This window comes from Lissotriton helveticus, chromosome 5_1 (genome assembly GCF_964261635.1).
Source record: "Lissotriton helveticus chromosome 5_1, aLisHel1.1, whole genome shotgun sequence".
Classification (NCBI taxonomy): Eukaryota; Metazoa; Chordata; class Amphibia; order Caudata; family Salamandridae; genus Lissotriton; species Lissotriton helveticus.
In genome coordinates, this window is record NC_136065.1 from 37,356,843 (window position 1) to 37,933,558 (window position 576,716).

The 576,716-nt window shown below is 47.0% G+C and overlaps 2 protein-coding genes and 2 long non-coding RNA genes across 4 annotated transcripts; 1 reads left to right on the forward strand and 3 right to left on the reverse strand.

The window, feature by feature from the left end:
- Positions 1-993: 993 nt before the first annotated feature.
- Positions 994-257,577, reverse strand: LOC144752925 (E3 ubiquitin-protein ligase TRIM39-like). The gene is made up of 4 exons (XM_078640744.1): positions 257,164-257,577; positions 209,963-209,985; positions 122,761-122,810; positions 994-1,918 (listed from the first exon to the last, which is right to left on the reverse strand). Exons 1-4 carry the CDS (start codon positions 257,356-257,358, stop codon positions 1,410-1,412), a joined length of 777 nt encoding a protein of 258 aa, XP_078496870.1. The 5' UTR covers positions 257,359-257,577; the 3' UTR covers positions 994-1,409.
- A 65,628-nt stretch (positions 257,578-323,205) lies between these two features.
- Positions 323,206-324,127, reverse strand: LOC144752926 (uncharacterized). Its single transcript, XR_013594145.1, has 4 exons — positions 323,894-324,127; positions 323,719-323,802; positions 323,585-323,631; positions 323,206-323,354 (listed from the first exon to the last, which is right to left on the reverse strand). It is a non-coding gene; the product is annotated as an uncharacterized LOC144752926 (long non-coding RNA).
- Positions 324,128-327,510: 3,383 nt separating this feature from the next.
- Positions 327,511-328,409, reverse strand: LOC144752928 (uncharacterized). Its single transcript, XR_013594146.1, has 4 exons — positions 328,371-328,409; positions 328,196-328,279; positions 328,062-328,108; positions 327,511-327,831 (listed from the first exon to the last, which is right to left on the reverse strand). It is a non-coding gene; the product is annotated as an uncharacterized LOC144752928 (long non-coding RNA).
- A 98,960-nt stretch (positions 328,410-427,369) lies between these two features.
- Positions 427,370-440,183, forward strand: LOC144752929 (uncharacterized). The gene is made up of 4 exons (XM_078640745.1): positions 427,370-427,399; positions 433,602-434,039; positions 439,136-439,351; positions 439,837-440,183. The coding sequence occupies exons 2-4, from the start codon at positions 433,602-433,604 to the stop codon at positions 440,119-440,121; spliced, it is 939 nt and encodes a 312-aa protein (XP_078496871.1). The 5' UTR covers positions 427,370-427,399; the 3' UTR covers positions 440,122-440,183.
- The last annotated feature ends 136,533 nt before the right edge of the window (positions 440,184-576,716 follow it).

The following is a 576,716-nucleotide window of genomic DNA, read 5'->3' on the forward strand; positions in this document are numbered from 1 at the left end:
GTGGTGGTATGTCTGGTGGCAGTGGGCTTTCCTGAGGAGAGGCGTCGTGGTGTTCCGCCCACAGCGGTGCACCACCGCTTGTGTCCCATACAAATCACCCCATCAGAACACTCACCCCAGAAAGAGAATTGATTAGTCCCAACTGTGACAGGCCAGGATACTCACTAATTTAGCGAGTGAGAAAAAACCTGAAATGTAAATTGGAGAGCTGATGAGGTAGCCCGGATTAGAGTTTTATCTAATGGCTAGTTCCATTCATGCTAAAGTAGCATATAGGATGAAGATGCCTCCTGCAAACAACATGTCCTTGTGTGTTCAGACGTTTTCAGGCGACAATAAAAATGTAAAGGTAACTTTGGAGATTAATGCTCCTGCTGGAGAGAGACAGAGTTTTAGCTAGTGGCTGTTTCCACTCATTCTATAGTAGCGCATTGGATTAAGCTGACTGCTGCAAAGAACATGTCCTTGTGTGTTTAAAGGTTTTCAGGTAACAATAAAAATGTAAAGGTGACTGGTGTTTGATGCTCCTGCTGGAGAGAGATCGGAAGTTTTATCTAGTGGCTGTTTCCACTGATGCTAAAGGAGCGCCTAGGATTGAGATTCCTGCTTCAAAGAACATGTCCTTGTGGGTTCAGAGGTTTTCTGGCAACAATAAAAATGTAAAGATAACTTCTTCGATTAATGTTACTGCTGGAGAGAAATGGAATTTGTATCTAGTGGCTGTCTGCAGACAAGCATTATTAATCTAATTACAATTGGTGATTTTTGACTTTTGTTGTAAAGATTCATATAGCTCCCACATGCACCCCAGCACACTACATACATGCATCCACACCTAACACACACCTTATAACAACACGCCACTACATTCCACACCATGCCACTACCCATCGTCACTGCACTAGACACCAAATTTGTGGTACGGACCACAGCGTTCACACAGCTCTACAAAGGCGAGACCTATTGGCTATGCCAATGCTTGTTTAATTCTGCTGAGACTTTATCATATGTTACATGATGTTTGGTGCATGATTCACATGGTAAACATTGTCTGCCCTTGTTTGAAAATTGTACAATGAAAAGAGATACATAGTGGGCAGATTCACATGAGGCTTCTGGTTGTCATGGTAACATGTGGGAGGGTTGTTGTGAAGAAGATTCTTTGGATTGCTGGTGTTTGAAGATTCTTTGGAATGTTGGTGTTTAAACTGGGGATCACAGTTGAGGGGGAGGGGTGGCTGTGCACATCTGGTCAGCTGACATTTATACATTAATACATCTACGTAGGGGGGTGGGAGGGAAGGATGAGGGGCTGAAGCTCCCTGCAGCTCTCACACCAGCCTCAGCTCCGTTCCTGCCCTGTAGGGGGGTGGGAGGGAAGGATGAGGGTTTGAAGCTCCCTGCAGCTCTCACACCAGCCTCAGCTCCGCTCCACAGAGACCGAAGAAAGGAAAGAGCCTCTCTGTGAAGGGGACCTGCGGAAAGGAGTAGAGAAGCTCCATGGAGTCAGCATTGTACAGGGACAGCCGCCCCCCCTCGTAGTCCAGATACACCCCCAGCTTCAGGGGCTTCTCACGCGGGGACAAAGGGGCCTGAGGGGAGGTGAGAGCCCAGGACAGACCCCCCGACCCCTCCACAGCCCAGACTCCCCCCGCAGGTGACCATTTGAACCATTCCTTCCTGTCCACAGACTCTGCTGCGACCCCCACCTCCCACAATTGCCCCTCCTGCAGAAGCTGCACCTCCCAGTAATGTCGCCCGGAGGTGAACCCCTCGCCCCCCAGCACACAGTAGTTGTGGGTGAATCTCTTGGGGGTGTCCGGCAGGGTCTGTGAAGTGTCCGTCCATCTCACACGTCTCCCCCCCTCAGACAGGAGGAGCCGAGGATGAGCCGTGTCAGGATCCAGAGTCACCGTCACTGCAGGGAAGAGATTCACAATTAGAGATTTAATGACACAAAGAAAGGCCGTAATTACTGCTTCTGTTTTACATGTGATTAATTTACACCACATCTGGAATGAGCACGCTGCGCTAGAGAGCGCAGCACTAGACCGCTCACTACACTAAAGCGCGCATTGATCTAGAGCACGCATTATACCAAATAGAATTATATAGAGAGAACAGCAGGTAGGGCACTGTACTAGCTACTCCACAGTATGCTGTACTAGTCAGTACACAGTACTAGTTAGTACACTTCATTAGATGGCATAGAGTAACAGAGGTACTAGAAGTTTACTGTACAAGTCAGTTCACTGCATTAGATGGCACAAAGGGTTAGAGTTACTCAAAGGTATAAAGTACCAGTCAGTACACTGTATTACATCCTACAAAGTGACAGAACTACTAGAAGGCCTGAATTGACCGTTACCAAACAAATTGCTACGAAAGTCTTGTGAACTAATTGTGTTCCACATCTTGTCCCACAGGATTGCACTGACATGCCCCTTGCCAATTCGCCAGTTGCCAACAGTAGGCCTCTGGCTAATCAAGGCAGGAACCCTAGGGGTATACCTTAGGCCACAGCTGGGCAGAGATCATTAAGCGTGCAAGCATTATAGGAACTAGGTGGTAGCTTCAGTAAGGGGACTCACATTCCCCATACCCAACAACAATCCTCTCCTAAACTCACCACCCCGATGTCTATTCCCATCTATTTGACTAATGCACATAATCTAGTGGCTATGGAAGCCAGATCCTATCTCCCTCTCTGCACATATATCCGGATTAAGCTAAACATTCCACCATCAGATCGAGCAGCAAACGCTCCTGCGTCCCTTGGGGCACCACCCATCTCTGTGTTATCCCAGAACGATTGACTCACCCCTTTATTTTCCACAGAGAATTTTTTACACAATTTCAACATAGGTTTGGAACCTTCTCTCCCGCTAGTACATACCAACATGGTGGTCTCCTTGCAAATGACTGAGAACATGTCCCTAAATCCAATGTGATCTATGGGCACTCTTTCAGAGACAAAGATATGTCAATCTGCTCAAGTCAGTGAGGTAGTCACACCGAATGTTGTAATATCTACATCCACACTTCAAAGCATTCCATCTCCTCCCCAGGCCCATCAGTCGATGGCGAAGGGAAGGAATTTGAAATAAGTTTCATGGAATGTGGCAGGTATAAGGGGGAAGTTAGACAGTTCTCACTGCCTTAATCTGATTTTTATCATGCGATCTGTCTTTTACAAAAAACGTGGAGTCAAACCCCGATATTTATCCCTGGGTTTATGTCCTTTCACAGGCCATATACTCCCTCTAAACACGGACGACCAGCAGGCGGGCTCCTTACTTTACTCAGCATTTCACTTAATTACAGTGTGGACATTTTGGATATTAATAGCCCAGACATTTTAGGGATTAGAATTAATAGTGATAAGGGCAGGCCCATTGAAATTTACAATGTGTATGCGGAAGTACAAGAGGGGGTCGATCTCCAAATTTGTATGATCTGGCTAGCATCTTGGAAGTTAGGCTAAATAATTTCCCCCTATTAGTGGGTGGTGATTTTAATGTCACCTTTGAGCCGCTGGATTGGGTGGAGTCGCATGATGTGAGTATAGAGGACAATGTGTGGTCGGTACCACCCTTGGAGCTTAGCCCTTAAAGAAGGAATGTTGGCAATTAGGGACTGGATGGCCTCCAATTGTCTAAAAATCAACTCCGAAAAGACAGAAGTAGTGATTTTTGGACAACTTACTCCAAGCTAGTACCCGCATGGTGGCCCATGGCTTTCGGAACCCCACCTAAACCTGCCCTTAAGGTAAGGAACATGGGAGTGATCTTTGACGACCACCTCAACTTCGTCTCCCATGCCAACCAAATCGCCTCCTCAGCCTTCCACAAATTACGCTTAATAAAGAAAATCATTCCCTTCCTTCCTGAAACTGCCGGCAAAACCTTGGTGACCTCTCTAGTATTGTCCACTTTGGACTACTGTAATGGTCTTTTTGCAAACGCTCAGGTCAGGGTTATTAAGAAAATGCAGACCATTCAAAACTCAGCAGCAAGACTACTTGCCAGAATCCCTAAATACAAGTCTGCGACCGACACCATCAGAAACTTTCACTGGCTCCCCATCAGAAGCAGGATCAAGTTTAAAACTCTCTGCATTGTATATAAAGAAGAAACAGTTGCCTATGCCTCCGGGCTAATTTAAAGTACACAATGATTTAAGTACAGGTAAACCACAGTTTATTAGTTTACCCAAAAACAGTTTATGTTTTCAATTTTTGCTTATTTACAAAAAAGGATATTCGAAAAGACAGAAATAAGGCCACTATCAACCTCATGTCTTAGCCATATACAATTTCAGACAAACAGTTTATGCATATATACAGTGAGAAAACATGTATTGAACATTATACCAACAAGCAGACTTATTACCAACATGTATTGGACATTAAAACAACAAAAAATCTTTTACCATAAGGAAAAAAATCACCATAAATACATTTACAAAGCATGGACAACTAGACCTTACACATTTGAAAATGATTTAACCAACCATTTTTAATGGGAAGAAAAAGGGTATTTACAAGGAAAAACGTGTTTTCAAAACTAATTCAACTATCATGACCTGAACAAGAAACAATCAATTAAATGTCAGGAGCAGTGCCCATTTCAGCATTAATAATAACGTGAAAAAAAGGGGGGGGGTGTTTGCCGACGCGTTTCGAATCCTGATTTAAGACTTGCAGGATTCTCGTCAGGGCAGTGTGAATCTAGTCCATGGGAACTGTTTGAAAAGAAGAAAACAGGATGTTTACTAATAAATGGGTCCTCAAGCCACTACTCTCTGACCAGTGCGAGTTACGGAATAATGTGTACCTTGTATAAATCCTGCCCACAGTTACTCCTGTATTGCATGGGAATGTCGTCTAGGCTGTGAGGTTTACGCTGCAACAGAGTAAAGAATAAGTCAAATCCAGCGCGGTGGAGGGGGGGACCCTATTCACGCATCGTGATAGGAATGGTATTGGTTACCTGCGTTCTACGTGGAATCTTTGCCAGCCTGTGCGGTGTGTTAAAACACTCGAAATTCTGTTCATTTAGTTTCTGAAATTAAGTGGACAAAGCGTGATTTAGTGAACTGCTCAAAACGGGGACACACTTGTGCCCTACTATTGGTCATTCCAACAAGTGATTAACTTACTTGGAAACCGGTCCGCGGTGACCGCAGAGGGGGGGTTTGACTCCTAACCCAAGTGTTGCCGCCTGTGCGGTATCTTTTAGACGCTTGTGATTCAGCTCATCAGATTTCCTGAAACAATTAGACAAAGCGCAATTGCATGAACTTCTAATTTGGTTACACTCTAGTGCACCGCTAGTGGTTAATCCCACAAAACAACTTCACTTACTTGGACACCGATCCGTGGTGACCACAAAAGGGGTTCTGGCTCTGAGGCCGAATTTTCGCACAGTAAGACGTTGAATTAATCTGTGGAAAAGCGGAACAGATTAGCGCGTTAGTGCGCTGTCATGTAAACTTTCAGTCTGCACTGGTGGCAGTTTCAAATTCCGGCGGATTCCAATCTTACCGTAAGTCTTTCAAATGCCTCCGCACACTCTGCTCTGCTTACTCAAGACCGACAGCCACAGGGATGTGAATGACCCTGGCAGTCGCCGGTTTGGGTCATGTGATTCTTGACCGGCCAGTCAGAATTGCAAACAGGTTAAACTGCTTTCTGGGACCTGTAGTTTCAAAAACAAGAAGTTTGTTTTTGATGCATTCTGGGGCATGGAGTTTCAGAGGAAACGGGGGAGATGTTTAAGCCCTGTTTATTTCACTCAGGCTATTTAGACCCTTGTTGACGCTATCAAACTTAAGGATTAAATATGCCTCCTTGCGCAACAGCATTGCGTCTACATCTTGACAGTGCTTGGGGTCAATCCATGCCAATGTGGTCCATTTGAAGTCATTCTCAGAATGGCCATTACTGATGAAATGTTCGACCATGGGGGTGGTCAAGACTTTTTTCTTAAGACGGGATCGGTGCTGGGTGATCCGAACATTGATAGGCTGGTTTGTTTTGCCTATATATACTCTGTTGCAGGGGCAAACCACCGCATAGACGACATTACGAGTTTTGCAATTCGTGAAGCATTCATGCTTCCATCTAATGCCATTATTCGTGAATGTGTCCCCCTCTAGCGTACTGGAACACGACACACAGTTGCCACATTTGTGGTGCCCGCATACTGGTTTCAGCTTCCACTGTGCAACAAGGTCACTCTTGGGTACTGGGATGTGACTGTCCGCTTTGATCAATTGTTGCCCTATGCTTCTGTTCTTGCGCAAAGCGAAGATGGGTTTAGAGAGGGGGTGCTCCAAAGTCTCAAGTAAATGCCAATTCTTCCTAATTATATTCTTGAATTGGTTCGTATGTTGACCAAATGTTGTGACACAAACCAATTGTTCCAAATCTTTCTTTTCCTTCTTTTTGAATAATGTCTCTCTTGGAGTGAATTTGGCCCTGTTTCTCGAGTGTTTCAACAGTTTCTTTGGGTATCCTCTCACTGCCATCTCACTACAGAATCTTGCGGCGTGGCAGTCAAAATCGCATAAATTAGTACAATTTCGCCTGATCCTCAATAATTGCCCATAGGGCAGGTTGTCTTTTAATGATTGGGGATGCGAACTAGTGTAGTGCAGAATTGTATTCCGATCAGTTTCCTTCTTATGCAAGGAGGTTGTCAACTTAGCCTCACTGGTGCCTACAGTGACGTCAAGGAAAGTCATTTCTTTTGGACTATGGTTCAGCGTGAATTGTATGTCTCGGTGCCTAGAGTTCAGCCATAAATGGAACTGCTCGAGTTCCGCCTGGCTCCCCTGCCACAGGAGCCAGACGTCATCGATATATCTCAGCCACTGAATGATATGGCCTGAGAAGGGGTTGCCATTCAGGACAAATCTCTCCTCGTATTGTGCCATATAGAGCACTGCCAGCTCCGGCGCATAGGGACAACCCATGGCTGTCCCTTTGATTTGAATAAAGAAGTTGTTCTCAAATTTAAAATAGTTGCTACGAAGAGTAATATCGGCCAATGCCACAATAAAGTGTGTTGGCACCCGATGGGGCCTCTCCCTTTGTTCCAGGTAGAGTTCAATGACCTCTAAGGCTTCATCCTGTGGTATTTGAGTATAGAGCGAGGCGACATCCAATGTCACCATCAACTCTGTCTGATCATTGAATGTGTGCCCCTCGATCTGTTTGATGAAGGCTGTCGTGTCACTGAGGTGCGAACGGACTTGTGCTATACATGGTTTTAAAAAGAAATCGATGTATTTCGATATCGGTTCAAGCACCGAATCGCAACCCGAGACAATGGGTCTACCAGGGGGTGCCGTTTCGTTCTTGTGAATCTTCGGCAAGAAGTAGAGAATAGGAGTTCTTGGCATTTTTTTATTCAAAAATTCATGCTCTTTGGGCCCTAAAAAACCTTTGTCCAACCCTTCCTTAGTAATTCTGGATATTTTGTCCTGAATTGCATGGACGGGATCTTCTTTTGACGGTCTGTACCAATCCCTGTTGTTCACATGTACTAGACCTTCAGCAAGGTACATAGGGCGCGGCCAAAGGACCACTGCCCCGCCCTTATCTGCTTGTTTTATTACTATTGAAGTGTCAGATTTCAGATCACCAATAGCTTTTTGTACACCTTTGCTAATGTTGTTTTTGACAAAACTATTTTGCTTCTCAAGTTTAGTCAGGGAAGACAGTACAGCTTGCTCAAAAGCAATGATCTGTTTAGGGATGTTTGAGGTTGGAGTAAAACGTGACTTCACTCTGAGTCCAGTAGTTTCCTGTGATGACGTCATTTCGGCACCTGCTAAGGCACTCCTCGACAAAATTGAAAAGGAAATTGCCACTTTCAAGGATTACACTTTGAACACAAAATCAGCTCAGTTTGACAAAGATTCTAAATCCTTCCAGTTAGATCGGGTTTATCCTTTTCTAAAAGAGGATTTCTACACCTCTGGTGAGTCACGAGGGGCCCTAAATACGTTCCAGGGCAGATCTAAAAATAGGTTTCTGACCTTTTCAGACACCACTTCCTCTGATTCTTCCACCGACTCCAGACAGTCTAACTTTAATAAACGAGGCGGTACTAGTGGTCCGGCTCCTTTTTTATCCAGGGGCGGACAAACCCGACCACGCTTCAAGCAACCATGGCAAATGCGAACTCGCAACAAAAATTACAACAACAATTGAACTTGTCCACCATAGTAAATCTCTCTAATAAGGAACTATCTAGGGATGAGGAAATGCTTCTTAACCTGGGCCTCAAGTTTGTCCCCGCTACGAGAACTGACTTTACGAAACTAAAACTAGAAGCACTCGACTTCTGCCGCAAGGTTAGGTTGAAAACTTATTTCGCAGGTGCCGAAATGACGTCATCACAGGAAACTACTGGACTCAGAGTGAAGTCACGTTTTACTCCAACCTCAAACATCCCTAAACAGATCATTGCTTTTGAGCAAGCTGTACTGTCTTCCCTGACTAAACTTGAGAAGCAAAATAGTTTTGTCAAAAACAACATTAGCAAAGGTGTACAAAAAGCTATTGGTGATCTGAAATCTGACACTTCAATAGTAATAAAACAAGCAGATAAGGGCGGGGCAGTGGTCCTTTGGCCGCGCCCTATGTACCTTGCTGAAGGTCTAGTACATGTGAACAACAGGGATTGGTACAGACCGTCAAAAGAAGATCCCATCCATGCAATTCAGGACAAAATATCCAGACTTACTAAGGAAGGGTTGGACAAAGGTTTTTTAGGGCCCAAAGAGCATGAATTTTTGAATAAAAAAATGCCAAGAACTCCTATTCTCTACTTCTTGCCGAAGATTCACAAGAACGAAACGGCACCCCCTGGTAGACCCATTGTCTCGGGTTGCGATTCGGTGCTTGAACCGATATCGAAATACATCGATTTCTTTTTAAAACCATGTATAGCACAAGTCCGTTCGCACCTCAGTGACACGACAGCCTTCATCAAACAGATCGAGGGGCACACATTCAATGATCAGACAGAGTTGATGGTGACATTGGATGTCGCCTCGCTCTATACTCAAATACCACAGGATGAAGCCTTAGAGGTCATTGAACTCTACCTGGAACAAAGGGAGAGGCCCCATCGGGTGCCAACACACTTTATTGTGGCATTGGCCGATATTACTCTTCGTAGCAACTATTTTAAATTTGAGAACAACTTCTTTATTCAAATCAAAGGGACAGCCATGGGTTGTCCCTATGCGCCGGAGCTGGCAGTGCTCTATATGGCACAATACGAGGAGAGATTTGTCCTGAATGGCAACCCCTTCTCAGGCCATATCATTCAGTGGCGGAGATATATCGATGACGTCTGGCTCCTGTGGCAGGGGAGCCAGGCGGAACTCGAGCAGTTCCATTTATGGCTGAACTCTAGGCACCCAGACATACAATTCACGCTGAACCATAGTCCAAAAGAAATGACTTTCCTTGACGTCACTGTAGGCACCAGTGAGGCTAAGTTGACAACCTCCTTGCATAAGAAGGAAACTGATCGGAATACAATTCTGCACTACACTAGTTCGCATCCCCAATCATTAAAAGACAACCTGCCCTATGGGCAATTATTGAGGATCAGGCGAAATTGTACTAATTTATGCGATTTTGACTGCCACGCCGCAAGATTCTGTAGTGAGATGGCAGTGAGAGGATACCCAAAGAAACTGTTGAAACACTCGAGAAACAGGGCCAAATTCACTCCAAGAGAGACATTATTCAAAAAGAAAGAAAAGAAAGATTTGGAACAATTGGTTTGTGTCACAACATTTGGTCAACATACGAACCAATTCAAGAATATAATTAGGAAGAATTGGCATTTACTTGAGACTTTGGAGCACCCCCTCTCTAAACCCATCTTCGCTATGCGCAAGAACAGAAGCATAGGGCAACAATTGATCAAAGCGGACAGTCACATCCCAGTACCCAAGAGTGACCTTGTTGCACAGTGGAAGCTGAAACCAGTATGCGGGCACCACAAATGTGGCAACTGTGTGTCGTGTTCCAGTACGCTAGAGGGGGACACATTCACGAATAATGGATTTAGATGGAAGCATGAATGCTTCACGAATTGCAAAACTCGTAATGTCGTCTATGCGGTGGTTTGCCCCTGCAACAGAGTATATATAGGCAAAACAAACCAGCCTATCAATGTTCGGATCACCCAGCACCGATCCCGTCTTAAGAAAAAAGTCTTGACCGCCCCCATGGTCGAACATTTCATCAGTAATGACCATTCTGAGAATGACTTCAAATGGACCACATTGGCATGGATTGACCCCAAGCACTGTCAAGATGTAGACGCAATGCTGTTGCGCAAGGAGGCATATTTAATCCTTACGTTTGATAGCGTCAACAAGGGTCTAAATAGCCTGAGTGAAATAAACAGGGCTTAAACATCTCCCCCGTTTCCTCTGAAACTCCATGCCCCAGAATGCATCAAAAACAAACTTCTTGTTTTTGAAACTACAGGTCCCAGAAAGCAGTGTAACCTGTTTGCAATTCTGACTGGCCGGTCAAGAATCACATGACCCAAACCGGCGACTGCCAGGGTCATTCACATCCCTGTGGCTGTCGGTCTTGAGTAAGCAGAGCAGAGTGTGCGGAGGCATTTGAAAGACTTACGGTAAGATTGGAATCCGCCGGAATTTGAAACTGCCACCAGTGCAGACTGAAAGTTTACATGACAGCGCACTAACGCGCTAATCTGTTCCGCTTTTCCACAGATTAATTCAACGTCTTACTGTGCGAAAATTCGGCCTCAGAGCCAGAACCCCTTTTGTGGTCACCACGGATCGGTGTCAAAGTAAGTGAAGTTGTTTTGTGGGATTAACCACTAGCGGTGCACTAGAGTGTAACCGAATTAGAAGTTCATGCAATTGCGCTTTGTCTAATTGTTTCAGGAAATCTGATGAGCTGAATCACAAGCGTCTAAAAGATACCGCACAGGCGGCAACACTTGGGTTAGGAGTCAAACCCCCCCTCTGCGGTCACCGCGGACCGGTTTCCAAGTAAGTTAATCACTTGTTGGAATGACCAATAGTAGGGCACAAGTGTGTCCCCGTTTTGAGCAGTTCACTAAATCACACTTTGTCCACTTAATTTCAGAAACTAAATGAACAGAATTTCGAGTGTTTTAACACACCGCACAGGCTGGCAAAGATTCCACGTAGAACGCAGGTAACCAATACCATTCCTATCACGATGCGTGAATAGGGTCCCCCCCCTCCACCGCGCTGGATTTGACTTATTCTTTACTCTGTTGCAGCGTAAACCTCACAGCCTAGACGCCATTCCCATGCAATGCAGGAGTAACTGTGGGCAGGATTTATACAAGGTACACATTATTCCGTAACTCGCACTGGTCAGAGAGTAGTGGCTTGAGGACCCATTTATTAGTAAACATCCTGTTTTCTTCTTTTCAAACAGTTCCCATGGACTAGATTCACACTGCCCTGACGAGAATCCTGCAAATCTTAAATCAGGATTCGAAACGCGTCGGCAAACACCCCCCCCCCCTTTTTTTCACGTTATTATTAATGCTGAAATGGGCACTGCTCCTGACATTTAATTGATTGTTTCTTGTTCAGGTCATGATAGTTGAATTAGTTTTGAAAACACGTTTTTCCTTGTAAATACCCTTTTTCTTCCCATTAATAATGGTTGGTTAAATCATTTTCAAATGTGTAAGGTCTAGTTGTCCATGCTTTGTAAATGTATTTATGGTGATTTTTTTCCTTATGGTAAAAGTATTTTTGTTGTTTTAATGTCCAATACATGTTGGTAATAAGTCTGCTTGTTGGTATAATGTTCAATACATGTTTTCTCACTGTATATATGCATAAACTGTTTGTCTGAAATTGTATATGGCTAAGACATGAGGTTGATAGTGGCCTTATTTCTGTCTTTTCGAATATCCTTTTTTGTAAATTAAGCAAAAATTGAAAACATAAACTGTTTTTGGGTAAACTAATAAACTGTGGTTTACCTGTACTTAAATCATTGTGTACTTTAAATTAGCCCGGAGGCATAGGCAACTGTTTCTTCTTCATATTAGTGTGGCCCTGCCTACCCTCCTTCCCATTTGGGCCCAGCCACCCTTGTTTTTTCTGCATTGTATATAAGGCACTGCATAAACAAGGACCCTCGTTTCTCAAAGAACAATTGATCCCATATTGTCCTTCCAGATTGCTTCGATCTACCACCCTCAATGATTTAGTGGTCCCCCGCACCAAAACTGTTTCTTGGGGAGGCCGCAGGTTTTTGGTCTCGGCACCTAAATTGTGGAATACCTTACCCCAGTCAATCAGGACCAGTCCCACTCTCTTTTCCTTTCGCAAATAGCTAAAGACCTGGCTGTTTAACCAGTAAAACCGGAACACACTTTCCGCAGCAGCATTTTAACCAGTAATACCGGAACACACTTTCCTCAGCAGGAGAATTATTTGCGGATGTTGTAGAGCTGAGACGCCCACAGACATTTGTTCGCGCTTAATCAAATGTCTAAATAAATAAATAAATAAATAAGCCCTATTAAGAAATGGTCGAAAGCAGCCTACAGTTGAATGTTATATCCGTACAACATAGGTGAAGGGCTGCTAATGGAAGAACTAGCTCCGACAAAAGAGGGTAAATGACCTTTCATGATCCAAAGGGGGCTAGTAGGATTGATTACCTACTAGTGGATTTGTTTTTTTGGACCCTGGTAAGGGATATGGCCATTACCTCAACTTGTGAAAGTGACCATAACCCGTTATGTTTGAAAATGGCTCACCCATGGGGGGAAAGGAAGAGGGTTCCCCTGTTTTCCTTGTGTACTATGGAGTTAATTCATACCAATGAGAAAGGTAGGCTTTAATGGCCTACCATTCAGGCAGATGCAACCATGATCAAATCCATCTCAAATGACCTAGGTAAGCATTTGGAGATTTTGGCTTCAGCCATAGGTAGTGCGACCTCACAGTTCACCTGCAGTACCTTGCATAATATTTTTTTAAACATTTGGCTAGTTATTTTTTTGCCAGAGAGGTCAAGCCCAGGGGAAAAAAGGGGAGACCATTAGCTGTCAATCTGTGGTTCAATAAGGAGTTTAGGGTGCTGAGAGAGAGGCTTACGACAGCCTTAAGAAACAAGGTTGCCCTAAGGCTTCGGGGGCCAAGAAGGATTAAAAACAGGCTCAAATTAAAGCAAAGAAAGAGTGGGAGGAGAAGAGATAGGAAGATTTAGGAATGGCTATATTGCACGCTGATGGCAGATTTTTCTGGTCCCTTCTGTCTAAGGGCAAATTCGAGAGTTCACCTCCCTTGGCCAATAATATCCCTGCTGTTGAATGGCAAAAGCATTTTAGTAACCTGTATTTTCTTGTCAACTTCCATGCTACCTCACGTCTCTCCTGTGATATAGGTCACCCCATATGCAACCTCTCCTTTACCAAAGAGGAAATCCTGCTATCCATAAATGCCATCATACCTCCAAAAGCCCCAGGCCCGGTTGGAATCCCTGGTGACCTCTTTCGTGAGGACAGGGACAACGGGGCTTTATATTTTATGACGCTGGCTAATGATATTGCTGGTGGGGGGAGGATCCCAGAATCTTGGAAAAGGGCTGACGTAATACCCATTTTTAAGAAAGGGGATAGATCAATGCCCTCCAACTACTGACCAATTACTTGATCGACTGTGCCCAAAAGGTCTTCTGCCACTTGCTTTTGACTTAAATCCAGAAATGGATGGACGAGAATGATATTCTCTCCCCATTCCAAGCAGGCTTTCAGAGAAAGACCGGCACAGTCGATCAGGTGTTTCGTCTTGTCACACTTTATTGGAAAGTCATTGTGTTGGGCAAAGGCAGTTTATATCTTGCCTTTATTGACCTAAAAACAGCCTTCGACCTCGTTCCCATGGAGACACTCTGGCGGTTATTCAGGGATATGGAAATGCCGCTGGCACTCCTAGATATTCTAATTCAGCTGCACAAAGATAATTTTGCCCGTGTTAGATGGGGGAACCAAGGATAGAGTACTAAGCCTTTTATGATTCAGCGGGGGCTTTTTCAGGGGTTTGTTTTAGCACCCACCCTCTTTTTATTGTTTATCAACCAGGTATCTGATTCTTTGTGTTCAATATCTGCTGATGCACCGTGTTTGGCGAGCAGTAAAATTCCCACATTGCTGTTCGCTGACAATACTTTATTGATATCTAAAACACCTACGGGTCTGCAGAAGATGATACATCAATTTAAAGCCTTCTGTGATGAAAGGGGCTTGGTTATACCACCAAAACCAAGCTAATGATGCCGAACCCACACAAATCTTACAAGGGCACTATGATGCTGGACAATGTCCAGCTCGAGAGGGTCAGCTCATTTGACTACTTGGGCATTAAGTTGTCCCAGGGAATGGCTCGGAAGAACCATTTTGGAAGGGCTCTTTCAAAACTTGCACGTTACGGGGGCATTGGGGCGTAAGCATTCTCAATCCTATACAAAACCAGTGGCTCCTGTTCTTAAACTTTACAGCTGTAAGGCTGTGAGTAGTGCTCTAAATGGGGCAGAGTTGTGGTGCACTGTTTCTGTTGGTGACCTTGTGGCTGTGGAAAATAAATTTCTCAGAAATTTGATATCCCTTCCCTAAAGCACCCCTTTATTCCCCCTTAAACTTGATCTGGGCATTCAATCAATTGAGGATCTTGTGAAGCTTCGTCCCCTATGGTTCTGGCATAGATTGACGAGTACACCCGATTTGGCATTTTATACCGCACCCTTTAACTTCAACCCCTCGAGGAAAATTGGTTGGATAAAATAGGTGGCTGGCTTATTCTCCAGCATTGGGTTGTCAGGGCAGGCCCTTGGCCAACCACCATATTTTACTAGGGCTCAACTGAAACATAGGTACTGGGCGTGGGTGGAAGAGAATACTGTCTTGAATAGACACCATGGGAGCCTGACAGAAGCTTTTATTAATTCGAAAAATATCTGTCTGGAGAGTTTCTTTGATGTTATTAAAGTGCCCGCAGATAGGAAACTCTACTCACAGTTTAGATATGGAACTTTACCTGTCAATTCTTTTACCAATACTTGGCAGATTAACAAAACCCAATCTATGGGATGCCCTTCCTGCCGAAACCCTCGGGAATCTGTAGGCCATGTTTTCTTTGCCTGGCCAGCTTATGCCAGACTTAGGAGTAACTGGCTAAAACCGGTGTGTGGGTTCCTAGGGACACAAAGTCCCAAAGATGCTTTAAGAATTTAAAAATCTGATGCCAGGCCCATTTTGCTTGTGAAACAGCTAAATTTCAGTGCCAGTTCTGGGCAATTAAGAGGAGGGCTCAGTTAGCAAAGTTAGCTATTGCATGATTAAGAAGTGAAGTAGGACATAATTAGTCAATGGGGCTCAAATCCCCTTGTGAAGTTAAACTGTAATTAAGTTGGTTTTATTGTACTTTTATGTATTTAAAAGGAATTTGTATTTATTGTCTATTGTGTTTAAGGGTGTTTTTAGAAATCAAAAGCTAATTATTTGCATGCCTACAAGTGTATTTAAAAGGGCATTATATGTATCAACTAGCATCCGTCTGGCATGTTTTATTTTGCTTTAAAATGTGTCTGATCGCTTTTTCACCCTTTTATATTGTATGGTCGTTCTTCTTTTATGTTTCTCGTAACCGAAATAAAGAAATTTGACAAATTGAAGGTATACAGTACAATTCAGTACACTGCATTAGATGTCACAGAGTGGCTGAGCTAATCCAAGGTATACAGTACTAGTCAGTACACTGCATTAGATGGTACTGTGTGACAGCCCTTTTGGAAGGTATACTGTACTAGTCAGTACACTGCATTAGATGGCACAGTGACAGAACTACTCCAACGTATACAGTACCAGTCTGTACACTGCATTAGAAGTAGAAAGTAACAGAGCTACTAGAAGTGTGATGTGCTTGTCAGTACACTGCATTAGATGGTACAGAGCGACAGAGCTACCAGAGGTGTACCGTACTAGTCAGTACACTGAATTGAACATTACATAGAAATAGTGCAACTCCGATGCAAACTGCAGTAGATGGAACAGAGTAAAAGAGCTACTCCATGGTATTCTGTACTACTCAATACACTGCAATAAATAGTACAGAGTAGCAGAGTTAGTCCAAAGCATACTGTACAAGTCAATACTCTGCATTAGATAGTACAGAGTACCAGAGCTCCTAGAAGGTAAACAGTGCTACTCAGTACACTGCATTAGATGGTGCAGAGTTGGAGAGCTACTGGAAGGTAAACTGTACTAGTCAGTACCCTGCATTAGATGGCACACAGTGACAAAGCTACTCCAAGGTTTTCTGTAATAGTCAGTACCGTATCTTATGAGAGCTATTAGAAGCGATACAGTACTAGTCAGTACACTGGATAAGATGGCACAGAGTCACAGAGCAACGACAAGGTATACAATAATAGCCAGTACACTCCATTAGATGATACAGAGTTAGAGAGCTACTAGGTTACTGTACTAGTCAGTACACTGCATTAGATGGTACAGAGAGGCAAATCTACCACAAGGTGTACTGTACTAGTCACTACACTGTATTCGATGTTACAGAGCAACAGGGTGACTCCAAGGCATAGTGTACTAGTCAGTACACTCTATTAGATGGCACAGAGTGACAGACCTACCCAAAGATGCACTGTATTAGTCACTACACTGCAATGAATAGCACAGAGTGACAGAGCTATTAGAAGGTATACTGTACTAATCAGCACTCTACATACGATGGTGCAGAGTAAGAGCTGTACTAGACGGTATATAGTACTAGTCAGTACACTGCATTAGATGGTATAAAGTAACAGAGAGACTCCAAGGTATAATGTAATAGTCAGTACACTGCATTAGATAGTACAGAGTAACAGAGTTTCTCCAAGGTATACAGTACTTGTCAGTACACTGTATTAGATGGCACAGAGTGACAGAGCTACCCCAAGGTATAAAGTGTTAGTCAGCACATGCATTAGATGGTACAGAGTGACAGAGTAGAAGGTATACTGTACTAGTCAGTACACTGCCATAGATGGTGGAGAGTGATAGAACTCCTAGAAGGTGTACTGTACTAGTCAGTACACTGCATTAGATAGTACAGAGTAACAGCGCTACTAAAAGGTATACTTTACTAGTCAGTACACTGCATTAGAGTGCACAGAGTGACAGAGCTGCATCAAGGTATATATCTCTACTCCTCAGTACGCTGCATTAGATAGGACAGAGTAAGATGGCTACTCCAAGGTATCCTGTATTAGGCAGGACTCTACATTAGATAGTACAGAGTAAGCGAGCTACTAGAAGGTATAATGTACTAGCCAGTACACTGCATTAAATGGCAAAGCTACTCCAAGCAATTCAGTATTAATCAGTACACTGCATTAGATGGTCCATAGTGCAGATTAAGAGAGCTACTAGAAGCTATAATGTACGGATCACTGAAATAATATCGACTGCCAAAATATCGAGTACCCAAAATATCGAGGAAAAAACATCTACAGCCAAAATATCAAGTTTGTATGTACAAACAGGTAAGTACAACAATATCGAGTACAAAATATCGTTTACAAAAATATAGATGTAAAAAATATCGACGTTATTAAAAACAGTGTTAAATTAAATTCAAATTTAAAGTTAATTACTAAAATATACTTACAAAGACTTAACTTAAAATATAATAATTAAATATTTAATTAAAGTAATACAAAAAATTAACAATCATATTTATTAAAACATATATATATATTAACATAATATAATTAAATAATATCCAATTTTATTTACATACAATAGCAAAATGTAAAAAAATACTATTCCCACTCCAGTGGGTGCAACAGTAGGGAAAGCGTTGGATAGCGTAGGGGTAAAAAATACTATTCCTACTCCAGTGTGTGCAACAGTAGGGAAAGCGTTGGATAGAGTAGGGGTAAAAATTACTATTCCCACTCCAGTGGGTGCAACAGTAGGGAAAGCGTTGGATAGCGTAGGGGTTAAAATTACTATTCCCACTCCAAAGAGTGCAACAGTAGGGAAAGCGTTGGATAGCGTAAGGGTTAAAATTACTATTCCCACTTCATCGAGTGCAATAGTAGGGAAAGTGTTGGATAGCGTAGGGGTAAAAATTACTATTCCCACTCCAAAGAGTGCAACAGTAGGGAAAGCGTTGGATAGCATACGGGTTTAAATTACTATTCCCACTCCAAAGAGTGCAGCAGTAGGGAAAGCATTGGATAGCGTAGAGGTAAAAATTGCTATTCCCACTCCAGTGGGTGCAACAGTAGGGAAAGCGTTGGATAGCGTAGGGGTAAAAATTACTATTCCCACTCCAGTGGGTGCAACAGTAGGGAAAGCGTTGGATAGCGTAGGGGTAAAAGTTACTATTCCCACTCCAGTGGGTGCAACAGTAGGGAAAGCGTTGGATAGCGTAGGGGTAAAAATTACTATTCCCACTCCAGTGGGTGCAACAGTAGGGAAAGCGTTGGATAGCGTAGGGGTAAAAATTACTATTCCCACTCCAGTGAATGCAACAGTAGGGAAAGCGTTGGATAGCGTAGGGGTAAAAATTAATATTCCCACTCCAGTGGGTGCAACAGTAGGGAAAGCGTTGGATAGCGTAGGGGTAAAAATTACTATTCCCACTCCAGAGTGTGCAACAGTAGGGAAAGCGTTGGATAGCGTAGGGGTAAAAATTACTATTCCCACTCCTGTGGGTGCAACATTAGGGAAAGCGATGGATAGCGTAGGGGTAAAAATTACTATTCCCACTCCAGTGGGTGCAACAGTAGGAAAGCGTTGGAAAGCGTAGGGGTAAAAATTACTATTCCCACTCCAGTGGGTGCAACAGTAGGGAAAGCGTTGGATAGCGTAGGGGTAAAAATTACTATTCCCACTCCAGTTGGTGCAACAGTAGGGAAAGCGTTGGATAACGTAGGGTAAAAAATTAATTAAAAGTAATTACGATTTTAATATAATATAATAATTAATCAATTAATATTACAAATTATATTTAATTAGCAATTCAAATTTAATTAATTACCCATAAAATAAATAATTAACAATTAATTCTACAACAATACCAATAAATATGTTGACATATTTAATTAATTATAAATAAATTACTTCCCATCCAATTCCCCTACAAACCCACAACCCGCTACAGAAAATAAATTAGACAAATTAACATAATTAAAAACTAATCAATTATTTTAAATTAATTGCCAATTAAATTTTATTAAATATATACCAATAAAAAATTAATTAACAAATAATTAAAATTTTAAAACAATAAATTAATTTACATATTTCATTAATTATTATTAAATTACTTCCCACCCTATTCCCCTATAAACCCACAACCCGCTACAGAATTAAATAACTCAAAAATTTAAAAATACAAATTTCATTAATTATTATTATTTATAACATAAATACACACTTTTCACACGTATAATAACATAAAACACACTATAAAAAATGCTATATTATTAAAAATTAGATAATTTTAATATCCTATGTTATATACTTTAATATTTTAACTGTCTATATTTTTAACAGTCGATATTAGTTTACTTACCTTAAAAACGATATTTTTGCTGTCTATATTCTGTCCAGTCGATATTTTGTCCAGTCGATATTTAAAACTCGATATTATGTCCAGTCGATATTTTTAAGTCGATATTTTGACTATACACCATAAAGTACCAGTCAGTACACTACATTAGTTTGTACAGTGACAGAGCTACTGGAAGGTATGCTGTACTAGCCAGTACACTGTATTAGATGTCACAGAGTGGCAAAGCTACTCCAATGTATACTGTACTAGTCATTACACTGTATTAGATGGCACAGAGTATCAGAGCTACTCCAAGATACACAGCAGTAGTCAGTACACTGCATTGGATGGTACAGAGTAAGAGAGCTACTAGAACGTATGCTACACTAATCAGTAGACTGCATTAGATGGTGCAGAGTGACAGGGCTACTCCAAGATATTCAGTACTAGTCAGTGCACAGCATTAGATTATACAAAGTAACAGAGTCACTCCAAGGCATACTGTACTGGTCAATCAATCAATCAATCAATCGATCAGGGGAATTGTAAGAGCGCAATACATCTGTAAGGGTATCAAGGCACTGGGGGGGGGAGAGGAATGAGCAGCTCCGTTCAGTCGAAGAGTCCGGTCTTGAGTGTCTTCCTGAAGAGGTTCAGGGAGGGGCCACGTCTGATGTCAATCAGGAGCTCATTCCAGGTTTTGGACGGTATGGAGGAGAAGGCTCTTCCACCTGTTCTGGCTCTGCGGATGCGCAGGTTTTTGGCGAGGGCGAGGTCGGCAGATCGGAGGTTTCTCTTGGGTACCTGGAAGGAGATTCTCTCTTTGAGGTATTAGGGTCCGATGTTGTGGAGGTATTTGTATGCGTTGATGAGAATCTTGAAAGTAACTCTCTTCTCAACGGGGAGCCAGAGGAGGTTCCGCAGGTGTTGGGTGATGTGTTTGTGTTGAGGGATGTCGAGGACGAGTTTGGCTGCGGTGTTCTGTATGGTCTGGAGCTTGCGGGAGCAGGGACTTGTTGATCCTGGCGTAGAGGGTGTTTCTGTAGTCCAGTCTTCTGGTTATGAGTGCATGGGTGACGGCCTTTCATGATTCGGGGGGATGCATTTGAAGGTTATTTGGAGGATGCAGAGGGTGTTGAAGCAGCTGGAGGCGACGGCGTTGTCCCGACGGTTCATGAAGAGGGAGGAGTCGAGTATGATGCCGAGGTTTCGACATGGCCCATGGGGTGGGCGGGCTTCCAATTGTGGTGGGTCACCAGGTGTTCATGTAGAGGGGGAGGGTCCGAGGACGATGACCTTTGTCTTCTTCGAGTTGAGCTTTAGGCAGTTGCTGCTCATCCAGGATGGGACGTCCTACATTCCTTCCTGGAAGTTGAGTCCTGTGGTGACGGAGTACTTTGTGAGGGGGAGGATGAGCTGGGAATCATCAGCATAGGATACTATGCTTAGTCTGTGCTGACTGACAATGGCGGTGAGGGGGGCCATGTAGATGCTGAAGAGCGTGGGCTTGAGCGATGATCCTTGGGGTACTCCGTAGTTGATTTCTGTGGGTTCGGAGAGGAAGGGTGGCAGTCTGATTCTTTGGGTACTGCCGATGAGGAACGAGCGTATCTAGTCGAGGGCGGCTCCTTGTATGTCGGTGTCGTGGAGTCTGGCGGTGAGTGTGCGGTGGGAGACAGTGTCAAACACTGCCAAGAGGTCGAGTAGGATCAGGACTGTGGTGTGTCCTTGGTCAAGGAGGGTACGGATGTCGTCTGTGCCAGCGAGTACAGCGGTCTCGGTGCTGTTGTTGCCACGGAATCCGGATTGGAAGCGGTCAAGGATGGAGGAGCGTGACTTGTCAATAGTTCTTGAAGTCTGTGGGGTCTGCTGAGTGCTTCTTGAGCACGAGACTGACTTCTGCACGTTTCCAGTCATCGGGGAAGATTCCGGTCTTGAAGGTGGCATTGATGGTGCGTCGCAGTTCTGGAGCAATGCTGGTGGCGGCTCTGTGGTAGATGTGTGGAGGGCAGGGGTCCATGGGGACCCCTGAGTAGATGCCTTTCATGGTCGAAGTGGTGTCTTTGGTGGTGACTGGAGTCCAGGAGGAGATGGTGGGCTGGCTGGCATTGCTGGTCAGTACTCTATATTAGGTACTACAGAGGAGGGTGCGGAAGCAGCGGTCTCAGTGCTGTTGTTGCTGCCGAAACCGGATTGGGAAGGGTCGAGGATGGAGTTTTCTCCAATGAATCTCGTTAGTTGTGCATTGACGGTCTTCTCAGTGACTTTGGCCGCGAAGGGAAGGAGCGTGACTTGTCGGTCCGTGGGGTCTGCTGAGGGCTACTTGAGCAGGGGACTGAGTTCTGCACGTTTCCAGTCATCGGGGAAGATTCCGGTCTCGAAGGTGGCATTGATGGTGTGTCGTAGTTCTTGAGTGATGGTGGTGGCAGCTCTGTGGTAAATGTGTGGAGGGCAGGGGTCCGTGGGAGCCCCTGAGTGGATGCCTTTCATAGTTGAAGTGGTGTCTTTGGTGGTGCCTGGAGTCCAGGAGGAGATGGTGGGCTAACTGGCGTTGCTGGTCAGTACTCTATATTAGATACTACAGAGGAGGGTGCGGATGTTGTCTGTAGCGGCAAGTACAGCGTTCTTGGTGCTGATGTTGCTGCGGAATCTGGATTGGGAGGGGTCAAGGATGGAGTTTTCTCCAATGAATCTCGTTAGTTGTGCGTTGACGGTCTTCTCGGTGACTTTGGCCGTGAAGGGGAGGAGGGAGATGGGTCCGTCGAACTTGAGGTCCGTGGGGTCAGCTGAGGGCTTCTTGAGCAGGGGAGTGACTTCTGCGCGTTTCCAGTCATCTGGTAAGTTTCCGGTCTTGAAGGTGGCATTGATGGTGCGTCGTAGTTCTGGAGAGATGGTGGTGGCAGCTTTGAGGTAGATGTGTGGAGGGCAGGGGTTCGTGGGGGCCCCTGAGTGGATGCATTTCATTGTCGAAGTGGTGTCTTCGTGGTGACTGGAGGAGATGGTGGATCAAGATGGGGAAAAAGTCATGGGGAATCAAGATGGGGAAAAAGTAATGGGGGATCAATACGGGGAAAATTCATGGGGATAAATATGGGGAAATTTCATTGGGGATTTTTCATGTGGGGTTACATGCAAATTCATTGATTGTATTATTGTATTGAATTGTCGTTGCTGAAATAAAAGTGACCTTTTAACCCTCATCGGTCTGTGATGTGATTCACTGCCCGATGCTCCGGTTCAATGAGTGAGTTGCCGGTAACATCCGCTCCAGAGTGTTACACACTATATGGCAACTGCCAATCTTATTATTTGACTGCTTTAGTAGTATTGTTTGCACTAGTTGGGTGCGGGAGGGTACTTTGTGAATCAACTATGCCCAGTTGGGGATGGCAAGGCGCAGGTGGGAATGGGAATCTTTCATGTTTCATATTGACTGTCCACTCACCGATATATTGCAAGACTCACTTTTCCAGATTGACACTAATGGAGAGGAATATAAAATTAAAGTTAGAATTGCTTGCACGACACAGCATAAGATGATACACAATCAATGTAGTAAGGTGCGTTTTCTGACCTGGAATGTGAGGGAGTTGAATGACTACCGGAAGCTGCGCAAAATTATTGCATAACTTAAGAGGCACAAAGTTGATGTGGCGTTGCTCAAGGAGATTCATTTATCACGTAGCAGTACCATACATGCTCACGGGAGACTCCTTGGTAAGTTTCAGGCTGCTGGGTTCACTTCTTATGAAAGAGGGGTGCTTACTTGGGTAAACCTAAAATCAGGGATCACGCTGGCGGTGCCAGAGGTTGACACCGGTGGCAGATGTGCGCTTTCTAGATGCTATGGCAAAAGACTGAATCTTTGAGTGGCTAATATTTACGGCCCAACTACGACGACCCACACTTTTAAAATTCACTATTTGCGCGGGGATGTATGTCAGTACAACGCGATCATTTTGATCGCGCTACTTGACAACGCGGTTTTCACAACGCAAGTCATTACAACGACTTGCGTTGGATGCCGCTGGATTGTGGAATAATTTTATTTTCTAATCCAACTCCAGCCCACATAACAGTAGGTAAGGTGTTGGAATAGAAAATCAAACTATTCCTTAAACAAGACCGCCATCCAGCGCAAGTCGTAGTAATGACTTGAATTGTAATGGTTGCGTCGTATAGGACACGCGGTGTAAACACCGTGTTGTAAAGGATGTTTCCCCTGCCAGGCGATACACAATACTGCAGCTATGGGGTAGTGATTTCATTTGCGTATTAGACCCGTAGCTATATTGTTCTGGAGGCCCGACTCGGCACCCCTCGGTGGCAGCTAGGCCATATGTGATATCACTACTCAGCTGGATTTATTAGATTTCTTGCTGGCCAGGTCTCTTGGTGCAGGGGGGTTTACGCATTATTCATCTTCACATGATACACACAAGAATAGATTATTGGCTGATATCAGGGTCCCTTCTCCCCAGAGTACGAGACTGCACCCTCCTGCCGCAATCATTTTCTGACCACTCCCCTATAATGCTGGATGTGGAGGCCCCCTCGGCGGCGCCTGCTCCGTTTATGTCTGTTGTATGTCAGAGAGCTGAAACACAATTTAACCCCTTATGATTAACGAGGGGCTGAGGTTCGGGTGGATTTCCGGACTAAGTATTAACTGACTAAGTCCATTGTTTTCCCATTGACTACGGCCACAGTTCCGGTTGCTTTGGATTTCCCTTTGCAGTGGTCTACGGACCCGATGCAATATCTGGGGGTCAGATCCATGCAAACTCAGAGTTAGTGATTAATGAAAATGAAGGTAGGGCTATTGTCAGACTGGAGGAAGATATGAAGCGTTGGCTTTGTCTGCCGCTGTCCTTACTGGGCTGCATATCTCTGATGAGGATGGTGGTCCTGCCAAGGTTTTTGTTCCTATTTCTACATATTCCCATGGTACTACTGAAACATACATTACAGACGTCACGCTCTCTGATGGTGAAATTAGCATGGGTGGGTGGGCAGTCGCGTGTTAAATGGGAAATTTGAACTCTTCTGTATTCCATGGGTGGACTGCGCGTGCGCCAGATTTGGAGCTGTATTATAGAGCAGCGCAGTGCGCGCACACTTATTATTGGATACATGGCCCGCGGAATCTTCCCCATATACAGATTGTACAAGTGGCAGTCGAGCCAGACCCCTTCCCCCAGCAGCTGTTTCGTAACCCTGTTTGACGAAACGGAGTACTAGACTCTGTGAATTCGACAGCGCATGCGTGGCATAGGCTGGCACGCTGCTATATTCCCCCCTGTTGCCAGTGGAATGGTGCTACTGGCTGCTTATGAGTTGTGGTGATGGTCTATTGTAGGGATCGTATTTTAATAAAATGTTCCACACGTGTATAAGGTTTAACTGCTTTAATTGCCCGGAGCGCCGGGAACACCGCTATCTCTCATCTGCGGTCGGCGCCTAATGACAATGGCTGCCTTCCGCTTCCTTCGGCTCACATCCGGTTCCGGTCCAAGTACGACTAGACCGTCACCACATATCTCCTCCTTTAATGCAACTATTATTTAACAATTTCATCTTACTGTTAGTCCATCTCAAAGTCCTTGAACTTCTCAGGCATCTTCACCCTTCTTCCCGCTCTCGTTGTCTTCACTCCTTGTCCTTGTGCTCTGCCTTGACCTTCTAACGACTTTCCCAACATCTTCGCTTCCACTCTGATATCTCCCGTACTTTTATCTCCTCCATCTTCACCTTCCTCTTCCTTAATTCCTCTGACCTCCTCGTGTTCACTTGCCGCTCCAATTTCCACTTGCTGCATGCCTTCTTCTAGTTGCTCATACGTTTGTCCTTCACGTCCTTCATCACGCGTCTCCACATCCTCTGTTCTCTCGTCTCCATCTGTTCCCCAGTTCAAGATCTTGCTACACTTCGCCATCCGGTCCTGCGACCACACTTTTCCATCACTAAGCAGTGCCGATCTGGCGTATGGTTCTATGACTTGTAAGGGTGGGGTGAATTTGCTTTCCCCCTTTCTTTTGAGCGTTGCTACCCTTACTCTCACCCAATCGCCTTTATCTAAAGTCACTTCCTGGACACCGTGTCTTTTGTTGAAATGTTCGGTGTATGTTTCCTGCGCTCTTTCCAGGTTCCTTTTGACCACCGCTGGAGACCATTTGCTCTGCACCACCATCTTCCTCCATACAGCATTGTCCTTTGTGAAGGGTTCCCTTCCTCTTAACACTTTGAATGGGCTGTAACCCGTGCTTCCAGGCGTGATCCGGTAGGCCCATATCATTTTTGGCAGCTCCTTCTCCCAATCTAAACCATCGCTTATGGCCGCCTGGATGGTGCCCATAATCACCCTGTTGAAACGTTCAACTTGTCCATTTCCTGACGGATGATATATGGGCGTGTGTTTGACCTCTATGCCATTTCTTGTCATAAAGGCTCCCCACTTCGCTGACGTGAACTGTGGTCCATTGTCACATATTATCACTTTCGGAATTCCTTCCTTGATAAACGCGTTTCTCAAAAATGTTAATACATCTTCCGTGTCCATGGTTTCCCTCACCTCAATCTCTGGCCATTTGGAGTACTTGTCGATCAACACTACCACATACTTTTGTAGTCCTTCCGTGTTTAGAATGGGTCCCATGATGTCAACGGACACCATCTCCCATGGTCCTTCTGGTATGGGGAATCGTCCCAATTGTGGTCGCATCACACTCTGAGATTTGTCTGCCTTGGAGCATGACTCACACTGTCTTACATGCCTCTCCACCTGGGCGTCAATGGCTGGCCACCAGTACATTTGCCTAGCCAAGGCCTTCGTTTTTGTGATGCCTTGATGTCCTTCATGCAATAATGTCATTAGGTGGGGTATCACTCCTTGGGGGGGCACAACTTTGTCTCCTCTCAACAGGAACATGGGATTATCTCCCAGTGACATCTCGTCCTGCACTTCCCAATACCTTCTCAACGGTTCTTTGAGGTGCCTCTTCTCAGGCCATCCATGGACGACGTATCCCTTGATTGCTTCCATATCTTCGTCCGATTTGTATGCCTCCTCCCACTCTTGGGCACTTATTACTCCTTCCATGTCCTGGATGGTGGTTACCATATAACCATCCCTGTTCGGAGTCCCTTGTGCGTCGGCCCCTTCCTTTGCTGCTGCCCGACTCAGAAAGTCTGCTACCTTATTTTGTGGCCCTGGTATGTGCTCCACATCATACACGAAGTCCAAGAGTCTCAGTGTCATTTTGGCTATTCGGGGAGTGGCGTGGGCATGTCCACAAGATGTCAACACTTTTATTAGGGGCTTGTGGTCTGTTCTTACTAGGAACTTTGCTCCCCACAGATACTGCCGGAATCTCTCCATTCCCCAGAGGTGGCGCGAGCCTTACGGTCACTTAATATTACTATTATGGTTGACCTATTTATGGAAGGCAGGGTCCGTGAATGGGCCAAAGTGGCGGCAGAGGGAAACAATTCGACCGCACTCTCACAGTTTCATTTCTTCAGGAACCCCCTAAGATGCCTTACCTGCTGCGCTCTAAATCCCCCAGTAAGTTAATATCTAATATATGATGTATCTCAGGAATTCAAGAGAGCCCAGTACAGCAAAGCGAGACTTGATTGGCAGCGACTTGGGAGTAGCTATAGGTGATGGTAAATGCAGGTATTGCTGAGAGTTAACTCAGAAGGTCTCATTAAATGGTAGGCACAGACTTGTACATTTTAAATCTCTCATCAGAGTGTATTACATGCCAGAGAGACTGTTTTGCTACGGTTTGAGAGACACAGCTTGTTGTGTCCGATGTGGGGAGGCCATAGCGGGTTTCAGCATGTGGCCTGTCTCAGCCCCATGTGGCGGTGTTCTGGGGTCAAACTCTCACTGTAGCCTGATCCCCTGCCGGCCATGCTGGGCTACACTAAGGAGCTACAGAAGGATGTTAGGAAATTAATGGCGATGAGGCTGCTCCTTGCTAATTGTCGAATCGCAAAGGCCTGTCCCTACAATAACAGAATGGTCGAGAGATATGTTATTCTGTAACACACAGCCCGAGCTCTGTAATGAATTATTACCACCCCAAAGTCAGCCGAAGAGTTTCTTGGGATTATATAATGTTAGTCTCAAACATCCCTGTTCTATGTTAGCTGTGTTATGTTACGATAGGTTAGCCTTATATAGCTAAAATAAGTAATGGTTGCTGTGTTTGAAGGCAACCCACTGAGCTATATTTGTAGAAATAGAATAGCATGGCTTTGAACGGCTGAAGCCACCATTTCGTATTATGGTTCAGTTCAGTTAGATATGTGCTTCAAACTGCGAACGAGGTAAGCCTCAATGGTTGCGCAATGGCGCTTGTTCCGATAGTATTTACATGCCTAGTTTTCGTTTCTTTATCCAGTAAGGGGCTCTGCCTCGCTAATGAATAGGCCATTCTGCCTGCGTAGTTATATCCTATTTGTAGCACCTCTCCCGCGTTAGGAGGAGCAGGAATGCGGCTGGATGACCTTGGTTAAGAGATACTGTGTGCCCGACTTGCGCTGGTGTTGCACCCCTGGTATGCCTCCCTAAACCCACCCATGGCCCAACTCTGTAACTTTCCCTTATAGGCGTGGTTTAGGGACCCTTGACATATTATAATATACTGCGAGCTGTTGGAGAGTCAGACCCTCTGCAGACATCTAGTGATGCATGTTTTTTTTTGGCTCCTCTGCAGAGTATTATTAATAAATGGCTTGTTTGTATTCTCTACTGGCTGACCGACTCTTCATTGCATAGGTAAGGCCGAGAGGAGGTTTAGTAACCTGAGTGACACGAATTGGGTCACATCCTTCAGTTGGCGCCCCAACAGGGACCCACTCGGTGACCCGTCACACCCGCAATCGGGTCGTGAGGTCGGGGTGCAGGCTGATTAGATGGGCGGTACAACCACTTAATAGAGCTCGGTTTCTCTGGCTTGCCCTGCCTGTCTGATCGAGCGCTCCTCATCCAGTGGTCACCAGCTGGGGTCCAGAGACGACGAGACCCTGGATCTGACTGGTTGGTCTGGAGAGTCGGTGGTAGAGAATAATCGCGGTTGACCTGAGTGCACCAGGAAAGTGCTTTTTGTGTATTTATTGTAAAGACGTGGTGACGCCACTCTGTAGTAGTGTTGGCCTGCTCCTTATGGGGCAGACCATTGGACTGTGTCTCATTGCAGTCTTGAATCAGACCGTGTGAGACGGGCTTCCGAGCCGCGTCTCATAGTGGTTCCTGAGCTGCACCGCATGACCCAGGGCCTTCAGGCGTGCTTCCTAGACCGGGTCGAGCTACACTTTAGGAGGCAGAACCGATCGGGCTGCGCTCCACAGTGGTTCCGAACTACATTGTATGAGAGGAGCCTGCGGGTCGTGCTTGGTAGATAGCGTTGGACCACACCATAAAAGGCAGACGCCTGAGTTGTGTCCCATAGTAGTTTAGCTACACAGTATGGGACAAGATTCCGGGCTGTGCTCTAAGCAGTTTCGGACTGCATCGTATGAAGCAGGGTTTTGGGCTGAGTCTCGTAGCGGTTCTTTGAGCTACACCGTATGAGATGGGCTATCGGATTGTGCTTCATAGCAGGGTCGATCTGCGCTGTAGAAGGTAGATCTTTCGGTTTGTGTTTGTAGACAGCTGTTTGAGCTGCCCCGTACAACACATATCAGCGAGTTCTGCCTGCATTTGTCTTCGTACCACCTTTTTACGAGGGTTTGGATCAGTGAGTTTGACTGGTATTGCGCTAGTTCGTTGGGGATGGCGTAAGTATCTTATATTAAGATGCTTTGTTTGAGTAAACTTAGGTGTTTCGGAGGCCGATGTTGTTCTTTTGATGACAGGATGGAAGAGAGGCAACCAGTGCCTCCAATGGGTACCCTAAATTTTGATATATATATCAAGCATGGTATTGGCCTTATTATGTTTAGCACCTTGTGGCGCAAATATACGAAGGACAATACTGATTTGCAGTGGCCGCTTACATTTTCTTGAGGAAGTTATTTGCTAAAAGGAGTAGCCAGTTTATGTTTGATGGTTTGAGGGTGTGGCAGAAGGAAGCTAAGCAGTGGTGTATTAGAAATGAGAAAGAGTTGAGAAAGGCACAGATGCAGACGATAATGCAGAAAGCCATGGCTCATGATAGATAGGCAGTAGCGAAGGGCATTGAGTGCACAGAAAGGAAGTTTAAGCTGCAGGCTGAGAAGTTATATGTTGTTTAAGAAGAGAACGATACTTTTGTTGAGGATTTGTTGGATAACCGACCCCCGCCTCCTTATGCTCCTGCGCGAACATAACCTACAATTCCGGCTTCTCAGGTTTTGGCCTCTGCCCCTCCAGTTTTCCTCTCCCTAGTGTGCCAGCTCTAGGTTTGGCACCGTCTGCTTTTTCTTAATCTTTGCAGATGCCTAGGCTGGAAGGTATTGACCCCTCTGTTGTGACGGCAGCCTCTGCATCTCCTGGTTCATTTATTTTTACTTCCCCTAATCAGTCTTCATTTTCGATGGTACCTGTTTCTTCGTCTACTCTACTTCTGTAGATGGTTCATCACCGATGATGAAAGATGATTGGATACCTGTGCGTGGAATATATGATGGGAATTGGGCTGCAGCGCAAACCCGCATTGAAAGGGTGTTGGTGAGCTCTGCAGTGAGTGACCGCGAAAAGGAAATGTTGGTGAATCAGGCTGTGCAATGGACTAGAAATCCGATTTATACGGTAGAAGATGTGTGGAGTGTGATGGGAGATTATGAGTCATTTTTGCAACAGCTTGTGCTTAAACATATGTCCACCAAATTGAAATAGAGTAGAGATACTTAGGTAAGAACGATTCTTTCTGATCCCGGTAATCTTGTCCCTAGGGCCACTATTACGTGACCATTGATTATTGCTTCACTTGTGTTTTTTACAGAGATATACCATTGCGTAATTTTCACAGAGTCAGACTAACTTCCGGCTACCAACCACTTTTGTTAAGGTGAGCCACGGCGATTTTCGCTGCTCCTGTTTTATCATCGCATTATACATTTATCCCTGACTTTAGCATTTTCATTTCTATGCAAGGATCATTGACCCGTCATTTCCTTGCAAGAGCGACCACTTTAATTGCTACTGCTAGCTCAGGGTGAGAAGTGGGTCACATTTTCATACCAGATGATGTCCAGCTATTCGGTCTTGGCTTTGACACTGCACTTTTATTCTTAGATTCATGCTTATATTATTTGGACACGCGGAAGTTACCTTTGGCATCTCAGAGATCTTTGACAAAGGTATGTGAGACACGTATATGTTCTGGCCCGGTCCAATTGCATTGGAGCTCGCATGGATTATGGAGTTTTTAAGTCATTTTTTGCATTTCTTTGTGTTTAAACAGCCGGCATCAGATACAACCTAGAAATCATTAAGAACGTTTGGGGAATCGTGGGTGCCCACTCGCCGTTTTATCACCTTGGTGAAGGTAGCACCACCGAATGGAGTCATTTTGGAAGACATGTTTGTCTTGAGTAACACTCTTTACGTACTTTCCACCTGCTACAAATTAAATTGTTTCCTTATGTTCTTGTTTCCACAGAAAACCCCTGACGAAGGGACGCATGTCCCGAAATGCATAGTGTTGGGTCATCAAACAAAAGGATAATTTAAATATGATGTTTTGCTAAAATGGATGTATTTTTGTGGTTTTCGTTCGAATTAATCAGATGTATGATTAGAAACTTGTTTTCAAATTGTGATTCAGTATGATTTTCATAATAGCTTTATTAAAATTTAATTTACTTTACTAAAATTGCTACTGTTGATGCATGTTAGAGTCCTAGATGCTCATTTGGAGCTAGGCCACTTCTATTAGTTCTCGTACATATATCTAGCAGACATAATTCTAACACTGCACAATTATCGGTTAAAAAGCAGAATTATCAATATACTTGAGTGCGCTTTGCACCAACTTCCTTACTACAAGGAACTGACAGAAGCTGTCTCCTCCACAGTAATGACGTTAGCTGACATTATGTTATTTTTTGGGTTATTAGTACCAGCAGACGTATGGCGACAGGTGCATGCGCAGGATCATGTGGAAGAATTAGGTGGTACAAGGGTTGAGATAAAGTTGTGGGAACAAGAACGGAAAACAGGTGAGAAGCCAAGAGCAGAACTGTTAGCTCTGCCTAACTGTACTATCACGTAAATGCATTGATTTATTCCTCGTAAACAGGTGGATTGGGATAAGTTGACTGCATGTCGTCAGAAGAAACACAAAAGTGTGTCTGATTTCTTTACAAGCTTTGAGGGAGTATTTTGAGATTTTAGTGGTCAAGATTTATCATTAGAGGGCGGAGTTGGGTTGTTCGTTAACAGGTTTGTTACCAATTTGCTTCCTGAGATTGCAGCCGAAATGCAGGCCACGGAAAGCACCTGGACCACATCCACTCCCTCGCTGATATTGAGTATGGCGCAGTAGTATGAACATCTGGAGAATGAACAGAAGCAGGTTGTAGAAAAGAAAGTGAAGGATTTGAAGATGAGGGTGTTGTTGCAGCTAGTTAGAGAGGAAGTGGAAGAGGAAGGAGTCTGGTACAGGTACAGCGGTCGCCTTCGCCCCAAGGTGGGGGAGCCAATTTTTCAACTGAGCCTGTTAGACCCCTTCAATGTATGCATTGTAAAACAGAGGGGCATTGGAGGAATGAGTGTCCTGAGTGGGAGTAGAGAGATGTAGTCCCGAGAGGTCGAAGTTTTAGGCGATGTGGTAGAGGAGGAGGCCAGGGTAAGATGCGACCGGAACGGACTTCGTATGTAGAGAATGACCAGAATTATTTTGATGACCCTAGGGGATGGCAGTACTGTTGTGAGGACACAGCTGTGGTGACAGGGATATCCCCCACAGCTAGGACAGCCAAGGACAGGGTAAGGGACCAGTTTTGGCGCCGGTAGATGAAATGAAATGAAAGTATTTTTGTAGAGCGGGAACTGCCACTCCTGACAGAGTCTCCTGGCGCCATAGGCAACAACAGATCAAATGGATGACATAAGCCTAAATTAGCTTTTGGCAGCAAGCATCTGATAGACCAAATATCCACGTCTTTAACCATTTTCTAAACTGACCCTCCTGTTCAATAGCTCTGAGCTCCTCGGGCATGCTGTTCCACGCTCTTGCTCCCAAGACAGTCGTTGATCTTCCGCTTCTGGTGGCTAATCTGAATGCTGGAACACTGAGCAAATTAGCAGTGGTAGACCTTAATGTTCTTACGGTGGTATGAGGCCTAAATCTTGCTGAAAGAATTCCTGGACCTAGGTGACGATGGGCTATAAAAGTTGTCAATAAGAGTTTGAACAAGACCCTTTTATAGACCGGGAGCCAGTGATCAACGCGGGCCTTATCCCACTGTGAATTTGCATGGCACATTTAAGTAGTCTTTGATTGACACGGGTGCTATGAATAGCTCCGTTTCTCGTTCATTGGTCCCTGGGGCAGCTCTGTCTGGCAAGAATAATGTTTTGGTTATATTTTCAGGTATGCCGGTTATTAGCCCTATTTCTAAGCCTTTGCACTGACCATTGGCCCATTCACAGTTAATTAATCATTTCTCTTGACTGCAAATTGTAGGGAAAACCTGATGGGGTTAGATTTGTTGAAGAAATTGCATGCTACTATTTTCTGTTCCCCAGACGGTGTTTACATGACGATTGGACCTGATGTGCCGTGGGCGAAGCAACACTTTGCCAAAGATGCCCCCCCTTCCCACTGAGTTTCAAGACGTGCCCAGTACAATGTGGGCCAAGGGAGACACGGACGTAGGACTGCTGCAGGTCCCACCAGTATCTATAAAGGTTAAGGATAATGCCCTGTCGCCCCATATTCCTCAGTACAAAATTTCACAAGCAGGGGAGACTGCTTTGTTGCAATCATAAATGATTTGATTGCGTCTGAGATGGATGAGGAAATGGCGTTGAATGTGTGTAACAGTCCCATTCTTCCTATTCTCAAAAAGGCTCCAACAGATTCTGTAGATGTTCATCCTGATGAGTACCATTTTACTATTGACCTTAGAGAAATAAATAAAATAGTGGTTCCCCTGTTTCCTGTTGTCCCCGATATTACCTCGATATTGACAATGATCCCTCCCGCAGCTCAGTACTTTTCTGTTATTGCTTTGAAGAACGCTTTCTTTAGCATTCCAATCCATCAAGATATTACATTTTTGGATTTAATCTCGCTGGCAGGAACTTTGTCTTCTATTGAGCTCCTCAAGGGTATACTGAGAGCCCTAGTATCTATAGTCAAGCCTTGAAAAAGCAATTGGATTTGCTAGTGCTTCCTACTGGTAATGTGCTTTCGCAGTATGCTGATGACCTTCTTGTGGCTTCTGATACTGAAGAGGTTGCAAAGAGGCCACTGTTAAATTGTTGATGCACCTTGCACGAAATGGACATAAAGTATCCCTTTCCAAATTTCAGTATTGTTGACAGGAGGTTACCTATTTAGGTCACCTACTGTCAAAGGAGGGTAGGAGACTGACACCTGAGCGCATTGCAGCGATAAATAATGAGTGTGCCAAAAACACAGCAAGAAGTGCATGCATTTATTGGCAAAACCTCATATTGTCTTCATTGGATCCCGAATTATTCATTAATCAGGAAGCCCCTCCTCTATTTGGCTACGAAGGATGTGTGTGAACCCTTGCCTTGGACACTTGATTGTCAGCATGCTTTTGGGCACTTAAAGCTTGTGCTATGTTCTGCTCCTGTGCTTGGTACACCTGACTATATGCATATGGTGGATGGCTGCGTACTTTTAGTGTTAACACAAGCCTTCGGTGGTAAGTTCAGGCCTTTTCAGCAATATAGGATAACGTAGCAAAAGCGCTCCCGAGCTGTCTGAGAGCTGCTGCGGCAGTGGCAATCTCGCTCAGACAATTGGCAGGGCTCGTTCTTGATACTGACCTTGCGGTCATGTACCCCACGCTGCGGATACCCTATTGAATAGAACGAAGACACAGCAACTTACTAGTGCACGTCTGACCGATTATGAGTAGAACGAAGATACAGCACCTTACTAGTGTATGTCCGACCGGTTATGAGCGAACATTGTTTGCTCCACATGTCACCAATGAACGTTGGGCCACTCTGAATCCACCCATGTTACTACCCCTCCCTTCAGCGAGCCATGAGACTGATATGCATGATTGTGTGTATAGAACAGAGGAAGAAACTAAGGGACGGTAGATATGACTGATGTTCCCTTATCAGATCCACAAGGGGAACTATATGTCGATGGCTCCTGCTTGAAGTTACCAGATCAAAACCAAAGGGAATGATGGACAGAGTGTTGAACATTGCAAGCACACACTCCCAGTCAACTGATCTGGGTTTAATCCATCATCATTCTTTAGCTCACTCCACCACCCCAGTTCAGACATGGCCATATGCAAATCAGTCTGACCCTGTGCCTCATGGGAACAGTCCAGCCAAACTGCCAAGCCATGTCTTCTCTGGACCGGAAACAAGCATCCTGGGACCGGTTGTGGGTTCATAACCCTCATCAGCCAGACTATCTTCAATCCAGTGGCGAGCAAAAGAATGATGGATGCTTGTTTCTGGTCCAGGGAGGACCTGGCCTCGCAATTCGGGCTGGAATGCTCCCACAAGGAACAGGGTCAAGACTGATTTGCATATGGCTGGGTCAAAACTGGGGTGGTGTGGTGAGCAAAGGAATGATGGATTAAACCCAGATCCTTGTGGCTGGTGGTGTATGTTTGCATTGTCCAGCATTCCGTCCATCAATTGTTTCTTTTGCATATGTCGCCCTAAGTGGGAATGGTATGCCCAGACGTGCATACCGTGCTCACTACACCACTGGATTCAAGCGAGGCTGGCTGATGAAGGATGATGCCCTGAAACCGGTCTCAGGATGCTTGTTTCTGGTCCAGGGAGGACCAGGCCTGGCAGTTCGGGCTGGAATGTTCCCACAAGGAACAGGGTCATGACTGATTTGCATATGGCTAGGTCCCAACTGGGGTGGTGTGGTGAGCAAAAGAATGATGAATTAAACCTAGATCTTTGTGAATGGGGGTGAATGTTTGCTTTGTCTAGCATTCCACCCATCAATTGTTTTTACCCTAGCGGTGCAGGCGGCCCACCATGCGTTCCTACCAGCAAAGCGGATTTTACTACAGGCACAGATTCCCTATTATTTGCTGTATCCAGCCAAACTCAAAGTGACCCAAAAAGGTTCTTCACATTTTTTCACTGACGCTAAGTCCGCGCTAAAATTTGCAAAACATATTGGATGTCAGAGGAAAAAGAAGCAGGTCACTCCAGTTGGAGAATCGTCTAATGACAGGCTGAGTGACAATGACTAACTGCTTGCTAGTTTAATGTTCCCCTATTACTACTGTGCTTCTTCTTTCAGAAGTATTTGGCCTTTTGTCAGTATTGGATAACTATTGTCAGCTTTATACTTACTGTAGCACTGTGTGGGAAAGTTTTGTGCTAACTTGTACGATTTATGTATTTCCCAGTCTACCCCCTCATGAAGTATTCTCCGCCACCCTATCACTGCAGGGTAGTATGCCGTGACACTGCTCACCCTCAGGGAGAGTTCCCAATTGTTTTATTGACCTAACTGTGCCTTTTTTTGGTCTGTAGATTTCCTGCAGGGTTTTGGTTTTCCAGGGTTAGTTAATGTGGGTGGGTATAACTTCACAACCTCTTTTTGGGGTTGGAGTGGGTGGTGGAAGGGAGTTATAATAATGTTTGGTATTCCAGTACATTGCTTCAGATCACAATTCTTTAAATTTGCACTTCAGATGCAGACTGGGCTGGTTTGCACAGTGGTAATGATTGTTCATCAAAAGGCAAGTATGTAATGGCCCATATCACTTTAGTAACATGGAATATTCGAGGGTTGAACAACCACAGAAAAGCAAGATTGGTTCATTCTTATCTAGTGCGCCACCAGGTAGACGTGTGCTTCTTACAAGAATTGCACCTGAACACAACCCCTTCCAATAGATTAGTACATAGAAGATGGGGTGATGTGATGTGAAAGACATTTGTAAAGCGCAGCATACACTATACAGTTTCTTGGCGCTGGGGCAGAGAAGGACGGTGGGCACCACCTGGACAGGACAAGGGAGTGCACAGCTGCAACAAGAAAAAAAGAGAAAAAGAAAAAGAGCGGAGAAGAGAAAAATATTTTAGTTGTATACAATGCGAAACAGATAAGTCTTAAGAAGGGATCTAAAACAGGTATAGGGAGAAGCAAGCCTTATGTCCAATGGGAGGGCATTCCAGAAAGATGGAGCAAGGAATGAGAATCTTAAACCTCCCCATTTCTTACGCTTGACTCTCGGGATTTTGAGTAAAGCCGAGTGAGCCGAGCGAAGATTGCGAGAGGGGACATAAGGATGAATGAGGGAAGAGATAAAGGTAGGACCTAAGCCACCCAGAGATTTAAAAACAAAGCAGCCCAGCTTGAATTTGCAGCGTTCAGAAACAGGGAGCCAGTGCAAAGATCTTAGCAGTGGGCGGACGTGATGGTGCCTCGGTTGATGAAAGATGAGGCATGCCGCCTGATTCTGAACAAGCTGCAAACTTTTTAGTTGATAATCTGGGATGCCTATGTACAAGGAATCGGCGTAGTCGATCCTGGAGACGACTAACGCCAAAAGGGCTAAGGTAAGAGCCTCGGTAGTAAGAAACCGCGCAATTTTCCGAATTTTGCGCAGTTGGAAAAAACAAGAAGAGACAGTGGCATTTATCTGGGGCTTCATCGAAAGATCTTTACTGATGATAAGCCCCAGACTTTTGGCTGAGTCAACTGGACGAGGGGGAAGACCCAAGCTAGCAGGCCAGAAATTGGAATTCCAAGGGTTGGAGGGCCCCCTGACAAGAACCAGTTCGGTCTTGTCGGGGTTAAGCTTAAGGTGATTTGCCCCCATCCAGTTGCTGATGTGACAAAGGGTGGCTTGAAAATCTGAGACCGACTGGTCCGAGGGGTCGATGTTAAAGACCAACTGGATGTCATCCGCGTAATTAAATGCGGTGACATTCCTATCTCGGGGGGACCGAATCAGGGGGGTAAGGTATAAATTAAAAAGGAGCGGGGATAAAGAAGAGCCCTGCGGCATGCCACAGGTCAACCCCACCCTGTCAGCAGAGAACTGGGAAAGCCGGACCGCTTGTTGGTGGCTGGTGAGAAACGAGCGAACCCAGTCCAGGGCAGTGCCCCTGATGCCAGCCTGCCTGACACGGTCGACCAAGATGACATGGACGACCGTGTCAAAGGCGGCCGACAAATCCAGGAGCGCTAGGGCCTGACTGATGTTAGAGTCGGCCCCCATACGCAGTTCTTCCATGACAGAGAGTATGACCATCTCTGTAGAGTGGGCGGGTCTAAACCTGTCCTGTTGAGAGTCAAGAAAATGAGACTGCTCAACAAACGAGCTCAAGATGTTAGTGACGTGAGACTCGGGGCACCTTGCTGAGGTAGGGAAGGAGGGAGATAGGGTGGAAATTGCTCATGATCGTGGGGTCGGCTGTAGGTTTCTTTAAGATAGGCACTACCTCGGCTACCTTAAAAGAGCTAGGGACTAGGCCAAGAGTGAAGGAATTATTCAGGAGTGCCAAGGGGGGGGGGGGGGCTGGGCAAGCACTGAAGGCCTCGCGTAGGATCTTGGGAGGGCAGCAATCCGTGGGAGACCCTGAGGTGACTTTGCGTAGAAGAGCGGAGAAGTCTGCCTCCAGAATGAGGGGGATCTGAGTGAGAGAGTGGGGGTTGAGGGAGTCAGCGAAGGACCCGGGAGAGTCAGATAAGGGCAACACCGAAATGCTGTTTTTGATTTTTTCAATCTTTTCAACAAAAAAGTGATTAAGAGAGTCGCAAAGCCCCTGTGAAGGGAGAGGTTTAATGGAGACCCTGTCTGGGTGAGACAGTTCCTCCACAATCGAGAAAATGTCTTTAGCTTTGTTAGCTGACTCCACAATTCTGTTGGAAAAATATAGGGTTTTGGCTAACACATGGAAGACTTGTACCCTTTAAGTAAAGTTGAGAACTCTAGCCTAGCTTCAGGGGCATAATTTCTACGCCAACGGCGCTCAGCTTGTCTAAGTCCGAGTTTTAAAACTTTAAGGTCCTCGGTAAACCATTTCTGAGCGTCATGGGGGCGCCTAACTTTGACCCGTTTGAGGGGGGCAACCACATCGCTGGCCGATTCGAGTCAGCGGGTTAAGTCAGAAGCTTGAATATCTATTGAGTTGGATTTGGGGGGAAGGGAGGTGCTGAGTAAGTTGACGAATTGGCTAATATCAGCTCTATTCCAGTTCCGGGCCGAGAAGTTCGCCTCCAGAGGCCTACTGGGGCAAATAGGGGCTTTAAGGGAAAAAGAAATAAGGGAGTGGTCAGACCATGCACACGGCAGTATAAGGGGGGCCGAAATCTCTAAATTAGAAGTCCAAACCTGGTCCAGTATGTGGCCTTTTGTGTGCGTGGCAGTGTTAATATGTTGACAAAAATTCAGGCCACATAAAAGATCAGAAAAGGCCGCAGAGCACGCGCTCTCCTTCTCGTCCAGAGGCCAGTAATTGAAGTCTCCAAGGACTAGGATTTTAGAATTATTGATAACTACCTGAGACAATAGGTCTCCGAACATAGTCGGAAAATCAGGCATGGATTGAGGAGTGCGATAAACTAAGAACCAACTAAGGGGTGACACTGAGGATTCCAACCTAAGTGCTAAGCAGTCAACCTGAGGAATACAGGGTACAGTAAGAACGGAAAATCTGGTAGGAAGCTTAATGATGGCTGCCACTCCCCCCCCGGATTTGCCAGAGGCCCTATTACCTTGAATGATATAATAGCCAGGCGGAATGGCTGCCAGAATGTTGGGAGAGGATCCATCATGTAGCCAGGTTTCTGTTATAAACAATATATCGGGACTATCGGCCTCTAGAAGGTGAACAATTTCCATCTGATGTTTTGCTAGTGAGCGGGTATTAAGGTAGCTCACTTTGAGCTCGAGGTTGAGGGGTGGTTTGACGGGAGGGGGGCAAATAGCGGACCGATGAGGGAGAGCAGCCAAGGAAGCATCAAGCTCAGGAAAAACTTCTCGGGCGTGACCCAAACCCAGTTGATCAAGCTGCGACCGGGCAGTCAGGGCGAGAGGCCAGGGGGCATGCAGATCGAGCAGATCGATAGAGGAGTATTGAATAAAATGGGCAGAGTGATATGCCCCATGCCCCGTCCGGCCGCGGACGGGCGCAGACGGGCTTACCTTAGGCGCACCTTCGGCGCGCCCAAGTCGTGCCCGCTGCGCCCGTCCGCTGCGCTTCCGGTAGCACATGCGCGTTTTGTAGGAGACAGCCTCGGTCCGCTAGACCGCTGCCTGCGGTATGTGCGCCCTTCCGGCCACTCCCAAGATGGCGCCCCACCCTTCGACCGGCCGGCACAGGAAGCCGCGGTGAAGACGCTGCCCTCCACGCGACCGGCACTGTGAGCCGCGCGGGACCGGGGCAGAAGGGGAGGACAGGTAAGTAAATGCCACAAGTTACAGTGCTGTCAAGCAAAGTAAAAAAATAACTACACTGTTTAGGGAGAATTTAGAACAACCAAGTAAAAGTAGTTAAAAAGTTATGGCAGTATTGATCACTGCGCACACACAATAAAATAAATTATCACAAGCCAGCGCAGCTGTTCTCAGGAGCACTGCGCACCCCAAAGAGCCCCAGGAGCTGCCACCACCTGATGAGCCCAACTGGGAGCCTTGCTCGATTTGCCGTTTTGTAGGAGACAGCCTCGGGCCGCTAGACCGCTGCCTGCGGTATGCGCGCCCTTCCGGCTACTCCCAAGATGGCGCCCCACCCTTCGACCGGCCGGCACAGCAAGCCGCGGTGAAGACGCTGCCCTCCACGCGATCGGCACTGTGAGGCGCGCGGGACCGGGGCAGAAGGGGCGGACAGGTAAGTAAATGCCACAAGTTACAGTGCTGTCAAGCAAAGGAAAAAAAATAACTACACTGTTTAGGCAGAATTTAGAACAACCAAGTAAAAGTAGTTAAAAAGTTATGGCAGTATCGATCACTGCGCACACACAATAAAAGAAACTATCACAAGCCAGCGCAGCTGTTCTCAGGAGCACTGCGCACCCCAAAGAGCCCCAGGAGCTGCCACCACCTGATGAGCCCAACCGGGAGCCTTGCTCGATTTGCCGTTGTTAGGAATGGGATCCCTGGGTGGCCAAGGCTTGCGCCAAGGCCGCTATATATGAAAATAGCCTTTGTATTGAAAAACACACTTAGATATGAACACGCAATTTACAAGGTGCCAGGGGCACGGGCAGAATTTACAAGGGACTATGTACAGGGCAGGGCCATGGGACCACTGCTAGGAACATGCACATGATGGAACTGGCATTAGAACACATAACAATCAGGGGCTTCATAGAACTAGCATTAGGATTCATTATAACCATAAGCCACATACATGATACCTAGGATATTCAGGAAGGAAGGAATGACAAAGCACATAACGCAACAGAAGCACCTTCAGAGGTGCAGCACAGAATAACTCTTCAGGAATCACATTAACATTAGCCAATAACTTTCAACAGGCCAACTGGCCTTTCTGGGGCTAGGACGCCCAATGTCACGATGTTAGGACAGGCTGTAGGTAGTCAGAATAAACCTACACGTAGCAGCTGCCCACGAAGTGCTGGGCAGCTGTAGATAATGAGGGCAACACGTTGGGGCCTCACAGGCTCGGGGCAGAGATGCCACTGAGGGAGCCTCTCGGGCTCGGGAATGAACAGCGGCTGGGGCCGAGCCTCGCAGGCTCGGCGGGACAAGGGACAAAGGTGGGGCCCCTCGGGGCTCGAGAAACAACTTGGGCTACGTTGGGGCCTTCTCGGGCCCGGAAATAACAGGGGGGTGGTGGAGTCCCTCTCGGGGGACTCGTGATCGCAGCTTGCCCCCTGAGCCTCTCGGGCTCTGCTTCGCATAGGTGGAGTCCCTCTCGGGGGACTCGGAAACATCTCAGGGCCGGGGGTGCCTTTTGGGCTCGTGAAAAAAGATGTGGGCAGGCGGGGTCCCCCTCGGGGGACCCGGCATCACTGGAGGACTCCCTGGCCTCTCCGCACACCGGGTCTCGCTCTGGATGGGAGGTGCGGGCACCGGCAATGTGCCCCGACGCCCCTCCTCTCCCTCGGTATACTCACCGGGTTGTGCGCGCCGGTCTCCTCTGCTGTGCCGGCCTCCTCTTGCTCTCCGGGGCTCTCCCTCACTCTCGGGAGCCCCGGGGGGGGGGTTGGCAGCTTCTCGGGGGCAATGCAGGAGCGCGGAGTAGGCTTCCGCCGCTCCTACTTCATCGGGCCCTCCGGGCCGGACTTCGCAATTTCCTCGGGCCGGCAGCCAATCTCAGTGCGGCCTGGGGCAGACGTCATGAAGGGTCCGGGCCAGCGGTGGTGAGCTCGGAGGGATAGCGAGGGGTAGGCTCCCTCGTAAATACGCCAAGTAAGGGGATAGGTGAGGTAGGCGCTCGCTGGGGGCTTCGGGAACCTCCGTGGGACAGGGCAAATGCCGGGTGGGCACCGGCTTGAACAAACAGCGCTCCCAAGCGCTAGGACAGAATTACAGCGCTCCCCAAGCGCTAGGACAGTGAAAATAGAGCGCTCCCAGCACTACAAGCAGCGTAAAGCGCTCCCAAGCGCGAGATGCACAGAAAGCAGCAAAGTCCATGAAGAGTCCAGGACCTCAGGTGGAGCACAGCAGCTCCTAGAAGGGAAAGGCCATCAGAAGTCCAGGGGCTGGGCAGGGCCCAGGGAGGCAAGCCATACCCTGAGCCCAAGCAGCAGCACGCCCCTGGTAGATTCAAGTTGGGAACAAGAACGTTTTAGAAGAGGTCACAGCCACTTTTTATACATGAAATTCCTTTGTCTAAAGGTGCTGGATGGGGGAGAAACCAGTCGCAGCTGGTTTTGGGAGTATCTTGTTTTCCCCAGCCACCCCTTCCATTCATCAGGCAGGCTAGGGTCATCAGACGCACCCCAGGGGGGTGGAGCCAGCATTGTGGGGGAAAGCCCAGCCCCATACAGGATACAGGCACAGCCCCTCCCTCACATCAGCATGTTAATCTCTCCATTCACCACCGGGGCAGACCCACACAGACTCCTGGAGCCAGGCTCCCCAGCCGGCTTCAGCCAATCACGCGCCAACACACCTACTGCACACACACACCCATGTCTAGAAGTGGCGCTTCCATTTGAGACACACACACGCCGCATACACCATCTCGCCGCATTCAATCACACGAGTCCACACATACCAGACTCGAGCCAGTACCCCCCACGCATCAGGAACTATCAAGGACACACACATTTCCCATGCATTCCTATGGGAGGGCAGGCCTCTTTCATCTACACGCACTCAGAGTGGGAATCACCATCCCCAGGTCACATATAACAAGCAAAAACTTCAGGGGTGGACCTGCCAGAAGGGCCAAGTCCAACAGCCGCTTTGTAGGAGACAGCCTCGGGCCGCTAGGCCGCTGCCTGCGGTATGCGCGCCCTTCCGGCTACTCCCAAGATGGCGCCCCACCCTTCGACCGGCCGGCACAGGAAGCCGCGGTCCTCCACGCGATCGGCACTGTGAGCCGCGCGGGACCAGGGCAGAAGGGGCGGACAGGTAAGTAAATGCCACAAGTTACAGTGCTGTCAAGCAAAGGAAAAAAAATAACTACACTGTTTAGGCAGAATTTAGAACAACCAAGTAAAAGTAGTTAAAAAGTTATGGCAGTATCGATCACTGCGCACACAGAATAAAAGAAATTATCACAAGCCAGTGCAGCTGTTCTCAGGAGCACTGCGCACCCTAAAGAGCCCCAGGAGCTGCCACCACCTGATGAGCCCAACCGGGAGCCTTGCGCGATTTGCCGTTTTGTAGGAGACAGCCTCGGGCCGCTAGACCGCTGCCTGCGGTATGCGCGCCCTTCCGGCTACTCCCAAGATGGCGCCGCACCCTTCGACCGGCCGGCACAGGAAGCCGCGGTGAAGACGCTGCCCTCTACGCGATCGGCACTGTGAGCCGCGCGGGACCGGGGCAGAAGGGGCGGACAGGTAAGTAAATGCCACAAGTTACAGTGCTGTCAAGCAAAGGAAAAAAAATAACTACACTGTTTAGTCAGAATTTAGAACAACCAAGTAAAAGTAGTTAAAAAGTTATGGCAGTATCGATCACTGCGCACACACAATAAAAGAAATTATCACAAGCCAGCGCAGCTGTTCTCAGGAGCACTGCGCACCCCAAAGAGCCCCAGGAGCTGCCACCACCTGATGAGCCCAACCGGGAGCCTTGCTCGATTTGCCGTTTTGTAGGAGACAGCCTCGGGCCGCTAGACCGCTGCCTGCGGAATGCGCACCCTTCCGGCTACTCCCAAGATGGCGCCCCACCCTTCGACCGGCCGGCACAGGAAGCCGCGGTGAAGACGCTGCCCTCCACGCGATCGGCACTGTGAGCTGCGCGGGACCGGCGCAGAAGGAGCGGACAGGTAAGTAAATGCCACAAGTTACAGTGCTGTCAAGCAAAGGCAGAATTTAGAACAACCAAGTAAAAGTAGTTAAAAAGTTATGGCAGTATCGATCACTGCGCACACACAATAAAAGAAATTATCACAAGCCAGCGCAGCTGTTCTCAGGAGCACTGCACACCCCAAAGAGCCCCCGGAGCTGCCACCACCTGATGAGCCCAACCAACCAAGGGTACAGTGTACTTCTCTTTTCATTCCAACTACTTTCGTGGGGTGGCTGTGCTGATGAGAAGAGGTCTAGAATGGAAAGAGACAGAGTCTCATATAGACCCTAGGGGCAGATTTATACTTTTATTGGGCACATTAGGTGGCATCCAAGTAGTTCTAATTGCGGTATATGGTCCCAACACTGATTCCTCGGACTTCTTTCAGGATATCTGGGCAAGAATTAAGGCAACGCAGTGCGACACTGTTATCGGTGCGGGGGGGAGACTTTAAAGCCATGTTGCACGACGAACAAGATAGAAAAGGCTTTTCCTTAGTCCTGCACGCTCTGGCTGGCGCTGCACTTAATGCCATTCTCACAGACGGCGATCTAATTGACATCTGGTGTCAACATCATCCACTAACACGTGAGGGCACTTGTATCTCCAAATATCATAAAGCTTGGTCTAGGCTTGATGATTAGTTGGTGTCGAAAGATGTGGCGACTTGGGCAAGTGAAGTCTTACATCTCCCGAGATCACTTTCAGATCATGCCCCCAACCTATTGAAATTATAACTGTCGAACTCCCTTCCCAAAATGTTTAGCTGGAGACTTCCGCCCAATGCCCTGCTGGACGAAGCTTGTAAAGAGGAGATAAGAAAGGATATTAGCGAGTATTTTTAAACGAATGCTGGTTCGGTCTCCACCCAATCCTCTCTCTGGGAGGATTTGAAAGTTGTATTCAGGGGGAAATGTTTTGCAAGGCAAGCTGGGGTATTGAAGGCTATACGCGGTAAAATGAACTCCCTTGAACGTCACATAAAGGAGCTGTAAACCCATTTTTAGGTCTCGCTGAGCCAACGCGAATGCGTTGCTCTGCGAGAGTTTAGTAAGGGGCTTTCAAAAGTGCTTGATTCCGGTCTGGGAAAGACATGGCTTGGTAGTTCGGACTGGACTGTTCCCATGAGGCACAGGGTCGGAGCTGATTTGCATATAGCCAGTGTCTAACCCAGGGTGGTGTGGAGTACAAAAAAAGATGGATTTAGGCCCTTATCCTTGTACTGGGGTGAATGTATGACATTGTTCTATATTCTGTCCATCAACTGTGTTTTTTGCAATTTTCACCCCGAGTGGGCTGGGTATGCTCAGACGTGAGTCCTAGGCTCTCCACACCACTGGAGTCAAGCTATCCAGGCTGATGAAGGCTGATAGCCAGAAACCGGTCCTTGGATGCTTGATTCCGGTCTGGGAAAGACATGACTTGGTAGTTCGGACTGGACTGTTCCCATGAGGCACAGGGTCAGAGCTGATTTGCATATAGCCAGTGTCTAACCCAGGGTGGTGTGGAGTGCAAAAAAACGATGGATTTAGGCCCAGATCCTTGTACTGGGGTGAATGTATGACATTGTTCTACATTCTGTCCATCAACTGTGTTTTTTGCAATTTTCACCCCTCCAAATGGCGGCAGCTGCGCGGCTGGCGCGCCAAAGCCGCACCTAAGGCAAGCCCGTCTGCGCCCGTCCGCGACTGGACCAAACCCAGTGCCAGAACCCCTGGACCCTGCAAATGCCACGACACCAGACTCCACTACGACACCAGCAGCCTCCACGCACTCAACGCCGGCCGTAATCACACCTGCTTCCAGGCCACCCCAAAATGGACCCACGGACCTTTCTCCTGCCGCACCTGCAGCTTCACCTGCGACAGAACCACCAAACCTCCAAGGACTGGACCCAACCACCACCGCTGCATACTCCTCAACACTCGCTCCGCACGCAAACACGCCGTCGAGCTCTGGGATCTGCTCAACACCTCCGCCCCAGATGTGGCCTTACTGACCGAGACCTCGGCACCTGACATCGCTTTAGCCATCCCGGACAGCTACAAGATCATCCGCAGGAATCGTCCCAACGGAACCCGAGGAGGCATAGCCATTGTCCACAGGTCCACCCTCAAGGTAAGCAACCCACGCAGATGACACCCTCCACAACGCCGAACACCTGCACCCACTGACCCCACCAACCATACGTCACAGCCCGCAACCTCAGACAGTGGATCGACGACTGCGCCAACACCCTCGCCCCGCTCAAGAAACCCTCCAACAGCCACACCAGCAAGAGAGCCACCAGGTTCACCAACGAGCTCCAGACCTCCAAACGTGCATGCTGGAAACTGGAGAAAATATGGCTCCACAAATGCACACCGGACAACCTCGAAGCCCACAAGGACGACGCCCGCAGCCATCACCACCTCATCAGATTAGCCAAGAGATCCTCCTTCAAAGATCGCTTGGATTACAATGCACACGACCGCAAAGAGCTCTTCAGCATCGTAAAGGAACTCTGCAACCTCAGCACCAACGACATCCTGCCCTCACAAGAACTGTGCGACTCGCTGGCCATCTTCCATCGCAAGATCGCTGACATCCACAACAGCTTCAACACCACAACTGCCCCGACTACGCCAGACTCCACCTCCCCTGCGAACACCACCAGCGCCATCCGCCTGACCTCCTGGTCCAACGTCAACGACGACGAGACACGCAAGGTCATGAACTCCATCAACTCAGGATCTCCGTCAGACCCGTGCCCACACCACGTATTCAACAAAGCAGACGCAGCCATCGCACCCCAACTACGGAAGGCCATCAACATCTCCTTCGAAACAGCGACATTCACGGAAAGCTGGAAGCACGCCGAAATCAAAGCCCTCCTCAAGAAGCCCAAGGCGGACCCCAAGGACCTCAAGAAATTCCGGACCATCTCCCTGCTCCCGTTCCCGGCAAAGGTCATCGAGAAAATCGTCAACAGGCAATTGGCCTGCCACCTGGAAGACAACAACATCTTGGACCCGTCCCAGTCCGGATTCAGACAAAACCGCAGCACCAAGACAGCCCTAATTGCCGCCACAGACGACATCAGGCGCCAACTAGACAACAGCGAAACATCAGCCCTCATCCTCCAGGTCCAGTCAGCCGCCTTCGACATGGTCTGCCATCGTACTCTAAAGACACGCCTCCTAGAAGCCGGTATCCAAGAGAAGTCCCTTGACTGGACCACGTCCTTCCTCTCCGGCAGAACCCAGAACGTCCGCCTCCCTCCCTTCCGATCCGAAGCCACCGACATCATCTGCGGCGTCCCCAGGGGTCATCCCTCAGCCCGAAGTTGTTCAACATCTACATTGCCCCCCTCACACAAGTGGCCCGCCAGCACAACTTCAACATCATCTCCTACGCCGACGACACCCAGCTCATCCTCTCCCTCACCAAGGACCCACAAACCAACCTCCACGAGGGAATGAAGGCCTTCGCCGACTGGATGAGGAGAAGCCGTCTGAAGCTGAACTCGGACAAGACGCAGGTACTCATCCTCGGACCCACCCCCTCAGTCTGGGACGACTCCTGGTGGCCAACCACACTGGGAACAGCACCAACACCCACCAACCATGCACGCAACCTAGGATTCATCCTCGACTCCTCCCTCTCCATGGCTACGCAGGTCAACGCCGTCTCCTCCTCCTGCTACAACACCCTCTGCATGCTCTGCAGGATCTACAAGTGGATCCCAACCGAAACAAGAAGAACGGTGAAACAGGCCCTCGTCAGCAGCAGACTGGACTACCGCAACGCACACTACGCAGGAATCCCAGCCAAACACCTACAACGACTACAACGCATCCAAAACGTCCCCCGCCACAGCCACATCACCCCCCCACCTGAGAGACCTACACTAGCTCCCCGTCGACAAGAGGATCACCTTCAAGCACCTCACCCACGCACACAAAGCACTCCACAACGCCGGAACAGCCTACCTTAACAGCAGCCTCAGCTTCTACACCCCCACGCGCTCTGCCAGCCTCGCCCTCGTCACTGTCCCCCGCATCCAACGAACAACCTCCGGCGGCAGATCCTTCTCCTACCTCGCCGCCAAGACCTGGAACACCCTCTCTACCCACATACAGCAGACCAAAGGCCTACTCACCTTCAGAAGACTCCTCAAGACTGGATCTTCGAGCAGTAGCAGCACCCCCTCCCCTCAGCACCTTGAGACCCTCACAGGTAAGTTGCGCGCTCTATAAGTACTCTGATTGATTGATTGATTGATCTATCTATCGCCCTCACTCTATCTATCGCCCTCACTCTATCTATCTATCTATCTATCTATCTATCTATCTATCTATCTATCTATCTATCTATCTATCGCCCTCACTCTATCTATCTATCTATCTATCTATCTATCTATCTATCTATCTATCTATCTATCTATCTATCTATCTATCTATCGCCCTCACTCTATCTATCACCATCACTCTCTCTATCTCCCTCACTCTAACTATCGCCCTCACTCTATCTATCGCATTCACTCTATCTATCACCCTCACTCTATCGCCCTCACTCTATCTATCGCACTCACTCTATCTATCGCCCTCACTCTATCTGTCTATCTATCGCACTCACTCTATCTGTCTATCTATCACACTCACTCTATCTGTCTATCTATCGCACTCACTCTATCTATCGCCATCACTCTATCTATCTATCTATCTAACTATCTATCTATCTATCTATCTATCGCATCACCTCAGCATCACTCAGCACCACCACAGCCTCGCTCAGGCGCACCACAACATCACTATGCGCTACCACAGCATCACTGAATGCTACAGCATCACTCATAGCCACCACAGCATCCATCTGTGCAACCATTCAACAACAACTGGTTCAAATATGTTCTCACAATGTTTCAAGCTTCATTACAAATGTCACAAAAAGATGTTAAAATTTCACTTCTGTTCTTGGATTTTCGTCACAATATAATACACTGAACATAATCTTCACAAAAGTTATTTACAAAAGTTTAAGCTGTTGCCATTATAAATTACAAAAACTTTTATTTAAGTATTAATTATAAAAAAAATTAAAAGCCATTTTTATTTGTAATATCAATACATTTAAGTCACGTAAATACAACACATATTGCATTACAAAAGCTATAGGTGTCAAATTTGCGAAAGTTAAAACTATTGGCATTGTAAATGACAAAGCTATTCATTTTGCTATTTCAAAAATCCAACACATAAAAAAAAAAATTGTCATTTACAATACCAATAGCTCAAACTTTCCTAATGCGAGACCTATTGTATTGCAAAGGCTTGTTACTCATCTTATGATCAGTCAGTACTAGAATCAGTGAAAGAAAAGTTGTTTGAATTTGAGGAAGATGCACAACGCGAGCTGAGGTTCTTGGGCAAATACACACAGGCCAGGCGCTACGGGGAGGGGGATCGACCAGGCAGGATCTTGGCGTCCATACTCCGAAGTTCACACTCGGCTACCTATATACCTGAAGTTAAAGACGGTCAGAGGGCTGTTATTAGAGGCCCACATGACATCATAAATACGTTTACACAATTTTATTCTACACTATACACTTCTATATATAATGGGAACAGGAGAATATTGAATCCTTTATAGACTCACTGGTACTGCTCTGGCAAGAAAGGGAACACAGGGAGTACTTGGATTTGCTGTTTGAGACGGAAGATGTGGTCTAAGTGATTAAAAGTCTCCCATTAGATAAGGCCTCGGGCTACGACGGTTTGATTACCACCTTCTATAAAACATATGCAGAGGAACTTGCTCCCCAGCTAATAGCGAAGTATGAGGAGGATCAGACCTCTGGATGTTTACCACCTACATTACGCAAGGCTGTGATTATCACTCTGCTGAAGCCGGGGAAACCCGAAAACAAACTTGACTCTTATAGGCCTCTATCCTTCATGAACGTGGATGTTAAAATACTAACTAAATGAATTGCTAACCGGTTGCAACCTCTGCTACCATTGATAGCCCACCCCGATCAATCCGGGTTTATCCCGGGCCGCTCCACGTCTCATAATTTGCGTACTTTCTTTACAGTTGCTTAAAAGATTTAGCTCAATGGATGATTAATAAGAAACTCAAGCTGAATGCCGACAAAACAGAGGTGCTGTTTCTTGGTAAAAGTCAACCCCCCACCGCAGACCTTTGGTGGCCGGAGGAAATGGGCTGTCCTCCTACCCCCGCAGGCTGCGCAAAAATCCTGGGAGTAAAAATGGCAGGCGGACTCATCATTCTCGGCCCAAATTCAGCAGGTGACAGGTGCATGTTTTGGCAGCTTGAGAAACCTGCGTAAAGTTATACACCTTTTGCCAGAAAACTGTTGTCGGGTTGTGGTCTATGCCACAGTAACCTCCTGCCTGGACTACGCGAATGGCCTGTATTTAGGCCTACCAGCGTCACAGATAAAGAAATTGCAGATGGTCCAGATGCGGCTGCGTGATTGATCAAATGTGTCCCATTTAGGCAGCATATCTCTCCGTATCTCAAGGAATTACACTGGTCATCAACAGAATAAAATTCAAGGCCTTAACCCTAGCCTTTCGGGCATTCCACTGATCTTGCCACAGCGATATGAAGCAGAGGCTAGGCGCGTACAAGCAGTCTTGATTACTCAGGTCTAGCTCTCAGAACCTGCTATGCACCCTACGAGTTAGGACATCACGGCTGGGGGGTAGATCCTTTACGTTCAGGGCTGCCATGCTCTGGAACGCCCTGCCCAACACCCAGCGCCAAATCACCTCAGAAACCCATTTTAGGAGAGCATCCAAAACGTAGCTTTTTAATCAGGATTAATCCCCTGGACTCTCTGTACAACTCGTGCTTTCTTGCACACCGCCTGTTGCTACAGCGCTGGGACACCTCTTAGGAGGTAGCTGTTCGCACTCTACAAATGACAGTATTATTATTATAGCTCATTATTTACACCCTGACACAAAAGTGACTGCCATATGTTTGGACGCCACCAAAGCGTTCGATACGTTGGAGTGGACTTATTTATGGTTCTAGAGAGACTGGGATTTAGCCCCTTATATATAAGTCTAATACGCCTACTTTACACACTACCCTCGGCCTGCATCCGTATAAACGGTCTGCTCTCCAAGACCTTTCCAATTATGTGTGGAACCCGGCAGGGATGCCCATTGTCTCTGTTGCTTCACGCAATCGCAATGGAACCTCTAACGGCAGGTATCAGGCAACACCACACAGCTCACTGGCTGGGTTTTAGTACAAGAGCTATTTATTTCACTGTATGCAGATGATGTGACACTTTACATTTAAGACCCGGAGGTGAATCTGGTACCGGTCCTTCGGGAATTCATTACATTCGGTGGACTTTCAGGGATCTCCATCAATTGTCCAAAATTCATAATATTTCCACTTTCATGGGCAGAGGATCCTGTCAAATATTTGGGTATATGGTTTAGCAGGAATGTGCAGGAGATCAGAGACCTCAACTACGGGTGTGCTGTCTAGTGGCTGCAGGATAGGGTTTCAGCCTGGGTCGAGGCTCCCACTGTCACTGGCTGGCAGAATTGCGGTTGCCAAGTTGGTAATTTTAACTAAATTTCTGTACCTATTTGTAAATATCCCTATCCCTCTCACACAGGCGTTTTTTAATTGAATACGCTCCCTGCTTATATCCATGGTTTGGGCGGGCCGTCAGGCACAAATAGCATGGGAGATCCTTACTCTCTTGCCAAGACAGGGTGGTATGGGGGCCCCAGATGTCCAGTTATATGCCCTGAGTGCACAAGCACAATCCGTCCATTTCTGGATACACTCAACTCCTTTCAGGCCCCATGCCTCAGTTAAAACGGGTGTGGCAAAGCCAATTCCACTGCTGGTCGCGCTCTATCAGGCATATAAAAGACCTGGGATGAAATTAACTCAGTAGAAACTTTGGGAAAACTTACCGATGACAGCACAACTAAAAATTCTTCACGCCCTTTCCATACCTCTGGCACACAATCCTCTCTTGCCTACTATGGGCGAAGGCGCAAGCAGGGCCTCAACAGATAAATTGGGATGAGTCACTTTTGCAGGGAAAGCGTTGGATAGCGTAGGGGTAAAAATGACTATTCCCACTCCAGTGAGTGTAACAGTAGGGAAAGCGTTGGAAAGCGTAGGGGTAAAAATGACTATTCCCACTCCAGTGAGTGCAACAGTAGGAAAAGCGTTGGATAGCGTAGGGGTAAAAATTACTATTCCCACTCCAGTGAGTGTAACAGTAGGGAAAGCGTTGGATAGTGTAGGGGTAAAAATTACTATTCCCACTCCAGTGAGTGCAACAGTAGGAAAAGCGTTGGATAGCGTAGGGGTAAAAATTACTATTCCCACTCCAGAGAGTGCAACAGAAGGGAAAGCGTTGGATAGCGTAGGGGTAAAAATTACTATTCCCACTCCAGAGAGTGCAACAGTAGGGAAAGCGTTGCATAGCATAAGGATAAAAATTACTATTCCCACTCCAGTGAGTGTAACAGTAGGGAAAGCGTTGGATAGCGTAGGGGTAAAAATTACTATTCCCACTCCAGTGAGTGCAACAGTATGAAAAGAGTTGGATAGCGTAGGGGTAAAAATGACTATTCCCACTCCAGAGAGTGCAACAGTAGGGAAAACGTTGGATAGCGTAGGGGTAAAAATTACTATCCCCTCTCCAGAGAGTGCAACAGTAGGGAAAGCGTTGCATAGCATAGGGATAAAAATTACTATTCCCACTCTGATGAGTTTAACAGTAGGGAAAGTAAAGATTTAATATATTAATACAAATACATTAAATATCAATACCAATAAAAAATTAATTAAAATAAATTACCAAGTTAATATTATGTAATAATGAATCAATTAAAAATACAAATACATATTAGTTATTAAAATTAATTTCCTATTAATACAAATGAATTACCAATTAAAAATTAATTAACAATAAATTAAAAATCAATACCAATAAATAAATAAAAATGATTTATTTAATTACAATTAAATTACTTCCCACCCTATTACCCTATAAACAAACAACCCACTAAGGAAAATAAATTAAAAATATTAACATATTATCAATTAATACATTAATAAAAATTAATTACCAATAAAAAATTCATTAATTACAAATTAATATTAATTAACAATTAATTCAAAATAAATATCAATCAATAAATTAACATATTTAATTAATTACAATTAAATTACTTCTCACCGTATTCCCCTATAAACCCACAACCCGTTACAGAAAATAAATTAATTACATTAACATAATTATCAATTAATCAATTATTACAAAATCAATTACCTATTAAAAATTCATTACAAATGAATGATTAATTAACAATTAACTCAAAATAAATACCAATAAATAAATTAACATATTTAATTAATTACAATGAAATTACTTCCCACCCTATTCCCCTATAAACCCACAACACGCTACTGAATTAAATTACGCAAAAATTGAATAACATAAAAAAACTTTAAAAAATTCGATATTATTAAAAATTCGATATATTTTAATACCTATATTAAATACTTCGATATTTTAACTTTCTATATTTTAAAAATCAATATTAAATGACTTACCTTCAATTCGATATTTTTCACCACTATATTCTGTCCATTCAATATTTTGTCCATTCTATATTTATTTTTTACTTCGATATTAGTGCTATTCAATATTTTTGATTCGATATTTTGTCTGTATACCGGTTTTATAGCGCACGACAGGAAGCCATGATACATTCCATAAATCACATCTGGGGCTGGTGGATGACCTAGCAGACTTATTTAACCTGGTACTGACCAAACCTAGGCCAAACCAGAAGACTCAGTTGTGGTTTGATCACAAGTGTAGGACGGCAAAGTCTCTTTTAATTGAGTCAATTAAAGCTCATGACAGGACCAAGTAAAACTTAGGAGGCATAAGTACAAGCAGGCTATTATAGAGGCTAAACAGCATTGGGAAAATAGCAAATGGGACAGCATAAAAAGTGTTCTGGGGAATAGGAATATGCGAGAATTCTGGGCAATTGTGAGAACTGGTAGTGGATATGGTCAGGCTGCAGAGGAGCCGAGTGTTGCGCCTGAGAAGTGGATGGAACACTTCCGGGCGATGTATTCGACCGAAATGGGTATCTCTGCGGTGCTGAATATCACCCAGAATGAAAATAATGGCCTCCCATACAGTCGGGAAAACGCTCCTATACTGCCCAGGCTTCAACCTGAGGTTGGCACACTGATAACACTGTTGGAGGTGGGGGGTGCCATTAAGACTCCCGGCAGGTAAAGCACCTGGTCTTGATAAAATCCCTGGGGATCTCTTTAGAGGCCAACCAGTAGTATGGATTCCATACTTTTGCCTGATGTTCAATGCCATACTCCAGGGCTCCCCTATACCTGAAACTTGGCTGGGGGCTGAGATTGTTCCAGTATCTAAAAAGGGCTCTCCACTTATCCTCGCAAATTACCGTCCGATCAGTTTGATTGACGTTAGCCAAAAACTTTTTGTGCTGATTATCCTCGATTGCCTCCAGACCTGGATGGAGGAATGTGAGATATTGAACCCCTATCAAGCCGGATTTAGGTAAAAAACATCTACCATAGACCAACTTCTTAGACTGCAATTTTTTTATTGGAAAATGGTTAAAGTAGAGGGTGGCATCCTGTACTTAATTTTTGTTGACCTTAGACAGCGTTCGATATGGTACCTCGGGATATCCTGTGGGTGGTATTTGCGGATATGGGGATCCCCACCTACCTCCTTGATATCATCAAGACACTCCACACAGAAATCTTTGCCCAAGTTAGAAGTGGTAAAAGGGGTGTTTTGACTCCCAGGTTTTCGGTCAATAGATGAGTGAGACAGGGGTGTGTCTTGGCCCCCACCCTTTTCTGTCTTTTCATCAATGCCTTAATTGCCCACCTGAAGGGGGTCAAAGATTTCGACGCCCCGAAAATAAGAAACGAGCAGGTAGTGGCATTAATGTTTACTGACGACACCCTTCTATTGTCGAAATCCCCGATGGGAATATAGCGTGCCCTAGACAACTTTGCCAGTTTTTGTAAGAAAACAGGGCTGGAGATTAACACTCTAAAGACAAAGTATATGATCTGTAATCCACCGAAGACCACCCGCCCAAACCCTTCTTTAAATGGTATAATTCTGGAAAGGGTAACTGTAGGAAGGTGGATATCTGACTATGGTTACCCCCAAACTTTTTGCCTGGTGTTTAGCTGGTTTTTGACTTTAGTTGGCCTGGGATCCTGCTATCCAGGGCCCCAGGCTAATTGCTCTCTCCTTAAAATGGACTCCATGTACCTTAGGTACATACACAATTGGAATTGGCACACCTTATTGGCCCCTGTAACAGTGTACCCAGGTACCCAGGGCATAGGTGCTTCCAAGGCCTACCAGGGGCTGCAGCATGTATTGTGCCACCCCTGGCCTGGCCTCCATATTTGACACAACTGGCTGTTCACTCAGCTGGGGTAAGTCGGTGTAACCACCCCTTACTTAGGTGTAGTATGCCTATACCTAACCTAAAATGGACACATATGTTCCTATCAGTCACTCCTATGGAAGGCCTCATCAATCCTGGAGGCAGAGTGCTTGGAAATATGTGAGATGGTGCTCTGGCATGAGCTGAGCCTGTCTGCAGCTTTCGGAACCATGTCCTTTAGCTGTTTCATGATATTGCCATACCATATACTCTTAAGTGCATTATGAACCTCGCGGTTAAATGCTATCTTAGGTTTGGCTTTATCAAAACATGTCGAGTAAGGTGTCATACGAAATGGAATACTACCCCCTCGCCAGTTCTGGTGACGGGGGTAGCATTCCACCCTTCTAGAGGGACACGACATGTACCTAGCCTGAACCCCGGTTAAAGTTAAACAGAGCCTTAGCATCTCAAAATGGATGCTGCCACCACAGACACAAGTCTGACCTCCTGCTGCTGGGAGTCCTTCCAGCGAGGGCAGCTTGGACAAAGGGTTTCCTGCCTGGGGAGGTGCTAGCACCACTCCAGACAGGATTTTGTGTATTGGGTAGGACAGGGCTGAAAAGAAACAGACATGCCTGGGGCACACAAGGTGTCCCTGTGCATAGGCCAGTTCAAACCGGTGCTGGGGCTTTCCAGCCCCAGTCCTGGCGCGAAACTGGACAAAGGAAAGGGGGTGTAACCACCCCCCTTCCTGGTTCCACCCAGAGGAGGGACCTAGTAGGTGATCCGGCCCCCCAGATTGGAATAAGAGTGGGAGCTGTGTCCTGAGACTTCAGATCATCCTGAATCAACTTGAAATAAAGAAGAAGACTGGACTTCGACATTCTGCTGCACAGAAGACGGAAGAGAATCTCCCTTGTGGCCAAGGAGTGACCACCCTGTGAACACAGGCACCAACCAGCAACTCGACGTCTGCTTTGCTGCCGCCTCCCGCCGGAGCCCGAGCCCAGAGCCTGACAAGACCCAGACTCCCAGACTTCTCACAGCCCGATCCACAGTCCCTGCAAAGAAGGGACCCGTGGAGGCACCGAGAGACGTGGGACCGGACATCTTGAAAGACCCCCGAGACGCTGACTGCGCAGCATCAGAGGCACCCTCGACGCTGTGCTTTGGGGTTTGAGAAGCCCTAACCTCGAGCAGCCTTTGCACCAAAGATCAGCCCCCCAGCATCTCCACGATCTGCGTGGGGCCCTTTTGCACCGTGCCACTCGACGCGCCATCCCGGCCACTTGCCACGTGGCTAGCGGCCATCTTGGCGACGAAACCTACAACTTTCACTGCAGGTCTGGTTGCACCAGACTTGCCCTTGCTCCTGTGAAAAGGAGCACCCGCTCTGACCTTGCTGGTCCGAGTGACAAGCCTTTCTTGATTCCTGCTTGGCTTGCATTAGCCAAGGCCTGTTTGCTTCTATCAAGTCGCCGGCACCGCCAACAGCGAGAAGCCTGCGTGGGACAGCTCGTGACCGACTCCTGGACGTCTTCGACCCCTCGTGTCCACGTGGCTGCAGAGAGAAGCTACACCTCGACGCCTGTTTGCACCCGACATCGCCTGGTTCCACTCTGGTTCCACGGTAGTCACTGGCTAGTGACTTTGAACATTGTCCCCTCTGCTTTCAGGTCTTCACCTCTTCAGATCCACCCTTGGATCCACCGGAACTCTTCACATCGAGCCGCCTGCAGCATCTTCAGCTCCAAGCACCATCGACCTGAGTGACGAAACCCGAGACTACTTCGACCCTGTGCACCCGCTTCCTTTGGGTGAGGTAACTCAGCTCCGCCGGTGTTCCCACACTGGTACACACCTCTAGTGTCTGTGTCTCAAGTTTCAGCTTTCTAGGTCACTCGGAAGGTTCCTTTATAACTAACTTTGTACTTTTTACGCACCATTGACATTGCATTGGTAAAGCGTGCACTTACCGCACTGCTCCCGAGTCCTGCGGGCCTTTCCCGACTTCTTCACTGCTAGTCCCGAACAGCTCCAGCGATTCCCCAGGCCCTAGGCCTCTTCACTTTCCCCATAGTGGTTCTTATACCACTATTTTAGTATATGGTTTAGGTGGCCCCTAGGGCTCATCCATATTGTGCAACTTTTGTGTATTTAAACTGTGTTTTGTTTTAACGCATTTGCTTCTGTGCTCATAAAGAGTATCAGGGATATTTGTAGTAATAAATATATATATATTTTCAATATATATCTGTGTGGTGTCCTTTCATTTGGTATTCAAGGGATTGTGTATGGTAAAACAGCTTGCTTCACATGCCTTTACAGAGTTTAGCCTAAGACTGCTTAGTCCATGCTACCCCTAGGATAGCTTGTCTATAAGGTTGACTTTACAACCTGCACCATAAGGGTTGCTTGGCATGATACAAGGTGATCACTAGAACTAGTGAGCATCATATATCAGGCCAACTTCTCACATTGGTGAGCAGCGGATTGGGATTTGAGCTTGCTGTTGTTTTACCATTACAATCTTTGAAAATATCATTTGAAAGATCATACAGGTACCTGATAGGTACACTAAAACAAGACTAGATATACTTAAGTTCTACTGAACTTAGTTGTTGTAGAGGATAGGGAGTAGCACACCCTGACTACAACTACTAGATAGGTTTTGTAGGAAAACACCAGTGTAGGTAGATTGCAACACATCCACCACACTAGAGCAATGTCTGGAACAGAGGGATCCAATGGAACCACCTCTGTTGAGAGTGACCCTCCAAGGGCACCATCCAAATTTGCTACCTTTCCATTTAAGGAACTGAGGCAACTGTGTTCCATGAGAGGAATCAAAACAGGTCCTTCGCCTACAGCAGGACACCTCAGAGAGCTTTTAGACCAGTCTGAAGCTCTAAGGGACTCCAAACTAGGCCCCTCAGGGACTGGAGATTGAGGATCCCCCACTGAAGATGATAACTCTGATGCCCCTGCCCCTGTAGTCCAGATAGATGAGGAAAACCAGACCACTGGGAATACTCAGCCTGAGGAAGAAGAAGAGGAGGAGGAGGAGGAAGAGAGTGAATCTGATGATGGGACTAGCCAGGTGTTAGTCAGCAGGCTTAACCAGGCTAACTTAAGCTTATTTGGGACTGAAGGTGGGTCCAACCCATTCAGACCCCCAAATGGACTTAACCAGGAGCATAGGAGGAGGAGGAATCACTCAGGTGAATCCAATACCTCCCATGTTTCTAGAGGTTCTCATGGCAACTCCAGAAGGGAGTTGACTAGCCCTCAGAGAAGGGAACATGAGGCCAAAATGAGAGAGGCTGAACTTAGGATCCAGAGACAAGAATTAGAAGTTGCCCTGGCCAAAGAGAAACTTGCTAGAGCAAGGCAGCCTAGAGAGAGTGGATCAGATTCCACTGGTGGCAGCACTATCCCTAAGGATAAAGACAGGTCCTATGACAATAGAAACCTGAGTAAGATTGTGCCCCCCTACAAAGCTGGGGATGATATCCACAAGTGGATGACTGCACTTGAGAGAGCTTGCAAAGTACAGCAGGTTCCTCAGGAGCAGTGGGCAGCAATCTTGTGGCTCTCCTTTGAAGGTAGAGGCCGAGACAGACTCCTCACAGTTAGTGATGGGGAGTCAAGAAACTACCTGGTCCTGAAGAGTGCTCTGATTGATGGGTTAGGCTTAACCACTGAACAGTACAGGTTAATGTTCAGAGATACCCAGAAGACACAGACTCAGGACTGGTCTGAATTTGTTGAATGTGCCACTAAGGCTCTGGAGGGCTGGTTGCTGGGAAGTAAGGTTACTGACTATACAGGATTGTATAATTTAATTATGAGAGAGCAAATCTTAAGTAATTGTCAAAATCAGCTTCTACATCAGCACCTGGTTGACTCTGATCTGACCTCCCCACAAGAATTGGGTAGGAGGGCAGACAAATGGGTCAGAACCAGGATCAGGCCTAAGAACCAGGGTGGTGACCAAAAGAAAGAGACTACCAAGCCTCAAGAGAAGGGTGGGGATAAAAGTAAGGAAAAGACTTCCCCAGGGCCCCAAAACTCCAAGGATGGGGGTGGGTCCCAAGACACTTCTTCAACCCAGAAAAAGCCTTATTGTCATGTCTGTAAACAGGTTGGGCATTACAAAACAGGCAGCTGTTGTCCCAAGAATGGCAGTAAAGAGAATATACCTCAAAAGCCAGCTCCAACACCTCCTGTTACTGTCAGCAATCTGGGTGGGTTTACTTTTGGAGGACAGGTGGATTCTGGCCTAACCAGGTCCCCTACCTCAGATACTCTTGTCTATGAGACTGGCATGGGGTTTGCCAATTTCACTACCTGCGCAAACACTTTGAGCAAGTATAGACAAGAACCCCTCATCCATGGCTTGAAAGTTGAGGCCTTTAGAGACACAGGGGCTAGCATCACCATGGTGGCTGAATGTCTAGTCCCCTCAAGGCAACTTTTACCTGATGCCAGATATCAGGTGACAAACATTGATGGAGTTCAGAAAAATCATCCCATGGCAGTGGTAAATCTCAGCTGGGGAGGAGTCACTGGCCCAAAGAGAGTGGCAGTGTCCCCAAACTTGCCTGTAGATTGTCTACTGGGGAATGATTTAGAAATCTCAGCCTGGGCTGAGGTTGAACAACAAACCCATTCTAGAATGGTAAATCTCCATGGAAAGGTTAGTGGGGCGGTGATGGCTACAGCCCCAATCCAAGATGTCCTTCCTGAAAAGGTTGGTAGGGCTGAGCAAACCTCAGCCCCATCTTTAGCTAACTTCCCTCCTGAAAAGATTAGCAGGGCTGTGATGGTAACAGCCCATACCCAAACTGAGTCTCCTCCTGAAAAGGTTGGTGGGGCTGTGATGGCCACAGCCCAAACTCAAACTGATACATGTGTTGTGAAGCCTGAAAAGATGGATCACTCCACACAAACAGAGAGCATTGAGGAGGAAGAGAAATCTCCCTCCCACCAGACTTTAGGAAAGGATCAGCCTCCTCAGGGAACTGATCTTACCCCTGATGAAGGAACTGTCCCAGAGGTTGTTAGGCCTGGCCTGACAGAGTCTCTGATGACAGTGGACCCTTCTCAGGTGGGACCCAGTCTGGAGCAGGTATCCTGCCCCTCTCTACCTTGCCTTACTCAGCCCAGGGCTGCAGAGGACAAGAAGGACAGTGAGCCCCAAAGGGCCCCCTGTCAAATAAAGCACCCCCATCAACAGATTAGGGGCACCGAAACTAGTAGCCCTAGTGAGGTGAAAACTTTAAAAAAACTCCTGAGGGAGCCCCCTTAAAAGTAGTTAGGGACCTCCCACAGATGGATTCTGTTGGGCACAGCCAAACCTGGGGCCCCAAGGCCCCAAACCTGACCTGTCCCTCCAGTAAGCCAACAAGAGGGACCCAGCCTCCAGCTTTAGGTAGCCAGAGGTTGACCCTGAGAGCACAGTGCAACTCAGTCAAAGAAAGAAAGGCACACATGGTGGAGAGTGATTGGAGGAAGCTGAGTCCTACAGAGGGATCTCACTTCAGTACTCCATCCCAACACCAGCCTTTAACTTTGCAAAGACACACCACAGGTAGAGATTCCCTATGGTGGAGACCCTCAGATACCCTTAGGGTGAGGGATTGCTTAGTGCACCATGAGACAGGGGGTAACCAAGCCAGAGCTGGTACTTCCTTATCTGGCCACTTAGGCAATATAGGCTTACCTGGTCAAGGATAGCCTTATCTCCTTTCGTTTGGGGGGGGGGGGGGTTATGTAGGGAGGTGGATATCTGACTATGGTTACCCCCAAACTTTTTGCCTGGTGTTTAGCTGGTTTTTTGACTTTAGTTGGCCTGGGATCCTGCTATCCAGGGCCCCAGGCTAATTGCTCTCTCCTTAAAATGGACTCCATGTACCTTAGGTACATACACAATTGGAATTGGCACACCTTATTGGCCCCTGTAACAGTGTACCCAGGTACCCAGGGCATAGGTGCTTCCAAGGCCTACCAGGGGCTGCAGCATGTATTGTGCCACCCCTGGCCTGGCCTCCATATTTGACACAACTGGCTGATCACTCAGCTGGGGTAAGTCGGTGTAACCACCCCTTACTTAGGTGTAGTATGCCTATACTGTTGAAATTGGCAATGTATATACACATAAGCGGCGTTCATTTGTGTTCACTGTACCCCTTGTTGTAAGCAGACCGGATATCGCTAAAACCCTGACTGTGTTATCCCGCTAGCATAGACCCATGCACACACGTACACGACAGCCATTTTAGGTATCATGGTCTCCCTGTTCACGATCGCCCGTCAGCACACTTCCCTGACCCTGCAAACTTCCCCCCATGCACCCTGACTGCCCCCGCTCTCACATGCACAAGTCATGAGCCCTCCCCTCCCGCATGACTCTGTCTCTGAGAATCGCACCCCGCGCCTGACCAAACCCCTCCTGTCCCTCCATGAATACCCCTCCTGTGATGACCTCTTCCTCTGAACCTAATTGTTTGCACGGACCGCTGGTCATCCCTTTGCCCGAGGATACAGTTTATTGCCCACTACTGTATGCACTCGTCTCTCTCGAAAGAAGCCACTATTGATCATGGCCACCCCGCCCCCTGAGATTCGATCAGGCACACACATTCCAATGGAATCAGCAGAACTCTCAGCTGCGTGACAGCCCCTCCTATTGCATGAAGGATAAGGGCCCCTACTGTAGCCACGTGTTGGAATACCTTCATACTACACAATGTATTGATTGTAATAAAAGGATGCCTGTGTGCCACGAACCTGTGTATAAAAGGCGAAGCCTCAGAGAAACTTGTTAGAGCACCTCCCGAAGACACTCTGCGAGTGTCCCAAATGACATGCTCTCCTCATGAGTAATAAACTCTGTTCTTGTTTTCCTGCCTTCAGCGCCCGTCTCTTTATTTGATAATTATTCAAGATGGAAACGAAGAGTCGCCCTGCACCAGCAGCCTGGGCATCGGGTGCGATATGGGCTAACTTTTCTACAATTGGCGTCCCAAACGCGGGGCCCATCAGCGACATAAGGTCCGGTAAGAGAGGTCCAGACGATGGGGTGAACATCTAAATGATTGGAGTATACCTGCCTTGAGAGGGCCCTCGTCCGTCTGCCGATTGAATGAACTTCACCGAGTCCGAACGGACCTCTCTCGAGTGACCTATTGTCCTGACTGGAATCCCACAGGACTGCTGCGGTAAAAACATGGAGAAAGAGAACGATCGGGCGCTGGAAAAAGGAAGTCGAAGAACTGTGACATGGTCCGGTCCGGGTAAGGTCGTGACACACGACGAATTGCGAAATTGATTGATTGATTGTTTGAAAATACTAGTATTACTTATTGATTGTTTCTGAGAGATTCTCTATTTGCAAACAAGCACAGAGTCGCCATACTCTGTTTAGTCCTTGCAGATAGTGAAGGGTAGGCAACGCAAGCCTTTAACACGTCGTGCCTACTTTTCTCCTCATTGATTGATTGATTGAATCGAGCATTGAATTGTTCGAAGTTGGTTCTCTTAAGGATCTTCTCTGCCTGCAAACGGGGAAGAATAGGAATATTCTCTCTCCCTTTGCCGATAGTGAAGGGTAGGTAACGCAAACCTTTAACACGTCGTACCTATTTCATTCCTCATTGATTGATTGATTGTCCGAACATTGACTGTTTGGAATTGGTTCTTTTTGGAGGTATTCTCTATTTTGCAAACAAGCACAGAGTCGCCATACTCTAGTCTTTGCGAGCAGTGAAGGGTAGGTAATGCGGACCTTTGTCCCCCGTTGTAATCTGTCATGCCTATCTACTCCCCATTGATTGATACGCCAGTCTCACCCGGACCATTTACTAGAGGAAGGTCATCTGGCCCGACCAGAGAGCACTCCTAGTGAAAAGGACATATACAATAATAACGAAGTGATCACTATATCCTGTTAACAGAAAACTTTAGCATGAAACCACCTGGAAAGAAAAGAATAGGAAAGCGAAAATCAGTAGGCCACTGATGAACTTTTTATTAAATAACGAACAAGGAAACGATAACAATACTTAACGATAAAACCTATGAGTATCCTAGAAACAAGAAACGTTAGAAAAAAGTCCGTAATAAGAAACCTGAAAACAGTAAGAGAAACCAAGCGTGACATTGCAACGGTCACAAGGCAACGAGGTTTCATTGCCCCTCACTGCCCCAAACATGTCTGTCCCACCGCCTGCCATGCCCAAATAACGGCAACTTGGGAAAGATACAAAGCAACAGACATCCGCCCCATTCTGGAAACTTCCAAAGTGCAACAAGTTTACGGCTACGCCCAGCCGGAAACAACACATATAGGGCGGGTCCTGCTGCCAACAGTCGGCTGGAGATCATCACGTAGGGTGTAGCCGGAGGAGAGGCCGAGGCCAAAGGGACCCGGCCAAGGGGATTGCTACGACAACCCTGGAGAGTTGCAGGGGAGGGAATGCCCGTGTCCTCGACCCTCCCCTCCCTCTCCCAGTCCGGCCACCATCAACCAGAGGCCGAGGCCGACGGGGTCCGGCCGCGGTGGCGGTAACACTGGAGAATTGCAGGTTGTCCCTCTCTCTTTCCCAGTCTGGACCAGCATCCATGGAGGGCCTGGGAGTGGAGAGGCCACTCAGGCGCCACTTCTTTCTTTTCTCCTCCGTAATGGCAGCGACAACACGCCAGGCGCCACTTCTTTCTTGTATAATGGCTGCGATAACTCTGGGGGGGATGTCTTGCACATGCCACCGACCCCCCCCCCTCGTCCTCATCGCCTGGTCCGGCCATAACAAATATCAAGCGAGAGGCCGTGGGGTGCGCTGGGAGGGAGAGGCGGTGCGAACAAGCCTCTCCCGCCTCCCCAGGTGGAGGCTTCCCAGCTGCACCCTCAGCGCTCCAGGCGCCCAGAAAAGGGTTCTTCCACTGTGGCGATGCTGCAACGCCTCGCCCGGCAGGGTGAAGCCCGTCCGCTCCTTTGACCCCGCGATCGCCGGTAGTTGCCGAACTTTCAAAATGGCGATCGACCTGGCAAGAGCGGGCCCAGCACGAAGGAATGGCCCGGTCACCAGTTGACTCCACCACCATAGTTCTCCACAACCTTGAAGATTCTAGAGGAGCCGCGGGAGTCCCCGACTCCCGCAAATACCCCCGATGGGGAATGACTGCCATGAGTGCCCTCTGAACGACGGTAATGTAGCCGCAGGACGTCGGCGCTCCCATGCTGTCGCCAGCCTCAGGTTGAATGACTAGAATCCTGCAGACTACAGTTCGGATCAGTTCCGGCGAAAGCACAGTATGACCCGGTAGAAAAAGATTGTTGCCTCCCTTCCCTTTTGACTGATGGTTCAGACCACCGATCCTTTCTTTTGCCCTTTAACGGAACTTTGGACTGCCAAAGGAAGCTCTGGGCCAACCACGAGTTAGTAGAGATTTAGACTATGCCTGGTTCTGCCTGACTGCACCCAAAATGGCGCCGATGCAAATGAAACTCTCAACTCCTTATTGTACCCCGATTGCTCAGCCTTGATGTCATAGGATATGTATGAAGTTTTTTAACATATAGATTGATATAGAATGTGTACTGGTTATGAGTTCGGACAATGGATTGATATAGGATGGATTGGTGTCACTACAACGCATGCTTTTACCACGCATGCCTTTACAACGCGTTTTTTACCACGCAGTCCATTACAACGCATAATGCTTTTAGGCGCTGGATAGTGAATTATTTAATTTACTATTCCAACTCCAGTCCCCGTGGATAGCAGGGAAGGTGTTGGATAGTATATTAAATACATTCCCTATCCTAGAGCGCCCCCCAGCGCATTGCGTTGTAATGGTTTGCGTGGTAAAAGTTGAGATGTAATGGTAGTGCGTTGTAAAAAATTCGTTGTAACCGTGCTACACCATATAGGATGTATACTGTCAGCTCGGAAATGAATTGATATGAGATGGGTACGGGTTATATGTTCGAACAAAGAATTGATATTGGATGGGTACTGGTTATGTGTTCAGACGGTAAATTGACATCAGATGGGTATTGATTGAACATTCGGACAATGAATTGTTGTTGAATTTGGCGCATCATGATTATTGAAAGTTCGAAATTTCGATGCTTATGATATTCGCTCACACTAAAGATTCAATATGATTTTTATTGCACTTGGCGCACTTTTTATGAAATAAACGACCACCGACTCCACTAAAGTTTTTTCTAATAAAGTATCCCCACATCTACAGTTCCAGCCTGCTCCGTGGCCGGCCCACGGGGTTGTAGGCCCATATTTATGCACTGACATTCTTATTAAAGATTTTCTGGAAAAAGCAAACGTAGTTGTCACGTGTGAATTAGTAAGTTTCGAATAAATGACCACTGTTTAAGGATTAAAAAGTATAGTACGCAGAGATACTGCAAAAATGAATGGTACAGGTTTTTGTTGTATGTACTTTGCACACTTTTGTACAGCTTAAAGCAACCGCTAAAATACCCTGGAATTCAGTCTATACTTTATATGCTACCTGTATCAGAAAAATTATGCTAAAATGCCCCTAAGTCGCTCCAAAGGAGTGCCATCTGGCCTCCCTACATACGATCCGTAATATCACACTTGGGTGACCTATGCTATCCACCGGCTTCCGATAATCATCTCTCGCACACTAAAAGGTTCATCTGGACTTAAATGCCGAATTGGCAAGAACTGCGTTCCGGGGAGATAGACCGCGTATGTAGTAAGTAAAAGCCTTTTCGGGTTTATGCGCGCTGTTGTATTCTTAAATGCTGCCCCCGCCCCCCTTCTTTTTTCCCTCTTTCTGCAGGACACCTTGGAACATCGATTAAGAATACAAAGAAAGAAAATGGTGATCTAGCGGACGAAGAAGCGGGAAAAAGGCGTTCGATTATGGTGCCCACGCACTCCGAATAATACCACCAAAAATAATGTGCACACATGATTAATCACTCCACGCTTAACTAAATAGGGAAAGGTTTAGGGTATATTTCGAGGTAAGGTTTACACAAGTATCCCCCGCCGAGAGGACTAGGAATATTGCCAAAATTTAGAATCTACTACCTTCTTTTCGCATCCTCGTAGACAAGTAACTAGAAGCTGCCCCATTGTTCTCCAATTGACACCAACTGTTGTCTCAGCCTGGAAACACATTTGCAAAAAATGACTCGGAAAATACCGTCGTGAGCATTAGCCCGACCAGGTCAATTCATGACCAATTGCCAACGGCGTAAGTGTGTACAATCAAAGCCACCAGTAAGGGCAGCCGACAAATAAAAGAGAAGAAAATGGTAAACAAAAGAGCTTAGGATGACAAGGATGCACAGCATACAGAAAAGGATAATTTTGGCCAATAGCTGTTTTATGTTTTGTCTTGGATTTTTGTGTATAATACATGTACTGCCTTCCCCGTCTGAGTTTGTATGTACGTGATGTATGGATCTACGTCATCCCTCCGTTTGTGTTTCCGTATTACTTAACCCCTGTTGTTCTATGTTGTGCGCGCACTGAATGGTCCATTATTGTACACGTCTCACTCTCCCTCTCTCTCTCTCCCCCTCTCTTTCTCTCTCCATGTCACACGTGTACTGAATGGACCACTTAGAGTGCGATCTCTCTCTCTCTCTCCCTCTCCCTCTCCCTCTCCCTCTCTCCCTCTCTCTCTCTCTCGCTCTCTCACTCCCGCTCTCTCTCTCTCGCTTTCTCGCTCTCTCGCTCTCTCACTCTCTCTCTCTCTCTCAAGGTCCTCCTGTTCCATCCTCCCTTATGGTAACGTTGTGCCCCTCCCGGCACAACACCTAATTGGGCCTCCTCGAACACAGAGGTGTTCAGCAAAATTGACCGAAACCAAAACGATTGTGACTTGCCATATTACTACCTCTCCTTTCTGCAAAACGATAGAACCCGAGTTTGAAGGAAAGGATAGGTAAGACGACGGATGTCCCCTAATCTGGCCTTCTATGGGGGGACTATAACGTCAATGGCCTTCTGATTCTCAGTTCGCTAAAAATGCAATTCCCAATGCACAAATTACTTCGCTCCTCTGCCTTTGAGTACGAATGTCCAGAGTACCCCACTTCTCCCGATCGACCCCAGCTCCCTGTCCAAAGCGTCCCTGTTTCCCCCGATTAGCCCCAGCCTCATGTCAGCTACCCACGAAACGTAATTGATGACCTTGATTAACGGTCATTCCCCAGGAAAGCCATGTTTTACGTCCACCCCCTCCCCCTTCTTCACGACGATAACGCCCCCCGAAGGGAGATGTAAGATTATCGATGCTTGGGTTAAAGGGAAGGACGAGTCTCTACATAAGGACTCGACTTTGAGTTTGATATGATACACTGTGTATAAAGGTCCAATTTCTCTCCACGTACGTCACGAATGAGCGTCGAACAGGGTTATGAATTCCATAGCAATGCACTCCTACAGACTCCATAAATGACGACTTCTGACTATGACCGATGAACTTATCCCCCACCTACATAGGATTGGGGACGGAATTGAGATGTATAAATGTCTTCTCCTGCCAGTCTTTCTAAAACTTGTTTTCTACTCATTTAAAGACATAATAACCGGAGGAGAGGAGCTGGACGTGACGCACAGCCTGGCCACAGATCATGGAACACGTGTGACGACCAAAGGTGGAGCCGCAGAGCAACGAGACGCGGGACGAGGCAAAACTCTCAAACTCGGCAGATGAAAGAATGAAGGGCTACCTTGAAGCCCTCGACTTGCTGACCCACTCGTGCCTGAAGTCCCCCGTCCCCTTTTTGAGTCCGACTGTTGGGCTTGCCTGCTCATTGTCCTTTGCTCCCTTGGTCTCTTGGTGTGTTCGAAGATCTGGCCCCACTCCACCCTCTCTTCCCTCGATTATTCAACAAACTCTTTCATACAAACTTTGACTATGGACTGGGATTTTGCCACGGAAAAAGAAAGACACGCAGGTGCCCAGCATGAGGCACCCCTAAGAAAATGAGTTAGGAAACAGGACTGTGATCTAACAGCAGAGGACTGATCGCACCCTGCAACGCGTAAGGATGATTTCGAGCTGGACTTATAGCTCCACCGCCGGTGCTCAAAAGCGCCAACGAAAAGAAAAACGGACTAACAGAGTCTACCAGTGGTGGCTCGTCGTTGAAAAAGACATTTTCACTAAGACCCCCCTTTCCTGAACTTTCTACCTACCCCTTGACTAGTTGTTTACATCGAACTGAATTCCTCCCTCAATTCTTATTGCTTTCAAACATGTTTTCGGTCACTTAAGTCCAAAGGTCTCATATAGCACTTTTTACTATATGTTGATGTCATTGAAAAGAAAGTCAGAACTTGAAGTCTATAATATGTCGGAACGTTTTTCCTGATTGCCCTCGACTACGTGTTATGCCGATCTATGAATAACGCAGCAAATGTAAATCCACATGTACCGTATTCCGCCAATTGTATCGACTGCATATGACTGTACGCAATTTTCTAGCATTTGACAAACGTTATTTAATTGGTCACACATGACTATATGCACACTCCTTCAGTTGGGGTAAACACAAATGTACTAACTATGTTTAAAAGCGGCGACTGTTGAAATTGGCAATGTATATACACATAAGCGGCGTTCATTTGTGTTCACTGTACCCCTTGTTGTAAGCAGACCGGATATCGCTAAAACCCTGACTGTGTTATCCCGCTAGCATAGACCCATGCACACACGTACACAACAGCCATTTTAGGTATCATGGTCTCCCTGTTCACGATCGCCCGTCAGCACACTTCCCTGACCCTGCAAACTTCCCCCCATGCACCCTGACTGCCCCCGCTCTCACATGCACAAGTCATGAGCCCTCTCCTCCCGCATGACTCTGTCTCTGAGAATCGCACCCCGCGCCTGACCAAACCCCTCCTGTCCCTCCATGAATACCCCTCCTGTGATGACCTCTTCCTCTGAACCTAATTGTTTGCACGGACCGCTGGTCATCCCTTTGCCCGAGGACACAGTTTATTGCCCACTACTGTATGCACTCGTCTCTCTCGAAAGAAGCCACTATTGATCATGGCCACCCCGCCCCCTGAGATTCGATCAGGCACACACATTCCAATGGAATCAGCAGAACTCTGAGCTGCGTGACAGCCCCTCCTATTGCATGAAGGATAAGGGCCCCTACTGTAGCCACGTGTTGGAATACCTTCATACTACACAATGTATTGATTGTAATAAAAGGATGCCTGTGTGCCACGAACCTGTGTATAAAAGGCGAAGCCTCAGAGAAACTTGTTAGAGCACCTCCCGAAGACACTCTGCGAGTGTCCCAAATGACATGCTCTCCTCATGAGTAATAAACTCTGTTCTTGTTTTCCTGCCTTCAGCGCCCGTCTCTTTATTTGATAATTATTCAAGATGGAAACGAAGAGTCGCCCTGCACCAGCAGCCTGGGTATCGGGTGCGATATGGGCTAACTTTTCTACAATACCTAACCTAAAATGGACACATATGTTCCTATCAGTCACTCCTATGGAAGGCCTCATCAATCCTGGAGGCAGAGTGCTGGGAAATATGTGAGATGGTGCTCTGGCATGAGCTGAGCCTGTCTGCAGCTTTCGGAACCATGTCCTTTAGCTGTTTCATAATATTGCCATACCATATACTCTTAAGTGCATTATGAACCTCGCGGTTAAATGCTATCTTAGGTTTGGCTTTATCAAAACATGTCGAGTAAGGTGTCATACGAATTGGAATACTACCCCCTCGCCAGTTCTGGCGACGGGGGTAGCATTCCACCCTTCTAGAGGGACACGACATGTACCTAGCCTGAACCCCGGTTAAAGTTAAACAGAGCCTTAGCATCTCAAAATGGATGCTGCCACCACAGACACAAGTCTGAACTCCTGCTGCTGGGAGTCCTTCCAGCGAGGGCAGCTTGGACAAAGGGTTTCCTGCCTGGGGAGGTGCTAGCACCACTCCAGACAGGATTTTGTGTATTGGGTAGGACAGGGCGGAAAAGAAACAGACATGCCTGGGGCAGACAAGGTGTCCCTGTGCATAGGCCAGTTCAAACCGGTGCTGGGGCTTTCCAGCCCCAGTCCTGGCGCGAAACTGGACAAAGGAAAGGGGGTGTAACCACCCCCCTTCCTGGTTCCACCCAGAGGAGGGACCTAGTAGGTGATCCGGCCCCCCAGATTGGAATAAGAGTGGGAGCTGTGTCCTGAGACTTCAGATCATCCTGAATCAACTTGAAATAAAGAAGAAGACTGGACTTCGACATTCTGCTGCACAGAAGACGGAAGAGAATCTCCCTTGTGGCCAAGGAGTGACCACCCTGTGAACACAGGCACCAACCAGCAACTCGACGTCTGCTTTGCCGCCGCCTCCCGCCGGAGCCCGAGCCCAGAGCCTGACAAGACCCAGACTCCCAGACTTCTCACAGCCTGATCCACAGTCCCTGCAAAGAAGGGACCCGTGGAGGCACCGAGAGACGTGGGACCGGACATCTTGAAAGACCCCCGAGACGCTGACTGCGCAGCATCAGAGGCACCCTCGATGCTGTGCTTTGGGGTTTGAGAAGCCCTAACCTCGAGCAGCCTTTGCACCAAAGATCAGCCCCCCAGCATCTCCACGATCTGCGTGGGGCCCTTTTGCACCGTGCCACTCGACGCGCCATCCCGGCCACTTGCCACGTGGCTAGCGGCCATCTTGGCGACGAAACCTACAACTTTCACTGCAGGTCTGGTTGCACCAGACTTGCCCTTGCTCCTGTGAAAAGGAGCACCCGCTCTGACCTTGCTGGTCCGAGTGACAAGCCTTTCTTGATTCCTGCGTGGCTTGCATTAGCCAAGGCCTGTTTGCTTCTATCAAGTCGCCGACACCGCCAACAGCGAGAAGCCTGCGTGGGACAGCTCGTGACGGACTCCTGGTCGTCTTCGACCCCTTGTGTCCACGTGGCTGCAGAGAGAAGCTACACCTCGATGCCTGTTTGCACCCGACATCGCCTGGTTCCACTCTGGTTCCACGGTAGTCACTGGCTAGTGACTTTGAACATTGTCCCCTCTGCTTTCAGGTCTTCACCTCTTCAGATCCACCCTTGGATCCACCGGAACTCTTCACATCGAGCCGCCTGCAGCATCTTCAGCTCCAAGCACCATCGACCTGCGTGACGAAACCCGACACTACTTCGACCCTATGCACCCGCTTCCTGTGGGTGAGGTAACTCAGCTCCGCCGGTGTTCCCACACTGGTACACACCTCTAGTGTCTGTGTCTCAAGTTTCAGCTTTCTAGGTCACTCGGAAGGTTCCTTTATAACTAACTTTGTACTTTTTACGCACCATTGACATTGCATTGGTAAAGCGTGCACTTTCCGCACTGCTCCCGAGTCCTGCGGGCCTTTCCCGACTTCTTCACTGCTAGTCCCGAACAGCTCCAGCGATTCCCCAGGCCCTAGGCCTCTTCACTTTCCCCATAGTGGTTCTTATACCACTATTTTAGTATATGGTTTAGGTGGCCCCTAGGGCTCATCCATATTGTGCAACTTTTGTGTATTTAAACTGTGTTTTGTTTTAACGCATTTGCTTCTGTGCTCATAAAGAGTATCAGGGATATTTGTAGTAATAAATCTATATATATTTTCAATATATATCTGTGTGCTGTCCTTTCATTTGGTATTCAAGGGATTGTGTATGGTAAAACAGCTTGCTTCACATGCCTTTACAGAGTTTAGCCTAAGACTGCTTAGTCCATGCTACCACTAGGATAGCTTGTCTATAAGGTTGACTTTACAACCTGCACCATAAGGGTTGCTTGGCATGATACAAGGTGATCACTAGAACTAGTGAGCATCATATATCAGGCCAACTTTTCACAGTAACTGTATTCGAATACCTGGGCATCACCCTTACTGATAACATGGAGTGGGGTCCTCAGATTGCCAAGGCTAAACTTAGGCTGGTACGAACCACAAGAGGTGTCTTAAAATTGCATAGGGAATCCACCTCTAAACCAGTTGCTTCCATTTTGGAAATCTATAAAGCGCAAGCTAGGGGAGCTGTAATATATGGGGCAGAACTGTGGGGGCACTCTTCAACTGAATATATCCTCAAGGCAGAAAATTGTTTCTTGAGATCTCTATTGGCTCTCCCGGTTAGTACTCCCCTTATTCCCCTGAGATTGGATCTAGGTATTAGACCAATTGATGAAGTGATTGGTCTACGCCCCTTAATATATTGGCGTAGTATATGGGTAACTCCAGAATTGAAGCATTTTAGATCTGAGGCCAAAGAACTCATGGGTCTCCCTGGGACTGAAAAACTCCAGTGGTTTGCCTACATAAGAAGTGAGAGCAACAGGCTGGGTAACCTGGATCTCTGGAGCAACCCTGAAGTTGCCTGCACAGAGATATCTCGAGCTGACTTGGTGAAACTCTATTGTAACCAACAGATGGTGGCTATCCTCAGCAACTCTACGTTGGGCTCTCTAACTACAGAGTTTCTTAGCAACAAGAGGAGTACAAACTTGAGCCATTCTTGGACGAGATGCTACCTAGTGGAGCGAGCGAGAAAACTATGTACAATTTAGACATGGTACATTACCACTTAGGGTTTTCTCTCATAAATGGTCCCACACCAAGTTGCTAGAATGCCCAGAGTGTGGTGCACAGGAGACTGAGCCCCATGTTTTCTTCTTCTGGCCATGTTATAAGACCCTAAGGCAGTGTCGGCTTATACAACTGTGTAGAAACTTGGGTTTCAACCGGTACCACCAGACATTGAGAATCCTAAAATGTGATTCCTCTCCACCTGTTGTATTCTCAATATCTCGCTTTTTGCACGCCATGTGGCGCAGGCGCTGGTCATTTATTAATAACAATTCCCATTGATAATGCTTTGCCCAGCCTAGCCAGAGGTTTGAAATGTGTCCCGAGTGTATACTATCTGTAATTTTTGTATACTTTTTAAACTTTTTTATTCTTTTAACCATGTTCTCAGCTTTTATGAAATTGGATTGAGTATTTTTATTTCAATGCTGATGTACACAGTAATAATTATGTTTCATACTGACTGTATGTTGTATCTTTTAAGGTCTTTGACCAAAAGAAAGATTATTTGAATGAATGAATGTAAAGGAAACACCTGTTGCTTCTGTTTGCCAAGCATACGGTGGCAATCCACTGGGGTAAAAGAGGCGTACCCAATATGAAGGACTGGATTCAAGACGTCACAAATGGGCATACGCAACTGACTACATTCTGGGAACTGATGCCGTTGGCATCTAGGCCAAGAGATATATGGGGCCCCTTTATCGAGTGGGCATGTACTAGGCAGAGTGAGGAGGGAGGAGACTCCAACGCCACGTAAACAATTTTGCAATGTAATGGTCTATCCAGTGTTGTTATCAAATAAAAGCTGTCTAATGCACACTCTGTAAATAGCCTTCGACATGAGGGAAATATTACACTGGCACAACCATCTTACCGCAGATGAACAATATAATTTTCTACACAAACTATGTAATTGTATTGCTTTTTTTAGTAATGTAAATGCATTATCAATGTACCAGTTTTCATCTTTGCCACTGATAGCACATTATTCAGATCTGTACTGGATACAGCCAAGTGTACCTGAACATCCTCTCAAGGAACTGTAAGCAACTGGAATGTTGTTTTCCTTCTTTAACCCCTTTAATGCTGCCGTCGGCCATTGCCAACGGCAATGCTACCTCGCTGGTGCTGCCGTCAGACAATGGCCGACGCGGCCCCGCCAGTTTTCCGGAAGTGCCGCACTTCTGCAAAATCGCGGGCGCAGTAGAGGGGTTAATTATGTTTCTTTGTTATTTCATTTAAAACTCAAAAAAGAAAAGAAAAAAAAGATTTAAAGGTCCTGGGAAAGGTATACCCAGCCTCCAATCTGATTCAACAAGTTCTTTTGATAATGAGTTTAATGTTTCTAGAGGACCACTACATACCACTTGCACATTCTGGCAAAGGTACGAGGGTTGCAGTGTGCCCCTGTATTCTGGTCAGTGTAGATGCATGCGCTAGGTTAGTGTAGCTGTAGGTGACAATATGCTAGGTCAGTGTCTGGGCTCCGCTCGAGTGTACCTGAATAAATAAACTTGGTTTGTATTCTCTACTGTCTGACTGACTCTTCATTTGTATGAAAAGGCCGAGAGGTGGTCGCGAGTGACCCGGGTGGCCCAAATCGGGTCACTTCCTTCAGTTGGCACCCAAACAGGCACCCCATTGGGCAAGTGGCCCTTCTTCTCCGGAAGACGGGTGGGGAGGTTGAGGCTTTCATCGGGTTGGACTGGCAGACCAGGGATCTCTGCACGAGAGAGTTCCTGAATTCGCAGAAGCCCAGTCTGTCTGGCCAGGTGGTGCCTCGCCCAGTGGTCATCCCGACTGGGGCCTGTATGGTAAAACCCTTGGATCTGACTGTTTGGTCTAAAGAGTCAGTAGTGGAGAATAGATTTGTTTGAACTGTGTGCACCAGGTGAGTTGGTTTTGGTTCTTTGTGGATATGGTACTATTTTGGTTTGTATTTGGTACGGTCTGAGGACCGATTTTGGTACAAAGGTTTATGAACACTTTGACAGGCAACATAACAAATTTGGCACACGTTTGAAAATGCATGGATTTAGTTGATTCTTGTTTTTCGTTGTCGCTGTTGCTCTGCTGTTGCTCGACTGGAAGAAAGTCAGCCAGGGCCTCCAGAGGGCACTCCGAATTTTGATATGTATGTGAAACATGGTCTTGGACCTATTATGTTTAGTATACTATGGCACAAATTTACAAGGGACAATGCTGAGTTGCAGTGGCCATTGATGGGCACTTTAGATGAACAAAAAATGGTGTTGCGACAGGAGAAGTTGGTTACAAAAAGAAGTAGGAAGTCTATGTTTGATTCTCTTCGAACACGGCAAAAGGAGGCTAAACAGAGACGAATGAAAGCAGAAAAAGAGGCCCGGAAGGGGAGAATTAAAACATTGACTCAGAAAGCCGAGCACATGATAGAGAGAAACAAGAGATAGGGATTGAATGTGCAAATAGGAGATTTCTATTGGATATTGATAAATCTTATGTGACCCAATAAGAAAATGATACATGTGTGGAACAATTGTTAGATACTCGACCCCCACCTCAACATGCCCCGCAGAAGATATATCCCACTCTTGCCTCACAGCCCCAGATACCCGATTCTTCTGTCTCTACTTTTTCTGCTTCTGTCACTGTTGATCGGACTGCTTTGTCCACTGCACCTCCTGTCCTTTCTTTGTCCTCGCCGTTTGTGGCAACTGTGACTGTTAGTACTCCGGCCACCACTATTGTTTCAGTGTCTCTTTCGACAGTTCTTATACCTGCGACGCAGCCAGCGGTGACATTAGTGCCTGCTACTACTGTTTATACTCCCGCTGTATTCTTCCATCCCGTGACATTACCAAGTAGTGAGACACCAGTACGTGGATTTGAGGACAGAGACTGGACAGATTTTAAAGAGTGAATGGGTCCTTATGTGCGATCGGAGATGGGAGATGCAGAGAATAAGGTAGTGTCGAATCAGGTTGTGCAGTGAGCCCGAAACACGATTTATGGTGTGGAAGATGTGTGGACGGTAATGAAAGATTATGAGCCTTTTTTGCAACTGCATGCCCTTAAGCATATGTCTGCTACTTTGCTCGGTCTTTGAGAGCAGTGTATCAATGATGCAGCACTGCAGATTTTACATGTCAAGGATGATGCTATTTTACCTCGTATCCCTCAATATAAAATACCAAAGGCAGGGGAGAGAGCCTTGTTGGAAATTATACAGGATTTTATTGAGAAAGGAGTGGTTGAGGAGACTGCTAATGTTTGTAGTAGCCCTATACTTCCCATTCTTAAATCGACACCTTTGGGTCCCTCTGAGGATCATGCAGATGTTTATCGCTTTGCGATTGACGTGCGTGAAGTTAATAAAATAATGATTCCCCAGTTCCCGGTGGTTCCTGACATTACCACTCTTTTGACAATGATTCTTTCTTTTGCTACATTCTTTTCTGTCATTGATTTGAAAAATGCATCCTTCAGTATTTCCATTCTTCGTGACAGCAGGTATTTGCTTGGGTTCACCCTAGCTGGTAGAAGCTTTAGATTCTGTCGCGCTCCGCAAGGCTATACAGAGAGTCTGAGTATCTATGGTCAGGCATTGAAAGGTCAGCTGGATGCCCTGTCGCTCCCCACAGGTAATATAGTGCTGCAGTATGTGGATGACTTACTCATCACTTCCAATACAGAACAAGGTTGCAGAGACAGTACAGTTAAATATTTGTTGCATTTAGTTCAGCATGGCCACAAAATATCCCTTTCCAAATTTCAGTATTGTCAACAGGTGGCCACCTACTTAGATCAGGTACTGTCGAAGGAGGGTAGGAGATTGACCCCTGAGTGCATCAGCACCATTAATAAAATTCCTGTTCCGCAAACTCAGAAAGATGTGCCAACTGTGTTAGTTTAGGGTGATGCGAGATTTGTGTACTGTTCTGACATTGGCTAGGATAGATCGAACGAGCTCCTAGGAAGGGGAGTAAATTATCCTGCGTGATGTGGGATTCATCTAGAGCTTAGGACTGATCAAGCTCCACCACGGTGCTCAAGAGCGCCAACATAGATGAACAATAGGAGCCTGTACCAGAGAGGCTCTGACGGACACTGGGAACACTTGCCTTTATTAACAGTTTTGTTGCATTCCTTGCCTTGCTACATATTGCATCTGTTTGGTCGGCCTATTGATGAGGAGGAACAGCCATTTGCACCACCACCTTTAGAGTGGGGTTGGTCAAAAAAGAGTAAAATAGTTCTCATATTAATTGTTGTGATCTCATTAATAGCAATACTTGGAATATCCTGGTTCTTAGAGGAAAAGCACCCTGTACATTCCTTGGTTGGTACGACCAATTGTTGGGTTTGTGGGTTGCTCCCTTCAGTTACTCATAAGAGCAACAATTTGTTGTCCATGCCACTGTCGTATAATGGTAGATGTGAAGATTTGTTTAAAATTGTTCATTATGGTGCACTATCATTTACTACTCTCTACTCTGGTTATGACACCTGCTGATTCTTGCACTGTGGTAGAGTATAAACGCTTTCATCACAGGTTTACTCCCGTAAGACAGGCAGGAAAAAGGACGTTCAGTAAATTGTCCCCAAAGTCCTGTATGAGCACATATGAAAATGTGAAGAACGAAACATGGATTCAAATGGAAATGGCTGATTTCCAATGATCCAACACCTCTGAGTATTTTCAATCTTTCCAAGCTCACAATCTTACTAAGGACAAACCAATTCTGGTGTCTGTGGTCAACACAACAGTTAGTGTCCAGGGGACTGAGAAGGTATAGGTGGGGGAGAGTAAATGAAATTTGACCGACAGACTGAGAACGATTAATAGTCCGCCTTTGATCCTACCCCCTAATGTTTATTTTGTCTGTGGATCCCATGCTTATGTCTGGCTTCCGAGGGGATGGCCAGTCAGATGTTACCTCTCTTTCCTCCTTCCCCCTTTGTATGTTGCCCCATCCAATTATCATAAAGATCATCAGCGTAGGGGTACACACTTGCTCCGAGTCAGAAGGGTGGTTGACACAAAGGATATCGATCAGATAGATACCACTGTCCAATAATTTGGGGATGCTTTGAAGGGACTACTACCTTAGTGGGGTCCCATGACTAATAATCTTCAAATTCATCAGCTAGCAAGAGTTATTGAAGGGGGTTATCAATACAACTGCTGGGATACTTGACTCCCTTATCCCGATGATACAGAGTAAATGCGGACCTCGTGACCCCAGCCCCTGGTATAATGGTGCTCTGCGTGCACTGAAAAGTGCTTGCAGACGTGCAGAGAGAGACTGGCGGAGAGCGTACGATCAGAGTAAAAAAATCTTCTATATGGCTACTGTTAAGGTTTATCATCGAGCTGTCTGCAGAGCCCGGGCCGCATTTTATGCACTGGAATTTCGCAACAGCTTAAATCCGGTTAAAACCATCTTCAAGGCTCTTAAGGACCTCGTAGCAAAAAAGCCCGCTACCGACACCATCAGCTCTAATGCTCATTGTGAAACGTTGGCGGCCTTTTTTCTGGAGAAGGTTCAAACCATCTACAGAGCCTTCCCTACTGTTGCGCAGGCTGGCGCCGGGCCGCTTACTGTGCCTGGACAGTTGGTGTTAGACTCTTTTCCCTGTCTTACTCCGGAGACTTTTAAGATTTTGGCTCTCCAAGTCAAATCTGGGTCTCCGGCAGATCCGCTCAAGCCAGTAATGTTCAGAGATGCGACACTCTCTCACCCAGTCTGCGATTTGATCAACATCTCGCTTACATCTGGCCGGGTGCCTTCGAGGTGGAAGCAGGCAGTAGTAATGCCCATTTTGAAGAAGCCATCTCTTGACCCTAGTAAATCGGAGAACTATCGACCCATCTCACTTCTCCCGTGGCCAGCCAAACTCGCGGAGGTGCATGTTAACACCGCCCTCACTGACCATCTGTCGCGTACCAATGTTCTGGATGATACGCAGAACGGTTTTCGAGCTGGTCACAGTACGGAGACAGCTCTCCTATTTATGGTCGAGCATTTGAGGGCAGTGCTTGATGCAGGTCAAACGGCGGCGCTTGTTTTGTTAGATCTGAGCGCCGCCTTTGACACTGTCTCGCATGAGATCCTCCTGCAGCGCCTCGAGGAGGCAGGTGTGACTGGTATTGCACTCCAGTGGTTCCGGTCGTTTCTAGCGGATCGGTCCTTCTGTGTGGCCGCCCCACCCTACCAGTCCAAATTTCATCCTCTGTCGCATGGGGTCCCGCAGGGTTCCTCGCTGAGTCCCACGTTGTTCAATCTCTACGTGAGGCCGCTAGCTGAGGTTATGAAGCTCTGCGGTTTGACTATGGTGTCATACGCAGATGATACTCAGCTAGCGGTCACGATCAGCGGGGATCCCGAGGTGGAGGCCCCAAGATTCAGGGACGGACTTCGGGCGGTGGCCAGTTGGATGACGTCCAACTGTCTCCAACTGAATGCCAAAAAAACAGAGGTGATGGTCTTTGGCAAGCGGACGGATCTCTGGGGAGATACTTGGTGGCCTTCGGAGCTGGGTCCCACCCCTACTCCGGTTTCGGAGACAAAAAATCTGGGGGTGTGGTTGGACCCCTTACTCAGTTTTGTTGGCCATACCAAAAGAACGGCAGCTTCCTGCTTTGGCATTCTGCGTAACCTGAGACCTGCACTCAAATATTTTGATGCCGCAACCCGCCAACTTGTGGTTCAGGCGACGATATTGGCTCGGCTAGACTATGCCAGCTCCCTTTTTATAGGGTTAAATCAGGCCGAGCTGACGCGTCTCCAGCGAGTGCAAAATGCAGCAGCCAGAGCAGTTGTAGGCCTTCCCAGGTTCTGCTCGGTCTCTTGCACCTTGCGTGCTTTACACTGGCTGCCTGTCAGGCAGCGGATTCACTTCAAGGTGCTTTGTCTGGCTTTTAAGATCTTAAAAGGCCCCTCTGCTCCAATACTGCATAACCTTTTGTGCCCCTATATCCCTGGCCGTTCCCTCCGCTCCTCAGATCACGAACTGGCAGTAGCTTCACGCTTTAACCGTAGTCGCGCTGGGGGTCGCTCCTTCAAGGTTCGGGCAGCCGCTCTGTGGAACGCTTTGCCTCGTGAAATCCGGACCCTTGTCGACCTGCTTTTCTTTCGCAGGGCCGTTAAGACTCTCTTGTTTCCACAGCCCTGTTAAAAACTCAAATTTTTTAAATAAAATAAATCTGTCCTTTCGTTATGTTGTGTGGCTACCTTGTCGGGCGCCGGGACGCTCCTTCGCTGGAGCAGCTGCGCGCATTACAAATGCCATTAACATAACATAACATAACATAAAGAAAAACATCACTGCTGAGCTCTAAGCCAGAAGATAAGTCACTTTGCAGAACAGGATGGTGTTAAACATCATCCTTGCAGATCGAAGAGGGGCTTGTCGGATCATTGGCAGCAGCTGTTGTGTTTACATACCTGATCATGTTCCCAATGTGTATGCAGCTATACAAAAATTGCATAGACTTTTGTCTGACATACGCCAAGAGACAGGTACATGGACTCTGTCAGGGTGAATTTGGAATATGCTAACATCATGGTGTTGAAAGATCCTAGCTTTCTTGGCTGTGGTAGCCAGTATTATATTTACATGCTGCCTCTGCATACAATGTCTCTCAGCATGTTGCACATATTTTGTCAGTGTTCTCACCCCCAAACAGAAAAGATCCGTCCATGATAATAATGCTGCGATTATGCTCCAACAAGACATCGACAATATGATGCAGATAGACAAAGGTATCTTTGAGCACTGACTATATGAACACTTTCTCCAAGTTTTGATTCTTGCTTTCGCAAAATATTGTACTTTTCCTTGACAACAACATAAATATGTTTTTGCTCCTGCTAAAAGGAGGGTCTGTTAGAATAAAAATGTTTTTGCTGTGTTCATTATGTATTGTGCACTATGTTATGTTAGCATTTGCTGCACCTTTTTATGTTTTGGCCCCATTTTGAGTCATGATTAAAATTAATTACTTTCTCTCTGTGCGAAAAGCAGCTTGGTAAGTTTCATGTCTCCAAGGTTTGGCCTTCAGTACTAATGAATACACTGTTCTTATTAGCACATACCTTTCCCACTAAATAGAGTCCTGCTCCCACTAGTCCAGCGGTGGGCGCGGGCAGAACGGCCTTGGCACAGATATAGTGGGTGTCTGGTCTCAGGATCGAAACTCATCCTTCTGTACCTTCTTTGAGTAGGCACCTTCATCAGGAAATTTCCAGTTTGGACGTGCCTTCATTTGTTCTGAACTGTACATAATGTATCACCATGTTTGCTCCTGTCCCTCTGCAGCATTCCACAGAGACTGGGCAGACTGGTCTCTGCTCCTGTACCTCAATAAATATACTTGGTGTGTATTCTCTACTGTCTGACCGAATCTTCATTTGTATGGAAGGCTGAGAGGTGGTCGCGGGTGACCCGCGTGGCCCAAATCGGGTCACTTCCTTCAGGTGCATATGCTGGGTCAGTGTAGATGCACGTGTTAGGTCAGTGTAGATGCATGTGTTGGGTCAGTGTAGATGCATGTTCTTGGTCAGTGTACGTGCATGCGCTAGGTCAGTGTCGCTGACAATGTGCTAGTGTAAATGCATGCGCTAGGTCAGTGTAAGTGACAATATGCTAGGTCAGTAAAGGTGCATGCGCTAGGACAGTGTAGGTGCATGTGCTAGGCCAGTGTAGGTGCTTGCGCTTGGTCAGTGTAGATGCATGCGCTAGTTTAGTGTAAATGCATGTGCTAGGTCAGTGTAGATACATGTATTAGGTCATTGTAGGCTCATGTGCTAGGTTAATGTAGATGCATGTGTTAGGTCAGTGTATATGCATACGCTACTTTAGTGTAGTTGCATGCACTATGTCAGTGTAGAGGCATACACTAGGTCAGTGTGGATGCATGTGCTAGGTCAGTGTAGGTGCATGCACGGGGTCAGTGTAGATGCATGTACTAGGTCAATGTAGATGCATGTGCTAGGCCATTGTAGATGCATGAGCTAGGCCAGTGTAGATGAATTTGCTAGGTCAGTGTACATGCATACACTAGGTCAGTGTAGATGAATGTGCTGGGTCCGTGTAGATGCATGCTCTAGGTCCCTGTTGGTGCACAGACGATGGCTCATTAGAACAACTAGTAAGTGGCTATTCAATTCAAGGTTTGTTCTTTATTCAATTGACCCGTGTTTGCCTGCCCCCCACGTCCATCAAGGTGTATCGCACTGCTACGGCGCACCCTATGAGCAGCTATGGGCAAACGCACCCTGGAGTGAAAAGCTATACTAGTCAGCAAACTGCCCCTTCTCCACAACCCGTCGCAATTGATAAAATGCTACAAAGGGCATTTGGAGCCGTTTCTACGGAAAGTGAGCGTACTGAGAGGCGGCTCTTGCTAACTTCGATCATAGTACCTAGTCCAATCATTTGTGACCCAGGCTCTCTACCTTCACCCCCAACACAAACCCCAGCCCTAGAACCAGACCCCCCCCCCCCAAGGACACATGCACGGACAGGAGTGGGCCGTACAGCTAAGAACTTCCAGGGGAGTAGTGGAAAGAAGAAAGGTGGAAAGCACACATCTACTACAAAGGCCAAAGCCAATCGGAATAAACAAACAATGGTCACACCAATAAACAGAGACCTGGGGGAAAGAGAAACTGGGGACTCACAGCCGATCTCAGAGCAACCACTGTGGGTGAAAAACTTGGTGGTGGACCTCAAAGCGCATTATAGATCGGTTGTAAAGGATGAGGAAAATGGTACTTACCAGTATGCATCTGTTCTTGGCATGTAGGGCTGCTGACATTTATATCTTAGCATAGATCGCTGCCTAGTGTTGGGTCTGGATGATTGCACCTTGTTGTCTTGGAAGAGTCTTCGAAGTATCACGAGATAGGTGACTCCTCCCTTGGACTACAGTGGGCATGGGCATCCACTCCATCCCCAGATTGTTTTTCGCCATTGTGGCAAAGATGGAGTATAGTAAAGTAAAAGATGTCCATGCAAAGAAAATCCTGCAGCTGCGACAGGCCCCGGGGAGGAGGGTGTCCGATATGAATGCCAGCAGCCCTACATGCCAAGAACAGATGCATACTGGTAAGTAGCATTTTCCGTTCGAGGCATGTGGGCTGCTGTATTCATATCTTAGCATAGACTATATAGCAGTACCTCCTCTAGCGGTGGATGCCTGCCCCAGCTGCAGCAGTTTGAAAGAGAGTTCTGAGGACAGCCTGGCCTACAGCAGCTTGCTGCTTTGATTGCACATCTACACAATAGTGTTTAGTGAAAGTGTGTATAGTAGACCATGTAGCTGCTCTACAGATGTCTTCTAGTGGAATGTTTCCCAGGAAAGCCATGGATGCCCCCATTTTGCGCGTAGAGTGTGCTTTTGGGGGAACTTTTAGAGTGTGTTTAGCTTTGTGGTAGCATATTTGAATGCATTTAACTATCCATCTGGCTATTCCTGATTTTGAGATGGGGTTACCCTTATGCTGTGGTGAAAAAGCGACAAACAGTTGCTTTGTTTTCCTGAATGGTTTAGTTCTGTTAACATAATATAACAGAGCTCTTCTTACATCTAGTGTGTGTAAGGCTCTCTCAGCTACTGACTGCGGTCCGTAGGAGGTCATAAGCTGGAGGTGGTTAAATCCTATGTCTTCCTGGGGAAAATAATATCTGATAACCTAAGCGACAAGGCCCACATTTATAATAATACCCGGAAGGCCCTGTCTCAGGGTAAAAGCTTGAGTGCATTATACTCTGCCACAGGGAGAAGACAATTCTCTTACCTGCTAGAGGTTTTTAGGGCGAAAATCCCGTCATCCCTTTTGTATGGAATTGAAATAGTCGATTTAGGGCAAAGGGGTTTTTTACACGTTGCAGAAGGTAAAATTCTACGGTTTTTAGCCTCTATTAATACTGCCTGCACAGTGGCGTCCCTGAGACTTGAGTTTGGCATCCGTAGTAGTTGGGTGCAGGGCTTGGCAGGGCTAGTGCGTTGGGTAGCCTGTCTGGCTAGAAGGGAAGTGGGGACTTTGAGACATTTAATGAAGTCGGAATTGTTGGGCACTTTAAGGGAGTTCTCCTTAATTGTAAAGAATTTCAGAAGGGCTGTTGCACTTCTACAATTGGGGGAGAGAACTCTTTTTACTCTGTCTGCCGTACAGTTAAAATCACTTTTGAAACAGGCCTCGTGGGATCTCAGTTTTAGGTTGGACAAGGAATCTATTCTTGTAAAGAAGGGAGTATCCCCCCTCACTGATACTTGCGTATTAAAACGCATGCAACCCTATGTCGCCTGGAATCTATCCCATGGCATACGGCGGTTTTGGCTTCTCTTGAGGCATGATCTACTCCCTCTTAATAAGCTTATGGCTAGGTGGTATGGTTGCTCTCCAATTTGTAACTATTGTAATTTGTCTACCCAGGACTTTATACATGTTCTCTTTGTATGTCCTGTACTTCGTTTATTTCGTCGTAAGTGGCTAAGACAAATTTGCTTGAAATTGAATATTCTTACAGCCAATTCCTTTTTACATGCTCTATATAATCCTCCTAATGAAATGTTCTGTTTTAGTATTTTTAACTTTTTAAAATGTTTTTTTAGATATCTATTAGAGGGTTTTTATTTAACTGTGTTGTGCTGATTATTTTGTACTTTGGTAAAAATGTGTAAATGTTTTTTGCATTTGAACGAGTACTTTGTATTATGTATCTTTTTATGTGGACCTCTTTGGAGTTCCAAAATATAATAAACAAATTGAATTGAATACTGACTGCGGGTGCCGCTCACTAACCCTTGTCATTTCCAAGAGGAACTGTTGCCGCACACGGAGGGTGCACGCATTGAGGAAAGGTCCATTCGGGAGGTCGCGCCGCTGGTGGGAGCTGTACCGCATTCGGCGGTCTGCCTACATGCTCCCAGCGCGCGCTTGATCTAATTACCATCAGCTGCCTTCACCGGGGGACTGCGAGGACCAGCAGCCATCACATCTCCCAGCTGGTGCCTCTTCCCCCGGCGGCCGCGCCCCCACCGGCTCCTATTTACTGTTCGCGACACCCGCTCCGCGGGTGCCGCTCACTAACCCTTGTCATTTCCAAGAGGAACCGTTGCCGCACACGGAGGGTGCACGCACTGAGGAAAGGTCCATTCGGGAGGTCGCGCCGCTGGTGGGAGCTGTACCGCATTCGGCGGTCTGCCTACATGCTCCCAGCGCGCGCTTGATCTAATTACCATCAGCTGCCTTCACCGGGGGACTGCGAGGACCAGCAGCCATCACATCTCCCAGCTGGTGCCTCCTCCCCCGGCGGCCACGCCCCCTGTAGGAACCCAATAACTTCGTCTGGCCCTCCCGCAACGCGGGACGCGCGCGGGACGAAGCGCGGGACGAAGCGCGGGGCGAAGCCCGGGCCAAGGGCGGGCCCATTTAAGCCCGTTCAAGACTGGGCAGGACTGGACTGGGCCACCTTACTAACGTTTGTTTATTTTCCCTCATTTAATTAGATACTGTATGTATTTTCAAATAATCTGCATTTAGTTTGCAATTAGTGTTTATAGTTCTTTTTCCGTATAATATACTATTGTCTACCATGTCTCCTAGAACTACTAGAAATACTGTGAAAAAGCAGGCTCAGTCTGCTGCTGAGGTTATTGGACCGATAGACCAATTTATAACCAAAGCCAACGAGGCTATCGAACAGGGTATCACCCTATTGGAACGGAGAGTCTCACAGGACCTGTATTTTGCCAGACGCTCCTCTTTGGGCATCCTGGCTACTGCGAAAACACCCCAGCGTCCTGTAGAGCTCCCCCAGCCATTGTCAGTGCACGCAGAACTGCACACAGTCCCCCGTACAGTGGATCTGTCTGCAACTTTAGACCTTTCTGATTCACATCAGTCACTCGAAAAAACTCCTGATATTTTCGGCACCCAATCCGCTGTTGCCCCTTCCCCAACTTTTGTTAGGGGAATACGCGAGGGCGCAATTCCCAAAAAAAGGTAGAGGAATACTAGTAAGCCACACCATATTACTAATCCCCTCCCCATACCAAATCTCACAACCCCGTCCATTTCCCATCCCCCTTCCCAAGTGATAAATCTTGTTCCGACTCCCCACCAATCACCCCCTTCTCTACCAGCTACCGCAATAAATCCTCCCACTGATAACCCAAATATTAGCTTCCCTTCCCCTAGCAGCAGTGACGACGAGGATTGTACGACCGAGGACGATATTTCAATCTCTAACATCCGTAGACATGACAACCTACTGCTTAGTAAAATTGGGGACCTAATTAAATTCTATCTAAAGCCTATAGAACAGACAATGCACCAGGTCCAACTCCAACTAACCCATTTGTCCTCAGCTCTCAACCCAAGTAAGGGTACTATTAAAGACCCAAAGTCAGTTCCTGAGAGACCCCTTACTGACACTACGAAAAAACCCGATCCCGGACCGACTACTTCTAATTTCTCTACTATTATCCAAAAGGCTCCACAGATACTTATACAGAAACAGCCACCCACAACTATCACCAAGCCTCAAGCATCATCTATACCACCCAACCCTTTAGTGTCCAAACAGCTAATTACCTCTAAGCCCCAGTTGCCCACCCAATCAAAACCTCCATCTGTTCCCCAGTTCCCGGCCCCTACCCTTCCCAATAGCTCTGACGGATTTAACAACATCCCGAGCAATCGAAAGAGGAGGGGCAATCCTATACATCTCCCGTCTGAGGCATCCCCCTTTGTGGTTATCATGACAGGTGTTCCGGCACTCCCTCCGAACCAGAACGAATCGGTCTGGTCATTAAAAAACAAAGTTATATATTGGTTGTCAAATAATAGACCCCTACCCAACTTTATGGACAACAGAGTCACTACAGTGCGCAGAGTGCCCTGGCTGGGTACCGTGCCTAAAACTGTTCAGGGTGACTGTGTCATAGTGAACCTCGCTGATCCTAACACAGTTGAGCACATTTGCTCCTGGAGTGGTCACACTTCCACAGAAGGGATAGCTACCCATAACCTGTCATATTTCTATCCCCCGGCACCACGACGCAATACCGGCCCGCCTTGGAGCTGGTCAAGAGCGGGGAACTGGGATAGGAATAGAGATCGTGGTCATTGGCCGGGCTACGGCTTCAGCAACCCAGCGTCTGGGAATTTTTCCAACTGGCGTGGTCCATTGTTATCCAACAGATACGATTGTCTAGATATGGTCGACTGACCATCAGTCCCATCCATTATCACTAAAGTTACTACTAACACCCAGAGACATTCTAAACTTACAACCGGTAAATCTCCCCCGTCAGGACTTGTTCCGATACTCCCACCTGGCACTCATATTAAGCCTTGTTCCCCCCCGCTAAATTCATTCTCTCAATCAATAACTCCTCGGGTTCAAGACCTCTGTCATGTACGTTCAACTAGTTCTGAGGAGACAGATACAAGGCACCATTATACTCCTCCTATTTCTTTAGTTACTAATCCCACTTCCTCTACTTCTTTTCCAACTACTCAGGCAGATGACCCACCTCCCCCTGCTCATTTACAAGGCACAAATCCTACCATACCAACAATTTGGGATTTTCCTGTAATCTACTGGAACGTTGCGGGGCTAAGATCTAAGATACTTCTCCAATCCTGGATAGACGTGATTAACAGGCATAAATTAGTTTGCCTTCAGGAAACCTGGGCTATAGACCCAATTCACATCTTGGGCTATAAAACTTATCATAATCCTGCCAGTCCGTCTACACATGGAAGATCTAAGGGAGGGTTAGCTATCTATATCTCTAACCAAATTTCATTTATGATTAATGAGGTATCATTGGTGTCCCCTACTCACCAAATCCTTAAGCTCGCCCTTGACAAAAGCTCCAACTACTATTTTGTTAACATGTATAATAATTCTTCACCCACCGACTGTGTGAAGTCTCTGACAGAAATCTCCTCATATTTGCAAGATCAGAAGGCTAAGAACTCACATATGCAATGTTATGTTGTGTGGGGTGGGGATTTCAATGTTTATTTATGTAGTGACTACAAAAAAGGTATTTGTGGGCTCCAAGACGAGCATGATCTTCCCATCACTCACTTTTCTCATTCTAGTATTGGGATTGGTTTTAACAACTGTCTTTTTTCACTAGCCCTTGAATTTGCGAATGAACTAGTGTGTCCCGCCGTTGAGTTTAAGCCGACCTTTCACGGCAGAGGTCTCACTACTACTATCGATTACATTCTTTGTTCACAAACTTTCAGCACCCGTTTAAAAAGTTTCACAACCGGTACTGATCCTTCTAGTGATCACTACTCTAACAGTATCACTATTATATTCAATTCAGCTCCTTTTTTTCACCCTAAGGACAGTCTTTTAACACAGCACTCTTTGGAGTTGAGTAAAACTAACGGTTTTGCAGTAAAATGGTCGAAAATTAACCCTACCGAGGTTACTAATGGTATCATGCAAAAAACCCTACCCTCAATATCAAACTGTTTGGAAGAGTCCTCTTCCCCCCAGCTGATCCTTTCCAGCTTCGCTAACATCTTAGAAGCTATTCGGTTGGAGCTTACTCGCAAACACAAGAAAAATGATAAGGATTTCCGGGGGTGGTTTGACTCCCATTGCCGTAAGGCCCTTAGTGCACTTAAACGAGCATTACACAGCCAAGATAGAGACCTGGCCCTAATAGCATCACTAAGAAGGAATTATAAGCTGGCCCAAAAAACTCGGAAACAGGAATTAAAAAACAATCTTTGGGCTCAATTGCACGAGAGTGCAAGGAATAAGGATTCTACATCTTTTTGGCGAACAGTCAAGTCCCCCTTCTTAGCAAACGACACAGCTGTCCGCCATCTAGAAGTGGCTGTTCCCCCTGAAAAATGGGTAACCCACTATTCAGAAATCTTTGGGAACTTCCCTTTTACACTTGACACCACCAGTTCCGAGGAGGTAGTTATCACTAAGGATAACATTTATCCTATTGACCCCCACTTCGACCTCGTGGAGGTGACTGCTGCACTGACTTCCTCAAAGACCGGGAAAGCTCCCGGCCCGGACGGAGTTCCTCTTGACATCTTTGTGAGCAACCTAGATTTATGGGCTCCAATTGTCATGCAAGTTATGTCTGTGGCTTCTCAAATTGGTCTTATCGATTCCTGGTCTTCTTCAGTGCTCCTACCCATTTTTAAAAAGAGAGAACGCGACAACCCGGCTTGTTACAGACCTATTTCCCTCTTGGACTCGCTGGGTAAGGTCGCTGGGAGACTAATCCTGGAACGTCTCCAAGATTGGGCTAAAGAGAAGAAGATCTTAACAGACCTACAGTTCGGGTTCCAAGAGGGATTGGGTACTGTCGAGCAGGCCCTTAACTTGACGCTACTCATGGGCAAATATGCTTGGGCTAAAGGCGGTAAGCTTTACCTGGTCTATGTGGACTTAAGCTCCGCCTTTGACTGCGTAATTCACTCTAAATTATGGGAGATTCTGAATAATTTGGGCATCGATCCTCCACTATTGAAATTCCTTCGTGAGCTCTATTCGGATGCCAAAGCATGTGTGAGGTATGGTTTAAATGGTGAGCTTACGGATTCCTTCAACATCACAAAAGGCGTCAGGCAGGGGTGTGTCCTTGCTCCATTTCTATTTAATATTTATACAACTGGATTGGAGCAAGCGATGTTGACGGACAATAAGGATCTTCCCTGCATAAACGCCCGGCCAATTCCCGCATTATTGTATGCCGATGATTCGGTCATTCTAGCGAGAACACCGATCCAACTTCAGCTCCAACTGGACAAATATTGTCAATATATGCTTTCTCTTGGTTTAAAAGTTAATAAATCCAAGACCTTTGTTCTGCAAATCGGTAAGAAAGCCCCAAAATGTAAACCTCTCTACATTGACAATACTAGGCTAGAAAGTGCTAGAAAATATCCATACTTAGGGATTCTTATCGACGATCGTATGTCCTGGAAACCTGCCACATCCAGTAAGTCACTGCAGTTTCAGCGCACTACAACGGCGCTGACTTCTTTCTCAAGGAAATTAGGTAAACCCGCTCCTGCCGTACTAATGAAAATATATCAAGCTAAATGCCTGAGTGTGGCCACCTATGGAGCGGGTGTATGGGGCTATGCTCCTGTTACTGAGCTCCAGGTAATTGAAAACGATTTCCTGAAGTATGTATTAGCCCTTCCTCGCAGCGCCCCTAACTATGGTAGCCATGTTGAGCTTGGTTGGGATTATCTTTCTGACACCATTAGATACCAACCGATCCTCCTCTGGCATCGTATTTGGACTAAGGAGCAATGTCTCCTTACTCGGTTGTTAATCACCGATTGCCTGACATTGGCTCACTGGAAAAAGATTCCCTGGCTTTTGTATGTTTTTAATTTCTTGAACGATTTGAATTGCTCAGCGTTTTTCACCAATCCTGCCTTACTAACGGCCATACCTAGAAAGACTCTGAAAAACCTATGTGCCACACATTTAAGAGAACTACGCTTGTGCTCTGAAATCGGCAAACAAACAAATATTCATTTAATGATGGCACAATCCTCCTACGGAATTCAACCATATCTGTCTTTTTATTTATCAAATTATGATAGATATGTTCTAACCAGATTTAGGTTTGATTGTTTTTATCGCCTTGTTTCGTTCCCTGAGCCCCTAGATTGGTCCCGTGAATTAAGCAGATGTCCCTGTGACGATTGTTCCATTCAGTCTACCTTACACGTAACACTATTCTGCAGCCTGTATGAGACCCCGCGTAAACACTGGTTGTTCCCATTACTTCGACAATTCGGGCTGAGAAGATGCAGACCTGCTCTTTTGGCATTACAGTTTTTAGATACTCCATATGTTGCCAAATCTATTGCTTGCTATTTAAAGGCCTGCCTGAAGATTTGTTCTAATTTTACTGTTTCTGCAGCTTAAATTTTCTGTTTATTGTGTGTATAACTTTTATTCTTTCGTCACATAGGATACCACTGTACAGATGACTCTTAGGAGGATTCAATTTATGTTTCTGTATATACCAGTCAATATTGTCTTTTTAACGGTTGTACATTTTTACAAATGAACTTTTATGATTGTAAATTCAATCGAAATAAAGTTTGATTTGATTTGTGTCATTTACTGACTGCGGGTTTTGGAAGAAAACGGGCAGTTCTATGGACTGATTGATGTGGAAAGTGGATATGACCTTTGGCATGAACTTAGGATTAGTACATAGAACTACCTTATTTGCATGTATTTGCATGAAAGGTTCCTGAATCGTTAGAGCCTGTAACTCACTTACTCGTCTGAGTGAAGTGATGGCAATTAAAAATGCCACCTTCCATGTTAGAAATTGCAGTTCACATGAGTGGAGTGGTTCAAAAGGAGGTCCCATGAGTCTGGTTAGTACTATATTTAAGTTCCAGACCGGTGAAGGTGGATGTTTTGGAGGGATTATCCTTTGAAGCCCTTTCATGAAAGCCTTGATTGGTGGAACTCTGAACAGAGACACGTGTTGTCTGTTTTGGAGGTATGCAGCTATAGCCGCAAGATGTAGTCTTATAGAAGAGTATGCTAAGTTGCATCTTTGTAGATGCAGCAAATAACAAATAATGTTTTGTATTGAAGCGTCTAATGGATTGATTTGGTTATTATTGCAATAGATTACAAATCTTTTCCATTTGGCTGTATAGCATGCTCTAGTGGTTGGGCGTCTTTCCTCTTTGATAATGTTCATTCAATCAGAAGGCAAGTTGAGATATCCAAATTCTAAGACTTCAGGAGCCAGATCGGTAGGTTCAGTTGATTGGGATCTGGGTGCCTGATTTCTCCATGGTTCTGAGTTAGAAGATGTGGCGACAGGCGCAGTCTTTGATGTGGAACCACGGAGAGTTCTAGGAATGTTTTGTACCATGGTTGTCTCGCCCATGTTGGAGCAACTAGGATCATTGTCAGTGACTGCTGACGTAGTTTGAGTGCCACTAGCGGAATCAGTGGGGCTGGTGGAAAAGCGTACGCAAATCTGCCTGACCAGTTCAGTCATATCGCATTGCCCTGTGACAACGGATGTTGGAACCTGGCGGCAAAGTACTGGTATTTTGAGTTTTCTTTTGTGGCAAACAGATCTATCTCTGGATGCCCCAATTCTTGGAAGAATGGATGGAGAGCTTGAGGGTGAATCTTCCATTCGTGTATCTGTTGGCAGTGTCTGCTTAACAGATCCGCTATTTGATTGTCTTTCCCTGGCAGGTGTTCTGCTAGGAGAAAAATGTTCTTTGGAATGCCCACCTCCATATGCTCTGCGCTAGGTGAGACAGTTGTAGAGAGGGAGTCCCTCCCTGTTTCTGGATGTAATACATGGCTGTTATGTTGTCCGTTCGGATCAACACAGTCTTGTTGTATATGTGTTTTTGGAAATACTGCTAGCAACTCTAGATGGTTGATATGCAGTGTCTTTTGCTTGATTGTCCAGAGACCTTGGACTGTGTATTGATGTAGGTGGTCTCCCCAGCCTGTCAGTGATGCGTCCGCTGGTAACCCTACCTGTGGAACCTGCTCTTGGAACAGTCGCCCCTTGGAAAGGTTTTGTGGATTTCACCACTGCAGAGAGTTGTAAGAGCGACTGTCTAGCAACACTAGGTCTTTTAGTTGTCCTTGAGCTTGGTTCCACTGCCGTGCTAGGCATTCTTGTAATGGACGCATTTGAAGTCTGGCATGGGGGATAATGAATATGCAGGAGGCCATCATGCCTATGAGCTGCATGAGCACTTCAGCTGGTAAGAAGTGAATTAGAGTCTGCATGTTGGCTATCCTGACTGCGTTTGGATATGCCTTTGCTACTGATGTATCTATTGTAGCTCCCAGATATTGTTGTATGTGGAAGGGTTGTAGATGAGATTTCGGGTAATTTATGGAAAAACTCAGACTGTGCAGCAGCTGGAGTGTTTGAGGCGTGTGACTTGCACATTGAGCGTACGATTTGGCTTTTATGAGCCAATCGTCGAGGTATGGAAACACGTGGATGTGTTGCCTCCTGAGGTGTGCTGCCACTACTGCTAGACACTTTGTGAACACTCTTGGTGCTGTAGGTACTCCAAAAGGGAGAACTTTGAACAGATAGTGTTGACCTTCTATTGTGAACCTGAGATATTTTCTGTGAGCTGGATGTATAGGTATGTGGAAGTATGCGTCTTTGAGGTCTAATGTGGCAAGGAAGTCACCTTGCTGAAGCAATGGGAGTACCTGTTGTAGAGTTATCATATGGAAGTGCTCTGATAGTATGTATTGGTTCAGAGGTCTGAGGTCTATTATGGGTCTGAGGGACCCGTCCTTTTTGGGAATTAGGAAGTATAGAGAATATACTCCTGTGCCCTGGTGTTGAAAAGGGATAGGGTCTATGGCGCCCTTTTGTAGCATGGATTGGACCTCTTGCTGTAACAGTGTTATGTGTTATTTGGACATAGGACGTTGTTTGGGTGGTATGTTGGGTGGAGTAGAAGTGAGTTTCAGGCAATAACCATACTGGATAATTTGTCTCACCCACCTGTCTGTGGTAATTGCGTTCCAGACAGGTAGCAATTGGTTGAGTCTGCCTCCGACTGGTGTTAGATGGTCTGGAGGGAGTGTGATGAAGTCACTGTTTGTGGCAGTGGAGGCTCTGGTGTTATTGCCTCCACCTCCTCTGCCCTTATTATTGTTTCCCCTACAACCTCCTCTATTGGAGCCTTTGTTAAAAGTGCTCTGGGTATTAGATTTGAAGGTAGAGGAGGTTTGCGATGTGTTGCCCCTTCCTGAGCCTCTATATGAGGAGCGGCAAAAGGAACGTCGATGTTGTTGGAACTGAAGCGCCCCCATTGACTTGGCAGTTTAAGTGTCCTTTTTCATTTTATCTAAAATGTTGTCAATTGCGGGGCCAAACAGGAAGTCTTTGTTTACTGGTTGGTTGAGGATGGTGGATTGCACCTCGTTTTTAAAACCAGATATGCGTAACCACGCGTGTCTGCGCAGTAAAACGCTGGTGTTGATAGACCTGGCCGCTGTATCGGCTGCGTCTAGCGCACATTTGATGGAGGCATTGGTTATGAATTTGCCTTCCTGAATGAGGTCGCTGGCCTGTGCCTTAAAAGGTTCAGGTAGGTTTTGCATTAGACTTTCGAGCTGATCGTAGTGTGCTCTATCGTATCTTGCTAGTAGAGCTTGTGTATTTGCAATTCTCCATGAATTTGCGGCCTGTGAAGCCACTCTTTTCCCTGAGGCTTCTAGTATTTTTGATTCTTTATCAGGAGGGGGAGCATCTCCTGTTGTCTGTGAGTTGGCCCTCTTACGAGCATTTGCAACTACTAAAGAATATAAAGGCAATTGTTGTTTTATAAAAGTAGGGTCTGCTGGTGCTGCCTTATATTTTTTCTCAATCCTTGGATTGAGCACCCGCGCCCTAGCAGGATCTTTAAATATGTCTGGCCTTTTGCTTCAGGACCCCTTTAAGCATAGGAAGTGTCCTGACATTCTTTTCTGAAGTGCGGAAAGTGTCAAATAAAAAGTCCTCCTCTATAGGGCCAGTGTGCATATCCACATTGTGATATTTTGCTGCCCTGTCTATAGGCTGGTTAAATACTATTGGGTCGTCTGTAGGTGGCGGTTTTGTAGGGTATGGGGAAGTGTCTGGGATGGGCTGCGTTTTGTCAGGATCATTTTGGTCATCCCATGTATCATCTTGTGGATCAGGATCCCCTGGATCATCATAAGTGTACTCATGATCTTCCTCCATGTCCTCTCCCTCATTGTAATAAGAATGTGTGGGAGAGTAAGGTACAAAAGGCACATTAGGTAGAAAAGGAGGAGGAGTAAAAGGCCTTGAGGGAGATGTCCCAAAGTCTTTTTTCTTTGGAGGAATAGGAGAAGGAGTGTCTTGTGGCAAAGGCCTCTTCTTTCGGTGGTAAACTACCACGTGTCCTGTTTCTGGGTCAATATATAATTTTGGTTGCTCTTCATTTACCAGATCTGGATGGAATAGTTCTTCCTCGACTGTCCTGGGGTTTGGCGTCGAAGGCTTCGGTTTATGGACCTTTTTTGAAGTCTGTGGCCTTTGGTGTTGGAGCTCCTTTGGGCTCGACAGCCGATTTTGGTTTGGTAACCTTTTTCGGTTCGACGCCTTTTTTGTTTTCGACGGCCTTCTTTGGATCGGCACCCTCTTTAGGGCCGTCGACGGGTTTTGGACCGATTGGTTGTCTTGGTTCGAGACGTTTTTTGTTCAAAGCAAGTTTTTTATTGGGTCGATTGTCTTTTTTGTGTGATCGGCGTCCTTTTTTGGTTTGTCTGTTTCTTTAGGATGGACAACCTTTTTGGGCTGGACGTCCTTCTTCGGCTCCGAGGTTTTTGGTTCCGAGTGTTCTTTAGGCTTTACAACGCTCTTCGGTGCCGAGGTTTTTGTTGCCGAAGGTTTTTTGGGCTCGACGACACTCTTTGGTGTCGAGGTTTTCGGTGCTGAGGTCTTCTTGGGCTCGACAACCTTATTTGCATGTACGCCCTTTGGATCGACGACATTTGTTTTTGGGTCGATGACCTTTGGTTGGACCAGCTTTTTTGGTTCTGCGCCTTTCAGGTCGACCAGCTTTTTCGGTTTGACGGCCTTTGGCTGGAGAACTGTTTTTGGCTCGATGTCTTTCTTCGGGCCTGGGCTACCTGAAGGCGTGTGTTTAGGCTTCTGAGCCGAGCAGAGAGGTGGGGTCTCTGAAGGAATATCTCGATCTTGGCTAAGACCTTTCGGCGCTGCTTCGACCGGAGCCTTCTTTTTTGGGCTGAGTGGAGTGGGGGGCAGAGTACTCACAATTTGCCCCGGCGTGATCTGGTCATCAGAGTCCGAAGTTGGAGTATAGGAAATAACATCCGAACCCAATGGCGGAAAAAAACAATCTGGGGATGGAGTGGATGCCTATGCGCACTGTAGTCCAAGGGAGGAGTCAGCTATCTCGTGATACTTCGAAGACTCTTCCAAGACAACAATGTGTAATCATCCGAACCCAACACTAGGCGGCGATCTATGCTAAGATATGAATTCAGCAGCCCACATGCCTCGAACATTCATCTTATTAATGGATTGAATTGACAAACTATCATTATTGGTGGACCACTGGGTGGGTAAGGCAGAGTCGACTCTAAAGGGGGTTGAGGCAACTAAATCCCTGGTCAAACAACTGGCTTAGCTTACTAATAAGGGAGCCTCACCACAGCTGGACATATTGACTGCCTCTGTCAGGTATTACTTAACTCACCAGGGGGTTGCAGAACCTTGTCTAAGATTTCCCCCCTCAAAGAGTTTGGACCCAGATATTCTTACCCAGAGGCTCCTCTAATGCCATTCCTCCAAACCTATTACCAGGCCACCATCGCTAACATTGTGTTCACCTACTACACAGCACCCCAGTGCAACTCAAAAGGCCCGTGCAAAGACTGTATCACATACTAGTGATATGGACACAGAGGCTGTATTACCATGTATAAACCTACCCCCAGCATCTACACCATATGTGATTGTGCTCGTGGGTGTTCCTGCGCAGGAAAGGGGGTGCAGGGAATCACACTCTGAGCTCAAAAACAAATGTATCTACTGGTTGGCCAAATATAGGCATTTCTCCTACAAAGACGTAAACAAAATCATCCTTACGCATAGGGTAAGCTGGTTGGGGTGGAGGCCAAAGGATCTAGCTGGGGACTATATAGTGCTCAATTTTAGGGATACAAGGGTCGTTCAACACATTCTTGATTGTGGTTACTAGAGGGAGGCTGGGGGCATTACTTGCCTCCCACTGGGATATTTTTTCCTCCAGAGACCATACCGTGTAACGTGGGAGGATTGGTCAATGATTGAGGAATGAGTAATCAAAGTAGGCCTTTGACCCACTGGGGCACGAGTAACCAGAGTAGGCCTTGACTATCAACCCAGGACCAGCCCAGATCCCTTTTATTCAACCTCCCTGTTGCTAACAGATTCATCCCATTAGATCTGGGAGATTGACTTAAGTGTTCTGGGCCCTCCAGTCGTAGTCTTAGTTGCAATCACAAGTCTAGAATGAGAACATTGAATTTGGCTGAGCCAGGGATAAAGGTTGGCCATGGAATTCAGACAAGAGACAATGAGTTGGTCTTAGAGGGTAGCTCGACAGACTCCACCCCCCACATTAATTAGTAAGCTAAACCTGGCTAACGAATGCAGCCCAAGAGAAAGAGTGGGGCCTAAAGATCCACAACAGGCCCACTCAAGGGTATATCGCCCTCCCAAAATTCCTACAGCTAATGAAGCAGGACCTTTAAGCATGCAGATATTATCCTGGAACATAGCAGGACTCGCTTCAAAACTGGATCTTCCAGATTGGTCGACACTTATAGAACAACATGAGTTATACATGTTCCAGGAAACATGAGTCAGGGCAGACAAGCACAGAGTGGGCTGTGCATCGTTTAGTATTCCAGCAGTACAGGGAGCCAGGGGTAGACCTTCTGGGGGCCTGTGCACCTGGATTGGCGTGCACCTTGGCTATGAGCCCAAACAGATAGAGACCTCCTCACCCGATATCTTACGTGTTTTTCTGACATTTTCTACCACGACTAGGATTGCTTTAATTAATGTATATTCACGGCTAGTCTGCTTGGGGCAAACTTCCCCCACTCTTGATATTTTGATTGATTTTCTCCAGACCATTCTGGACAACTATTGGGTCATCATAGGTGGGGACTTTTATTGTCATTTTGAACCCCTGAATGGCCAGTCCACAAGCATAGCAGGTGAGGAGGATTCTGCCTGGGCAGTTCCAGATCCCAACATTTCACCAACATAGGCCTGGACTCCCTTGGTCTTACAAATGCATGCATTTGTATTAAGCTCTTCATTGAGGGCCTGTAATGGTCGATCGCTATTTGATAGTCCTGGGAACGTTACCTTTAATAGACCTGGACAGGCATCGATTATGCCTGCCCCATGTAGACATTAGATCTTGGCACAGGGTCCTCGATTTTAAGGTCATTCCCCGCTATGAGAGTGACCATAATGCTCTGGTCTTAGAAATAATCTTCTTTAGAAATAAGTGGGGCCCCTTAAAACATGCAAGGGAGTAGGGCACTTTAACAGTGAAAAAGGAAAGGATCCCTTGAGGTAAATCCTATTTGGACTAAACCATAATTTTCACACCTTCACAATACAAATATCTTGCATACTCATGCTTCCCACCATGAAAACCATATGTAAGGGGAAAACCAACACAATAGTTAAAAAAAACATCTTCATATATATTTATTATTTGTTTGTATACAAAGTATTATAATAAAAAAAGCACATGAATTCATACATTTAAAAAAACATATACCATAATTGTTGACATTAGGAAGGGTATACATATTTAAAAAAAACATTTTACACAATCCCAGCGCATGAAAACTACTTAAGTACAATGTTTGACAGTTAGACATAAAAGCTTGATCTTAACAATATACACTTCCGTCATAACATAGAATTGTAATACTGGGATTGAGCTTTCTAAACTTAGGCCTCTTTTCACCAGTATTGATTGACAGGATAGTGCAACTGAAGTTGAAGCGTCAGCGCGTTTCGATGGTTTGAATTTATTACTCCATCTTTTTCAAGACTTGTATTATTGTGTATATATATAGGGATTACTCTAACTGAGAAGATGGAATGGGGGACACAAATAAAGAAAGCTAGTCTAAAATTGACCCAGTCTACGGGAGGCACTATAAAGCTTTACAAGAGTTGCACGTATAAAGCGGTTGGCCCTGCAGTAGAAGTCTACAAGGTCCAGGCAAGGGGAGTAGAACTATGGGGTCGTTGCCCACCCACCTCTTTATCAGTGACAGAAAATGTATTTATGAGGCAGTTGTTGGGCATTCCCACCAGTTCTCCCTTAATAGGATGGACCTAGGGATCACTTTCATAGCAGATGTAGTGGCTTCCAGACCTCTCGTATAGTGGCAACGCTTATGGACCACGCCCGAACTAGCCGTATATGAAGATGAGTTGAAGGATATTATGACCTTACAAGGCACAGGGAAACTCCCCTGGCTTGCTTACATTAGGAATACCTGTCAGGCATTGGGGAGGGCAAATATGTGGGCCTCTGCAGACGAAGGTTGTCTTAAGATTATAAAAAAGGCACTCCTAGAGACACACAGAGAACATAAACTGGCTCAACTATGGTGGGGGACCAAGCTTGGGTGCTTAACGTCTGGGTTCATGGAGGTAAAACAGCTATACAGGCTAAAACCGGTGTTAGATTACATCCAACCGCTTCTAGCGAAGAAGCTTTTTCTCCAATTTAGACATGGAGTGCTCCCGCTCCGATCATTCACTAATAAGTAGCAGGGCACCCTTAATCCAGATTGCCCTGGGTGTGAGCAAGTAGAGGTAACTAAAATGCATGTTCTCTTCTTCTGCCCCACTTATAGTAAGCCATGGTCTCGGCGGTTGCTGCAATTGTGCAGGAACATGGGAACCAGACATTGTTACGAGGTGTTTAGGCTTTTGTAGGATGATAGCGATACGCCTATTGTGTTTTCTATCTCCCGGTTTCTATATTTTATGTGGTGCTTTCGAGGAACTATTTTAAAGAAAGTTCCCCTAGGCAACTCATAGCTCTATCTCATCTACCTAGTTTGCTATGCCATGCACCCTTTGTCGTGGAATATTGTCCGGATGCAATTAATGTATTGCACGGTTATCCATTTGCAAATTATTTATTCCTAAGGTGTTTTAAATATTTGGAGCTTCATTTAGTTTTTTATACACATGAACTAATTTTTACAATTTGTACCATTGATGTGTTTTAGTTTTGTTTAAAGAAATTGCTTCTTGCTTACTGCACCTATATTTACTCCTTATTCCGCAGGTAATGGAAGATTCATACTCTATGTATACTGCACAACTCTCTGCACAGAACACCGAGTAGGCTTGGGGAGTTAATTCAAAATGCTCCCAAGAATGTTTTTTTTAGTTTCTTTTATATAATCAAAGTATATGGTTGTTTTTATATGATGTGTTTATACTTGGTATAATATAGTGGTTTATTCTATGTGCTTTATGGCTTTTTAAGCCAAAATAAAGATATTTGATTGACTGACTGTTATGTGGTAAATGCCAAATTCTGCGGTAATTTCCCATTCAATAGTCCCAGAATACTCCAGGAACTGAGTTGCTCACAGTTTTCAAGCCTAGCAGTATCATTAATGTGAGGTGTGAAATTACTGCATCTGAATTTCCGATAAACTTAGCATGAATGTCCAGGGGGAAGAATGATTTAAACAAAGGAAATGCGGCAGCACGTATACAGAATAGAGATAAGAAGAAATCTAGAAAAATCTTGAAAAGGCAAAGTTTAGAGACACAAATCAAGTAACTGTACTCTGATGTGAGTGCACGTTACCACTAAATGCCATACAATACCATACCACACAATACGATACCGCCATCCCATTCCATCCATCACCACCATACCAAACCATCCCATTCCAGTATACCATATTATACAATTGTCGTAATTTGGCAGCACCTGAGTTAGCATTTAGCTCAGCTACACAAACTTTTACCGTTAACTTGACCAAATGTGCAGGGGCCATTTTGTATTCTCTAGCTTCCATTTTGTATGAACATGCTGCCTCGTGGTCAGCATGCCCTTTTGTCCTTTCTCTGTACCAATGACCATTTGCCTTGCCCAGCAACAGGCTATTTTTAGTACTGGTCAAGCACACCCATGCGCATTTGCATACTGACTGGTCATCTCTCAGGAATGTCCTCCAAAACTGACCAGTGGTACTAAACTCCTCCCACATGTTGGCTGTGTTCCAAAAATGCCCTTATATGTACCTAAAACTGTGAAAGAGTATAACGCCTACCTTTTTATTACTGTTAACCTGTATAAAAGAGGTCGCACACCAATGTTCGGTGTGATACTTCTTGCATTGCCGAAGGGTGCTGTAGGAATGTACCACCACCCTATGCGGTCTTAATAAACTTGTCTTTTGCATTTCCAGTTTCCGTGCCAACTTCTATTCTAAGGTGTTCGAGAGTTTTAGCAGAGTATGTAGACCTGACTGAACCCGATACAACAAATTGGCGACCACGAAAGGATTCATCGGCGACTCGGATGCCCGAAGGAGAGGTCGCGACGAAGGATTGGAAACTCGCCATGGACGCGTACGCTGCCATTGAGTGACCCGAGTCTTGGCACCCACGGTGTTTCTTCCTTTCCTTCTGATCTGACCTTCCAGGTGGCGCCAGTCCTCGACTGAGATCCTGATCGGTTGGATTGTCGCGTAGTGCCCGTTTGGCTGATTCGATTAAAGAACTTGGCAGTTGGAACCTGGACGTTTTGAGGATACTTGGTAAGCTTATGATTGGTAAGGTAGTCTACTGACACTTACTGTGGCTTTTTGAATTTGTTTGAGTTAGCTAACGTTTGGACCTATGAATTTGACTTATATGTGGAGTGCACCTCAAATAGGCAGGAATGTAGGGATATTTCTCTGAATTTGTATTTGTTTGAACGGCACACCGCGTGTAAAACATATTAAGTGCCATTTTATGTAGTATCACGTTTTCGTGATATTTTGACATGCCTGTTCTCAGCACACTTCGAGGAATGTGCTGTTTTGGAAATGGTACCAATTATCGATTAAATGAATCACAGCCAGCTCCCCCAGAGGGGACACCTAATCGCGATATGTACGTAAAATTTGGCCTTCCCCCTATAATGTATATTACATTATGGCATAAATATACCAAAGCCGATCGTGAATTGCAATGGCCACTACATGGGTCATTTGACTTGCGAAAGGTTCAATATGTAGAGCAGTGTTTGTTTCAGCGCAGGTCTAGACAGGATATGTTTGATTGTGTGCGTATGTGGGAGAAAGCGGTGCGTGAACGAATGAAGCGTGAGGAAGCCTTGGCGGATAAGGAGCAGTGAAAGGCTGCTCGTGACAAAGCTTTACAGCTGCAGGAAAAAGAATTGCAGGAACAGAAAGAGAGGGAGACTCGAGAAACTAATTTACAGGTTAATGGTCAGTTCCCTATTCGACGTCCTCTTTATCCTGTCCTTACTAATGAATCTGATGATATTGTATTGCTAGATCGTTGCCCGCCTCCGTATGTTTCGCCTACGGCTTCGGATGAGGACTCGGATGAGGACGATCAGAATAAGCAGCGTACCAGGTTAACTGCTGATCGAGCTACGGAATTGCGCGGGTTTGCTCGTAAACTTAATAGAAAGGCTATAACTGTTTCAGAGATTGATGATAGTATGGGTGGATGGTCTGATAAAGAACGATTTTACTTTCTGGACCATTTTGGAGATGAAGTTGTCGAACGATTTAGAAAGTATTCCTCTGAGTTGGAACCTAAGGATATATTAGTTGGTCGTGATAACTTTCGTAAAGGTCTTTTTGTTCTTACAGATGCAGATACGTTTTTCCAGCGTTTGGTTCAGCTACGGGATGAAGCGTCACGACTACGGGCGTCGCAAAAGAAATCGGGTTCGTCTGTGTCTGGACCAACGTAAGTATCTAAAGCCTATGCAAAAAGCTGCGCCTTTGTATGTTCCTCCTAAAGGGCATGGCACAGATGACGATAAAATGTCCAAAGATGCGAAGGGTTATTTTATATATAACTGGGTTTATACACCTTGGAATAGAACTGATGTTATGGCGCTTAAGAATGCTTTGCCTGACCCCCGTAAAAACCCAGCAGCTTTCTATGAAGGTGTGGAAGGTGCTATTTCTTTGTGTGTTATGACATTAGTTGATATTGATTTGTTCTTTGGGCTGATATTACCTCCTGATATGTGGAGGGCGATTCATAAGTTTGATGATCGAACGATTTTAGGTGCAGATTGGAAGGACATAGCTCGAGCTGATTTAGACAGGGAACCCGCGTGTAAACCATGCCGGTTAATATTAGACCTCCCAGAAGCTATTTTGACTAAATTAAAAACGCTTGTTCCCCCTAAGAAAATTGATTGGACAATGTTGGCTTCTTGTAAACAGAAGCCGGACGAATCGGTCTCTGACTTCTTTTCACGGTTTGAGGAAGCGTTTCATGATTACAGTGGTCAATTATTAACAAAAGATACAGGCAGGCATTTGTTCGTTGATAAGTATGTGGCTAATCTCCTACCGGAGATTGCAAAACGATTAAAGGCTAGTGAAAGTTCATGGACCACGGCAACCCCTGCTTCTTTATTGACTATGGCTCAATATTATGAACGACAGGAATTGGAGGCTAAGGAAAGTAGCGATAAGAAAGCGAAAGATTTGAAGACGAAGGTGATGTTGGCTCAGGTTTACGCTACGCAGCCGAGAGGGAATGATAGAGGTAGACGAGGATCGTATAGTGCGTCTTCTCCCCGTTCCGATATTTCTGAGGATCAGTGTGCATACTGTAAACAGTTTGGACATTGGGTTTCGGATTGTCCAGTGCTTCGAGAACAGCGTAATCAGCGTGGTCGAGGAAGTGGAAGGTCGCGGAATAGTTATTCAGGACCGAGGGGTGGAGCGAATGATCGTGGAAGGTTTGAAGCAAGGGGTCGTGGACAGGCAGACCATAATACTTTTGATCGACGCAATCAGTATCAGATAGCTTTCACCAACGACCCCGCCACCGCCAGAGCCAACCTACACGAAGGGATGACAGACGTAGCCTAGTGGATGATGAGCAGCCGCCTGAAACTGAACTCGGACAAAGCGGAAGTCCTCATCCTGGGATCCTCACCTTCTGCCTGGGACGACTCCTGGTGGCCCCCCGCCCTGGGCAGCGCACCCAAACCAACAGACCACGCACGCAACCTGGGCTTTATCCTGGACTCCTCCCTCTCCATGACCAGACAAGTCAACGCCGTCTCCTCGTCATGCTTCAACATCCTGCGTATGCTACGTAAGATCTTCCGGTGGATCCCCACCAAGACCAGGAAGACGGTCACCCAGGCCCTTGTCACCAGCCGCCTGGACTACGGCAACTCCCTCTACGCCAGAACCACCGCCAAACTCCAGAAGAGACTCCAGCGGATCCAGAACGCCTCAGCACGACTCATCCTGGACATCCCCCATCGCAGCCACATCTCCGGACACCTGAGAGATCTGCACTGGCTACCGGTCAACAAGAGAATCACCTTCCGTCTCCTCACCCACGCACACAAGGCCCTACACAACCAAGGCCCAGGATACCTCAACAGCCACCTCAACTTCTACGCTCCCACACGCCAACTTCGATCGACCGGCCACGCCCTCGCCGCCGTCCCCCGCATCCGAAGAGCCACCACAGGAGGAAGGTCCTTCTCCTACCTGGCCGCCAAGACTTGGAACTCCCTCCCGAACCACCTCCGCCGGACCCAGGACCACCTCGCCTTCAGGAAACAGCTCAAGACCTGGCTGTTCGAGCAGTAGCGGACCCCCCCTCCCCTTGCGCCTTGAGACCCTCCGGGTGAGTAGTGCGCTATATAAATGCTGTGATTGATTGATTGATTGATTGAATCTTCCGAGTCACAGGATAATCGTTATGCATAGGATTGCGTAGGATGGGGTGTGGAATTGGTTGAAGTACCAGTTGATCAAAGGGGTCCATATATATCAGCACATGTTTTGGGTTCTACTGATCAGTTTCTGGTTGATACAGGAGCTACTCGTAGCGCTTTGTCCAAATACTTGGTTCCAAGAGCCCCCCTGTCTGGCAAAACGATTACAGCAATAGGGTTTGATGGAACACCTTCTCTTAGCCCACTGTCTCAACCCGTTACACTTTACATTGATAAATTTGCTGCCCCATGTCCGTTTTTGTTGTCTCCGAACACACTAGATAATATTGTGGGACTTGATATGCTAAAACATTTTCGAGCAACAATACGCTGTGCCCCTGAAGGGGTGCGGGTTATTTTGAATGAGAATTATCCAGAAGTTGAGAGATTTTACCTCCTTCAAAAGGCCGATGTGTTAGCTTCTCTTCCAAAAACGTTGTGGGCCACTTCCGATACTGATTTGGGACACATGATTATTCCTCCAGTACGTATTACCGTAAAGGAGGGAGTATCTCTGCCTCGTGTCCCACAATACAAAATTTCTAGAGAAGGCAAAATTGCATTGACACACATTGTGCATGATTTGATTATGGCAGGGGTGGTTGAGGAAGTCCCCTATAATGTTTGTTACAGCCCAATTCTTCCGATCCTTAAGAAAGACACAGACACCAAGATCTATCGTTTTATTATTGATTTGAGGGAAATCAATAGGATAGTAGTGCCTCAGTACCCGGTGGTGTCTGATATTACCACCTTACTTACTTTGGTTCCGCCCACAGCAACTACCTTTACGGTCATTGACCTAAAGAATGCTTTTTTTTCAATTCCCATACATCCTGATAGCCGATATCTCTTTGGCTTTACATTAAATAACAAATCGTATAGATTTTGTAGGGTTCCTCAAGGCTACACAGAAAGTCCTAGCATTTATAGTCAGGCTTTAAAAAGACAGCTTGATTCTTTCGACTTACAGGCTGGGGTGGCTCTTATTCATTATGTGGATGACATTTTGCTTGCAGCAGATACACAGGAACAATGTGAGGAGAGCACTTTTTCTCTGCTTTCTTTTCTTGCTAAGCATAATCACAAGGTTTCAAGGAAGAAGTTGCAATATTGTAGACCAAAGGTGACCTACCTCGGTCATCTTTTGTCTAAGGAGGGGCGCGCATTGACATCAGATCGAATTCAAGCAGTTTTAGATACACCAGTCCCCCGCACTCAGAAAGATGTACGTGCTTTCATAGGTTTGACGTCCTTTTGTAGGCAATGGATACTATGATTTTCACACATTGTAAAACCTTTGTTAGCATTGTTATCCAAAACTACACCGATTCCCATTGAATGGACAGATGAATGTCAGAATGCTTTTAAACAATTAAGACAAGCTCTTTGTTCTGCACCAGTGCTAGGTACACCTGATTATACAAAGATCTTTACATTGTATGTACACGAAAAAGATGGGTGCGCATTGTCAGTCTTAGTGCAGAAACACGGAGACAAACAAGAGACCGTGTGTGTATTTCTCAGCGGTACTCGACCCTGTGGCTCGAGGACTCCCTGGATGTTTTCGAGCAGTTGCAGCAACAGCAATAGCTATACGACAGAGTGAGGGAATAGTTTTGTCACACAAATTGTTGGTGTTAGTTCCCCATGCGGTAGATGCTTTATTGAATCAAACGAAAACACAGCATCTAACTAATGCCCGCCTAACAGGATGCGAGCTAACGCTGTTGGCGCCACATATTACACTGAAGAGATGTGCCACTTTGAACCCTGCTACTTTATTGCCATATCCTGTTGCTGAGACCCAGAAGGAAGAACAACATGATTGTGTTTTTCTGACTGAGGAACAAACAAAGGGTCGTATCGATTTACAGGATACGCCATTTCCAGATGTAGATGGGGAACTGTGGGTTGATGGATCGTGTTTAAAGTTGCCAGATGGTATGACCTCTGCAGCCTATGCGATCACGACACTCAAGACAGTGGTAGAAGCAGCACGAATACCGCAGAAATCGGCCCAAGCAGCTGAATTAATAGCCTTAACGAAAGCATGCGAGTTAAGTGCTGGATTATGTGTGAACATCTACACTGATAGTCGTTATGCTTTTGGAGTAGTGCATGATTTCGGCCTACTCTGGAAGGAACGAGGGTTCCTGACCTCACATGGAATGCATATTATGCATGGAGAATTGGTACGTGATCTCCTGAATGCACTATTATGTCCAAAGAAAGTTGCGATAATCAAATGTAGTGCGCATAAGAAGGTGACAGACAAAATAGGACAAGGAAACGCTTTTGCAGATCGCATAGCGAGAGAGACTGCCATGTTACAAAATGTCTCTCCCATGTATGTGGTGAAATCGCAGGCTGAGCGATGGCACGATGCTAGAGAAGAAATACTAGACATACAGAAATCAGTTTCTGAAGCAGAGCTTAATCAATCAATCAATCAATCACAGCATTTATATAGCGCACTACTCACCCTGAGGGTCTCAAGGCGCTGGGGTGGGGGGGTCTGCTACTGCTCGAACAGCCAGGTCTTGAGCTGCTTCCTAAAGGTGAGGTGGTCCTGGGTCAGGCGGAGGTGGGTCGGAAGGGAGTTCCACGTCTTGGCGGCCAGGTGGGAGAAGGACCTTCCTCCTGTGGTGGCTCTTCGGATGCGGGGGACGGCGGCGAGGGCGTGGTTGGTCGATCGAAGCTGGCGTTTGGGAACGTAGAAGTTGAGGCGGCTGTTGAGGTATCCTGGGCCTTGGTTGTGTAGGGCTTTGTGTGCGTGGGTGAAGAGCCGGAAGGTGATTCTCTTGTTGACAGGGAGCCAGTGCAGGCCTCTCAGGTGCCCGTAGATGTGGCTGTGGCGGGGGATGTCCAGGATGAGTCGTGCTGAGGTGTTCTGGATCCGCTGGAGTCTCTTCTGGAGTTTGGCGGTGGTTCCGGCGTAGAGGGAGTTGCCGTAGTCCAGACGGCTGGTGACGAGGGCCTGGGTGACCGTCTTCCTGGTCTCGGTGGGGATCCATCGGAAGATCTTATGTAGCATGCGCAGGATGTTGAAGCACGACGAGGAGACGGCGTTGACTTGTCTGGTCATGGAGAGGGAGGAGTCCAGGATGAAGCCCAGGTTGCGTGCGTGGTCTGTGGGTTTGGGTGCGTTGCCCAGGGCGGGGGGCCACCAGGAGTCGTCCCAGGCGGAGGGTGAAGATCGCAGGATGAGGACTTCCGTCTTGTCCGAGTTCAGTTTCAGGCGGCTGTTCATCATCCACTTGGCAACGTCTGTCATCCCTTCGTGTAGGTTGGCTCTGGCGGTGGTGGGGTCGTTGGTGAGGGAGAGGATCAGCTGGGTGTCGTCGGCGTAGGAGATGATGTTGAGGTTGTGCTGGCGTGCGATGGCTGCGAGGGTGCTCATGTAGACGTTGAAGAGTGTTGGGCTGAGCGAGGAGCCTTGAGGGATGCCGCAGATGACTTTGGTGGCCTCCGATCTGAACGGGGGGAGGCGGACTCTCTGTGTCCTTCCGGCGAGGAAGGAGATGATCCACTCCAGTGCCTTCTCCTGGATTCCGATGTTGCTGAGGCGCTGTACTAGGGTACGGTGGCAGACAGTGTCGAAGGCCGCGGATAGGTCCAGGAGGATGAGGGCCGCTGTTTCTTCGTTGTCGAGCAGGGCTCGGATGTCATCGGTAGCTGCGATCAAGGCGGTCTCGGTGCTGTGGTTGGCCCGGAAGCCAGACTGCGAGAGGTCGAGGGAGCCGTTCGTCTCGAGGAAGGCGGCCAGTTGCTTGTTGACGGTCTTCTCGATGACTTTTGCAGGAAACGGGAGCAGCGAGATGGGGCGGTAGTTCTTGAGGTCGGTGGGGTCGGCTGATGGCTTCTTAAGTAGGGCGCTGAGTTTGGCATGCTTCCAGCTCTCCGGGAAGGTCGCGGTGTCGAAGGAGGTGTTGATGATGTCCCGCAGGTGGGGTGCGATGACAGCGTCGGCCTTGTTGAAGACGTGGTGAGGGCAGGGGTCTGTCGGAGATCCGGAGTGGATGGAGTTCATCGTGTGGACTGTGTCTTCGGTGCTGATCGGGGTCCAGGCGCGGAGGGTGGTTGTGGGGGGCGGTGGTTCGGTCGTGGCGTGCGTCGGTTGAGTGCTGAAGCTTACAACTTGGGCAACAGAGGGAGTGTTGGACGATGAGGGTTGTTGGCGTAGCAAAGATATGGAGAGATGGAAATTGCCTGCCGCCTATTTGCAAGCAATGGTTCAAATGACACATGGCTGGCACATGTTGGAGCTCTTGCAATTACTAAATTGCTTACACGAGTCTGGGAGCATCCTGAGATTGCTAGTACGGCCAAGAGAATAGTACAGACCTGTCTGATTTGCTTACAGTACAATCCTGCTAAAGGGACTTATACTCCTAAAGGAGGGTTTGTTCCATCTACTGCACCATTCGAAGTACTGCAAATGGATTACATTCAGCTGGAGCGTTGTAATAACCTCAAGTATGTCTTAGTGGTGGTGTGTGCCTTCAGCAAATGGATTGAGGCTTACCCCACGAAAGATAATACAGCATTGACAACAGCTAAGATGTTACTCAAGGAGTACTTCCCACGCTATGGTGTTTGTACGTTTTTGTGGAATCATAATGATCCTCATTTCATTGGGAAAGTAGTGGAGTACGTCCTGAAAGGATTGGGAATCAAGCAAAGGTTCCATGCTGTATTTCATCCACAGTCAGCAGGTTTGGTAGAAAGGTATAATGCAACCTTGAAGCTGAAGCTAGCAAAGATCGTGGCATCTACGTCTTTGAAATGGCCAGACACTTTGCCTTTGGCATTACTGTCTATTAGATCAGTGCCACATTCTCGATCTGGCCTCACACCTTATGAAGTGGTGTTTGGAAGGCCTATGAATATTTGGGGAGTTCCTAAGCCTCGTTTGATACATAATGTGCCTTGTATAATGATGAACGATTATTTGGCACGATTAACAAATGATTTACTTTCTATTCATCAACAGGTTCGAGAAGCCCTCCCCGATAATTCCAGTGGAGAGGCTCACGATCTCCGTCCTGGGGATTACGTTATGGTACGTGCGTTCGAGAGAGCCAGCAGTTTGGAGCCGAGATGGCGTGGCCCTGAACAGATACTGCTGACAACTCGGACTGCTGTACGAGTCACGAACAAGAAGCGGTGGATCCATTCTACTCACTGCCGTCGTGTTTCACCGGATCTGGTGAATCCTGCAGTGTTGTCTGATTACCGAGACATCTTGGATGCAGAGAAGAGCCCAGCTATCACGCTTAACGAATCAGAGAGAGCCTTCCCGGACCACACTGTTTCTGATGGAGTGAAGTATAATCTACGTTCGAGGAAATAATTGTTTGTTCAAGACTGGTTTGTTAACATTCTGAGGTTTGTGAAAACGGAAGCCGGGAATATCATGGGGGGGGGGATCAGTTCTGTCCAGTGTAGCGACACCCGTCTTGAATCTCGGAGAAGACACCAGCGGCAGCCTCAGTTCTCAGCACTAACTTTTTATTTTTTAGTTTTGCTTTTGAAGAACTTTGTTTTGTGAACGATGGCACCTGCTACAACGAGAAATAAGAAAATTCTTGGTGCTGTGCTTTTTGTTACGACTATAGTGGTAATAGCAGTAATAGCTTGGACTATAGAACGATTGCTTCCTGCACGAGAATATTTACTGCCTACCACTCCAAGCCCATCTGAACATTTCCATTTTACTTTGCCTTATCATGAAGAGAGACATAGGCAGACTTATTTGAATAACAGTTTCATTCAGATTTTGCATCACACCCACAATATGACTAATACTACGAACTGTTGGGTATGTGGAATGTTGCCTGGACATCAGAAGAAAGGAGGAACTCCACTTATTCCGCTCCCGTTTTCTCATAATGGTTCCTGTAATGCTTGGTACACTCTTCTTTTTACTCTAAGATGGCCAACAAAAGGTGGACTACTCTTCCGATTAAATAATGAATATGCTACTTACCAGTATGCATCTGTTCTTGGCATGTAGGGCTGCTAACATTCATATCTTTTGCATTAGATCGCCGCCTAGTGTTGGGTAGCATATTCAGTTCGAGGCATAGCATCTGTTCTTGGCATGTAGGGCTGCTAAATTCATATCTTTTGCATTAGATCGCCGCCTAGTGTTGGGTCCGGATGATCGCACATTGTTGTCCTGGAAGAGTCTTCGAAGTATCCTGAGATAGGTGGCTCCTCCCCTGGACTACAGTGCGCATGGGCATCGGCTCCATCCCCAGATTGTTTTTAGCCATTGTGGCAGAGATGGAGTGTAAAGTGTAAAGGATGTCCATGCTAATGATTGAATGCAAGAGTATGTCTGCAGCTGCGACAGGCACCGGGGAGGAGGGTGGGCGATATGAATGTTAGCAGCCCTACATGCCAAGAACAGATGCATACTGGTAAGTAGAATATTCAGTTCGAGGCATGTGGGCTGCTAAATTCATATCTTTTGCATAGAATATATAGCAGTCCCTCCATTAGCGGCGGTTGCCCGTGCCAGCTGCAGAAACTTGAAAAAGTGTTTTGAGAACAGCCTGTCCTACAGCTGCTTGCTGCTTGGAATGCACATCAACACAGTAGTGTTTTGTAAAGGTATGTGGTGTAACCCACGTGGCTGCTCTGCAAATATCTTCTAAAGGAATGTTCCCAAGGAAAGCCATAGATGCCCCCAATTTGCGTGTGGAGTGCGCCCTTGGGGGTATTTTTAAGGTACGTTTAGCCTTTTGATAACAGATTTGGATGCACTTAACAATCCACCTGGCTATTCCTGCTTTGGAAATAGGGTTGCCCTTGTGCTGTGGCGAGAAGGCAACAAAAAGCTGTTTTGTTTTCCTAAAGTGTTGTGTCCTGTCAATATAGTACATCAACGCCCTCCTGACATCCAAAGTATGAAGCATTCTTTCCGCCACCGTTTGCGGGTTTTGGAAGAATGCAGGCAAGTCAATAGTTTGGTTGAGATGAAACTGTGACACCACCTTCGGAAGGAATTTGGGGTTAGTACGCAGTACCACCCTATTTGGATGAATCTGAATGAATGGCTCTTGGATTGTGAGCGCTTGCAGCTCACTAACACGCCTCAGTGACGTAATAGCTATTAGGAAAGCTACTTTCCACGTTAGGAACTGGAGTTCACACGAGTGTAGTGGCGCAAAAGGTGGTCCCATCAGCCTGGTGAGGACCACATTGAGGTTCCACACCGGAGCTGGCGGTGTTCTTGGGGGAATGACTCGTTTCAGGCCTTCAAGAAAAGCTTTAATGGCAGGCACTCTGAAGACAGAGAGATGCTGCCTGTTCTGAAGATAAGCTGCTATGGCGGATAGATGTATCCGAATGGAAGTGTACGCTAGATTGCACTTGTAAAGATGTAACAGATAGCAAATGATGTCAGGGATAGATGCATCTAGCGGGTTGATGTTATTGTCCGTACAGTAAATGACAAAACGCTTCCATTTTGCAGCATAGCATGCTCTGGTAGTTGGCTTTCTTGCCTCCTTGATGATGTCCATGCATTCTGGAGGTAGGTGAAGGTATCCAAACTCTAGGACTTCAGGAGCCAGATCGCCAGGTTGAGCTGTTGCGGATCTGGATGCTGAATGTCTCCATGGTTCTGCGTCAAAAGTCTGGGCGTGAGGCGCAGCCTTTGATGCGGCACCACTGAGAGTTCGAGAAACGTGGTGTACCATGCTTGGCGCGCCCACGTTGGAGCAACCAGGATGAGAGTCATCGAGTGCTGCCTTAGTTTTCTTGCCACCAGCGGTATCAGAGGGGCTGGCGGAAAAGCGTACGCAAATCTGCCTGACCAGTTCATCCATATCGCATTCCCCTGCGACTGTGGGTGAGGGAACCTGGCGGCAAAGTGTTGGCATTTTGCGTTTTCGTTTGTGGCAAACAGGTCTATCTCCGGATGACCCCACTGCTGGAAGTACGGGCGGAGTACAGATGGGTGTAACTCCCACTCGTGCATTTGATGGCTGTATCTGCTGAGCAGATCCGCCATCTGATTGTCCTTGCCCGGGAGGTGTTCTGCCATGAGGAAAATGTTCCTCTGAATGGCCCACTTCCACATGCTCTGAGCCAGATGAGACAGCTGTGGCGAGTGGGTGCCCCCCTGCTTTTGAATGTAGTACATCGCGGTCGTGTTGTCCGTCCGGACTAACACTACCTTGTTGCACAGATGTACCTTGAAGGACTTGAGCGCCATGAAGATTGCCATCAGTTCCAGATAGTTGATGTGCATCTTCTGTTGCTGCGTCGTCCATAGTCCCTGCACTGTGTAAGTGAGCAGATGAGCTCCCCATCCCTGGAGAGATGCGTCCGTTGTCAGGATAATCTGTGGCACTGGCTCCTGGAACAGTCGGCCCTTGCAAAGGTTGTGTGGAGTCCACCAATGCAGAGAGTCGTATGCCCGACTGGTAACCAACACTAGGTCTGTCAATTGTCCCTGAGCCTGTGTCCACTGATTTGCTAAGCACTCCTGGAGCGGACGCATATGTAAACGTGCGTGAGGGACTATGAAGATGCAGGAAGCCATCATGCCAATCAACTGCATGAACACTCTCGCTGGAAGCGAGTGTTGTGGTCTGAACTTTTGGATTAGAGACTGCATGCTGTCTATCCTGACTTGGTTTGGCTGAGCCATGGCCGTCAGGGTATTGATCGTCGCACCTAGAAACTGCCGGCTGAAGATGCGACTTTGGGTAGTTCAACGAGAAGCCCAGATCGTGAAGGAGGTGAATGGTAGTCGACATGTCCGCGGCGCACTGTTGTTCCGACTTGGCTTGAACGAGCCAGTCGTCTAGGTAGGGGTAGACATGGATGTTCTTCCTCCTGAGGTGCGCCGCTACTGTCGCCAGACACTTGGTAAACACTCTTGGGGCTGTGGTCACTCCGAAGGGTAGGACCTTGAACTGATAATGCTTGCCGTGGATAGTGAACCTGAGGTATTTTCTGTGGGACGGGTGTAGTGGAATGTGGAAATAAGCATCCTTGAGGTCTAAGGTTGCTAAGAAGTCCCCTTGGTTTAACAAGGGAAGAATCTGTTGCAGTGTAAGCATATGGAAATGTTCTGACTGTATATACAGGTTGAGGGGACGCAGATCCAGAATGGGTCTGAGAGATCCGTCCTTCTTTGGAATAAGGAAGTACAGGGAATATACCCCTGTGCCTTCCTCCTCCACTGGCACGAGCTCGATTGCGCCTTTTTGCAGCATCACCACTACTTCCTGCTGCAATAAGTGCAAATGCTCTGCGGACATAGGCCGTTGCCTTGGTGGAATGTTGGGTGGAGTGGACTTTAACTCTAGACAATAACCGTACTGGACAAGTTGTCGTACCCACCTGTCTGTGGTGATGTTTGTCCAGACTGGCAGGAACTGCTGGAGTCTCCCCCCGACAGGTGTTAAATGGTCGGGGGCAGTGACAGAGAGTCACTGTTTGTTTGGGGCAGAGGAGCGGGAATTGTTGTTTCCTCTGCCACGTCCTCTGGTGCTGTTTCCTCGATAACCCCCTTTGTTCTGCTTGGGGTACGAGGACTGTGCTCCACCTCTAGAGAATTGTGACTGTTGACCCATCTGTCCTCTGGTGACTCCACGTGCACCTGAGCGACTAAAAGTGTTGCCCCGGAACTGTTGTGATTGTAGGGCCCCCATAGACTTAGCAGTTTCGTTGTCTTTCTTAATCTTTTCGAGGGTGGTGTCAACATCAGGACCAAACAGTCTATCAGGATTGACGGGCTGATTGAGTATGGTTGTTTGAATGTCCGGTTTAAACCCCGATATGCGGAGCCATGCCTGTCGTCTCAGCATGACGCTAGTGTTAATAGCCCTAGCTGCTGTGTCTGCGGCATCAAGTGCACACTTTATGGCTGCATTGGAGATTAGTTTGCCCTCCTCTATAAGCAGTTTGGTACCCTCTTGAAACTGCGGAGGCAGGTGTTGTAAAACTTGCTCTAGGGTGTCGTAATGCGCCCTATCATAACGTGCCAATAGTGCCTGTGTATTCGCAATACGCCAGAAATTGGCAGCCTGCGCAGCTACCCTTTTGCCCCCTGCCTCCAGCACTTTTGACTCCTTGTCCAGGGGAGGAGCTTCACCCGTCGTTTGGGAGTTCGCCCTTTTGCGGGCATTTGCGACCACAAGGGAGTCAAGCGGCAACTGTCCCCGAATGTATGCAGGGTCTGCAGGTGCTGGTCTGTACTTCTTCTCGATGCGTGGATTGACCACCCTCGCCCTGGTAGGTTCTTTAAAGATGTCCGCAGCATGCTTAAGGACCCCTTTGAGCATAGGCAGTGTCTTTACTGTCCTTTCAGAGACTGAAAAAGTGTCAAATAGAAAGTCTTCTTCTACTGGGTCAGCATGCATGTCCACATCATGATTAGCAGCTGCCCGTTCAATGAGTGCATGAAAACCTGCAGAATCTTCTGTTGGGGATGCACGTGCACTGAAAGGCTGTGGGTCCTGCCCCACATTCTGGGTGCCTTGGTCACCTATGTCATCATAGGAATCTTGCTGTGCATCGGGTTCATTGATGGGGAAAGTGTATTGGTCATCTTCTCCATATCCCTCACCCTCAGAGTGTTCTGGGGAAGGTGTTGGGCTCCTTCTAGGAGGAGGCTGTATAGGTTCCATCAGGGCTGAAGCGTCCTGAGCAAGCCTTTTCTTCTTCAGTGGGATAACATAGGAGTCCACTGGTTGTGAAGTGATCTTTCTTTTGTAAAGGGTCAATTTGCCCGTGTCTGCGTCGATAAAACGCTCAGAATCGTCTCCAGAGTCGAGTAGGCGACCTGAAACTGCTCCAGACGTTGACGATTCCGATGTCTTTGGCGCCGATTTTGGCGTAAAGGCCTTCGGTGCCTCCTTTGGCGGCAGAAGGAAGAGAAGTTTACCAGCAGGCTTTGCCGGCATGTCCATCGGCTTCTGGGGCGACGGCGTCGGAGCCGACGTAGCAGAGGCCTTCTCCCGAATTCTCTGTAGTGAAGAGGCGATGGGGGACGCGTCACTGACAGCGGCACTTGGCGCCGACGAGGAGGCCTTCACCTTGCCTTCGGATCCGACGTCTTGTTGGCCCTTCTGAGTCTTAGACGTTGATGCTGCAGCCGTAGACACAGAGTCCTTGGACCGATGTGTTGAGCTTCCAGCTTTCGATCCGTGTGATTTTGCCGGCTCCGTCTCCACCACGCGTCCGACTAACGACGTCCCAGTCGGAACCGGAGTCTTGTCGCTGGCTTTGGCGGGCTTTGACGGCGTCGCACCGGTTGACCCGTGCCGAACTCCCTCCTTAGAGGAAACCTTCTCTGCCGACGATTTCGACACTGTCGAATCAACAGTTTTCTTCGACTTCTGTGGACCGGGGGCCGACGGAGTCGATGAGGCAGCGGGTTTTGGTGTTTTTGGTGGAACGGCCGCCATCTTAGGGACGCTCGAATCCGTAAGTTTCGGTTTCGTTTTCGGGTCGGCCATTTTAGGTGTAGTCGAAACCGTTGGTTTCAGTTTCGGTTTCGATACGGGCTGCGCAGCAAGTATGTCCGTGGCCGGGCCTGAAGGCGGGGCCGTGGCTTGCGGTACGGGGTCTTGGGTAAGGCCGACTGGCGATCCCGTGACCCGAGCCTGATCCGCCTAACCTTCGGGGCATAGCTCATCCCCTGAGCTATCTTCCGCGGCCCCATAAACTTCTTCGACGTCCCCTACCTCGTCGACTTATTCAAGGCCTTGACCCACGACTCCGTCGTCGTCTTCCGGATCCGCCTCGATGTCCATCGCGGGCGGTGAAATTTGAAGATGATGGCTCTGGCCCTCCTCTTCTTGGTCGCCGAAGAGGTTTTCTGGATCCGGGGCCGCTTGTCTGGCCTCAAGGCGCACCGCGCGCCGAAGCTTGAGTGTCTTCTTTGACCTGAATCTGGAGCAGGCCATGCAGTTGTCCTCGTTGTGGTCCGGCGAGAGGCACTTGTTACAGACCGGGTGCACATCGATATGTGGGTATTTCGACCCACAGACGGGACAGTATTTAAACGGGCTCCGCTCCATGCTGAAAAGTTGCGGTCGTGTTGCGATGAGAAGGCCTCAATGTATTTTCACCAATCAGAGACTTGTAAATATGTCCAGTTTGCATGTGATTACTGTTATTGATACAAAGGCTGATCTCTGCATTCGTAATAAAGGAACTATCCCTGTAGGAAGAAGCGAATGTAATACTACTCTCACTTTTGATACACCAAATGGTATCACTTTTGTAGCTTCACGTAACACGTACTTTATTTGTGGAAATAAGGGATACCATCGTCTTCCCATTGGATGGTTAGGAACTTGTTATATATCTTTTGTGCTGCCACCTGCGTTTATTGTTCCGCCTATGTATCATAATGACTTTGTATTATATCACGGTTTCATACTGAATAGAGTCAAGAGAACATTAGAAATTGAAAACATAGACCAAACTGACACCTCTTTACAGCAATATGTAGATTTTAATTTAGGCCTGTTTTCCTTTGTTGGTGCTGCATTAAACAGTAGGAAAATAAGACGGCTAACACGTGTTGTGGAAGCTGTTGCTAATGAAACTGCCTCTGCTTTGGGAAACATAACTGAAGAACTTCAGATCACTAGAATTGTGACGCTCCAGAACCGAATGGTTCTAGACGTAGTGCTAGCTGACCGTGAGGGTGCATGCCGTATCATCGGTAGCAGTTGTTGTGTATACGTGCCAGATAACTCACCTTCTGTGTACGATGCTATTTCCAAATTGCATAAAATTGCTGCTGAAATTCACCCCGAGAATGGTACATGGACATTCTCTAACTGGTTCTGGACTCTACTTAGCACATGGGGTTGGAAATTATTAACTATTCTATGTTTAATTATTGGAATACTCTTTTTCCTTTGTTTGTGTATTCAATGTGGCCCTACCTTATGTTCTGTATGTATTACAGCCTGTATTCCATCCAAACGAGTTATTGCCAAAAACGAACAAATGATCAATGCCGAAATGATGAAGATCATGATGATTAATATTGATGACGAGTATCCTGATTACTTTCATTATGAGGTAGCTTCAGCCGTCTGTCGTAATTTGGCAGCACCTGAGTTAGCATTTAGCTCAGCTACACAAACTTTTACAGTTAACTTGACCAAATGTGCAGGGGCCATTTTGTGTTCTCTAGCTTCCATTTTGTATGAACATGCTGCCTCGTGGTCAGCATGCCCTTTTGTCCTTTCTCTGTACCAATGACCATTTGCCTTGCCCAGCAACAGGCTATTTTTAGTACTGGTCAAGCACACGCATGCGCATTTGCATACTGACTGGTCATCTCTCAGGAATGTCCTCCAAAACTGACCAGTGGTACTAAACTCCTCCCACATGTTGGCTGTGTTCCAAAAATGCCCTTATATGTACCTAAAACTGTGAAAGAGTATAACGCCTACCTTTTTATTACTGTTAAACTGAATAAAAGAGGTCGCACACCAATGTTCGGTGTGATACTTCTTGCATTGCCGAAGGGTGCTGTAGGAATGTACCACCACCCCATGGGGTCTTAATAAACTTGTCTTTTGCATTTCCAGTTTCCGTGCCAACTTCTATTCTAAGGAGTTCGAGAGTTTTACCAGAGTATGTAGACCTGACTGAACCCGATACAACACAATGATCTCACCCTATAGTACACCCACCACACCATCATAACATTCCATACCATACCAGTCCACACTATCCAATCCAATCCAATCCCATCCCACCATAACATACCATACATACCATACGATTCCGTAGCACACCACACAACACCATACCATAGCCTGCCACACTATACCACAAAATCCCATACCATACCATACCACACCACACCAAATCACACCATACCATATCTTACCACACCACACCATAGCACACCCCACCATACCATACCACACCATACTATAGCACACCAAACCATACCATAACATACCATAGGACACCATATCACACCTCACCATACCAGACCACAACATACCATACCACACCACACCACACCACACCATACCATAGCACACCACACCATACCAGACCACACAATACCACACCACACCCCACCACATCACACTATACCACACCATACCAGACTACACCATACCACACCACACCATACCACACCATATCACACCACACGTACCATAGCACACCACACCATACCAGACCACACCATACCACACCATACCATAGCACAACACACCATACCAGACCACACCATACCACACCACACCACACCATAGCACACCACACCTCAACATACCATATCTTACCACACCACACCATAGCACACCCCACCATACCATACCACACCATACCATAGCACACCAAACCATACCATATCACCATATCACACCTCACCATACCAGACCACAACATACCATACCACACCACACCATAGCACACCACACCATACCATAGAACACCACACCATACCAGACCACACAATACCACACCATACCACACCCCACCACATCACACTATACCACACCATACCAGACTACACCATACCACACCATATCACACCACACGTACCTTAGCACACCACACCATACCAGACTACACCATACCACACCATACCATAGCACAACACACCATACCAGACCACACCACACCATGCTACACCACACCACACCATACCATAGCACACCAGACTATACCACACCATACCATACCACACCATACCACACCACACCAGAACACACCATACCACACCACACCATAGCACACCACACCAGACCACACCATACCAACCATACCACGCCATACCACACCATACCAGTCCACAGCAATACAATCCAATCCAATCCCATCCCACCATCACATACCATACATACCATACCATTCCGTAGCACACCACACAACACCATACCATAGCATACCACACCACACCACACCAGACCACACCATACCAGACCACACCATACCAGACCATAGCACACCACACCATACCAGACCACACCATAGCACACCACACAAGACCATACAAGACCATAGCACACCACACCATACCTGACCACACCATACCCCAGCACACCACACCATGCCAGACCACACCATAACATAGCATAGCACACCATATCACACCATACCATAGCACACCACAAAATACCATAGAACACCACACCATACCATACCACAACATATCATAGAACACCATACCATACCACACCACACCATGCCACACCACAACACACCATGCCATACAACACCACACCAGACCACACCACTCCACACCATGCCATACCACAACATACCATAGAACACCATACCATACCACACCACACCACACCATACCACACCACAACATACCATGCCATACCACACCACACCCCACCAGACCACACCACTCCACATCATACTGCACCAAACCACACCACACGTACCATAGCACTCCACACCATACCAGACCATACCATGCCACACCATACCATAGCACAACACACCATATCAGACAACATCATACCACACAACACCACACCACACGTACCATAGCACAACACATCATACCAGACATTAGCACAACACACCATACCACACCACACCATACCAAACCACACCACAAGTACCATAGCACAACACATCATACCAGACATTAGCACAACACACCATACCACACCACACCATACCACACCACACCGTACCATAACACAACATCCCATACCAGAACATACCATACAACACCATACCATAGCACACCACACCAGACCACACCACACCACACCATACATTAGCACACCACACCATACCAAACCACACCATAACATACCATAGCACACCACAAAATACCATAGGACACCACACCAGACCACACCACAACATACCATAGAACACCATACCATACCATACCACACCACACCACACCACACCACACCACACCACACCACACCACACCATACCATACCACACCGCACCAGACCACACCACACCACACCACACCACACCACCACACCATACCATACCATACCAGACCGCACCAGACCACACCACACCACACCACACCAAACCACACCACATGTACCATACCACACAACACCATACCAGACCATACCACACCATACCATAGCACAACACACCATACCATACCAGACCACACCATACCACACCATAACACAACACACCATACCACAACACACCATACCACACCACACCACACCACACCACACCACACCACACCACACCACACCACACCACACCACACCACACCACACCACACCACACCACACCACACCACACCACACCACACCACACCAAACCAAACCACACCACACCACACCACATGTACCATACCACACAACACCATACCAGACCATACCACACCATACCATAGCACAACACACCATACCAGACCACACCATACCACACCATAACACAACACACCATACCACACCACACCACACCACACCACACGTACCATAGCACAACACATCATACCAGACATTAGCACAACACACCATACCACACCCCATCATACCACACCATACCACACCGTACCACACCTTACCATAGCACACCACACCACACCAGACCAGACAACACCACACCACACCACACCACACCACATCATACCACACCATAGCACACAACACCATACCAGACCACACCATACCAACCATACCACAACATAGCACACCACACAACACATACCACACCACAAAATACCATAGGACACCACACCCGATCACACCACAACATACCATAGAGCACCACACCATACCATACCGGACCACACCACACCACGCTACACCACACCATACCAAAGCACACCACACCATACCATACCATACATACCTTACCACACCACACCATACCATACGTACCATAGCACACACCATACCAGACCACACCATACCATACCACACCATACCATAGCACAACACACCATACCAGACCACACCAAACCATACCACACCACACCACACCATACCATACCACACCATAGCACACCACACACCATAGGACACCACAAAATACCATAGGACACCACACCATATCACACCACAACATACCATAGAACACCACACCATACCATACTGGACCACACCACACTACACCACACCATACCACGCCATACCAAAGCACACAACACCATACCAGACTATACCATACCTTACCACACCACACCATATAAAACACACCACACATACCAGACCACACCATACCACACCATATCACACCATTCCGTAGCACACCACACCATACCATACCACACCGCATCATACCATAGCATACCACACCACACCACACCATAGACCGCCACACCATACCACACCGTACCACACCATCCCATACCATAGCCCACCATACCATACCATGTAAATGTAAATGTACAGGAATTTATATAGCGCAAATCACCGAGCGGTTTCTAAGCGCTTGCTTAGGGAACCCGTCCTGGTATTCCCCAGTGAGATAACCCCGGCAGGGTATCCACAAGGTGAAAGCCAGGCATCCCGCCGCGAGGGGCCGTTGTGGAGATTAAGCAAGCTATTGCCCAGAGTCGCAGAGTGTGAACCTGTGAATCGAGTAGGCACCGGAGCGAGAATTGTCGAGTCCATGGACATTTTAGGACTCAAGACCCGGCCGAGCCGGGATTGAACCCTGGTCCCGGGCTGACCTCTGCTTCCAGGTCTGCCTCCTCTAACCAGTGAGCCACACTTCTCCACACCATACCATAGCATACCACACCACACCACACCATACCATACCACACCATACCTTAACCCGCAACACCATCCCACACCATACCACACCACCCCATACCATAGCCCACCAAACCATACCATACCACATCATACCGCACCACACCATAGCACACCACACCATACCATAGCACACCACACCATATCATTACAGTAATATTCAGAGCTAATCATCACAATGATATTTACCTTTATAACTCTTCACCACCTCTGGGCTCTGAATCTTCACATTATTACACCTGAAATAACACACACAGGATCTTTGTATTAAAGAGCAATGACAACTACAGGAACAAAGGATGAACATCACATAGGACCGCTATATGAAATAAGATTCAGTATTAAGAGCAGCACCTGCGGACTAGAGCTCAGTGTGAGTTACTGTTCACACACAACAGACAAAGCTCTAACGAAATCCAAAAGTATCTTTAACATCTTATGACAGGATGTGGGTGTTCTAAGTCAGTTAGCTCAGTGAGACCAGTGTGCTTCATGTGATGCTATGGAGTGCCTTGTATGGGTCTTCTAGGAGTGTTGGTTAGCTGAGTGAGAGGCGGCTGAGTAACAGGTTACATCTGCTTCTGGTGAAGTTTTGTGTATACTTCGGACCCAGAGCTCTCTGTTCCACAGCTTGAGATGCATGCCAGCGATTTTGGGAGTCTCTCAGGATATCTAATCAATAAGAGGAAGACAGGGATTATGACATGCGTTAAAGAGAAGGTAGGGCTTCAAACTAGAAACCATATTAGGTATCTAAGGAACATGGTAACTCGAGAGTTTGGAGGAAATACCGGAGACTGAAGCAAGGAAGAGTCTGCAGCTTTATATGGGCGTCCAGGGGAGCCAGAGTCTCATGAAAGAAGCTCCGTAGGAGACTAAAGCAAGGGAGGGTCGGCAGCTTTATATGGGCATCTAGGGGAGCCAGGATCTCATGAAAGAAGGAGACTGAAGCAAGGGAGGGTTGGCAGCTTCATATGGGCATCCAGGGGAGCCAGGGTCTCATGAAAGAAGCTCCGGAGGAGACTGAAGCAAGGGAGGGTCGGCAGCTTTATATGGGCATGTAGGGGAGCCAGGATCTCATGAAAGAAGCTCCAGAGGAGACTAAAGCAAGGGAGGGTCGGCAGCTTTATATGGGCATCTAGGGGAGACAGGATCTCATGAAAGAAGCTCTGGAGGAGACTGAAGCAAGGGAGCGTCGGCAGTTTTATACAGGCATCCAGGGGAGCCAGGATCTCATAAAAGAAGGAGGAGACTGAAGCAAGGGTGGTCCGCAGCTTTATATGGGCATCTAGGGGAGCACAGATCTCATGAAAAAAGGAGGAGACTGAAGCAAGGGAGGGTCAGCAGCTTCATATGGGCGTCCAGGGGAGCCAGGATCTTATGAAAAAAGCTCCGAAGGAGACTGAAGCAGGGAGGGGTCAGCAGCTTTATATGGGCATCTAGGGGAGCACGGACCTCATGAAAGAAGAGGGAGACTGAAGCACGGGAGGGTCGGCAGCTTTATATGGGCATCGAGGGGAGCCAGGATCTCACGAAAGAAGCTCCGGAGGAGACTGAAGCAAGGCAGGGTCAACAGCTTTATATAGGCATCCTGGGAAGCACGGATCTCATGAAAGAAGGGGAGACTGAAGCAAGGGAGGGTCGGCAGCTTCATACGGGCATCCAGGGGAGCCAGGATCTCATGAAAGAAGGAGGAGACTGAAGCAAGGGAGGGTCGGCAGCTTTATATGGGCATCTAGGGGAGCCAGGATCTGATGAAAGAAGCTACGGAGGAGACTGAAGCAAGGGAGGGTCGGCAACTTCATATGGGCATCCAGGGGAGCCAGGGTCTCATGAAAGAAGCTCCAGAGGAGACTGAAGCAAGGGAGGGTCGGCAACTTTATATGGTCATCTAGGGGAGCCAGGATCTTATGAAAGAAGCTCCAGAGGAGACTGAAGCAAGGGAGGGTCGGCAACTTTATATGGTCATCTAGGGGTGCCAGGATCTTAGGAAAGAAGCTCCAGAGGAGACTAAAGCAAGGGAGGGTCGGCAGCTTCATACGGGCTTCCAGGCAACCCAGGATCACATGAAAGAAGCTACGGAGAAGACTGAAGCAAGGGAGGGTCAGCAGCTTTATATGGGCGTCCAGGGGAGCCAGGACCTCATGAAAGAAGGAGGAAACTGAAGCAAGGGAGGGTGGGCGACTTTATACAGGTATCCAGGGGAGCCAGGATCTCATCAAAGAGGGAGGAGACTGAAGCATGGGGGGTCCGCAGCTTTATATGGGGCAGCTTTATATGGGCATCTAGGAGAGCAAAGATCTCATGAAAAAAAGAGGAGACTGAAGCAAGGGAGGGTCAGCAGCTTCATATGGGCATCCAGGGGAGCCAGGATCTTATAAAAGAAGGAGAAGACTGAAGCAAGGGAGGATTGGCAGCATTGTATGGGCATCCAGGATCTCACGAAAGAAGCTCCGGAGGAGACTGAAGCAAGGGAGGGTCAACAGCTTTATATGAGCATCCTGGGGAGCACGGATCTCATGAAAGAAGCCCCAGAGGAGACTAAAGCAAGGGAGGGTCGGCAGCTTTATATGAGCATCCAGAGGAGCCAGGATCTCATGAAAGAAGCTCAGGAGGAGACTGAAGCAAGGGAGGGTCGGCAACTTTACATGGGCATCCAGGGGAGCCAGGTTCTCATGAAAGAAGCTCCGGAGGAGACTGAAGCAAGGGAGGGTAGGCAGCTTTATATGGGCGCCCAGGGGAGCCAGGATCTCATGAAAGAAGGAGGAGACTGAAGCAAGGGAGGGACTGCAGCTTTATATGGGCATCTAGGGGAGCCAGGATCTGATGAAAGAAAGAGGTGACTGAAGCAAGGGAGGGTCGGCAGCTTCATACGGGCATCCAGGGGAGCCAGGATCTCATGAAAGAAGGAGGAGACTGAAGCAAGGGAGGGTCGGCAGCTTCATACGGGCATCCAGGGGAGCCAGGATCTCATGAAAGAAGCTCCAGAGGAGACTGAAGCAAGGGAGGGTCGGCAACTTTATATGGTCATCTAGGGGAGCCAGGATCTTATGAAAGAAGCTCCAGAGGAGACTGAAGCAAGGGAGGGTCGGCAGCTTTATATGGGCATCTAGGGGAGCCAGGATCTTATGAAAGAAGCTCCGGAGGAGACAGAAGCAAGTGAGGGTCGGCAGCTTTATACGGGTATCCAGGGGAGCCAGGATCTCATGGAAGAAGCTCCAGAGGAGGCTAAAGCAAGGGAGGGTCTGCAGCTTTATATGGGCATCCAGGGGAGCCAGGATCTTATGAAAGAATCTCCAGAGGAGACTAAAGGAAGGGAGGGTCGGCAGCTTCATACGGGCATCCAGGGGAGCCAGGATCTCATGAATGAAGGAGGAGACTGGAGCAAGGGAGGGTCGGCAGCTTTATATGGGCATCTAGGGGAGCCAGGATCTCAAGAAAGAAGCTCCGGAGGAGACAGAAGCAAGTGAGGGTTGGCAGCTTTATATGGGCATCTAGGGGAGCCAGGATCTCATGAAAGAAGCTCCGGAGGTGACAGAAGCAAGTGAGGGTCAGCAGCTTTATACGGGTATCCAGGGGAGCCAGGATCTCATGGAAGAAGCTCCAGAGGAGGCTAAAGCAAGGGAGGGTCTGCAGCTTTATATGGGCATCCAGGGGAGCCAGGATCTTATGAAAGAATCTCCAGAGGAGACTAAAGGAAGGGAGGGTCGGCAGCTTCATACGGGCATCCAGGGGAGCCAGGATCTCATGAAAAAAGCTCCAGAGGAGACTAAAGCAAGGGAGGGTCGGCAGCTTCATACGGGCTTCCAGGCAACCCAGGATCACATGAAAGAAGCTACGGAGGAGACTGAAGCAAGGGAGGGTCACCAACTATATATGGGCATCCCAGGATGCCAGGATCTCATGAATGAAGGAGGAGACTGGAGCAAGGGAGGGTCGGCAGCTTTATATGGGCATCTAGGGGAGCCAGGATCTCAAGAAAGAAGCCTCGGAGGAGACAGAAGCAAGTGAGGGTTGGCAGCTTTATATGGGCATCTAGGGGAGCCAGGATCTCATGAAAGAAGCTCCGGAGGTGACAGAAGCAAGTGAGGGTCAGCAGCTTCGTACGGGCATCCAGGGGAGCCAGGATCTCATTACAGACGCTCCAGAGGAGACTGAAGCAAGGGAGGGTCGGCAGCTTTTTATGGGCATCTGGGGGAGCCAGGATCTCATGAAAGAAGCTCCAGAGGAGATGGAAGCGAGGGTCAGCAGCTTCATGCAGGCATCCAGGGGAGCCAGGATCTCATGAAAGAAGCTCCAGATGAGACTGAAGCAAGGGGGCGCTGGCTCTTCTGGATTTTCAAGCCTATTGTTATGTTTTCCAGTTCAAGAATTCCCACTCTTGGCTGGAGAGCTAGATAATTCTTACATGGGTCAATTATACAGAGCTATGTTGAAGTGTTTAGGCCTGAAATATTTTTTGTTTAAGTTTGTGGACCCGAAGTTTTTAAACAAGGTAGGTTAAAGGTAATCTAAACAGCCCTGAGGGTGTGGGAATCCATGAGGAAAATTCTCTGGTTGGATTGCTATGCGGACCTGGCTCTAATTTGGGGCTCTCCTGGAACCCCCAAGTGACTTAAAGATAAACTTAGTTACCCTCTCCAGAATGACAACCTGCCACCTGGGGTGACATGACAAGAGCTCTCTGAACTTTTAAAGGGGGGATTTTAAAATTTAAAGCAGCTTTGTTGTTGGTGGTCATCCCAACCATAGTCAGAGGTGAGCGGTTCGGTGCAGGAGGATTTTCTTGGGTGGGTGAGGGCTTAGTACCAACCAAAAAAAGAGGTTTCCTAGTGGTATCGGATACGTATTTCCGCAACAGATGAGAATATGAGAGTTCCATACCTGCACTCGGAAAAGGATCTTCTAGCGCTGGCTCAAGAGCAATTATGGCGAGTATCTTTAAATCTGTTATACACTCTGATCAAACCCGTACCACTTAAAAAGAGTCATTTGTTTACTCTCCATAAACCTTATTGGTCACCAGCGAAGTTGGCTAAGATCACATTGGTTAAATACAAAAGGGGTTCTGTTGGGTGGGGGGAAAAAATGTATTTGAGGGAAGGCTAGATCAGCTCAATACATATTGACAAAACCTCTCTGAGAACAAGCAAAATAGCAATACGGTCTTTATGTTTTTAGTAAAAAGCAATCACGATACATAAGAATTACTTCATTCTATGATGCCACAGGTTTCAATAAATGGTAAAAACAATAAGGAAACATGTGCTGAACGTGACTGTAGGTGAACAAAGTGATCAGTGCATTAAATCCAGTGACACATATATACAAATTATACATAGGGAAGTAGGATGGCCAGAATGTTGATTTAGTACTCCAAGGAGACAAGTGGTGAGTATGCAAGCTCCTGGAGTGTCTGGACCAGTGGTAAGCGTCGACGTTTCGACCTTGTGCGCCCCATTTGGTGATCGCGGCGGGTCTTTATCAAGACAAATGGTCAAACAGCGTTAGTAATCGTGATCGGAAGCACATCGTATCACGCCGTGATTTGCTCCACTTGAACACGGGGTTTGACCATTTGGCTACCCATCAGGCTGCGATATCTCCACCTGTTCCCCATACTGTCTCTTTACACGTCTCTGCAAGGCAGCCTCCTGGTGCATTTGCAGAGGGGGAACTAATTCCCCTTGAATACTGGGGGTCCCTGGGGGCCAACTAGTCCACCAGGAACCTCCAGTATGCAACAGGGGGCTGCGTTGCAAAGAGGTGTAAAAAGGGGCGTGGCCTCTTTACACGTCTCTGCAAGGCAGCCCCCTGGCACACACTGGAGGTTGCTGGTGGGCTACTTGGCCCCCAGGGACCCCCAGTATTCAAGGGGAATTATTTCCCCCTCTGCAAATGCGCCAGGGTCGTGTTTGCAGAGTGGTGCCTTAATTTTTTGGGGGGGGATCGGCAAGGTACGCGATTTTTTCAACAAAACAAATTGGGGGGGGGGCTTGGGGGTCCTTTTGGGACCCCCTAAGCAGGCTTTGGGGGTCAGGGTGTTTCTACCCTGCCCCCTTTTCTACCAAGGCACAAGATGGCTGCCAACACTTCCTGGTTTGGAGTGTTGACAGACAGTTGACAGCCAATCAGCATGCAGCTCGTGCTCGGGAAGGTACGCTTACTGTACAGACTTCTGAAATCTGTGCCTAGATATCGCTATGATTTTACTTTTGATTTTCTCAGGAACTACTGAGCGGATTTACACCATTTAACACAATGCACAATCTGCGAACCGAACTCTACCTCCCTGCCACATTTGGTGTAATTCCGTTCAGCCGTTTAGGCTGTAGCCCTGGCTAAAGCTCCCTATGGAAAATTGAGTGGGGAAAACATGTTTTGGAACCCCCATTTTTTCTCGGCCCCACTTGACGAATCACCCCCAAACTGCTAGGGAAGGAGCGGAGCCGAGCAGGCCATTTTCTTGGAGAAATTCACGAAGATTCGTCCACCAGCGCCAAAGTTATTCCAAATAGAATGTTGCGGATTCTAGATATATATATTTTTTTTCTTTTGATTTTCTCAGGAACTACTGGAGGGATTTACACCATTTAAGCAAAAGCGTGATCTGCAAATCAGACTCTACCATTTTGCCAAATTTCTTGTAATTCCGTTCAGCTGTTCGGGCTGTAGCCGTGTCTAATCGTCCTATGGAAAATAACATGGGGAAAACAAGTTTTGGGACCCTCTCTTTTTACTCAGCCCCCACTTTACAAATCCCCCAAAACTCTCAGGGAAGGAGCGGAGCAGAGCGGGCCATCTTCTTTGAGAAATTCGTGAAGATTCATCAAACGGCGCCAAAGTTATTCCCAATAGAATGTTGCGGATATCCTATGGGAACTAGGTCCTAACTATATCTACCTACTGGCGACCGCCAGTAGGTAATATATATATAAAGTTGTAAGATAGAACAGTTCTGCACTCTGTTCATCTGTTGCTTCAAAAGATTACTATACAAGTTCAGTAATGCGCAGGTGAAGCCACCACTGAAAGCTATGACAAAACAAGCACTGACAAAACCAACTGCGGTTAAATCACTATATATTAAAAGAAAGTTGTAAGATTGAACAGTTCTGCACTCTGTTCATCTGTGCGCTTCAAATGATCACCGTACAAGTTCAGTAGAGCACCAGTTCAGTAGTGCACCGGTGAAGCCACCACTCAAAGCCCTGACAAAACAAGCATTGACAAAACCAACGGCAGTTAAATCACTATATTTTAAAAGAAAGTTGTATGATAGAAAAGTTCTGCACTCTGTTCATCTGTGCACATCAAACGAAACGATCACTGTACAAGTTCAGTAGTGCACAGGTGAAGCCACCACTCAAAGCAATCTCCAGGCTCTCTCACGTCCATCTCTAGCTCCGATCCTGCAACACATTTAGAGCAGTACATATCTATCGAGCTTGCACAATGGGTAGTAGCATGCTTCCTACTCGGTCACATGCAGTTATGTTTCAGACTGTTCATTGCCGAGCACAGAATCTGCTTTGGTTTCAGTATGGAATTACTGTAGCTAATTATACCACCACTAAGCTGTAGAAACTTTATTAATTATGAGGAGGACGCAGGTTTTTATTCATGGTTGTTCTTAGCCTGCATTTTATTCTTCTTTTTTAAATTTTGATATTGTTATATTGAGCAGCTTTTATGATTCACTATTTGAATAAAAAAGGGGCATGGCCTCATTACACCTCTCTGCAACGCAGCACCCTGGCACATACTGGAGGTTCCTGGTGGGCTAGTTGCCCCCCAGGGACCATCAGTAAGCAAGGGGAATTAGTTCCCCCTCTGCAAACGTGCCGGGGCCTGCATTGCAGAGAGGTGTAAAAAGGGGCGTGGCCTCTTTACACGTCTCTGCAAGGCAGCCCCCAGTCACATACTGGAGGTTCCTGGTGGGCTACTTCGCCCCCAGGGACCCCCAGTATTCAAAGGGAATTATTCCCCCCTCTGCAAATACGCCAGGGGGCGCGTTTGCAGAGTGGTACCTTAATTTTTTTGGGGGGGGATCGGCAAGGTACGCGTACCCCGTGATTTTTTCAACAAAAAAAAAATTGGAGCGGGCATTTGGGGTCCTTGTGGGACCCCCTAAGCAGGCCTAGGGGGTCAGGGTGTTTCTACCCTGCCCCCTTTTCGCGTTTTTCGCGTTTCTTTTTCTGTTGTCTTGTGCCTCGGTTCTACCGACGCACAAGATGGCTGCCAACACTTCCTGGTTTGGAGTGTTGACAGACAGTTGACCGCCAATCAGCTTGCAGCTCGTGCTCTGGAAGGTACGCTTACTGTACAGACTTCTGAAATCTGTGCCTAGATATCGCTATGATTTTACTTTTGATTGTCTCAGGAACTACTGAACCGATTTACACCATTTAACAAAACGCACAATCTGCGAACCGAACTCTACCTCTCTGCGAAATTTGGTGTAATTCCGTTCAGCCGTTCGGGCTGTAGCCCTGGCTAAAGGTCCCTATGGAAAATTGCATGGGGAAAACACGTTTTGGGACCCCCCTTTTTTCTCGGCCCCACTTAACGAATCACTCCCAAACTTTCAGGGAAGGAGCGGAGCCGAGCAGGCCATTTTCTTGGAGAAAATCACGAAGAATCGTCCACCAGCGCAAAATTTATTCCAAATAGAATGTTGTGGATTCTAGATATATATATATTTTTTCTTTTGATTTTCTCAGGAACTACTGGCGGGATTTACACCATTTAAGCAAAAGCGTGATCTCCGATTCAAACTCTACCATTTTGCCAAATTTCTTGTAATTTCGTTCAGCAGTTCGGGCTGTAGCCGTGTCTAATCGTCCTATGGAAAATAACATGTGGAAAACACGTTTTGGGACCCCCCTTTTTTCTCAGCCCCCAGTTGACAAATCTCCCAAAACTTTCAGGGAAGAAGTGGAGCAGAGCGGGCCATCTTCTTTGAGAAATTCGCGAAGATTCATCAACCGGCGCCAAAGTTATTCCCAATAGAATGTTGCGGATTTCCTATGGAAACTAGGTCCTAACTATATCTACCTACTGGCGACCGCCAGTATGTGATATATATATATATATATATATATATATATTCACTGAAAAAAACATAGGTTTCACACCAGTTATAGTTAGGAATTAGCATTTAAAAAAACCTATTAAATTCACTGAAAAAACCATAGGTTTGACACCAGTTATAGTTAGCTGGAAATTTTACTGACATAAAACCATTGAAATTCCCATGTTATAGTTAGTTGGACTCACTATAACTTGCGCGCCTGCAATGCACTGCTGATGACGTCACATATTACATCACTCATGACATGGTCAGTGACATCACTCATGACCTATGGTTTTTTCAGTGAATTTCAAAGGCTTTTTAAATGCTAATTCCTAACTATAACTGGTGTGAAACCTATGGTTTTTTCAGTGAATTTCATAGGTTTTTTAAATGCTAATTCCTAACTATATATAGGGCCTCAAACCTATGTTTTTTTCAGTGAATTTCAAAGGTTTTCTAATAGCAAATTTCTATAGCTATGAAATGTAATATTTTTAATAATGAATCCTATATTGTATATTTATGTAATACTATTTTTTTTATGTATATTGTTCATGTTTTTTGTTTTTTTTTTGCCCTGGAGCGCTCCCGGTGTGCGTACCGGTGAGCGTCCCGTTAGCGCTATTGCCGCGAACAAAAACATTGTGACGTATCGCGTAGCCGCGTCCGCGTGATACGCACGGCGTAAGCACACCCGGAAGCACTCGAGCGCATACGATCACGCTACGTAAGCGCCCCCGGGCGCGCTCCGGGGCGCGTAGCGTAAGCACGTCGGATCATGTGACCTGAAAATAACACTTTTCATTGGTTCAGGACAGTTTTGTTTTCCAAAAGATGAAAACCCCCACCTTTTTTCCTCATTCTCACTTTTTACTTTGACTGAGGAAGACCTGTTTGCAGACCTATTTGTACCTATTTGTACTGAGAAATGGCTTCAGTAGCAGCAGCAGCAGGAGCATCTCAACCACTACAAGGACCACCACAAGGACCACCACAACACCACAGTGGTGGAGAAGAAGAAGAGGAGGAGGAGGAGGAGGAGGAGTAGAGGCGGTACCTGCCTGAAGATATTCGAAGGCATTCGAACTATCCCTTTCCCCTGTCTCAAGCAGCCATGATATGGTTCCTGCCCTAGCTGCGTTTAAGGATCTCACCCCAGATTTTGCACTTAAACTATTTACACAGTGCAAATCAGGCTCCCCTCTGGATCCGGCTCCCCCTAAGGTCATGAGTGATCTTGCTACCTTATTGATAGAACCACTTACTTCTATATGGAATGCCTCATTACATCTAGGCCAATTTCCCACTGCTTGGAAAGAAGCCATGCTTGTGCCTATCCTGAAGAAAACAGATGCGGACCCTACGCAATTTTGCAATTACCGTCCCATATCCCTCCTCCCGAAACCAGCGAAGGTCTTGGAAAAGGCCGTTCAACTGCAACTTGCAGAATATTTGGAGTCCAATTCTTTAATCCATGACTCCCAGTCAGGTTTCCGCACGGGTTTCAGTACGGAAACCGCACTGCTAGAAGTGTCGGAGACCATTCGAGAATGTGTGGATAGGGGCGAGGAGGCCATGCTGGTCCTCCTCGACCTATCCGCCGCTTTTGATACGGTGTCCCACGAAATACTTTTAGAGCGACTGGAGCAGATTGGACTGGGCGGCTCTGCCCTGTCGTGGATTAGCTCCTTTCTCCAAGGACGAACACAGAGGGTCCTCCTTAGACCATTTAAATCGGAGTGCAAACCACTTGTTTGTGGAGCTCCGCAGGGCTCGGCTTTGAGTCCATTATTATTTAATGTTTATCTGGCCCCTTTGGCCAAGGTAGTTGAATCATGCGGGATCAGAGTGATCTCTTATGCTGATGATACACAGCTGATATTTTCTTTTAGAGATCACTCTGATTCCAGCCTCTCTAGCTTTCGTTACTGTCTGGGCGAAATCTGCTCTTGGATGGCTTCTAACCATCTTCGACTTAATACTGACAAGACGGAGGTCTTGTTTTTTAATCAAAAAACATCCATACCCTCCACACTGTGGTGGCCAACGGTACTCAACCCCCCCCCCCATCCCGGTCCACACCGCTCGCAATCTTGGGTTCCAGTTCGACGACACTCTTTCCTGCAGCCCTCAAATTAACAAGGTTACTGCAGCCTGTTTTGGAAAATTGAGAAAGATCTTCCCATTTCTGCCGATAGACGCTCGCAGAACGGTCATACAGGCCTTAATTACTTCCCATTTGGATTACGCCAACAGTCTCTACGCTGGGCCCCCTCTGTACCAAATTGAGCGCCTACAAATAGTCCAAAATGCAGCGGCGAGACTGATTGGCAACATCCCCTTCCGGCACCCGATTTCTGCGTTTCGCAAAGAGCTCCACTGGCTCCCAATTGCCAGTCGTATTAAGTTTAAAATACTCACTCTTGCTTTCCGGGCTCTGTACGGTACTGGACCGGAATATTTAAGAAAGAGATTAACATTATCTCACTCAGTCAGAGCCTTGCGTTCCAATAATCTACGCCTCATGATAGTTCCGCGATTTCGCCGCACTAGAATGGGCGGCAGAGCCTTTGCAGTCCTCGCTGCCAAATATTGGAACAGCTTGAAGTACTGTTCCGTAGCCGTCTGAAGACGTGGCTATTCTCATCAATATAGGTAGATCCTCCTTTCCTGCTTACAGTTTTAGCGCCGGGACACCCCCGTCGGGGGTAGCCGCGCGCTCTACAAGATTCATAAAATAAAAAAAATAAATAAAGATACTACCACCTATAAGCCAAAGGAGCACATTGTCTGAGAGTTTTTTAAAATCCCAAGGGGCCTCAAGAAAGTTAATGCGCCAAAGGTTACTTGTCTGATCTGTGGCAATGTACTTTCCAGGGGGAACCCTGCCAAAAAGTATTCTTTTGGCAACAACACCATGTTTCGCCACATGCAACGCCGGCACCCAAACAACTATGCTGCGGCAGAGGTCAGAGAACTGACCAGAAACCCTCCCCAATCTTCAGCCAGCACCTCCCAAAGTAAGCAACCCACTCCATCGGGTCCAGAGACAAGTGAGATGGTCCCAAACATCCAAACCCAGTTTGGAGATTTCAAAATTGTTTGCAAATTTTGTGGAAAGACAATTTGCTATGGAGAGAAAAGTATTAAACTGATTAACCACGCCCCTTTTTACACCTCTCTGCAACGCAGCCCCCGTGCATGTTTGAAGAGGGGGAACTAATTCCCCTTGCATACTGGGGGCCCCTGGGGGCCAACTAGCCCACCAGGAGCCTCCAGTATGCGCCGGGGGGCTGCATTGCAGAGAGGTGTAATGAGGCCACACCCTTTTTTACACCTCTCTGCAATGCAGCCCCCGTGCATGTTTGAAGAGGGGGAACTAATTCCCCTTGCATACTAGGGGTCCCTGGGGGCCAACTAGCCCACCTGGAACCTCCAGTATGCGCCAGGGGGCTGCATTGCACAAAGGTATAATGAGGCTATGCCTCTTTTTACACCTCTCTGCAACGCAGGCCACTGGCGCGTTTGCAGAGGGGGACGGATTCCCTTGCATACTGGGGGTCCCTGGGTCTTATCTGCCCAAACACCGATATTCCGAACGATTGAAAATGACTTTTCTTGTGAAACATTCGGATTTGGATTATCAAGTCCTATACTTTGGAATTTTTGAAAGACTGACTTTGAGGATTCTATAAATTACTCAAGTCTGCCCGAATTGTGTGGGTAAAATTGATACCTAGTCACTTTGAATAAGATTGACTTACGTCTCGTCTAACATTTGGAAGAAATATCTAGTTATATGACAACAGGATACCGACATAACTTGAAGGAAATAAGAACGCCCTGAAGAAGTTCTGTTGTACAGAACGAAACGTTTCGGCTGGCTGTGGTACATAAACTTAAGGAAAATAAAAGCATTTGAATATACACCAAGATTCAGCGCTTCAATAAGGACTCTAAGTGATATGATTTGATTGGACTTATTGTGCAAGTGGTGCTGTGCTAAACTTTGGAATATTCTCCACTACTCTCTACTACTTACTCTATCCTACTCCACTACTCTCAAATACTCACTCTCTACTACTCATTCTCTACTACTCTACTACTCTCTACTACTCTCTCTCTACTACTCACTCTTTACTACTCACTCTCTACTACTCTCTACTACTCACTCTCTACTTCTCACTCTCTACTACTCTCTACTACTCACGCTCTACTACTCTCTCTCTACTACTCACTCTCTACTTCTCACTCTACTACTCACTCTCTACTACTCTCTACTACTCACTCTCTACTACTCTCTCTCTACTACTCTCTCTCTACTAGTCTCTACTACTCACTCTCTACTACTCTCTACTATTCTCTCTCTCTGCTACTCACTCTCTACTACTCACTCTGTACTACTCACTCTCTACTACTCACTCTTTACTACTCTCTACTACTCACTCTCTACTACTCACTCTCTACTACTCTCTACTATTCTCTCTCTCTGCTACTCACTCTCTACTACTCACTCTCTACTACTCACTCTCTACTACTCACTCTCTACTACTCTCTACTACTCACTCTTTACTACTCTCTACTACTCACTCGCTACTGCTCTCTACTACTCACTCTACTACTTACTCTCTACTACTCACTCTCTACTACTCACTCTCTACTACTCTCTACTACTCACTCTACTATTCACTCTACTACTCACTCTCTGCTCTCTACTACTCTCTACTACTCACTCTCTATTACTCACTCTCTACTTTCTACCTCTCTACCTCTCTACCTCTCTCTACTTCTCTCTCTACTAGTCTCTACCTCTCTACCGCTACCTCTCTACCTCTACCTCTCAACCTCTCTCTACACGCACACATATACACATATATATGCATATATATGCATATGCATTTATATATATATTCACTGAAAAAACCATAGGTTATAGACCATATATAGTTAGGAATTAGCATTTACAAAACCTTGAAAATTCACTGAAAAAACCATAGGTTATAGACCATATATAGTTAGGAATTAGCATTTAAAAAACCTTATTTTACTCACACAAAACCATTGAAATTCCATATATAGTTAGTTGTACTAACTATATATCGCGCACCCGCAATCCACTGCTGATCATGTCACATATTACATCATTCATGACATGGTCAGTGACATCACTGATGACATCACTGATGACATCTCAAATGACATCACTGATGACATCACTGATGACATCTCAAATGACATCACTGATGACATCACATCACAACTGAATGAGTGGATGTATAAGTGTCTGAATGAAGGTTTTAGTAGGTGCGTGACTGACTGTATGAGTGAGTGATTAAATGTGTCTCACTGAATGCATAGGTTAGTGACTAAACTGTCTTAATTTGTGCATCATTATGTCTGGTATTCTGTAAACTGCTGCATGTGTTGATCAGTAGCTATATGAGTAACTATATGGGTTATTGATTGATTGTCCAAGTATTTGTATGGGAGACTGAGTGTGTGTGTGGCTGGCTGGGAGATGTGTGACTCTGTGCAGATCAATGTGTTCTTGTATCAATGATTTATAAGAGAGTAAGTATGTGTTAGAATATGTTTGAAAATGTAAGGTACTCTATGTTTAACTGTATAGATTAGAAAATGGAAGTGTGATTGATTCTTTACAGGACTGACTAGGTGTGTGAGTAACTCCAAGGATGAGTGGCAGAGTGTGAGTGTCTGTATAGGGTGTATGAGTGCATATGATAGTGTTGTAAAGATGAGTGATTGTATGTATGAATGATTGTATGGGTGAATGAGTGAATGTGTGTGTAGACGTAGGAATCAGTGAGTGCGTATGTAGTAACTAGTATTGGTGTGTCAATTGTTTAAAAAAATATATTCTGTATTTAACACTGGGTGTAACAGAGGTTATATTAAAGTGTGAGGAGATGCATTGTATTGTCACATGAATGATATCATCAGTGATGTGACCATTGATGTCAAATGAGATGTCATCAGTGATGTCATTTGAGATGTTATCAGTGATGTCATTTGAGATGTTATCAGTGATGTCATCAGTGATGTCATTTGAGATGTCATCAGTGATGTCATTTGAGATGTCATCAGTGATGTCATCAGTGATGTCATTTGAGATGTCATCAGTGATGTCATTTGAGATGTTATCAGTGATGTCATCAGTGATGTCATCAGTGATGTCATTTGAGATGTCATCAGTGATGTCATCAGTGATGTCATTTGAGATGTCATCAGTGATGTCATCAGTGATGTCATTTGAGATGTCATCAGTGATGTCATCAGTGATGTCACTGACCATGTCATGAATGATGTAATATGTGACATGATCAGCAGTGGATTGCGGGTGCGCGATATATAGTTAGTACAACTAACTATATATGGAATTTCAATGGTTTTGTGTGAGTAAAATAAGGTTTTTTAAATGCTAATTCCTAACTATATATGGTCTATAACCTATGGTTTTTTCAGTGAATTTTCAAGGTTTTGTAAATGCTAATTCCTAACTATATATGGTCTATAACCTATGGTTTTTTCAGTGAATTTCATTGGTTTTTTAAAAGCTAATATCTATAGCTGTAAAATGTATTCTTCTTTAAATCCAAAAATATATTTTATATGTTTATTAATAATTTTTTTAAAATATTTTTTTTGTTTCGCTCCCGGTCCGCGAACCGGGAAGCTTCCCGTTAGTTCAATTTGATTCCGCGACCCGGTACGCGAACCGGTAAGAAAACAACATAGTGACGGTATCGCGTTGCCGCGTAATGCGTCTTATGACGTACTGCGTTAGCGCACCCGGAAGTGCCCCGGGGCGCGGACCGAGGCGTGAAACGCAGCTCCCCGGAAGCGATCCGCTGCGCGAAAGCGCGACGTATCGCGTTGCCGCGAAATGCGTCTTGTGACGTATCGCGTTAGCGCACCCGGAAGTGTCCCGGGGCGCGGACCGAGGCGCGAAGCGGAGCGACCCGGAAGCTAACCAGGGAGCGTTCCGCAGCGCGTAACATGAGCGTGAGAAGTCATGTGACTTGTTAATAAAACTTTTCATTGGTTCATTTCACTTTTGGTTTCATAATGATGGAAGGCTAGGTCAGGTGACTTAAAAATAACACTTTTCATTGGTTGAGAAGTATTGTTTTTTCCCAAATGATGAAAACCCCTCCTTCTTTCCTCACTCTGACTTTCATCATTGTGAGAGGAAGACCTATTTTGCTTGTTGGAAAATGGCTTCATTGGTAGCTTCAGCTGGTGGACCCCCACCACCACCACCACCTCCTCATGGGAAGAAAGGACCACCTCCCCAGGTCCTGACCAACACTGAGGAGGAAGAGGAAGAAATGGATGAGGAGGGAGAAGAACCACAATTTTTAGAAGAGTTGCCCCGGGTTTCCAGAAAGAAAGCCAGTTTCATCTGGCAGTTTTATTCAATACCTCGTGGCCCGAAAAAAGGTCAATGCAAGGTATGTCACCTGCCTCATATGCAAGGAACAATTGTCCAGAGGGACGGACAAAAAATATAGCTATGGAAATCACACAATGCACAGGCACATGACAAGGAAACATCCCCTAAATTACAGCCGGGCGGAAATAAGGGATATGCACGACAATCCAAGACCAACTCCTGTGGCCAGACCAACAATACCGATTTCTCTAACACCAGAAGAGGCACGGGAAACTGTGCCAAATATTCAAGAAAATTTTGGGCACATGATTCACTTATGTATGCACTGTCGTGCATTATTAGCTTGTGGCAACATGAGCATCAATGCACTAAACCTGGCGTATGAACACCATGATTGCCCTAACCGCCCCCAGTAATTTTTTTTTGCTCCTGTTGAGCCCTTTTCAACGCCTGTTTTTTGTTGTTTCCCCCCCCCAAAAAACCCAAAAAAATATAAAATCGTTCAAAAAATACAAAAAAAACAAAAAATGTTCAAAAAATAAAAAATAAATATAAAACAACAAAAATATTTTAAAAAAAGTTCTTTTCAGAACTACCTTCCCTTTCCAAAAAAATTGCTAGAATGTTTAGCACTCTGGCAAGCTCTATTTCTTTTGGTTCGCTTCCGGGTTAGCTTCCCGGTACGCGGACCGGGAGCTAACCAAAAAAAAAAAAAAAAAAAGTGTAAGTATAAGGAAAGGAAACAGAGAGTGATGTTAAAAGAAAGACAGCTATAGGGAGTAAAGAAGAGATACTGTTTAATAGATCTATTTACCGAAGAAAAGACAGAAGAGGGTATAATTGTGAAAAACAAAATAGATAACGAAGTGAAAGAAAAAAAAAGAGAGTATAACATTAACAAAGAAGAGTTTCTTGGAGAATGTGAGTGAATGTTCAAAATAAGATTAAAACATGAGGAATAACAGAGAGAAAAAATAGAAAACAGAAAACAAAAAATAACAGAAAAAGATTAATTGAAACAGCAAAGAAATGTAATTAACATAGAGCCATATCATCAACATAGGCAATAAAAGTTTTGTAGCTTTTATTGGCAGAAATGTGTCGCTAAAGCTGCTTTTGTGGCAGAAAACTGCCACTAAAACCACTTTTGCACCAGTTTTCTGCCAATAAAAAGAGCAATAATTTTATTGGCTGTGTTCATAATATTCCCCTTAGTGTGCTTCAACTACACAGAGAAAGCATTATGAACAAGTAGTGATAGAGTGATCAGTCAAAGACACTAAGAGTAATAGAGACGCAGTGAGTGAACAAGAGTGAGGAACTATGAGAAGAGAGGGACTGAGAAAAAGAGTGGAAGGAGTTGAGTAAGTAGGTAATAGAGAAAGGAATGAGGGAAGTAGCAAAGGCAGGAAACTGAGGGTTAAAGAAATGAAGCAGTGGAACTAATAGTAGTTAAATGTGATAGAAATGTAACGAAAACAGTACAAAATATTTACCTTATAATTGTCGTTAAATTACTCACTTTTTGTTTTTATACTTTCAATCTGTGAAAGAGAGAACAAACATTTGAAAAATATTAAAACATGTATTTAAAAATTAGAAAAGACAAGGGAAAAGATTGAAGGACAAACAGTTTTTCAACAACTTTGACACTTACAGAAGCTTCTGCTTCTCCAGGCCCCCTACACAGTCCTAAAGATATACATTTTAAACTAACAGTATCTTGATGCAGATGAAGTGAGGCCTATCTTAAAACATGGTGCATCTTTTGCATTGCTGTTGTTTCAGAAAAGTGTCGCAAGACACTAACATTTTAAATAATTGCTTCAGGATGCCAATAAGATGTCTACTATCCAGAGGTTTGTTTCAGGTGAGGCCTACTCAGGGTTGCAGATGACATTTACACTTGTTGAAGAGTACAGGGGAGATAATACATGTGAAGGTCTACCAATGAAGTGAGTCATGTCCACTGCACTCTTCAACAAAGTCCAAACCTCCTATGTTTCCCTGGACAGACCTAAACTTGATCTGCACAATGTGATTCATAATGATAGGAAACACAGGTGATGTAATTGAAATACGTGCAATTTATTTTGCTCATTTCACAATCACATCACTTGTGTTTCCTTTGCTTAGGTATCTCATTGTGCAGATGTAGTCTAGCATATGAAAGAATACGCAGAAGTGCAGAACTGCATGCAACAACTTTGACACTTACAGAAGCCTCACCTTCTCCATGCCTCCTACACAGTTCTACATATACATCATAAATGCAAACAGTACAGAATTAATTATACATGTTAAATGGTTTATTTTTGCTGTTCTCAGAATGTATCAAAATTCACTAAAAACAGTGACTTGAAGGTATTCATCATGTAACAGCGGGGAAAAAAAAACAATCAAAATGATTGTGTTTAAAAAACCCATACAACATCAGAAATCAAAATTCAGAACTCCTTAAAGTTCACTTACTTTCCATGACGTCCAAGGATGTCCTATGAACAGCTTACACTCTTTTGTGCTGTTATTACTTTCAGCCCGCCACTTTCTGAAAGAAAATCTCCATCGTTTTTAAAAACACGTTACATGCAATAAATGACTTCTTGCTCTCTACCACAATTTTCCACAAGGCCAAATCTGGTCAGAGCCATTTATAACTCTTGGATTTCTTGTAAGCCAATCCCGTCATTTGGCATTTCCGCAACTTTCAGAATTAAAATGTTGAAGATCATTTTCACAATCCTGGAATAGTAATATCTTCCCCTTATTGCTCAGTCATGTTCTACATTTCCTATGACACTGATACTGCTTACTATGAAGCAGACTTACACTACCTCTATGACTACTACAATTATTTAATTCTCTACATCACTTTTAATCACAAAGCAATGTAAAACAGTAGACAGCATTGCAGACTTACATTCCCTCTACTCCATGTTTTGATTGGCTGCTTCAATTAGCTTATAAAAAGAAACAGTTTTTCTGAACTCATTAAAAGTGCACGTATTTCTCCATGACGTCCAGTCCTATGGTTAGAAGTTATGTCTCTGAACTACACTTATCCTCAAGGCCAAATTGTGTAGGAGCCATTAGAACTTCTTGAAATTCCACAGAGCTCATCCCGAGTTTATTTCCCTAAAATTTTGGTTTTAAAAACACCAGGTAAGAGTTTTTAAGGTCATACGGCAATTTTTTTTTTTAAATTAAAACAGAATCATTGCAGAATGACCAGCCATTTCTAGACTTTAAATAAGCTGTGTAATGTCCTGATGTTATTGAAGGGCCGTCATGATATATAATTGCTGCAGTTACAAAAGTCCTAACTGATATTGACAACTGCGAAGCTACAAAATTTTTAATTAAAGTTGTCAATTTTGTTCCATCAGGCCTACATCGTTGGAACATTAAAATGACATACTGGCCATATGTTCGTATAAATAATGTGGACATCATTTCAGATTTACATTGGCTACACTCCATGTTGTGATCAGCTGCTTTTACTAGCTTATTAAAGGAGACTGATTTACTGTCTGGCAAAGTTAAATATATAAATCTTTCTGAGTCTACACTAGTAGTACTTGATACCATACAGTTCTCGCAGTCATGCTGCCATTGATAAGAAAGCCCAAACAGCTGATCTACATCTACACCTTCAGCATGTAATACATCAAGCATATACATTAAAAACTCCTGACAATCTTGCTGAATATTTTGAGAGAATTGTGTTTGGCCTGAACATCTGTCTAACAGATTTCGAATTTCAGACACACTTTCTATGTTTCTTATATCAGTGCTACATTTCTCTAACACAGAATTTAACAAACTGCAAAATCTTTGATCAGAATTGACCGCAATCTCTTCTTTTACATTTTCTAGAGAAAACAAAACATTAACCACTACATTAGCATAGCAGTTGACACCAGAACTGTTTTCAAACTGAAAACCAACAACATCTTCAACAGAATCCTTTTTGTTTCTGCTTGTAATTTTAGGTTCATTGACTTTTTGTCTTTTTGCTACAACCTCCCCAGTATTGTTCTCATTTCTTCGTTTCCGGCCTACCACACGTTTCTCAAACAAAGGATACTGAGGCAAATGTGGCGCATACTCTCTTCTTAACCTATTGTATTCCTTAACACAATCTAGATCCGCACAAATGTTTGTGACATCACACTCAATCAAGTACAATCCCGATAAAGTTCTAACTCGTGACAATGCCACATATGCCATACCCTCCTTGAACACAGAACTGCCAATATTCACCAATGCACTGTCTACACTTAAACCTTGCGATTTATGAATTGTCACCGCATATGCCAAGCAAACAGGAAACTGCTTACGGCGAACATATAAGTCTTTTACAAGCAAAAATCTAGCAGAACAACGACCAATTAGCTGTACTTCCTCAATGCCATCAAATTTAATTTTTAAAAATTCAATTCCATCTCTATTTCTGTATTTCACAAAATCAACAACATTACCCATTGATCCATTTACCAGACCTCTTTCAACATGTAAATTCCTTCTTAAAATTATACGGCAGTTCAAGCACACATTCAGAGTCTTTTCAAAACCTGCAGTTTTAGATATACTCTTCTCTAATGAATTCAATTTTGTTTTCAGATTCTCAGACAAAATAATTGTTGATCCCATATGCTCTACTCTATCAATAGCTTCCAGTTTCACAATCTCTTGCTTTTCTAAATGCAACATTTTATTGTTAAATTTGGCACATTCTGCAAGAGTTGGCATCAAACATATTCCAGATTTCTTCTCAGTAATTTTCTGAAAAATATTCTCAGGCACAACATCTTGTTCTGGATATAAATTTGACAGTAATCGTGCATGTAAAGCTTCTTTCCCATGCTCGGTCACTTTTCCAATTCTAACATCTTGTAGAATAGTCTTGTAAACTTCATCCTTTGCCTGACGCATATTTTCATGCAGTTCAGCATAATTGAAGTTTAACCATATATTGACGTTGCCAATGCTGCCTAGGCACTTCCTGGTATCTTCATGCGTGAGCATTTTGAACACAGGTTGCCCTTTCACTGGTGTCAGCTGCAGAAGATCTCCGAAAACAATGATGTGTTTGCCACCAAATAACACATCATACTCTGTTTTGAGAACTTCTTGCATCCTCAAATGCACAAAGGCAAGCATGACATTGGAAACCATGCTTACTTCGTCAATGATAAGAAGTTTCATTTTCCTCAAGATTCTTGAAACTTCAAAACAAGCATCTCCAGATAGCTTGTGATATTGTAATTTATTGTCATGCTCCACTGGCAGCATCAGTAAACGATGTAAAGTAATCCCTTTAATATTATGTGCTGCCAGTCCAGTTGGAGCAGTGACAACACAAGACAGCGATGACTCTGTCCTTTCCTGCAAATAGCATGAAATTGCTTTAATGAGGAAACTTTTTCCAGTTCCCGCTTCTCCACTCACGTACAGTCGGACAGGCTTCAACGACGTACATGAGCACTCTTTCTTATCATGACTTAATCCATGATCAATTTGCATGGTAACTTCGTCATATATTTTCCTCTGCTCAACGTTGAGTTGTCTTTCCAACTCTTCTAAGTTAACCGCATCCTCTTGAGCATGTGCCATGGCTCTTTCCACTTCATTCATAGCAGTGGCAGCTTCATTTTCAATAACAGGTCCTCCTAGTGGATCCTGACTCAATGAAGCAGAACTCTGACTGTCCTGAGAACTGTCTCTGGCAATCTCGGCTGCAATCGTTGCTTCCTGCTCAATTTCCGCATTCAACATTTCTACATATTTGGGAAAAGCAGGACATTCTATGGTCTCCTTGGCGGCATTGAAAGAGTCTTCGTAACAGAGGAAATCTCCAAGCAGTTCCTCTTCTGCACGCCAAGGCTTGAAAAGTTGCAAAAGTGCTAAATAGAAAAACTCCTTTTTTTCAGGAGATTCGCCACTCAATTTTCGATGGTTTACCAAGTGGCATTTTCTTTGCTTGACCAGACATCCCTCACTTCCTATTACAGCATACACTCCTTTCTCAGTATCTTCTTTGATGTTCCTCTTGAATATGTAATTTTGAAGAACCTCATACAGACAAACATTGTCGAGGTGAATGCTTCGATTTGGATAATATGTATCCAACATGTTGGTCTTCAAAATGTCGGTACTGTTTGGCTCCTTTTCCGCCAAATACTCAATTTCCCGCACAGGTTTGAGAACTCGATTACGCGTTGCAGCAAGACCAAGACTCGCCGAAACGATACTCCTGGACTTGGCATAGAGACTTGCTGAAGACAACCGGTCAGAACATTCGTACGCTCCGATTTCTCGATGCGACAACATCTTCAGACTGAAACTGTACAACTTCTTGCTGAGGCTCTTTTCATGGGAAATGTCCTCCCACATATCCTTCAATTCTGTCTTCTCTTTTTTGGTGATGTAAGACGTCACATACCGAGCCACAGCCATACAGTTATCAGCCACAAACTGTATATCCATGTTAGCATTCCACATGGACAAAATCACCGGGTTGTAGTCGTTGATGTACTTGGACTCTTCGTTCCTCTTCAAATTGTAAGTGTTTTTAGGTGATTTCTTCATGACATTGTGTCGCAGCGAAGACATCAAACTGTTTACTCTTCCTTTAGAAATCACCGGTCGTGGAAAGCCGAAACGACATTTAGTGTAGAACTTGTCCTTGTTTCGGAATTTACGAGGGCAGTACTTTCCACATCGATGGCTTTGGAAACGCAGAACTTTTTCTCTTAGGCTTTTCTTCTCCTTTGCGTTTGGAACAGCACACGTAGAATACTGTTGGATGAAACTCATCACTGAGTCTTCTGGATCCGTTCCAAATTTAGGTGCATCCTTGATCCACAGCAACATATGTATATGAGGAGCACCTCTTGCTTGGTACTCCTTTCTCCAGAAGAAATCCAACACCTCTCCAAGAGGTGGATTCTTCTTATTCATGATGAAAGACATCATAGCTTCAAATCTATGATTGAAGTACCTACATACATTGACTGGATCCAAAGAGCACAGTTCTCCGGGTGTCTTGAATTCGATGTTATCTACGTTAGCATTTGCCTCTCGTAGAAATTCAAGTAAGTCTTCCCAGCCATACTCGGCACAGCTCAGAGTGAGGAACCATGTGGGAGTACCTAAGTTCCTCAGCATACATTTTAAATCACCATGACGACGGTACCAGTACTCATTAGTACCACGCTGACACGCCATGAGATTAATCAGGTGAGAATCCAAAATACTGTCTTGGACATTGACTTTATCCATAAAGTCACTTGCCGAGATGTTTTGCATGTGTATACCACTTTTCAAGATATGGTTCACTGCATATGACAGTCCAGACATATCGCTTTCAAACAGGAGATGAAACAAATAAGGAATGCATTGTCGAAACCTAGCATCTCCTGCATACAATCGCAAAGTCCGGTATTCAGAAGCAGGAATTTGATGAGGTCGCTCATCATATCTTCCTCCCTGACCTGTTGGAAAAAGCTGTGGGAAACACCGAGCTTCCAAACTTTCCTCCCAAACACTAATGGGACTCCCTTTGGCTTGTTTCATTTGAAACAACTCAATAGCATTCCCCATGACTTCCTTGGAATGCAAAGGATGAACACTATAATGTTCATATATTTCTTCACTAGTAGAGGGTTCTACTTTCTCAATTTGACCAGCACACAAATCGCTATCCTCTTCCTCACTTACTTCCTCTTCTGCAACATATAATTCTTATAGTATTTATTATTTTTTTTCAAATACAATGTTGCCTTTTTAACTTTCCTAACATCTACTAAATCTTGCCATATTTTCTTATTCTTTGTCGGAACCCCATTAACTAAGATAACCAGAGGTTCCTCTTCCACTTTTTCTACTCCAATTGTGTTAATGTTTTTCTTCAAATCTAGAGGCAAATAAACAACTCTTCCCTTTAATCCTCTCTGTAAATCTGATGGAGGCAATTTCCCTGTCTTTGGCTCCATTCTTACAATAGCCTGAAAGGGATGGATACTTTGAATCAAAATAGATTCATAAGTATTTAAATCCTTCAATTCAGAAGGAATCTCAACCAATTCCAGATTATTATGAACTGCTCTAGCAGGCATCTGGTTTTGATTTAATTTGCAACAACAATAACTACACACACGTTGATCCAATCCCAAATCAAAACAATTTTCTACCATCAAGTATGTTGCGAAATCCTTCCATTCACTATTATTTTCCCTTTCACTTTTTGCATATAAATCCACTAACTTAGTCTGATTCTTATAATAAGTGCGTCGACAACACACACAAGTGAAATTAGGCCTCTCACTTGATTTCACCTCAAACGTCGCAATTTCCCTCTGGAAATTATCTGTACTGGAAACCTGTACACTATCTTCCACATGACCCTCTTCTTCTTGCTCAATTTCAACATTCTCCTCTTTACTTCCAAAGTAACAAAACTCAATTTCTTCACATATATTCTTCACATCTATTTCAGAACCATGCAAAAGAGCAGCGCATAATTGTTTAAGCATAATTGCTGGACTCTTAGCATAATACAACATTCTAACTAATTTCCTCACTTTATTATGATGCACTGCTAGCATCCTGAAATGATGAAAAACACTCTGGCATACTCTCCTGGAAAGACAAGCCAGTGAATGACCATGCAAACCTGTCACTTCTCTTACTCTGCAAGGATCTAATTCTTGCAACAACCTTATTTTCTGCTTCAAACTTTTCTTATTAAATGTATGTATGTATTTTATTGCTTATTGAGCGCAGCTGTCACCCAAAGGGTATCCTGGCGCTGAGACCTAACCATGCATCTATTAAAAAACTACATTACTCTGGGGAACAAGTAAGTTTTAAGATCCTTTTTAAAAGTAAGCAGATCAGGGCAACTCCTTAATGCTAGGGGGGGAGTATTCCACAGCGTGGCAGCCGTAAAACTGAAAGCGCGACCACCCATTCTTATTCTGTTGATTTTAGGGACTTTTACCAGGAACGCCGAGGATGATCTTAGAGGTCTGGCTGCCTGATACCAGAGAAAAAGAGTCTGAAGAGGTATTGGTCCCAGTCCATGCAGGGCCCTAAAAACAAGACAGAGAGCTTTAAAAGCAATTCTCTGTTGGACTGGGAGCCAATGCAAATCGGCCAAAGCTGCCGATGAGGAGGCGGATCGCGGTCGAGACAAGGCCAGTTTAGCGGCCATATTCTGTATCCTTTGGAGCTTTAGGACCAGAATCTTCGGGGCACCCAGAAGTAGTGCGTTGCAGTAGTCAATCCTACTGAGAATGGAACTACGCACTACCTCAGCTCTGGAGCCCCGTGGGAGAAGTGGCAAAACTTTCCGTAGAGCACGGAGCAGGCCCATACACGTTGCTGCTGTTTTGTTTACGGAGGCATCAAGCTGCAATTTGGGTTCGAATAGAACTCCCAGGTTGCGAGCTGACTCTGCCGCTTCCACCGAGCCCGGGATGGACACTGGCCAGAAATCGGCCGGTAGTGTACGGGGAGTTCGGTCCAAGGAGCAGTGGAGTACCTCTGTTTTTGACCCATTGAATTGCAACGCATTGGCTCGCAACCATGCTGCTGTGGCTGCCATACAACGGTGAAAGGCATCCCTTGAAATGGACTCCGAACCCTCAAATGAAAAAATCAACTGAGTGTCATCGGCATAGTTGACAACAGATATGCCGAATGACTTTATCAGTGCTATCAAGGGACGGAGATATATATTAAATAGGATCGGGCTAATTGCCGATCCTTGAGGGACTCCCTGTTTCACCTGCCTAGTGGCTGATCGAAATGGTGGTAATGCCACGGCTTGTTGTCGGTTATCCAAATAGGAAGTGAGCCAGTCTAGGGCCAGACCGCTCACTCCTGCACTCCGAAGACGGCCAAGTAGTACTTCATGGTCCACCGTGTCGAACGCGGCCGACATGTCAAGTAGCACCAAAAATGCAGACTTGCCCTTGTCGACTCGCGTTCTCAGATCATCCAACACGGTGACCAAGGCCGTCTCGGTACCGTGCGCTGGCCTGAAGCCGAATTGTGCAACATCCAGACAAAGATTTGTTTCCAGGAAGTTGGATAAGGCTCTTGTGACCCATCTCTCCAGAATTTTTATCGCAAATGGTAATAGCGAAATTGGCCTGTAATTAGCCGAACAGAGAGGGTCCAGAGAAGCCTTTTTCAACAAAGGTGTTACAGTAGCCAACTTCCAGCTGTCTGGGACTAACGCTGTGGTCAATGATTGACAGCAGATGGAATGCAGCGGGGGGAAAAGCTCATCTTGAAAGGCCTTCCAGATCTTATGAGGCATTGGATCCAACGGTGATCCTGATGATACACTGCTTGCCAAGATAACAAATTCCTCTAACGAGGGAACGGGAAAGCTGGACAGCTGAGGCATACCTTCCTTATCAGGTGCCCAATTGGAGCCCAAGTTGTCAAGAGGGTCCAAAAAAGAGACTGCAGATGTTACAGATTGTTCAGTATTTTTGAGTCCAGTCAGGATAGTCCTGATTTTCTCCTCAAATGCAAGTACAAAATCACAAAGCAAATTGATGGAATCCTGTCGCACACTGCAAATACTACTACACTTCTAGGTGTACACAGGACCCTTAGCACGTCTTCCTAAAACCTCATTACCTAACACCTCTTCTGCCTCTGTTGTCACAAGTTTTTCTTTTTCAACTGGACAACCATCTTTCACTTCATAAGCACGACCACTGGTGTCAACTGCATGCACCAAATCATTATCCTGGAAATAACTCTCCTCATTAAAAAATGCCTCACAGCTTGAACTATGCATCCATTCTCCAGAAAAAACTTCACAAAAATTACTACGATTAACTATTCTCTTCCATCTACTATTTCTTTTGAAATCATAAATTGCCTTGTTTAGCTTCCTAATTCTATTGATTATCAAAATAAATAACTTACGTTTAATTTCAAATGCCTGATCAATAACTTTCTCAACTTTTTTTTTTCTCTTATAAAAAACCAATTTCTGTTGACCTTTCTTAATATTTTTTAACAAATTGCCAATTATCCTGTTGCGGAACATTCGTTTACGAATCTCCCTAAACTGTTGTTTCCTTCTACTATCATGCACAGAGTTATCTCTTGCTCTAGCACTAACATTTTTGATTGGCCTTTCCTTTCCATTTGAATTCCTTCTCGTTTTATGGACTGAAACATTTTCTGTAGTAATATTTTTTTTACTACACATATTTCTTATGAAATATTTTGTGCTCTTACCCGGTGCTTTCTTCGTGACTTGACAAATCTTTTTGTTAGAGGACTGCTGCTTATTTTCTTTCACCTGCTGTCTTTGACGTTTTGCAGCCTTTCTCTGTCTTTCTATTGTTGGCATGGTGAAATCTTGAAATGATCTGCAGTTGAATCTGTGGTAAAATATAATAAAAAATTTTATTAACCATTATTAACAAACAGTAAAACAATAACAGTGATCAAAAACTTAACACACTACTTGACATTTTAAATAGAAGATTTTTTAGTCCTTGCAAATTTACAATACAGAAATAGCAGAAAAGAAATGACATTTATATTTATGTTACCTATGCTATTTTATATGTGAATCTGATCTAATTTTATGAGCATATTTTAATATTTTATTGAAGACACTACACATAACCTGCTTTTGAAGGTGTCTTTATTTTTAAATTAAACGGTTTACCTTTTTACTTTTTATTAATTATAAATTTTAAAAATAAATGTTTATATTTCCATAGGCTCAAGCAGGTCAGCTTCCCATCCTATGTCATATAATTCGGACAAATCTGCATCCTCATCACGCTCTTCTTCATCCTCAGGATTTCAATCATCCAAGGGATCAACATCCACTGATGTTTCAATTACAAGTTCAAAGATGAGGTCAAAATCAACTGATTGCAGATTGTCGCTCATGTTGAGGTTGTCTTTATCTTTAAAGAAAGATAACAACAATGAGATGTTGCAGAGTAAGAGACAAATCTCAGAGATTATAATAGTAAAATTGTTTAACAAGAGTAATATTTTGCAGCTATTATTTAGCCATGTCCAACAATGCTGAGCAGGTGAAGACTATGTCTAAATGTTCAGTGAACAGGACTCATCTCTTCTTAACCTTGGATAAGCCTCACCAACTCTGTGTGTCCTGCACATACTTAAATGTAAAGGGGCAGATTTATGTTAAATGGCACATCCCCAGGCATGCACCAGTTAACGTGCACCACTACTCTGCCACCCATGGTGTGCCGTATTTACAATCAGATAGGAGAAAGCTTCGTCAAAACCCTGCGCCTGCTTTAAGCAGGCATAGGTCTTGACGCAACATTGTGGAGATGGGGCACCCCTGAGCCTTGCTTGAGCTGCATCGCACTTGCGATACAACTCCAGCAATCACTACCTTTACAGCACAGATACGTCACGCATCTGTGTCATTTTTGCCCCATGATGCCCCGCATTCTAAATGCAGCACACCATGGGTGGCGGAACAGCGGCGCAGGATGACTGACACATCCCTGGTGATGCACCAGTCATCATAAATCTATCCCTAAGCTTCTTATCTTGTTACAGATGAACCGCCATATGTAGCATTAAACTATTTTGCATTTCCTAAATAGCGAATTTTAAGGAATAAATAGCAATTCTTTACCATTCCTAATTTGCAATGAGCAAATTGCTAATTGCAAGTTACCCATTCATTTCCATGGGCTAGGAGGCTCATAGGAATGAAGGTTTAATTTGCGATTAGCAATTTGCTCATCACAAATTAGGAATTTTTCCAAGGGTGCAGGGGTGTCTCAAGAACACCCTGCTGCACCCCTGAAAAAGAAATTTGGGGGCATATGGCACACATACATGCCCTAAGGGCATGTGTTGGCGTCATATGGGACCTTTTGTTTTTTTGAAAAAAAGCTTTTTGAAAAGAATTCACAAATTACCACCAATTTACCACAATAGTTTCCAAATCCTTAATGTCATTTTTTACATATTTTTTGTTTGATACATTTCATTTAAGTAGTCACAAAATTTGCAAATCCTTCAGTGCAATTGCAAAATAAGGAATAGCAAATTTTGCTACTCCTTATTTTGCATCAAACTTGTTTGATACATACCATTTGTCTAATTAACATTCGCAAAGGCCGAAATTCGTAGAATTTTGATCTTTGCGAATGCTAATTAGCTTGATACATATGGCCCCAAGTGAGGCCTGTCTTGCGACATGGTGCATCTTTTGCATCACTGCTGCATCGGTTTCATGTGGTACGTTTTTTTTACACCATGACATATCTGCCTAAATGCATAAATTTGTACTGTTGTCGCCTCATAGCAAATCTTTTGCACCGCCGCTGCATCATAAAAGTGACGCACAGTGGCACAAAAGAGGCATACACCTATCATAAATCTGTCCCTAGCATTTTAAATGATTAATCCAGGATGACGATAAAGTGTGGCCTATCCAGAGCTTTGTTTAAGGTGAGGCCTACTCAGGATTGCAGATTAAAGTTACGCTTGATTAAGAATACAGAGGAGATAATACATGTAAAGGCCTACCAATGAAGTAAGTAATGTGCACTTTATTGCGCCAATCATCATAAATGTATCCCTAAGCTTCTTATCTTGTTACAGATGAACCACCATATGTACCATCAAACTATTTTGCATTTCCTAAATAGCAAATTTTAAGGAATAAATAGCAATTCTTTACCATTCCTAATTTGCAATGAGCAAATTGCTAATTGCAAATTAGCACCGCCGCTGCATCATAAAAGTGACGCACAGTGGCACAAAAGAGGCATACACCCATCATAAATCTGTCCCTAGCATTTTAAATGATTAATCCAGGATGACAATAAGGTGTGCCCTATCCAAAGGTTTGTTTAAGGTGAGGCCTACTCCGGATTGCAGATTAAAGTTACGCTTGATGAAGAATACAGAGGAGATAATACATGTAAAGGCCTACCAATGAAGTAAGTAATGTCCACTTTATTGCGCCAGTCATCATAAATGTATCCCTAAGCTTCTTATCTTGTTACAGATGAACCACCATATGTACCATCAAACTATTTTGCATTTCCTAAATAGCAAATTTTAAGGATTAAATAGCAATTCTTTACCATTCCTAATTTGCAATGAGCAAATTGCTAATTGCAAATTACCCATTCATTTCCATGGGCTAGGAGGCTCATAGGAATGAAGGTTGCAATTTGCGATTAGCAATTAGCTCATCACAAAATAGGAATTTTTTCAAGCGTGCAGGGGTATCTCAAGAACACCCTGCTGCACCCTTGAAAAAGAAATTTGGGGGCATATGGCACACATACATGCCCTAAGGGCATGTATGGGCGTCATATGTGACTTTTTTTTTTTGGGAAAAAAATGCTTTTTGAAAAGAATTCGCAAATTACCACAAACTAGAAGTTGGTGGTAGTTTCCAAATCCTTAATATCATTTTTTACATATTTTTTGTTTGATACATTGCATTTAAGGAATCGCAAAATTTGCAAATCCTTCAGTGCAATCGCAAAATAAGGAATAGCAAATTTTGAATTAAGGACATTTTAAGTCATTTCCACATGTGCAGTGTTTTCAAATTATGATTTGAAAATCGTTTTTGGGGAAAAGTAATGGTTTGCAAATTTATGACAAGGACATAATGGTGTATGCTTCTCTATAAGGCATTTCAGTGTCTCTGATGTCCTTTTTCCCATATTACATTATAAGACCTTTCCCCATGTAGCACATTCCTTGTAAATATGCTCCCACCTGTGCATGGCGAATTTAGATTTTGACTGTTTGAGTCACATAGCCATGTTAAAAGTGACCCAAAAAAATTGCAAACGTTTTAAAAAAACACATTCATGTGTCTTAAGGACATTTTAAGTCATTTCCCCATGGACAGTGTTTTCTAAGTGGCGCAAAAGAGGCATACACCTATCATAAATCTGTCCCTAGCATTTTAAATGATTAATTCAGGATGACAATAAGATGTGGCCTATCCAGAGGTTTGTTTAAAGTGAGGCCTACTCAGGATTGCAGATTAAAGTTACGCTTGATGAAGAATACAGAGGACATAATACATGTAAAGCTCTACCAATGAAGTAAGTGATGTCCACTTCATTGCGCCAGTCATCATAAATGTATCCCTAAGCTTCTTATCTTGTTAGACATCAACCGCCATATGTATCATATAACTATTTTGCATTTCCAAAATAGCGAATTTTAAGGAATAAATAGCGATTCTTTACCATTCCAAATTTGCAATGAGCAAATTGCTAATTGCAAATTACCCATTCATTTCCATGGGCCAGGAGGCCCATAGGAATGAAGGTGCAATTTGCGATTAGCAATTAGCTCATCGCAAATTAGGAATTTTTCCAAAGGTGCAGGGGTGTCTCAATAACACCCTGCTGCACCCCTGAAAAAGAAATTTGGGGGCATATGGCGCACATAAATTTTAACAACATTCCTTTACCTCAAAAACGATTTTCAAATCATAATTTCAAAACACTGCACATGGGAAAATTACTTAAAATGTCCTTAAGACACATAAAAGCGTTTTTTGATTGCCTTTGCAGCATGTTTGTATCACTTTTAACATGGCTATGTAACACAAACATTCAAAATCTAAATTTGCCATGCACAGGTGGGAGCATATTTACAAGCAATTTGCGCCACAGAGAAAGGTCTTACATTAAAATGGGAAAAATAACATCAGGGACAGTCAATTGCCTTATAAAGAAGCATACACCATTATGTCCTTGTCATAAATTTAAAAACAATTCCTTTTCCCCCAAAAACTATTTTCAAATCATAATTTCAAAACACTGCACATGGGAAAATGACTTAAAATGTCCTTAAGACACATGAAAGCGTTTTTTGATTGCCTTTCCAGCATGGTTGGGTCACTTTTAACATGGCTATGTAACACAAACATTTAAAATCTAAATTTACCATGCACAGGTGGGAGCATATTTACAAGCAATTTGCGCCACAGAGAAAGGTCTTACATTAAAATGGGAAAAATAACATCAGGGACAGTCAATTGCCTTATAAAGAAGCATACACCATTATATCCTTGTCATAAATTTAAAAACAATTCCTTTTCCCCAAAAAGATTTTCAAATCATAATTTCAAAACACTGCACATGGGAAAATGACTTAAAATGTCCTTAAGACACATAAAAGCGTTTTTTGATTGCCTTTGCAGCATGTTTGTATCACTTTTAACATGGCTATGTAACACAAACATTCAAAATCTAAATTTTCCATGCCCAGGTGGGAGCATATTTACAAGCAATTTGCGCCACATAATTCATAATTTTCTCCTTAAAGCACACTATTCTCTATCTAAATTAAAGAAATATTTTCTCACCTTAGCAAATACTTTGAGTTTGAAAACAGTCTCAGAAACACACCAATTTGTCTTCAGCAGAGCAAAAGGTATGCACTCCAGAGTCTGCAGCTATCAAAAGCACAGAAATGCTGTAATTCTTCACACATATCTCTCATGTCACCCAATCAAAAGTCTTCCCTCACTTTTTTTCAAATGAAAACCCATCCCCCCTCTGCCCTTTCTGCCTTATCTGCATGGCAACCACCTCTTGGAAGACCTCTGTTGTTTGCAAGTTCACACAACAATGTTGCAATTGAACTCTGAACTCTCAGTGCACCTGCATATCCAGTGCATTCTTTCATTTAATGATTTTTTATTGACCACTCAAAATACATCTTTCAAAGAACACATCCGTGCACCCTAACTTTCTGTTTTCAGCAATCAAAATCCACCAATCACTGTTACTGCTTCATGAACACAGAAACTCCACCGTTTTTTTTCATTTTACACTCTCATTTTTTCAACTGCCATTTCATTGCCACACTTAATCTGACTGCAGGAGAACCTTCTCTCACCATGTTTTCTGTCTGGATTGTTGGACATAGTTATATTCACTGGGCTCAAAGGTACGTTGAAAACAGGAATTTACCTAACCTCAATTTACAAGATGTGGAAATTAAGTGGTTTGGCCACAGAGGATTAAAATATCACCAATTGATACCATTGGTGAAAACCTTTATGCATTTGCCCAAACCTGACCTGTTAATTGTGCACTGTGGAGGTAATGACTTGGGCACTTTGACTGGTGTAGGTCTGGAAATGCTTTTAAAGGACACCTTTGAGCAATTAATGGCACTTTTTCCTCAGACTGCCTTGGTATATTCAAATATATGCCAAAGACAGAAATGGAGGTGGTCCAAGCAATTTTGTCCACAAATTGAGAAGTCGAGGAAGCATGTAAACAAATCTGTTTCAGCTTACATGAGAGACCATGGAATGGGCTCCCTGTACAACAATAACTTGCGTTACTACATGCAAGATATCTACAGAGGAGATGGAGTTCACTTCTCAGATGAGGGCAACAGAATTTTCACTCTGAATTTAAGAATGTGCATTGGTACCTACTTATAAGTACCTAAATGTACCATAAACCCAAAAGCTCTTCTCAGAGCTACCCTACATCTAATCACTCACAATTATTATTTTACTCTAACATTTTTCACTAATTTTCAACAAAGTACGCTCCCTGGGGCGCTACCCGGTACGCGAACCGTGAGCTAACCTCGCGAAATTTTTTAAAAAAATGTTTTTTTTCGCACATATAAGCCTCCTCAGCCACCCTCACAAAACCTAGGGGGTCAAGATAACTCTACCGTGCCCCCTTCTACCCATTCTGAACATTATTTGCCCTCCATCTTGTATCTTAATTCGACCGAAACACAAAATGGTGGACTCCCGGAACGCTTAAGGTCCGCGAACCGAGGCGCTCAACGGTTCGCGTACCGGGTCGCTCCCTGGGAAGCGCACCATCAAAAAAGGTGGGAAAGTAGTTCACAGAAAAGCGACTGGAGACAATTTCACCAAATATAGATTAGCTCATACTACATACCAATGCCTACCATTTTCACAAATTTGATTGAAATTCCATTTAACCATTTAGCCTGTAGACCTCTCTAAATACCCTGAGGTAAATTACTTCTCAAAACACATCTGAAGTGTTGGAATTGACAACCAATTAAAATGTTACTTTCATTTTCTACTTTTTTTACCTGACATTTCATTGGTTATGTACCTGAATATATATAAAGGAAGAGAGAGAAACACAGCCATTTTGACTACTACTTCCTGAACTACATTGCAAGATCATTTTCACTCACAACTTAAACTTGTTTTTAGAAGGTGAGATATTATTTTATAAATTTGAAAACATTTTCAGATAGTTATATACTATCCCTCTGTAAGAGTTAGACATTGAGAAAGGCTTCTTTATTTTAATTATGGATTGATTTAGGTTTCTGTGGTATAATTATGAATTTACTTAGGCTTCTTCACAGGCACTTTTTAATAGTACTACTTCACGCCTGAAACCATACAGTGCCCATAGATTACTTCTCTGTTATAAACTCACAAGTACCTGTCTGAACTTAAACCCAACAGTGCCCTATCTCTACTGATATATTTATTTTTTATGCAAATTACAGCAATAAAATGGAAGGTGAGCAGAATGTTTCCTTCGAAATTGTTCTGGAGAACAACACAGAAAAAGATATTGAGGACAATGATGACTCAGATTTCATGGATGAATCACGGGACCATGAATTAGTTCAATGTGTAGAATCTGTGGATCATTTACTTCATTATGATGACGGTCAAATGTGGGAACTTATGTTCACTCAACAAGAGGACATACCGGACAGTCAAATGCTAGACGTTCTATTAAATTTTGAAAAACAATCCGAAAAATAAAATTGTATGTAATATTAAAAAATTGTTTGAGTCTTTAATCATTTTTATATGTAATTCATAAACTAGTTAAATGTTAGAAATGTTATTACATTTTCAAACACAATCACAATAATAAATAATTGCTTAAAAAATAAAAAAAATTAAAAATAATCAACAAAACCAACAATCAATTAACATACTGCATTTGAAAAGTCTCTCATTCATTTTTCATTGCAGTACGCTGCCCAGAACGCTTCCCGGTTCGCGGACCGGGCGCTACCCACGAAAAAAAACAAAAAAAAAATTATTTTTTTTTGCCCCGCGGTGCCCTTTTAAAGCCTCCACATTAAACCTAGGGGATCAGGGAGGATCTACTATGCCCCCTTATGGTTATTTCCACCTTTGTTTTGGCCTCCTCTTGTCTCTCAATCCTACCGAGAGACAAGATGGCGGCCGCTCCGGACTGTTTAGAATGTTGACAGACACCGGAGAGCCAATCAGCTTCGCTACGCGAAAAGTCCGCGAACCGGAGCGCTGCCCGGTCCGCTGTTACAGATATATATCTTTTTTTAAACGTTAATTTCTCAAAATCCACTGAAGCACATATATTGAGACCTACAAAAGGCACATCGGGCTACCAGTCCCTACAATTTTGCCAAGTTTCGTGCAAATCCATTCAGCCGTTCGGGCTAAAAGTGAGGCCAACCGCCCTATGGAAAACTCAATGTTAAAAACACGTTTTGGGACCTCCCTTTTTTCTCGGCCCCCCCTGGACGAACCCCCCCCAAATTTTCAGGGGCTGCTCAGAAACAAAATGTTCCATTTTCCAGAAAATTTCAGCCAATTCCGTCCACAAACGCCAAAGTTATTAGACATAGAATTTTCAAAAATCCCATAGGGAAAAAATCCTAACTATATATACCTACTGGCGACCGCCAGTAGGTAATATATATGTGTATGTATATATATATTCCCACGTTATAGTTAGTTGGACTCACTATAACTTGCACGTCTGCAATGCACTGCTGATGACGTCACATATTACATCACTCATGCATATATTTAAATATTTAAACATTACTCGCTAATATATGTATTCACTAAGATACACTCAATAAGCCAGTTAACCAATCAATTTGTTTTTTAAAAACACTGTAATGAGTGATGTAATATGTGACGTCATCAGCAGTGCATTGCAGACGTGCAAGTTATAGTGAGTCCAACTAACTATGACGTGGGAATTTCAATGGTTTTATGCAAGTAAAATTTCCAGCTAACTATAACTGGTGTGAAACCTATGGTTTTTTCAGTGAATTTCAAAGGTTTTTTAAATGCTAATTCCTAACTATAACTGGTGTGTAACCTATGGTTTTTTCAGTGAATATATATATATATAAAATTTCTATGGCAAAATGAAACCCCTCATTTTGTTCCTTTTCAAATTAAATGTATTAAGTGTTAGCACTTTATTCCAATCAAGATGACTTCAGGTGTGCCATACTGAGGTTCAGTGAGAATCACACGATGTTTTGGGCATGCTCGGATATGGACGAGTTTAGTATCTATGAACCGTAAATGACGAGTTTAGTGGGTGTACGCGTTTTCGCTACACTACTTGGAAGGGTTCGTCTTATTTATGGGTTTCTTCATATGAACCTCTGGGTTCCATTTTAGATACGGCATCCATTTTGTTTTCTTGCCCTCACGTAGTCAGCGAACAGGCAAATGTCCGCTTCATGACCCTGAGTTCCCAAGCCTTACGGAAGATGCATATTCCTTTTGTGCGTCTTTTATGACGAGGGGGATGACACTGCAAAGGCAGATGGCTCCGCTCGAGGGTAATCTTGTCGTGCCGGCCTATTGTTTCAGCCTTGCATGTGCTAGGCTCGAATCCTTTGATCCTGTGGGCACGCTTCCGATACTACCTCCACCCTTTTCTCTTTTTGTTGTCTGTCTTCCTTGCACCTGTTTCTGTCTTCTCCTTTCGCTCGTTTACAACTAGAGTGGAATGTGCCTAATGACGAGATAATGTGCTTTTACAGTTGGGAACCGGTAGTGTTACTGTAATCATGTTCCGGGTTTCTGAAAACATGAATGAAGTCCTTTTGAAGTTTACTGTGGGAACTGAGTTGTAACCTTTTGTTCGTATGTTGTGCAATGACGAAAATGTGTATAAAAGGAGCGATTCACTTTTGCTATTTGAAGCAGACTCTCAGAACCTACACCTTGTTGTACTTCTAGTGATCTCTGTATCCCTGCAGTAATAAACGCTGATCTTTGACGCCGAAGGAAGTGTCCCGTGTCTCTGTCATTTGTACGCCAGAACAGGTAAACCACGAAGGTTTCAGGTGTTGTCCCCTGGCACCGCTGGGCCTTAAATAGCCTAGTCCTTCAGTTGGCGCCCCACGTGGGGCGACATCAGCGGTACCGGTCCAAAGCTTGACGATCGTGAGGAACTTCGTGTGAAATCTCCGAGGAAAGGTGCACCCCGCTTCTTCGATCCTGTTGTCGAAATAAGTGGTCCGAAGATTTTTTCTGCGAAGCTTCCCGCCTCCTGACGGCTGCGACGGACCGATGCCCTGACTGTTGTGGAAAAGTAAATTTTGCCATGTTCTGTGTCCCTACGTGTCATCCATCATATGTTATGTGTGCATGATTAATATGCATATGTTATTCCCCATGTTTGATTAAAGACGCAATTACAGTTGTGTCCACCTCTAGTATGTCAGTTTCCAGTTCTCGTGAATAATACGAGTATCAGGCCTATGTAAAGTTATGTTGCCACGTTTCCCAGTGTGCACGTTATTTCATTATAAAGTCCCTGTTTCTAGGCCTCAAAAGGGCCCGGACACCAGATTCGGCTCCTGTCTCCTGAAGCCCTCGCTAAGGAGCGATGCAGCCCCCACCTGTATCCTCGACCCTTCACTTACTTCCTGCCTTTCAGTGCCCGGTGCAGCCTGGCTCTGCCTCTGAGTCTGCCAAAACTATGTTATGATTCCAGTTATCAGTTCAGCCCTCCTTTCCTGCATTCCTAAGCTACTGAATCGCATCAATAGTTTCCGTCATTGTCTAGCCTTTAGGGCTCCATGTTAAGAGAAATATTGTATTTAATGGTCATTTAATATTCTTCATCACGCACTACATGTAGAATAATGCATGCTCCAGTCTTAGAGTCTGTTAGCCTTTTCCCCTCTTGACTTCTAGTTTATATCAACATGTTCCCTAAACCTCAGATACTAGATAGGGTTTAGGTACATGTCGCTCCGACCCTCCAGACTTCAGTCTCTGCTTCTAGCACAGAGTTCGCAGCCCCAGCTTCTCCTAGTAATACGTCATTGCCAGTTTGCGCGCACCATTAGGTTAGAGGTCTCGGCTCCTCAGGTAGCCCCCTCCATGGTTTCCGCCCCATTCATGACATATTCTGTTACGTTTGCATCACATGTCTATGTATACGCCCAGTTACACCTACTTTCACCCTTATCTTTCGCGACTGCTACGCGTCACACCTATTGCTCCACCCACTGTTACGCCTACTGCAATGTAATGCTATGTGTTTGCGCTATGTATATATGCTCATGTTTTGTTATTAAGAGCTAGCCATTCCAGATCCTGTCCCCGGCAGCGCTGCCATCCTATTCCTGTGCAGGTTGTCCTGATCCTGTCCTTTATGCTGTAATAAACCTGCAAGAAACTCCTACTACCTCGAATCTTGACTCTTATTTTATTGAGCTATCTGTTATTCATTCATCCATTCAAAAATAGATCCGGTATTATTTATTTATATACCACATAATGGCGCCCGAATAGGTACTTGCCCTTTCCCCACGCGTCGGTGAAGCCACGCCGACCCCCTGACCCTCTGCAGTCGTGACGGAACTCTTCTGCGCAGTGGCAGATATTTCTGCTCAAAGATCCCTCAGGCCCACGGAGGAGACGGAGGAGGCGGTCCAGCATCCAGACGAGACGGTGGAGGAACGCGGCGAGTCCCGACAAGAGCCCAAGCCGAGAGTCCAAGGTCAGAGGTATCCGGAGGTCCACCCGTAACTGAAGTCCGAAGTCCGAAGTCCGAAGTTCGTCGTCCGTCGTCGTAGCAGTCCAGTCCAGTCCGAGGCCTTCCGTTCTTGCTGCCCGGTGAGTACCGTTACTGGGGTGGTATCTAGACAGGGTCAATCTAATTGACTCTGGTCTGTGGGTTGGTGGTACACAGTCCCACAAACGAAGTGTCCACTTCGGTGGATGCGGGTCCTGACGTGTCTCTTTATGAGACCGGTAAGTTTCGTACTGTTTCAGCAGTGCATCTAGTTTCTGTTCTAGTCAGTTTCTGTTCTCGAGAAAATTCAAGTGTTCTGTTCTCAGTATTTCCAGGTAGTATTCTGTTCGAACTGTTATTTTAAATGTTTTTCATGTATTTTAATGTCGTGGTATGAATGGGGAATAAGTATCGTGTTCATTGTGTATTGTATTGTGTCTAGATTACAGTTCAGTCATGCCCATATTTTCCAAGTTACGTCAGTTAAAAACCAGAAAGGGTCTGCTGGAAGCAGCAGTTCCCGTCCCGCCCAGGGACAGTCCAGGTCACTTTATGTATCAGAAACATGGCATAAGTGCCATATTATATCTAGATTTATGGGTAGAGTATACCAAGGAGCTGGAAGAAAAGTATAGATGGCCCGTATCAGGTACGTGGGATGCCGAGTGCATCATGAGAGTAGAAGAGGCATTATGGAAAAAGAAAGCCAGACAATCACAGAAAGATGCCATCGAGTTATGGCGCAAAGAAGCTCATAAAAGAACCGAAAAAGAAATCAGAAAATCAGAACTAAGTAGAGAATCCCAAGAGCGAGCCCAAGAAAAAGAATTAATCGAGATAGGTGAACAAGTCAAAACTGAACAGAGAGACAGACAGAGGAATGCCCTTATTAAGGGTATGTATCCTCTTCTTGCCGAGGGCTTGCCAAAAGCGACCCCGGAGGCATCCAGTAATTTTCCGCCACCATTAGTTCCGACCAAGCTACGTCACAAACCGACCGCAGCTGATATTTTTATTTCGTCCTATCTGGACGACACAGTCCCTGAATATGCAAATCCTGTTCGCGCTCCGCCAGTCCCTGTAAATCAGGCACATCCTGCTCCTCCAGACACCGGGGCACCCCATGCAGTACCTGCTACGGTACCCCCGGTCCAGCCAGCATTTCAATTTCCCGCTCCGCCACGAAGAATGTCAGTCGACGATTCTAGTCTAGGGGCCGCAGGAGGAGGTCCTCCTCAAACCCCGCCGCCACACAAGCGTTTATCAGCACTCTAATTACATGCTCAAGCATCACAGCGTACTCCCAAGAGTAATAAGTCTGTTGCAGAAATCAGGCAAGCCCTTGGCGAATGTGCCTATGACCCAGTCCCAGGCGAGAATAGTATGGTTTTATATTCAGTACGCGTAAGGAGGGTGTCCGAGTATCTAGTCACCCTGCCGAATATGAAAGAAGATCTAGACAGAATATATCGCTTCATCCGTACAGGGGATGATCCAGAAAGTATTGGTGATGCCATGTCTCAAAGGAAAGCTGAGATCCAGCGTATGATATTAAAGTTTTTAATTAACTGTCTAATAAGAGAACAAGATTACCCGTCTAAAGACCCGGAAGAAATGAAAATTCTAACAAAGTGGAGTGATAATATAGCCGAGGGGAAGCATAATACCATCAATGCTATGGAGAGTATGTACAAGAAAATCCGTAGAGAAATAATAAAGATACACGAACAACGTAAAGCAGCACAAGTAAGCGAGAAAGAAAGTAACTCTGATCCTGAAGAGGAAGACGACGAGAATCCCGCCAGGATAGCGTATGTAGGAAAATCCAGATTTCCAGATCGCCATTTACGCCTAGAACACAAGCCAATTTTCCATCATTCAGCACCAGAACAAGGTTCCCTAGAACAAGTGTTCCAAGCTACCGATCACATTCTAAAATCACGAATCGGTTACAGTGAGTTAAGTACCATGCATGAACAGGAACTAGCCCGATCAGCAGTCCGATGGATTACTGATTCTACCACTTTTCCAGACGAAATAGTGGCACAAATGTTTCTGAAATTGCCCCCAGCCGAGCAGCGACTGGTGGGTATGTATATGATCCAGCATCTCATTACTCTGTATGAGGGTCAGCACTCTGATCCAGGTCCGTTACACGATATCCTGAACGAGTTACTCCAGTATAGATGGAGAGGTCTAGGTACCGATCTAATTAGTGTCATTCTAGAACAGCGCCATAAATATAGAACGTTTCTGAACCCGCATTTTGTTCATGTCTCACCCCCAGAAAGTAAACCATTTTACATAGAAAGACAGAACCCGTTACGAGAAGTGCATCCAGTTAAGGCAGAGGATGGTGAAATGCAACGAGTGTTTGTTTACACCCCAATTACAAAGATGGAACTCCTCGAAATGAAGAAATTAATTCCCTGTCATGATAAAGATCCAGCAGGGTTCCATAGAGAATTAAAAGACATGCTCCGTATGGGAGAATACACTTACCCAGATATCATTAAAATGTTAAAGGTTTTGTTGCCCGCAGGGGTGTATGAAAAGCTCAAGGAAAAAGAATGGGAGGTGGGAGAGAAAAAGATAGACTGGACAGTTCTAGAAGCTGAAGATAAGTCACGTGTACCAGGTACCGGTCTAGGAGAGAAATGTAAAGAATTACCAGAATTATTGATTCAAGTTTTACCCAGATTATTAACAACGAAAAAGGAAGACTGGGATGCAATCTCAGCCTGTAAACAGAAACAAGAAGAAGACATTAGTGATTTTTATTCTAGGTTTGAAAAATGCTTTAGCATCAATAGTGGTCTCAAGACAAGTAGCGAGTCATACCCTCATCTCTTTGTTACTAAATTAGTCGAGAATTCAAGTCCACCAATTAAAAATCGAGTTTTGAAAGTCGAAAGTACCTGGCAAGCTAATACTCCGTCCCAGATGCTCCAGATGCTCCAGTACCACCAGAATAGAATCAGGGAAGAGCAAGAACACGAGAGAAAACGTATGAAAGACACGAAAATGAAAGTGCTAGTTGCACAATCCGTTCCTCAAGACAGTCAGAAGAGGGGTCCGAATCAAGCCAGTCACCCTGCGGCTCCCGTCAAAGGGAATTGCAATTATTGTAAACAGCCAGGTCATTTTATTAACGAGTGTGCAGTTCTGAAACACAATATAGCTACTGGTAAGACAAAAGAAAGACCACGTCCGCCTAGACAAGAGCAAGTTTCACAGACTCTTCAGCCACAGAATGCACAACAGACAGTTACAGTACCGCAGCCTATTGCTGCAACACAGCATGTCACACAGCAGATGTACCAGTATGCACAGTCCGAGTATCCAGAATACCAGCAGTACTCATGAAACAGCCTAGAGAGGGAGGTAGGCTTGCCTCTCATCGAGATACCTGTAGATCAAGAGGGTCCCTATGTTCATAGTCAAGTATTAGGGAAAGACAGAAAGTTTTTGATTGATACAGGGGCAAGTAGGACCACGATTAGTCATGCCGAAGTTCCAGGGGCTCCGCTCTCAGGCTCTAGAAATGTTTCCCTTGGATTTTCAGGAAAACCAATAGTTAATGAAATTTCAAAGCCAGTCACTCTAGAAGTAGGTCCATTGTCCCGTACTACTGATCTGTTACTTACTAAGTCATGTCCAGAAAATCTATTAGGCATTAAAACACTGAAAGAGTTAGGTGCAGTTATATGTTGTTCCCCAGAGGGGATACGTCTGTTCCTACGTGACTTTAAGGGTCACTATGTTTTACGTGATTTTGATCCAAGATTGTTTAATGTTCCGCAGCATTTATGGGCGCAAGGTCCAACTGATGTAGGGTACATGCAAATCACACCCCATCGTGTGACTCTCAAGCCAGGTGTAGTGTTACCACGAATCAGACAGTACAGATTGCCACCTGAGGCTGTAGCAGCCTTATCCAAAATTATTGACGAGCTCATCGCTCAAGGAGTAGTTGTAGAAACTGACTCCAACGTATGCAATTCTCCGATCATTCCAGTCATGAAACGTACTGATCCAAATGCACCCCCAGTATATCGATTAGTGATCGACCTACGGGAACTTAATAAATGTATTATTCCTCAGTATCCTGTTGTTCCAGATATCTCTTCCCTATTGACAGCCATTGATTCCGAAGCCACGTTCTTTACTGTAATCGACCTCAAGAATGCATTTTTTAGTGTTCCAATTCATCCAGACAGCCAGTTTCTTTTCGGATTCTGTTTAAATGGAAGGAGCTATATGTTCACACGCGCTCCTCAAGGTTTCACAGAAAGTCCTAGTATTTACAGTCAAGCACTTAAGAGACAACTTGATAATGTTCACATGCCAACTGACACTGCCCTGCTCCAGTATGTCGATGATCTACTGATCACAGCCCGTTCTGAACGTGACTGCGAGTGTGCGTCACTTACAGTCCTGTATTTCCTAGCCGAGATGGGACACAAGGTGTCCCCTTCGAAGCTTCAATTCTGTGTCCAGCAAGTGGTATACTTAGGACACTTACTGTCCAAGAGGGGTAGGCAGTTGACACCAGACCGTATCCAGTTGATAGCGAGTCTTCCTCAGCCCAAGACCCAGAAGGAGGTACGTGCCTTTATCGGCCTTACTTCTTATTGTAGACAATGGATTCCTCAGTATGCATTTCTAGCCAAACCACTGATACAGTTAACCACACAGGAGGCAGCCGCACCGACTGTTCTCCCTTGGACATCTGAACATACACTGAGTTTCAATGAGTTAAAGAAAGCTTTATGCCAAGCTCCAGTTCTAGCCACACCGAACTACAGTAAGCCTTTTACACTTTTCGTCACAGAACGTGAAGGTACAGCATTATCTGTTCTCACACAAGATCAAGCAGGACAATACAAGCCCTGTGCTTATTTTTCGAGCACATTAGATCCAGTCGCCCAGGCTTTGCCTGCGTGCCTCAAGTCAGTTGCAGCCACAGCACTAGCTATTAGGCAAAGTGATTCCATAGTTTTAGGACACTCCCTGACAGTACAAGTTCCACACTCCGTAGAAGTTCTTCTAAATCGAACACAGACTCAGCACTTGACAATTGCACGTTTAACAGGTTATGAATTGACACTGTTCCAGCCACACATAGAAATCAGACGCTGCAACGTCCTGAACCCTGCTACACTGTTACCATCAGCTAATTTAAATCCTGACACACATGACTGTGTGGAAGTAGTTAACATTACGACAAAGCCAAGACAAGATCTGACAGATATTCCATTACCAGATCCCGACCTGACACTTTATGTGGATGGTTCATGCATGAGAACAAGTACAGGAGATCTAGTCGCTGCGTATGCAGTGACTACTGACACTGAAATTATTGAGACACACCGTATTGACACCCTGTCCGCTCAAGCAGCAGAGCTAGTTGCTCTGACACAAGCCTGCATCCACGCCAGGAACCTGAAAGTTAATATTTACACAGATTCACGTTACGCATTTGGAGTCGTACACGACTTTGGAGTGCTCTGGCAGGAGAGAGGTTTCATGACTTCTCATGGAACCAAGATTCAGCATGGTCTCCTTATTCAAGCTCTATTAGATGCAATACATTTACCGACATCCATTGCCATCATGAAGTGCAAGGCACATACGAAAGTCACTGACATTATTTCCCAGGGTAACGATCTAGCAGATCGCACAGCCAAGCTTACAGCCCAGACTCCAGACATTCCAGTTAACATGACACACACTCCAGATCCGACTACATGTATGACAGTTAAGGACCCTACTCAAGATGTCATAGATATCCAGTTACATGCTACTCCCGATGAAATCAAGAAATGGTCCGAACAAGGAGGGGTCCAGACAGATCAAGGTTGGGTAACGAAGGGTAGAGCCACATGGTTTCTCCCCGACTCTATGGTTCAAGTCATTATTAATACCGCACATAGTCCAGCACATTTAGGGGAAAAAGCTATGTTAGACAGTATCCAGAACATTTGGTTCAACAAACATTTACGAGCTGCAGCCAAGCAGAAAGTCCGTACCTGTATGATATGTTGTCAGTTTAATCCAGGTAAAAGTGTCCCGGTGGAACAAGGTGGTTTCCAGCCTCCTGACCACCCTTTTGAAGTCCTCCAGATGGATTATATTCAGATGGAGCGATGTCGAGGTTTCAAGTATGTCCTTGTAGTTGTATGCGCTTTGTCCAGGTGGACAGAAGCATATCCGGTCCCAGATTACACAGCCACGACCACTGCCAAGCAGTTGGTTCGTGAGTTCTTCCCTCGTTATGGACTCCCTAGAGTCGTATATTCTGATAACGGCCAGCCATTCTCATCTGAACTCATGAAGCACGTTTCCCTTTTGTTAGGGTACCAGTGGAAGTTTCATTGTGTACGCCATCCTGAAGCAGCCGGTCTCGTTGAGAGACATAATCAGACCCTGAAAATCCGCATCGCTAAAGTTTGTAAAGAAAAAGGTGTGGACTGGCTAGTAGCTCTGCCAGTCGCTCTGTTTTACATGCGTATGGTCGCACATTCCAGATCAGGTCTGTCCCCGTACGAGGTCGTTTTCGGCCGCCCCCCAAACATGTGGGGCACACCCAGACCCCGAAGTATTACCGATGTTTCAAGTAATATGCTGACAGATTACCTAGCTTCCTTGATGTCTGCCCTCAACTCTTGTCGTTCACAGGTTGCCGCCGCATTTCCAGACAATACCGAGGTGGCACCGCATGAAATCGTTCCAGGATCAATGGTACTTGTCCGAAACTTCGACAGATCAAGTCCGCTGGAGCCACGCTGGAAGGAGCCCCGACAGGTCCTCCTCACCACCCGTACAGCCGTGAAGTTAGAAGGTCGAAAAGGATGGATACACCTTTCGCATGTCAAACTGTTTAAAGGACTGAAACCCGTCTTTAAGAACATTTCCCAGGATATCAAGAATTGCGAAAGCATTGTTCTCAAGGACTGTCCCGCAAAAGACATTTTTACAACCCCTCCCCTGTTAGAGAAAACTCCGCAGCAGGAGTATAAACAAAAGCTACGGTCTAGTAAAATAAGTCAGCCAGTTTGATTGTCTAAGTCCTCCCCTAGGTGAAACGGTTAGACTGTTTCTGACATGTATAAAATAGACCCCCATAGTGAGAGAGTCAGTCAAAACTCAATCCGATGTATCGTTTTTCTGAGTTTCATATTATTTCTCAGCATTTTGATTTCCTGCACCAGTTATGCTTTTTACCTGTGCTTTCCAGTTTCTCATGTAAATAAGTCTTCTAATGTTACAGCAGAGCACACGTTTAGTGATCTGCCCCCTCATGAACTCTCTTACCGCCTCGCTATGCGTAATAATTCTTTTATCCGCATGTTACATTACTCACACCAGACCAGCAATGCTACTAATTGTTGGGTATGTGGTCGACTCCCCCCTTTCCAGACACCGAAGGGAGTTCTGCCACTCTTTCCTTATCCCTTTTCACATAATGGTTCGTGTGGAGCATGGTCCATGTTAACGTCATCCTCAACAGATATGTCTTTTCTTAACAGTACATGTTTCCCAGACAAGCAAGGTCTTCCCCACAGAACCGGGTTAGATCTAGAGAATGAAGTTTATAATTTAGGTAATTATTCTTCGAATTTCATGGTCCTGAATGTCCAGTCTGATACTACTCCAGACTTACCTGCTATTTCAGTACTACCAGTCAAAGGCGAATTATGTGTCCGAAATAATGGTTCCGTACATGTAGGACATAGTGATTGTACTACTATTGTCAAGTATAGTGACAGTGGGAAATCTATTTTCAAAGCTTCACGTCATTCATATTTTATTTGTGGTCAAACCGCATATGTTCGTCTGCCCCTCGATTGGGAGGGAACCTGTTACATTGCCTTCCTACTGCCACCAGTTTTTCTAGCCCCATCTGATTATCATAGAAACACACATCTAGTACACATTAGACATAGAAGGGAGATCGAGTCCCCGGTTGTCGATTATACTGAGACTACTTTAGAACAATATACCGATTTCAATAAAGGTTTCTTCTTCTTTATAGGCCCTGTCCAGAATAGTAAGTTAATCCGTAGATTAACCAGAACCCTTGAAGCTGTAGTAAATGAGACTGCCTCTGCTCTAGGTAACCTAACCGAAGAGCAATCTGCTATGAGATTTGTAGTTTTGCAAAATCGTCTCGTCCTTGACGTCATACTGGCCGATAGGGGCGGGGCATGTAGAGTCATCGGATCTAGTTGCTGCATTTTCATTCCAAATAACGCGCCGTCTGTCTATTCCGCTATAACCAGACTCCATAAAATTGCCCATCTGATCCACCAAAATCCAGGCACCTGGACATGGTCCGGTTGGCTCTGGGATATAATTTCCGCCTGGGGATGGAAAGTCTTGTCCTTTCTAGGTATAGCAGTAGCGATCCTATTCAGCTGCTGCCTCTGTATACAATGTGGCCCTGCGATTTGCGGCATGTGTGCTACATCCTGTATTCCTAGTATAACTCCTAGTCCCAAGTCCCGTTCTAAATCCCGTTCCAAGAGAATTCGAGATGAGCAAATGATACTGTATGAAATGATAGATGGTATCATGCATATTGATGTTTCCTGATGGAAACGTAGTGACAAGGAGGGAATGTGGAAAAGTAAATTTTGCCATGTTCTGTGTCCCTACGTGTCATCCATCATATGTTATGTGTGCATGATTAATATGCATATGTTATTCCCCATGTTTGATTAAAGACGCAATTACAGTTGTGTCCACCTCTAGTATGTCAGTTTCCAGTTCTCGTGAATAATACGAGTATCAGGCCTATGTAAAGTTATGTTGCCACGTTTCCCAGTGTGCACGTTATTTCATTATAAAGTCCCTGTTTCTAGGCCTCAAAAGGGCCCGGACACCAGATTCGGCTCCTGTCTCCTGAAGCCCTCGCTAAGGAGCGATGCAGCCCCCACCTGTATCCTCGACCCTTCACTTACTTCCTGCCTTTCAGTGCCCGGTGCAGCCTGGCTCTGCCTCTGAGTCTGCCAAAACTATGTTATGATTCCAGTTATCAGTTCAGCCCTCCTTTCCTGCATTCCTAAGCTACTGAATCGCATCAATAGTTTCCGTCATTGTCTAGCCTTTAGGGCTCCATGTTAAGAGAAATATTGTATTTAATGGTCATTTAATATTCTTCATCACGCACTACATGTAGAATAATGCATGCTCCAGTCTTAGAGTCTGTTAGCCTTTTCCCCTCTTGACTTCTAGTTTATATCAACATGTTCCCTAAACCTCAGATACTAGATAGGGTTTAGGTACATGTCGCTCCGACCCTCCAGACTTCAGTCTCTGCTTCTAGCACAGAGTTCGCAGCCCCAGCTTCTCCTAGTAATACGTCATTGCCAGTTTGCGCGCACCATTAGGTTAGAGGTCTCGGCTCCTCAGGTAGCCCCCTCCATGGTTTCCGCCCCATTCATGACATATTCTGTTACGTTTGCATCACATGTCTATGTATACGCCCAGTTACACCTACTTTCACCCTTATCTTTCGCGACTGCTACGCGTCACACCTATTGCTCCACCCACTGTTACGCCTACTGCAATGTAATGCTATGTGTTTGCGCTATGTATATATGCTCATGTTTTGTTATTAAGAGCTAGCCATTCCAGATCCTGTCCCCGGCAGCGCTGCCATCCTATTCCTGTGCAGGTTGTCCTGATCCTGTCCTTTATGCTGTAATAAACCTGCAAGAAACTCCTAGTACCTCGAATCTTGACTCTTATTTTATTGAGCTATCTGTTATTCATTCATCCATTCAAAAATAGATCCGGTATTATTTATTTATATACCACACTGTCGACCTGTTTTTGGCGCCTGGCGTAGTCCTTTGTACGGCGAGACGATAGACGGGCCTTCCTGGTGACGCCATTGAGCTCTCAGTTAAGTATTTGTGGGTCGCTCCCAGTATCCTTGGTTGTTGTTGAAGTTTAGTTGTTTGCATGGTTCCATTGCATTTGTGGTTCTTAGTTGTTGGTTCTTAGTTGTTATTTGACAGTTGCAATTGCCAAAAACCGAGGGTTTTGTATTTTTGCGAGGATTTTGTACCTCGATAACCCTTGAAGTTTGATACTTGGTTAGTGTGCACGATGCCTGGCCATAGTGGTTTCCTTGGTTTCTTTAAATGTTACGATATGGATTCCCGGTTGGAGGACTCATGTCCGATACCTCCAGTTGGAACTCCGATATATGAGCTCTATAGTCGACATGGTGTGGGCCCTATTATATATAACGAATGTTGGATCCGTTATACGAAAAAGGATGGTGTCCTTACTTGGCCACCACATGGAAGTTTTGAAACTGAGATTTTAGATAATCTCGAAACAAAATTGTTTAAAAAGAAAGCTAGGCCAGCTATGTTTGATTCTTTTCGGTTATGGCGCAAAGAGGCCAGGCAGAGAGAAATCAAACAACTTAAGAAAAATAAAAGAGAGGGTATTGTTACGATGATGCAACGTGCAGAACAGTGCCAACGAGATAAAGCAGAAAAAGACAATGAAGCTTCTATCAGACTGCATCATATGAAGGTGGATAAATGCTATCCGGTTTTATCGTCAAGTCTTGATAAGAAGGAAGAAGACTTGAAAGAGGATCCTTTGCTAGCGTATCTGTTGAAATCGCCACCTCCTTATGCACAGGGTGCTACAGCCCCTGTGGTGCCTCCTGTTCTTCCTCCTGTTGTTTTGCCGGCTGCTGGTCAGCCTGTTGTTGGTCCTGTTTTTGTCCCTGTACCTGCTCCTCTTCCTCCTGCTCCTTTGCCTGTACCTTCTCAGTCTATTGTTCCTGCTACTCCGACTATCTTGGCTACCCCCGCTGTTTCTACGGTCGCTTCTAATGTTGTTGCTCCTGTTCTTTTTTCCTCTTCTCCTTCCGTTCGTAATCGTATCCCTAACTCCGTTGCTAACCTCTATTCCCCACTTTCCGGATCGTTATTACAATCCGATATCTCTGAAACCCCCCAGATACGAAGTCAAATCCCCGGTGGAAGGGAGCGTGCAACGTTGGTGACTATGGCGCGTAGGTGGATTAGAGATCCTGCTAAATACCCTTCGCGAATAGTTTGATACATTTTCTCAGTTTAATGAGCCCACACAGAGATTTGTGTTTGAAGAAATGTGCAACTTCTTGAGAGAAGAGTGGGATAATGATGAGTTAGATAATGTACCGCCTGATATGACTGAGCTTCGGAGTCAATTTTCGAACGGTATGATCGTAGGTGGAGATGTACGACGTGCATTGGAGCGACTGTTGGCCTTTAGGTCCACAGTGCCTTCTCGAGTGTCGCTTGATGATGACTCCGATAATCAAAAAGCGAACTCCGGTCAGTATCCTATGAGGGAGGTTCCACCAGTATGGATGCCGGGTGATCCTGCAGCTAATCCTGTGGTTCCACCATGCTTCCAAAGAGTTTGGATACACCTCCCATGGAAGCGATCAGAAGTCTTGCAGGTGAAGCAATCCTTGCCTGATCCACGCAAGAATCTGGCAGGTTATTATAAGGAGTTATCCCAATTGGTGGATGCTTCTATTATGAACCTTGCTGACATCGACATGTTGTTTGGTAATGTCGTACCGCAACCAATTTGGGCGAAAATCCGCCAAGAGAATCATGTAGCTGAGTTAGGCGGTGATTGGGCTCCACTAGTAGCGGCTGATGGACGACAAATTGGTGGGGCTAAGCCCGAGCAGTTAATTACGGCTCTGCCCCAAAGAATCATTACGCTCATGAAAACGCTTATGCCGGCGATGAGGGTGAATTGGGACAAATTGTCGGCATGCAAGCAAAAGAAAGAAGAGAGTGTCTCGGATTTCTTTACTAGATTTGAGGAGGCATTTGTCGATCATAGTGGTCAGGACATGAGCACTGAGGGAGGTCAGCGGTTGTTTGTTGATAAGTTAGTGTTAAATTTGTTGCCTGAGCTATGCAACAAATTAAAAAATTCAGAAAGTGCATGGGCTGTTTCAACCACTGCTCAAATATTAGCGACGGCTCAATACTACGAGAATAGGGAAAAAGAAGAAAGTGATCGTTCAGATAAGAAAACGAAGGAGCTTAAAACGAAGGTTTTGTGCAGCAAGCGTATCCTCCGCGTTTGAATCAAAATGATTCGTAACAGCAGTATCGACCACAGGCACAGTCTTCTAGGATGCAGTCACGCTCTGACTCATCTTCATTTAGATCTATGCTTGGGTATAATCAGTGTGCATATTGTAGGGGAGAGGGCCATATCAAATTTAATTGTCCCGCTTTACGTGACCGCTATAATGGTGTTTCGGCCCGAGGGGGCCGTGGTGGTCCCCAACAGGCATCTCGAGGTAGAGGTCGTGGTACCTCTCAAAATCAGAATGAGCGCTCTACTACTTCATCGGACGCGACTAATTGTTTTGACCAGCGAAATGCGAGGTCCGATAGATCAGCACAGTACCATGTGGACGATTATTACACTGAACATGAGATTGTTGCAGACGACCGTTACTAGGACAGCCAGCGACAAAGAGAGGGAGTAGTGTCAGTTCCGGTTCATCAGAGAGGGCCTTACGTCGCAGTTGCCACATCTGGCGTAGTTGAGCCTTTTCTGTTGGACACTGGTGCAGCAAAAAGTTCCATCATGCATTCCAAACTCCCTGGCGCACCTTTGTCTGGCTTAACTAATGTTTCCATCGGATTCTCTGGCGCCCCTGTTAGCAATCCTGTCTCTAGCCCTTTGTCCCTTACGGTTGGTCCTCGTAAGCTAGAGGCTCCATTGATTCTATCTACTGGTTGTGGTGAGAATCTCTTGGGTCTGGATTTGTTAAAACGGTTATATGCGACTTTGTACTGCTCTCCTGCGGGAGTGGAGCTTACATTAGGTCAGAGAGTAATCTCTCCTATGTACTTGTCAATCGATAAGTTCCCGCCGGAACTGAGTTCCCTTCCTGCGTCGTTATGGGCCACTGGCCCCAATGATGTGGGCTTATTGGACATTCCACCTTATGTGGTTCATTTGAAATCGAATGTGCGATTACCACGTATACCTCAGTATCGTATCTCTCTTGATGGTGAGCGAGCGCTATTGGCGATTATTTATGACCTTATCAAAAAGGATGTCATTGAAGAAACTCGGGGAAATGTGTGTAATAGTCCTGTGTTACCCATCTTAAAACGAACCGATCCATCTAAACCTCCTGTGTACCGTTTTGTAATTGATTTAAGAGAAGTGAATAAAATCGTGATCCCACAGTTTCCTGTGGTGCCTGACATAACGGCTTGTTGACCTTGATCCCAGCTTCTGCCTCCTGGTTCACGGTGATCGACCTAAAGAATGCTTTCTTTAGTATTCCGATCGCTGAGGAAAGCAGAGATCTATTCGGATTCTCATTAGGAGGTCGCAGTTTTAGGTTTAAACGCGCACCACAGGGCTACTGTGAGAGTCCATCGATCTACAGTCAAGCCCTTAAAAGTCAACTTGATGCATTTGTGTTCCCGACGGGTGCGGCTTTGATTCAGTACGTTGACGACCTGTTGGTAGCTGCTGATACCGAAGTTATTTGCAGAACTACTACAGTATCGTTGTTGCGGCATTTATGTGACTTACATCACAAGGTGTCACCTTCTAAGCTGCAATATTGTTGTCAAGAAGTAACCTATTTAGGTCACTTATTGTCAAAAGAGGGGAGAAGGTTGACCCCAGAAAGAATCGCAGCGATTGCTCGAATGACTGTGCCAAAAACTCAGAGAGATGTACGTGCCTTTCTAGGTATTACGTCATACTGCAGACAATGGATTCCAAATTTTTCATTGTTGGCGAAGCCATTGGTAGCTCTCACGTGCAAGGATGTTCCGACTCCTTTGCCCTGGACTGAAGAGTGTCAGAAAGGTTTTTCTGAATTACGCGATGCGTTGTGTTCGGCTCCTGTGTTAGGCACTCCCGATTACAGTAAGCCGTTTACACTATACGTTCACGAGAGGGATGGTTGTGCGTTGAGTGTCTTGACGCAACAATGTGGCGACAAGCAACGTCCATGTGCATATTTTTCTTCGACCTTAGACCCAGTAGCTAGAGCTTTTCCGAGTTGTTTAAAAGCAACAGCGGCAGCTGCGGTTTCCATTCGACAGTCCGCAGGTCTGGTCATGGATAATATGCTTACGGTGATGGTCCCGCATGCAGTTGACACTCTTTTGAACCGAACAAAAACTCAACATTTGACGAGCGCAAGGTTGTCTGGTTATGAGTTGACACTTTTGGCAAGTCATATACGGATAAAACGTTGTAATGTGTTGAACCCAGCAACATTGTTGCCGGTCAGCATGGAATTAGGTGATGTAGCACCACATGATTGCTACTTAAGAACCGAAGAAGAGACGAAGGGTCGTATTGACCTAAAAAACACTCCGTTGGTAGATCCCGATGGTACTTTGTATGTTGATGGTTCATGCTTCAAGTTGTCGAATGGTGATGTGACGACTGCGTATGCTGTAGTGACGTTGAGTACGGTTGTGGAAACTGCGAGATTGAGTCAGAATTCGGCCCAAGCGGCTGAGTTAATTGCGTTAACGAGAGCGTGTGTGTTGTCTAGAGGAAAGCGGGTAAATGTGTTTACCGATAGTCAGTATGCGTTTGGCGTAGCGCACAGTTTTGGTCGATTGTGGAGAGAAAGAGGGTTTATTACGTCGCATGGCACGAAGATCCAACATGGACAGCTTGTGAACGATCTTTTGGATGCACTTACATTGCCTAAGCAGGTGGCAATAATTAAATGCAGCGCGCATCGGAATGTGACAGATGATGTTGGCCGCGGTAATACGTTTGCGGATGAGATTGCTAAGGAGACAGCCAGAGATCTGACAAATCGAATGTATGTTACGAGTTCAGTAAGATGGCCAGCGGAGACTGGTATGTGTGAGGACACAGTTGAGAGTGTGAAGGAGATACAGAATGAGGCTACCGAGATGGAAAAGACTCAGTGGAAAGAAAGCACGGGGAAGTTAGACGGGAATGGATGTTGGGTTGATTTGTCAGAAAAGCAGAGATGGATGTTACCGGACGCATATGTGCTTGCCGTTGTTACTATGGCCCACGGCACGTCACATATTAGCGCGAAAGGTATATGTAAGTTGTTGTCTCCCGTATGGAAGAATGATGGGATTACTAAGTGTGCGGAGAGAGTGGTTAAGAATTGCATGGTATGTTTGATGTATAATCCTGGTAAGAGCACCCCCACACCACCTGGTCACTTTGCTCCTCCTACATGTCCCTTTGAAATTATTCAGTTGGACTTCATCCATATGGAGAGATGCAATAACCTGAAGTATGTCTTGGTTGTAGTTTGTGCGTTCTCCAGATGGATTGAGGCTTACCCTCTTAAGGATAATACTGCCCTGTCCACAGCAAAAGTTTTGCTAAAGGAATATTTCCCTAGATATGGCATGCCACGGATTGTATGGTCGGATAACGGAAGTGAGTTTGTGGGAAGTGTGATGAAAAGTGTATGTAGTGGCCTTGGCATACGTCAGAAGTTTCATAGTGCTAATCATCCTCAATCAGCGGGTTTAGTGGAAGGATACAATGGTACCCTGAAACTAAAACTTGCCAAAATCCAGGCAACGACTGGTTTATCATGGCCTGATGCTTTGCCTCTAGCTCTCTTATCGACCAGGGCGACTGTGCACTCTCGAGTAGGGCTTAGCCCATATGAGATTGTGTTCGGCCGTCCTGTGAACGTTTGGGGAGTTCCGAGGCCTAAGGAGTTTGATAGAATTGAATACCCAATGTTGATTGACTATCTTTATGATCTGACTGCTAAATTGAGTTGGATTCATCGACAGGTTTTTGAGGCTCTACCGGCACAAACAGAGGGTCCTGGTCATCGGCTACAACCTGGAGATTGGGTGGTCACCCGAAATTTTGGACGAAAACGCAATCTTGAGCCAAGGTTCGTGGGACCCCACCAGGTGTTATTGGTGACGAGGACTGCAGTTCGGCTGGAAGGAAGGAAGCATTGGGTGCATGCCACCCACACCAAGAAGGTTCCGCTTCCTTTGCCAGTAGATACGTGGATAAGGAAAGGAGTCGCCTCGACTGAGACCGATACCCCTTTGCGCTATGTGCCATTTAGTGATGCTCAGCCTGTAGGGAACGATTCATTTCAATCAGTGCAATTAGACATCCCTGTTGAATCATCTAAAACCGTATCTTCGTCATCAGCATTGGAGAGTCCAAGTTCTGAGCTGTTACCTGAACAATCGAACACTGTTTTGTCATCTGAACCGTTGTTTGAAGAGCAGACTCGACCTGGAAAATGTCGATATTTTCTTCGACCGCGCGATAAAGACTAATAAATTTTTTTTTGTTTTATTTTTGATTTCACATTACCCCCTTACTGTTGCCATGAATGTTGTGGACATTTTATATTGTGTGTGTACCTTGCTCCGTGCAGCTAGAAGACTTATATTAAACTGAATGCTCAATTGATTAAAAACCTACCATCTGGGTTGGCTGTAGGGCCGTGCGGGTACCTCCTTCTGTTTAGCAGGTTTCTGACACAACGGTCGATTACCTTTTGTCGATTTCTGGGAACTCCTGGGAATTGATAATCGCTACTCAGAACGAAGAGCCTCAAGAACGTCACGGACGGTCTTTAGAGGATGGAGTTTTCTAAGCTGTCAGAAATAAAGAAATTGGCGGTGCAAAGATCCAAATTGCATAAGATGTTTCGAACAAAATGTTTTTTGTTTCAGGTGTTTATGTTGTTCCTAACTGTTTCTATGTTACTGGTGGGTGGAGTGTACTTTGGGATTCAATCATTATTGCCTTCCACTTCACCTACTCCCCCTTCACATGATCTAAATTCTGTCTCCACTATTTCTCCACATTCCTTTCACCTTCTGCCCCAACATGAACAGGTCAGACGTGCGGAATTTATGAACAATTCCTTTGTTCAACTTCTGCATCAGCATCAGTTGGTGATGAATACTACCAATTGTTGGGTGTGTGGGTTAATGCCACATACCATGGATAAGGGTATTCCGTATTTGGTTCTTCCTTACAGCTCCCAGGGGTCAGCTCGAGCATTCCAAATTATGTTCCGTAGTGCACTAGATTCCTACCCCCATCGAGAGCCTCGCTCCACAGACCTTGGTTCTGGCCCGTACCACAAGCCTTTGATGATAGCAATTGCTGATTTAGATAAAGATATTTTTGATGCGACAATCATTCCAGAGGAAGAAGTGCGAGCTTACAAGGATCTGAGTGAGGCTGAGTATAGTATGTCAGTTAGTGATAGACAGCTTAAGAGCTCGTCTCCGATCTGGATCGTACCTCATCTCGGTCATTTCTGTCTGCAAGGTCTTGGTCGAAATCCGAGAGCTCAGCTTGGGAAGAGTGCTTGTACTGAGACATATGTTTTACCGATGCTCTCTTCCCCGGTCTTCCTGACTGCCAAGGGTACTTATTTTGTGTGTTACGATCGTGCTTATACGTGGTTGCCTCGTGACTTTTCAGGCACCTGCTATATCGCAAATCTTTTACCACCGACTTTCACGGTTGCCTCAGACTATCACAAGACCAGAGTTGTGAGAGGCGTTATTAGTAAAGAGGATACAGCCAGTCAAGAGGCAGGAGACTTCTTTAAGGGTTTCCTACCGTTTTGGGGTCCTATGGTTAATAGTAGGAACTTGAGACAGTTAACTCGTGTGGTGGAATTGACGGCTAATATCACTGCAAGCGCCCTTGGTAATTTGACAGCAGAGCTTCAAGCGGATAGACTTAAGACGCTACAGAACCGTATGGTTCTAGACGTTGTACTTGCAGATAGAGGTGGTGTGTGCAAGGTGATCCATTCGAGCTGCTGTATTTTCATACCTGATAATGCTCCAACTGTTTATCAAGCCATCTCAAAGTTGCATAAAATCTCAGAGTCCATACACGTGGACGAGGGAGATTGGACGCTTCTAGGATGGTTTTGGGGTCTGATATCGACTTGGGGTTGGAAGATTCTGATGATTATAGGGGTTGTTGTGACGTTTCTGTTCACATGTTGTCTTTGCGTACAGTGTGGTCCTGCCTTATGTGGCCTTTGTGCTACAACGTGTATAAGAAGGCCATCTGTTACCAAGGAGGCATTGATGGATAGGATAATGTTCCAGCAACACCTGAAAGATCTGATGAATATCGAAATTGATTCTGAATTCGACTAGTACTTGCCTACATGAGGGCAAAAGGAGCGTCTGAGGTTCCGTGAGAATCACACGATGTTTTGGGCATGCTCGGATATGGACGAGTTTAGTATCTATGAACCGTAAATGACGAGTTTAGTGGGTGTACGCGTTTTCGCTACACTACTTGGAAGGGTTCGTCTTATTTATGGGTTTCTTCATATGAACCTCTGGGTTCCATTTTAGATACGGCATCCATTTTGTTTTCTTGCCCTCACGTAGTCAGCGAACAGGCAAATGTCCGCTTCATGACCCTGAGTTCCCAAGCCTTACGGAAGATGCATATTCCTTTTGTGCGTCTTTTATGACGAGGGGGATGACACTGCAAAGGCAGATGGCTCCGCTCGAGGGTAATCTTGTCGTGCCGGCCTATTGTTTCAGCCTTGCATGTGCTAGGCTCGAATCCTTTGATCCTGTGGGCACGCTTCCGATACTACCCCCACCCTTTTCTCTTTTTGTTGTCTGTCTTCCTTGCACCTGTTTCTGTCTTCTCCTTTCGCTCGTTTACAACTAGAGTGGAATGTGCCTAATGACGAGATAATGTGCTTTTACAGTTGGGAACCGGTAGTGTTACTGTAATCATGTTCCGGGTTTCTGAAAACATGAATGAAGTCCTTTTGAAGTTTACTGTGGGAACGGAGTTGTAACCTTTTGTTCGTATGTTGTGCAATGACGAAAATGTGTATAAAAGGAGCGATTCACTTTTGCAATTTGAAGCAGACTCTCAGAACCTACACCTTGTTGTACTTCTAGCGATCTCTGTATCCCTGCAGTAATAAACGCTGATCTTTGATGCCGAAGGAAGTGTCCCGTGTCTCTGTCATTTGTACGCCAGAACAGGTAACCCACGAAGGTTTCAGGTGTTGTCCCCTGGCACCGCTGGGCCTTAAATAGCCTAGTCCTTCAATACTTTTGTCATAAGTAAGACTGTTAGCGTTCTAGTTGTTCTTTATAACACTCTGGGACATTCTGTCATTGGGCTATAGTTGGCCTACATCTGGCTGATATTTGGGCTACATTTGGGCTCTTTTGTCTTTGGTGGCCATCTTGGGAGACTGCATATCAGAATTGTTTTAATGAAATATAAGAGGATTTGAGAAGTCACTCAAAATGTGCCCTAATTTTTCTTTCTTCAGCACTAATCATAATTTCTATGGCAAAATGAACCCCCTCATTTTGTTCCTTTGCAAATTAAATGTTTTAAGTGTTTACACTTTATTCCAATCAAGATGACTTCAGGTGAGCCATACTTTTGTCATAAGTAAGACTGTTAGCGCTCTAGTTGTTCTTTCGAACACTCGGGGACATTCTGTCATTGGGCTATAGTTGGGCTACATCTGGCTGATATTTGGGCTACATTTGTTTTTTTTGCCTCTGGTGCTCGTCTTTGGGCTACATTGGGCTACATTGGGCTACATTGGGCTACATTTGGGCTCTAACATATATATAGCCAAATGTAGCCCGATATATATTTTTTCAAACTTAATTTTCGTAAAAACCACTGGAGCATATATCTTGAGACATAGCAAAGGCACATTGGGGTACCAGTCCCTACAATTTTGCCAAGTTTGGTGGAAATCCATTCAGCCGTTCGGGCTAAAAGTGAGTTCAACTGCCCTATGGAAATTAACATGGGGCATACATGTTTTGGGACCCCCCTTTTATCTCGGCCCCCGCTTGACGGATCCCCCCGAAACTTTAAGGGAAGGAGCGGAGCGCAGCGAGGCAAAGTTAAGGAAAATTACAGGCAGATCCCTCATTCGGCGCCAAAGTTATTCCCAATAAAATGTTGCGGATTTCCTATGGAAAACGATCCTAACTATAACTACCTACTGGCGACCGCCAGTAGGTAATATATATATATATATATATATATATATATATATATATATATATATATATATATCTTCACTGAAAAAACCATAGGTTTCAGCCACGTTATAGTTAGGAATTAACATTGAAAAAACCTTAGAAATTCACTGAAAAAACCATAGGTTTCACACATGTTATAATTAGCTGGGCATTTCACTCATACAAAACCACTGAAATTCCCCCGTTATAGTTAGTTCAGCTAAGTATAACTCGCACGCCCGCAATGCACTGCTGATGACGTCACATATTACATCACTCATGATATGGTCAGTGACATCACTCATGACATCATTGATGACATCTCAAATGGCATCACTGATGACATCATCCTTGTGAAAGAGTGGCAGACCTCTTGTAAATTATAATTTTTTTAATGTATTAATTGTTATATTTGTTTATATTAATTTACTACATTGTTTTAAAATATTTAGTTTTATATTTTTTATTTTTTAAATTACATTACATATTTTTAATATAAATTGAAAAAAAGTTTTAAAAAATATTGAAATTGTAATATTTTTTGTTATTCAATATTTTTTTAATTTATATATATTTTATATAGCAGGCAATGATATCCTTTGGAAGGATATTTAAGTTACGGGTAAGTACAGTTAAATATACTTTTCAGGAATAGTAGTGAGCTGAAAGATGCAACACTGAGGTCTCTCCTGATAACAGGTGAGTAAATCGAAATTCGTAGTTCGGCTGATTTTTTAGGAATTTTTTTAAGTTCCAAAACTCCACCCGTAGAAAATTTCCAAGTGAAATCAGTCAATGTTAGCCTAGAAAGGAAATTCAAGTTACTGTAACTACAATTAGAATTACTTTTCATGATCAGTAGTGGGCTGAAAGATGCAGCACTGAGGTCTCTCCTGATAACGGGTGAGTAAATACGAATTCGTAGTTCGGGTGATTTTATAGGAATTTTTGTACTTTTCAAAAATAGACACTTGGAAACTTTTCTGGTGAAAACCACGCAATAGATTCCTATGGATGGAAATACAAGTTACTGGTAACTACGCTTAGATTTACTTTTCAGGGTCCGTGCTGGGCTCAAAAAAGCAGCACTGACGTCTCTCGTGATAACAGGTGAGTACATCGGAATTCATAGTTCCGCTGATTTTAGAGGAATATTGTGCTCAATAGTGAAGGAAGGGGGCGGGGCCTGAGGTGACATGTGTGCAAACACGCCCTGTGGCGCGTTTTAGATTGGGGAATTAATTCCTCTTCAATTCTGAGGTCCCCTGTGAGCCAACTAGCCCACCAGGTACCCTCAGTATGCGCCAGAGAGCTGTGTTGCAGAGAGGTGTTCAGAGGGCATGCCCCCTTTTTACAAAATGCTACAACGCAGCTCCAGTGCTTAATGGAGGTACCTGTTGGACTAGTTGGCCCCTAGGGAACCTCTGAATTGAAGAGGAATTAATTCCCCAACTTAAAACGCGCCAAAGGGCAAGTGTGCACACATATCACCTCAAGCCCCGCCCTCTAACTTCACCACTGTGCAAACGTGCCCCGTAGCGCGTTCTAAGTTGGGGGATTAGGTACCCTGGCATACTAGGGGTCCCTGGAGGCCAACTAGCCCACCAGGGACCTCCAGTATGTGCCAGGGGGCTGTGTTGCATAGAGATGTAAAAAGGGGCGTGGCCTCATTACACCTCTCTGTAACGCAGCCCCCTGGAGCGTTTACAGAGGGAGAACTAATTCCCCCTGCATATTGGGGGTCCCTGGGGGCCAACTAGCCCACCAGGAACCTCGAGTATGCACCTAATGGCTGCTTTGCAGAGAGGTATAAAACGGGCGTGGCCTCTTTACACGTCTCTGCAAGGCAGCCCCTAGCACATACTGGAGGTTCCTGGTGGGCTACTTGACCCCCAGGGACACCCAGTATTCAAGGAGAATTATTTCCTTCTCTGCAAACTCGCCAGACGGCATGTTTGCAGAGAGGTGCCTTAATGGGTTTTTTAGGGGATCGGCAGTGTAAGCACGTACCCTGCGCTTATCCATTGGATTTGAAAAAAAAATAAAAAATTGGGAGGCCTTGGGGGTCCTTGTGGGACTCCCTGAGCGGGCCTAGGGGGTCAGGAACCTCCAGTATGCACCAGGGGGCTGCCTTGCAGAGAGGTGTAAAAAGGGGCGTGGCCTCTTTACACGTCCCTGCAAGGCAGCCGCCTGGCACGTTTGCAGAGGGGGAACTATTTCCGCTTGCATACTGGGGTTCCCTGGGTGCCAACTAGCCCACCAGGAACCTCCAGTATACGCCAGGGGGCTGCATTGAACAGAGGTGTAATGAGGCCACGCCCCTTTTTACACCTCTCTGCAACGCAGCCCCATGGCACGTTTACAGAGGGGGAACTAATTCCCCTTGCATACTGGGGGTCCCTGGGGGCCAACTAGCCCACCAGGAACCTCCAGTATGCGCCAGGGAGCTGCATTGCAGAGAGGTGTAATGAGGCCACGACCCTTTTTACAACACTCTGCAAAGCAGCTCCGTAGTGCTTACTGGAGGTACCTGGTGAGCTAGTTGGCCCCCCAGGGACCCCCAGCATTCAAGGGAAATTACTTCCCACTCTGCAAACGCGCCAGGGGGCGCTTTTGCAGAGTGGTGCAGGGAGGGGGCAGGGCTTGAGGTGACGATTGCATCACTCTGCAAACGCACCCCCTGGCGCATTTGCAGAGGGGAAACAAATTCCCCTTGAATACTGGGGGTCCCTGGGGGCCAACTAGACAACTAGGAACCTCCAGTATTCGCTAGGGGCTGCGTTGCACAGTGGTGTAATGAGGCCCCGCCCCTTTTTACACCTCTCTGCAACGCAGCCCCATGGCGGTTTACAGAGGGGGAACTAATTCCCATTGCATATTGGGGGTCCCTGGGGTCCAACTAACCCACCAGGAACCTCCAGTATCCGCCAGGGGGCTGTGTTGCACAGAGGTGTAAAAAGGGGTGTGGCCTCTTTACACATCTCTGCAAGGCAGCCCCTTGGCGCATACTGGAGGTTGTTGGTGGGCTACTTTGCCCCCAGGGCCCCCCAGTTTTAAAGGGAAATTAGTTCCCCCTCTGTAAACGCGGCAGGGGGGAGTGTTTGCAGAGTGGTGCCTTAATTTTTTGGGGGGATTGGCAGTGTATGCGTACCCCGCGATTTTTTCACAAAAACAAAAATTTGGGCGGGGTCTTGGGGATCCTTGTGGGACCCTTTGAGCAGGCCTAGGGGGTCAGGGTGTTTCTACCCTGCCCCCTTTTCTTTGTTTTGACCTTTGTTTCCCTGTTTTCCTGTGACGCGGTTCTACCGAGGCACAAGATGGCTGCCATCACTTCCTGGTTTGGAGTGTTGACAGACAGTTGACAGCCAATCAGTATGCAGCTCGCGCTCGTAATTGAACGGATCTCCGTACACGTGTAGAACTCTGTCTCTAGATATCACTATGATTTTACTTTTAATTTTCTCAGAAACTACTGAATGGATTTAGCACAATCTGCAAACCGAACTCTACCTCTCTGCCAAATTTGGTGTAATTCCGTTCAGCCGTTCGGGCTGTAGCCCTGGCTAAAGGTCCCTATGGAAAATTGCCTGGGGAAAACACGGTTTGGGACCCCCCTTTTTTCTTGGCCCCCACTTAACGAATCACCCCCAAGGGAAGGAACGGAACAGAGCAGGCAATTATCATGGAGAAATTCACGGAAATTCGTCCACCAGTGCCAAAGTTATTCCAAATAAAATGTTGTATATTTCCTACGGAAGCTAGGTCCTAACTATAACTATATATATATATATATATATATATATATATATATATATATAACTATATATATATATATATATATATATATATATATATATATATAGTTATATATATATATATATATTCACTGAAAAAAAATAGGTTATACACCATATATAGTTAGGAATTAGCATTTACAAAACCTTATTTTACTCACACAAAACCATTGAAATTCGCATATATAGTTAGCTGCACTAACTATATATCACGCACCCGCAATCCACTGCTGATCATGTCACATATTACATCATTCATGACATGGTCAGTGACATCACTGATGACATCACTGATGACATCTCAAATTACATCACTTGTACATCAAATGTATTCTTCTTTAAATCGAAAAATATATTTTATATGTTTTTAATACCATTTTTTTTTGTATTTTTTTTTGTTTCGCTCCCGGTCCGCGAACCGGGAAGCTTCCCGTTAGCTCAATTTGGTGCCGCGACTCGGTCCGCGAACCGGTAAACGTTCCGTTGGCGCAACTGCCGCGTTAGAAAACAACATCGTGACGCGTCGCGTAAGCGCGACGTATCGCGTTGTCGCGTAATGCGTCATATGACGCGCCGCGTTAGCGCACCCGGAAGTGCTCCGGTACGCGAAGCGAGGCGCGAAGCGCAGCTTCCCGGAAGCGATCCGGGGCGCGGCGCGGAGCGCGGCGCGGAGCGCGTAACGTAAGCATAACAGGTCATGTGACTTGTTAACACTTTTCATTGGTTCATTTCACTTTTGGTTTCCTAATGATGTAAGGCTAGGTCATGTGACCTAGAAATAACACTTTTCATTGGTTTAGAACTATTTTTTTCCCAAATGATGAAAACCCCTCCTTGTTTCCTCACTCTGACTTTCATCTTTGTGAGAGGAAGACCTTTTTTCATCACTTAGCAATGGCAAGTGTTGTAGCTTCAGCTGGTGCACCACCACCACCACCACCTCCTAGGAAGAGAGGACCACCTCCTCAGGTTATGGTTCAGCAAGAGGAGGAAGAAGAGGAAGAGGAGCAAGAGAGGAGGCAGTTTTTGCCTGAGGAGCCTAGGAGGTCCCATGTCAAAGAAAATTTTATTTGGCAATTTTTCAAATATCCCCGGGGCCAAAAAAAAGTGAATGCCCGCTATGTAACTTGCCTTATATGCAAAAAAGATCTGTCCAGAGGGACAGATAAAAAATATAGTTATGGCAATTATACGATGCATCGCCATATGGACAGGTGGCACCCTATCAATTATAGTGCTGCGCAGGTACGTAACCTGCAGGATAACCCCCTCCTGTGGCCAGAAGATCAAATGTAGAGGCAGTGACGGGACCAGAGGCGAGGGAGACGGTCCCAAATATACAGATGAACTTCGGGGACGTGAAGCAAGTGTGTGTTTATTGTGGCCAATTAATTTGCTACAGAGAAAGTAGCATACATTTAATCAATGTAGCTATTGAGAATCATAATTGTCCAAAACGTCCCAGAAAATAAATTATCTTTTTTTTTGTTGCTCCTGTTGAGCCCTTTACAATGAATCATTGTCGTTCCCCCCCCAAAAAAACAAAAAAAATATAAAACCGTTCAAAAAATACAAAAAAAGTTCAGAAAAAAAAATAAAATATATAAAACAACAAAAATAATAAAAAAAAAGTTATTTTCAGAACGACCTCCCCTTTATAAAAAATTACTATAATGTTTAGCACTCTGGCAAACTCTATTTCTTCTGGTTCGCTTCCTGGTTCGCGCGCCGGTACGTGAACCGGAAGCGAACCAGAAAAAAAAAGTAAAAAAAAAAAGAAAAGTAAGTATAAGGGAAGGAAACAGATAGTAATGTTAAAAGAAAGACAGCTAGAGGGAGTAACACAGAGATACTCTTTAATAGATCTATTTACCGAAGAAAAGATGGAAGAGGGTATAATTGTGAAAAACAAAATAGATAAGGAAGTGAAAGAAAAAAAAGGAGAGTAGAAGAATAATAAACAAGAGTTTCTTAGAGAATGTGAGTGAATGTTCAAATTTAGAAGAAAAACAGTAAAGGATGTGGAATGAGAGGTAGGGATAGAACCGGACTAAAAGAACAATCCTGAAGGAAAGTGTTAAGAAAACAGCAACCAAAAGTAAATAGGAATAAAACAAGATGTATGATAGTGACTAAGGTTAAAACATGTGGAATAACAGAGAGAAAAAACAGAAAGCAAAAAAGAAGAAGTGACAGAAAAGGAATGATTGAAACAGCAAAGAAATATAAATAACATAGGGGCATATTATCAACACAGGCAATAAAATTATCGCTGCTTTTATCGGCAGAAAACTGCCGCTAAAGCCGCTTTTGCGGCAGTTTTCTGCCGATAAAAGCAGCGATAATTTTATCACCTGTGTTGATAATATGCCCCTTAGTGTGTTTGAACTACAGGGAGACAGCATAATGAACAAGTAGTGAAAGAGTGATGAGTCAGAGATAGTGAGAGTAATAGAGACGGAGTGAGTGAACAGGAGTGAGGAACTATGAGAACAGAGGGGCATATTATCAACACAGGCGATAAAATTATCGCTGCTTTTATCGGCAGAAAACTACTGCAAAAGCGGCTTTAGCGGCAGTTTTCTGCCGCAAAAGCGGCTTTAGCGGCAGTTTTCTGCCGATAAAAGCAGCGATAATTTTATCACCTGTGTTGATAATATGCCCCAGAGGGACTGAGAAAAGGAGTGGAAGGAGTAGAGTAAGTAAGTAATAGAAAAAGGAATGAGGGAAGTAGTAAAGGCAGGAAACTGAGGGTTAAAGAAATGAAGCAGTGGAACTAATAGAAGTTAAATGTGATAGAAATGTAACGAAAAGAGTACAAAACACTTACCTTATAATTGTCGTTAACTTAGTCACTTGTTATTTTTATACTTTCAATCTGTGAAAGAAACAACAAAAATGTGAAAAATTTTAAAACATGTATTTAAAAATTAGAAAAGACAAGGGAAAAGATTGACAATCATCCGACTTTACAAAGAAATAAAGTTAGAGATAAACATGCAGAAAAAAAGAGAAAGAAACGGTGATAGACAGTCAGAGACAAAAAGAAATTGAAATAGAGTAAATTACTAAGAGAAAAAAAAGGAAGATACTTTCAGTGACAGAAAAGAAGGATAGAAGAGAAAACTAAATTGAAGTTGTGTAAGCTACTAAAAGAAAGTGAGTAAGGTAAACTATATAAGGAAAGGGTGGATAAGGAAAAGAGAGTGAGGGAGAGAGGAGACAGAGGAAGTGAAGGAAAGAGTGTCAGATACAGACTGAGTGAGGCATCTACACAATGTGATTCGTAATGTTAGGAAACACAGGTAATGTAATTGAAAAACGTGCAATTTTTTTTGCTCATTCCACAAATCACATCACTTGTGTTTCCTTTGCTTAGGTATCTCATTGTGCAGATGTAGTCTAGCATATGAAAGAGTACGCAGAAGGTGAGCACTGTATGCAACAACTTTGACACTTACAGAAGCCTCAGCTTCTCCATGCCCCCTACACAGTCCTAAATATATACATTTTAAACTGACGGTATCTTGTTGCAGATGAAGTGAGGCCTATCTTGCAACATGGTGCCCCGGACTTTCTGTTCCTTACAGAAACTTGGTTTTCCTCGGATTCCCTTCCTGATCTGCTGGCCATTCTTCCTGACACCCACTATGCTCTTCGTGCCGACCGCCCTGATGGTAAAATGGGAGGTGGAGTGGCCATGATAGTTCACCGCTCCCTTCAATTCCAGCTCTTGCCGCACCCTGGTATTTCTGGTGTGGATTTCTTGGTGGCCCGCTCGCTCAACCTCCCGGTTCCCCTGACGGTGATTCTTCTCTACCGTCCCCCTCAAAATATGCCGTCATTTGTGCCCACCCTGCAGGACCTCCTGGCCACTCTGGCTGTAAACAATTCCTCGTTACTTCTGCTCGGGGACTTTAATTTCTGGCCGGGTGACCCGCGGGAGGATTTCTCTTCCAAAGATTTGTCCGCCACCCTTCGCTGTCTCAACTTTCTCCCCCTTGTTTCAGCCCCCACCCACACCCATGGTCATACTTTGGACCAGATCTGGTCTCTACGCTTTAACTCCTCGGTTACCTCGATCTCCCCTTGCATCTGGTCCGATCATTTTTTGATTTCTTTTTCCATCAGCCTAGGTCAACCCGAGAAAGCCTCCCCTCCCAAAAACACCTGGGCCCGGAGCTGGAACAAGACGGACCTTAGTGATCTTTCTTCTTCTCTACTTTCATCGGCTCCCACCCTGACTAATCTCCGTGTGGAGAGCCAGGCGGTTGCTATTAACAACTGGCTCTCCTCGGCTTGCGACCGGGCTGCCCCACTCAGAAAGATCAGATCAGCCCGCCCCCACGATGCACACAAGTGGTTTTCCAGCAAGCTCAGATCGCTGAAATTAGAACTTAGGCGCTCTGAGCGTCGCTGGCGCCGCAACTACTGCCCTGATCTTCGCCTTACTTACAAAGCTCTTCTGAACAGCTACAAATTGGCCATTTTTTTCTCGGAGCGCGTAGCCCTTTCGGCCAACAAATCGCGTGAGATCTTCTCACTGGTGCGTAGCCTTGCTACCTCCGACCGTGCTAGCTTGTCCCCTGCCCCCTCTTTATCTCTTTGTCACTCCCTTAATGATTATTTTATCAATAAAATAATCACCATCAAGTCCAACATTCCGACTGTACCTGAACCCAACTTCCCGGATCACTCTTTCCGTTGTTCTTCTGTTTTTGATCACTTCCAACCCATCTCACCTGAGCTCTTCCGCGACCTTCTTGTTAAGGTCAAATCCGGTTCTCCGGCGGATTGTGCTCCGGCTCGGATCCTTAGATCCCTCTACACCTCCTGCCCCACCCCTCCTTTAACTTTTCTTAATTCTTGTTTGGCTTCGGGTTCTGTTCCTTCTCCCTTTAAAGCTGCCATTGTGCTTCCTATCCTGAAGAAAGCTGGCCTGGATCCTTCCCTTCCTTCGAACTTCAGGCCGATCTCCCTCCTTCCCTACCTCGGGAAGATCCTCGAGAGCTATGTGACCTCTTGTCTCTCGAACTTCATCGAGGAGAACAACATCTTGGCCCCTCGCCAGGCTGGTTTTCGACCTGGCCACTCCACTGAGAGTGTGGTCCTCGCGGTCTTGGATGAACTGAAGGGGAAGGCTGACAGCAACCTCCCCCAGGCCTTAGTTCTCTTGGACTTGTCCGCTGCGTTTGACACGGTCGATCATGCCATCCTCCTCGACCGTGTCGGCGCAGCGGGCATCCAGGGCATGGCCCTCTCCTGGATCGCGTCCTTTCTTCAGGGCAGATCACAGGCAGTTCACCTCTCTGACTTTTCTGCTCCCTCTCTCCCGGTTACTTGTGGGGTACCCCAAGGCTCTTCTCTGTCCCCTCTTCTTTTCAACCTTTATATCCGCCCTCTTATCTTTTCCCTCCTCGAGCTGGGGGTCTCTGTGTACAATTACGCAGACGACCTCCAGCTCGTTTTTGACCTATCCTCGCCTACCCACTCTCTTTCCAAGTTCAGTTCTACCTTACTCTTTATTTCCCAATGGATGAGCTTTAATCATTTAAAGCTCAATCCTGACAAGACTGAGCTTGTCCTCACTGGTGGTCCCTCTAACCCCTGGTCTGCTGTTCACTGGCCCCTCTCTTTCGGTTCCCCTCCCTCCCCAGTCTCCTCCGTCCGGACCTTGGGCATCAAGATCAGCAATGATCTTTCTATGCATGCGCATATCAGCGCCGTCGTCTCCGCTTGTTTCCTTTCCCTCCGCCTCATCCGCAAAATCTCCCGGTTTTTTTCTGTTGATGCCCTAAAAACTATTATTTCCGCCCTTATTACATCTCGCCTGGATTACGGCAATGGCCTGTTCGTAGGCATTCCGGCCTACGAAACTCGCCGCCTCCAGGCCATCCAGAACCAGGCAGCCCGTCTTGTTTTTCGTCTTCCCAAGTTTTCTCACATCACTCCTGCCCTTAAATCCCTTCATTGGCTCCCTGTTCACCTCAGATCTCACTTCAAACTTGCCTGTTTGGCTTTCCGGGCTCATGCCCGATCTGCTCCTCTCTTTATCAATTCTTTAGTTTCCTCTCATGCCCCTTGTCGTTCTCTTCGCTCGTCCTCTCTCTCTCTTCTTCACGTCCCCCGCTTCCGCAAATCCCGCACCGGAGGCACTCGCTTCTCGGTGCGGGCTCCCCAGATCTGGAACTCTCTTCCCCTTTCGATTCGCTCTATTCCTATCTTTTCACATTTCCGTAAAGCTCTTAAAACTTTCTTCTTTCTTCAGGCTTTTCCTGTCTAACTCCCCCCCGGTTCCCTAGCGAATTATGGCTGTGATCCTCAGCGCCAGGAAGCCGCTTGGCCGCAGTGCGCTTTTATAAATATTTGTTTCATTTCATTTCATTTCATCTTTTGCACTGCTACTGCGTCACAAAAGTGACGCAACAGCGGCGCAAAAGAGGCGCACGGCCATCATAAATCTGCCCCTAACATTTTAAATGATTGATTCAGGATGATGATAAGGTGTGGTCTATCCAGAAGTTTGTTTGAGGTGAGGCCTACTCAGGGTTGCAGATGAAATTTAGGCTTGTTGAAGAGTACAGAGGAGATAATACATGTGCAGGCCTACCAATGAAGTGAGTCATGTCCACTGCAATCTTGAACAAAGGCCAGACCTCTTCTGTGTCCCTGGACAGGCCTAAACCTCATCTGCACAATGTGATTCGTAATGTTAGGAAACACAGGTAATGTAATTGAAAAACGTGCAATTTTTTTTGCTCATTCCACAATCACATCACTTGTGTTTCCTTTGTTTAGGTATCTCATTGTGCAGATGTAGTCTAGCATATGAAAGACTACACAGAAGGTGAGCACTGTATGCAACAACTTTGACACTTACCCTTCTTGCTCACTCATGTTCCACATTTCCTATGACATTGATACTGCTTACTATGAAGTAAACTTACACTACCTCTATGACTACTACAATTATTTAATTCTCCACATCACTTTTAATCACAAAGCAATTTAAAACAGTACATAAAATTATATCAACTCCTAGAATCATTACAGGCCAGTTACCTACCCGAAATTCTCTCTTCTGAAAACAGGAAGTAAGAATATTTTTAAGTGAAAAGGCAACATTGTTTCATAGTCAAATGTGAATCATTTCCGAAACACCAGCTTTTTTTACATTTTCAATAAGCTGTGTAATAAACGGATGTTGTCAAAGGACCATCATGTCATATAATAGCTGCAGTTACAAATGTTCTTCCTAAAATCAACCACTGTGTAGCCACAACATTTGTAATTAAAGTTGAAGACTTACTTTCATCAGGTTTATATAGTTGGAATTTTAAAATGACATTATAACCAAAAGTTTGTCCAAATAATGTAGACAGCATTGCAGACTTACATTACCTCTACTCCATGTTTTGATTGGCTGCTTGAATTAGCTTATTAAAAGAAACAGTTTTTCTGAACTCATTCAAAGTGCAGTTATTTTTCCATGACGTCAAGTGTTATGGTAAGAAAACCGTTTGCTTTGGGAAATACTCTGTTGTCCTTTAACTAATCCGTGCCCACCACTTTCTGTAAGAAAACCTTTTTTTCCAGGAACTACTTAAAACTCAAAAATAACTTTTGACTCTGTACTACACTTATCCTCAAGGCGAAATAGTGTAGGAGCCATTAGAACCTCTTGAAATTCCTCAGAGCAAATCCCGAGATTCTTTCCCTAAAGTTTTGGTTGTAAAAACATCAGGTAAGAATTTTTAAGGTCAAAAGGCAATTTTTTTTTAAGTTAAAACAGAATCATTGCAGAATGACCAGCCGTTTCTAGACTTCAAATAAGCTGTGTAATGTCCTGATGTTGTTGAAGGTCCGTCATGATATATAATTGCTGCAGTTACAAAAGTCCTTCCTGATATTGACAACTGCGAAGCCACAACATTTTTAATTAAAGTTGTCAATTTTGTTCCATCAGGCCTACATCGTTGGAACATTAAAATGACATACTGGCCATATGTTCGTATAAATAATGTGGACATCATTGCTGACTTACATTGGCTACACTCCATGTTGTGATCGGCTACTTTTACTAGCTTATTAAAAGACACAGATTTACTGTCTGGCAAAGTTAAATATATAAATCTTTCTGAGTCTACACTAGTAGTACTTGATACCCTACAGTTCTCGCAGTCATGCCGCCATTGATAAGAAAGGCCAAACAGGTGATCTACATCTACACCTTCATCTTGCAATACATCAAGCATATACATTAAAAACTCCTGACAATCTTGCTGAATATTTTGAGAGAATTGCGTTTGACCTGAACATTTGTCTAACAGATTTCGAATTTCAGACACACTTTCTATTTTTGTTCTATCAGTGCTACATTTCTCTAACACAGAATTCAACAAACTGCAAAATCTTTGATCCGAATTGACCACAATCTTTTAAAGTTTCTAGAGAAAAGACAACATTAACCACAACATTAGCATAGCAGTTGACACCAGAACTATTTTCAAATTGAAAACCAACAACATCTTCAACAGAATCAATTTTCTTTCTGCTTATAATTTCGGGTTCATCGACTTTTCGTCTTTTTGCTACAACCTCCCTATTATTGGTCACATTTCTTCGTTTCCGGCCTACCACACGTTTCTCAAACAAAGGATATTGAGGCAAATGTGGCGCATACTCTCTTCTTAACCTATTGTATTCCTTAACACAATCTAGATCCGCACAAATGTTTGTGACATCACACTCAATCAAGTACAATCCCGATAAAGTTCTGACTCGTGACAATGCCACATATGCCATACCCTCCTTGAACACAGAACTGCCAATATTCACCAATGCACTGTCTACATTTAAACCTTGGGATTTATGGATTGTCACCGCATATGCCAAGCAAACAGGAAACTGCTTACGGCGAACATATAAGTCTTTTACAAGCAAAAACCTAGCAGAGCAACGACCAATTAGCTGTACTTCCTCAATGCCATCAAATTTAATTTTTAAAAATTCAATTCCATCTCTATTTCTGTATTTCTCAAAATCAACAACATTACCCATTGATCCATTTACCAGACCTTTCAACATGTAAATTCCTTCTTAAAATTATACGCCAATTTAAGCACACATTCAAAGTCTTTTCAAAACCTGCAGTTTTAGATATAGTCTTCTCTAATGAATCCAATTTTGATTTCAAATTCTCAGACAAAATAATTGTTGCTCCCACATGCTCTACTCTGTCAATAGCTTCCAGTTTCACAATCTCTTGGTTTTCTAAATGCAACATTTTGTTGTTGAAGATGGCACATTCTGCAAGAGTTGGCATCAAACATATTCCAGATTTCTTCTCAGTAATTTTCCGAAAAATATTCTCAGGCACAACGTCTTCATCTGGATACAAATTTGCCAGTAATCGTGCATGTAAAGCTTCTTTCCCATGCTCGGTCACTTTTCCGATTCTAACATCTTGTAGAATATTCTTATAATCTTCATCCTTTGCTTGACGCATATTTTCACACAGTTCAGCATAATTGAAGTTTAACCATATATTAACGTTGCCAATGCTCCCTAGGCACTTCCTGGTATCTTCATGCGTGAGCATTTTGAACACAGGTTGTCCTTTCACTGGTGTCAGCTGCAGAAGATCTCCGAAAACAATGATGTGTTTGCCACCAAATAACACATCATACTCTGTTTTGAGAACTTCTTGCATTCTCAAATGCACAAAGGCAAGCATGACATTGGAAACCATGCTTACTTCGTCAATGATAAGAAGTTTCATTTTCCTCAAGACTCTGGAAACTTTACAACAAGCATCTCCCGATAACTTGTGGTATTGTAATTTGTTATCATGCTCCACTGGCAGCATCAGTAGACGATGCAAAGTAATACCTTTAATGTTATGTGCTGCCAGTCCAGTTGGAGCGGTGACAACACAAGACAGCGATGACTCAGTCCTTTTCTGCAAATAACATGAAATTGCTTTAATGAGGAAACTTTTTCCAGTTCCCGCTTCTCCACTCACGTACAGTCGGACAGGCTTCAATGACGTACATGAGCACTCTTTCTTCTCATGACTTAATCCATGATCAATTTGGTTGGTAACTTTGTCATTTATTTTCCTCTGCTCAACGTTGAGTTGTCTTTCCAAGTCTTCTAAGTTAACCGCATCCTCCTGAGCATGTGCCATGGCTCTTTCCACTTCAATCATGGCAGTGGCAGCTTCATTTTCGATAACTGGTCCTCCTAGTGGATCCTGACTCAATGAAACAGAACTCTGACTGTCCTGAGAACTGTCTCTAGCAATCTCGGCTGCAATCGTTGCTTCCTGCTCGATTTCCGCATTCAACATTTCTAGATATTTGAGAAAAACAGGACATTCTATAGTCTCCTTGGCGGCATTGAAAGAGTCTTCGTAACAGAGGAAATCTCCAAGCAGTTCCTCTTCTGCACGCCAAGGCTTGAAAAGTTACAAAAGTGCTAAATAGGAAAACTCTTTTCTTTCAGGAGATTCGCCACTCAATTTTCGATGATTTACCAATTGGCATTTTCTTTGCTTGACCAGACATCCCTCACTTCCAATTACAGCATACACTCCTTTATCAATATCTTCTTTGATGTTCATCTTCAATATGTAATTTTGTAGAACCTCATACAGACAAACATTCTCGAGGTGACTGCTTCTATTTGGATAATATGTATCCAACATGTTGGTCTTCAAAATATCTGTACTGTTTGGCTCCTTTTCCGCCAAATACTCAATTTCCCGCACAGGTTTCAGAACTCGATTACGCGTTGCAGCAAGACCAAGACTCGCCCAAATGATACTCCTGGATTTGGCATAGAGACTTGCTGAAGACAACCGGTCAGAACATTCGTAAGCTCCGATTTCTCGATGCGACAACATCTTCAGACTGAAACTGTACAACTTCTTACTGAGGCTCTTTTCATGGGAAATGTCCTCTCACATATCCTTCAATTCTGTCTTTTCTTTTTTGGTGATGTAAGATGTCACATACCGAGCCACAGCCATACAGTTATCAGCCACAAACTGTATATCCATGTTAGCATTCCACATGGACAAAATCACTGGGTTGTAGTCGTTGATGTACTTGGACTCTTCGTTCCTTTTCAAATTGTATGTATTTTTGGGTGATTTCTTCATCACATTATGTCGCAGCGAAGACATCAAACTGTTCACTCTTCCTTTAGAAATCACCGGTCGTGGAAAGGCGAAACGACATTTTGTGTAGAACTTGTCCTTGTTTCTGAATTTACGACGACAGTACTTTCCACAACGATGGCTTTGGAAGCGTAAAACTTGTTCTCTTAGGCTTTTGTCTTCCTTTGCCTTTGGAACAGCACATGTAGAATACTGTTCTATGAAACTCATCACTAAGTCATCCGGATCTGTTCCAAATTTGGGTGCATCTTTGATCCACAGCAGCATATGTATATGAGGAGCACCTCTTGCTTGGTACTCCTTTCTCCAGAAGAAATCCAACACCTCTCCAAGAGGTGGATTTTTCTTGTTCATGATGAAAGACATCATAGCTTCAAATCTATGATTGAAGTACCTGCATACATTCACTGGATCCAAAGAGCACAGTTCTCCGGGTGTCTTGAATACGATATTTTCAATGTTTCCATTTGCCTCTCGTAGAAATTCAAGTAAGTCTTCCCAGCCATACTCGGCACAGCTGAGAGTGAGGAACCATGTGGGAGTTCCTAAGTTCCTCAGCATACATTTTAAATCACCATGACGACGGTACCAGTACTCATTAGTACCACGCTGACACGCCATGAGATTAATCAGGTGAGAATCCAAAATACTGTCTTGCACATTGACTTTATCCATAAAGTCCCTTGCCGAGATATTTTGCATCTGTACACCACTTTTCAAGATGTGGTTCACTGCATATGGTAGTCCAGACAGATCGCTTTCAAACAGTAGATTAAACAAATAGGGAATGCATTGACGAAACCTAGGATCTTCTGCATACAATCGTAAAGTCCGGTATTCAGAAGCAGGAATTTGATCAGGTCGCTCATAATATCTTCCTCCTTGACCTGTTGGAAATAGCTGTGGGAAACACCGAGCTTCCAAACTTTCCTCCCAAACACTAATGGGACTTCCTTTGGCTTGTTTCATTTGAAACAACTCAATAGCATTCCCCATGACTTCCTTGGAATGCAAAGGATGAACACTATAATGTTCATATATTTCTTCATTTTTAGAGGCTTCTACTTTCTCAATTTGACCAGCACACAAATCGCTATCCTCTTCTTCACTTACTTCCTCTTCTGCAACATATACATTCTTGTAGTACTTATTGTTTTTCTTCAAATACAATGTTGCCTTTTTGACTTTCCTAACATCCACTAAATCTTGCCAGATTTTCTTACTCTTTGTCGGAACCCCATTAACTAAGATAACCAGAGGTTCCTCTTCCACTTTCTCTATTCCAATTGTATTAATGTTTTTCTTCAAATCTAGAGGCAAATAAACAACTCTTCCCTTTAATCCTCTCTGTAAATCTGATGGAGGCAATTTCCCTGTCTTTGGCTCCATTCGTACAATAGCCTGAAAGGGATGGATACTTTGAATCAAAATAGATTCATAAGTATTTAAATCCTTCAATTCAGAAGGAATCTCAACCAATTCCAGATTATTATGAACCGCTCTAGCAGGCATCCGGTTTTGATTTAATTTGTTACAACAATAAGTACACACACGTTGATCCGATCCCAAATCAAAACAATTTTCTACCATCAAGTATGTTGCAAAATCCTTCCATTCACTATTATTTTCCCTTTCACTTTTCGCATATAAATCCACTAACTTAGTCTGATTCTTATAATAAGTGGGTCGACAACACACACAAGTGAAATTAGGCCTCTCACTTGATTTCACCTGAAACGTGGCAATTTCCTTCTGAAAATGATCTGTACTGGAAACCTGTACACTATCTTCCACATTACCTTCTTCTTCTGGGTCAATTTCAACATTCTCCTCTTTACTTGCAAAGTAACAAAACTCAATTTCTTCACAAATATTCTTCACATCTACTTCAGAACCATGCAAAAGAGCAGTGCATAATTGTTTAAGCATAATTGCTGGACTCTTAGCATAATACAACATTCTAACTAATTTCCTCACTTTATTATGATGCACTGCTAGCATCCTTAAATGATGAAAAACACTCTGGCATACTCTCCTGGAAAGACAAGCCAGTGAATGACCATGCAAACCTGTCACTTCTCTCACTCTGCAAGGATCTAATTCTTGCAACAACTTCATTTTCTGTTTTAAACTTTTCTTATTAAATGTCCGTACAAAATCACAAAGCAAATTGATGGAATCCTGTTGCACACTGCAAATACTACTACACTTCCAGGTATACACTGGTCCCTTAGGATGTCTTCCTAAAACATCATTCCCTAACACCTCTTCTGCCTCTGTTGTCACAAGTTTTTCTTTTTCAACTGGACAACCATCTTTCACCTCATAAGCTCGACCACTGGTGTCAACTGCATGCACCAAATCATTATCCTGGAAATAACTCTCCTCATTAAAAAATGCCTCACAACTTGAACTATGCATCCATTCTCCTGAAAAAACTTCACAAAAATTACTACGATTAACTGTTCTCTTCCATCTACTATTTGTTTTGAAATCATAAATTGCCTTTTTTAGTTTCCTAATTCTATTGATTATCAAAATAAATAACTTTCGCTTAATTTCGAATGCCTGATCAATAATTTTCTCAACTTTTTTTTTCTCTTATAAAAAACTACTTTCTGTTGACCTTTCTTAATATTTTTTAACAAATTGCCAATTATCCTGTTGCGGAACATTCGTCTACGAATGTCCCTAAACTGATTTTTCCTTCTACTACCATGCACAGAGTTATCTCCTGCTCTAGCAGTAACATTTTTGATTGGCCTTTCCTTTCCGTTTAAATTGGCTCTCTTTTTCTGGACTAAAACATGTTCTGTAGTGATACTTTTTTTTCTACAAATGTTTCTTAGGAATGATTTCGTTGTCTTACCCGGAGCTTTCTTGGTGACTTGACGAGTTTTTATTGTAGAGGACTGCTGTAAGCATTTAGTAATCTGCTGTCTTTGACGTTTTGTAGCCTTTCGGCTTCTTTCTTTAGATGGCATATTGCAGTTTTGAAATGATCTGCAGTTGAATCTGTGGTAAAATATAATAAAAAATGTTATTAACCACTATTCCCAAACAGTAAATCAATAACAGTCGTCAAAAAATTAACATACTAGTAGTTGTCAATTCTACATACAATAATTTTTAGTGCATTAGCAAATTTAAAACTCACAAATAGTAGCAAAGAAATGGAATGCTTCTACATTTGACCTGTGCTCTTTTATATGTGAATCTGAACTAATTTTCTTAGCATATTTCACTATTTTATTAAAGACACTTCACACAATCTGTTTTTGAAGTTGTATTTAATTTTAAATGATACGGTTTACATGGTTACTTTTCATTTCGAGTAACTTAAATTTATTTTTAAAAGTCTTTATAGGTTAATAGGCTCGAGCAGGTCAGCTGCCCACCCTATGTCATACAATTCTGACAAATCAGCATCCTAATCATATTCTTCATCATCCACAGGATATAAATCATCCAAGGGATCTACTTCCACTAACGTTTCAATAACAAGTTCAATGATAAGATGGAGATCAACAGATTGCTCATTATCACTCATGCTTGATGTTGTCGTTATCTTTAAAGAAAGAGAACAACAATGAGATGTTGCAGAGTAAGAGACAAATCTCAGAGACTATAATAGTAAAATTGTTTAACAAGAGTAACATTTTGCAGATATTATTTAACCATGTCCAGCGATGCTGAGGAGGTGAGGCCTATGTCCAAGTTTTCAGTGAACAGGACTCATCTCTTCTTAACCTTGGATAAGCCTCACCAACACTGTGTCCCCTGCTAATACTTAAATTTAAAGGAACAGATTTATGTTAACTGGCGCATCCCCAGGGATGCACCAGTTAACGTGCGCCACTGCTCTGCCACCCATGATGTGCCGCATTTACAATGCAGAGCACCATTGAGCAAAAACAGCACAGATGCGTCACGCATCTGTTCCACAAAAACGGCGCATTGCAGAAATCACGTCGTATGCGCGACATATCTACTGCAATGCACAGGGGCAAGCCACACATTGCATGGTGCATCACTCCTTATGCCTGTTTCAAACAGGCGTAAGGATTTGATTCAGCAATGCCATAAAGGTGACTCAGTGAAATCTTCTTAATTTTACTGTGTTAGTTTTACAGGGCTTTCATGCAAATGACTGCCCACCCTACAACAAAACGCTCACATGAAACCTGACGCAGGTTTCATGTGGCACAGGACTTTACAGCATGACACATCTGCCTAGATGCATCAAGTTGTAAATATGTCGCAACATAGCACATCTTTTGCACCGCCGCTGCGTCACAAAAGTGACGCACAGCGGCACAAAAGAGGCGCACGGCCATCATAAATCTGCCCCTAACATTTTAAATGATTGATTCAGGATGACGATAAGGTGTGGACTATCCAGAGGTTTGTTTGAGGTGAGGCCTACTCAGGGTTGCAGATGAAATTTAGGCTTGTTGAAGAGTACAGAGGAGATAATACATGTGCAGGCCTACCAATGAAGTGAGTCATGTCCACTGCACTCTTGAACAAAGGCCAGACCTCTTCTGTGTCCCTGGACAGGCCTAAACCTCATCTGCACAATGTGATTCGTAATGTTAGGAAACACAGGTGATGTAATTGAAAAATGTGGAATTTCTTTTGCTCATTTCACAATCACATCACCTGTGTTTCCTTTGCTTAGGTATCTCGTTGTGCAGATGGAGTCTAGCATATCAAAGACTACGCAGAAGGTGAGCACTGTATGGAACAATTTTGACATTTACAGAAGATTCAGCTTCTCCATGCCCCCTACACAGTCCTAAATGTTTACAGTTTAAACTGACGGTATCTTGTTGCAGATGAAGTGAGGCCTATCTTGCAACATGGTGCATCTTTTGCATCACTGCTGCATCACAAAAGTGACGCAACAGCGGCACAAAAGAGGCGCACGGCCATCAAAAATCTGCCCCTAACATTTTAAATGATTGATTCAAGATGACGATAAGGTGTGGCCTATCCAGAGGTTTATTTGAGGTGAGGCCTACTCAGGGTTGCAGATGAAATTTAGGCTTATTGAAGAGTACAGACAAGATAATACATGTGCAGGCCTAACAATAAAGTGAGTCATGTCCACTGCACTCTTGAACAAAGGCCAGACCTCTTCTGTGTCCCTGGACAGGCCTAAACCTCATCTGCACAATGTGATTCGTAATGTTAGGAAACACAGGTGATGTAATTGAAAAATGTGGAATTTCTTTTGCTCATTTCACAATCACATCAGCTGTGTTTCCTTTGCTTAGGTATCTCATTGTGCAGATGGAACCTAGCATATCAAAGACTACGCAGAAGGTGAGCACTATATGCAACAATTTTGACATTTACAGAAGATTCAGCTTCTCCATGCCCCCTACACAGTCCTAAATGTTTACAGTTTAAAATGACGATATCTTGTTGCAGATGAAGTGAGGCCTATCTTGCAACATGGTGCATCTTTTGCATCAGTGCTGCATCACAAAAGTGGCGCAACAGCGGCACAAAAGAGGCGCACGACCATCATAAATCTGCCCCTAACATTTTAAATGAATGATTCAAGAGGACGATAAGGTGTGGCCTATCCAGAGGTTTATTTGAGGTGAGGCCTACTCAGGGTTGCAGATGAAATTTAGGCTTATTGAAGAGTACAGAGAAGATAATACATGTGCAGGCCTAACAATGAAGTGAGTCATGTCCACTGCACTCTTGAACAAAGGCCAGACCTCCTCTATCTCCCTGGACAGGCCTAAACCTCATCTGCACAATGTGATTCGTAATGTTAGGAAACACAGGTGATGTAATTGAAAAACGTGCAAATATTTATGCTCAATTCACAATCACATCACCTGTGTTTCCTCAGCTTAGTTATCTCATTGTGCAGATGTAGTCTAGCATATCCAAGAGTACGCAGAAGATGAGGACTGTATGCAACAGAGCAATGTACATTACTCACCTCCCTTGACTTTTACAGAAGCCTCAGTTTAATATTTCTCAGTTCAATATTTATTTAAAGAAGCAGACACCAATATGACCTTCTCATAAATGTGAAAAGCGTTTTTTTTTTTTAAAAAACGATTTTCTGGTCATAATTTGAAAACACAACACAGGTCCTATGTAGAAGCACACCCTATCAGTACTTAAATTAGCCAAGCACACATGGGGGCGTATTTACAAGGACCTTGCACCACGGGGAAATGACTTAAATTAAAATGGGGAAAATAACATCAAAGGGACTCAAAGGCCTTGTAAATATGCCCCAAGCAGCCTATGAAACTCTAGCAGTACATATCAAGAAACTTAAATGACTTCAATAAATGTTTTTAAACACATCAAGTAAAGCAGTTATTCAACTACATTCATGGGGAAGTGACTTAAAATGCCCTAACACACATGAAAGCGTATTTTGAAGGCCCTTGCAACTTTTGCATCACTTTTAACATGACTATGTAACTCAAAGAAACAAAATCTAAATTTGCCAAGGACACATGGGGGCGTATTTACAAGGACCTTGCACCACGGGGAAATGTCTTAAATTAAAATGGGAAAAATAACATCAAAGGGACTCAAAGGCCTTGTAAATATGCCCCAAGCAACCTATGAAACTCTAGCAGTACATATCAAGAAACCTAATTGATTTCAAAAAACGTTTTTAAACACATCATGTAAAGCAATTATTTACCCACATTCATGGGGAAGTGACTTAAAATGCCCTAACACACATGAAAGCGTTTTTTAAAGGCCCTTGCACCATTTTTGCGTCACTTTTAACATGGCTATGTAACTCAAAGAAACAAAATCTATTTGTAAAACACTTGACACAAAGCAACATTTTAAATACACAACTTTCTTCATAATTTTCTCCCTAAAGCATACTATTCTCTATCTAAATTAAATGAATCTTTTCTCACCTTAGCAAATACTTTTTGAGTTTCAAAACAGTCTCAGACACACACCAATTTTTCTTTAGCAGAGCAAAAGGTATGCACTCCAGAGGCTGCAACCAACAATGGCACAGAAATGCTGTAATTCATCACACATATCTCTCATGTCACCCAATCAAAACTCTTCCCTCACTTTTTTCAAATCAACACCCTTCCCCCCTCTGCCCTTTCTGCCTTTTTTCCATAGCAACCACCTCCTGAAAGACCTCTGATGTTTGCAAGTTCACACAACAATGTTTCAATTGAACTCTGAACTCTCAGTACACCTGCGTATCCAGTGCAATCTTTCATAAAATGATTTTTTCTTGACCATTCAAATTACATCTTTCAAAGAACTCATCCATGCACCCTAGCTTTCTGTTTTCAGCAATCAAAATCCACCAATCACTGCTACTGAATCATTAGCACACAAACTCCACAGTTTTTTTCATTACAAACTCCTACTGTTTCAACTGCCATTTCATTACCACACTTCATCTGACTGCAGCAGAACCTTCTCTCACCATGTTTTCTGTCTGGATTGTTGGACATAGTTACATCTACTGGGCTCAAAGGTATACTGTTAACAGAAATTTACACAACCTCAATTTACAAAATGTGGAAATCAAGTGGATTGGCCACAGAGGATTAAGATGTCACCAATTGATACCATTGGTGAAAACCTTTTTGATTTGCCAAAACCTGACCTGTTAATTGTGCACTGTGGAGGAAATGACTTGGGCACTTTGACTTGGGTAGGTCTGGAAATGCTTTTAAAGGACACCTTTGACCAATTGATGGCACTTTTTCCTCAAACTGCCTTGGTATATTCAAATATATGCCAAAGACAGAAATGGAGGTGGTCAAACCAATTTTGTCCACAAATTGAGAAATCGAGGAAGCATGTAAATAAGTCTGTTTCAGCTTACATGAGAGACCATGGAATGGGCTCCATGTACAACAATAAGTTGCGTTACTACATGCAAGATATCTACAGAGGAGATGGAGTTCACTTCTCAGATGAGGGAAACAGAATTTTCATCCTGAATTTAAGACTATGTATTGTTACCTACTTATAAGTACCTAAATCTACCACAGACCCAAAAGCTCTTCTCAGAGCTACTCTAACTATGATCACTATAAACAAATTTTAAATGTAACTTTTTTTTACTAATTTTCACGATTTACGCTTTCCGGAGCGCTACCCGGTACGCGCACCGGACGCTAACCGCGCGAAAATGTGAAATTTTTTTTCTCACACATATGGGCCTCCTCAGCCACCCTCAGAAAACCTAGGGGGTCAGGATACGTCTACCGTGCCTCCTTCTACCCATTCTGAACATTATTTGCCCTCCATCTTGTATCTCAATTCTACCGAAACACAAAATGGAGGACTCCCGTAACGCTGCCGGTTCGCGTACCGGGGCGCGCACTAGGAAGCGCTCGCTTAAAAAAGGTGGGAAAGTAATTTACAGAAAAACCACTGGAGACACTTTCACCAAATATAGATTAGCTCATACTACATACCAATCCCTACCATTTTCACAAATTTGGTTGGAATCCATTTAGCCATTTAGCCTGTAGACCTCTCTAAATACCCTGAGGTAAATTACTTCACAAAACACATCTGAAGTGTTGGAATTGACAACCAATTAAAATGTTACTTTCATTTTCTACTTTTTTTACCTGACATTTGATTGGTTATGTACCAGAATATATATAAAGAAAGAGAGAAACACAGCCATTTTGACAACTACTTCCTGAAGTACATTGCAAGAGCATTTTCACTGACAACTTAAACTTGTTTTTAAAAGGTAAGATGTTATTTTATAAATTTGACAGGAGAACTATGTTATGCACTTTAAATTAATTTGGGAAAACATTTTCAGATAGTTATATACTGTCCCTCTGTAAGAGTTAGACATTGAGAAAGGCTTGTTTATTATAATTATGGATTGATTTACGTTTCTGTGTTATAATTATGAATTTACTTAGGCTTTTTCACAGGCACTTTTTAATAGTACTACTTCACGCCTGAAACCATACAGTGCCCATAGATAACTTCTCTGTTATAAAGTCACAAGTACCTGTCTGAACCTAAACCCAACAGTGCCCTATCTCTACTGATATATTTATTTTTTATGCAAATTTTAGCACAAAAATGGAAGGAGAACAGAACGTTTCCTTTGAAATTGTCCTAGAGATGAACAATGAGGAAATCATTGAACCCATTGACTTGGAATTCATGGATGAATCACGGGACCATGAACTTCTACAATGTGTAGAATCTGTGGATTTGTTAATTCAATATGAGGACGTTTCTGACAGTCAAATGTTGGAAGTTATGTTCAGTCAAAAAGAAGACATTTCGGAAAGTCAAATGTTAGACGTTCTATTAAATTTTGAAAAAGAATCAGAAAAATAAATTTATATTTAACAATCAAAAATTGTTCGAGACTTTAATCATTTTTATATGTAATTCATAAACTAGTACCAAATTGATTATAATGTAAAGTCAGACTTATAGTATACTGTGCAACTTTTTTATGTTACATAGTAATTTTGCTCATAGTTACTTCCTTTCTCTAACTATATTATCTCCAATGTGTATTTAACATCTCTTTATCATCTCCTTCCTCCATATTGTTTCTGCTTTCCTGACACACTATCGTATGAATTCCATATTCCACAATAACTTCTGAAACAACATGCAAGATATCTACAAAGGAGACGGTGTATATTAATTTTTTGACTCTGCATTGGTACCTACATATTGCTACTTAAATAAAAAAACAAAAAAAAACAACAAAACGAACAATCAATAAACATACAATATTTGAAAAGTCTATCATTCTTTTTTTCTCATAGTACGCTCCCCGGACCGCTTCCCGGTGCGCGTACCGGGCGCTCCCCACGCAAAAATCGATTTTATTTTATTTCTTTTTTGCCCCGCGGGGCCCTTTTAAAGCCTCCACATCAAACCTAGGGGGTCAGGGAGGATCTACTATGCCCCCTTATGGTCATTTCCCCCTTTATTTTGGCCTCCTCTTGTCTCTCGATCCTACCGAGAGACAAGATGGCGGCCGCTCCGGACTGTTTAGAATGTTGACAGACACCAGAGAGCCAATCAGCTTCGCTTCGCGAAGTTCCGTTACGCGTCAGGTACGCGAAACGGGGCGCTAGCCGGAGCGCTGTTACAGATATATATATTTTTTTGAACGTTAATATATCAAAATCCACTGGAGCACATATATTGAGACCTAGCAAAGGCACATCGGGCTAACAGTCCCTACAATTTTGCCAAGTTTCGTGGAAATCCATTCAGCCATTCGGGCTAAAAGTGAGTCCAACCGCCCTATGGAAATTAACATGGGAAAAATGTGTTTTGGGACCCCCCTTTTTTCTCGGCCCCCCCTTGACAAACCCCCCCCCAAATTTTCAGGGGCTGCTCAGAAACAAAATGTTCCATTGTCCTGAACATTTCAGCCAATTCCGTCCACAAACGCCAAAGTTATTAGACATACAATTTTCAAAAATCCCTTAGAGAAAAAATCCTAACTATATATACCTACTGGCGACCGCCAGTAGGTAATATATATATATATATATATATATATATATATATATATATATATATATATATATATATATATATATATATATATATATATACTAGCTGTTTACCCAGCGTTGCCTGGGTATTTATAGTGTAAATTCAATGTAATCCCTGTGCCCCCTGAAGTCTCCATAAAAATTATACCACTGTGATGATACGCTACTTGATCACTCGGCGTCCCATTTGGCTTCCTGCAATGTGTTATGACACCAATCTCCCCTTCTCACACCCTCCATGCCGCTTTGGGACTGAACTTGAACTTAAACGGCATCTGGAGTGTCACTATGCTTCTCAGGGACCCCGCAAACTATGGATTCAACACTAATATCGGTTGGATTAGTCGTCGTTCCAGAGTCTTGCAATGTGTTAAACACAGCAATCGTCCCTGCTTACACCCACCACCCCGATTTGGGGCTGAATTTGGCCTTAACCGGCTTCGGGAGCCAATTTGGGGCTGAAGTTGGACTTGAATGACTTCGGGAGTGTCCCTATGCTTCTCAGCGACCCAGAAACCTATGAATTCAACACTAATATTGGTCGTCATTCCAGAGTTATGCTGGGACATACACACATACATACGCGCATCCATTTTTATATATATAGAAGATAGATATTAAATATATTCTGACAAGATCTTCTCTGTATCTCTTGGACTGCTTTTGGACATTGCCCACAATACAGGGCACTCAGGTATTCTATATTCTTATTAAATCCAAGTACTAATGTTTATTCTATCCATGAGTGCAAAAAGCAACACTAAATACTCACATTTCTTCGTATCTTAGAGAGCACAATGCATGCAAAATCTAGTTGTTCACCTGTATTATAGTATATACAGGCATTCCCTATGGCCCCCTTCCTTTTGTTCTCATCTTTCCGTCAACATTACCCATCATGGGTACCACTTCTCAGTGCTTTGGGTGAGCTGGTGCTACAATGCATTTTTACACAATATCCTCAGTGAGTTGTGACCGGCATATATCATTTCATACTAATTTATGTATTTTTTCTGCAGCCTTGACAAAGCCCAACGGACGAAACAGGTGTCTGCTGATTTTGCTCGTATAGACCAGATATTGGCCATTCCTGCTTATATATCAACCGAACATTTTGGAAACTACAATGGAATAAAATAACTTCACAAAAAAGAACAAATAAATGTGATGGACTTTATAATAGAACTACGTTCTTTACTAAATGGACTTTCTATGTGTGCTCTAGTACTTATTATTTTGTATAATTGTTGCCAAGGACAATGTCCTAAGCTAGGTGGCACGGTGTAGGTAGTACCATGGTTGCACCTCTATCCCACATGAAGATATATGTGTATGATCTAACATCCCTAACAATAGTGCTGAAAATTTGATCTGCAGTTGTTGGGAGCATAGCCAACATTTGTGCTTGTACAGTTAGGAAATATTGATGTAGGTTTTGCCCAACTCTAAATTGAGGGAAACCTGGGGGGACCTTTCCAGAATGTGCTTGCGTTTTCTGTATGTTCAGGGTTCTTTTCTTCGGACTTCAGTTAAGCTTTAAAGTTACAAATATGTTTTGTGAGGACAGCAGCTCATTTCTGTGGCAATTATTTCAGGACTCAAATGAGTCTCAAAAAACGTGCAGGGATTTATGAGCAATTAAGAGAGTTTCCTGATGACGCAGGAGAGGTTTCTGAGGACTTAAAGTTTTTTTTTGAGAATGCAAAGTGATTTTATGAGGATCTGAAAGTTTCTTAACACTTTGGGGCCCATTAGGATGGCGGGCGGACTTTGTCTGTCCGCCATCCTCGTGGTACTTGGGACCGCCCACCATAAGGGTGGGGGTCTCGTCAGCAGCATTAGGATGCGCCTGCCATAGTGGCGGGCGCATCCCGCATTCCTACCTTTGTGGTGGGTGGTGCACTTAGCACCGCCCGCAACAATGGCAGGAAAGCATACTTTGCATTTCCATGCACAGCATGGCAGGCACCACGCGGTGCCTGCCATGCTGTGCATGGAACTGCTGGGGGATACCATAGGTACCCCCCGTGTGCACCACCCACCTCCCCCGGAGTCCCTGGGGGCCTGCAACGGGCCCCCACAGGGATTCTCCGCATGCCTTTCTGTGGCAGCATTGATGCCACGGAAAGGCATCCACAATTGCCCATCATAATATGGCTGGCGGTGTCTGATAGACACTGCCACCATATTATTCCTTTTCTGCCCCGGCCGCAAGGTGACCGGACGGAAAAGCGGCAGACGGTCTTTCCGTCCGCCGAGGTCCCCCCCGCCATACTTATATGGCAGGGGGAAAACAAATGCGGATGTCGGGCGGAATGCCCCCGCCAGGTTGGCGGTGGCTACCGCCAGCCTGGCGGGGGCAATCCGCCCGACCTCATAATGGGCCCCTTTGTGTGAGCTCAGCAGTGCCTTTTACACACAGCAGCATTGAGACCTGCTTCTTACACACTGACAGGAGGATAAGAAACCAGCCTTACCTGCTTAGGGTGCTTCTGACATCCTGCAAAACAGAGAAACAAACACAGTGAAATCAGTTTCCACAGGAGATGTCAAAGTTACTGCAGTATTTTTAGGACTAAAACACTTAACTATCTATGGTTATAACACAGTGACTGGGGTCACAGGACACAGCACATTCTGGGGTATCGCATGACTAAGCACAAAATGTGAAATTCTGAATGAGGTCACAGGATATAACAGAAACTGACATTCGGAATGGTAATGACATAGCACAGTGTCATTCTGAATGGAGTCACAAAACACAGCTCATTCTGATACTCTGAATGAGGTCACTTGGCACATTGTATGATGTTCTCAATGGGGTCACATGCATGGGCATCATTTAAGGATTGCCAGGGGTCGCAGCTGTGACTCCAGGCTTGCCCTAGGTGAACCCTGACACTGCTTGTGCGACATCTGGCTTCAGAGGTAGAGAACGAGGGCCAAGAAGACACAGGAAGCTTACCTTTATGGGAGTCGTGCTCCACTTTCTGCAAGCACCAACCCTAGGCAGGGTCTGTGACAGAGAACAGACAGACACAGGAAGAGTGCAGGTACAAACCCCAGGCAGGGTCTGTGACAGAGAACAGACAGACACAGGAAGAGTGCAGGCACCAACCCCAGGCAGGGTCTGAGACAGAGAACGGACAGACACAGGAAGAGTGCAGGCACCAACCCGAGGCAGGGTCTGAGACAGAGAACCAACAGACACAGGAAGAGTGCACGTATAAACCCTAGGCACGGTCTGTCTCAGAGAACCCCAGACACAGGAAGAGTGCACGTATAAACCCTAGGCACGGTCTGTCTCAGAGAACAAACAGACACAGGAAGAGAGCAGGCATCAACCCCCGGCAGGGTCTGTGACAGAGAGCAGATACACACAGGAGGAGTGCAGGTACCAACCTCAGGCAGGGTTTGTGACAGAGAACAGACACAGGAAGAGAGCAGGCACCAACCGCCGGCAGGGTCTGAGACAGAGAGCAGATACACACAGAAGGAGTGCAGGTACCAACTTCAGGCAGGGTTTGCGACAGAGAACAGACACAGGAAGAGAGCAGGCACCAACCCCCGGCAGGGTCTGTGCCAGAGAGCAGATACACACAGGAGGAGTGCAGGTACCAACCTCAGGCAGGGTTTGTGACAGAGAACAGACACAGGAAGAGAGCAGGCACCAACCCCCGGCAGGGTCTGAGACAGAGAGCAGATACACACAGAAGGAGTGCAGGTACCAACTTCAGGCAGGGTTTGCGACAGAGAACAGACACAGGAAGAGAGCAGGCACCAACCCCCGGCAGGGTCTGTGACAGAGAACAGACAGACACAGGAATAGAGCAGGCACCAACCCCCGGCAGGGTCTGTGACCAAGAACAGACAGAAACAGGAGGAGTGCAGGTACCAACCTCAGGAAGGGTTTGTGACAGAGAACAGACACAGGAAGAGAGCAGGCACCAACCCCCGGCAGGGTCTGTGACAGAGAACAGACAGACACAGGAAGAGTGCAGGCACCAACCCCAGGCAGGGTCTGTGACAGAGAACAGATACACACAGGAGGAGTGCAGGTACCAACCTCAGGCAGGGTTTGTGACAGAGAACAGACACAGGAAGAGAGCAGGCACCAAACCCCGGCAGGGTCTGTGACAGAGAACAGACGGACACAGGAAGAGTTCAGGCACCAACCCCAGGCAGGGTCTTGATAGACTTTAAATTCTTTCTTTCCACATGTACCTTTCCTGTGCTGTATTAGTTTAGCATAGAAAAGCTAATCTTTGTATCATTCACCGTATATTTACACAACCCACTGAGCTATCCCTATAATGTGTAGCCTTACACAATTCTTTCTTTCATGATGTCTCATGCTGTCCCATTAAGTTAGTCATGACAGCTAAATTATGTTACATACATCTGCTGTTTGTGCAAATCTGTCATGTATGCAACCCAATGAGTAATCCTGATGCTTGTGTAGACCTAACGCTGACATGCTGGATTCCATCTTTAATTTTGTAACCCCTCACTCTAGCTAGACTGGACGAGGCCTCATTATTTCTTCTTGCTTGCCTTTGCTGAAAACTGTTTCCAATTATAATGTGTTCTAACTCTGCAATGAATGCATGCCTTTCCTAGCTCGTAGTTCTGCTCCCACGTTGGGATGAGCCGGGAAGCTGCACGGTCACCTTGAATTGCAGATAGGGAGTAAACATCTGCCTGTGTCAGCTGACGTCTCTGTACCCCTTTGTTCACCAACGGCTCAAGCTGGTATCTTTCCACTGTGGGCGTGGTTAGGATTTGGGAAGTATGATTGTGTGTTCTGGGCTGGGGGGAGTCAGTCCTCTCGGGAGACTCCATATGATGCTGAACTGACAGGGCTCTGTCTGCACAGAGACTTTTAATAAATATGGTTTGTATGCTCTACAGTCTGATCTGACTCATTATTTGGGAAGGCATAAGAGGCGGTCTACAATGACCTGGGTGACCCTTTTTCGGGTCACTTCCTTCAGTGTGAGACAGAGAACAGACAGGCACAGGAAGAGTGCAGGCACCGACCCCAGGCAGGGTATGTGACAGAAAACAGACACAGGAAGAGAGCAGGTCCCAACCCCAGGCAGGGTATGTGACAGAGAACAGACACAGGAAGAGGACAGGCACCAACCCCAGGCAGGGTATGTGACAGAGAACAGACAGACACAGGAAGAGTGCAGGCACCAACCCCAGGCAGGGTATGTGACAGAGAACAGACAGACACAGGAAGAGTGCAGGCACCAACCCCAGGCAGGGACTGTAACAAAGAACAGACAGACACAGGAAGCGTGCAGGCACCGACCCCAGGCAAGGTCTGTAACAAAGAACAGACAGAGCCAGGAAGAGTGCAGGCACCAACCCCAGGCAGGGTATGTGACAGAGAACAGACAGACACAGGAAGAGTGCAGGCACCAACCCCAGGCAGGGACTGTAACAAAGAACAGACAGACACAGGAAGCGTGCAGGCACCGACCCCAGGCAGGGTCTGTAACAAAGAACAGACAGAGCCAGGAAGAGTGCAGGCACCAACCTCAGGCAGGGTCTGTAACAGAGAACAGACACAGGAAGAGGACAGGCACCAACCCCAGGCAGGGTCTGTAACAGAGAACAGACACAGGAAGAGGACAGGCACCAACCCCAGGCAGGGTCTGTAACAGAGAACAGACACAGGAAGAGGACAGGCACCAACCCCAGGCAGGGTCTGTGACAGAGAACAGACAGACACAGGAAGCGTGCAGGCACCGACCCCAGGCAGGGTCTGTAACAGAGAACAGACACAGGAAGAGAAAAGGCACCAACCCCAGGCAGGGTCTGTGACAGAGAACAGACACAGGAAGAGGACAGGCACCAACCCCAGGCAGGGTCTGTGACAGAGTACAGACAGACACAGGAAGCGTGCAGGCACCGACCCTAGGCAGGGTCTGTAACAGAGAACAGACACAGGAAGAGAAAAGGCACCAACCCCAGGCAGGGTCTGTGACAGAGAACAGACAGACACAGGAAGAGGACAGGCACCAACCCCAGGCAGGCACTGTAACAAAGAACAGACAGACACAGGAAGCGTGCAGGCACCGACCCCAGGCAGGGTCTGTAACAGAGAACAGACACAGGAAGAGGACAGGCACCAACCCCAGGCAGGGTCTGTGACAGAGAACAGACACAGGAAGAGGACAGGCACTAATCTAAGGCAGGGTCTGTAACAGAGAACAGACACAGGAAGAGGACAGGCACCAACCCCAGGCAGGCACTGTAACAAAGAACAGACAGACACAGGAAGCGTGCAGGCACCGACCCCAGGCAGGGTCTGTAATAGAGAACAGACACAGGAAGATAAATTGCACCAACCCCAGGCAGGGTATGTGACAGAGAACAGACACAGGAAGAGGACAGACACCAACCCCAGGCAGGCACTGAAAAAAAGAACAGACAGACACAGGAAGTGCAGGCACCGACCCCAGGCAGGGTCTGTAACAGAGAACAGACACAGGAAGAGAAAAGGCACCAACCCCAGGCAGGGTCTGTGACAGAGAATAGACACAGGAAGAGTGCAGGCACTAATCCCAGGCAGGGTCTGTAACAGAGAACAGACACAGGAAGAGGACAGGCACCAACCCCAGGCAGGGTCTGTAACAGAGTACAGACAGACACAGGAAGAGGACAGGCACCAACCCCAGGCAGGTGTGGTAAATAAATAAATAATACCCTATTTTTGACTAGACTTATAGCATAACAGATAGCTCAATAAAATAAGAGTCAAGATTCGAGGTAGTAGGAGTTTCTGCAGGTTTATTACAGCATAAGGACAGGATCAGGACAACCTGCATAGGAACAGAATGACAGGGCCCAGCAGGACAACTGGGGCCCAGCAGGGGAAAAGAGGCCCAGCAGCTGCTGGGGCTAGGTCTGGGATGAGCGCGCTAACATTTAATAACAAAACATTGACTTATATACATAGCGCAAACACATAGCATTACATTGCAGTGGGCGTAGCAGTGGGTGGAGTAGAAGGCGTGACGCGTAGCAGTCGCGAGAGATAACAGAAATAAGAGGTGTAACTGGGAGTTTACTTAGACATGTGATGCAAAACGTAACAGAATATGTCAGGAATGGGCGGAAACATTGGAGGGGGCTACCTAAGGAGCCGGGACCTCTAACCTAATGGTGCGCGAAAACTAGCAATGACGTGTTACTAGGAGAAGCTGGGGGCTACGAACTCTGTGCTAGGAGCAGAGACTAGAGTCTGGAGGGTCGGAGCGACATGTACCTAAACCCTATCTGGTATCTCATGTTTAGGGAACATGTTGATATAAACTAGAAGTCATGAGGGGAAAGGCTAACTTGATTCTAAGACTGGACCATGCATTATTCTACATGTAGTGCGTGAAGAATATTAAATGACCATTAAATACAGTATTTCTCTAACGTGGAGACGAGAAGGCTAGACAATGACGGAAACTATTGATGCAGTTCAGTAGCTTAGGAATGCAGAGGAGGAGGACTGAACTGATAGCAGGAACTATAACATACTTTTGGCAGACTCAGAGGCAGAGCCGGGGTGCACCGGGCACTGCAAGGCAGGAAGTAAGTGAAGGGTCGAGGATACAGGTGGGGGCTGTATCGCTCCTCAGCGAGGCTTTCAGGAGACAGGAGCTGAATCTGTGGTCCGGGCCCTTTTGAGGCCTGGAAACGGGGACTTTATAATTGAATAACGTGCACACTGAGAAACGTGGCAACATTACTTACATAGGCCTGATATTCGTAGTATTCACGAGGACTGGAAACTAACATACTAGAAGTGGACACAACTGTAATTGCGTCTTTAATCAGAAATGGGGAATAACATATGCATATTGATCATGCACACATAACATATGATGGATGAGACGTAGGGACACAGAACATGGCAAAATTTACTTTTCCACATTCCCTCCTTGTCACTACGTTTCCATCAGGAAACATCAATATTCATGATACCATCTATCATTTCATACAGTACCATTTGCTCGTCTCGAATTGTCTTGGAACGGGATTTAGAACAGGGCTTGGGACTGGGAATACAAGAGGTAGCACACATGCTGCAAATCGCAGGGCCACATTGTATACAGAGGCAGCAGCTAAATAGGATCGCCACTGCAATACCTAAAAAGGACAGGACTTTCCAACCCCATGCAGAAATTATATTCCAGAACCAACCGGACCATGTCCAGGTGCCTGGATCTTGGTGTAACAGATGGGCAATTTTATGGAGTCTGGTTATAGCTGAATAAACAGACGGCGCGTTATTTGGAATGAAAATACAACAACTGGATCCGAGAATTCTACAGGCCCCGCCCCTATCGGCCAGTATGACGTCAAGGACGAGACGATTCTGTAAAACGACAATTCTCATAAAGGATTGCTCTTCAGTTAAGTTACCTAGAGCGGAGGCAGTCTCATCTACTACTGCTTCAAGGGTTCTTGTTAACCTACGAATGAGTTTACTATTTACAACTGTACCTAAATAAGGGAAAACACCTTTATCTATATCAATGAATTGCTCTGCGGCGGTTTCAGTATAATCAACAATCGGGAGATTTCTCTTGTGTCTAGTGTGTACTAAGAAAGAATTCTTATGATAGTCAGGTGGGGCTAGAAAAACAGGTGGCAGTAGGAAAGCAATGTAACAGGTTCCCTCCCAATCGAGGGGCAGACGGACATATGCAGTTTGACCACAAATAAAATAAGAATGACGTGATGCTTTGAAAATAGATTTCCCACTGTCACTATACTTGATAACAGTAGTACATTCACTATGACCTATATGTACAGAACCATAACTACGGACACATAATTCACCTTTGACTGGTAGTACTGAAATAGCGGGTGAGTCTGGAGTAGTATCAGACTGAACATTCAGAACCATGAAATTCGACGAATAATTTCCTAAATCATATACTTCATTTTCTAAATCTGAACCTGTTCTGTGGGGGAAACCTTGCTTGTCAGGGAAACATGTACTGTTAAGAAAAGACATATCTGTTGAGGATGACGTTAACGTGGACCATGCTCCACACGAACCATTGTGTGAGAATGGATAAGGAAAGAGTGGCAGAACTCCCTTCGGTGTCTGGAAAGGGGGGAGTCGACCACACACCCAACAATTAGTGGCATTGCTGGTCTGGTGTGAATAATGTAACATACGGATAAACGTGTTATTACGCATAGCGAGGCGGTATGCATATTCGTGAGGAGGCAGATCACTAAACGTGTGCTCTACTGTAGCATTAGCAGACATATTTACATGAGGAACTGGAAAACACAGGAAAAGTGCGTAACTAGTGCAGGAAATCATTATGCTGATAAATAATATGAAACTCAGAAAAACGATACAATTGATTGAGCTTTGACTGACTCTCTCACTATAGGGGTCTATTTTATACATGTCAGAAACAGTCTAACCGTTTCACCTAGGGGAGGACTTATACAATCAAACTGGCTGACTTATTAGACCTGAGCTTTAATTTATACTCCTGTTGCGGAGTTTTCTCTAACAAGGGAGGGGTTGTAGTAAAGTCTTGTGCGGGACAGTCCTTAACTGTCATGCATGTGGTCAGATCTGGAATATGTGTCTGATTAACTGGAATGTCTGGAGTCTGTACTGTAAGCTTGGCTGTGCGGTCTGCTAAATCATTACCTTGGGAAATAATGTCAGTGACTTTCGTATGTGCTTTGCACTTCATGATAGCAATAGATGTCGGTAAATGTATGGCATCTAACAGGGCTTGAATAAGGAGACCATGCTGAATCTTGGTTCCATGAGAAGTCATAAAACCTCTCTCCTGCCAGAGCACTCCGAAGTCGTGTACAACTCCGAATGCGTAACGTGAATCTGTGTAAACATTAACCTTCAGGTTTTTGGCATGTATACAGGCTTGTGTCAGAGCAACTAGCTCTGCTGCTTGAGCGGACAGAGTATCAATACGGTGTGTTTCAATAACTTCAGTGTCAGTAGTCACTGCATACGCGGCGACTAGTTCTCCTGTACTAGTTCTCATACATGAACCATCCACATAAAGTGTCAGGTCAGGATCTGGTAACGGAATATCTGTCAGGTCTTGTCTTGGCTTTGTCGTAATGTTAACTACTTCCACACAATCATGTGTGTCTGGATTTGAATTACCTGATGGTAACAGTGTAGCAGGATTCAGGACGTTGCAGCGTCTAATTTCTATGTGTGGCTGGAACAGTGTCAATTCATAACCTGTTAAACGTGCAATTGTCAAGTGCTGAGTTTGTGTTCGGTTTAAAAGAACTTCTACTGAATGTGGGACTTGTACTGTCAGGGAATGTCCTAAAACTATAGAATCACTTTGTCTGATAGCTAGTGCTGTGGCTGCAACTGACTTGAGGCACGCAGGCAACGCCTGGGCGACTGGATCTAATGTGCTCGAGAAATAAGCACAGGGCTTGTATTGACCTGCTTGATCTTGTGTGAGAACAGATAATGCTGTACCTTCGCGTTCTGTAACGAAAAGTGTAAAAGGCTTACTGTAGTTCGGTGTAGCTAGAACTGGAGCTTGACATAGGGCTTTCTTTAACTCGTTGAAAGTAAGTGTATGGTCAGATGTCCAAGGGAGGACAGTCGATACGGCTGCCTCCTGTGTCGTTAACTGTATCAGTGGCTTGGCTAGGAATGCATACTGGGGAATCCATTGTCTACAATAAGAAGTAAGGCCGATAAAAGCACGTACCTCCTTCTGGGTTCTGGGCTGGGGAAGACTCGCTATTAACTGGATACGGTCGGGTGTCAACTGCCTACCCCTCTTGGACAGCAAGTGTCCTAAGTATACCACTTGCTGGACACAGAATTGAAGCTTCGAAGGTGACACCTTGTGCCCCATCTCGGCTAGAAAATACAGAACCGTAAGTGATGCACGCTCGCAGTCACGTTCAGAACGGGCCGTGATCAGTAGATCATCGACATACTGGAGCAGGGCAGTGTCAGTTGGCATGTGAATGTTGTCTAGTTGTCTCTTGAGTGCTTGACTGTAAATACTAGGGCTTTCTGTGAAACCTTGAGGAGCGCGTGTAAACATATAGCTCCTTCCATTTAAACAAAATCCGAAAAGAAACTGGCTGTCTGGATGAATTGGAACACTAAAAAATGCATTCTTGAGGTCAATAACAGTGAAAAACATGGCTTCGGAATCAATGGCTGTTAACAGGGAAGAAATGTCTGGAACAACTGGGTACTGAGGAATAATACATTTGTTAAGCTCTCGTAAATCAATCACTAATCGATATACTGGGGGTGCATTTGGATCAGTACGTTTCATGACTGGAATGATCGGAGAATTACATACATTGGAGTCAGTTTCTACAACTACTCCTTGAGCCATGAGCTCGTCAATAATTTTGGATAAGGCTGCTACAGCCTCAGGTGGCAATCTGTACTGCCTGATTCGTGGTAACACTACACCTGGTTTGAGAGTCACACGATAGGGTGTGATTTGCATGTAACCTACATCAGTTGGACCTTGCGCCCATAAATGCTGCGGAACATTAGACAATCTTGAATCAAAATCTCGTAATACATAGTGACCTTTAAAGTCACGTAGGAACAGACGTATTCCCTCTGGGGAACAGCAAATAACTGCACCTAACTCTTTCAGTGTCTTAATGCCTAATAGATTTTCTGGACATGACTTAGTAAGTAACAGATCAGTAGTACGGGACAAGGGACCTACTTCTAGAGTAACTGGCTTTGATATCTCATTAACTATGGGTTTTCCTGAAAATCCAAGGGAAACATTTCTTGAGCCTGAGAGCGGAGCCCCTGGAACTTCGGCGTGACTAATTGTGGTCCTACTTGCCCCTGTATCGATCAAAAACTTTCTGTCTTTCCCTAATACTTGACTATGAACATAGGGACCTTCTTGGTCTACAGGTATCTCGATGAGAGGCAAGCCTACCTCCCTCTCTAGGCTGTTTCATGAATACTGTTGATACTCTGGATACTCAGACTGTGCATACTGGTACATCTGCTGTGTGACATGCTGTGTTGCAGCAATAGGCTGCGGTACGGTAACTGTCTGTGGTGCATTCTGTGACTGAGGAGTCTGTGAAACTTGTTCTTGTCTCGGCGGACGTGGTCTTTCTTTAGTCTTACCAGTAGCTATGTTGTGTTTCAGAACTGCACACTCGTTTATAAAATGACCTGGCTGTTTACAATAATTGCAGTTCCCTTTAACGGGAGCCGCAGGATGACTGGCTTGATTCGGACCTCTCTTCTGACTGTCTTGAGGAATAGACTGTGCAACTAGCACTTTCATTTTCGTGTCTTTCATACGTTTTCTTTCGTGTTCTTGCTCTTCTCTGATTCTATTCTGATGATACTGGAGCATCTGGAGCATCTGGGACGGAGTATTTGCTTGCCAGGTGCTTTCGACTTTCAAAACTCGGTTTTTAATTTGTGGACTTGAATTCTCGACTAATTTGGTAACGAAAAGATGAGGGTATGACTCACTACTTGTCTTGAGACCACTATTAATGCTGAAACATTTCTCGAACCTAGAATAAAAATCACTAAGGTCTTCATCTTGTTTCTGTTTACAGGCTGAGATTGCATCCCAGTCTTCTTTCCTAGTTGTCAATAATCTGGGTAAAACTTGAATCAATAATTCTGGTAATTCTTTACATTTATCTCCAAGACCGGTACCTGGTACTCGTGCCTTGTCTTCAGCTTCTAGAGCTGTCCAATCGATCTTTTTCTCTCCCACCTCCCATTCTTTTTCTTTTAACTTTTCATACACCCCTGCGGGTAGCAGGACCTTTAACATTTTAATGATATCTGGGTAAGTGTATTCTCCCATACGGAGCATGTCTTTTAATTCTCTATGGAACCCCGCTGGATCTTTGTCATGACAGGGAATTAATTTCTTCATCTCGAGGAGTTCCATCTTTGATATCGGAGTGTATACAAACACTCGTTGCATTACGCCACCCGCCCCTTGGACTGGGTGGACTTCTCGTAGCGGATTCTGTCTGTCTATATAGAATGGTTTACGTTCTGGGGGTGAGACATGAACAAAATGCGGGTTCAGGAACGTTCTATACTTGTGACGCTGTTCTAGAATGACACTAATTAAATCGGTACCTAGACCTCTCCATCTGTACTGGAGTAACTCGTTCAGGATATCATGTAACGGGCCTGGATCAGAATGTTGACCCTCATACAAGGTAATGAGGTGCTGGATCATATACATACCCACCAGTCGTTGCTCGGCTGGGGGCAGTTTCAGAAACATTTGTGCCACTATTTCGTCTGAAAAAGTGGTAGAGTCAGTAATCCATCGGACTGCTGATCGGGCTAGTTCTTGTTCGTGCATGGTACTTAATTCGCTGTAACCGACTCGTGATTTCAGAATGTGATCGGTAGCTTGAAATACTTGTTCTAGAGAACCTCGTTCTGGCGCTGGATGATGAAACATAGACTTGGGTTCTGAACGTAAATGGCGATCTGGAAATCGGGATTTTCCTACATACGCTATTCTGGCGGGATTCTCGTCTTCCTCTTCAGGATCAGAGACACTTTCTTTCTCGCTTACTTGTGCTGCTTTACGCTGTTCGTGTAACCTTATTATTTCTTTACGAATTTTCTTGTACATACTTTCCATGGCACTAATGGTCTTGTGCTTACCCTCGGCTATATTATCACTCCACCTTGTTAAGATTCTCATTTCGGCGGGATCTTTAGACGGATAATCTTGTTCTCTTATTAGACAATTGATCAGGAACTTTAATACCATGAGCTGAATCTCGGCTTTTCTTTGAGACATAATCTCGCCAATACTTTCTGGATCATCCCCTGTACGGATGAAACGATATATTCTGTCTAGATCTTCCTTCATATTCGGCAAGGTGACAAGATACTCGGTCACCCTTCTTACGCGTACGGAATATAAAACCATATTATACTCGCCTGGGACTGTGTCATAGACACATTCGGCAAGGGCCTGTCTGATTTCTGTAACAGACTTATTACTTCTAGGAGTACGCTGTGATGCTTGAGCATGTAATTCGAGTGCTGACAAACGATTGTGTGGTGGCGGGGTTTGAGGAGGACCTCCTCCTGCTGCCCCTAGACTAGAATCGTCGACTGACATTCTTCGTGCTTGCAGGGTCGGTAATTGTAACGTGGGCTGAACTTGTATGGCTGGCTGACCCGGGGGTACCGTAACAGGTACTCCGGTGTCTGGAGGAACGGGAAGTGCCTGATTTACGGGGACAGGTGGAGCGCGAACTGGATTTGCATATTCTGGAACTGTGTCGTCCAAATAGGACGAAATAAAAATATCAGCTGCGGTCGGTTTGTGACGTAGCTTGGTCGGAACTAATGGCGGCGGGAAGTTACTAGATGCCTCTGGGGTCGCTTTTGGCACTCCTTCAGCAAGAAGAGGATACATACCCTTAATGAGGGCATGCCTCTGTCTGTCTGACTGTTCGGCTTTAACTTGTTCACCTATCTCGATTAATTCTCTTTCTTGGGCTCGTTCTTGGGATTCTCTACTTAACTCTGACTTTCTGACTTCCTTTTCCGTTCTTCTATGCGCTTCCTTACGCCATAACTCGATGGCATCTTTCTGTGACTGTCTGGCTTTCTTTTTCCATAATGCTTCTTCTACTCGCATGATACATTCGGCATCCCATGTACCCGATACGGGCCATCTATATTTTTCTTCTAACTGTTTGGTATACTCTACCCATAAATCTAGATACAATATGGCGCTTATGCCATGTTTCTGATACATAAAGTGACCTGGACTGTCCCTAGGCGGAACAGGAACTGCTGCTTCCAGCAGACCCTTTCTAGTTTTTAACTGACGTAACTTGGAAAAGAGCGGCATTCTAAACTTGAATCGGAACACAATACAATACACGAAAAACAATAACAATTGGGAAAACAATTCAGGCATACCACGACATTGGGAATACATTAAACAATATCATAACATAACAGTTCGAACAGAATACTACCTGAAAATACTGAAAACAGAAACAGAACAGAATTCTCGAGAACGGAACAGACTAGAGTTACTGGATGCACTGCTGTAACAGTACGGAACATACCGGTCCCATAAAGGAACGCATCAAGACCCGTATCCACCTAGGTGAACACTTCGTTTGTGGGCTTGGGTACCACCAACCCACGGACCAGGGGTCAATTTAGACTGACCCTGTCTAGATACTACCCCAGCAATGGTACTCACCGGGCAGCACGGAACGGAAGGCCTCGGACGGGACTGGACTACGACGACGAACTTCGGACTTCAGACTTCAGTTACGGGTGGGCCTCCGGATACCTCGGACCTTGGACTCTCGGCTTGGGCTCTGGTCGGGACTCGCCGCGTTCCTCCACCGTCTCGTTCGGATGCTGGACCGCCTCCTCCGTCTCCTCCGTGGGCCTGAGGGATACTTGAAGCAGAAATATCTGCACTTGGCCGGTATGGTTCCGTCACGGCTGCAGAGGGTCAGGGGGTCGGCGTGGCTTCACCGACGCGTGGGGAAAGGGCAAGTCCCTATCAGAGCCCAAGCCGAGAGAACTGTAACAGAGAACAGACACAGGAAGAGGATAGGCACCAACCCATGCAGGGTATGTGACAGAGAACAGACAGACACAGGAAGAGGACAGGCACCAACCCCAGGCAGGCACTGTAACAAAGAACAGAGACACAGGAAGCGTGCAGACACCGACCCCAGGCAGGGACTGTAACAGAGAACAGACACAGGAAGAGGACAGGCACCAACCCATGCAGGGTATGTGACAGAGAACAGACAGACACAGGAAGAGGACAGGCACCAACCCCAGGCATAGACTGTAACAAAGAACAGACAGACACAGGAAGCGTACAGACACCGACCCCAGGCAGGGTCTGTAACAGAGAACAGACACAGGAAGAGGACAGGCACCAACCCCAGGCAGGGTCTGTGACAGAAAACAGACACAGGAAGAGAACAGGCACCAACCCCAGGCAGGGTATGTGACAGAGAACAGACAGACACATGAAGAGGACAGGCACCAACCCCAGGCAGGCACTGTAACAAAGAACAGACAGACACAGGAAGAGTGCAGGCACTAATCCCAGGCAGGGTCAGTAACAGAGAACAGACACAGGAAGAGGACAGGCACCAACCCCAGGCAGGGTCTGTGACAGAGTACAGACAGACACAGGAAGCGTGCAGGCACCGACCCCAGGCACGGTCTGTAACAGAGAACAGACACTGGAGGTGGACAGGCACCAACCCCAGGCAGGGTCTGTGACAGAGAACAGACAGACACAGGAAGAGTGCAGGCACTAATCCCAGGCAGGGTCTGTAACAGAGAACAGACACAGGAAGAGGACAGGCACCAACTCCAGGCAGTGTCTGTGACAGAGTACAGACAGACACAGGAAGCGTGCAGGCACCGACCCCAGGCAGGGTCTGTAACAGAGAACAGACACAGGAAGAGAAAAGGCACCAACCCCAGGCAGGGTCTGTGACAGAGAACAGACACAGGAAGAGGACAGGCACCAACCCCAGGCAGGGTCTGTGACAGAGTACAGACAGACACAGGAAGCGTGCAGGCACCGACCCTAGGCAGGGTCTGTCACAGAGAACAGACACAGGAAGAGAAAAGGCATCAACCCCAGGCAGGGTCTGTGACAGAGAACAGACAGACACAGGAAGAGGACAGGCACCAACCCCAGGCAGGCACTGTAACAAAGAACAGACAGACACAGGAAGCGTGCAGGCACCGACCCCAGGCAGGGTCTGTAACAGAGAACAGACACAGGAAGAGGACAGGCACCAACCCCAGGCAGGGTCTGTGACAGAGAATAGGCACAGGAAGAGTGCAGGCACTAATCCCAGGCAGGGTCTGTAACAGAGAACAGACACAGGAAGAGGACAGGCACCAACCCCAGGCAGGGTCTGTAACAGAGAACAGACACAGGAAGAGGACAGGCACCAACCCCAGGCATGGTATGTGACAGAGAACAGACACAGGAAGAGGACATGCACCAACCCCAGGCACTATCTGTGACAGAGAACAGACAGACACAGGAAGAGTGCAGGCACCGACCCCAGGCAGGGTCTGTAACAGAGAACAGACACAGGAAGAGGACAGGCACAAACCCAAGGCAGGGACTGTAACAGAGAACAGACACAGGAAGAGGACAGGGACCAACCCCAGGCAGGGTCTGTAACAGAGAACAGACACAGGAAGAGGACAGGCACCAACACCAGGCAGGGTATGTGACAGAGAACAGACACAGGAGAGGACAGGCACCAACCCCAGGCACGATCTGTGACAGAGAACAGACAGACACAGGAAGAGGACAGGCACCAACCCCAGGCAGGGTCTGTGACAGAGAATAGGCACAGGAAGAGTGTGGGCACTAATCCCAGGCAGGGTCTGTAACAGAGAACAGACACAGGAAGAGGACAGACACCAACCCCAGGCAGGCACTGTAACAAAGAACAGACAGACACAGGAAGAGTGCAGGCACCAACCCCAGGCAGGGTATGTGACAGAGAACAGACACAGGAAGAGAGCAGGTACCAACCCCAGGCAGGGTCTGTAACAGAGAACAGACACAGGCGGAGTGCAGGCACCAACCCCAGGCAGGGTATGTGACAGAGAACAGACACAGGAAGAGAGCAGGTACCAACCCCAGGCAGGGTCTGTAACAGAGAACAGACACAGGCGGAGTGCAGGCACCAACCCCAGGCAGGGTATGTGACATAGAACAGACACAAGAAGAGAACAGGCACCAAACCCAGGCAGGGTCTGTGACAGAGAAGAGACACAAGAAGAGAACAGGCACCAACCCCAGTGACAGAGAACAGACCGACACAGGAAGAGTGCAGGCAGCAACCCCAGGCAGGGTCTGTGACAGAGAACAGACAGACACATGAAGAGTGCAGGCACCAACCCAAGGCAGGGTCTGTGACAGAGAACAGACAGACACAGGAAGAGTGCAGGCACCAACCCCAGGCAGGGTCTGTGACAGAGAACAGATACACACAGGAGGAGTGCAGGTACCAACCTCAGACAGGGTTTGTGACAGAGAACAGACACGGGAAGAGAGCAGGCACCAACCCCCGGCAGGGTCTGTGACAGAGAACAGACGGACACAGGAAGAGTTCAGGCACCAACCCCAGGCAGGGTCTTGATAGACTTTAAATTCTTTCTTTCCACATGTACCTTTCCTGTGCTGTATTAGTTTAGCATAGAAAAGCTAATCTTTGTATCATTCACCGTATATTTACACAACCCACTGAGCTATCCCTATAATGTGTAGCCTTACACAATTCTTTCTTTCATGATGTCTCATGCTGTCCTATTAAGTTAGTCATGACAGCTAAATTATGCTACATACATCTGCTGTTTGTGCAAATCTGTCATGTATGCAACCCAATGAGTAATCCTGATGCTTGTGTAGACCTAACGCTGACATGCTGGATTCCATCTTTAATTTTGTAACCCCTCACTCTAGCTAGGCTGGACGAGGCCTCATTATTTCTTGCTTGCCTTTGCTGAAAACTGTTTCCAATTATAATGTGTTCTAACTCTGCAATGAATGCATGCCTTTCCTAGCTCCTAGTTCTACTCCCACGTTGGGATGAGCCGGGAAGCGGCGCGGTCACCTTGAATTGCAGATAGGGAGTAAACATCTGCCTGTGTCAGCTGACGTCTCTGTACCCCTTTGTTCACCAACGGCTCAAGCTGGTATCTTTCCACTGTGGGGTGGTTAGGATTTGGGAAGTATGATTGTGTGTTCTGGGCTGGGGGGAGTCAGTCCTCTCGGGAGACTCCATATGATGCTGAACTGACAGGGCTCTGTCTGCGCAGAGACTTTTAATAAATATGGTTTGTATGCTCTACAGTCTGATCTGACTCTCATTATTTGGGAAGGCATAAGAGGCGGTCTACAATGACCCGGGTGACCCTTTTTCGGGCCACTTCCTTCAGTGTGAGACAGAGAACAGACAGACACAGGAAGAGTGCAGGCACCAACCCCAGGCAGGGTATGTGACAGAGAACAGACACAGGAAGAGAGCAGGTCCCAACCCCAGGCAGGGTATGTGACAGAGAACAGACACAGGAAGAGGACAGGCACCAACCCCAGGCAGGGTATGTGACAGAGAACAGACAGACACAGGAAGAGTGCAGGCACCAACCCCAGGCAGGGTCTGTAACAGAGAACAGACACAGGAAGAGGACAGGCACCAACCCCAGGCAGGGTATGTGACAGAGAACAGACAGACACAGGAAGCGTGCAGGCACCAACCCCAGGCAGGGTCTGTGACAGGAAACAGACACAGGAAGAGGACAGGCACCAACCCCAGACAGGGTCTGTGACAGAGAACAGACAGACACAGGAAGAGTGCAGGCACCAAACACAGGCAGGGTATGTGACAGCGAACAGACACAGGAAGAGGACAGGCACCAACCCCAGGCAGGGTCTGTAACAGAGAACAGACACAGGAAGAGGACAGGCACCAACCCCAGGCAGGGTCTGTAACAGAGAACAGACACAGGAAGAGAACAGGCACCAACCCCAGGCAGGGTATGTGACAGAAAACAGACAGACACAGGAAGAGGTCAGGCACCAACCCCAGGCAGGGTCTGTGACAGAGAATAGGCACAGGAAGAGTGTGGGCACTAATCCCAGGCAGGGTCTGTAACAGAGAACAGACACAGGAAGAGGACAGACACCAACCCCAGGCAGGCACTGTAACAAAGAACAGACAGACACAGGAAGAGTGCAGGCACCAACACCAGGCAGGGTATGTGACAGAGAACAGACACAGGAAGAGAGCAGGTACCAACCCCAGGCAGGGTCTGTAACAGAGAACAGACACAGGCGGAGTGCAGGCACCAACCCCAGGCAGGGTATGTGACAGAGAACAGACACAGGAAGAGAGCAGGTACCAACCCCAGGCAGGGTCTGTAACAGAGAACAGACACAGGCGGAGTGCAGGCACCAACCCCAGGCAGGGTATGTGACAGAGAACAGACACAAGAAGAGAACAGGCACCAACCCCAGGCAGGGTCTGTGACAGAGAAGAGACACAAGAAGAGAACAGGCACCAACCCCAGTGACAGAGAACAGACAGACACATGAAGAGTGCAGGCACCAACCCAAGGCAGGGTCTGTGACAGAGAACAGACAGACACAGGAAGAGTGCAGGCACCAACCCCAGGCAGGGTCTGTGACAGAGAACAGATACACACAGGAGGAGTGCAGGTACCAACCTCAGACAGGGTTTGTGACAGAGAACAGACACGGGAAGAGGACAGGCACCAACCCCAGGCAGCGTCTGTAACAGAGAACAGACACAGGAAGCGTGCAGGCACCAACCCCAGGCATGGTCTGTAACAAAGAACAGACACAGGAAGAGGACAGGCACCAGCCCCAGGCAGGGTCTGTAACAGAGAACAGACACAGGAAGAGGACAGGCACCAACCGCAGGCAGGGTCTGTAACAGAGAACAGACACAGGACGAGGACAGGCACCAACCCCAGGCAGGGTCTGTAACAGAGAACAGACAGACACAGGAAGAGTGCAGGCACTAATCCCAGGCACGGTCTGTAAGAGAGAACAGACACAGGAAGAGGACAGGCACCAACCCCAGGCAGGGTCTGTAACAGAGAACAGACACAGGAAGAGGACAGGCACCAACCCCAGGCAGGGTATGTGACAGAGAACAGACGCAGGAAGAGGACAGACACCATCCCCAGGCAGGCACTGTAACAAAGAACAGACAGACACAGGAAGCGTGCAGGCACTGACCCCAGGCAGGGTCTGTAACAGAGAACAGACACAGGAAGAGAAAAGGCACCAACCCCAGGCAGGGTCTGTGACAGAGAATAGGCACAGGAAGAGTGCAGGCACTAATCCCAGGCAGGGTCTGTAACAGACAACAGACACAGGAAGAGGACAGGCACCAACCCCAGGCAGGGACTGTAACAAAGAACAGACAGACACAGGAAGCGTGCAGGCACCGACCCCAGGCAGGGTCTGTAACAGAGAACAGACACAGGAAGAGAAAAGGCACCAACCCCAGGCAGGGTCTGTGACAGAGAATAGGCAGAGGAAGAGTGCGGGCACCAGCCCCAGGCAGGGTCTGTAACAGAGAACAGACACAGGAAGAGAAAAGGCACCAACCCCAGGCAGGGTCTGTGACAGAGAATAAGCACAGGGAGAGTGCAGGCACTAATCCCAGGCAGGGTCTGTAACAGAGAACAGACACAGGAAGAGCACAGGCACCAACCCCAGGCAGGGTCTGTGGCAGAAACAGACACAAACAGGAAGAGAGCAGGTACCAACCCCAGGCAGGGTCTGTAACAGAGAACAGACACAGGAAGCGTGCAGGCACCAACCCCAGGCATGGTCTGTAACAAAGAACAGACACAGGAAGAGAAAAGGCACCAACCCCAGGCAGGGTCTGTGACAGAGAATAGGCACAGGATGAGTGCAGGCACTAATCCCAGGCAGGGTCTGTAACAGAGAACAGACACAGAAAGAGGACAGGCACCAACCCCAGGCAGGGACTGTAACAGAGAACAGACAGACACAGGAAGAGTGCAGGCACCAACCCCAGGCAGGGTCTGTGACAGAGAACAGACAGACACAGGAAGAGTGCAGGCACCGACCGCAGGCAGGGTCTGTAACAGAGAACAGACACAGGAAGAGGACAGGCATCAACCCCAGGCAGGGTCTGTAACAGAGAACAGACACAGGAAGAGGACAGGCACCAACCCCAGGCAGCGTCTGTAACAGAGTACAGACAGACACAGGAAGAGGACAGGCACCAGCCCCAGGCAGGGTCTGTAACAGAGAACAGACACAGGAAGAGGACAGGCACCAGCCCCAGGCAGGGTCTGTAACAGAGAACAGACACAGGAAGAGGACAGGCACCAACCGCAGGCAGGGTCTGTAACAGAGAACAGACACAGGAAGAGGACAGGCACCAACCCCAGGCAGGGTCTGTAACAGAGAACAGACACAGGACGAGGACAGGCACCAACCCCAGGCAGGGTCTGTAACAGAGAACAGACAGACACAGGAAGAGTGCAGGCACTAATCCCAGGCACGGTCTGTAAGAGAGAACAGACACAGGAAGAGGACAGGCACCAACCCCAGGCAGGGTCTGTAACAGAGAACAGACACAGGAAGAGGACAGGCACCAACCCCAGGCAGGGTATGTGACAGAGAACAGACGCAGGAAGAGGACAGACACCAACCCCAGGCAGGCACTGTAACAAAGAACAGACAGACACAGGAAGCGTGCAGGCACTGACCCCAGGCAGGGTCTGTAACAGAGAACAGACACAGGAAGAGAAAAGGCACCAACCCCAGGCAGGGTCTGTGACAGAGAATAGGCACAGGAAGAGTGCAGGCACTAATCCCAGGCAGGGTCTGTAACAGAGAACAGACACAGGAAGAGGACAGGCACCAACCCCAGGCAGGGACTGTAACAAAGAACAGACAGACACAGGAAGCGTGCAGGCACCGACCCCAGGCAGGGTCTGTAACAGAGAACAGACACAGGAAGAGAAAAGGCACCAACCCCAGGCAGGGTCTGTGACAGAGAATAGGCAGAGGAAGAGTGCGGGCACCAGCCCCAGGCAGGGTCTGTAACAGAGAACAGACACAGGAAGAGGACAGGCACCAACTCCAGGCAGGGTCTGTGATAGAGTACAGACAGACACAGGAAGCGTGCAGGCACCGACCCCAGGCAGGGTCTGTAACAGAGAACAGGCACAGGAAGAGAAAAGGCACCAATCCCAGGCAGGGTCTGTGACAGAGAACAGACACAGGAAGAGGACAGACACCAACCCCAGGCATGGTCTGTGACAGAGAATAGGCACAGGAAGAGTGCAGGCACTAATCCCAGGCAGGGTCTGTAACAGAGAACAGACACATGAAGAGGACAGGCACCAACCCCAGGCAGGGTCTGTGGCAGAAACAGACACAAACAGGAAGAGAGCAGGTACCGACCCCAGGCAGGGTCTGTAACAGAGAACAGACACAGGAAGCGTGCAGGCACCGACCCCAGGCAGGGTCTGTAGCAGAGAACAGACACAGGAAGAGAAAAGGCACCAACCCCAGGCAGGGTCTGTGACAGAGAATAGGCACAGGAAGAGTGCAGGCACTAATCCCAGGCAGGGTCTGTAACAGAGAACAGACACAGGAAGAGGACAGGCACCAACCCCAGGCAGGGTCTGTGGCAGAAACAGACACAAACAGGAAGAGAGCAGGTACCAACCCCAGGCAGGGTCTGTAACAGAGAACAGACACAGGAAGCGTGCAGGCACCGACCCCAGGCAGGGTCTGTAACAGAGAACAGACACAGGAAGAGAAAAAGCACCAACCCCAGACAGGGTCTGTGACAGAGAATAGGCACAGGAAGAGTGCAGGCACCAACCCCCAGGCAGGGTCTGTAACAGAGAACAGACACAGGAAGAGGACAGGCACCAACCCCAGGCAGGGACTGTAACAAAGAACAGACAGACACAGGAAGCGTGCAGGCACCGACCCCAGGCAGGGTCTGTAACAGAGAACAGACACAGGCAGCGTGTAGGCACCGACCCCAGGCAGGGTCTGTAACAGAGAACAGACACAGGAAGCGTGCAGGCACCGACCCCAGGCAGGGTCTGTAACAGAGAACAGACACAGGAAGAGAAAAGCCACCAACCCCAGGCAGGGTCTGTGACAGAGAATAGGCACAGGAAGAGTGCAGGCACTAATCCCAGGCAGGGTCTGTGGCAGAAACAGACACAAACAGGAAGAGAGCAGGTACCAACCCCAGGCAGGGTCTGTAACAGAGAACAGACACAGGAAGAGGACAGGCACCAACCCCAGGCAGGGACTGTAACAAAGAACAGACAGACACAGGAAGCGTGCAGGCACCGACCCCAGGCAGGGTCTGTAACAGAGAACAGACACAGGAAGAGAAAAGGCACCAAGCCCAGGCAGGGTCTGTGACAGGGAATAGGCACAGGAAGAAGAGTGCGGGCACAAATCCCAGGCAGGGTCTGTAACAGAGAAGAGACACAGGAAGAGGACAGACACCAACCCCAGGCAGGCACTGTAACAAAGAACAGACAGACACAGGAAGCGTGCAGGCACCGACCCCAGGCAGGGTCTGTAGCAGAGAACAGACACAGGAAGAGAAAAGGCACCAACCCCAGGCAGGGTCTGTGACAGAGAATAAGCACAGGAAGAGTGCAGGCACTAATCCCAGGCAGGATCTGTAAATGAGAACAGACACAGGAAGAGGACAGGCACCAACCCCAGGCAGGCATTGTAACAAAGAACAGACAGACACAGGAAGCGTGCAGGCACCGACCCCAGGCAGGGTCTGTAGCAGAGAACAGACACAGGAAGAGAAAAGGCACCAACCCCAGGCAGGGTCTGTGACAGAGAATAAGCACAGGAAGAGTGCAGGCACCAACCCCAGGCAGGGTATGTGACAGAGAACAAACACAAGAAGAGTACAGGCACCAACCCCAGGCAGGGTCTGTGACAGAGAACAGACACAGGCGGAGTGCAGGCACCAACCCCAGGCAGGGTATGTGACAGAGAACAAACACAAGAAGAGTACAGGCACCAACCCCAGGCAGGGTCTGTGACAGAGAACAGACACAAGAAGAGAACAGGCACCAACCCCAGGCAGGGTATGTGACAGACAACAGACACAAGAAGAGAACAGGCACCAACCCCAGGCAGGGTATGTGACAGAGAACAGACAGACACAGGAAGAGTGCAGGCACCAACCCCAGGCAGGGTCTGTTACATAGAACAGACACAGGCGGAGTGCAGGCACCAACCCCAGGCAGGGTATGTGACAGAGAACAGACAGACACAGGAAGAGTGCAGGCACCAACCACAGGCAGGGTATGTGACAGAGAACAAACACAAGAAGAGTACAGGCACCAACCCCAGGCAGGGTCTGTGACAGAGAACAGACACAGGAAGAGTGCACACACCAACCCCAGGCAGGGTCTGTGACAGTGAACAGATAGAGTAAAAGTGCAGGCACCAACCCTAGGCAGGGTCTGTGACAGAGAACAGACACAAGAAGAGAATAGGCACCAACCCCAGGCAGGGTATGTGACAGAGAACAGACAGACACAGGAAGAGTGCAGGCACCAACCCCAGGCAGGGTCTGTTACATAGAACAGACACAGGCAGAGTACAGGCACCAACCCCAGGCAGGGTCTGTGACAGAGAACAGACAGACACAGGAAGAGTGCAGGCACCAACCACAGGCAGGGTCTGTGACAGAGCACAGACACAGGAGGAGTGCAGGCACCAACGCCAGGCAGGGTCTGTGACAGAGAACAGACACACACAGGAAGAGTGCAGGCACCAACCCCAGGCAGGGTCTGTGACAGAGTACAGACACAAGAAGAGAACAGGCACCAACCCCAGGCAGGGTATGTGACAGACAAAAGACAGACACTGGAAGAGTACAGGCACCAACCACAGGCAGGGTCTGTGACATAGAACAGACACAGGAAGAGTGCAGGCCCCAAACACAGGCAGAGTCTGTGACAGAGAAAAGACACAGGAAGAGTGCAGGCACCAATCCCAGGCAGGGTATGTGACAGAGAATAAACACAAGAAGAGTACAGGCACCAACCCCCGGCAGGGTATGTGACAGAGAACAAACACAAGAAGAGAACAGGCACCAACCCCAGGCAGGGTATGTGACTGACAACAGACAGACACAGGAAGAGTGCAGGCACCAACCACAGGCAGGGTCTGTGACATAGAACAGATACAGGAAGAGTGGATGCACCAACCCCCGGCAGGGTCTGTGACAGAGAACAGACATACACGGGAAGAGTGCAGGCACCAACCCCAGGCACGATCTGTGACAGAGAACAGACAAACACAGGAAGAGTGCAGGCACCAGCCCCAGGCAGGGTCTGTGACAGAGGACAGACACGGGAAGAGTGCAGGCACCAACCCCAGGCAGAGGCTATGACAGAGACCAGACACAGGAGGAGTGCAGGCACCAACCCCAGCCAGGGTCTGACAGAGAAGAGACACAGGAATAGAGCAGGTATGAACACCAGGCAGAGTCTGTGACAGAGAAGAGACAGACACAGGAAGAGTGCAGGCACCAACCCCAGGTACGGTCTGTGAGAGAGAACAGACAGACACAGGAGTGCAGGTACCAACCTCAGGCAGGGTTTGTGACAGAGAACAGTCACAGGAGGAGTGCATGCACAAACCCCAGGCAGGGTCTGTGACAGAGAACAGACACAGGAAGAGTGCAGGCACCAACCTCAGGCAGGGTCTGACAGAGAACAGACACAGGAAGAGAGCCGGTATCAACTCCAGGCAGGGTCTGTGACAGAGAACAGACAGGCACAGGAAGAGAGCAGAGACCAACCCCAGGCAGGTTCTGTGACAGAGAACAGACACAGGAAGAGTGTAGGCACCAACCCCAGGCAGGGTCTATGACAGAGAACAGACAGACACAGGAAGAGTGCAGGCACCAACCCGAGGCAGGGTCTGTGACAGAGAACAGACACTGGAAGAGCGCAGGTACCAACCCCAGGCGGAGTCTGTGACAGAGAACAGACAGAGGACAAGAGCAGGTACCAACCCCAGGCAGGGTCTGTGACACACGAAGAGTGCAGGCAATAAACCCCAGGCAGGGTCTGTGACACAGGAAGAGAAGAGAGCAGGTACCAACCCCAGGCAGGGTTTGTGACATAGAACAGACATAGGAAGAGAACAGGTACCAACCCCAGGCAGGGTTTGTGACATAGAACAGACATAGGAAGAGAACAGGTACAAACCCGAGCCAGACACTTCCGGCAGGGAACAGCAGCGCTCTAGTTGTTGGGACGCTGGGGGGGATATAAGGCGGATGTGCTGTCGGCAGCGCAGCGGACGAGCGCAGCGGGTGCGACGAAGGCGCGCCGGAGTTGCACCTGAGTTAAGCCCGTCTGCGCCCGTCCGCGGCCGACAGCGGTCCAGGGCCAGTCCCCATGCCCCTTTTTCATGTCGCACTACTTGGAGTCGAGATGAACTTCTTCTCCTCCGCGGAGAGCTGGGTGGACTTTGTCCACACAGCATCGAGGCAGGAAATAGCGTGGGCTGCAGCCATTGTAATTCTACTTTCAACATCAGTAAGGCTCGCATCACAGGTCAGCATACCTTGGTTTGCGGCCTGTTGAATGTACGCTCCCTACGCAAACACTCTCTGGACATCCATGACCTCCTCAGTGGGAAACAATGGGATCTGTTTTTTCATAACGAAAACCTGGCTTGACCAAGACTCCATGCCGGAGATCATTGAAGCCATCCCAGAGGGTTACTGTCTGCTAAGACTAGACAGAACACGGGGGAGAGGGGGTGGCATAGCCATAGTTGCTAGACAAGACTATCAATGTCAGCTAGATAGCACCATGATTGATGACAGCGAGGCTGGTGCCTTTTCCATCTCTATAAACGGCTATTTCACCCTGAAAGGCCTTTTAATTTACCGCCCTCCGGGCTCCACTGTAGCCTTTATTGAGAAGCTAGTGGAAGGCGTCAAAGAAGCCGCATTACACACGGATAAATTTCTTGTCTTAGGGGATCTGAATCTGCATCTAGACACCCCTATGGACAGAGTGGCAAGTGATCTCTGTAATACGATGGCAAGTTTACAGTTTGAACAGAAGGTATCGCACCCCACCCACAAGCTGGGCCACCTTTTGGACCCGGTCTTCGCAAACTGGAACCAAGTGGACGCCCAAACCCCGATTTCCATCCCATGGTCTGACCATTTCCTCGTCCCTTTTACCATCGAAATGCAGGGACCTCGCCCCAGCGACCCCCCCGCCGACAAACATCCTAGGCGGAGATGTGCAGCGTTTTCCCAAGCCAAATTCGATCTGGCACTAACCGAGAAGGGCCATCCTGGGGGCGATGGGGTAGATGAAATTAATACTAACTTTGACCAACGCATTATGGAAGCCCTGAATTCGGTGGCACCATTGGGTATGGCGAAAATAGGGGGCCGAGTGCAAAGATCGGCACCTTGGTATAATGCGGACCTGCGAACGGCCAAAGCAGCATGTAAACGTGCTGAAAGGCAATGGAGGATTGCCTATTCATCTCAGGCCAAAACAGAATATATAGACTGCAGGCGCATTTACCATACTCTGATTAGGAAAGCCAAATCATTGTACTATTGCAATAAGATAGAGGAAGCAGAGCAGTCCACCAAGGAGCTTTTCTCTATCTACAAGTCTATTGCAATAGGGAAACCAGCCGTGGTGCCTAAGAAACTATGCACTACGGAGGGTTGTAACCGGATTGCTGAGTTCTTTGCAACAAAGGTTACCAACATTTATAATTCCTTTCCCCAGAGGACAGACAGCGGCCCTACTTACCCGGAACCCACTAGAATGAAAGGGGAACAACGGTTATCCACTTTTGTTACTCCCCCCACTGCGGAACTTCTCCGTGTTTGTGGATCTATAAAATCCGGTTCCCCTAGAGACCCGACCACTCCTAGTCGGCTAAAGGGTAGTTTGCCAGTACTTGAGCCTTATGTGCGTCATCTACTGGACACCTCCTTTGAGTCCCAGGTGGTCCCGAATGCCTGGAAGCAGGCAGTGGTACTTCCTCTGCAGAAGAAGGCCAACGTCAGTTTTGAAAAACTGGACAACCTCCGTCCCATCTCCCTCCTGCCCTATATGGCTAAGGTGGCGGAAAAAATTGCCAATATACAGCTTATGCAGCACGTGGAGATGGCTTCGCTACTCCACGACTCGCAATTTGGCTTCCGCCCCCGCCATTCGACGGAGTCTGCTCTTCTTGTGGCGGTGGAAGCACTAAGACAGGGTGTGGACGAGGGCCAAACTATGGCATTGATCCTTCTAGACTTAAGCGCAGCGTTCGACACTGTAGCACATTCCACCCTGCTACAGTGTCTGAACGGAGGAGGGGTGACAGGAGCTGCGCTTGGTTGGATCACGTCCTTTCTGTTAGACAGGTGTTTTCAAGTCAGGCTAGGTGAATGCTACTCTAGGGAGATGGAGTTGGGCCAGGGCGTGCCTCAGGGCTCGTCTCTGAGCCCAACCCTATTTAATATCTACGTCTCCCCCCTGGCGGCCATCGTGGAAGGATATGGTCTTCGTCTGGTGTCCTACGCCGATGACACACAGCTGGTCATCTCCCTTTCGCGCGCGCCCGATCTTGCAGCGGACATCTTCAGGAACTGCATGCAAGATCTTGCTGCCTGGATGTCCGCAAACTGTTTAAAACTGAACGGCAGCAAGACTGAGGTGCTCGTGGTGGGGAGTGGCCCGTCTGCGTGGTCATCGGCGTGGTGGCCGCCCTGCCTGGGTGAAGTCCCAGTCCCCTGTCGTGAGGCCAGGAACCTTGGTGTGTGGCTGGACAGGGACCTTGCCTTCGGCCCACAGGTCGGTCGGGTGGCGGGGGTATGCTTCAGTGTCCTGAGAGCCCTTAGGAAAGTGTTAGATCTGCTTCCCATTTCTGCTCGAAAGAAGCTGGTGCACGCCCTCGTCACCTCCCGACTTGATTATAGGAACCTGCTCTATCTGGGGGCCACGGGCAGGGTCATGGGCCGCCTGCAGGTCCTTCAGAATGCGGCAGCGCGGCTGGTACTTAGGCTCCCCAGGAGGTCCTCCGCTAAACCAGCTTTGCGGGCCCTCCATTGGCTTCCCTTTGAGAGGAGAGTGGAGTTTAAGGCCCTTGCCACATGTCACCGCATTCTGAGCGGCAAAGCACCTAGACCGCTCCAGAGCCTAATAACCCACTATGAGCCCACACGCAGTCTACGGTCTTCTCAGACTGGGCTGTTAAAAATCCCCAGAGTATCTAAGGTACGTATGGGAGGCAGGTCTTTTAGATACCTCGCTCCCAAACGTTGGAATGCTCTCCCGCTGGAACTGCAACTTGAACCCTCTGAAGTCCTGTTCAGAAAAAAACTTAAAACACATCTATTCAGCAGATAGCCTTGTGTGGGAGGAGGGGGGACAGCTACTTCACTTATCACAGCGCGGGGACACGCCAGTGGCGTAACCAGGCGCTTAATAAATGTCCAAATAAATAAATAAATATAATAAACCCAAGGCAGGGTCTGTGACAGAGAACAGACACAGGAAGAGAGCAGGTACCAACCCCAGGCAGGTCTGTGACAGAGAACAGACAGGCACAGGAAGAGAGCAGAGACCAACCCCAGGCAGGGTCTGTGACAGAGAACAGACACTGGAAGAGTGCAGGAACCAACCCCAGGCAGAGTCTGGGACAGAGAACAGACACAGGAAGAGAGCAGGTACCAACCCCAGGCAGGGTATGTGACACAGGAAGAGTGCAGGCAACAAACCCCAGGCAGGGAATGTGACACAGGAAGAGAGCAGGTACAAACCCCAGGTAGGGTCTGTGACAGAGAACAGACAGACACTGGAAGAGTGCAGACAAAAACCCCAGGCAGGGGCTGTGACAGAGAACAGACACAGGAAGAGAGCAGGTACCAACCCCAGGCAGGGTCTGTGACAGAGAACAGACAGGCACAGGAAGAGAGCAGAGACCAACCCCAGGCAGGGTCTGTGACAGGGAATAGGCACAGGAAGAGTGTAGGCACCAACCCCAGGCAGGGTCTGTGACAGAGAACAGACACAGGAAGAGAGCAGGTACCAACCCCAGGCAGGGTCTGTGACACGGGAAGAGAGCAGGTACCAACCCCAGGCAGGGTCTGTGACAGAGAACAGACATAAGAAGAGACCAGGTACAAACCCCAGGTAGGGTCTGTGTAAGAGAACAGACAGACACAGGAAGAATGCAGACACAAACCGCAGGCAGGGTCTGTGACAGGGAAGACACAGGAAGATTGAAGAAACCAACACCAAGGAGGGTCTGTGACAGAAAACAGACACAGGAAGAGTGCAGGCACCAACCCCCGGCAGGGTCTGTGACAGAGAACAGACAGATACTGGAAGAGTGCAGGCACCAACCCCAGGCAGGATCTGTGACAGAGAACAGACATACATGGAAAAAGTGCAGGCAACAGCCCCAGGCACGATCTGTGACAGAGAACAGACAGAAACGGGAAGAGTGCAGGCACCAACCCCAGGCAGGGTCTGTTACAGAGAACAGACACGGGAAGAGTGCAGGCACCAACTCCAGGCAGAGTCTATGACAGAGAACAGACACAGGAGGAGAGCAGGTACCAACCCCAGGCAGGGTCTGTGACAGAGAACAGACAGGCACAGGAAGAGAGCAGGTACCAACCCCAGGCAGGGTCTGTGACACGGGAAGAGAGCAGGTACCAACCCCAGGCAGGGTCTGTGACAGAGAACAGACATAAGAAGAGACCAGGTACAAACCCCAGGTAGGGTCTGTGTAAGAGAACAGACAGACACAATCCGCAGACAGTGTCTGTTACAGAGAAGACACAGGAAGAGTGCAGAAACCAACACCAAGGAGGGTCTGTGACAGAAAACAGATACTGGAAGAGTGCAGGCACCAACCCCCGGCAGGATCTGTGACAGAGAACAGACAGACACTGGAAGAGTGCAGGCACCAACCCCAGGCAGGATCTGTGACAGAGAACAGACATACATGGGAATAGTGCAAGCAACAGCCCCAGGCACGATCTGTGACAGAGAACAGACAGAAACAGGAAGAGTGCAGGCACCAACCCCAGGCAGGGTCTATGACAGAGAACAAACACAGGAGGAGTGCAGGCACCAACCCCAGGCAGGGTCTGTGGCAAAGAACAGACACCGGAGGAGTGCAGGCACCAACCCCAGGCAGGGTCTGACAGAGAACAGGCACAGGAAGAGAGCAGGGACGAACCCCAGGCAGGGTCTGTGACAGAGAACAGACATACATGGAAAAAGTGCAGGCAACAGCCCCAGGCACGATCTGTGACAGAGAACAGACAGAAACGGGAAGAGTGCAGGCACCAACCCCAGGCAGGGTCTGTTACAGAGAACAGACACGGGAAGAGTGCAGGCACCAACTCCAGGCAGAGTCTATGACAGAGAACAGACACAGGAGGAGAGCAGGTACCAACCCCAGGCAGGGTCTGTGACAGAGAACAGACAGGCACAGGAAGAGAGCAGGTACCAACCCCAGGCAGGGTCTATGACAGAGAACAGACACAGGAGGAGAGCAGGTACCAACCCCAGGCAGGGTCTGTGACAGAGAACAGACAGGCACAGGAAGAGTGCAGGCACCAACCCCAGGTTGTGAGAGAGAACAATCAGACACAGGAAGCGTGCAGGCACCAACCCAGGCAGGGTCTGTGACAGAGAACAGCCAGGCACAGGAAGAGAGCAGAGACCAACCCCAGGCAGGGTCTGTGACAGAGAACAGACACAGGAAGAGTATAGGCACCAACCCCAGGCAGGGTCTGTGACAGAGAACAGACAGACACAGGAAGAGTGCAGGCACCAACCCAAGGCAGGGTCTGTAACAGAGAACAGACACGGGAAGAGTGCAGGCACCAACCCCAGGCAGAGGCTATGAAAGAGAAGAGATGCCGTACCTCGCATCAACAAAACCACCATGGGAGGAAGATCCTTCTCCTACCTGGCAGCTAAAACCTGGAACTCACTTCCTATTCACCTTCGCCTCACTCAGAACCACCTAACATTCAGAAAGCAACTTAAAACCTGGATATTCGACAAGTAACTCCCCACCCTTCTTCAAGCGCCTTGAGACCCTCTGGGTATGTAGCGCGCTATATAAATTATTTGACTTGACTTGACTTGACACAGGAAGAGAGCGGGTACGAACACCAGGCAGGGTCTGTGACCCTGAACGGACAGACACAGGAAGAGTGCAGGCACCAACCCAGGGTACGGTCTGTGACAGAGAACAGACAGACACAGGAAGAGTGCAGGCACCAACCCAAGGCAGGGTCTGTGACAGAGAACAGACACTGGAAGAGTGCAGGAACCAACCCCAGGCAGAGTCTGTGACAGAGAACAGACACAGGACAAGAGCAGGTACCAACCCCAGGCAGGGTCTGTGACACAGGAAGAGTGCAGGCAACACACCCCAGGCAGGGTCTGTGACACAGGAAGAGAGCAGGTACCAACCCCGGGCAGGGTTTGTGACATAGAACAGACATAGAAAGAGAACAGGTACAAACCCCAGGTAGGGTCTGTGACAGAGAACAGACACAGGAAGAGTATAGGCACCAACCCCAGGCAGGGTCTGTGACAGAGAACAGACAGACACAGGAAGAGTGCAGGCACCAACCCCAGGCAGAGTCTGTGACAGAGAACAGACACAGGACAAGAGCAGGTACCAACCCCAGGCAGGGTCTGTGACACAGGAAGAGTGCAGGCAACAAACCCCAGGCAGGGTCTGTGACACAGGAAGAGAGCAGGTACCAACCCCAGGCATGGTTTGTGACATAGAACAGACATAGAAAGAGAACAGGTACTGTGAGAGAGAACAGACAGACACAAGAGGAGTGCAGGCACCAACCCAGGCAGGGTCAGTGACAGAGAACGGACAGGCACAGGAAGAGAGCAGAGACCAACCCCAGGCAGGGTCTGTGACAGAGAACAGCCAGACACAGAAGGAGTGCAGGCACCAACCCCAGGCAGAGTCTATGACAGAGAACAGACACAGGAGGAGCGCAGGCACCAACCCCAGGCAGGGTCTGACATAGAAGAGAAACAGGAAGAGAGCAGGTACGAACACCAGGCAGGGTCTGTGACAGAGAACAGACAGGCACAGGAAGAGAGCAGAGACCAACCCCAGGCAGGGTCTGTGACAGAGAACAGACACAGGAAGAGTGTAGGCACCAACTCCATGCAGGGTATGTGACACAGGAAGAGTGCAAGCAACAAACCCCAGGCAGGGTCTGTGACACAGGAAGAGTGCAAGCAACAAACCCCAGGCAGGGTCTGTGACAGAAAACAGACACAGGAAGAGAGCAGGTACCAACCCCAGGCAGGGTCTGTGACAGAGAACAGACAGGCACAGGAAGAGAGCATAGACCAACCCCAGGCAGGGTCTGTGACAGAGAAGACACAGGAAGAGTGCAGAAACCAACACCAAGGAGGGTCTGTGACAGAAAATAGACACTGGAAGAGTGCAGGCACCAACCCCAGGCAGGATCTGTGACAGAGAACAGACAGAAACAGGAAGAGTGCAGGCACCAACCCCAGGCAGGGTCTCTTACAGAGAACAGACACGGGAAGAGTGCAGGCACCAACCCCAGGCAGAGTCTATGACAAAGAACAGACACAGGAGGAGTGCAGGCACCAACCCCAGGCAGGGTCTGTGACAAAGAACAGACACAGGAGGAGTGCAGGCACCAACCCCAGGCAGGGTCTGACAGAGAACAGGCACAGGAAGAGAGCAGGTACGAACCCCAGGCAGGGTCTGTGACAGAGAACAGACACGGGAAGAGCGCAGGCACCAACCCCAGGCAGGGTCTGTGACAGAGAACGGACATACACAGGAAGAGTGCAGACACCAACCCCAGGTTGTGACAGAGAACAATCAGACACAGGAAGAGAGCAGAGACCAACCCCAGGCAGGGTCTGTGACAGAGAACAGACAGACACAGGAAGAGTGCAGGCACCAACCCAGGGTACGGTCTGTGAGAGAGAACAGACAGACACAAGAGGAGTGCACGCACCAACCCCAGGCAGAGTCTATGACAGAGAACAGACACAGAAGGAGCGCAGGCACCAACCCCAGGCAGGGTCTGTGACAGAGAACAGACACAGGAAGCGTGCAGGCACCGACCCCAGGCAGGGTCTGTGACAGAGAACAGACACAGGAAGAGTGTAGGCACCAACCCCAGGCAGGTTCTGAGACCGAGAACAGACAGACACAGGAGGAGTGCAGGCACCAACCCGAGGCAGGGTCTGTGACAGAGAACAGACACGGGAAGAGCGCAGGCACCAACCCCAGGCAGGGTCTGACAGAGAACAGACACCGGAAGAGAGCCCGTATCAACCCCAGGCAGGGTCTGACAGAGAAGAGAAACAGGAAGAGAGCAGGTACGAACACCAGGCAGGGTCTGTGACAGAGAACGGACATACACAGGAAGAGTGCAGGCACCAACCCCAGGTACGGTCTGTGAGAGAGAACAGAGAGACACAGGAGGAGTGCATGTACCAACCTCAGGCAGGGTTTGTGACAGAGAACAGTCACAGGAGGAGTGCATGCACCAACCCCAGGCATGGTCTGTGACAGAACAGACACAGGTAGAGTGCAGGCACCAACCCCAGGCAGGGTCTGACAGAGAACAGACACAGGAAGAGAGCCCGTATCAACCCCAGGCAGGGTCTGTGACAGAGAACAGACACAGGAAGAATGCAGGCACCAACCCCAGGCAGGGTCTGTGACAGAGAACAGACACAGGAAGAGGACAGGCACCGACCCCAGGCAGGGTCTGTAACTGAGAACAGGCACAGGAAGAGAGCAGAGACCAACCCCAGGCAGGGTCTGTGACAGAGAACAGACACAGGAAGAGTTCAGGCATCAACCCCAGGCAGGGTCTGTGACAGAAAACAGACACAGGAAAAGAGCAGGTACCAACCCCAGGCAGGGTCTGTAACAGAGAACAGACACAGGCGGAGTGCAGGCACCAACCCCAGGCAGGGTCTGTAACAGAGAACAGACACAGGCGGAGTGCAGGCACCAACCCCAGGCAGGGTATGTGACAGTGAACAGACACAAGAAGAGAACAGGCACCAACCCCAGGCAGGGTCTGTGACAGAGAACAGACGGACACAGAAAGAGTTCAGGCACCAACCCCAGGCAGGGTCTTGATAGACTTTAAATTCTTCAACCCACATGTACCTTTCCTGTGCTGTATTAGTTTAGCATAGAAAAGCTCATCTTTGTATCATTCACCGTATATTTACACAACCCACTGAGCTATCCCTATAATGTGTAGCCTTACACAATTCTTTCTTTCATGATGTCTCATGCTGTCCCATTAAGTTAGTCATGACAGCTAAAATATGTTACATACATATGCTGTTTGTGCAAATCTGTCATGTATGCAACCCAATGAGTTATCCTGATGCTTGTGTAGACCTAACGCTGACATGCTGGATTCCATCTTTAATTTTGTAACCCCTCACTCTAGCTAGGCTGGACGAGGCCTCATTATTTCTTGCTTGCCTTTGCTGAAAACTGTTTCCAATTATACTGTGTTCTAGCTCTGCCATGAATGCATGCCTTTCCTAGCTCGTAGTTCTACTCCCACGTTGGGATGAGCCGGGAAGCTGCGCGGTCACCTTGAATTGCAGATAGGGAGTAAACATCTGACTGTGTCAGCTGACGTCTCTGTACCCCTTTGTTCACCGACGGCTCAAGCTGGTATCTTTCCACTGTGGGCGTGGTTAGGATTTGGGAAGTATGATTGTGTGTTCTGGGCTGGGGGGAGTCAGTCCTCTCGGGAGACTCCATATGATGCTGAACTGACAGGGCTCTGTCTGCGCAGACTTTTAATAAATATGGTTTGTATTCTCTACAGTCTGATCTGACTCTCATTATTTGGGAAGGCATAAGAGGCGGTCTACAATGACCCGGGTGACCCTTTTTCGGGTCACTTCCTTCAGTGTGAGACAGAGAACAGACAGACACAGGAAGAGTGCAGGCACCAACCCCAGGCAGGGTCTGTAACAGAGAACAGACACAGGAAGAGGACAGGCACCAACCCCAGGCAGGGTCTGTAACAGAGAACAGACAGACACAGGAAGAGTGCAGGCACCAGCCCCAGGCAGGGTCTGTAACAGAGAACAGACAGACACAGGAAGAGTGCAGGCACCGACCCCAGGCAGGGTATGTGACAGAGAACAGACACAGGAAGAGGACAGGCACCAACCCCAGGCAGGGTATGTGACAGAGAACAGACACAGGAAGAGAACAGGCACCGACCCCAGGCAGGGTCTGTAACAGAGAACAGACACAGGAAGAGGACAGGCACCAACCCCAGGCAGGGTATGTGACAGAGAACAGACACAGGAAGAGGACAGGCACCAACCCCAGGCAGGGTATGTGACAGAGAACAGACACAGGAAGAGGACAGGCACCGACCCCAGGCAGGGTCTGTAACAGAGAACAGACACAGGAAGAGGACAGGCACCAACCCCAGGCAGGGTCTGTAACAGAGAACAGACACAGCAAGAGGACAGGCACCAACCCCAGGCAGGGTCTGTAACAGAGAACAGACACAGGAAGAGGACAGGCACCAACCCCAGGCAGGGTCTGTAACAGAGAACAGACAGACACAGGAAGAGTGCAGGCACCAGCCCCAGGCAGGGTCTGTAACAGAGAACAGACAGACACAGGAAGAGTGCAGGCACCGACCCCAGGCAGGGTATGTGACAGAGAACAGACACAGGAAGAGGACAGGCACCAACCCCAGGCAGGGTATGTGACAGAGAACAGACACAGGAAGAGAACAGGCACCGACCCCAGGCAGGGTCTGTAACAGAGAACAGACACAGGAAGAGGACAGGCACCAACCCCAGGCAGGGTATGTGACAGAGAACAGACACAGGAAGAGGACAGGCACCAACCCCAGGCAGGGTATGTGACAGAGAACAGACACAGGAAGAGGACAGGCACCGACCCCAGGCAGGGTCTGTAACAGAGAACAGACACAGGAAGAGGACAGGCACCAACCCCAGGCAGGGTCTGTAACAGAGAACAGACACAGGAAGAGGACAGGCACCAACCCCAGGCAGGGTATGTGACAGAGAACAGACACAGGAAGAGGACAGGCACCAACCCCAGGCAGGGTCTGTAACAGAGAACAGACAGACACAGAAAGAGGACAGGCACCAGCCCCAGGCAGGGTCTGTAACAGAGAACAGACAGACACAGGAAGAGTGCAGGCACCAACCCCAGGCAGGGTCTGTAACAGAGAACAGACAGACACAGGAAGAGGACAGGCACCAACCCCAGGCAGGGTATGTGACAGAGAACAGACACAGGAAGAGGACAGGCACCAACCCCAGGCAGGGTATGTGACAGAGAACAGACACAGGAAGAGGACAGGCACCAACCCCAGGCAGGGTCTGTAACAGAGTACAGACAGACACGGTAAGAGGACAGGCACCAACCCCAGGCAGGGTCTGTAACAGAGAACAGACAGACACAGGAAGAGGACAGGCACCAACCCCAGGCAGGGTCTGGAACAGAAAACAGACAGACACAGGAAGAGGACAGGCACCGACCCCAGGCAGGGTCTGTAACAGAGTACAGACAGACACAGGAAGAGGACAGGCACCGACCCCAGGCAGGGTCTGTAACAGAGAACAGACACAGGAAGAGGACAGGCACCAACCCCAGGCAGGGTCTGTAACAAAAAACAGACAGACACAGGAAGCGTGCAGGCACCGACCCCAGGCAGGGTCTGTAACAGAGAACAGACACAGGAAGAGGACAGGCACCAACCCCAGGCAGGGTCTGTAACAGAGAACAGACACAGGAAGAGGACAGGCACCAACCCCAGGCAGGGTCTGTAACAGAGAACAGACACAGGAAGAGTGCAGGCACCAACCCCAGGCAGGGTCTGTAACAGAGAACAGACAGACACAGGAAGAGGACAGGCACCAACCCCAGGCAGGGTCTGTAACAGAGAACAGACAGACACAGGAAGAGGACAGGCACCAACCCCAGGCAGGGTCTGTAACAGAGTACAGACAGACACAGGAAGAGGACAGGCACCGACCCCAGGCAGGGTCTGTAACAGAGAACAGACAGACACAGGAAGAGGACAGGCACCAACCCCAGGCAGGGTCTGTAACAGAGTACAGACAGACACAGGAAGAGGACAGGCACGACCCCAGGCAGGGTCTGTAACAGAGAACAGACACAGGAAGAGGACAGGCACCAACCCCAGGCAGGGTCTGTAACAGAGTACAGACAGACACTGGAAGAGGACAGGCACCAACCCCAGGCAGGGTCTGTAACAGAGAACAGACAGACACAGGAAGAGTGCAGGCACTAATCCCAGGCAGGGTCTGTAACAGAGAACAGACACAGGAAGAGGACAGGCACCAACCCCAGGCAGGGTCTGTAACAGAGTACAGACAGACACTGGAAGAGGACAGGCACCAACCCCAGGCAGGGTCTGTAACAGAGAACAGACACAGGAAGAGGACAGGCACCAACCCCAGGCAGGGTCTGTAACAGAGAACAGACAGACACAGGAAGAGTGCAGGCACTAATCCCAGGCAGGGTCTGTAACAGAGAACAGACACAGGAAGAGGACAGGCACCAACCCCAGGCAGGGTCTGTGACAGAGTACAGACAGACACAGGAAGCGTGCAGGCACCGACCCCCGGCAGGGTCTGTAACAGAGAACAGACACAGGAAGAGGACAGGCACCAACCCCAGGCAGGGTCTGTGACAGAGAACAGATAGACACAGGAAGAGTGCAGGCACTAATCCCAGGCAGGGTCTGTAACAGAGAACAGACACAGGAAGAGGACAGGCACCAACCCCAGGCAGGGTCTGTGACAGAGTACAGACAGACACAGGAAGCGTGCAGGCACCGACCCCAGGCAGGGTCTGTAACAGAGAACAGACACAGGAAGTGGACAGGCACCAACCCCAGGCAGGGTCTGTGACAGAGAACAGACAGACACAGGAAGAGTGCAGGCACTAATCCAAGGCAGGATCTGTAACAGAGAACAGACACAGGAAGAGGACAGGCACCAACTCCAGGCAGGGTCTGTGACAGAGTACAGACAGACACAGGAAGCGTGCAGGCACCGACCCCAGGCAGGGTCTGTAACAGAGAACAGACACAGGAAGAGAAAAGGCACCAACCCCAGGCAGGGTCTGTGACAGAGAATAGGCACAGGAAGAGTGCAGGCACTAATCCCAGGCAGGGTCTGTAACAGAGAACAGACACAGGAAGAGGACAGGCACCAACCCCAGGCAGGGACTGTAACAAAGAACAGACAGACACAGGAAGCGTGCAGGCACCGACCCCAGGCAGGGTCTGTAACAGAGAACAGGCACAGGAAGAGAAAAGGCACCAATCCCAGGCAGGGTATGTGACAGAGAACAGACAGACACAGGAAGAGTGCAGGCACCAACCACAGGCAGGATCTGTGAGAGCGAACAGACACAGGAAGAGTGCAGGCACCAACCCCTGGAAGGGTCTGTGACAGAGGTCAGACACAGGAAAAGTGCAGGCACTAACCACAAGCAGGGTCTGTAACAGAGAACAGACACAGGAGGAGTGCAGGCCCCAACACCAGGCAGGGTCTGTGACAGAAAACAGACGGACACAGGAAGAGTTCAGGCACCAACCCCAGGCAGGATCTGTGACAGAAAACAGACACGGGAAGAGTGCAGGCACCAACTCCAGGCAGGGTCTGTGACAGAGAACAGACATACGAAGAAAGCAGGTACCAACCCCAGGCAGGGTCTGTGACAGAGAAAAGACACAAACAGGAAGAGTGTAGGCACCAACCCCAGTCACGATCTGTGACAGAGAAAAGACACAAACAGGAAGAGTGCAGACACCAACCCCAGGCAGGGTCTGTGACAGAGAACAGACACGGAAAGAGTGCAGGCACCAACCCCAGGCAGAGTCTACGACTGAGAACAGACACAGGAGGAGTGCAGGCACCAACCCAGGTAGGGTCTGAAAGAGAACAGACACAGGAAGAGAGCAGGTACGAACCCCGGGCAGGGTCTGTGACAGAGAACAGACAGACACAGGAAGAGTGCAGGCACCAACCTCAGGTACGGTCTGTGACAGAGAACAGACCGACACAGGAGCAGTGCAGGTACCAACCTCATGCAGGGTTTGTGACAGAGAACAGTCACAGGAGAAGTGCATGCACCAACCCCAGGCAGGGTCTGACAGAGAACAGACACAGGAAGAGAGCCGGTACCAACCCCAAGCAGGGTCTGTGACAGAGAACAAACAGACACAGGAAGAATGCAGGCACCAACCGAGGCAGGGTCTGTGAATGAGAACAGACAGGCACAGGAGGAGAGCAGAGACCAACCCCAGGCAGGGTCTGTGACAGAGAACAGACACGGGAGGAGTGCAGGCACCAACCCCCGGCGGGGTCTGTGACAGAGGACAGACAGACACAGGAAGTGTGCAGGCACCAACCCCAGGCAGGGTCTGTAAAAGAGAACAGACAGACACAGGAAGAGTGCAGGCACCAACCCCAGTTAGGGTCTGTGACAGAGAACAGTTGCAGGAGGACTACAGGCACCAACCACAGGCAGGGTATTTGACAGAGAATAGACACATGAAGAGTGCATGCACCAACCCCAGGCAGAGTATGTGACCGAGAACAGAGAGACACAGGAAGAGTGCAGGCCCCAACCCCAGGCAGGGTCTGTGACAGACAACAGACACAGGAAGAGTGCAGGCACAAACCCCAGGTAGGGTCTGTGACAGACAACAGACACTGGAGGAGTGAAGGCACCAACCCCAGGCAGGGTCTGTGACATAAAACAGACGCAGGAAGAGTGCAGGCGCCAACCCCAGGCAGGGTCTGTGACAGAGAAAAAAACACAGGAAGAGTGCAGGCACCAACTCCAGTCAGAGTCTGTGACAGAGAAGAGATGCAGGAGGACTGCAGGCACCAACCCCAGGCAGGGTATGTGACCGAGAACAGACACAGGAAGAGAGCAGGGACCAATCCCAGGCAAGGTCTGTGACAAAGAACAGACATAGGAAGAGAGCAGGTACCAACCCCAGGCAGGGTGTGTGACAGAGAACAGACACAGGAAGAGTGCAGGCACAAACCCCAGGTAGGGTCTGTGACAGACAACAGACACGGGAGGAGTGCAGGCACCAACCCCCGGCGGGGTCTGTGACAGAGGACAGACAGACACAGGAAGTGTGCAGGCACCAACCCCAGGCAGGGTCTGTAAAAGAGAACAGACAGACACAGGAAGAGTGCAGGCACCAACCCCAGTTAGGGTCTGTGACAGAGAACAGTTGCAGGAGGACTACAGGCACCAACCACAGGCAGGGTATTTGACAGAGAATAGACACATGAAGAGTGCATGCACCAACCCCAGGCAGAGTATGTGACCGAGAACAGAGAGACACAGGAAGAGTGCAGGCCCCAACCCCAGGCAGGGTCTGTGACAGACAACAGACACAGGAAGAGTGCAGGCACAAACCCCAGGTAGGGTCTGTGACAGACAACAGACACTGGAGGAGTGAAGGCACCAACCCCAGGCAGGGTCTGTGACATAAAACAGACGCAGGAAGAGTGCAGGCGCCAACCCCAGGCAGGGTCTGTGACAGAGAAAAAAACACAGGAAGAGTGCAGGCACCAACTCCAGTCAGAGTCTGTGACAGAGAAGAGATGCAGGAGGACTGCAGGCACCAACCCCAGGCAGGGTATGTGACAGAGAACAGACACAGGAAGAGAGCAGGGACCAATCCCAGGCAAGGTCTGTGACAAAGAACAGACATAGGAAGAGAGCAGGTACCAACCCCAGGCAGGGTGTGTGACAGAGAACAGACACAGGAAGAGTGCAGGCACCAACCCCCAGGCAGGATCTGTGACAGAGAACAGACACAGGAAGAGTGCAGGATCCAACCCCAGGCAAGGTCTGTGACAGAGAACAGACAGACACAGGAGGAGTGCAGGCACCAACCCCAGAGAGGGTCTGTGACAGAGAAACACCTCTTTGGTCCGCACCTGTTCTGCTTTGTCTAATGACCATGTATACCAATGAGCTACACCCTGCATTACAGCATCTCCGGGTCTGCACCTCTTCTGCTGTCCACCATCGCCATGAGACTGTGTGTGCTGCACCCTACATTACTGCACTGCTGCATTGACAGCTGCTGTCCACCATGACCATGAGACCGTGTGTTCTGCACCCTACATTACTGTGCCTCTGCACCTCTTCTGCTGTCCACCATGACCATGTATGCCAATGAGCTACACCCTGCATTACAGCATCTCCGGGTCTGCACCTCTTCTGCTGTCCACCATGTCCATGAGACTGTGTGTGCTGCACCCTGCATTACTGCACCTCTGCACCTCTTCTGCTGTCCACCATGAGACTGTGTGTGCTGCACCCTGCATTACTGCACCTCTGCACCTCTTCTGCTGTCCACCATGACCATGAGACCGTGTGTGCTGCACCCTGCATCACTGCACCTCTTCTGCTGTCCACCATGTCCATGAGACCGTGTGTGCTACACCCTGCATTACTGCACCTCTGCACCTCTTCTGCTGTCCACCATGACCATGAGACCGTGTGTGCTGCACCCTGCATTTCTGCACCTCCTCTGCTGTCCACCATGTCCATGAGACCGTGTGTGCTGCACCCTACATTACTGCACCTCTGCACCTCTTCTGCTGTCCACCATGACCATGAGACTGTGTGTGCTGCACCCTACATTACTGCACCTCTGCACCTCTTCTGCTGTCCACCATGACCATGAGACCGTGTGTGCTGTACCATGCATTACTGCACCTCTGCACCTCTGCTGCTGTCCACCATGACCATGAGACCGTGTGTGCTGTACCATGCATTACTGCACCTCTGCACCTCTGCTGCTGTCCACCATGACCATGAGACCGTGTGTGCTGTACCATGTATTACTGCACCTCTGCACCTCTTCTGCTGTCCACCATGACCATGAGACTGTGTGTGCTGTACCATGCATTACTGCACCTCTGCACCTCTTCTGCTGTCCACCATGACCATGAGACTGTGTGTGCTGTAACATGCATTACTGCACCTCTGCACCTCTTCTGCTGTCCACCATGACCATGAGACCGTGTGTGCTGTACCATGCATTACTGCACCTCTGCACCTCTGCTGCTGTCCACCATGACCATGAGACCGTGTGTGCTGTACCATGCATTACTGCACCTCTGCACCTCTTCTGCTGTCCACCATGAGACCGTTTGTGCTGCAACCTACATTACTGCACCTCTGCACCTCTTCTGCTGTCCACCATGACCATGAGACCGTGTGTGCTGTACCATGCATTACTGCACCTCTGCACCTCTGCTGCTGTCCACCATGACCATGAGACCGTGTGTGCTGTACCATGCATTACTGCACCTCTGCACCTCTTCTGCTGCCCACCATGACCATGAGACCGTGTGTGCTGCACCCTACATTACTGCACCTCTTCTGCTGTCCACCATGACCATGAGACTGTGCGGGCTGTACCATGCATTACTGCACCGCTTCTGCTGTCCACCATGTCCATGAGACTGTGTGTGCTGTACCATGCATTACTGCACCTCTGCACCTCTTCTGCTGTCCACCATGTCCATGAGACTGTGTGCTGTACCATGCATTATTGCACCTCTGCACCTCTTCTGCTGTCCACCATGACCATGAGACTGTGTGTGCTGTACCCTGCATTACTGCTCTTCTTCTGCTGTGTACCATGCCCATGAGACTGTGTGTGCTTCACCCTGCATTTCTGCACCTCCTCTGCTGTCCACCATGACCATGAGACTGTGTGTGCTGCACCCTGCACCTCTTCTGCTGTCCACCATGTCCATGAGACTGTGTATGCTGCACCATGCATTACTGCACCTCTGCACCTCTTCTGCTGTCCACCATGTCCATGAGACTGTGTGTGCTGTACCCTGCATTACTGCACCTCTGCACCTCTTCTGCTGTCCACCATGTCCATGAGACTGTGTGCTGTACCATGCATTACTGCACCTCTGCACCTCTTCTGCTGTCCACCATGAGACCGTGTGTGCTGTACCCTGCATTTCTGCACCTCTTCTGCTGTCCACCATGACCATAAGACCGTGTGTGCTGCACCCTACATTACTGCACCTCTGCACCTCTTCTGCTGTCCACCATGTCCATGAGACCGTGTGTGCTGTACCATGCATTATTGCACCTCTGCACCTCTTCTGCTGTCCACCATGACCATGAGACTGTGTGTGCTGTACCCTGCATTACTGCTCTTCTTCTGCTGTGTACCATGCCCATGAGACTGTGTGTGCTTCACCCTGCATTTCTGCACCTCTGCACCTCTTCTGCTGTCCACCATGACCCTGAGACTGTGTGTGCTGCACCCTACATTACTGCACCTCTGCACCTCTTCTGCTGTCCACCATGAGACCGTGTGTGCTGCACCCTACATTACACCACCTCTGCACCTCTTCTGCTGTCCACCATGTCCATGAGACTGTGCGGGCTGTACCATGCATTACTGCACCGCTTCTGCTGTCCACCATGTCCATGAGACTGTGTGTGCTGTACCATGCATTACTGCACCTCTGCACCTCTTCTGCTGTCCACCATGACCATGAGACCGTGTGTGCTGTACCATGCATTACTGCACCTCTGCACCTCTTCTGCTGCCCACCATGACCATGAGACCGTGTGTGCTGCACCCTACATTACTGCACCTCTGCACCTCTTCTGCTGTCCACCATGTCCATGAGACTGTGCGGGCTGTACCATGCATTACTGCACCGCTTCTGCTGTCCACCATGTCCATGAGACTGTGTGTGCTGTACCATGCATTACTGCACCTCTGCACCTCTTCTGCTGTCCACCATGACCATGAGACCGTGTGTGCTGCACCCTACATTACTGCACCTCTGCACCTCTTCTGCTGTCCACCATGACCATGAGACTGTGTGTGCTGTACCCTGCATTACTGCTCTTCTTCTGCTGTGTACCATGCCCATGAGACTGTGTGTGCTTCACCCTGCATTTCTGCACCTCCTCTGCTGTCCACCATGACCATGAGACTGTGTGTGCTGCACCCTGCACCTCTTCTGCTGTCCACCATGACCAAGAGACTGTGTGTGCTGTACCATGCATTACTGCACCTCTGCACCTCTTCTGCTGTCCACCATGACCAAGAGACTGTGTGTGCTGTACCATGCATTACTGCACCTCTGCACCTCTTCTGCTGTCCACCATGAGACCGTGTGTGCTGCAACCTACATTACTGCACCTCTGCACCTCTTCTTCTGTCCACCATGACCATGAGACTGTGTGTGCTGCACCCTGCATTTCTGCACTTCCTCTGCTATCCACCATGACCATGAGACCGTGTGTGCTGTACCATGCATCACTGCACCTCTGCACCTCTTGTGCTGTCCACCATGACCATGAGACTGTGGGTGCTGCACCCTGCATTACTGCACCTCTGCACCTCTTCTGCTGTCCACCATGACCATGAGACTGTGGGTGCTGCACCCTGCATTTCTGCACCTCCTCTGCTGTCCACCATGACCATGAGACTGTGGGTGCTGCACCCTGCATTTCTGCACCTCCTCTGCTGTCCACCATGACCATGAGACTGTGGGCCCGATTCACAGAACTAACTAAAGACAAAATCCTAAACTTACTACTTTTGATATTCACAGAAGTTAGGATTTTGTCTTAAGTTTGTTTTAGGACAGACTTAAGACAAAATCCTAACTTAAGTCTGTCTTAAGTCTGTTTTAAGACAAACTTAAGACTCACTCCTAACTTCTGTGAATACCAAAAGTAGTAAGTTTAGGATTTTGTCTTTAGTTAGTTCTGTGAATCGGGCCCATTGTGTGCTGTACCCTGCATTACTGCACCTCTGCACCTCTTCTGCTGCCCACCATGTCCATGAGACTGTGTGTGCTCTACCATGCATTACTGCACCTCTGCACCTCTTCTGCTGTCCACCATGACCATGAGACTGTGTGTGATGCACCCTGCATTTCTGCACCTCCTCTGCTGTCCACCATGACCATGAGACTGTGTGTGCTGTACCATGCATTACTGCACCTCTGCACCTCTTCTGCTGTCCACCATGACCATGAGACTGTGTGTGCTGCACCCTACATTACTGCACCTCTGCATCTCTTCTGCTGTCCACCATGACCATGAGACTGTGTGAGCTGCACCCTGCATTTCTGCACCTCCTCTGCTGTCCACCATGACCATGAGATTGTGTGTGCTGTACCATGCATTCCAGCACCTCTGCACCTCTTCTGCTGTCCACCATGACCATGAGACCGTGTGTGCTGCACCCTACACTACTGCACCTCTTCTGCTGTCCACCATGACCATGAGACCGTGTGTGCTGCACCCTACACTACTGCACCTCTTCTGCTGTCCACCATGACCATGAGACCGTGTGTGCTGCACCCTACACTACTGCACCTCTTCTGCTGTCCACCATGACCATGAGACCGTGTGTGCTGCACCCTACATTTCTGCACCTCTTCTGCTGTCCACCATGAGACCGTTTGTGCTGCAACCTACATTACTGCACCTCTGCACCTCTTCTGCTGTGTACCATGACCATGAGACTGTGTGTGCTGTACCATGCATTACTGCACCTCTGCACCTCTTCTGCTGTCCACCATGACCATGAGACCGTGTGTGCTGTACCATGCATTACTGCACCTCTGCACCTATTCTGCTGTCCACCATGACCATGAGACCGTGTGTGCTGCACCATGCATTACTGCACCTCTGCTCCTCTTCTGCTGTCCACCATGACCATAAGACCGTGTGTGCTGCAACCTACATTACTGCACCTCTGCATCTCTTCTGCTGTCCACCATGACCATGAGACTGTGTGAGCTGCACCCTGCATTTCTGCACCTCCTCTGCTGTCCACCATGACCATGAGATTGTGTGTGCTGTACCATGCATTCCAGCACCTCTGCACCTCTTCTGCTGTCCACCATGACCATGAGACCGTGTGTGCTGCACCCTACACTACTGCACCTCTTCTGCTGTCCACCATGACCATGAGACCGTGTGTGCTGCACCCTGCATTACTGCACTTCTTCTGCTGTGTACCATGACCATGTGACACTGTGTGCCACACTCTGCATTACTGCAATTCTTTGTCTGCACCTCTTTGTCTGCACCCCTTCTGCTGTGCACCATAACCACATGAGGTCCTAAGATAACCCTGTATTGCCACATCAAGGGGCATATTTACAAGAAACATTCAGAGAGCGGTGTTAAGCCAAAATTGCTAACGCCACGCCTCAACAGTTTCGAAACGCAGGGATGCGCCATATTTGCAAGTATGCGGCGCACTCCTGCATTTTCCCTAGTGAAGGCACTAAATGTAGCTGCCTAGCGCCACAAGGGTGCCTGCGTTGCAGGGAATGATTGTTCATTTGCACATAAACAATCACTAATGGCGATTTGCAATTTCTATGTGTGCTTAAGAATGCAGCACATATAAAAGTTGGAAAACTTAATTTTGTAATGATTGTTTATGTGCAGGAAGGGACCTCTTTCTGCACAATGACTAATGGCAAATTGCTGTTTCTTTGTGTGCTGCAGATTGCAGCACACATATACATAGCAAAACCTTAGAGAAATTAATAATTTCTCCTCGTTTTTCCGGTTTCTATGGGTGCTGCATAACGCAGCACACATAGAAACAGCAAAAACACAGCAAAAACCTTAGAGAAATTAATCATTTCTCAACGTTGCCCCTGTTTTCCCTGGTCTTAATTTTGGTGCTGCCCCATGATTACACCACCCTTGTAAATACGGGGCAGCGCCGAAAAGTGATGGGTTTTGTGGTGGAACACCCAGAGCAACACCCATAGCCCCTCCCTTTGCTGCAGACTGCCGTAGAAGGTTCATATTTACAAGGTGACGTTAAGCCACGTTAAGTGGCTTAAGGCCACCGTGTAAATATGAAGCAGCGCATTGCGCCACAGGAACGTCATTAAAAGTGATGTTCCTGTGGTGCAATGCCCTTGTAAATATGCCCCAAGTCTTCTAATACCGACAAACGCCCAGTGCGATATTCTGCAGTTTCTTAAATGGGTCACACTTTGAAACTCACTTACAACTAACAAACTTGGCTAATGCGCGTGGGCAATCTTCACCGGGGACCCGCGAAGACCCACAGAGTGAACGGTGATCCCTGAATGACCACAGTGATCCCTTCTCCAGGGACCCGCGGAGACCCACAGAGTGAACGGTGATCCCTGAATGACCACAGTGATCCCTTCTCCAGGGACCCGCGGAGACCCACAGAGTGAACGGTGATCCCTGAGTGATCACAGTGATCCCTTCTCCAGGGACCCGCGGAGACCCACAGAGTGAACGGTGATCCCTGAGTGACCACAGAGGTCCCTTGCCCTCTTCATGGAGGCGCGGCTAACCTGTGATCCCTATAATCTGATTTAAATGCCGTGTATTCCTTTGTTGGAATCATTCTGTGTCTTCACTAGTGAACTCTGAACTCCCACTCACATACCTTGTGATCTTGGACAACCATTCATGTGGGACCCGCAGGGTGCCTTTGAACCCTGAATACCCAGACACACTGCATCTTCTATGAGACTCCTGTAGTGTATTCACTTGTGAATCCTGAACACCCACACACACACCTTGTGCTCTTCGGCAGCTTCCTGTATGAGGTGCACTGAATGACTTGTCACCTCTGAACACTGGCACACAGAGCTCCGCTCTCAGGCTGCCTCCCTGACGGGGCTCACAGAGGGACTTTGAGAACCCTGAATTTTCAGACACACCCTGTGACCTTCACTTGTCGTTCCAGAACACCCCCATCCCCCCCCCCCCCCCACACACACACACACACACACCCGCCCCCCACACGCACCCCTTGTGCTCCTCTGCAGGTTGCTCAACGGAGCTCACACTGGGACTTTGGAATCCCTGAATGCCCTCGCACATACCTTGTGCTCCTCTGCAGCCTCCTCTATGGGACTTATTGAGTGAGTTTTGTGCTCCTTGGACTCCCGGCAGACCCAGCATATCATCCTCTGATCCTCTGCACAGAACAGCAGCAGCGCCTGGTTATGTTTCTCGCACAGATTTTCCTCCGGGGGCTTCACGGGGGGTAGGTGAAGCTGTTTTGCAATTTCCACCATGTTCTTCAGTTTCCTGTTGGGCCGGAGATTTTCCCTAGAAGATTTTGCCCTGCACTCAGGACAGGGGAAGTTTCCATCTCTTCCCTCCCAGCTCTGGGTGATGCAGGAGCGGCAGAAGTTGTGTCCACAATCAATAATCAATACGGGATCGGTAAAAAATTCCAAACAGATGGAACACGTGGCCTCTTCCTGGAGGTTCCCGAGCTGAGCTGCCGCCGCCATGATTCAGAAACGCAGGAAGTGAAGGGAAGTTTCGTTTCTCTCTTTATGCAGTGGGTGTGTCTGTGCGTCTGCTCCTCCCTGTGTGCAGTGGGTGTGTCTGTGCGTCTGTCCCTCCCTGTGTGCCGTGGGTGTGTCTGTGCGTCTGTCCCTCTCTGTGTGCAGTGGGTGTGTCTGTGCGTCTGTCCCTCCCTGTGTGCCGTGGGTGTGTCTGTGCATCTGTCCCTCCCTGTGTGCCGTGGGTGTGTCTGTGCGTCTGTCCCTCCCTGTGTGCAGTGGGTGTGTCTGTGCGTCTGTCCCTCCCTGTGTGCCGTGGGTGTGTCTGTGCATCTGTCCCTCCCTGTGTGCCGTGGGTGTGTCTGTGCGTCTGTCCCTCCCTGTGTGCAGTGGGTGTGTCTGTGCGTCTGTCCCTCTCTGTGTGCAGTGGGTGTGTCTGTGCGTCTGCCCCTCTCTGTGTGCAGTGGGTGTGTCTGTGCGTCTGTCCCTCTCTGTGTGCAGTGGGTGAGTCTGTGCGTCTGTCCCTCCCTGTGTGCAGTGGGTGTGTCTGTGCATCTGTCCCTCTCCGTGTGCAGTGGGTGTGTCTGTGCGTCTGCCCCTCTCTGTGTGCAGTTGGTGTGTCTGTGCGTCTGTCCCTCCCTGTGTGCAGTGGGTGTGTCTGTGCGTCTGTCCCTCTCTGTGTGCAGTGGGTGTGTCTGTGCGTCTGCCCCTCTCTGTGTGCAGTTGGTGTGTCTGTGCGTCTGTCCCTCCCTGTGTGCAGTGGGTGTGTCTGTGCGTCTGTCCCTCTCTGTGTGCAGTGGGTGTGTCTGTGCGTCTGTCCCTCTGTGTGCAGTGGGTGTGTCAGTGCGTCTGTCCCCCTCTGTGTGCAGTGGGTGTGTCAGTGCATCTGTCCCTCTCTGTGTGCGCTGGGACTTCCGGGTTCATGGTACAGTCACAGAGCAGAGAACTTGTGATTTACCTCTGCGGTTTACACCATTTAGGCGTCATGTGGTTATATTTCCAGAATCTGTAAGTGCAGAACTGGAGCTTGTAGATGGGTTTTTGTAAAATTCTCTGTTATTTTTTTACCTGTCAATTCCGCAAGTTCGCTTTTTTAAATCTTTTTCAATCTCATAAACCTTTCTAAAATACTTTCTAAAGTGTTTTCTCCCTGTATTTGTTTTTTAATTTTTGTTTAAAAGGCTGAAAAATACCAACTTTTGATCGTTCCTCAATGTTTTTTCTGGCTTACCATAACATTGCTGGTCAGGCCGGTAAACTAGCAGTTTTGTGTGTAACTGAAGAATATATTGCTGCCTGTTAGTGTCTGTTCTGTATGTGAAGGACGCTTACAATACTATTGCCTGAGCTGTATCTGTTCTGAGAGCCAGGGAAGCTTGCACTGCTGATCCCCGATGTGCCGGTTCAGTGAGTGAGGGAAGCTTGCACTGCTGATCCCCCGATGTACCTGTTCAGTGAGTGAGGGAAGCCCGCACTGCTGATGCCTCGATGTACCTGTTCAATGAGTGAGGGAAGCTTGCACTGCTGATGGCCCGATGTACCTGTTCAATGAGTGATGGAAGCTTGCACTGCTGATTCCCAGATGTACCTGTTCAATGAGTGAGGGAAGCTTGCACTGCTGATGGCCCGATGTACCTGCTCAGTGAGTGAGGGACGCTTGCACTGCTGATGCCCCGATGTACCTGTTCAGAGAGCCAGGAAAGCTTGCACTGCTGATGCCCTGGTGTACCTGTTCAGTGAGTGATGGAAGCTTGCACTGCTGATTCCCAGATGTACCTGTTCAATGAGTGAGGGAAGCTTGCACTGCTGATGGCCCGATGTACCTGTTCAGTGAGTGAGGGAAACTTGCACTGCAGATGCCCTGATGTACCTGTCCAATGAGTGAGGGAAGCTTGCACTGCTGATGCCTCGGTGTACCTGTTCAATGAGTGAGGGAAGCTTGCACTGCTGATGCCCCGATGTACCTGTTCAATGAGTGAGGGAAGCTTGCACTGCTGATGCCTCGATGTACCTGTTCAATGAGTGAGGGAAGCTTGCACTGCTGATGCCCCGATGTACCTGTTCAATGAGTGATGGAAGCTTGCACTGCTGATTCCCAGATGTACCTGTTCAATGAGTGAGGGAAGCTTGCACTGCTGATGCCCCAATGTACCTGTTCAATGAGTGAGGGAAGCTTGCACTGCTGATGCCCAGATGTACCTGTTCAGTGAGTGAGGGAAGCTTGCAATGCTGATGCCTCGATGTACCTGTTCAATGGGTGAGGGAAGCTTGCACTGCTGATGCCCCGATGTACCTGTTCAATGAGTGATGGAAGCTTGCACTGCTGATTCCCAGATGTACCTGTTCAATGAGTGAGGGAAGCTTGCTGATGGCCCGATGTACCTGTTCAATGAGTGAGGGAAGCCCGCACTGCTGATCCCCCAATGTGCCTGTTCAGTGAGTGAGGGAAGCTTGCACTGCTGATTCCCAGATGTACCTGTTCAATGAGTGAGGGAAGCTTGCACTGCTGATGCCCCGATGTACCTGTTCAATGATTGAGGGAAGCTTGCACTGCTGAGGCCCCGATGTACCTGTTCAATGAGTGATGGAAGCTTGCACTGCTGATTCCCAGAGGTACCTGTTCAATGAGTGAGGGAAGCTTGCACTGCTGATGCCCTGATGTACCTGTTCAATGAGTGAGGGAAGCCCGCACTGCTGATGGCCCGATGTACCTGTTCAGTGAGTGAGGGAATCTTGCACTGCTGATGGCCTGGTGTACCTGTTCTGTGAGTGAGGGAAGCTTGCACTGCTGATGCCCCGATATACCTGTTCTGTGAGTGAGGGAGGCTTGCACTGCTGATGCCCCGATGTACCTGTTCAATGAGTGAGGGAAGCTTGCACTGCTGATGCCCTGATGTACCTGTTCAATGAGTGAAGGAAGCTTGCACTGCTGATTCCCAGATGTACCTGTTCAATGAGTGTGGGAAGCCCGCACTGGTGATGCCCCGATATACCTGTTCAATGAGTGATGGAAGCCTGCACTGCTGATAGCCTGATGTACCTGTTCAATGAGTGATGGAAGCTGGCAATGCTGATGCCCTGATGTACCTGTTCAATGAGTGAGGGAAGCTTGCACTGCTGATGCCCCGATGTACCTGTTCAATGAGTGAGGGAAGCTTGCACTGCTGATGCCCTGATGTACCCGTTCAATGAGTGAGGGAAGCTTGCACTGCTGATGGCCAGATTTACCTGTTCAATGAGTGAGGGAAGCTTGCACTGCTGATGCCCTGATGTACCTGTTCAGTGAGTGAGGTAAGCTTGCACTGCTGATGCCCCGATGTACCCGTTCAATGAGTGAGGGAAGCTTGCACTGCTGATGCCCCGATGTACCTGTTCAATGAGTGATGGAAGCTGGCAATTCTGATGCCCCGATGTACCTGTTCAGTGAGTGAGGGAAGCTTGCACTGCTGATGCCCTGATGTACCTGTTCAATGAGTGAGGGAAGCTTGCACTGCTGATGCCCCGATGTACCTGTTCAATGAGTGAGGGAAGCTTGCACTGCTGATGCCCCGATGTACCTGTTCAGTGAGTGAGGGAAGCTTGCACTGCTGATGCCCTGATGTACCTGTTCAATAAGTGAGGGTAGCTTGCACTGCTGATTCCCAGATGTACCTGTTCAATGAGTGAGGGAAGCCCGCACTGCTGATGCCCCGATGTACCTGTTCAATGAGTGAGGGAAGCTTGCACTGCTGATGCCCTGATGTACCTGTTCAATGAGTTAGGGAAGCTTGCACTGCTGATGCCCTGATGTACCTGTTCAATGAGTGATGGAAGCTTGCACTGCTGATTCCCAGATGTACCTGTTCAATGAGTGAGGGAAGCTGGCAGTGCTGAGTCCCGATGTACCTGTTCATTGAGTGATGGAAGCTTGCACTGCTGATCCCCAAATGTACCTGTTCAAGGAGTGAGGGAAGTATGCACTGCTGATGCCCAGATGTACCTGTTCAATGAGTGAGGGAAGCTTGTACTGCTTATTCCCAGATGTACCTGTTCAATGAGTGAGGGAAGCTTGCACTGCTGATTCCCAGATGTACCTGTTCAATGAGTGAGGGAAGCTGGCACTGCTGAGGCCCGATGTACCTGTTCATTGAGTGATGGAAGCTTGCACTGCTGATTCCCTGATGTACCTCTTCAATGAGTGAGAGAAGCTGGCACTGCTGATGCCCTGGTGTACCTGTTCAATGAGTGAGGGAAGCTTGCACTGTTGATTCCCAGATGTACCTGTTCAATGAGTGAGGGAAGCTTGCACTGCTGATTCCCAGATGTACCTGTTCAATGAGTGAGGGAAGCCCGCACTGCTGATGCCCCGATGTACCTGTTCAATGAGTGAGGGAAGCTTGCACTGCTGATGCCCTGATGTACCTGTTCAATGAGTTAGGGAAGCTTGCACTGCTGATGCCCTGATGTACCTGTTCAATGAGTGATGGAAGCTTGCACTGCTGATTCCCAGATGTACCTGTTCAATGAGTTCGGGAAGCTGGCACTGCTGAGGCCCGATGTACCTGTTCATTGAGTGATGGAAGCTTGCACTGCTGATTCCCGGATGTACCTGTTCAATGAGTGATGGAAGCTTGCACTGCTGATCCCCCAATGTACCTGTTCAAGGAGTCAGGGAAGTATGCACTGCTGATGCCCAGATGTACCTGTTCAATGAGTGAGGGAAGCTTGCACTGCTGATTCCCAGATGTACCTGTTCAATGAGTGAGGGAAGCTTGCACTGCTGATTCCCAGATGTACCTGTTCAATAAGTGAGGGAAGCTGGCACTGCTGAGGCCCGATATACCTGTTCATTGAGTGATGGAAGCTTGCACTGCTGATTCCCTGATGTACCTCTTCAATGAGTGAGAGAAGCTGGCACTGCTGATGCCCCGGTGTACCTGTTCAATGAGTGAGGGAAGCTTGCACTGTTGATTCCCAGATGTACCTGTTCAATGAGTGAGGGAAGCTTGCACTGCTGATTCCCAGATGTACCTGTTCAATGAGTGAGGGAAGCTTGCACTACTGAGGCCCTGATATACCTGTTCAATGAGTGATGGAAGCTTGCACTGCTGATGCCCAGATGTACCTGTTCAATGAGTGAGGGAAGCTTGCACTGCTGATGCCCTGATGTACCTGTTCAATAAGTGAGGGTAGCTTGCACTGCTGATTCCCAGATGTACCTGTTCAATGAGTGAGGGAAGCCCGCACTGCTGATGCCCCGATGTACCTGTTCAATGAGTGAGGGAAGCTTGCACTGCTGATGCCCTGATGTACCTGTTCAATGAGTTAGGGAAGCTTGCACTGCTGATGCCCTGATGTACCTGTTCAATGAGTGATGGAAGCTTGCACTGCTGATTCCCAGATGTACCTGTTCAATGAGTGAGGGAAGCTGGCACTGCTGAGGCCCGATGTACCTGTTCATTGAGTGATGGAAGCTTGCACTGCTGATCCCCCAATGTACCTGTTCAAGGAGTGAGGGAAGTATGCACTGCTGATGCCCAGAGGTACCTGTTCAATGAGTGAGGGAAGCTTGCACTGCTGATTCCCAGATGTACCTGTTCAATGAGTGAAGGAAGCTTGCACTGCTGATGCCCTGATGTACCTGTTCAATGAGTGAGGGAAGCTTGCACTGCTGATTCCCAGATGTACCTGTTCAATGAGTGAGGGAAGCTGGCACTGCTGAGGCCCGATGTACCTGTTCATTGAGTGATGGAAGCTTGCACTGCTGATTCCCTGATGTACCTCTTCAATGAGTGAGAGAAGCTGGCACTGCTGATGCCCCGGTGTACCTGTTCAATGAGTGAGGGAAGCTTGCACTGTTGATTCCCAGATGTACCTGTTCAATGAGTGAGGGAATCTTGCACTGCTGATTCCCAGATGTACCTGTTCAATGAGTGAGGGAAGCTTGCACTGCTGAGGCCCTGATATACCTTTTCAATGAGTGATGGAAGCTTGCACTGCTGATTACCAGATCTACCTGTTCAATTAGTGAGGGAAGCTGCACTGCTGATGCCCCGATGTACCTGTTTATTGAGTGATGGAAGCTTGTATTGCCGATGCCCTGATGTACCTGTTCAATGAGTGAGGGAAGCTTGCACTGCTGATGCCCTGATGTACCTGTTCAATGAGTGAGGGAAGCTTGTACTGCTGATGCCCTGATATACCTGTTCAATGAGTGAGGGAAGCTTGCACTGCTGATTCCCAGATGTACCTGTTCAATGAGTGAGGGAAGCCCGCACTGCTGATGTCCCGATGTACCTGTTCAATGAGTGATGGAAGCTTGCACTGCTGATGCCCTTATGTACCTGTTCAGTGAGGGAGGGAAGCTTGCACTGCTGATGCCCCGATGTACCTGTTCAATGAGTGAGGGGAGCTTGCACTGCTGATGCCCTGGTGTACCTGTTCAGTGAGTGAGGGAAGCTTGCACTGCTGATGCCCCGATGTACCTGTTCAATGAGTGAGGGAGGCTGGCACTGCTGATGCCCCGATGTATCTGTTCAATGAGTGAGGGAAGCTTGCACTGCTGATGGCCCGATGTATCTGTTTAATGAGTGAGGGAAGCTTGCACTGCTGATGGCCTCATGTACCTGTTCAGTGAGTGAGTCAATCTTGCACTGCTGATGCCCTGATGTACCTGTTCAGTGAGTGAGGGAAGCTTGCACTGCTGATGCCCCGATGTATCTGTTCAATGAGTGAGGGAAGCTTGCACTGCTGATGGCCTGATGTACCTGTTCAGTGAGTGAGTCAATCTTGCACTGCTGATGCCCTGATGTACCTGTTCAGTGAGTGAGGGAAGCTTGTACTGCTGACGCCCCGATGTATCTGTTCAATGAGTGAGGGAAGCTTGCACTGCTGATGCCCAGATGTACCTGTTCAATGAGTGATGGAAGCTTGCACTGCTGATTCCCAGATGTACCTGTTCAATGAGTGAGGGAAGCTTGCATTGCTGATGCCCGAATGTACCTGTTCAATGAGTGAGGGAAGCTTGCACTGCTGATGTCCAGATGTACCTGTTCGGTGAGTGAGTCATGCTTGCACTGCTGATTCCCAGATGTACCTGTTCAATGAGTGAGGGAAGCTTGTACTGCTGATGCCCCGATGTATCTGTTCAATGAGTGAGGGAAGCTTGCACTGCTGATGCCCAGATGTACCTGTTCAATGAGTGATGGAAGCTTGCACTGCTGATGCCCTGATGTAGCTGTTCAACGAGTGAGGGAAGCTTGCACTGCTGATGCCCAGATGTACCTGTTCAATGAGTGAGGGAAGCTTGCACTGCTGATGCCCAGATGTACCTGTTCAATGAGTGAGGGAAGCTTGCACTGCTGATGCCCAGATGTACCTGTTCAATGAGTGAGGGAAGCTTGCACTGCTGATGCCCTGATGTACCTGTACAGTGAGTGAGGGAAGCTTGCACTGCTGATGCCCTGATGTACCTGTTCAATGAGTGAGGGAAGCTTGGACTGCTGATTCCCAGGTGTACCTGTTCAATGAGTGAGGGAAGCCCGCACTGCTGATGCCCCGATGTACCTGTTCAATGAGTGAGGGCAGCTTGCACTGCTGATGCCCAGATGTACCTGTTCAATGAGTGAGGGAAGCTTGCACTGCTGATTCCCAGATGTACCTGTGCAATGACTGGGAAGCCCGCACTGCTGATGCCCCGATGTACCTGTTCAATGAGTGAGGGAAGCTTGCACTGCTGATGCCCTGATGTACCTGTTCAATGAGTTAGGGAAGCTTGCACTGCTGATGCCCTGATGTACCTGTTCAATGAGCGATGGAAGCTTGCACTGCTGATTCCCAGATGTAACCGTTCAATGAGTGAGGGAAGCTGGCACTGCTGAGGCCCGATGTACCTGTTCATTGAGTGATGGAAGCTTGCACTGCTGATTCCCGGATGTACCTGTTCAATGAGTGATGGAAGCTTGCACTGCTGATCCCCCACTGTACCTGTTCAAGGAGTGAGGGAAGTATGCACTGCTGATGCCCAGAGGTACCTGTTCAATGAGTGAGGGAAGCTTGCACTGCTGATTCCCAGATGTACCTGTTCAATGAATGAGGGAAGCTTGCACTGCTGATGCCCTGATGTACCTGTTCAAGGAGTGAGGGAAGCTTGCACTGCTGATTCCCAGATGTACCTGTTCAATGAGTGAGGGAAGCTGGCACTGCTGAGGCCCGATGTACCTGTTCATTGAGTGATGGAAGCTTGCACTGCTAATTCCCTGATGTACCTCTTCAATGAGTGAGAGAAGCTTGCACTGCTGATGCCCCGGTGTACCTGTTCAATGAGTGAGGGAAGCTTGCACTGTTGATTCCCAGATGTACCTGTTCAATGAGTGAGGGAAGCTTGCACTGCTGATTCCCAGATGTACCTGTTCAATGAGTGAGGGAAGCTTGCACTGCTGAGGCCCTGATATACCTGTTCAATGAGTGATGGAAGCTTGCACTGCTGATTACCAGATCTACCTGTTCAATTAGTGAGGGAAGCTTGCACTGCTGATGCCCCGATGTACCTCTTCAATGAGTGATGGAAGCTTGCACTGCTGATTACCAGATCTACCTGTTCAATGAGTGAGGGAAGCCCGCACTGCTGATGCCCCGATGTACCTCTTCAATGAGTGATGGAAGCTTGCACTGCTGATGCCCCGATGTACCTGTTCATTGAGTGATGGAAGCTTGTATTGCCGATGCCCTGATGTACCTGTTCAATGAGTGAGGGAAGCTTGCACTGCTGATGCCCCGATGTACCTGTTCATTGAGTGATGGAAGCTTTTATTGCCGATGCCCTGATGTACCTGTTCAATGAGTGAGGGAAGCTTGTACTGCTGATGCCCTGATGTACCTGTTCATTGAGTGAGGGAAACCTTGTACTGCTGATGCCCTGATGTACCTGTTCAATGAGTGAGGGAAGCTTGCACTGCTGATTCCCAGATGTACCTGTTCAATGAGTGAGGGAAGCCCGCACTGGTGATGCCCCGATATACCTGTTTAATGAGTGATGGAAGCTTGCACTGCTGATAGCCTGATGTACCTGTTCAATGAGTGATGGAAGCTGGCAATGCTGATGCCCTGATGTACCTGTTCAATGAGTGAGGGAAGCTTGCACTGCTGATGCCCCGATGTACCTGTTCAATGAGTGAGGGAAGCTTGCACTGCTGATGCCCCGATGTACCCGTTCAATGAGTGAGGGAAGCTTGCACTGCTGATGCCCCGATGTACCTGTTCAATGAGTGATGGAAGCTGGCAATGCTGATGCCCGATGTACCTGTTCAGTGAGTGAGGGAAGCTTGCACTGCTGATGCCCCGATGTACCTGTTCAATGAGTGAGGGAGGCTGGCACTGCTGATGCCCCGATGTACCTGTTCAATGAGTGAGGGAAGCTTGCACTGCTGATGCCCCGATGTATCTGTTCAATGAGTGAGGGAAGCTTGCACTGCTGATGCCCCGATGTACCTGTTCAATGAGTGAGGGAAGCTTGCACTGCTGATGCCCCGATGTACCTGTTCATTGAGTGATGGAAGCTTTTATTGCCGATGCCCTGATGTACCTGTTCAATGAGTGAGGGAAGCTTGTACTGCTGATGCCCTGATGTACCTGTTCATTGAGTGAGGGAAACCTTGTACTGCTGATGCCCTGGTGTACCTGTTCAATGAGTGAGGGAAGCTTGCACTGCTGATTCCCAGATGTACCTGTTCAATGAGTGAGGGAAGCCCGCACTGGTGATGCCCCGATATACCTGTTTAATGAGTGATGGAAGCTTGCACTGCTGATAGCCTGATGTACCTGTTCAATGAGTGATGGAAGCTGGCAATGCTGATGCCCTGATGTACCTGTTCAATGAGTGAGGGAAGCTTGCACTGCTGATGCCCCGATGTACCTGTTCAATGAGTGAGGGAAGCTTGCACTGCTGATGCCCCGATGTACCCGTTCAATGAGTGAGGGAAGCTTGCACTGCTGATGCCCCGATGTACCTGTTCAGTGAGTGAGGGAAGCTTGCACTGCTGATGCCCTGATGTACCTGTTCAATAAGTGAGGGTAGCTTGCACTGCTGATGGCCCGATGTATCTGTTTAATGAGTGAGGGAAGCTTGCACTGCTGATGGCCTCATGTACCTGTTCAGTGAGTGAGTCAATCTTGCACTGCTGATGCCCTGATGTACCTGTTCAGTGAGTGAGGGAAGCTTGCACTGCTGATGCCCCGATGTATCTGTTCAATGAGTGAGGGAAGCTTGCACTGCTGATGGCCTGATGTACCTGTTCAGTGAGTGAGTCAATCTTGCACTGCTGATGCCCTGATGTACCTGTTCAGTGAGTGAGGGAAGCTTGTACTGCTGACGCCCCGATGTATCTGTTCAATGAGTGAGGGAAGCTTGCACTGCTGATGCCCAGATGTACCTGTTCAATGAGTGATGGAAGCTTGCACTGCTGATTCCCAGATGTACCTGTTCAATGAGTGAGGGAAGCTTGCACTGCTGATGCCCCGATGTACCTGTTCAATGAGTGAGGGAAGCTTGCACTGCTGATGTCCAGATGTACCTGTTCGGTGAGTGAGTCATGCTTGCACTGCTGATTCCCAGATGTACCTGTTCAATGAGTGAGGGAAGCTTGTACTGCTGATGCCCCGATGTATCTGTTCAATGAGTGAGGGAAGCTTGCACTGCTGATGCCCAGATGTACCTGTTCAATGAGTGATGGAAGCTTGCACTGCTGATGCCCTGATGTAGCTGTTCAACGAGTGAGGGAAGCTTGCACTGCTGATGCCCAGATGTACCTGTTCAATGAGTGATGGAAGCTTGCACTACTGATTCCCAGATGTACCTGTTCAATGAGTGAGGGAAGCTTGCACTGCTGATGCCCAGATGTACCTGTTCAATGAGTGAGGGAAGCTTGCACTGCTGATGCCCTGATGTACCTGTACAGTGAGTGAGGGAAGCTTGCACTGCTGATGCCCTGATGTACCTGTTCAATGAGTGAGGGAAGCTGGCACTGCTGAGGCCCGATGTACCTGTTCATTGAGTGATGGAAGCTTGCACTGCTGATCCCCCAATGTACCTGTTCAAGAAGTGAGGGCAGCTTGCACTGCTGATGCCCAGATGTACCTGTTCAATGAGTGAGGGAAGCTTGCACTGCTGATTCCCAGATGTACCTGTGCAATGAGTGAGGGAAGCCCGCACTGCTGATGCCCCGATGTACCTGTTCAATGAGTGAGGGAAGCTTGCACTGCTGATGCCCTGATGTACCTGTTCAATGAGTTAGGGAAGCTTGCACTGCTGATGCCCTGATGTACCTGTTCAATGAGCGATGGAAGCTTGCACTGCTGATTCCCAGATGTAACCGTTCAATGAGTGAGGGAAGCTGGCACTGCTGAGGCCCGATGTACCTGTTCATTGAGTGATGGAAGCTTGCACTGCTGATTCCCGGATGTACCTGTTCAATGAGTGATGGAAGCTTGCACTGCTGATCCCCCACTGTACCTGTTCAAGGAGTGAGGGAAGTATGCACTGCTGATGCCCAGAGGTACCTGTTCAATGAGTGAGGGAAGCTTGCACTGCTGATTCCCAGATGTACCTGTTCAATGAATGAGGGAAGCTTGCACTGCTGATGCCCTGATGTACCTGTTCAAGGAGTGAGGGAAGCTTGCACTGCTGATTCCCAGATGTACCTGTTCAATGAGTGAGGGAAGCTGGCACTGCTGAGGCCCGATGTACCTGTTCATTGAGTGATGGAAGCTTGCACTGCTGATTCCCTGATGTACCTCTTCAATGAGTGAGAGAAGCTTGCACTGCTGATGCCCCGGTGTACCTGTTCAATGAGTGAGGGAAGCTTGCACTGTTGATTCCCAGATGTACCTGTTCAATGAGTGAGGGAAGCTTGCACTGCTGATTCCCAGATGTACCTGTTCAATGAGTGAGGGAAGCTTGCACTGCTGAGGCCCTGATATACCTGTTCAATGAGTGATGGAAGCTTGCACTGCTGATTACCAGATCTACCTGTTCAATTAGTGAGGGAAGCTTGCACTGCTGATGCCCCGATGTACCTCTTCAATGAGTGATGGAAGCTTGCACTGCTGATTACCAGATCTACCTGTTCAATGAGTGAGGGAAGCCCGCACTGCTGATGCCCCGATGTACCTCTTCAATGAGTGATGGAAGCTTGCACTGCTGATGCCCCGATGTACCTGTTCATTGAGTGATGGAAGCTTGTATTGCCGATGCCCTGATGTACCTGTTCAATGAGTGAGGGAAGCTTGCACTGCTGATGCCCCGATGTACCTGTTCATTGAGTGATGGAAGCTTTTATTGCCGATGCCCTGATGTACCTGTTCAATGAGTGAGGGAAGCTTGTACTGCTGATGCCCTGATGTACCTGTTCATTGAGTGAGGGAAACCTTGTACTGCTGATGCCCTGATGTACCTGTTCAATGAGTGAGGGAAGCTTGCACTGCTGATTCCCAGATGTACCTGTTCAATGAGTGAGGGAAGCCCGCACTGGTGATGCCCCGATATACCTGTTTAATGAGTGATGGAAGCTTGCACTGCTGATAGCCTGATGTACCTGTTCAATGAGTGATGGAAGCTGGCAATGCTGATGCCCTGATGTACCTGTTCAATGAGTGAGGGAAGCTTGCACTGCTGATGCCCCGATGTACCTGTTCAATGAGTGAGGGAAGCTTGAACTGCTGATGCCCCGATGTACCCGTTCAATGAGTGAGGGAAGCTTGCACTGCTGATGCCCCGATGTACCTGTTCAATGAGTGATGGAAGCTGGCAATGCTGATGCCCCGATGTACCTGTTCAGTGAGTGAGGGAAGCTTGCACTGCTGATGCCCCGATGTACCTGTTCAATGAGTGAGGGAGGCTGGCACTGCTGATGCTCCGATGTATCTGTTCAATGAGTGAGGGAAGCTTGCACTGCTGATGGCCCGATGTATCTGTTCAATGAGTGAGGGAAGCTTGCACTGCTGATGCCCCGATGTACCTGTTCAATGAGTGAGGGAAGCTTGCACTGCTGATGCCCCGATGTACCTGTTCAATGAGTGAGGGAAGCTTGCACTGCTGATGCCCCGATGTACCTGTTCAGTGAGTGAGGGAAGCTTGCACTGCTGATGCCCTGATGTACCTGTTCAATAAGTGAGGGTAGCTTGCACTGCTGATTCCCAGATGTACCTGTTCAATGAGTGAGGGAAGCCCGCACTGCTGATGCCCCGATGTACCTGATCAATGAGTGAGGGAAGCTTGCACTGCTGATGCCCTGATGTACCTGTTCAATGAGTTAGGGAAGCTTGCACTGCTGATGCCCTGATGTACCTGTTCAATGAGTGATGGAAGCTTGCACTGCTGATTCCCAGATGTACCTGTTCAATGAGTGAGGGAAGCTGGCACTGCTGAGGCCCGATGTACCTGTTCATTGAGTGATGGAAGCTTGCACTGCTGATCCCCCAATGTACCTGTTCAAGAAGTGAGGGAAGTATGCACTGCTGATGCCCAGATGTACCTGTTCAATGAGTGAGGGAAGCTTGCACTGCTGATTCCCAGATGTACCTGTTCAATGAGTGAGGGAAGTTTGCACTGCTGATTCCCAGATGTACCTGTTCAATGAGTGAGGGAAGCTTGCACTGCTGAGGCCCTGATGTACCTGTTCAATGAGTGATGGAAGCTTGCACTGATGATTCCCTGATGTACCTCTTCAATGAGTGAGAGAAGCTGGCACTCCTGATGCCCTGGTGTACATGTTCAATGAGTGAGGGAAGCTTGCACTGTTGATTCCCAGATGTACCTGTTCAATGAGTGAGGGAAGCCCGCACTGCTGATGCCCCGATGTACCTGTTCAATGAGTGAGGGAAGCTTGCACTGCTGATGCCCTGATGTACCTGTTCAATGAGTTAGGGAAGCTTGCACTGCTGATGCCCTGATGTACCTGTTTAATGAGTGAGGGAAGCTGGCACTGCTGAGGCCCGATGTACCTGTTCATTGAGTGATGGAAGCTTGCACTGCTGATTCCCTGATGTACCTCTTCAATGAGTGAGAGAAGCTGGCACTCCTGATGCCCTGGTGTACATGTTCAATGAGTGAGGGAAGCTTGCACTGTTGATTCCCAGATGTACCTGTTCAATGAGTGAGGGATGCTTGCACTGCTGATGCCCTGATGTACCTGTTCAATGAGTTAGGGAAGCTTGCACTGCTGATGCCCTGATGTACCTGTTCAATGAGTGATGGAAGCTTGCACTGCTGATTCCCAGAAGTACATGTTCAATGAGTGAGGGAAGCTGGGACTGCTGAGGCCCGATGTACCTGTTCAATAAGTGAGGGTAGCTTGCACTGCTGATTCCCAGATGTACCTGTTCAATGAGTGAGGGAAGCCCGCACTGCTGATGCCCCGATGTACCTGTTCAATGAGTGAGGGAAGCTTGCACTGCTGATGCCCTGATGTACCTGTTCAATGAGTTAGAGAAGCTTGCACTGCTGATGCCCTGATGTACCTGTTCAATGAGTGATGGAAGCTTGCACTGCTGATTCCCAGATGTACCTGTTCAATGAGTGAGGGAAGCTGGCACTGCTGAGGCCCGATGTACCTGTTCATTCAGTGATGGAAGCTTGCACTGCTGATTCCCTGATGTACCTCTTCAATGAGTGAGAGAAGCTGGCACTGCTGATGCCCCGGTGTACCTGTTCAATGAGTGAGGGAAGCTTGCACTGTTGATTCCCAGATGTACCTGTTCAATAAGTGAGGGAAGCTTGCACTGCTGATTCCCAGATGTACCTGTTCAATGAGTGAGGGAAGCTTGCACTGCTGAGGCCCTGATATACCTGTTCAATGAGTGAAGGAAGCTTGCACTGCTGATGCCCAGATGTACCTGTTCAATGAGTGAGGGAAGCTTGCACTGCTGATGCCCTGATGTACCTGTTCAATAAGTGAGGGTAGCTTGCACTGCTGATTCCCAGATGTACCTGTTCAATGAGTGAGGGAAGCCCGCACTGCTGATGCCCCGATGTACCTGTTCAATGAGTGAGGGAAGCTTGCACTGCTGATTCCCTGATGTACCTGTTCAATGAGTTAGGGAAGCTTGCACTGCTGATGCCCTGATGTACCTGTTCAATGAGTGATGGAAGCTTGCACTGCTGATTCCCAGATGTACCTGTTCAATGAGTGAGGGAAGCTGGCACTGCTGAGGCCCGATGTACCTGTTCATTGAGTGATGGAAGCTTGCACTGCTGATCCCCCAATGTACCTGTTCAAGGAGTGAGGGAAGTATGCACTGCTGATGCCCAGAGGTACCTGTTCAATGAGTGAGGGAAGCTTGCACTGCTGATGCCCAGATGTACCTGTTCGGTGAGTGATTCATGCTTGCACTGCTGATTCCCAGATGTACCTGTTCAATGAGTGAGGGAAGCTTGCACTGCTGATTCCCAGATGTACCTGTTCAATGAGTGAGGGAAGCTGGCACTGCTGAGGCCCGATGTACCTGTTCATTGAGTGATGGAAGCTTGCACTGCTGATTCCCTGATGTACCTCTTCAATGAGTGAGAGAAGCTGGCACTGCTGATGCCCCGGTGTACCTGTTCAATGAGTGAGGGAAGCTTGCACTGTTGATTCCCAGATGTACCTGTTAAATGAGTGAGGGAATCATGCACTGCTGATTCCCAGATGTACCTGTTCAATGAGTGAGGGAAGCTTGCACTGCTGAGGCCCTGATATACCTGTTCAATGAGTGATGGAAGCTTGCACTGCTGATTACCAGATCTACCTGTTCAATTAGTGAGGGAAGCTGCACTGCTGATGCCCCGATGTACCTGTTCATTGAGTGATGGAAGCTTGTATTGCCGATGCCCTGATGTACCTGTTCAATGAGTGAGGGAAGCTTGCACTGCTGATGCCCTGATGTACCTGTTCAATGAGTGAGGGAAGCTTGTACTGCTGATGCCCTGATGCACCTGTTCAATGAGTGAGGGAAGCTTGCACTGCTGATTCCCAGATGTACCTGTTCAATGAGTGAGGGAAGCCCGCACTGCTGATGTCACGATGTACCTGTTCAATGAGTGATGGAAGCTTGCACTGCTGATGCCCTGATGTACCTGTTCAGTGAGGGAGGGAAGCTTGCACTGCTGATGCCCCGATGTACCTGTTCAATGACTGAGGGGAGCTTGCGCTGCTGATGCCCCGATGTACCTGTTCAATGACTGAGGGGAGCTTGCACTGCTGATGCCCTGGTGTACCTGTTCAATGAGTGAGGGAAGCCCGCACTGCTGATGTCCCGATGTACCTGTTCAATGAGTGATGGAAGCTTGCACTGCTGATGCCCTGATGTACCTGTTCAGTGAGGGAGGGAAGCTTGCCCTGCTGATGCCCCGATGTATCTGTTCAATGAGTGAGGGAAGCCCGCACTGCTGATGTCCCGATGTACCTGTTCAATGAGTGATGGAAGCTTGCACTGCTGATGCCCTGATGTACCTGTTCAGTGAGGGAGGGAAGCTTGCACTGCTGATGCCCCGATGTACCTGTTCAATGAGTGAGGGAGGCTGGCACTGCTGATGCCCCGATGTATCTGTTCAATGAGTGAGGGAAGCTTGCACTGCTGATGGCCCGATGTAACTGTTCAATGAGTGAGGGAAGCTTGCACTGCTGATGGCCTCATGTACCTGTTCAGTGAGTGAGTCAATCTTGCACTGCTGATGCCCTGATGTACCTGTTCAGTGAGTGAGGGAAGCTTGCACTGCTGATGCCCCGATGTATCTGTTCAATGAGTGAGGGAAGCTTGCACTGCTGATGCCCTGATGTACCTGTTCAATGAGTGAGGGAAGCCCGCACTGCTGATGCCCTGATGTACCTGTTCAATGAGTGAGGGAAGCTTGTTCTGCTGATGCCCTGATGTACCTGTTCAATGAGTTAGGGAAGCTTGTACTGCTGATGCCCCGATGTACCTGTTCAATGAGTGAGGGAAGCTTGCACTGCTGATGCCCTGATGTACCTGTTCAATGAGTGAGGGAAGCCCGCACTGCTGATGCCCTGATGTACCTGTTCAATGAGTGATGGAAGCTGGCAATGCTCATGCCCTGATGTACCTGTTCAATGAGTGATGGAAGCTTGCAATGCTGATGCCCCGATGTACCTGTTCAAAGAGTGAGGGAAGCTGGCACTGCTGATGTCCCGATGTACCTGTTCAGTGAGTGAGGGAAGCTTGCACTGCTGATGTCCCGATGTACCTGTTCAATGAGTGAGGTGAGCTTGCACTGCTGATGCCCGATGTATCTGTTCAATGAGCGATGGAAGCTTGCACTGCTGATTCCCAGATGTAACCGTTCAATGAGTGAGGGAAGCTGGCACTGCTGAGGCCCGATGTACCTGTTCATTGAGTGATGGAAGCTTGCACTGCTGATTCCCGGATGTACCTGTTCAATGAGTGATGGAAGCTTGCACTGCTGATCCCCCACTGTACCTGTTCAAGGAGTGAGGGAAGTATGCACTGCTGATGCCCAGAGGTACCTGTTCAATGAGTGAGGGAAGCTTGCACTGCTGATTCCCAGATGTACCTGTTCAATGAATGAGGGAAGCTTGCACTGCTGATGCCCTGATGTACCTGTTCAAGGAGTGAGGGAAGCTTGCACTGCTGATTCCCAGATGTACCTGTTCAATGAGTGAGGGAAGCTGGCACTGCTGAGGCCCGATGTACCTGTTCATTGAGTGATGGAAGCTTGCACTGCTGATTCCCTGATGTACCTCTTCAATGAGTGAGAGAAGCTTGCACTGCTGATGCCCCGGTGTACCTGTTCAATGAGTGAGGGAAGCTTGCACTGTTGATTCCCAGATGTACCTGTTCAATGAGTGAGGGAAGCTTGCACTGCTGATTCCCAGATGTACCTGTTCAATGAGTGAGGGAAGCTTGCACTGCTGAGGCCCTGATATACCTGTTCAATGAGTGATGGAAGCTTGCACTGCTGATTACCAGATCTACCTGTTCAATTAGTGAGGGAAGCTTGCACTGCTGATGCCCCGATGTACCTCTTCAATGAGTGATGGAAGCTTGCACTGCTGATTACCAGTTCTACCTGTTCAATGAGTGAGGGAAGCCCGCACTGCTGATGCCCCGATGTACCTCTTCAATGAGTGATGGAAGCTTGCACTGCTGATGCCCCGATGTACCTGTTCATTGAGTGATGGAAGCTTGTATTGCCGATGCCCTGATGTACCTGTTCAATGAGTGAGGGAAGCTTGCACTGCTGATGCCCCGATGTACCTGTTCATTGAGTGATGGAAGCTTTTATTGCCGATGCCCTGATGTACCTGTTCAATGAGTGAGGGAAGCTTGTACTGCTGATGCCCTGATGTACCTGTTCATTGAGTGAGGGAAACCTTGTACTGCTGATGCCCTGATGTACCTGTTCAATGAGTGAGGGAAGCTTGCACTGCTGATTCCCAGATGTACCTGTTCAATGAGTGAGGGAAGCCCGCACTGGTGATGCCCCGATATACCTGTTTAATGAGTGATGGAAGCTTGCACTGCTGATAGCCTGATGTACCTGTTCAATGAGTGATGGAAGCTGGCAATGCTGATGCCCTGATGTACCTGTTCAATGAGTGAGGGAAGCTTGCACTGCTGATGCCCCGATGTACCTGTTCAATGAGTGAGGGAAGCTTGAACTGCTGATGCCCCGATGTACCCGTTCAATGAGTGAGGGAAGCTTGCACTGCTGATGCCCCGATGTACCTGTTCAATGAGTGATGGAAGCTGGCAATGCTGATGCCCCGATGTACCTGTTCAGTGAGTGAGGGAAGCTTGCACTGCTGATGCCCCGATGTACCTGTTCAATGAGTGAGGGAGGCTGGCACTGCTGATGCTCCGATGTATCTGTTCAATGAGTGAGGGAAGCTTGCACTGCTGATGGCCCGATGTATCTGTTCAATGAGTGAGGGAAGCTTGCACTGCTGATGCCCCGATGTACCTGTTCAATGAGTGAGGGAAGCTTGCACTGCTGATGCCCCGATGTACCTGTTCAATGAGTGAGGGAAGCTTGCACTGCTGATGCCCCGATGTACCTGTTCAGTGAGTGAGGGAAGCTTGCACTGCTGATGCCCTGATGTACCTGTTCAATAAGTGAGGGTAGCTTGCACTGCTGATTCCCAGATGTACCTGTTCAATGAGTGAGGGAAGCCCGCACTGCTGATGCCCCGATGTACCTGATCAATGAGTGAGGGAAGCTTGCACTGCTGATGCCCTGATGTACCTGTTCAATGAGTTAGGGAAGCTTGCACTGCTGATGCCCTGATGTACCTGTTCAATGAGTGATGGAAGCTTGCACTGCTGATTCCCAGATGTACCTGTTCAATGAGTGAGGGAAGCTGGCACTGCTGAGGCCCGATGTACCTGTTCATTGAGTGATGGAAGCTTGCACTGCTGATCCCCCAATGTACCTGTTCAAGAAGTGAGGGAAGTATGCACTGCTGATGCCCAGATGTACCTGTTCAATGAGTGAGGGAAGCTTGCACTGCTGATTCCCAGATGTACCTGTTCAATGAGTGAGGGAAGTTTGCCCTGCTGATTCCCAGATGTACCTGTTCAATGAGTGAGGGAAGCTTGCACTGCTGAGGCCCTGATGTACCTGTTCAATGAGTGATGGAAGCTTGCACTGATGATTCCCTGATGTACCTCTTCAATGAGTGAGAGAAGCTGGCACTCCTGATGCCCTGGTGTACATGTTCAATGAGTGAGGGAAGCTTGCACTGTTGATTCCCAGATGTACCTGTTCAATGAGTGAGGGAAGCCCGCACTGCTGATGCCCCGATGTACCTGTTCAATGAGTGAGGGAAGCTTGCACTGCTGATGCCCTGATGTACCTGTTCAATGAGTTAGGGAAGCTTGCACTGCTGATGCCCTGATGTACCTGTTTAATGAGTGAGGGAAGCTGGCACTGCTGAGGCCCGATGTACCTGTTCATTGAGTGATGGAAGCTTGCACTGCTGATTCCCTGATGTACCTCTTCAATGAGTGAGAGAAGCTGGCACTCCTGATGCCCTGGTGTACATGTTCAATGAGTGAGGGAAGCTTGCACTGTTGATTCCCAGATGTACCTGTTCAATGAGTGAGGGATGCTTGCACTGCTGATGCCCTGATGTACCTGTTCAATGAGTTAGGGAAGCTTGCACTGCTGATGCCCTGATGTACCTGTTCAATGAGTGATGGAAGCTTGCACTGCTGATTCCCAGAAGTACATGTTCAATGAGTGAGGGAAGCTGGGACTGCTGAGGCCCGATGTACCTGTTCAATAAGTGAGGGTAGCTTGCACTGCTGATTCCCAGATGTACCTGTTCAATGAGTGAGGGAAGCCCGCACTGCTGATGCCCCGATGTACCTGTTCAATGAGTGAGGGAAGCTTGCACTGCTGATGCCCTGATGTACCTGTTCAATGAGTTAGAGAAGCTTGCACTGCTGATGCCCTGATGTACCTGTTCAATGAGTGATGGAAGCTTGCACTGCTGATTCCCAGATGTACCTGTTCAATGAGTGAGGGAAGCTGGCACTGCTGAGGCCCGATGTACCTGTTCATTCAGTGATGGAAGCTTGCACTGCTGATTCCCTGATGTACCTCTTCAATGAGTGAGAGAAGCTGGCACTGCTGATGCCCCGGTGTACCTGTTCAATGAGTGAGGGAAGCTTGCACTGTTGATTCCCAGATGTACCTGTTCAATAAGTGAGGGAAGCTTGCACTGCTGATTCCCAGATGTACCTGTTCAATGAGTGAGGGAAGCTTGCACTGCTGAGGCCCTGATATACCTGTTCAATGAGTGAAGGAAGCTTGCACTGCTGATGCCCAGATGTACCTGTTCAATGAGTGAGGGAAGCTTGCACTGCTGATGCCCTGATGTACCTGTTCAATAAGTGAGGGTAGCTTGCACTGCTGATTCCCAGATGTACCTGTTCAATGAGTGAGGGAAGCCCGCACTGCTGATGCCCCGATGTACCTGTTCAATGAGTGAGGGAAGCTTGCACTGCTGATTCCCTGATGTACCTGTTCAATGAGTTAGGGAAGCTTGCACTGCTGATGCCCTGATGTACCTGTTCAATGAGTGATGGAAGCTTGCACTGCTGATTCCCAGATGTACCTGTTCAATGAGTGAGGGAAGCTGGCACTGCTGAGGCCCGATGTACCTGTTCATTGAGTGATGGAAGCTTGCACTGCTGATCCCCCAATGTACCTGTTCAAGGAGTGAGGGAAGTATGCACTGCTGATGCCCAGAGGTACCTGTTCAATGAGTGAGGGAAGCTTGCACTGCTGATGCCCAGATGTACCTGTTCGGTGAGTGATTCATGCTTGCACTGCTGATTCCCAGATGTACCTGTTCAATGAGTGAGGGAAGCTTGCACTGCTGATTCCCAGATGTACCTGTTCAATGAGTGAGGGAAGCTGGCACTGCTGAGGCCCGATGTACCTGTTCATTGAGTGATGGAAGCTTGCACTGCTGATTCCCTGATGTACCTCTTCAATGAGTGAGAGAAGCTGGCACTGCTGATGCCCCGGTGTACCTGTTCAATGAGTGAGGGAAGCTTGCACTGTTGATTCCCAGATGTACCTGTTAAATGAGTGAGGGAATCATGCACTGCTGATTCCCAGATGTACCTGTTCAATGAGTGAGGGAAGCTTGCACTGCTGAGGCCCTGATATACCTGTTCAATGAGTGATGGAAGCTTGCACTGCTGATTACCAGATCTACCTGTTCAATTAGTGAGGGAAGCTGCACTGCTGATGCCCCGATGTACCTGTTCATTGAGTGATGGAAGCTTGTATTGCCGATGCCCTGATGTACCTGTTCAATGAGTGAGGGAAGCTTGCACTGCTGATGCCCTGATGTACCTGTTCAATGAGTGAGGGAAGCTTGTACTGCTGATGCCCTGATGCACCTGTTCAATGAGTGAGGGAAGCTTGCACTGCTGATTCCCAGATGTACCTGTTCAATGAGTGAGGGAAGCCCGCACTGCTGATGTCACGATGTACCTGTTCAATGAGTGATGGAAGCTTGCACTGCTGATGCCCTGATGTACCTGTTCAGTGAGGGAGGGAAGCTTGCACTGCTGATGCCCCGATGTACCTGTTCAATGACTGAGGGGAGCTTGCGCTGCTGATGCCCCGATGTACCTGTTCAATGACTGAGGGGAGCTTGCACTGCTGATGCCCTGGTGTACCTGTTCAATGAGTGAGGGAAGCCCGCACTGCTGATGTCCCGATGTACCTGTTCAATGAGTGATGGAAGCTTGCACTGCTGATGCCCTGATGTACCTGTTCAGTGAGGGAGGGAAGCTTGCCCTGCTGATGCCCCGATGTATCTGTTCAATGAGTGAGGGAAGCCCGCACTGCTGATGTCCCGATGTACCTGTTCAATGAGTGATGGAAGCTTGCACTGCTGATGCCCTGATGTACCTGTTCAGTGAGGGAGGGAAGCTTGCACTGCTGATGCCCCGATGTACCTGTTCAATGAGTGAGGGAGGCTGGCACTGCTGATGCCCCGATGTATCTGTTCAATGAGTGAGGGAAGCTTGCACTGCTGATGGCCCGATGTAACTGTTCAATGAGTGAGGGAAGCTTGCACTGCTGATGGCCTCATGTACCTGTTCAGTGAGTGAGTCAATCTTGCACTGCTGATGCCCTGATGTACCTGTTCAGTGAGTGAGGGAAGCTTGCACTGCTGATGCCCCGATGTATCTGTTCAATGAGTGAGGGAAGCTTGCACTGCTGATGCCCTGATGTACCTGTTCAATGAGTGAGGGAAGCCCGCACTGCTGATGCCCTGATGTACCTGTTCAATGAGTGAGGGAAGCTTGTTCTGCTGATGCCCTGATGTACCTGTTCAATGAGTTAGGGAAGCTTGTACTGCTGATGCCCCGATGTACCTGTTCAATGAGTGAGGGAAGCTTGCACTGCTGATGCCCTGATGTACCTGTTCAATGAGTGAGGGAAGCCCGCACTGCTGATGCCCTGATGTACCTGTTCAATGAGTGATGGAAGCTGGCAATGCTCATGCCCTGATGTACCTGTTCAATGAGTGATGGAAGCTTGCAATGCTGATGCCCCGATGTACCTGTTCAAAGAGTGAGGGAAGCTGGCACTGCTGATGTCCCGATGTACCTGTTCAGTGAGTGAGGGAAGCTTGCACTGCTGATGTCCCGATGTACCTGTTCAATGAGTGAGGTGAGCTTGCACTGCTGATGCCCGATGTATCTGTTCAATGAGTGAGGGAAGCTTGCACTGCTGATGGCCTGATGTACCTGTTCAGTGAGTGAGTCAATCTTGCACTGCTGATGCCCTGATGTACCTGTTCAGTGAGTGATGGAAGCTTGCACTGCTGATTCCCAGATGTACCTGTTCAATGAGTGAGGGAAGCTTGCACTGCTGATGCCCCGATGTACCTGTTCAATGAGTGAGGGAAGCTTGCACTGCTGATGCCCAGATGTACCTGTTCGGTGAGTGAGTCATGCTTGCACTGCTGATTCCCAGATGTACCTGTTCAATGAGTGAGGGAAGCTTGCACTGCTGATTCCCAGATGTACCTGTTCAATGAGTGATGGAAGCTTGCACTGCTGATTCCCAGATGTACCTGTTCAATGAGTGAGGGAAGCTGGCACTGCTGAGGCCCGATGTACCTGTTCATTGAGTGATGGAAGCTTGCACTGCTGATTCCCTGATGTACCTCTTCAATGAGTGAGAGAAGATGGCACTGCTGATGCCCCGGTGTACCTGTTCAATGAGTGAGGGAAGCTTGCACTGTTGATTCCCAGATGTACCTGTTCAATGTGTGAGGGAAGCTTGCACTGCTGATTTCCAGATGTACCTGTTCAATGAGTGAGGGAAGCTTGCACTGCTGAGGCCCTGATATACCTGTTCAATGAGTGAAGGAAGCTTGCACTGCTGATGCCCAGATGTACCTGTTCAATGAGTGAGGGAAGCTTGCACTGCTGATGCCCTGATGTACCTGTTCAATAAGTGAGGGTAGCTTGCACTGCTGATTCCCAGATGTACCTGTTCAATGAGTGAGGGAAGCCCGCACTGCTGATGCCCCGATGTACCTGTTCAATGAGTGAGGGAAGCTTGCACTGCTGATGCCCGGATGTACCTGTTCAATGAGTTAGGGAAGCTTGCACTGCTGATGCCCTGATGTACCTGTTCAATGAGTGATGGAAGCTTGCACTGCTGATTCCCAGATGTACCTGTTCAATGAGTGAAGGAAGCTGGCACTGCTGAGGCCCGATGTACCTGTTCATTGTGTGATGGAAGCTTGCACTACTGATGCCCCGATGTACCTGTTCAAGGAGTGAGGGAAGTATGCACTGCTGATGCCCAGAGGTACCTGTTCAATGAGTGAGGGAAGCTTGCACTGCTGATTCCCAGATGTACCTGTTCAATGAGTGAAGGAAGCTTGCACTGCTGATGCCCTGATGTACCTGTTCAATGAGTGAGGGAAGCTTGCACTGCTGATTCCCAGATGTACCTGTTCAATGAGTGAGGGAAGCTGGCACTGCTGAGGCCCGATGTACCTGTTCATTGAGTGATGGAAGCTTGCACTGCTGATTCCCTGATGTACCTCTTCAATGAGTGAGAGAAGCTGGCACTGCTGATGCCCCGGTGTACCTGTTCAATGAGTGAGGGAAGCTTGCACTGTTGATTCCCAGATGTACCTGTTCAATGAGTGAGGGAATCATGCACTGCTGATTTCCAGATGTACCTGTTCAATGAGTGAGGGAAGCTTGCACTGCTGAGGCCCTGATATACCTGTTCAATGAGTGATGGAAGCTTGCACTTCTGATTACCAGATCTACCTGTTCAATTAGTGAGGGAAGCTGCACTGCTGATGCCCCGATGTACCTGTTCATTGAGTGATGGAAGCTTGTATTGCCGATGCCCTGATGTACCTGTTCAATGAGTGAGGGAAGCTTGCACTGCTGATGCCCTGATGTACCTGTTCAATGAGTGAGGGAAGCTTGCACTGCTGATGCCCGATGTATCTGTTCAATGAGTGCGGGAAGCTTGCACTGCTGATGGCCTCATGTACCTGTTCAGTGAGTGAGTCAATCTTGCACTGCTGATGCCCCGATGTACCTGTTCAATGAGTGAGGGAAGCTTGCACTGCATATGCCCAGATGTACCTGTTCGGTGAGTGAGTCATGCTTGCACTGCTGATTCCCAGATGTACCTGTTCAATGAGTGAGGGAAGCTTGTACTGCTGATGCCCCGATGTATCTGTTCAATGAGTGAGGGAAGCTTGCACTGCTGATGCCCAGATGTACCTGTTCAATGAGTGATGGAAGCTTGCACTGCTGATGCCCAGATGTAGCTGTTCAACGAGTGAGGGAAGCTTGCACTGCTGATGCCCAGATGTACCTGTTCAATGAGTGATGGAAGCTTGCACTACTGATTCCCAGATGTACCTGTTCAATGAGTGAGGGAAGCTTGCACTGCTGATGCCCTGATGTACCTGTTCAGTGAGTGAGGGAAGCTTGCACTGCTGATGCCCTGATGTACCTGTTCAATGAGTGAGTGAAGCTTGCACTGCTGATTCCCAGGTGTACCTGTTCAATGAGTGAGGGAAGCCCGCACTGCTGATGCCCCGATGTACCTGTTCAATGAGTGAGGGCAGCTTGCACTGCTGATGCCCCGATGTACCTGTTCAATGAGTGAGGGAAGCTTGCACTGCTGATGCCCTGATGTACCTGTTCAATGAGTTAGGGAAGCTTGCACTGCTGATGCCCTGATGTACCTGTTCAATGAGCGATGGAAGCTTGCACTGCTGGTTCCCAGATGTAACCGTTCAATGAGTGAGGGAAGCTGGCACTGCTGAGGCCCGGATGTACCTGTTCAATGAGTGATGGAAGCTTGCACTGCTGATCCCCCAATGTACCTGTTCAAGGAGTGAGGGAAGTATGCACTGCTGATGGCCAGAGGTACCTGTTCAATGAGTGAGGGAAGCTTGCACTGCTGATTCCCAGATGTACCTGTTCAATGAATGAGGGAAGCTTGCACTGCTGATGCCCTGATGTACCTGTTCAATGAGTGAGGGAAGCTTGCGCTGTTGATTCCCAGATGTACCTGTTCAATGAGTGAGGGAAACTTGCACTGCTGATTCCCAGATGTACCTGTTCAATGAGTGAGGGAAGCTGGCACTGCTGAGGCCCGATGTACCTGTTCATTGAGTGATGGAAGCTTGCACTGCTGATTCCCTGATGTACCTCTTCAATGAGTGAGAGAAGCTTGCACTGCTGATGCCCCGGTGTACCTGTTCAATGAGTGAGGGAAGCTTGCACTGCTGATGCCCTGATGTACCTGTTCAATGAGTGAGGGAAGCTTGCACTGCTGATGCCCTGATGTACCTGTGCAGTGAGTGAGGGAAGCTTGCACTGCTGATGCCATGATGTACCTGTTCAATGAGTGAGGGAAACTTGCACTGCTGATTCCCAGATGTACCTGTTCAATGAGTGAGGGAAGCTTGCACTGCTGAGGCCCTGATATACCTGTTCAATGAGTGATGGAAGCTTGCACTGCTGATTACCAGATCTACCTGTTCAATTAGTGAGGGAAGCTTGCACTGCTGATGCCCCGATGTACCTCTTCAATGAGTGATGGAAGCTTGCACTGCTGATACCCCGATGTACCTGTTAAATGAGTGAGGGAAGCTTGCACTGCTGATGCCCCGATGTACCTGTTCATTGGGTGATGGAAGCTTGTATTGCCGATGCCCTGATGTACCTGTTCAATGAGTGAGGGAAGCTTGTACTGCTGATGCCCTGATGTACCTGTTCAATGAGTGAGGGAAACTTGTACTGCTGATGCCCTGATGTACCTGTTCAATGAGTGAGGGAAGCTTTCACTGCTGATTCCCAGATGTACCTGTTCAATGAGTGAGGGAAGCCCGCACTGCTGATGTCCCGATGTACCTGGTCAATGAGTGATGGAAGCTGGCAATGCTGATGCCCTGATGTACCTGTTCAATGAGTGATGGAAGCTTGCACTGCTGATGCCCCGATGTACCTGTTCAATGAGGGAGGAAAGCTTGCACTGCTGATGCCCTGATGTACCTGTTCAATGAGTGAGGGAAGCTTGCACTGCTGATTCCCAGATGTACCTGTTCAATGAGTGAGGGAAGCCCGCACTGCTGATGCCCCGATGTACCTGTTCAATGAGTGATGGAAGCTTGCAATGCTGATGCCCTGATGTACCTGTTCAATGAGTGAGGGAAGCTTGCACTGCTGATGCCCTGATGTACCTGTTCAGTGAGGGAGGGAAGCTTGCACTGCTGATGCCCCGATGTACCTGTTCAATGAGTGAGGGGAGCTTGCACTGCTGATGCCCTGGTGTACCTGTTCAGTGAGTGAGGGAAGCTTACACTGCTGATGCCCCGATGTACCTCTTCAATGAGTGAGGGAGGCTGGCACTGCTGATGCCCCGATGTATCTGTTCAATGAGTGAGGGAAGCTTGCACTGCTGATGGCCCGATGTATCTGTTCATTGAGTGAGGGAAGCTTGCACTGCTGATGCCCCGATGTACCTGTTCAATGAGTGAGGGAAGCTTGCACTGCTGATGGCCTCATGTACCTGTTCAGTGAGTGAGTCAATCTTGCACTGCTGATGCCCCGATGTACCTGTTCAGTGAGTGAGGGAAGCTTGCACTGCTGATGCCCCGATGTATCTGTCCAATGAGTGAGGGAAGCTTGCACTGCTGATGGCCTGATGTACCTGTTCAGTGAGTGAGTCAATCTTGCACTGCTGATGCCCTGATGTACCTGCTCAGTGAGTGAGGGAAGCTTGCACTGCTGATGCCCAGATGTACCTGTTCAATGAGTGAGGGAAGCTTGCACTACTGATGCCCCGATGTACCTGTTTAATGAGTGATGGAAGCTTGCACTGCTGATTCCCAGATGTACCTGTTCAATGAGTGAGGGAAGCTTGCACTGCTGATGCCCAGATGTACCTGTTCAATGAGTGATGGAAGCTTGCACTGCTGATTCCCAGACGTACCTATTCAATGAGTGAGGGAAGCTTGCACTGCTGATGCCCCGATGTACCTGTTCAATGAGTGAGGGAAGCTTGCACTGCTGATGCCCAGATGTACCTGTTCGGTGAGTGAGTCATGCTTGCACTGCTGATTCCCAGATGTACCTGTTCAATGAGTGAGGGAAGCTTGTACTGCTGATGCCCCGATGTATGTGTTCAATGAGTGAGGGAAGCTTGCACTGCTGATGCCCAGATGTACCTGTTCAATGAGTGAGGGAAGCTTGCACTGCTGATGCCCTGATGTACCTGTTCAGTGAGTGAGGGAAGCTTGCACTGCTGATGCCCTGATGTACCTGTTCAATGAGTGAGGGAAGCTTGCACTGCTGATTCCCAGGTGTACCTGTTCAATGAGTGAGGGAAGCCCGCACTGCTGATGCCCCGATGTACCTGTTCAATGAGTGAGGGCAGCTTGCACTGCTGATGCCCAGATGTACCTGTTCAATGAGTGAGGGAAGCTTGCACTGCTGATTCCCAGATGTACCTGTTCAATGAGTGAGGGAAGCCCGCACTGCTGATGCCCCGATGTACCTGTTCAATGAGTGAGGGAAGCTTGCACTGCTGATGCCCTGATGTACCTGTTCAATGAGTTAGGGAAGCTTGCACTGCTGATGCCCTGATGTACCTGTTCAATGAGCGATGGAAGCTTACACTGCTGGTTCCCAGATGTAACCGTTCAATGAGTGAGGGAAGCTGGCACTGCTGAGGCCCGATGTACCTGTTCATTGAGTGATGGAAGCTTGCACTGCTGATTCCCGGATGTACCTGTTCAATGAGTGATGGAAGCTTGCACTGCTGATCCCCCAATGTACCTGTTCAAGGAGTGAGGGAAGTATGCACTGCTGATGGCCAGAGGTACCTGTTCAATGAGTGAGGGAAGCTTGCACTGCTGATTCCCAGATGTACCTGTTCAATGAATGAGGGAAGCTTGCACTGCTGATGCCCTGATGTACCTGTTCAAGGAGTGAGGGAAGCTTGCACTGCTGATTCCCAGACGTACCTATTCAATGAGTGAGGGAAGCTTGCACTGCTGATGCCCCGATGTACCTGTTCAATGAGTGAGGGAAGCTTGCACTGCTGATGCCCAGATGTACCTGTTCGGTGAGTGAGTCATGCTTGCACTGCTGATTCCCAGATGTACCTGTTCAATGAGTGAGGGAAGCTTGTACTGCTGATGCCCCGATGTATGTGTTCAATGAGTGAGGGAAGCTTGCACTGCTGATGCCCAGATGTACCTGTTCAATGAGTGAGGGAAGCTTGCACTGCTGATGCCCTGATGTACCTGTTCAGTGAGTGAGGGAAGCTTGCACTGCTGATGCCCTGATGTACCTGTTCAATGAGTGAGGGAAGCTTGCACTGCTGATTCCCAGGTGTACCTGTTCAATGAGTGAGGGAAGCCCGCACTGCTGATGCCCCGATGTACCTGTTCAATGAGTGAGGGCAGCTTGCACTGCTGATGCCCAGATGTACCTGTTCAATGAGTGAGGGAAGCTTGCACTGCTGATTCCCAGATGTACCTGTTCAATGAGTGAGGGAAGCCCACACTGCTGATGCCCCGATGTACCTGTTCAATGAGTGAGGGAAGCTTGCACTGCTGATGCCCTGATGTACCTGTTCAATGAGTTAGGGAAGCTTGCACTGCTGATGCCCTGATGTACCTGTTCAATGAGCGATGGAAGCTTACACTGCTGGTTCCCAGATGTAACCGTTCAATGAGTGAGGGAAGCTGGCACTGCTGAGGCCCGATGTACCTGTTCATTGAGTGATGGAAGCTTGCACTGCTGATTCCCGGATGTACCTGTTCAATGAGTGATGGAAGCTTGCACTGCTGATCCCCCAATGTACCTGTTCAAGGAGTGAGGGAAGTATGCACTGCTGATGGCCAGAGGTACCTGTTCAATGAGTGAGGGAAGCTTGCACTGCTGATTCCCAGATGTACCTGTTCAATGAATGAGGGAAGCTTGCACTGCTGATGCCCTGATGTACCTGTTCAAGGAGTGAGGGAAGCTTGCACTGCTGATTCCCAGATGTACCTGTTCAATGAGTGAGGGAAGCTGGCACTGCTGAGGCCCGATGTACCTGTTCATTGAGTGATGGAAGCTTGCACTGCTGATTCCCTGATGTACCTCTTCAATGAGTGAGAGAAGCTTGCACTGCTGATGCCCCGGTGTACCTGTTCAATGAGTGAGGGAAGCTTGCACTGTTGATTCCCAGATGTACCTGTTCAATGAGTGAGGGAAACTTGCACTGCTGATTCCCAGATGTACCTGTTCAATGAGTGAGGGAAGCTGGCACTGCTGATGCCCCGATGTACCTGTTCATTGAGTGAGGGAAGCTGGCACTGCTGATGCCCCGATGTACCTGTTCAATGAGTGAGGGAAGCTTGCACTGCTGAGGCCCTGATATACCTGTTCAATGAGTGATGGAAGCTTGCACTGCTGATTACCAGATCTACCTGTTCAATGAGTGAGGGAAGCTTGCACTGCTGATGCCCCGATGTACCTGTTAAATGAGTGAGGGAAGCTTGCACTGCTGATGCCCCGATGTACCTGTTCATTGAGTGATGGAAGTTTGTATTGCCGATGCCCTGATGTACCTGTTCAATGAGTGAGGGAAGCTTGTACTGCTGATGCCCTGATGTACCTGTTCAATGAGTGAGGGAAACTTGTACTGCTGATGCCCTGATGTACCTGTTCAATGAGTGAGGGAAGCTTGCACTGCTGATTCCCAGATGTACCTGTTCAATGAGTGAGGGAAGCTTGCACTGCTGATGTCCCGATGTACCTGGTCAATGAGTGATGGAAGCTGGCAATGCTGATGCCCTGATGTACCTGTTCAATGAGTGATGGAAGCTTGCACTGCTGATGCCCCGATGTACCTGTTCAATGAGGGAGGAAAGCTTGCACTGCTGATGCCCTGATGTACCTGTTCAATGAGTGAGGGAAGCTTGCACTGCTGATTCCCAGATGTACCTGTTCAATGAGTGAGGGAAGCCCGCACTGCTGATGCCTCGATGTACCTGTTCAATGAGTGATGGAAGCTTGCAATGCTGATGCCCTGATGTACCTGTTCAATGAGTGAGGGAAGCTTGCACTGCTGATGCCCTGATGTACCTGTTCAGTGAGGGAGGGAAGCTTGCACTGCTGATGCCCTGATGTACCTGTTCAATGAGTGAGGGGAGCTTGCACTGCTGATGCCCTGGTGTACCTGTTCAGTGAGTGAGGGAAGCTTACACTGCTGATGCCCCGATGTACCTCTTCAATGAGTGAGGGAGGCTGGCACTGCTGATGCCCCGATGTATCTGTTCAATGAGTGAGGGAAGCTTGCACTGCTGATGGCCCGATGTATCTGTTCATTCAGTGAGGGAAGCTTGCACTGCTGATGCCCCGATGTACCTGTTCAATGAGTGAGGGAAGCTTGCACTGCTGATGGCCTCATGTACCTGTTCAGTGAGTGAGTCAATCTTGCACTGCTGATGCCCTGATGTACCTGTTCAGTGAGTGAGGGAAGCTTGCACTGCTGATGCCCAGATGTATCTGTCCAATGAGTGAGGGAAGCTTGCACTGCTGATGGCCTGATGTACCTGTTCAGTGAGTGAGTCAATCTTGCACTGCTGATGCCCTGATGTACCTGCTCAGTGAGTGAGGGAAGCTTGCACTGCTGATGCCCAGATGTACCTGTTCAATGAGTGAGGGAAGCTTGCACTGCTGATGCCCCGATGTACCTGTTCAATGAGTGATGGAAGCTTGCACTGCTGATTCCCAGATGTACCTGTTCAACGAGTGAGGGAAGCTTGCACTGCTGATGCCCAGATGTACCTGTTCAATGAGTGATGGAAGCTTGCACTGCTGATTCCCAGACGTACCTATTCAATGAGTGAGGGAAGCTTGCACTGCTGATGCCCCGATGTACCTGTTCAATGAGTGAGGGAAGCTTGCACTGCTGATGCCCAGATGTACCTGTTCGGTGAGTGAGTCATGCTTGCACTGCTGATTCCCAGATGTACCTGTTCAATGAGTGAGGGAAGCTTGTACTGCTGATGCCCCGATGTATCTGTTCAATGAGTGAGGGAAGCTTGCACTGCTGATGCCCAGATGTACCTATTCAATGAGTGATGGAAGCTTGCACTGCTGATGCCCTGATGTACCTGTTCAATGAGTGAGGGAAGCTTGTACTGCTAAGGCCCCGATGTATCTGTTCAATGAGTGAGGGAAGCTTGCACTGCTGATGCCCTGATGTACCTGTTCAGTGAGTGAGGGAAGTTTGCACTGCTGATGCCCAGATGTACCTGTTCAATGAGTGATGGAAGATTGCACTACTGATTCCCAGATGTACCTGTTCAATGAGTGAGGGAAGCTTGCACTGCTGATGCCCAGATGTACCTGTTCAATGAGTGAGGGAAGCTTGCACTGCTGATGCCCTGATGTACCTGTTCAGTGAGTGAGGGAAGTTTGCACTGCTGATGCCCAGATGTACCTGTGCAATGAGTGATGGAAGCTTGCACTACTGATTCCCAGATGTACCTGTTCAATGAGTGAGGGAAGCTTGCACTGCTGATGCCCAGATTTACCTGTTCAATGAGTGAGGGAAGGTTGCACTGCTGATGCCCTGATGTACCTGTTCAGTGAGTGACGGAAGCTTGCACTGCTGATGCCCTGATGTACCTGTTCAATGAGTGAGGGAAGCTTGCACTGCTGATTCCCAGGTGTACCTGTTCAATGAGTGAGGGAAGCCCACACTACTGATCCCCCGATGTACCTGTTCAATGAGTGAGGGAAGCTTGCACTGCTGATGCCCAGATGTACCTGTTCAATGAGTGAGGGAAGCTTGCACTGTTGATGCCCTAATGTACCTGTTCAATGAGTGAGGGAAGCTTGCACTGCTGATGCCCAGATGTTCCTGTTCAATGAGTGAGGGAAGCTTGCACTGCTGATGCCCTGATGTACCTGTTCAGTGAGTGAGGGAAGCTTGCACTGCTGATGCCCTGATGTACCTGTTCAGTGAGTGAGGGAAGTTTGCACTGCTGATGCCCAGATGTAACTGTTCAATGAGTGATGGAAGCTTGCACTACTGATTCCCAGATGTAGCTGTTCAACGAGTGAGGGAAGCTTGCGCTGCTGATGCCCAGATGTACCTGTTCAATGAGTGAGGGAAGCTTGCACTGCTGATGCCCTGATGTACCTGCTCAGTGATTGAGGGAATTTTGCACTGCTGATGCCCAGATGTACCTGTTCAATGAGTGATGGAAGCTTGCACTACTGATTCCCAGATGTACCTGTTCAATGAGTGAGGGAAGCTTGCACTGCTGATGCCCAGATGTACCTGTTCAATGAGTGAGGGAAGCTTGCACTGCTGATGCCCTGATGTACCTGTTCAATGAGTGAGGGAAGCTTGCACTGCTGATTCCCAGGTGTACCTGTTCAATGAGTGAGGGAAGCCCGCACTGCTGATGCTCTGATGTACCTGTTCAATGAGTGAGGGAAGCTTGCACTGCTGATGCCCAGATGTACCTGTTCAATGAGTGAGGGAAGCTTGCACTGCTGATGCCCAGATGTACCTGTTCAATGAGTGAGGGAAGCTTCCACTGCTGATGCCCTGATGTACCTGTTCAGTGAGTGAGGGAAGCTTGCACTGCTGATGCCCTGATGTACCTGTTCAATGAGTGAGGGAAGCTTGCACTGCTGATTCCCAGGTGTACCTGTTCAATGAGTGAGGGAAGCCCGCACTGCTGATGCCCTGATGTACCTGTTCAATGAGTGAGGGAAGCTTGCACTGCTGATGCCCAGATGTACCTGTTCAATGAGTGAGGGAAGCTTGCACTGCTGATGCCCAGATGTACCTGTTCAATGAGTGAGGGAAGCTTGCACTGCTGATGCCCTGATGTACCTGTTCAGTGAGTGAGGGAAGCTTGCACTGCTGATGCCCTGATGTACCTGTTCAATGAGTGAGGGAAGCTTGCACTGCTGATTCCCAGATGTACCTGTTCAATGAGTGAGGGAAGCTGGCACTGCTGTGCCCGATGTACCTGTTCATTGAGTGATGGAAGCTTGCACTGCTGATTCCCTGATGTACCTCTTCAATGAGTGAGAGAAGCTGGCACTGCTGAGGCCCCGGTGTACCTGTTCAATCAGTGAGGGAAGCTTGCACTGTTGATAGCCTGATGTACCTGTTCAATGAGTGAGGGAAGCCCGCACTGGTGATGCCCCGATATACCTGTTCAATGAGTGATGGAAGCTTGCACTGCTGATAGCCTGATGTACCTGTTCAATGAGTGATGGAAGCTGGTAATGCTGATGCCCTGATGTACCTGTTCAATGAGTGAGGGAAGCTTGCACTGCTGATGCCCCGATGTACCCGTTCAATGAGTGAGGGAAGCTTGCACTGCTGATGCCCCGATGTACCTGTTCAATGAGTGATGGAAGCTGGCAATGCTGATGCCCCGATGTACCTGTTCAGTGAGTGAGGGAAGCTTGCACTGCTGATGCCCCGATGTACCTGTTCAATGAGTGAGGGAAACTTGCACTGCCGATGCCCCGATGTACCTGTTCAATGAGTGAGGGAAGCTTGCACTGCTGATGCCCCGATGTACCTGTTCAGTGAGTGAGGAAAGCTTGCACTGCTGATGCCCCGATGTACCTGTTCAATAAGTGAGGGTAGCTTGCACTGCTGATTCCCAGATGTACCTGTTCAATGAGTGAGGGAAGCCCGCACTGCTGATGCCCCGATGTACCTGTTCAATGAGTGAGGGAAGCTTGCACTGCTGATGCCCTGATGTACCTGTTCAATGAGTTAGGGAAGCTTGCACTGCTGATGCCCTGATGTACCTGTTCAATGAGTGATGGAAGCTTGCACTGCTGATTCCCAGATGTACCTGTTCAATGAGTGAGGGAAGCTGGCACTGCTGAGGCCCGATGTACCTGTTCATTGAGTGATGGAAGCTTGCACTGCTGATTCCCGGATGTACCTGTTCAATGAGTGATGGAAGCTTGCACTGCTGATCCCCCAATGTACCTGTTCAAGGAGTGAGGGAAGTATGCACTGCTGATGCCCAGATGTACCTGTTCAATGAGTGAGGGAAGCTTGCACTGCTGATTCCCAGATGTACCTGTTCAATGAGTGAGGGAAGCTTGCACTGCTGATTCCCAGATGTACCTGTTCAATGAGTGAGGGAAGCTGGCACTGCTGAGGCCCGAAGTACCTGTTCATTGAGTGATGGAAGCTTGCACTGCTGATTCCCTGATGTACCTCATCAATGAGTGAGAGAAGCTGGCACTGCTGATGCCCCGATGTACCTGTTCAATGAGTGAGGGAAGCTTGCACTGCTGATGCCCTGATGTACCTGTTCAATGAGTTAGGGAAGCTTGCACTGCTGATGCCCTGATGTACCTGTTCAATGAGTGATGGAAGCTTGCACTGCTGATTCCCAGATGTACCTGTTCAATGAGTGAGGGAAGCTGGCACTGCTGAGGCCCGATGTACCTGTTCAATTAGTGAGGGTAGCTTGCACTGCTGATTCCCAGATGTACCTGTTCAATGAGTGAGGGAAGCCCGCACTGCTGATGCCCCGATGTACCTGTTCAGTGAGTGAGGGAAGCTTGCACTGCTGATGCCCTGATGTACCTGTTCAGTGAGTGAGGGAAGCTTGCACTGCTGATGCCCAGATGTACCTGTTCAATGAGTGAGGGAAGCTTGCACTGCTGATGCCCTGATGTTCCTGTTCAATGAGTTAGGGAAGCTTGCACTGCTGATGCCCTGATGTACCTGTTCAATGAGTGATGGAAGCTTGCACTGCTGATTCCCAGATGTACCTGTTCAATGAGTGAGGGAAGCTGGCACTGCTGAGGCCCGATGTACCTGTTCATTGAGTGATGGAAGCTTGCACTGCTGATTCCCTGATGTACCTCTTCAATGAGTGAGAGAAGCTGGCACTGCTGATGCCCCGGTGTACCTGTTCAATGAGTGAGGGAAGCTTGCACTGTTGATTCCCAGATGTACCTGTTCAATGAGTGAGGGAAGCTTGCACTGCTGATTCCCAGATGTACCTGTTCAATGAGTGAGGGAAGCTTGCACTACTGATTCCCAGATGTAGCTGTTCAACGAGTGAGGGAAGCTTGCACTGCTGATGCCCAGATGTACCTGTTCAATGAGTGAGGGAAGCTTGCACTGCTGATGCCCTGATGTACCTGTTCAGTGAGTGAGGGAAGTTTGCACTGCTGATGCCCAGATGTACCTGTGCAATGAGTGATGGAAGCTTGCACTACTGATTCCCAGATGTACCTGTTCAATGAGTGAGGGAAGCTTGCACTGCTGATGCCCAGATTTACCTGTTCAATGAGTGAGGGAAGCTTGCACTGCTGATGCCCTGATGTACCTGTTCAGTGAGTGAGGGAAGCTTGCACTGCTGATGCCCTGATGTACCTGTTCAGTGAGTGAGGGAAGTTTGCACTGCTGATGCCCAGATGTACCTGTACAATGAGTGATGGAAGCTTGCACTACTGATTCCCAGATGTACCTGTTCAATGAGTGAGGGAAGCTTGCACTGCTGATGCCCAGATTTACCTGTTCAATGAGTGAGGGAAGCCCACACTACTGATCCCCAGATGCACCTGTTCAATGAGTGAGGGAAGCTTGCACTGCTGATGCCCAGATGTACCTGTTCAATGAGTGAGGGAAGCTTGCACTGCTGATGCTCAGATGTTCCTGTTCAATGAGTGAGGGAAGCTTGCACTGCTGATGCCCTGATGTACCTGTTCAGTGAGTGAGGGAAGCTTGCACTGCTGATGCCCTGATGTACCTGTTCAGTGAGTGAGGGAAGTTTGCACTGCTGATGCCCAGATGTACCTGTGCAATGAGTGATGGAAGCTTGCACTACTGATTCCCAGATGTACCTGTTCAATGAGTGAGGGAAGCTTGCACTGCTGATGCCCAGATTAACCTGTTCAATGAGTGAGGGAAGCTTGCACTGCTGATGCCCTGATGTACCTGTTCAGTGAGTGAGGGAAGCTTGCACTGCTGATGCCCTGATGTACCTGTTCAATGAGTGAGGGAAGCTTGCACTGCTGATTCCCAGGTGTACCTGTTCAATGAGTGAGGGAAGCCCACACTACTGATCCCCCGATGTACCTGTTCAATGAGTGAGGGAAGCTTGCACTGCTGATGCCCAGATGTACCTGTTCAATGAGTGAGGGAAGCTTGCACTGTTGATGCCCTAATGTACCTGTTCAATGAGTGAGGGAAGCTTGCACTGCTGATGCTCAGATGTTCCTGTTCAATGAGTGAGGGAAGCTTGCACTGCTGATGCCCTGATGTACCTGTTCAGTGAGTGAGGGAAGCTTGCACTGCTGATGCCCTGATGTACCTGTTCAGTGAGTGAGGGAAGTTTGCACTGCTGATGCCCAGATGTACCTGTTCAATGAGTGATGGAAGCTTGCACTACTGATTCCCAGATGTAGCTGTTCAACGAGTGAGGGAAGCTTGCGCTGCTGATGCCCAGATGTACCTGTTCAATGAGTGAGGGAAGCTTGCACTGCTGATGCCCTGAGTACCTGCTCAGTGAGTGAGGGAATTTTGCACTGCTGATGCCCAGATGTACCTGTTCAATGAGTGATGGAAGCTTGCACTACTGATTCCCAGATGTACCTGTTCAATGAGTGAGGGAAGCTTGCACTGCTGATGCCCAGATGTACCTGTTCAATGAGTGAGGGAAGCTTCCACTGCTGATGCCCTGATGTACCTGTTCAGTGAGTGAGGGAAGCTTGCACTGCTGATGCCCTGATGTACCTGTTCAATGAGTGAGGGAAGCTTGCACTGCTGATTCCCAGGTGTACCTGTTCAATGAGTGAGGGAAGCCCGCACTGCTGATGCCCTGATGTACCTGTTCAATGAGTGAGGGAAGCTTGCACTGCTGATGCCCAGATGTACCTGTTCAATGAGTGAGGGAAGCTTGCACTGCTGATGCCCAGATGTACCTGTTCAATGAGTGAGGGAAGCTTGCACTGCTGATGCCCTGATGTACCTGTTCAGTGAGTGAGGGAAGCTTGCACTGCTGATGCCCTGATGTACCTGTTCAATGAGTGAGGGAAGCTTGCACTGCTGATTCCCAGATGTACCTGTTCAATGAGTGAGGGAAGCTGGCACTGCTGTGCCCGATGTACCTGTTCATTGAGTGATGGAAGCTTGCACTGCTGATTCCCTGATGTACCTCTTCAATGAGTGAGAGAAGCTGTCACTGCTGAGGCCCCGGTGTACCTGTTCAATCAGTGAGGGAAGCTTGCACTGTTGATAGCCTGATGTACCTGTTCAATGAGTGAGGGAAGCCCGCACTGGTGATGCCCCGATATACCTGTTCAATGAGTGATGGAAGCTTGCACTGCTGATAGCCTGATGTACCTGTTCAATGAGTGATGGAAGCTGGCAATGCTGATGCCCTGATGTACCTGTTCAATGAGTGAGGGAAGCTTGCACTGCTGATGCCCCGATGTACCTGTTCAATGAGTGAGGGAAGCTTGCACTGCTGATGCCCCGATGTACCCGTTCAATGAGTGAGGGAAGCTTGCACTGCTGATGCCCCGATGTACCTGTTCAATGAGTGATGGAAGCTGGCAATGCTGATGCCCCGATGTACCTGTTCAGTGAGTGAGGGAAGCTTGCACTGCTGATGCCCCGATGTACCTGTTCAATGAGTGAGGGAAGCTTGCACTGCTCATGCCCCGATGTACCTGTTCAATGAGTGAGGGAAGCTTGCACTGCTGATGCCCCGATGTACCTGTTCAGTGAGTGAGGAAAGCTTGCACTGCTGATGCCCCGATGTACCTGTTCAATAAGTGAGGGTAGCTTGCACTGCTGATTCCCAGATGTACCTGTTCAATGAGTGAGGGAAGCTTGCACTGCTGATGCCCTGATGTACCTGTTCAATGAGTTAGGGAAGCTTGCACTGCTGATGCCCTGATGTACCTGTTCAATGAGTGATGGAAGCTTGCACTGCTGATTCCCAGATGTACCTGTTCAATGAGTGAGGGAAGCTGGCACTGCTGAGGCCCGATGTACCTGTTCATTGAGTGATGGAAGCTTGCACTGCTGATTCCCGGATGTACCTGTTCAATGAGTGATGGAAGCTTGCACTGCTGATCCCCCAATGTACCTGTTCAAGGAGTGAGAGAAGTATGCACTGCTGATGCCCCGATGTACCTGTTCAATGAGTGAGGGAAGCTTGCACTGCTGATGCCCTGATGTACCTGTTCAATGAGTTAGGGAAGCTTGCACTGCTGATGCCCTGATGTACCTGTTCAATGAGTGATGGAAGCTTGCACTGCTGATTCCCAGATGTACCTGTTCAATGAGTGAGGGAAGCTGGCACTGCTGAGGCCCGATGTACCTGTTCATTGAGTGATGGAAGCTTGCACTGCTGATTCCCGGATGTACCTGTTCAATGAGTGATGGAAGCTTGCACTGCTGATCCCCCAATGTACCTGTTCAAGGAGTGAGAGAAGTATGCACTGCTGATGCCCAGATGTACCTGTTCAATGAGTGAGGGAAGCTTGCACTGCTGATTCCCAGATGTACCTGTTCAATGAGTGAGGGAAGCTTGCACTGCTGATTCCCAGATGTACCTGTTCAATGAGTGAGGGAAGCTGGCACTGCTGATGCCCGATGTACCTGTTCATTGAGTGATGGAAGCTTGCACTGCTGATTCCCTGATGTACCTCATCAATGAGTGAGAGAAGCTGGCACTGCTGATGCCCCGATGTACCTGTTCAATGAGTGAGGGAAGCTTGCACTGCTAATGCCCTGATGTACCTGTTCAATGAGTTAGGGAAGCTTGCACTGCTGATGCCCTGATGTACCTGTTCAATGAGTGATGGAAGCTTGCACTGCTGATTCCCAGATGTACCTGTTCAATGAGTGAGGGAAGCTGGCACTGCTGAGGCCCGATGTACCTGTTCAATAAGTGAGGGTAGCTTGCACTGCTGATTCCCAGATGTACCTGTTCAATGAGTGAGGGAAGCCCGCACTGCTGATGCCCCGATGTACCTGTTCAATGAGTGAGGGAAGCTTGCACTGCTGATGCCCTGATGTACCTGTTCAATGAGTTAGGGAAGCTTGCACTGCTGATGCCCTGATGTACCTGTTCAATGAGTGATGGAAGCTTGCACTGCTGATTCCCAGATGTACCTGTTCAATGAGTGAGGGAAGCTGGCACTGCTGAGGCCCGATGTACCTGTTCATTGAGTGATGGAAGCTTGCACTGCTGATTCCCTGATGTACCTCTTCAATGAGTGAGAGAAGCTGGCACTGCTGATGCCCCGGTGTACCTGTTCAATGAGTGAGGGAAGCTTGCACTGTTGATTCCCAGATGTACCTGTTCAATGAGTGAGGGAAGCTTGCACTGCTGATTCCCAGATGTACCTGTTCAATGAGTGAGGGAAGCTTGCACTGCTGAGGCCCTGATATACCTGTTCAATGAGTGATGGAAGCTTGCACTGCTGATGCCCAGATGTACCTGTTCAATGAGTGAGGGAAGCTTGCACTGATGATGCCCTGATGTACCTGTTCAATAAGTGAGGGTAGCTTGCACTGCTGATTCCCATATGTACCTGTTCAATGAGTGAGGGAAGCCCGCACTGCTGATGCCCCGATGTACCTGTTCAATGAGTGAGGGAAGCTTGCACTGCTGATGCCCTGATGTACCTGTTCAATGAGTTAGGGAAGCTTGCACTGCTGATGCCCTGATGTACCTGTTCAATGAGTGATGGAAGCTTGCACTGCTGATTCCCAGATGTACCTGTTCAATGAGTGAGGGAAGCTGGCACTGCTGAGGCCCGATGTACCTGTTCATTGAGTGATGGAAGCTTGCACTGCTGATCCCCCAATGTACCTGTTCAAGGAGTGAGGGAAGTATGCACTGCTGATGCCCAGAGGTACCTGTTCAATGAGTAAGGGAAGCTTGCACTGCTGATTCCCTGATGTACCTGTTCAATGAGTGAAGGAAGCTTGCACTGCTGATGCCCTGATGTACCTGTTCAATGAGTGAGGGAAGCTTGCACTGCTGATTCCCAGATGTACCTGTTCAATGAGCGAGGGAAGCTGGCACTGCTGAGGCCCGATGTACCTGTTCATTGAGTGATGGAAGCTTGCACTGCTGATTCCCTGATGTACCTCTTCAATGAGTGAGAGAAGCTGGCACTGCTGATGCCCCGGTCTACCTGTTCAATGAGTGAGGGAAGCTTGCACTGTTGATTTCCAGATGTACCTGTTCAATGAGTGAGGGAATCTTGCACTGCTGATTCCCAGATGTACCTGTTCAATGAGTGAGGGAAGCTTGCACTGCTGAGGCCCTGATATACCTGTTCAATGAGTGATGGAAGCTTGCACTGCTGATTACCAGATCTACCTGTTCAATTAGTGAGGGAAGCTGCACTGCTGATGCCCCGATGTACCTGTTCATTGAGTGATGGAAGCTTGTATTGCCGATGCCCTGATGTACCTCTTCAATGAGTGAGGGAAGCTTGTACTACTGATGCCCTGATGTACCTGTTCAATGAGTGAGGGAAACTTGTACTGCTGATGCCCTGATGTACCTGTTCAATGAGTGAGGGAAGCTTGCACTGCTGATGCCCAGATGTACCTGTTCAATGAGTGAGGGAAGCTTGCACTGCTGATGCCCAGATGTACCTGTTCAATGAGTGAGGGAAGCTTGCACTGCTGATGCCCTGATGTACCTGTTCAGTGAGTGAGGGAAGCTTGCACTGCTGATGCCCTGATGTACCTGTTCAATGAGTGAGGGAAGCTTGCACTGCTGATTCCCAGATGTACCTGTTCAATGAGTGAGGTAAGCTGGCACTGCTGTGCCCGATGTACCTGTTCATTGAGTGATGGAAGCTTGCACTGCTGATTCCCTGATGTACCTCTTCAATGAGTGAGAGAAGCTGGCACTGCTGAGGCCCCGGTGTACCTGTTCAATCAGTGAGGGAAGCTTGCACTGTTGATTCCCAGATGTACCTGTTCAATGAGTGAGGGAAGCCCGCACTGGTGATGCCCCGATATACCTGTTCAATGAGTGATGGAAGCTTGCACTGCTGATAGCCTGATGTACCTGTTCAATGAGTGATGGAAGCTGGCAATGCTGATGCCCTGATGTACCTGTTCAATGAGTGAGGGAAGCTTGCACTGCTGATGCCCCGATGTACCTGTTCAATGAGTGAGGGAAGCTTGCACTGCTGATGCCCCGATGTACCCGTTCAATGAGTGAGGGAAGCTTGCACTGCTGATGCCCCGATGTACCTGTTCAATGAGTGATGGAAGCTGGCAATGCTGATGCCCCGATGTACCTGTTCAGTGAGTGAGGGAAGCTTGCACTGCTGATGCCCCGATGTACCTGTTCAATGAGTGAGGGAAGCTTGCACTGCTGATGCCCCGATGTACCTGTTCAATGAGTGAGGGAAGCTTGCACTGCTGATGCCCCGATGTACCTGTTCAGTGAGTGAGGAAAGCTTGCACTGCTGATGCCCCGATGTACCTGTTCAATAAGTGAGGGTAGCTTGCACTGCTGATTCCCAGATGTACCTGTTCAATGAGTGAGGGAAGCTTGCACTGCTGATGCCCCGATGTACCTGTTCAATGAGTGAGGGAAGCTTGCACTGCTGATGCCCTGATGTACCTGTTCAATGAGTTAGGGAAGATTGCACTGCTGATGCCCTGATGTACCTGTTCAATGAGTGAGGGAAGCTGGCACTGCTGAGGCCCGATGTACCTGTTCATTGAGTGATGGAAGCTTGCACTGCTGATCCCCCAATGTACCTGTTCAAGGAGTGAGGGAAGTATGCACTGCTGAAGCCCAGATGTACCTGTTCAATGAGTGAGGGAAGCTTGCACTGCTGATTCCCAGATGTACTTGTTCAATGAGTGAGGGAAGCTTGCACTGCTGATTCCCAGATGTACCTGTTCAATGAGTGAGGGAAGCTGGCACTGTTGAGGCCCGATGTACCTGTTCATTGAGTGATGGAAGCTTGCACTGCTTATTCCCTGATGTACCTGTTCAATGAGTGAGGGAAGCTGGCACTGCTGAGGCCCGATGTACCTGTTCAATGAGTGAGGGAAGCTTGCACTGTTGATTCCCAGATGTACCTCTTCAATGAGTGAGGGAAGCCCGCACTGCTGATGCCCCGATGTACCTGTTCAATGAGTGAGGGAAGCTTGCACTGCTGATGCCCTGATGTACCTGTTCAATGAGTTAGGGAAGCTTGCACTGCTGATGCCCTGATGTACCTGTTCAATGAGTGATGGAAGCTTGCACTGCTGATTCCCAGATGTACCTGTTCAATGAGTGAGGGAAGCTGGCACTGCTGAGGCCCGATGTACCTGTTCAATAAGTGAGGGTAGCTTGCACTGCTGATTCCCAGATGTACCTGTTCAATGAGTGAGGGAAGCCCGCACTGCTGATGCCCCGATGTACCTGTTCAATGAGTGAGGGAAGCTTGCACTGCTGATGCCCTAATGTACCTGTTCAATGAGTTAGGGAAGCTTGCACTGCTGATGCCCTGATGTACCTGTTCAATGAGTGATGGAAGCTGGCAATGCTGATGCCCTGATGTACCTGTTCAATGAGTGAGGGAAGCTTGCACTGCTGATGCCCTGATGTACCTGTTCAATGAGTTAGGGAAGCTTGCACTGCTGATGCCCTGATGTACCTGTTCAATGAGTTATGGAAGCTTGCACTGCTGATTCCCAGATGTACCTGTTCAATGAGTGAGGGAAGCTGGCACTGCTGAGGCCCGATGTACCTGTTCATTGAGTGATGGAAGCTTGCACTGATGATTCCCTGATGTACCTCTTCAATGAGTGAGAGAAGCTGGCACTGCTGATGCCCCGGTGTACCTGTTCAATGAGTGAGGCAAGCTTGCACTGTTGATTCCCAGATGTACCTGTTCAATGAGTGAGGGAAGCTTGCACTGCTGATTCCCAGATGTACCTGTTCAATGAGTGAGGGAAGCTTGCACTGCTGAGGCCCTGATATACCTGTTCAATGAGTGATGGAAGCTTGCACTGCTGATGCCCAGATGTACCTATTCAATGAGTGAGGGAAGCTTGCACTGCTGATACCCTGATGTACCTGTTCAATAATGAGGGTAGCTTGCACTGCTGATTCCCAGATGTACCTGTTCAATGAGTGAGGGAAGCCCGCACTGCTGATGCCCCGATGTACCTGTTCAATGAGTGAGGGAAGCTTGCACTGCTGATGCCCTGATGTACCTGTTCAATGAGTTAGGGAAGCTTGCACTGCTGATGCCCTGATGTACCTGTTCAATGAGTGATGGAAGCTTGCACTGCTGATTCCCAGATGTACCTGTCCAATGAGTGAGGGAAGCTGGCACTGCTGAGGCCCGATGTACCTGTTCATTGAGTGATGGAAGCTTGCACTGCTGATCCCCCAATGTACCTGTTCAAGGAGTGAGGGAAGTATGCACTGCTGATGCCCAGAGGTACCTGTTCAATGAGTGAGGGAAGCTTGGACTGCTGATTCCCAGATGTACCTGTTCAATGAGTGAAGGAAGCTTGCACTGCTGATACCCTGATGTACCTGTTCAATGAGTGAGGGAAGCTTGCACTGCTGATTCCCAGATGTACCTGTTCAATGAGTGAGGGAAGCTGGCACTGCTGAGGCCCGATGTACCTGTTCATTGAGTGATGGAAGCTTGCACTGCTGATTCCCTGATGTACCTCTTCAATGAGTGAGAGAAGCTGGCACTGCTGATGCCCCAGTGTACCTGTTCAATGAGTGAGGGAAGCTTGCACTGTTGATTTCCAGATGTACCTGTTCAAAGAGTGAGGGAATCTTGCACTGCTGATTCCCAGATGTACCTGTTCAATGAGTGAGGGAAGCTTGCACTGCTGAGGCCCTGATATACCTGTTCAATGAGTGATGGAAGCTTGCACTGCTGATTACCAGATCTACCTGTTCAATTAGTGAGGGAAGCTGCACTGCTGATGCCCCGATGTACCTGTTCATTGAGTGATGGAAGCTTGTATTGCCGATGACCTGATGTACCTATTCAATGAGTGAGGGAAGCTTGCACTGCTGATGCCCTGATGTACCTGTTCAATGAGTGAGGGAAGCTTGTACTGCTGATGCCCTGATGTACCTGTTCAAAGAGTGAGGGAAGCTTGCACTGCTGATTCCCAGATGTACCTGTTCAATGAGTGAGGGAAGCCCGCACTGCTGATGTCCCGATGTACCTGTTCAATGAGTGATGGAAGCTTGCACTGCTGATGCCCTGATGTACCTGTTCAGTGAGGGAGGGAAGCTTGCACTGCTGATGCCCCGATGTACCTGTTCAATGAGTGAGGGGAGCTTGCACTGCTGATGCCCTGGTGTACCTGTTCAGTGAGTGAGGGTAGCTTGCACTGCTGATGCCCCGATGTACCTGTTCAATGAGTGAGGGAGGCTGGCACTGCTGATGCCCCGATGTATCTGTTCAATGAGTGAGGGAAGCTTGCACTGCTGATGGCCCGATGTATCTGTTCAATGAGTGAGGGGAGCTTGCACTGCTGATGGCCTCATGTACCTGTTCAGGGAGTGAGTCAATCTTGCACTGCTGATGCCCTGATGTACCTGTTCAGTGAGTGAGGGAAGCTTGCACTGCTGATGCCCGATGTATCTGTTCAATGAGTGAGGGAAGCTTGCACTGCTGATGGCTTGATGTACCTGTTCAGTGAGTGAGTCAATCTTGCACTGCTGATGCCCTGATGTACCTGTTCAAAGAGTGAAGGAAGCTTGTACTGCTGACTCCCCGATGTATCTGTTCAATGAGTGAGGGAAGCTTGCACTGCTGATGCCCAGATGTACCTGTTCAATGAGTGATGGAAGCTTGCACTGCTGATTCCCAGATGTACCTGTTCAATGAGTGAGGGAAGCTTGCACTGCTGATGCCCCGGTGTACCTGTTCAATGAGTGAGGGAAGCTTGCACTGCTGATGCCCAGATGTACCTGTTCGGTGAGTGAGTTATGCTTGCACTGCTGATTCCCAGATGTACCTGTTCAATGAGTGAGGGAAGCTTGTACTGCTGATGCCCAGATGTACCTGTTCAATGAGTGAGGGAAGCTTGCACTGCTGATGCCCAGATGTACCTGTTCAATGAGTGATGGAAGCTTGCACTGCTGATGCCCAGATGTAGCTGTTCAATGAGTGAGGGAAGCTTGCACTGCTGATGCCCAGATGTACCTGTTCAATGAGTGATGGAAGCTTGCACTACTGATTCCCAGATGTACCTGTTCAATGAGTGAGGGAAGCTTGCACTGCTGATGCCCAGATGTACCTGTTCAATGAGTGAGGGAAGCTTGCACTGCTGATGCCCTGATGTACCTGTTCAGTGAGTGAGGGAAGCTTGCACTGCTGATGCCATGATGTACCTGTTCAATGAGTGAGGGAAGCTTGCACTGCTGATTCCCAGGTGTACCTGTTCAATGAGTGAGGGAAGCCCGCACTGCTGATGCCCCGATGTACCTGTTCAATGAGTGAGGGCAGCTTGCACTGCTGATGCCCAGATGTACCTGTTCAATGAGTGAGGGAAGCTTGCACTGCTGATTCCCAGATGTACCTGTTCAATGAGTGAGGGAAGCCCGCACTGCTGATGCCCCGATGTACCTGTTCAATGAGTGAGGGAAGCTTGCACTGCTGATGCCCTGATGTACCTGTTCAATGAGCGATGGAAGCTTGCACTGCTGATTCCCAGATGTAACCGTTCAATGAGTGAGGGAAGCTGGCACTGCTGAGGCCCGATGTACCTGTTCATTGAGTGATGGAAGCTTGCACTGCTGATTCCCGGATGTACCTGTTCAATGAGTGATGGAAGCTTGCACTGCTGATCCCCCAATGTACCTGTTCAAGGAGTGAGGGAAGTATGCACTGCTGATGCCCAGAGGTACCTGTTCAATGAGTGAGGGAAGCTTGCACTGCTGATTCCCAGATGTACCTGTTCAATGAGTGAGGGAAGCTTGCACTGCTGATGCCCTGATGTTCCTGTTCAAGGAGTGAGGGAAGCTTGCACTGCTGATTCCCAGATGTACCTGTTCAATGAGTGAGGGAAGCTGGCACTGCTGAGGCCCGATGTACCTGTTCATTGAGTGATGGAAGCTTGCACTGCTGATTCCCTGATGTACCTCTTCAATGAGTGAGAGAAGCTTGCACTGCTGATGCCCCGGTGTACCTGTTCAATGAGTGAGGGAAGCTTGCACTGTTGATTCCCAGATGTACCTGTTCAATGAGTGAGGGAAGCTTGCACTGCTGATTCCCAGATGTACCTGTTCAATGAGTGAGGGAAGCTTGCACTGCTGAGGCCCTGATATACCTGTTCAATGAGTGATGGAAGCTTGCACTGCTGATTACCAGATCTACCTGTTCAATTAGTGAGGGAAGCTTGCACTGCTGATGCCCCGATGTACCTGTTCATTGAGTGATGGAAGCTTGTATTGCCGATGCCCTGATGTACCTGTTCAATGAGTGAGGGAAGCTTGCACTACTGATTCCCAGATGTACCTCTTCAATGAGTGATGGAAGCTTGCACTGCTGATGCCCCGATGTACCTGTTCAATGAGTGAGGGAAGCTTGCACTGCTGATGCCCTGATGTACCTGTTCATTGAGTGATGGAAGCTTGTATTGCCGATGCCCTGATGTACCTGTTCAATGAGTGAGGGAAGCTTGTACTGCTGATGCCCTGATGTACCTGTTCAATGAGTGAGGGAAACTTGTACTGCTGATGCCCTAATGTACCTGTTCAATGAGTGAGGGAAGCTTGCACTGCTGATTCCCAGATGTACCTGTTCAATGAGTGAGGGAAGCCCGCACTGCTAATGTCCCGATGTACCTGGTCAATGAGTGATGGAAGCTGGCAATGCTGATGCCCTGATGTAGCTGTTCAATGAGTGATGGAAGCTTGCACTGCTGATGCCCCGATGTACCTGTTCAATGAGTGAGGGAAGCTTGCACTGCTGATTCCCAGATGTACCTGTTCAATGAGTGAGGGAAGCTCGCACTGCTGATGCCCCGATGTACCTGTTCAATGAGTGATGGAAGCTTGCAATGCTGATGCCCTGATGTACCTGTTCAATGAGTGAGGGAAGCTTGCACTGCTGATGCCTGGATGTACCTGTTCAGTGAGTGAGGGAAGCTTGCACTGCTGATGCCCCGATGTACCTGTTCAATGAGTGAGGGAGGCTGGCACTGCTGATGCCCCGATGTATCTGTTCAATGAGTGAGGGAAGCTTGCACTGCTGATGGCCCGATGTATCTGTTCAATGAGTGAGGGAAGCTTGCACTGCTGATGCCCCGATGTACCTGTTCAATGAGTGAGGGAAGCTTGCACTGCTGATGGCCTCATGTACCTGTTCAGTGAGTGAGTCAATCTTACACTGCTGATGCCCTGATGTACCTGTTCAGTGAGTGAGGGAAGCTTGCACTGCTGATGCCCCGATGTATCTGTCCAATGAGTGAGGGAAGCTTGCACTGCTGATGGCCTGATGTACCTGTTCAGTGAGTGAGTCAATCTTGCACTGCTGATGCCCTGATGTACCTGCTCAGTGAGTGAGGGAAGCTTGCACTGCTGATGCCCAGATGTACCTGTTCAATGAGTGAGGGAAGCTTGCACTGCTGATGCCCCGATGTACCTGTTCAATGAGTGATGGAAGCTTGCACTGCTGATTCCCAGATGTACCTGTTCAATGAGTGAGGGAAGCTTGCACTGCTGATGCCCAGATGTACCTGTTCAATGAGTGATGGAAGCTTGCACTGCTGATTCCCAGATGTACCTGTTCAATGAGTGAGGGAAGCTTGCACTGCTGATGCCCCGATGTACCTGTTCAATGAGTGAGGGAAGCTTGCACTGCTGATGCCCAGATGTACCTGTTCGGTGAGTGAGTCATGCTTGCACTGCTGATTCCCAGATGTACCTGTTCAATGAGTGAGGGAAGCTTGTACTGCTGATGCCCCGATGTATCTGTTCAATGAGTGAGGGAAGCTTGCACTGCTGATGCCCAGATGTACCTGTTCAATGAGTGATGGAAGCTTGCACTGCTGATGCCCTGTTGTACCTGTTCAATGAGTGAGGGAAGCTTGCACTGCTGATTCCCTGATGTACCTGTTCAGTGAGTGAGGGAAGTTTGCACTGCTGATGCCCAGATGTACCTGTTTAATGAGTGATGGAAGCTTGCACTACTGATTCCCAGATGTACCTGTTCAATGAGTGAGGGAAGCTTGCACTGCTGATGCCCAGATGTACCTAATCAATGAGTGAGGGAAGCTTGCACTGCTGTTGCCCTGATGTACCTGTTCAGTGAGTGAGGGAAGTTTGCACTGCTGATGCCCAGATGTACCTGTTCAATGAGTGATGGAAGCTTGCACTACTGATTCCCAGATGTAGCTGTTCAACGAGTGAGGGAAGCTTGCACTGCTGATGCCATGATGTACCTGTTCAATGAGTGAGGGAAGCTTGCACTGCTGATTCCCAGGTGTACCTGTTCAATGAGTGAGGGAAGCCCGCACTGCTGATGCCCCGATGTACCTGTTCAATGAGTGAGGGCAGCTTGCACTGCTGATGCCCAGATGTACCTGTTCAATGAGTGAGGGAAGCTTGCACTGCTGATTCCCAGATGTACCTGTTCAATGAGTGAGGGAAGCCCGCACTGCTGATGCCCCGATGTACCTGTTCAATGAGTGAGGGAAGCTTGCACTGCTGATGCCCTGATGTACCTGTTCAATGAGCGATGGAAGCTTGCACTGCTGATTCCCAGATGTAACCGTTCAATGAGTGAGGGAAGCTGGCACTGCTGAGGCCCGATGTACCTGTTCATTGAGTGATGGAAGCTTGCACTGCTGATTCCCGGATGTACCTGTTCAATGAGTGATGGAAGCTTGCACTGCTGATCCCCCAATGTACCTGTTCAAGGAGTGAGGGAAGTATGCACTGCTGATGCCCAGAGGTACCTGTTCAATGAGTGAGGGAAGCTTGCACTGCTGATTCCCAGATGTACCTGTTCAATGAGTGAGGGAAGCTTGCACTGCTGATGCCCTGATGTTCCTGTTCAAGGAGTGAGGGAAGCTTGCACTGCTGATTCCCAGATGTACCTGTTCAATGAGTGAGGGAAGCTGGCACTGCTGAGGCCCGATGTACCTGTTCATTGAGTGATGGAAGCTTGCACTGCTGATTCCCTGATGTACCTCTTCAATGAGTGAGAGAAGCTTGCACTGCTGATGCCCCGGTGTACCTGTTCAATGAGTGAGGGAAGCTTGCACTGTTGATTCCCAGATGTACCTGTTCAATGAGTGAGGGAAGCTTGCACTGCTGATTCCCAGATGTACCTGTTCAATGAGTGAGGGAAGCTTGCACTGCTGAGGCCCTGATATACCTGTTCAATGAGTGATGGAAGCTTGCACTGCTGATTACCAGATCTACCTGTTCAATTAGTGAGGGAAGCTTGCACTGCTGATGCCCCGATGTACCTGTTCATTGAGTGATGGAAGCTTGTATTGCCGATGCCCTGATGTACCTGTTCAATGAGTGAGGGAAGCTTGCACTACTGATTCCCAGATGTACCTCTTCAATGAGTGATGGAAGCTTGCACTGCTGATGCCCCGATGTACCTGTTCAATGAGTGAGGGAAGCTTGCACTGCTGATGCCCTGATGTACCTGTTCATTGAGTGATGGAAGCTTGTATTGCCGATGCCCTGATGTACCTGTTCAATGAGTGAGGGAAGCTTGTACTGCTGATGCCCTGATGTACCTGTTCAATGAGTGAGGGAAACTTGTACTGCTGATGCCCTAATGTACCTGTTCAATGAGTGAGGGAAGCTTGCACTGCTGATTCCCAGATGTACCTGTTCAATGAGTGAGGGAAGCCCGCACTGCTAATGTCCCGATGTACCTGGTCAATGAGTGATGGAAGCTGGCAATGCTGATGCCCTGATGTAGCTGTTCAATGAGTGATGGAAGCTTGCACTGCTGATGCCCCGATGTACCTGTTCAATGAGTGAGGGAAGCTTGCACTGCTGATTCCCAGATGTACCTGTTCAATGAGTGAGGGAAGCTCGCACTGCTGATGCCCCGATGTACCTGTTCAATGAGTGATGGAAGCTTGCAATGCTGATGCCCTGATGTACCTGTTCAATGAGTGAGGGAAGCTTGCACTGCTGATGCCTGGATGTACCTGTTCAGTGAGTGAGGGAAGCTTGCACTGCTGATGCCCCGATGTACCTGTTCAATGAGTGAGGGAGGCTGGCACTGCTGATGCCCCGATGTATCTGTTCAATGAGTGAGGGAAGCTTGCACTGCTGATGGCCCGATGTATCTGTTCAATGAGTGAGGGAAGCTTGCACTGCTGATGCCCCGATGTACCTGTTCAATGAGTGAGGGAAGCTTGCACTGCTGATGGCCTCATGTACCTGTTCAGTGAGTGAGTCAATCTTACACTGCTGATGCCCTGATGTACCTGTTCAGTGAGTGAGGGAAGCTTGCACTGCTGATGCCCCGATGTATCTGTCCAATGAGTGAGGGAAGCTTGCACTGCTGATGGCCTGATGTACCTGTTCAGTGAGTGAGTCAATCTTGCACTGCTGATGCCCTGATGTACCTGCTCAGTGAGTGAGGGAAGCTTGCACTGCTGATGCCCAGATGTACCTGTTCAATGAATGAGGGAAGCTTGCACTGCTGATGCCCCGATGTACCTGTTCAATGAGTGATGGAAGCTTGCACTGCTGATTCCCAGATGTACCTGTTCAATGAGTGAGGGAAGCTTGCACTGCTGATGCCCAGATGTACCTGTTCAATGAGTGATGGAAGCTTGCACTGCTGATTCCCAGATGTACCTGTTCAATGAGTGAGGGAAGCTTGCACTGCTGATGCCCCGATGTACCTGTTCAATGAGTGAGGGAAGCTTGCACTGCTGATGCCCAGATGTACCTGTTCGGTGAGTGAGTCATGCTTGCACTGCTGATTCCCAGATGTACCTGTTCAATGAGTGAGGGAAGCTTGTACTGCTGATGCCCCGATGTATCTGTTCAATGAGTGAGGGAAGCTTGCACTGCTGATGCCCAGATGTACCTGTTCAATGAGTGATGGAAGCTTGCACTGCTGATGCCCTGTTGTACCTGTTCAATGAGTGAGGGAAGCTTGCACTGCTGATTCCCTGATGTACCTGTTCAGTGAGTGAGGGAAGTTTGCACTGCTGATGCCCAGATGTACCTGTTTAATGAGTGATGGAAGCTTGCACTACTGATTCCCAGATGTACCTGTTCAATGAGTGAGGGAAGCTTGCACTGCTGATGCCCAGATGTACCTAATCAATGAGTGAGGGAAGCTTGCACTGCTGATGCCCTGATGTACCTGTTCAGTGAGTGAGGGAAGTTTGCACTGCTGATGCCCAGATGTACCTGTTCAATGAGTGATGGAAGCTTGCACTACTGATTCCCAGATGTAGCTGTTCAACGAGTGAGGGAAGCTTGCACTGCTGATGCCCAGATGTACCTGTTCAATGAGTGAGGGAAGCTTGCACTGCTGATGCCCTGATGTACCTGTTCAGTGAGTGAGGGAAGTTTGCACTGCTGATGCCCAGATGTACCTGTGCAATGAGTGATGGAAGCTTGCACTACTGATTCCCAGATGTACCTGTTCAATGAGTGAGGGAAGCTTGCACTGCTGATGCCCAGATGTACCTGTTCAATGAGTGAGGGAAGCTTGCACTGCTGATGCCCTGATGTACCTGTTCAGTGAGTGTGGGAAGCTTGCACTGCTGATGCCCTGATGTACCTGTTCTATGAGTGAGGGAAGCTTGCACTGCTGATTCCCAGGTGTACCTGTTCAATGAGTGAGGGAAGCCCGCACTGCTGATCCCCCGATGTACCTGTTCAATGAGTGAGGGAAGCTTGCACTGCTGATGCCCAGATGTACCTGTTCAATGAGTGAGGGAAGCTTGCACTGCTGATGCCCTGATGTACCTGTTCAATGAGTGAGGGAAGCTTGCACTGCTGATGCCCAGATGTACCTGTTCAATGAGTGAGGGAAGCTTGCACTGCTGATGCCCTGATGTACCTGTTCAGTGAGTGAGGGAAGCTTGCACTGCTGATGCCCTGATGTACCTGCTCAGTGAGTGAGGGAAGCTTGCACTGCTGATGCCCTGATGTACCTGTTCAGTGAGTGAGGGAAGTTTGCACTGCTGATGCCCAGATGTACCTGTTCAATGAGTGATGGAAGCTTGCACTACTGATTCCCAGATGTAGCTGTTCAACGAGTGAGGGAAGCTTGCACTGCTGATGCCCAGATGTACCTGTTCAATGAGTGAGGGAAGCTTGCACTGCTGATGCCCTGATGTACCTGCTCAGTGAGTGAGGGAATTTCGCACTGCTGATGCCCTGATGTACCTGTTCAATGAGTGAGGGAAGCTTGCACTGCTGATTCCCAGGTGTACCTGTTCAATGAGTGAGGGAAGCCCGCACTGCTGATGCCCCGATGTACCTGTTCAATGAGTGAGGGAAGCTTGCACTGCTGATGCCCAGATGTACCTGTTCAATGAGTGAGGGAAGCTTGCACTGCTGAGGCCCTGATGTACCTGTTCAATGAGTGAGGGAAGCTTGCACTGCTGATGCCCAGATGTACCTGTTCAATGAGTGAGGGAAGCTTGCACGGGTGCGATGAAACAAAGACGTCACAGCAGATCCCCCTTCTCCAGCGCATGGAACCAGCAAAATAGTAAGTGCTCCCTACCACGCCTGCTGTTCTACTGGAGCCCTCTACGACGTTGTAGCAGCACAGAGCACAGTGCATCGAGTTGTTGGGTCAGGAGAGGTGCTGGAGCGGCAGTGCAAGGAGCTGGCTGGCGGGTGAATCTTGGCTGGAGCCGAGGCCGAGGCAGAGAGTCTGAGCCCCGACCCCCGAGCCCCAAGAGAGAGAGTCGCATTGGTGTCAGCACACGTCTCCGGCACCCTGCTCTCTGCACGCGGAACACCGCATACCGCCTATGGCACCTGGTGCACCTGGAGGCCAACGGCCCTGTTGCCTGCGGGGGGGTCGCTGGAGGAGCAAGCGGCATGAGCAAGGGGGGTCGTGAGGCCCGCGGCCCGGCAGCCCCGCCTTTCTCCGCTTCCTCCGCTTTCACTGTACTTTGAGCCACGAGTCAGGCCAAGCTAATGCGGGCCCCGGGGGAAAGCAGGTCGGCAGACCAGTCTTTCCCCCGGGGAATTCGCGCGATGGCATGACGTGCAGGAAGTAGTTAGGGGGTTTAGGTCAGGGGTGGGAGGTGTTAGGAGGCTTATTTAAGGGGACAGGAAGGGGAAGGACTTCCTCTTTCTGTCCCCGGTGCCTCAGGGAGAGAAGTTAGTTGTAGGGAGCTTTTAGGTAGACGGTGTGTGATTTAGTGCTTTAGGTCGTCTTCTGGTGCCCCAGAGCGACGTGCCAGGCAGGTTTAGTGGTGTTTCGTTGTGTGGATTGCCATTTAGTTGATTTTTCAGAGCATATCCCCTGGTGTCCCGGTGCGGCGCGCGGCGGTGCGAAAGCTCACGCATCTCGCGGGTTGCCAAACCTCACACATCTCGCGGACGGGCTGGAATTTTGGGTGCCAAACCTCACTCATCTCGAGGAAGGTCAGTAAACTCTAGACGAAGTATGGCAATGCCTGATGCGGAGGCGGTGAGGGCTGCACTGCTTGTGCTTGGCCGGGCGGGGAGGACGGACCTCCTCCAGCCCGGTGTCCTGGACCAGGCATGGGTCGGGATGACCCGCACGCCCCGGTCAGCGTCTGCGGGGGTGGCTGCGGTTGTCGCAGCATGCATGGATGAGCCCGCTGGGGCGCGGGATGGCGCGCCTAAGCGGTCGAGGGGCAAAAAACAGCAGGAGGCGCCCAAGAAAGGGGGGAGGCGGCTGAGCCTCCCAGCCAAGATCGAGGCCAAGGACGCGGTTCCCGGTGGGGTGGGCGGGGCGGACGGAACTCCGCTGGCATTACGTGCCGGGGGGTCGGGGAGCGTGGGCCAGCTGGTGGGGTACGATGAGAGCAGTGAGGGTAGCGGGGAGGAGGACCTGGGTGAGTGGGAGGTGGCTGCTGGTGAGCATTTCGCACTCACGCTGTCTGGGGGGAGTCTGGGGGGGATGAGGAGTTCACCTTACTGGAGCAACCGGTCGACCTTTCGGGGGGCCAGAAAGGGGTTGTCAAGCCGCAGGGTTTCAAGGGCAAAGGCCCGCTGAAGGCGCAGCAGCAGACTGGGGCAGGGGTTGCTACGGCACCCGTGCCCGGGGGGAGGCCTGGGGGTGCCTGGGCGGTCGTCCATTTATGATAGGTGGGAGCACATGTCCGAGGAGGAGAGGGCCCGTGATCAGCGTCGCGTCATTTCCGAGTATGAGAGGGAGTGGCAGCGTTTGAAGGAGGCCAGGGAGGCGAAGGCGGGTGGGGCGCTCAAGGGCGATGGGGTCCTGGCGCCTGCGCGTGGCAGGGGGGCAACTGGAGGTAGAGGCAGGGGGGCCCCTGGGTCGCGCAGGCAGTGGGTCTGGGTGGAAGGTTCAGGGACTGCCTTGACGGATCAGAGACCTGTTGGCACCGGGGCCTCCCTGAGCGCATAGGGCTCGGGGGGGGGACAAGCCAGCGGGGTCAGCTGGCAGAGGCCGGGGTGGGCCGGCGGGGCGCAAAACGGCCTCCAAACGCCGGGACGAAGAAGCAGGGGGGTCCTCGGCTGCCTGCCCTCCATCGAGGGAGCGGGCACCGACGATGCTGGAATGCGAGTTTATGCCTGGAGTGAAAGGGAAGGGTGCTAAGAGAGTGGTTACGGAAGTGGTGCCGCTGGATGTTCAGGATGAGTGGTTGGATTATGAGGATGAGGAGGATGATTTGGAGGAGGGTGAGTTGCGTGAGTCTGAGTGTGTGGACAGGGCTAAGGTGGCATCTGCCACGGTCGGTGTTTCCCATGAGGCACGAGATGGCGCCAGTCGGGCCAGCAAGGGGACCATGAAGCCGGCGGACGCACGACGGCGGGAGACGGACGCTCCTGCAACCTTGTCAGGTGAGGGCGGTTGGTGGGACGCATGGACTGAGGGGGGTAAAGGAGGGAGGAAGAAGCCCTGCCGGTCGGTGGGGGTGGGGGATGGGTCTGAGCGGACGGGGTCTGAGGTTGGGGCGGAGCCGGTGGCGGCTGCTGGGGGGAAGCAGGTCACGACGGCCAGTGCACAGACTGACAAGGAGGAGGACTTGGGGGGTAAGGAAGATGGAGTGGAGAAGCTCTGAAAGAAATTGCCATACATGGGGTTGGCGATGCCCCTGGGTTCTCATTTGTCTGAAAAAACGAGGGGGAAGATCTGGAGGCATGAATATGTGGATGTGTTTAAGCTGCTACATAGAGAGATTCAGGCGAAGGAGGGGTCTAAGGAAGAGGAATGGGAGTTGACCAGGCGGCCGAGGGTGCCGGTAACGATGGAGAATTGGACGTCGGCTTTCTTGATTTACGCGAGTATATATTGTGAGAAGCACGGTGACCGGGCGATTGCTCTGTTCAAGTATATGGACGTGATCAGGAAGGCTCAGCTGCATTTCGGGGGTTTTGCTTGGCTGAGCTACGACGAGGAGTTTAGGGCCAGGGTCAGTGTCAATCCAGACAAGCCGTGGGGGGACGTGGATCAGGAGCTCTGGATCCAATGGATGTCTTCGACACAGGTGGCGGCTTCCACTCATACGGCTAGTGGTCTTCCGGTTACTTATCAGTCTTTTCAGTCGCGCCCCGCCCAGTCTGGGGCGGGTGGTCAAGGAGGTTCAGGTGGCCTGGGGTCCCAGGCTGTGTGGTCAGGGGCAGCGGGGCAACAGTACAAGCCAGTGTCTACAGGGGCCTGTTGGGGGTTCAATAAACGTTTCTGCAACCGCCCCTCTTGTAAGTTCAAGCATGAGTGCTCAAAGTGCGGGGGGCGGCATGCGGTCACTCAGTGCCTCACATTGGCTTCGCCGTCGGAACAGTGGAAACTGGCCAGGGGTAGGGAGACCTTACTTTCTTTTGCTGGACACCCTGGGCATCTCGACTGAGGAGAAACCACGGGGCTGAACTGACCTTTTGCTGCCCGCTGTAAATCGCCTGCCTGTTCATTCACCTCTCGCGTTTCCCGCTCCGCGGGAAACGCTCGCAGCTGGTGTGACGCGGTGCTTGAGGAGGCATAGAACACCATCGCCCATAATACACCTGGGCCTAAAGCCGCCTCCCCGTCACGCCCCCCACAGGTGGGATAAAGGCGAGTCCTGAACCGCGCATCGCGGTAGGCGCGCGGTCGGCGCCGGGAGAAGCCCGGGACAAGGGCAGGACAGTCTAAGACAGTCCAAGACTGGCCACGACTGGACTGGACCAGAACCCCTGGGAAAATTTCATTGTGGCGCCTATACTGACTGTCCTGGGATAAATACGAACACAACGACTTTGGTAAGGGGTATTAGCTTGATATACATATAATCTGTTTTATACCAGCTTTATATATGTCTAAACAAAAAAACCCCATCGCCCCCGCCAACACCATGGACAATTATTTAGTGCAGGTGGTGGCAAAAATAAATAACGAGCGGAGGTCTTCTCTGGGGCTTAGTACCTCTTCAACATCTTCCCAAAGGGAGAATTTAGGCATGATTGTGATGGATTCTGACACAATAATTGAAATAGAATCCTCTACCCAGCAAAATAATGATAATCTACTGCTAAATGATTCTATAGTCCCAAATCTAGACACTAATGTAGACATAGCACTTGAGGATGACATCGAGGTTTTCCAAAATGATCTAGAGTCAGTCGAGGATTGTCTATCTCCACCGGCGCCTGTTCCTGCCCCAAGAGTAGTGAGAGGGGACGCTAAGATTCCCCCTAAAAGAGAAGGGCTGCGGTCCAATAGGAAAAGACCAGCAACCCCCCGACTAAGAGTGTCATAGTAGGAAAAGTGGGAGAAGAAAATGGCAGTACAGGTTGGGACGATGCCATTATAAAAAACTCATGGGCATGTTGGATCCTAAATTAAATCGGATAATTAAACCGCTGCTGTCAAAAATTGACCACCTCACTGATAAAGTGGGTAAATTGGAATCCCTCCTAAAAATTACTAACGACAATGTGGGGGAAATACCGAGTTTGGTATCAGATAAAATTGATGAAAAGCAATCTATGGTAAATCCACCAGGGGGAATAGTAGACACATTAGCTCCCATCCAGTTAACTAGATCAAATCTTGGCACGCAAACAGAGAACCCTGTAGCCGCTGGCTCCCCAGTTATTTCAGGGAACACTACAGATTCAGAACACAATATAGAAATAGGCGCTGTGGAACTAATCGTTGAAGCTTCACCTCTGATTCTTGTTCTCGCCAATGTCCCACCCCTGAATTCAGGCCAGATCGAGCTACCTGACTCCTTGTTAAATAAAGCCCTGCAATGGCTGAGTAATAATATGCATATTTCACCCTGGGGCAAACAAAAGTTGTCAGAGGACCTGGTATCAGCAAGACGAGTAAAGTGGATAGGGAATAAACCTAAGAAATTTGCGGGGGACTGTGTGGTACTGAACCTCAAGGGCCCAGAAGTTTTATCGGAAATTCTGCTTAATCTATTCCCCCCCCAACGTAGAACCGCAGAATTAATACCACTCACGCTGGACTTCTTCTATAGCAGAAGAGGACTAGTGGCAAAGCCAAGTGTATTAAGGACCAAGTGGTCAGTTGTGGGTGGTAGAAGGGCAAGGGATGGTCAAATGTGTGATTGGGGGTTGAATCTGGAAAACAGATTTTCGGCCCTATCTAACTTAAACAAATGCGATTGACTCGCAGAATGTAAACATTTGATACCCAAACCACAGAGATTGCAAACCAATGGAAGGCCAGATAAAATTGTATGCACATATTCTAATGCACAGACAATAGGATTTAGGGAATCCCGAGTTGCATATTCCGGAGAGGCAGATAAAGACCCATATGATAAAAATAGGGAAACGGCAGAGAATGGAGAAATATGGGAGGGCGGAAAAATAACAAATGTTGACCCTGTTAAAAATGAAGTGGAGATGGGCCACCTAGGCTTACACTTAGGAGAACCCCCGTTGACCCTTATCTCATGGAATATAGCAGGCATAGCGAATAATATAGCTACAACAGAATGGGTTGATTTTATTGATCAACATGACATTATCATGCTACAAGAAACTTGGTCGATAAACCCAGTCTTCCGCCAGGGGTATTTACATTTTTATATACCAGCAACCAGAAATCGCTTAGGACGCCCCTCCGGAGGCTTAATAATCTGGATCCGCCAGTCACTGAGTTGTTCAATAACGCGAAGATCTTTACCATCTAATGATATTTTAGCACTTAACATTAGATGGGACAGCGGCCAAGAACTCGCTCTGTTTAATGTTTATGCTAGGGGGGTTGGTGTTGGTAAATCCTCAGAAGTAGTAACAATTTTAGAACAGGACGTTCAACTGTTAACTCTCCGACCTCACATTATTGTGGGTGGGGATTTCAATTCCACCTTCGAACCCATGGGTGAAGAGGATAGGATTCTGTCCGAGGAGGAGGACATGAAGTGGGGAATACCTCAGCTGGAGGTCCCCGCCATTAAAAGATGGAGTGCTGTAGCAATTCAGCTAAAGAGTCTCTGCCTAGCAAGTGGCCTGAGAGCGGTAAATGGGCGCACGCCCTCTGATCTAAAAGGGAATAACACATTTGACAATGGCCGTGCATCTAGCAGAATTGATTATCTTTTGGTAGATGTAAGGGCCTGGAGCAAAGTGATAGACATGGTTGTAAAAGTAAGATTGGAAAGCGACCATAATCCCTTGTGTTTGACCTTTCACTCTTACAATAAGTTAACTGAACATGTCAACAAAAATGAGCGGGTGACGCAGGATGTTGTGTGCTCAAACAACCAGCGCCATTTGAAATGGAGAATGTTGATAGAAGATGTAGCAAAAATAGAGGACCTCAAGAAAGTAGTTATAGAGGAAATAAATAACATCAAGACCCATTGTGAGAATCCAAATTTCCAGAACTACATGATGGAGGCACATAAAAACCTCTTTTGTAAACTTCAAACCTTCTTCATTAAAACTGTAGACCCAAGCAGAGTCAAAAAAGAACAGCCAAGGCAGGGATGGTATGACAAGAGTTGTAGACAGGCACAACATAATTTAAGCACCGAACTAAGAACGGGGAATGCCACAGCTGTTAGGAAGGCGAGAGACAGCTATAGATTGACCCAAAAACATGCCAGGAAACGTTGGGATGAAGAACGCTGGTGCGAGCTGAAACAGGCTTGCGCAGCCAAGGATTCCAAGTTATTCTGGGCCACAGTAAAATGGGATAGGGGAGGAATAGCTGCACGACCACAAAACCATGTTGCAAAAAATTTATGGATCGAGTTTTTCCAACCGCAGTATGCCCGCAACCCACTGCATAGTTTTGATCCCCCCCCTCCAACTGTCTTTTTCAAACACCAAATATTTAAAGAAAAAGATGTTAGCCTGGCTTTGGATTGTGTAGCAGGGGGAAAAGCACCGGGTATGGATGGAATACCGGCAGATGTGTTCCTATCTGACCGGAATTCATGGTGTACTTATTTCGTGTGGCTGGCTAATGCAGTGGCTATGGGAGGGGATGTGCCCGCCTCATGGAAGGGAGCGGAAATCATCCCTATATTTAAAAAAGGTGACAAAACCCAGGCAAAAAACTACAGACCTATCAGTCTCATTGACACAGCGCAAAAACTCATGGGGCGCTTAGTTCAGAACAAACTGCAACAATGGATTGACGAAAAAAATATATTGTCACCATATCAAGCAGGGTTCCGCCCCTTGACCAGCAGTGTTGACCAAGTTTTTTACTTTATAGCCATTTATTGGAGAAACGTCACATTAAAAAAAGGCACATTGTATGCGGTCTTTGTGGATTTAAAAGCTGCCTTTGACCTGGTCCCAAGAGAAAAACTGTGGCAGACTATGGCTGATGTAGGCCTAAGCCAAGAACTCCTCACTTTGCTTGTGCGTCTTCATGAAAACAATTTAGCCAAAATTAGGTGGGGCAAACAGGGAGAAGTGACCAAGCCCTTTCCGGTGGAGCGAGGGGCGAGGCAAGGGTGTGTCCTGGCGCCAACTTTATTCTCAATTTATATAAATGGTATTGTTGATTATTTGAATAAATTCCCAAGCGATGCCCCAACCATAGCAGGCTCACATGTCCCCGTCCTAATGTTTGCGGACGATACTCTTTTACTTTCACGTACACCGAGTGGTCTTCAAAAAATGGTTGATGCCTTTGGTGAATTTTGCGATAGTCGGGGCCTTGAACTGAATACCACCAAGACTAAATTTATGTGCCTCAACCACCAGTCCACGTTCAAAGGTGGGATAACGTACAAGGGTACTCCACTTGAGAAAGTTGATGCTTTTAACTATCTAGGAATTATTTTGCAGGGCGATATGAAATGGAAATCGCATTTCAACACGGCAATACTAAAGTTTAGTCAGCTTGCAGGCGTAGTCGCCCTCAAACATAGAACCTCGCTGACAAAACCTATAAACTGTGCCCTTGAAATTTATAAAATGAAAGTATTGAGCGCCTGCTTATATGGTTCCGAACTCTGGGGTTTTTCAAATCTAGGAGATTTGGGGCGGGCAGAAAATAGATTTTTACGAGGGCTCGTAATGGCCCCCCAAAGCACACCCACAATCCCATTAAAGCTGGACCTCGGCAGGAATAATATTGAGGACATAGCCCGGCTACGGCCACTGTTGTTTTGGAGGCGCCTGATGGTGACCCCAGTGCTAAGTCACTATGTCAATGCCTTATCAGATGTCGTTAAGAATGATCGTTTTCATTGTATTGTATGGTTAAAAGAATTGCGGGGCCTACTTGTAAAGCTAAAACTGGATCATTTATGGGGTAACACGGATGTAACTTGCTTTCCCTCAAAAGCAAAAACTGAAAGAAATGTATTGGGAGATGGTGTATTCATCAATGTATTGTAAAAGATCTGTATCCAACCGTCATCTCGCTTTCTGGACATTAAAATGTTGCCATTGTGCGAACCTTACTGGGACATAATTGAACGCCCGTATGACCGGAAATTATACTTTCAATTCCGTGCTGGAACACTTCCAGTGAATGCCTTTAAGAAACATTGGTCCCCGACGTGGGATGCACGTTGTTATCACTGCAAAGATCAAATAGAGCACATTTCCCATCTATTGTTCTGTTGCCCTTTATATGCAAGCCCACGGCGTAAATGGTTAAAACCAGTTTGTTTAAACATTGGAACTCGCAGCCAATCGATAGCACTCAGAATATTAGAATCTGACTGCTCCATACCATTCGTGATTGCGGTAGCAAAATTTCTTGCTTGGGCCTGGGTAATTCGCACCCGTACATTACTGTTAAATGTAACATAATGAAGTCTGGTTGCTATGTTTTAAATGTTTCCCTACTGAATTTTAATCTTTTTTAATAATTGAAATGAATTAAGTACAAATTTTATTTGCATGAAGTATTCGACTGTCACTTGTTTAATATGTATTTTAAAAAAGTATTTTTAGTTTTAGTATTTATTGTACAGGGTTAGGATGGATGCTTTTATGACAAATGTCGAATAAAGCTTTAAATTGTTGTGGGTAGGGGGAAGCTTGGGCCGAAGGGCCCATACTCCGGTTAAGGTGGAGGCCATGTGTCCATGGCTCTCCCGGTACCCTGATAAGGTGGCAACGTTGCGTTTGTATTGGGGTTTCATGGAAGGTTTCCGGATTGGTTATCAGGGGCCGAGGGAGAGACGTTGGGCTGAGAACTTGCAGTCCGCCAGGGAGTTGCCGGAGGTGGTGGCGCGTAAATTGGAGAAGGAGGTTTCGGAGGGCAGAATTGCGGGTCCTTTTGCAGACTGGCCAATGTCGGATCTCATTGTTTCACCTCTGGGGGTGGTGCCCAAAAAAGAGCCTGGGGAGTTTCGATTGATTCATCATTTGTCTTGGCCGGAGGGAGGGTCTGTGAATGATTTTATTGCGGAGGAGGACTCTAGAGTGCTGTATTCGTCGGTGGACGATGCCATAGGCTTGGTGAGGTCCTGTGGCGTGGGGGCTGAGTTGGCCAAGTGTGACATCAAGTCGGCCTTTCGCCTTCTTCCTATTCATCCGGCGGATTTCCCCCTGTTGGGCATGCAATTTGACGGGTCCATCTTCGTGGACATGGTGCTGCCAATGGGTTGTGCAATTTCTTGCGCGCTTTTCGAAACTTTCAGCTCCTTTTTGCAGTGGGCCTTTGTGGACAGCAGTGGTGTCCCACTATTTGGATGACTTTCTGTTTATGGGCGCGGGTCGCTCGGGTGCATGTGGGGAGGCTTTGCAGCAGTTTCAGTTGTTGGCGCAGGATTTTGGAGTGCCGTTGGCACCGGAGAAGACGGAGGGGCCTAGTTGCTGCTTGACGTTCCTTGGGATTGAGTTGGACTCACTGGCTTGGCAGGCGCGTTTACCGGCTCGGAAAGTGGCGGAGATGCAGGACGCTTTGAGAGGTGCGATTGAGGTTTGGAAACTTGAGTTGAGGTCTGTGCAGCGCTTGCTGGGGTTGTTGACCTTTGCTTGCAGGGTGGTGAGGGCCGGGAGGACGTTTTGTAGGAGGCTCGGCATGGTCATGTCGGGGGCGGCCCTCCCGCACCACAGGATCAGGATCACGCTGGGGGTCCGGTCGGACTTGCGAGTGTGGCTGGTTTTCCTGGAGGACTTCAATGGTGTGTCCTTGGATTTTGCGCGCGACAGGATGGTGTGGCAGGTTCAACTCTACTCGGACGCGGCGGGTGCAGCTGGTTTCGGAATTTTCTGGGACGGCCGCTGGTGTGCTGAACAGTGGCCGTCTCATTGGCTGCGGCAGGGCAGGAGCATTGCTTTTTTGGAGTTCTTCCCCTTGTTGGTTGCATTGCTGGTGTGGGGCCCGGAGTTCAGGAACAGGTCAGTGTTGTTTCATGTGGACAATATGACTGTAGTGGACTTGGTGAACAACCAAAAGGCAAGGAACCTGCGAGTGCTGCGCTTACTGCGAAGTTTCATGCTGCTGTGTCTGCGTTTCAATGTGCTGTTCCACGCGCAACATGTGCCTGGCGTGAATAACGAAATTGCGGATGCGTTATCTCGTTCGCAGTGGCAGCGCTTCAGGGAGCTGGCGCCGGGAGCAGAAGCTTGCAAAACGAAGGTGCCGGAGGGTATCTGGGCCTGGTGGGAGTGAGAGTAGTTGGGTTGGTTGAGCGGTCGATAGAGGAGTCCACTAGGCGGGCGAACAGGTTAGCGTGGACTGAGTTTGTGTCCTTGGTGGGGGGAGTGATGGGAGTGGGACGGTTGTCCAAGGAAGAGTGTGAGCGTGGGGTGGTGCAATTTGTGTTGGAATGCATGGATAAAGGGCTGTCGCAAACGACGATTGCTGGCAAGTTGGCGGGAGTATCTTTCTACAGCATGGTGTATTTGGGTTTTGATCCGGCTAGGACGGATCTGCTGAGCCGAATGTTAAAAGGTTGGGGTCGGGTGAGTGAGGAATTGGATGGGGTGGATCTGCCGCGTGAGGCGGTCACAATTGATTTGTTGGTGCAGGTTTTAAGGGAGTTGTATTTCTGTTGTTATGACGGGGAAGAGGTGGCGCTCTTTCGATTATGCATGATTTGGATGTTTTTTTGGTGCATTTCGGGTGTCGGAGTTGCTGGGGGCACGTGGGGCGCCGGGTCGAGTGTTTGGGGATGTGCGTGTGGATGGGGTTCGTTTGGGCATATGGTTGGGACGTCCCAAGACAGACCAGTTGGGTCGGGGCAAATGGGTATGGTTGTCGGAGAGTGGGTGTGAGGGTGTGTGCCCGGTGCGAGAGTGGCTGGGGTTTTGTGGTCGAGTGCGGAGTTTGGAAAGGGAGATTTTTGTGCATGCGTCGCGGAAGCGCTTGACGTCCTCTCAGTTGCTGGCGGTTCTGCGGATGGCTTTGCGGAGGTTGGGCAGGGACCCGGCGCGTTTTGGCACGCACTCGTTTCGGATTGGGGCGGCCACTGCAGCGGCGGGTTTGGGTTGGTCGTGGGAGGAGATCCGGAGGATTGGTCGTTGGCGGTCGCGATGCTGCGAGCGTTATGTGCGTAAATGAAGGGGTGGGGCATGCTGCTTGGCCGGCTGCACTGTTTGTTGTTGCTTTTCTTGTTCTGCTGGGGTACTAATCTCTTTCTCTTCGTAGGTTGTGTTCGTGGGCCGGGGGCCAAGACGGTCACCTGGGTCGTTGGGCACTCTTTTGTGCACTGGGGGAGAAGTACGCTGCCAGGCGGGTGTACGGCCGTAACCTGGGCCTGAGGAGCAGCCATCACGAAGTACAATGGTGGGGTAAGAGCGGAATGCGTTGGGGAGAATTGCTACCATGGCTCACAAAGAAAGTGTAACTACAAACAGATACTGTTCATGAGTGGCGCACTATTCACATGCCCCTTTGGGTGCACTTTTTTATAAAAAAACCTGCTGCTTTTCTTTAAATTTTTACGTTACAATGCTTATCAAACTTTCCACAGCCTCCTCTAAATAAATGCAAAATGAAATACAATACAGAGTTGATATTTTGATTTAATGACAATTTTTCTTGCTTGTCTTCTCTTTTTTCTCTTTTCTTTATGTTCTGCACATTACATCATGTACATAATTGCTTTTTGCAGCTTCACATTCAGTCAATCCCAATGCATTTCGGTATAAATATACCTTCGTCAGGGGATACTGTAAGTAAAATAAACACCATAAGATTTGTTTCTACTTTAGATCTGACCAACCTACTGATTCCATGCCACATTACGTGTTCTTTTGTCAAAATGAAGCCCAAAACACTCCCTGTGCTCCCTGCATGCATCCTTGCTAATTTACAAACACAACCTGCTCCGTGTGGATAACCTTAAACCTTGGTGACACCAAAATCATAGCATGCTGCACACACCGACTCCTATTCATACCTGAACTGATTTGTTAAACGTATGCCGAACAGTAACACGTGGGCATCCTAGGAAAAAACCAAAGCTATCAGTACCGATCATTATTCCTACAACTAAGTTCTGTACTAATTACCCCCTATACGCGATAAGCCTACCTGTGTCCCGCTGAGTTCAATGCTTCTGAATGTGTAAAGCACCCCGCTTCGTCTCGCGTGCAGTCTCTTGTCTCGCGCTCGGTACTAAAAACCAAACCTGAGAATTACTATCTTATTCCTCACATAAACTAAGAATCACGTAGCCACCGACTGCCGGTGTTAAAACCACGCTTACCTAGACTCTGGAACCTCTCACGTAAGTCCTGGCTTTCCTCCCTCTCGCTGTGTTTGCACGCTGCTACCTGCTCGTTCTAAACCCCTCCTACTAGACACTAAAAACGGACTCGTGTCCAAGTTTCCTGGCGGGCTCCATCTTGGAATGGGATATTTCACCCGAGTTTGTATGCATAATGCTACTAAACGAAATGCAACAAAATGTGACGAACAACTCTAATAAATTGTATGTATGATCCCCAAATGCATGCTAGCTGTATGTGTGTCTCAACCCCCCGTTTGGGACTTCCTTTTGACAAATTCCCACTGTCCTATATTTACATGTTTAAGATGACATGATCCTTATTACAGTACACAACAGTTTATAAAAAACACATTAATTCGATTTTGTCATTGAGACCACACGGCTCAAGCGTATTCAAATAACGTATCCAATACATTTCTCTCTGAGACAATTGCCGATCGGTGTCAACATGTAACTTTGCATCAATACATTCCAATACTGTAAACCGCAATTGTGGTATGGTGTTGTGTCTCTCCTTCCAATGCATAGCTAGATTGGACTTTGGATTATTCGTTCTTATCGTACTTTTATGCTCCGTGATACGGACTTTTACTTTCCTTGTGGTTTTACCCACATATATCAACCCGCAGGGACACTTTATAGCATACACTACCATGCTGGTGTTACAATCAGATGTGTGTCTTAGTTGTATCTGCTTGCCCGTATGCGGATGCTGAAACATATTACCTGTGATAACATTACTGCAATGACTGCAGTTGTGACATTTCACCATCCCCCTATTCTGTGTGTTGCCTAGGACTTTGTGTGAATGTTTTAGTATTTCTTTGATGTTCTTCGATCTGGTGTGGGCAAACAGGGGTTTTCCTGTGAATACTTCTTTGAAATCTGTCTCTGTTTCAATAACCTCCCATCTGTTCAAAACACTGTTTTTATTGCCCTACTAGCTGTAGAATGTTTTATGACAAACACTTCCCGCTCGAGAGGTTCCCTGTTGGTTTTGACCAGTAATTCTTGTCTGTCTTTTAAACTAGCTTGATGTTTGGCTTTGTTCAATACCTCCTCGGGATACCCTCTGTCTCTATATGCTTTTGCCATTATGTCAATCTCTTGAAAACCTTGAGCCTCTTGCGAACAGATTCTGCGAGCCCGCAAAAACTGCGAAAGTGGTAAATGGTTCTTCAATGACATGGTGTGGAAACTGCTGTAATGCAAAGCATTATTCCTATCGGTTTCTTTCTTGTACAACCTAGTGTGGAGCTCTTGTCTCTCTTTTTCTATGAGTATGTCTAGATAGTTCATAGTGCTAGCATGAATTGAATGCGTGGTCCTTATGTGATCATGACGGTCATTTAATTCAATCAACCGATTGAATAAATCCTCATGAGAACCACTCCAAACAATAAGAATGTCGTCAATATATCTAACGTAAAGTTACAAGTGTGGCGCCCACCCTGGGTTTGTCAAAATGTGTTCTTCTTCATACTTTGCCATAAAAATATTAGCAAAAGTCGGAGCTCCAGTAAAACCCATGCTGGTTACTGTCCTTTGAAGATAAAAGGTGTCCTGCCACTTGAAATACCCATGGTAGAGACAAAAATGTAACAGCTCTAGAAGAAACACATTCGTACCTTCCTCATAGTCATGTTTCAACAACATCCATTCCACTGCCTCCACTCCCTCCTGATGCGGAATGGAGGTGTACAATGATGCTATGTCAATAGTACATAACCAGATTTGTTTGTCTGGATCAATGACAACGTCATTGATTCTTTTCAAGCAGTCTGTTGTGTCTTGAATGTATGTGCCCCATTGATGTACAAGTGGCTGCAAATAGTGGTCCAAAAATTTCGCTAAGGGTTCATGTATTGACCCACATCCTGCCACAATTGGCCTGAATGGTGGGTCAACTGCATTCTTATGCATCTTAGGCACCATGTATATATGTGGTCTTTTTGGGTGTTGTACTGTCAAAAATCTACTAGTCTGTTCATTTATCCAACCCCTTTCTAAAGCTTTATCCAGTAAAGTCTTCAAGGTTGTTTGAAACTGGGTTGTAGGATCCATGTCCAATTTAATGTACGTGTCTTCATTGGTTACATGTTGCTGGACCTTGTCTAAATAGTAGGAGTTGTTGAGAACCACTAGGGCTCCCCCTTTATCTGCTGGTACTATTTTTAGACTATCGTTCTCCGCTAGTCTTTTCAATGTAGTTCTTTCGTGCCTAGTCAAGTTGTTTCTGCTCTTCTGAACAGTTGGAATTTTTTCCAAATCCTTTTTGACTAAAATCTCGAAAAGATCTAATGTCTTGTGAGAAAAAGGAGCTGTGAATGTGCTCTTGGGTCTAAACTGCTGATGCGCATCCGATGTACTCCGAGACGCTGTGGGGTCTTGTGCAATTGTGTGAAAATACCATCTTAAACGGAGTTTTCTCATGAACTTAAACAACGAGACCTCAGTTTCCAATTTTTTTGTGGAATACGTAGGAACAAAAGACATGCCCTTGTTCAACACCTTAAGTTCCTGTGTGCTAAGTTGGTAATCTGAGATGTTCATTACTAGTTCCTCCTGTTTCTGTTCTTTCTTTGTTGTGGTGCCTTTACCCCTCCTTGTTCGTTTTGTTTTGTAAGTGGTTGTAGTTCCGTGGGAGGATGATTGGATGTCCTTCCCCCCTCTAAAAAAGACTCCCTAGGAGTGATGTTACTGTCCCCTTGAGATGCCCCTTCCGTACTGGTAGTTGGAGTGGCCACTAATGGTGTTCTTGTGGGTAAAGTGTCTTGTTCTGTTGCTACACTCTCCTCAGATGTAGATGTTTGAGGTTTCTTTTATGCTCTTCTTTGTGCATACTGGTCCGCCCATGAGTAAACTTCGTCAAGTTTATAATCTATTGTGTCGCGTTTAAATTTACGCAACTTTCATTCTTGAACCTCTCTAGTATGTTCCTCTAACTGATCGTTGATGTTTTTAAGTGTCGCAACAAGTTCATCCTCTGATAACCGTGTAGCTAATTCTGTGTTTAACTCTTGGATTTCACTTTCAAGCTCCTTCAGAATGTTGGAAAGCTCTTCCACTATCAACAGTATTAAATCTAAAGAACATTTATTCAATATGGCATACCATTTTAACATAAAAGGTTTATTAAACTTAAATAATAGTGGTCTCAATGATATGCGTAACCCTCGGGGAATACGCTTGACTTTGTGGTACTGGATTAACGTGGTGGCGTGCAGCCTTTGGTTTACTTCTTTCCTTAATGTGTATTGCAATTGCTTGATCACCTGAGAGGTTGGTCCAGGTCTACCTTGAATTTCTCTGACATCTTTAATTAATGCATATATACCTTCAGCCTCTTCTGTTGAATATGCCTTGACCTCTGCCTGATTCGCAGTTAAATGAGCAATTTTATCAAAATCCATAGTATGCGGGTGCTGGGTGTCGAAATTGGGCCACTGGGGTATAAAACACGACCCCCTGCACACCTCTAGTTTTGCTAATTCTCAAATTTATCCAAAATGGTTACTGTTAAACCTTATCTTTAAACCAGGTGCTTGCCACTCTAACTGACTGGCTCCTGTCAGTGGCAAAAATCTAACTACAAACAGATACTGTTCGTGAGTGGCGCACTATTCACATGCCCCTTTGGGTGCACTTTTTTATAAAAAAAACTGCTGCTTTTCTTTAAATTTTTACGTTACAATGCTTATCAAACTTTCCACAGCCTCTTCTAAATAAATGCAAAATGAAATACAATACAGAGTTGATATTTTGATTTAATGACAATTTTTCTTGCTTGTCTTCTCTTTTTTCTCTTTTCTTTATGTTCTGCACATTACATCATGTACATAATTGCTTTTTGCAGCTTCACATTCAGTCAATCCCAATGCATTTCGGTATAAATATACCTTCGTCAGGGGATACTGTAAGTAAAATAAACACCATAAGATTTGTTTCTACTTTAGATCTGACCAACCTACTGATTCCATGCCACATTACGTGTTCTTTTGTCAAAATGAAGCCCAAAACACTCCCTGTGCTCCCTGCATGCATCCTTGCTAATTTACAAACACAACCTGCTCCGTGTGGATAACCTTAAACCTTGGTGACACCAAAATCATAGCATGCTGCACACACCGACTCCTATTCATACCTGAACTGATTTGTTAAACGTATGCCGAACAGTAACACGTGGGCATCCTAGGAAAAAACCAAAGCTATCAGTACCGATCATTATTCCTACAACTAAGTTCTGTACTAATTACCCCCTATACGCGATAAGCCTACCTGTGTCCCGCTGAGTTCAATGCTTCTGAATGTGTAAAGCACCCCGCTTCGTCTCGCGTGCAGTCTCTTGTCTCGCGCTCGGTACTAAAAACCAAACCTGAGAATTACTATCTTATTCCTCACATAAACTAAGAATCACGTAGACACCGACTGCCGGTGTTAAAACCGCGCTTACCTAGACTCTGGAACCTCTCACGTAAGTCCTGGCTTTCCTCCGTCTCGCTGTGTTTGCACGCTGCTACCTGCTCGTTCTAAAGCCCTCCTACTAGACACTAAAAACGGACTAGTGTCCAAGTTTCCTGGCGGGCTCCATCTTGGAATGGTATATTTCACCCGAGTTTGTATGCATAATGCTACTAAACGAAATGCAACAAAATGTGACGAACAACTCTAATAAATTGTATGTATGATCCCCAAATGCATGCTAGCTGTATGTGTGTCTCAACCCCCCGTTTGGGACTTCCTTTTGACAAATTCCCACTGTCCTATATTTACATGTTTAAGATTACATGATCCTTATTACAGTACACAACAGTTTATAAAAAACACATTAATTTGATTTTGTCATTGAGACCACACGGCTCAAGCGTATTCAAATAACGTATGCATTATGCATACAAACTCGGGTGAAATATCCCATTCCAAGATGGAGCCCGCCAGGAAACTTGGACACGAGTCCGTTTTTAGTGTCTAGTAGGAGGGGTTTAGAACGAGCAGGTAGCAGCGTGCAAACACAGCGAGACGGAGGAAAGCCAGGACTTACGTGAGAGGTTCCAGAGTCTAGGTAAGCGTGGTTTTAACACCGGCAGTCGGTGGCTACGTGATTCTTAGTTTATGTGAGGAATAAGATAGTAATTCTCAGGTTTGGTTTTTAGTACCAAGCGCGAGACAAGAGACTGCACGCGAGACGAAGCGGGGTGCTTTACACATTCAGAAGCATTGAACTCAGCGGGACACAGGTAGGCTTATCGCGTATAGGGGGTAATTAGTACAGAACTTAGTTGTAGGAATAATGATCGGTACTGATAGCTTTGGTTTTTTCCTAGGATGCCCACGTGTTACTGTTCGGCATACGTTTAACAAATCAGTTCAGGTATGAATAGGAGTCGGTGTGTGCAGCATGCTATGATTTTGGTGTCACCAAGGTTTAAGGTTATCCACACGGAGCAGGTTGTGTTTGTAAATTAGCAAGGATGCATGCAGGGAGCACAGGGAGTGTTTTGGGCTTCATTTTGACAAAAGAACACGTAATGTGGCATGGAATCAGTAGGTTGGTCAGATCTAAAGTAGAAACAAATCTTATGGTGTTTATTTTACTTACAGTATCCCCTGACGAAGGTATATTTATACCGAAATGCATTGGGATTGACTGAATGTGAAGCTGCAAAAAGCAATTATGTACATGATGTAATGTGCAGAACATAAAGAAAAGAGAAAAAAGAGAAGACAAGCAAGAAAAATTGTCATTAAATCAAAATATCAACTCTGTATTGTATTTCATTTTGCATTTATTTAGAAGAGGCTGTGGAAAGTTTGATAAGCATTGTAACGTAAAAATTTAAAGAAAAGCAGCAGTTTTTTTTATAAAAAAGTGCACCCAAAGGGGCATGTGAATAGTGCGCCACTCACGAACAGTATCTGTTTGTAGTTAGAGTTTTGCCACTGACAGGAGCCAGTCAGTTAGAGTGGCAAGCACCTGGTTTAAAGATAAGGTTTAACAGTAACCATTTTGGATAAATTTGAGAATTAGCAAAACTAGAGGTGTGCAGGGGGTCGTGTGTTTTTTCACAAAGAAAGTGTCTCAGCTGGGCTGCCCGGACATGCTCATCATCCACTTGGGAGAGAATGACTTAGCGAAGCAATCGGGGGTGTCACTTTTGCACTTGATGCAGAGGGGTTTGGAAGCGATGAAACGCAATCTGGCTGGCGCCTGTATTGTGTGGACTGAGTTTGTTCCACAAAGGATTTGGAGGGGTGCGCTCAAACCTGCGGCAGTCGAACGGGCACGCAGGAAACTGAACAGGGCTATGAGACTCTTTTGTGCGGACAAGGGGATCAACGTGCTGGCTCATGTCGGGCTTCAGCTGGAGCAGCCACTTCTCTTCCGGGATGACGGCGTGCACCTTTCTCACATGGGGAATGCCTTTTACCTAATGGAGTTGCGCGACCTGATTAGCCATCTGTGGAATGAATCTATCTGGTGTCAGAGAGTATGAGTTCGAAAGGTGCACGCTTGGTGGGGCAGGTAACCGCCCTCCGGGGGTTCCCTGGGTGGCGGGAACTGGGAGGGGTGGGGAGTCCATGATGGGCAGAATCACCCTTTCAGGGAGGGGGTTACAGGTGCAGGATGGGAGGAGTGGTAGACGGGAGTGTGATGGATGGAGATGACGGAGGCGTTGGAAAGTGAAAGGGGAAAGTGAATGAGATGCAAAGAGGTCATGGTATGAATTGGGAGTGGCTGGTGGAACACGTGAGTGGATGATGGAGTGAATGGCAGGATGTTGGGGGGATTGTTCAAGTTAATGATGTTATGTTTATTGTTGAACGTCATGCCTGTCCTAATAAATGGCCTTTTACGCTAACTGATGCGTGGAGTGGTTATTTGCGCGATGCGGCCCCCGGGGGAAAGCAGGTCGGCAGACCAGTCTTTTCCCCGGGGAATTCGCGCGATGGCATGACGTGCAGGAAGTAGTTAGGGGGTTTAGGTCAGGGGTGGGAGGGGTTAGGAGGCTTATTTAAGGGGACAGGAAGGGGAAGGACTTCCTCTTTCTGTCCCCGGTGCCTCAGGGAGAGAAGTTAGTTGTACCACCCACCCAACAGTTAAAAAGGGGTGCCGTGGGCGTTTTTGTTGTAGTTGTCATGTTGGGCAACGTGCCAGTTTAGGACAGGATGGCAAGATAGGGGTGCTGACGGGAACTGGGAGGGGTGGGGAGTCCATGACGGGCAGAATCACCCTTTCAGGGAGGGGGTTACAGGTGCAGGATGGGGGGAGTGGTAGACGGGAGTGTGATGGATGGAGATGACGGAGGAATTGGAAAGTGAAAGGAGAAAGTGAATGAGATGCAAAGAGGTCATGGTGTGAATTGGGAGTGGCTGGTGGAACACGTGAGTGGATGATGGAGTGAATGGCAGGATGTTGGGGGGATTGTTCAAGTTAATGATGTTATGTTTATTGTTGAACGTCATGCCTGTCCTAATAAATGGCCTTTTACGCTAACTGATGCGTGGAGTGGTTATTTGCGCGAGCTGCAACCGGTGAGAGTGCTTCTTTCTGCATTTGCGCTCTTTTTCGTCCCCTGCTGCCAGGCATTGTCATTAAAGGGGAACATCATCAATTTAAAATTGAAAATTGAACTTGAAACTTAACCAGCTCAAGTCCTAAGCCTAATCAAAACAGGTTAATTTAAGCTGCAAAACAACCCGCTTGCTGCTTTCTCCCTACACCCCCTGCTCCTCCCGCCCCCCCACCCTCACATTCACCCTCACTCCTCTGCCCATAAAAGTGACACAGGAGCTAGAGGACCGAGGCTCGAGGTTTGAGTCAGGGGCAGAAAAGCCTGGAGAGGCTGAGGGGGGGGGGGTTGCAGAAAAGGGGTGAAACGGCCGCGGTGGAGGCAGTGGCAATTCGTGTTACAGTTGCAGCAGGGAGTTATTAACTCTCATTAACTCTTGCTAAATCCCACTCTGAACTCACATCAACTTCTATTAATCCAAAGCAGCAAAGAAAAAGGAGACACAAGGAGATATAAGGACACGAAAAAGGACAAAGGACAAAGAGGGAGAAACCGCGAAATGAGGTCTGGGAAGCCAAGGAACAACACGGCACCTGTGAATCCCCCGAAAAGATTAAGGAAAGCAAAGAAAAATCTCAGGAGGGACTTAATGGATGTGTGTAACGAAGGAAATGGAAAAGATAAGGGAAAGAACGAAGGAGAAGAAGGAGAACCCTCCCTGATTTCCCCCCTGTTCACCAGTCTTGGAGGCCCTAAAGCTTGCGATCATTTACATAGCCCCCTCCCCGGGAATAAATCAGGCTTTTTCCAACCAAAAATGTATACAAAATTCACATTCATTAAAGACCCCAACACAGTCCTCTACTCAAATAATGCCAGCATAAGCGATTTACCAACACCGCTCCAACCAACCAAAGTAAACAGGACAATTCCCTTAGAGCAGGAGCAGGAACTAGAACGAGTGGTGAAGGACGAAATGAACCAAGTCGATCCCAAAAAAGAGGGAACATATCTCAGAGGTAGGTGCATCTGCAACCAGCGGAGAAGTGAACAATGGATCCCGGGGTACCAACCAGCACAGGCCCACGGACAAAGACAAGTGTGGGCTGATCCTAACGCAGAAACAACTGCAAAAGGCAACCTGCAAGACCTCACAAAAGAAATAATAACAGCGGACAAAAGGGTGAACCCAACCCTCAACCTCCCACCAAAAGCCAGCAGGGGGAGGTGTTCCACAACTTCCACACGCCTAACAAGACAAAACAAAAAACACAATGGCACAGAGGAGGAACACCATGAATGCTCAGCACCCAAGAGGAGAATGCAAGGCTCATCAGGAAACCCGCGGGTCTCGGCGGACCAGACAGGGCAATAAACAGGGGCCCGGAGATCTACCCTTCCAGAACGACACGCAGATGAGCGAATTTACGCAGAACATATATTTAACAACACAAAAGAAATAACAACCTGCAAATATATAGAGACAACGCCAGCGGCCAGACAAGTAACGCTTGCACCAAGGAATATGAATGAACCAACAACAAGGGCAGATTCTGATGCAGCAGGGCAACCAATCACCATAATAACACAGGAAATAAGAGATCAGCGTCGGCGTTCACTCCAATTCAATGACCAACTACATGAGAAACTCAATAAACCCGAGATGCAAAAGGACGGCGCTGAGCAAGGTCGTGCCCCAACATTAACCGAAATAAATATCCTGAGCCAATTAACTGCCTCCAAAGTACAATCCAGTACAGGACTTACAATATCCAGGATAAACGACTTTGAAACTTCGTACCTCACTCCGGAAGAGTGGGAAGAACTGGTAGCATCCTACCCCGCGGAATCGAAGTGGGAACTGCCAGGTGAGAGCATCAGCGAAAACCCGGGGAAGGAAAGATCAAATGCCAAGGAAGATATCTGGGCATCCCTTCTGCACACAATGCAATTATCAGTAAATGCCATTCAATACCAGTCTGACAAGATGGACTTACAACTCTCTGTCCTTAACTCCCTGTCAATATTTGTTGCCAATATTGACGGCAAGTTAGCAGAGCTGAATGGGATGATAAAAAGGGCACAAGCTGAGACTCAATTAATAGAACCTAACTGCTCTTGCAATACAATAGTGGACAAACTGGTAACATTACCAACAGCATTGGACAATCTCCTCTCCGACATTAGGGTTGCAGTCAAAAACAACCATCCAAGCAACCACGTCGAGAGTAGACATGAAACTGCATTGTCTTCCCAAGTCGAATCACATCCTCTAAACCAGGAGAATCCAAACACAACCTCAAACTCACCTCTGCATAGAGAAAAAGCAAACGATAAGAACATACCAGCTAACAACAAACAACAACTTGAAGGAGCGCAAACTCCCCCTGTTGTATCGGGTTTTAACGAACCTACATACATTGCAAATAACTCACGATACCTTAGAATAGAAGTTGGCACGGAAACTGGAATACAAAAGATACGTTTATTAAGACCACATGGGGTGGTGGTACATTCAAACAGCACCCTTCGGTAATGCAAGAAGTATCACACCAAACAGAAGGCACATGGTCCTTTCATACCCATGCAAGGGTTTGAAAAGTAGGCGGCACACACATGAGATGATTTCATGTACATATAAGGACAATTTTGGAACACATCTAACATGTGGGAGGAGTTCAACAACTTGACCAGTTGGGGAAACATCTTTCAACAGTGATCGATTAGTAACAGATGTGGGTTGATTGCACATGCACGAACCTTGACCATAAGCTAAATTTAGCCTGTTGCTGGGCAGACCATGCGGTCGACTAGCGAAGATGTAGGACAAAGAGCATGGTGACCACGAGGTAGTGTAGATACTCAAAATGGAGGCCGTGAATATAAAATGGCCTCTGAAAACTGGTCAACATAGCAATGAAAACTCGCGTAGCTTCAGCGAATGCTAACCTAATAGCTGCCAATTTACAACACCTCTACAGAGAGCATAGCGCATTCTGAAAAAACTTGCCAAAAAGACGGAGTGCCAACCGATCTCCAACAAGGAAAAGCGGGAAGAAAACAGAAAAGGAAGGGAAGAAACCAAAGGAAAACAACTGGGGTTATAGCATGGTGCAAGGGCTCCACCAGTGAGAAATCCGCAGCAAACCCACTACAAGTCAGGCTGACAGAGATGAGAGATGCATCAGACTGTGATTGCATCAACTGAGAAAATAAAAAAGGAACAGGGAAAAACTTGAAATAAACCCGTCACTAGAGAGAAGGCCTACCAACAGCCCCCTACCAAAAGCAAGAAAGCTACATCAAACTCGCCACAAGCTATGAAGTAGACCGGTTAAGACGATACTGAAAAGGAGCACAACCCGCAAGAAGCTAACGATCCAATTGACAGAGAAAACTTTGAAAGAACTCGACCGTATGATCAAAGCCACACCAAAAATCCCCCCCAGATAAGGGACAACAAACAACCTCGAGCAAGCCCCCACCGGGCCACGATAACTAGGGCAAACACCCCTAGACAAGAACTGAAGAAAAGCAGTAAAATGATCGAAAAATGTAATGCAGTAGGAATCGAGGAACCTCTCGGTCGAGAGGAAGCCCCAATCAATAACACCGAAAAATATTCGGACATATGATAGGGGGCAAGCCGGTACAACCACAGTAATGTTTCACCCAGAGTATCAATCAAGAGGCCCAATGGATATCCTAAACAGGGGAAACATACTATGGCTACTGAAAACCATAGATCGCCTCAAAACCATATAATCAACTGACTTGGAATCAGTAGAATTTATAGAACCACTTGGAGCACCCCGGAGTAGAATCAACAAAAACAGTATGGGTCACAGCAGAATTCCCGGAGAGACTACTAAAAGAAAAAGCAAAGTTTGACTCCTGGGGAATAAAATTACAGCCTTTCTTTCAATCAAGATATCCAGATCCTTTACTGTACGACAGTCAACAAAGGGAAAAAACAAAAGAACCATCACTTAAAAAACCTGTCCTAAGAGGGGCTCGAAGTAAAACCCCAGAGAACTTAGCCCATCGAAACCAGCCCGACATTAGAACATCGGTTAATGACAGTCTGCCCTCGCCTAACTGGAGCTGGCTTTCAAGGACCCTAAACGTGAAAGAGACAAATCAATGACAAAACAACACAAAATCAACTAACACAATCAGTACCCTTTGCTTATGCTCATGGAACATCAATGGCTTAGGTGATAAGTTTTCAGACGTGGACTTAAACATCTACTTGCAAAAATTCGCTATCATTTCTTTGCAAGAAACCTGGTCCGATTCTCCCCCAGCTTTATCTGGATACAATTTGAATTTTCTACCGTCCATACATAGCTCACTGTTTGGCCACAAGAAAGGTGGTCTTGCCACTTACAGTGCGCTATCATTGATAATGGAAGTAGTCCCACTAGTTTACAACATAGCCGCCCCGAATGCAATACAAGTACTACAGCTGTCTCTCCGCGAGCAAGAAACAAAAGAGGACATAATTCTACTAAACCTCTATTTGCACCCCAGGGAGAAAATGAAAGGAGCACAACAGATGAAGGAAGAACTCGTAAAACTGATAAAAACCGAGAAAACGAACAGCATTATCATCACAGGGGACTTCGACCTAAACATGCTTAGTATCTCGGTCCCGGAAATCACCGATGAGGAGGATCCGTTTGCCTGGGAGCAAAACCATCAAGACTGTGCCTCGGGAGGCAGAAGCACAAAAACAGCCAGGAACCTGTTGGCCAAATTAGAAGAGCTGGGCCTTAGGGCACTTAACGGCAGATTTCCAGGCGACCGACCACAATCTGCAACATTCCACAGCACATTGGCAAGCTCCACAATTGATTTCACATTCTTCTCTCGCAGTCTGTACCAAAGGGTAAGAGTCTTTCACATCTGTCCGATGGACTACAGCGACCACCTGCCCCAGGAAACAACGATAGATACACTGAAAATACCAAGTCCATCAGGCGCCAGCAAATTAGGCTTGGACTTCACAATAAATGAAAGACGGATAAAGTGCAAGACCACCGAGCCACAAGCGAAACAAGCTCTAGTTGAGGCACAATTTGCATCCCCAAATCTAATTTTATACTATTTACAAAAAAATGATAGACACAGCCAAAAAAAATGGGCACACCAAGCAAGATGGAAAGGGTAGCGCCGCAACACATAAGAGCCTTTATAACTTCAGAAAGGACATCAGGCTAAAAAGGCTGAAGACGCAGATTAAACAAACCCTGTGAAGAGCAAAATCAGACCCCGCTACCTGCCAAGCGCTGAGACAGCTAAAAGGCAACCGCAGGAAACCAATATGGCAACTAAAAAAGGACGCTGACAAGGCCTTTTGGGAGAAACTCCTACATGATGCCAAAACAAAAAACAGCGCACAGTTTTGGCAAAAGATCAATAGCCTGATCAATGAGCGAAGCCAGGGGATCGAATCCCACGTGACGGAAGAGGCTTGGAAAACTTATATTAGCACACATTTTAACGACACCCAAGAATCGCGGAAAGAAACTGGCAACGCTAATTTCAGGAGTAAAGAACATATGTCCCCACATAAAGAAACCTCCATAAGTCACGAGGTACTATTAATCACGAACTTACAAATATCCAACAGAATCTCAAAAGGGAGAACAGAGGGAGCCCCTGGCCCCAATGGCATACCCCCAATCGTATTCAAACAAGAACCAGAATACTGGGCTACTGCCTTCAAACCTATGTTTGAAACAATATGGCAGACCTCAACAATTCCACGATCATAGAGGGGGGCAATAATTTCAACAATATTCAAAAAAGGTGATAGACAAGACCCAAGAAGCTATTGGTTAATAGCCTTACTAGACAACGAGGCAAAGTACTATGCGGGCTGCTTACTCAGGAGCTGACATCGTGGGTGGAAGAAACATCAGCAATTCCATTTAATCAAACCGGTTTCAGGAAAAACATGGGGATGACCACAAATATTCTAGCGTTATCACTTCTGATTGATTTAGCGCTAGAGGGAAAACATCCACTATATCTGTGTTATATCGATTGCAGCTCTGCTTTTGACCACGTAAATAGAAATCTGCTGTGGCAAAAACTAAAGAGAATAAAAATATCTTCAACACTGCTGAATCAACTAATCCTCTTACACAGCGACACGTGGGTCCAGGTTAAACTAGGAACCGGGGACTTCTTAACTAAGAAAATCCCAACCAGCACAGGAGTAAAGCAAGGATGCGTGTTAGCGCCCATTTTATTTAACCTCTTTATGGCCGAACTATCAACTACACTAAATGAAAACAACTCACACGCACCAAAATTAGGGGGCACACAGCTGTCCAATCTATTCTACGCGGAGGATTTGGTGCTAATCAGCCGGACTCCGATTGGCTTACAGCGGCTCCTCGACATCACCTCGCAATACTCCAAAACAAATAGACCCAGCATTAACTATAACAAAACTAAGGTCATGTGCCTTAACCATCGCAAAAAGACATCAACACTTAGCTGGTACTTGGATACAATGAAACTGGAAGTTACAAATAAATATCGTTATCTGGGATTGACTATAGATCACAGGGGAGCTTTACACTACAACGTGAGGAGATAAAAAAGAGAGGCCTAATGACAGCTGTATCGCTAAGAAATCTGAAAAACAAGATCATTGGTCCAAACTTCTCCCCACTACTAAAACTGATCCAAGCCAAATTGATACCATCTATTACATATGGAAGCGAAGCAATGCGAGGCAGGGACACCGGAACATTAGAAGGAATAATAACAAGAGCGATGCAGATGATGTTTGGCCTCCCTGATGTACACTTCTCCGGCGCAGATTCGACTCGAATTCGGGCTGGTAAAGGAAGAGCTTGCACGTAAGGGAGCATACCTCAAAAGCTGGTATAAAATCAGCAGGGGAGAGGCAAATACCCTCAACGCACTCCTCTGGAAAGGTCTACACAGTAAAGATAACAGCCCAGCAAGGCTTTTCCTGGAGGACACAATAAAACAACTGGGAGTGCGACAACTGTGGGACCTGAAGGGAACCTGGCAAGCTTTAAAAAAGCAGTGAACAACATAGTCAGGAAATAATCTCTCTTACAGGACAAAGCTTCATTGACGAAGCAAACATATGGCTGGCTAACTGTACAAACCTACAATAAACTTACACCACAGACATATCTTTTGACCAGCTTCACCAAAAAAACAAAAGAGTCATTCCTAAAACACTGGCTAGGAGTACTGCCCTCAGCAGACCACATAGCCCCTTGGTTGCGTCCCCCAAAACAACCAACATGGCGCCTGTGCGGGAATGACGAGGAAAACATCGTACACCTCATTACCATCTGCAAGGAGCTGCAACAAGACCGCAGGAACCTGTTGAGACCCCTATTTAATAAAAAAAGAATCAGGTCCTGCAGACAAGCAGCCCTGGCCTGCTTCTCAGGCAACAAAGTCCAAATGGCCTGCTGACTGGTAAAATACTTTGAAGCCGCAGAAATCAGAATCAACACAAGGAAAGAACAAACGGATAAAGATAGCGCGCCCGCCATACCCCTAGAACCAAAACATTGAGACTGCTCAGAGGCACAACTGGTTAATAAAATCAAATAATGACAGACTACTAAAAGCCACGAGCTTACAGGGAAAAGGAGGGCCTGTCTCCCATAAGGAATGGTGACTGCGAACACACTTTTGAATGGGAAAGGAGGCTATGATAGACACAAGAAACCCTCCTCGAGGAAATGCAGAAGCGCCCAGCGGCGGACGAACACTCCCTTTTTAATCATTTTTAACTCCAATTTTTTAGCATGTCTAAACTGAAGTCCTTTTCTCTCTTTTAACTTACCTCAAGTACCATTCCCTATGCTGCTACAAATATTTATAACTGTTTTTATTGTTGCTGGTTTTGTAATGGTTTTAATTAACTGTACAATAAAGTATCACTCACTGATGCCCCGATGTACCTGTTCAATGAGTGAGGGAAGCTTGCACTGCTGATGCCCCGATGTACCTGTTCAATGAGTGAGGGAGGAAAGCTTGCACTGCTGATGCCCTGATGTACCTGTTCAATGAGTGAGGGAAGCTTGCACTGCTGATGCCCTGATGTTCCTGTTCAGTGAGTGAGGGAAGCTTGCCCTGCTGATGGCCTGATGTATCTGTTCAGTGAGTGAGGGAAGCTTGCCCTGCTGATGGCCTGATGTACCTGTTCAGTGAGTGAGGGAAGCTTGGACTGCTGATGGCCTGATGTACCTGTTCAGTGAGTGAGGGAAGCTTGGACTGCTGAGGCCCTGATGTACCTGTTCAGTGAGTGAGGGAAGCTTGCCCTGCTGATGGCCTGATGTACCTGTTCAGTGAGTGAGGGAAGCTTGCACTGCTGATACCCAGATGTTCTTGTTCTTTGATTGAGGAAAGCTTGCACTGCTGATGCCCTGATGTTCCTGTTCTTTGATTGAGGGAAGCTTGCACTGCTGATGCCCTGATGTTCCTGTTCAGTGAGTGAGGGAAGCTTGCCCTGCTGATGGCCTGATGTATCTGTTCAGTGAGTGAGGGAAGCTTGGACTGCTGAGGCCCTGATGTACCTGTTCAGTGAGTGAGGGAAGCTTGCACTGCAGATGCCCTGATGTACCTGTTCTGAGAGCCAGGAAAGCTTGCACTGCTGATAAGTTTAAGTTTAACAGTTTAAGTTTAACATTTTGTATAGCGCACTACTCACCCAGAGGGTCTCAAGGCGCTTGAGGGAGGGGGTACTTTACTTATCGAATATCCAAGTTTTTAGTTGTTTTCTGATGGAGAGGTGGTTCTGTGTAAGGCGGAGGTGGGTGGGGAGAGAATTCCAGGTTTGGGCCGCTAAGTAGGAGAAGGATCTTCCCCCCATGGTGGATCTATGGATGCGTGGAACTGCGGTGAGGGCTTGACTGGACGATCGCAGTTGGCGGGTGGGGGTGTAAAAGGACAGGTGCGTGTTGAGACATTTGGGTCCTAGGTCGTAGAGGGCTTTGTGTGCGTGGGTGAGGAGACGGAACGTTATTCTCTTGTTGACGGGGAGCCAGTGGAGGTCTTTCAGGTGACCGGAAATGTGAGCTTGGCGGGGATGTCTAGTATGAGTCTGGCTGAGGCGTTTTGGATGCGTTGGAGTTTTTTCTGTAATTTGGCTGTGGTTCTGGCGTAAAGGGTGATTCCGTAGTCCAGTCGGCGTTGTATAAGGTTGCTGTGACAGACTGTGTCGAAGGCTGCGGAGAGGTCAAGTAGGATGAGGGCAGCTGTTTCTCAGTTCTCCAGTAGTGTTCGAATGTCGTCTGTTGCTGCGATTTGGGCGGTCTCGGTGCTGTGTTTAGCTCGGAAGCCGGACTGTGAAGGGTCGAGGGATTCATTGGATTCGAGGAAGGCGGCGAGCTGACTGTTGACGGCTTTCTCAATGACTTTGGCAGGGAATGGGAGGAGCGAGATGGGGCAGTAGTTCTTAAGTTCAGTGGGGTCTGCTGTGGGTTTCTTCAGAAGGGCGCTGAGTTCTGCATGTTTCCAGCTTTCCGGGAAGGTAGCGGAGTTGAGAGAGCAGTTAATGACGTCTCGGAGATGGGGTGCGATAATGGAGTCTGCTTTGTTGAAAATGTGGTGGGGACATGGGTCGGTTGGCGATCCTGAGTGGATGGAGTTCATCAGGTGGATGGTGTCCTCAGGGGTGATTGGGTTCCAGGCGCAAAGGTTGTAGGAGGGGGCTTTTAGCTTGGAGGTGGGTGGGGTGCGTTGGTCTCCGGAATGGTTATCAAAGCTGTTATGTATGTCAGTGATTTTGTTGTGGAAGAATGAGGCTAGGGAGTCGCAGAGGTCTTGGGAGGGAGTGATGTTGTTGGTGCCGGCGGTGGGGTTGGTAAATTCTTTGACGATGTTGAATAGTTCCTTGCTGTTGTGGGCGTTGTTGTCGAGTCGATCCTTGAATGCTGATTTCTTGGTGGATCGGATCAGTTGGTGGTGTTTGCGGGTGGCGTTCTTGAAGGTGGCCAGGTTGTCAGTGGTTGGGTTTTTTCTCCAGGCTTTCTCGAGGGTGCAACAGAATTTCTTGGATTTCTTAAGGTCATCGTTGAACCAGGTGGCTTTTTTGCTACCTTGTTTGATTTGATGTTTTTTCAAGGGTGCTAATTCGTCAGCGCTGTGGGTGATCCATTGTGTGAGGTTGGTGGCTGCAAGGTTTGGGTCCAATGATTTTGCAGGAGGGTTTTGGTGAAGCGATGTGAAGATTTGGTCGATGGTAATTTTATTCCAGTTTCTGCGGGGAATTGGTTGTGGGTTGTTGTGGGTCGTAGTCTTTTTGTAGTTGAAGTGAAGGCAGCTGTGGTCTGTCCAATGGAGGGCTGTGGTGTGATTGAAGGAGATGTGCTTGCTGGAGGTGAAGATTGGGTCGAGCGTGTGCCCGGCATAGTGAGTGGGGGTGTCAACAAGTTGTTTGAGTCCAAGATTGGCGAGGTTGTCCAGAAGGGTGGTGGTGTTGCTGTCGTTGTTCTTTTCCAGGTGGAAGTTGAGGTCTCCCAGTAGAATGTAGTCCTCGGAGGGGAGGGCGTGTGGGCTGATGAAGTCGGTGATGTCTTCGCTGAATTGTGTGCGGGGTCCTGGTGGCCTGTAGATGAGGGTGCCTCCGAGTGTGGTCTTGGGGTCGGTGTGGATCTGGAAGTGAAGGTGTTCGGCGACTGCGAGGTGATCGTCGGAACTGGTCGTGATGCCGATGGTGTTCTTATGAACAATGGCGATGCCTCCTCCTGTTTGGTTGATGCGGTCTTTTCGGGTGATCTTGTAGCCGTCTGGGATGGCTATGGCGATGTCGGGTGCTGATGAGGCGTTCATCCAGGTTTCTGTAAGAAAGGCGACGTCCGGCGATGTGGTGTCGAGTAGGTTCCAAAGTTCAGTGGCGTGTCTGTGGACCGAGCGGGTGTTGAGCAGGATGCACTCCAGGTGGTTAGTGTCTGAGCTCTGTTTGGAGTTTGTGGATTTGGTGTGGGTCTTGATGCAGTCGAACCTGCAGGAATGGCAGGTGAAGGGTCCATGGGTGTGTCCGGGGACGGCTTGGTAGCAGTCTGGGAGACGTCCGGAGTTGAGTGCTAAGAGGGTTGCGGCGTCGTACGGTTTGCGGGTGGAGTGGATTTTGCGGGGGTCAGGGGGTCTGGCGCTGGGCGCGGTCCAGGCGCGGACGGGCATAGACGGGCTTACCTTTGGCGCGCTTTCGGCGCGCATAGGGCGGGTCCGCTGCGCGTGGATGCTGCGCGTCAGCTGTTCTGACATAAGTGGAAAGTGGAGGGGGGCGGGGCGAGGGAGGAGCAGCTGGGAGGCGGGAGCGGGGTGGAGGGGACGGGCTCCGAGGCACAACAACAAAATGGATGTCAGCAAAAGCAAAACCGAAACAGGTTGGGGCACAAAGTGGGATTACGCTGTGGGCAGTGGCACCGGCACAATCAGGCACTAATAATTATTTTCTGTAATGCAATGCGAGCGCTACGATAATGTACCAATGAGCAATAGAGCGCTATGAAATTACAATGCACAATGCTGATGGCCTGATGTACCTGTTCTGAGAGCCAGGCAAGCTTGCACTGCTGATGGCCTGATGTTCCAGTTCTTTGATTGAGGGAACCTTGTACTGCTGATACCCTGATGTACATATTCTATGAGTGTGGGAAGCCTGCACTGTTGGTGCCCTAATTTACCTGTTCTGTGAGAGACCATCTTTGCCGCTGACCCCAAAATGTACCTGTTCTGTGAGTGAGTGAAGCTTGCACTGCTGATGCCCTGATGTGCCTGTTCTGTGTGTGAGGGAAGGCTGCACTGCTTTTACCATGATGTACCTGTTCAATGAGTGAGGTAAGCTTGCCCTGCTGATGCCCTGATGTAACTATACTACTATGAGTGAGGGATGCCTGCACTGTAGATGCTCTGAGGTAACTGTTCTTTGCGAGGCAAACTTAGATTGCTGATGCCCTGATGTACCTGTTCTGTGAGTGAGGGAAGCTTGCACTGCTGAGTCCGGATGCACCTGTTCTGCAGGAGAGGGATACCTGCACTGCTGGTGCCTTGAAATACATTTTCTAGGTACGACGGAAGCCTGCTGTTGGAAATGGGATCCCTGGCTGGCCAGGGCTTTCGCCAAAGTCAGTCAGAGACCACCACACCCAAGTCAGGGCAAGGGAGTTACACGCCAAGATAACCCCTACTCACCCTCTAGGTAACGTGGCGCGAGCAGCAAGGCTAAACTTGGAGGCGATGTAGGCTAAGTATTTGCGCACGCACCCCAGCAACAACAACCAAAGGCCCACCACAAAGGAAACTCCACACAAGGTTATATAAAAATAGCCTTTGTATTACACCAAAACACATTAGATAAAACACACACTTTACAATGTGCCAGGGGCACGGGCAGAATTTACAGGGGATATGTACAAGACAGGGCCACCTGGACCACTGTCAGGAATCAGAAGTAGCACTTTCAGAAATAGCACTTAGTACATAGAATATAGCACAAAATCACACAACCAGTAATCACTGGTAACAGGACCTCACTAGCACCACCTGTACTAGGGAGAAAACAACCACCTATGTATCACAATACCTGTAGGGGTGTAAGCACATAACACATGATGCAATGCATAACATTCATTCAGAGGTGTAAAGAGGAAAACACATGATGCATCAACAATACATTCAGAGGTGTAACAATAAAACACAGTTGCGCAAAACTCACAAGTCACCACCTGTGACTGTCCCTGTGTCCCAATGTCAGGGCCTAAACGTGGCAATTGCCCACAAAGTGCTGGGCAACTGGTGCAGGGAAAGTTAGGGCACTGTGGAGCCTCTCTGGCTCAAGAACCACCACTGTGGCACTGCGGAGCCTCTCTGGGCTCAGAAGTAAATCAAAATGCCCCCCTAGAGCCTCTCTGGACTCTTGCAAATGTGGCACCAACGTTGGAGTCCCCCCTCTGGGGACTCGAAATCAATGAAGGCCCCTTGAGCCTCTCTCAGGGCTCTAAACACGACTGTGGCACCTTTGAGCCTCGCTGGGCTCTAAACAAATAAAGGTGATGCCCCCTGAGCCTCTCAGGGCTATTAACATCAAGCAATGCCCCCAAGAGCCTCGGGGCTCTAAGAACACTTGCCCCTTCGTTGGAGTCCCACTCGGGGGACTCTAGAGACACCAATGCCCCCTTTGCCGGTGGAGCCTCGCAGGCTCGAAAGAAGATGTGGGCGGGAGCCTCTCTGGGCTCTGCACAAATGTGGCGCCGTGAGCCTCGCACTGGAGGGGAGGGGCGGGCACCGTCAATGTGCCCCGACGCCCCCCTCTCCCTGAGCAGTCACTCACCGGCTTCTGCAGATGCTCCCTCGGTCTGGGGAGTAGCGCGTCTCCTCTGCCCGGCGGCTCTTCTTCTCCCCGGGGCTCTCCCTTCACATGGAGCCCCGGCAGGCAGCAGCTTCCGCCTGCCTCTCTCCTGCCCCCGGCCTGCCTGACTTCCGGGTCGCGGCTGCGGGGGCGGGACTTCCGGTCGGCCCGCTCTCCGATTGGCCGGCCGGCGAGAACACTTCCGGGTCGCACTTGGCAGCGGCCCGGCAACGTTTTTAAACACCCCGGGCTGCGGCGGTGAATCTCGAGGGGCAATGCCGGGTGGGCACCGGCCTTAATTACCATAAAGCGCGGTGGGCACGCGCTCGATTATTCAAAACCAGCGAGGTGGGCACTCGCTTTACAAGGTCGATAAGGCGCTCCCAAGCGCCAGGGGGCAATCACAGCGCTCCCAAGCGCTACAATTCCAAATAAAGCGCTCTCACAGCGCTAGAGGCCAATAAAGCGCTCCCTCAGCGCTAGGACCAAAAGAAAGCGCTTTCAAGCACTAGGGCCCCAAGTAAAGCGCTCCCAGGCGCTTAGCAGAAGCAAAGTCCAGCAAAGTTCAGGGAAGTAGGCAGAGGGGCAAGGCTGGGCCCAGAGCCAGCTCACTGGGTCTCCAGGCAGGGAGACAGCCCAAGTGGCGGTCGTCTGGCCCAGCAGCAGCAACAGCCCCCTCAGGATCCTGGAAGAGAACAACATTTGTGGGGACACAGCCCCATTTTTATACACCATTTCCCTTTGTCTGAAGGTGCAGGGTGGGGGCGGAACCAGTCGCAGCTGGTTCTTGAGTACTCTGTTTACCTCAACCACCCTCTCTATTCACTGGCAGGGCTTGGGTCATTAGACACACCACAGGGAGGCGGAGCCAGCATTGTGTGGGGAAAACCCAGCCCATCCAGGACACAGGTACACTCCTCCCACACATCACTCATGCTAATCTCCCACTCACCACCGGGCAGACCCATCCAGACTTCCTGGAGCCTGGCATGCCAGCCAGCTCTAGCCAATCACACGCCAGCACCCTCACAGCACACGTACAGCCATGTCTAGAAATGGCGCTTCGCTACTAGACACATACATGCTGCATACACCATCTCGCAGCATTCACTCTCACGAGTTCACACATACCAGACTCAAGCCTGTACACCCCACGCATCAGGAACTACCAGGGACACATACATTCCCCATGCATTCCTATGGGCGGGCAGGCCTAGCTCAGCACATGCACTCAGAGTGCGCACGCACTTTCCACTGGGACACAGTGAAAGTGCGCAGAATCCCAAAAATCACCATTGCCTGGTCACCATTCCACGCAAAAAGTCTAGGGGTGAACCTGCCCTAAGGGCCAAAGTCCAACACCTGCACTGTTGATGCCCTGATCCCTGAATGTACCTGTTCTGTGAGTGAGTGAAGCTTGCAATGCTGAGTTTCTGAGTATTTTCCTTAGCTTCTTCTTTGCTCTCCCTGTTAGGGGAGCATCTGGCCTGACTGTTGAGCTTGAGGCTCCTAAATCCTGGCTGATTCTTATAGGCACGTCACTTTTGCTGTTGTGGATCCTCTGTTGGCCAGGAGTGACGTTGAGCCCTTTTGCACGGCTCCCGAACCTCGGCTCCGTCAGTTGACTTCGAGCCTGGTGGTGCTACTTCCTTCTCGCTTGGAGCCAGATGATGGTTCCTTGGTGCTGGCCGACAGTCTGGGGTACTGGATGTTGGCGTGTCTCTTCTTCCTCTGACCAGCTCTGCTATGTCCCCTAGGACCTGCGGGAGGGAAGCCCACTTATCAATGAGTATTGCGCGAGGACATGAGCGGAGTTTGGCGTCAAGGTTCCTGGCAATCTTATTTTCCAGATCCTCCTCCCTGCTGCTTAGATTGACAAGGCGGAGCACTATCGATTGCAGGAGGTCTGTTCAGACCTCCATCTTTGTCGATTGCCACAGTACTTACAGAATTGTGTGATTCATTTATGGGCCTTGATTGCGCATCTTCATTGACACTGTCGTTCGATAATTGGCAGTCTAGCTTGGTGTCCCGTTGTAACTTTAATAGCCCCAGCAGCGTTGGGGTTAACTCCAAGGTTCTTTCAATCTTTTGCTCCAATTTCTGAAGAAAGGAAGTGGTAAAGTCACCTGCCACTGGGGAGTCTGAAGTTGGTTTCAGTGAGTTTGCGTCAATAGTTGTTCGCCCAGTGACTCCGCTTGCTGCTGCTGCATGCTTGTAATGACGGGATTTTCTGAGTAGGTTATCCGCTCACCAGAGCACCACAAACCCAGTCACCACGTAGCCTCATCCCTTCCCAGGCCCTATTTACAACAGTACCTGTGGTACTTACCTGGGAATGGGGAACCCACGATATATACAAACTTACACAGCTAATATACCACTAAATCCTACAGGAACTACAGAATTCCATCCCATATCCTATGGTCTCACCTTCTAGCCCCCACGACAATCTGGTCTGGGCTAACCTACTCTCTCTCATGTCGGAGAGCAGCTATTTATAGTGTTCCCACTTGTAATCCCACGGCGATCTGACCCGAATTACTCTACCTCCTCTCGCTTTGGGAAGCAGCTCCAACATCCATTTGTAGCTCCGCGACAATCTGGCCCGAACACTCTACCCCCCTGTCACTCACACTTCGGGGAGCAGCTCCAACATATAACGCTCCATCTTGAGCGATCTCATTATCCTATTAATACCTCCTACTCACTCCTGGGGATTTCCTAAGTACCTACTATCTACTGGGGGTATCCTCTACTATATTGTTAGACCTGGCACCTTGGCGTGAGTTTCCCTTCCACTTTTTGCTGTTGTGCCTCAAATGTTTTGCTGGTGTCTGCTACTCAGGGCACTGCGCCACGGCCAACCCGTGCCGCAGTGCAAGTGCTCCCTACTGTAAAGTGTACATATGATTGATGTCCATGATTGATGCCTTGGATTTACTGTTAGTCCCTAGTAAAGGGCACCAGGAGTGCCAGGGTTTGTGAATGCCAATACTGCTAGTGGGCCTGCAGCGCTGGTTGCGCCACCCACAGAAGCAGCCTTAAAAATGTGTCTAGGGTCTGCCATTGCAGAACCTGCATGCAGTCTGGTACTGTCATGCTGGCTGGGCAAGTGCACCCACTTGCCAGCCCCTAAACCTTCCCTTAACTTCATATTAGTCACCCCTATGGTAGGCCTGAGGGCAGGGTGCATTGTAAGTGTAAGGTAGAACATGCCCTGATGTGTGTGGCATGTTCTAATAGTGAATTACTGTCAAATTCGTTTTTCACTATTGTAAGGCTACTAGTTCCCTTCTAGGCCAGATGGGCTGCTGGAATTATTACACTCTATAATCCCAGCAGGCTCAGGGAACATGGTAGAAATTCATGTTTAGTATGCCTGAACTCAGAATAATAAAATACTTCTTTTAGTAAAGTTTATTTTAATATCCTGTGTTTGCAAATGCTACTTTTAGAAAGTTAGCATTTGCTGGCCTAACCATTTCAGCCCGCCTCTGCTTGGATGTGGATCTGACTGTCTGGTGTGTGTGAGTGACAGGGCTGGGAGTTGACAGGTAGTGAATAGCCAGATGACACCTTAGTGGGTGGTGGGAGTTTCCCCTGAATGATGCATCAGGCTGTGCTCTGCCTCCACAATGCTGGCTCCGCCCTCCTGGGGAGCGACTGATGACTCAGCCTGCACCTGGCCCAGGAAGGACCGAAGCTTGTCAACAAAGTGCTCAGGCTGTGCTCTGCATCCACAATGCCGGCTCCGCCCCCCTGGGGAGCGGCTGATGTGCCTGCCCTCACACTGCATGCAGAAGCCAGAAGTACCCACAACAAGTGCTCAGAGACTGGAGCAGTTATGCAGAGGCCCCCCTGGCCTGCTAGAACAAAAGAAACTGGGTATAAAAGTAGGAGCCCTGCTCCTTGTAAATTAGATCCTGTTTGCGCTACAGAAGAAACTCTGCCCGAAGAGAAGGACCTGGAAGGACTACAAGGAGGAGTGCTGTCTCTGGCCTGTGTCTGGTGCCTTGCTGCCAAAGGAGAGGAAAAAGAAGAGACTACAAGAGACTTTTGCTTTTATTTTGAACTTTGTGCCAAACTCTGCTGAAAGATCTCCAAGGGCTTGCTGTTGAACTTGCCCCCTGACCAGCGCCCCAGGAACAGTGGGCGCTACCCCCTGACAGAGGAACCACTGTGAGACGCTGCTTCCCCTCTGCACGCTTATCCAGGAAAAGCGGAGCGCGCTGTGACCATCGCGCTCTTCAGCAGGTTCTGGGTGTTGCCATCGCTCTGAACACCGTGACTGCCGCCTGCCCGGCCCAGAAACATCGTAAAGATAAGCCCAGCTGATCTGAGCACCGTGACTGGCCCCGAGCTGCAGCTCGCAACGTGAAGAAAGGTTGTGCCCGGTGCCTGCTTGCACCCGTCGTGTCTTGTGCCCCTGAAACACGCCGGTCGCTGTCCGAGACACAGCTGCTGCGTGTAGTGCAAGAACGCCGCCTGGATCGAAAGAGGCCTGCGCCGAGGACCGCTGCCCTCTACGTGTGTCCCCCTTTGTAGGAAAAGTTCGAGGCGCTCTGCTAGCGCGACCCGGCCCGCGCCGCAACGCCAACCTCCGAGCCAGAGCCGAGCCGCCGCTCGCTCCAACCCCGGGAGGAAGACACCGCGACGCGGACCACCGAGCCGACCTGCGCCCGGACAATCTCAGCAAGAAAAGGTACTGTTGAATTGCCCCGCGGTGCGAGCCTTTGCCAGCCTCGCTCGCACCGCCCTCTGCCTCGCCCAGCCCTCGGAGCCGCGTGTGGAGCGCTCCCAGGGCCCCCGCTCTCTCCACCGCCAGCCGCGCACAGCTGTGCAGCTCGCAGAGAGAGGCGGAACTGACCTGACCTGACCTGCCGCCGCTCCCGAAAGAAGCGTGAGCCCGGGCCGGTCGGGCCCAGTCTGATCCCCGAAGGCGCACTGAGGCTTCAGCAGGCACCCCACCTTCCTGAGGATATTAAACAAGACAGCCCCAGATCATATCGAATTGGGGGAATAAGAGAACTAAGCTGAAATTGAACAAGAACTGTGACATTTATAAAGAGTAACTGGAACTTCGCATTTGAAAGTAACTGAAACTGGATTTACAAGCCTGCTTTTCAAAAGATATATAAAGAGATATATTTTTACTACATACAGTTTGGTGTCATTGTGTTGTGGGTTGGTTGTGATGGTATGATGCTGCAAATGTTTAACCCTATGTGCCCCAGAGATTAGCCTAGACTGCCTGCGCCACACTACCTAGAGGGAAAGCAGAGGTTGTTCTTGAAGGTAACCCTCAGCCCTGACGAGGAAGAGAGAGTCCCTGCTTGTCGCCAGTGCTGCACTGCGCCAACTAGAGTGTGGTATATAAATAAATAATACCGGATCTAGGTTTGACTAGGCATAGCAATAACAGATAGCTCAATAAATAAGAGTCAAGATTCGAGGTAGTAGGAGTTTTGCAGGTTTAATACAGCATAAAGGACCGGAACAGGACAACCTGCACAGGAATAGGATGGCAGCTGCCGGGGGCAGAATCAGGACAAGGACAACTTTTTAATAACAGTACATAAGCATATATACATAACGCAAACACATAGCATTACATTGCAATAGGCGTAGCAGTGGGTGGAGCAGTAGGCGTGACGCGCAGCAGTCGCGAAAGATAAGGGTGAAAGTGGGTGTAACAGGGCGTATACATAGACATGTGATGCAAACGTAACAGAATATGTCATGAATGGGGCGGAAACATGGAGGGGGCTACCTACGGAGCCGGGACCTCTAACCTGATGGTGCGCGCAAACTGGCAATGACGTGTTACTAGGAGAAGCTGGGGGCTATGAACTCTGTGCTAGGAGCAGAGACTGAAGTCTGGAGAGTCAGGGCGACATGTACCTAAGCAGTATCTGGTATCTGATGTTTAGAGAACATGTTGATAGAATCCAAAAGTTATCGGGGTAAAGGCTAACAGACTCTAAGACTGGAGCATGCATTATTCTACATGTAGTGCGTGATGAAGAATATTAAATGACCATTAATACAGTATTTCTCTTACATGGAGACGTAAAGGCTAGACAATGACGGAAACTATTGATGCGATTCAGTAGCTTCAGGAATGCAGAGAAGGAGGGCTGGACTGATAACTAGAATCATAACATACTCTTGGCAAACTCAGAGGCAGAGCCAGGCTGGACCGGGCACTGTGAGGCAGGAAGTAAGTGAAGGGTCAGGAATACAGGTGGGGGCTGTATCGCTCCTCAGCGAGGGCTCAGGAGACGGGAGCTGAAATCTGGTGTCCGGGCCCTTTTGAGGCCTAGGAACGGGGACTTTACAATGAAATAACGTGCACACTGAGAAACGTGGCAACGTAGCTTTACATAGGCCGGATATTCGTAGTAGTCACGAGAACTGGAAACAGGCATACTAGAGGGGGACACAACAGTAATTGCGTCATTAATTGAACATGGGAAATACATATGCATATTAATCATGCACACATAACATAGGATGGAGGACACGTAGGGACACAGAACATGACAAAATTTACTTTTCCACAAGAGACTCCCCCTTCCTACATTGGACGCAGCGGTGAGGATTCGCGAATTTACATTTGCAGTGTTTTACCTTAGCTACTGACCATTGCATAGTGATTACAGTCCAGTACCTTAGCCACAGACTTTTTTTGATTTTGCTAAAAGAAGAAGATCCCTAGTGTTGAAATCATGCCTGGCACAAACAGCATTGATGGAGGAGAATCCATAGCCTCTGGTGCGTTGGAGCTAGAATGGGATGCATCAAAGCTGGATGACTACACAAAGAAGCAACTGAGTTTTTTTTGCAGGAAACTCAAGGTTCCACACACAGGGTGCAGAAACAAACCTGAGTTCTACAAGGCCATGAAAGCCTGGCTTGAATCTAGGAAGGCACCTGTGGATCCTGTGAGTCTGGAAAAACCAGACAGCGTCCTTAGCTTTGGCAGAGGCCTGTCGCCAGAGGAGCTGGCAGACAGACAGGCAACCAGGGATCATGAAATGAAGATGGCAGAATTGAATTTAAAGGGCCAAATGGAGCTTGAAAGCAAAAGAATGGCTCTGGAAGAGCGAAAACTCCAAATGGAGCATGAAGTGAAAATGAGGGAGATGAGTCTAAAAGAGAAAACCTTGGATCATCCTCCCTCTGGTGGCAGCGCAACGCCGGTGCAGGTTGAGTCTAGAGTGCACATCCCCAAAGATGTAGTTAAAGAGTTCTTTAAGGGGGATGACATAGGACAGTGGTTTAGGGCATATGAGGTAGCCATGTTTTCCCACCGGGTCCCTGACAAGGATTGGGGAGCGGGGTTGTGGGGAAGGTTCCTTAGCGAAGGGCGGGACACCCTGCTAGATTTGCCCACTGAAGACCAGAGATCCTATCCCCATATGAAAGAAGCTTTAATGACCAGGTATGGGCCTACCCCTGAAATGTATAGACAGAAGTTTAGGGGGTGTACTAAGCGGCCTGGGAATACATATGTGGAGTATGTGACTTTTTTTTGCAGAGCACTGGATGGTTGGGTGAAGGGTAACAAAGTGAATGATTTTCAAGGTCTCTTTGATTTAATTGCATGGGAGCACTTGTCTGATCACTGTTTTCCTGAGTTACGCCAGCACCTGATTGATAGCAAGCTGTCCAACCCGAGGAAGCTTGCTGAGGAGGCGGACCGCTGGCTCAGCACCAGGGTCCACAAGGGTCCAGTGGGAGACTCCGCCAAGGGTGGGCAGGGTCCCCAGCAGAAGAGTGGGGGGGACAAGGGAAAACAGAAAGGGTTCCAAAAAGGCCCCCAAAGTAATCCCCAAGGGGACCAGCAGAAAGGTTCTCAGCCTCCCCCACCCCCAAAGCAGAATGGGGCCCCGACAGGTAGACCTGTTCCAAAGGGGCCCTTCAATTGTTTCAAATGTGGTGACCCGGGGCACATAGCCAGTGACCCCAAGTGTCGCCTGTTTGGAAAACCAGCACCCACTGGTGCTCCGCCCCGACAAGTGACCAGTGTTCACTTAGGAGAAGAAGTGATGGTCCCGGGGGGTGGAGATCCTGTTCAGATGACCCTAGTCTCACTAGGAGACAGTGAGATGGTCCCTACAAACTACCTGCCCTCTAACACTAAAAAATATGGGCAGGTGGTTACCATCAATGGTAGGAAAGCTGAGGCTCTTAGAGACACAGGAGCCAGTGTGACTGCAGTGAGGCATCACCTGGTGTCTCAAGAGCAGGTTGTACCCCATGCCTATTGTAGGGTTGTCAATGCTGACAACTCAGAGAGCCAATGTCCAATGGCTCAAGTTCCCTTCGAGTGGGGGGGGGGTCTCTGGTACTCTGCAGGTCTGTGTGAGGAAAGCCATGCCTGTTGACTGTTTGCTAGGGAATGACTTGGAGGACTCCCCTTGGGAAAAGGTGGAGAAAACGACTCACCTGAAGATGGTGGGTCTACCTGACTGGGCGTGCGTGACCACCCGGTCAATGGCAGCCAGTAGGGGTGATCAAGAGGTCCTGGGGCCTGAAGGAGAGGCCCAGGAACCGGCCTTAGGGAGAAGGCGCAGGGTGCGCGGGAAACCGGCCCCTGAAGTTCCCACGGTCCAGGAGGAAGCAGACCTTGAGGGGGATGCCCTGGAGCCTACTGGGGAACAGATTGCCGAACTGGGGGACCTGCCTGAGCTGACCCATTGGCAGCAAGAAGGAGGCCCCTCCAGGGAGGAATTCTGCAGGGAGCAGAAAGAATGCCCTTCTCTCGTGGGTATGCGGCAGCAGGCTGCAGACCAGGCCAATGGTGTTCAGGCCAAAACACATTATGTGTACTGGGAGAATGACCTCCTGTATTCAGAGCCTAAGGCTGCTGAACCTGGGTCAGCCCGTGTGCTGGTGGTACCCCAGAAGTTCAGAGCCTTCCTACTGGGACTGGCTCATGATGTGCCTTTAGCAGGACATTTGGGGATGGACAAGACCTATGACAGGCTTGTCACCCACTTCTACTGGCCCCAAATGCACAAGAGCTCAGATGCTCATTGTAGGACCTGTCCAACTTGCCGGGCAAGTGGGAAGAGCGGAGGGAAGAACAAGGCTGCCCTCCAACCCTTCCCTGTGGTCAGTACTCCATTCCAACGAGTGGGTATTGACATTGTTGGGCCTCTGGACCCCAAGACAGCCATGGGCAACAGGTTCATCCTGGTCTTGGTGGATCATGCCACCCGGTACCCTGAAGCCATCCCTCTGAGGACAGTGACGGCCCCCGTGGTGGGGCGTGCACTGATGGGAATTTTCTCACGAGTGGGATTCCCTCTAGAGGTGGTGAGCGACAGGGGGACCAACTTTATATCCAAGTATATGAAGTCCCTTTGGCAGGAGTGTGGTGTAACCTACAAGTTCACCACCCCTTACCATCCCCAAGGAAATGGGTTGGTTGAAAGATTCAACCGAACCCTGAAGGGCATGATCATGGGCCTGGAAGGTCCAATGAGGCGTAAGTGGGACGTCCTCTTACCATGCCTGCTCTTTGCATACCGCGAGGTGCCACAGAAGTCCCTAGGGTTCAGCCCCTTTGAACTGCTGTATGGTCACCCCGTGAGAGGACCACTGAGTTTGGTAAAGGAAGGCTGGGAGCAATCTCCCAGGAAACCTCCCCAGAATGTATATAGCTACATGCTGGCCTTCAGAAACCAAACCAGGTGCTTCAGACAACTTGCTGAGGCAAATCTGGAAGCTAGCCAGGAGGAGATGAAGCGGTGGTACGACCAGAATGCCACTCTGGTAGAGCTTCAGCCTGGACAAGAGGTGTATGTCTTGGCCCCAGTGGAGCCCTGTGCCCTTCAGGATAAGTGGACAGGGCCCTTTGAGGTTGTGGAGCGCAAGAGCCCAGTGACATACTTGGTGGACATGCAGACCCCCAGGAACCCTTTACGGGTCCTCCATGTCAACCGCCTCAAGCCCCACTTGAAAAGGTCCGAAGTGGGCATGCTGTTGGCCACTGATGATGGAATGGAAGAGGAGTCTGAGCCTCTTCCTGACCTCTTAGTGGCCTGTGAGAAAGATGGGTCAGTGGATGGAGTTAACCTCTCACCCACCCTGACCCCTGAACAACAGGAAGACTGCCGCCAATTGCTGGGGCAGTTTCCAGATCTGTTCTCCCTGGTTCCTAGTGTCACAGATTGGTGCGTCCATGATGTGGACACAGGAGACAGCTTACCTGTGAAGCATACGGCTTACAGAGTGACTGACAGGGTCAGGGCCTGCATCAAGGAGGAGGTCTCCAAGATGCTTGCTCTTAGGGTGGTTGAGTCTTCCAGCAGTCCTTGGTCCAGCCCCGTGGTCTTGGTCCCAAAGGCTGCTGCGCCGGGAGCCACACCTGAACTCCGGTTCTGTGTGGACTACAGAGGACTCAATTCAGTCACCAAGACTGACGCGCACCCTATCCCCAGAGCTGATGAGCTCATCGATCGGCTAGGGGCTGCCCGGTTCCTCAGCACATTTGATTTAACGTCTGGGTACTGGCAGATCGCCTTGACCGATGGGGCAAAGGAGAGGTCCGCATTCTCCACACCAGATGGGCATTTCCAGTTCCGGGTTATGCCATTTGGGATGAAGAATGCCCCTGCCACCTTTCAGAGGTTGGTCAACCAGGTGTTGGTTGGGCTGGATGAGTTCAGTGCCGCCTACCTGGATGACATCGCAGTGTTCAGTGGTACCTGGCCAGAACACCTGCGGCACCTCTGGGAAGTGTTGATGGCCCTGCGCAAGGCAGGCCTCACAATCAAGGCAAGCAAGTGCCAGATTGGGCAGGGTTCAGTGGTGTACTTGGGACACCAAGTGGGGAGTGGCAAGGTGGCACCCTTGCAACCCAAAATTGCAACCATCCTGGCTTGGGAACCCCCCAAGACCCAGACTGCAGTGAGAGCCTTCCTGGGGCTCACTGGGTATTACAGGAGGTTTGTCAAGGGCTATGGCACTATTGTGACCCCCTTGACAGAGCTGACTTCTAAGAAGCAGCCCAGGAATGTGATTTGGACTGACACCTGTCAGAAGGCTTTTGACACCCTGAAGACTGCCATGTGCACGGCGCCCGTGCTCCTGGCTCCTGATTTCTCCAAGGAATTCATAGTGCAAACAGACGCTTCAGAGCATGGTGTAGGGGCTGTTCTCTCACAGATGACTGAGGAGGGCTGGGACCAACCCGTAGCCTTCATCAGTAGGAGGTTACTTCCACGGGAAAGTAGGTGGAGTGCAATAGAGCGAGAAGCATTTGCTGTGGTCTGGGCGCTGAAGAAGCTAAGACCCTACTTGTTTGGGTCTCACTTCCGGGTTCAGACAGACCACAGGCCCCTCAGATGGTTGATGCAAATGAGGGGTGAGAACCCAAAACTGTTGAGGTGGTCCATCTCCCTACAGGGTATGGACTTCACGGTGGAACACCGCCCTGGCACAGATCACGCCAACGCTGATGGTCTGTCCAGGTTTTTCCGCCTTAGTGATGAGGAACTCCCTGGGGAAGGGTAGTTCCCCCCACATTTCAGCTGGAGGGGACACGTGTTAGACCTGGCACCTTGGCGTGAGTTTCCCTTCCACTTTTTGCTGTTGTGCCTCAAATGTTTTGCTGGTGTCTGCTACTCAGGGCACTGCGCCACGGCCAACCCGTGCCGCAGTGCAAGTGCTCCCTACTGTAAAGTGTACATATGATTGATGTCCATGATTGATGCCTTGGATTTACTGTTAGTCCCTAATAAAGGGCACCAGGAGTGCCAGGGCTTGTGAATGCCAATACTGCTAGTGGGCCTGCAGCGCTGGTTGCGCCACCCACAGAAGCAGCCTTAAAAATGTGTCTAGGGTCTGCCATTGCAGAACCTGCGTGCAGTCTGGTACTGTCATGCTGGCTGGGCAAGTGCACCCACTTGCCAGCCCCTAAACCTTCCCTTAACTTCATATTAGTCACCCCTATGGTAGGCCTGAGGGCAGGGTGCATTGTAGGTATAAGGTAGAACATGCCCTGATGTGTGTGGCATGTTCTAATAGTGAATTACTGCCAAATTCGTTTTTCACTATTGTAAGGCTACTAGTTCCCTTCTAGGCCAGATGGGCTGCTGGAATTATTACACTCTATAATCCCAGCAGGCTCAGGGAACATGGTAGAAATTCATGTTTAGTATGCCTGAACTCAGAATAATAAAATACTTCTTTTAGTAAAGTTTATTTTAATATCCTGTGTTTGCAAATGCTACTTTCAGAAAGTTAGCATTTGCTGGCCTAACCATTTCAGCCCGCCTCTGCTTGGATGTGGATCTGACTGTCTGGTGTGTGTGAGTGACAGGGCTGGGAGTTGACAGGTAGTGAATAGCCAGATGACACCTTAGTGGGTGGTGGGAGTTTCCCCTGAATGATGCATCAGGCTGTGCTCTGCCTCCACAATGCTGGCTCCGCCCTCCTGGGGAGCGACTGATGACTCAGCCTGCACCTGGCCCAGGAAGGACCGAAGCTTGTCAACAAAGTGCTCAGGCTGTGCTCTGCCTCCACAATGCCGGCTCCGCCCCCCTGGGGAGCGGCTGATGTGCCTGCCCTCACACTGCATGCAGAAGCCAGAAGTACCCAAAACAAGTGCTCAGAGACTGGAGCAGTTATGCAGAGGCCCCCCTGGCCTGCTAGAACAAAAGAAACTGGGTATAAAAGTAGGAGCCCTGGCCTTGTAAATTAGATCCTGTTTGTGCTACAGAAGAAACTCTGCCCGAAGAGAAGGACCTGGAAGGACTACAAGGAGGAGTGCTGTCTCTGGCCTGTGTCTGGTGCCTTGCTGCCAAAGGAGAGGAAAAAGAAGAGACTACAAGAGACTTTTGCTTTTATTTTGAACTTTGTGCCAAACTCTGCTGAAAGATCTCCAAGGGCTTGCTGTTGAACTTGCCCCCTGACCAGCGCCCCAGGAACAGTGGGCGCTACCCCCTGACAGAGGAACCACTGTGAGACGCTGCTTCCCCTCTGCACGCTTATCCAGGAAAAGCGGAGCGCGCTGTGACCATCGCGCTCTTCAGCAGGTTCTGGGTGTTGCCATCGCTCTGAACACCGTGACTGCCGCCTGCCCGGCCCAGAAACATCGTAAAGATAAGCCCAGCTGATCTGAGCACCGTGACTGGCCCCGAGCTGCAGCTCGCAACGTGAAGAAAGGTTGTGCCCGGTGCCTGCTTGCACCCGTCGTGTCTTGTGCCCCTGAAACACGCCGGTCGCTGTCCGAGACACAGCTGCTGCGTGTAGTGCAAGAACGCCGCCTGGATCGAAAGAGGCCTGCGCCGAGGACCGCTGCCCTCTACGTGTGTCCCCCTTTGTAGGAAAAGTTCGAGGCGCTCTGCTAGCGTGACCCGGCCCGCGCCGCAACGCCAACCTCCGAGCCAGAGCCGAGCCGCCGCTCGCTCCAACCCCGGGAGGAAGACACCGCAACGCGGACCACCGAGCCGACCTGCGCCCGGACTATCTCAGCAAGAAAAGGTACTGTTGAATTGCCCCGCGGTGCGAGCCTTTGCCAGCCTCGCTCGCACCGCCCTCTGCCTCGCCCAGCCCTCGGAGCCGCGTGTGGAGCGCTCCCAGGGCCCCCGCTCTCTCCCCCGCCAGCCGCGCACAGCCGTGCAGCTCGCAGAGAGAGGCGGAACTGACCTGACCTGCCGCCGCTCCCGCAAGAAGCGTGAGCCCGGGCCGGTCGGGCCCAGTCTGATCCCCGAAGGCGCACTGAGGCTTCAGCAGGCACCCCGCCTTCCTGAGGATATAAAACAAGACAGCCCCAGATCATATCGAATTGGGGGAATAAGAGAACTAAGCTGAAATTGAACAAGAACTGTGACATTTATAAAGAGTAACTGGAACTTCGCATTTGAAAGTAACTGAAACTGTATTTACAAGCCTGCTTTTCAAAAGATATATAAAGAGATATATTTTTACTACATACAGTTTGGTGTCATTGTGTGGTGGGTTGGTTGTGATGGTATGATGCTGCAAATGTTTAACCCTATGTGCCCCAGAGATTAGCCTAGACTGCCTGCGCCACACTACCTAGAGGGTAAGCAGAGGTTGTTCTTGAAGGTAACCCTCAGCCCTGACGAGGAAGAGAGAGTCCCTGCTTGTCGCCAGTGCTGCACTGCGCCAACTAGAGACTCCCCCTTCCTACATATATGAATTGATCCCTCACGTAATGGATAGGAGATCCAATCCTCTCACACAAGAACTGCCAAATCACCACATTTAAGAATTATTCTTTGATACAATTCACCCTCTCTCTTGGTCATCAGTTACCTTCTCAGAAGGCTTCAATCTAGTAATATGGTTTCTCTCTCATCTAATAACCACCTGTTCAACTAACTTCTTCACTTTGATTCTGGTCACCAACTAACTCCAGCTGTCCTAGTAAACTAGTTCTCGGTGTAGCTTCAGTCTCTCTCAAAGATCATCTGCTTCTGCTCCAAGGATTGTCTGTATTGTTTTCCTCTCAAAAGAAAATCTGCCTGCTCTCTCCGCCAAAGAGCATCTCACTTCTCTCTCTCTCAAAGAGCATCTGCATGCCCTACCTCTCTGCACTTCGATAATATATAGAGCCCTTCGTCCCTGGAAAATTCCAGACAGTAACCTGCCACCCACCAGACTTCTGTACCAGGCCCCGAGTTCTCGACGCTCCCACAGTGGCCACCTGTTGTTGCGTCTTAAACCCGAGCTCCGTTTACATTCTTCCGATAAGGGCCAGCTCTGACCGGTTCCTCTCCAGCGAACAACAGCTCATAACTTAAACATCACTCTGGACCTACTAAGCACCTCGAGCAGCCGAGGCAGGAAGGAAAATGTAGTCTCTCTCGTTTGAGGCCTTGTAGGCCCGAAGGAGATGAAAGAGACGCACAACTCTGTCAAAGTACATAGGCAAGCCCTACCAATAGGCGATATTAAATCAGGAACAAAGCATCTATCTCCTACCATAAGCCTTCAAGCCCGGAAACGATAAAAGGGGCACTGAACTGTGTCAAAGTCGATAGGCACACTCTAAAATTAGGCTAAGAATAGGAGTCCATCCACTATACTAAGGTGGTAGTAGACTACAGTCACCACCACTCACAAAATAGAACAAATTTTCCGGCCATGACAATGCTGCTCTAAAGGTAGAATCCCACAAGGCCAACTCAGGCAGTCCGGCTCTGCCGCCGCCTCAACCCGCTACCTGCTATAGTAAAGGGCGCGGGAGAGGGTGATGCTGGCAGGATCGGGGTGGGGGAGTGCAGCCTTGTAAATACTGCCAGGCTTCCAGGCGGGTGTAATGATGCAGATGATGAGGGGAGGGGCGGGCGGCTCTCACCAACTCACAAGCCACACAGGCCTAACGACCGCCCCCTCTGCAAGATCCTGTGGTGCAGCAGCTCTAGCCACTGTCGTCCAGCCCACCACCTGCCGTAGTCGCGCCTCACTGTGATCGGTCGTCGCAGCCTTATCCTTCTTGCTTGCCTGGTGGCACCTTGGTGGTGGAGTCGGGTAGGTGCGCTGCGAGGCGGTGCAGCAGCAGCTGTCAGTCCCGGCACCGGTGTACCGTAGTTATGATCTCCCCATCTGGATGATCTCCCTCTTACAATCTGCGCATGCGTATTTCACCACGCACACGCATCTGCTACAATACACCTTTGGCCTGTCTGTATGATCTCCCCAGCACGTAGCAGTCACACCCTCGCTGAAATTTATTGTAAGGTCAGTAATTAATCTTTTATTTGTTTTATTTTGCATTAATGTTGCCTTTATGTTGCCTGAATACATAGATTAATAGCTGCCATGGACGATTGATACAGTTTAATACATCCTTAAATCTATTTTTCCTCCCTAAACTTTTACACGCAGCATTCACACCCTCGTGTAAATTTATTTTTCTACATTTGCTCGTTTTAATATTCTTTTATTTGTATTATATTTTTGAAATTTCGCCATGTATGTTGCTAGCTGTTGTTGGATGCCTTTATTTTGCCTGAATTTATATATTATTATCTCTGAAGGACGATTGTTATTTCCTTGTGCGCAAAATAAACCAGAAACGAATTGTTTTCCAAGTGCTTTTAAAGTGTTATTTTGAAATACACATCAAACTCCAGCCTGCTGAATTGCTCGATTCAAAGCTTCCAAGGACGAGTGACACTTTCCTTCGGCTAAACCCTCAATTACATTTCCTGCAAACCAATAAAATCAGTAATGTGTCACGTTTGATAAACAAGAAACTTAAAGGAACTTTATAACAGGTGCTTTTAAACTGTTATTTATAAATATACTGCACCCTCCAGCCGCCTGAATTGATCGATTAATATTTGCCTTGGACGATTCACACTTCCCTGCTCGCTAAATCGTGCATGCATTAAAGTCCCTTTCAACTGTGAAATATCAGAAATGACTCACATTTCATGCACAAGAAGCTTTAAGGCACTCTCTTACAGGTGTTAAACATAAACATATTACATACAAATGCACAGCACCCTTCAGTCCCTCACCTCAGCGCTTGATGGTGTTGAACTGGAATTAACAAAGGTATCTCTGTGACAAAAGCAGCAACCCACTGAGCTAGTCACATCAAATGAAGTTCTGTGATATGTTGTTGCACCTTCTTTTCAATAGTCATATTTTAACTTTCACCCTACGTTATAGTCACTGTCTGAAATAGCACAAGCTGAAAACTCTGACCTCTCATTAGTAGCACTTTTATTCCCCAGTGTTATATTTGCCTTAACAAGCCTCACAGTGTTGTTAAAAATGTTCTTGTTGCTTTTGACGGCCGCTGCAGTTGAGCTGTATGTGGACTCACACATACTGGCTGCAGACAGCTCCTCAAACAGGATTCAGTTGCCACTGGGAGAGTGCAGACTGGCACAGTAACAGAGATTATGCTACTCTCTGCATACTATGGCACAGTAACAGAGATGATGCTACTCTCTGCATACTGGGGCACAGTAACAGAGATGATGCTACTCTCTGCATACTATGGCACAGTAACAGAGATTATGCTACTCTCTGCATACTGTGGCACAGTAACAGAGATGATGCTACTCTCTGCATACTGTGGCACAGTAACAGAGATGATGCTACTCTCTGCATACTGTGGCACAGTAACAGAGATGATGCCACTCTCTGCATACTGTGGCACAGTAACAGAGATGATGCTACTCTCTGCATACTGTGGCACAGTAACAGAGATGATGCCACTCTCTGCATACTGTGGCACAGTAACAGAGATGATGCTACTCTCTGCATACTGTGGCACAGTAACAGAGATGATGCCACTCTCTGCATACTGTGGCACAGTAACAGAGATGATGCTACTCTCTGCATACTGTGGCACAGTAACAGAGATTATGCTACTCTCTGCATACTGTGGCACAGTAACAGAGATTATGCTACTCTCTGCATACTGTGGCACAGTAACAGAGATGATGCTACTCTCTGCATACTGTGGCACAGTAACAGAGATGATGCTACTCTCTGCATACTGTGGCACAGTAACAGAGATGATGCTACTCTCTGCATACTGTGGCACAGTAACAGAGATGATGCTACTCTCTGCATACTGTGGCACAGTAACAGAGATGATGCTACTCTCTGCATACTGTGGCACAGTAACAGAGATGATGCTACTCTCTGCATACTGTGGCACAGTAACAGAGATGATGCTACTCTCTGCATACTGTGGCACAGTAACAGAGACGATGCTACTCTCTGCATACTGTGGCACAGTAACAGAGACGATGCTACTCTCTGCATACTGTGGCACAGTAACAGAGACGATGCTACTCTCTGCATACTGTGGCACAGTAACAGAGACGATGCTACTCTCTGCATACTGTGGCACAGTAACAGAGACGATGCTACTCTCTGCATACTGTGGCACAGTAACAGAGACGATGCCACTCTCTGCATACTATGGCACAGTAACAGAGATGATGCTACTCTCTGCATACTGTGGCACAGTGACAGAGATGATGCTACTCTCTGCATACTGTGGCACAGTAACAGAGATGATGCTACTCTCTGCATACTGTGGCACAGTAACAGAGATGATGCTACTCTCTGCATACTGTGGCACAGTAACAGAGATGATGCCACTCTCTGCATACTATGGCACAGTAACAGAGATGATGCTACTCTCTGCATACTATGGCACAGTAACAGAGATGATGCCACTCTCTGCATACTGCACAGCACACTACTGTGTTTCATCTGCTGTATCTTGAAGTCATGGTGCGGTACCGCACCGTCACTTGAGACCCATGTACCTGTTAAAGCCACTCCGCGCCTCCTCTCACCATCACTGGGCACAGTCACCTCACCTATAAACACAGAACATGGGAGCACGTGTCTAGAAGGTTGTGAACAAATGTCTTGTCCTCCTATTACTTAACATAGGTGGTCAGCATACATGCCAACATTTTAGGATAGGGAGGTGGGAGATTTCAAATAAAAAAGCGGGAGAATGAAAATTCCTCATTGACTTCTATTGTAGAAAATTCAATTTCAGGCGGGAGACAGCTAAAATAAAGCCATTTTTGGCTTGTGAAATCGGTAGTCTCCCGCCTGAATCGGGTCTATTGGCATGTATGGGTCAGCATCTACAGCTCCCGTGGACCTGGCCATTCATGAATTGCTGTTAATTTGTGCCGGTGCTTTCCGGTGCTTGGCACCGGCACTTATTTCTCAGGGCCGGGTCTACAGCGTCTGCTGCACGTGATGTCACATACGATGTTGATGATTTATATTTAATTCACTCCCTCGGCGCAGAGTGTTGTTTTTGTCTCCCAAGTCCCTACAAAGAGTATTGCAGCTATGGGAGCCTGAGCGAAGATGATTCTGACGGCATTACTGCTTTGGCGGCCCTTAGTTAAGTGTTTCCGGTGGTTGGGACACTAATTGAGCAAATTGGGCTCCATTTGGTTGCGCAGGGTCTGTGCGGCAGCCAGGCAGCGTGAGCAGATTACAGATCGCCACGCCTGCACTCCACGAGTCATGAGCAGCATTGAAGTGAGCCCGCCAATGTTTAGGGGTGGCAGTAGCAGGCCTATATCTGTGAATTAAGGCAGTGCCCCGTCCCACCACGTAACTGTAAGTAAGTGCCGGTAGCCATGCCTATTGCCAAAGGAATGCTGCTTTTTTTACTCGTTCATTAGCGTGGTGATGTGACGGGGATTTGATGATGCTGCGCGGCTGCGCCACTGCCTCTGCCTGGCCTTCAAGCGCCCGCCGGCTGTACTCTTTCATATATCACGATGAAGGGTCCGGCCGGGGTTAAGTTAAAGGTTCTGCCCAGCACCTGAAATTTCCTCCAGACTCACACTCTCCTAAATAATTTGCTGCTTCAAAGCTATGTATCAGTTAGTGAACGCAGTGCCCCGGCCCACCACGAAACGGTAATAACCATAGCCAAGTACTGTAGCCATCCACACTTGTGTTAAAAAGTGTTTTTTCGTTTAAAGTGTTCAGTTTTAAATTTGTACTTTACTAAGGGACAGGGGTGTTTGGTAATTTGGCTTCGTGCAGAAGAATGTGAAATTACTTTATTTCAGAAATAAACAAAGAAATAAACAATCCCACCCCCTCAAACCATCAAAGAGACAGACAACCTTTCAGACATGTTACACATTTATCAGACTTTATTGAAAACCAATTTACACGAAAAATGGACTACTTGTGATCCCAGTGTGGACTGTGGCAGTATTGTCTTCGTGCAGACCCTTTGGGGAGGTTTCAGCACCGCCAACGTGCAAGGAGTCTGCACCCCGTGGGGCAGTGTCCAACGCAGCCTTACTACTACTGGTCTCCTCTGTTAAAGGTGGGCGCACTCAGACAACATAGGTTTCCCTTCTGTTGAACCCCGAAACATTGCTACTGGGTGCTGCTCCAGGAGCCCTTGGCGCAGACGTTCAGGACTAAACACTAGGAAGAGATTTGACACTGGGCTGCGACGGAGACTGCAACCCAGAGCTTGTAGTGGGTATCTGGGATTACTGCAGCAGTACGATATCCTGCAGATGTAGATGCACTTAGGGAAACATAGTCTTTCCGCCAGTGCGGCACGGACTCTCAAGGGTATGCTCCCACATTAAACTTCAGGACTGGCCTAAATAAAATACACCAAGAATAGTCAGCATGGAAACAAAATGGCGCAGAGCCTAGTTTTTGAACTGCATAAGATGATGGATAGCTTGGGGGAGGTCAGGAGTCGGAACATAAAGACTACCAAACACCCTCTCGGGCCTACATGAACACGTCACTACAAGCTTTGCTTTGTACAGGCTTTTGGGGGGTTCGCATAGGGTGCCAGCACTGCCCTATATATGGACATCAACACCAGTGTTTGCTGCATGCCTCAGCCATCCTAATATGAGGCTTCTAGCATGACTTTGGAGGTCTGGTTGACGTTCTCACTCTCGAACCCACTAGTAAGCAGCCACCTTCCTTTAAATGGCTTGCTTCTCACATGCAGGTCCAAAGTGATAAGGGCAGTAGAATATCAGGGTCCTGGGGGCTGTAGCAGGTGAGTGTAGTTTGGCATGAACCACTGCCCTGCCTCAGCCAAATAATTTGTTCTCTGGGTTTACCTATGCATGCCTGATGCCTATAGACCAACGGATTGAGGTTCCTGCTTGCACTGCCTTGGAAGACTTATTTTAGCTCCGGTTTATTATGTCAATACAACTTATTAAAGGGCCACCCTTTCCCTTATAGGCTAGTAAATTGGGCATTTAGCAGCAACATTAATTCTGATTGGGACGGGTGGGGGGGTTTTAGCAGCAGGTATAGACATTGGCATCAGGATACAATCTCTGGTCCAGGAAGCAGCTTGGTTACCTCGCAGCAGAGGCTGGATGAGTGAATAGGGAACAGCCAGGCCTTGAAAGTGCTCTTCTCTTGGCAGCAAGGCTCGCAGTGGAGAGTTTCATTTGCCAGGTAGTGTAGTCCTTCTGCTCTCGTTGCAGTGCACCCTTCGCCCAGTGACACTGATACCCGCCGCATAGCTGCCAAGGTTTCAGATTCCTATGAATGCCATTTTCATAATTTCAGTGTAAATATGAGTGACACTTCAACGACTATGAACCAGTAGTACTGACTATGATTGACTCTTTCTGGCAAGCAAAATCAAGCAATGAAGACGAGAGATTAGAAACATATAAATATCAGACATTGCACCGATATGTGCTTCAAGATTGTCTGAATCATACGTTTTGAGCTGAATCATCACCCTTTATTAAAGCCTCCGCTACATTATGTTCCTAAACAGGGCGTTCCATGTCTGTGATTGCTCAACACCTTTGAGCGATGTTTGTAATATTTAGGACAAGGTTATGGTAAAAATGCACTCTATTTTGCTCCGGAGAAAAAATCTTACTCTCGCGTGGCCTGCAACAAAATCTGAGTCCAAACTATCTATAATACTTTAGGCCTCTGATTTTTTACTCCTGAAAGTCATTACATTGAAGTTTTTTTCAAATGTGTACATTTGATATGTTAAGTAAGTCTGCACAGGTGTTCAAGCCAGAAAATAGATGTAAAGTCATCCCTCTTCAAAACACACCTGGTAGTAGCTACAACACAAAGCTGTTGCAGGAAGCTCAACAAAGAATCCCCACCAGCACAAGCATCTCTGGGATAGGCTCGGGCTTGCTTGCAGTTTCACACTTACCATTAAACACAGGCCTATATGCTGCCTGCAAAGTGCCCTTGAAGTCTTGACTCAAGGCAAGGGTCTGCTTTTCGGATCTGGGAAAGTCTGAATTTTCCCTATTTCGAGGGAGGCCAGCTCACCTCGTCAGCCCATTCCTGAGATTGCCTTAAGTTAAAGTGCCAAGCCCTGGAGGTACCAAACATACCGGATGCGACGGCAGGACTAGGATCCCCTCTATACAACCTGTCTTAATCACAGGACTAGCTTTGCTTCAGAGTCCTACGTCTAGCTATCTTGAATTGTTACCGCTGCTTCGTAGAGCTATGCCTAAAGTCATATCATTAACAACTAGTGATGTTTGGTAGCTACTCAACTGTCCAAAGCATCAGCCGATAAGCAGAAATTCTACCACAACACTGGAAAGAGCAGGAAGTTGAGGCGCTTGGGGTTGATGAGTTTAGGATTGTGGAAAGATTTGGTTCAGACAGTTCACCAACACCACTCAACAAGCAATGGTCTTCAAAATGCTCCACTGGCTGCAACATACCTAACCACACCCTCACCACTTCCGCTGGAATGGGCAAGGCGCATTTGCCATGTTTGCCTTTAGTGTGATGTTTGGATTTTTCATAATCTTGACTTCTTCAGTGATGTAACTTTGAGAGCTTGGGTCCGTTTGTTTGGCATTTTCATACTTTCTGGCATGGGTGCCTTTGTTTGACGTTTCCATGCTTTCTGGCTTGGGTGTCTTTGTTTATCTGTTTAGAGTGTTTTCTGAACATTTTGGTTTATTTTGTCACGCAAGCTATGTAAAAGTTGTATCTTTGAACTCATAGTCTGTTAAAAATAACATACTTTAGTATTGTCCTTTCCCTAAATCAGCACATAGAGCACTGGAATTGACCCTTTTCAATGCATTAGTGAGTTTAGCTAATGTATTCCAAAATTGTTCTTTAAATGCACGTTTGATTTAATCTTTTTAAACATTTTCACAGGACAGGGGAACCTCTTATCAAAAGCTTACTTTGAGGAAGGCTCCCTTACTGAAATTCCGATCGGGTATTTCATACAACTGTTATCAGTGCCAGTTGATAGTGGGTGGAGCCAGTGGAAGAAGTCGGTGGGGCCAGAGTAAAGTAGGTGTGGCCTCTGACAAACATTTGAGCACCTGCACTTCATATTTTACAAATTAAGCACTGATTCATGCATCCAATCAGCTTTCATGTCGAAATATCATGCAGCTTTATTCCACATGCATTGTCGAATCTCCTTCACAATGTCTCTGCAAAAAGCGCTGAGCTTGTTAATCAAGGCCTCCCACACACTTTCATGCCAAGGCACATGGGTATCAGACTTAAATGTACTAATGATTCCTGCGACATAAACAAAATAAAGCCCACTTTCTCGCATATTATTTAATCATTATGGTATGGCCCTCCTGGGCCTCTCATTTTTTTTGCTGTAGGAGGCATGCCTCTGCGGCTGAAAATAAACAGCATAGCAACAGCACATATCGGTCCAGCCGTGGAATTGATTTAAATATCGCCGAAAGTTCATTGCATGCAGCAGACAGTAATATCTGAATCGCAGTGCCTCTGCGCGCTTTGGGCAGCACTAGGATCGTAATTGTAATTCTAAATGGTATTTATAAAGCGCATTATGATCATCAGGTTTTTAAGTTCTGTAACTGAGAACCTACCCTGGCACCTGGTGGTAGAACATTTAAATTGTCCCTCAGGCTTCCTAGAAAAGGACTGTTTTTAACTTCTTCCTGAACGGAAGAAGGGCATCTTCTTTACTTAACGTTTCCGGCAGATTAGTCCATATTTGGGTGATACAGGTTAAAAAAGCTCTTCAACTTTGGATGACAAACTGAAGCAGGGGCAGGCCAGTCTCCTGGCATCAGAAGAGCGTAACACCCTGCTAGGAGTGCAGTTGACTAAGCCAACTTTGATATATCCTGGGGCCTGGCCATAAATGGCTTTATGTGTAATATCAAGGCCCTTTTACTTTCTCCTTTGCCTATTTGGGAGCTAGTGCAGCTGTTGTAGGAGTGTCTTGCATGGGTTCCTCTACGTGCTCTAAAGATTAGTTTTGCGGTGTCATTCTTAATGACCTGCAATCTGACCAGTGATTTTGCCGGGAGGCTGATATATTGAGAGTTTCCATAATCCATCTGTGACAGTATCATAGCAGATACTGCTAGTCTTAGAGTGGCAAAGGAGAGGAGGTGTGGAAAGTTTTCGCACCTGTCTCAGTATTCCCACACACGTTCTCACTACTGCAGACACCTGCTGGACCATGTATTGATTGGCATCTATTTTAATGGCCAGGCTTTTTTTGTCAAATGCCGGTTCCGGGTTGGTGACCAGCTTGTGAGTCCAAACCCTTTGGCTCCATCGGTTGGAGTCTGTGATGACGGTCAAGACCTCCGTCTTGTCGGGATTACTCTTGAGGTAGTTGGCCGTCATCCGAATGACGTTGAATTTTAAGATGTTTTGTATTCTTGTGTGGGTGTATTGGGATTTATCTATCTGTATGATTATTTGAGTATCATCGGCATAGTTATAAATCCGCCTCTCCATGTGCTTCTGTCCGGCTATCAGCCACTGAATTTAGGTGTTAAAAAAGAGATGTGACAGCGCGAAGCCATGTGATACCCCGCATGCGAGTGCGCCCAGATCGGACATATGGTCAGACGGCTTTACTCTCTGATTGGGACCCCCGAGAAAAGATTTAAGCCATGCAAGGGCTGTGCCCTTGATGCCAATTTCCATAACCCGCAACAAGAGTTGGTCATGATTGTCCATGTGAAATGCTGCTTATAGTGCCAACAGCATCAGGGCACATGGCTTCTTCTTCTTTTCGGCTCTCACTCTTATTCGTCCAGCACATACAGCATGTCCAACTCTGCTCTATAGTGGGCCGTAACCCCGCCAGATTACATTGTAGGAGGATGTTGTCCTCTAGATGGTGTGACAGAGAGCTTAATAGGTGCTGTTCCACAACCTTTGCCTGGAATGGGAGCTGCGAATTTTGGCTGAAGTTTTTTTGAATGTTCGTGTCTTCCCTTGGTTTTTTCAGGAGTGGGATGACACGGGCCCCCTTTGAAATTAGTGGTGACTTGCCCTACTTCCATTGAATGATTGTGAAGCAAGAGAACTTTGCTTTTTATCCCAGGGAGTGCCATCTCAAACATCCTTGGTGGACAGGCATCTCACGGTACCCTCTAAATTAAAAGAGACAGAGAATCATGGTTGACCCTGGGGAAGGCACTTAGTGGTGATTTAAAAATAGTTACATGGGAGCTAATGTTAAGTGTTGACGGGAATTTTGTCATGCGCTAAATTTCCAGCAGGTCATCCTTCACTTTCGTTGTGAAGAAGGACTGGAACTTATTACAGTCCTCCTGACTAAATTATTACTTCAATTTCTTCTCTTGTTTCAGCTCTTTCAGGATTCAAAAGTTCTCTTTTTTTTTATTTCAGCAGCCACAATCTTTGCTCAATCAAAATCTCTATTTTTTATCCTGATGGCTTTTTTATAGCCTGTGAATGTTTGACATGTAATCTTCCCTGGCCTTTGGGTCGTACACGTTCTGCCCGGCTCTCCCGCACTGGCGAAGGGTTTGATTTATGTTTCTTAAAATGTCGCTGACCCAGGTAGCCCCTCTCCCTTTGTCCCTTATTCTTTCTCTTATTTTCGGGGCCACCATATCAATGGCGTTCGTCAATGTAGATAACAGAGAAACGCTTTAACATCGATATCACACTGTGTAGATGTGGCAGAGTTATCTCGGGGGGTGACCAAGTCGTCGTCTCTGATTTTATTACAGCTCTGCACCATTTTCCACTCACAAGCTAGACTGACTTTTTATTTAGCGAGAGCCAACCAATAATTACATAGTGTTCAGACCACGAGCAAGGAATGGTGACTATAGGGCTTGTAAGTGGATGAGATCTCCACACTAGATTGAGTGTATTGCCCTTGCCATGAGTGGGAACATTTACTAGCTGGGAAAGTCATAGAGCCATCAGTGCCTCCTCCAACTGTTTGGCCTGACAGTCATTGTGTATGTGATCCTAGTGGAAAGTAAAATCCCCCATCACCAAAAAACATTTGTACCGTGAGCGGATTTTAGATAGTAGTTCTGTAAAGAGCTCAATGAGTCTGTGAGACTTTTGTGGGGGGGCAGTACACTATCAGGCAGACTAGACAGATGGTCTGTTAGCAAAACGTTGCCCCCAGCACTTTAGCCCCTTCGATGCTTTCTGCACAACGAATCTCAGCCTTCAGTTGGTCTTTCTAAAATGTTTCGATAAACGGCCGCATAGTTCAGCGCTAGTGCGTCTACCAGGTCCGGGGAAGAATATTTGTGACCCCCTGTGCAGTCACGATGTTGAGAGGGAAGACAAGGACCATGGATGAGGTCTAGTGACTCCTTTATTTAGAGATAAAATGGTTCAAAAACACCAGTCTCTATGTCTGTTTCAGACTGTGTGGCGTCCAATCAGTTCAAAACACCTAAGCAGTCAGGGATCCCCGCCCTCTCGCTCCTGCGTTGCTGCTGCTATCAGGGTCTTTGGAGACTTCTCTCGTTCTTTCATCCGACGGGTAAGGGTAGCAAACAAAGAGCGAGGATGGGGTCAGTACCGGGAACTTAAACAGTAAGGCAGTGCAACCGTCACCAAGGTGGGGAGTGATCAGGGAAAAGGAGCGTGTTGGGATCTGAAAAGGAAAAAAAAAGAAATTATCAACTCCTGTGTACCCAGCCGCCCTACTTTCACCGACCTCCCCACCAACCCCACCAAAAAGATCCCCCAAGCGGTACTCACCTTGAGCCACGACGCCTCCTCATGGCCGTGGCGTCTGGACCCTGGGCGTCTTTCACCTCCTTCTGCCCCCCTGGTGTGCACAGTGTACGGTGGGTCCTCCAGCCGTTATGCTGCAGTGGATCTGCCACACCTCCTGCTCCGCACTCCGCTCCTCACCCGCCCCATCTCCTCCTCTGATGGTCTCCTCCTCTGATGGTGGCCTTTTCTCTCCTACTCCGCTCCTCACACGTCTCGCCTCCTCCTCCGAAGGTTGCCTCCTCTCTCCTACTCCGCTACTCACACGCTTCCGACTCCCGTTCTCCTGCTCCTCTGATCGCTCTCTCACTCGTCTCCCCCGTTATTGCGGGTGGTCCTATGTAGCGTGCGGATGGAGGGCTGGCAAAGTCCGCCCGCCATCCTAATGAGGGCCTTTGTGTTCACTAAATATACCAACTACACAAAACTTGCTGTGTGCCTAAGATCACACTGTCTCAATTTGACTGAGTGTGATTTAGGTTTAAAGTGGTGGTGGTGAGCAGCTGTGAGCATCTCCTATCTGATTTTTTGAAGTGCAAGTTGTTTATTTTCTTTCTTTAACCTTTCTTCTTTTTGCATTGGGGGACTTTGAGTTCATCCCAATTACTGGCTTCGAGGTAGGAGAATCATCTTCCCCTTGGTCTTGTCCTGTGGCAACGAGTGATGGTTGCTACTTCCAGGTCATTTGAGGGAATGTTTTTGTGTGAGGGGTTGATGGAGGTCCGGTCATGTAGCTATTGTGGTCCGTTCTTAAAGAGTGCTTTGTATGCATGTGTCTGCATCTTGAATGTTATTCTTCTTTCAGTGTGTACCCAGTGTATGTTGTGTAGTTGTTTGGTAATGTGGTTGTGTTGTGAAATGTTGATGATGACTCAAGCTTTGGCGTTTTAGACAGGCTGTCGTTTCTGGAAGAGTTTCACTTTATTACTGGCTTACACAGTGTTGCTGTAGTCCATTCTGTTTGTGATGAGTGCATGGGTTATTTTATGAGTTACTGGTATCCACTTTATTGTTTTGCAAATTATGCTGATGTGTTTGAAGCATTTTGATGATATGGTGTTGATCTGGCTATTTATTGTAATTGAGGAGTGTAGTATGATGCCTTACTTGGTTCTCTAGTTCTGTTTGGGTTGTTGTTTTTTTAAAGGCAGAAGGCCACCAGGTGTTGTCCCATGTGTAGGAGGTGCATCAGAGTATGACGAGTTTTGTTTTCTCAGTGTTGACTGTCTGCCACCTGTTGCTTTTCCAGGTTGCAATATCTTTCATCCCTTCTTGTCCATTGCTCCTACTTATGTTGTCTTCCTTGGTCAATTTTATTATGACCTATTTGTTATTTTTGTACAAGACAATTAAATTGTTTTGTTTTGCGACGATGGTTGTGAGGTTTGGCTATGTAGATGTTGATGAGTGTGGGGCTGATGGAGGCTCATTCTTGTGCTCTTCATCTGATATCTGTTGTTTCTGAGACAAAGGGCAGGTGTCGGATTCTCTGTGTTCTGCATGGGAGGAAAGATCTTATCCACTCTAATGCTATTTCTCACATGGTGACGTAATTGAGCCTGTTGTTGTGTCATTACAGGCGAGTCTTCTCGCAGTGCAGCAGAGAGCAGCCGAGCTAAGTCAGCCAGGCCAGAGGGGAGGCAAAATGAAGATGTCAGCATGCCTGCAGGGACCACAAGCTCTGCGACATCACAGCCAGCTATTCCTCCACCACAGCCATCACCACAGCGCCAGGGAAGTCTGCAATCCCCGCTCACACAGTCCCCACTGCGAAGATCACCAACACCCCCACCACCACAGTCAGTCAGGAGGCATGCCATGGCCACCCTCCTGCAGATGGAGGAGTCAGAGGAGGAGGGCAGAGGGGGTGAACAAAGTCCCATAGGAGATAGATCCAACAGGGAGAGGGCTGGTTCTGCATCCGAGGGCGCCCACATCTCATCAAGACGCCGCAGGGCAAGGCCGGACAGTCCAGAAGCAGCCGAGCAGGGTGACAGTGTGTTTGCTGGACTGGAAGGCAACATGCTGAAGGTCCAGCGCCTGCAATGGAGAGAGATGAAGTCAATGCACAGGGAGGTGGCACACATAAACAAGCATATGCACAGGATGGAGAAGGGCATCAGTGCTATGGGGGAGAACTTGTGTGCAGGAATGGAAAGAGTAGCTACTTCGGTGGACAACCTCTGCAGCCAGCTTCAGCAGGACCGTCTTGGCAGGCGCAGGGAGAGATAGAGGCTCCAGGCCTATACCAAGTCGGTGAACTGGCTGGCCACTGCAACATCACTGATGGGTCGCAGGTCCATCGCCATGCAGGAGGAGATGGCGCATTGCAGCAGGGATGTGGCCAGGGGGATGGTGTCCATGACCACAGTGCTAGAGCTCATGCAGAATGCTAAGGCGGCAACAATGGAAGGGGGGGGACAGTGAGGAGGCCACCTGCCGTGGTAGCATTATGCCCTCACCCACCGAGTGCAGAAGGCGTAGTGAACGTAACGTGCCTTCACAGGAGCAGTCCAACACACCAGACGGTGTCGATGGGGAACGTGCACGTGCAGCACGTGGACGCAGGAAGTGAAGACCTATGGCTGTTTCCATGCATGAGTTGGGTGATGTAACCCATGTCCAATTGGACATTGCTCACAATACTGGAGGTGTGCCTAATAAACACCTTAACATGGAACTGTAACTGGCTCTGTGTCGTTACTCACTCAGAAATAGTTTGACGTAATCTCTGCCCGTCTCTGTCTCCCATCATGTTCAATAGCAACACCAGCTGCGCAGGGCTCTGGCTGAGGGTTGTCCTCGTTCTCGTCCTCTGAGTCAGTTAATTCCACTGCTGTTCCTTTTTTCATGGCCAGATTGTGTAGCATGGCACATGTAGCAATTATCTTGCAACATTTGATGGGGCTGTACAGACACGCACCTCCAGTTTTGTGGAGGCAACGGAATCTGCTTTTGAGCAATCCAAATGTGCGCTCCACCACGTTGCGTGTGCTCCTATGTGCCACATTGTATCTCCTCTCCCTTGGGGTTGCTGGGTTGAGATATGGTGTGAGTAGATATGGCCGGAGGGCATATGCGCTGTCACCTATGTACAGATGTAAGTGGCATTAATTTGTGTGACCAACAGCTTTAGCCAGGGTGTACATCAGGGTGTGTCACATTTACTTACCTAGTATGTATCCGTCTCCAAATTCACCTGCAAGCAGACGTGTATGGATGCCACTGTTCCGGAAGATGTACGCGTCGTGGCTTCTCCCGGGGAATTCGGCCACGATGTCAGTTATTATGTACTTGGCATTACATGTCACCTGTACATTGATGGAGTGGGTGGATTTGCGGTTCCTGTATATGTATTCACTTGCTGCAGGTGGGCAGATGGGTATATGGGTCCCATCGATGCAGCCGATGACGTGTGGGAAGTGTGCAAGTTGGTAAAACTCCAGCTTGGTCCTCTGCAGCTCCGCCTGTGTACTGGGGAAGGAAATGTAATGTTCCAGTCTGTCCATCATGGCATCTAGGAAGGTGTTGAAGAAACGGGATAGACAGCTCTGTGACACTCCACCCACTGCAGCTATCACACCCTGGAAACTTCCTGATGCAAGGAGGTGCAGACAGCAGAGTACCTGGACATGGGTGGGGACAGCGTGAGCCCTTGGTGTCTGATGCTCCAGATAGGGTTTTAGGTCCCGTATTAGGTCCAGGATGGTATCAGGGTGCAGTCTGTATCTTTCATGGATTTCTGCTTCTGTCAATTGGAACAATGTGATGCGCAGTCTGTACACCTGCTCTTCCCGTCTCCAGATCCTCACTCCTGCTGCTCTCAAGCGTAGCCGCCTTGCTATGAGGTAGAGGCCCGCCATTGTGTTCACACTGATGCATTTTGGGCCTGTTTTTATGCACTGCAACTGATTACCACATGCTCTTGAAAAGTGGTAAATACCGATTCGTTATTACCGAATCTGGTCATATTTGGTATTACCAAGGTTTGCTACATCGCATTTTTGGGGATTATACCGAATCGTTATTTCCGATTCGGTATTCTTTGTTTCGGTATTTTTGAACCGGTAAATAAGGAATCGGTAATTTTCTACCGATTCATTATTATCGATTCAATTCGGTATTACGTACATCTCACATGGCTAAATACCGGTCGGTAACGCCAAAAACTGGCCTTTTTCGGTGTTACCGACCGGTATTTGGCCACCTACATATGGCCCTTAGTCATTTTTACCAAATGATTTGCTACATAGCATTTACCGATTCGAAAATACTGAATCGGTAATATTCTGTATTTTCGAATCGGTAAATGCTATTTACCTACATCAGGCCCAATGCTACTGTGGAGTACTATAAAGGGTATGGGTTTTAAAATGGAGTTAGGATATCTGTTAATCGACTGCATGAAGGTGTTACAGACGTAACTGACTGCAGTGTTAAAGTGCTCGATTGTTAAACAAGAACACACACAAATTATTTTCTTTGTTTTCATTTATCTTCACCATTAAGTGTTAAGCCAATTCTTTGTGAAACACATTGATAAAGATCACATTCCCCTTGTTTATTTGCTCAAAACCTAGTCTTTGATAAGGAGATTTCACTTTAAAGCCATGCCATGGGAAATGTTCCAAAAAGTGGTTGTTACCCGACTATTCCCAGCAACATCTGAGGTTATGTCTTAATCTGAAGCAGATTAACCTTTAAATGGGCAATTTAGGGACCTTTGACCCACACTCCCAACTGGAGGGAAACAGCTGGGAAGCGTTTCATTGTGATAAACCACTGGGACAGCCCCGCACACGCCAGGAGCGGACTCTAGACGGTGGAAATGTAACTTGCGTTAATCAGGAGCTGCAGCTGAGATGGGAAGATATAAACCGACTACAAAGAACATGGACAAGGACAAGAAGTGGAGTGGACACATGGAAGACAAACCTAACGAGATGAATAGAGAACCAAAGGGAGCGATATCTTGGACGAAGCCATTGTTGAGGCAGCGGACAGAAGCTGGAGTGATCTAGCTGCGGCTCTAATGAAGATGAGAACGTATGAAAGACAATAAATAAATGCAAGGCTTTAACTGTGCTACCCCTGTTGCACCTCAGGATAGACCCTGATGAATCATGCATTCGTCACACTCACTATTACAACTCTCGAAAAGTTAAATGATTTACCTCCAGGCAGTTAAGGAAAGATAAGTTTACTTTAAAGACTGGACATGCATCAAATTTTAAAGTTAAGGTTGTGTCAAGGGGTGTTGATTTAATAAAAAATATCTTTGAGCGAAAAGTATGCAACCCATGCTGACAGGAGAATGAATGGAGGTGCTGAGCAGACTGACACCAGCCAGGCCTGATATTCAAAGAAACAAGGTGCAGGCACAGGAGGACCGGACGGTGGCGCTGCTGCCACACCGAGGCCCCTGAGTGCAAACACACAGAGCGAGAAGGGGGGAGCATTTGAAGGAACCCTTTGTACAAAGTGTCTGTCATCGCTGTGGGTGGCTGGATTGGGGGTGCAGGTGATCCTGGCAGTAGGGGGGGTGCGGCTGCCACTCTGGAGACTATTAGATGCAACCCTTGGTGCTGGCTCGCTTAATCCATGTAACCTTTTCATTAGTAGCTTTATACACACACAGCTTGGGGGGGTCTGGACTAATCCACCGACTGCTGGGGGCTAGGACTACCTGAATTAAAAAGCACAAAAAACAATGTCTGATGTCACCACCCTGAGACAGCAGCTTTTTGAGATCATTAAATGATGCTCAGGGGTAAACACATTCCTATAAAGCGGCAACAGGAATCCATTGGAGGAGCCCTGAAGCCCGGGAACTTTCTCCTAGCAGCTCAGTCGGGGAAGCAATGAACTGACTCCAGTGGCACAGACCTGGGTGACGTCAGAGGGCCCAGCAGCAAGAGCAATGAATGTATGCGAAGGGGGGCATTGAAGGGCCCAACGGCACACTGTGTGCCTTTGTTTAGTGTGTAAAAGGTACCCCTCCGAATTGCGAAAACTAACATGAAAGAAAAGTGTAAAAAACACTGCTCATAGTAGGACCTAGGTCACACAACTGAAGCCACTCAGCACCAAAAAGAACTTGACAGGCGAACACTGATCACACTGCACTCAAGAAAGGGCACTGTGTGGCCCCCTGGTGGTGTCACCCGACCTTCCTCCTCCTCCCTTCATCAAACACAGGACCTGTCGGGATCATCAGATTTTGATGTGCGCATGTCCATGGGTGAGACAGGAGACGCCCAGACATTGGCCAAGCCTGCCTCAGAGGTTAGCCGTGACGTAACATAAAATGATGCCATTCCCCCACACAGCGACCCCCTCCCCCTCCCGAGTATCCCAAATTCCACAAACAGGCATTGACCTTGTTCTCAATGGGGGCCCCCAGAAGGGTTGGGGCCCTCTGTGAGCCACCAGGCTGCTAAGACTTGTGTTTTGACCCTGGCGGTTTGACCTCTTCCCTCATCACAATCCCACGAACCCATGAGGTGCAGCAGAGAAACACCAGACAACTGCGAGTCTCCCGGTTAAATAACTCCCCTCCCCCATCCAACGCACCGAAGAGTAAAACCTGGAAGCAAAGACCGCCCAGGCCTAAAGGACATAACAAGCAGTCCGGGCATCACCGCACCACACGCACCACAGCGGCACGAGCTTAAAAGCCTTCCCTGGCCAATGGTTCCGAAGTAACACCCAGTGACTGACCCCATGCTCGGATTTTACGGAGCTGCCTCCCCACCCTGCTCCAAAGGTGACCAACAAACCACTTAAATAAAACACGCACTACGACTCAACACTGCCACCCTGAGATGAACTATCAGACTACAGACAGAAAGACGAAGAGACGTGTAGGGCTCAATTATTCATCTTGTATTGTATTGTATTGTAATTGCATTTATATAGCGCTTACTACAGGGTGACCAGATTCTCAAAACAACAAGCATTTGCAATGCAATAGGTCTCGCATTAGGAAAGTTTGAGCTATTGGTCTTGTAAAAGACACATTTTGTATTTATGTTTTGATTTTGAAAATAGCTAAATTATTAGCTTCGTCATTTACAATGCCAATAGTTATAACTTTGGCAAATGTGACACCTTTAACATGTGTAATGCAATATGTGTTGTATTTACGTGACTTACATGTATTGATATTACAAATATCAATGGCTTTTAATTTTTTTAATAATGAATACTTAAATAAAAGGTATTGTCATTTATAATGGCAATAGCTTAAACTTTTGTAAATAACTTTTGTGAAGATTATGTTTGGTGTATTTTATTGTGACGAAAATCCAAGAACAGAAGTGAAATATTAACATCTTTTTGTTACATTTGTAATAACGCTTGAAACATTGAGAGAACGTATTTGAACCAGTTGTTGTTGGATGGTTGCTCAGATTGATGCTGTGGTGGTGCTGCGTGATGTTGTGGTGGCGAACGAGTGAACTCGATCCACTGCCTCCAGATGGTACAAAACGCCGCAGCCAGGATGGTCCTGAAACTCCCAAGGCTTGCCTCAGCAACTCAGGCTAGGAAGCATCTCCACTGGCTTCCAATTCATTCTAGGATTTCCTTCAAACTTCTCTGCCTCGCCCATAGGGCTGTCTTTGGATCAGGTTAGATCTCTTGTCTGTGCCTATACGCCCAGGAGAACTCTTCGCTCTGCCTCTAAAAATCTGCTTTCGGTTCCTAGATTTGCGAAGGCGAGGTGGGGAGGAAGAGCCTTTTCCATTCTGGCTCCCAAGTTATGGAACTCCCTCCCGCCGGAACTCTCTAGTCAACCCTCACTGGTAATCTTTCGTAAACTTTTTAAAACCTGGCTTTTTTATCAGTCCTACTAGGGTTTTGCATTTGATTCTCTGAGACTATGTTTTGTTTTGTTCTCTGCGCCTTGATGCCCTTGGGCTAAGTCTGCGCAATACAAATTTCCTTTTCATTCATGCTGTGGCGTTCAGTGATGCTGTGGTAGCGCATAGTGATGTTGTGGTGCCCCTGAGTGATGCTGTGGTGGTGCTGAGTGATGCTATATGCTATGCTATGTTTTGTTTTGCTATCCTATGTTTTGTTTTGTTATGCTATGCTATGTTTTGCTATCCTAAGCTTTGATTTGTTATGCTATGCTGTGTTTTGTTATGTTATGGACGCCAGGACGCCCCTTCGCTGGGGCAGCTGTGCGCCTAATAAAAGTTATTAACATAACATAACATAACATTATGTTTTGTTATGCTATGCTATGCTTTGTCATGCTATGATATGTTTTGTTATGCTATTTTGTTGTGTTTTATTATGCTATGTTTTGTTTTGCTATGCTATGTTTTGTTATGCTATGCTATGTTTTGTTGTGTTTGGTATGCTGTGCTATGTGTTGCTATGCTATTATATGTTTTGTTTTACTATGCTATGTTTTGTTAAGCTATGATATGTTTTGTTATGGTATGTTTTGTTATGTTATGCTATATTTTGTTATGCTATGCTATGTTTTGCTATCCTATCCTATGCTGTGTTTTGTTATGCTATGCTATGTTTAGTTATGCTATGCTATGTTTAGTTTTGCTATCCTATGCTTTGTTTTGTTATGCTATGCTGTTATGGTGTGTTTTGTTATGCTATGCTATGTTTTGTTGTGTTTTGCTATGGTATGCTTTGTTATGCTATGCTATGTTTTGTTATCCTATACTAGGTTTTGTTGTGTTTTATTATGCTATGCTCTGTTTTGCTATGCTATGTTTTGCTATTCGATGCTTTGTTATGCTATGTTTTGTTGTTTTGCTATGCTATGTTTTGTTATGCTGTTTTGTTTTGCTATCCTATGCTTTGTTTTGTTATGCTATGTTTTGCTATCCTATGCTTTTTTTGTTATGCTAAGCTAAGCTATGCTGTGTTTTGTTTTGCTATGCTATGCTGGTGAAGGTGTGTAAGGATGAGTGAGGGTGAGGGGGTGGGAGGGTGTGTGAGGGTGAGAGAGGGTTGAGGGGGTCGGGGGTGAGGGGGTGTGAGGGTGAGGGAGTGTGAGGGTGTGAGGGTGTGAGAGTGTGAGGGTGTGAGAGTGTGAGAATGTGAGGGTGTGAGAGTGTGAGGGTGTGAGGGTGTGAGAGTGTGAGGGTGTGAGAGGGTGAGAGGGTGAGAGGGTGAGGGTGTGTGAGGGTGTGAGGATGAGTGAGGGTGTGAGGATAGTCCTCCCTGGGGGCCCGCCGTGTAGGGGATTCATTTCAGGCCGGGGGAGGGATGCCCGGAACTCCCCGGGCTGTGAGCTGCCCATCGCCTGAGGGAGGGATGCCCGGCCTCTTGCATTTGTTTCCTGCGCCTTCTGTTAAGCTCTGATTCGGTGTAAGCCGCAGCTTTCTGATGCAGATTTCCTTTTACCACCTTCTAAACAAAAGCAAATGAGGGCATCGCATTGCAATATCAACACTCGTTCATTAAAAGCAAATGGGAGGGAGGAGGGGGCGAGACAGCGGAGAAGGGGGAGGGCGGGGAGTAAGCCAGTCAGCGGGTGTTGGAGAGGCATCCCGAGCGAGGAAAACTGGAGAGGGGACGAGTGGCACAGGAAGAGAGCGAAAGGGGAGAGAGAGAGAAGGGGACAGCGCGAGCGGGGTGATATTCAAGAGGGAGTGAGGAGAAAACAGAAGCGGGGAAGCAAAGGGCGATAGTAAGAGGGTGAGAAAAGGGGGATGACATCAAATGGAATTGGAGAAGGAGGAAAGGAGGAAAGGAGGGCTAAAGGGAGCGGTTGAAAGGACATTAGGGACACCGAAGGAGGGAACAATAAGAGAAGGGGGAGAGAAGAAAAGGTGAGACGGGAGGCAACGAGAAATTACGAAGACAGAAGGTTAGGACTGGAAGAGCGCGTGGGGAGAAACAAGAAAACAACAGACTGAAATACAGCGGGAGTAGGAAGTTGGTGTGGCAATAGAGATATAGTCTGCGGTGTGGGGGGGATGGGGCATGGGCACCTGTTCTGCCGGGGTGCGTGGTAGAGGGTTGGGGAGGGGGGGTCGATGTGTGTCCACCTCTGATCATTGAAAATGGTATTGGGAAGAGAGGAAGGAAGAAATAGAGTAGGGAGCATGTAGGGGAAACATTTGCATTAGGAAGAGAGGAGAGTTGGGGAGATGAAAGGAGAGAGTGCAAGGGTGTATCTGTGAGGGAGAAGCAGGAGGGAACGGTTAGAGCCTCAGAGAAGGTGAACATGAAATGTATTTGGAAGACAGGAAGGAGGAATGGGAGAGAGAGGGAAAATAGTAAGTGAGGGATTACTGGAGAGGGAGAAAGATGGATGCATGAGAGCAGAAGTTGGGGGCAGAAAGAGAGATACAGAGAGAAGGGAGTGAAGATGTTATATTGTAAAGCGTTCTAATACCGTTGGGTAATGTCCATGTTACATATGAATGTATATATAAATAAACAGGAGTGCACGGACAGAGAACATGAGAGGGAGGAGACAGAGCAAGCAAGTGGGGCACTGGAGCAGAAGAATGAGGCGGGAACAGGAGGGTGCGTGAGGGGGAGAAATGTAAGGAAGAGAAATGTGGGTACAGTGTGTGCGTTAAATGTTATTGGGGAGACTAAATAGGGAGAGAAGAGCAGAAAGCTGGAGCGAGAGAATGAGAAAACCATGAAAAGTGGTATTAGGAGAAAAATGAAGCAAAGCTGGAAAGACAAGAGCGAGGGAAAATGAAAGAGTGAAGAGGTACTCAAAGAGAGCAGGGTCCTAAGTAGATAATGTCAATTGATGGTGGATGAAGGGTGAGTTGTGTTCTACACACATTATGTAGAGAAAGTGTCCTATTGAGAGACTTGACTCTATCAGCCTGACAACTGCTGAGGTGCATAGAATAAAACGTCCTGCTGGTTGGTGTTCTGGCCTTTATTGTTTACCATGGAAGGCCTTATGCACCAACTTGGGAAACCCATTGGTGGAAGGCTAGAGGATCAAGGTGGCGGGGCCATGCTTTAGACTAAATTTAATAGAATTAAGAAGTGGTATGCAAAATCTGTAATTTAGACAGGGGGTGTAGCTGAAGAGCCCCGTGATGTAATGCAAATGAAGCTGAAAAAGAGACATGGCCTCGCAGCCGTGAAAGTGAAAGCACGGCCGTGAGAAGGATTCCTCAGAAGTCTTAGGAGGCGGCAGATGCGAGTGGAGCGTATTCCAATGAAGTCTGGTGCGAGGCGTGGGGGGTGGGGGAGGGGGAGCAGGCATATGGGGTGTGAGTGTGGCCAAGCGCGCACCTGGGGAACCTTCCTTCACGCTCCAGTACACAACATGCATTGTGAGAAATCCGCTTGGTCAAGAGAGTTTGTTCTAACACAATAGTTTCAAGTAATAAATTACTCGACCTAAAACATGGGGACGGGTCATAGACATAGAAGTAGGACTACGGTTTGCAGTAACCATTGACATAAAAGTAGGACTATTTGACAGCTGTCAGACATAGAAGTAGGACTATGGTTTGCACTAACCATCGACATAAAAGTAGGACTATTCGACAGCTGTCAGACATAGAAATCCGATAGACAGTGGTTATAGAGACTTGAGGGGCACTGTTAAAGGGTACTAGTGAGGGAATCAGTGGCGGAGGTTGCCTTTCCCTCCATCTGTCTCCCTACCTACCTCCCTCTCTGTCTCACTCCCTCTCTGTCCCACTCCTTCTCTGTCACCCTCCCTCTCTGTCTTCCTCCCTCTCTGTCTTCCTCCCTCTGTCTCACTCCCTCTCCCTCCGACTGTCTCCCTCCCTCTCTGTCTCCCTCCCTCTCTGTCTCCCTCCCTCTCTGTCTCCCTCCCTCTGTCTCCCTCCCTCTCCCTCCGACTGTCTCCCTCCCTCTGTCTGCCCTCCCTCTCTGTCTCACTCCCTCTCCCTGTCTCCCTCTGTCTCCCTCCGTCTCACTCTCTCTCTCTCCCTCCGTCTCCCTCTGTCTCACTCTCTCTGTTTCACTCTCTGTCTCCCTCCCTGTCTGTCTCCCTCTGTCTCACTCTCTCTCTCTGTCTTCCTCCCTCTCTGTCTCACTCCCTCCTTCTCTGTCTCACTCCCTCCCTCTCCCCCAACCAACATATTCTGTGGGTTCCATAAGGGTCTGTGACAGAGAGGAAAAAATGTTGCGTTCATTCTTAAATCGTTTTAATATTTTCCTGTATTGGTGGTGCCCAGGTGCGCAGTGCCCTTCCCTACTCCCTCCCCCGCACTCCTCCATGCCCATGGCTCACAAGGGCATTCTCCATTGAACTGAATTGTTTATGTTTTTGTTTTCGTAAGGTTACAAGCCGCAGCGTGCAGAATGATGTAAATGTGAAAGCTTCTATAGGGCTTCTTGGCAGCTTTTCTTTCCAATGCACGCGATCCCGGGGCTGCCCCAAACCCCAGGCCAACCCCCTGGACCCAATAACCCACCGTATTCACCCATTGAAGGGCCCTCTGCCAAATGAACTATCCACAAATGAATCCCTCCCTCCTGCCCCCCTCCGTCGTGTGTGTCGGCCCGGGCTGAGACAGCTTCCGGGGGCTGACACACACACAGCCACACCCAAGCACTTCACAGGTCTTTAAAAGACCATTTAACATGCTAATAAGGCTTTGTTGTTATTCATATTAGAGCCCCTGCAGCACCACTCTGCCTGTTGCTGGAAGGCCCGCGGGGGTGATCTAAACAGCATGCTATAACCGGGACATTTGGATGTTTTACCGGGACGCTGTTGGAAAAAACCCAGACATTTCTCTACTTAGGAGAAAAATGTCGGGACACTGGGACACTTCGCCAAAAATGGGGACCGTCCGGGCAAAACCCGGACGTCTGGTCAACCTAGCTTACTACCCCTTTGTGCAACCAAGTCTGTAATGCAAACAAGCGCTCCCCAGACGTACACATTTCTCTTTGTCAGACGGCCCACTTGGACGGGCTCGTCCGACTTACTTCTGTAAAAGGTTTCCAATCTTTATGGGACATAAAGATTAGAAACCTTTTACAGCAGAAGTAAGTCGGACGAGCCCGTCCAAGTGGGTCATCCGGCAAAGAGAAAAGCGTACATCACACTAACCTCTTTCCCAATGGCTGGCCACCATTTAGTCTAAACGGTGATGCCAGCCAATGGGGAAGAGGGGCGGGGCTTAAAGCCCGTAACTAAAAGCTCCTCAAAATCATTAGATCTCGTGAGCGAGACTGTGCATGTGTGCAGCTCTAGTCTTCGACCTAAAAATAATGCCCATGAAATGCCTGTATTACTTCCCCGGTGTCACCTCACCTAAACACATGGAAGAAGTCTCAAAAAAACAAAAAATAAATAAAGCCAATGTGTGCTTATACAGCTCTGATTTATCTATCTTCTCTCAATATGCCGCAGCTTGGAAAGAATATTTACAGGCTGGAAAAAAAAAGTGGGGAAAAGGTGTATTTCATAATGTTTCTGAAGTTGTTCCTAGAAATTGGCAAAAAAACTTCAGCTTTAACACAGTAGAATTCTAGTCCCTTTGGGCAAAAGTAGAAACAAGCATCACTAGAAATAAAGCAAATATGGGTAAATATTCGAAGGAATGGTTTGAATTGCTCTATGAAAATGAAATATGTAAATAAAAATAAAAAATAGGCCAAACCAAAACTCCTATTACACCAGAATTATCTTGCATTATGTTCGTACAATTCGCATGTCTTGTCACGCGAAGTTCCCGAAATCACGCCGCTATGTGTGAACAACCCGTGACTAGAACACGAGCAGCTGTTATTTGTGGAACTTATTTACCATTCATTGTACGTCATAATTCTTTCAGCGCGAAATGCATTCTCAAGTCTAAAATGGACGCGAGGGCCATTGTGCCCTAAAATATAATACTAAACACCGGTTTGGCATTTCACTTTTTTATTCACAACTTGACCCCTGACGCTGCCCTGCGCGGCGCTGACGCATTTATGACATTTGAGCGCATCCGCCGTCATTATACGGTTCATTCTTTTCCTTAACAAACAAAAAGCACAGAATGCCGAGCTGGGCTAAGGCATCTCCATATGCAGAACCTCATTTTCCTTTACGTTAACAACGACAAAGAAAACAAGCAGCGCTCCCAGTCATGGCAGGGCCAATGCAGGTCACAGGATTTCACCGACCGTTCTTTCGGCTGTTTACACTCACTGTGCAATTGCGGATGCTCCTATATTAAGTACTCTGATGATCTACGAGTCTGGCTCACCTTATAAAAGACTGTCAATAAATAAGTAAATAAATAAATAAATAAATGGAGAACCCTGACTGCGCCTTCCCCTTCAGACTGCAGCAATCCTACTGAGTCCAGACCCACGTGAGCGGCGCACGGAGCACTCTCTTCCCAGAGAGCGGGAAGTGCGTGAACAACATGATGTGTAAACAAAGCTGCTGGCCGAAGCTCTCAGCTTTGAGCCCCCAGGCACGTGTGGAGTGGCAGCAGGAAGGTTAGTCACCCGCTGTGCCCTGTGTTAGTTAATTTCTTTACCTTTATGTTTTGTGCACATTTTATTACTGTATCCATTGCAAATTGCATTCTATTTAAAACAGCTTTAAAGTTAATGCTACTTTTACTGATTTCCTCCTTCTGCAGCTATTGGTCAATATCAAACATTTAATTTGGTCTTTGCAATGTAGCATATGAAACATTTTGAGAACTTGCACGTGAATAATTTCTACCTGTGTTTCTTGTTGGAGTGAATCTTGTGAGAGATGTTGCAGATAAAGTTCCACTCTTTCTGGATGTTACTCATGAGCTACTGTCTCTTTCATCCTGCTTGGCTTACAAGTTTTGATGATGTTAATTTACGTGTAGTAACTGAACACCCTACTCTCATCATTCTTACCCATAGCGGTCTCCACAGTTGTATCCTTCAGACAAGCACAATTGCTATTACATTTCTGATTGCTACAATGTGATATTGGTGCCCTCAACAGTTGTCTCATTGGTATCGGATCTTTGCCTTTTATTTCAGGGGTTTTGAGCAGTTCCCAGTATTTTAGGGCATCCCATTGACATAAAAGACTGTAATTTCTAATATTTCGCTCTTTCCATGCACTTAATTTTGCTCGTGAGAAAGTGTCACTCATAATTTTTGAATGTCACTCATAATTACACTGAATTTATGAAGATGTCACTCAGAGCAATCTTAAACCTTGGCAGCTATGCATGACATGTGGGACAATGGAGACCGAAAGCAGGAAGCAATGCAGTTCAAAGGGCGCACATTACAGTGCGCCTCGGCCCCGATTACCTATGAAGCATGCATATATTGTTGGGACAGACTGCCTATTTCCCATGCGGGGAGAGCAGGAATCATTTATTCTGACGGCTGAAGGTAACGGGTGAGCGGACAGGCCACGCACTGCCCTCAACTAACGCTTTACCCGCTGCCACCCAGAGGTCGCTTCCAAGGGGCCAAGAAGTGAAAGGGGCGTGGAGGGAGCTTCACACTCTTCGAAAGGACCTCTGGTGTTTGCGTCTCAAACTCAAACATTTTAGGCAGTGGGATGACTGGAATTAAATTAAAGTTATTAACATCTCCCTTTCAAAGATGAACGCGGCTCATTAGTGCCCATTGGCCCGAATTAGCTTAGCTCCTTTCATCCTGTCTCCAGCACATCCTACTCCCGGCAGTCAAACACACCGCCTCCCGCGCTTATTGGCAGGGCTGTGAAAATTCACATTGACACCTCTTCAGTGGCGTTTGCGGTTTAGAAGGGAAATCACTGTCCACTGAAGAAAGCAGCAATCCACAAATGTTACTCCCTGAAGAGAACCTAACATGGCAGTTATGCCGTCAAAAAAACAACCAGCTTTGTTGATCATGAAACCTGGCCATCTTCAGCTATGACTTTAAACAACATCGGGCGTTTTAACCCAGTGAAAAAAATCCAGAGGAGACAAATTAACTGAATTGAGAAATGATGTAATGTAATGTCCTTCCGCTGTTTACTGTGTGTATGTAAAGCACTCTGATACTTACGGGTTAAGCTAGCGCTATATAAAACTTTTAAAATAAAATACATAAATAAATGTCATAAAAAGAGGAGAGACGTCCTTTCGTAAAGAGCACAGCACCAAAGCATACCCTCATGAGTAACTAACCCCTATGGAAAAGCCCACCAGATTCATTTTAATACAAAAAGGTTTAACTTACCATGTGGTCCTGCTTGCTATCTTCTTTCAAGTACTTACATACTAACCCAGTCATTGAAGGAAACAGAAACATGTTACTTATATATGTATTTATTTATTCCTTGAAGCACACACCCGTGTTGCTGTAAAGCCACTTCACAGCACTAGACCGTGTCAGGGTGGGTCTGCATGCTCCATGCTCGGAAAAGTTAGTTGAAAGTTTTGAACAGAGCTATGGGCTAGTACGGCCAACAGATTTCAGAAAGAGACTTCACTCTACGTGTAAAGTTGAAAACCAGTGAAAGGGCTCGTCTGCCGCAGGAAAGAAAGCTACACATGGAAACACAGTTGGAACTCAGGGAAAGAAGGCTTTGATTTACTTCATGATGTATTGTCTTCTACTGACCACATGAATCCTTGGTCAAGCGGCTGTGTGTACTTGGAGTACTGTCCTGCAGGCCTGTTAGAAGGGGTGTCCACTGAAACGCTAAGTTATGGACACCGAAATGAATTCCTGAATAGCGTTTTTAAAACACTGAATAACATAGAAGTAACTTTCCTTTCAGCAGCGGTCCCTGAGCAGGCTTGTGTTCGCGACCATACATGTTATGTTTGCTCGTGATACTAAAGAGGCAGAACTTCATTCATTATTAGTGAATACAATTGTAAATAGGAACGCCATAATATGAGAGCCTTTGTAACAATTAGTGTGTGTTTGAGTGTAGGTGACATCAGAGTGCGCCTTAAACGGGAGGCGGTGGCTTGTAGATGTGAGGCTTAGTTCATGTCACTCAAGGCGCTGTAGCGCGACTGTGTAGCTAGTCTTTTAATAGCACAGATTCTGTAGCTAATGGTATTCGGTAGCACAAGCCCAGCTGTAAATTACATGTGGAGTCGGTCTGCCGGTTCGTTTGTATCAAGTGGGTTTACACAAATACACTTTACATGTAAGTGATTTGTCGAAGATCACATGATGTTGAGTGTAGCGCGCAGCCGGGTTTCCAGGCTGGATCCCATGGTTTCATCAATTGATCATCAATGCTCCGCACTGAGTGATGAAAATGGACACGGACACTCCAGGCTTTCCCTCCTCTTCATAAATGCGAGCGGAGCTCGTGGTATGTGGTGAGTGCGTGAGTCACAGCGCACGAGGCCTTTAACAGGGTCCGCCTCACCCCACATCCAACGGTGCGACGGGTGAATACACATCATTGAGCAACCCTTTCTCTGCCGCTGGTTCTTATGGATTTTTGTTTTTGTTTCGTTATTTAAAATTTTATGTAGGAAAAGCAAATTGTTTTCCATGAAAAATGGAAACAAAAGAGTCTGCAAAAGAAACCAGCGCATGCCTCGTGCTGAAAGTGGGAGGGGCGGGGGAGTACGAGAACGCTCCTTGTGCGGCAGCAGGGGGGAGAAGGGGGGGCCTGCGAGATTCACTTGCGGGAGCGATAATTGCTACCATATGGTGGCGCTATCTCCCGCAAGTGAATCTCCAGACGTGCACATGTTGTCATTGAAGACAATGGAACGCGTGCACGTTTTGGGCTGAAAAGCAGAAGCGATAGCAAAAGGTCCTTTTGCCTGTCAGCGCATGCGCGCTGCGTAGGCGAGACATGAAAAGAAGGCAGCAAAATCTGTTGACACAACAAAACGAAACAAGGCTATAAGTCCTGTACCATGAAACCAAAGCTGGCAGAAGATCCTGTGTCAGCTGTGAGCTGCCCACCCAGATTCGAGATCTCAGCTTCACGGTGATTTCAGGTAAATGTAGTTCTGATTCCGTTTTTATGAATACAAGACTCTGAGCACCTGAAAGCAACTCTAGGTTGCTCTCCGGTGTCAATATCATGTGCAGTTTGGGCCTCTACCGGGCTCTGTTTTAACCACCATTTAAAAAACCCAGGAAGCAGTTTTCGGGGATTTAGTTCATAGCAGAGCCCTGTGGCAGGCTGGGTATCTGCTCCACCCGTTTCATGCCGCAGCCCTCACTTGGGGAACACCACGCCAGTTTCAGCAATCTGTACCATAGGGTGCGCCATGCACCTGCCTGCTCCATCAAGTGACCGGGGCCTAAGCTCACAGGGGTTACCCACAGGGCACAAGTCCTAAAACAAGCATTTACAGAGCAATAGGTTTCACATAAATAAAATGCATTGCCATTTACAATACCAAAAGCTTAAACTCACGTAAATGCGAGACCTATTGCATTGCAAATGCTTGTTATTTAGGCAGCATATTACTCTTGTGCGTAGTTGAATTGAGTCGCATCCAGGTGTTTATAGCGGGGCACAATTGGGTTGTAGTTTAAGGCAGCACAGGTTTCTCTAACTGGGGCAGTATGGTGTTCAGTGGGGGGGAGGATGTGGCACTATGGCCAGAGCTGTCTAATTTGGAACTGGGGCACCAGGCTAATTCTTCATGACCAGTCCCCCAGACCCCTCTCCTGAGGGAGAACATTCTTTGCTGGACCTTAGAAGCCCTGGTATCCTAGCGGTAGCAAGTGTGGGTTATCCTTGAAGGCCTTATCCACCACAATCCGTAAAGTTCACCTCTAGTCTTGCGGGCAGGTCTATCAAGCAGCCCACCCTAGAGCTACACTGACTTTGTCACAGTGACTCTGTCACCGAGGTCACAGGACTCTTGAGCAGGTTAGGGTGGTGCGACCAGTGTGTCTGCACCGGGTGCTAATTTCAGTTGGGTCGCAGTATTTGCAAGTATATCATGGTTTTAAAACCTCCTTGCTGGCCTCCAGCAATTTTCAGCAACAATACAAATGTCATGATAACTTCAGTGATTAAAGTTCTTCCTAGAGAGAGATCAGAGTTTTGTTTAGTGGAAGGGTCAACTCCTGGAAAGGTAGCGCTGAGGGTTAATGTGCCTGCTACAAAGAACATGTACCATGCAGGTCACAAAGTGTACATAATGTAACTAGGTCAGTGGATAACTGCTTTTGTCAGAGAGATGCTTTTGTTACTTGCAATTTATAAGTTAAGATCCTAACATAGAACAGTGAGCTATTAACTGTCATCAGAGAGCTGCATGGAAACTGCAAGCTATAAATTAGAGCATTGTAGGTTTTTCCCCCAGTCTTTGATTATCCTAATGTTGCAAAAAGTGTTAATTTGGATAGAAATCCATTCTGATTATTAAAGAGAACCCCCAACCATGTTCTTATGTTTTAAATTCTGAGTTTGTGTTTCTCTAGACCAATCACAAATAAACTATACTGCCTACTTGTATGATTGTCATGTGACTCCTACACCTTGTAGTCTTTTGTCTTATGTAACATTTTCTATACAGTGATTTACACACATATGATTGATTGTCTCTGTCTAGTTTGTGTGTGATTTAAAGTGCTCTGACGCCTACACTGGTATCAGTGGCTCTGTAAATTAAAATAAATGCATCTGAGAAAGAGTGTGGTTATGGAGACGTGAGAGACACTGTTAAAGGGTGGTAGTGAGGGAATCCGTGGCAGAGGTGGTCACCGGGAGGCACCAACAAACATTGTTGCACAGGGCACCACGAGCGCTAAAGCCGGCCCTCCCCTTGAGGCCAGTTCGCCTCCCTAACCTGTTCCTCCATTGGCCTTGTTTCAGCAGTAGTATTGCAACTCACCAGGGATTGACAATGCAAAATTCCTCGCACACCAAAATAAGTTCACTAACTTCAGGGTCTCTCTGCTTCATGCACAAGCACTTTTAACATGTTCTCCTGCTGTGGGGCCAATGGAATTATGCATCAATGGAGGAATAAATTATGCCGCAGTGTTTACTAAATTATGCAGGTAAAAAGGCTGCAGTGTACTGTAATATATTTTCTGACTCTATTATTTTTACAATTTTACACATTCTTTAGTCTCCGCAAAGATTTTGCCTCATTAGTACCAGTGTAACATACAAATGCAGCAGTGAGAAAGGTGATCAGTCAACCTCTGCAACACAAGTCACATTTTTCAGTAACTTTTGATCTGTTTGAGCTACAAAAATGTATTAGTTAAAACTGTAAGAAGAGGCAGCGGATGATGTATTATGTGGCAAATATGGCACAGACATAATTATATAGAAAAAATGTGCATACTAGGATATTTTGACATTCATGGTTGAACTGCTCTTGTAGAAAAATGGTGGTGGGGGGGGAGTACTAACAGAAACTCCATGGCTCGGACACAGATGTCTTCTGATTCCACTTTTAAGCATATTTGGGACATTCTGTGATTGGAAACATATTCCACTTTGTGAATGTATTTAAATGTCAATAACTCATAATAAACCTTGAATGATCATGTGTATTCATTGGCTGAATTAAATAACATATTAAGCTGTAACTGGTCAGGGAAATGCCAAACAAATACAAAAAGTTGGGACGTTTTGTACATTCTGGCCACACCTCTGACTCCGCCCACTGATCCAATCCACGGGTTATTCCCACTCAGATTCTCTAACCTCAGTTCCCCAACTTTTTTACCGACCACTTCGACCACTGCCTGATCCCCGGTGTCACTGCACCTGCTGCACTATCTTTAGCCATGCCCTTAGTAGTACATTCTTCTTCTGGGCCTGGCCTTGACAGCCCATTACCACATGGGAGTAATTCCACCAATGGTGGAGCTGCATGAACTTTTGCAGCTCTGCCATTGGTTCCCATCTAGATGGACAGAGACCAAACGTGAGACCCTTCCCACTCCTCTCCCTCCAGCTTCACACAAGAGGTAAATAGAGAGACATCAGGCAATAAGGCGTCCAAGACACATATTTGGGGTAAAATGCCGCTTTATTGGATAGGTGGGCAATTCCATACATATTTTAATATACAGAATCATATTTCAAAACATATCCCACTAACACCCCCGCCCCTAAACAATATACCCCAAAACAACTATTACCCAACCTAGTTCGACCTAATCCTCCTACCCAAACCCCTATCTACATATCCTGCCTACCTCTTGCCTCCAACCTCGCTCCCTTGCTTCCCCCTGGCCGAAGCTATTCCTAATGCCCCCAACCCTTCCTGCCTGCCTTGATCTCCTCCAACTCTGCCACCTGTCCAAGCGACAACCACCAAGTGAAAAAAGGTTGTGAAGAATGCTTAACATGAAAAAAGGTGCAATAAACACATTTTAAGGGAGGGAGGGAGGGAGGGCCACAGTTTTATTCCCTACCTTGCCTCACGTAGAGGCCAGTGCGTCACCGATGATTCTGGAACCAGAGGCTTGTGCTGAAAGCGCTAACCAAAGGGGATTGCCGACTTGTCCCTGGGGCATACCAATTGCCCGAAGCTGCCCGGGGGTGGACAATCTGCGATTGCCACCCCCAGGAGCCCTCATTGGGCAATAAGGACGTCCAAGACACAAATTTGCGGTAAAAGGCCACTTTATTGGACAGGTAGGCAATTCCACACATATCTTAATATACAGAATCATATCTCAAAACATATCCCCACTAACAACCCCCGCCCCTAAACAATATACCCCAAAACAACTATTACCCAACCTAGTTCGGCCTAATTTCCAACCCAAACCCCTATCTACATACCCTGCCTACCTCGTATCTCCAACCTCGCTCCCTTGCTTCCCCCTGTCTGAAGCTATTCCTAATGCCCCCAACCCTTCCTGCCTGTCTTGATCTCCTCCAGCTCTGCCACCAGGAAAAACCCTAACTCAGGAGTTTTTCCTGTCCACCCCCCGTATTGCTAAGAGTTCACTGTATGCCCTGGATATTGTTATCACCTAAAGTAAAACATAAAACCACTGTCGCCAAACAGGTGAAAAAACGTTATTCCTTTGTTAACCATTGTACCACTGTAAGCACAACTGAACACTGTCGCCAAACGGGTTATCACATAAACACCATTATCTAACGAAGGGAAACTACCACCATAATCTAATATAACAGAGGGGGAGGAGATGGGGATGCATGGGGGGGGGGGAGAGACGAAATGCAGAAGTTTATTTGAATGGAAATTTATTATTTTAATAATATATATGTTGCGATTGAAAGCAGAAAAATGTCATGCTGTCGCTTAAACAGCAACATTTTGCACCATGTTTGTATTTCAAGGATTTTAGAAATCATGTCCTTTACGTTTAGAATATAAATTTAATTAACAATAAAGGACAAATGAACCCCATCATGTCTAAAAAAACTGGTAATCTTCGTTTGAGATCTCATTGTGAACTAGCCAATACATTCGGTTATTAAAAAAAACGCTGCAGCTCTCTAATCACGTTCCTTCTCGCTCTTTCCACTGCTGTAAATTTCTCTGCCACACTCCAAATTTTGAGTGGCATTAGTGCTGCCAGGACAAGTTGAGGTTTGAACCAGGTTCTTGAAAAAAGATCCAAATCTGTGTTATTTCTATTTGTAGCCCAAGTCCTGATAACTGACCTAGATCGTTCTCCCCTAGAGGGATCAAAACAATTTTAGTTTGGTCTAAAAGGACAGCTCGCTCATAACAGGCAGAAATTGGCCCCACTTCATGCCACTTTTTCCCCTCCAAGACAGACACATCTTAAGAACTAAAACCCAAATTCATCCAGAAATTTCTTTTTTTCCACCTATTTTGCTGCCCATTTGACAAATGAGTGTCCAATTATCCAAACTTGCTGCCGAGATATTGATAAACTTGCCATAATACCTGCAAAGAAAAAACAATTAATATCTACTTTTAAACTTCGTATTTCAAATCTCTAATATAACGCAGACAACAATCTGAGGACCAGCGTCCTAATTTCTTAATGTCACTAATGGAAAATCCCCATCTGGCAGCTTCTGATGCTGCCCCAGTGCGAAATAATGTGTACCAAAATTTGCAGGATTCTTCCCAAGTTTCTTTAAAGATTTCCGCAAGACTGCTAGGAACTGGGTGGCATTTAGCTGGGATCCGTCCAAATGACGAAAAACCAAAATCAAAGATGCCCCTCCTATTGTCAGAAAATCTAACCATGCTTGTTTGGGGCATACAGGACCACCAATGTTTTGTAGAATTACTCTTGAACCTTTTCCTGTTTGGTCTGTTTTTGAGAGCTCAAGAAAAATGTCTATATCTGAATGAACAAGGGATACATTTTGTGTTTTTGAGATCCTCATTCGTAGCAGAGCCCAGCAATTCAGAAATCCTAAAAGCACCAAAAAAGAGTCAAATCATGCATAACTTGAACAGTTGTTATTCAAACGAAGAAAAACAAATGTCATATAAACTGATTGTTAGATTATACAATATGTGTAAAGATATAGGCTCTCTTTTGTATAGCCCTCTCTTTTTTGTTTTTGCCCAACCCTGCAGGATTATCCTGCCCATTTCCCCCGCCGATGGTTCGTATCCCCAAAAGAACTTGCCGTAGAAAGCTATTCCAGCTAGCTTCCCAGCTATAGTTGTCGAAGAAATGTTCCTGTCTATATTAGGCATAATGAACTTAACTATGTCTTCTCTGCACTGACGCAACCCTCTGTTATCATGAACTACATACAATGCACCTGAATCTAAAAACTCCAGCCCAGTTCGTCTTTATGCCACTTTGGTACTCTGCGCTAATGAATTTTCGATGAGTTGAGGAGCACTCATTGCACCAAATCCCATATCCCGCTGGGTACCTGAGTCTTCTGTAGATCCGCTCCGGGCGCCAAACCACGGAATCTCTCCCACTGAAAATAAGATAGGGCATCTGCGATGTTATACTCAATGCCTGCAATATGTTTTCTTTGAATATTATGTTTAACTTTAAATAGTCTAGCATGAATATTTGCCGTAACTTTAACAGCTGTCTGTCCTTGGATTTCTGACCGTTCATTAGATATACTACAGCCCTGTTATCCACGTTAAAAAGCACTGTTCTATTTGCCAGCTTCTTTCCCCAAACGGCTAAGGCCACTATCAATGGGAAAAATTACAGGAAAGCTATGCTTCTCTTCTCAGCAACCCACAAGGCAGGCCATCTTTCTGCGCACCACTTCCCTTCCCGTAATATTTAAAAAGCATTGGCACCAGAAGCATCAGAGAAAAGTTGCATTTGCCCGACAAAATCCTCGTCTAGTGACCAGAGTGTGACACCGTTAAATTCTTTTAGAAACCATATCCATAATTCAAAATCTGCCTAAAAAAAGATGCCAAGTAATGAAAAATCAGAGGTGTGCACCGACAGAAGCCTGAAATCTGACTTGATGTCACATTCAGCCAATTCTAAGTTCTCCCCTGTGTTTCTTATCATTGTCAGTGCTGAATCTACAGAAGCAAATTGGACCATAGAGTCTTCCTTTGTGATAAAGTCGCTAACGGAAAGACCTTGAGGCCATGATAGATGTTGGATCATCCTGTATTCCCCTTCAGTTTTCTTTGGAAGTATGCCTACGGGGGAGACCATGAGATTGTCTAATGGCCAGAAATCAAAGGGCCTGCCATCCTCCCCTCTTTCACCTCTGTCATCAGTTTCCTCCTAACTATGTGTGCAAATTTGTTTTCCGAGTTTAAGTTTTGTGCAAACCTACGACACGTAGGCCCTTGGTAACCCCATTTAAATCCTTCTTTGAACCCCCATTCTAATACTGTTGCTTCTAAGGTGTCCAGATAGAATTTTAACCATTTACATAACTTGTCCACCTTGACTGGAGTAAAGACCAGTGAAGTGAAGACCCCCCACCCCAATTTGATTGCTCTCCAAAACATTGCATAACTGCATGTTTTGCCCCACACTTTGAGCACTCATGCTTGTATTTATAAGGGTTTCTTGCACAGTATCCTTTATTGAAATTCCAGCATGCGCCGGTTACAATTGTTTGTGGTCTATTCCAAGTACCCCCCTGTTCTGCTCGATTTTCCCGGCCCTCTTTTGAGGAAAGGTGATTGATGGTGACTTCAGTCTCTTATCATTCCAGTGCAAGGGTTAGAGTAGTGGATAGAGCCTATTTACAAGGCACTTTGATATAATTCTGTATTCTCCTCCCTAGATTAGAGCTTATACATATAGGCTAGGGGATACATTCGCTAGTATCAGGGCTAATCCGTCCTTTAGTCAAGGTATTATTATACTTTCCATGGAGTTATGCTGAATTCGGGCCTGGTAGGCCTCAAACGGGAGAGACTCCATCTTTCTTTCTGCCCCGGCAGCCTGGGATGCTTCTAGGTCAAGTGTAATGTTTTAGTTACGAGGTGTTGTTCGCTTGGAGAGAACCGGTTCAGGCCGGCCCTTGTCGAAGGATTGTATTTTTCTTCATACCGAAGACACAACATCAGGCCGGCCGGCTGGGAACGTGTCCTTGGTACGGGGAGGTACAAGAATTTGGTGGGCGGCAGGTTACTGGCTGGAATTTTCCATGAAGAAACACGCTTCTATATTAGTGAAAGCCCGAGATAGTGGAGTGTTCAGTTCGTAGGCGGCATCTAGCCGTTAGTAGCAAACCTATTACTCATTCCAGGGAAGACAGACACCATTCTAAAAGCGGAGAAGAACCGAGAGACAGATACTCTCCTAGCAGAACAGCCAGGGAAGGAGAGTAGCCGATGAGAGGAAGGTCCCAGGGGCTTGGAGAAGGGTGAAGGGAACAGCGCATAGCGGTGCAGCCGTGTACCCGTGGTTGCGGAGGTGTGACTTCAAGACGAGCCAAGGCCCAGACGAGAAGGGAACCTAGATGACTGCTGACTGTGGACTTCATATTAATAAGGTGATGTCGACCCTTTCTCATTAGAGTGTACGACCTAATCTTTTACTTTTCTTTGCAGGCTATGTGTTGTAGTATGGTGTTATATGTTTGTTTGTAATGATGGGAAATAAAGTACCCCAGTTCTTAGTGAACCGACATGTGCCGTGTGTTCTTGTATGAGAGGGTAACCTATTCTTCTAGTCAGATGCTGCTATGTGAACAGATGCTAACCCTGATCAGGTGGTGATCAAGTGGTAACTGAATAAGGGAGAGAGGAGCCCCTTGAATTAATGACCATACTGCATATTATCTAAATTGGCAACCGTTGTGTGATCGGGAATACTATGGTTCTATACCCCTGATGAATAGTGAGATCGACCCCTTTGTATAATGGTAATCATAGGATAAGCTGCCGTCTGGGTAGGTTGTCTGGGTCCGTATGGGACCGCGAGATCGCCGATTCTGATACTGCCGTCTGGGTAGAGAGATCTGGGTTCGTATGGGACCGCGAGATCGCCGATTTTGATACTGCCGTCTGGGTAGAGAGATCTGGGTTCGTATGGGACCGCGAGATCGCCGATTCTAATGCTGCCGTCTGGGTAGGTTGTCTGGGTTCGTATGGGACCGCGAGATCGCCGATTCTGATACTGCCGTCTGGGTAGAGAGATCTGGGTTAGTATGGGACCGCGAGATCGCCGATTCTAATGCTGCCGTCTGGGTAGGTTGTCTGGGTTCGTATGGGACCGCGAGATCGCCGATTCTAATGCTGCCGTCTGGGTAGGTTGTCTGGGTTCGTATGGGACCGCGAGATCGCCGATTCTAATGCTGCCGTCTGGGTAGGTTGTCTGGGTTTGTATGGGACCGCGAGATCGCCGATTCTAATGCTGCCGTCTGGGTAGGTTGTCTGGGTTCGTATGGGACCGCGAGATCGCCGATTCTGATACTGCCGTCTGGGTAGAGAGATCTGGGTTCGTATGGGACCGCGAGATCGCCGTTTCTGATACTGCCGTCTGGGTAGAGAGGTCTGGGTTCGAATGGGACCGCGAGGCCGCCGATTCTGATACTGCCGTCTGGGTAGAGAGATCTGGGTTCGTATGGGACCGCGAGATCGCCGATTCTGATACTGCCGTCTGGGTAGAGAGGTCTGGGTTCGAATGGGACCGCGAGGCCGTCGATTCTGATACTGCCGTCTGGGTAGAGAGATCTGGGTTCGTATGGGACCGCGAGATGGCCGATTCTGATACTGCCGTCTGGGTAGAGAGGTCTGGGTTCGAATGGGACCGCGAGGCCGCCGATTCTGATACTGCCGTCTGGGTAGAGAGATCTGGGTTCGTATGGGACCGCGAGATCGCCGATTCTGATACTGCCGTCTGGGTAGAGAGGTCTGGGTTCGTATGGGACCGCGAGATCGCCGATTATAGGAGGTACATGGTATGTATCTTAGGAATTCCCTGTCCTTAGGGGGTAGATACCTGTTGTGAATAGGTCCTAGGGAGGGGTAGAGAGTAACGTTCTGGCTGGGTTAGTGAGGCTCTGATGAGCTGGTTCTATCTAATCTGAGAACCCAAGCAGAACATTTGGCGTCACGAACCGTTTACGAAACCTGTGTGCGTCGTTGTTGTTTTTCTGTTTGTCCTCGGCGCGTACGTGCTTTCGTTTGTGTCTTCTTTGTCTATTTTGTGTGTATAGTTTTGTGTTGTCAGGATGTTTTTGAGAAAGTCGAAATCTGTTTTTAAGTTGCCTGTTGATATTCCCGGCTGGGATTCAACGCCTTATGAGGCCTTGGCCCGCGAGTGGGCTGATTCTACTGGTTTGAGTGAAAATTGGAATTCTTGTCTGGAGCTGGCGGAGCCGGCTGATGTGATTTCCTGTTTACAGAAGGCGCCAGTAGCGAAAGGTGATGAGCTTCCTATTTTGGGTCGCAGGGGTTGGATTGTCTTGTCTGCGTACAGGCTTGTACATGAGAGGTTGGTGAAATTGCAGAGGGAGCATGTGGAAACGGAACGGAAGTTTGTTGAAGTTCAGAATGATCATACTTTGTTGCGGTGTCAAAATAAATTGCTTGCCGACAAGCTTGAGACGTATCAGACTATCGCCGAAAGGGCGGCTGTGCGGATTGCACGTTATAAATACAAGAATCGTCGGGGTCACGTTTCTAAACGGAAAGTGCGACTGGTCGTGGCGAAAGCCGGACTGGATTGGAATCCTGATGAATGGAATGGTAACATCTGGAATTCGAGTGATTCTCGTTCCTCAGATGAGGAGTCTAACAATCGCGAGTCTTCTCGCTCTACACGGGCTTTTAAATCTGCTTCTTGTGCTACGGATGTTGAGTCGCGCGACTACGATCGCTCTCTGCATTCTGTTGATACTTCGTAGGAAGTTGCAGCAGGCTCCCGGTAATCCGAACGGTATTCCTTTGGATTCTTTGGAGGATTTTACTCAACAGGAAATTAGTGATATTCTGCAGCGCTTTCGACAGCGCGCTGGTGAGACCTTGCTTACGTGGATGGTGCGCCTTTATGAACTGGGCGCTGCTGGCATTATGTTGGATGCTGGCGATTCTTTGAAATTTTGTTCTTTAAGTTCGGATTCTACTGAATAAGATCATTTTCGTAATTATAATGGTGGTGGTCAAATCAGTTTGCTTCAGTTGGCGACTGAGGGGTGTAATCAGAAGTACCCTACTGAATCTGACTGGCCTGTGAATGACAAGCCATGGTACACGTTGCGCGATGCTGCACAACGTCTCAAGGAGGAGGTGATGAAAACTGCGATTTTTCTGAGTACTGCTGACAGATTGCTTGATGGTTTGTTGACGTCTTCTGTGCGGAATCGCATTATTCGTTCTTCCCCGGTTGCTTATAAGCAGGTCATGATGACCTTATTGATCAATCAGACTGGTAATGCGTTGTCTATGGTACTGGAATCTGTGCGCCAGCTTGGTGAGCTGGGTGATTGGTTTAAACCTGAGCAACAGTCTCGGCCTGACACTCGTACTCCTGGTGACAATAAGCTTACTAGACGTGACATGTTTATGGCACTTTTGGCTGATGGTGTGAGGAAGGAGGATATTGATGGTGAAACTACTTCTCGTTTGTGGGACTTGTTTCGCAAGCGCGGTTTGGACCGGAAGGAGGGTGCCCGGCGTGTGCGGACGAATGAGTGTGATCGTGAGTATTCTGATGACAGTGGTGATGACGCCCATCGTGTGCGTTCTGATCGTCGTGATGATCGACGGTATGTACGTGATGTGTCCCCTCGTTGTGGAAGGGAGAGAGAGAGAGAGGGGGAGAGAGAAAGGGGGAGAGATGATTATGGTAACAACCGACGTAGAGACGAAAGGGATCAGTCCCCTGAGTTGAGGAGGAGGGAGGATCGACACAGATTTTCCGATCGAAATTCACAGTACAATACGGAGGACAAAAATCCATTTCGTAAGGGAGATGAATATGAACATGATATATTGATACCTGAGAAACGTGAGAACCTTTATCCTTATTTGTCCTGGATGATAGAACGCAGTAAAAATGACTAGGAAGTAGGTCAAGCTCCCGTACACAGATGGGCTCACCGAGATAATAGACCCTATGTAGATATTGAAATTTTTTGGAGACATCGTAATATTCAAAGGGCCCGAGCATTGGTAGATACAGGAGCGGAGGCCACTCTTATTCATGGAAAATCAAAGCAATTTAAAGGCCAATTTTTTTACAATTACTGGTTTAGGTGGAAAGGAAACTCCCGCAGTACAAACTGCAATTGAGATGAGAATAGGCAGAATTCCTAGAAAAGAATATTCTGTATTAGTCGTGCCCCTTGTAGAGTACATCATTGGAATTGACATTTTGAAAGGAATGACTTTACATTTGGATGATGATGGATGTTATCAATTTGGAACTAAACATTATATATCGTCCAGACCCGTACGAGTTGGTCGTTTAAGAATGTCCCCCATAAAGATTCCCCAGGTGACAAAAGTGGTTTGCCAGAAGCAGTATCGTATCCCAGGTGGCCATGAAGAAATTAGTACCACTATTCAGGATTTGGTGGATGCAGGGGTTATAACTCCGGTTACCTCTGCCTGGAATAATCCTGTTTGGCCGGTGCGTAAGAGTGATAACTCCTGGCGCATGACTGTTGATTATCGAGAATTGAATAAGTATACGCCCCCTTTGACTGTCGCAGTACCGGATATTATTACTTTAATTGAAAGAATTCAAAAGCACCCAGGTACATGGTATGCGTCCATTGATATTGCTAATGCTTTCTTTTCAATCCCAATTGCCCCTGAATGCCAGGAACAATTCAGTTTTACATGGAACGGACGTCAAATGACGTTTAGAAGTCTTCCCCAGGGCTATGTGCATAGTCCTACGATATGTCACCGGCTGGTGGCAGAGCATTTGGCTGAGGTACCTGTACATTCGAAAATTCAGATATGTCATTATATTGATGATGTTCTGATTCAAGGTGAAACACAAGATGAAGTTCAGACCCAATTAGATAAAATCCTTGAATGTCTACGTGAGAAAGGTTGGGAAATCAACCCGGATAAATTACAAGGTCCATCCCAGACTGTAAAATTTTTGGGTATTAATTGGCATGAAGGTCACAGAGAAGTGATCCCACAAGTAAAACAAAAGATTCTTGATTTTGCAGTGCCGAGGAATAGGAAAGAAGCCCAAAGCTTCATTGGCTTATTTGGTTTTTGGCGCCAGCATATTCCTCACTTGAGTCAGATATTGGCCCCCTTGTATCGAGTCACTCGTAAAAAGAATGCGTTTGAATGGGGTAAACCACAGCAAGATGCGTTTAGTTTGGCAAAAGAAGCGATTCAGTATGCCTTGGATTTGTGGCCTGTGTGTGATGGTGACGTGGATTTGAATGTGTCTGTGCAAGGCCTTTATGCAAATTGGAGTTTGTGGCAAAAACAAGGCAGGAGTAAAGTACCATTAGGTTTTTGGACTAAAAAGTTACCTGATGCTGGTGAGCGTTATACACCTTTTGAGAAACAGTTGCTGGCATGTTATTGGGCTCTGGTGGATACCGAGCAATTAACTTTGGGACATGATGTGGTCCTGCGACCTGAAATTCCTATCATGCAGTGGGTTTTGAGTTCGCCGAAAACTCACAGAATTGGACATGCTCAGGAGGCGAGTGTGATTAAATGGAAATGGTACATACAGGACAGGGCACGTGTGGGACCAAAGGGAGTTGCATCCTTGCATGAGCAGGTGGCGCGGGCACCATCGGTTGAGATAGAGAGTGAATGCTCCGTACCTTTAGTACAGGAATCCCCTGTCAAGTGGGGTAAGCCATTTGATGATTTGTCCCCGGGGGACAGAAACCACGTTTGGTTTACTGATGGTTCGGCAAGGTTCATAGGGACAAAACGACATTGGAAGGCAGTGTCCTATAACCCGATCACACAAAAGTTGCTGAGTACAACTGGTGAGGGAAAGAGCAGCCAATTTTCTGAGCTTTATGCTGTTTATCAAGTTCTGAAGCAAGAGTTACCTGGCACATGTCATATTTTTACTGATTCCTGGTCTACTGCCAATGGATTGGCAGTTTGGTTACCGACTTGGCATTCCCATAATTGGGAATTGCATTCGAAAGAACTGTGGGGGAAAGAATTATGGCAAGAGATTTGGGACATGCTCCCGCAGAGTACTGTTACAATCTTTCACGTGGATGCTCATACCCCAATAGACTCCATTGACAAATTTTTTCATAATATTGCAGATGAACAATCTAAAATTGCTGAGGCAATGGTGGACATGCAGGATTCTGATATGGAAGGATTGGCGAAATGGGCCCACCAGAAAGCAGGACATTATGGAGAGAAAGCCACTAGCAGGTGGGCTGCTGATCGAGGAATTTATATTCCTTTAGATTTAATTAAAGACATTATTTTGCATTGTCCCATTTGTCAGCATGCTAGGCAGCGGAAAGTGCCTCAAATTGTTAAAGGTCATTTACATCGCGGGAAACTGCCCGCTCAAATTTGGCAAATTGATTATATTGGTCCACTTCCTATGAGTAAAAACTGTCAATACATTTGCACCATTGTGGATACATACAGTGGCCTGTTAGTGGCCCTCCCCTGTAAACAAGCTACCCAAGTGAATACAATTAAGACATTGGAATTGATTATGCTTTATTATGGTGTCCCCTTCCAAATTCAATCTGATAATGCATCCCATTTTCGTGGAAGATTGGTACAGGAATTTTGTGTGGAGAATAATATTGAATGGGTGTTTCATATACTATATTATCCTCAGGCCTCGGGTTTAATTGAGCGGATGAACGGTTTGCTGAAACATCAACTATGTAAGCTAACCGGCGACCGCTATAGGAATTGGAGGGACTGTCTATTTCAGGCCTTGTTAATTTTGAATAATCGTCCTTTCCTAAATGCTGAATCTCCATTGATGCGTTTGTTTCCTCCAAATGTCGATGCAAAGCCCAATCAAATTGGTGACCCTGTGATATACTGGGAAATTACCCCCGGAGCACTGGCTCCATGCAGAGCGACCCCGGGGTCGGCGGGTCTAGACCTGCATGCCATGAATGACACTATTATGAAGAGTAAAGATCGAGTCATCATTGAAACCGGTGTTGGTGTCTGCATACCCACTGGAAATTTTGGATTAATCGCCCCTAGATCGGGGCTGGCTGTAAAAGGTATTCAAGTGCTTGGAGGAGTCATTGACAGTGACTATCAGGGAGAGATTAAGGTGCTCCTGCTGAATAGCAGTGAGGTTGATTTACCAATTCATAAAACTGACCGAATTGCTCAATTATTGATAATGCCTGTTTTCAGTGGTGAGATCACAAAAGGCACTGCCCCAACGTTGCTAACTGTACGAGGACAAAAAGGTTTCGGCTCCACGGATAATCCTGGAGCTAGAGTTTGGGTGCAATCGCCTAAGAATCCCCCTGAACAAGCTGAAATTATTGCAACCGGTCATGATAATACTGTTCTAGTCATGAGACCAGGGAAAGATAGCTGGGAAGCTGTCCCAGCTGACAAATGTTACCTACGAGAATGAATAATGCCTGTTTTTGATTCTCTTTCAGATCATTCTCTGGACTGTTGCTGCGGGATGTGTCGGCGTTGGACTCCTTTTGGACTGCTACGACGGGAGAGGAGGGAACCCATCGACCCGGGCTGATTTGAGAACCCGGATGCCGCGTTCCTTTGCTGCGTGGGATTCATCACCGAACTTTTGGACTACTTTGGCCAAGCGGGTGACTAATGAACCTCATTTTTGCTTAACGCCGATGCGGTCGGTGACTGACATTCTAGCGACTTGTTTAGTTGCTGTCCCTGCTTCATTGGAGACTTTGGCCCATATTTTCAATGTATCGAATGCCCGTCCTAATGTCCTTTTGGGAGACGTTGCTACACATGAATACTGCCCTTTATGTACTGAGTTGTCCGATTCAACACCCCTGATCCAGTCCCAGATAATAACTTATAATATCACGCAGGGTGATTTATGCTTCTTTCTTACTTGTGATCCCAATGCTATTTCTGAGTGTGTGCGTTTAAAATTGAAAGGTGCTACATCATTCACAGCTCATGAAAGGACTTTGTGCTTCCGAAGATCACCGAAATTATGTACCTCTGTTCAAAATAATATGACTTGTAAGAGTTTAGTGGTGACCCCCAGTTATTACCGTACAATGCTGCTACCCTCTGGTTGGCTCTTCTCTTGTGGTAATACATCCTGGCCATATATTCCCGCGAACATTTCCGGAGGCCCTTGTGCCATTACCAGACTGAGTTTGTTGATGTTCTCCTCACATCCCCATGCTAATTCCCGTGTGATCCGAGATGCTGTAATGTTACAGGAGGACTGTGATTCGTCTATGCATTTATATTCCAAATCTGAATACCTTAGCTTAGCTTTCTCAATTGTTGGTGTTCCTGCCTTGGCGGTTTATAATGCCAAGTCTATTGGGAAAATGGCCTGTTGGATGGTAAAATCCATTAATCATACTTCTACAATTTTGTCTGACATACTATTAGACGCCCAGGGTGAACGTAGAGCTATCTTACAGAACCGGGCGGCTATTGATTATCTTCTGCTTAAACATGGACATGATTGTTCTGATTTTGAGGGTCTTTGTTGTTTTAACCTGTCTGACCATACAAAATCCATCCAGGCTCATATTGACAAACTTCATGACTTGACGGAAGAGGTTAGAAAACACATTGACCAGGGCTGGTTTGACTGGCTCTTTAATTGGCTACCTGATCTACATATGTTGCGTCAAATATTAGGGGGGATTTTGATTACTATTAGCATTTTGATTGCTATCTGTTGCTTTATTCAGTGTATTCCTTCTCTACTTCGATATTGCAAACCCGGTACTAGACATAGAACAGTTAGTTTTGTTTCTTATTATTCGTCCACAGATGTTAGTTCTGTTTGGTGAATGTATAATAGACTGAAGTCAAGGGTGAAATGTTCTGCTCGATTTTCCCGGCCCTCTTTTGAGGAAAGGTGATTGATGGTGACTTCAGTCTCTTATCATTCCAGTGCAAGGGTTAGAGTAGTGGATAGAGCCTATTTACAAGGCACTTTGATATAATTCTGTATTCTCCTCCCTAGATTAGAGCTTATACATATAGGCTAGGGGATAGATTCGCTAGTATCAGGGGTAATCCGTCCTTTAGTCAAGGTATTATTATACTTTCCATGGAGTTATGCTGAATTCGGGCCTGGTAGGCCTCAAACGGGAGAGACTCCATCTTTCTTTCTGCCCCGGCAGCCTGGGATGCTTCTAGGTCAAGTGTAATGTTTTAGTTACGAGGTGTTGTTCGCTTGGAGAGAACCGGTTCAGGCCGGCCCTTGTCGAAGGATTGTATTTTTCTTCATACCGAAGACACAACATCAGGCCGGCCGGCTGGGAACGTGTCCTTGGTACGGGGAGGTACAAGAATTTGGTGGGCGGCAGGTTACTGGCTGGAATTTTCCATGAAGAAACACGCTTCTATATTAGTGAAAGCCCGAGATAGTGGAGTGTTCAGTTCGTAGGCGGCATCTAGCCGTTAGTAGCAAACCTATTACTCATTCCAGGGAAGACAGACACCATTCTAAAAGCGGAGAAGAACCGAGAGACAGATACTCTCCTAGCAGAACAGCCAGGGAAGGAGAGTAGCCGATGAGAGGAAGGTCCCAGGGGCTTGGAGAAGGGTGAAGGGAACAGCGCATAGCGGTGCAGCCGTGTACCCGTGGTTGCGGAGGTGTGACTTCAAGACGAGCCAAGGCCCAGACGAGAAGGGAACCTAGATGACTGCTGACTGTGGACTTCATATTAATAAGGTGATGTCGACCCTTTCTCATTAGAGTGTACGACCTAATCTTTTACTTTTCTTTGCAGGCTATGTGTTGTAGTATGGTGTTATATGTTTGTTTGTAATGATGGGAAATAAAGTACCCCAGTTCTTAGTGAACCGACATGTGCCGTGTGTTCCTGTATGAGAGGGTAACCTATTCTTCTAGTCAGATGCTGCTATGTGAACAGATGCTAACCCTGATCAGGTAAGTGGTAACTGAATAAGGGAGAGAGGAGCCCCTTGAATTAATGACCATACTGCATATTATCTAAATTGGCAACCGTTGTGTGATCGGGAATACTATGGTTCTATACCCCTGATGAATAGTGAGATCGACCCCTTTGTATAATGGTAATCATAGGATAAGCTGCCGTCTGGGTAGGTTGTTTGGGTCCGTATGGGACCGCGAGATCGCCGATTCTGATACTGCCGTCTGGGTAGAGAGATCTGGGTTCGTATGGGACCGCGAGATCGCCGATTCTGATACTGCCGTCTGGGTAGAGAGATCTGGGTTCGTATGGGACCGCGAGATCGCCGATTCTAATGCTGCCGTCTGGGTAGGTTGTCTGGGTTCGTATGGGACCGCGAGATCGCCGATTCTGATACTGCCGTCTGGGTAGAGAGATCTGGGTTCGTATGGGACCGCGAGATCGCCGATTCTAATGCTGCCGTCTGGGTAGGTTGTCTGGGTTCGTATGGGACCGCGAGATCGCCGATTCTAATGCTGCCGTCTGGGTAGGTTGTCTGGGTTCGTATGGGACCGCGAGATCGCCGATTCTAATGCTGCCGTCTGGGTAGGTTGTCTGGGTTCGTATGGGACCGCGAGATCGCCGATTCTAATGCTGCCGTCTGGGTAGATTGTCTGGGTTCGTATGGGACCGCGAGATCGCCGATTCTGATACTGCCGTCTGGGTAGAGAGATCTGGGTTCGTATGGGACCGCGAGATCGCCGTTTCTGATACTGCCGTCTGGGTAGAGAGGTCTGGGTTTGAATGGGACCGCGAGGCCGCCGATTCTGATACTGCCGTCTGGGTAGAGAGATCTGGGTTCGTATGGGACCGCGAGATCGCCGATTCTGATACTGCCGTCTGGGTAGAGAGGTCTGGGTTCGAATGGGACCGCGAGGCCGCCGATTCTGATACTGCCGTCTGGGTAGAGAGATCTGGGTTCGTATGGGACCGCGAGATCGCCGATTCTGATTTCTCTGTGTAATAGTTTAAATACGTCAATAAACTCACCCTTCCAGATCTTTTCTTTGGTAGCCTTATTTAAATGTGCATCCAGTGGCATGGCAAGCCCCATGTAAGGTAAGCGTTTCATAGATGATGTGGTCTGAATCTCAGCCTCTGTTTTAGTGTTGCTGTCAGAATTTACTGAAACTTTAACCTTGTCATCTGCCAACTCACCTTCTTTTTCTACCTGACTGCCCTTATCCTGTCTTGTGACCTTAGGTTGTACGTTATCTGTACTAATACTCCCCCCTCACATGTTTTTGAAATAACTGTGTGTGAGTCTCAACTGGTTTTGTAGAAATGCGGTCCTCAGAATGAACTCTTATCCTCGACCCCTAGACTTGATGTCTTGAACTGAGTATGCCCTGATTGTTTTTGTTTTCTCTCTCCTGCGAAAAATAAAGTTTAGAGACATTTTTAGTACATCCCCCCTTTCCCTTTATAGATTCCTGAAAACCTTTCAATAGCACATATTCATCCAAGATTTCTCCCTCTTCCAATGATTAATTTTCCTCATCTGATAAATGCATGCCTACCACCCTGCTATTCCCTACACTACCACCCCTCATACTGCCACTTGGCTGCTCCCCATCCCCTATACCCCCGTCATATGCTTTCCAGTTTATAAAGTTTTTGTATTTAGAAAGTCTTTGTGAATCCAACGACGAGGGGAATTTCGCTTGAAAATCCCCCTCCACGCTGCCTCTTATGTTGCAGGATGTTAGACACCTGACCCGACGTTCATCACCACCCCTTGTTGTGCCTGGTGGTATTTAGGCCACGTTGCAAAACGCTTGAATTTGCAACCGCCATATCTCTGTTTTCTTTCAGGTTTAACAGTCTGTGCTCATTATTTATCTCCTGTGGTATCCACACCCATTGTCCATCCTGTTCATGTTCCCTGGAATGTACAGCCTAACAACATTTTTGTCATGAATGTCTAATATTAAATCACTATTCTTATCTGCGTCTGAAGTCATGGAAAAATTATACATGTCATGTGTGCTTTTGTGAGGAGATACACATTTAGCTTCACCCACACTTGTCTTGTTTGCCAGTAACATAGAGTCGCCTTTGCCACTTGAAATGATAGGAGACAAGCCTTTGTCAGACGACATTTTACTTGACAATTCAATATTTTTAAGAAGTTTTTTCCCAAATATACAAAAGTCTTTTTTCAGCACCAAAACCTGCGGCTCTTGCAAAACAGGTCTTCTTATTTGCTGCATTTGCCCACTAGGTGGGGTATTTTCATTAGTTTTGTTAGCTAATACATTTTTCCTCAGAGGAACACCTCTTCTCTTATTAGTATTTATATTTCTGGTAGAAAAGGGGGCAAAAAAAAGTGCGCTGCCTGCTATTTCCCCTGCCAGATGATGTGGAAGCAGGAGGAGACGTAGGGAACTGCCGCTTGGAAGCCGTCAGCGAGTGAGTTATGCTGAAAGAAGGCGCTGGGTAGACTTCGCTGGATAAGCAGGCAGTGACAGCTGCCGATACCCCGCCTGCCGCCGGCCTCCTTCGCTGCTCCATTCCCACCCAACCCCACACCCCTGGTACAATGACGTCCTCCCGCCCTGCCTCACACAAGTGCGTAGCACTTCACGCACCGAAGCATATTTGAGAGTAGAAAACACGCGTTGTATTAATAGATATAAAATGTCCTGAAAAGAGCCCCATTTTTAGGTCTCGCCTGTCGATGCGCATGCGCATCGAGCTTGCGAGACTATGGGGGCTTATCCACTCTTTATCCAACTTGCAAGGAATCGTGGCGATTCCTTGCAGTGCCCGTAACTTTTAAGCTCAATGCGCATGTGCATTGAGCTTAAAAGCTCGTGCACATCAGTTCCCTCAGACGCATTCCTCCGACACCTTTTGAAGTGAAGCCTAGCTTCACTTCAAAGGCCCCGGGTTCTTCACACCCACATGCCGCTCTCCCCGCTCTGCCCCCTCCCCTGCCCGCCATGTGCATTTCTCCTACACCCCCTCCCCACAGCAATGCCCTCCGTCTGTTTTACAATTTGAAGAGGTGCCTCCTCACATTTCACTTCACTGCCTTCCAACCTCATGTTTGAAACTTTAGTCACCATCTCCTGTTTGTCGTACCCCAAGCAGCGGTGCACGCACTACAAATCCTTCTGTTATGCCACATCTCGCAGCTTAGATTCATTCGCTCTTTCTTTTAACTCTCCACGTTCCTGCCTGTTTCACTCTCTCTTTTAACTCTCACCCCCCTCTCCATTTACTTACACAAATCTCGCAGATACCCCAAGCAGCGGTGCACGCACTACCAATCCTTCTGTTATGCCACATCTCGCAGCTTAGATTCCTTCGCTCTTTCTTCTAACTCTCCACGTTTCTGCCTGTTTCACTCTCTCTTCCAACTCTCACCCCCCTCTCCATTTACTTACACAAATCTCGCAGATACCCCAAGCAGCGGTGCACGCACTACCAATCCTTCTGTTATGCCACATCTCGCAGCTTAGATTCCTTCGCTCTTTCTTCTAACTCTCCACGTTTCTGCCTGTTTCACTCTCTCTTTTAACTCTCACCCCCCTCTCCATTTACTTACACAAATCTCGCAGATACCCCAAGCAGCGGTGCACGCAGTACCAATCCTTCTGTTATGCCACATCTCGCAGCTTAGATTCCTTCGCTCTTTCTTCTAACTCTCCACGTTTCTGCCTGTTTCACTCTCTCTTTTAACTCTCACCCCCCTCTCCATTTACTTACACAAATCTCGCAGATACCCCAAGCAGCGGTGCACGCAGTACCAATCCTTCTGTTATGCCACATCTCGCAGCTTAGATTCCTTCGCTCTTTCTTCTAACTATCCACGTTTCTGCCTGTTTCACTCTCTTCCAACTCTCACCCCCCTCTCCATTTACTTACACAAATCTCGCAGATACCCCAAGCAGCGGTGCACGCACTACCAATCCTTCTGTTATGCCACATCTCGCAGCTTAGATTCATTCCCTCTTTCTTTTAACTCTCCACGTTTCTGCCTGTTTCACTCTCTCTTCCAACTCTCACCCCCCTCTCCATTTACTTACACAAATCTCGCAGATACCCCAAGCAGCGGTGCACGCACTACCAATCCTTCTGTTATGCCACATCTCGCAGCTTAGATTCCTTCGCTCTTTCTTCTAACTCTCCACGTTTCTGCCTGTTTCACTCTCTCTTCCAACTCTCACCCCCCTCTCCATTTACTTACACAAATCTCGCAGATACCCCAAGCAGCGGTGCACGCACTACCAATCCTTCTGTTATGCCACATCTCGCAGCTTTGATTCCTTCGCTCTTTCTTCTAACTCTCCACGTTTCTGCCTGTTTCACTCTCTCTTCCAACTCTCACCCCCCTCTCCATTTACTTACACAAATCTCGCAGATACCCCAAGCAGCGGTGCACGCACTACAAATCCTTCTGTTATGCCACATCTCGCAGCTTAGATTCCTTCGCTCTTTCTTTTAACTCTCCACGTTTCTGCCTGTTTCACTCTCTCTTCCAACTCTCACCCCCCTCTCCATTTACTTACACAAATCTCGCAGATACCCCAAGCAGCGGTGCACGCACTACCAATCCTTCCGTTATGCCACATCTCGCAGCTTAGATTCCTTCGCTCTTTCTTCTAACTCTCCACGTTTCTGCCTGTTTCACTCTCTCTTCCAACTCTCACCCCCCTCTCCATTTACTTACACAAATCTCGCAGATACCCCAAGCAGCGGTGCACGCACTACCAATCCTTCTGTTATGCCACATCTCGCAGCTTAGATTCCTTCGCTCTTTCTTCTAACTCTCCACGTTCCTGCCTGTTTCACTCTCTCTTTTAACTCTCACCCCCCTCTCCATTTACTTACACAAATCTCGCAGATACCCCAAGCAGCGGTGCACGCAGTACCAATCCATCTCACAATCTTCCATCACACACGGAGCTGGTACAGCACAGGCAACGGCAATGCAAGCTTCACTCAAACACGGAGCAGGTACAGCACAGGCAACAGCAGTGCAAGCTTCCCTTACACATGGAACAGGTACAGCACCGACAGCAGCAGTGCAATCTTCCCTCACACATAGATCAGGTACAGCACAGGCGGCAGCAGTGCAAGCTTCCCTCACACACAGAGCAGGTACAGCACAGGCAGCAGCAGTGCAAGCTTCCCTCACACATAGATCAGGTACAGCACAGGCGGCAGCAGTGCAAGCTTCCCTTACACATGCAACAGGTACAGCACCGACAGCAGCAGTGCAAGCTTCCATCACACACGGAGCAGGTATAGCACAGGCAATGGCAATGCAAGCTTCACTCAAACACGGAGCAGGTACAGCACAGGCAACAGCAGTGCAAGCTTCCCTTACACATGGAACAGGTACAGCACCGACAGCAGCAGTGCAAGCTTCCCTCACACATACATCAGGTACAGCACAGGCGGCAGCAGTGCAAGCTTCCATCACACACGGAGCAGGTACAGCTCAGGCCACGGCAATGCAAGCTTCACTCAAACACGGAGCAGGTACAGCACAGCCAACAGCAGTGCAAGCTTCCCTTACACATGGAACAGGTACAGCACCGACAGCAGCAGTGCAAGCTTCCCTCACACATAGATCAGGTACAGCACAGGCGGCAGCAGTGCAAGCTTCCCTCACACACGGAGCAGGTACAGCACAGCCAACAGCAGTGCAATCTTCCCTTACACATGGAACAGGTACAGCACCGACAGCAGCAGTGCAAGCTTCCCTCACACACAGATCAGGTACACCACAGGCAGCAGCAGTGCAAGCTTCCCTCACACATAGATCAGGTACAGCACAGGCGGCAGCAGTGCAAGCTTCCCTTACACATGGAACAGGTACACCACCGACAGCAGCAGTGCAAGCTTCCCTCACACACCGTCACACACCCTCAGCTTCACACACCCTCACTCACCCTCACACACACACACACACACACACATACAACAACAAAAAAAAGAATAGAAATAAACTATCCTAATCCACACTCTAACTCCTAGATTGAAATCCTGAGTCCTAATTCACCCTACAAATACACCCTCAAGATACGCAACCGAAAGACATCCTAGAAAATAACAACCAAAGTAAAAATACGCGCAATTATGTTTTTCAAGCTTCAGGTCACCAAACTAACAATTATTAGGACAACAGAACACCAACAAAAGAACGAAGAAATCTCGGTCAGGATGCGAGGACGAGGATGTACAAACACAAAAGTAAAACAGCCTATTTTTAACTTGGGTAATAAACAAGCACTATTCATCCGGTAAATGAGACGGATTAAACACAATTGTCACGGGTTACACACAAAGCCGTAGGCATATAACAATAGCAGTTCATCACACGGATTTACATCAAATATAGAAAACATATTACGCAAGTTGGATTCAGCGCTAACATCCCTCAGCCGCACTCCTCCCACACCCCCGCTACGCCCCCTCCCCTGCCTGCCGTGTCGAGTGGCTTCAGGTATCTTAGCCCCACTCCAGGCCCCTGCTGCTTTCACACCCTCATGCCGCTCTCCCGCTCACCCCCTCCCCTGCCCGCCGTCTCAGTTATCTTAGCCCCACTCCAGGCCCCTGCTGCTTTCACACCTTCATGTCGCTCTCCCCGCTCACCCCCTTCCCTGCCCGCCGGGTCACATTCATCCCCCCTCCCCTTCTCTGCTTTCCCTCCATTCACCCCAGCGCCACTTCTCCTCCTCCCTAATTACATGCCTTTCACGGCAGCTCTCTCGCACATCAAAGGCTGCCCCCCACTCCTCGCAACAGACTTCGTTGGCCCCGAGGCAACCATTTCTGACACACACCAACTTACAGCTTGACTTGTACTGACCCTGCACCCCAGCAGACATGCAATCATCAGACATCCACTATCATCAGACATATATATTCACCCACTCTGCTTCAGTCACCCACTTACACAAATCGCGCCGATACCCCGAGCAGCAGTGCCCGCACTAGCGAGCGTTCTGTTATGCCACATCTCTCAGGTTACATATCCCTTCTCTCTTTCTATTCCTCTACACGTTTCTGCCTCTTTCACTCTCTCTTCCAACTCTCTCCCCCCAACAGTGCAAGCTTCCCTTACACATACATCAGGTACAGCACAGGCGGCAGCAGTGCAAGCTTCCCTCACACATACATCAGGTACAGCACAGGCGGCAGCAGTGCAAGCTTCCCTTACACATGGAACAGGTACAGCACCGACAGCAGCAGTGCAAGCTTCCCTCAGACATAGATCAGGTACAGCACAGGCGGCAGCAGTGCAAGCTTCCCTCACACATAGATCAGGTACAGCACAGGCGGCAGCAGTGCAATCTTCCCTCACACATAGATCAGGTACAGCACAGGCGGCAGCAGTGCAAGCTTCCCTCACACACGGAGCAGGTACAGCACAGGCAACAGCAGTGCAAGCTTCCCTTACACATGGAACAGGTACAGCACCGACCGCAGCAGTGCAAGCTTCCCTCACACACCGTCACACACCCTCAGCTTCACACACCCTCACTCACCCTCACACACACACACATACAACAACAAAAGGAATAATAGAAATAAACTATCCTAATCCACACTCTAACTCCAAGATAGAAATCCTGAGTCCTAAATCACCCTAATAAACTAACAGCCTAATTCACCCTACAAATACACGGAGCAGGTACAGCACAGGCAACAGCAATGCAAGCTTCCCTCAAACATACATCAGGTACAGCACAGGCGGCAGCAGTGCAAGCTTCCCTTACACATGGAACAGGTACAGCACCGACAGCAGCAGTGCAAGTTTCCCTCAGACATAGATCAGGTACAGCACAGGCGGCAGCAGTGCAAGCTTCCCTCACACATAGATCAGGTACAGCACAGGCGGCAGCAGTGCAAGCTTCCCTCACATACCGAGCAGGTACAGCACAGGCAACAGCAGTGCAAGCTTCCCTTACACATGGAACAGCTACAGCACCGACAGCAGCAGTGCAAGCTTCCCTCACACACCGTCACACACCCTCAGCTTCACACACCCTCACTCACCCTCACACACACACACATACAACAACAAAAGGAATAATAGAAATAAACTATCCTAATCCACACTCTAACTCCAAGATAGAAATCCTGAGTCCTAAATCACCCTAATAAACTAACAGCCTAATTCACCCTACAAATACACGGAGCAGGTACAGCACAGGCAACAGCAATGCAAGCTTCCCTCAAACATACATCAGGTACAGCACAGGCGGCAGCAGTGCAAGCTTCCCTTACACACGGAGCAGGTACAGCACCGACAGCAGCAGTGCAAGCTTCCCTCAGACATAGATCAGGTACAGCACAGGCAGCAGCAGTGCAAGCTCCCCTCACACATAGATCAGGTACAGCACAGGCGGCAGCAGTGCAAGCTTCCCTCACACATAGATCAGGTACAGCACAGGCGGCAGCAGTGCAAGCTTCCCTCACACACGGAGCAGGTACAGCACAGGCAACAGCAGTGCAAGCTTCCCTTACACATGGAACAGGTACAGCACCAACAGCAGCAGTGCAAGCTTCCCTCACACACCGTCACACACCCTCAGCTTCACACACCCTCACTCACCCTCACACACACACACACATACAACAACAAAAGGAATAATAGAAATAAACTATCCTAATCCACACTCTAACTCCAAGATAGAAATCCTGAGTCCTAATTCACCCTAATAAACTAACAGCCTAATTCACCCTTCAAATACACACTCAAGATACGCAACAGAAAGACATCCTAGAAAATAACAACCAAAGTAAAAATACGCGCAATGATGTTTATCAAGCTTCAGGTCACCAAAACAACAATTATTAGGACAAAATAACACCAACAAAAGAACGAAGAAATATCAGTCAGGATGCGAGGACTAGGATGTACAAACACAAAAGTAAAACAGCCTATTTTTAACTTGGGTAATAAACAAGCACTATTCATCCCGTAAATCGGACGGATTAAACACAATTGTCATGAGTTACACAAAAAGCCGTAGGCATATAACAATAGCAGTTCATCACACGGAATTACATCAAATATGAAAAACATATTACGCAACTTGGATTCAGCGCAAACATCATCAATAAACATTACATATGTCTCTTAGCTTCACAAAAGAAATCGTAATACAATTAATACATTTTAAGTGTACAATATTCATGGCGAAAAGAGTACTTAGAAACTCAATGATCAGCTCTTGTACGTCAAATTACAAACAACTGCTAATAATACATTACATAACACTTTAAGAAAATAAATACATTACATATCGAATAATAAAAAAAAGACTTTAATTACACGACTTAATAATCATTTCGAAATATTACAAACAAAAAAATACAATGTCAACATTATTAAAAATACACTCCTATTCATTCGTTAACTTAAATATACTATATGTAATAAATAAAACACTTCATTACATATAAATTACATACATAAGTACAATAATTACAATCGCTAACAAAATATGTCAATATTTATATAAATACACTCGTAATTATTAACTATTTTATGCATACTATCAATACTACTTTACATTATATTAAAAAAAACACGTAGAGGGAATCTCTTACCTATCATACGACGCACCAACAGCACACGTACAGGAACACGCCTTCCGCATCCGGCTATTCTCATGTTCTGGAGAATTCTACCGATTACGTATGCTAATCGGAACGCGACGTCAAAAACGTCAAAGCCACTCAGCCACGCAACGCCACTCAGCCACGCAACGCCACTCAGCCACGCAACGCCACTCACCCACGCAACGCCACTCACCCACGCAACGCCACTCACCCACGCAACGCCACTCACACACGCAACGCCACTCACACGCAACGCCACTCACACACGCAACGCCACTCACACACGCAACGCCAATCACCCACGCAACGTCACTCAGCCACGCAACGTCACTCAGCCACGCAACGTCACTCAGCCACGCAACGCCACTCACACACGCAACGCCACTCACATGCAACGCCACTCACACACGCAACGCCACTCACACACGCAACGCCAATCACCCACGCAACGTCACTCAGCCACGCAACGTCACTCAGCCACGCAACGTCACTCAGCCACGCAACGCCACTCAGCCACGCAACGCCACTCAGCCACGCAACGCCACTCAGCCACGCAACGCCACTCAGCCACGCAACGCCACTCACCCACGCAATGCCACTCACCCACGCAATGCCACTCACCCACGCAACGCCACTCACCCACGCAACGCCACTCACCCACGCAACGCCACTCAGCCACGCAACGCCACTCACTCACGCAACCCCACTCACACACGCAACGCCACTCACACACGCAACGCCACTCACACACGCAACGCCACTCACACACGCAACGCCACTCACACACGCAACGCCACTCACACACGCAACGCCACTCACACACGCAACGCCACTCACACACGCAACGCCACTCACACACGCAACGCCACACACACACGCAACGCCACACACACACGCAACGCCACACACACACGCAACGCCACTCACACACGCAACGCCACTCACACACGCAATGCCACTCACCCACGCAACGCCACTCACCCACGCAACGCCACTCACCCACGCAACGCCACTCACCCAAGGAACGCCACTCAGCCACGCAACGCCACTCACACGCAACGCCACTCACACGCAACCCCACTCACACACGCAACGCCACTCACACACGCAACGCCACTCACACGCAACGCCACTCACACACGCAACGCCACTCACACACGCAACGCCACTCACACACGCAACGCCACTCACACACGCAACGCCACTCACACACGCAACGCCACTCACACACGCAACGCCGTTAGTATGTATAGCATTGCACCTAAAAAACAGTTAATATTACAACCCACAAACGCCAGCACCTCCTCCCTCTGTTCCCGTACACATCCAGGCTCGCAATTCAACTCCCCCTCCCCAGACGCCAGCACCTCCCCTCTCTGTCCCTGCACACAGCCAGGCTCTCAGAACACAAAAAGACTTGAAAGTGAAATCGTCGACAAAATGAAATAATGACAGACGCATTACAAGCTACATGGCCTTGTACATTCCCTAATCAGCAGACCTACTATTCCCACCCCTCCCTCTACAGCCTGCTACGCCAAAAATAGCGCTTGTATCTATAGCATTGCACCTAAAAAAAAAGTAATATTTTGACATGTTTATAAACGGAATGAAACACACAGAGTCAGTTCAATTCAACGGGCCTACTATTTCCCTCCTCCGACACAGAGTGACATCACAGAGCCTCTAGCACATCCACGTGACTAAACAGTCCTCGCAACCCGCCATAACCCCCAACAATACGACGGACCTGCTGGGACCATTCTTTAATACCATTTACATGAACACAAAGCCAGGCCACAGACTCCAAGGCTTTCGTTAACAAAACTCCAGGATGCTAGACTACTTTAAGCGCCGTCGTCAAGATTGTAATCACTTGTGAAGTTCCTTTGGGGATGTGCTAATTTAGAACAGCAGGATGCGAGCCGGGTGTTACCTCGAGAACAACAACAAACCCCCCCAAAAACAAACCCACTGAAAGAAAATACTAACACTAGAAACGTGATGCTTTTTCGCTAAACTTAAACAATCCCACTGAACGAAAATACTAACACTAGAAACGTGATGTTTTTTTAACAAAACTTATTTACTTTACATAACCATGCCTAGTATTTCACAACTTCCCTCTACAGCGTGGTATTTAAAATCGGCCTATTCTACGTCGACGCTTGTACAGACTAAAGATTTCCTATGTTGCCTTCAGTGAAACATTTCCGATGTTGCCTTCTTTTGGATAACTACCATATTTCTTATACACACACATTAAGGGGCGCATCCGCAGCAGCCTCACCCTCACTCACCCTCACCCTCACTCACCCTCAACCCCTCATGCTATTTTGAAGGGTAACTTGGAGCAGACAGTTCAAGTCGAATTACGGTAAGGCCACTCAGCCACGCAACGCCACTCAGCCACGCAACGCCACTCAACGCCACTCACCCACGCAACGCCACTCACCCACGCAACGCCACTCACCCGCAACGCCACTCACCCACTCACCCACGCAACGCCACTCACCCACGCAACGCCACTCACCCACGCAACGCCACTCACCCACGCAACGCCACTCACCCACGCAACGCCACTCAGCCACGCAACGCCACTCAGCCACGCAACGCCACTCAGGCACGCAACGCCACTCACACACGCAACGCCACTCACACACGCAACGCCACTCACACACGCAACGCCACTCACACACGCAACGCCACTCACACACGCAACGCCACTCACCCACGCAACGCCACTCACCCATGCAACGCCACTCACCCACGCAACGCCACTCACCCACGCAACGCCACTCAGCCACGCAACGCCACTCAGCCACGCAACGCCACTCACACACGCCACTCACACACGCAACGCCACGCACACACGCAACGCCACGCACACACGCAACGCCACTCAGCCACGCAACGCCACTCAGCCACGCAACGCCACTCAGCCACGCAACGCCACTCAGCCACGCAACGCCACTCAGCCACGCAACGCCACTCAGCCACGCAACGCCACTCAGCCACGCAACGCCACTCACACACGCAACGCCACTCACACACGCAACGCCACTCACACACGCAACGCCACTCACCCACGCAACGCCACTCACCCACGCAACGCCACTCACCCACGCAACGCCACTCAGCCACGCAACGCCACTCACCCACGCAACGCCACTCACACACGCCACTCACACACGCAACGCCACGCACACACGCAACGCCACGCACACACGCAACGCCACTCAGCCACGCAACGCCACTCAGCCACGCAACGCCACTCAGCCACGCAACGCCACTCAGCCACGCAACGCCACGCCACTCAGCCACGCAACGCCACTCAGCCACGCAACGCCACTCACACACGCAACGCCACTCACACACGCAACGCCACTCACCCACGCAACGCCACTCACCCACGCAACGCCACTCACCCACGCAACGCCAATCACCCACGCAACGCAACGCCACTCACACACGCAACGCCACTCACCCACGCAACGCCACTCACACACGCAACGCCACTCACCCACGCAACGCCACTCACCCACGCAACGCCACTCACCCACGCAACGCCACTCACCCACGCAACGCCACTCACCCACGCAACGCCACTCACCCACGCAACGCCACTCAGCCACGCAACGCCACTCAGCCACGCAACGCCACTCACACACGCCAATCACACACGCAACGCCACTCACACACGCAACGCCACGCACCCACGCAACGCCACTCACCCACGCAACGCCACTCACCCACGCAACGCCACTCAGCCACGCAACGCCACTCAGCCACGCAACGCCACTCAGCCACGCAACGCCACTCAGCCACGCAACGCCACTCAGCCACGCAACGTCACTCAGACACGCAACGCCACTCAGCCACGCCACGCCACTCAGCCACGCAACGCCACTCAGCCACGCAACGCCACTCACCCACGCAACGCCACTCAGCCATGCAACGCCACTCACACGCGCAACGCCACTCACACGCGCAACGCCACTCACACGCGAAACGCCACTCACACGCGCAACGCCACTCACACGCGCAACGCCACTCACACGCGCAACGCCACTCACACGCGCAACGCCACTCACACGCGCAACGCCACTCACACGCGCAACGCCACTCACACGCGCAACGCCACTCAGCCACGCAATGCCACTCAGCCACGCAACGCCACTCAGCCACGCAACGCCACTCAGCCACGCAACGCCACTCAGCCACGCAACGCCACTCAGCCACGCAACGCCACTCAGCCACGCAACGCCACTCACCCACGCAATGCCACTCACCCACGCAACGCCACTCAGCCACGCAACGCCACTCACCCACGCAACGCCACTCAGCCACGCAACGCCACTCAGCCACGCAACGCCACTCAGCCACGCAACGCCACTCAGCCACGCAACGCCACTCAGCCACGCAACGCCACTCAGCCACGCAACGCCACTCAGCCACGCAACGCCACTCAGCCACGCAACGCCACTCAGCCACGCAACGTCACTCAGCCACGCAACGCCACTCAGCCACGCAACGCCACTCAGCCACGCCACTCACACACGCAACGCCACTCACCCACGCAACGCCACTCAGCCACGCAACGCCTCTCACACACGCAACGCCACTCACACGCGCAACGCCACTCACACACGCAACGCCACTCACCCTCAACCCCTCAACCCCAACCCTCACCCCCAACCCCTCACCTTCAACCCCTCACCCTCACTCACCCTCCCTCACCCTCAACCCCTCACCTACATCCTCAACATTTCACCCTAAACACCTCACTCACCCTCAACCCCTCCCCCTCACCCTCACTCACCCTCACCCTCACTCAACACCTCACCATCACTTACCCTCAACCCCTCACCCTCACTAACTCTCAATCACCCTTACCCTCACTCACACTCAATATCTCACCCACACTAACACTGAACCCCTCACTCACCCTCACTCTTAGCCTCACTCACACTCAACACTTCAACCTCACCCTCACTCACCCTCACCCTCAACTCCTCATGCCATTTTTAAGCGTAAGTTGGATCAGACAGTTAGAGTCAAATTACAGTAAGGTCGAAAATGGCGTCTGTAAAGGTTATGGTTTTTAACCAAAACTCCTATAGTCTACATACCATGCCGTACACACACACCGACAACAATCCCACCATTTATAATTACACACAGCCACATTCAAGGGCCGCATCCTCAGCAATGCTCACGAATTTCATATTACAATTAACAACACAACTTTGATGGCAAATATTGTATCCAGCCTCTGACCCATTCAGTATCATATATCAGCTCATAACATTTCGCCACACCTGTCTCTACATTTATGTATTGGCAAACAAAATCATCGACCATCTTTCTCATTCTCCCACTGTATTTCTACGGTGACACTCACACATTAATGGAGGCATCTGCAGCAATGTTCTGTATTTTCATACTAAACATAAACGCCACAACTTTGAGCCTGTATATTACAAGACTTACATTAAGGGACGCACCCGCAGCGAAATTCTGTATTTACAACACGTACACACACAGCCAAAATTATCCTAGCATTTAAAAATACCCACAGACACATTTAAGGGCCACTTACGCAGCAATGTTCACGATTTTCATAATAAAACGAAGAACACAACTTTTATGGCAAATATTGCATCCGGCCTCTGACCCGTTCAGCACCACACCTGTCTTTACATTTCTTTTTTGCCAAACAAAATCATCGACCATCTTTCTCATTCACCCACTGTATTTTCACGTTGCCACACACACATTTATGGACGCATCCGCAGCAATTTTCAGTATTTTCATACTAAACATAAACGCCACAACTTTGAGCCAGTATATTACAAGAGTTGTATGTTTAAAAGTGAAACTTTGTATACTTTGGATGCTTTATATATGCCATTTTTAAGTGTAACTTCGAGCAGACAGTTGAAGTCTAATTACACTAACGTAAAAAAAAAAGGCCCTTTGCTTTGTCAGTTCCGAGCAAAATCTTATGTGGGCTTAAGGGAGTTGCCCAGGGAAGTCTACTGGCGCGCCAATGTCGAAACTCCATCTGCATACACATTCAACCATTCACACTTCCAAGTCGCGCACATCAGCTAGTGTGACTTTTCCTTGGGGCAAGGGAAGGACTAAAAGCTTTGATCCTTTCTTAAACCAAAAAAAAAAATATATATTCTTGCATCGTTACCCCCTATTTAAGCAGAGGGACGGGTCACTTTAAGTCATACTCTCTTTTTACCTGCGAGGACAGAACTTCGACTTACAGAACGGCGCTGTACTTGCTGCTATCGACCAACAGCCACTGAAAAATTACGGCATTCAATCTTAGAACGTAAGTGCATGCAAGTTTTATTTCTATACATCTAAGGGACAGTATTGATACATTTACTTGCGTTTATTAGAACTGTTACTATATCAACATCGCACCTCTGTTAAATTATTCTGCGACATGTTTGTTTGCAAATCTACATTTTCTATGGTAATACTTAGCAAAGGACTACGTAATTTCTCAAACAGGTCATACCTTTGTTTAAACCAACCGATACATATTGTTTTTTTTATCGTTATCTCTTGTAGGTTATTGGTACGCTTTCAACATTTCCTTGATAGGGGGAAAGAAACTGCGCACCAACATATATCATGTAAGTACAGCCAACTGTTCACTCTTCTACACAATTTTTACTTCCGTTCCTAACACTCCGACTCGCCACACAGAACATTCCTTCCAATAATTCAAGGGACAACATAAGTTTGACACACACCCATTCATTCGTATATTTAATGCAACACAGTAACTACTCCTAATTACAACATGACACACACACCTTTTTACGTCTGTTACTATTACCTTTTCACGCACACACGGTTAAGAACACATACTATATAACACGCACGGCGAATTGAGTGCAACCACAACAGAACACTCCTTACGATTTTTTTCACAGCTTCACAGCAATACAGTAAACAGGATGATCGGACTGAACAGTGAACAGAGCTCCAGCTTACACTACTCACACACACCTTGTCAGATTATCTTTCAAGATTACATGCATACCGCTTCCATTCTCTGATTAAATGTAACACAGTAACCAGTGCAAGTTACAAGATGACACATACCCACCCTTTTTTTTACATCTATTAGTATTAACTTTTCACGCACACACTGTTAGGAACACATACTATATCACACGCACGCCGAAATGAGTGCGACCACATTAGAACACTCATTACGCTTTCATTGACAGCTTCATAGCAAAACAGTAAACTGGATGATCGGACTCAAGAGTCAACAGAGCTGCATCTTACACTAATCACACACAGCCTGTCACATTAGGCAAAACACTGACTGCCACCCTTATACAGCACGTGCGACTCAAACGCAATCTAAGATCATAGCACTTCGCCACTACAGCACCAAACTTTCAGGAACAACTTCAAATTGCACATTTATTTGCACGCAAACAGGCTACACTTTACAACATTCACCCGCAGCTTTACTGGCACACATTAAGTAATCCAAGTTACTAGCTGACACACGAAAACAGCCGCTCGTACAACTACTAGTATTACCTTTCCACAAACACACACCCAATAACACATTAGCCAGGATTTGCGGCCTACAAAAATAAACACTTCACTTTACAGTTACTACACTATTCCCAGGCACATTGTATCATTAGGGAGAATAGTACAGCCATAAACCGTTCGCAACACTTCGCCACACCACAACAAAATTTTCATACACACATTCCACGAACAAGGGCACTTTCACACACACCCTCTATTACATGGCTACTCACAATCTTTCTCTCAGGGGACAAATTTAATGTTTACTTTGTGTCCAAGGACCGCATCGGTGGGGGCAGGGTCAGTGGTTAAGGGTCGGGGCTACAGCAACAACATAAAACTGGCCATGAGGTTAATCACAGGACCCTGCAGCCGAAGGCTTCGTCCACTGAGCCCTCCCGGCATACACATAATTTTCTCGCTCTCTTTCTCTCTTCGTCTCCCTCCCTCTCTATAGCACACTAATCACACACACCCTGTCACATTAGGCAAAACACTGCATCTTACACTAATCACACACAGCCTGTCACATTAGGCAAAACACTGACTGCCACCCTTATACAGCACGTGCAACTCCTACGCAATGTAACATCATAGCACTTCGCCACTACAGCACCAAACTTTCAGTCAGAACTTCTAATTGCACATTAATTTGCACGTAAACAGGCAACACTTTACAACATTTACGCAGAATGCATTCATTCGCAGCTTTACTTGCACAGTTAGTAATCCAAGTTACAAGCTGACACACGGAAACAGCCGCTCGTACAACTACTAGTATTACATTTTCACAAGCACACATCCAATAACACATTAGCCAGGATTAGCTGCCTACCCAAAAAAAAACTTGACCTTACACTTAATACACTATTCACAGGCACATTGGAACATTAGGGGGAATAGTACAGTCATAATCTGTTCGCAACACTTCGCCACACCACAACAAACTTTTCATACACACAATCCACGATCAAGGGGACTTTCGCCCACACCCTCTATTACATGGCTACTCACAATCTTTCTCGCAGGTGAATAATTTACTGTTTACTTTGTGTCCAAGGACCGCGTCGGTGGGGGCAGGGTTAGTGGTTAAGGGTCGGGGCGACAGCAACAACATAAAACTGACCATGAGGTTAATCACAGGACCCTGCAGCCGAAGGCTTCGTGCACTGAGCCCTCCCGGCCTACACATAATTTTCTCGCTCTCTTTCTCTCGCGGTCTCCCTACATCTCTATAGCTCTCTCTCCCTCTCTATAGCTCCCCCTCCCTCTCTCCTGTCTTCCTCTGTCTCACTCTAACTGTGTTCCTCCCTCTGTCTCACTCCCCCTCTTTTTCCTCCTCTCTCCCTCCCTCTCCGTCTCCCTCCCTATCACCCTGCATCTCACTCCCTTTCTCTTCCTCTCCCTCCATTTCCCTTCCTTTCCCTAACTTTCCCTTCCTCTCTGTCTTTGTATATAACTCTCCATTTGTCTCCCCTTTATTCCCTCTCTATCTTTCTACATTACTTGCACACTAACTGGGTACACTTTCAATATTACACGCACACCGCATTCATTTTCATATTCAATGCAATATAGTAAGTAATCTAAGTTACACGATGACACACACACACATTTTTCGGTACGTCTCGCACTATTAACTCTTCACGCACACACTCACTCCCTCTCCATCCCCAACAACAATTCCAGCTTTTAAAACTACCCACAGACACATTCAAGTCCCACATCCTCAGCAATTCTCAAATATTTTCCTAATACAAATAACGACACTACTTTAAGGGGGTCGCTATTTTTTGAAGCCTCACACACACACTCACCCTCACTTACCCGCAACGCCTCACCCTCACTCACCCTCACCCTCACTCACACTCACCACCTCACCCTCACCCTCACTTACCCTCAACGCATCACCCTCAGTCACCCTTAACAGCTCTCCCTCACTCACCCTCAACGCCTCTCCCTTCCTCACCCTCACCCTCACTCACCCTCAACGCCTCACCCTCACCCGCACTCACCCTCATTCTCACTCACCTTCAGTCACCCTCAACACCTCACCCTCACTCACCCTCAACGCCTCGCCCTCCCTCACCCTCCCTCACCCTCAGCCTCACTCACCCTTACTCACCCTCACCCACCCTCACGCTCATCCTCACTCACCCTCACTTACCCACACTCACCCTCAGTCACACTCAGTCACCCTCACTCAACCCCTCATCCTCACTCACACTCACTCAACCTCTCACTCAACACCTCACTCTCACTCACCCTCAACATCTCACTCACCTTCAATTTCACTCACCCTCAATTTCACTCACCCTCACTCATCCTCAACACTTCCCCCACCCGCACTAGACCTCAACACCTCACACACACACCCTCAACACTTCTCCCTCAACTCCTCACTCACCCTCACTCTCACTCAACACTTCAACACCTCAGCCTCAGCCTCACCCTCACCCTCACTCACCCTCAACACCTCACTCACCCTCAACACCTCATTCTCACTCACCCACACTCACCCTCATCCTTACTCACCCTCAACTTCTCACCCTCACTCACCCTCAATCTCTAAGCCTAACCTACCTTCACTCACCCTCAACCCCTCACCCTCACTCACACTCACCCTCACTCAACCTCATGCTCACTCACCCTCATGATCACTCACCCTCAACACATCATCCTCACTCACCCTCACCATCACTCACCCTCAAACCGTCACCCTCACTCACCCTCACCCTCACTCACCCTCAATACCACTCACCCTCACTCACCCTCATCCCCTCCCCCTCACTCACCCTCACCCTCAACACCTCACCTCACTAACACTCAACACCTCACCCTCACACCATCAACATTTCACCCTTACTCACCCTCAACCCCTCACCCACACTCACCCTCTCTCTCCCTCTCTAGCTCCCCCTCCCTCTCGCCTTCCTCTTTATCACTCTTACTTTGTTAATCCCTCTGTCTCCCTCCCCCTCTCTCTCCCTCCCTCCATCCCCGTCTCCCTTCCTATCACTCTCCCTCTCACTCCCTTTCCCTTCCTCTCACTCCATTTTCCTTCCTTTCCCTCACTTTCCCTCCCTCTCCCTCACTCTCCCTCCCTTTTACTCCCTCGGCATTTCCCTCCCCTTCACTCCCTTTCTGTCTTTGTACATTACTTGCATACTAACTGGGTACACTTTCAATATTACACGCACACCGCATTCATTCTCAGATTCAATGCAACACATTAACCAGTCCAAGTTACAAGATAACACACACACACATTTTTTTACGTCTCTCAGTATTAACTTTTCACGCACTCACTCACTCTCTCTCTGTCCCCCTTTTCCTCCCACTCCCTCTCTCTCCCTCTATCATCTCACCCTGCCTGTGTGCCACCCGTGGCGCATACACTCACAGCAGCACTAGAGCTCTTAACAGGTCTTTAAAAGACTATTTACATGCTAATGTGCCCTTTATGGGAAAAATTCGAAAAAATCTCTTCTAAACATTATGTATTTTTTTTCTCCTTTCTGATTATTAAAACAACAACAAAAGAAACAGAAGTTAAGGTAAATACTACTTTGCCACTTAGTTTAAAATTTGTTAAAAGTTCAGACCTTACAGTCCCCAAAAATATTTGTTAGTTCACAAACCTTCTTAATTTACATTTGTTGATAACAACATTTCAGTATAACTTATAAGATGCAGAGATGCTTGAAAGCAAGTTACCATCAAGGGAATAGCAAATTTAATAGCAAATCACAAGGTAAGCAATGCTTACCAAATAGTGCTTTTGCTGTCTTGCACAATTTATGCAAGCCAGTAACTACTTGGAACTCTAATGATCTGCATTATATAATGGACCGTGGAGACGCTTTATATCTCCAAATGCATTCTATTAACAACGAAACACTTATGCATCCAGATGACCTGCCAAGGTATATAGACCACAATCAAGAGATATATTCACTTTTGCTACGGAATGCTTACTACGGTGATGTCCTTAAACGTTTTGATAAAGCCTACCCAGATATTAGCACAGCATTAAATGTTACTATTAATAAGCACTGTGGTGTTCTACTTTGTATGAATGTTTATGTAATAGCTATTTTCAAACATATGCAATCATACTTTGTATTTGATTCACATAGTAGGGACCATGAAGGCATGCCTCATTCAAACGGAACATGTGTTACAATTGCATTTAATTCGTTTGAAGGCCTAATTCAATATGTTATGAAACTAGCATATAACTTTACACATCAGGCTGAGCAATGTGTCCAATTTGAATTAACACCAATAGATATAAAAGTCATTCAAAGGAAATCCTTTACAAAAGCACTTACTGTGCATAAAAAAAATAGTCACCTACCGCAAGAAAGAAAAATTTGGGTACATACTACTGAATGTACTCCTAATCAGACGATAACATCAACATCAATGTCTTCTGATGATTTACTGAATAAAAGTAAGGGAGGGAATAGCAATAGTAATCATTTAGCACAATTACCAGGTAATAGTAAAGCTATACAGGGAACAAATAAACAGTCTCGGAAAAGAAAAAGGGATTCAAGTACATGTCCAACTAAAGTTGTACAAAGAAAAAAAGTTAATACAGCTGAAGAAGACATTACCAACAGTCAACTAAGTGCTACTGATAATAACATCCCCATCTTCACGCAGGGCCAAAGACAGAAACGAGGTAAACAAATCCATACAATCATTCGCAAATTCCACCGGGAAATATTGCATGGGCCAGAGTACATTTGTACTCTTTGCAATCAACTGTGGCATAAACAAACGTTGCTAAATATACGCAGTGTTAGCCAATCTGAAATTTTCAACAAGTGTAACATTAGTAACAAGAAAACCAATTTTATTTGTAAGACTTGCTATTATTACATTCGCAAAAACAAAATACCACCATGTTCTATTGTAAATGGCATGGGCTTCCCAAATGTACCAGTTGAATTAGAATTATATGATTTAGAAGAAAGATTAGTTTCACCTAGGATACCATTCTTACAAATTCGGAGTCTGCCACGCGGTTTTCAAAAATCATTATCAGGTGCAGTAGTTAATGTACCTGCAGATGTTATGACAACTGTTACAATTTTACCAAGGCAAATTAATGACGCCATGACAATCCCAGTGAAATTAAAAAGGAAATTAATCTATAAATCATATACACATTATGAGAATATTAGACCAAATACAGTAAAAAAGGCAGCTACTTGGCTAGCTAAAAATAGTACAATGTTTAATGAATATGGTGTTACGATTAACCCTGACTGGGAGTATATACCTCCAGAAATAGAATCTCACAATGAGACTTCTGAGACAAACAATTCATCTGATAGTTCTGACAACATAGAAGCTGGCAATTTGGATACTATGTTAACAAATGAAACTATTACTAGTAATTCGCTGAATGTGTTAAGTTTCGCTCCAGCTGAACATAACACGCCAAGAGGTTTATATGAGGATAAAGATTCAGAGTTTTTGGCTTTCCCTACTATTTTTTGTGGTGAACGAAGGCCTAACAATAAGGAAAGACACATACCGGTACATTATAGTACTATTTGCCAAGCAGAGTTAAGGAGTTATGATAGAAGAGTCGCTAAATCTATTAGTAATATGTTTTTTAAACTGAAGAAATTACATATTAAGCAGATCCATGGTAAAATCAACATTTCCATCAGAAAACATTTTACAGATGGAAATAAAATAACTGCTAAAGACATTAAATGTAATATTGCCAATGTTTTTCAGTTTAATGAGGGGTACAAAGTATTAAAAACTATACGCAGTTCACCTCCATATTGGGAAGGTTGCAAAAAAGATATTTTTGCAATGATAAGGCAACTTGGCATACCCACTTTCTTTTTGACTTTATCTGCTGCTGAAACAAAATGGCACCATTTAATAAATATACTATTGAGAGTTAGAAACTTAAAGGAATGTACAGAGGAAGAATTCTTAAACATGTCTTGGGAAACTAAAAGTAAATTAATACAAGAAGATCCAATAACATGTGCAAGACAGTTTGACTATCAAGTTAGGAAATTCTTTAATTGTGTTTTGCTGAATGGCACTAATCCAATTGGGGAAATAGTAGACTACTTTTACAGAGTCGAATTCCAACAAAGAGGTTCTCCACATATACATGCATTACTCTGGGTAAACAAAGCACCATTGTATGGTGTTTCACCAGTCGAAGAAGTCAATAGCTTTATTGACAAATATATCACTTGTCATAAGTCTGAGAACCCTGTTTTACAACCGTTAATAAATCTACAAAGGCATGGTCACACCAAAAATTGCAGACGTAAACAGCAACGGACATGCAAATATCAATATCCCAAATATCCAATGTCAAGAACGCTCATATTAGAGCCATTAACACTTGAGGAGACAAATAAGCAATGGCAAGATAATATGAAAATAATACATGAAGCTATGAATAATACTACTTTTAATACACTTTCTTTTGAGGAATTTTTAGACTTCATTAAAATGGATGATAAAGAATATATTACTTCTATACAAACTAGCTTACAAAAAACAACTATTTTTTTAAAAAGAACACCAGGCGAATGCTTCATCAATAACTACAATAGTACTCTTTTAGAAGCTTGGCGAGCAAACATAGACTTGCAGTTTATACTAGACCCTTATGCTTGTGCAGTCTATATTATCTCATATATCAGTAAATCGCAAAGAGGAATTAGCAAACTTCTAGCGCAAGCTGCTAAAGAGGTAACAAGCAATAGTAATATCAAAGATCAACTTAAACACATAGGAAACAAATTCCTCAACTGCACAGAAATTAGTGCTCAAGAAGCAGCATATCTAATTCTTCAAATACCATTACGGAAAAGCTCACGATCATTTGTATTTATTAATACTAGCCGTCCAGAGAAAAGAACTTATTTAATGCGTGATATCGAAACTATTAATAACTTGCCCGAAAATTCAACTGACATTCAATGTGAAAATATTATTATTAAGTACTGCAAACGGCCACAATCATTAGAGATGTGCACGTTAGCAGACTATGCGGCTAATTTCAACTATGTGAAGAAAAAAACACATGGGAAAGAAATAAATGATTGCGAAGATTTACTTGCAGAACAAAACTTTTACAGCTCAGATGAGGAAGAATTAGAAATAGAATGTAGTCACGGAAATAAACAACAAAAGAAACAGAATTTTGATTATGCTTTAAATAAGCGCAGACAAGGGAAAATAATACGCTTTTGCAGATTTAGCAAAAATAATGAACCAGAAGAGTATTATAGAGAAATATTAATGTTGCACTATCCATGGAGGGAAGAAGAAAAAATACTAATCAACAAGGAAACTTACTATGAGAGGTATCTGGAAGTTAAATCATTTGTTGACACACAACTAAAAATCTATAACAAACAGCATGGCGAAGTTACAAACATTATTCATGAACAGTGTCATGAAAATGTAATTTCACCTCCTCTATCACCAACTGTTAATATACAGACAGAAGACCAAAATCCAGAACATAATAATAGATATGATTTGGCTCTAGATTTAGGAATTAGAACTACAACTGAAGAACAAAGCTCAACTAACGTTATTTTACCCAATGAAAAATACCAACAACTTATGCAAAACTTAACGGAAGAACAACTTAAATTTGTTTACCATCACTTGCATTGGTTTAAAACTACAAGCACTCCATGCTATACTTTTTGCACTGGAGGGGCTGGTGTTGGGAAAAGTTTTGTAATATCTGCACTATATCAAACTTTACTACGCTATTATAACACTAAGGCCGGTGAAAATCCAGATAATGTTTATATCTTACTTACTGCTCCAACAGGAAAGGCTGCCCATAATATTAATGGCAAAACACTGCATAGCACTTTCAAAATACCTGTGTCGCAAAGTTTGACTTATAAACAACTGAGTCATGAACATAGAACTGCTCTACAAATGGAAATGATGCATGTTAGAGTTGTTATTATTGATGAAATTTCAATGGTAGGACACAATATGTTGAATTTTATACATAACAGGCTTCAAGAAATTAAATCATCTAATGAACCATTTGGAGGAATTTCTATTTTAGCCATTGGTGACTTTTACCAATTAAAACCTGTATTTGACAGATACATTTTTCAGGATTCTACACAAATGTATGGTCCTTTAAGTGCTAACTTATGGAAAGAACATTTTAAAATTTTTGAATTAACAAAAATTATGCGCCAAAAAGAAGATCTACAATTTGCTGAATTACTAAACCGATTGAGAGAAGGCAAGCATACTGAAGAAGATATTTCACAAATTAAGCAAAGGGAAATACAACCTGATGAGACTTTATTAGAAACAATTCCATATATCATGTCAACTAATCTAGAAGTTAATGAAATTAACCAAAAGGTTTTAGAACAACATTGCAAAGATTATCCAGTCTACATAACAGTAGCAAGCGATACCGTCAGTTCAGATTTGTCTGAAAATGTGAAAAAAACGATTCTTAAGCAACTGCCCAAAGATCCACAGAAAACAATGGGCCTTTCACATACATTACACATTGCCTTACAACTTCGTTATGATTTAAGTTGCAATGTGGATGTCAATGATGGTTTAACAAATGGCGCAACTGGTGTTGTACAATTAGTTGAATTGATTAACAATACACCTATTATCGTTTGGTTGTTATTTGACAATCCCACTATAGGACAAACAACCAGACAACAATATAAACACTTATTTCATTCACAAATACAAAATACATGGACACCAATACATGCTATAGCTAGACATTTCCAATACACTAAAAAATTTATTACCATTATACGGAAGCAATTTCCTTTACGCCAAGCATCAGCACGCACTATACATCGCACACAAGGTGCAACTCTCGAACCACTTTATATACACTTTAATAACAGCAAGATTCATCATTTGCATTATGTTGCTATTAGCAGGGCAAAATCAATACAAAATGTATATGTACACAATTTTGATGAACGTAAAATTGTAGTACATCCACAAGTTAATGAGGAAATGCACAGATTAAGGACAGAAATGCCACTTGAAATACATATCCCACAGTTACATACATACAGTGCACATTTCAATATCATTGCACACAATATAAGATCACTACAGAAAATTTTTTCATCTATGGTAGCGGATAGGAATATATTACAAGCAGACATTATTTGCTTAACTGAGATCAACACTACAAGAAATGCTACAGCTAATGATTTCACGATAGAACAATATCATCACATTATATTTGATAAATTTCATACATACAACACAAACCATGGAATGATTATGTACTACAAAAAAGATTTATTTATATTGCCTATTTATGAGACACTTGAAGGGATTGACATTTTACATTTTACTCTACAGATTGATAACACAGATTACCTTATTATTATTTTATACAAACCACCCCTAAAAAGTATAACTTATCTTTTTGATTTCATCACAAATATTACGGATTTTTACCCCACACACAAATTCATTATTATAGGGGATTTCAATGTGGATGTATCTCAACAAAATGCAAACAGCAAGCAATTACTTGGATTCTTTGAAACGCAATTACAATGTCAACAACTCATTAACAGTTACACAACTAACTACCAATCCATTTTAGATCATATATATACAAATGTCCAACTACACAACTATGGTACTTTAGAATGCTATTACAGTGATCATAAAGCAATATGGGTTTGTATTTAACATGTTATGTCACATTTTCTATTTCAGATGATGTCTATTGAAGAAATTATGAACATTAATACCGATGACAACAAACCATACCAGAAACCAATAAGAGTTAATGTCATCAACTGCTCAGGGAAAACTACGTACAAAAATGCTAAACAAGAGCAGAAAATTTTATTCCATTTGGCTTTAGCAGATAAAACTGGAACAATAAAATGTACTTGTTACCAAGAAAATTTATATGAGCAAACGAAAAATAACTGTGGACTACTGATACGAAACTTTATTATCAAAAACAAAACAATTTTAATTACAAAACAAACTAAAGTAACCAAATTTCCCGCAATGGCAATCGAGGATGGCCTGATCCAACAAGCAAACAACATTTTGCATCCGCCTGCACCATCGGCTTCTCCCATCAAGGAAATCAAACGGGCAAGTCTAAAAAGCCTGATGACCGTTTCAGGGACAATAATTGCCGTAAGTATGAACACAAACATGTCATCATGTCAACTAAAAAAAAATATTGTCTCGCATTTGAAAAGTTGGACTTATTAGTATTGTAAATGACATATCTTATGTATTTTTTACTTTTTTAAATTGCAAGTCTAAATAGCACACCTATGTCATGTGACAGGCAGACCTGCCCTTAGGGCAGGTATGCTTGCCACATGGCACCTGTGCCTTTTTTGGGGGTGCCAGAGGGTGTCAAAGTGACACCCCCTGCACCCTTCTGAATTCTTTAATTACCGATTCGGTAAATACCAAATCGATAATGCCTAATCATTCCTATGGGCTTCAAAGCCCATAGGAATGAAGGGGCATTACCTATTCGGTATTTACCGATTCGGTATTTAAAGAATTGTTAAGGATTCGGTACGAATACAGATGTTGGGACCTACATACCATTTACCGATTTTTAAATACCGAATCGGTAGTATTCGGTATTTCAAAATAGGTAAATGGGATTTACCTACATCGGGCCCTTAGTAACTTCACTAACAAGCTCAAAAAAGGTTGCATTATACACTCTTTCACACTATGTAGAAAGTAAGAGTTTTGGGAAATATAATAGGCCAGTGCTTTGGGGTATACTACAAATTCAAGTACTCTCCACAAAGCCATTTTTTACAAAAATGTATGCAATATGGTAGAAAGGATGTTCATTTGGGTCGTGAAATCTAATACATTATATTGCCATTCATACAACGCACTACTACTATGTGTTTTTACTGTCACTATTTTATAGAATTGCTCTTTTTGGGTTTACCAAAAGAACGCAAAGACTGTCTTTACATCAATGCCTCACCCTCAGTCACCCTCACTCACCCTCAACACCCCACCCTCACTCTCCCTCAACACCTCATCCTCAACAATTCACCCTTAATGCCTCACTCACCCTCAATCTCACTCACCCTCAATCACCCTCAACACCTCCTCCTCACTCACCCTCAATCACCCTCACTAGCCCTCAACACCTCACACTCAAAAACTCTACACTTCTCCCTCAACTACTCACTCACCCTCACTCTCACTCAACACCTCAACACCTCAGCCTCACCCTCAACATCAATCACTCACCCTCACTCACCCTCATCCTTACTCACCCTCAACTTCTCACCCTCACTCACCCTCAACACCTCACCCTCACTCACCCTCAACACCTCACCCTCAACAATTCCCCCTTAATGCCTCACTCACCCTCAATCTCACTCACCCTCAATCACCCTCAACACCTCCCACTCACTCACCCTCACTCACCCTCACTAGCCCTCAACACCTCCCCCTCAAAAAGTCAACACTTCTCCCTCAACTCCTCAGTCACCCTCACTCTCACTCAACACCTCAACACCTCAGCCTCACTCTCAACACCTCACCCTCACTCAATCACCCTCACTCACCCACACTCACACTCATCCTTACTCACCCTCAACTTTTCACCCTCAATCTCTCACCCTCAACACTCCCTCACTCTCACTCACCCTAAACACCTCACCCTAACTCAGCCTCACTCACACTCACCCTCACGTAACACCTCATCCTCACTCAACCTCACTCACCCTCAACCCCACCCTCACTCACCCTAACCCTCACTCACCCTCAACACCTCACCCTCAATCACTCACCCTCACCCTCACTCATGTCATCATATGTACTAAAAAAATGCATAGTTGCCTTACACACACAGTACACCCAAGCAGCGGTGCACGCACTACCAATCCTTCTGTTATGCCACATCTCGCAGCTTAGATTCCTTCGCTCTTTCTTCTAACTCTCCACGTTTCTGCCTGTTTCACTCTCTCTTCCAACTCTCACCCCCCTCTCCATTTACTTACACAAATCTCGCAGATACCCCAAGCAGCGGTGCACGCACTACCAATCCTTCTGTTATGCCACATCTCGCAGCTTAGATTCCTTCGCTCTTTCTTCTAACTCTCCACGTTTCTGACTGTTTCACTCTCTCTTTCAACTCTCAACCCCCTCTCCATTTACTTACACAAATCTCGCAGATACCCCAAGCAGCGGTGCACGCACTACCAATCCTTCTGTTATGCCACATCTCGCAGCTTAGATTCCTTCGCTCTTTCTTCTAACTCTCCACGTTTCTACCTGTTTCACTCTCTCTTCCAACTCTCACCCCCCGCTCAATTTACTTACACAAAGCTCGCAGATACCACAAGCAGCGGTGCACGCACTACCAATCCTTCTGTTATGCCACATCTCGCAGCTTAGATTCCTTCGCTCTTTCTTCTAACTCTACACGTTTCTGCCTGTTTCACTCTCTCTTTTAACTCTCACCCCCCTCTCCATTTACTTACACAAATCTCGCAGATACCCCAAGCAGCGGTGCACGCACTACCAATCCTTCTGTTATGCCACATCTCGCAGCTTAGATTCCTTCGCTCTTTCTTCTAACTCTCCACGTTTCTGCCTGTTTCACTCTCTCTTCCAACTCTCACCCCCCTCTCCATTTACTTACACAAATCTCGCAGATACCCCAAGCAGCGGTGCACGCACTACCAATCCTTCCGTTATGCCACATCTCGCAGCTTAGATTCCTTCGCTCTTTCTTCTAACTCTCCACGTTTCTGCCTGTTTCACTCTCTCTTCCAACTCTCACCCCCCTCTCCATTTACTTACACAAATCTCGCAGATACCCCAAGCAGCGGTGCACGCACTACCAATCCTTCCGTTATGCCAGATCTCACAATCTTCCATCACACACGGAGCTGGTACAGCACAGGCAACGGCAATGCAAGCTTCACTCAAACACGGAGCAGGTACAGCACAGGCAACAGCAGTGCAAGCTTCCCTTACACATGGAACAGGTACAGCACCGACAGCAGCAGTGCAATCTTCCCTCACACATAGATCAGGTACAGCACAGGCGGCAGCAGTGCAAGCTTCCCTCACACACAGAGCAGGTACAGCACAGGCAGCAGCAGTGCAAGCTTCCCTCACACATAGATCAGGTACAGCACAGGCGGCAGCAGTGCAAGCTTCCCTTACACATGCAACAGGTACAGCACCGACAGCAGCAGTGCAAGCTTCCATCACACACGGAGCAGGTATAGCACAGGCAACGGCAATGCAAGCTTCACTCAAACACGGAGCAGGTACAGCACAGGCAACAGCAGTGCAAGCTTCCCTTACACATGGAACAGGTACAGCACCGACAGCAGCAGTGCAAGCTTCCCTCACACATACATCAGGTACAGCACAGGCAGCAGCAGTGCAAGCTTCCATCACACACGGAGCAGGTACAGCACAGGCAACGGCAATGCAAGCTTCACTCAAACACGGAGCAGGTACAGCACAGCCAACAGCAGTGCAAGCTTCCCTTACACATGGAACAGGTACAGCACCGACAGCAGCAGTGCAAGCTTCCCTCACACATAGATCAGGTACAGCACAGGCGGCAGCAGTGCAAGCTTCCCTCACACACGGAGCAGGTACAGCACAGCCAACAGCAGTGCAATCTTCCCTTACACATGGAACAGGTACAGCACCGACAGCAGCAGTGCAAGCTTCCCTCACACACAGATCAGGTACACCACAGGCAGCAGCAGTGCAAGCTTCCCTCACACATAGATCAGGTACAGCACAGGCGGCAGCAGTGCAAGCTTCCCTTACACATGGAACAGGTACACCACCGACAGCAGCAGTGCAAGCTTCCCTCACACACCATCACACACCCTCAGCTTCACACACCCTCACTCACCCTCACACACACACACACACACACACATACAACAACAAAAAGAAGAATAGAAATAAACTATCCTAATCCACACTCTAACTCCTAGATTGAAATCCTGAGTCCTAATTCACCCTACAAATACACTCTTTCACTCTATGTAGAAAGTACGCGTTTTGAAAACTATAATATGCCAGCGCTTTGCTGTATACTACAAATACAAGTACTCTCTACAAAGCCATTTTTTGCAATAAATATTGCTATCATTTAGGAAGGATGTTCATTTGGGTCGCTAAATATAATACATTATATGGCCATTCATACAACGCACTAATAATATGTGTTTTTACAGTCACTATTTTATACAATGCTTACTTTTTCTTTAGGAAGAGAACGCAAACACTGTGTTTACCTCAATGCCTCACCCTTAGTCACCCTCACTCATCCTCAAAACGTCACCCTGACTCACCCTCAACACCTCACCCTCAACACTTCAGCCTCAACGCCTCACTCACCCTCAATCTCACTCACCCTCAATCACACTAAACTCCTCACCCTAACTCACCCTCACTAGCCATCAACACCTCCCCCTCAAAAACTTTACCCTTCTCCCTCAACTCCTCAGTCAACCTCACTCTCACTCAACACCTCAGCCTCACCCTCAGCCTCACCCTCACTCACCCTCAACACCTCACCCTCACTCAATCACTCACCCTCACTCACCCACACTCCCCCTCATCCTTACTCACCCTCAACTTCTCAACATCAATCACCCTCAATGTCTCACCCTCAACTCCTCACCCTAAATGACACTCACTCAGCCTCACTCACACTCACCCTCATCCTTACTCACCCTCAACTTCTCACCCTCACTCACCTTCAATCTCTCACCCTCACCCTCTCACCCTCACTCACCCTCACTTACATTCACCCTCACACTCACGTAACACCTCATCCTCACTCACCCTCACTCACCATCAACTCCTCACCCTCACTCACTATCAACACCTCACACTCAATAACTCACCCTCACCCTCACTCATGTCATCATGTCTACTTAAAAAATGCATAGTTGACTTACACACACATTACACCTTTAGTAACTTCAATAACTAACTCAAAAAAATTAGATTTATACACTCTTCACACATAGTAGCAAGTATGACTTTTGAAAACTATAAGATGGCAGTGCTTTGGTGTATACTACAAACACAAGTACTCTCTACAAAGCCATTTTTTCAAATAAACAATTCAATCTTTTAGAAAGGATGTTCATTTGGGTCGTTAAATGTGATACATTATATTGCCTTTCATACAAGGCACTAGTAATATGTGTTTTTACAGTCACTATTTAATAGAATGCTTTCTTTTTGTGTAGGAAGAGGATGCAAAGACTGTGTTTATCAATGGGCAAGATACCCCACTCAAATCGATTACAATAAAAGATGCAACTGATGATATAAAAGTGACACTGTGGAGAGAAGCGTCACTATTTAAAATACATCTTGGGAAATATGTTACCCTGACTCACGTCACTGTACATGAATTCAATTGCCAAAAAATATTGAATACAACGCGCCATAGCAAAATGGAGGTAAGCACAACAAACAAAACTTTTGGCAATTATCTCTTCTCAGCCACTCTTGGACTTTCACCCAGTCTTGCCCTTTCACCCACTCTGCCCCTTGCACCCACTCTGGACCTTTTACATTTCACCCACTTGGGACCTTTCACCCACTCGGGAGCTTTCACCCACTCGGGAACTTTCACCCACTCGGGACCTTTCAACAACTCTGGCCCTTTCACACACTCTAGGCCTATCACCCACTCTAGACTTATCACCCACTCTAGACTTATCACCCACTCTAGACTTATCACCCACTCTAGACCTATCACCCACTCTCGACCTATCACCCACTCAAACCCTATCAACAACAGGGACCCTTTCACCTACTCAGTCCATTTCACCCAATGTGGCACTTTCAACCACTCTGTTCCTTTCACCCACTATAGGCCTTACACAAAACATAAAGTATACAAATTTAAAAACTAATTGTTGCTTTTGTTTTCTCTCAACAGGTAACAGCCCCACCAGAGGAAAAGATGGACATTCTAATTTATGGTGTTGAAAGCTCTACAGAGCAAAATAGTATTATCACAATAAAAGTGACAAACACAGACGAATATCAATCTATGCCCATCGAAAACCAGATCTTAATTAAATGGTTTATGTTAGATGAGGAAGTTGACAACATCGGAGATGCCCTTGTCCATTTTTTGCCACAAACTTTTGAAGTTGTCTTTTGTAATGGCCAAATCATAAAGATTCTGAAAGAAAAAGACGATGAAATATGTTCTGACTAAATTTTGCATGTTGCCAGGATATCTTATTTTTGTACAAAGTTAAACAATAAATATTTGTTTTTTTTTAAAAAAAATAAAAAAGTGTGGGATACAAATTTTACAACTTCTATGGTATTTTTTGCTATACAAAAGGCAAATTATAAGTAATACACTCAATTTATACAACATAGTCACACCCACATACAACATTCAGCCTATCCATTTGACATTACAAACACATATACAAAATACACATACTTTGTAGCTTGCACGCACTACAGTAGTATGTATGAATGAGACTGTTGTTGTGCTAAATACGCCTGTGCTGGTGCCGAGTTATGCTGTGTTGTTGCTCAATGTTACTGTGGGGGGGCCGAATGATAAGGTGGTATTGCTGCGTGTTGCATTGGTGGACATCACAAATTAGGTTGTTGGGAGAATTGCAACTGTTGTTGGGATGAGTTATGCTGTGGTGGTAATAGTTGAACACTAACAAACCACAACTCATCATCAACACATCACAACAACAGCATTAGGAAGCACCACACTAACATCACTCATCAACACACCAACATCACTCTACACCACCACAACAGCATCATTCTACAACAACAACATACAAAAACACAAACACACTTCACATTAAAATAACTATTCACACATGCAAAACACTCACATTTGCCAATCACACCCTCACTCACACTCACTCAGCCTCAACTCATCACCCACCCTCAATTACACTCACTCACCCTCAACACCTCACCCTCACTCTCCCTCAACACCTCACCCTCACTCACCCTCAACACATCACCATCACCCTCACCCACCTTCACTCACCATCAACACCTCACCCTCACTCACCCTCACTCACCCTCAACACCGCACCCTCAAACTCTCAATCACCCTCACTCTCAACACCTCTCCCTCACTCACCCTCAACGCCTCAACCTCACTCACCTTCAGCCCCTCACCACCTCACCCTCAATCACCGTCATCCTCACTCACACTCAAGACTTCATCCTCACTCACCCTCAACACATCTGCCTCAATTACCCTCAACCACACTTACCCTCAACACACTATCACACTAAAACAACACACAAACACTTACCACCACTGCACCACTTCACTCACCCTCAACACCTCACCCTTAAACTCTCACTCAAACTCACTCTCACTCATCCTCAATAACATACAACACCTCAACCACACTCAGCCTCAAATCCTCAATAACACTCAGCCCCTCACCCTCACTCACCCTCAACACCTCACCCTCAATTACACTCAACACCTCACCCTCACTCACCCTCACTCATCCTCACTCACCCTCACTCACCGTCAACACACTATCACACTACAACAACAAACAAATACTTACCACCACAGCAACACTTCACTCACCCTCAACACCTCACCCTTAACTCCTCACTCACCCTCAATCTCACTCATCATCAATCACCCTCAACACCTCACCCTCAACACCTCACTGTCATACTCACTCACCCTCAAAACATCACCCTCATTCACCCTCACTCACCGTCAACACACTATCACACTACAACTACAAACAAACACTTTCCGCCACAGCAACACTTCACTCACCCTAAACACCTCACCCTTAACTCCTCACTCACACTCACTCTCACTCATCCTCAATCACCCTCAACACCTCACCCTCACTCACCCTCAACGCCTCACCCACACTCACCCTCACACCCTCATCCTCAGCACCTCACTCTCTCTCACCTTCAACGCCTCACCCTCAACGCCTCACCCACACTCACCCTCAGCTCCTCACCCTCAGCCTCAACACCTCACCCTCACTCACCCACAACGCCTCACCCTCAGTCAACCTCAACACATCACTCACCCTCACTCTCACTCATCCTCAATCACACTCAACACCTCACCCTCAACACCTCACTCACCCTCAGCCCCTCACCCTCACTCACCCTCAACTCCTCACCCTCACTCATCCTCACTCACCCTCAACACCTCCCCCTCATTCTCACTCACTCTCACCCTCTCACCCTCATACTCACTCACCCTCAACACACTATCACACTACAACCACACACAAACACTTACCACCACAACACCACTTCAATCACGATCAACACCTCCCCCTCAACCCCTTACTTACCCTCACTCTCACTCATCCTCAATCACCCTCAACACCTCACCCTCACTCACCCTCAACGCCTCACTCACCCTCATAGCCTCACCCACCCTCAACGCCTCACACTGACTCACCCTCAATCTCACTCACCCTCAACGCCTCACCCTCACTCACCCTCAACACCTCACCCTCACTCACCCTCAACACCTCACCCTCACTCACCCTCAACACACTATCACACTACAACCACACAAAAAAAACAATTACCACCACAGCACCACTCATCACCACTGCAGCAAACAAAGGTCATACAATAACAACATGTACGCTTTTAACAGTCACACACACAACAACAGCTATCAATGGCCACTTTCACCAGGCATACACACACAACAGTCATCAGTAGTGCAGTATTATGTCTAAATGAGACTGTTGGTGTGCAAAATACGGATGTGGAAGTGCAGAGTGATGCAGTGTTGTTGCTCAATGGTACTGTGGGGCTGCAGAAAGATAAAGTGGTATTGCTGCATGTTGCATTCGTGGACATCAGTGATGCCATTGTTGGGAGAACTGCAACTGTTGTGGTGCTGAGTTATGCTGTGGTGGTAATTATTAAACACCATCACAACACCACTCATCACTAGCACAGAACAACACATCACAACTACAGCATTACTAAGCACCACACACTCACATGCCCACACGCTCACACACCCCCACCCTCACACACATCCACACTCACACACTCTCACACATCCTCGCACACCCACTCACATTCTCAATAAGCCTCATAGCCTCACGCTCGCCAACAATCACTCACTCTCACCCTCACACCGTCACCCTCACACCATCATCCCCTCACCCTCAACACCTCACCCTCACTCACCATCAACACACTATCACACTACAACCACACACAAACACTTACCACCACAGCACCACTCATTACCACTACAGCATTACTCAGCAGACAAACGACATACAATCCAAACATGTGCGCTTTTAACAGGCACACACACTAATAGCTAGCAATGGACACTTTCACAAGGCGTACACACACAACAGTCATCAGTGCATCCTTTCACCATGCATACACCCACACAAACAGCCATCAATCCACGCTTTCAACAGTCACACACACCACCAGCCTGAAGTGCACGCTTTAGAACAACTTTTTGTACGTTGCACACACAATTACAGCTATACAAGCATGCTTTGGTGCTGTACAGTACTGCAGTTCTATGTCTAAATGAGACTGGGGGAGTTCTAAATACGGCTCTAGTGGCAATGAGTGATGATCTCATGTTGCTCAATTGTAGTGTGGGGGTGCCGAATGTTAATAATGTGCTATTGCTGCCGAATTGGACATAAGGCATGCCGTGCAAGAGAAAATTACTACACACAAGGCAAGTGCGACCGAAAAACACGTACGGCAAAACGAAACTCAATCCATGCCAAAGAATAAAACTAAATAGCAGCCATTGATAAAATACTAAACACACTCTAATGAGAGGAGCCAGACAGAAAATACGTGCGAGCAAAGCAAGACCGAAAACAATAATTACATTAACATCAATAAAAGGAAATGCATAAACAAAAGTATAAGAACTCACAAAGGCACTTTTTCATAATATGCAAATAAAATTGTCATTACCTGTCGATCGTAGCAGCTCATTCCCTGAAATGTATAAAATATAAAAAAAAACACAAAAAAGAGAACATACACAGTGCATACATAATACTTTTAACTACAACAAGCAACAAACAAAATAAATGAATAGCGGCGAAACAAGTCACATACGGGTACAAATGACACAAGCAAAAGCTAAGTCAGAGGAAAAATAAACATCACAGTGCCACCTCAGGCGAAACGGAACTACTGAAACTACATACCAGGAAGACACTAGCAAAGATTACTCAATGCATCCCGAAGAATCAACTTAAACACGAGCCAACATTCGCATAAAGATCAAGAAAAATTCAAAACACAAGGAAAGTGAGCGAGAAATAACAACGGACGCAATTTCAAAGACATAACACATACAAAAATAAACATTGCTTTATGTAACATTTCGAAAAAAAAAAAATTTTCAAACATATATCTTTTAGAACAGTACTAAAGGATATTGTAACTCAAAACTCGATAATACACAAGGCGCAATACAAATAAAACACTCATACATCCTAATAAAACATTATTAATAATACGTATATACACACACGTATTAATACATTCAAATTCATGTACTCAATGTTAATAAATGTACATCTTACCAGTCAGACGACGCAGCAACAAACACGGAGGAATAACACACCTTTACCGCACGAACATTCACATCAATGTAGAAAACGCCCCGTTGACGCACGTCAAATGCAACGCTACGTCACACAACGTAGAGCTGCGATTGGCTAAAAATTACGTAACGCTCAACATTACATCACCATCAACTAAAAAATAGAACGCTAACATCCCTTACGTAACAAACGTAAAGGGAATACATTGCGTAATACCCTTTACTAGAACAGAAATAAAACACATTTTAAGTACATACACTAAATAATTTTACAAACGTATACACAAGCCAAGTGCGACCAAAAAACACGTACGGCAAAACGGAACTCAATCCATGGCAACAAATACACCGAAATAGCAGCCATTGATAAAATAAAAACAAAAATCTAATGCAAGAAGCCAGGCAGAAAGTAAATGCGAGCAGAGAGACCTAAAACAATAATTACATTAGCTTTACAATAAGCAAATGCATAAACAAAAGTATAAAAGTCACAAAGACACTCTTTAATATTATGCAAATTAAATTGTCATTACCTGTCGATCGTAGCAGCTCATTCCCTGAAATAAAGAAAATATAAAAAAGAAAACACACAAAGAGCACATACACAGTGCATACATAATACTTTTCACTATAACAATAAACAAACAAAAAACAAAGCATCGCGGCAAAAAAACACACATACCGGTCCAAAAAACACAAGACTAAGCCAAGTCCGACAAAAAATAAACATCAGAGTGCGACCTCACTACATCACCCTCACTCACCCTCAACACCTCACCCTCATTCACCCTCAGACCCTCACCCTCAACACCTCACCCTCACTAACTTCACCCTCAACACCTCACCCACAATTCCACACCCTCACTCACCCTCACCATCACTCACCCTCACTCACACTCAACACATCACCCTCATCTACACTCAACATCACCATCACTCACCCTCAACATCTCATCCTTAACACCTCACTCACCCTCACTCATCCTCAACAACTCACACTCACTCACCCTTAACACCTCACCCTCACCCTCAATAACATTCAACACCTCACCCTCACCTTCACTCAACATCACCCTCACTCACCCTCAACGACTCACCCTCAGTTACACACACTAACCCTCAAAAACGCAACAGCACTCTGCCTCTCCATCATTCACACTCTATCCATCATTCACACACTATCCATCTTTCAGAAACTCTGCATCATTCACACACTCACCATCATTCATCCACTCACCATCATTCACCCAATAACTATCATTCACCCAATCTCCATCATTCACCCAATCTCCATCATTCACCCAATCTCCATCATTCACCCAATCTCCATCATTCACCCAATCTCCATCATTCACCCAATCTCCATCATTCACCCAATCTCCATCATTCACCCAATCTCCATCATTCACCCAATCTGCAGCATTCACCCACTCTGCAGCATTCACCCACTCTGCAGCATTCACCCACTCTGCAGCATTCACCCACTCTGCAGCATTCACCCACTCTGCAGCATTCACCCACTCTGCAGTATTCACCCACTCTGCAATTTTAGGAATGTTAGGCCATTTTCTTACACATAAAGAAATTTCAGGACGGAAAACAAGGGGGTCGACGGAGTACAGCATCAGATACGTTAGACACAAAAAAAACTTAGCATAATTGACCTAAAAGGATGCAAGGATGTTAATCAGTCTTCGGGCCAAAAAGTAAATTTAATTCGTACGATATTACAACAATATTACACAAAGGAAACAAATACAAATATGTGGCAGGAAGCGAGGACGAGGATATACAAAGACACAAGTGAAACAGGCAACTTTTTCGTCGGGCAATAAACAAGCACTATTCATCCGGAGAATGGGACGGTTTAAAGACAGTAGTCAACAGTTACACAAAAAACCGGACGCATACAACAATAGCACTTCTTCACACGGAATTCCATCTAATATAAAGAAAATAGGACGAAAAAAAAAATATTCGGAAACAGTCAGATTTTTCAGAGGGAAATAAACAAGAACGATTCATCCGGAAAATGGGACGCATTGAATACAATAGTCGACAGTTACACAAAAAGAGATACGCATAACACAATAGCATTTATCCAGACGGAATTAGTTCGAATAGAAGAAACATATTACGAACATAGAAATATTCAGTCACAAAAAGCTAACGAAAAATACATTACTTCACTGTACATGTCGTTCATACATTGCTAAGAATACTACAGTCAGCAAAGACACAAAGTTTCATTTCATACTTCAAGTACGTCAATAACAAATTATCCGACTACTTCAGCATCACACAAAAAGATAATGCAAACACAACTTACATCAATATATTAAAACACATTTAGCACTTCAAAATGAAACAAACACCTTTTGTATGTCAAATTACCAAAAAAAGGAAATTAATACATTACATTACAGTTTAACAAAACATATGCATTACATATCGCCAATAAAAAACAAAACTTTATGTTACATTACAAACATTTACAAATATTACGAGCGAAATAAATACATTTAGCAAGTATTTAACTTTAACATAGTATATATACTACATTACATTACATTAAAAGAAACTTAGGATTACATTCTTACCTGTCAAATGACGCAGCAACACCACAGGAACAAGAACACGCCTTCCGCGCACCAACATTCTCGATCTATGGGGAATTCCACGGTTGACGTATGCAAATCGGAACGCTACGTCAAAAACGTCGCGCTCCGATTGGCTAGAAAAAAACGTAAACAAAAAACACACACAACTCAAAAATAAACTAGACCGCTAAACATAGCAGACGTCGACGTGACGCTATACGTCGGCCATTTTTAAAAAAAAATAAAAAACAGACTCCACAAACACGTTACAAAAAATTAACACAGTTAGTACAAAACATACACACGAAAATTACATACTAATATACACATAAGACAGAAGTAATACAAAGGGGACATGTGACACCTTTTGTTAAAAACAACACATTACTTAATTAATATTAACATATACACACACTCTTAACATCACCCTCACACAACAAAACTATCACACTCTTTCACACCCGCTCAGTAACGCTAACACAACATCTCCCTCATACACCATCACACACCTTCAGCCTCACACACACTTACTCACCCTCACACTCACACACTCACACACTCTCTGACGCAAACAACTTCACTCATCCTCCCCCCCTCACACCCCCTAACACTCACCCCCTCACACTCATCCCCTCTACATCACCCCTCACACACTCACACTCACTCCCTCAACACCCCACCCTCACCCCCCTCACACCCCCTCATTCACCCTCATTCACCCTAACACACCCTCACACTCTCACACACCCTCTCACATACCCCTCACACATCCCATCACTCACGCTCTCACACAACACCTCACACACTCCCTCACTCACACTCTCACACACTCCCTCACTCACCCGCTCACACCCGCTCAGTCTCACCCTCACTCTCCCTTACACTCCCTTAACCCCTCAACATCACTCACTATGCCTCCCCTCCCATTACACTCACCCTCACCCCCTCACCCTCAAATCCCTCATACTAACACCCCTCATACACAACACCCTTAACACTATCAACACTCACCCACACACTCTCCCTCACCCCCCTCACCCACCCTCAACATCTCATCCTCACTCAGACTCAAACACTCACCCTCACTCACCCTCAAACTCTCACCCTCACCCACACTCATCCTCACACTTACTCACCCTCACTCACCCTCACCCTCACTCACCCTCACTCACCCTCGACACATCACCCTCAATAACCCTCACCCTCACTCACCCTCAACGCCTCGCCCTCAACACCTCACCTTCAACACCTCACCCTCAACACCTCACTCACACTCACTCTCAATTATCCTCACTCTACAACTATCAACAACACTCACCCTCAACAGCTCACCCTCAACACCTCACCCTCAACACCTCACCCTCACTCACTCGCGCTCAATGCCTCACACTCAAACACTCAACCTCACTCACCTACCCTCAACGCCTCACCATCACTCACTCACCCTCAACACCTCACCCTCACTCACTCACCCTCACTCACCTTCAATGCCTACCCTTCAAATGCACATCCTCACTCACCCTCACTCACCCTCAACGCTTCACTCACACTCAACACCTCACCCTCAACACCTCACCCACCCTCACCCTCAGTCAGCCTGAACATCACTCACCCTCAACTCCTCACTCACCCTCAACACCTCACTCACCCTCAATACCCGACTCACCATCACTCACACTCATCCTCACTCACACTCAACACCTCACCCTCACTGACACTCACTCACACTCAATCACTCTCACCCTCACTCACCCGCAACGCCTCGCCCTCAACGCCTCACCCTCAAATCCTCACTCACCCTCACTCTCACTCATCCTCAATCACCCTCAACACCACACACTCACTCACCCTCACTCACCCTCAACACCTCACCCTCACTCACTCACCCTCAACTCCTCACTCACCCTCACTCTCACTCATCCTCACTCAACCACCCTCAACTTCACTCACCCTCAACGCCTCACCCAACACCTCACCTTCACTCACCATCAACATCTCACCCTCACTCACCCACAAAACATCAGCCTCAACACCTCACCCTCAATCACTCACCCTCAACAATTCACCCACACTCACCCTCCCTCACCCTCAATTCCTCACCCACACCCTCAACACTTCACCCTAAACACCTCACTCATCCTCAACGCCTCCCCCTCCCCCTCACTCACCCTCACCCTCACTCACCCTCAACACCTCACCATCACTAACACTCAACACCTCACCCTCACTAACTCACACTCAATCACCCTCAACACCTCACCCTCAACACCTCACCCTCAACACCTCACCCTCAACACCTCACCCTCAAAACCTCAACCTCAACACCTCACCCTCAACACCTCACCCTCACTCACTCTCACTCACCCTCATCCTCACTCACCCTCACTCACCCTCACTCACACTCACTCACACTCAGTCACCCTCAATCACACTCAGTCACCCTCACTCACCCTCACTCACCCTCACTCACCCTCAACCCCTCACTCACCCTCACTCATCCTCACTCACCCTCAACACCTCACCCTCACCCTCACCCACCCTCAACCCCTCACCCTAACTCACAATAACCCTCCCTCACCCTCACCCTCACTCACTCTCACTCTCACTCACCCTCAACACCTCACTCACCCCCACCCTCACTCACCCTCAACACCTCACCCTCACACAGTGCAATAGGTCTCACAGTATTTTTAGTTACAGCTTTTACAATTGTTTATTGCTTTTTTGATTTGTAATTCTTTAGCATTGGCTACAAAAAATAAAAATGCAAAAGATTTACAACAAAAAACCCATAAACAATTCTAAATGCACTAACTCTAATGCTGCGAGACCTATTGCATTTCAAATGCTTGTTTTATTCCCTACCTTGCCTCACGTAGCGGCCAGTGCGCCACCGATGATTCTGGAACCAGAGGCTCGCGCTGAAAGCACTAACCAATGGGGATTGCCGACCTGTCCCTGGGGCATACCAATTGCCCGAAGCTGCCCGGGGGTGGACAATCTGCGATTGCCACCCCCAAGAGCCCTCATTCTGTGGGGTCCTAACATACTGCTGGCCAATGGGACCCGCCGGACACCTGATCTCCCACTTCAGGAGTTTACTGGACTATTCAGGCTGCAAGGAGAGCTGGAAGTGTCAGTCGCAAATCAGGGAACCCTGCCCCGAGAGGCAGGTAAAGCTAGAGCGGACTCTGTCCCATGTGACACTCTCCCTGCCTCTGAGAGGCAAGTGAGATTCTGGCAGTCAGTCATATGGTGAGGGCCTCCATCTCAGGGGTGAATTGCGTCTGCCCGCAGCTCACACATTGGGCCACCTATCAGGGCGACCACCTTAGTGTCACTTAGGCACACAAACACCCCTCTAGTCTTGGGACCCATGGGAGGAGTTCCACAGTCCCACCCGCGGGCTGCGTCATTTCTGGTGCACAGAGGGTTGAGGGAAGGTACTTATACCACCCTGCCTTTCGGGCGCCCTCTTTGTTGCCAGACATGCCGCCTTGTGAGGTCGTGTGGGTTCATTTTGCTGTCGTGGGAGGTCGTTCTGGGTAGATCGGCGTAGATACTTCAGGGCGACAGGACCCCCCCCCACCCCACACTTAGCATGCATCCCGCAAATAACACACTAGACACCAGTGTTACATTGGGAATAAACTGCTGCAGGTTTATTTTATTACATACAACGTTATGTAATCATAGTGGGTTATCTTACGGGCAATCCAAGGGCAGGCCGCATTCTCGCCACCTGCCCGCCTGATGAGCCAGGCAGCACCGTGGCGAACCACCATGTGCTGCCCCTTATGTTAAACATAATACTCACGCCCCTTGCGGGGCGTACTAGGCAAACCCCCGGTTGCACAGGCCCACAACCGCCTGAAGGACAAATGGGGTGCCGACACGTGTTCCCGGAACCTCCCATGAGGCCCCAGGTCTTAGGGTCTGGCACCCCTATGTGCCCGCTGAGGTCCAGTGCTGAACTTCTCTGCTTCCGGATTGCCCTGTAACTCCGCCACAGCCCGGCCGGTGGCAACCGCCGCCGCCCGGGCCCCCCACTACTTAGCTTCCTTCCTACCTGCAACCTATATACACGTATGTCTCAAATAACCTTTCTCAGTAGCCGTGAATCCGATAACCGGACTGCTACTTGCCGGACCGAGGAAAAGTCCCTCCTAAGGAGGGCAGAGAACCTATCCCTGCAAAATTTGGCCGGAGCTGTTACCAAACATTCTTGCCAGCCAAGGCCCCTCAAGCTGACATAGGACTGTGTAGCTCCTAAGCTGTGCACCCTTTATTTACATAAGACTGGAGGGTTAAGGCTATCCCTCTGTGCTAGGAAGTTGTGTAGCTGAGTTCCATGCGGATCATACTCTGACCCCCGTGAGAAGCTTGTAGCACACCCTGTCATCACTGACATGACTGTGAGATATGCGGCATAACCTACATCTTAAACGTTAATGCCCGCACAGGCATCCCACTTACTCCAAGGAAAACGGCCAGGTAAGCCCTAGATAACTGACCGCCACTAGAGCCGGGGGTGTCCTGTACTCCTGCTGCATTCGCAGCTCGACACCTGAACAGCCAACAACGCTTGCATGATTCCTGTAATAGACAATATCGCAGGCCAAGGCCCAGGCACCACTGCATCAGGGTGAGGCTGGCGTGCACTGTGCTTTAGTTTAAACGCTTGTGCTTCTAAGCTCAAAGAAAACAGGCGATTATTGTAGGGAAAATACGAGAGTATTTTGAAGATTAACTAGTGAGGTGTACCTTTCTTAGGTATAGCAGGATCTAAAAGGGGGAACACAGCAGGCTGCGCATGCTCTCTTGAATTTTGCCTGGAGACGGCTTGGTCCATGCTGCCTCTAAGATCGCTTGTCTGAGTAGACCCGAAACCACCCACCTGAGGGATTGCTTAGAGTGGTACTAGGTGCCTCCAGGAATTGGAGACAACAAACATCAGGCCAACAGCTCAAGTTGGGAGGAGTACTAACCTCCAGTACCTGTCAAAAGGACATGCCCCAAGACTGCCGGGCGGTCAACTCTTATCCTGCCCTAGTTAGAGGCTCCCAGGACCTGCTGCCCAAAGTGACCTTAGGAGAGAAACCAACCATGCCCCGGATTGTTTGCAGCCGCCAAAATAGCTAGCCCTCCACCACCGGGTGTGGGAAGGGCATGCCTGTGTTCCAGCGCTCCAACAGAAATTCTTTATAAATGACGTCACAATCTACTACCACACTTACCAATCAAAACCAGGCCCATAAGAAACAACAGAGCAGCTGAAACATGAGGCGAATGGATCTGATATGTTGTTATTAAACTCTTTTCAATAAACAAGACCAGCTTGTCATTTTAAAAGTTTATTTTAAAATTCTCAAAATTGCATAAATTCAATTAGCTCTTTATTAATATCAACATTTATTTTTAATAAGTAAGCTTTATTGCATTAATCATTGGCTCAAAATCTGGCAGTTCAACATTGTATGAAATAATGAATTTAAAGAAAACATGGCCCTAAACCCTAAGTTAGCTTTCTGACCTGAAAAGGAAAATAATGAATAAACAGTTGAATGCTTACAAGTCCATGGAAAATCGAACAGCACTTCGCCCTCAGGAAACAGTCAGCAGCAGCAGCCCCGTTCCCTTCAAGAGGCCAATTTTTATACCCTATTTGCTTGCTAATCTAACTAAAATGTAATTCTTTTCTGAAAGTTCAGCACTCTGATTGGTTGCTGTCTGTCAGACCACCAAAATCACCACGTCCAGGGTGTAAGGGTCACCATACTATTGTCCATTGACATAGAGTGACATCAGCTTCCGAGTGTCTTTGCAACAATTTAAAAAGTTGCTTTTTTGACTTCCACCAGAGCTCGGTAAAATCATCCCTGTCATTTCCTCGGCCTTGAGAAAAGAACATCCAGAGCAGTTCGTGAACAAGTTCCATTGTCAGAGGAGCCACAGTTTTTTTTTCAAATGTCAGAGCCACAGTCTTTTCAACGAAATAAGCAAAACAAAACTCTCCATGGAAAGTTTCCAAGATGACTGCACTTGGCTCCAACTCTGCTCACGTACAGGCCGACCAACTTTTTTTCAGAACCAGAACCAAAGCTAGGCCTCAAATCACATTTAGGCCTATTATTTAAACAAACACAAAAAGAGTAATTAATTCAGGTAAAACAAACCCTTCTGTTACCCACCCTTCCCTGCTAGTGATTAACCCATTAATAAATGACAACTAGCAGAAGCAAACAAATAAAGCAGCACATACAATATCTACCATTCTTCATATAGTCCAGCTTTATAAATCTGAAAGAGTAAAAGATGATTAAATGTTTCACAGACAGACAATCACAACATAGGACAAACATGTAAGCACATATAATGAAGCACATGCCTTGAATGATCAGCCGCATATTAATAGTGACAAAGACAATAGGACAGACATGACAAACAAAACAATATTAATCATGTGTTACAAAACAGATTTGTAAATGCAACAAGAGCACATGTTATTAGTTCCCGCGTGTTCATGTGTGGTGCAAACTTAATCTAGGTTGGATTAATCAAATATATCATGCAACAATTCATTAATTGATTAGTTCATGTTATAGGGAATTGAATCCACAAGTCAGAATAAAATATTTTCTGAAGCTCGCTTCATCAACTCCCTCATCTGGTGATTTTAAAATCACCAAACAAAATCCAAATATTTTTGCAAACATTTTATCTAAGATGAACATGATTCAATTTCACTTGTGTTAGTATTTCTAAAGACTTGTCTCATCAGTTTGCCTACAACTCTCAAATTCAGTTTAACCAAATCCCTCCAGATCTATTTCTTTCTCTTGTGTAACATGCAACTGATCTTCAACAAAAGTGTTGCAAAAACTATAACTAATAAAGTGTCAGTATCTTGCTTGTCATATTAACCTTAAACTTCTCCTTGTTAATCTCTAAAAGAAAAATAACAACCTAAATTAACCAAAGCAGAATTATTAGGAGCATATATATCAGAGACATCTTACAACATTTATTTAAAATTAAGCATCTTGAGCTTGTTGAAAGTATTTTCATTAAGCTTGCAAAGAAAAATAAAACAAAAATTTTAAAAATTTGTATTTCTAACACCCCCCTTTTTCAAATTTTTTTTTTTATATATATATATACTTAAACCTTCTAACAGTTTTTCTTCGACCTAATGTCACATGTTATAATTTTCCAGCTAACACAATTTCTTCGACCTCGTGTCACTTAACACATTTTCTTCAGCCTTATGCCAAAAACAGAAAACCTAAAAATTTTAACAGGTAAGTACTTCAATCATTGTCACTATTCTCTTCAATCTTTTCCTGACTGCTACTATTTACCTCCACTACAGGTATCACTTCTAATTTCTTTCCTGTCTCACTTTTCTTTTCATGATCTCTTTGACTTGATATTTCATCAATCTTTTCTTTTGGTCTGTGTATCAATTTGAATTTCAAGCCTTCATTTTCTCCTGGCCAGTTATCACTTTTTCTTGGTAATTTCTTCTTTTGCTTTGTCACATTATTTTGTGTTTTCCAAGCTTCTTTTCTGAATTTTCTTATTTGAGAATCTTCATCACTCTCATCAATTTCAGTGTCAGAAATTTTCATTCTGGACTCAGGTACTTCTTTACTCAGCAGCTACACTCCGTTAGGAACATCATCTTTGTAGCTGGTACTTGGCAATTCATCTTCTTCTTCTTCAATTACCTTCAACTTCCCAGTTTCAGAATTTTTGTTCCTGCTTTCAGAGCTACTTTTCTGCTTTTCAATACTCTTCTGGTCTTGAATCCCAATCTGATCACATTCTTCTTCTGCTTCTTTTTCTAGCAGATCTTCATCATTTTCTGAGTCTTCAGTCACAATTTTCAAGTCTTCTTCATTCAAGGCTTGTTTTTCAATCAAACTCTCCAGATGTCGACCAACCTGTCGATCTTCAAGATCTGTATTCTTTTCAGGCTCTTCTTCAGAATCTGAATCAGCAATGATGACACTTTCTTCATCAGAATTTTCAAGTGTAGGTACACGAAAAGTATGGCCAGTGTCAATCCACCTCTTCAGTCTTTTGCACTTCATTGCATTTGTTGTGACAAGACTAACTGGCCTCCCTTTCTGCCACCTTGGCACTAGAGAATTTCTTTTTAGACGAACCTTTTCCCTGATCCTTTTACCTGGTAACAGATCAAGTGCTTGCTCTTTTTCTCTTGTTTGCACCTCAGTTTCATCTTCATCAGACACAGAGATAATTTCATCTGATAAATTCCTGCAGTTCTCCAAATTGATGCTATCATTGATAGTCATCATTCTTTTCTCTGGTATGAATGCCTGTCTCATGACCTTGTCCATCACAATATCACGTGGACTTAAATCTGTCTTTTTATCAGTAGTACTTTTCAGAAACTTCAAAACAAGTGGAAGGACATCTGTCCACTTTGTACCTGCACCTAGGCACATTTTTGCATCTCTGTCTTTTATAGTAACATTCTCATGCTCCTCAACACCTGAAATTTCTATTCTATCTGTACAATGGAGCAGTCTGTTTTCAATATGTCTTCTGCCATCTGGTAAATTTGCAACAGTAATTTCATCATTATGTCGCATCTGAAATGTTTCAACCCATTTTGAAATCAAACAGATAATCACAAAAATGTAGCACAGTTTGTCATACAATGTCATCTCACAGAAATCCATTTGTAATCTGGTCAATGAACCACTCTCCTGTAATTCTGTTCCCAACCCACAACTGTTTTCTTATTTGTGTTCACTTGCTGGTAAGTCAGACACCTCTGACAAAGAAATTCTACAAATCCATGGTACATCCTGTCCATGTCAGTAATCATGCTATTTAGTAAAACTACTCTGCCATCTTTGTGTGTCCAAATCTCATCCTCATCTCGCTGTCTAAAATCTGCTCTCAACCATGTGTTTCTTAACCATGTGTTTTTCTCTTCATGAGTTGCTTCATTTTGTAAGTCTTTGACTACCTGCCATGTTTCAACTACAGATGTTAGTATTAATGAACTCAAAGCATGTTCATCATTCTTTTTGTATGCTGTACATATCACAATAGCAATCCTTTCTGCCAATTGAATGTCATCAATCAATCCTTTAATTAAATTTGCATTTCTGATAAGTGAACTTGCAGAAGTCAATGTTTTAATCTGTTGATCAATTGTATCTGTTACTTGGATGTCTTCACTCAAAAGACCATCATTTCCATTCCAAAATACTGGAAGTGCATTTATTCTTTTTGGACTATTTTCTTGTTCTTTATTTAATCCTGTATCTGTATTGTCTGTCTGTTCATTAACAAAAATTTGCAATGGCAATGAAGCCATCTCAATCTGCTGAATCAATACCTGTCACTGTATTTGTAGCTGTTCATTCAGCTTATTTATTTCAATCTCCTTTTCCTTTGACCATAATGTTGACTCATCAGGCTGTGTCAATTCAATCAGATCAATATCAGAATTCTCGCTAGTTGGAACTGGAGTCATCACTCTTTCTTGCTGAAATGTAATCATTACTAATTCAATTTTAAGTACAATAGAATAACGTTTTTCAGTAAAATTTTGAATTTCAGAATTAAATGGGACCATTAAAGTTGTAGAACTAATTTCATCTTTTCCAAGCACAGGGACTGTCACTGCTTCCATAAAATTCATGGACTGTTTCAAATCATTTGATGAATTTACATTATCAGGAATAATAATTCCAGAAGTACCAGGCATTTCATCATGCTTTTCTGTCACGTCAATTTGTAAAGAAGTTTGAGCTGGGACTCTTTTAATCTGATCTGGTATTTTGGGCGTTACATTAATCTGTTCTGGGAGTCTTCTTGAATTCCTGTTCTGATCAATATTTACAACATCATTTTTACATTGATCAATATTTTCTACTCTGATACCTTTATTATTTAATTTCGCTAATTTGGGAATCATTAATTTACTCTCACATTTGGCAACAACCTTTTTCATTTTCTTATACAAGGAAGTCATTTTCTGCTTCTTTAGATAATTTGGTAAATACTCTCTCAAAATTTGCCTTGCAGCGTTTGCTAATTAATTAATTAATTAATTTAACTCTATCAGGTATAGAAAACCTTATAACTCGGTCAATTTTAATATATTTCCTAATTTACCTGCATCACTAATTTTTATAAACCTGGAAGGAAAAACATGAATTTGCAAAAACAACAATATAAAATATTCAATTTACAACAACAAACACTTAAATGTTATTCAGTAATTTTTTAATTGTATTTATTTGCACTTACACACCTTTCTGCATCAACAGCTGTGGAAAAAGAAATCCTGATGTGTTTGCCTTTAATTTAAATAAATTGTCTTGTTGTGAAAACCTTTAGATACCTTTTGAAACCATGAAGACTTTTTCTCATAATCATTCCAATAACTCATGTTTGTGACACAATGCTATGCTGTTGAAGAGGTTTTAACTGTTATTACTGCTATAAATTTTATTTAATTTGCAATTCTAATGATAACTATTTATTATTTGCTTTTTATTTACTAAGCTCTAATCACCTTTGCTGTTGTTATTTAATCAGGGTAGCTGCTTGCTGTAATATTTAATACTTTATAGAAAATTCCACCTTTCTAATGTTATGGCTAAAATTAGAAATAATCAGTTATTAAAATAAAGCTCTGGGCATTATCAGCGTAGTAAACACTCGGCAAAAAGTAAACAATGTGCATCAGCACAACAAGTACCTGAGCCAATCAACACACGGCTGCTAAAACGCTCAGCCAAACACAGCACTCACAAAAACCTCAACCAATCCGGTCGCGGATTGACAAAGTCCAACTACACAAAGATTTGACTAATCAGGTCGCGCCTCCTCTCTCGTGACTGTACACGTCACAACCAACCGGTGCGCGGCTCATCCGTGACACTCGGGACCAAGGAATATTCAATGGGAGAGCCTCGCCCAATCAGAGCGCGGCTCTACCTATGACGCGTCGGCGTTTGCACCAATGGGAGCGCGGCGGCTGACGTAGAGAGCCGCTGCAGGCATCTTTCTCTCCCACTCGCTCTTTTGCAGCCCCCCTCCTTTCTCTACAAAATTTTGCTCAACACGTTGCTCCGCAAAGCTTAACTAACCACAGTGCTCTGTTACCAAAGCCTCAGACAATCAAAGCACGGCTTCGCTGTTATTCGCTGCACCTTTCAGCCAATTAGAGCTCTCCCTTCAATGCCTCCTCCAATCACGTCACTATTTTGCCGTTACTTACACTGCTCTTCAATCTTCCTTTGCGCTCTAAACATTAAAACAATATCGCCATTAGGAAAGAAACCAAAGCGTTCAATACAGTTGACACATTTCCCTTTTCAACAACAGCGCTGTTATAACGAGGAAGGCAGAATCTTTTCAGGAATTATGTGTTTTCCCTTAAATAAATCAACACACTCTTGAATTGTCCAGCTCTATACTCTAATGTAATGTTACTACGCACTGGGGTTCCGTTCATGCAGATTATTGATATTTTAAGATGTACCTTCTAATATGTAACAAGCCTCCACTAAAATCACTCAAACTATTTAATTATTTCTAAAATCAAATCCCTACACGGAGATACTTTCATAATACAATTTAACTCGGCATGCAGTGTTGATGCGCACCAGCCAATCACGCGCAACCACTCCAAGATACAGAAACGCTTTTCAGCGAATCACAGCACTTCTTTACATGATGCTTCAGCCAATGAGGGTGTAGCTTAGCTATGACGCTCCGATATTCTGACCAATACACACATCAGTTTTTAAATTAGCAGTATTATCAAAACAAAGGGAACAAAAGTGGAGGCTTAGCTAGTTACAGCATAACGACGCCTCAGCCAATCAGGGGGCAGCATTTCCATTAACAAACCAGACGCTCTAACCAATCCGAGCGCGGCAGTTCTGACGTAGGCAGCTGCTGCAGTTTCAGTCTCTCCCCACACGATCTCACTCTCTAAAATAGCCCCTCCTTCACAATTTTCGATCGTGTTACTTTTCAATTGATTTAAATAGCGTATAATGCTTTAAAATGAATTTGAATAACGCACAACGCCTCACAATACTTCAAAATAGCGCATTCTTTACCTTAAAGGCTCAAAAACGCTTTCCAATTATCTTTTTAAAACGCAATTAATAACTACATAAAACAAACCATTTGCCTGTTTCTCTAACAAAGAGATAGTTTTATACATACATTCAAATATCCTTAACATGGAATAGACGACGCTATTCTCACAGAATAGTTTCAATTGCCAATAGAGTAATTCTTACCCTACCCTTCTAACAAATCTCAATCATTCACGCACTTCCAGACAGAAAACCCTGATCATACACACACAAATTCTTGGCAGGACTTGAACCTAACCACAGAAAATGTCAGGCGTTGATAAGAATAGACAACGCTATCTCACCCTTCTCTCAAGCTTGGATAAATCCTACTACTCTTTTCACAGAAAGTTTTAAAACAGGCAACAAGTCCCTATGCTTTATGCTACAATTTCATAGGCAATCCTCACTATACATTCAACCAGTCAATCTAAGGTCCCTAAACTTGTGTTGTACGTCCACAACACGTGATATATTCTATACCACTATTTTGAAACAGAACAAATGCACTGTGTAACTCTTCTATTTATTTTATTTATTTATTTAGTGTTTTCTATAGCGCGAACAAGACCCAGCGTAGGGTGTCAGAGCGCTTTACAGTAGAGATTCATCAGTTGTTAACGTTACATACTTCAGTTTAGCATATAGACATATATACATTCAATATACAGTTGTCAGACACAGTTAAGGTACATGAATATCTTTGTTCATGATCTAACATGGAGTGACATAGCTTATACCATATTGTTTCGTCCGTCAAAAAGATAAGCATTTTGGCTAGGATAGCAGACCTCCCCAACGCTCTTTATGGAAGAAATTTGCTCATAAAGTACGATTTCGCTTCCTTTTTGAAGGTTGCAATGGAAGTAATTCTTCTGATGTTTGGTGGGAGTGCATTCCAAATTCTTGGTGCTGCTCCTGAGAATGCTCGGTCATATGTCTTTTTCTTGTAGAATCGAGCCGGTTTCAAAAGAAAGTCTGATTTGCTCCTGGAAGGTCTGTTACCTCCTGATGGTGTAAGTTTCTGGGCAAGGTAACCTGGAGTTTTGTGGTGAATTGCATTGTGGGTGATACATGCCAATTTGAATTGAATTCTTGCTTCTACTGGCAACCAGTTTAGCATTTTCAGGTGAGGTGAGATGTGGTCAAATTTTTTTGAACCTGTTATCAGTCTTGTGGCTGCATTAAGACAGGCTTTTAATGGAGCGGTTGCGATCTTGGGGAGACCAGCCAGGGTCGAGCACCCGTATTCGATCCTTGAAATGACCAGTGCTTGTACTGCTGTTTTAAGATCTGTTTTGCTCAGGAAGGGTTTAAGTTTTCGCAGGTAGCTCAGGTGGAACCTGGCGTTTTTTGCCATTGCATTAATATGTGCTAACATATTCAGGTTTTTATCTAGGGTAATTCCCAGTGACTTGGTGGAGTCTACAATCTTTGGGGTACAGTTAAGAGCAGTCAAAAGTTTGGAGCATTCTGTTAAGTTTTGATTGCTTTTATGTGGTGTGATTAGTAAGAATTCTGTTTTCTGTGGGTTTAGTTTCAGATGATTCTTGGTAAGCCATTTGATGGTCACTTCTAGTCACACTACTTTTGCCGGCAATAACCAAGAGTCTTTCACACTACTGAAAAAACTCTTAAGACTACATATAACATTTGACAAAATCAAATAAAATCTCAACATATGTTAAACATTAATCATATGACTATACCAACATATATGTAACATGCATGTCAAAAACAACATATAACCGTACGAAGCTACCAAAAATTGTTCCAGCGCTCCAACAGAAATTCTTTATAAATGACGTCACAATCTACTACCACACTTACCAATCAAAACCAGGCCCATAAGAAACAACAGAGCAGCTGAAACATGAGGCGAATGGATCTGATATGTTGTTATTAAACTCTTTTCAATAAACAAGACCAGCTTGTCATTTTAAAAGTTTATTTTAAAATTCTCAAAATTGCATAAATTCAATTAGCTCTTTATTAATATCAACATTTATTTTTAATAAGTAAGCTTTATTGCATTAATCATTGGCTCAAAATCTGGCAGTTCAACATTGTATGAAATAATGAATTTAAAGAAAACATGGCCCTAAACCCTAAGTTAGCTTTCTGACCTGAAAAGGAAAATAATGAATAAACAGTTGAATGCTTACAAGTCCATGGAAAATCGAACAGCACTTCGCCCTCAGGAAACAGTCAGCAGCAGCAGCCCCGTTCCCTTCAAGAGGCCAATTTTTATGCCCTATTTGCTTGCTAATCTAACTAAATTGTAATTCTTTTCTGAAAGTTCAGCACTCTGATTGGTTGCTGTCTGTCAGACCACCAAAATCACCACGTCCAGGGTGTAAGCGTCACCATACTATTGTCCATTGACATAGAGTGACATCAGCTTCCGAGTGTCTTTGCAACAATTTAAAAAGTTGCTTCTCTGACTTCCACCAGAGCTCGGTAAAATCATCCCTGCCATTTCCTCGGCCTTGAGAAAAGAACATCCAGAGCAGTTCGTGAACAAGTTCCATTGTCAGAGGAGCCACAGTTTTTTTTTCAAATGTCAGAGCCACAGTCTTTTCAACGAAATAAGCAAAACAAAACTCTCCATGGAAAGTTTCCAAGATGACTGCACTTGGCTCCAACTCTGCTCACGTACAGGCCGACCAACTTTTTTTCAGAACCAGAACCAAAGCTAGGCCTCAAATTACATTTAGGCCTATTATTTAAACAAACACAAAAAGAGTAATTAATTCAGGTAAAACAAACCCTTCTGTTACCCACCCTTCCCTGCTAGTGATTAACCCATTAATAAATGACAACTAGCAGAAGCAAACAAATAAAGCAGCACATAAAATATCTACCATTCTTCATATAGTCCAGCTTTATGAATCTGAAAGAGTAAAAGATGATTAAATGTTTCACAGACAGACAATCACAACATAGGACAAACATGTAAGCACATATAATGAAGCACATGCCTTGAATGATCAGCCGCATATTAATAGTGACAAAGACAATAGGACAGACATGACAAACAAAACAATATTAATCATGTGTTACAAAACAGATTTGTAAATGCAACAAGAGCACATGTTATTAGTTCCCGCGTGTTCATGTGTGGTGCAAACTTAATCTAGGTTGGATTAATCAAATATATCATGCAACAATTCATTAATTGATTAGTTCATGTTATAGGGAATTGAATCCACAAGTCAGAATAAAATATTTTCTGAAGCTCGCTTCATCACCTGCAACAGGGGAGACTGGCAGGCAATGAAGTTGCAGTGCCTCTGCTATACCATGCCCTCCATAACATGCCTGAGATAGTATACCAAGGAGCCTGCAAAACATGGGAACCAGCTACTGTCTCTTACATAGAAACTCCCCGGACTTGCACAGGTGCGACCAGTGTTAGCGCTGTGAAAGACCGTCTGCCGCTTGTGATAATTTGATAATTTGCACGAGCCTGTCACTATGATCCCAGTACTTAGGGTATGCTTTACAAAGGTGTTCCCAGATAACGTTTAACGTTTAGTTCCATAGAACGCACCTGACACCTGTGGTTAACTGCTGCGGCAATAACTAAATTACTGAAGATGCAGCGACACTAATGACAAAACTGGGGGCTAGCCTAGCGTGCCGCATACTTGTGGAATCTCTGTCATTGCCCCCAGCTAAAATTGACAAACGCAACCACTGGTCATGACTAAGGCTTAGTCAGAGCTGGTCGCAGCCAGCGATAAATAATCAGCATCCATGGCCCTGCTAGTCAGGTACGAAAACTAGATTGTACAAAGTACCTTCACCAAAGGGTTGGGTGAGGCAAGCAAGCTTACCTCCAGCGCCATGGTCAATAGAGTGGAACGTGTCATGCAACTACGACGATTTTTTCTGCTATCCTGAAACACGCATCGTGCTTGCGTCAACCAGTTTACGAATTTCAGTTCTAGTGGTAAATGTACTGACCTGCACGCATTTAAAACCTCTACATGTACATTGAAGCATATGTAACTCACCCCGAAGTCACATATCCTCTAGTAATGGCAAGATAGCTATACCCTGAAACATTTGCCCACGTTTGTCACTTAACTGACTGAAACTAGTGTTAGCTCTGTAATGTGTACGCAGTCCACAATAGCAGAGCACAGCTTGTGTAAATTATAACGCTTCCACTCGCATCCTGTTCCTAAGCAAAATTCGCTGTTCCTATCCATTAACGAAATATGTGGTCCAAAGTCAACGTAATGCAACATGTTCTATGTAATGCGTTCTGACACCACAGGCAAAGTTCGCGCTAATTAAAAATGCATTTAAATAAACTGGGCCACAGCTCCTGCCCAGCAAAAGTAGCATCCTCCTCTATGAATCGGCATGAGCGAACAAACCAAAACCCTTTTCCTGCACCCACAGCATCAGCGGCGGTGTAAAGAACTTCATAGGATGACAACGGTTAAGTGGGCAGCGAGACCACGACATGCAGGAGCACGGGCCACAAGCACCCCGCTGGCGAACAATCAGCTTCCTGCTGTGATAAAGAATCAACGCCGCCCCGACCTGCATACTCTCAGTATCCTGCAATGGAAATTGCCGCAGGGATGCACTAATCACTTGCCGAACGCCAAGGCCACGGGCCCTAGTTATCGTGGTCACTTGGGACCCAGGAGAGCCCACCCCGCCCCCCAACTGTGAGGGCACCGCCATATAAACTGCTTACCCCCCTGCGTGGGTACTGCCCCGGGAGAAAGGCCCAACTGACCCCCTCCAACTGCCCTGAACTGAGGGTGTGCTGCCGCCGTGTGACACCTCCACAACCCCAGTGCCCCCAAGAGGAAATGTAACGGCCATGACCTACCATCTCTCTCGCCTGCTACACTGTGCAACCAAAGACCCGGGGTCGCAACCTCCATTCGAAAAAGAACAAGCTCCCCAAACTAGGAGCTGCAACCATAAAGAGATCTACTAAGTTGAATCACATGCCAAGGAGCAGCGCAGTGCCTCTGCTCTAAGGCACGCTCCATGCCCCATGAAAAACACTAATGAATGAAGCAGTCCTGTAAACAAACTTGCCTGAAACAACTGCTCTCCCAATAGTCCCTATTGGTGTGTTCTTTCTGACCCAGAGACATATTACGGCATGGGCAAGTGGGCTCTGGCCCTGGTCCCCTGCCTTTCAGTGGGGCCCCATGGTATCGCCCCTTCTGTTCTGCAGAGTCTTGCCCTGATGTCCTCGAATCATTTAAATAGAATATTTTAAAACCCTTTCCCTTTCGTTTACTCATAATGTGAGTTGTATGAGAGTATCCTATAGACAGTTTGTTGTGAAATGTTGTGCTCTTGTTCGATGCAACATCCATCAACAAGTTACTTTTAGACGAAACAGGAGTGCATAAATGCGAAATGGGAGTGTGTAGCCAAGAATATTTCCCATAATATTAGTGAGCTGCTGCTGTGTTGCCAAATTGTAAACATCAGTATCTCTGAATACTTGATGTAAACACATTTAGAAATTTGGACCAGTGTGCCTGTTCACTGTCAGAAGAGCGAATAAAAGGCTGACACTGGATCACAAATTCAAAGCTGTTTCGTACCGGGCCCCCCAAAATATGTTTAGCCCAGGGCCCCCAAAGCTCGTAAGATGTCCCTGTTCTGACTTTAACCTAAAAGTTGTGATATGACTGCCTTGAAACCACATCATTTGTAGTCCTCAACCCTGGAAAACGACGTGCAATTAATCAATAAAAGGAAATATTTCTACGCAGGAACAGTGTAGCAGTGCCATCCAGTGGCGTACAAATTCACGGCGGAATGTTACATGGACCGAGATAACACCCGGACCGGCCAACGGTATGTCCTGACCTTGCCCCATCAAACCCTTCCATCGTCGAATACATTGCATAGTAAGTAGCCTGCAACACGATGCAATATGCACTATCATTTTAGTTAGGCGCGGGTAAAGTAAGTCATTTGTCCAGAATCAGCCAACTCCTCTAGGCATATGTTAGTGATTCGAGTTCTCCCTATACATAGGGAACAGAATGAATTGATATACTCTGCGAGCACATAGGAATGGTAGATCGAGCGGTCTACTGCCTATCCAGTGATTGGAGACAACTCTATATACATAGGGAAGGGATCTGAGGGTAGAAACTCAAAGTGTCAACTGTAAAGGTAGGTGGAGCAAAGGCCTGCGCAACTACTATTGATAAGAGTTCTCTCTAAACAAAGGGGAGGGATACGGCTGGGTATCCACCACGCATCAACTAGAACAGAAGAGAGCATCCGGTCCACTGCATATACAGTGATAGTACCCCTAGTATTAGTACCGTGAGACAGGGCGGGAGATAACGAATTGCTACCCATGCCCCAATGCACTTACCAAATTGGCATGGTCTTTGAAAAGAGGGGGGGGGCGCAAGAGATAATTATAACCTCGACCTCTGGCAGCGGACGGTTGTAATGGAACCGGGACCAGAATGTAACCACATAAAATCAACCGTTAACAGGCAGGCGGCGCCACCCAGTGGGTGGACTCCTCACTGCGTCCTGAAATAATTTGGTCGCGCAATTAGGGAACCTGCCCGCCACTGAAACGGGTTTGCAGCCGAAGTCGGACGCCGACGTGCTAAACCTAAACCAGGGGCAAGGCAGTATGCCCATGCCCGGCTCAACCACGAGTTAACCAGAAAAGGACAATGCTTAGGCGCGTGAACCAGGAGAAAGACAGGCCGCTCCAATCCAAAGTCGCCTCTCCAGTGAATCTAGGCCAGAGTCCCTCAAATCCAACACGCAAGTGCCCCCGCCGGCCCCCGAAGGATGAAGACCGCGAACCGAAGGACCACCCGGGCTGTACGGCCCCGCATGCAATTTACAAGAGATGAATGCAATCTTAAGCTCCCACAACGTTGGAAAGCAGCATCTGCCCCTCAGGGTCCAATGCCAACCCCTCAGCTGGAGACTGCTGATAGTACAAAAGAAGACAGAAGAGAAAAACCTCTCCAGCAAGCCATGTTACGTAAACTGGCGCGAACCATGGATTGCATGGCAAAACGCTCCGCTGTGGGCGGCCAAAGGTACAACATAAACGTCTTAACGCCTATGATAGCCGACCTGAAGAGGCAACTCCACCAGACTGCAGCCTGACACTTGGACTGCATTATCAAAGGAGAAGCCGGCGTGCATGTTCCCCGCAAGGAAAGAAAACGAAACGTGCTGGGGGAAAAACACTGTCACCGTATCCCCCTTAAACAACACATTCCAGCGGAAATGCCCATAAAAATGACCGAACCGGTCATCAACAAAAAGTGCCCCCAAATATGCCACCCACAGGCGCCATTCACATCTTGCGCCGGACAAGAGAAACAGGCTGCCCATGAAAATGGTCGCACCCGGCCGCCATTACCCTTATGCACCGGACATCACCCAATGGCGCCCCGTAAAATGGACGCACTGGGCGCCATTACCCTTATGCACGGACATCACACAATGGTGCCCCGTAAAATGGCCGCATTGGGCGCCATTACCCTTATGCGTGGACCTCACACAATGGTGCCCTTAAAAATGGCCGCACCCGCATCACACCATGGTGCCCCTAAAAATGGCCGCACCCGGCCATCATTACGCACTATTCGCTAAACATCGTTGAACAACTTATGCCCTGAAATGCCTAAGGGCGGAGCCCCAGAAAGCGGCACAAAGCAGGCAAAGAATCTCGAGGGCAGCTCCTCTCCGCTCCCGGTGAAGTCCGATTTGCGTGGCCCAAAGCAGGTCCGTGCACCTTAGATCCGTGACAGTGACTCAGAGGGCGGCCACACTTATGGAACCACGCCTATCCCAGCCTGACCGCAAGGGGGGCAAAGGCGACTCCGTAAAATAGCATCCTGGAAACGCGCCTACAACCTAGCAATAAATAATGCAAGCATACATGTCCCCCCTGAATGCGGAAATAAACAAAAAACCAAAATGGCTGCACCGGGCGCCATTACTCACATGCGCGGAACATCTCGCAAGCAATATGTCCCCGGAAATGGCCGGACCCGGACTCCATTACCCACGTGCGCCGGACCTCATGGACATACTTCGCCTGAAAATGGCCGCCAGCGGAAGCCAATACACCCCCCACTCGCTCCGTACAGTGAATGACATGCTGCCCAGGAAAGGCCAGCAGACCCAGGGACATTGAATCTATGTTTTGTGCAGACTGAGGATGTACCTTCCCACGTGGGAGCAGGCAAACCTACAGGGAAAACACAATCTGTCCACACTCAATCCGAATGCCCCAAAAGAACAAAGGGTGGGTCATAGTGCATTAATAAATGCGGCTTGTAAGAGGTGCCCATAATTAGCTCCAAAGGACCCGGGGGCAGCCCTGTATGGTTTCACAACCGTGGACTTTCGGACATTTGCAGCAAGACTCTCCCTCTAGCTCCAGCTACAGTCTCTTTACCGCGCCAAAAGCATCACTGTGAAAACGTGGTAGTACACACTTTTACACGTTTCTAATATATCATCACAACAAATTGCAGGTATATTCTGAAATATGATCCCACTGTAGCTTCGAACCCTCAAGTTTCTCTGCTTCCCGTCCCCGGAAGGGCTTAGCAGAGCCATGCTGTCCGCACTTACTCCCGGGACCTAGACAAGGGAAGAAAGTGCCCCTGCCACAGAAAATGCTGCCGGAGAAGTGGTCTGCCGGGTGACAGCACAATATAGTTGAATAATTTAAAGAAATGATCTGAAGAGGGAAGAGGAGGCAGCAGAAACCCTCTCTGCTATGCATGCCTGACGCAGATGTAATTAAGCGTATCTTAAAATGGGGTACTTAACTCAGTTATGTTATGTTATGTTAATTGAGGCTTATTGAGCGCACTAACACCCGAAGGTTTCTTGGCGCTAACTGGAAAGACATGTAAATGAGCAGAAAAGAATTTATTCAGGAAGGGTAAACAGAAAAGTCTTGAGGAGTTTCCTGAACTGAAAAAGGGAGTTGCTAGATTTAATAGTCAGAGGAAGGGAGTTCCAGAGCCTGGGGGCAAGGAAAGCAAAACGACGGCCACCAATTTATGAAGTTTAAATTTGGGGATGACAACCAAGTGATGGGAAGCTGAACGAAGGGAGCGGGCAGGTTGGTACAAGGTAATCCGGGATTTCAAAAAAGCAGGGCAAGGACAGTGAAGGGATTTGAATGCCAGGCAGCCCATCTTGAAGGCCGCTCTCTCCTTCACTGGCAACCAATGGAGCCTGTGAAGCAGGGGCCTTGCCGATTGCCACTTAGGGATCTTGAATATGAGGCGGGCTGCCTGGTTTTGGACCACCTGAAGACGGTGTAAAAGGAAGCGTGGGAGTGCATGATAAAGGGAATTAGAAAAATCCAGGCGCGATATGACAAGGGACAAGACGACCTGACACAGGGCCGCGTGTGGGAGTAGGTGCCTGATCTTCTGGATTTTTCGGAGTTGAAACATACACGAAGAAATCGTGGCACCCACTTGGGCCTTAAGTGACAGTTCGGCATCGATTGTCACCCCCAGACTCCTGACGGACTTGAGAGGTGTCGGGGGGGAACCCAAGTCAGGAGGCCAAAACTGCGGGCCCCAAAAAGCGGCACTGGCACCAGGAAGGAGTAGCTCAGTCTTTCCAGGATTGAGTTTCAATTGATTCTCATTCATCCATTGATGAATATGGATCATAGCGGCGTGGAAGTTGTTAGTTGCCTGAAGAGAATCAAGTGGAAAGACGAGCTGCAAGTCGTCAGCGTAATTGAAGACGCTGACGTCCCAGTTGTGAAGGGAGGAAATTAAAGGACGCAAATAAAGATTAAACAATAGCGGGGAGAGTGAAGAACCCTGGGGAACACCGCAAGTGATGGGGGATTTGGTTGCAGTGAAGGGGCCAAGGCGCACGGCTTGTGATCTTCCCGTCAGGAATGACTCCACCCACTTGAGAGCCATGCCCCGGATGCCAGCTTGTTCGACACAGTGGAGAAGGATGTCATGATCCACCGTGTCGAACGCGGCAGACAAGTCCAAGAGAACCAGAGCCTGCGGTCTCTTGGCATCTGCGTTCTCTCTCAAGGTGTCCATGACTGCCAGGATGACTGCTTCCGTGGAATGGGCCGGCCTGAAGCCGGCCTGATTGGGCTCAAGGAAGCCCGAGCTCTCGATGAAAGTGGAGAGACATCCGGTGACATGGGCCTCAATGAGTTTTGACAAGTAGGGCAGCAACGATATTGGGCGGTAGTTGGAGAGTTCGGCCGCATCAGCCCCTGGCTTCTTCAGCAGAGGCAAGAGAATAGCCTCCTTGAAGGTTCCAGGTGAGCGAGGCATTCAGAAAGGGAAGTACACACTCCGGCAATTTTAAGCAAACCTCACGCAGTACCGCGGGAGGACAATGATGAGTAAGAACACAAGAACCACATGGAGGTCTCGTAGTCCCCCGCTTCCCGAGTGAGAGCCGCCCTACCCCCGGGACAGCCTATGGGCAATGTACAAACGGTCCACGTAGACCTCCGCTGTAGCTCCCTAAGTGCGCACTGAGCACAGCCTGCAGCGGACAGCTCAATCAGGCAATGCGCCCCTCGATCAAAAGCCACTTGCCCATTAACTCACCACCCGTATTGAGTAGAAACCATACCCAGGCTACTGCGAAATTCCCAGAAAATTGCAATACCTGCCGCTTCTGAACCCCGACCCCATAAGGCCTCACACCTTCAATCTACTAGTCAGGGGACGGGTGCCTTTCCCAGTAGACCAAATTTTCAACTGTGTCCTAAGCTATTGGGAGTATCGTAAATCCCAAAAACAGCTCCTGATCATGGCGTATAACTTCTGCCGTGCCAGGAGGAGGCCGCGCAGCTCTATGCTCGGGGCAGGCCTTTCTAAAAATGGGTATTAAGCCCCGCTCCTCCTATTGGGCCCCCTGTTCCATGACGATGGGGGAGGGACGGGGGTGTTACCGCTAAATCGTGGTGGGGAGGGGGGGGCGATAGACTTCTGCCCGAAACCTACTGCCCCTGCCTGACGGTAACGCACACCAGGGCATCGGGAGGTGCAGAGACCTGTTTTTGAACCAAAGACAAGGGGCCACACAGGGTCACGGTGCCTCCCCCGAACCACGCGTCCAGCCGCACCCCGCGCCACAAGGCCACCTTCCTGCCCCTTGACAGCCTCACCTCCGCGGCCCAGGAACAGGCCGCCCAGCCCAGCTAGACCCCCGTAAAGGGGGGGAGCGGGCACGAAGGGGTGCTTCTCCCCGAACTAACTAGCTGAATAGCCCTGCTGGGCATCAGCCGTCGAAGAGGTGAAGACACCGACTGTCCGAAATTACACTAAGACCTCTGGACTAACACCCGCCGACATGCCCCAAACATAGGAGGATAGATCAAAGAGACGGCGCCGCCTTGTGTCGCAAACACCTCCCGCACTCCGACCTAATTAAACAGCCTCTTTGCCTACTCGAGCGCCATGGGCATCCATCAACAATTACATAAAAACGGGCCCATAAAACGTGACCCCAAATGCCCGCGAACATAACAAAGCCGTGCGAAATTCCCAAGGTGCAGGGCAGGGGCCTAGCGCACGGACCCGCGGCAAAGGCATCTGCACCCCTGCTACCCCCTTGGCAAGAAAGCGCCATCACACAACCTCATCATCCGACTCACCGTATTGAAAAACAAGCCAGCAAACGGCGGAAGCACCGCCCGGGGGAGGAGAGAGGCTAGAGAGAGGCGGGGGGGAAGCCCTCTGTATCTAAGGGGCCGCCCTCCTGATGGCCACTGCGTGGCCTCGGGCAGCCGCAGAGTTGAGGTTAGTTCCATTGCCCGGAGGGGTTGCTCTTCCTCCATCATCCCACCCACGACGGCTGTGCTTGGGCTGGGGCTGGGATGATGTTCGAGCAGAGACGACTTCAAGGCCCGTTGCCAGGCCCAGCCGGATGGTTGTGTGGTTAGATGGGCCTGATTCCTTTTGCTCAAGTGTATGCGTGCTTCCGATGCTCTCATTGACTTCCCACCTCCTCCAAAAAACGGTGGGGCAACGGTTTTATTGGCCTGGTCGGGCGGCAGATGCCCCACTGGGGGGTCCTTCCCCTCACCGCCTCCGGGTAGCAAGGGGGGGGTGAGCCGCGGGTTGCCCCCACCCCTCGGATGGTGTTCGCCCGGTCTGGCCTCGGGTGTGCCGCATGCTCTGTCCTGGGTGTATGGTTTAGGACCGTGGCTGGGCGCCCCGAGCCATGGGGTTATGCCCGAAGAAAATCCAAAGGTGGTGATGGACGGAGCGTTGACAATACAAACACTCACCCCCAGTCAACTGATCTGGGTTTAATCCATCACCGTTCTTTAGCTCACTCCTCCACCCCTGTTCAAACATGGCCATATGCAAATCAGTCTGACCCTGTGCCTCATAGGAACAGTCCAGCCTGAACTGCCAGTTTTTGGCGTGCAAGATTTTCTTCGCGCTCGTCTCATTGCGCTGCGACAATATCTACAGTTTCGGATCCACAAAAGCTGCACAGCCAATATCTGGATTAAATACAATGAATCAAGTTTGTTTCAATCTTCGTTTCTTTTAAATTTATCTCCTTACATTTTAACCGTGCGTTTTCTTTAGTTCAATTCATTTTATTCAATCTGTTGTTTCCGCATATTAGACAGCCCTCAGAAGATGGGGCTCATTCCATGTCACGATTTATTGTCTATGGTCCAATGCATTTCGGGAGGGAACCTCCCTTCGTCAGGGACATCTACAATTGTAAACAAATACATCATTTTAAACACTATATGCCAAGATAACTCTGTCATCATGTTACGATCTAAAAGTTACTGAAAACATATCCATTTAAGCATCTAATTCACTGACATTTATTACATTTTAGGGTGGAACGTGTTCAAACAACATGCTGGGTTCATCATTTATACAATAAGTATTCCGGTAGACCTCCCGAAATTTCACTCAGTTACTTAAGAGAAATCCCATTATTAAATCAAATCTGATTTGTCACTATATGAGAACTCATGTTTAAAATCTATGCTTACCGTGACATATAGACAATTCATATTATTAAAAAGGGCATCCCTGTTCAGCCATCTCTGCGTGAAACAGTCTCCATTTCGTTTCATTTTCCTAGCATACCATCGCAACCAACTTCCTCGTTCTAACGAGCTGATTCACAGAAAGGAAAGGGGGGGCCAATCGGCCCCCACGCAGGCATGGCGGGGCCCGGCCCCTCCCACACCCCGCTTTGTCCTTCGGGGTCACTTGCCCCCCGCCCTCACCCCGGAAGTAGTTGTGCGCTTCCGGGGCGAGGGGGCGGGGCCGCGACGACGAAGGGGTTAAGAGCCTGGGGAGCACGGGAAGCGCCCTCTTTGTGCCCGCGCTCCCAGGCTCGCTCCTCGCCCCACCGTGGGGCTGTTTAATTTTCTCTCTGTTTTTCTTACAGGTTTTTGCAGTGTGGGAGCGGCGCGGGGGAGAATCGCGACTTTCCTTATTGTTTCCCAGGTCACCGTCTGCGTGTGGGAGCGGCTCGGGAGTAGCATCCAGTGACCGGGGACCGGGCATAGCGGTGGAGCCGGCGCGAGTTCGTACTGGGGCACGAAGAGCGCGACTGGAGATCTGAACTCACGGAGGGACCCTGCGAGGTCGGGGAGATCGTACCGCCGACAGGGACACCTACGGGAGCGCTTCGACGTGAAGGAGAAAAAGGTATTTTGCGGGGCGGGCGGGCGGGGCTCAGCAGCGGCATAGAAAAACGGGCCACGACGAGCGGAGAGAAGCGGCGGTGAGCAGGGGAAAGTAAGCCTGGGGCACTGTCTGTTGTGGAAAAAATTGTGGCTCATTCGTTTTAGGCTCAGTCGCGAGGCGGTAAATGTCCCTGTGCAGCCTCGTTTTTGCGCGGTAGGATGAGCATCGGTCTCACAGGCAGAGGGTCCTGAGTGAATACGCTGAGGGGGCATTCTAATTGTCTTTCTTTTTCATACCAATTTGGGATGGGACCAGCGCTGGCTTTTCTTTTTACCCGGCAGGTTCTGCAAATGTTAAGCAGGGACAGCTAGGGCAGAGAGCGGAGGGGAGACCAGAAAAGTTTTTTCTTCGTGTTCAATTGTTTAATAATTGTCAAGGTATAGGAGGGCAATTAAGAAGGTGACTGTGTCTTCAAGTAAGGCAACTGGTGCTATGTAAGTTGTTCTGATACAATACAATGATCAATCATATAGGATCAATGGGTGTTGCGCAAACAGCATATTTGATTGTCTCTAATACATTAATGTTGTTTTAATTCATAGGGGGTTCTACTTCTATTGCAGGCTACCAGGGTGCGCATGGGCGTTACGTCTGGGAGTGTTACAGATACATGTGGGCATTGTATGAAGTGATAAGAGTTATTGTCTATGACCGTCAGCAGTGATTGAACAATCAAGTAAATAAGGCATTTATAGCTGGGAAGAGTACCCTGGCATTAACTGCCATAACTGGAAACTGAACTTATTTTCTATTTCAGGGAGACAAAGTCAAGGATCTCTGTCTTGTGGAGCTCAGCGCGGGCGCCCTGCAATTGGGTCAGGTACGGAGCACTGTGTGCTCATAAGTAAAAGTTTGTGCAGCCCTACGGGAAGAGCATTATGTCTGCAAGACGGGGGCACGGGAATGCAAATGTGAATTTAATGTTTCAAAAAATGATGCGCAGAATGTCTGCAATGGATAAACGACTGGGCAAGGTTGACAAACTAGGTAGGACCGTAGCGGAATTGGGAGCGAAGGTAGATGCTCAGGCCGGTCCATCTGGTAGACCTAAGCGGACAATAGTACCGCCCAAACCGAGGGTTGTGTTGGAGACTCCACGCAAGCGGGCAGGAACTAAGAGGGTGGGGGGTCGTCCACGGAGCCCAACTCCCATGGTTCCCCCAGCTGCACCTATCCCGCCACCTCAGCTGCCAGTGGCAGTGCCAGTAGTCCCGACAACTCCAGTGGCGACACCAGTGGCCCCGCCACCCACTCCTGTTCCCGTGGGGGGCCCGGTACCAAATGCGGCCCCTAATCCTCTGCCCGCGTCGGGTTCGGTGCCGACTGAACTGGCAGCCCAGATAGCAGCTGTCCTGCCCTGGTTAGGGGGGGGAGCACTGCCGGCCAACACGAACCTCACAGCAGAACAGCAAACGTTGGTTACCCAGATATTGTTGGCTAGTGGACGGGGCAGCGCACCAGTTGCACCAGTTTCTCTTCCAACAGGTCCAGCGACCGATGGAGGTGCAGCCAAGACCGTGGAAGCGATGTCTCTCACCGGCACTGGTAAGGAAATTACATTGCCGCTGCTGGGCGAGGGCGCGATGCCCTCCAGGGGGGAGTGTCTAGCGCAACATGTGTCACAAAGTGTGAAAGAAATGATTTGGGCTGACAAATATGTAAATATTTTTTCACTACTGGTGGATAACAGGGAATGGGAATATGCAAAATCACAGAAAGATATGATGTTGCCTAGTGAGTGGAGAGCAAAATTGTACAAATTTAGGGTGGAAGAGACCATCATTAATTGGGTAAGGGCTTTTGCGGTGAACAGTGCAGTAATTGGTGAACGTTTTCCAGGAATGCAATCAGTTATGAGCTGCTACCAGAGTAGAATCACAATGTACCATGAGAATCATGTGGGTGATGTGTGGAAGGAATATGACATAGCTTTCAGAAAGTCTAGGGAGTTTAATAGGTCTTTGGCATGGGACATGGTGGATTCGATTTCCTGGCATTCACAATTTGAGAAGGGGCAAGGCACAAGCACTAGCGCTGCCGGGGGCAAAAGTTATTCTCCCAGGCCACAACAGTCATTCCAGCAGCCCTTTCGATCAGCGCAGGGTGGGGAGCCAGGCCAGAAAGCTAGAGGCAATGGAGGTGCGAAAGGGGTATGCTGGGACTTCAACAGACGGACATGCAACAGGGCCCCGGGCACTTGTAAGTTCAGGCACGCGTGCAACCTATGCGGCCACCATTCCCACCCAGAGACAACATGCCGGAATAAAGGCAATGGGTCCAGTAATAGGGGGAGGAAGAAACCTGAATAGTAAGATACATCCCATTATAGCACATTCACCCATTCTGTTGTCGGCTATGATCCCTTGGCTTAATAGGTACCCCAATCACACTTCGGCTAGATTGTTGCAAGAGGGGTTCACCCATGGTTTCCGAATTCCAGCTGGGGGTTATGTCGGGTCCCCACTGTGTAGAAATCAGCTGTCAGTTCTTTCCAATCCCTCGCTGGTGGCGACCAAAATAGGGAAGGAGGTGCGTTTAGGTAGGGTAGCGGGTCCCTTTCATGTCATTCCTACTCAGAATTTTGTATGCTCCCCTTTGGGTGTGGTACCAAAGAAGGAGAAGGGAGAGTATAGGCTCATCCACAACTTGTCTGCACCTAGGGGCCTATCTTTGAATGATGCTATTGACGAATCAGTTTGCAGCGTTAAATATGCATCTTTCGATCAGGCAGCGGACATGTTGAGGTGTTTGGGCGCGGGAACACTGATGGCAAAATCGGATATTGAGTCAGCCTTTAGATTGCTCTCTGTTCACCCGGAGGACCAGCACCTCTTAGGTTTCTCGTTTGAAGGGAAGTACTACATGGATAAGTGTATGCCCATGGGTTGTTCAATTTCATGTGCATATTTTGAGCAGTTCAGCTCTTTCCTGGAATGGGCACTAAGACAATGTACGGGTCACCAGTGGGTCATGCACTACCTGGACGATTTTCTGTTTCTGGGTCCGGCGGGTTCACGGGAGTGTGCGTCAGCATTGCAGGAATTTTGCGTGCTCATGCGCTCTTTCGGGGTCCCGCTGGCGCAGGGGAAGACAGTCGGGCCAGTCACATGCCTGGAATTTTTAGGAATTGAACTGGACTCAGTGGAGGGCTGTTTTAGACTACCAATGGAAAAGATACAAAGATTCAAGAATACCCTAGAATTATGCCTACAAGCTAAGAAAGTGACTCTACAAATGTTGCAGCAGACAGTAGGGCAGTTGAATTTTGCATTACGGGTAATACCCATGGCACGCCCTTTCTCACGCTCAATTGCACAGGCCATGAGGGGTCTCCGGGAGAAACATCACTGGACACGGCTATCTGCTGAGGTTCGTCAGGACATGCGGATATGGATCGCATTCCTGGAGGACTTCAATGGCAGAGTGCTGTGGGGTGCACCCACGTCGTCCTCGGAGGACCTGGGTTTGTGGACTGATGCGGCGGGCAGTATTGGTTTTGGTGCAATACTTGGTAAGAAGTGGGTGGCACAAAAATGGCCCGCCTGGTGGGAGGAGAGCGGGCTGACGGCAAACATTGGTTTCCTCGAGCTCTTCCCAATCTGGGTGGCATTGAAAGTGTGGCCTGCAGATCTGGCCAACCGATCTGTAATCTTTTGGTCAGATAATATGACAGCGGTGGAATGCATCAACAAACAAGCTGCAAGGTGTCCACTCATACTACGCCTGATGAAGGAGATTGTGCTGTGTTGCATGACATTGAATATACTTTTCAGGGCGAAGCATGTCCCGGGGGTGTTAAACAATGCAGCTGATGCCCTTTCTCGCTTTAAGATGCAGGTTTTCAGGGATCACTTGCCGGAGGCAGAGGAAACATCGGCCCACTTCCCATCAACTCTCTGGCAGATTGGTGCTCCCAACTACATGACCTCGTGGCAGCCAGCCTAGCACCCAAGACAAGGACAGCATATGAAGGGGCGTTCAGGTCTTACTGTCACTTTCTGGGCCAGGGCTGGGAGAGTAGGTGGACTCTGGAAGCTAGCTTCAATGGGTACATGAGCACCTTACATAGAGAAGGGCGCACGGCGGCGACAGCCAATAGGCACAAGGCGGCTATCTCCTTTTTCGCACGTGCAAAAGGGGGAAGGGACCCTACGAACAGCTTCCTAGCTCAGAAGGCGTTGAAGGGATGGCGGCGCATGCAGCCACCTTCCACAGATTCTAGGAAACCAATAGGTTTTGAACGTCTATCAGCAGTTCTCCTCGCTTTACCGGACACATGTAGCTCTGCGTCCGAGGTGGGCCTCTTTAAAGCAGCATTCTCGTTAGCCTTTTATGGGGCCTTCAGGGTGGGCGAACTGGTGGCGGCCAACAAAGGTGATAGGGTAGGCGGCCTTCAGCTGCGTGATGTCAGCATAAAGGGCGACACTATGTGGATTATAATCAGGAAATCAAAAACTGATCAGGAAGCTAGGGGTCAAAGCCTGGCGTTACATCGTGCGAGGAACAATCTCTGCTGCCCAGTGACACATGTGGAGGAACTGATAAGACAGCGGGCGCAGGGGTATGGGGGGTCACTGCTAATGCATGGGGATGGGACCCCTTTGACCAGATTCCAGTTTCAGAGGGTACTAGCCATGAGTATGGCTAGGGCTGGTTATAACCACAAAGAATTTGGGACGCACTCCTTCCGGATAGGGGCAGCCACAGAAGCAACGGCCAGGGGTCTGACCACAACTAGTGTGCAAAGGATTGGGAGATGGTCCTCAAGTGCCTATAAACGTTACGTGCGGTTGCACATGTTGTGAGAGCTGTCGCCATGTGGAGTATTTCTAACACCTGCTGTTTTTCTGGTTATTTACAGTTTCTCGGGCCTGTAACACAGGACGGAAACTACCCATGGATCATCAGGGCAACTCATCAACATCACGGAAGGACCAGGAGGACAGACAGAAGACAGTGGTAGTTTGGGTGGTGGGGCATTCGTATGTCAAGCGTGCTAATCCTATTTTTCTTGCAGGATCAGGTAAACAGAGGGTGGAGAGAAGGGGGTGCACGGTCTCCTTTCATAGCAGGGGGGGGCTCCGCCTCAATCAGTTCAGGGACTATATGTCGGACTTATTAAAACGCCATACTGCACCTCCCTCGGCGGTGATCCTTCATCTGGGGGGGAATGATCTGACAGGTCTGAGTAGAAGGGTCCTCCTGGAAGAGATTATATCAGCAGCAGGGTGGCTAGCGAAGCGGTTACCGGGGAGTGTGGTTGTATGGTCACAGCTGATACCGAGAATGCAATGGAGAGGGGGGGACTCAGTCAGCGCGTTTAATAACTCGGTAAAGAGGGTCAACAACAAGCTAGACAAGTTATTTAGAACTCCGGTCTTACAGACCATTCCTCATGGTTGCATCTGGGGGGAGCACTTCTACCTGCGGGACGGGGTCCACTTAACAGAGGCGGGGAATGCCCTTTTTATAAGAAATATCCTGGCATGGGTTGAAGTTTTTGCAGGGAGAGTATGACCTTTCTACAGGGGGGTTTTTGGGGGGGGGCAGATAGTCGGTCAATTACCTGGCCTGTGGCGGTAAGATCATAATCGGTGAGCAGCATTTTTAAGGTCCTTAGGGGGGGGCGGGCCCATTCACGAAAGGGGCCACCCGTCGGGAGGGGCCATTGGTCTCTCTCAGAACTTCAGGGGCAGGATATGATATCCATTATTTAAAAGGGTGCGGGGGAGGGAGTCACGCTTTCCTCAGGCTGGTAGCCACCCCTCACAGACACTATGACGTCATCAAGGTGCGCGAGTGTCAGGGCCCTCCTGTTATGGTTAAATGGAGTTCAGGGAGCGCACGTGGGTGAAACGTGCCCTGGGTTGCGCATGCGCATCTCGAACGTGAGAGCGCAGCTGTAAAAGGATCTGACACCGGTTAGCGACCTTGCCGTACGACTTAATTATTAGAATGCAATTTTTAATTTTCAGGATGTTAGATTCGGTTAGGAAACACGCTGTACTAGATATTTGTTAAGGTTAGCCCATCATACCATGTCAAAACGGATGTCAATCTAATGTTCTGAAATGTGCATTTAATAATTGTCAATGTTTATTTTATTAAAATTTTAATTTTGTTTTCATATTTTAATAAATACGGCCAGGGGGGGCCCTTGACCCCCTGACTTCCAAAGACCCCATGTGTTGAATGGTTGAATTAGGTAATCCAGTCAGTGGTTAAGGAGGGGGGTGGCCGGTAGTCCCAGACCATGCTCTCTCGCTCGGCATTTCAATGTGTTCCCACCCTCCTTAATGATCAACAGGTGATGTTCTGCGCAAACCTTAATCTCTTCAGTCCTCACAATTGAGAATTCCTCGCTCTACCAGAATGCATTATTCTTATGTGCTTTAAGCCCCAAATACTTTTTATAGTAACATGTTTTTTCATGACCGTTAAACCTTAGCTAAAAACATGCGATTACAACTAATTCACCCACGCGAAATCTCCTCCTAAACTCTGGCATAACCACTTGTAAATAAAACCTCAAACACAACTGCAATGCCTGCAACATTTAAATAGATGGATCATCTTTTAACGTGGCATGCAATTCTTCCCATGCTGTCAGTAGACCTTCTGTTTGCAAGGTCCACAGCATTTGGTAAGACATGATATTTTTACTGCACCTGGCTTATACCTTGAGGCACTTGCGGGGTAGACAGTTGCTTGTTTTGGTTTGGTTTTGATGCGCACTGGGTATGGTTGGCCCCACACTCCTCCAACTGTAGAGGCATAACAGGAGTGCAGGCCTCCCAGCCCTTTGATGCGGCTAGTGTGCACAGGGAGGGGGACCAATCCATACATACATGTAGTCGGCCTGCCAACCCCGCGGTGTCACAGGGCTCCTTGAGTGATGATTGTGGACAATTCAGATGGCCCCGTGTACATTGTGATGACTTCTTGGCTTGTACATGTTAGCAATTGATGGTTGTTTCCACCCCCAGATACATCAAGAGAGGAGACACTCGCATCAGGGAACTGGAGTTAGGTTGTAGCCTTGCACTGCATCCGACACGAGTACAAAGACGACTTGGCCACCGAGCCAGGTGGGCATACGTAAGTCATTAAGTAGGGCAGTGCAGTTTCCAGCCACATTTGGATGTAGGTCTTTGGTCATGGCTGGTGCTACGCATATTGCTGTCTGGTCCTGCTAATCATTATCATTTTACAGATAGTTACTTGGACACCAGGAAGCCAGTTGCATCGGGCACGGACAGCTTCTGGTCGGAAATAAGGACATAGGTAACTTGTTCCATCCCACAAAAAGGGTAAGCTAATGGACTCAATGTTGAGCATTATGCATACTTCAGAACACGTTTTGTTCACCCAGGGCCACTGTTCCCTCTTGTGGACCCTGCTCCTGTGGGGGAGGGGTACAAGGAATTTCAATGGTATGGGGTGATCAGGTCAGCAGTGCACACACACAGAGTCTAGCTGGCTCATCCACCACCAAGGTAGCCCCAGCGACACAGCCAGAGAAGCAGTTGCAGGCATCACAAGCACAAGCCGCCATCCCCGCTAAAGCAAGCAGCAGCGCCCCAACACCGATTGGGCAACTCAACCCAGCACCCACCCGCCCTGTCCTTCCAGCAGGTAATCCAGGCCTCAGTGCGTTAGGCATGTTACTGAATTCCCCGGACAATCCCCAGGATGTCTGCCATCATTCCATGTTGATTGAGGCAGTCAAAGCAACTCTTTTGGCAGCAGCGCTGCCACCTTTGGTTACAGTTGCACCCTTAGTATCGGGCCTCTGCTCCCTTGCATGGCAGGTGCCATTAGCGGCTAAAGAGGGGATCTGGAGGTGGGAATTCGTGGACATTTTCACATTATTGATGCATGGGTTGCATGGGTTGGATACAAGGAAGATGGGTGGTAAAGACGATGAGAAAAAAGTGAAATACCAGGCTTGGCCGGAGAAGACCATTGAGAACTGGTTGGAGGCTTTCTCCATACTGTCAGTGGTGGCAATGGAGAAATATCCAGATCAGGGCCTGTGCTGTTTCAGTACTCCTGTTCTCTCTATAATGAGGCCCTAAAGCCGGGTGGGATAGGTTGGTACAATTACGACAGAGAATTCAGGACGAAAACGGCCATGTGTCCAGAGCTGGCATGGGACCAGAAAGAGGTACAGCTCTTGATGGAACACATGGGTAGGTATACCCTATATCAAAAAGACAACTTGACCAAAAATCAGGAAAGGCAGGCACCTTTCCCGTGGGTGGGTAGCAAAGGACAAGGCCAGTCAGTGAGGTGCTTCTTCAAAACGCCTTTTCGCGGGGCACAGGAAGGTAATGGCCAGAGACGGGGTGGCAAACAGTTTAACGTTGGCTCGTGCAGGTTGTTCAATGCAGGGTCCTGCCCTTGGGGGAAGGTGTGCAAGTTTGCCCACAACTGCAGCAAGTGTGGGGCCCCTCATCCAGCATTGTCCTGCAGTGTCAAGTTGGAAACTCCATCCACACCCACCAGTAGACAGGATAGTTACCCAGCATCACGTAGGGGGCCTTACATGCCCTCCCTGCTTCTTCCCCCTTGCACACCTTCGTCCAACAGCCTTGGCCCACAACCAGCACTACTTCCGAAAACACTTCATCAGCTAGGGACTGTGCAGGAAGAGGCCCCTCGCCGATAATCATTGACAACATCCTCCCCCTGCTCAGGGCCTACCCCAATACTAAAGACGGCACACTCTTGGATGATGGCTTTACTGAGGGTTTAAGGATCCCATATTTAGGCCCGCTGGTTGTAGGGACGCAGATAACCGTAGGTCAGCAAGGGAACTCCATAAGGTGGTTCATGAGAAGGTTATGAAGGAAGCAGCTTTGGGCAGGGCGGCAGGGCCTTTCGCTCAGCCCCCGCTTAGTCACTTTTTGGTTCCTCCCTTGGGGTGGTCTCTAAAAAAGACTTTCAGAAAAAGTGCAGACATTGTGCCAGGATATACAGGCTATCTTGGGTCAGGACGATGAAGTACTGGGTTTTTCGGAACCCAGCGGTGTCAGGGTACACCCTAAGACTGCGGGTACTTTCCTGATTCAGACACAGAAACTCAGTCTTCTAGGTGAAGTCAAAGATCGAATTTATTGGCTGCAACCAAGTAACAGGCGTCCTAGAAGTACAACACGGTGTATATTCTCAGGAGACTGCTCAATCTTACAAAGCCAGTCTTCTCTTTTTATACAAAATATTATGCTTCAGGCAAACATTCTTAGGTTTACAGTTGACCATTCACATATTTTCACTACAAAGAAAATACAGAGTCATGATGACAAGCCCACATTTCAGTTTGTTCAGCCCACAATAAATTACCCGGCAAGGCCCAGTATTTTCATCAGATATCGACGGACCCCCAATAAAAACGGGCACCTCCTCCTCGTAAAGCAAGACATATGTAAAGAAACAGGGACAGGTGTGAGCAAGATTAGGCAGGGTGTGTGTGCGATGAAAAGGTTTATGGCATGTTGTGCCTTGATGCTATCTAGCTCGGCCACTGGGAAGGGAACTGGCCGGGCAGGTTCGGCCTGGGGCAATGGTTCAAGCTTGCCCAGGTCGCAGAGAAGTCAACCAAGGTGTACGTGTCTTTTGGAATCATGTTTGGCTTTAATCATTGGCCTATGTGAGGGCAACTCACAAAATGGCTGCCGTACACAAAATGGAAGCGGAGGGTTCAGGACGCAAATGACGATTTCGATGTGAAATCGTCACTGGAATATGACAAAAATGCTTGTACATAGTGTACTAGCCATTCTTGGTCTTTTGATACCAAAATCGTCATACTACGACAAAGATTATTACACGAGTCCAGATTTTCAGAACCACAAACCCTCCTTTTGCCCTTACATAGGCAATTAACCTATCCTCATGCTAATCTGAGCCCAGGGCTATATTCCTAAAGTCATTGAGATGTTGCTGTAACATCATCCTAGTACTTAGCTCGTCTCTTGATACAGGTTTCCTTACACATGATGTAGCACAGAGGCCACATATTGCAGGAGCACACTGCACGCACAGACAGAACAGGAAAAGAATGGCTAAGACCATCCCAATGACCATCAGAATTTTCCATCCCCAGGCGGATATCAGTTCCCAGAACCATCCCATCAACAACCAATCTCCTTTATCCACATGAATAGATTCGGAAATCTTATGCAGTTTGGAGATGGCCTGGTACACTGTTGGAGCGTTATCTGGAATGAAAACACAGCAACTCGATTGGATCAATTTACATACCCCACCTCGGTCTGCAAGTATGACGTCTAATGCGACCCTGTTCTGAATGGTCATAAGACGATCCGACTGGAGCTCAGCAGTCAAGTTACTAAGGGCACCGGCAGTTTCAACTACGGTGGATTCAACCACCCTTGTCAATTGCCTTATGTTCCTGCTGTTAACCATTGGTCCCCAGAACGGCAGAAAACCCTTTACGAAGTCCCCAAATTCTTGTCCTGCTGTATCTTCTTTACTGAAGACACCTCTAACTAGCCTTGCCTTATGGTAATCTGCCGCAGCTGTGTAGGTGGGAGGCAGCAGGAACGAAACAAAACATGTGCCCGAAAAGTCAGGGGGCAACCATGTATAGGCTCTATCATGGCAGATGAAATAGGTACCCTTAGCTGCTAAGAACGAAGGGGAAGTCTGAGACGCAAAAGCATACGTTTCAGTACAGATACTCTTCCCTAACTGAGCTCTGGGATTCTTGCCAGTACCTTGCAGACACAGGTGACCATGATGGGGTACAATCCAAATCGGGGAAGATCTCTTAGCTTGCTGTTTCTCACTCAGAGTAGCTCCATATCTGGTCACGTTCCATCCTATGTATACTAGTGTCTCATCTCTCGGGATAGTCTCATAGGAAATATCTTCCTTAATCATGTCTACTATATCCTTAACTAGAGCACTATTCTTAGGATTGTCTGTTACAGAACGTAGGGGGTAGACTTCATGTGCGTAGATGAACATTGTTCTGTATGCCCACACAGAACCATTGTGGCTGAAAGGCAGGACCAGATAAAGGATACCTTTATCCGTTGTGTGAGGCATAAGACCACACACCCAACAGTTAGTCGTGTTCATTACTAGTTGGTGTTGGTGCAAAAGCTGAACGAAGGAGTTATTAATAAACTCTAATCTCCTAGCAGATTCATGTTCAGGAAGGGGTTGAAAAGAATGTGAGGAAACAGTAGAAGGAGGAGGTATGGGCGATGTAGTGGGTGCAAATGTCACTCGAAAAGAGAATAAAACATATCCTATCAAAAACATCATTACACTGAATAACATGAAAATGCATAGTATCAAAAAGCTTTTCTTGGTCATCATTTTACATATTCTGCTTTTAAAGTTCATTTCTTTGGCAGGTCTCTCCATCTCGAAAAACTCCATCCTCTCTAATATGCTGCTCGTGATGGTTGGGTGTTCTATGCTAAGGAATGCTTCTGTCAGTCCAGGGCAACTCCCTTAGACCAACCAGAACTGTCAACCTAACGTCTTCAGCTGCACCCCAAAGACTTTGGGCAACCGCGACCCCACAGCGTAACCCGGATGGTGGTTCGAAAAACAAAAATAAAAAAGTTTCTCAGATGGGAGAGCTGCACTTTCAAAAATAGCAATAGAAAATAAAAAAAATGTATTTGTCCATAGTTCTCGGTCTCAAATTATATCGTTGTTTTCCTGGTATTGTCTGGTCCCGGAAAAGGAGTTCAGGTTCTGTAGTGTCCAATCGAATTGACGGCGGCACAGCTGCTTGCAAGAGATTGTCACTTTCTTGTTCGGAAATTGTTCCTTTTATACGTGCACCACTGAAGGGCAGAAAACGAGGCACGGATTCAGTCTCTGAGTCGGCGACACCCTCCTGGACCCACCGGTCGTACGGTAGAGGCAAAGGCATCCTCTTGCAGTGTACACGGTGGATCCAGTGCTTTTTCCCTTCTACTCGAACAGCTGATCTTGTTGACAGAAGGACGAGGTGAGGGCCGGTCCACCTGGGCTGGTCGTTCTTTGTTCGCTGAAAGTTTTTCACCAGGATCCAGGATCAATGTGATGACCTGGAGCTTCAGAGGCCTGAGGCAGAGTATCGTGAACCTGTTGGTGTAAAACACGCAATTCAGCCGTCAATTCGTACAAATAGTCAAGCAAAACAGGGTGTTCGATTTCACTGAATTTGGTGGGCCTTGGCACTCCCCATATGTTGGCCGGGCGGCCGGAAACTATTTCATAAGGACTAAGTCCCACTCGCGAATGCACAGTCATTCTGGTTGATAGGAGTGCTAAGGGTAGAGCGTCAGGCCATTTAAGACCAGAGCTCCCTTGAATTTTGGCCAGTTTTAACTTTAGCGTGCCATTGTAGCATTCTACTAGTCCAGCTGATTGGGGGTGATTTGCAACGTGAAATTTCTGATGGGTGCCTAGCCCTTCGCATACTTTCTTCATCACTCGACCCACAAATTCACTCCCATTGTCACTACAGACCATTCTCGGTATTCCAAATCTAGGGAAGAATTCTTTCACAAGGGCTTTAGCTGTGGATAAGGCAGTGTTGTCTTTTAGCGCATAGGCTTCTATCCATCTTGAAAAGGCACAAACAACAACGAATACGTATTTTAAATTGTTGCACCTTTCCATGTGGATGAAATCTAGCTGCAAAACCTCGAACGGATACGTAGGAGGCGCAAAATGACCAGCTGGAGTTGGGGTTCCCCTACCAGGATTGTATTTCAGACACACCATGCAATTCTTGACCACATTCTCTGCACACTTAGGAATTCCAGCATTTTGCCATACTGGAGCCAACAACTTACAAATCCCTTTCACACTGATGTGAGCCATTCCATGAGCCATCGTAACCACTGCAAGCACATATGCATCGGGTAACAACCATCTCTGATGCTCTGACAATTCAATCCAACAACCATTGGCATCCATTTTACTCATACTTTCTCTCCACACACTCAATTCTTTCTCTGTAGCTTCAGCTTGAATAGACTTCACACTCTCTATCGTGTCTTCACACATTCCAACATCACCAACCCATCTTGCAGGGCCTGCAACATACATTCGACTCATCACATTCCTTGCTGTTTCTTTTGTGACTTCATCAGCAAATGCATTTCCACGACCAACATTATCAGTCACCTTTTTGTGTGCGCTACACTTCACAATCGCAACTTGCAACGGTAAGGTCAGTGACTCAAGAAGCTCATTCACCAACTGACCATGCTGAATCTTAGCTCCATGCGAAGTCAGGAACCCACGTTCTTTCCACAATCGTCCAAAACTGTGAGCCACACCAAATGCATACTGGCTGTCGGTATAGATAGTCACTTTCATTCCCTTCGACAACACTGTTAGAAATGGGATCCCTGGCTGGCCAGGGCATTCGCCAAAGTCAGTCAGAGACCACCACTCCTAAGTCAGGGCAAGGGAGTTACACGCCAAGATAACCCCTGCTCACCCTCTAGGTAACGTGGCGCGAGCAGCAAGGCTAAACTTGGAGGCGATGTGAGTTAAGTATTTGCGCACGCACCCCAGGAACAACACCCAGGACCCACCACAAAGGAAAATCCACACAAGGTTATATAAAAATAGCCTTTGTATTACACCAAAACACATTAGATAAAAACACACACTTTACAATGTGCCAGAGGCACGGGCAGAATTTACAGGGGATATGTACAAGACAGGGCCACCTGGATCACTGTCAGGAATCAGCACTTTTAGAAGTGACACTTTGAATATCACTTTAGAACATAGCATATAGAATGTAAAATCACTGTAGCACACAACCAGTAATTACTGGTAACCAGGACCTCACTAGCACCACCTGCACTAGGAGAAAACAACCACCTAAGTATCACAATACCTGTAGGGGTGTAAGAACATAACACATGATGCAATGCATAACATACATTCAGAGGTGTAAGGAAGGAAAACACATGATGCATCAACAATACATTCAGAGGTGTAAGAACAAGGCACATGACGCATAAAAAACACATTCAGAGGTGCAGAAAATGTACAATTGCGCCAAACTCACAGAAGTCACCACCTGTGACTGTCCCTAGGCCAACTGGCCTCTCTAGGGCTAGGACGCCCTGTGTCCAATGTCAGGGAGGCTGCGCAGGCAGCCAAGAACACCAGCCTAAACGTAGCAGTTGCCCACAAAGTGCTGGGCAACTGGGGAGCAATGCTGGTGGGGACAACGTTGGAGCCTCTCAGGCTCTGAACAATTACACTGTCCCCCTGAGCCTCTCAGGGCTCTAAACAAATGTGGCACCAACGTTGGAGTCCCCCCTCTGGAGACTCGAAATCAATAAATGCACCCTTGAGCCTCTCTGGGCTCCTGAACAACTGTGGCGCTTTTGAGCCTCTCTGGGCTCGTAAAACAGAAATGCCCCTGAGCCTCTCTGGGCTCAAACACTACTGGGCCTCTCTCAGGCCCGTGTATTGCAGGGGAGGGGCGGGCACCGGCAATGTGCCCCGACGCCCTCCTCTCCCTAGGATCCCCCACTCACCGGACTCTGCAGCGGGGATCATCCACGAGAGCTCCCGCTCCTCGGGGCTCCGTCTCTGCGGCGCTCTTCTGGGTGGAGGTGGGGCAGGCACGGCAATGTGCCTCGCGCCCCTTCCTTCGTGTAATCAGGCGGCCTCTCCTTTAAGCCGGTTACCACGGGGCTCTCCCTCACTCCTGGGAGCCCCGTGGAAGGCGCCGGCTGCGGGCTTCCCCTCTCTCCTCTTCTCGCCGGAGCGCGGGGTAGGCTCCTGTCGACTTCCGGTTGTCCCGCCTGTTCCGCCTGACTTCCGGGTCGCGCTGCAGCCAATAGCAGCGCGGCGCTGGAGGACTGGAGGTGGGACTTCCGGGTCGCCATAGGCAGCGGTTCCTGGGCTGCGGCGGTGATTTCAACACGGGGTGAGCTCCCGATAATTTACATAAATCGCGCAAATATGCGGCGTGGGCAGCCGCTAGAGCAGCAAAATGCAGGGTGGGCACCTGCCTTACAAAAGCGCTCCCAGGCGCTGCTGGACAATAAAGCGCTCCCAAGCGCTTGTGGGCACAGACTACAGCGCTCCCAGCGCTAGGACGATATAAAGCGCTCTCAAGCGCTAGAGGCCCCAAGATGCAGCGCTTCCAGGCGCTGGAAGCCAGCAAAGTCCAGGCAAAGTCCTTCAGCAAGGCAGGGGGGAAAAGCTGGGCCCAGAGCCAGCTCACTGGGTCTCCAGGCAGGGAGACAGTCCAAGTGGCGGTCTTCTGGCCCAGCAGCAGCAGCAGCAGCCCCCTCAGGATCCTGGAAGAGAACAAATTGTATGGGGACACAGCCCCTTCTTATACTGTAAATCCATTTGTCTGTAGGTACAAGGTGGGGGGAAACCAGTCTCAGCTGGTTTTGGAGCACCCTTGATGTGCTCATCAGCACACTCTATTCACTGGCAGGGCTAGGGTCGTTAGACGCACCACAGGGGGGCGGAGCCAGCATTGTCTGGGGAAAACCCAGCCTCATTCAGGACACAGGTACACTCCTCCCCAGCCATCAGCATGCTAATCTCCCACTCACCACCGGGCAGACCCATCCAGCCTTCCTGGAGCCTGGCATGCCAGCCAGCTCCAGCCAATCACGCTCCAGTACCCTCACTGCACTCACACAGCCATGTCTAGAAGTGGCACTTCCCCACTAGACACATACATGCCGCATACACCATTTTGCAGCATTCAATCACACGAGTCCACACATACCAGACTCGAGCCTGTACACCCCACGCATCAGGAACTACCAGGGACACATCCATTCCCCATGCATTCCTATGGGAGGGCAGGCCTATCTCACCACATGCACTCAAAGTGCGCCCGCACTTTCCACTGGGACACAGTGAAAGTGCGCAGAACCCAAAAATCACCCTCACCAGGTTACCATTCAAAGCAAAAAGTCTAGGGGTGAACCTGCCATAAGGGCCAAGTCCAACAAACACACATGCTTGTGTAAGTGCAATCAACTCTGCTGCTTGAGCTGAATTATGTGGGATATGTGCAGCTTCAACAATCGTATGCAAAGTAGTGACAGCATATGCTGCAGTCGTATCACCATTCGGAAGCTTGAAGCATGAACCATCCACCCATAAGGTACCATCACACTTTGCAAGAGGAGTATCTTGGAGGTCTATTCTCCCTTTCGTTTCTTCTTCTGTTCTTAGAAAACAATCATGTTGTTCAGAAGCATCTACCTCTGCTACACTCGGCAACAATGTAGCTGGGTTAAGCGTGTTGCATCTTTTTATGTGCACATGGCTCGCTAGCAATGTCAACTCGTAACCTGACAATCGAGCACTAGTTAAGTGCTGTGTCTTGGTTCGGTTTAACAACGTGTCCACTGCATGTGGAACCATCACAATCAATGTATTGTTCATCACTAAACCAGCAGACTGTCGAATAGAAACAGCTGCTGCCGCTGTGGCTCTCAAGCAACTTGGCAATGCTTTAGCTACCGGGTCTAAAGTCGACTAAAAATACGCACATGGACGCTGTTTGTCTCCGAACAACTGTGTCAACACCGACAATGCACAACCTTCTTTCTCATGGACATACAATGTAAAGGGCTTACTGTAGTCGGGAGTACCCAACACAGGAGCCGATAATAATGCATCACGCAATTCGGAAAAACTTTTCTGACACTCTTCAGACCATGGAACGGGATTTGGTGTATCTTTACAGGTTAATGCCACCAAAGGTTTGGCCAGCAAAGAAAAATTTGGTATCCATTGTCTACAATATGATGTAATACCCAAGAAAGCACGCACTTCTCTCTCTGTTCTTGGCACACTCAATTTCGCTATTGCCTGAATTCTTTCTGGAGTCAGTTTCCTTCCCTCCTTCGATAAGAGATGACCTAAGTAGGTCACTTCTTGTCGACAATATTGCAACTTTGAGAGAGACACTTTGTGATGCAGATCACACAAATGACGCAACAATGACAACGTGGCTTCTTTACAGATTTCCTCAGTATCTGCAGCGACAAGTAAATCATCGACATATTGGACAAGGGTAGCGCCATCAGGTAAAACAATCGTATCAAGCTGTGTTTTTAGAGCTTGACTATATATCGATGGACTTTCAAGTAGCCCTGGGGAGCGCGTTTGAAGCGGAAGCTTCGACCTCCTAAAATGAAGCCGAAAATATCCCTACTCTCCTCGGCAATCGGGATGCTGAAGAAAGCATTTTTCAAGTCAATCACCGAAAACCAAGTCGCGGAAGCTGGAATCATAGTCAATAGGGCAGTGATATCAGGGACAACTGGAAATTGTAGCACAACTATCTTATTGACTTCTCTAAGGTCAATCACAAACCTGTAAACAGGTGGCTGTGAAGGGTCAGTTCGTTTCAAAACAGGCAGAACAGGACTATTGCAAACGTTGCCTCTTGTCTCTTCAATCACGTCTTTGTCAATTAAATCGTAAATGATCGCTAGCAACGCCTTTTCACCTTCGCTAGAAATTTTGTATTGGGGAATGCGTGGCCTTTTAACATTTGCTTTCAATGTCACGACATATGGTGGTATTTCCAAAAGACCCACATCATTAGGACCAGTAGCCCAAAGAATATTAGGAAGAAACGACAATTCCGTTGGGAGTTTATCCTTCGACAAATACATTAAGGAAACCACTTTCTTACCCAGTGTAAGTTGTACTCCTGAAGGAGAACAGTACAAAGTCGCATACAATCTTTTTAAAAGGTCCAATCCTAACAAGTTTTCACCACAACCTGTCGTTAAAATAAGGGGTGCTTCTAATTCACAAGGACCAACAGAAAGGGACATAGGACTAGAAATCGGGTTCCTAACCGGGGCGCCAGAAAAACCTACTGATACATTTGTTTCGCCAGACAAAGGTGCGCCAGGGAGTTTTGAGTGCATAATAGAACTCTTTGTAGCACCAGTATCCAACAGAAAAGGCTCTGACACACCTGATGTAATCACCTCAACGTAAGGTCCACTCTGATCTACTGGAACTGAAACAACTCCCTCTCTTTGTCTATGGCTGTCCTAGCAATCATTACCTTCCATATGCTCATCTTCTGTATAGTAATCATCAGCATAGTACTGAGCCGTCCTACTAGACGCGTTATTTTGCTGATCAAAACTATTCATTGAATTTTGTGGCGGAAGGGAACGTGCGTTCTGGGGGAAATTTCCACGTCCTCTACCTCTAGGAGCGTGCTGAACACCTCGACCTCTTGAGCCAGAAACACCATTTCCACGCTGTAACAAAATAGGGCAACTATACTTAAAATGACCCTCTTCCTTACAATATGAACACTGATTGGGACCTACAGGGACACGTTGTTGAGTATTCTCGACTCTTTGCGAGTTCCTCTGAAACTGTTGAGGTTGCTGATAGTTATTCTGATAGTTACTCTGACCACCACCATTCTGACCACCACGTGGCGGATACGCTTGCTGTAACAGAACCTTTGTTTTTAACTCTTTAGTTTTCTTCTCTGCTCTATCTTTCTCATCTTTATCTCTATTTTCGTAATACTGTGCAGTAGCCAATATCTGTGCTGAAGAGGAAACGGCCCAAGAACTTTCTGAATCCTTCAACTTTTTACACAACTCGGGAAGCAAATTATGCACAAATTTATCGACGAACAACCGTTGGCCACCTTCTGTACTCATATCTTGACCACTGTGGTCGAGAAACGTTTCTTCAAACCTGGTGAAGAAATCAGACACCGTTTCATCTTTCTTCTGCTTGCACGCAGACAACTTGTCCCAATTCACACGCATCGCAGGCATTAAAGTTTTCATGTAATTAATTATCCTACCAGGGAGATCTGCTACTAAAGGTTCGGGTTTAGCACCACCAACTTGTCAGGCATCTGCAGCAGTAATATTAGCCCATGAGTCACCTAACTCCTGATCATGATCTGCATGACAAATCTTTCCCCATAAAGGCTGTGGAACAACATTCCCAAACAACATGTCTATGTCTGCCAAATTCATGATGAATGAACCTGCAGTCTGTGACAACTCCTTGTAATACCCTGCAGGATTTTTACGGGGATCAGGCAATGTCTGTTTAAGGGCCAAAACTTCAGCTCGCTTCCATGGCACATGTACCCACACACGCTGAAAGTGAGCCGGTACAGCATCAATATTACGACCCGCCTCAGCCTGCACTGCTTCCTTCCATACCGGAGGAACTTCTCTCATTGGGTATTGTCTCACCTTCTTCTCAACAGAGGAATCAGACTCAAACAATGACCGAGAAACACCTTCAGTCCTTAATGACAACAATGTCGCAACTGCTTCTTTAACATCTGAACCCACAATTGCGCCTTTCCCAAACTCGAACCGTACACGACACAACTCAGGTGGATTGGGCTCCAAATCATTCTCCTCTAAATCCTCAGAAAGGAAAGTACACATTTTCTCAAAAACGTATCTCTGCTTTGGTTCTTCCCATTGATGGAAGACATCCATAACAGACTCTAGCCCATACCTCGTCGGGTCGGTAACCCATTTATGTGCCAAATAATTCAGCGTTTCCTTCTCCCTAGAATCAGGCAGTTGGCTACGCAACTGCTTACGCTCAGAGACAGGAGTCGGACTTGTCGTTCCAAAGAGAGGATATAGAAGACTAGTAACAGTACTAGACACTCTCTGTCGAACAGAAGGAGAATTCGATGAAAGGACAGGTGGAAAAGCAGAGTGGGGCAAGGCAGATGCAGAGGCAGTGTCAGGAGGAGTACCAGGAGTGGTAGTCGATATAGTAGTCAAAGTTGTAGGAAGTAAAGGCAGAGCAGATGTCAAAGCCGGTGGTCCTTGAGGAGGCTGCACCAGAGGAACAGGAGCCAACTGAAGAACAGCTAGTGGTTGTGGAGGAGGAGCAGGAGGCAATACAGCCAAAGGTTGCGCAACTAAAGGTTGCGGAGGTGCCGTAGCATTCTGCGTATAAGGGGGTGGCGAACTCAACAAATGCGGCATTAGAGGATCTTTTTCAAGGTCTTTTGCTGCATCTTGCTGAAGAGGCGGCAAAACTGGATAGCATTTATCGATTACCATTTTACGTTGCCTGTGCAACTGCTCACTCATCTGTTCTTCTTCGTTATCTTTAAACGGCATAGCAGCTTGCATTATCGAAATACCCCTTTCTCTCTTATTTTTCTTCGCTAATTTAGTTTCCTTATGTTGGGGTTCCTTACGCCATAGGCGGAAAGAGTCAAACATCGCCGGCCGGGCTTTCTTCTTAAAAAGTTTAACTTCTAGATTATGTAGGATTTCCGTGTCAAAGCTACCATATTGGGGCGATTTTAAAACACCATCCTTTCTGGTGTACTGGATCCACACTTAGTTATATATGATGGGGCCTACTCCATGTTTCACATATAGTTCATAAGTTGGAGTTCCAATCGGAGGAACCGGACACGAGTCCTCCAATCGGGAATCCCTATTATTACAACCAAGACAAAACAAATTTCCAAGTCTGCTAAGACCAGGCATCTTCGCTCTCTAGTCTAGCTTCAAACTTCAAATGATTATCGAATACGATATTCTCGTGAATACACGAGTCCTTCGGCTTTGGTACTTGCAAGTTCCAAATCAAAGATCCCAAGGGGATACCCAAACTAAGAACCAAACTAAGGACTGGGAGACGCTCCACTTATACTTAACTGAGGTATCGATGACGTCACCAGAAGACTCGTCTATCGTTTCGTTCTACCAAACGTCAAGGGTCCAAATCAGGATGATAGCCAGGGCAGCAGTCCTTCGTAGCCGTCGGGAAGCGGGGAACCTCGCAGCAAAGACTTTCGGACCACGCGACATGCAGGGGTCGATGAAGTGGCGGCCTTCCTCCAGAATTTTCACACGAAGCTCCTCACAAACCTCTGGCTTGGACCGGTACCGTTGGTATCGCCCCACGTTGGGCGCCAGATGAAGTACTGGGTTTTTCGGAACCCAGCGGTGTCAGGGTACACCCTAGGACTTCGGGTACTTTCCTGATTCAGACACAGAAACTCAGAGTCTTCTAGGTGAAGTCAAAGATCGAATTTCTTGGCTGCAATCAAGTAACAGGCGTCCTAGAAGTACAACACGGTGTATATTCTCAGAAAACTGCTCAATCTTACAAAGCCAGTCTTCTCTTTTTATACAAAATATTATGCTTCAGGCAAACATTCTTAGGTTTACAGTTGACCATTCACATATTTTCACTACAAAGAAAAAGCAGAGTCATGATGACAATCCCACATTTCAGTTTTTTCAGCCCACAATAAATTACCCGGCAAGGCCCAGTATTTTCATCAGATATCGACGGACCCCCAATAAAAACGGGCACCTCCTCCTCGTAAAGCAAGACATATGTAAAGAAACAGGGACAGGTGTGAGCAAGATTAGGCAGGGTGTGTGTGCGATGAAAAGGTTTATGGCATGTTGTGCCTTGATGCTATCTAGCTCGGCCATTGGGAAAGGAACTGGCCGGGCAGGTTCGGCCTGGGGCAATGGTTCCAGCTTGCCCAGGTCGCAGAGAAGTCAACCAAGGTGTACGTATCCTTTAGAATAATGTTTGGCTTTAATCATTGGCCTATGTGAGGGCAACTCACAAAATGGCTGCCGTATACAAAATGGAAGCCGAGGGTTCAGGACGCAAATTACGATTTCGATGTGAAATCGTCACTCGAATATGACGAAAATGCTTGTACATAGTGTACTAGCCATTCTCGGTCTTTTGATACCAAAATCGTCATACTACGACAAAGTTTATTACACGAGTCCAGAATTTTCAGAACCACAACAAGGCTCCCCTGGGTGTCATCCATAGCCTCTTAGATGAACTAAATTTCGCAGCCCTGGTGATCCCAGTGGGCAGAGGTTTTACAAGGAGACTAACCAGGGCTACAGCCAATGTGAAGAAGAAACATCACATGGTCAGACTGAGTAAAGGTTTGATGGAGGACCTACTATGTTGGCCGGATTTCTGATGAATTTCAATGGTATAGTGATGTGGAGATCCTTGTGACCGGGTAGCCCAGACATTTGCCTATTGACGAATGCGTCAGGCAGGGAGGGCTTTTGAGCAACAATGGGCAGTCAGTGGTGTGCTAAAAAGTGTCCAAATGCCCTGCGTAGGAAGAAGATCACAGCAAATGTCACTGTACTTGAGTTGTTTCCCATAGTGGCTGCCCTACACCTATGGCCTGAGGGTTTAGCATCCAAGAGAGTCCTGTTCTGGTCGGACAACAAGGCAGTGGTGCAGGCCATCAATGGGCAAACAACTAAGCGCCCCCTGGTTCTTTGCTCGCTGAGGGAGCTAGTCAGGGCTTGTCTGTCTGTGCAACAATGTTGAGTTCAGGGTGATACACATTGAGGGAGTCATGAACGTGGCAATCTTCAGAGGCTCCGTTTCCTGGAGGCATGGCCACGATCGAAAGCAGAGATGACCCCCTTCCCTGCACACCTCTGGCACATTCTACAATGGAACAGCTCTTAAGGAAAATTGGTGAACTTTCCCTCGCACCTGGGACAAGGAAGCGGTACAATGCCTATGTCTCCACTTTTTGGAGAGTCTCTGAGGCATAGGGGCAGGGTTCGACTCCTATGGAGCACAGAGTTCGAGCATTTGTACAGTGGGCTAAAGAACAGGGGAAGAGCCATTTGTGGGTCAGAAGCCACTTAGCAGCTGTAAGTCACAATGAAATACTCATGGGGTTGCAGGATCCAGCTAAGACCTTCCTCATTCGGGCTGCTCTCAAGGGGTGCAAAGATAAAGGTATTAGACACTAGGGCACCCATCGATTTCAGTTTACAGCAAAGCATTTTAGAGGCGTTTGGCAAGTCCACAAATTCTCACTCCGAGGCCAGTTTCTTTGCAGTGGCATGCTTTCTGGCATTTTGTGTGGCGTTTAGAATGAGAAAATTGGTAGCTAGATCCAAAAAGGATGGATCAGTAGGCGCTTTATGTAGCCAGGATGTCCAGCTGACTAACAACTCCCTAAAGATACACATAAGAAGATCTAAAACTGACCAGGCAGAGTGAGGGACAGACTTAGTTTTGCAGCCTCTGGGGGACAAACGGTTCTGCCCGGTCACGCTGGTCAGCGAATATCGTCCTCCGCCCAAATTCAGCAGGCTATTTTTTAATTCTTGCTGATCTGGTGCCACTCACAAAATTACAGGTGGACCGGGTCATGATGGATTGCTTGGTGTTGTTAGGTCATGCGCACACAGACAAGAGGGTTTCTAGTCATTTGTTTAGAATTGGGGTGGCCACCACAGCCTTCAAGGTTGGCCTCTCACCAGAACGCATTAAAAAGGTGGGCCGCTGGGAGTCACAATATTATGAGCGATACAGCCGCCTGTGATGGGTTTGACGGGCTCAGAGCACCAACTTAGTGATATGCTCAAAAGTGTCATTAAGTTGTTTATGTATATTGTGCAGTTTTTCGTGCAGTGCAGTGTGATGTGGTTTATTACTAGATTTGCCATGTGTAGCATCATTAAATAGTGTGTGAAAAATTGCATCGATTTATTTTGCCAGGGTTCAAGGTGTGGGTGATCGGCCGCTCGTGTGTCTCCAAGTTGGCACAATGGGCTGAACACAGGGCATGGAAGCACAGGTTCTCCCAGATACAGATAGTCTGGCTGGGGTACCCTGGCATGAAATGGCACAGCCTGCGCAACAAACTGCAGCGGATACTGGCAGGGAGGGAAGCCCCCTGAACATCTTGGTCATTCACCTTTGAGGCAACGATATCACGGTTATGGGCAGAGCGGCATTGTTGCTGGCAATGAAGGCAGACATGGGTGAAATCAGCAAATACATTGGGCAATGCGAGCTGTGATGGTCGGAAATAGTCCCAGGAAGGGTCTGCCAGGTCATGTGATCAGTTGACATCCCCGGAGAAGGGTATATAGCGCCATGTGCATGTTCACGGACAAAGGAGCTTTGGCTTCATTAGGCACGGGCTAATCCATGCCAACACCAAAGGGTATTTTGAGGAGTACGGGGTGCACCTGTCAAAAGTGGGTATGGGTCTGTTCTTAATGGACATTAGTGAGGCCCTGGAACTAGCAGGTTGCAAGTGAGGAAAGCGGCAGTCCTTGGTGGAGGGGTCTGGAGGTGATAGGGGCCACTTCCAGAGATTTGGCGAAGTTACAGGGCGATCCGGAGGTGGAAGGGTACAGAAGGGTATCTCTTCAGGAGCACAATAGGGGTGCCAGTGCCAAATCCCAGGAGTCCTTAAGGTAGGTCCCTGGAAGAAAATCGTTTGCGCCTTGCTAGTCCTTAGGGTGGGTGTAAGCCTGAACAACCCGGGGCTTGCCTTGCAATGCTCCGCCTGAAAAAGGGGTGTGGATAAGATGGTGGACCAATGGTCCATGGGATCCAAGGGGGGATATCCCATCATAACTGGTAGCACTGAGTGAGTTGGCCACAGTGCAATCTGGCTCATCAGGCAGGCAGGGCAGCATGGGTCAGTCACTGCTGTCTGCTCTTGGATCACCCGTAATCTAACCCACCATGTTGCATACTTTTGTATGGAATAAACCTGCAGCAAGCTTTTCCCAACAAAAAAATGTGTTGTGTATTTATTTATTACATTGTGCATGCTAACTTTGCATAGGTTGGGAATGTTGCCTATATAGGCACTATGCGGCTGACTGCGGCTTACGCAGTGGGCAACCTAAAAGGGCGGCCACCTCAGTGCCACTTAGGCACACAAACATCCCTCTAGTCTTGGGACACTGGTGAAGAGTCTCACAGCCCGCCGCGTGGGTTGTATCATTTTCAGTGCAGAGAGGGTTGGGGAAGGTACATATACCTCCCCCGCATTGTTGCCAGACATGCCATCTCCCGCCCTACCGCATACCCGACGCGTTGGCTGGGGAGCACAGTTAGGTAGGACTGTTTAATGTATTTATTATTTGTGTTGCAGGCGGAGTTACAGGTCGAAATGGAGGTGGAAAGGTACAGAAGGGTATCTCTTCAGAAGCACAATAGTGGTCCCAGTGCCAAATTCCAGGAGTCTTTATGGCAGGTCTCTGGAAGAAAATAGTCGGTGCCCCGCTTGTCTTTAGGGTGGGTGTAAGCCTGAACAACCGGGGGCTGTCATTGTAATGCTCCCCCAGAAAAAAAGGGCGTGAGTAAGATGGTGGACCAATGTTTCATGGGATCCAAGGGAGGGGGATCCCATCATAACTGGTAGCACTGATTGGGTTGGCCACAGTGCTGATCAGGCGGACAGGGCAGCGTAGGTTAGTCACTGCTGCCTGCCCTTGGATCGCCCATAAGTTAACCCACCATGTTGCATACTTTTGTATGGAATAAACCTGCAGCAAGCTTTTCCCAACAAAAATTGTGTTGTGTATTTATTTATTGCATTGTGCATGCTAACTTTGCATAGGTTGGGAAAGTTCCCTATATAGACACTAGGCATTGCAAGCTCGCCCGATCCTTAACAAGGGGCTGCAGCACCATCAGTCACCACTCACCACTAAAGTATAGGTGCTTCCCCTCCCACCCCTGAGAGGGTGGTAGTACCACAGAAGTCACTCACATCATCAGTCACTGACGGTTACTGACCTCGTCCATGCAGCAGACGCCTCCTGGGAGCCGAGAACTGTCTGGACATTTTTCAATGGCGGTAGGGTGAGCGGGGGTGGGGGGCAGAGCACTGGTGTCATTCATGCTCTGGTACAAGAGGTGGGCCCAGCGCAGAAATTCCGTGACAGAGTGACTCAACCCAATAGAGGAATGTGTATCTCGCAATGGTGCACTGGTACCATTCACAATCTGCTACCAAAGGCGGGGACTCCCAGTGCCCACATACCTTACAGGGTGGCTCAACCCGCTAGAGGAATGTGCATCTCTCTATGGCATCTAGTGGGACAACAGAGCAGGGCAGGACATGGGACCCTCTGCGCAAGTCCAGAATATACCCCAGGATAGAGTGGTGCAGTCAGGTTTAGGGGTACAGGGAGGTGCTGGAATCTTTCTCCCCAGTCAAAAACACACCGTGCAAGAACATGGGGTGATTTAATAGATCTATTAGTTTGTTTTTCTCTCGTCAAACTATGCTTTTCATTGCTTCCCGAGTATTTCTATAGTGCCATCAAACCCACGAAAATGTACAAATTAGCGAATACCTCGCTAGAACAATCTCGGATCATAACCCAGTATTACTGGGAATAATCTGGTCCTGCGAGTGGCCTACAATTCTGACTTGGCGACTAAAACCAGAAGCATTAGAGGATCAGGTCTACCGAACGACAGTGGGTACTGCAATCAGGCAATATTTTGAAGAAAACTTCAATACAGCGTCATCTAAATTAATAGAGTAGGACGCATTTAAGTCGGTTATTCGGGGACTGTGTATCTCGGAATCGGTAGGGGTACGCAAGACGCTGCTGCCAGACATGATAACAGCAGAGCAGAAACTCCGAGACTTGGAGAGGGAAAGACCAGAAAGGAGAGATAAGCAAGAGGAGCTTCTGGCAGCTAGGGAGGCGGTGACTGAGCAAATAGAAAGGCTACCCTGCTTTGACTACAAAAACCAAATCACCAGGGCCCATTCTGAAAGGGACAAATCTTGAGCTCTGCTGGCCTGGCTGGCCAATTCGGCTAGGAGGGGATCGGCAATACTAGAATTAAAGGGACAAGGAGATGAAACATGATTTTACAGCCAGCCAGACATTAACAACAGATTCCTTGAATTCTACACATATCTCTATAAGAGCAAGCAGTCCCCAACGCCTGAGGACCTGGTGGATTTTTTGAGCGATGTAGAGCTCCCTGTGGTGTCGGGAGAAACAGCAACGACTTTGGTGGGGAGACATAGAGATGAACGAGGTGAGGAGGCCATAAAGAACATAGCCAGAAATAAAACGGCAGGCATAGATGGGCTCCCGGTGGAGTTCTACTCGACCTATGCTGACCTACTCGCTCCTAAACTGGCAGAACTATACAATCAGGTGAAGCAGGAGGGACATCTTCCCTACACAACAAGAGAGGCGGTAATTATACCACTATTAATACCAGAGAAGCCAGCCCGGGACACGGCATCCTACCGCCATTGTCTCTGCTTAATCTAGACTATAAAATTCTGAGTCGCATACTGGTAACTCTCCTTCTCCCCCATAAGTGGAGTGGTGTGGCTCACTGGTTAGAGGCGGCAGACCCGAGAGCAGAGAACGGGCTGGGACCAGGGTTCGATTCCCGACGTGGCAGGGTCTTGGACCAGGATCAGCGGACTCGATAATTCTAGCCTCGGTGCCTACTCTATCCAGGGACCACACTCGGTAACTCTGGGCATTAAGCTTGCCTCATCTCCACAACGGCCCCTCACAAACGTGAGGGATGCCTGGTTTCACCTTGGAGACTCCCAGGAGGAACTATCTCACAGGGAAAGCCAGGATGGGTTCCCCAGCGGTCTATAGCGCTATGAGGCCTGCGGTGCGGGTAGCAGTGCGCTTTACAAGACACACTTTCATTTCATTTCATTATGTCAACATTAATACACCAGGACCAAGCAGGCTACATTCCCACCAGAAATACCGCTTTAAATGTTTTATGGCTTCTTCGGGTCTTAGAGGCGAGATCCAACTGCGGAGATGATGAGACCATCTTTGATGTGGATATCGAAAAGGGTTTTGATAGCTTTGAGTGGACTTACCTATTCGAGGTAATGAAGAGATTCGGCATAGGACTGGCCTTCATTAAATGGACGGCACTGTTGTATGCAGACTCTACTGCCCGGGTCAAGGCAGGTAGGCTGATCTCTGGAAGCTGCAGAATAGAGCAAGGTAGACGACAGGGATGCCCATTGTCGCCCCTGCTGTTTGCCCAGGCCAAGGAGCCGATGGCACCCAGAGCTTGTACAGGTCACTATTTCCAAGGTTTAGAGGAGGCTGGCGAAGTTCATCATTTTGCACTATATGCGGATGATCTGTTATTTTGTCTGCAGGAGGAGCGCTCAGGAGGGGAAAATAACTTCTTCATGGCCTGGGGCGAGTAGCGGGGCAAAAAGTAAACTGGGCAAAATCATCTCTATTTCTTGTCCGAGCGGGTAGAGTTGGCAAACAACAAACAGAGTGACTACGGTGGGAATCTTGCTGCTTGACATACCTAGGCACCCACATATATCACTCACATAGAGACTTATTAGAAGGGAACGTAGGGAGAGTCCTGAGAGGGGTTAAGAGTAGTTTCGACTGCTGGGGGACCCTGCCTCTATCGGTGGCGGGTTGAGTTGGTATCCTAAAGATGGTGACACTCCCAAGACTACTGTATTGTTATGGAGTGGTGCCTGTTTGGATCCCAATGCGAATGTTTAACTAACTCAAATCGCCGGTGACGGTGTTAATTTGGGGGCCGGTAGATGGAGGGTAGCACTCACTACTCTCATGAGACTGAGGGCAGAGTCAGGGTTAGCAGGTACTGATTTTGAAAACTACTATATAGCAGCACAATTGCAGTGGCTCAGAAAATGGGTGGCGGACAAACTTAGAGGGCCAGGAAAGCGGAGGGAGGATACCCCAAATTTGCAGCTTTTATCGAGAATAATACTGATGCATTCCTTGCCGAGACCTGAGGACAGGAGGTAAATGCTAGAACAGGAGCCTGAGACACCCCAAGATTAGACACCCCTACACACCAGAAATTCTGTTGATTATATGGGAGGCACTCCCTCATGGAGGTGACTGCCGTAGAATAGAAGCTTGGGGAGACCTAGGAATATTTACAATGGGAGACCTCTATGAAGAGGGCAATTTGACCCCATTTAATGATCTTAGAGACCGGTATGGCATACCGGGAGGAGACTTTCTGTTACACACAGCCCTTACAGCAGCCATAAGAAAACATTGGAGGGAGGGATTCACAGAACCAGGAACTTCGAAGGGATGCCAGTATATGGGGTCTGCGGCTCGCACCTTTAAGGTGGTCACATGTCTGTATAGGTGTCTCACATACACAACACTCCCCCCTCTGACTAAGGTACATAGGGAGTGGGAAGCAGACTTTGACAAACCCATAGCGGATAATGACTGGGGGATACTGCTGGAAAGAGCAAGGAAAAGCACCAAAAATGCAAGGTTTCCATTTGTAAACTTCTACGTGCTGCACAGGGCCTATCTTATGCCGGATAGGATCAATAAATACTTTTACACACATACAGCAGCATGCCCGTGCTGCCATAAAATAGGGGCAGAATTCTTACACATGTTCTGGAGCTGTCAGAGCATAGGGGCCATTTGGGAGGAGGTAACCACGATTATAGCTGAAGTGACTGAAATAGAGATAGCAAATACCCCTGATTATTGCATTCTACACTGGTTCCTCCACACTGCTAAGAACAAAGTCACAAGTAAGTTCCATGACCTTGGGTTGGTCTTGGCTAAAAGAGATATCACCAGCCCCTGGAAGTCGAGAGATGGCCCTAGTACGCCTAGGTGGAAAAAACTGTTTATAAAATGTGCTGAGTGCGAAAGCTCTGTTCGATTGCATGTAGCTAGAAGGATGGGGAATGAGAAGACACTACAGTCAGTTGGAACATTTGCAGCATCGCTGGACTTGTTAAAGAACCCCTAGAAAATGAAGGGGTGGACCAGGTGGGAGAGGTCCACGATACAAATGACTGACTCCCCTGTACCAAACTTAACAAAAGCAGCAAGCCCATGTTTGGTGTGCCCCTCTGATGGTAAAAATACTAATTGAGGTTTGTACCAGAGATCATTAAAATTAGAGGTGGACTGCCATTGAATTGGCTAGATAGTTAAGTGACTAATGTGACACGCCTGGGGGGAGGACCGGGTGGGTGGAACAGTTGGGGACAGTTTGAATAGCTACATAGGAACTATAGAGTTACAAGTAAGCAAATGAGTAATTACCATGATATTACGCCAACTATGACCGCCCTTGTAGCGGGTTTATGGAACTACGATGTTAGATTATAAAACTGGATGCTTTGCTATTCTGGGGTATCTATCTGTAAACCATAGCAAGGACTGGATAAATGAATCTAAGTTTGTATTAATACAGTATTGTGATCGACGACTGCGCCAACACCCTCACCCCGCTCAAGAAACACTCCAACAACCACGCCAGCAAGAGAGCCACCTGGTTCACTGACGAGCTGCAGACCTCCAAACGCGCCTGCGGGAAACTGGAGAAGATATGGCACCACGAACGCACTCCGGACAACCACGTAGCCCACAGGGAGGCCACTCACAGACATCACCACCTCATCAGAATAGCCAAGAGATCCTCCTTCAAAGACCGCCTGGATAACAACGTACATGACAGCAAAGAGCTCTTCAGCATCGTAAAGGAACTCTCCAACCCCAGCGCCAATGCCAACGACATACGGCCCTCACAAGAACATGACAGCTTCAACACCATGACCGCCCCGACTACGCCAGACCCCACCCCACCTGTGAACACCACCAGTGCCAACCGCCTAACCTCCTGTTCCAACGTCAACGATGATGACACACGCAAGGTCATGAACTCCATCCACTCATGATCTCCGTCAGACCCGTGCCCACACCACGTATTCAACAAAGCAGACGCTGCCATCGCACCGCAACTACGGAAGGTCATCAACATCTCCTTTGAAACAGCGACATACCTGGAAAGCTAGAAACTCGCCGAAATCAACGGCCTCCTGAAGAAGCCCAAGGCGGACCCCAAGGACCTCAAGAACTTCTGGCCCATCTCCCTGCTCCTGTTCCCGGCGAAAGTCATCGAGAAAATCGACAACATACAAATGGGCAGCCACCTGGAAGACAACAACATCTTGGACCCGTCCTGGTCCGGGTTCAGATGAAACAACAGCACCGAGACAGCCCTCATTACCGCCACAGACGACATCAGGTGCCAACTAGACAACGGCAAAACATCAGCCCTCAACCTCCTGGACCTGTCAGCCGCCTTCGACACTGTCTGCCACCGCACTCTAAAGACACGCCTCCTAGAAGCTGGAATCCAAGAGAACGCCCTTGACTGTACCATGTCCTTCCTCTCCGGCAGAACCCAGAGCTTCCGCCTCCCGCTGTCATATAGTTACTGCTTACCTATATACCGTGTTAAGTTAGCATGAGCTTATTAAAATGTTTAAATGCCATTTTTCCTTTTGCTGCCTCTGCACATGACACATAATTGTTATTTTAGCCTTCAACCTAGAAGAGCGTTGTGATTTACATAAGAATAATATGTTATTGCTCTGATATCAGCTTTGCTTGGTGAAATATGTCTGCACAGTGAGTGCTGAAGCCTTCAAGGATAACTCAACACAGTGTTGTTTTGAGGTCTGATCTTCGCGCCTTTCTAGACATAACATGAATGCAGCTGCTGCCAAAATCTGACTTTGGGCGCGTTTTATATTGCTTTGCTTAGAGCACACGTAACACACTTGATGGTGCTTCGCATGCAGAGACCTGGTGGAAGATGATGTGATCCTCTGCCACTGAGATCTTGAGGTATGGGCCCGCCCTGCTAAAACCCAAAGAGACCTTCTTAGATATAATATAATATACTAGATAGGGAGGGTGAGAATTAGAAGTTGTTAACTCCTATTCATTACAGCATTTTAGCATGCTGTCACCTTTTGCTTTCTATGGACTAGTAACTATGCTGATAACTTTGTTTCTTATAATATGTTTGCTTGTATTATATAAGATATTGTATAGTGAAAGAGTGTTCATGTGTTCCACGATACCTGAGGTATTCTAAGTTCATGTTCTGGTTTGTCTAAACATTGGGAGTTTGTTATGACCAATGAGACACTGTAGCTAGCTCGGTAAGGGGATTTTGGGTCATCCTAATTCACTGAGGTTCCAAATCTCTATGCACAGTTCTGTAGGAGAACGGAATCCCTACTACATGGCGCCTATACGTTGGTGGTCTTATATCATGACACTCGAGTAGTATATCATTCAATCCTTAACCCCTTCACTGTTGTTTCCGGAAAACGGTGGTGTCGGACAAAACCTACCTATTTTTGAAATAGGTCTTTTCAAGCTTGAATCCTTCTAAAACGGTTTCCTTGAATTACTACCCAGTTGTGCTACACAGTTTACTTTGTCTTTCTACATTCCTGTGCTGTCATTGCCAATCCCATGGACATTCCGCAGCATAGTCGCAATGCGGTGCGCAATCATTTGCTGACTTACAATGTGCCCGTGGAAGGTTGGCTGTGATATTGGTGGTGAGTGCGGAAGCGGCTTACCCATACAAACTCTTTTATTCGTGGGTGACATTTCCGGCTGTGGACGCTAATTCTGGTGTGTTCCACACTTACACTCCCTCTCCTGTACCGAATGAATATACTCCGTACAGGGCACAGGAGGTACCTATTGATACTTGGCAGCATCGCGTTTGGTTTGGTGGCGTCCTACCCCATTCTTTAAACGCTCCGAGGTAAGGTCCTTTGTCCATTCCAGGCGCAAATTGGCCTGTTTTGGCTGGATTTACTCCTCATCCTCTACACGGCAATTGTACCCTTGCTGAAATTCATAGAGTACATGTAGTCTATATTGCCGTGATTCGAGCCTTAGTGCAATACATAACCCGTAATCTTCCGGGTGGGCCTCCGGGGGGTGCAGCGCTTCCGGCCAGACAGGGCGGTTTGAAGCTCAGTCCCGTGATGGTCAATGCTGTAATGGGCAGGCGTCCCCAGGGAAAGGATGATTTTCCTTTCTGGCTTGCCGAGAAATTTGACCAGTGGAGGCTGTATTTCCTAATACGACTCCTGGTGAAAAACACAGGATTCTGACACTTAGTTTGCCAAAAGATTTGGCCCCTGAACTCTGTGACTGTGAGACCTGGGGTAAAACATTTGCGGCGGTCTATGCGAGGTGTTACGGCACTCCGTCAATGGCTGTCCTGCCTACGGTCCTTAAGCGTGTTCAAGATGATCATGGACCGGAGGCTGCGGTTGAATTGGGTATGCGCCTGTGTGGCACCTTTGATGTGGTTTGCGATCTCATTCTTGCTAATGTCAAGGGGGATGCAGTGAACTTTCAGGTAGCTAATGCTTTGGCGGCAATTCCCGATGCCGAGAAACCCCGACAGTTAGCGAGGATTATTGTGGCGGCTTATAAAACCGTGGGTCGCAATAGTAGGGGTCTCAAACCTTTTTCTTTTAAAGAGAAAAAGCAACCCCAAGGGCAGAATTCGGAAACAGATGTTCAGCCCAAGTCCAAAAAACAAAATTGGCCTAAAAAACAAAAACAGGGAAATCAACAGCAACAACAACAAACACAGGAATCTCGTCCTGCATCTCCGTTGCCTGCGCAAAGAGAACGTGTTTATGACTTGCGCGATTGCGCGAAGATTAAATCACCTGATCGATTTCAGGTTTCTGATCAACGCTCTCCTTGTTCCTTTCAGGACTCATCAGCCTCGACGACCGGTAGTGGAGGAGGCGGAAGGGGTCGGGTGGTCAGCAAGGACGTGACCAGCCCCGCCCGAAAGACGGTGCAGGAAAGCAGGACGGCTCAACGCCGAAGAGACTGCAGTTTCCCAAGAAGAAAGTCGCCGCTTTAACAGCGCATCGATATGCCACGGATAGTGAGAACGCGGCTTCGGAATCTGACATGGGCTCTGACCTTGCTGGACAGCGCGGCAGAGATTACCATTGTGAGAGAGGCCCTGCGTCCGCTACTGAAGGTGACAGCGACTGATATTTATGTTGTGATAGAAACAGCTGATACAAGAGTTGCTCCCCCTGATAGACTTTATGAAATTGTCCTGTTAATCGAAGGTGACATACAACGTACCATAAAAGGGGTGTTTTGGTAAAATCTTTCGTCTACGTATGACATTTTGCTTTCGGAGGCTGATTGGCCCCCACCTTTTGTTCTCGCAGCTCCGCGAGGGGAGGAGGTAATCCTCCCCAGTTTCACGCACACAGTCTCGAAAGAACATGCGCTGAATTTTGCAGAAGAGTGGGCTAAGGCTCTAGCGCCTGCTCTGTACCGTACACATTGTGGTTGGGATAAATTGTCCCAAAATCACGAGATTCCTTTACGGTCTCAGCCACAGCCTCAACCTCAATATCCCATACGGCGTGAAGCCAAAGCTTCCGTCGGCGCAATCCTTGAGCAATTGGAATATCAAGGCGTGATTGAAACATGTGTGTCACCAATGAATAACCTTTTTTTTACTGTGACCAAGCCTGACGGTTCATATCGTTTGGTTTTAGATTACCGGCATTTAAACTTGCATTGCCGTACCTGTGCTGTACAGAATACTCACGGCTCTGCTTTGGTGGATAGTCTTGTTCCGTAAGCGTTTTAAGACCACGCTTGACATTTCCAACGGTTTTTATGCCCATCGATTAGATGGTCTAAGTTCCCAATGGACCTCCATTACGTGCGGCGGTGTTCAAAAACAATTTTGGCGTTTGCCTATGGGCTATAAGAATAGTCCTGGGATTTTTACTGCCCGCATAGTCTCTCTTTTAGAGAGAATTGATGCAGATGCATGCTCGTATGTGGATGACATTTATCTCACAGACGACGAACTTTGGGAGCATCTGTGTCGAGTAAACAGCTTAATTTGTACCTTTGCAGTCAAGGGTTACAAATTCAACTTTGCGAAATCGCACATTGCAGAGTACACAGTGTTTTTCCTGGGCTACGAGCTCAACAATGAAGGTAGAGGTTTGGCTCCTCACTTCCTGGAGAATTGCGCACAATTGCACGCTCTGACAACACTGAAAAAATTACAGTCTTTCCTGGGTTTCTTAAATTTCGGAAGGACATACATTCCGGAATATGCCCAGCGTATGAAGCCTTTGTATGCTTTGATACCACCAACTTTTTCCAAATCATGCTGGCTGCCTGAGCACTCAGCCATTTTGCAATCCTTGCAGGCTGATCTGCTCGCTTCTAAATTTTTATTGACCCGTGACAACCACACCAACCTGGTGATAGGAATCATACCTGGAATGGTGGGTTTCACGTACCTAACTTTTAATGAAGGTGACACAGTCCCTATTGCTTACAAGTCACACTTGTACACTTCGGCTGAAATGCGGTTTTCCACTGTGGAGAAAGTTTTAACTGCTGTACAGATGGCTATTCTTAAGGAACGTGCTCTGTCACAGGGAAAACGCATGTTGGTTGTTACCCCCTGTCCTCATTTGGAGGCAGTTACAAAAGCCAGTGTACCAAATTCTAAAGCTTTGCACCCTCGGTGGATTCAATGGGCTGCTTCCTTGACGTCCACGAATGTCACGTTTATTTTTAACGCCTCATAACGGTCGCAGGAGTACTTGCAGTATGAATTTGTTCATCCAGATCCTTTAGCTATGCGACCTTTGGAGGATTTCCATTGCATCATTTACACTGATGGTTCGGCGCAGGTTGCGCATGGCTCTAAACCCGCCTACGTTTCCGCATGCGCCATTGTGGTCGGTGCCATGGTGAACGATGAGTTCAAGTCCAGGGTGGTGCACACGCAGACTCTAGGGGACTGCACCGCACAATTGGCGGAGCTTCGTGCTCTGATGCTTGCGTTAGAGTATGCAGATCCTAGTGTGACGACTCTTATTGTGAGTGATTCCTATTATTGTGTCCAGTCTTACAATGAGAACTTGTTCTTTTGGATTCAGAATGACTTTCGTGATTCCAAGGGTAGCACAATAAAACATAAAATTATCTGGGTCAGAGTGGCTGAGCTTAAAGAGCAGTTGCCACTTGTGTTTGTGATTCATACTCTCGGCCATCAGCGTGTTGGAGTTCACGCTGTGGGTAACTCGCTTGCTGATGAGGTAGTGAAATCAGCGGTTCTACATATTTAGTTGCAGCGGTTACATGGTCCAAAAGTAAGATTGATGATGACATCTTGGCGGCTGTTGCTGCCACTGAGAAGGGAGGTGAACATCCTACGCTGTTCCCTTCGAAGTACACATACCACTTAAGTCCTGACAAGGTTCCTTATGTGAAAATTCCTGAAGTTGGTGAACGGTTGATTCCCAAATCGGACCGCAGGAATACACTGATCACAGCGGCTCATGAAGGTGTTGCGTCTGCGCATGCGGGCGTCTCAGCCACTGTGTCTCAGTTACAACAATGTTTCTGGTGGCGGGGACTGTACAAACAGACGCGTGATTATGTCCTTCAATGTGACATTTGCCAGCAGATTAAGCCTTCGACTGCTACGCGTCCGCCACAGACACAGGTGTACATTTTTAATAAACCACTAGGTTGCGTTTATTTGGATCACTGCGGTCCCTTTTCCTCTGATACTGCGTATAAGTACGTCTTAGTAGCAGTTGATTCATGCACACGCTTTGTGTGGGTATGCCCCCATCGCAGCCACGATTCACGGACTGTCATAAGAGATTTGCGTGTCTTTGTAGGGATTTTTGCCTGTGGTACCTTCCATTCGGATCAGGGTCCTGCTTTCACCTCTAAGGCGTATAAGGATGCCATGACTTCGATGGGGGTCCAAGTCAAGTTTTCATCTCCCTACAGACTTGAGGGTAACAGTGTAGTGGAACGAATGAACCGTGACTTAACCCCTTGCATGCTCATGACGGAACGGTTCCGTCATCAGCGTCGGTGCTCCGGTGCTGATGACGGAACATTTCCGTCATGAGTCAATATGATTTATGACCCTTCAGCACTGCAGCGAAATTCGCGCAACACTGAAGGGGTTAAAGCAATCATTGACAGCTCGAGTTATAGGCACTGGCAGAAACTGGCTGGCCCACCTCAATGGCGTGCAGCGTGCTCTTAATAATCTCCCTAGAAGGTCTCTCGGTGGGCGGACCCCATACGAAATGCTCTTTGGTATCAAGATGTATGTCCCGCACCTTGACGGTCTAGACTGCGTGGCCCAAGCCACAACCTTTGACGTAGATGAACATTGCAATGTTTTACAGGATCTACAAAAGACCAGAGACAGTCTTGCAAAGGAACATTTGCCCTCCACATCGGATGATGCGTTGCAGATCCCGGTAGTAGGCTGGCTACCCCAAGTTGGAGAACTGGTTCGAGAGAAGATCGATAACAAGAAAGAATTTGGTCCTTCATATCGAGCTCCGGTTCCTGTGCTTGGAGTGAAGGGCACAAGAACAGTCATTTTACCTCCACTTCCAAGTCGTAAGGAAAACAGGTTTATCTCTATTGACAATGTCAAGATACACAGAGTGGCCGATTCTTCTTAGTATGACTCCGGCAGTCTCATGTCCTTCGATTGTGAGAAATTCTGTTTTGGCAACTACTTCTAATGCTGAACCAGAAGTGGCCCTCGAGATGCCTGTTGTTTCCAGTCCTTTATTGGGTACTTTGCCTGGTGATAACGTTGATGAACTTGATTACACTTACCCAACCGACTTATCGATGCCTGATTTGCAAACCCGTTTGGCCACAGAATCCAGATTCTCTTTTGACACTGTTTCACATAATTCAAAAAAGCCCTCTCGTTTTGAAATTTATGCCACTCTATTTAAAAAAAACATTTTTTGATCCCCCCTTGGACATATATTTGGCTAGTACTTTTTTCAATTCACCTTTTTATGTCAATTGGTTTTGTGTTTTATTTTTTTCGTCTTGTCGATGGACACTATGTCGAGGAGAGAACATGCATTCGGCATCTTAATGGAACTTTGGCCCCCCTTTCCTCGTCACATTCAGCCACAGACTGAAGAGAGACTTGAATTTTGTTAACATCACTGCTTGGCCTGTTCTTGATGGGATTGTGTGGGATGCGGTTACATTTCAGATCCATGGCCCTACTGAAGTGGTTAATGTCCCTAATGTGCTCAGGGTAAACATGGGAGATGTGGTGAAACAAAACATACGTTCTGATGATTGGGATGTTCAGGCCGTAGAAGCATTGTTTTCTGATTTGAAATATTATGCTGCCTTTGATGCTGAAGATTTATACTTAGATTCTGCTAATTATGGTGAATTATTTTGCTTCCAACATTTTGGCAACCATTATCTGCATAAAACAAGTCCCAGAAGGGGTACTGTAAATTACACACAGTGGGAACATTGCCCAGCTCCTGTACAAGGCAGTTCGAGTACTTTTTTTAAAAAGTACACTTATTTTACCGACTTTAATCAGTCCAATCCTGAGTCTTTTTAAAAAAAAAATGACACAGAAGTCCATGTCCAAGGTTAGACTTACCGATACTAAATTGTTGTATTGGAAGTCCTTTCTAGACAAGTTGGCTGTAGAGGGCTACGAGTTATGGAAGGAAACCATTGACCTTAAATCTGTTTGAGGTTCTAAAAGTTGGCAGGTACAAGGCATTGAGGCTTTGCACCGAGCATGTCTCATCCCGAATCATATGTTGTTTTTGAATTCTAGTATTTCGCAAACAACATGCTTTGGATTGGCTACTTCTAAAAAATTAAATACACCTACCATCCCTGATTTAGAGGAATATTCTGGTTGGAATAATATTACACAGCTTTCCATTAGAGAATTGCAAGCTCTATTGCAAAATGCGTCCTTTAACATTTCCAGCTTAGATCCAAAAGGTTGGCTGATGTGGCACAGTAGTTCTGATTACTGCCAACGTCGTTTTCTGGGTTTATCTGATGGGTTTACACGAGTCAGGCCTGATCCCCGCTTTGATACTGACCATTCTGTCACTACTTATTCAGTAGGAAAATTATGTCAGAATTGGCTGAAACATTCTACCTTGGCTGCGGTTATACTGCATCTATCCAAGCTCACTGATGATGTAGATTTAAACGATTTCATAAAGGGCCCGGCTAGTGGTAGGTCTAAAAGATGGATATATGGGATTTACAATGAAATCAGGAAGACGTCACAAATTGAGGCTGCTACTCGCCTTAGAGCTATTGATCAAGCTAATTTAGACAAGGTGATTGCAGTTGTGGATAATAGTATTAACATGCTTTCTTCCCGCATTTACACGTTAAATAACATTGTGTCTTCTGTTGTTGATATTGTGCAAGATGAAGTGTCTGTGTTATACCATGATCAGAATCAATTGTGTTCCGTTATGCAATTTGCGTGGACCCTGCAGACGCTTAAGTCTAGTAAGGTGCCTTGGTCATACATGAACGTGTCCTCCCTCTTTGCCCCTTTTAATATGACTGACAAGCAGCGCATGCTTTCAATGCGGGATGCATCTTTTTCCATGTTACGCATTGAGAGATTGGAGTATTTACTGTTCTCTGTGGCAGAAGCCATTGCTGCGACGTGGCTTATCCACGGGTTAATTACATTACCTTTTACTTTGTACAAATTTACAAATTGTATGCGATATGTCGCGATAGGCAGATATGAACCGCTAGGTAGTTCGTTTCTCCATGAGGCGTGGTCGCTTCCATTCCCTTATCGATGCCTGAAAGACGAGAAGGAAGTTTATCTTAAAGGGGAGGAGTGCACAGAAACACCAGATCACTCATTAATATGTAGACACATTCAATTGCATGGTTCTTGTAACCAGGACCGGCCAAATTTAGCCTGTGTTTTGAAAGGTACTCCAGTTCCCGCAATCGTTCCTACTTTCACATTACTGGCAAACAGCAGTTATTTACTTTTGAATAACGAAGACTGCTGAGGGTTAATTAGAGGAATCGCTTATGTGGTAACAGTATCAGAACGTGTTGTGTGTTGCAAAAACGTTCTGTATCCTCCTACACATGGGAATTCAGATGTTTCCATCTGGCCGCGAATCCCAACCTTGACGGCAGAGTTCAATGGTATGAGTAGAATAAGAGCCCTTTTGTCTCAAAAAGAGGTGGCCCTGAGTTCGGCTCATGAAACATTTGTCCTTCACATAGCTAACACGCGCACAGAAGTGCAGGCGCTATTGCATACTGATTTGTCATTGCATTTCAGCGAGCTGATTCATCAAATCTTTAATGTCTCCTCCATTTCTGGCCTCGCACACTTTTTTAAATTAGTTAGCAGTGGTCTCGTGACTTCCTTCGAGAAGATATTTGGAGTTATCCCTGCTTTCTTTCATTCTATATTTTTGAGCCTGTTTGGTGGTTTTCCTGTTTGCTGGCACTGGCTGCAGGCGTTCTGGTGATATTTTGTTTTATTAAAGATGGATGCCCATCCTGTGTTGCACGCCGCACAACCCCACCTGGCACTGTTTCTCAACAGGATGCTTGAATACTATGGCACACTGTCGCTTGCGACCTTAAGCGCGACATATGGATTATCGTTTCGGTTTTCCTATTTCACATGTGTCCAGCCTGTGTTTCATTGCCTGAGCTGCGATTTCGACTGGGCCCTTGATTTGTGTCTCTGCAAGTCGGTGTCTCCTGACGTCGATTTTAATCACCTGATGAGTCCCGTAGTTACTCACGAGTTGGTTTGTTCTGGCGAAAGGATTATGGCCTTGGCAGCGATGCATGGACTAATGGGTCGTTGGAACATACTCGCAGCAGCGCAAGATTTCTTGGCACAGAGCTATATTGAGAACCCGCCGAGTTGTCCTCTGATGTTGCTAGAGGCTCCGGTGCTGGAGGAGCACCTATGTTCTTTCCCACTAATGAATTGGATGGCTGAACTGTTTTCGGATGATGACAGTGATTTCATGCTGGAGGCTGTTGCTGCATATTTTGCATATTCAGTCCTGTCCTGAGAACCTTCGAAACTTTTGATAATAGCCCGTTCCTGATTAAAACATTTTTTTTTTTGGAACCTTTTGCGTACAACTTTTTTACAAACCCAGACCTATTGTCTTGAGTGAAAGTGAGCCATGATTTGGCAAGTTGTGAACTGTTTTCATTGACTTTTGTAAGGGTTTTTTACCGCAATTTTGAAATTTGACATAGCTCATTAATATTGAACTCTGCTTTCAAGATGTGCCACTAGTCTGCTCTTGTCTTATATTTTTTTGTCCGTGCTCGGATCATTGGGGGGGGGGGTGTCATATAGTTACTGCCTACCTATATACCGTGTTAAGTTAGCATGAGCTTATTAAAATGTTTAAACTCCATTTTTCCTTTTGCTGCTTCTGCACACGACACATAATAGTTATTTTAGCCTTCAACCTAGAAGAGCGTTGTGATTTACATAAGAATAATATGTTATTGCTCTGATATCAGCTTTGCTTGGTGAAATATGTCTGCACAGTGAGTGCTGAAGCCTTCAAGGATAACTCGACACAGTGTTGTTGTGAGGTCTGATCTTCGCACCTTTCTAGACATAACATCTGGCTTTGGGCGCATTTTATATTGCTTTGCTTAGAGCACACGTAACACACTTGATGGTGCTTCGCATGCAGAGAGCTGGTGGAAGATGATGTGATCCTCTGCCACTGAGACCTTGAGGTATGGGCCCGCCCTGCTAAAACCCAAAGAGACCTTCTTAGATATAATATAATATACTAGATAGGGAGGGTGAGAATTATTAGTTGTTAACTCCTATTCATTACAGCATTTTAGCATGCGGTCAGCTTTTGCTTTCTATGGACTAGTAACTATGCTGATAACTTTGTTTCTTATAATATGTTTGCTTGTATTATATAAGATACTGCATTTGAGAACCCTGCATTAGTAAATAAATATTTAAAATATGCACGTGTCCTCTTTTACTCCAAGTTCTGGTTTGAAATGATTGTATAGCGAAAGAGTGTTCATGTGTTCCACGATACCTGAGGTATTCTAAGTTCATGTTCTGGTTTGTCTAAACATTGGGAGTTTGTTATGACCAATGAGACACTGTAGCTAGCTCTGTAAGGGGATTTTGGGTACTGAGGTGAGTTTTGGGTCATCCTAATTCACTGAGGTTCCAAATCTCTATGCACAGTTCTGTAGGAGAACGGAATCCCTACTACACCGCCCTTCCGATCCAAGGCCACCAACATCATCTGAGGCGTCCCTCAGCCCGATGCTGTTCAACGTCTACATGGCCCCCCTCACACAAGTGGCCCGCCAACAAGACCTCATCATCATCTCCTACGCCGATGACACCCAGCTCATCCTCTCCCTCACCAAGGACCCGCACACCGCCAAAACCAACCCCCAAGAGGGAATGAAGGCTGAATGGATGCAGAACAGCCGTCTGAAGCTGAACTCGGACAAGACGGAGGTACTCATCCTCGGACCCACCCCCTCAGCCTGGGACGAATCCTGGTGGCCGACCACACTGGGAACAGCACCGACACCCACCGACCATGCACACAACCTAGGATTCATCCTCGATTATTCCCTCTCCATGTCTAAACAGGTCAACGCTGTCTCCTTCTCCTGCTACAATACCCTGCACATGCTCCGCAGGATCTACAAGTGGATCCCGACCGAAACAAGAAGGCCCTCGTCAGCAGCAGACTGGACTACGGCAACGCACTCTACACAGGAATCCCAGCCAAACACCTAAGACGACTACAACGCATCCAAAACGCCTCAGCCCGACTGATCGTCAACGTTCCCCGCCACAGCCACATCACCCCCCACCTGAGAGACCTACACTGGCTCCCCGTTGACAAGAGGATCACCTTCAAGCTCCTCACCCACACACACAAAGCACTCCACAATGCCAGACACGCCTACCTGAACAGCAGACTCAACTTCTACACCCCGGCCCGCCAGCTCCGCTCCGCCAGCTCGCCCGCGCCAATGTCCCCCGCATCCAAAGAACAACCTCCAGCGGCAGATCCTTCTCCTACCCCGCCGCCAAGACCTGGAACACCCTCCCTACCCACCTACGGCAGACCCAAGACCTACTCTCCTTCAGAAAACTCCTCAAGACCTGGCTCTTCGAGCAGTAGCGCACCCCCTCAGCTCAACGCCTTGAGACCCTCACAGGTAAGAAGCGCGCTTTACAAGTACTCTGATTGATTGATTGTTGTTTGTCAGAAAACTCAAAAAAATGTGTTTACAAAAAATCAGGGCATCAGCAGTGCAAGCTTTCATTATACGCAGAATAGATACATCAGGGCATCAGCAGTGCAACCTTTCCTCACACACAGAACAGATACATCAGGGCAAACTTCCCTTACTCACAGAACAGGTATATCAAAGTTCTGAATGTATTCTTGATCAATAACTCTCCATGCCTAGAAAGGATCGCAGCATGGTAACATCTGGGGGGGGGGGTGAATGACAGAGCTTGCACCTTGTCTGGGTCTGGATTAATTCCCTCATCAAAGAATGTATTCCTAAAACACTTGAGTTTGGCTTTGTGAAATTCCCACTTTGATGCATTCAGAGTGAGACCTGCGTCAGCAAGTAACTGCCACAAGTGAGTAAGGGTCTTGTCGTGTTCTTTCTGTGTTCTCCCGAAAACCAACATGTCATCACTGTAATTGAAAGCATGCGTGACAAGTTGAATTACTCGACAAATAATATCCTGGAATATCTTAGCAGCCGAAGATATTCCATAACTCAGTCTCTTGTATCTGAACAAACCAACATGAGTCAAAGAAGTTGTAATATATCTACTGTTTTCTTCTAGCTTGAGTTGTTGGTATCCTTTATTCAAGTCAAGACGGGAAAATGCTTTGGCTACGTTCAATTGCATGATCGTGTCTCTCCTGTTCAATTGCTTGCTTTGCATGGTGCACACAAATGTGCACTGCTCTGTTACTGTCCTTTTTTTGGTACAATGACTATAGGTGAAACCCATGGGGTAGAGACCATGGAGCGTTCAATGATGTCATTTTTTTTTTAATAACAAATTGTATTTAGTTATTGTGCAGTATACCGGGCGTGAGCCCTACAATGATATGTGTGAGCATGAGGATAATATTTGCATTGGTAACCATTTTTTTGATAACGAACAATACCTGCCAAACATGCAGGTAAAACAATAATACAACTATTGTATTTCTGTCTAGGACCCTAATTTGATATTCCTAATTTATGCCCTTATGTGGCTATAATACATAATATTCTTATAAAGGCATAAGAATCATATCCATATTTAGTCGTAGCCCATGCAGTCACATTAAGCAAGGCTACTTCCCCGGACTCCTAGAAAGTACAACGAGTTCTCTAAACAAACCAAACCTCCAGCAACCTGGGAAATCCCCATTGCTTTTGTTTTGATTCGTCCTAGAACTCCTGTGATCACTGTAAGAACGGCCAGTTCTTAGTGACATCTTTATTGACGTCTTATGTCCAACTTTACGTCAAACCCGGCACCTTTCAGGTATAAGTATACCAACGTTGCCTTAAGCAAACACACGTTGGTGGTTTTGGAGCAGAGCGGCTATCTACTTGCCCGAGAGCCCAGCTGATGCGAGAGCCCACGGACGCCGCCCCTCCCTTTTGACGCACTGAGAGAGACGCTGTCTTTTCTCCTGCCGAGAAATCCAGCTCCGGTGTTTCCAGATACCCTCGCGGGTTACAGGGATATCGAGTCCTGAGAGAGAGATACCAGACCTGCTGCTTTCTATTACCCAGGTACGGAGCTGACTAAACCCTAAAAGAGAATTCTTGAGTCAGATTCTTGGCAAAACCAACTTAACTTAAACTGCTACTTACTTACTCCTTCCCACGTATTAGGCTTAGGTCAGGTACACCGGGGTAGGCGTATTTAGAAGCACCAGTTGAGTACGTTAGTCAATGTATATTTGTATGTATATATTTTATCTATTTTAAAGTATCATATGGCTAAGAAACCATATCCATGCTTTTACAGTATTATTTCATAATACTCCTTTTACTGTACGTACTTTACTTTATGCTAAGTATTGCAATTGTGGCAATTCATTTCTCTTGCATGAGAAAGAAGACTCCTCAATAAATAACACCTTTTTATTGAAAACGCCCGTCTCTCTGTTCTCTGCAATCTGGTGAAACTAAGTATGCACACCTGACTGAGTGAAATAGCTGTCTATTGTTTTCACACGACTCTAGAGATACACTCTAATTCTGAGGGAGCAAAGTTGTCATGTTTTATGGTTGTCAGAAGCTAATCCCTTCTTGTCTATCCAGGGAAGTTAAACTCCTCCTTGTTTATTCGAGAAAGTTTCTAGTAACCTCTGAGCTAGCTGGCAAACCTTAAGTCTAATATAGTCAGTAGAGACCTAGATGACCTCAGTCCTACGTCTACACTGCTGTTTATATTATTCTAATGCGCAGAGCCTATTGAGAATATAGGAACTACACTACATGGCGCCCAACGTTTGGTAAGACGATAAATCTAACGCAAGACGTTAGAGTAACAAAGCTGTGCTTTTTCGCACAGACCCTTTTTTCCCATAAAAACTCCAATAGAAGTCTGGAGTGGGTAAAAGGTTAAAATCCGCCGGAGCTTAGTGGGAAGAGATTCCTATGTATAGTTTTTAGTTTAGTCAACGTTGAAGGATACAGTGTTCCAAAATATTGTGCACCTAATCTTTGTTTCCTTGAAACTTGATCTGCAACAAAACTTTCTGTCAGTAAAATGGTGGAAAGTGAAGACGAAAAGGAGGCAGCTAGAATAGCAGCTCAACTCCTAGCGGATGACACAAGTCTCCAAGACAATGACCCAAATGTTATACTCATTCTGGTCAACATAAGAAAAACTATAACTCTTAAACTTATAGAAAATGGACTGACATCACAAGGTGGTATAGTCATATTCGTGGTAGAGGCCCATGAATATCGGCAGACAGAGGTATTCTATTCATGGATAACCTTTCCAGCAGCAAACGCTGTAACACACGAATTCCACTATTACAAAATAGAGGAACCTCCGGATGTATACACTCCTTTCGAGGAGGTTGAAATCCTATTAAATTACCAAGAGCACCTGCTCTGGTTTAAAGGCGCCCTAAAACATAATAATCACATCACCAGGCTCGGTCCACTAGGTAGACCAGGAGCAACGTGGCCGGTTCTAGCCAGCTACACACCACACCCCGACATTGAAACAATGACAGACCGGGAACTTTTAGCTCAGCTAAAAATACTAATTAAAATACATAGGCAATTAGTCCAATATGTAATGCTGACTTCAACAGTCCAACCAGCTATTAACATTCCACAGCTGACCCCTCATCAGGGGAACACAAACAAAATTACACCACAGAACATACAATCATGTCTTGGTAAAGTACCCTCAAAACGGGAACAAATTCCATTCTGGTTAGCACAAAAAATCACTCAAATAGAGGCAGTATTTCCAGATACTACCCCTACTGAGAAACACAGAATTCTGACTATCTGTCTTCCAATGGGGATCGCACCTCATGTGAAGGACTGTGACACTTGGGGCACAGTCTTTGCTTCCATCTACACAAAAACACATGGTGTTCCGTCTATGGCGATAATACCAGATGTGCTAAGACAGATTCAAAATGAATACGGTCCAGAACCTGCTTTAACTCTGGGTATGAAATGACTGAAACACTTCAAGCAGGTCTCGGCTATATTATTAGCCAACATAAAAGGAGAAGCAGCATCTGTGGCGATCCTCCCGAAATTGAAAGAAACAGATATAGCAGAACAACCATTTGAACTTGCCAGAATCATAGAAAAATCCTATGAAGAACTAGGAAGAGATAGTTTGGGTGGGAAACCAGTAAAACCCCAACTAACAGAAAATCCTGAAAAAACGTTTATTAAAAATAAGCTAAACACTCCAAAAAAGAGTTGGGATGGAAATAAACAATCCACTCCCAAAGAAAAAAGATTCCAGTCCAGAGGAAGGTCTCCTCAACGAAGAGAAAGATCTCCTGACCGAGGACACAAGTCTCCCCAGAGGGAGCCCTCTGAGAAAAGATACAACCTTAGAAATAGGGATAATTTGAAGAAACCTGATAGATATCAAGATATTGATACACGTCCCTCTCGATCTTTTCAGACTTCCTCGAAGAAATCGGAAAGAAGAGGACGGTCAGAACACAGGGAAGAGCACGTCAAGTCCAAAGACAAGGAACCTGCTCATCTAAGTAAAAAATTACAATTTCCAAGAAAGAAGGTAGCCAGTATTAAAATAATTAAACATGCCGAGGATACTAAGGACACAACTGAAAAACGGAGAGTGGGCCCAGACAATGCTAGACAGCGCAGCAGAAGTGACCATAGCTCGCAAGATCCTGAAGAATCTTCTGGAGACAGTGGACACGAATGAATACATTCAGGTGGAAACTGCAGATACCAGAGTTAGCAAACCTCATAAAATATACAAAATAACATTACGTATAGAGGAAGATAAGACTAGGAAAGTAAGGGGTCTATTTTGGGATAACCTTTCGAAAGGCTATGACATCCTTTTAGCTGAAAAAGACTGGCCACCAGAGTTTGTCAGGGAGTGCCCTCATGGCGAAGAAATGATTATGCCTGCCTTCTAAAATCATATTCCAATTCATAGAAAATATACACTTGCAAGAAAATGGGCAGTAGCCCAAGCTCCTGCATTATATAAAAATCATGTAGAATGGGATGAGGACTCTCCTCCTCACAAAATCCAGTTAAAATGTCAACCCACTGCATAAAGGCAGTACCCAATTAAACAAGAAGCTAAAAAGCAAGTCAGGGAGATCTTAGATCAACTTGAATACCAGGGGGTGATTGAAACATGCACCTCACAAATGAACAATCCTTTGTTTCCTGTCTCCAAACCAGACGATTCATATCGTCTAGTATTGGACTACAGACACTTTAACTCATGTTGCAAAACATTTGCAGTGCAAAATTCACACAGTGCAGCACTAATAAATAACATTGTGCGCAAAAAATACAAAACAACATTAGACATCTCTAATGGATTCTTTTGTCAAAACATTGCACTTGAAAGCAGGTATTTGACCGCTTTCTCAATAATGGGGTCACAAAAAAAATTCTGTCGGGATTCAAGAATATGCCAGGATTATTCTCAGCAAGAGTAACAGAGTTACTACAAATATATGATGATGAGGCATTATCTTATGTCGATGACATCTATCTCACAGATGATGACCTGGATACTCACTTGAAAAGAGTGAACACCATAATACTTGGGTTCGCAGCTGAGGGTTACAAATTCAACTTTAAAAAGTCACGAATTGCCCATCTAACAGTCCTGTTTTTAGGATATGAATTATCAAGTGAAGGCAAGAGCCTAGCAGACAACTTCTTAGAGAAGTGCACTGTACTCCAAGCACCAAAAACGCTGAAGAACTTACAATCAATACTAGGTTTCCTGAATTTCGGAAGAACATACATTCTAAATTATGCAGAGAGGGTTAAACTCTCTATGAATTAATAAAACCTGATTTCAAACCAATTAATTGGACTCAAAAACACACAGAAATTTGGAGATCATTGCAAACAGACATGTTAGCTAAGACAAAATTGCAAACTCGCGAAAACATACGCAACCTTGTAATCAGAGTCATCCGAGGAAGATGCGGATTCACGTACCTGACCTCTAATGAGGGAGAAACGGTACCAATAGCTTACAAATCCCATCTGTACACAAAAGCTGAAAAGACATTCAGTCTTACGGAAAATTTTGTAAATGCGGTTCAAACAGCTGTAGCAAAAGAAAGAGCCCAAGGCAGACAGATAACTGTTTTAACAGCAGAATCGGCCTTTGAGGCATTAACAAGCCCACGCAATTTGACTACCGTGGCATTAGATCCAAAATGGATACAATGGAAAAATTCTCTTGCTGCAGAAAAAGTGAAATACTATTTTGACCCGAAAATGAAAAAACTGAAAGATCTAACATATGAAGAAGAATATCCTCTGCCAATCGAAATTCTGCCTCTCGAACAGTACACATGTGTAATCTACATGGACAGATTTGCACAACATTACGATGTAGAGAAAAAATCCTACAACGCTGCGTGCACGATTGTTAAGGTCGCTGGCGCTTTGGTAAATTTAGACCAATAGTCACAAAAACTGAATCACTCAGAAACTGCTCAACTCAGCGAGCTGAAATAAGATCTTTAAAGATGGCGCTTGAAAATGCCGATCGTGAATTCCCGACACTAATAGTGTGCGATTCGCATTACTGCGTCAAGTCTTACAATAATGACATGTAGAACTGGGTTCAAAACGATTACAAAGATGACACAGGTGCCACAATAAAGCATAAGAGGCTTTGGGAACAGGTAGTTCTTTTGCAGAAAGAACTACAAAAGACTCACGTGATACATTCACTGAGTCATCAAAGTGATGGCGTTCACGTTGCAGGGAATTCATTGGCTGACACAGCCACAGCGGAAGCAACTAAACAGGCTTCCGTAGCCACAAAAAAGCGTTCAGAAAAATACATAGACGGGGAAACCATGCTGGAGGTAAAAACGTCTTCAAAAGGAGACTGTGCAGCACTACCTGTGAACTATCCACTCAATTATACATACATAATTGATGCAAACTCCGTTCCTTTTTCTCGAATCCCTGGAGTAGGGGATAGAGTAATTCCAAACACGAACAGGAGAGTCTTTTTAATAGCAGACGCACACATGGGTGAAGGTCTAAGGCACCAAGAGATCAAGGAATCTCTGAAAGATTTACAATCAGAATACTGGTGGCCGGGAATGAGCCTGCAACATCACAAATTTGCATTAAGCTGTCCAAACTGCAACAGAGATCGCAGTGGCGAACCGGCCGGAGTATTGCCATGGCTCTTCGTTTAGATAGCATAAGGCTATCTATATGCAAAATCCAACAGGAAAAATGTGTCCCATTAATATTTAAGACTAGATTCACTTAAAATGCAGACACCAGTGATGCCAGAACTGTTATAAAAGATTTGCGAGTCTTTATCGGCACATACGCAATTGGCATGCTACATTCTGACCAGGGTCCTGCTTTTAGCTCCAGGGCTTACAAAGAGGCCATGACCAGCATGGGCATTGTATTGCAGTACTCTTGTCCCTTCCATCCTGAGGGAAATGCGGTAGTGGAAAGAAAAAACCGGGACATAAAGCAATCTATAACGGCGAAGGTATTAGGTTAGGGTGATGGGTGGGTCCAACATTTAACAAGTGTCCAACGTAGTCTTAATAATCTGCCAAGAAATTCTCTAAAAGGTTTCAGTCCGTACAAACTATTGTTCGGGACTAGAATGCATATTCAGGACCTTGATAGTCAGACTTCAGTGGTAGAAGAAAAATGATTTGATATCAAAGATCGTTTGGCTATTTTACAGGACTTAAATGAAACAAGAAAAGGCCTGAGCAACATAAAGTTAAAACAGCAGCCAACAGCCACTGAAGACAAACCACCTGTCCCAGCAAGACCTGTCTGGATTCCAAAGATTGGGGATCTGGTCAGAGAGAAGATTGCAGTGAAGAAGGAATTTGGGCCTTCTTACAGAAAAGCAGGACCTGTCTTAGCTGTCAGCGGAACAAGATCAGTTGTACTACCTCCCCTTGCTGGTAAAAAGGAAAACCGAGTTGTATCCATCGACCTGGTAAAACCACAATCATGTGGCCAATAATAAGTAGTAGGCCCAGTGGACTCCCAAGAAATAGCAGAGTACCAAAATTTGCTACAATACAAGAGGTTCAAACTGTGAGACTTATCACATTTGATAAACCTGCAGTGAATAAAAAAGGACTATGCAACAAAGCCATGGAACTTGTGCCTCTTGAAACCCAAATTGCAACAGTTCGTCAAGAAACACCAGTCTACAACGATGTAGCCTCAGACTATGCTGATGAAACATAGACAAATCCAAAAGCAAATGAAAATCCGGAAGCAATTCCAACAATTGACAGAACTGCATCTGGCTACTTCATCAATTTCGAAAACTTTTCTGAAGATCCAAGAAATGCCAGCAACAAAAACTTTTAAAGACAAAGTAACTGAACTCTTTCATCAACTCAAAGAAACATATCTGATTTCTCCATGGATTGAATTTTGGTTTGTGTTAGGTGTACTTTTCCTCCTGCTTTGGCTCATCATGGTTCTTTGTTTGGGAAAATTCATTGAAGGAAAATACAGCACATTGGACACAGCAAGTCAGAACATCAACTTGGTCCTAAAGCCACACAAGTCATCACACATCGAGAAAAGAGAAATATCATCAGTGAATGTCACAGCCAATCCAATACCCGGTGGGGTAGCATGGGACAAAACGGATTATGAAATCTATGGCCCGATTGAGCTCTTGAAATATCCACATCAGTTCAAGGTTTCGTTAAGTGACTTTGTAAAACCAAGTACATTCTCTGATGATTGGGACTTTGAAAGTATTAATGATATGATGTCAGATTTAGTTATGTCAGCAAAATTTACAGAACAAGATTATTTACAGGGTTCATCAAATTATGAAGAAATGTATTGTTATAATCACTTTAGGCATCACTATTTGCATAAATCTGCTCAACATAGAAATGTTTTTAATTATAATCAATGGGAACATTGTGCAACTCCACCTAAAAGCAGCTCGAAAACATTTTATGAGAAATTCCCATACTTCTCAGGGTTTAACACAAGTGATGCACAAACGTTGTATTTCAAAATGTCAAATAAGACAGGCATGAAAACAATGCTGACAAATACTAAATTGATCTATTCTGAAACGTATTATGAAAAAATGATTACATTTGGTTTTTGATTTCTGGAAAAACAACATTGAAACAAAAACCATCTGGGGTACAAAAGAATGGCAGGTCCAAGGTTTAGAAGCATTATTTAGAGCCTGCATGATCCCAGAACAAATAATATTCTTGAATGACACCGTTCAACAGACTACCTGTCTTGGCCTAGCCAAGATTAAAGACTTAAACAAACAGTCTATTCCAAAGCCCATACCCGATAGCAATAGCACTACAGACATGGAGATAGACGTATCCCATATTTTATACCAAAACAGAACACATCCTGATTGGAAAAAATGGTTGATCTGGCCCACAGACACAAATAACTGTCAAGATAGATTCCTGAACAAAATACAAGGGTTCAAAATGACCAGGCCAGACCCTGGATACTCCCAGAGACAACATCCAGGGATAGTAACCACATACAGTGTAGGGAAGCTATGCCTCGAATGGCTACAAAAATCCACACTGGCTGAAATTAAGCAACACTTTACTTTACTTAAAGACGGTGCTGACTTGCGTGATTTCATATTGGGACCACGCAAACAGCGTCAAAAACTTTTCATAGCGGCCGGTATATATGCGGCATACAACGAAGCTTGGAAAGTAATGCAAATTGAAACAGCAGAAAAAATACGAGAAATTGATCGTATTCATTTGGAAAAATCACTTTCTATTGTGGACAATGGGTTAATGACTCTGTCCTCCAGAATATATTCAATGGACAGTATTGTATCATCTGCTATTGATATAATAGAGCAGGACTTACTAATGTTACAACACGGTCAGTCCCAATTACGTTCTATTGTACAGCTTGGCTGGACGTTGCAAAATCTGCGTTCAGGCTACGTACCATGGCGTTTAATCAACACAACGTCATTATTCTCTATCTTTAACCTTACTGATAAACAAATCAGTTTGGCACAAAAAGGAGCACAAAAAGGAGCAGACTATACGATTCTAAGCATTGAAAAACGTGAGAGATTACCATTGACAATGTCAGAAAGACCTGTCATTGAATGGATAATACACGGAATAATTACAATTCCGATAACAACTTTCCAATTTAAATACTGCCAAGAGTATATACCAGCGGGCCAGTATGAAAGGTTGGGTAAAGGGTACATCAAGTCATCATGGAAATTACCTTATACACACACACATGTTACAGTGAAAAGAAAAGGAATGTATTTCTTAGTGGTAATAATTGTAAAAGATCATTGAGCGGTACACTTCTTTGTGAAGGCATTAACTTGCATGGAGCCTGCGATGGGTCTTCAAATAACCTTTCATGTCACCTGCACGGCACACCTGCAAAACAGATAGAGCCGTTTTTTAGACGGCTTTCTAACTGGAGCTTATCTCGTCAGTGTTAGTTCCATGGTCACTTGCTGTAAGCAAGTATTGTATCCAAACTGCTCTCCACATACGGAGGCGACAATTTGGCCTTCTTTGAATATCTCTTCTATTCGAATTGATACTTTAAGCAGAATGAAGTCTGTTCTTTTACAGACAACTGTGCCTTTAACGTCATCAAAAGAAACGTATGATCTGCAAATTGCAAGGACAACGGCAGAGATACATTCCCTTTTATCAACAAATTGCCCCGTGCATTTCGCAGATATGCTAAGCCAAATCCTAAATATGTCAGATACCAGTGGCATCCCACATGTATTTAAGACAATTTTTTCGGGACTGTTAACACCCTTCGAAACAGTTCTGGGCATTTTTCCCAATTTTGTCCATTCTGTCTTTGGCGGCCTACCACTACTTTTGGGACTCGTAGCAGGAATTTTATTTTTGATCCTTCTGCTCCGATATGGCAAGCCAAGTCGCAGACAAGACTCCAGCAACAATGGAAGAAACGATCCTAGCTATACGCTATCGTGACCGCATAACTAAAGTCCTTGGATTAGCCCGGCTAAGAGATCTGAACATGACCTGGTTTCTTTCATTCAGACCTATCTGGCAGAATTGCATCTTACCTGTGCTTCGATGTATGCTATGCGGAGAAGAATGCGTGTTGGACGTCTGTCTTACACTACCATCAGCAGCACCAATGGATACAGATACTTTGCTAAGTCCTGTAACGGCTCATGCATTGTGTTGTCCCCAGCTGCTACCCATTCTGATGACGGCATTCGTTGAAACTTCAACACTACGAGTATGTGGCAGTGAAGTACGAGATGAGAGCAGCATCACCCAGGTATGACCTTCTGTGAGCATTGCTGATCCTGACATCGATGATAGCAATAATTCTCATGACTGCACTGTTGCGGCATTTTCAAACGTGGTCGAACTTTCACCTGATGTGGTAGAGCAATTTTTTGCGAGTCTGTCTGAAATGATGTTCTCTCCCGAACAGAAAGAATGACTTTTTAAGCAAGGAGCACACAGCGTTCCCTGAACTCTGAATTCGGCCTGCAGCTTTGATAAACAAAAGCTACTGAAAACATTTGGAACTATTTTTTCCCCTGAAAGCGAAAAAAAAAAATTCTCACTTCCAAAATATTTACCTTTTTCTGGCACATAGTACTCTGCTTGAAGTAGAACTATTCTTAGAGAACAGAGCTTCTATTTTTAGGAACTCTAGAGACAATATATTACCTCAGCCTCTAGCACATGTACAGAATCTGTATTATTATGTGATGGAATGGTCTCGACCTTCTTTTCTGTATTCAGAGCCATTTCATGTGTAATTTTCGCAATTCATTCAGCTGATATATATGCATCCTTTTTACTGAATGATAACACTGCTTGAAAAGCATACAGTACCAATAATCATTTTCGAGTATTTACCATATACCATTTCGAATGCAAAATATGTATTTCGGGGTGGGTTGGAAAAACACATGCACCTTTATATGTTTACTATTGCTTAGTTTTAGTTATGATGGACATTAGATCATGGAGTGGGTATTGTATTTCTATCTAGGACCCTAATTTGATATTCCTAATTTATGCCCTTATGTGGCTATAATACATAATCTATACTAATATAATAAAGATAGAGCCCAAACCTTTGAGGCGGGTAATCTCAGGAACCACAGCACCAACCACAACACCAAATACAGCGTTGGAAGGGGCAGTTGCAGCAGTAGGACATAGGCTATGCAGACGCCCACCATATACATTTAAAAGGTAAAAGAACCGTGCCAGCAAAGTAGTCCCTTGTGGGCGTGTCTGCGTTGTGCTGTGGGCGTGTGCTGGGGGCGTGACAAATGCTGGGGGCATGTGGTACGTTCCGCCCTTCATGCCATGTCTCATATCATGTGCTGTGGACGTGTGCTGGGGGCGTGGGTGTGTGCGGGGCGCGGGATTACGGAAAAAAAAGCGAGCGTTGTGCCCAATATTTCATTGGTTTTTCTTCCCAGGTTCTGTACATTCCAGCTCCGGGTGTCCACCCTGCTCCCTTTAAATACCCCTGCACCCCATAATCATAACCCACCCCTACTCCTTAAAATACCTCAACACCCTTAAACACTAACCCATCTTAACCCTATAAATATACCCTGTACCCCAAAACCCAAACCTATCCCTGAACCTTATAAATACCCCTGTACCTCAAAACCCAAACCTACCCCTGAACCCTAAAAATACCCCTGTACCCCAAAACCCAAACCTAGCCCTGAACCCTAAAAATACCCCTGTACCCCAAATCCCAAAACTGCCCCTGAACCCTAAAATACCCCTATACCCCAAAACCCAAACCTAGCCCTGAACCCTTATAATACCCCTGTGCCCCAAAAACCAAACCTACCCCTGAACCCTAAAAATACCCCTGTACCCCAACACCCAAACCTAGCCCGGAACCATAAAAATAACCCTGTACCCCAAAACCTAAACCTACCCCTGAACCCTAATATACCCATGTACCCCAAAACCCAAACCTAGCCCTGAACCCTGAAAATACCCCTGTACCCCAAAACCCAAACCTATCCCTGAACCCTAAAAATACCCCTGTACCCCAAAACCCAAACCTAGCCCTGAACTCTAAAAATACCCCTGTACCCCAAAACCCAAACCTACCCCATAACCCTAAAATACCCCTATACCCCAAACCCAAACCTAGCCCTGAACCCTTAAAATACCCCTGTACCCCAAAGCCCAAACCTACCCCTGAACCCTAAAAATACCGCTGTACCCCAAAACCCAAACCTAGCCCGGAACCATAAAAATAACCCTGTACCCCAAAACCTAAACCTACCACTGAACCCTAATATACCTATGTACCCCAAAACCCAAACCTAGCCCTGAACCCTGAAAACACCCCTGTACCCCAAAACCCAAACCTATTCCTGAACCCTATAAATACCCCTGTACCTCAAAACCCAAACCTACCCCTGAACCCTAAAAATACCCCTGTACCCCAAAACCCAAACCTAGCCCTGAACCCTAAAAATACCCCTGTACCCCAAATCCCAAAACTGCCCCTGAACCCTAAAATACCCCTATACCCCAAAACCCAAACCTAGCCCTGAACCCTAAAAATACCCCTGTGCCCCAAAACCCAAACCTACCCCTGAACCCTAAAAATACCCCTGTACCCCAAAACCCAAACCTAGCCCGGAACCATAAAAATAACCCTGTACCCCAAAACCTAAACCTACCGCTGAACCCTAATATACCCATTTACCCAAAAACCCAAACCTAGCCCTGAACCCTGAAAATACCCCTGTACCCCAAAACCCAAACCTACCCCTGAACCCTAAAAATACCCCTGTACCCCAAAACCCAAACCTAGCCCTGAACCCTAAAAATACCCCTGTACCCCAAAACCCAAACCTACCCCATAACCCTAAAATACCCCTATACCCCAAACCCAAACCTAGCCCTGAACCCTTAAAATACCCCTGTACCCCAAAACCCAAACCTACCCCTGAACCCTAAAAATACAGCTGTACCCCAAAACCCAAACCTAGCCCGGAACCATAAAAATAACCATGTACCCCAAAACCTAAACCTACCCCTGAACCCTAATATACCTATGTACCCCAAAACCCAAACCTAGCCCTGAACCCTGAAAACACCCCTGTACCCCAAAACCCAAACCTAGCCCTGAACCCTTAAAATACCCCTGTACCCCAAAACCCAAACCTACACCTGAACCCTAAAAATACCCCTATACCCCAAAACCCAAACCTAGCCCTGAACCCTAAAAATACCCCTGTACCCCAAAACCCAAACCTAGCCCGGAACCATAAAAATAACCCTGTACCCCAAAACCTAAACCTACCCCTGAACCCTAATATACCCATGTACCCCAAAACCCAAACCTAGCCCTGAACCCTGAAAATACCCCTGTACCCCAAAACCCAAACCTACCCCTGAATCCTAAAAATACCCCTGTACCCCAAAACCCAAACCTAGCCCTGAACCCTAAAAATACCCCTGTACCCCAAAACCCAAACCTACCCCATAACCCTAAAATACCCCCTATACCCCAAAACCAAACCTATAGAAACCACAGCAAGGGAGCGCACACCGCTAGCCCCTCCTCCGGATCGCCCCTCGGGACTCTGGTACTTGTAGTTCAATAGTGGATCACCCAGGTGGGTGCAAGTCGGTACTTGTTGGACTGATGAATCTCTAGACCCGATACATGTCCCGGGTTTTTGGGTATCGCCCGAGACATGGCTCGGGTTTCGGGATAACTTCCCTCATCAGTAGAGAAATGGTTAGGGGTGGAGGAGAAGGCCGCCAAACAACCGTCAATGGCCTCGATGCCCGAACCGGCATGCAGGGCAGCATCCAGGAGCCCGTCGGCTCAAAGCTCAAGGGAGCCAATCAATAGAAACCACAGCAATGGAGCGCACACCGCTAGCCCCTCCCCCATAACCCTAAATTACCCCTATACCCCAAACCCAAACCTAGCCCTGAACCCTTAAAATACCCCTGTACCCCAAAACCCAAACCTACCCCTGAACCCTAAAAATACCGCTGTACCCCAAAACCCAAACCTAGCCCGGAACCATAAAAATAACCCTGTACCCCAAAACCTAAACCTACCCCTGAACCCTAATATACCTATGTACCCCAAAACCCAAACCTAGCCCTGAACCCTGAAAACACCCCTGTACCCCAAAACCCAAACCTAGCCCTGAACCCTTAAAATACCCCTGTACCCCAAAACCCAAACCTACACCTGAACCCTAAAAATACCCCTACACCCCAAAACCCAAACCTAGCCCTGAACCCTAAAAATACCCCTGTACCCCAAAACCCAAACCTAGCCCGGAACCATAAAAATAACCCTGTACCCCAAAACCTAAACCTACCCCTGAACCCTAATATACCCATGTACCCCAAACCCCAAACCTAGCCCTGAACCCTGAAAATACCCCTGTACCCCAAAACCCAAACCTACCCCTGAATCCTAAAAATACCCCTGTATCCCAAAACCCAAACCTAGCCCTGAACCCTAAAAATACCCCTGTACCCCAAAACCCAAACCTACCCCATAACCCTAAAATACCCCTATACCCCAACCCCAAACCTAGCCCTGAACCCTTAAAATACCCCTGTACCCCAAAACCCAAACCTACCCCTGAACCCTAAAAATACCCCTGTACCCCAAAACCCAAACCTAGCCCGGAACCATAAAAATAACCCTGTACCCCAAAACCTAAACCTACCCCTGAACCCTAATATACCTATGTACCCCAAAACCCAAACCTAGCCCTTAACCCTGAAAACACCCCTGTACCCCAAAACCCAAACCTACACCTGAACCCTAAAAATACCCCTATACCCCAAAACCCAAACCTAGCCCTGAACCCTAAAAATACCCCTGTACCCCAAAACACATACCTATCCCTAAACCGTAAAAGTACCCCTGTACCCCATAACCCAAAACTATATCTAAACCCTTAAAATACCCAAACATATACCTCAGTACCCCAAAACATATACACCTATACCCATACTTACCGTAGCCAAACATTAAAAAAACATGCTTTTACCATTCATGCATTTACAACGAATTTTGTTGTAAATGTATGCGTGGTAAAAGCATATAAAATGTTATAATGGCATTGCGGAGTCATGCTACTTTCATAATGAAAGTATGCGGAGTGATGGTATGCGGAAAGAAAGTTGCGGAATAATGGGTGTTTACCCTCCCCCGGTAAGTACATTGGTGGCACAGCGGCCCACATCTCCAGCAACATAGTCATATTTTTTCACCGCCGATTTGAAAAATGCACAGCTCTCTCTCATTGATGGCCAGCACCGACATACACTTTTAGACACACCTCCCGCCACAAGTTCTAGAATTGCGAATTTTAGAGCTGGGGAGCTACGTTCGAATCTCGGCATCAGCTCAACATCCTGTGATTCCAGGCAAATCGCTTTGTCTCCCCGTGCCTACCACAAATGAATGTGTTCTTCTATAATGTAAATTGTGCTCATGCCATGTTGTCGAGTTCGCGCTATATAATATTGCAAGGAAAAATGAAGTAGTGAAACTCGAGTTCACACACTACTGAACTCGCACTCTTAAGTGCATCAGCAGTGCACTGTGAATCGGAGCGTTTCACAGGCCTGTCACAGATAAGAAATGCTATCAAAACGAAATCCTACAAAACAATATATTACTGGCCGGCAGCAATTCATACCCGGACAACGTCAGGACGGGCTGCTAGTATCCTTATAAAGGCATAAGAATCATATCCATATTTAGTCGCAGCCCATGCAGTCACATTAAGCAAGGCTACTTCCCCGGACTCCTAGAAAGTACAACAAGTTCTATAAACAAACCAAACCTCCAGCAACCTGGGAAATCCCCATTGCTTTTGTTTTGATTCGTCCTAGAACTCCTGTGATCACTGTAAGAACGGCCAGTTCTTAGTGACATCTTTATTGACGTCTTATGTCCAACCTTACGTCAAACCCGGCACCTTTCAGGTATAAATATACCAACGTTGCCTTAAGCAAACACACGTTGGTGGTTTTGGAGCAGAGCGGCTATCTACTTGCCCGAGAGCCCAGCTGATGCGAGAGTCCACGGACGCCGCCTCTCCCTTTTGACGCACTGAGAGAGACACTGTCTTTTTTCCTGCCGAGAAATCCAGCTCCGGTGTTTCCAGATACCCTCGCGGGTTACTGGGATATCGAGTCCTGAGAGAGAGATATCAGACCTCCTGCTTTCTATTACCCAGGTACGGAGCTGACTAAACCCTTAAAGAGAATTCTTGAGTCAGATTCTTGGCAAAACCAACTTAACTTAAACTGCTACTTACTTACTCCTTCCCACGTATTAGGCTTAGGTCAGGTACACCGGGGTAGGCGTATTTAGAAGCACCAGTTGAGTACGTTAGTCAATGTATATTTGTATGTATATATTTTATCTATTTTAAAGTATCATATGGCTAAGAAACCATATCCATGCTTTTACAGTATTATTTCATAATACTCCTTTTACTGAATGCACTTTACTTTATGCTAAGTATTGCAATTGTGGCAATTCATTTCTCTTGCATGAGAAAGAAGACTGCTCAATAAATAACACCTTTTTATTGAAAACGCCCGTCTCTCTATTCTCTGCAATCTGGTGAAACTAAGTATGCACACCTGACTGAGTGAAATAGCTGTCTATTGTTTTCACACGACTCTAGAGATACACTCTTATTCTGAGGGAGCAAAGTTGTCATGTTGTATGGTTGTCAGAAGCTAATCCCTTCTTGTCTATCCAGGGAAGTTAAACTCCTCCTTGTTTATTCGAGAAAGTTTCTAGTGACCTCTGAGCTAGCTGGCAAACCTTAAGTCTAATATAGTCAGTAGAGACCTAGATGACCTCAGTCCTACGTCTACACTGCTGTTTATATTATTCGCGCAGAGCCTATTGGGAATATAGGAACTACACTACATGGCGCCCAACATTTGGTAAGGCGATAAATCTAACGCAAGACGTTAGAGTAACTCAGCCGTGCTTTTTCACACAGACCCTTTTTTCCCCTAAAAACTCCAATAGACGTCTGGAGTGGGTAAAAGGTTAAAATCTGCCGGAGCTTAGTAGGAAGAGATTCCTATGTATAGTTTTTGGTTTAGTCAACGTTGAAGGATAAAGTGTTCCAAAATATTGTGCACCTAATCTTTGTTTCCATGAAACTTGATCTGCAACAAAACTTTCTGTCAGTAAAATGGTGGAAAGTGAAGACAAAAGGGAGGCAGCTAGAATAGCAGCTCAACTCCTAGCGGATGACACAAGTCTCCAAGACAATGACCCAAATGTTATACTCATTCTGGTCAACATAAGAAAAACTATAACTCTTAAACTTATAGAAAATGGACTGACATCACAAGGTGGTACAGTCATATTCGTGGTAGAGGCCCATGAATATCGGCAGACAGGGGTATTCTATTCATGGATAACCTTTCCAGCAGCAAACGCTGTAACACACGAATTCCACTATTACAAAATAGAGGAACCTCCTGATGTATACACTCCTTTCGAGGAGGTTGAAATCCCATTAAATTACCAAGAGCACCTGCTCTGGTTTAAAGGCACCCTAAAACATAATAATCACATCACCAGGCTCAATTTTGGGCCTCAAAGACAGCAATCTCGGCCCCCTACATTTATCCAATTTGTTTTTCCATTTGCCTATGGTCAGGGGAGATGACGCCTTCCACCCCTGTGCAATATCCCTTTTGGCCATTGTAAGGCAAGAAACAGCAGATGTTGTTTACAGCGGTTCCCCCAATGTCATCGGTGGAGTGCAGTAAAAACAGCCGTGGGTCGAGTGGAAGCACCCACGCTAGCACCTCATTAAGACATGACCTAACTCTGTTCCAAAAGGGTTGCAAAGCTGTGCAGCTCCAAACCGTGTGTAGGAAGGACCCATCTTCTTTGCTTCACCTCAGACACGTTGGGGACTGAATAACCCCCATTCGCCACAGTCCCACTCTAGTGTAATATATTCAATGTAAATATTTGAACTGGATGAGCCAGTATCGTGTGGAGACTACCACGCCCCTTGGTCTGGTAATCGCTTCAGCCCAATCATCATCCGTTAGTTCAGGAATGTCTGCCTGCCAGGCAAGTCACGTTTTGTCAAGGGCGGTGGGTGTGTGTTTTGTCAGTGTTTGATATATTTGTCTGATTTTGTGTAGACCAAGGTCCCCCATTTGCAGGCGGCCCTCCAAGGGCTGGAACTCGGGGAGAGCCTCTAAATTTTGTATCCGGGGGGTGAGTGTATGATGGATCTGTAAAAATTTATACAATTGTGACTTATTTAGGCCAACGTCTGTCTGTAATTGTTGGAATGATTTTAGGGTAGTGCCCCGTAATATATCCCAAAGGGTCGAGATCCCCACCAGGTCCCTGCCCCGGAACCCGCCCAATGTGGTTGCTGATTGAATGTGTGTACCATGCCACAGGGAGGTTTGTTGAGTGTGTTTAATGATGTCATGTTTTAACAGTGTTTTTAAAACTTTCTCTACAGCTTCTTGTAAATGGAAAGCAATTATGCAGTGCCACTGGGCAACAGGGTGAATGTCCTTGTTAATGTGAAACTACACTTTCATGGTCTTTAGTCATCCCAGGCCATGAAACAACAACGGGAAGTGATTCACAATTTCAGAAAGAGCACAGATGTTTTAATTGAAGGATATCAGCCCCATATCAACACGGTGCAAAGCTGAGTAAACATGCACTTCATGCAGTTGTTTTCTGTTACATGGTCGCTGTGAATGACCCTTGATTTGGTAACGGTTTGGAAGCAGCCCTAGTATATACGTTCGTGTCTCTATCGTGAGTCTCGGCACAGTGGTTGCATTTTTCCACTGGAATGACATTAGTCGACGCATCACTGTCTATAAGGAAGGTAATTGGGTAACCGCTCACTTTCAATGTGATTATGGGACAGTGTTTGGTACGTTTTCTTTGACTTTCTATCTTCTTTATAGACGACTAGCCCCACATGTTTATGCCGTCCTTCGGTAGATATCATCAGCGCACATCTGGCTTCTTCATTGGTTTTAATAATGATGTTGAAGAACCTTTGTACGACCGATTTTGCTTGGTTTCTACTTGTCGTAGCTGATATTGCATTGGGGACCCCTTTCACGGAGGAAACCAACCTGGGTGTTGCTGGTTGCTGAACATCATCGGACTCCTCTCCCATCCAGCCTCCCCGTATCCCGAGAGGGATTGACCGCCCTGCCGCTCGTTTACAACTTGCAGCACCCGCTTCGCGGGTGCCGCTGCGTGGCGTGTGGCGTGGGGTCGAGGCTGCTGGAGTGCCTGCCGGTCTGAGGAAGGAAGAGGGAGCACCGCGAGTCTACCGAGGGAGCGCGCCGCAGGGACTCTCAAGACCAGGAGTCCCTGCACTGCACAGGTGTGCACGGCCGCGCCCCCAGCAAGACACGCCCCCCGACTGTCCAGGTCACAAAAGCGGGAAGCCTTCCAACCACTAGCGGGACCCCTTTCACGGAGGAAACCAACCTGGGTGTTGCTGGTTGCTGAACATCATCGGACTCCTCTCCCATCCAGCCTCCCCGTATCCCGAGAGGGATTGACCGCCCTGCCGCTCGTTTACAACTTGCAGCACCTGCTTCGCGGGTGCCGCTGCGCGGCGTGTGGCGTGGGGTCGAGGCTGCTGGAGTGCCTGCCGGTCTGAGGAAGGAGGAGGGAGCACCGCGAGTCTACCGAGGGAGCGCGCCGCAGGGACTCTCAAGACCAGGAGTCCCTGCACTGCACAGGTGTGCACCGCCGTGCCCCCAGCAAGACACGCCCCCCGGCTGCAACGCCCCCTTATAGTCAAGGAACTGCCGCTTAGCGGGACGCGAGCGGGACGCCGAGCGAAGCCCGGGCAAAGGGCGGGCAGTCTGTGGCAGTCAGGGGCTGACAGAGGCTGGGCTGGGCCAGGTCCCCAACATCTAATACGACCATGTCCACTCGCTCAGGGAGACCTCTTAGGGCTGGAGGAGAAGGGGCTGGGGGGAATCCAATGATAGGAACTATGGATAGGTTTATAACAAGAGTAGCGGCAGTCATAGAGAAGGAGATTGCAATGACGGAACGTCGACTCTCCGGGGATCTTTTTCCAGCTAGACGATCCTCTTTTGGGTCTGCAGCCAAGGCCTTGTCACCCCCCACAGTTACGGCCCCTCCACCACTCATTGTAGTAGTGCCTGAACATTCCCGGGTGTCTGAAATAGGTGAAAGCATTGATAGGTTAGAGATTTTAGCAGCACAGTCAACATCAGGTGTTGTTAGTGATGAAGCTATGGGTGGGTCCGACCCACCTTCATCCTCTCTTGTCACTACCCAAAATTCCCCGTTGCCTGACCCTGCTCCCCCGGTGGTTACCACAAAGCCTTGCGTGTTTCAGGGTGCTTCGAAACATGCCAAGAGGAAAAGAGTTGCGAGTACACGTAAAGGTAGCTACCCCACACTCTACAAGCGTTCTAGGAAACAATGTTCTAGGGCCACAGGTGTAAAATTGGGTAATGGTCAGAGCACAGAGCATATGGACGGGCTAGGAGAACCCCTATCCCAGGAAACGGGACTCGATATTAATGACAAGTCACTACCAACCCAATCCCAGTTTCCTTGGATCAATTTGTCACTGCGCTTAACCGCTCATTGACACCGCTCATACACCAAATAAAGAGGGTGGAGGATCGAGTAAATAGTCTTGAGCAGTCGACTCTCGACAACTTCTTTTCACTTAAATCTCTGATTAAACATCAGACTAGGAATTGTCAGGACCCCACAAGTGCAAACATATGGGAAGCGTATGGGTAACGCTCCACTCCCAGATGCACAGCGTATTTTGGATGCCATATCCAACCAATAGTTCACCATTTCATCTTATTCATTATTCGTCCAATTTAGTCCATAACTAATCATGTATTTTGTACGTTCGTCTTCTCTTTTTTGAATCATCCACGTATGTATCATCATGCATTTAGGAAACTTCTCATATTAACGTGTGCCCATCCGGGCCTCCTCGTAAATAAGATCCGTATACAACAAAGGTTCAGAGCAGCTTTCTTTATTCGAAAACCCAATGCATTTCGGGCCTAATTATCAGCCCTTCATCAGGGGTAACTGAAAATCAATAAATACAGAAAAATAACGTCAATATTATATGCTTGTTGTCAGTTAAAGTCATCCTCTAATCTTGCGCATGTAACAATTTAGTGCTCTAGCCGTTATCAGTGAATTAATTAAATCATCACACCATGTTATTTAAAATTCATCTCTAGCATAAACAAAATGTAACCATTTATCATTTAACCTATCCTATCCTTCAATCGACAAGCCTAGTACCATTCATTAAATATGACATAATTTAAAGCAGAAGTTTTTTAGCCCATAGCGTCAACGGCATTTATTTTCGCATTTTAGAAACACTGGTTGCATTTTACTAATCGCTTCATCCCTGTTTCCATAACTCATTTAATGACCGCTGTCGAACAATTCTACCTACATAAGCATTCCACTTACATTTACTTTCGCATGCTAAATGTAAAAAAGTTTACAAAAAACGCTCCCAATTTAAAACAAAACCTAAAGTGAAGTTACGTGCATACCTGCTCTCTGTTAGACGTTCGCCGTTTAGGCTTTACAATTTTCTCATGTGAAAAGTCCCACCCTTTCTCTCTTTTTAAACACACGTGCTTAACTCCCATTGCACCATCCCAATTAGTCACCTGACCCTTCGGCATTCATCTCGTACTTCGACACCCACAATGCACCTACCAACCCCTTATGTGCATCATGAAAAACATTGCGTGTAAATTGGAATTATTGTGCATATGCGCAAGATGCCCTTGAACTTCTGCGGCGTTTCAACTCCATATAATACGTATCTTTTTCCTTTACTCATTTACATCCTCGGTTGCTCTGAACACGATCTTTAATCATGTGTGGAATCATCGGTCAAAAAAGCATTTTTACTCTTAAGTCTGTTTCATCAATGGGAGCAAAACCAACGGGGGGCAATTCAATTTAAACAATGTATGAGGTGGTATGCACTCCGTAATTTACTTAATGTAGTCCCGATATTCAAATGTGGTACAAATATTTCTCAATTTGCGTGCAACAAACTAGGATCGAGCCTTGCCCTAAGCACCATTATCTATATGCAAACATATGGGAAGCGTATGGGTAACGCTCCACTCCCAGATGCACAGCGTATTTTGGATGCCATATCCAACCAATAGTTCACCATTTCATCTTATTCATTATTCGTCCAATTTAGTCCATAACTAATCATGTATTTTGTACGTTCGTCTTCTCTTTTTTGAATCATCCACGTATGTATCATCATGCATTTAGGAAACTTCTCATATTAACGTGTGCCCATCCGGGCCTCCTCGTAAATAAGATCCGCATACAACAAAGGTTCAGAGCAGCTTTCTTTATTCGAAAACCCAATGCATTTCGGGCCTAATTATCAGCCCTTCATCAGGGGTAACTGAAAATCAATAAATACAGAAAAATAACGTCAATATTATATGCTTGTTGTCAGTTAAAGTCATCCTCTAATCTTGCGCATGTAACAATTTAGTGCTCTAGCCGTTATCAGTGAATTAATTAAATCATCACACCATGTTATTTAAAATTCATCTCTAGCATAAACAAAATGTAACCATTTATCATTTAACCTATCCTATCCTTCAATCGACAAGCCTAGTACCATTCATTAAATATGACATAATTTAAAGCAGAAGTTTTTTAGCCCATAGCGTCAACGGCATTTATTTTCGCATTTTAGAAACACTGGTTGCATTTTACTAATCGCTTCATCCCTGTTTCCATAACTCATTTAATGACCGCTGTCGAACAATTCTACCTACATAAGCATTCCACTTACATTTACTTTCGCATGCTAAATGTAAAAAAGTTTACAAAAAACGCTCCCAATTTAAAACAAAACCTAAAGTGAAGTTACGTGCATACCTGCTCTCTGTTAGACGTTCGCCGTTTAGGCTTTACAAGGGCATCTTGCGCATATGCACAATAATTCCAATTTACACGCAATGTTTTTCATGATGCACATAAGGGGTTGGTAGGTGCATTGTGGGTGTCGAAGTACGAGATGAATGCCGAAGGGTCAGGTGACTAATTGGGATGGTGCAATGGGAGTTAAGCACGTGTGTTTAAAAAGAGAGAAAGGGTGGGACTTTTCACATGAGAAAATTGTAAAGCCTAAACGGCGAACGTCTAACAGAGAGCAGGTATGCACGTAACTTCACTTTAGGTTTTGTTTTAAATTGGGAGCGTTTTTTGTAAACTTTTTTACATTTAGCATGCGAAAGTAAATGTAAGTGGAATGCTTATGTAGGTAGAATTGTTCGACAGCGGTCATTAAATGAGTTATGGAAACAGGGATGAAGCGATTAGTAAAATGCAACCAGTGTTTCTAAAATGCGAAAATAAATGCCGTTGACGCTATGGGCTAAAAAACTTCTGCTTTAAATTATGTCATATTTAATGAATGGTACTAGGCTTGTCGATTGAAGGATAGGATAGGTTAAATGATAAATGGTTACATTTTGTTTATGCTAGAGATGAATTTTAAATAACATGGTGTGATGATTTAATTAATTCACTGATAACGGCTAGAGCACTAAATTGTTACATGCGCAAGATTAGAGGATGACTTTAACTGACAACAAGCATATAATATTGACGTTATTTTTCTGTATTTATTGATTTTCAGTTACCCCTGATGAAGGGCTGATAATTAGGCCCGAAATGCATTGGGTTTTCGAATAAAGAAAGCTGCTCTGAACCTTTGTTGTATGCGGATCTTATTTACGAGGAGGCCCGGATGGGCACACGTTAATATGAGAAGTTTCCTAAATGCATGATGATACATACGTGGATGATTCAAAAAAGAGAAGACGAACGTACAAAATACATGATTAGTTATGGACTAAATTGGACGAATAATGAATAAGATGAAATGGTGAACTATTGGTTGGATATGGCATCCAAAATACGCTGTGCATCTGGGAGTGGAGCGTTACCCATACGCTTCCCATATGTTTGCATATAGATAATGGTGCTTAGGGCAAGGCTCGATCCTAGTTTGTTGCACGCAAATTGAGAAATATTTGTACCACATTTGAATATCGGGACTACATTAAGTAAATTACGGAGTGCATACCACCTCATACATTGTTTAAATTGAATTGCCCCCCGTTGGTTTTGCACCCATTGATGAAACAGACTTAAGAGTAAAAATGCTTTTTTGACCGATGATTCCACACATGATTAAAGATCGTGTTCAGAGCAACCGAGGATGTAAATGAGTAAAGGAAAAAGATACGTATTATATGGAGTTGAAACGCCGCAGAAGTTCAAGGGCATCTTGCGCATATGCACAATAATTCCAATTTACACGCAATGTTTTTCATGATGCACATAAGGGGTTGGTAGGTGCATTGTGGGTGTCGAAGTACGAGATGAATGCCGAAGGGTCAGGTGACTAATTGGGATGGTGCAATGGGAGTTAAGCACGTGTGTTTAAAAAGAGAGAAAGGGTGGGACTTTTCACATGAGAAAATTGTAAAGCCTAAACGGCGAACGTCTAACAGAGAGCAGGTATGCACGTAACTTCACTTTAGGTTTTGTTTTAAATTGGGAGCGTTTTTTGTAAACTTTTTTACATTTAGCATGCGAAAGTAAATGTAAGTGGAATGCTTATGTAGGTAGAATTGTTCGACAGCGGTCATTAAATGAGTTATGGAAACAGGGATGAAGCGATTAGTAAAATGCAACCAGTGTTTCTAAAATGCGAAAATAAATGCCGTTGACGCTATGGGCTAAAAAACTTCTGCTTTAAATTATGTCATATTTAATGAATGGTACTAGGCTTGTCGATTGAAGGATAGGATAGGTTAAATGATAAATGGTTACATTTTGTTTATGCTAGAGATGAATTTTAAATAACATGGTGTGATGATTTAATTAATTCACTGATAACGGCTAGAGCACTAAATTGTTACATGCGCAAGATTAGAGGATGACTTTAACTGACAACAAGCATATAATATTGACGTTATTTTTCTGTATTTATTGATTTTCAGTTACCCCTGATGAAGGGCTGATAATTAGGCCCGAAATGCATTGGGTTTTCGAATAAAGAAAGCTGCTCTGAACCTTTGTTGTATGCGGATCTTATTTACGAGGAGGCCCGGATGGGCACACGTTAATATGAGAAGTTTCCTAAATGCATGATGATACATACGTGGATGATTCAAAAAAGAGAAGACGAACGTACAAAATACATGATTAGTTATGGACTAAATTGGACGAATAATGAATAAGATGAAATGGTGAACTATTGGTTGGATATGGCATCCAAAATACGCTGTGCATCTGGGAGTGGAGCGTTACCCATACGCTTCCCATATGTTTGCATATAGATAATGGTGCTTAGGGCAAGGCTCGATCCTAGTTTGTTGCACGCAAATTGAGAAATATTTGTACCACATTTGAATATCGGGACTACATTAAGTAAATTACGGAGTGCATACCACCTCATACATTGTTTAAATTGAAGGACCCCACAAGTGGCAAGTTGGGAAACGGAGCAGCTGTTGCAGCTGCCCTGTCACAGGACCTAGTCCCCCAGAAGACGGTGTCTCTAATAGAACCAAGTATGGCAGCAACTCCTGTTAATATTGTCCCATCCACGGCCAAACCAGGTCCTGTCCCACACCCTAATCCACCGCAAGGGAACCTCGTTAACGTCCCTAAAGTGCAAAAGTCAGTAACGCAACCAAAACCTCCATTGGGTGGGTGTAATCCCAATTCCAGACCCAAGAATTTACCCACAAACAGCGCCAAAACAAAGGGGGACGGGGTAGTTCCATCAGTTATTCCTGCCAAAACCCAATTGGGAGTTTCTGCTTCATCTGCACCTGCCCTGAAGAGACTGCCTCGCATTCCCAACACTGATCTCCCCCCGGATTGTCACCCTTATGTCGCTGTATTGGTGAAGGTTCCACCCTTGAAAGATAACCAACTGGAGACCCAACAGGCTTTAAAAAATAAATGCATCCACTGGTTAAAAACAAATAAACCCCTCCCTGCGGGCGTAGATGGACTAATCCTCGGTGTCCGTAGGGTGAGTTGGGTTGGGAAGAGCAAGAAGCAGCTGGAGGGGGACTGTGTTATTATCAACTTCCAGGATAATAGAGTGGCCAGATTAATTTGCAGTCATGATCAAGCGGGGGGAGGCACTGGGGTTAGTGCAGTGGACTTGACTTATTTCTACCCGAGGCCGGCAACTCACACCATCCTTAGGCCTGTGTCGGGGGAAATGAGCAATTGTGCCACTGGTGGAACAAATGGTATGCTCGAGCCCCTTTTGTATCCACAGACTGGGTGGCTTGGCCAAAATTGTGGCCCTATTAGCCACTGACTTGAGGCAGCGGGAGGCCCTGATAGGGGGTATTTGGGCAAACCCTCACATGCTACTGTAATGCTATCTATCTCTCCCACTCTTAATGAACCCCAAACTACACCACCGGCTACATTGGACCCTTTAGGGGACGAAGTCTCTAGTGATTACCGGGGAACACTGCCAGGTTCTGATGGGGCGGCTTTATGCCAAGAGATAGTTTCCCGAGACGCTCTTGCTGTGCCGGACCAACTCCTAAAGGTCCTCAGCTGGAACGTTGCTGGAATAACTAGAAAACTGGCACTACCCGACTGGAACACGTTAGTAGAAGAGCATTCCATATGCATTTTTCAGGAGACATGGAGCAGGGAGCCAGCACATAGGGTGGGATACTCTGCTTATGCCATTCCAGCTGTTTCCCCAGATTCAGGTAGAGGACGACCTTCGGGGGGACTTCTCATCTGGGTAGCATCATCCCTCAATTGTAGGGTAGTGGAAACTAAGACCAATAGCCCAGACTTGCTTAACATCACATTGAAAGATGTCAGGGGCCGCGTTGTTTTGAATATATTTAATGTATATGCCCGCGGCACCAAGGGGGGGAGGCAGTCTCCTACAATTGCACTGCTGGAGGACTTGCTAGGGGCAACGCCATATAAAGCCTGCAGCTTGGTTGCAGGCGATGTCAATTGTACATTTGAGCCTTTGGGCTCGGACGTCACCCAGGACCAGGATGAGGAGGATGGCAGAAGGGGGGTACCAGTCCTAGAGCTGCCCCCGATCAAAAAATGGTCGGAGGTGGCATTGCAGCTAAATGCCCTGAGTATAGAGCATGGCCTTAGGGCCCTAAATGGTAGGACAAGCTCGGATAAGGGGGGTGCCCATACTTATAATAGGCCAAATCACTCATCGAGAATTGATTACATCTTCCTCGATGTGTGTTTATGGAGTTCAGTGAGGGATATTGTGGTATATAAATAAATAATACCGGATCTATTTTTGAATGAATGAATGAATAACAGATAGCTCAATAAATAAGAGTCAAAATTCGAGGTAGTAGGAGTTTTGCAGGTTTAATACAGCATAAGGACAGGAACAGGACAACCTGCATAGGAATAGGATGACAGGGCCCAGCAGCTGCTGGGTCTCGGTCTGGGATGAGCGCGCTGACTTTTAATAACAATACATGAGCATATATACATAACGCAAACACATAGCATTACATTGCAGTAGGCGTAGCAGTGGGTGGAGCAGAAGGCGTGACGCGTAGCAGTCGCGAAAGATAAGGGCTAAAGAGGGTGTAACTGGGTGTGCACATAGACATGTGATGCAAACGTAACAGGATATGTCATGAATGGGGCGGAAACTATGGAGGGGGCTACCTGGGGAGCCGGGACCTCTAACCTAGTGGTGCGCGCAAACTGGCAATGACGTATTACTAGGAGAAGCTGGGGGCTATGAACTCTGTGCTAGGAGCAGAGACTAAAGTCTGGAGGGTCGGAGCGACATGTACCTAAACAGTATCTAGTATCTGATGTTTAGAGAACATGTTGATATAAACTAGAAGTTAGGAGGGGAAAGGCTAACTTGATTCTAAGACTGGACCATGCATTATTCTACATGTAGTGCGTGATGAAGAATATTAAATGACCATTTAATGCAGTATTTCTCTAACGTGGAGACGTGAAGGCTAGACAATGACGGAAACTATTGATGCAGTTCAGTAGCTTAGGAATGCAGAGAAGGAGGACTAAACTGATAGCTGGAATCATAACATATTCTTGGCAGACTCAGAGGCAGAGCCAAGCTGCACCGGGCACTGCGAGGCAGGAAGTAAGTGAAAGGTCGAGGATACAGGTGGGGGCTGTATCGCTCCTCAGCGAGGCTTCAGGAGACAGGAGCTGAATCTGGTGTCCGGGCCCTGTTGAGGCCTAGAAACGGGGACTTTCAATGAATTAACGTGCACACTGAGAAACGTGGCAACATAACTTTACATAGGCCTGACACTCATATTACTCACGAGAACTGGAAACTGGCATACCAGAGGTGGACACAACTATAGTTGCGTCTTGAATCGGACATGGGGAATAACATATGCATATTGGTCATGCACACATAACATATGATGGACGACACGTAGGGACATAGAACATGACAAAATTTACTTTTCCACATTCCCTCCTTGTCACTACGTTTCCATCAGGAAACATCAATTTTCATGATACCATCTATCATTTCATACAGTATCATTTGTTCATCTCGAATTGTCTTGGAACGAGATTTAGAACGGGGCTTGGGACTAGGAATACAAGAGGTAGCACACATGCCGCAAATCGCAGGGCCACATTGTATACAGAGGCAGCAGCTGAATATGATCGCTACTGCGATACCTAGAAAGGACAGGACTTTCCATCCCCATGCAGAAATTATATTCCAGAACCAACCGGACCATGTCCAGGTGCCTGGATCTTGGTGTAACAGATGGGCAATTTTATGAAGTCTGGTTATAGCTGAATAAACAGACGGCGCGTTATTTGGAATGAAAATGCAGCAACTAGATCCGATGACTCTACAGGCCCCGCCCCTATCGGCCAGTATGACGTCAAGGACGAGACGATTCTGGAGCACAACAATTCTCATAAAGGATTGCTCTTCGGTTAAGTTACCTAGAGCGGAGGCAGTCTCGTCTACTACAGCTTCAAGGGTTCTTGTTAACCTACGGATTAGCTTACTATTTACAACTGTACCTAAATAAGGGAAAACACCTTTATCAATATCAATGAATTGCTCTGCAGCAGTTTCAGTATAGTCGACAATCGGGAGATTTCTCTTGTGTCTAGTATGTACTAGGTAGGAATTCCTATGGTAGTCAGGTGGGGCTAGAAAAACAGGTGGCAGTAGGAAGGCAATGTAACAGGTTCCCTCCCAATCGAGGGGCAGACGAACATATGCAGTTTGACCACAAACAAAATAAGAATGACGTGAAGCTTTAAAAATAGATTTCCCACTGTCACTATACTTGACAATAGTAGTACAATCACTATGTCCTACATGTATAGAACCATTATTTCGGACACATAATTCGCCTTTGACTGGTAACACTGAAATAGCAGGTGAGTCTGGAGTAGTATCAGACTGAACATTCAGGACCATAAAATTCGACGAATAGTTACCTAAATTGTACACTTCATTTTCTAGATCTAAACCTGTTCTGTGGGGGGGACCATGCTTGTCTGGGAAACATGTGCTGTTAAGAAAAGACATATCTGTTGAGGATGACGTTAACGTGGACCATGCTCCACACGAACCATTATGTGAAAATGGATAAGGAAAGAGTGGCAGAACTCCCTTTGACGTCTGGAAAGGGGGGAGTCGACCACACACCCAACAATTAGTGGCATTGCTGGTCTGGTGTGAGTAATGTAACATGCGGATAAATGAGTTATTACGCATAGCGAGGCGGTAGGACAGTTCATGAGGGGGCAGATCACTAAACGTGTGCTCTACTGTAGCATTAGCAGACTTATTTACATGTGAAACTGGGAAACATAGGTAAAATGCATAACTGGTGCAGGAAATCATAAGGCTGGAAAACAATATGAAACATAGAAAAACGATACATCGGATTGAGTTTTGACTAACTCTCTCACTATGGGGGTCTATTTTATACATGTCAGAAACAGTCTAACCGTTTCACCTAGGGGAGGACTTAGACAATCAAACTGGCTGACTTAATTTACTAGACCGTAATTTCTGTTTATACTCCTGTTGTGGAGTTTTCTCTAACAGGGGAGGGGTTGTAGCAATGTCTTTTGCGGGACAGTCCTTAGGAACAATGTTTTGACAAGTTTTTAAATCCTGGGAAATGTTCTTGGAGACCGGCTTTAATCCGTAGAATTTCTTGACGTGCGAAAGGTGTACCCAGCCGCGGCGTCCTTCCAATTTCACGGCTGTACGGGTGGTGAGGAGGACCTGACGGGGCTCCTTCCAACGTGGCTCCAGCGGACTTGATCTGTCGAAGTTACGTACGAGGACCATTGAACCTGGAACGATTTCATGCGGGGCCACCTCGGTATTGTCTGGAAATGCGGCAGCAACCTGTGAACGACATGAGTTGAGGGCAGACATCAAGGAAGCTAGGTAATCTGTCAGCATATTACATGAAACATCAGTAATACTTCGGGGTCTAGGAGTACCCCACATGTTAGGGGGGCGGCCGAAAACGACCTCATACGGGGACAGACCTGATCTGGAATGTGCGACCATGCGCATATAAAACAAAGCAACTGGCAGAGCTACTAGCCAGTCCACACCTTTCTCTTTACATATTTTGGCAATTCGGATTTTCAGAGTCTGATTATGTCTCTCGACCAGACCAGCTGCTTCAGGATGGCGTACACAATGGAACTTCCACTGGTACCCTAACAACAGGGAAACGTGCTTCATGAGTTCAGATGAGAATGGCTGACCGTTATCAGAATATACGACTCTAGGGAGTCCATATCGAGGGAAAAACTCACGAACCAACTGCTTGGCAGTGGTCGCGGCTGTGTAATCTGGGACTGGATATGCTTCTGTCCATCTGGACAAAGCGCATACAACTACAAGAACATACTTGAAACCTCGACATCGCTCCATCTGAATATAATCCATCTGGAGGACCTCAAAAGGGTGGTCAGGAGGCTGGAATCCCCCTTGTTCCACCGGGACACTTTTACCTGGATTAAACTGACAACATATCATACAGGTACGGACTTTCTGCTTGGCTGCAGCTCGTAAATGCTTGTTGAACCAAATGTTCTGGATACTGTCTAACATAGCTTTTTCTCCTAAATGTGCTGGACTATGTGCAGTATTAATAATGACTTGAACCATAGAGTCGGGGAGAAACCATGTGGCTCTACCCTTCGTTACCCATCCTTGATCTGTCTGGACCCCTCCTTGTTCGGACCATTTCTTGATTTCATCGGGAGTAGCATGTAACTGGATATCTATGACATCCTGGGTGGGGTCCTTAACTGTCATACATGTAGTCAGGTCTGGAGTTTGTGTCTGTGTCGGATTAACTTGAATGTCTGGAGTCTGTGCTGTAAGCTTGGCTGTGCGATCTGCTAGATCATTACCTTGGGAAATAATGTCAGTAACTTTCGTATGTGCTTTGCACTTCATGATAGCGATAGATGTCGGTAAATGTATTGCATCTAACAGAGCTTGGATAAGGAAACCATGCTGAATCTTGGTTCCATGAGAAGTCATGAAACCTCTCTCCTGCCAGAGCACTCCAAAGTCGTGAACGACTCCAAATGCGTAGCGTGAATCTGTGTAAATATTAACTTTCAGGTTCTTGGCGTGTATACAAGCTTGTGTCAGAGCAACTAGCTCTGCTGCTTGAGCGGACAGAGTGTCAATGCGGTGTGTCTCAATAACTTCAGTGTCAGTAGTCACTGCATACGCGGCGACTAGTTCTCCTGTACTTGTTCTCATACATGAACCGTCCACATAAAGTGTCAGGTCGGGATCTGATAACGGAATATCTGTCAAATCTTGTCTTGGCTTTGTCGTAATGTTAACTACTTCCACACAGTCATGTGGGTCAGGATTCGAATTAACTGATGGTAACAGTGTAGCAGGGTTCAGGACGTTGCAGCGTCTGATTTCTATGTGTGGCTGGAACAGTGTCAATTCATAACCCGTTAAACGTGCAATTGTCAAGTGCTGTGTTTGTGTTCTATTTAAAAGAACTTCCACGGAGTGTGGAACTTGTACTGTCAGGGAGTGTCCTAAAACTATGGAATCACTTTGTCTGATAGCTAGTGCTGTGGCTGCAACTGACTTGAGGCACGCGGGCAAAGCCTGGGCGACTGGATCTAATGTGCTAGAAAAATAAGCACACGGCTTGTATTGTCCTGCTTGATCTTGTGTGAGAACAGATAATGCTGTACCTTCGCGTTCAGTGACGAAAAGTGTAAAAGGCTTACTGTAGTTCGGTGTAGCTAGAACTGGAGCTTGACATAAAGCTTTCTTTAACTCGTTGAAACTAAGTGTATGTTCAGATGTCCAAGGGAGGACAGTCGGTGCGGCTGTCTCCTGTGTCGTTAACTGTATCAGTGGCTTGGCTAGAAACGCATACTGAGGAATCCATTGTCTGCAGTAAGAAGTAAGGCCAATAAAGGCACGTACCTCCTTCTGGGTCCTGGGCTGAGGAAGACTCGCTATCAACTGGATGCGATCGGGTGTCAACTGCCTACCCCTCTTGGACAGCAAGTGTCCTAAGTAAACCACTTGCTGGACACAGAATTGAAGCTTCGAAGGGGACACCTTGTGCCCCATCTCGGCCAGGAAATACAGAACCGTCAGTGACGCTCGCTCGCAGTCACGCTCAGAACGGGCTGTGATCAATAGATCATCGACATACTGGAGCAGGGCAGTGTCAGTTGGCATGTGAATATTGTCTAGTTGTCTCTTAAGTGCTTGACTGTAAATACTAGGACTTTCTGTGAAACCTTGAGGAGCTCGTGTAAACATATAGCTCCTTCCATTTAAACAAAATCCGAAAAGAAACTGGCTGTCTGGATGGATGGGAACACTAAAAAATGCATTCTTGAGGTCGATTACTGTAAAGAACGTGGCTTCGGAATCAATGGCTGTCAATAGGGAAGAGATATCTGGGACAACTGGGTACTGAGGAATAATACATTTGTTAAGTTCTCGTAAATCAATCACTAATCGATATACTGGGGGTGCATTTGGATCAGTACGTTTCATGACTGGAATGATCGGAGAGTTACATACATTGGAGTCAGTTTCTACAACTACTCCTTGAGCCATGAGCTCGTCTATAATTTTGGATAAGGCTGCTACAGCCTCAGGTGGCAATCTATACTGCCTGATTCGTGGTAACACTACACCTGGTTTGAGAGTCACACGATGGGGTGTGATTTGCATGTAACCTACATCAGTTGGACCTTGCGCCCATAAATGCTGTGGGACATTAGACAGTCTTGGATCAAAATCACGTAATACATAGTGACCCTTAAAGTCACGTAGGAACAGACGTATTCCCTCGGGGGAACAACATATGACTGCACCTAACTCTTTCAATGTCTTAATGCCTAACAGATTTTCTGGACATGACTTAGTAAGTAACAGATCAGTAGTGCGGGACAATGGACCTACTTCTAGAGTGACTGGCTTTGAAATCTCATTTACGATAGGCTTTCCTGAAAATCCAAGGGAAACATTTCTAGAGCCTGAGAGCGGAGCCCCTGGAACTTCGGCGTGACTAATTGTGGTCCTACTTGCCCCTGTATCAATCAAAAACTTTCTGTCTTTCCCTAATACTTGACTGTGAACATAGGGACCTTCTTGATCTACAGGTATCTCGATGAGAGGCAAGCCTACCTCCCTCTCTAGGCTGTTTCATGAATACTGCTGATACTCTGGATACTCAGACTGTGCATACTGGTACATCTGCGATGTAACATGCTGTGTTGCAGCAATAGGCTGCGGTGCTGTAACTGTCTGTGGTGCATTCTGTGACTGAGGAGTCTGTGAAACTTGTTCTTGTCTAGGCGGACGTGGTCTTTCTTTAGTCTTACCAGTAGCTATGTTGTGTTTCAGAACTGTACACTCGTTTATGAAATGACCTGGCTGTTTACAATAATTGCAGTTCCCTTTGACGGGTGCTGCAGGATGACTGGCTTGATTCGGACCCCTCTTCTGACTGTCTTGAGGAACAGATTGTGCAACTAGCACTTTCATTTTCGTGTCTTTCATACGTTTTCTTTCGTGTTCTTGTTCTTCTCTGATTCTATTCTGGTGATACTGGAGCATCTGGAGCATCTGGGACGGAGTATTAGCTTGCCAGGTACTTTCGACTTTCAAAACTCGATTTTTAACTTGTGGGCTTGAATTCTCGACTAATTTAGTAACGAAAAGGTGAGGGTATGACTCACTACTTGTCTTGAGGCCACTGTTGATACTGAAACATTTTTCAAATCTAGAATAAAAATCACTAATATCTTCCTCTTGCTTCTGTTTACAGGCTGAGATTGCATCCCAGTCTTCTTTTCTAGTTGTCAATAATCTGGGTAAAACTTGAATCAATAATTCTGGTAATTCTTTACATTTCTCTCCTAGACCAGTACCTGGTACACGTATCTTATCTTCTGCTTCTAGGACTGCCCAATCTATCTTTTTCTCTCCCACCTCCCATTCTTTCTCTTTGAGCTTTTCATACACCCCGGCGGGCAACAGGACTTTTAACATTTTAATGATATCTGGGTAAGTGTATTCTCCCATACGGAGCATGTCTTTTAATTCTCTATGGAACCCTGCTGGATCTTTGTCATGACAGGGAATTAATTTCTTCATCTCTAGAAGTTCCATCTTTGTGATTGGAGTGTATACAAACACTCGCTGCATTTCGCCACCCGCTCCTCTGACTGGGTGGACTTCTCGTAACGGATTCTGTCTGTCTATGTAGAATGATTTACTTTCTGGGGGTGAGACATGAACAAAATGCGGGTTCAGGAACGTTCGGTATTTGTGACGCTGTTCTAGAATGACACTAATTAAATCGGTACCTAGACCTCTCCATCTGTACTGGAGTAACTCGTTCAGGATATCATGTAACGGGCCTGGATCAGAATGTTGACCCTCATACAGAGTAATGAGGTGCTGAATCATATACACACCCACCAGTCGCTGCTCGGCTGGGGGCAATTTCAGAAACATTTGTGCCACTATTTCGTCTGGAAAAGTGGTAGAATCAGTAATCCATCGGACTGCTGACCGAACTATTTCTTGTTCATGCATAGTACTTAACTCACTATAACCGATTCGTGATTTCAGAATGTGATCGGTAGCTTGGAATACTTGTTCTAGGGAACCTTGTTCTGGTGCTGAATGATGGGAAATTGGCTTGTGTTCTAGACGTAAGTGGCGATCTGGAAATCTAGGTTTTCCTACATACGCTATTCTGGCGGTATTCTCATCGTCTTCTTCTTCAGGATCAGAGGTACTTTCTTTCTCGCTTACTTGTGCTGCTTTACGCTGTTCGTGTATCTTTATTATCTCTCTACGGATTTTCTTGTACATACTTTCCATGGCACCAATGGTATTGTGCTTTCCTTCGGCTATATTATCACTCCACTTTGTTAGAGTTTTCATTTCTTCCGGGTCTTTAGACGGATGATCCTGTTCTCTTATTAGACAGTTAATTAAGAACTTTAATATCATGCGCTGAATCTCGGCTTTCCTTTGAGACATGGCATCACTAATACTTTGTGGGTCATCCCCTGTACGGATGAAACGATATATCCTGTCTAGATCTTCTTTCATATTCGGCAGGGTGACTAGATACTCGGTCACTCTCCTTACGCGTACGGAATATAAAACCATATTAAACTCGCCTGGAACTGGGTCATAGACACATTCGCCAAGGGTTTGCCTGATCTCTGCAACAGACTTATTACTTTTAGGAGTACGCTGTGATGCTTGAGCATGTAATTCGAGTGCTGATAAACGCTTGTATGGCGGCGGGGTTTGAGGAAGACCTCCTCCTGCGGCCCCTAGACTAGAATCGTCGACTGATATTCTTCGTGGCGGAGCGGAAAATTGAAATGCTGGCTGGACCGGGGGTACCGTAGCAGGTACTGCATGGGGTGCCCCGGTGTCTGGAGAAGCAGGATGTGCCTGATTTACAGGGACTGGCGGAGCGCGAACAGGATTTGCATATTCAGGGACTGTGTCGTCCAAATAGGACGAAATAAAAATATCAGCTGCGGTCGGTTTGTGACGTAGCTTGGTCGGAACTAATGGTGGCGGGAAATTACTGGATGCCTCTGGGGTCGCTTTTGGCAAGCCCTCGGCAAGAAGAGGGTACATACCCTTAATAAGGGCATTCCTCTGTCTGTCTGATTGTTCGGCTTTGACTTGTTCACCTATCTCGATTAATTCCCTTTCTTGGGCTCGTTCTTGGGATTCTCTACTTAATTCTGACTTTCTGATTTCTTTTTCGGTTCTTTTATGAGCTTCTTTGCGCCATAGCTCGATGGCATCTTTCTGTGATTGTCTGGCTTTCTTTTTCCATAATGCCTCTTCTACTCGCATGATGCATTCGGCATCCCATGTACCCGATACGGGCCATCTATACTTTTCTTCTAACTGTTTGGTATACTCTACCCATAAATCTAGATACAATATGGCGCTTATGCCATGTTTCTGATACATAAAATGACCTGGACTGTCCCTAGGCGGGACGGGAACTGCTGCTTCCAGCAGACCCTTTCTAGTTTTTAACTGACGTAACTTGGAAAATATGGGCATGACTGAACTGTAATCTAGACACAATATAATACACAATGAACACGATACTTATACCCCATTCATACCACGACATTGAAATACATGAAAAACATTTAAAATAACAGTTCGAACAGAATACTACCTGGAAATACTGCGAACAGAACACTTGAAATTTCTCGAGAACAGAACTGACTAGAACAGAAACTAGATGCACTGCTGAAACAGTACGAAACTTACCGGTCTCTTAAAGAGACACGTCAGGACCCGCATCCACCGAAGTGGACACTTCGTTTGTGGGACTGTGTACCACCAACCCACAGACCAGAGTCAATTTAAATTGACCCTGTCTAGATACCACCCCAGTAACGGTACTCACCGGGCAGCAAGAACGGAAGGCCTCGGACTGGACTGCACTGCTACGACGATGACGACGAACTTCGGACTTCGGACTTCAGTTACGGGTGGACCTCCGGATACCTCGGACCTTGGACTCTTGGCTTGGGCTCTGGTCGGGACTCGCCGCGTTCCTCCACCGTCTCGTCTGGATGCTGGACCGCCTCCTCCGTCTCCTCCGTGGGCCTGAGGGATACTTGAGCAGAAATATCTGCCACTGCGCAGAAGAGTTCCGTCACGACTGCAGAGGGTCAGGGGGTCGGCGTGGCTTCACCGACGCGTGGGGAAAGGGCAAGTCCCTGTTCGGGCGCCATTATGTGGTATATAAATAAATAATACCGGATCTATTTTTGAATGAATGAATGAATAACAGATAGCTCAATAAATAAGAGTCAAAATTCGAGGTAGTAGGAGTTTTGCAGGTTTAATACAGCATAAGGACAGGAACAGGACAACCTGCATAGGAATAGGATGACAGGGCCCAGCAGCTGCTGGGTCTCGGTCTGGGATGAGCGCGCTGACTTTTAATAACAATACATGAGCATATATACATAACGCAAACACATAGCATTACATTGCAGTAGGCGTAGCAGTGGGTGGAGCAGAAGGCGTGACGCGTAGCAGTCGCGAAAGATAAGGGCTAAAGAGGGTGTAACTGGGTGTGCACATAGACATGTGATGCAAACGTAACAGGATATGTCATGAATGGGGCGGAAACTATGGAGGGGGCTACCTGGGGAGCCGGGACCTCTAACCTAGTGGTGCGCGCAAACTGGCAATGACGTATTACTAGGAGAAGCTGGGGGCTATGAACTCTGTGCTAGGAGCAGAGACTAAAGTCTGGAGGGTCGGAGCGACATGTACCTAAACAGTATCTAGTATCTGATGTTTAGAGAACATGTTGATATAAACTAGAAGTTAGGAGGGGAAAGGCTAACTTGATTCTAAGACTGGACCATGCATTATTCTACATGTAGTGCGTGATGAAGAATATTAAATGACCATTTAATGCAGTATTTCTCTAACGTGGAGACGTGAAGGCTAGACAATGACGGAAACTATTGATGCAGTTCAGTAGCTTAGGAATGCAGAGAAGGAGGACTAAACTGATAGCTGGAATCATAACATATTCTTGGCAGACTCAGAGGCAGAGCCAAGCTGCACCGGGCACTGCGAGGCAGGAAGTAAGTGAAAGGTCGAGGATACAGGTGGGGGCTGTATCGCTCCTCAGCGAGGCTTCAGGAGACAGGAGCTGAATCTGGTGTCCGGGCCCTGTTGAGGCCTAGAAACGGGGACTTTCAATGAATTAACGTGCACACTGAGAAACGTGGCAACATAACTTTACATAGGCCTGACACTCATATTACTCACGAGAACTGGAAACTGGCATACCAGAGGTGGACACAACTATAGTTGCGTCTTGAATCGGACATGGGGAATAACATATGCATATTGGTCATGCACACATAACATATGATGGACGACACGTAGGGACATAGAACATGACAAAATTTACTTTTCCACAATATGGTAATAGTACCTTCAATTGAAAGCGATCATAATCTGCTGTCCCTCACCCTAGCACCTTGGTGGTCTGTTAGGAGTGGTGGTCCGTTACCCAGCTCCACAGTTGGGCTAGGTGAGTCGGAGGTATCCCTTTGCGGTAGACGCCTGAAGTGGTCAAAACTTCTTTTGTCTGCCGATAAACTGGAGGCTGTGTCCCAACTTCTGGCCCTAGCCCATCAGAAATTGGGCACAGTTGATGGGGGTCTGGGGGAGACATGTGAAGTATTTTGTAACCTAACTGGGGCCTTGACAAATTTGTTTACTGTGCCCCAGAGGCATAGTGGGGCGAAAGCAAGGGCCAACACAAGAGACGGCTGGTACACTCACAACTGTAGGGTGGCGAAGAAAAATTTAGTTGAGGCTGTCAAAGCAAAATCCCAAGTTGGGATAAGGGAAGCAAGGAAGGTTTATGCCAAGTCAATCCAGCTAGCAAAGAAGAAATGGGAGGAGAAAGTTTGGTCGGACTTGCTTACTGCCAGTAGAGATAAAGATGCTAGGGGCTTTTGGAAATTGATAGGATCTCGTAATAGACCAGACGATACCCTGAGAACTTGCACTATTCCACCCCAGGCCTGGTCCCTTCACTTCGGGGCCTTATATTCAGCGATGGAAGGGCCCCTAAGTGAGCCAGCTGTACTCCCCTTTTCAATGGAATATAGTACTGCTGACTTGTTTACACCACAGGAGGTTGAAAATGCTATTAAAACCGTGGTCCCATTGAAGGCTGCTGGCCCAGACGGGCTCCCAGGGGATTTGTTGCGTGCGTACCCATCGGATTGGGGCCTAATGATCTCGGCCCTCCTAAATGCCATCTTGGAGGACGGCCCGACCCCTGAGTCATGGAGAGGGGCAGTGGTAGTCCCCATCTACAAAAAGGGAAGTAGAGACACCCCAGGGAACTACAGGCCTATAAGCCTGATTGATTCTACCCAAAAAGTAGCTGGAAAGGTTATCCTGGGGAGAATCCTTCAATGGGTGGATGAGAATCAGGTTTTATCAGACTTTCAAGCAGGCTTTCGCTCAGGTACAGGCACAATTGAGCAGGTTTTCAGGCTTTCACTTCTGTACTGGAAGGTGGTGGAGCTAGGCAAGGGCAGTCTCTATTTGGCCTTTATTGATTTAAAGACTGCCTTTGACCTAGTTCCCAGGGAAGAACTCTGGAGGGTTCTCCACCGAATGGGCCTCCCCCTGTACATTTTGTTTCTCCTCAGGAAACTTCATATGAACAATTTTGCACAGGTCCGTTGGGGAAGAAACGGCGAAACAACAGATAGGATCCCGGTCTGTAGGGGTGTCAGACAGGGGTGTGTGCTAGCTCCCACACTCTTTTCCTTGTATGTAAATGGTGTGGTGGAGCATCTGCTACAGGAACCTGCGGATGCACCATGTCTGGGGGGTGTACGCATCCCAACATTGTTGTTTGCGGACGACACTCTCCTTATTTCAAAGACCCCCCAGGGGCTCCAAAAGTTGTTGACCCGTTTTCAGGACTTTTGTGTATCCAGAGGGCTGGTAATAAACGTAGAAAAAACAAAATATTTGGTACTACGTCCACCAAGGAAATTAGGTCGCCCTCCCACTCTTAACTCGGTCCCTTTGGAGAAAGTGACAGAATTGGATTACTTGGGTATACGTTTAAATGATAAAATGAGCTGGTCTTCACATATCAATAAGATGGTCCTCTGTCACAAAAGGGTAGGGGGTGCCTTACTCAAGGAATATTATGCATCCCCCAGATCTACAGTGGCTCCTGCAATCGAGATCTACAGGGCAAGGGGGGTTACTTCTGCCCTGTATGGCGCGGAGCTATGGGGCCATTGCAATTTAGACTCCCTATCCAAGACTGAAAACAAGTTCCTGAAGGACCTCCTAGCTCTTCCCTCGAGCACCCCTACAGTCCCAGTGCTTTTGGATTTGGGCTGCAAAAGCATCAAAGATCAGGCCCGTCTCCGCCCATTGCTTTTATGGTCCCGCATATGGAGGGTCCCGGAATTAAAATCCTATGCCGACGGACTGACAGAAATAATAAACATGGGGAGCTGGAACAAGATCAAGTGGCTGAGGGACACTAAAACCCTTCTGGGGGAACTGGGCTTAGGAGATAGCTGGACTACTAGATCTTCTCCTCCTAAGACAGTCCTCAAAAAACTATATTGGGACTGGGTCTCTCGCCAACTAAATGGGAATCCTCACCATTGCAACTCGACTGTAGCGTTCCTCAAAATAAAGGAGGCGGCATTTTATGAACCTTATATGGACTTAATTACCATTCCAATGGATAGGGCCCTCTACTTCAAGTTTAGAGTTGGTACCCTTCCGCTAAGAGGAACTATATCCAAGTGGAAAACCTATGCACATTTATCCCCCTATTGTGCTTGTTGCCCAACCAGGTCGGAGACAGTGGCACATATACTTTTTGAGTGCCCAGACTATATTCATCCAAGGAGATACTGGTTGAAACCCCTCTTCAAACGCCTGGGAACACGCTTGCATTCGGTGGCCCTCCGAATTCTATTGACTGATACCTCTCCTTTCATAGTCTGTGGTGTTTCCAAATTTTTAAAACGTTCTTGGATAATTCGATGCAATAGACTGTCCATCTCGGTTTAATTCTTTTTTAGTTAATTTATAACAGGATGATTTTTAAAATTTTATGACATAATTGTATCTTTGCAAATGTTGCTTTTTAAATTTATGTCATGCTTGTAAGATGTCTTTGCATATCGAATAAAGCTTTCAACAACAGATATTGCATTGTTTGGCTTTGTGGGTGGAGCTAAAGTGCTTCTGGAACAATCTGGCGTCCATCTTTTCTTTCGGTAGTGACACACTCGATTTCTCTTTGGCTTGGCACACTGTTATGAAATGGTTCTCTTTCCAACAGCCCTTACAAACCTTCATGAGGAAACGAAAATCCACGTCAGAAGCATAGCTTTGCTTTTTTTGAAGACGTTGACTTGCATACATCCGTTTTGCCCTTTTGCTTGCCGTTCACAGTTCGCCCTGATTTATTATGTGCCACTCCTCCACCCCTGTCAGTAGCTTGTCGTTTAGGTCATTCTTCTGTTCTTGTGGCCATCTGCATTTTCTCTTTACTGAGTGCGTCTCTCAACATGCATCTTCTAAAGTAATCGGAAAAGCAATTATTGATCATTTTGAGACACATGGCTTCTTCATTTCAGTCACAGAACATAAAGTGTAAGTGTTAGATCTGGCACCTTGGCGTGAGTCTCCCTTCCACTCTTTTCTGATGTGCCTCAGATGTTTTGCTGGTGTTTGATGCTCAGGGCACTGCACCACGGCCGATCCGTGCCGCAGTGGAAATGCTCCCAATATAAAGTGTATGTGTAATTGATTTCCACAATTGGCTTATTTGGTTTACTGTCAGTCCCCAGTAAAGTGCACGAGGGCTTGTAGACACAAATGCTGCTAGTGGTCCTGCAGCGCTGGTTGCGCCACCCACAGAAAGTGGCCTCGTAAGATGTGCCTCGGGTCCGCCATTGCAGACCCCGCGTACGGTCTCGTACTGTCACACTGACTACGCAAGTGCCCACACTTGCCAGTCCCTAAACCTTCCCTAACCTTCATATCAGTCACCCTTATGGTAGGCCTACGGGCAGGGTGCATTGTAAGTGTAAGGTAGGACAAGCCTAGAGTGTGGCATGTCCTAGTAGTGAATTACCGCCCTTTTCGTTCTTCACTATTGAAGGGCTACCTGTTCTCTTAGGCCAGATGAGCTGTCGGAGCTATTATACGCTATAGTCCCGGCAGGCTCAGGGAACACGGTAGCACGTCGAGTTTAGTATGCCTGAACTCAGGATAATAAAATACTTCCTTTAGGAAGGTTTATTTTAAATTCCTGTGTTTGCAAATCCTACTTTTAGAAAGTTAGCCTTTGCTGGCCTAACTGTTTCAGCCCGCCTCTGCCAGGATGTGTATCGGCTGTCTGGGTTTGTGTGAGGGACAGGGCTGGGAGATTCCCGGGGACAGTCGGGGGCTCCAGGTGGTGAATGGGGTGCTTACACCAGGATGCTTGGGCGGAGTAGTCCTTGACTCTGGATAGGGTTGTCCTCCACCACCACAATGCTGGCTCCACCTCCTGCGGAGCGTCTGATGTCTCTGCCCTGCACTCTTAAAGAAGACGGCAGCTTCCTGTCAACAGAGTACTCCAAAACCGTGTTGAACTAGGCTCAGGCCTCCTGGCCTGCAAAGACAAAAGAATCTCAGTATAAATATAGGAGCTCCGCTCCTTGCCAATCAGATCCAGTTTTGACCACGACAAACCTCTGCCTGACTAGAAGGACCAAGAAGGACCAAGAGAAGCTGAAGGCTGGAAACCAGTCTGTATCCTGTAAGACTGGCCTGCAGTGGTGCCTTGCTGAGAATGGAAAGGAAAGGACCAGAAAAGGACTTTGTAGACTTGTGCCTGAAACGATCTCCAAGGGCTTGATCGAGAGCTTGCCCCCTGAACGGAACCCCAGGACCATTGGGTTCTATCTGCTTGTGCCCGTCTACTGTTGGGTCTTAGTTCTTATTCCCTCGCCGGAGTTGTGACTCTGGTGCCTTCGCCCCCTCCCAGGTCGTGACAGCTCGGAGCCTGGTCGCCCCGCCGTAGAGAGCCCTGCTCATCCCTGAGTCGCTCTCCGCTTCAGTGCCGGGCCGCCCGCTCTCCTGTCACCTTGCCGCTAACGGAGTACGTTGTGTACCTCTCACCTTCTCCCGCCGGAATCTACACGGAGCGCATCCCATAGCCTCGGACGGTCTGTACGTCGTAACGTACCCGACTGTTTTGCTTTGCCCTCCTGCATACCAAGACCCGTGCCGCACCTCAAGAAAGGCCTCCCCGTACAGTGGTATCGGAAGCCTGGTGCTGCACCCGTCTGCCATAGAACACGACGCCCCTCACAGATCCACGAGTACGACCCGGCGTGCTAAGAAGTAGTACGTCCCGCAGGCCTGAACGGCGCCTCACCCCGTGAGCTGCATCAACCCCGGATCACCGCAACCCTCCTCAGTCTAGCTCCCCTGCCTCGCTCCTCGAGGGGGACCGAGCCGGAGAGATCCTCTGGAGAACCGTTGGCCTCGTCCAGGGTCCGCCCTCACCAGTAGCCGTGCCTGAAACGCCTCGGACTTCCACCAGCAAGGTACACTTGAACTCCATCCCAAGTTCACATCGGATCTAGGGTCCGCAACGTTCTTATTTCCCTGTCATCATACCTTGCTGAACAACGAACATTTAAACACTAATCTTGCCTATTGTAATCTGGTGGCCTCCAATCGCTAAACGTTATTTGGTCTTGTGATAATCCTGCTTGAATCTATCTTTTATATAAAGTATACGTAATATTGATACAACCATACGACTGGTGTCCATTTGTGGTGGGTCAGTGGGTTTGCTGTGTGTGATCATAAATGCTTAACTTACCCTTGCCCTGACCATTGAGCTGAGGGCCCCTGCTTGTCACAAGTGCCTACCTGTGCCAACCAGAGACCTCCGGTTCCAACATTGGTACCAGCGGTTCGGATTTCAGATTTTCATTTATGATTCATGCACAGTATATTACTGATCACCACGTAGTGAGAGCAGACCAATAACGAAGCCACAGATTACCTTCTTGCTGAGAGATCTCCAATCTCCAAACCATGCCTGGATCACTCCCCGTGAGAGCACCCTCTGTTACCTCTGTAATCAACGAAGTTGACTGGGAAGGGCTTGACCTGTTGAAACTTGATCAGTTGAAAGCCCTATGCGAGAAGTTTCGAGTCTCCCAAGCGGGCTGCAAAACCAGAGCCCAGCGCATCAAGGCACTGAGAGCCTGGAAAGAGTCGAGAGAGCCAGAAAATCGGGTGGTAGTGGATCCACCCGATAGCCTTGTCGAGGTGCAGGAAGGCCTGTCGTCGGAAGAGCTGGCAGATAGGGCCGCAACCAGAGCGCATGAAGTGGAGATGGCCAGATTGAAAGGACAGATGGCAATGGCGGAGATGAAGCACCAGCTGGAGCATGAGATACACCTTAAAGAATTGGAGCTGAAAGCAAAGAGCTTGGACGCAGCTCCTGGTGGCAGCACAACGCCAGCCCAGGTAGAGTCAAGGGTCTACGTACCGAAGGATGTGGGGAAGGAGTATTTCAAGGGGGATGACATAGGGCAGTGGTTCCGAGCCTACGAGGTAGCCATGTCCTCCCACCGGGTCCCTGAAAGAGATTGGGGAGCGGGGTTGTGGGGACGGTTCCTGACCGAGGCGCGGGATACCCTGCTAGATCTTCCTTCTGAAGAGTCCAACTCCTACCCGCACATGAAAGACGCCCTGATGAATCGATCTAGGTTAACTCCTGAAATGTACCGACAGCGGTTTAGGAAGTGTGTAAAGATTCAAGGGGGTACGTATGTGGAGTATGTGACCTTTTTCTGCAGAGCGCTGGATGGTTGGGTGAAGGGCAGTAAGGTAACTGATTTTCAAGGGCTGCTTGATCTAATGGCATGGAAGCACTTGTCTGATAACTGTTTTCATGAGTTACGCCAGCACCTGATCGATAGCAAGCTGTCCAACCCGAGGAAGCTTGCTGAGCAAGCGGACCGCTGGCTCAGCACCAGGGTCCACAATGGTCCAGTGGGAGACTCAGCCAAAGGTGGGCAGGGTCCCCAGCAGAAGAGTGGGGGGACAGGTATAAACAGAAAGGGTTCCAGAAAGGCCCCCAAAGTAATCCCCAAGGGAGCCAAGGGAAACGTTCTCAGCCTCCTCCACCCCCGAAATCAACTGGGGCCCCGACAGGTAAACTTGTTCAAAGAGGGCCCTTCACCTGTTTTAGGTGTGGCGACCTGGGTCACGTTGCCTCTGACCCTAAGTGTCGCTTGTTCGCAAAACCCGCACCCACTGGTGCTCCCTCCCGGCAACTAGCTAATGTTAATTTTGGAGAGGAAGTAGCCGTCCAAATGGGTGGGGATCCCGTACAGATGACACTAGTCTCGCTAGGAGACAGCGAGATGGTCCCCGAGAACTACCTACCCAGTAACACTAAGAAGTATGGGCAGGGAGTGACCATCAACGGTAAGAAGGCGGAGGCTCTTCGAGATACAGGAGCCAGTGTGACAGCAGTGAGGCAGCACCTGGTGTCTCAGGAGCAGGTAGTACTGCACGCCTACTGTAGGGTTGTCAATGCTGACAATTCGGAGAGCCAATGTCCGATGGCTCAGGTTCCCTTTGAGTGGGGGGGGTCTCAGGTACTCTGCAAGTCGCTGTGAGGACCTCCATGCCTGCAGATTGTCTGCTAGGGAACGATTTGGAGAACTCCCCTTGGGGAAAGGTGGAGAAAATGACTCATCTGTGGATGGTGGGTCTACCCGACTGGGCGTGCGTGACCACACGGTCCATGGCAGCCAGTAGGGGTGTTGAAGTAGTCTTGGAGCCTGAGGGAGAGGCCCAGGAACCGGCCTTAGAGAGAAGGCGCAGGGGGCGCGGACAGCCAGCTCCCGAAGTTCCCACGGCCCAGGAGGAAGCAGACCTAGAGGGGGATGCCCTGGAGCCTACCGGGGAACAAATCGCCGAACTGGGAGACTTGCCTGAGCTGACCCATTGGCAGCAAGAAGGAGGTCCCTTCAGGGAGGAATTCTGCAAGGACCAGAAAGAGTGCCCCTCTCTCGTGGGTATGCGGCAGCAGGCTGCAGACCAGGCCAATGGTGTTCATTCCAGAAAACACTTGGTCTACGGGGAGAACGATCTCCTGTATTCAGAGCCTAGGGCTGCTGAACCTGGGTCAGCCCGTGTGCTGGTGGTACCCCAGAAGTTCAGAGCCTTCCTACTGGGTTCGGCTCACGATGTGCCGTTAGCAGGACATCTGGGGATGGACAAGATCTATGACAGGCTTGTCACCCACTTTTACTGGCCCCAGATGCACCGGAGCTCAGACGCTCACTGTAGGACCTGCCAAACTTGCCAGGCAAGTGGTAAGTGTGGAGGGAAGAACAAGGCTCCCCTCCAACCATTCCCCAACGTCAGTACCCCATTCCAGCGAGTGGGAATTGACATTGTGGGGCCTCTGGACCCCAAGACAGCCATGGGCAACAGGTTCATCCTGGTCTTGGTGGACCATGCCACCCGGTACCCTGAAGCCATCCCTCTGAGGACAGTGACGGGCCCCGTGGTGGGACGAGCACTGATGGGAATTTTCTCTCGAGTAGGATTCCCTCTAGAGGTGGTGTCTGACAGAGGTACCAATTTCATATCGAAATATATGAAGTCCCTTTGGCAAGAGTGTGGTGTAACGTACAAGTTCACCACCCCTTACCACCCCCAAGGAAACGGGTTGGTTGAGAGATTCAACCGAACCTTGAAAGGCATGATTATGGGCCTAGAAGGACCGATGAGGCGTAAGTGGGACATCCTCTTGCCATGTCTACTCTTTGCGTACCGGGAGGTGCCACAGAAGTCGCTCGGGTTCAGTCCCTTCGAGCTTCTGTGCGGCCACCCGGTCCGCGGACCTCTGAGTCTGGTTAGGGAAGGCTGGGAGCAATCTCCCAGGAAACCTCCCCAGAATGCATACAGTTACATGCTGGCCTTCCGAAACCAGACCAGGCGATTCAGGCAACTTGCTGAGGCAAACCTGGAAGCCAGCCAAGAAGAAATGAAGCGGGGGTACGACCAGAATGCCACTCTGGTAGAGCTTCAACCTGGACAAAAGGTGTGGGTCTTGGCCCCAGGGGAGCCCTGTGCACTTCAAGATAAGTGGACGGGTCCATTTGAGGTTGTGGAGTGCAAGAGTCCTGTCACCTACCTGGTGAACTTGCAAACTCCCAGGAACCCTTTGAGGGTCCTACATGTTAATCGCCTTAAGCCCCACTTGGAGAGGTCCGAAGTGGGCATGCTGTTGACAACCGATGACGGAATGGAGGAGGAGACCGAGCCTCTTCCGGATCTCTTGGTGGCCCCCGAGCAAAACGGGTAAGTGGATGGAGTCAACCTCTCACCCTCCCTGACCCCTGAGCAGCAGAGTGATTGCCGCCAGCTGCTGGGGCAGTTCTCTGACTTGTTCTCCCTGGTTCCGGGTATCACAGATTGGTGCGTCCATGATGTGGACACGGGAGACAGTTTGCCGGTGAAGCACAAGGCTTACCGCGTGACTGACAGGGTACGAGCCTGCATCAACGAGGAAGTCTCGAAGATGTTTGCTCTTGGGGTGATTGAGTCATCCAGCAGTCCTTGGGCCGGCCCAGTGGTCTTGGTCCCGAAGGCTGCGAAGCCGGGAGCCACACCCGAACTACGGTTCTGTGTGGACTATCGAGGGCTCAATTCAGTCACGAAGACTGACGCGCACCCCATCCCCAGAGCTGATAAGCTCATCGATTGGTTGGGGGCTGCCCGGTGCCTCAGTACGTTTGACTTAACGTCTGGGTACTGGCAGATCTCCTTAACTGATGGGGCTAAAGAGAGATCCGCGTTTTCAACCCCAGATGGGCACTACCAATTCCGGGTCATGCCCTTCGGGACGAAGAACGCCCCTGCCACCTTCCAGAGGTTGGACAACCAGGTGTTGGTTGGACTGGACGCGTTCAGTGCCGCCTACCTGGATGACATCACAGTGTTCAGCGGTACGTGGTAAGAACACTTGCGACACCTGTGGGAAGTGTTGGCGGCTCTGCGCCAGGCAGGCCTCACGATCAAGGCAAGCAAGTGCCAGATCGGGCAGGGTTCGGTGGTGTATTTGGGACACCAAGTTGTGAGCGGCCAGGTGGCGTCCCTTCAACCCAAAATTCAGACCATCCTGGCTTGGGAAGCCCCCAAGACCCAAACGGAGGTGAGGGCCTTCCTCGGACTCACCGGGTACTACAGGAGATTCGTCAAGGGATACGGCACCATCGTTGCCCCCTTGACAGAGCTGACTTCGAAGAAGCAGCCCCGGAAAGTGATCTGGACTGACGCCTGTCAGGTAGCATTCGACACCCTGAAGACGGCCATGTGCACGGCGCCCGTGCTCCTGGCTCCTGATTTCTCCAAAGAGTTCTTAGTGCAGACAGACGCTTCAGAGCATGGGGTAGGGGCTGTCCTTTCACAGACGACTGAGGAGGGCTGGGATCACCCTGTGGCCTTCATCAGTCGGAGGTTACTTCCACGGGAACAGAAGTGGAGTGCGATTGAGTGAGAAGATTTCGCTGTGGTCTGGGCCCTGAAGAAGCTAAGACCCTACTTGTTTGGGTCTCACTTCCAAGTTCAGACAGACCACAGGCCCCTCAGATGGTTGATGCAAATGAGGGGTGAGAACCCGAAACTGTTGAGGTGGTCCATTTCTCTACAGAGTATGGACTTTACGGTGGAACACCGTCCTGGCATAGACCACGCCAATGCTGACGGTCTGTCAAGGTTTTTCTGCCTTAGTGATGAGGAACTCCCTGGGCAAGGGTAGTTCTCCCCACATTTCAGCTGGAGGGGACACGTGCTAGACCTGGCACCTTGGCGTGAGTCTCCCTTCCACTTTTTGCTGATGTGCCTCCGATGTTTTGCTGGTGTTCGATGCTCAGGGTACTGCGCCACGGCCGATCCGTGCCGCAGTGCAAGTGCTCCCAATATAAAGTGTATGTGTAATTGATTTCCACAATTGGCTTATTTGGTTTACTGTCAGTCCCCAGTAAAGTGCACGAGGAGTGCCGGGGCTTGTAGACACAAATGCTGCTAGTGGGCCTGCAGCGCTGGTTGCGCCACCCACAGAAAGCGGCCTCGTAAGATGTGCCTCGGGTCCCCCATTGCAGACCCCGCGTACGGTCTCATACTGTCACACTGACTATGCAAGTGCTCACACTTGCCAGTCCCTAAACCTTCCCTAACCTTCATATCAGTCACCCCTATGGTAGGCCTACGGGCAGGGTGCATTGTAAGTGTAAGGTAGGACAAGCCTAGAGTGTGGCATGTCCTAGTAGTGAATTACCGCCCTTTTCGTTCTTCACTATTGAAGGGCTACCTGTTCTCTTAGGCCAGATGAGCTGTCGGAGCTATTATACGCTATAGTCCCGGCAGGCTCAGGGAACACGGTAGCACGTCAAGTTTAGTATGCCTGAACTCAGAATAATAAAATACTTCCTTTGGTAAGGTTGATTTTAATATCCTGTGTTTGCAAATGCTACTTTTAGAAAGTTAGCCTTTGCTGGCCTAACTGTTTCAGCCCGCTTCTGCCAGGATGTGTATCGACTGTCTGGGTTTGTGTGAGTGACAGGGCTGGGAGATTCCCGGGGACAGTCGGGGGCTCCACGTGGTGAATGGGGTGCTTACACCAGGATGGGTGGGCGGAGTAGTTGTTGACTCTGGATAGGGTTGTGCTCCACCACCACAATGCTGGCTCCACCTCCTGCGGAGCGTCTGATGTCTCTGCCCTGCACTCCGAAAGAAGACGGCAGCTTCCTGTCAACAGAGTACTCCAAAACCGGGTTGAACTAGGCTCAGGCCCCCTGGCCTGCAAAGACAAAAGAATCTCAGTATAAATATAGGAGCTCCGCTCCTTACAAATCAGATCCAGTTTTGGCCACGATGTACCTCTGCCTGACTAGAAGGACCAAGAGAAGCTGAAGGACGGAAACCAGTCTGTATCCTGTAAGACTGGCCTGCAGTGGTGCCTTGCTGAGAACGGAGAGGAAAGGACCAGAAAAGGACTTTGTAGACTTGTGCCTGAAACAATCTCCAAGGGCTTGATCGAGAGCTTGCCCCCTGAACAGAACCCCAGGACCATTGGGTTCTATCTGCTTGTGCCCGTCTGCTGGTGGGCCTTAGTTCTTATTCCCTCGCCGGAGTTGTGACTCGGGTGCCTTCGCCCCCTCCCAGGTCGTGACAGCTCGGAGCCTGGTCGCCCCGCCGTAGAGAGCCCCGCTCATCCCTGAGTCGCTCTCCGCTTCAGTGCCGGGCCGCCCGCTCTCCTGTTACCTCTCACCTTCTCTCGCTGGAATCTGCACGGAGCGCATCCCATAGCCTCGGACGGTCTGTACGTCATAACGTACCCGACTGTCTCGCTTTGCCCTCCTGCATACCAAGACCCGTGCCGCACCTCAAGAAAGGCCTCCCCATACAGTGGTACCGGAAGCCTGGTGCTGCACCCGTCTGCCGTAGAACACGACGCCCCTCACAGATCCACGAGTACGACCCGGCATGCTAAGAAGTAGTACGTCCCGCAGGCCTGAACGGCGCCTCGCCCCCTGAGCTGCATCAACCCCGGATCGCCGCAACCCTCCTCAGTCTAGCTCCCCCGCCTCGCTCCTCGAGGGGGACCAAGCTGGAGAGATCCTCTGGAGAACCGTTGGCCTCGTCCAGGGTCCGCCCTCACCAGTAGCCGCGCCTGAAACGCCTCTGACTTCCACCAGCAAGGTACACTTGAACTCCGTCCTGAGTTCACATCGGATCCAGGGTCCGCAACGTTCTTATTTCCCTGTCATCGTACCTTGCTGAACAACGAACATTTAAAGACTAATCTTGCCTATTGTAATCTGGTGGCCTCCAATCGCTAAACGTTATTTGGTCTTGTGATAATCCTGCTTGAATCTATCTTTTATATAAAGTATCCGTATTTTTGATACAACCATACGACTGGTGTCCATTTGTAGTGGGTTTGCTGTGTGTGATCATAAATTCTTAACTTACTATCGCCCTGAGGATTAGCCTTGTCTGCTCGCGCCACACTACCTAGAGGGTGAGCAGGGGTTATTCGAAGGAGTAGTTCCCTTGCCCTGACCGTGGAGCTGAGGGCCCCTGCTTGTCACAAGTGCCTACCTGTGTCAATCAGAGACCTCCGGTTCCAACAGTAAGTGTGTCAAGTATTTTCAACAAATTTATCCATCGTTTCGCCAGCTTGTTGTCGTGCTTGATTGAAGATGTATCTTTCATAGTCAACATTGGGCATCAGATTGAACTTGGCATCCAACACCTCTTTTATCTGTCGGTACGATGCTGCATCAGTTTGTGAGACTTTCTTTAGCACGTCTTTCACTCCATCACCTGCTAGGGTTTTCAAATATTTAATGACTTTCTTGTCATCTTCTACGACTAGTGCATCTATAAAGTCATTGAACGCTTCAATACATGCAGCTCACTTGCCATTGATGTTCTGTCTCTTAACTGTGTCGAATGGCGTTGGTTGTATTAGAAACACGGCAGCATTGTACTTCGCGCTCCCTTCTGCCACCACCAAGAGCACGTTCAAACGGCGTTCATTGTACCAAGTGGGATTCGCAACCTCTGCACGCAACATCTCCCTTTGCTTCAAACTGGGACTCCACATACGATTGGAGGTCTTAAAATGCTTCACTTGGCCTTGACGGTTAGTGGGTTTCTGTTCTTCTCACCTGGTTGTCCCTGCCGTTGTCTTTACTTCCTCTAGATATTGCTTTTTGTTTAGGGTGCAGCGTCTTTTCCTGCAGCCTCAACTGCGATTTCTTGGTGTGTGTGTCGAATATGCTCCTCTGCAGGGCCTTCAATTATTTCTACGGTTTGAAGCAGGGCATCGACTTCACATGTGCCAGTCACGGAGCGCTTTCATTAATGCGAGGCACATGTGGCACACACAACCAATGTGCTGTACCGTTGCAAACTGTCAGGGAGAGCAGCTTGGCTCTTCTTGAGCACTTATCCCCTACTCACCGCCCGCTGTAGCGTCTTCCCCAGCCCTGGAGTATGTAAATGAGCTAATCCACACACGGAGCGGATTCATTGACGTCTTTATTCTCCATCATACAATCACACACTGTATGATAACGTCATACTTCCGTTAACAACACCTTAAAACACCCCAGCCAGAGTCTGCCCAGAACCTCAAGGGTCCTAGCACGTATATCATCAATACATTACACCTGGCTAACCCTTGGCAGAGTTAACATGGAGCCTAAAGCGTGTGGTGTGTCCGGCATTCGGCTGTGGGAAGTGAAGAGCAATGAACTGTGAAAAGCGAGGGTCAATACCACAAAGGTCCCTAGCTGACAGGTAAGTATCCTGGTACTTCCAAGGGTCGGTTATTTCCAAGAGCCGCTCCCTGCTTCCCAGCTCTGGGCCTGCCTGACACAAACACAGGTACAGCTGTGTGGACTCTAAGACACCAGAGATAGTGACAGAGGCCTTTCTTTATGTGACACATTGCTTATTGTGTTTATGTAAACACACGGGCCCATAGTGCCCACACTCCCAGCGCTTCCTCCACTCTGCGCCACATACCACTTACATACCAAGAAAACTCATGAGACAAATTTCTGTGGGAAAGCAGTGGTGCAGGTTTATTTTGCACAACAAGTGGAAATAAGGTGGGTCATCTTACGGGCGATCCAATGCGGCAGCCCCTCGCTGCCCCGCATGCCTAATGAGCCATTCTTGCACGGCGAGTCGATGCTCTGACGGTGCAGTCCATTATCCCTTTCTTTCGTTCACTCCCGCCCCCCCTGTCAGGGCGGAGCGATGAGGCACACCCCCGGTCGGTTCAGGCCCCCCGACCGCCCGAAGGACTAACGGGGCGCCGACGCTGTTTCCTGGAACCCCCTCGGCTCCAGGTTCTTGGCTCAGGCACCCCTACTGTGCCAGGCAGAGGTATTGACCGTATCCTTCTGCCGCAGAGGTACCCCTACTGTCCATCTGCTTCCAGATCGCCCTGTGACTCCGCCTGCAACACAAAACAGACCGTTAACAGTTCAAAACATGCCTGCTGCTCTGCCGCTGGGTTTGGGCCAGGGCGGGAACAGCGCAGAGCAACCAGGAACGCGACGGCAGAAAAGGCCGAGCCTCGCTGCCGCGCTAAACTTAAACCCCTTAAGGGCCGCCCCTCACCCCTGCTGGCCCGCGCCCATAGGGCGAGCATGAAAGGGGGCGGTCACGAGCTGGCAGCACCGTTTGTCGCGCGGAATGTGGGACTAAGGAGCTGTCTCGCTTAGCTCCCCTTCGCGTCGCGCGGCCAGCGGCATAGTGCCCACACTCCCAGCGCTTCCTCCACTCTGCGCCACATACCACTTACATACCAAGAAAACTCATGAGACAAATTTCTGTGGGAAAGCAGTGGTGCAGGTTTATTTTGCACAACAAGTGGAAATAAGGTGGGTCATCTTACGGGCGATCCAATGCGGCAGCCCCTCGCTGCCCCGCATGCCTAATGAGCCATTCTTGCACGGCGAGTCGATGCTCTGACGGTGCAGTCCATTATCCCTTTCTTTCGTTCACTCCCGCCCCCCCTGTCAGGGCGGAGCGATGAGGCACACCCCCGGTCGGTTCAGGCCCCCCGACCGCCCGAAGGACTAACGGGGCGCCGACGCTGTTTCCTGGAACCCCCTCGGCTCCAGGTTCTTGGCTCAGGCACCCCTACTGTGCCAGGCAGAGGTATTGACCGTATCCTTCTGCCGCAGAGGTACCCCTACTGTCCATCTGCTTCCAGATCGCCCTGTACTCCGCCACAGCTCTGGAGGAGGCCCCCGTCGATGACAGAGCCCCCCACCACCTATAACTTTCTGTTACTGTTTTCATCACTTGTATCTTTCTGTGTCTCGCATTGCCGCATTTGGTACCTGTCACCAGGTCACTGGCACCCTGCTGCTGTTAGGCACTCTACTAAGTCTAGGGGAAAGACGTCCATCCAGCCCAGACAAGTGCACCCCGTCCTTTCCGTAATGACCCACAGTCCTTTCCTGTATCACGCATGCCTGATGAACCCCAAGCCTCCTTTTCCATGCATTCTTGCATGGCCCTGTTGACCCTCTTCCTGCCTAGCTCTAAGGCAACAGCTCATCGCGCTCCCTTCCAGGCCCTACGGGGAACAATCTCCGACCAATTTAGCTCGGTGGCACCCAATTTGTTCGTTATGGTCATCGTGTCCCTCTGCATTGCATCTACCAAAGCTCTCCTCCCCATCGTCACCAGATCGTTCCTGCCCCCAGTGGATGATGATGATGTTGTGAGGCCCACCCTGCGCTGCTAGACATTGGTCAATCCTGCGCCTCAGTTGGCCCCCTCTCGTACCCGGGAACCCAGCCATGAAATTCGTGTCCTTGCTAAAGCCGGATCCCATTCCTGTATGACGCCCATTGTTCCTGGTACCATACGAATGGCCCCACCCGCAGGAACGCGACGGCAGAAAAGGCCGAGCCTCGCTGCCGCGCTAAACTTAAACCCCTTAAGGGCCGCCCCTCACCCCTGCTGGCCCGCGCCCATAGGGCGAGCATGAAAGGGGGCGGTCACGAGCTGGCAGCACCGTTTGTCGCGCGGAATGTGGGACTAAGGAGCTGTCTCGCTTAGCTCCCCTTCGCGTCGCGCGGCCAGCGGCAAGGTCAGAGCTCTGCATTTCCCACACGCAGGATCCTGGCTTGGGACAGTGGGAACCGATGCCAATGTGTGGGAGCACCAGGAGCCCTGAACGGTGTACCTTCTGAGTAGTCCATTTTATTATTGGGGGAGTGCTTCACTGCGGTGAGAGAGGGAGGACATACCTTAATACTGCTCGACTTCTAGCGTCGTCTGGGTAGGGTGGGCGGACAAAAGACAAATCATTAGAAAAGGACTGCATATATGCAGTATGAAAATATAGGCATGGTGGGGTGTCCAATGTAGACCCTGGAGGGCTGGATTATTTGCAGACTTTCAATGGAGCGGAAGAGTGCGCAATGGATAGCAGCAACAACACCGGAGGGAGGAGACGAGCAACAAGCCACTGCAAGCAACGAAGGGGAAAGCAAGACGACAGGGAAGAAAGAAACAAGTATCTGCATCTGAGCGTGAGAAGCGGAAGGACACTGTTATAATGTGCTGTTGGTTGTAATGGCTCTGTTCCTGCTGCTCAGCCAGGGTGTAATGTCATGGCATGCTGGAGATGTCTGAAGTAATGGGCTGAGCAGAGAGGATGCTGCTTATGGCCCGGTTTCCCTTACGTAACCTGTATCCTCTTCAATAAACCTACAAGCTGTAATTCAACGTGAACGGGCTACCTGCCTCCTACTTACAAAGAGAGATCATTTTCATTGCAACAGACACCAATAAGGACATTAATCAGCACGAGGTCCATGCTCCATCGAAGGGATGAAGACACAAAGTGGAAGTGATGTCTGCTGTGCTGACCAATGAGATGCAAGGAAATGAGAGCGATGAAGCCCAGCACTGGTAAGTTTGGGCCAGCTAAAAGCCCCTTATTAGAGTTTTTCTTTTAAACAATAGATCATTGCCAAGCGACAGCACATGCGCACTTTCTGCAGGTGAGACCTACAAATGTAAAAGAGTGGACGTCCCCACTTTAACATCATTTTATTTCCAAACAATCAGCGGCCCCAAAAGCAGGCCTACTTCTATAAACTCTATGAAAGATCTTTGTAATTCTTTATCTGAATGTTTCCATAACATTTATCATTAATCCTTTGACATGCCTAGAGCCTTATCAATAGGCATGCAACCTACAACACATTCTTCGACTGAATTACATTTTGGCATGTTAGCAAAATTGATGTTCATATTTTAAAATCAGTTCAATGTATCAAATATGTGTTTAAATTGCTCCACATAATAAGATAATCATTTTAATGTAAATCAAGTACAATTCTAAAAATTAGAAAGCAACAATACTTCCTTTTTTATATCTTTGTATGTATTCTTGCACAAGGGAATAGCTGTTTTTAATTTCTGATTTACTATAAATTACATACCTTAAAGAGATAATTCCTTTTAAATGTAGCTGGTTTCATAGCATACTAAAGGGTACCTGCAGGTTTCCTCTGGACCTACATCCGCCAGCCTCTTTCCAGGATTATTGGACTCCATATAAATGATATTTCGCTCCCAGGCAGGCCAGGCTCTGGATAGAAGAATTGTAACTGAAACTTAGGTTCTGTTTGGAACTATTCGCCAAACATGTGATCTGTAGAAAATGGATTGATCCATCGCCCCCTCAGAACATAGACAATGGATAGCTCTGGTGAAGGAGACCTGTATAAGTGACTCGAAATATCGTAGTCTCGACAAGAAAAAAAAGATTGGCTCCCAACGATCGAATTGTGTGTTCCTGGTCCATCAAGGCATAAGCAGTGTAAGCTTCCCTCTCACAGAACGGGTGTATCAGGGTAGCAGTAGTACAAGCTTCCCTCTCTCAGAACAGGAACATCAGGGCAATAGCAGTGCAAGCTCCCCTCACATGCACAACAGTATCATCACATGCAACAGCTGTGCAAGCTTCCCTTCAACAGAAAAGGTATATCAGGGCATCAGCAGCAGTGCAAGCGTCTCAAGCAAAACAGTTCTATCATGGTAGCAGTACAACAAGCTTCCTGCACTCACAGACCAGGTACCTCAGGGCATCAGCAGTGCAAGCTCCCCTCACTGACAGCACAAGTACAATATGACATCAGCAGTGCAAGCTTCTCGCTCCCAGAAGAGGTGCATCATGGTAGTAGAAGTACACGCTTCCCTCTCACACAACAGATAAATCAGGGCATCAACAGTGCAGGCTTCCCTCACCCACAGAACAGGCACATAACGGCATCATCAGTACAAGTTTCCCTCACTGAAAGAAGTGCAGGCTTCCATTTACAGAACAGATAAAACAAAGTAGCAGCAGTACAAGCTTCCTAATATGGGAACAGGTACAGCTGGGCATAAGCAGAGCAAGATTCCCTTACTCACAGAATTGGTACATCGGGGTCAGCAGTCTGAGCTTGCTTCTCACAGACCAGGTACATCAAAGCAGTGCAGGCTTCCCTCACTCACAGAATAGGTACATCAGGGCATCAGTAGTCTAAGCTTTCGTCTCAAAGAACAGGTGCCTCATAGCATCTACAGTGAAGGCTTCCCTCACTCACAGAATAGGTACATCAGTGCATCAGCAGTCGAAACTTACCTCCCCCCATGTAGAGCAGGTACATCAGGCCAGGGCATCAGCCGTGCAAGCCTTCTTCACTGACAGAACAGGTAGGTCACGTCATCAGCAGTGCAAGCTTCTCTCACTCACAGAACAGCTACAGCAGGGCATCAACAGTACAGTCTTTGATCAGACAGGACTAGGACACACACGTCAAAAGGCTGATCGAAAGCTGGATGCAGCCACTCAGAGGCGGAGTTTGGAGCTGCGAGCTTCGAGCAGTGTGCTGTGTGCTGTGTGTTGCGGGCTGCCGAGTGCCGGGACTGATAGCTGCTGCAGCGCATCTATCCCGCTCCACCACCAAGGTGCCACCAAGGCAAGCCAGGAGGATAAGGCAGCAACGACCGATCACAATGAGGCGCGGCTACGGCAGCAGGGGCGGCCTTATACATGTGCAGGCTGTGCACCTGCACAGGGCAACCAAACCCCAGGGGCCGCCACTCCAATAAATATCCTTAATATAATAATCCTCTGAGGATGGATACATATTTACGTGGCGGCCCCTGGCAGGGATTTGGCGGCCTCCAGCTCTGTTCCACTTCCAAACACCTTCCTGAGCTGGGGGGGGGGCGAGGGGGGTCCGCCCCGCCCAGACCCCCTCTTCCAGGGCCCCTACCTACGCTCCCTGCCCGGGGCCACCATGAGCCTAGAGCCGCCCCTGTCGGCAGGTGGAGGGCGGGACAACAGTGGCTAAAGCTGCTGCACCACAGGATCTCGCGGAGGTGGCCGGTCGTTAGGCCTGTGCGGCTTGTGAGTTGGTGAGACCAGCCTCTGCCCCCTCCCTCCTTGTCTGCATCATTACACCCCACCTGGCAGTATTTACAAGGCTGCACTCCCTCCCACTTTCAGCCAGCATCATCCTCTCCACGCCCTCTACTATAGCAAGGGGCGGGTTGAGACGGCAGCAGAGCCGGACTGCCGGAGTCAGGGGGCAACTAGAGCCAAATTTCGGGGGGGGGGGCTAATTCTTCCAATCATAGACAGAGTAAGAGAAGGGGTGAACACACAACACAAGCCTCATTTACAAGTAAATGTTCTGTACTCGGGTGCGGCTGCAATTCAAAATTTGCAAACATTCGTGACAAGAATTTTCAATTCTATTAAGGACAAGGAGGCGAGGATTATGCTATCTCATTTCTTTAATGAAATGCCCAGCAGCCATAGAAACAATAAACTACATTACCCAGAAACACATGGGCAACAACCATAGAGTCAGGGGTATAAAATGGCATATAGAGAGTCACTCTTCCTCTTTCTTTCATAACAAAAACTCCAGGAAAGCAGACCATATCCAGTCCGGAAAATCCAACAAGGACAAGAGGAACGCCAAACTAGGAAGTCCAAGAAACATCCAAAACGGTAGAGATCTTTGAAGACTGCAACCAAAATCCTCCGCAGGAGTGGGAAGGCAGGGTCCAGGTAAAACGGAGACATCCTCACTTTGGATCGGAACCTGAAAGGAACACAAAGCCGTAATATCCAAGCCATGCAACAAATGAGCATAAAGCAGAAATAGGGTGGGAAAAAACAAGATCCTTTTCAAGACATCATCAAAAATACAACAGTAAAAGCATCATCTGAACAGAATGTAGAGAATAACGGGTGGGATAATCCTCGCCTCCTTGTCCTTAATAGAATTGAAAATTCTTGTCACGAATGTTTTCAAATTTTGAATTCTATTTCAGGACAGGAGGCTCCGATTATGCTTGTTTAAAGCTGTTCCACCACAACAGAGGCAACATTATCAATAGGTTTAAAGTAAAAGGTCTTGAACACAGAATCAGAAGACCAGTCTGCAGCTTTCATTATATCAAATAAAGTTACATCCAAAGAAAAAGCTTTAGAGGCCATAGCCCCACGTGCAGAATGTGCCCCAAAAACAGATACATCAATGCCAGCCTCAGCCATGAGCCACCGGACCCACCTGGCTAACGTAGCCGGGGTAACCGGGCGAAAAGGCTTTTGTAAAGCAATTAACAACTGACCCTGCATATCCAAACGTAAAGTAGAAGTACTTACTTCATAATCCTTTAAGCATTGAACGACACAGAGTTGTGGACGTTGAGGAAAAGAAGGATAAGAGATAATGGTAGTATTCGTTTTGGTCCGTCTAAAGAGACGAAACGAAACCCCTTCAGGAGTAAAACTGCGTCCAGCAAGATCCAAAGCCCGAACATCAGAAACCCGCTTGCAGGAAACTAGACAAAGCAACATGGTAAGTTTGGCCGACAACTGTTTACGAGATAGTAAGGAATTAATCGGCCAAGATTCCAGAAAACGCAAGACAATAGAAACATCCCATAAAGAAACATATTTAGGACGAGGAGGAGTTGCCAGGCGGATACCCTTGAGCAACTTGACAACCAGAGGATGCTCACCTACCGGTTTACCGTCCAAATGGGGATGACCTGCAGAAATAGCCGAACGGAAATTGTTCACAGTACGATAGGCTAAGCCGGAAGAAGCGAGCGAGGCCAAAAAATTGACCATCACAGAAACATCCACCGAAGAGGGATTAACTTGCCGTTGAGTACACCAGTCACTCCAACGCTTCCAGGATCCCCTGTATCGTTTGTGTGTACTAGGGGACCAGGCGTCACTGATGAATTTTGAAGCGTCTGCAGAAAGGCCTGGGACTGACCAGCGTTCCCCGAAATTCGCCATGCCAGAAGAAGAAGGGAGCCCGACTGGATTAGGGGATGAGGATTCTGAAGAGGATCCAGCAGAAGATTCCACTTCTGGGGAAGAAGGAACGGCACTGCACAAGCCATTTCCAGAAGGACCGGGAACCACGCTTGAGCCCTCCAAAGAGGAGTGATCA

Excerpts from the sequence above, each read along its gene's own strand:
- LOC144752925 (XM_078640744.1), bottom strand. The coding sequence starts at position 257,358 with ATGGTGGAAATTGCAAAACAGCTTCACCTACCCCCCGTGAAGCCCCCG. Across the intron at positions 209,986-257,163 it reads AGGCTGCAGAGGAGCACAAG|GATGTCAGAAGCACCCTAAG; the intron begins GTATGTGCGAGG and ends TCTGTTTTGCAG. Across the intron at positions 1,919-122,760 it reads GGTGGTGAAGAGTTATAAAG|TGACGGTGACTCTGGATCCT; the intron begins GTAAATATCATT and ends TCTTCCCTGCAG.
- LOC144752929 (XM_078640745.1), top strand. The coding sequence starts at position 433,602 with ATGATGTCTATTGAAGAAATTATGAACATTAATACCGATGACAACAAA. Across the intron at positions 434,040-439,135 it reads TTTCAGGGACAATAATTGCC|GAAGAGGATGCAAAGACTGT; the intron begins GTAAGTATGAAC and ends CTTTTTGTGTAG. Across the intron at positions 439,352-439,836 it reads CGCGCCATAGCAAAATGGAG|GTAACAGCCCCACCAGAGGA; the intron begins GTAAGCACAACA and ends TTCTCTCAACAG.